This window comes from Ovis canadensis, chromosome 25, assembly GCF_042477335.2.
Source record: "Ovis canadensis isolate MfBH-ARS-UI-01 breed Bighorn chromosome 25, ARS-UI_OviCan_v2, whole genome shotgun sequence".
NCBI lineage: Eukaryota > Metazoa > Chordata > Mammalia > Artiodactyla > Bovidae > Ovis > Ovis canadensis.
In genome coordinates, this window is record NC_091269.1 from 51304913 (window position 1) to 51881628 (window position 576716).

Below are 576716 nucleotides of genomic sequence, written 5' to 3' on the forward strand. Positions count from 1 at the left end.
TGGTCCAGTGGTTAGAACTCTGAGTTTCCACTGCAGGAAGCACGGGTTCAATCCCTCATCAGGAAATTAAGATCCCACATGCCACAGCTCAGCCAAAGAAAGAAAGAAAAGCAGCTCCATGTCTTTGTGGACATCCCTATAGTCCTGAATCTGGAAAAGACAGTGCTCAAGACAGGGACAAATGGTCTACCTAAGCTTATTCCGGTTTCTTCTGGGCATGAAGAAGAACTGGCTCACCCTGGCGAGGGATGGGGAAGATAGTGGGGGAGTCAGATGCTTTGTCTGTGAGTTGAGGATAGTAGTTCTGCTCTGTATCCCAGAGTGGTTGTGAGATGGTATTTTAGAAGATCACCTCCTACAAGAATGTAAAACATGACTCACACTGTTACCTGAAATTCTTCCATTTCAGTGGGTTTTTCTCTGTCATTAGTGGACTTCTAAAAACCAATCAACCAAGCAGCTGCCCCTGTCCATCACAATACATTTATTTCATACCTACTTGTTGCCAGTCACGTACAAAGAAAGGCAAGCAGTATTGTAGGCAACCTCCTAGAATATTTTTAATTAGATACCTTATTTTGCTGAATCTTCTCCATACCAGTCAGATGCTATCTCCATAGGAGATGACAAAGTTGAGCAACAGAGAGGCTAAGTTATCTGCTCCAAGTCACCGAGGTAGTAAGCAGTGCAGCCAGAATTTGAATCCAAGTTTTTTTACTTCAAGTGGTTTGCCATGCTATTGATGCAGTGGCCTTAAAGGGTCCTATTTTTATTTGGTGGAGGAGACCATCTTGGTTCCAGAAGACAAACAGTCCATCGTGTGGCTGCACTGCAGATTTCTCAGTGACGGGCAGTGACTCCAGGGTGGTTTTGTAGATCTGTCCCCTTATCTCTACAGACAGCTGAGCTGTGACACCCTGAATTCAGTATGCTGCCGGATCTGCACGCTGCCCAGGAACTTGGGGGTATCTTAACAGGCACATGGGACTTGGGCCCATGGAAAGGATGGAGAGAACATTCAGACGGGCATAGAGACCAATTTCTCACACCAGGACCAAGAAGCCCCTGAAAGATGCACCCTCGTCCCTTGGTGGATGCCCCTTGGCCTCATTATTAGGTGGGGATCACTGGGTTGCATGGAATGCCATCTGTGCGAGTCAGCTTATGCACTGGGGGTCGGGCAGACCACAGTTATTGGAGCAGTAGAGTCCTTAGGTGGGAAGTGAGGCCAGGCAGCTCATGGGGACCAGATCTGGTAGGCCATCAGCGAGTGAGGCAGCTTGCCTCTCTGTCTGGGGTCTCCCGTCTCTTGGGCTGTGTGGTCTTTACCCTTTGCCTCGCTCTGAGCCTCTGTGCTGTTTTGCTCTCTGCAGGCAGGATTCCTCTGCTTATTTATGGATCCTCTGCTCAGCACACCTTTCTTTTCCAGTCTTTTTGCTTGGTTTGCTGTAGGGTCAACATAACTCTACACAACCTCAAATGTCCATCACCGTCTAACTTGGTCTAAATTCGTGAGAGAAAAAAATCTGAGTGGTCACTGATGAGCAGTGAACTTGATATCCTTAGGTCAGGTATCTTATCTGTCTCCCGTCCATTCAGCAGAGAACAAGCGGTAGAGACACGGCCGCTTGGGGCTGCCCCTGCAGCCAGGGGTGTGGGCAGGGCAGGGACACCTGAGCACATCTGCTGTGGACCAGGCCAAGCTGGAGCCACTTGTCTCACTCAGACCTCGGGCAGAGGGCACAGCCGGGCTCAGTTTCCTGTGGTCTGCTTTTCTCCAAGTGGGCAGTTGCCTTCCAAAGGCTCTGAGCAGCGGAGGCCCCCAAGAGCGCAGTTCACTGGGTTTGTCTCGGTTCACATCGTGAGCCCTCCAGGTAGGGAGGACATGGTGAGAGACGTGTGTCCACGTGACTCAGGGCCCTTCCAGCATGTGAGGACAGAGGGAGAAGCCTGCAGTGGAAGAGGGCCTGCACTGAATACCGGTACCACAGTCTTGGGCTTCCAGCCTCCAGAGACGTGAGGGATGGATTTCTGGGCTTTATAAGCCACCCGGTTTGTGGTATGTTGTCACAGTAGCACGAATAGACTCGGACCCTGTTCATGTCTGGAAGCTCTGCTGGCCCAGCTGGCTGCGCAGAGCCATGTTTGTCCATGGCTGACTCTGCCAGCCTTTTCTTCCTTGCTCCTGTGGACCTCTCCATGTCAGGGTCATGTCTTCACAGGACAAACAAGCTGTGTGTGTGAGAGAAAGAGAGAGAGAGAGAGAAGGAGAGGGAGGGAAAGGGTTAGACATCCAGGAAGGCCTTAACATTAGGGCTGTTGATGAGCTAAGTGACCAGGTGACTTCCTAACTGGCTGTCACAACAGCCAGCCAGCTCCTGCCACATTTGTGCAGGACTCCTGCTTGCCTGAGGAGGTAAAGCACAATCAGGCAGGGCTGGAAACGGGGGACTGTCCCCACCCCACGCCACGACTGTAATCCAGGAGACTTGGCACCCAGCAAGGACTTAACGGCTTGGCCAGCTTTCTGAAAGGGGTGAAGGCCCTTCTCCCTCGGTCTGACTACCTCCATCAGTGCAGAGAGAAGGAGCTTCTGATTGGGAGTCTCTAACTCTGAAGCGACTATAACTGACTTCTTTATGTTGTAACGAGCCCAGAAGCCATCAGGGAGAGGACAGAGGACTGATGAAAGGATGGTCCTATTTTGGATGAGCTGGGAGAAGGAGAGCATACCTTGTGGTCTCTGCTGGCTGAGGAAATGAGATGTGGCTGTGTCAGAGTGCTGACCTGGCAGAAGGGTGTGCTCTGATGTCATGGAAGAGCATGGATATAAGAGTTGGAGGCTTGGCGCCAAGTGCTAAAAAGATAGTGACTGATAATATCATAGTGCTTATTGTGAACTGGGTACTTTTCTAAGCACTTTATGTGTTTTGAATTCATTCGAGGGTCACAACAACATAATGGAATAGGTACATCCTTGTCTGTTTTGTGGTTGATAAAACTGAGGCATGGAGAGGGTGAGTGACTTGCCCAAGGTCGCATCGCCTCTTAGTGGCTACTCAGACCGTCATGAGCTGTGCAAGCCTGCCGCTTGGCCGGGGGCAGGCCGCTGGCCTCTTCACGTGGAGTGGCTGGCGTGGCAGTGCCCTGCCTGTTGTCCTCTGCTGTATTTTGACCCTGAAGTCTGGCCTTGGGACTCTCTGCAGGGTTGAGAGATGGTGAGGGGTGGAGCTTTTCTTCCCAGGGACAAAGGAGCTGTCCAGATGATGTCATCACTGAGCTGTGCAAGCCAGCCTTCCCTGGTTGATCACACTAGTCATTAATCCCCATGTAAAGCGCAGCTCGGGACCAGGCTCCAGACTCCGTAGTCACATGCCTGATAAATGATTCTGTTGGAAGAGGTTTGAAGGGCATCTGTGGAGAGTGGTTCTCAGCAAGATTCTTTAAGACCTTTTTACACATTCCCATCCATTCTGAGGCGGCCCTGGGACTGAGCAATGAGACTGCTTGCAGCATTGGGAAGCCAGCTCTGAAGGCCTTTGGCCTGGAGTCAGAATGCTGTGCAGGCTTCTTCCAGGAAATAGGGAGGGAGAGCCTGGGAGGCACCTTAGGCTCTCTCTTCCACTGCACTTTGGGTCCAGGTGGGAGAAGGGAGTATTCCAGGTTGGCCAGTGTTAGTCCTTGTGCTGGGGCTCTTAGAACCATGCTTGGCCTTTCTCCTTGCCTCCTAATAATATCTGGAACACTAGCGCATTGCATGCGTTGTCTCTTATCTAATCACACCAACCCCAGGAGAGGAGTGCTATTAAGCCAATTTTACAGATGAGGAAATTGAGGTCAAACTAGCAGAAGCAGAATTTGGCCACAAATGCTTCCTTATTATTCCTTCTTGTAGTATTAAGATCCTTTATATTTTCCAGAGCACTTTCTCTTTCATGCACAGGCTGTCTGGTGGCCATAATTTCTGAACCAATAATCTGGATGGTCAATCCAGTATCAGATAGCCCAAGTTCAAATCCCAGCTCCACCATTTACTTTGGCCTTGAGTAAGGCAAACAGTTGTTGAAGCCTCAGTTTCTATTGTAAATTGAGGGTTCAGTTCAGTTCAGTTCAGTCACTCAGTCGTGTCTGACTCTCTGCAGCCCCACGAATCGCAGCACACCAGGCCTCCCTGTCCATCACCAACTCCCGGAGTCCACTCAGACTCACGTCCATCGAGTCCGTGATGCCATCCAGCCATCTCATCCTCGGTCGTCCCCTTCTCCTCCTGCCCCCAATCCCTCCCAGCATCAGAGTCTTTTCCAATGAGTCAACTCTTCGCATGAGGTGGCCAAAGTACTGGAGTTTCAGCTTTAGCATCATTCCTTCCAAAGAAATCCCGGAGCTGATCTCCTTCAGAATGGACTGGTTGGATCTCCTTGCAGTCCAAGGGACTCTCAAGAGTCTTCTCCAACACCATAGTTCAAAAGCATCAATTCTTCGGCGCTCAGCCTTCTTCACAGTCCAACTCTCACATCCATACATGACCACAGGAAAAACCATAGCCTTGACTAGATGGACCTTAGTTGACAAAGTAATGTCTCTGCTTTTGAATATGCTATCTATGTTGGTCATAACTTTTCTTCCAAGGAGTAAGTGTCTTTTAACTTTGTGGCTGCAGTCACCATCTGCAGTGATTTTGGAGCCCCCCAAAATAAAGTCTGACACTGTTTCCACTGTTTCCCCATCTATTTCCCATGAAGTGATGGGACCGGATGCCATGATCTTTGTTTTCTGAATGTTGAGCTTTAAGCCAACTTATTCACTCTCCTCTTTCAATCAAGAGGCTTTTTAGTTCCTCTTCACTTTCTGCCATAAGGGTGGTGTCATGTGCATATCTGAGGTTATTGATATTTCTCCCAGCAATCTTGATAATGTCTAAATCACAGAGCAATTTTTAGGATGAAATGAGATAGCCCTTGGGTGGCACTTATGATTCCAAATATGTAAGTGGTAGCCACATCATTATTATTGATTAGAAATGCCAATATTTGATATTGAGTCTTGTCCTGGAAATCTAGAATTAAGTTTGTTGTGACCACATGCTAAAGCTTTTGGCCAATTTCTAAAGAAGGAATGGCTATTATGATTTATTTTATTAAGTCTGTGATAGGCTGAATAAAGGGTCTCCCAAAATGTCTACATCCTAAATCTGGACTCTAGAAACTTCATGCTGCTGCTGCTAAGTCGCTCTAGTCCTGTCCGACTCTGTGCGACCCCATAGACGGCAGCCCACCAGGCTCCCCTGTCCCTGGGAGTCTCCAGGCAAGAACACTGGAGTGGGTTGCCATTTCCTTCTCCAGTGCATGAAAGTGAAAAGTGAAAATGAAGTCGCTCAGTCGTGCCCGACTCTTAACGAACCTGTGGACTGCAGCCTACCAGGCTCCTTCGTCCATGGGATTTTCCAGGCAAGAGTACTGGAGTGGGGTGCCATTGCCTTCTCCAAGAAACTTCATAGAAGTGATTAAATTAAGGATCTTGAGACGGGGTGATTATCTAGATTATCTGGGTGGGCCAAGGCCAGCAGAGGGTCCTTACAGGAAGGACAGAGTTAGAGAAGCAGATATGATAATGTAAGCAAAGTTCAGAGACAGAGAGAGAGATTTGAAGATGATTTGCTGCTAGCTCTGAAGATGAAGAACGGGACCATGAGATAAGGAATGTGGATGCCTCTAGAAGCCAGGGAATGGCCAGGAAACAGATTCTCCTCTGGGGCCTCCACAAGGAATGCAGCCCAGTCTGGACCTGTGACCTGTAGAACTGTAAGTTGATAAACTGGTATTGTTTTAAGCCACTAAATTTGTGGTAATTTGTTAGGCCACAGTAGGAAATCAATCTAAGATCCTTACCAAAAAGGCTGAATCCAGGTGATACCGCAGCAGAAAGATCATTTAGGAGACTTGGTTGGGTCTAGCTTATACTTTTGTCAAATCTTACTGTACCTTTGTTTGAAATAGACTATTTGACTTTCACTGGGATCCTGAGTGTCAATGAGTAAATGATATTCTAGTTTTTCTGAATAATGATAGTTCAGTTTTTCCACACACAAAAAATTACAGAATCCTTATTTAATGTCTTCCATTCAGATTTTACAGGTAATGATAAGCACCTCCTCCACAGACCAGGCTCTGTGCAAGGTACTTCCACTTCCTTGCATTTCTATAGGCAGGGTGATGAGTGCATTTGGAGAGTGTGGGCTTTGATGTAGAAGATGCGAGCAGGAATACCAGTCTTACTGCTCATGAGCAATGTGACCTTGGGCCAGTCTTCTGACCTCTCTGAGCCTTAGTTTACAAATCTGTTAAGGAGGGTTCAGCACATGAGAAATACTTGACATGGGCCCAGCACACAGTAGATCCTGACCCAGTTAATGTTGTTGCTTGCCTCTCTCAGCCGTGGGTGCTCTGTGTTGCTCCCCAGGAGAGCACTCTTGTCCGGTGAGTGCCGGCACTAGGCGTTGGGCGCGTGAGGTTCAGTGCCTTACGCTTTACGGCTCTCCTGAAGAGAGGTGGCCTGGCCCATGGACAGGGCCAGAGAACTCACCTGCAGCCAGAACTTCCCAGAGGTGGAACCAGCTCCTTGTTACCTTCCTTGTTTTCAGGGGGACCTGGGTGTTATGACTTTCTGTCCCACAGGGACCTGGGAAGGACATTGGCTCAGTCCAGAAGGTGAAGATGTGGACGTTGGGTGTCATCCCCTCCTGGGGTCACATATACGGTCACAGAGCCACAGAGCCCACTGTTGGGACCGAAGGAAACAAACAGATATGCACCATCTTGGAGTCTCGAACGCATGTTTCCTTTCTGGTCTTTGCTATCTCTAGCGCTCCATACTTCTCGAGATTATGGGCTTTATCGAGGTATTGGCACAAAGACATATATTGATCAATGGAACAAAATGGAAACCCCAGAAATAAACTCACACACCTGTGTTCAATTAATCTACAACAAAGAAGGCAAGAATATATAATGAAGAAAAGCACATGGTGTTGGGGAAGCTGGACATGTAAGTCAGTGAAAGGAGAACACTCCCTCACACCACATAGAGAAATATGGCTCAGAATGGCTGAAAGGCCTAAATATAAGACAGTACCATAAAACTCCTGGGCTTCCCTTGTAACTCAGTTGGTAAAGAATCTGACTGCAATGCAGGAGACCCGGGTTCCAGCCCTGGGTCGGGAAGATCCCCTGGAGAAGGAAATGGCAACCTACGCCAGTATTATTGCCTAGAGAATCTCATGGACAGAGGAGCCTGGCAGGCTACAGTCAGTGGGGTTGCAAGAGTCACCCGGGTTCCAGCCCTGGGTCAGGAAGATCCCCTGGAGAAGGAAATGGCAACCTACGCCAGTATTATTGCCTAGAGAATCTCATGGACAGAGGAGCCTGGCAGGCTACAGTCAGTGGGGTTGCAAGAGTCAGACACGACTTAGCAACTAAACCACCACCACCATACAACTCCTCAAAGAGAAAGTAAGCAAAACATTTTCAGACAGGAATTGTAGGAGTATTTTCTTTGGTCAATCTTCCAAGCAAAATAAATAAATAAAAGCAAAAATAAACAAATGGGACCTAATCAGACTTAAAAGCTTTTGCACAGCAAAGGAAACCATTAACAAAAAATGATGTAAATGACAAGGGGTTAATATCCAAGGTATACAAATAGCTCAGACAACTCAATATTTAAAAAACTGAACAACCCAATCAAAACAATGGGGAGAAGACCTAAATAGACATTTTAACAAAGAAGACATACAGATGGCCAAACAGGCACATGAAAAGATGCTCAACATCAGTAATGATTTGAGAAATGCAAACCCAGAACCAAGAGGCATCTACCTTATACTGATCAAAATAATCGTCAAAAAGCCTGTAGGCTTTTGTAAATAATAAATGTGGGAGGGACTTCCCTGGCAATCCAGTGGTTAAGACCCCATGGCTTCCATTGCATGGGGCATGGATCCCATCCTTGGTTGGAGAACCAAGATCCTAAATGCCAAATGGGGCACAACCAATCAAAAAAAGAAAAAGAAATGCTGGAGAGGGTATGGAGAAAACAACTCTCCTATTACTGTTGGTGGGAATATAAATTGGTGCAGACACTATGGAAAACAGTATGGAAGTTCTTTAAAAAACTAAAAATAGAGCTACATATGATCCAGCAATCTCACTGCTGAGTATATACCCAGAAAAGATGGAAACTTTAATTTGAAAAAAAAAATCCATGAATCCCAGCGCTCATCACACTACTTAAAATAGTCAAAACACGGAAGCAACCTAAGTGTCCATCAACAGATGAAGGGATAAAGAAGATGTATGTGAACACACGCACACACACAGAATGTGATATTACTCAGCTATAAAAAGGAATGAAATATTGCCCTTTACAGCAACCTGGATGGACCTAGAGAATATGCTACGTGAAGTAAGTCAGAGAAAGACAAATATACATCACTTAAATGTGGAATCTAAAAAATACAACAAATGAACCTATATACAAAACAGAAAGAGGCTCACAGACATAGAAAACAAGCTTATGGTTACCAAAGGTGGGGAGGGATCACTTAGGAGTATGGGATTAACAGATACAAATGCCTATAAATAAAATAGATAACCAATGAAGATTTACTATATAGCACAGGGAACTGTACGCAGTATCTTGTCGTAACCTACGATGGAAAATAATCTGAAAAATATGTAGCTGAATCACTTTGTTGTAAACCTGAAACTAACACAATATTGTAAATCGACCATACTTCAGTAAAAAGAATACAGGCTTCCTCTTTTGACTGGCAATCACACTGCATTGCATTTTGTTTGGATTGGTGGGTGAAAACAATATTTTGGTAAATGTACACATTAAAAATTCCTCTCCCCGCCTCGGCCCCCCGCTTTTAAAATTCTGGCCCTGGCAATTCTTTATTTTTCACTCAGAGCTTCAAGAAATGGAATTAGCCTAACTTGAACTTAACTTCATGAAGACTTTGCCTCCAGCCAGTATCTGCAAAAGAAGGAAAAAATACAAAAATTACCCACATCTGCAGTATTTGAATAGAGTCTTCCTCCTCTGAAGCCCTGTCCCATTCATTATCTCCTGTAATGCTTTCAACAACCCTCTGAGGAAGGTATTCTTATCCTGCTGATCCAGTGCTCAACCGGGGTTAACAGGTGAGGGCAGGGAGCCCGTAGACCATACCACCGTGCCCACAGCTCTGGTCCTTTCCTGCCAGCATCTGTTCTGATTGGTGATAGCCCGTGCTGCACTGATGTTTACTTGTTTGAACAGTACCCCTGATTTTCCCCACTTCACAGGTAAAAACTCAGATAGGTGAAGGACGTAAGCCAGGCCGCACAGCTGAACCTGGGGCCCCTGACTCGGAGAACCTGTGAGCTTTCCCTGCTTCAAGCTGCCCCTCTTTGTGGCAGGTTAGATCATACCAGCTTTAAAGACCCCATTACAATACCTTGGTTTCTTTCTTTTTACCACCTCGGAAGCAGCAGTAAAAATATTAAAACCAATTGCCGTCATCTTTCAGACCGCCGCGTTTAGGAGAGGTAGCCTTCAAATGAACGAAAATAACCGCAGACTCCCTCCCCGTTCCATTCTATGGGGACATTTCAGATTTATACAATATTTCTGAAAGCTGTTATAATAGAGCACATGCACTCAGGGCATTAATGAAGTCGGCTCAGTGCTGGCTGGTCTCATTCCACGGAGCTAATTGTTAAGTGTTTTGCATACTTACAATTGAACTAAATTATTCCAAGCTCGCTGGTTTCAGGAAGTGTTAATTATATTTCAGTAAAGGAAAATCAAGGCTGAAAAATCATCCACTTAGAGCTTATCTATTTATGAACATCTCATTCTGGAGATCTCAAACATATATTTTAACACCATGTGAATATTGAGATTAATATTTCTTCACCAAAGAGAGCTTTATTCCTCCTTTGAATAGGCCCCTTCTCCCCCCATTCCATCCTTCTAGCTTTATTCAGCAGTCTGGTCTGAAAGTTGAAAGAGGCCTTCTTGTGTATTTCTGGCGCCTTGAATCTTTAAGTTGGGTGCCAAGAGCAGCATTAGCTCCATTCATCTTGAGACCAACTGGCCTTCTATAAATGATATTAATTCATTTAGGGGTCCTGCACAGGCCGTTTCAGACCAAGTGCTCCCTTGCTCCTGGGGTTCTTTCTCGAGTAAGTCGTTTGGAAGGGAATTTTCTCCTGGGACATGGGTTGGAGAGGGTGAGTGGCCCAGCATTGTCACTCAGGTCTCAGTACAGCAGGGATGGTAGTGAACAGCTGGAGAGAAGGGCGCCTGAGGGGTCCACGGCGCCTGCATTGTCCTTTCACACTGCTCTTTCTGCCCACTGGGTCAGAAGAACTGAATGCATGCCTAACAGGAAGCTCTCTCAGCTTCTTTTCCACTTGTTCTTAACTTTTTGTTCATTCACTCCCGGCATGCATTCATTTATTTATTCAGTGCACACGTATAAAGCTGTGGAAGGCCCATCACTCAAGAGCAGTGGACCAGGGGCTGGGTGTGGAGAGCTGAGGATGGCAGAGCCCCTGCCTTCAGGAGTGCTCATAATAGGTAAATAGACCAGAGCCTCCTGGAGGGCTTGTTTAAAACACAGATGACTGGGCCCCACTGCAGAGCTTTTGATTGAGCAGGTCTAAGGGGAGCTGATAACTGGCGTATCTAACAGGTTCCCAGGTGATGCTGATGCTCTGGTCCAGGAATTACTCTCTGAGAACCACTGCAGGAGACTCATGGGATGCAGGAGACTCATGGGATGTAGGAGACTACATCCTGAGGCCATCTTAGTTTGTGTGTATAGAACTCTGGTATAAATTTTTTTGGCTGGTAGATGTGAGTGGCATTTTTTCATGAATAAAGACTTTTTCCTTTAAAAAATTACTTTATCTTATAAATGACAGAGAATAACCAATACGTGTTGAGAAATGAGCATCAAGTGTCTAAGTCGGGCTTCTGAAGCAGCTGCACAGCTCCTCCTGCCCACTAGCCTTCCAGAAGGAGATCCAAACACACGCTTGTGCAAAATGACAAACACTGCTTTGTAGAGGCCTCCAGGAATGCTTGCATGTGTGTGGGACCTTGAGAGGAATTAATAGTTAAATAGCAGTGGTATGGACAGCATCTCAGTGTTAAATCCCCACAGGTCCAGGTCTACCCAAAGCTTATGTAGGCCTGGGCTCGGGATCTGGGCACTGAAGAGGACATGGGTAAGCTGGAGAGGACATGGGTAAGCTGGACATGGGTAAGCAGGGTCATGGCAGCACAGGAAGCTGGTGAGGGGATGGTGCACTTGGGGCTTTGAGGGATGAATAGGAGTTTACTAGCACTGGAGTGAGCGCAGGGTAGAGAACCACTTTGGGCTGAGGGGACAGTCTTTGCAAGGCACAGAGGTGAGAAAGGCAAGGCTTAAAGAACACTGTGCAGGCACTGCTGTGTGGAAGCAAGAGGAAGAGTAGACAATGGAGCAGGGTGACAAAAACCGACTGTTAGGCTGAAAGCTAGGCTTTGTCCTGAAATGCAGATGAGAGAGGGCCACTTGGTGCTTTCCAGTCGGGAGAGTGACTCAAGACTGCTGTGGGGAGGGCTTAGGAAAGAAGTCTGGCAGGACTGAGAGACGAGCTGGGAGGCAGACTCCAGTCTCATAAAAGCTTCAGCCCCTCAGCTGTAGTAGCCATGTTTCCAGGACTTCGTGGCCGCATGAAGCTAGTGGCTGCCGTTGGCCAGTGCCTATAGGACAGCCCTGTGGACTGTTCTATTGGACAGTGCTAGTCTGGACGGGAAGCCTGAGGTCTAGGTAGTTACATCTCCTCGGGTCCGTGGACTCCTTACCGCAGGGAGAGAGGGGTGTGATGCAGGAGGGCCAGAGTGGAGCCCTCTCAAAGTGCCGGTTTCCAAGTTCAAGGGTAGCACTTGGGTGGAGTGGGAGCCATGCCCAGAGGTTGCTAGCAGAGTATAAGCAATGGGAGTGGCTGGAGAGGGATGGTCAAGGGTCAGAGGAAAGATGACTCAAGCTCAGTCCTAGAGGCCAAGAAGGACGGTTTCAAGGAGTGAAAGCCATTGGTGAGCCTAGGAAGAGCAGGGATGTTCAGGAGACTCCATCTCGGCCAGTCAGTCCTTTCTCCTGGAAGTCTGAGTTGAGACACAGCGACTAAGCCCATTAAATGCAGGAGCTGAGTTGGAGGGTCATTAGCTTGGGGGACAGAGCTGAGACTGCCATGTTTGGGAGGCTGCAAGGAAGATGGTGTGCCGGAAGAGGAGAAGCCAGTGTGTGGAGGGAGAGGAGAAGAGCAGGTGTGTAGAGAGAAAGGGAGCAGCCACTCCCTGGAAGGAATGGGCTGAGAGTCTGGCTCTGAGCCCCTGCCACTTCCCAGGAGACACTGTCCCCTCTCTGCGCCTTCACAGCAAGACTGCCTCCATTCCTAACCAACGGAGTTTCATTGGGTTTCTCTTTCTTACAACCCAGCCATCTCTAAGCGTGTCCTACCGCCTAGCCCAGGAAGTGACACACACCAGGTGCCCAATCAAAGCCTTTGCCTTTATTTACAAATTTATTTTTTAAATTGGAGTTTAATTGCTTTACAGTGTTTTGTTACAATTTCTGCTACACAATGACAGATGAATGATTAAAGATGCAGTACATATATACACAATGGAATATGATTCAGCCACGAAAAGGAATGAAATCAGGTCATTTGTATAGATGTGGATGGACCTAGAGTCTGTCATACAGAGCGAAGTGGGTCAGAAATAAGAAAACATATATTAATGCGCATATATGGACTCTTGAAAGATGGTACTGAGGAACTTATTTGCAAGGCAGGAATAGAGATGCAATCAAAGCTTTTAAGGTGTTGAATCAGTGTGAGATTTGAACCATGGACAACAGAGATTCAGAGGCAAAGAAGAGGCCGTGGATTGCCTGTTCATCCTTCCTCCCACCGCCTTGAATGCAGATGGAAATACTGTGGGCAACTGAAAGATGGCCCCTTCTTCCCCACCCCTTTGGCATGTGGGATGTGGTGCCCCGTCCTTCCTTCTTCCAGAAACTACTCCTATGGTTGGCGCTGCTTCTGATGTCTTTCCTTGCATCACCACACTCTTGCATCAATTTAGGTAGTGGTTTAGAGCCAATTAAAGTGTGTAAGCCACAGGTAGTGAGTGAAATCCCTAGGATTAATTTGCTCAGTGGAGTATTAATCTGTGTAATGTCACAGGTGCTCCTTCAGCAAACGCGGCAAGATGGAGATGGAGGTACATCCCCTCCCCGTGTTTTACCGTAAATGCTCTAATTGGCCCCGCTGGGCTGGGGCTGGGGCTGGGGTGTGGCTCCACCTCCTCTGAGCCCGTGAAAGGGCAGAGTCAGCTGTTTGGGCCCCCAGCCGAGCTGCCAAGCATCCAGGCCCCCTCCTCTGTGCCAGCTGGCCCCCACACCCTCGCCCTGTGCCACCTTTCCACACTGCCCCTGGGGCAAAGCAAGAGGAGCTTAGCGGGCTGATCCTACCAGCCCCCAGGACTCTCCACATTGCAAGCTTTGTAATTGGAATCCTTCTCAATTAGGAGGTGGAGTGAATCAGCATCCAAGTTAACAATATGACCACACCCATCTGCCTGACCAGCTACCTTGCCTTTAAGACAGCCCCAAGCGCAGGAGAGGATTTTTTTAGCTCTGAGGCTGCAGAATCAGGGCTGCACGGTTGAGGGGATGTGAACCTGTCTAGTAAGCTTGGGCGCCGCGGTTCAGGACATCTGGCTTCTAAGGAAATGTCTTCCCTCACCAGAGCTTGAGTCACGAGAACCTAGTCTTAAGGGCACTGGGTTTCCTCCTGGAGAGTCTAAACTTCACTGTTGCAGTGACCGTAGCTGGTGACCTTGGAGTCTGGAGGCGCTTAGGTGGCTTGTCCAGAGACAGTGGCAGGACAGTGGGAAGCCTTTCAACACAATGGCCAAGAGTTCTGGCTTTGGAGCCAGACAGATCTGGATTCAAGTCCAGCTTCTGTGCTTAGCAGTTGGAGGTCCTTAGGCAGATAACCTAACTTCGCTGGGCTTATTTTCTTAATACCAGAATGTGTATCACAGTATCTGCCTTACAGGGTCGCATGATGTGTAGGAAGTGTTTAGCACAGAGCTTGCTCAGTCAACGCTCTTAAAAGTGGCAGTTTTTATTTCGTTAATAGTAGTGATAATGGAATAAAATGCCCTCAGGTGCCCTGAGGTCGCTATGTTCTCCTATCCTTTGTCCTCCCTTCTGCCTCCCCTGTCAATAACAAAGACCTGCCATATCTGCCTCGACCTGTGCGTCGTGATAGTGAGGCAGGACAGTGGAGGCGACGGCTCTGAGGACATAATTGGTGCTTAAGCGTAGAGATGATTATGGCCAATAAGCTAAGCTGAAGCCCTAGAATCCTCCAGAGCTGGTCAGCTCGTCTGATGACAGGGGGACAGAAGTTCCTCTCAGCTTCAGAGGATTCTGATGTTGGGGTGAACATTGCCAAGTTCACTGCCGCCAGCAACGGACATGGACTCTGGCTGGTTTAAGTAGGAAAGGACTTTCTTGAAAGAGTATGGTGTCTCAGAGAAAGCTGGGAACCCAGTAAGGGAGGTGGGGTGTAGAGCTGTGCTGCCTCTGACCTCACTGTGCCTAGGGTCACACACGGACACCCTGGGGACACGGGAGCTGCCTCACCTCTGGAATCTGTTCTCTCCTGACCCTGCCTCTCTGTGCCTCTTGCACATCCTGAATATCTGATCCTTTCTTCCTGGGTGACATACTGGATTGCAGCTGCACAGACGAGTGGGGGAATACTAAATGCCTGTCAGGCCTGCCTTGTTTTCTGAATTGGGAGGAGGGCTGTGCCTCCCCAAGAGTCACACAGGTGTTTATTACATAGTAAGAACACTTGGTCATGGGGCAGCCACTGGTGTATGTCAATGGAAAATCCTAGAGGCCTTCAAAGTCCCCATCCCATGGACCGTGACGCTGCTGAAACCTTCCCTGGCACATTTCCAGCATATTTCTGCATTGATAGCTGCTTCTGTCCGCCTGTCCTGTAGGGAAAGGGGCTTAGCCTCCTGGAAGTCCAGGCCCAGATCTTCAGATGACAGGATGCTTGGGATCTCTGGGAGTAGGGGTGGGGGCAGCTGGTCCACAAGTTCAGGCCGCGAGCAGAGTCTCTCCGGAGCAGCAGTGAGTCAGAGCCCAGGTTGCAGGGTGGCAGGAGAACCGGAGGCACATGCTGCAGGGGGCTGCCATGCTGCCTTTCCGGGGACACACCAGATACGACACCCCTCCTCACCAGGCCCCACTCCACGTGATGTGCGTGGGGAGGAGACTGGCTGAAAAGGCCCTTGTCCTGCCTTGACAGCATCGTTCGTGTCCTGGGGCTTCACCCCCATCCCCTATCCCCATTCCCTGCAGTGGGTGACCACCATGCGCCAGGGAAATGGAAGGTAGCTTCCTGTCACCAAATGAGAAGGCATCTTCATGATATATTCCAGTTGTTCCCACAAAACAGTGTTTAAAAAGTCAAACACCAATTTTTTAAAAAGCCAATCTTATCCACAGCACAAAACATTACCGTTGCTCTGTTAAAACCCTGGGTGAGTGGAGGGCTGGGTGTGGGGTCAGAATTCACACAGCCTCCCCTGTGTCGCCTAAAACAACACCTGGCCTTAGGACAGTGGTTCTTACAGTGTGGTCAGCAGCTTCAACGGCGCCCGGAGATGTTAAAGACAGCTTCTCAGACCCCATGCCAACCTCGCAGAATCAGGAACTCTGGGAGTGGGGCCCAGCACTGCTCTGGCAAGCCCTTCAGGGAACGCTGATATTTGAGGACCACAGCCTTAGGTTTGAGGAGGTATATTCTCCTTCCATGGAGAAGGAAATGGCAATCCACTCCAGTATTCTTGCCTGGAGAATCCCATGGATGGAGGGGCTTGGGCTACAGTCCATGGGTTACAAAGAGTCGGACACGACTGAGTGACTTCATTTTCACTTTCATTCTCCTTCCTGAAGGCCCTCCATTTCCCTATCAGTAAGGTGAAGAATTTGGATGGGGACTTCCCTGTGGTCCTGTGGCTAAGACTTTGTGCTCCTAATGCAGGGCCCGGGTCTGACCCCAGTCAGGGAACTAGATTCCGCATGCCACAACTGAGAGATCTGGTGGGCCACAACGGGGACCCAGCACAGCCAAATAATTGCATAATTATTGTTTTTTAAATTATTTGGATGATTTTTTAAACTGCAAATTCAAATAATTCTTGGAGTGGACTTCTCACTCTGTTATCAGTCAGCTGAAGGTCACTGGGTGAGTCACAAAACCTGGGCATAGTTTCCTCATCCATCAAAGGAAAGATATTGGATGGCTTCATGGAGGAGGCAGGACCTGGGGAATGGACTGGATAGATGACTTCTGCAGGCCGACTGTGGACCTGGAGTGTGCCATGATGTGTTTGCAGTGGGGGTTTCCTGCAGCTCTGATTTTTTAAAAAAATTATTTATCTTTTATTGAAGGATAATTGCTTTACAGAATTTTGCTGTTTTCTGTCAAACCTCAACATGAATAAGCCATAGGTAGACATATATCCCCTTCCATCTCCCTCCCCATCCCACCCCTCTAGGTTGATACGGAGCCCCTGTTTGAGTTTCCTGAGCCACACAGGAAATTCCTTTGGCTATCTATTTTACATATAGTAATGTAAGTTTCCACGTTACTCTTTCCATACATCTCACCCTCTCCTCCCTGCTCCCCATGTCCATAAGTCTGTTCTCTATGTCTGTTTCTCCATTGCTCCCCTGTGAGTAAATTCTTCAGGACCATTTTTCTAGATTCCATATGTATGCATTAGAATACGGTATTTATCTTTCTCTTTCTGACACACTTCACTCTGTATAATAGGTTCTAGGTTCATCCACCTCCTCAGAACTGACTCAAATGCATTCCTTTCTCTGGCTGAGTAATATCCCATTGTGTGTATGCACCACAGCTTCTTTATCCATTCATCTGTCGATGGACAGCTGGGTTGCTTCCATGTTCCAGCTATTGTAAATACTGCTGCGATGAACAATGGGATACGTGTGTCTTTTTCAATTTTGGTTCCCTCAGGGAATATGCCTAGGAGTGGGATTGCTGGGTAATATGGTGGTTTTATTCCTAGTTTTTAAAGGAATCTCTGTACCATCCTCCATGGCGGCTGTATCAATTTACATTCCCACCAACAGTGCAAGAGCTTCCCTTTTCTCCACACCCTCTCCAGCATTTATTGTTTGTAGATTTTTTGATGAGGGCCATTCTGACCAGTGTGAGGTGATATCTTTTTGTAGTTTTGATTTGCATTTCTCTAACAATGAGAAATGTTGAGCATCTTTTCATGTGGTTGTTAGCCATCTGTATGTCTTCTTTGGAGAAATGTCTGTTTAAGTCTCTTTCCCACTTTTTGATCGGGTTGTTTGTTTTTCTGGTATTGAGTTGTATAAGCTGCTTGTATATTTTGGAAATTAATCCTTTGTCAGTTGTTTCATTTGCTATTATTTTCTCCCATTCTGAGGTGCAGCTCTGATTTTTTAAGTACCAGGCTGGCCAAAGTATCAGAGCTTCAACTTTAGCATTAGTGTTTCCAATGAATATTCAGGAGTGTAGAACTGCCTTAAACGTGTATTGGAACTAATAGGAAAACAGAGATCTTCTCTTTTTACTGGAATGGTGATATTCTGCAGTTGGAGCTATAGAGACAGAATAGGAAACATATAAAGATTGTGTGTTGGTGGATTCATGGACTAAAGCATCACTTCATGCCTTCATGAAAACCGAGACTAAGAAAAATAGGGAAGATTGAGGCCAGAGGAATGGATAGGGCTTAAGGAAAGGTTGAAGCTCAGCAAGAGATAAAGATTGAGGTAAAGTTCAAAATTAGTTAAGTGCTTAGAGATGTAGTGAACTATTGGAATAATAATCAGGGATGTGTGTCTACTATCTTGGTATTGATGTGCTATTGTGATGAGTTCATATCAAAACTGCTACCTCCAAACATGCATTGGGAAGTTCTTTTAGTCAAGAAATATCAGTGCTGAGGTACAGGACCGTGTTGGGACCAGAGAGGATTTTCTGCATAGAATCAAGATTCAATATGAATTTTCTGTGGGGAAAAGATACATCAGTTACCCAAGAAATCTGGCAAAAGAAACAATTTAGCATTTGTACTCAAGCCCAGGTGGTGCTAGTGATAAAGAGCCTGCCTACCAATGCAGGAGACGTAAGAGACACAGGTTCCATACTTGGGTCAGGAAGATCCCCTGGAGGAGGGCATGGCAATCCACTTCAGTATTCTTGCCTGGAGAATCCCATGGACAGAGGAGCCTGGCGTGTCCATAGGGTCACAAAGAGACACGACTGAAGTGACTTAGCACACAGACTGGAAGCAGCTATAGATCCACAAATAGATGCGTCCATGCAATCAAATATCCTGCATTGTCAAAAAGAATCCCTGGAGAAGGGAATGGCTACCCACTCCAGTATTCTTGCCTGGAGAATTCCATGGACAGAGGAGCCTGGCAGGCTACAGTCCATGGGGTTGCAAAGAGTCGGACACGACTGAGAAATGAGGAGAATGTGCATGTACTGATTTGGACTAATCTGTCAGATACGGTAAGTGAAACAAACAAGGTATAAAACTGTATATAATGTGTTAAAATTTGTATGAAGAAGATATCGACATGTTTGAATATATGTAAGATGTCTCTGGCTATAGGATGTGCCCCTGGACAGGGCATCTCAGGGACGGGTGTTGAAGGTGGGTGGGAGTGAGACTTACTGGTTACCATATCCCCTTTGGTACTATTTGAGTTTTTAAAGCATATACATGTACTACTCAGAAAATGAAAACATAACAGAAAGCAGCAAAAACAGAGGGCCACTGGCCGGCCTGGCCCTCTGGCGGTCTGGTCCTTGAGAACTGGCAAGTCAAGGCTGCACGCCAGAGATGAGCAAGGCTCCTGTGGTGGCCTGAAAGACAGGAGGCAGCAGGTGTGGGCCGAGTTCGCTGTTAACATGCTCACAGACAGCCAAGCTCTCCAGGCCTCTGTCTGCACCCTGCAAAGGAGGGGGAGGTGTGGAGGCCCAGAGGGCCCCCGCTTATAGGCTGCGCAGTGAGCTGAGCAGGGGAGCTCTGGAGGGCAGAGGTGTGCTTGCCAGGCAGTCAGGGCACTGGTCTCCCTGTGGACTCCAGCTGGGCACGTCCCTGCTGGCTCCCAGGACCACAGAGGTGCTGGGGGCGTGAGGCTGTGCTGGAGCCCAGGGCTTTGCATTTCTAGCGCCCTTCTCCATGTCATCTGCACGCCTGTGATGGGGGAGTGTTGCTAACCCCTTTCTGCACATGAAGAATCGGAGGCTTATTTGTTCCAAGGACCTGTCCAAGGTCACCTCACTGGTACATGGCTGAGCTGGGGTTGGAACTCAGTCCATGTCCCATGCAGTGAATGGTAGGAAGAGGTTGCTGATGACTTGGGCAGGAAATGGGCATCACCCTCTTCTGGCCTAGGCTGAGAGAGTTCAGGGTCCCAGGTTTGAGAAGCAGGTTTGGTAAAGCAGACAATTCAGCAGCAGCTGCTGACCTTGAGGAACTTCCTTGAACTAGAACCACCACTGCTTCCGCATAGGGAAGAGGAAGGTGACTCTGGGACCCTGTGAGAGGTTCTGCCATGGCCTAGTCCCGTTTCCCTCTTCTCGTTGGCAAGTGCCAATCAGGCTAGATAAGTGGATAAAATGAACATTCGCTGCCTGTTGGGAAATCCTATTATTTCTCCAAGGTCTGGCCCAAATGCTGATCCTCCACAGAGATTCTTGGATCACTCCCAGGGCACTGGATCTCTTTATTCTTGCAGAGCATGTTCACATGCAGTTCCCTGCTCAGGGCAGGGTCCTTGAGATTGCCCATGCTGTGGCCAACTTTGGGTTCACAGGAAGGTTTTGTGAAGGCTGAAAGGTGTCCTGGCCTCATCTCTCCTCTCCAAAGACAGAAGTCATTTACGATAATGACTCTCATATGGCTAGGACAGAGGGTGTTTAGCAGTGAGTGACTCAGAGTTGGGGCTGGCTGTGAAGGCTGCAGGGAGATTTTCTCCTGGAGGCCCGAGGACCTGCAGAGATGCTGAATTAACCTGTGTGGTCTCTGGCAGTGGTAAGGTGGGAAGCCTAGGGATATGGGGAGAGGCTGCATGTGGACGATCAGGCCACTCAGTGGGCCTGGGATGTGGGATAGGTCTGAACAAGGCAGCTGGGGAGGGGCAGCCAGAGGTGGAATCAGCAGTTAGTGTGAAAGAGAATGAGGAGGAGAAAGAGGAGGGGAAAGGAAGGGCAGGAGCGGACCTGTATTGTCTGGTGGCTTCTGATGGGCGAGGCAGTGGATAAGACATAATTTTAGTAAAAAGGAGGGGTCAAAGGAAGTCTCAAAAACCCAGGGAGCATCCTTTTAAAAAGAAGGCGTGATGCCAACTTCACAGCCTTCAGAGGAGGTCAGTCTGTGCAGGGCTCGGGGAGGTGGCTGGCAGGGGCTGTTAGGAGGTCACGCAGCCTGGACTGATGGCTCTCCGGGCATGATGGTGGAGACACTGGATGGCAGTGTGAGGTGAGCAGCGAGGCATCGCTTGTGGGTTGGGAATGGGCCCAGCACAGGCTCACTGCGTGATTGATTCTGCTGCTTGAACCAAATAGCTGGCAATGTAAACACTGCCCGATCCTGGCACAGCTCTTGGCATTGCTAATTAGCCCTGAGATTATTCCTTGCAAGGGAGCAACTACATCACACCTCAGTTACGGCTGAACTACCGGAGAGGGAGGCTGGTCTGCTCATTGGCTGCCTCTGCCCCAGTTCTCCCTAAGAAATGCTCCAGACAGTCATCTGGCCCCTGCCTCCTGGTTCTGCCTTCTTCCCAAGGTGCCACTGCTTAGGTGTTATTACTTAGGAGAGGGACAATTTGTGTAAGGGAAAAGTCACAGGGAGAGACTGTGGTGTAAATGTTAATCGTTTTTTTAACTCCGCATTATGTGATCCGTTAACATTAATATTTAATTTAATGCAGTCAAAAGATTAATGCTTGTGTTTATTTCTAAAAAAGGCAAGAATGCTTCAGGCTGCTTTTCAGCTTGGTTGAGCTTTGGGGGTAAAAAAAAAAAAAAACCCACCCAGAACAGAAGAAATGTATTCATGCTGTAATAACACAAATACCCTCTCTCCCTCCTGTTCTCCCTCCTCAATTCCTAAAAATAAGCCACGGGGTTCTAATGGGGACACTGATTAAATATTCGGCTCTGTAATTTATGCCCAAGTGAATCCCAACAGGAACCAGGGGCTCTGGAAATCTGTTGCGAAATAATTATCCTGAATGACATTGTCGAGATGGTCTGCAAGGGTGCTGTCAATAATGCATTAGCCCAAATCTGTTTGAAATACAGCAAGGAAATTACACGATATTCATGGGAACCTGAAAGAATTATCAGTAAACAAATTTAATCAACTTGATGTTATGCATACCACTCAACCTCTTATTATCTGATCATCTAGGTTTAGAACACGCAGGGGAATTGAATGACGTGGGATGCGAGGCTGTGTGTGCGTGTGCGTGTGTGCCTGCGTGTGTGTGTGTGTGTGTGTGTGTGTGTGTGTGTGTGTACTTGGTGGAAGCAGCCTCAGGTTTCTACGTTCCTCCTCCGTGGCTGCATTTCATTTGCATTTCTCTCTCGGGCTGATTGTTGGCTGTCAGCTCTCATATCAGCCTGCTCCTTGAACACTCACTTTCCACCCCCCACCGTGTCAGAGCCCTGCTTAGAAAATCAGCTTACTGTCCCCCTGTCCTTCAGATACCTCTTGCTCCCCTTCTACCTTCCAAAGGAGTGGTACTCGCCCCTGCTTTCAGCTCAGAAGTAAAGAGACAGTGAGTGCTGTTATCTGGGGGATACTTCCTGGCATAGGAGAAAAGAGTCCTGAGTGAGGGTCTGCCACTGATTTGCTGGGTGATCCTACCTCAGTCCCTTGCCATCTCGGGGCCTTACTTTTCCCATCTGAAAAGTGGGTCTTGGGCTGAGCTTCTTGGCAGCAGCTCAGCAGAGTCTCATTTGACAGGCTTCTTCTTCGTGTCCTCTTGAAGCTGATGGGGACCCCAGAAGGAAGGGGGCTTTCTCAAAATTACACGGGAAGTTGGAGGCAGAGTCAAGACGAGACCTTCCAGACCCACCTCTCATGACCCCTGTGTCTCCTAAGCCAGAATGTTTTGTCTTTGCCTGCACTACAATCCACGAGGAGCATTTCTGAGTCTTTAATTCCCATCCGAGCTCTCACTCCTGGGTCAGGGGACTTGGGTTTCCTCCTGGGATGTGTATTCCTTTCTATTTCCAAGTCTCAGCTTCCCTACCTACACAACAGAGCAGCTGGGTGAGGTGACATTCAGAAGCCACTTATTTTAATAAAAAAAAATGTATTTGGCTGTGTTGAGGCCTAGTTACAGTGCATGGGCTCTGTCTTTGTGGCACATGGGCGTCGTTTCTCCAAGACAAGTGGGATCTTAGTTCCCTGACCAGGGGTTGGACCCGAGTCCCCTGCATTGCAGGCTGGCTCTTAACCAGGGAGCCTCCAGCAAAGTCCCAGATGCCACTTATTTCAGCTTTGACATTCCTCATTGTCGTCTACTTTCTAAGTTCCTCAGTTGGCTGTGGCTTTGTGCTTTGAGGAAGAGGGTCTAACTTCCATATCCAGACTGTCACCGTCCTGTCTAACTTCTCTGTGAAATGAAAGTGCGCTCTTGGTGAGCCCCTGCTGTGGCCAGTACCCAGGCCCAGGCCCTGGGTGCACGTGAGGTGGGTGATGCTCACTGAGCCCTACTTTGTGATTGGCCCTGAGCCTCATATTGGTGTTACTTGATGGAAGTTGAGAAGTTCTACTTGGAGATTAAGTAAAAGCCAATTCATTCATCAACTGCTTTTTTGGGCACCTGCTGGGTGTCCATCCCTACGCTTGGCATTGTGTGGGATAATAGTAACATATGAATATAGACTATGTACTCAGTACTTTACATGTTTGAGGGCATGATGAATTGCCTGAGAATGGGCCATGATGAGGGCTTCCCTGGTGGCTCAGCAGTAAAGAATTGGCCTAGAATGCAGGAGAAGTGGGTTCGATCCCTGGGTGGGGAAAATCCCCTGGAGGAGGGCATGGGAACCCACTCCAGTATTCCTGCCAGGAATCTCCCATGGACAGAGGAGCCTGGTGGACTACAGTCCATGGGGTCGCAAAGAGTCAGACACGACTGAAGTGACTGAGCAAGCACGCATGGGCCATCACGAAATAAAGTTAGGGTAAGAGGCAGAAAACACCTGTATTATAAAGAACAGCCAAAGCAGAGAGGTCTAGACCCCACAGCACCCTCCACCCATTCAGAAGCTACTGAATGGGCCCTTCTCCCTCCGCCCATCACTGTAGCCTGGCCCCTGGGCCCCGCATTGTCCCAGCCTATACAAATGGAAGTCTAGATCTGGCGCTGCTCAATATGGTAGCCTCTCGCCCCAGGTGGCTATTCAGTCCAGACTGAGGAGGGCTGTAAGTGTATACAACACACTGGGCTGCAACAATAAGTACAATTAAAGGATGTCAAGTATTCCATTAATAATTTTTATATCACTAGATGTTGAAATGGGCTTCCCTGGCGGCTCAGACAGTAAACAGTCAGCCTGCAGTTTGGAAGACACAGGTTTGATCCCTGGGTTGGGAAGATCTTGACCTTTTGGAGGAAGGAAACCCACTCCAGTATTCTTGCCTGAAAAATATCATGGACAGAGAAGCTTGGCAGGCTACAATCCATGGGGTTGAAAACAGCTGGACATGACTGAGCGACTAACACTAATAGATGTTGAAATATTATTTTGGATAAATTGAGTGAAATGAAGGATTATATTAAAATTAAATTCACCTGTTTCTTTTCCCTTATTTTAATGTGCCTAGTAGGAAATCTAACATGATATATGTCTTATATTTTATTTCTATTGGAAATAGAAATATTTAAATATGGAAATAATTTATCTCATGGGAATGAGGAGTACCAGGATGGTGGTGCTGTGACTTTCCCCTCCCATCTCTCATGGGGGAGACTAGAGGGGAGTTTGTCCCTACCCATGTAAGGGGTTCTAAGAGAATCACTCATAGCAATGGAGGAGTGCTGGATGAAGGAAGACTGGCATCTTATCTATTGGCTTAATTTATCAGGAGAATTGTTGACCTGCTCCCTCTGCTGGTCTGAACAGGGGGAAAAGAAAATCAGGGAGTGTGGTAGATGGAAAAATCCACACCCCCCTCACCCCAAAGATGCCTATGTCTTCCTTCCAGCAACCTGTACAGATGTTACCTTACATGGCAAAAGGGACATTGCAGTTATGATTATCCTGGATTATCATCTGGGCCTAATCTAATCACAAGAGTCCTTGAAAGTGGAGAACGTTTCCTGGCTGCCCTCAGAGAGAGCTGGGATGACAGGGATGATGGAAGAAGAGGCAGGAGAAATCAGAGTATGAAAGGGATCTGACTTGCCATTGCTGGCTTTAAAGTTGGAGGAAGAATGTCTTGACCCAAGCAATGCAGATGGCCTCTAGAAGTTGGGTACACAGGGAAACATGCTCCCCTAGAGCCTCCAGAAATGACACAGCCCCGCTGACACCTGTGTTCTGGCCCAGTGAGATCTGGGTTGGACTTCTGACCTACAGAAATGGGAGGTCTTTGTGTTAAGTCACAGTTTGTAGTTATTTGTTATGACAGCAATAGGAAGTGAATATAGAGAAAGACATGAGGTTGGAGAGAGGGTACAGCGTTTGGTCCAGTAAAATTGCATGAGTTGCTCATGAGTTGAGTGGGCATCCTGGAATACAGCCAGGCTTGAACCATTCTGCCAAGACATATCCAAGAGCCTAGATGCAGGGGAAAGGAGCTTAGCAGTAAGAGGCTTTGGGGTGGACCACCAAGAATGACAGCTGAGAAAGATCAAATGAGATTAGGTTGGAGCGGATGTGGGGGCTGTGTAATGGAGAGTCCTCCTTCCTGTAGGGTCTCCTGAAGAGCTCATGCATGTGTTCCAGGATCAGTTGGGGACCTGTCACACAGAGATTATTACCAGAGACTGTGACGATTGGGCCACGGAAGAGCTATTTCTATCAGTTAGTTAGACTAGGCTGATGCTAAGTAACAAGTAGTCCACAAATATTGGCACTTTGTAACAATGGAGATAATCCCCGTGCATTCTCCATGTCCATCTCTACCCATCCTTCTGGGATCCATGCTAACATGTCATCTGCTAAAGCATGCCACATGGCTCTACCTAATTTCAAGGGGAAAGGAAAGTGTAATCTTACTATATGCCTGGGGCTATAATTGGGGATAGTTAACCTTTGGAAGAAAAGTTATGACCAACATAGATAGCATATTCAAAAGCAGAGACATTACTTTGCCGACTAAGGTCCGTCTAGTCAAGGCTATGGTTTTTCCTGTGGTCATGTATGGATGTGATTTGGACTGTGAAGAAGGCTGAGCGCCAAAGAATTGATGCTTTTGAACTGTAGTGTTGGAGAAGACTCTTGAGAGTCCCTTGGACTGCAAGGAGATCCAACCAGTCCATTCTGAAGGAGATCAGCCCTGGGATTTCTTTTGAAGAAATGATGCTAAAGCTGAAACTCCAGTACTTTGGCCACCTCATGCGAAGAGTTGACTCATTGGAAAAGACTCTGATGCTGGGAGGGATTGGGGGCAGGAGGAGAAGGGGACGACCGAGGATGAGATGGCTGGGTGGCATCACTGACTCGATGGACATGAGTCTGAGTGAACTCCGGGAGATGGTGATGGACAGGGAGGCCTGGCGTGCTGCGATTCATGGGGTCGCAAAGAGTCGGACACGACTGAGTGACTGAACTGAACTGAACTGAACCACCAGAATCAATGCCCACCAATCCTCTTTTCCTTTCTATTCTTTCCAGACCCAAAAGCTCCTGAGGAGAAAGGACCCCAGGAGAGGAAGGAGAGGAGGGAGAAAGAGCAGAGCATGTAGCCTCCCTCATAGCGTGACTCTCAGATTGATGCCTGACTAGTACGGGAGGAAGGGTAGCTTGTGACAACTGAATTAGGTATCCAACTGAGATTTTAAGCCAGACTGGGCTTTTCATTTAGATTTTGAAAGGATATGGGAGATTCTTCCTGTGATACCATTACAAAACAAGAAACTGAGATTCATCAGGGCATGGATGAAGGCAGTACTGGGCTTTTCATTTAGATTTTGAAAGGATATGGGAGGTTATTCCTGTGATATCATTACAAAACAAGAAACTGAGATTCATCAGGGCATGGATGAAGGCAGTACTTAGAAAATAAAGTTATTTCTTTAATTTGGCCCACTAATTTCAGACTCTGTAAACCAACTACCCATGCATTTAATCCTCAAAATGATCCTTTGAAGTAGTCACTATTATTACCTTTATTTTATATATTACCAAACTCAGGCTAAGAGAGGTAAAGTAACATGTCCAATGGTACACAGCTCTAGCAGTGAGCCAAAAGTCAAACTCAGATTTGTCTGCAAGTACACTTCTGGGCATCTCCAATGGCTCAGTGGTAAAGATTCCACCTGTGATGCAAGAGACATGGGTTTGATTCTTGGTTGGGAAAGATCCCCTGGAGGAGGGCATGGCAACCCACTCCAGTATTCTTGCCTGGAGAATCCCATGGATGGAGGAGCCTGGTGGGCTATAGTCCATAGGGTTGCAAAGAAGCAGCCACAACTGAAGTGACTGAGCTTGCACAGGCATGAAAGTATACTTTTAAAAGTCACACTTGCTTCCCTGTGCCATAGTACTCTGATATAAGTGACCCTTCTAAAGGAGACAAGAAGAGACTCACTTACACTGGGAGTTATCCCTTTGTGGGTAGGAGGGTAAATTTAGAAAGATCTTCAGGATGTAGCAAAAGGGAACTCACATTTCTGGGACACCTGCTATGTGCTCACCACATACTTGGCATGTATTATCTCATTTACCTTCTGGGCAACCCTATAAGATAAGGAATTCCATTCCAGTTTTGCAGGTGAGTCAAATGGAGGCATCAAGAGGTAATGTGACTTGCCCTAGGTCAAGTAACTAACAGGCAAGATTTAAATCCAGTTCTGTCTGTTTTGCAAAGCTCTCTCCACCCATCAGCAATTCCCAGTGAATGGATTTTGGAGGAGTTAGAGTTGAAGGGGGTGTTCTTGGTGGAACTGTTGAGAAGGGCTTCCAGATGAGAGGGTGTGATAAAACAAGAAAGGTTGCAAGTGAAGGTGCAGAGATGAGAGTTTGGGGACTCGGAGTAGACAGATCTGGTTGTCACCTGGAGTGTGTAAAAACAGTGGAGGTGAGAAAAAAGGCAATGTGGAGCCAGATGGGGTCTTCGTTGGGATGTTGGGATGAAGAGTTGGGCTTTGTTCCTGCAGGTCTTGGGAGACCATTTGCAGTGAAGTCTGGCATGCTGCTGGGGAGGACTAGGAAGCCCCAGGCCTTAGCACAGGGGCTTTCTGCACACAGAGGCATGGTCCTCTGGACGGGTGGAAAACAGGAAGGGATACTTTAGGCAGAAAGGACTGCTTCAGAACAAGGCATGGCCAGGGTTGGGAGAAGATGCCAGACACAGAAGGACAGACAATGGAAGGCCCCAAAGCAGGCAGGATGCCTAAGGCAGCAGAAAGAACATGTCTTTGGTGCATGACAGGCCTCTTTCTGGTCTCGGCTGTGTCTTTTAGTGTCTTTGCAACACTGGGCACATAATTCTGCTTTTATTACACTTAAATCCAGTGATATCTGTGTGGTAGAAGCTGTATTTTACTGTACTTGACTTGCTCAAAAAGGTAGCCTCTTTGATTTACCTGACCTTCTTGCTGAGCTCCTCTTCTGCAGGAGAATAGGAAACCCACCATGCCAGCGACAGCCTCTGCCAGTCTGTTCAGTCTCTCCTCAGTGCAGATGTCCCCATTCATCATTTTATTTTGTTCTCAGAGCTGATTTAATGGTCCCTCTTGGGACCTCCCTGGTGGTCCAGTGGTCAGGACTTCAGCTTCCACTGCAGAGGGCATGGGTTTGCTCCCTGGTTGGGGAACTAGGATCTCACATGTTGTGTGGTACAGCCAGAAAAGAAAAATGTTAAAAAAAAAAAGTCCCTCCTGAATAGCTCTTCAAGTCAACGCTCGGTCTTTCAGCTTCTTTCCTTCTCTTGCTTTTCTCTAGGATGGCACACAGGCATTTGAGGGTTTTACTGCACTCCCGGGGCAGTGAGGACAGTTGTCCTCCGTACCCAAGAGCTGGTCTGCTCTGCCCCTGGACTGCTGGCCACTAGGTGTGACTGATCTCTTCCAGACTTCTAGATGATGTTCTGGTGATGTCTCTGGTTTTGGCTGTTTGTCCTCGGGTCGCACAATTCCTGTGCACAGTGGCCTCTTTCTCTGGATCCTGGTGGGCCTCCTGGGGGCCTCTGCCCTTTCAGTACCTCTGCGTGCCCTCTTTGGATCCCCCTGTTGGTCAGGGGTGCTGCCTCAGGCTCAGTCCTCTGGCCATTTCCTGCAGACCCTGCTGAGCCATCACCCTTTGCTGTGCTGGAATTCTCTTATGAGGGGCTTTTCCTGGAGGCTTATGGACTCCTGCCAGTAGACGCAGGGAATGAGTCTTCAGTTCTTTGAATGGTCTTGACTTTCCTCTTGACCCATCTAATTTATCACTTCAAAGTGAGATTAAAGTTAGAGGGGAAAGGTAGAACATGATAGCCAGCTTCCTGCTAATTCCTCTCTCCCTTCCTCCATCCTTTTCTTTCCCATCACTTCTTGAATGTGAAGGGATGAACACCTTGGCTTTTACTCTGGGGAAATACAGCACCCTAGACCATGTGTTTTGGGGTGTGACTCCATGCCTAAACCCTAAGGATGGACAGATTTCTTAGGCCTGGACGACCAGGTTAGTCCCTTCCCCTGGCCAGGCACATGTTCAGGGATAAACATGTGACCACATTTGTGTAATGAGATACAGCTCTGGGAACTAATTAAAATAGAGAGGCTCTCTTTTAAATTTTGTAATTTTGAGATATAATTTATGTAGAGTGAAAGGTACAGATCTTCAGTATTTGGTTTGAAGAGTTTTGACAAATGTTCAGTTGACCCTGGAAAGACATGGGTTTGAACTGCACAGGTCTTCTTACTAATGGAATTTTTTCGATAAAAAATACATCCTGTAGTACTATAAGTTCCACAGTTGACTCTGTGGATGTGGCATTGTGAATACAGAGGGCTGACTGTAGGGTTATAGAGGATTTTTACTGTGTGGGTGACCCTAGCCCCCGGGGTTGTTTAAGGTTCAACTATATACACATTTATGTAACTAACACCCAAATCAAGGTACAGATCATTTCCATCACCTAAGAGGGTCCCTCTGGCTCTTTTCCAGTCAATCCCAGAAAGTGTCCACTTGCCCCTTCTCGGTCAGTGCCACTCTCTCCCCAGCGTACAAAGCAGAGGCAATCATGAGTCTGACTTTTTATCACCATAACTTACTTTTCCTGTTCTAGAACTTTACACTCTGTTCCACTCCTCTGTCTTTCCTTTATCCAATATCACACTGCCTTGATATACTGCCTTGAAGTTGCTGCTGCTGCTGCGGCTGCTAAGTCGCTTCAGTCGTGTCCGACTCTGTGCGACCCCATAGACGGCAGCCCACCAGGCTCCCCCATCCCTGGGATTCTCCAGGCAAGAACACTGGAGTGGGTTGCCATTTCCTTCTCCAATGCATGAAAGTGAAAAGTGAAAGTGAAGTCGCTCAGTCGTGTCCGACTCTTCGTGACCCCATGGACTGCAGCCCACCAGGCTCCTCCGCCCATGGGATTTTCCAGGCAAGAGTACTGGAGTGGGGTGCTATTGCCTTCTCTGGCCTTGAAGTTGGGCAGTATGAGTTTTCTAATTTTGTTCTTTTTCAAAGTTTTTTTTAATGTTTAGGTCCTTTGAATTTTCATATCAATTTTTATTTCTCTTATTATTTAAAAAATATTTATTTATTTATTTGGCTGCATAGGGTCTTAGTTGCAGCATGTGGCATCTCGTTTCCTAACCAGGAATCAAACCTGGGCCCCTGCACTGGGACCATGGAGTCATAGCTACTGAACCACCAGGGAATTCCCCTCATATCAATTTTAGAAACAACACTTTCAATTCTTCAAAAAACAACATGATGGGATTTTGATTGGGACCTCATTAAATGTACAGATCCATTTAGAAAAAGTTGACACCTTATCCGTATTGAATTCTGCCATCCATGAATGTATTTCTTTCCATTTTTAGAGTTCTTCTTTCATTTCTTTCAGCAATATTATGTCATTCTCAGTGTAGAGTCTTTCATTATGTTCATTCCCAAGTATTTTATATTGTGTTGCTATTGTAAACAGTTTTAAAAATTTCATTTCCAACTGTTTGTTGCTCCTGTAGAGATTCTCTTTTCAGTGTTTGCTAAGCTTGGCGGGAAGTAAGCCATGCAGAGGTTACCATGGGGAGATGGTCTCCCTGAGAGTAAATTCAAAAGAGGGGGAGCATGGGACTTCCCTTGTGGTCCAGTGGTTAAGACTGTGCGTCCACTACAGGGGACAGGGGTTCCATCCCTGGTTAGTGAGCAAAGGTCCCACGTGCCTCATGGTGTGGCCAAAAGATAATATAAATTGTGTATAAAAAGAGGGGAGCAGAGATGAAAACTGAAGAGAGATAAGGAAAGAGAGGAAGAGAGAAAGAGAAATAAAAAGAGAGAGAGATCCTGGACGTCACTGGAAACAATATGTATGTTTGTTTTTGGTTAAGCCATTTTGAGCTGGATCCCTCTAGTTTGCAGCTGAGTCTTGACTAATCCAGTGCAGACTCCTGTGTATGTGAGAGTATGAGTTCCATGCCTATGAAGAAAAGAAAAACAAAAAAAAGAGAAGAAACACATGGGCAACCAATTCTTACTCCATCTTCCTGCGAGTGAGCGCTGCAGGGGCGGTAGTTTCCTCACTAGGCGGCCTAATGTTGAGGAAGCCCATTGCTTAACTCTTCTCTCCCCTTCCTCCTCTTCTCTCCCCTCTGCTACTATTAAGCTTGTAGAATAGAACTATAGACTATCCTGGCTTCACAACACATGAAAATGCCAGTGAATATTACGGGGTGGTGTTTGAATAATGTAACATCGGGATGTCCTAATAAGGCTGATAGCACTAAGTTCTTATCTTTCAAAACTTGTTATTTCTTGGAACACCACTCACAGGATTTATGTAAAGTATACTATGCATATGGACTTATTAATATTTATTTTATTTGCAAGAACAACTCATCCTTATTAGCAAAAAGAGCCTCAAACACACAGAGACAACACGGCAACAGCTATGAGCAAGACTGACTCGTGTCAACTGTGACCTTCAACTCTACATGTCCGCGTTGTCTGTTCTTGGTTGTGACTTGAGATTGCTGTGTTCCTTCAATCCAGTAATGTCTCTATATTGATATGCTTTAATTTGCACAGGAGAATTATGTTATATTTTCTTGTTTCCTTGCATGATTTTTCTTGGGAGTTGGGATTGGTTAACACTGAAATCAGATTGATTATATTCTTTGCAGCTAAAGATGGAGAAGTTCTATACAGTCAGCAAAAACAAGAACAGGAGCTGACTGTGGCCTAGACCATGAGCTCCTTATTGCCAAATTCAGACTTAAATTGAAGAAAGTAGGGAAAACCACTGGATCATTCAGGTATGACCTAAATCAAATCCCTTATGATTATACAGTGAATGTGACAAATAGATTCAAGGGGTTAGATCTGATAGATAGAGTGCCTGAAGAACTATGGAATGAGGTTTGTGACATTGTACAGGAGGCAGGGATCAAGACCATCCCCAAGGAAAAGAAATGCAAAAAGGCATGGTTGTCTGAAGAAGCATTACAAATAGCTGTGAATAGAAGAGAAGCGAAAGGCAAGGAGAAAAGGAAAGGTATAACCATTTGAATGCAGAGTTCCAAAGAATAGCAAGGAGGGATAAGAAAGCCTTCCTCAGTGATCAGTGCAAAGAAATAGTGGAAAACAACAGAATGGGAAAGACTAGAGATCTCTTCAAGAAAATTAGAGTTACCAAGGGAACATTTAATACAAAGATGGGCACAATAAAGGACAGAAATGGTATGGACCTAACAGAAGCAGAAGATATTAAGAAGAGGTGGCAAGAATACACAGAAGAACTACACAAAAAAGTGACCCAGATAATTATGATGATGTGATCACTTGTCTAGAGCCAGACATCGTGGAATGCAAAGTTGAGTGGGCCTTAGGAAGCATCACTACGAACAAAGCTAGTGGAGGTGATGGAATTCCAGTTGAGCTATTTCAAATGCTAGAAGATGATGCTGTGAAAGCGCCACACTCAATATGCCAGCAAATTTGGAAAACTCAGCAGTGGCCGCATGACTGGAAAAGCTCAGTTTTCATTCCAATCCCAAAGAAAGGCAATGTCACAGAATGCTCAAATTACCACACAATTGTACTCATCTCACACACTAGCAAAGTAGTGCCTAAAATTCTCCAAGCCAGGCTTCTACAGTACTTGAACTATGAATTTCCACATGTTCAAGCTGGATTTAGGAAAGGCAGAGGAACCAGAGATCAAATTGCCAACATCTGCTGGATCATCGAAAAAGCAAGAGAGTTCCAGAAAAACATCTGCTTTATTGCCTATGCCAAAGCCTTTGACTGTGTGGTCCACAAGAGTGGTCCACAAGAGTGTGGTAAAGAGTTGGACACGACTGAGCGACTGAACTGAACTGAACTGAGTTTCAAAAAGAACATTTAAATTCCCTGAGAAGTAACAGATAGCCTAGTCTTGAGGGAAGGGCAGATGTAAGCTAGAGGATCTGGGTAAGGTAAATATGACGAGTAGCTGTTGAACTCCCACTGGGCTACCTATAGGAGCTACCGTGTGAGCTGGGCTGTGAATGGTACCCAGGATTTAGAGACAGGAGGTGGAGGTAAGAGTCAGCAGGAAGACATTCCAGGTAGGAGGCACAGCTTTTGCAAAGAGAGACTGAGAAGTTGAAATTTGGGGATACACCAGGAAGTTAGGTTCACCTTGAACAGAGTTTATGAAGGGGGTGATTGACAATATGATTGGCAGGGGCTAACTCCTTGTGGAACAAGGTGGGGTTCCTATACCATTTGCATCTCCCCACCCTCCCCACTCTAGCATTGTTTGTTTCCACGTTCTGATGAGGAACCTGAGGCATGTGAATTAAGGGATTTGCTTAAAGTCACACAGGTAATAAACGGCAGAAGTTGGGGAGCATGAGCCCCCAGAGCCTGAAGTCTAATGTGTTGCCCATCACAGGAGATGCTGGGAGTTTATGGAAGTGAAAGAGTGACTGGGGCTTTCTTTTTTTACAGAAAATCTTTATTTATTTGGCTGCGTTGGGTCTCAGTTGCAGTACGTGGGATCTTCGACCTTTGCTCCCCGCATTGGGAGTGTGGAGTCTTAGCCACTGGACCACCAGGGGTAGGCCCTACTGAGGCTTTCTTAAATGTCTGTTGAGTTGAATTGATATGCAGAAATTAGAGAGAAATCAGATTTTGGTTCAGTATGAACAAACGCTTTCAGGAAAAGTAGGCTTCTATAACAAATTGTTTTAGTAATCAATTTTGGGGATCTCTCTCTCTCTCTCACTGATGTTGTGAATTTGTAACTGATAATGGTTCCTTCTTCCTCTTAGCTATAAGGAAGCTTAATGTCAAATCTGTAGCTCTATAGAATGGCTGGTCTGCTTTTCTGCATGCTAATCTTACTCCTTGTTTTATTTTTTCCTGCCCTTTTGTCCCTTTGCTGTTAATTTTATCCCTTTGTGTTGGACATATCCATTCAAGCTGCCTCAAATTTGCATATAATTAACTAATTAATGGGGGCACAGATTGAGAAATTGTAACAAATATGCTGCCTTGTGAGGTCATGAGCTCACTGCCATCAGAGATATGTAAGAAGAGACTGGAGGACCTTTTGGCTCAAAGATCAGTTCCAAGAGTTTTTGATTATAAGAGTCAGAAATAGGTCATTCTTTGACTGCACCCACACCCATTCCCCTAACAAGCTGCACCCCAGTGCCCATAATAAAGTCTTCATCCTCTCTCAAGCCTGAAGTCCTCTGGCTTCACCGGCTAATGAGACTCTGGGGGCCGGGCACACAGGCTGCCTGGTACTGGGGCAGCAGGGCAGATGACATTAATGGCATGTGACTACATGGACTGATTGAGTAAGCAGATGTTAAGGTCTGGGCTGACAATGACTCATCACTATTTGGGAAAACCCTGATAGGGACGCTCTCACTCTAAGAATTAAGTAGTTTATGCTCCATCAGTTGTATTGAGCAGAGTGTAAATGGCCCTTCTGGGCACAGAACTCTCCAGTTAGGACAACTAGCATTCCTTCTCCCCAGCAAGACATGGAAACAGGAAGTTTCCTTCCACTGAAGAGCAGGCGAGAAGGGGAGGGGAAGAACCTGAAGACAGAGGTGTGCATAGTAATATTTGCATTACCAGCATCCACCACGCCCCCACCCCCCATCCTCCCCTGCTTTGTCATTTGGAGATGTGCCTCTTTGCTACTCTCAGTTCAGGCAAGGGTGGGGCTCCTCTCCCACTCAAGTTGGGAGGGAGAGCAGGTAGCCCAAGGCTGGGCCAATCAGTGCGTTGCATTACCTGGGCCACAGTGATTGGTACAGGGGGGTACACTTGTGACCCAATCAGACTCCCTGAGACTTGAGACATCTGCTGGGAATCTATGGAAAGCCCTTCTCTTACTCTTCCCAGAGGATGTGAAATAGGGGCTGCAGCAGCCATTTTGTGATTTGAACTCCCAGGCCTCTGAGTCACTTCAGCATATGAGTCTCCCCAGATGGTGCTATATGGAGCAGAGACTACTGCCCCCACTGAGACCTGTCAAATGACAGATTTGCCAGCAAATATGAGATTGCTATTGTTTTAAGCCACTGAGTTTGAGGCCATTTTGTTATACAGCAGTTGATATCGAGGACAGTTCATCTCTCATATCTTGCACTCTGGGCTAATCTTTTCTTATTTGCAAACCTGATCATCTTGCCTCTGTTTAAAAAGACCTCAAGAGCCTGCAGGTTAAAGACCAAACTTCTTCATGTGTTATTCAAGGACTTTCAGGCTCTACCTCTGAGATCTTATCCCCCTGTCTTTCCTCTTGGATATTCTGTCCTTCAGTCACACAGAGCTGCTCATAGCTCCATAAATAGCTCCTATTCCCAGCTCATACTCCGTGTCTTATATAGGCTGTTCCCTGTGCCTGGAATGCCTGTCAGGTCCCTAGCAGAAGACTCCTCTGTGCAGAGGTCTTTCTACTCTTTTCTCTTTCTCAAACTCCTGTTGGTCAAATTAATCTAAATTAATCCAACATTTGGATTAATTGATTAGATTAATCACTATATTCCCTCTATTTCTATACATATTCTCTGTTTTTCTATATGGAGACTGCCTTTATTTTATCTTTCAACCCTTCCTATGGAAAATTCCTATGGAGAGTAAAAAAGTTGGCTTAAAGCTCAACATTCAGAAAACTAAGATCATGGCATCTGGTCCCGTCACTTTATGGCAAATAGATGGGGAAACAGTGGAAACAGTGGCAGACTTACTTTTCTTGGGCCCCCAAAACACTGCAGATGGTGACTGCAGCCATGAAATTAAAAGATGTTTACTCCTTGGAAGAGAAGTTATGACAAAGCTAGACAGCATATTAAAAAGCAGAGATATTACTTTGCCAACAAAGGTCCATCTAGTCAAGGCCATGGTTTTTCCAGTAGTCATGTATGGATGTGAGGGTTGGACTATAAAGAAAGCTGAGCACTGAAGAATTGATGCCTTTGACCTGTGGTGTTGAAGAAGACTCTTGAGAGTCCCTTGGACTGGAAGGAGATCCAACCAGTCCATCCTAAAGGAGATCAGTCCTGAATAATCATTGGAAGGACTGATGCCGAAGTTGAAACTCCAATACTTTGGGCACCTGATGCGAACAGCTGACTCAGTTGAAAAGACCCTGATGCTGAGAAAGATTGAAGGTGGGAAGAGAAGGGGACGACAGAGGATGAGATAGTTGGATGTCATCACTGACTCAATGGACATGGGTTTGGGTAGACTCCGGGAGTTGGTGATGGACAGGGAGGCCTGGTGTGCTGCAGTCCATGGGGTCGCAAAGAGTTGGACATGACTGAGTGACTGAACTGACTGATGGAAAATTCTATTTTATCTCATTTTGAATTTCCAACAGCCCTTTTTAAAAATTCTGTTTTCACTGTATCTTGTATTGTTTCATGTTTTATGTTTCTTGCTTCATGAATGAAGTAGCTTCTTAAATCTTTCTGCTCTTCTTTACTCCGAATTATCATAGCTTCCTCGTAGGTCTGTTTTTTTAATATTTCTTGATTTCTTGCTTTCTTACTGGTGACCCCATGGACTGTAGCCCATCAGGCTCCTCTGTTCATGGGATTCTTCAGGCAAGAATACAGGAGTGGGTTGCCATTCCCTTCTCCAAAGGATCTTCCTGACCCAGGGATTGAACCCAGGTCTCTTGCATTCCAGGTAGATTCTTTACCACCTGAGCCTTCAGGGAAGCCCTCTTCTTGTTGGCAACTTGCCTCAAATGTTTGACAATTCTTGAGTTGTCCATTCATGTTTAAGAAAGAGCAGCTTGGGAACTCTGAGGACATAGGGCTTGAAGTGTTCTCCTGTGATGGGTGAATAGGAAGCTACTACCCTGGAAAAACTCAAGCGCCATAGATGTAGGCTGCGATACCCCACCCCCCTGAGCTATCTATGGTTGTCCCAGACAGTTCATTCTAACTCATGGGAGTATATTCTTCCTTGTCACTGAGGGATGCATACTTTGATATAGAGCCCACTGTACATGGGGTGGCGTAGGAGGAGTAATGAGCCTTGTAAAGACTAACCCTCTCTATTCATCCCCAGATCTACCTTCTGATCCTCATTCTTACTTGGTAACTTTGAATCACAAACCTCCCTGTACCTGGACATGGCAGGATAGCCTCCTCATCACCTATAACCTCATTCTCAGGTGTTTTAGACTGCCTCTTCTTCCATCCAACTGCATCAATATCTGGGCAGTTTCTATATTTTGCTGCTGCTGCTGCTGCTAAGTCACTTCAGTCATGTCTGACTCTGTGCGACCCCATAGACAGCAGCCCACCAGGCTCCCCCATCCCTGGGATTCTCCAGGCAAGAACACTGGAGTAGGTTGCCATTTCCTTCTCCAATGCATGAAAGTGAAAAGTGAAAGTGAAGTTGCTCAGTCATGTCCGACTCTTAGCGACCCTATGGGCTGCAGCCTACCAGGCTCCTCCATCCATGGGATTTTCTAGGCAAGAATACTGGAGTGGGGTGTCATCACCTTCTATATTCTAGAAATATATTAAAATTCCCTTTCCATTGATGTCTTACCCCTGTTCTCTTTGTCATATTGGGTTTATGCCTTTTAAATTCTCTCCCTGTCATCTTATAGGGATCTCATCAGGGTGAGAGAGAGAGATGCCCAGTCCACAGGCTGTGTGCTTCTGCCTTTCTGCCCTGGGAAGGACTTCAGAGACCACAGACTCAATTTGAAATGAAGAAACCAAATTTAGAATGGATATAGCAACTGGCTAAGGAAGAGTGGCCAAGTAGGGAAAGAATAGAGTATATTAGTTTAGAGCATGGACTCTGAGACCAGTTGAGTTTGAACCCTGGCTCCATCACTTAGTAGCCATGGGAACTTGAGAAAGAATTTTAACTTCAATGTGTCTGTTTTCTCATCTATAAAATGGGGATAAAAATACTGACCTTTTAGAGTTGTGAGATAAGTGAGTTACTATATATGAGGGGCTTAGAAAAGGGTCCATCATGAAGAGTTATGTAGTAGCGGAGAAACTTAGTAGGTTTCAGATCTTGGCCAAACTCAGGCCCTGCACCAGTATGTCTTATGAGCTTCTATCATATGAAGTTTCTAAATAAATAGAAGCACAGCCATTGCTAAATTAACTACAGAGTCATTCATCATCCTGGTAGCTCAGACCCTCTGCCTTGTAAAGACTTGAGCCTTGTAAAGACTAACCCTCTCTATTCATCCCCAGATCTATATCTCTGTCCCCAACTCCCACCTGGTTTGTCCACCTGTTGCCTCAGACCCCTTCCCCTCTTGCCCTATCCAAGCCATGCAGTCTACACCAGTCCCCCCTGGTCCTAATTCTTTATGGCTGATTGGAACAGCTTTTAAATGTAGTCCCTAGGGCCCACCACTGATAACTGTGTTAAGCAAATGGCACCCTCAAGCACCTGGAGAATCCCTCTCTTGTCTCTTTTGCTGCTGCCTTTGCTGAGTTTTAAGTCTGTTTAACAAAATAGACTTCTGTCCTATTTGTGTCTTGGCTCTCATCAGAATTTCCTTGAAGGTAAGGACTGTGGCTAAGTCATCTTAGTTTCCTCCAGAAGGTTGGCGGGTGTAGTACTTCACATCTGCTAATAAGCGTGATGGAACGACTAGGAGATGGGTAGACCTGACTGAGGTCTCAGCTGCGCCAGTCAATAGCTGTGCATCCTCAGAAAACTAAATTATCTTCTCTGGTCCACCACTACCTTATGTGCATTTTAAGACTCAAATAAGATGATAAACCTTTTACAAACCTAATAAACTGCGAGGGGAAGATTTCATTGTTGTTGTTAGTTGCTAAGTTGTGTCCGATTCTTTTGTGACCTCATGGACTGTAGCCTACCGGGCTCCTCTGTCCATGGGATTTCCCAGGCAAGAATATTGGAGTGGGTTGCCATTTCCTTCTCCAAGGGATCTTCCTGACCCAGGAATTGAACCACGTCTCCTGCACTGCAGGTGGATTCATTACCGCTGAGCCAAACCTAAGGAACTGTGAGAGGAAGTTTTCATCGAGGACATGCTTATGAAGAAAAGAGCTGAGCAGTGATGACAAGGACTCCCTGCAGGTAGGATGGGTTAAGGGAGATGAAACCCCAAGGATCTACCAGGGAAGACTTGGTAGAGGCATGTAGTGGTGGCCAGGGGCAACTGGCACCTGTGAAAAGTGGGAGGTAGGTGAAGGAGGACAGGGATGTTAAGTGTAGCCGATTGGAGGATGATGTGATGACCGGGATGGAGAATTTGGCAGGAGAGCAAGTTTGGTGCCCAGATGAGGTGTTAGGTTTGGGAAATGTAGGATTTGAGTGAGGATTCCATAGAGATGCTCGGTCAGGAAATTGAACACATGAAGTTCCTACCTGGGGGGAAATCTTGGATGTCTCTGTAACTGAGCTGATTGTTGGTACCATGGAGAGGACGAGTGCGTAAGGGAATGTGGAGATAGATCAGAGAGCTGAGGACAGGATTTTAGGGAAGAAAAGCATCTTTTGAAGTTTTAGGCTAGAATTGTAGTCCATGGAAAGAGGAAAGTGCTCTGTGACACAGTAGGGGAGCAGGAGAGCACTGGTCTCAAAGATGAGAGTTTAAAGAATGAATGCTGATTACTGATTGGCTGTTTGTTGATATTAAGAAACTATGTGATGTGTTTAGATATGGTAATGGTGTTGTGTTTATGTTTTTTTAAAAAGTCTTAATCTTTTAGGTATATCCATTCTTCATCTGAATGATTTACAGATAAAATGATATGGTGTTTGGTACCTGCTTTCAAATAAACTGGTGGGATATCTAAAAGGGACACACTTAGATTCAAGATTCAAATAGGATGAAAGTTAAGGATGGAAAAGATATACCACGCAAACAGTAACCAAAAAGAGAGCTGGGGTGGCTATAGTATCATCAGACAAAATGGACTCTAAGACTGAACTTATTATTAATGACTAAGGAGGATATTTCACAATGACAAAAGGGCAATCCATCAGGAAGACATAAAAATTATAAAAATATATGCACCTAAGAAGCCTGGCAGGATACAGTCCATGGGTTTGCAAAGAATCGGACACGACTGAGTGACTAAAGAGAGGAGGATGCGTCTAACAACAGGTCCTCGAAAACATGAAGAAAAAAAAAAGAACCCTGCTAGAAGTGGAATGAGAAATAGACAATTCAACAGTAACAGTTGGGGCCTTCAGTACTCCACTTTCAATAGTGGATAAAATAAAGAAGATCAACAAGAGAAGTAAACTTGAACAACACTCTAAAACAATAGACCAAACAGATACCTATAGAGCATTCTAGCCAACAAAAACGAAATACATGTTCTTTCCAAGTGCACACAGAACATCTGGAGAATTTGGTTGGGACTTGAAAGGGTTTCCTGAGCGTTGCATAATTTGAGGCCAATTTTCCTGAATGAATCAGCCACTGAAATCCCTCCTGATTATGGATAGGATAGGACAGAGTGTTTGGGCTCAGAGCCTGCTGCATTGGTTAGAGTTCTTAATTATACTTACAGAAGTGGGTAGCTTTGTGCTTAAGAAGATGGGATCAGGGCAGTGGTCTGGATCCAATTCCTGGGTCTGCCATTTACTGGGTCTCTGAACGTAAGCAAATTGCTTAACCTCTTTGTGCCTTGATTTTTTTCGCCTGTGGAATAAAAAATGATATTGATATCTTAATATTTGTTAATAGTTGTTAGGATTAAATTTAAAAATCTATGTCAAGCATATACAAACATGCATGGAACCTAGTAAACATTAAACAAGTGTTATTATTGTGTGTTAGTATTACTATGAATGACTGGGTTACAGGTAACAGAAATTCAACACAACTAGATTAGGGAAGAGGGAGGGATTTATTGACTCTTGTAACTGACAGTATAAGAAACCAAGCATTTATAAATCAGTTTATTATCAGGAATATCTCGAGGCTTCACCTTCTTCTGTGTTGGTTTACTTCTCAGGCAGGTTTTCCACAAGGTGGCCACCTGCTTCTCTGTGCTCACATGCTACTTTCTGAGCAATGCCAGCAGAAGGCAGAGCTCCTTTTATCTTGAAGCTCCAGCAAAGGCTTTGGAGTTGACTTTTACTGGCCTGGCTGGTGTTCCCAGCCCATCAGTGATCTGATTACTGTGGCCAGGGGAACTCAGTGCTGTCATTGGCCAGTCCCGAGTCACATGTAACCTTTACAGGTGAACCACATGATCTGAGGTTGGGTGGGGAGATAGTCCCAAAAAAGAATGAGGTATTTTTATCAGAAGAAGACTAAGGGTGCTGGGCAAGTAGAAAGTCATTTCTATGACACCCGCAGAAGGGGCAAAGTGGAGAAGGATGTGGAAGAAGAGAGGTGCCTGTGCCAGTTAGCAAGGCCACTAGGGTGTGTCACATAAGCTGGTAAGATAGTTCTCAAAGTGAGTTCCACTGAGTGCCAGTTCAAACTAGCCTTAATAGACATTCCTGTGAGACAGGTTCTGTGGAGGAGGAAGTTTGGGAAATGTCAGGTGTCTTTACTACAAAATGCTCCCTGCTTTTAACATACCTCTGTATTTGATGACTCTGCAGGATTGAGATACAGATCTGAGATTCCCAAACATATGGAACCACGGAACCCTTATTCATGAAGCATTTTGTAGGATCACAATCTGTGGAACGCGATTTGGGAAGCATGGTAGACTAGGATGCTGATGAGGTTGGGCAATGGCAGGAGCAAGAAACTCCCCTGAATGTTCGCAGGGGGACAACGGTCTGCGGGTGACTGTGGGTAGTGAGGGGTGAGCCTCTCCTCTTCAAGCCTGGAGTCAGAAACTTCTGTCTTAGTCCAAAGGGGAAACCAAGATCACATCGTTTTGCCTCTAACCAAGTTGGCCCTCACCCAGAGAACACACCCTCCCTACATGTCAGGAAACAAATGCAGAGGACTGATGCAGGTTCTCACCCCTTTAGATTCAGCTGAGAACAATGGGGAGGAGCCTCATCCCTGGGGAGAGCAGAGTTACCAGACCTACTCCTCCAGGCAGGGTGCGGTGCACAGGGATGATGGGGCCTGATCAGTACATCGTGAGAAACGCTGGGCTGGAAGAAACACAAGCTGGAATCAAGATTGCCAGGAGAAATATCAATAACCTCAGATATGCAGATGACACCACCCTGATGGCAGAAAGTGAAGAGGAACTCAAAAGCCTCTTGATGAAAGTGAAAGACGAGAGGGAAAAAGTTGGCCTAAAGCTCAACATTCAGAAAACCAAGATCATGGCAGCTGGTCCCATCATTTCATGGGAAATAGATGGGGAAACAGTGGAAACAGTGTCAGACTTTATTTTGGGGGGCTCCAGAATCACTGCAGATGGTGACTGCAGCCATGAAATTAAAAGACGCTTACTCCTTGGAAGACAAGTTATGACCAACCTAGATAGCATATTCAAAACCAGAGACATTACTTTGTCGACTAAGGTCCATCTAGTCAAGGCTATGGTTTTTCCAGTGGTCATGTATGGATGTGAGAGTTGGATGTGAAGAAGGCTGAGTGCCGAAGAATTGATGCTTTTGAACTGTGGTGTTGGAGAAGACTCTTGAGAGTCCCTTGGACTGCAAGGAGATCCAACCAGTCCATTCTGAAGGAAATCAGGCCTGGGATTTCTTTGGAAGGAATAATACTAAGGCTGAAACTGCAGTACTTTGGCCACCTCATGCGAAGAGTTGACTCATTGGAAAAGACTCTGATGCTGGGAGGGATTGGGGGCAGGAGGAGAAGGGGACGACCGAGGATGAGATGGCTGGATGGCATCACGGACTCGATGGACGTGAGTCTGAGTGAACTCCGGGAGATGGTGATGGACAGGGAGGCCTGGCGTGCTGCGATTCATGGGGTCGCAAAGAGTCGGACACGACTGAGCGACTGAACTAAACTGAACTGAACTGAACTGAACTGATCTTGGAAGGTCTCTGCAGGGGAAGTTCTGTGTCCTCCTCCATGTGTGCTCAGGGGCAGGAGAGAACTTCCATCAATGGGTGTAACAGCAGCATCTCAGCAGCTCTGCATGGCCTGGAGAAGACTCTCTTTTATGGGACTGCCTGGGAGTAACCATGTTCTCAGGGAGACAGCCAAGTCTTTGCAAGCTTGAGTACCAAGGAGTCAGCCCCTTAGAATCCTTTTGATCGATGTCACTGCAATCCTAATGCACTCTTACCATCCTATGGTAGCCTTTGCATGGGAATTAATCCCACTGTACTCTAACAGAGCTGTGTGTTCTTCTTTGTGACTTGAGGCTAGAGGTTTCAGCCTATACAGGGGCTAGACTGGTGATCTAAAGAGAGACATCTCTTGAAGGTGGCATTTGTCCAGAGGGCCATTCCCACGCAGAAAGGGACTCCTACCACCATATTACCCCTCAGTGCAGTCGTGAAAGTCAATAGCTGCTGTTAATCATTCAGTTTCAGGGACATTTCTGGACTAGACTTCCCTGGTGGCTCAGATGGTAAAGCGTCTGGCTACAATGCAGGAGACCTGGGTTTGATCCCTGGGTTGGGAAGATCCTCTGGAGAAGGAAATGGCGACCCACTCCAGTATTCTTGCCTGGAAAATCCCATGGATGGGGGAGTGTGGTAGGCTATAGTCCACGGTGTCCCAAACAGTCGGACACGACTGAGCGACTTCACTTTCACTTCACTTTTCATGGACTCGGCACCTAGTTTTCAGTGGGCTTTCATTGTTTCTGTTGGTTCACAAGAATTTATTTACAACTGAGGAAACGGAGATTTAGAGGTTAGAAAATTTTCCTGGAATCATACAGATGGCAAGTGGCAGAGGTAGGGCTCAAATGCAGGTCTGTCTGATGCCAGAGACTGTGCACTTTAGGGAGCTGGCAGGAATACTGGAGTGGGTTGCCATTTCCTTCTCCAGGGGATTTTCCTGACCCAGGGATCAAACCTAGGTCTCCTGCATTGCAGGTGGTTCTTTACCGTCTGAGCCACCAGGGAAGTCCACATAAGTGCTGAGAGAACATGAAATGGTGATGCTTTTATGATTTACACAACAGGGGGATTTGGGTTTGATGTTTATCTGGGGGAGGAGCATTCACTGCTGTTCTTCTTAAGAGGCAGGATATGTTATAGGACTTGGGTCCTGGGAGTCTCTTCATATTTTCTCTGTCAGTGTCCTCTGGGAGCCAGGAGCCATGGTTTTGAAGCTACTCCTGCCAGTTAGCTCTTGGTCACAAATGGGCATCAGCTATAAATCAGGAGAATGGTCTGTCATTGGCTCTAAGTGGCAAATGAGATAATTAGGTCTTGCAAAGCTGGTCACCTGTCATCTCATTTCCATGTTTGATGGGGTTCCTAAATATTGGTACCATTTGTCAAATACTCCCTTGTGCTCTTTTTGAAGGACTTTCGCTCTAAAAGGGAGGAAGAGAAGTGAGGTGGTACCTGAAGGGAAAATTGAGATTAGGAGAGGCTGGTTTTTTGTTTGTTTTTAAATCAATGAACGAATGACTGAATGGCTAAACACATAAATAATCAGAGCATGTTAGCACGTGGAAGGGAATGATCAGTAGCGAGGAGGCATGTGCTGAAATGAGAAGATGACTGAAGCTGTGTCCTCAAGTAGATGAGACGGGGATAGATTTACAACACAGATGGAAGGAATGGCTGTAATCAGACATTCGGCTGGAATCCAGATATCCCATGCTTACAGAATCCTCCAGGCCACAGAGGGGAGGCTGTGGGTCTTGGGGAAGAGACTCGGACATAGCGAGGAGGACTGATTTCCAATGGCCTTGTGCTTCCTCTAGAGGGTCCTGGAACAGGGTGGATAACTTCTATAAGCTTTGGTGTTGGTCTCCTTGTAAGATAAAGATGATTTTGCGTACTCTGCAGAGTTGCAGCAAGTATTAAACAAGATAATGTAAGCCGAACCCTTGGCATGGAAAATAAAAGTGATTTCAATTCTATCACTGAGAGATAACTGTATTTACCATTTTAATGTATTTTTGCACCTATCTGTTTCCCACTTAATATAAACACATACTTAAAAATACTATTGCTCTTTACATACTCTTCTATAACATGCTTTTAGCACTTAAATATACTGAGGACAGTTTTCCACCACAATTTTTCTATAACATGCTGTTTTAAATATATGCAGATCATTACAGTAGGCGGATGTACCATCCTGCATTTTAACCAGTTCCTGTTGTAGACATCATGGAAGTTGCTCCTCACTATTTTCTATTACAAATTACACTGTTAAAATTTCCTTTCAGCTGTAGTTTCACATACATCCATGGTTATTTCCCTATGGAAGTTTTCTGGCAGTGGAATTTCAGCTGACCTGTGGGCAAGCTCTTTCACACAGCTATCTAGAGAGAGGAAGAGGATTTTAGGGGACAGCACAGACAGGCAGAGTGAAGTATGATACCTGAAGGGTGCTGATGAATGGCTTGCTGTCATTCAGGAAGCAGGGCTCTGAGGGCCTGAGATTAATCTCAAGATGTGATCTGTCTCCTTTAACAATTTAATTGCTGCCCTGGTTGTAGGCATGAAGGCAAGCTTACCAAATATGAGGATGTTGTGAAGTTGGCAAGGATATGTTGAATGATGGAGTCAAGATGTAAGGGAAAACCTGAATGGCAGGAAGAATGGGCTGAAGCACACAGGAGAGACCGAACCAGGAAAACTGCAGTGTCTTAACAATGATAAGTCTGGACTATGCACATCAGAGCTAGGGTAGAGCTGGATGAACGCCAGGTCATGCCAAAAAGACATGGGAGCTGATGTCGTGTGGTTGACCCCCAAACTCATGCAAAACAATCCAATAAACATCAGGTGGTATTGGTATGAGTGCAGTGGCTAGACCCTGCGTCAGTGGAATGTTGATAAGCTGGAGCTCAGCAGGAAAAAAAAGGTGGTCAGGCTGGTGAATGATCTAAACCATAACTGTTCAATAGAAATATTGCTGTTGTTCCATGACTGAGTCATGTCCAACTCTTTGTGACCCCATGAAGTGCAGCACACCAGGCTTCCCAGTCCTTCCCTATCTCCCAGAGTTTGCTCAAATTCATGTCCATTGAGTCAGTGATGCCATCCAGCCATCTCATCCTCTGTCACCTCCTTCTCTTGCCCTCAATCCTTTCCAGCATCAGGGTCTTTTCCAACGAGACAGCTTTTCAATGCAGGCCACATCAATCTATCTATCTAAAATTGAAAAAATTTCTGGTAGCCAGTACAATATTTTAGATAACTCATTCTATCAAAAATATTATCATTTTGGCATGTAATTAATATAAACAAGTTATTGAGATATTACATTCTCTTCCCCCCCTCCCCTGCCCATGTGCTAAGTCTCTGAAATCCAGTGTATATCTTATACTTCCAGCACATCTCAGTTCAAGCTCTAAATTTTCAATGGTCAGAATGAAATATAGTTCACTGAAACAAAAAGTTGTATTTAGTGGAAAAATATTTTATACTGCTTTTGTTTCTTAATTTAAATTTAAATGATTAAAATTTAGCACAATAAGAATTGAGGTCCTCAGCTGCCCCAACAGCACTTCAAAATACTCAATAACCTTGTGTGGCCAGTGGCTATTGAAATTGGACAGGGAAGGTCTGTACCCTATGGGTGCTACTCAAAATGTGGTCCATGGACCAACAGGATTTGCGTCCTCTGGGAAGTGGTTCGAGATGCAGCTGCTCAGGCTCCCCCCAGAACTCCTGAGTCGAAATTTTCACTCCAGCAAATTTTCTGCATGATTCACGTGCTCACTTGAGAAGCAGTGATCTGGATGTCAGGTGATGGATGACTTGGGGAACGTATGAAGAAGCCAAGAAACCATGTTTTGCATGGGGAAAGGAAACCTCAGGAGACCATGATAATTTTCAAACATTTAAGGGCCTGTGTGTGGAAGGTGGGAAAGATCAGGCGGAAGGACTGAGGCCACAGGTGGAGGTGGGGCTGGGGTGAGAGAAAGGGGATCGAACTTTTTTAAGCTTCCATAGTTAATTTCACTTAATCCTCATAATGAAAGACCTGGACTTGGAGTTAACTCAGATAATCTGAGTTGAGATCTCATCATCACTAATCACTGTGCATCCTGAAGGAAAAATTACTTAGCCACTCTGAGCCTCAGTTTATCATCTCTAAAATGGGAAAAATAACAGCCCACATGCCAGGGCTAATGTGAAGACCGGGTAGGCAAGGACCATAATCACTGTATTTACCACACCTTCCCTGGGTTCAGACATGGCGTAGATTCCATCTGCAATGAGGGTTTCTTTGTAAACTAGGCAGAGCTCTGGCGCGTGAAGGATGGCTGGTACTACTATTAGCAGGCTTGTGGTTTGGGGTGACAGATTGCGTTTTCAGTAGACACAAATGAACCCTGCCCCTGCGTGTCTTCATCGCACCAAAAGCCCATTTTTTTGTTTACAGCCCTGATTGATCTGGGTTGATCTATCTGCAAACCGTTTCATCAGGAGGGTGAAAATGGAAAATTGGGGAGGGGAGGTCAGGGCTCCTCCTTCTTACCCTGCTCAATGGTTGGTGCTGGGTCTCTAGCCACACTACCTTAATGGGGGTAAAAGATCTCCAAAGAGTGGTACTGGGTCATTCTAAGATGGGGAGAAACTGGCCCATCAGATCGTTTCTCAGCAAAAGATCTCATTGCTGCTGCGCCAAACCACATCTGTGCTCTGTCAAGTAAACAAAGAATATCTACAGCTCTCAGGCAGGCACTAACATTAGCCGAGTGAGGGCTCTTTGGGGACCGGGGAGAGTAGGCCTCGCATTTGAAAATGAACCACTGTACGTGGATTTATAGCACTGCTTTTCTGATGAAGAGGGGGAAATATTTTTCTCTGGGAGATTAGAATTTACTAGTGGATTCAAGTGTAACTTTGGAGAGTGGCAGAGGTATTAGATGTGGCAGTATCACAGTATTGTTTTATTGGCAATTAGATTTCAAACTGGCATGAATGTATGAAAATAAGTCTCAATTATGGGCCTGCGAAGTTTCTCCACCATCTGTCAACAGTTTGCTCCTTATGCCACAACATGTGTACCTTTGGAGGGAAAATGATTTAATAGCCCAAGTCAAGAGGTACAGCTCACCAAATTATATTGGAGTTTATGGCCAAGGCCTGCATTTGTGGTTTCTGATGCAGAGAAAGGAAGCCTGAGCTCGTGTGCATACACACACACACTCTTCAGGGTCTCACAGCTGTCAGAGACGGAAGATGTCTTCAAAAGGAGCGAATTTAACTTCTGCATTTCATAACTGGGAAAAATCAAGTCCCAGAGAGGCCGGGGACTTGTGCAATTGGTGCTGAGAGACAGGGCAGAGCTGGAATGATAACAGGAAGCTTAGGCATGGGGCAGTGGGGGGTTAGTAAATGTGTAACAACCTCTGGGGAAGTGAAAGCCCTGATGTGTAGCACCTGCCTGTTCCCGTGACGTAAGCACTTTCATGACAGCGATTTCATACTAGCGTGATACCACTGAATGTGAAGTTTGGAAGGGGTGTACGATTGCCTCTCACAAGCCAATTTCTGTGGCTCCGGTGTACCACTGTGAAGGGGGATGGAGGTGGTTATAAATATTTGTGGTTTGCCTGCCCAGCATTGGTTTTCCTTTCCAGTAAGTGTACTTTAATTTTCCCTGAGGATGTCCACCGGTACCCTGTTTTGAGCCCATGGAGTTTGGTTAGGGTAACCCCATCACCAACTCCAGGAGTTGACCCAGGCCTGGGCCAATCAGTGTATTTCATCTCCCTGGACATTGATTGGTTCAGGGTTGGGCTTGTGGCCTAATCTGGCTCTGGGAGTCAGGCCCAGGACCTTTGTTTGAAGTGGTGGTCTTAGAGCTGCGAAGGAGCAGCTTGTATCGAGTGGTGGTCACTTTGCCGCCACGAGAGAATAGGCTGTCGAGAATGAAGACAGAGGAGAACAGAGCTGAGAGACGAGAAAGAACAGGCCCCGAGTCTGTTCTTCTAGAAAGAACAGGCCCCGAGTCTGTTCTTTGCTTCTGGATCTATCTGAGCTTCAAGTGTAGTTCCTGGACTTCCTGAGAATCAGTGAACATGTTTCATTTTTGTAAAAGTCTGTGCATGTATTATGTCAGTTATGCCTCAGTTTAAAAAATGTATCCAGACAGAACCAGTTGCGGAGCAGGGCTCCTTCAGGTCTACTCACTTCTGGAGCAGAAGCTCAGCTCTTAGCTGCCTTTCCCAACCATGCCCTTTCCCCCTCTGTCCAAACTTCAGCAAGCATCCTTATTCTGGCTAGGATTTGGGGAAACTGTGCATTTCTTTATCAGGTGTGTTGCCTCTGATGGTAAGAGTTCTAACCGACGAGTTTGTCCCTGAGAGCTATACTAGGGAATCTCTAGAGCCTTTTTGATGTGCTGCTTATCTAGAGTTTGATCCATGAAGCCACAAGCCTTGTCTGTCTTGGACATCATTGCTTTCATGGAGCCCAGCACATGCCTGTTGTGTGGGAAATGCTCAGTAAATATTAGTGGAATGTCTTGTCTCAGGCAGGCTTTGCTGTGTTATGATGCTGTAACAAACAACCTCTAAACTCAATGGCTTCTAACCACAAAGTTTCATCTTTCACTCAAAGTTTTTTTATCATTTATGTTGGCTGCAGCTCTTCTCCATGTCTTTTTGTTTTAGAGTCCAGGCTGATGGAACAGCTCCCACTGGGAACATGAAAATCTCATGGCAGAGGGAAAAAGAACAAAGGCGGAACACGTGATGATTCTTAAACTTTCTGCTTAGATAGGTTCTGCTTAGATACGTTCCATTGGTCAAAGCAAGTCACTTGGCAGGAAGATGCCCTCCAAAGCAAGACACTGCATACCACAGACATCAGTAGAGATGAATAATCGATCCTCTTATAGGTTGGGGAGTGAGTAATGGGGGATAATAATACAGGCAATCACACAGTTAAAGGGAGAATGTGGGAATGCGGTTAGAACTAATCTTGTGAAACTGAACATTTGAGTATAGACTGACCCAGCATTGGGCTTCCCTGGTAGCTCAGTTGCAATGCAGGAGACCCTGGTTTGATTCCTGGGCCGGGAAGATCCCCTGGAGAAGGGATAGGCTACCCACTCCAGTATTCTTGGGCTTCCCTTGTGGCTCAGCTGGTAAAGAGCCGCCTGCAACGCGGGAGACCTGGGTTCGATCCCTGGGTTGGGAAGATCCCCTGGAGAAGGGAAAGGGTACCCACTCCAGTATTCTGGCCTGGAGAATTCCATGGACTGTATAGACAATTGGGTTGCAAAGAGTCGGACATGACTGAGTGACTTTCACTTTCTTTCACTTTAACCCAGCAATACCCAGAGAGCTTCTTGCCTGTGGGTACCAGTGTTTTAGGAATGTTTCTAGGAGCATGTTTGGTATAGCAGAAAACTGCCAACTCAAACAACTTAAATATCTGTAGATAGATGAATGGATATATAAATTAGAATACATTTACACAAAGGAATGTAATGCAGCAATGAAAGTGAATGAACTTCAGCTATTCAGAACAACATGAATACATCTTAGAGGCATATTAAGCTAAGTGAAATAAGAAGATACAGAGAATTTGATTCCAATTTTATAAATCATTCATGTGAAAAAATTACACAAAAAGCAAATGAATGATAAACACAAAAATCAAGATTGGGCCGCTTTGAGTGGGGCAAAGTATGACAGTGGGATAGGCAGATACAACTTACTGGTGATGTTCTAGCTTGCAGCTGGGGTGGTAGATTGGGGAGGTCATTTTCATATTGTGCATTTTAACATATTTGTTACATTCTTTTGTGTCTATCAAATATTATGTTCAAAATGGAATTAGAAAAGAATGCAAAAATAACAGCTAAGAAAAGTAATAATTTTTTAAGAGAGTGGTTATGGAAAAGTGCTATCATAAAAAGTGGAATTCCTAGAATCAAATTTGGCAAATACACGTTGGGGCAGAATTCCGGGACGAGGATAGAAGATGGGTCCTCTCAGCACCGACCCTAGACTGTGGGCAGTTCGCACCATCAGCCCTCCCCACGCCTGGGGGATGACCTGTGTCCTCATTGGCCCCAATATCACGTTCCCTAGGCTGCTGCAGGGACTGAGATGCATACAGGGGCCCTGCCTACGGGCCCGGACATTCCAGGTCCACAGAGAAACGTTCATGGATGAACACAATTGACGACTGGGCTTGTCCAACAGGGGTCCTGATTTAACTGTCCCTGAGTTTGGTCCTCTGTGGTACATAGAGAAGGCTTCTTTTGGCCTTGTAAAGTTGAAGAGGCCACACCCAGATAGCTCTTGGTCACCCCCATGCCACCCTGACCACTTCAGTGAGGCGGCATTCTGCTGGAGGAGTCCCTAATCTGGTCTCCAAGCTCAGGGCAGGAGAAGGAAGCTTCAGACTGGATATTATGGATCTCTGACAAAATAACCCGAGAGCACCTGCCCCCAGATGCTTCAGCATCTTCCCAGTCCGAGCGACTTTCATTACTGAGGGGGACTGCCTGCTGTGGTGACTCCAGGGGTCCAAGTGGCATCTGAGTCTCTTCCATCAGAGAGAGAAGGAGAAGGGCGCTATGGGGCAGCTTGGAGATGAGCCAGAACCAAAACCAGAGCACGGGTGAGACCTACCCAGCCTCTGCATGAGGGGCAGCCTGCCCACATCAGCTCTGTTGAACTTCCTTGCCCACCTTTGGGGCACATGCAAAAAGCTACCAACTCTCCCTTTTGGGGGCGGAGCCTGCTTGCCAATCTGTACACTCTCAGGCTCATTTCACTCATTTCAGTTTGGTTGCTTCTGGTTGCAGGTAACAGAAATCAAAAAAAATGTAGTTTTTGTCTATTTGCATTTATATAGGAGTAGATATAACATTAGGTGAAACTTGGTCCAGGATTCAAAAAAATATCACTGAGCCCTCTTTCTCTTTCTCATCTCTTCTTGGCTCAGCTTTCCAGGGTGGGCTTTATTTCAGAGAGACTTCTCACTACTCCCAGCCCTAGGGATCTCCCAGAGCTTCTGGGACTCCACTAAAGTCCAGCAGGAAAGAAGTAACTTCTCAGCCCCCATGCCCATTAAAAGCCCTGAGATTCATCCTGTTAGGGTCACGTGCCCCTTCCAAGCCCATCACAGTGACTGGGAACTGGGAGGCATTGACTGGTGTAGTCAGGTCACACGATCTCCCCAGGGCTGGGGATGAAGTCAGCATCCCCAGAACTTGTGGGTTTCAATAGAAATCCAGGACTGCGAGGAAGAAGGAAGGGGGACTGGATGCTCAGAGAGTAATCCACAGCCACTTCCTGTCTGCTGATGCTTGTTGTTCAGCCACCAAGCCAGCGATGCCAGCCGCTCAGCCATCTCATCCTCTGTTGCCCTCTTCTCCTTCTGCCTTCATTCTTTTCTGGCATCAGGGCCTTTTCCAGTGAGTCAGCTGTTCGTGTTAGTGGCCAAAGAATTGCTGATGCTTGTTATTCGTTTGGAGGAGCCTTTGCACCTTAAAGATAACGGTGGTTTATAGGCTCCACGGATGTTAAAAAAGTATTTTTCTCTATGGTTGTTTGCCATTTAAATTTATGTTTTTTTAAAAACCTTTTATTTTTAACCATGGTCATTTTCAAAGACACACAAAAGCAGAGTGAATACAGTAATGAATGCATCTCTGTATCCATCAACCAGCTGCAGCCATTGTCTTATGCTGATTTTTGACTTGCAAAGTTTCAAATTTGTTCAGAGTCCAATCTTCATCTTTTCTATTGTGGCTCCTCCTAATAGATGTGATTGTGTTCAGAGGGAAACGAGATACACAGTCACCTACATTTTTTCTAGGTTTGTTTTATTTGGATATATGCTGTGGAGTGAGACGCTAACAGGATTTTCCCCCAGGTCTCCAGTTTCCCCAGGTCCGTTGATTGAATCACCCATCCTGTTCTCACTGGTTTGTGAGGCATCCTTGACTTGATATTAAGTTCTCGCATGTACCAATATCTGTTTCTGGCTACATATTCTTTTATTGACCTATGTGTTCTTGCACCAATGTCAATGTTTAAAATTTAATAGGTATATAAATAAGTTTTCATATCCAGTATACCAAGTTCCACACGAGGCTTCTTTTTTCAGTATTTTCTTGCCCAGCTTTATCTATTCATTCTTCCAGATGAAACGTAGAAAGATTTTTCTAAGTTCAAAACATAATGGCCTTAGGATTTTGATTAGAACTGGTTAAAGTTCTGCGTAAAGTTGGAAAAAAGAACATTTTCTTCATAGTCTTCAAATGTGTAAATATGGCGCATCTTCCCATTTATTCAGGCCTTGTAAATCCCTCTGTAAAAGTGCATGGTGTTATCTCCTATGAGGGCCATTCCTGGGTTGTTTATGTATTCTGCTTCGTTTATGGATGCGAGATTTAAAACTTCCCATTTTATTTTCTTTATTCATTCTCTCTGACTTTTTATTTCTATCAAGTCTGAGTCACTCTGAGAGGTTTAGGCCATGCTTGCTAGGAGCCCACCACCCAGTCGGCCAGAGATTCTATTTGCTCTAAAGGTGGAGTCCCCTGAGCTCCACGTTACAGTGGAAAGAGCATGAGATCTGGCCTCAAGGTAGGCCTGAGCTCAGGCCCCTGCCCTGCCCTTTATCAGCTGCGCATCCTTGGGCAAATTATCATTTTGCTTCTCCACATCTCATTTTCCTTACCGGCAAATGAACGTGGGTTGTTTTCTCCATTTTTAATCTATTTCCTTTTACTGTGTTTGTTTCCAAACTTCTCTTTCTTCTCCGGGGAGGCTAAGCTTTCTGGGAACAGAGGTTGTGCCTCCCCCGCGGCTGCAGGTGGAGATCGCAATCAGGAAACAGTAGGTGTTTGGTGCTGCCAGGCCGCACTGACTTCAGAGTCCAGCCCACCGACACCACTGTGGTTCATTTGAAATAGAGGATACTCCATTTATTTATTTTTATTTTTAGTAGGAGGATAATTGCTTTACAATGTTGTGTTGGTTTCTGCCGTACAACATGAGTCGGCCGTAAATATATATATGCATATAAATACGTACATACACCCCCTCTCTTGAGCCTCCTTCCCATCCGCATCCCCATCCCACCTCTCTAGGTCATCGCAGAGCCCCGAGATGAGCTCCTTATGTCCTATGGCAGCTCCCATTTGTGGTCTGTTTCACGCTCGGTAGTGTATATATTTCAAGGCTGCTCTTAAAGTTTGTCCTACCCTTTCCTTCTCCCACTATGTGCATAAGTCTCTACATCTGCATCTCCCTAATGAAAAGATACTTTGAAATAACCTGGAGCCCTCACCCGGATTACGGTTCTTTAATAAAACTTTGAAATATGGATAATAGTTTCCAAGAGTACAATAGTTGGGGTTTATTGAGTTCTTAGCATGTGCCAGGCACCAGGTGATCACGGTCCAGGTGTGATCTCATGAGACTACACAGAACTCTGGTGAGGAAGGTATAATCCCCATCTTAGTTCAGAGATGCTAGAAACAAAGGTCATGCAGCCCAAGGATGGTGCTACTGAGACCAGCTCAGTGCCCTGAACCTGCGTACCCTACCATCTTCCCAACCACAGTCAAGTGGTGTGTTAACAGTGCCTCAGGCCTTGAAGGTAGCCCTCTGGTGGTCTAGGTCTTGCTTTTAGCAAAGTAGTGAAGTCAGGGAGCCATTGATCGTGTTAGTTGCCTTCTCTTTCTCCTTACATTTTAAGCATCCTCAGAAGAAGACCGTGATCAATGCTTCTCACTGTGGTGTCGCACTCTTCCTCACCCAGTCTTTGCCACCCTTTGCTCTCCTGACTCATGAGTGGCAGGGCAGCAAGGCCTTGTAGGACTGCTGGGTGGAAGAGAGGGTATGGAGCATGAAAGGCACACAGAGCATGGAGGTGGAGGACCCACAGCCTGGCAGGACAGCAGTGGGGGAGAGCTCTGGGTGCATTTGTGCACAAGCGTGGAAATGGCAACCCATTCCAGTGTTCTTGCCTGGAGAACCCCAGGGACCGGGGAGCCTGGTGGGCTGCTGTCTATGGGGTCGCACAGAGTTAGACACGACTGAAGTGACTTAGGAGCAGCAGCAGCAGCAGTGGGGTTGCCTGGGAGAGAGAATGTAGCCATGTGGGAGTATGTGCTTATGTGTGAGTCTGTGCATGTATGTTTGACTACATATGGGTGTAGGTTTAAGCACATGTGTACATACAGTTATGTTTACCTTTGTGCATGGGTTACGCGTGAGTGTGTGACTACGTATCAGTGTGTAGGCATGTTTGTGCATGTGTGAGCAGCTGTCATTTGTGTACGTTTGTGTGTTCACATGTAGGGGAGAATGTGTATATCTTTGTGTAGGATTTTATGGGTATGTGTGCATGGGGGGATGTCAATATATGTGTGTGTATAATTGTGTGTGTGCTTGTACGTGTGTGAGAGTGTGTGAGTGTATGTACAGCAGGGCCCTGGACTGCGGAGCTGGGTGCCTTTCCTTCACTCTTGACAGATGGTCCAGCTAATGAGGGCCCCTCTGCCACCTGCCTGCGTGCCCCCCTCCCCAGGGCCTTGCTCCCTCCCTCGAGTCCTGCTGCCTCCCAGTGGCTGTTTCTGCTCTCCCCGCCTGTGAGTGCCTTTTTGGCTGCTGTGTGGGGTAGGTGGGATTAGGACAGAGCTGACAGTCAAGGCTGCCCTGGTTGAGCCTACGGTGACAGGTCCAGGAAGCAGACAGGGCTGAGAGTGTGTGTGCGTGTGTGCCTATGCCTGTGCATGCGTGTGTATGTGTGTGTGTGTGTGTGCGCGTGCATGTGGTGGTTACCATGGCAGGGAGGCAAAGCCCAGGCAGCCCTCACCAGTGCCTGGCCTCATCCGCAGGGTGGGCAGGCAGCCCAGGGTAGAAAGGCCTGTGCTTTGCAGACAAAAATGCCAGATGGTGGGGGATTTGGGGGGGCCTTCCATGGCCTGGCTGCCAAGGGCAAGGAGGTTTTCTGGAGCTCTGGAGAGTGAGCTGGGGGGTTGCTTATGTGCTGCTGTGAATTTTTTTTGGTGAATCTGTGTGTGTGTATGTGTGTGTGTGTGTGTGTGTGTGTGTAGCCTTGTTTTTGCATATTTTAGAATATATTTCCCATTTGGATTTCTATCAGTTTGCTAAAAAATTTGATCTTTAAGCTTCAGTTTTCATTTTTTTTGTATAAGAAGAGTACATGTTCCTGCGAGGAAGTCAAAACATCTTTTTTAAACAGAAAATATTTATTGATAGGCTATAAAAAGCAGCACCAAATAAGGCAGACATTTAGATTGGGTGTTTCAGTTGTGAGCGAGCCTTCGGGCTGTGGCGAGTGGCTGGGTTCTGTTCATGTTATGAATGGGTTTTGCCTCCTGCTGGCTAGTTTTCCAACTTGGTCTTTAGTGCAAGTTTTCCTGGGTGGACCCACCCATTCTCGACGATGTGTGCTACCTATTCCTATTGGAAAATGCAGAGCTTGCCCAGGTGCAGGCTCAGACAGGTGCGGGGATGGCTCTGCTCCTCCACCCTGAACCAACATGGCATCTCCATGGAGACCACCCCATGCACTGATCTCACTAGGATAACCACACCTGCGCACACAACCTTGGGTAGAGACCAGCTTTTCTTTTCTTTTTGGAAAAGAGAAACAGTGTGGGAGAAGGACGATCTCATGTGAGTGAAATATTCCCTGGCCCTCACACAGCCCAAGTACAAATGTCTGCACAGGAGGGCGGTGCTCACGGGAGCCTTGGGGATGACGCGTGGACCTTCCAGTGGAGTTTGCCTTGGAAACAGGTCTTCCCAGCCTCAAGGAAACAGCCAGCTGTCTGCCTCTGGCTCTCCTGTTGCCTCATCACCAGGCTTAGAAACCCTCCATGGTGTCATGCTGAACAAAGCCCAGATTCCTTAACAGGGCACTGCAGGTGGTAAGCATAGCCTCCTTCCCAGGGCACCTTCTTCTGGTAGCTCATCTGCTGCTACACCTTTGGTATCTTGCTGCAGGCTCTAAATGCCATTTTCTTTTAAAAAGTAATTGTCTTTCTTTCTTTCTTTTTGGCTGTGCGGGGTCTTCGTCGCCGTGTGGGCTTTTCTCTGGTGGTGGTGAGTGGGGGTTACTCTGCAGCTGTGGGGTGTGGCTTCTCAGTGGTGGCTGCTTTTGTTGTGCAGCACAGGCTCTAGAGCACGTGGGCTTCAGCAGTTGCATCTCGCAGGCTCTAGAGCACACGCTCAGTAGCTGTGGCTCACGGGCTGAACTGCCCCATGGCATGTGGGATCTTCCTGGATCAGGGACCGAACCCATATCTCCTGCATTGGCAGGTGGATTCTTTACCAATGAGCCATCAGGGAAGCCCTGCTTTTAATTTTTAAGCAGAAAAAAAATATGTATTAACATGCTATGAAAACAGTACCAAATACGAATGAAGACAATAAGACTTTCACTCACGCTGTGCCTCTCTCCCCAGGGATGCCCTTCCTGCTCCTTTTCCTGCCTGAATCCCATCTTTCTTTCCGGGCTCAGCTAGCTGCCACTTCCTCCTTCCTTTCCCTGTGCTCCTGTGACATATCATAAACTAAGAAAAATCTCATGTGATTCCTGTCTGAAGTGGCCGCTTTCTTTTCTTGAGGTTGAGGGACTGTATTTAATCCTGACTCCTAGTGAAGCTGCTGGCACGTAGGAGGTGCTTGGTTGGCTGAACGAATGAACAGAAATGCAAGCAAAACAAAAAAATTTTGAAATGTGTACCACTGAGAACACGCAGTATGATTCTGAACACCGATCTACTCATATCACCATCATCATCACTGTTATTGGTGTGTGTGTGTGTGTGTGTGTGTGTGTGTGTGTAACTGCATGTGTGGTGACACTGGCCCATTCAGTGGACACAGAAACAGTGCATTTACAAGTTCCACTCAGGAAATAAGAGATGATGAGACAGAAATTGTTACTCATCTGCCTAATAGCCACAGCTTCTTCTTCCAGCACTTTCTGCCTTGAGCATAGCCTTCATCAACGTCATCTTGCATATCACCTCTCCCTTGCCATGATTATCAGCCTCTCTTCCACCTTCGGACACGCTCCTGATTGAATACATTTATACCCTAGTGGGAAAGATGGGCCAGTGATTCTGGATCAGACATAGGCTGGGTGCTCAGGATGCAGAGATGAAGGAAGCAGGACCCCTCCAGTAAGGAACTCACATCTTAGGAAGAGTCCTATACAGATACGGACAAAGCTTAGCTAATTCTTTACTAGAAACAGGAACAGATTTGCTTCCGAAGCGTAGGGGAGAGAGAGATCTCCACACTGGAAAGCTCCTACTCATTCTGAAAGTTCCAGAGCATCTGCCCCCTACTCTAGAACACCTTTATGTCCAGAAATGTGGGGATTCAGATGTATAATTCAGCCCCTTCCCCCCACAACCCTCCCACCCCTGTGATATCACACACAGACATAGATAGACATTTGTGTGTAGAGTCCTTCACTAGTGGGGAACAATTTCTCTTACAAAAACACAAGCAACTTAAGGTTTAAGATTAGATGTTGCTTTTATATAATGTCCCTTGATTGTTTCCACGAATTTAGTTCAACTCTTCCATTGCGTTACTTGATCCTCTTCCCACTCTGCCTACTTTTTCTCTCTCTCTGGATCAACACCCCAACCTTTGTCATTTCTTGGGAGAGCAAATACTCTGTCCACAGCTGATAGCCCTTGGGATGTGCCTGGCTGGCCCTGTGCTGGTCCATGGCAGGCGTCTGCCCTGACTGGTCGGTGCTCATGCCTCACTTTGCTGTTAGCTGTTTTGAATGTTGCCCTGGCTTAGCTCCAGTCTGGGCTCCGGGACCCCCACTGCACATCAAGGACTTGGCTTGGCGACACTTTCCTGTTGGGTCCTCTTTCTGCTTTTGTGTTTTGTTAGGTGTGGGTGTATTGAGTAGGAGGAGCCTCTAGAAGCTACATCAGCCTACTTGCCGTCACCCAACTGCTCCTGGGAATGAGCTTCCTTCAGTGCTGTGAGGCGACACCCTCACTTTGGGCTCACACTCCTGGCTGCTGACCCAAGTGGCTGGGAGCAGGATTGCTCCTCAAACAGTGTAGGGGTAGGGGGAGCACCACCAATCCTCCAGTGGAAAATAAAAAGGTCAGGCAGTATTAATTCATCTGCACAACTCGCTGGGCTTAAAAAGCACAGCCTGAAATGGCTTCCTGATTGAGAGAAGATGCTTCATTAATCTTGGCCCTCTCACTTAAGAGTGTGAAGAATGGAGACTAATGGCTGGCATTTCAGTCTCATCGATGGGACACAGAAGCACAGACACTGGACTGTAATTGCAGAGAAATCACAAGAAGGAGAAGAGGCGTGACCAGGCCAGGGAGATGAACAGAGAACTCGGTGTCCTGAGGATGGTGGTGGTGGGGAAACGTGTATGTGTAAGTCCCTTCTTGTATATGTTGCCTGTTAATTCAATATCCTGAATTATCCTGGAGACAGTACTCCAGGTCCTCAGTGTGAGAGCTCTGGCCTGGAAGCCAGGAGTCCTGGGTTTGAGTCTGGTTCCTCCACTGCCTGACTGGGTGAGTGAAGCAGGGTGGTGCCCCTTGCTGTAAAATTCAGGGAGAGATGACTTCTCCGGTCCATCTCAGTGTTAGGCCGCTTGAAGCTGTGACAGACACCACTTGGGTTAGGCCTTGTAGCCTAGGGTTGAAGACAATGCCTCTGCCTTTGAGGGGTAGCCACACCTGCTCATGAGATCCAGTGTGCCAAGAGACCTACACAAGGAAGGTGTCAGGAAGTTAATATGCCAAAAGAGTGTAATTGAGGTAGAACTCTAATAGGGAAGGGAAGGAGGGAAACCTCTTTGCAGCTGGATGTGGGAAGCACCCTAAAAGGCTTCCTGCAAGAAGAGGGCCTTATGGCTCAGGACAAGCTCTGGCAGGCAGAGAAGACAGAGGTGGAAAGTTTCGACTTCCAAGTATCAGATGCGGGGCCCAAGGAGAACTATGAATTTTCTGTAGGTTTCTGGGATGAGGGAAGAGAAAGAATTAGCCATGGCCTGATCACCTAGAAGGCACCCTCAGTAGCCTTTGAGCTGCACCAAACCTTGTTTCACACGTCCCAGGTTTCCACCCTGGGGCAACCATTCCTGGAGACATAAAAGATTTTTCTGGGTTGCTTACCCATGTTGTGACTTTGGACCAGTGGCATAGCTACTCTGAGCCTTATTTCCACATCAGTAAAATGTGGGTAATAGCATAGCTTGATAGGTAGATAGCTGGGATAGTATGATTTAATATATATAAAGTGTTTACCATGGTGTCTGCCATGGGATAAGAGCTCAAAAACATTGTTGTTTAGTCACTAAGTCGTGTCTGATCCTTTTGCGACCCCATGGACTGTAGCGTGCCAGGCTCCTCTGTCCTCGGGATTTCCCGAGAATACTGGAGTGGGTTGCCATTTGAGCTGCTATCGTATGGCTGTCTTAATGATATCATTCCTGAGTACCTACTGTCCCCAGGCACTACATTCTAATAGTAACTAACACATTGTGATAACCATTCTACATGGGCAGCATTGTTATCATCCCTTTCAGAGAAACCGGAGGCACAGAGATGTTACGTAACTTGCTCAAGGTCACACAGGTAGTACGTAGTGGAGGTATAATTTGATTCCAGGCACCTATGCTCTGAACCACCCTGCTACCCCTGCTACTAATTCTCTTGGAATTAGTATTATTATTTGGCTTTCAAAAATCAGGCTGCAGATCCAGCCGACCAGTGAGGGGAGAGGGGTGAGCAGAGGAGGCAGTCTGAAATAGTTTCCTTGTTTCCAGCCAACCTACAGAACCGAGAAGGGGATGGTGACTCCTGGGGGTAGGGGATGATAATCCTGCATATACATAGTAGCAGAAGCATGCTGTATGGGTGTGTGGTCAGACTGGGATGGTCCAGACTAGAACCTAGGTCAGAAGGCAGCATCTTAGAAATGTGGTTGAATGTGCTGAAGGGTGAACTGGGGGCAGATCAGAGGCAAACTTATCTCATGTCTGTGAGGATTCATCTGTCCAGCTTTGGGGAGGTGGTGAGCAAATGTGATCAAATTGCCAACATCCATTGGATCATAGAAAAAGCAGGAGAATTCCAGAAAAACACCTTCTTCTGCTTCATTGACTATGCTAAAGCCTTTGACTTTATGGATCACAACAAACTGTGGAAAATTCTTCAAGAGATAGGAATACCAGACCACCTTATCCGCTTCCTGTGAAACCTGTATGCAGGTCAAGAAGCAACAGTTAGAACTGGACATGGAACAATGGAGCAGTTGAAATTGGGGAAGGAATACTTCAAAGCTGTATATTGTGACCCTGTTTATTTAACTTATATGTAGAGTACATCATGTGAAATGCAGGGCTGGATGAAGCACCAGCTGGAATCAAAATTGACAGGAGAAATATCAATAACCTCAGATATGCAGATGACACCACCCTTATGGCAGAAAGTGAAGAGGAACTAAAGAGCCTCTTGATGAAGGTGAAAGATGAGAGTGAAATAGCTGGCTTAAAACTCAACATTTAAAAAGCAAAGATCATGGCATCTGGTCCCATCACGTCATGGCAAATAGATGAGGAAACAATGGAAAGCTGCAGACTTTATTTTTTGGGGCTCTAAAACCACTGCAGATGGTGAGTGCAGCCATGAAATTAAGACGCTTACTCTTTGGAAGAAAAGTATGACAAACCTAGACAGCATGTTAAAAAGCAGAGGCATTACTTTGCCGAAAAAGGTCCATCTAGTCAAAGCTATGGTTTTTCTAGTAGTCATGTATGGATGTGAGAGTTGGACCGTAAAGAAAGCTGTCATTTAATTGCTAAGTCATGTCCAACTCTTGCGACCCTGTGGACTGCAGCCCACCAGGCTCCTCTGTCCATGGGGATTTTCCAAGCAAGAGTACTGGAGTGGGTTGCCATTTCCTTCTCCAAGGGATCTTTCCGACCCAGGGACTGAACATAGGTCTCCTGCACTGCAGGCAGATTCTTTACCAACTGAGCTATCAGGGAATTCTCTAGTAAGAAAGCTGATCACCAAAGGATTGATGCCTTTGAAATGTGGTGTTGGAGAAGACCCTTGAGAGTCCCTTGGACTGCAAGGAGATTAAACCCGTCAATCCTAAAGGAAATCAATCTTGAATATTCATTGGAAGGACTGATGCTAAAGCTGAAGCTCCAATACTTTGGCCACCTAATGAGAAGAATTGACTTGTTGGAAAAGACCCTGATCCTGGGGAAGATTGAAAACAGGAGGAGAAGGGGATGACAGAGGATGAAATGGTTTGATGCCATCACTGACTCAAAGGATATGAGTTTGAGCAAGCTCCGGGAGTTGGTGATGGACAGGGAGGCCTGGTGTGCTGCAGTCCACTCAGATATGACCGAGTGACTGAACTGATGATGGTTATTGCCCCAGACTTGTAGAGCTACCCATCATTCCTTGGAGAGGGCTTAGCTTGATATTTCCATGGACTCTTCCATGGAACATGAGGCCCTGGAGCTGTTTTCCTCAGGGTGTTTGAACCAGCCTTGAAAACTGCAGCTTTGTTCCATATAGTAGATATTATTGGGGTACCACCACCAGTCACTGCCACATTTGCCAAGCCAGTGCCCTGGGCTGGGCTTCCAGCTATCAGCATCTGGAAGAGCAGCCCCTCTGAAGTCTTTCTTCTTGTGCCTGGGAAACAAGAAATACTGGATCTTTAATGACAATTAATGACACCCCTCCCTAGCCCAGCTCAGTGACTGGCCACAGTTGGGGTATAAATACCCCAGCCCCCTCACTCCTAATGGGATAACTCTGAGGCACGTATGTCATTATGACAGTCTTATGATAGTGGAATTCCACTGTTTCCTTGCAGTCCTGGATTGGGCTTCTAGCCACTGTCGCCGAGAACCATGTAGCGACCATCCCGAGCACCCAATCTTATAGTGAGACCTAACTACCTTAACCACCTAACTAACTTAAAACTAACTTTCCCAGACTTGTTTGACCAGAGGATTCCTTTTTACCCTGGTACCCAGTAACCGCCCATGGAACGTTGTTTGGCAGCACACACTGTGGGAAACCACGATCTAACCCTTGCTCACAGCTTAAGGCTGCGTTATCTGAGGCCCAAAGAGGGGAGTGAGTAGCTGAGCCTGCTCTCGGCAGCGCTGGGGTTGGGGCTCGTGGCCCCTCCACTCCTGGCCCAGGTGCATTTTCTAACTGTCATAATTTCCTCCTCATCTGTGATACGCAGAGAATAATATTTCCTCCGTAAGAGCTAAGGTAACATGTGTGAAATCCAGAGTGAGCTGAAGAGGATTATATAAATATGTGGAATGATTATTCTGACAGTGGGAGAGGGGGTGGAGAGCCCTAGACCTAAGAACAAGGTTAGTTCAGTGGCTCGGGGGCATCTGAGTCATTCCTGGAGGAGACAAGGTGCCTGGAATTCTTAAACCCACCAGGCTTCCTGCAAGAGCACTCCCCCCACCCTTCTCCACAACCTGTCAAGCCCAAGGCTGACCAGAAATATCAGCTTAGAGGAAAGTCGGAAGATGGCTTAGAGAGGGCCGGCATCCATCTTGGAATGTACTTATCCCATTTTCGCAGTCACCGGAGACAGCCAGGGAGGAGAGCCAGATGTTCAAGCATCCCTTTCTTGCGCTCACTCACTTGCTCGCTCACTCTATCTTTTTTGTGAATTGAATTTAAAGGACCTGTTTCTTAGCAACAGCAGCAGCCCGTGATTACAGAGTCCTCCTTGGCCATTTCAATGCCCAAGGTTTCAGTAAGCAAACAAACCTCTCAGTACAGGCTGGGGATTGGGGACAGATAGCAGGGCCACAGTGGAAGCCAGTGCATCCAGTGGTGTGTTCAGAGGGGCTCCCAGAGGACCCCGGTGAGGGCAGGAGGGCCTGCAGAACCCTCTGTGGCTCCCAGGCACACATGGTATGGCTTTGTGAAGAGCAGTAGATGAAACCTCAGGAAACTCAAGTCTGGCGCAACATTGCAGGGTTACCTTGGGCAAGCCATGGAATTTTTCTAAGCCTTGGCTTCTGCACCTGGCAGACTGGTGGTAACACCTTTCCAAGCTGAGGTGTAAAAGTGATCAGAGCATGCAGACGTCTGAAATGCGTGAGGAATGATGATGGGTGTCAGGGGTTAGGAATGCTTCCTTCCTTGGCCTGTAATGCTCTGCCCCCTATCGCTGGAGAAAGCAAACCAGATCCTGAAAGCTGTGAGATAACCTTCCCTCCTCCCCCAGAACCTTAACGATGTCTTCAGGCTTGTGGACATAAAAATTGTGGGATAGGAGGAGGTCCTGCCTGGGAAAGGGGAGGAGAAGACCTCTCAGTGCAGTCCTGATGATTAGAGCGATGACAGGCCTTTGGGGCCCCTCTGCTTATTTCATACCTTTCTGGTCCTTGTAGGCACTTGAATTTGAGATCTCTGCTTTACTGGCAATCCCTTGAATGTTTATAAGATGGGGATGTTAATAAAATCTATCAAAAATAATGATTATTAGCTGCACTGCCTGGCTTGTGGGATCTTAGTTCCTTGACCAGAAATCCAACCTGCATCCCCTGCAGTGGAAGCATGGAGTTCTAACCACTGGACTGCCGGGGAAGTCCCTAAAATAGTTATTATTAAGGTGAAATGATGTAATGCATGTAAAGTGCCCGCACATGGCAGAAGTTGAAAGGTATTGGTTTTTGTCCCCCTAAAGCTTTCAAAACTTTGAGTCCTTTGTATTAGTGGGTCAGCCATAGGAACCTAGAACAGTTCTTTCTAGAGACGACCTTTCTTTAGGCATGCATTCCTTCTGCCATTCATTCATTCATTCTTTCAGGCACTGCTGTGTCAGAGTTTGGTCTCTAAAGATCAAGCTCAAGTTCAAATCAAGGTCAAGGCTTGGCTGCCTAAGACGTGGGTGATCTTGGCTGAGCACTTGACTTCTGAGCGGCCCCGTTCCATTCATTCACGCATGCATTTATTTTTTGCTAGGCATCATGGTACTTGGTGATGAGGCTTTAGTGATACATAAGACAGACCAAAGAAAGTCTTAGTCTTGTTTCCTAGAAGCAGAGCCTGAAGCAGGGGTTCCAGCGCACGTGGTTTATTAGGGAATGTTCTTAGGAAATGCCTTTAATGGAGGGAGTAAAGCAGAATAGAGAAAGAGAAAAGGCTGAGGTCAAATCTTGCCTTGATCTGATCCACAAGGAGGTGACTGGGTCCTGAATTGTAAACCACACTGTAAAATGTAGCCCCCTTCAGGCAAGAGGAGCAACATTTTATACTCCCAATTCAATCAGGCATTGGCTATGGACCAATGCTGGGGTTGTGTGATCTCTGGGCAAAGCAGCTCCTGCCAGCCAAGGACAGTTCTCTGGAGAAGGGAGGCAGCTGTGACTGTTAGCAGCCAGCATTCACAGCAGTTGGGAGATGGTATCCTGGCCAGGTAAGAGCATCTGTGCTGGGCACTGGCTTTGTCTACCACAGCCCACCACTTGCGCCACTGAGATCCTCTTGACTCTCACATTCAGTTCATTCCACCTGGTGCCAGCTTCTCGAGAAATCCGTGGTTGTAACTCCTGGGGAAACTTTAAAGAGGAGGATTAGTGGGACATGCTACAGTTCCTGTTGCCACAATCTCAAGACCACAGTTGGTCATCATTATCTTCCTCCCCTTCTATTTGCTTTTGATTCCTCTTATCCTTGGCTAGCACTTTTGCTGGTCTGGGTGGCTTGCCAGGTGGGGTGGCCCAGGCACTCATCTCTAAAGGAGTCTGAGCACCTGGTTACTATGCCATCCTCAGGCTGTGGTTGGGGCACCTGCTGCTGCTGCTAAGTTGCTTCAGTCATGTCTGACTCTGTGTGACCCCATAGACAGCAGCCCACTAGGCTCCGCTGTCCTGGGATTTTCTAGGCAAGAACACTGGAGTGGGTTGCTATTTCCTTCTCCAATGCATGAAAGTGAGAAGTGAAAGTGAAGTCGCTCAGTCGTGTCTGACTCTTAGCGACCCCATGGACTGCAGCCTTCCCGGCTCCTCTGTCCGTGGGATTTTCCAGGCAAGAGTACTGGAGTGGGGTGCCATTGCCTTCTCTGTGGGGCACCTGCTACTTATACACAATACTAGGTATGGGAGTACCAGACACACTCCAGAGAATCACACAAGTTCCAAACACATTCCTCTATGTTTCCATTATATGGACGCAAGCCACACTTTATGATGACCAGGGCCAGTGATCCCTGACAGTAAGAAACTCTTTCTGTGCCTGCTTCTCTAGTAACCCAGGAAGCGATGATAGAACATTGATCAACTTGGCTAACAAGAAGTCCCTGCTGTTGGGTTTGTACCTGACTCAGTCCCTGCCACTGTGGTTACTTTGTTTATGAGCTCATTGTACACACTCCTGGTGATCAAGAGCTGAGACTAGCTAACATTGTCTGGCTAAGTCATCCTGTTTAGTCTTTCACAGAAGGTGATCCCTGGTGTATGTTAACACATGATACAGGGATCTTCACACTTGTGTTCACTCCCATGAGCCCATTCCCATGCCTCTACACGAGACCTCCTCATCCCTGGACTTCAATCTTGTTCCTTCCAGACTTCTGTCTGACAAGCCCTGTTGTTCACTATTGCCCATCAGTCTACATATGTCCTAACTTTAGGCCACTTCTTTCTTCACACAAAGTGGATGATCAGTTGCCTTGCCTGACGCTTTTGCACTAGAAGGACCTCTTCTCACTATTGTCTGTTAGTGTCCCCTGAGTGGGGCTGTGGTTCAACAGTGTCCATTTTCTATGTGTACCAGCATCTGTGAACCAAACTTGGGCTCCTTCTTCCTCTGACATCTGGTCGTGGGGAACATCTCATAGGACTATAGATGTGAGTTGAGGGAGAGACACTGGTACAAACATGTTTGGTGACATGGAATATGGGACTCCTGTTTGTTCAGTTACTTCTATCCTTGGACCTGTTTGGCCATGATCCTGGATGTACCATGTCCAGTTTCTGATGGATTGCTGACATTCCCAGATCACAATGGGTTGTTTTGGTCTCATGGTTACCTGGTGTCCCATGACCAAATACTCTTGTTACTGCTGCTGCTGCTGCTGCTGCTAAGTCGCTTCAGTCGTGTCCGACTCTGGGCGACCCCATAGACGGCAGCCCACCAGGCTCCCCCATCCCTGGGATTCTCTAGGCAAGAATACTGGAGTGGGTTGCCGTTTCCTTCTCCAATGCATGAAAGTGAAAAGTCAAAGTGAAGCTGCTCAGTCGTGTCCGACTCTTTGCGACCCCATGGACTGCAGCCTACCAGGCTCCTCCGTCCATGGGATTTTCCAGGCAAGAGTACTGGAGTGGGGTACCATTGCCTTCTCCTGTTACTGCTTACTTACTCATAAAGGTTTGATGACATTGATGATATGATGTCATAAGTATAGTGAACCAGTGATGTTCTGTGGAATATCTAGATGTTTCAGGCCCCCTTGGATATATGATGACAGAATGAAGGAGAATGAACAGAGTCCTGTGAGAGTATGAAAAGAGAATTGTGGATGAATACTGCTGTTCATCCCTTGTGAACATGAACTGTTCTGGGTACTCCTTTCTGCTGGGTATGGGAAAGGAAGCATTTATCAGATCAAAAGCTACCTATCATTTATCTGCAACTATACTAATCCACTCTGGAGAAGGCAATGGCAACCCACTCCAGTATTCTTGCCTGGAAAATCCCATGGACGGAGGAGCCTGGAAGGCTGCAGTCCATGGGGTCACTAAGAGTTAGACACAACTGATCGACTTCACTTTCACTCTTCACTTTCATGCATTGGAGAAGGAAATGGCAACCCACTCCAGTGTTCTTGCCTAGAGAATCCCAGGGATGGGGAGCCTGGTAGGCTGCCGTCTATGGGGTCACACAGAGTCGGACACGACTGAAGTGACTTAGCAGCAGCAGCAGCAGCAGCATACTAATTCACTCTAGTTAAGATAACACATCAAGCTGAGAAGCTGCACATGGGACTACTATTTGGTTAAGTTTGGAGTAGTTCACTGTAATCTGCCACAGCAGAGGCCAGACTAGTGTGTTAAATGGGAAATATGATAGGGACCATCTCCTCTGAACTTTTAAAGTCTTTGTGGATGACGCTAATCTCTGCTGTTCCTGCGGGAAGTGGTAATGTTTCTGATTTACCACTTTGGTCCAGGAATGGGGACAGCTTTAGAAACTTCCACTTGGTCCTTTGTACTAAAAGAGATTTTACTCTACTTGTCAAGGAACCATTGCTGAGTAGATATATTCCAATTATGTACTTGGGAACTGAGAAAGGACTACCGATTCTGGGCCATGATTCAATATTTTATTTGACCGCCATATGCTTCTACTATAATGAAGGAATCATGGTACGTCTTTGGGTCTCAAGGTACCCATAGTAGCTTAGATCCTGCATCTAACATCCCTTAAAGAGTCTAGATATTTCATCTCCTCACTGTAATTTTCCTTTCCCTTGAATAAATGATAATAGTTCCAGTGGTGAATGACTTCCAAGTGTTATTTACTATAAAGTTGCAAGATCTGTCTTATGGGGGCTAGTTAATGGGTTCTGGGTCTAACAACTGGCTCAAGTCTAGAAACTGGGCAAAGAACTATAAACCTCCACTGGAGTATCTAATCTTGGCATTGGACTCATCCGTTCATCTCATTCATTTCTATATTAATCCCCTTAGCTATTGGGACCCTTATGTTATTATTAACCATCTCAATGCAACAGAAACCAGCACATTTTTTCTATAAAGGCCAGAGGGCACGTGGTTTACTCTTTAGGGGTCATAGGTCCTCCACTGCTGGTCTAATAGTAGTCTCACTTGAGCCTTTGGATCCCTTTCCCTGCAAGTCTGTGACAGCAGCTTCCGAGAGCCATGCCAGCAGCACGTCAGAACCACCCTCTAGGCTTCTTTGCCAGGGACTTAAATCCTGTGATCGAGGAGTGCCCCCATGTCAACAAACTTTAAAACCCAGCTCTATGTTCTGCTTTCCTCCTTCAGCATCCACTTGCAGGTATACTCTTCAGGTTTGTGCTGGCTCGCGCTAGCTGGGTCTTACAGCTGCCCTGGTGTTTAATCGCTCTGTTTCTCTGAGCAGGCTGAGCACTTGCCCAGGGAGCCCTCTGCAGGTTGGTTCTATCCGTGGCCCTGGTGGCCAGGAAAGGAGGTCAGGGTGCATCCTGAGGAGGTTTAGCCTGGTCCTCTAAGCCACCAACCTCATCTGAGTCGGTAAAGGATTAAAGTGGGGGACTGGGGCATGCACAATCAAAAAGTGGGGAGAAGACCCAAGAAGATGTTTCTCCAAAGAAGACATACAGATGGCTAACAAGCATGTGAAAAGGGGCTCAGCACCACTCATTATTAGAGAAATGCAAATCAAAACTAAGACGAGGTACCACCTCACACCAGTCAGAATAGCTCTCATCAAAAAGTCTACAAACAGTAAATGCTGGAGAGGGTGTGGAGAAAAGGGAATGCTCTTGCATTGTTGGTGGGAATGTAAACTGATACAGTCACTATGGAAGGTGGTATGGAGATTCCTTAAGAAGCTGGGAATAAAACCACCGTATGACCCAGCAATCCCACTCCTAGGCATATACCCTGAGGAAACCAAAATTGAAAAAGACACATGTTCCCCAGTGTTCACTGCAGTACTATTTGCAAAGCAATCTAGATGTCCATCGGCAGATGAATGGATAAAGAAGCTGTGGTACATATACATGTTGGGATACTACTCAGCCATAGAAAGGAACACATATGAGTCAGTTCTAATGAGGTGGACAAACCTAGAGCCTATTATACAAAGTGAAGTGAGTCAGAAAGAGAAATATAAATGTCATATACTGATGCATATAGAAGGAATCTAAAAAGATGGTACTGATGAATTTATTTGCAGGACAGCAATGGAGAAACAGACATAGAGAATAGACTTATGGACACGGGGGATGGGAGGAGGGAGAAGGGGAAATGTATGGAGAGAACATGGAAATTTACAATACCACACGTGAAACAGATAGCCAATGGGAATTTGCTGTGTGTCTCAGGGAGCTTAAACAGGGGCTCTGTGACAGGCTGAAGGGAGGATGGGGAGGGAGATACGAGGGAGATTCCGAAGGGAGGAGAAATGGGTGTACCTATGGCTGATTCTTGCTGATGTATGACAGAAAACCACGCAATTCTGTAGTGCAATTATCCTTCAGTTAAAAAAAAAAGCATGGAGTGTAGGCGTTTTCAGTACCCTCAATGTCTAGGGGAGATGGGGAGTCAAGGGATTCATGTGTATCCACTTACATGTCTTCACCCCCAATTTCAGGAGCCCATTTCTTCCTTTCAGGGCTCTGACTTGGTGTATGAGAACTGCTGGGCCTGAGAAGGCAACTTTCTCCAAGTTCTGCCACTCTTACAATCGTGTCCTGGATCTAGCCCCAGGTCTGTCATCTAACTGCGGGAGGTGGGTGTCTCTAACTCTGTAAACGCCATTGAAGAAGCTGTCTGCCTCTCATAATTGCTTTAAATTAATGCTTGATTGTCCCAAACTTGCTATTTTCTCTTCAAAGCGTTGAGTGTTCTGCAGCAGCTACCGATTTGATGGCCCTTATACTTACCTTTCAGAGAAGGCGGTGGCACCCCACTCCAGTACTCTTGCCTGGAAAATCCCATGGACGGAGGAGCCTGGTGGGCTGCAGTCCATGGAGTCACTGAGAGTCGGGCACGACTGAGCGACTTCACTTTTGCTTTTCACTTTCATGCACTGGAGAAGGAAATGGCAGCCCATTCCAGTGTTCTTGCCTGGAGAATCCCAGAGACAGTGGGTCCCCGTCTCTGGGGTCGCACAGAGTCGGACACGACTGAAGCGACTTAGCAGCAGCAGCAGCAGCATCCTTGCCCTTTCTCCTTTTTGTTGTTCAGTCATTAAAGTCATGTCTGACTCTTGCAGCCCCCCGGACTATAGCTCGCCAGGCTCCTCTGTCCATGGGATTTCCCAGGCAAGAAGACTGGGGTGGGTTGCCATTTCCCCCATCCTCTCTCCCACGTCACTCAGGCTCCAGAGGTGCTGCATGGGTCTGTGCTTCCTCCTCTACCCGTGTCCCATCCCAGGCGCCACAGGTGAAAAGCAGCATGTGCGCTGCCCCTCGTGCTCTGGACTCCCAGTTCTTACCTGCCTCCTGGCCGGAGGGATGTGCCCCAGAATCCCATCCTTGGATCTGCTTCCTAGGTCCACCCCTGATACCACCTATCTTTAGCTGATTTCCCAGAGCCTGAAAAGGGATGCAGGTTTCTGTGATTCATTCAGGGGGTGCTCTTCAGTACAGCCTGGGTGGGGTGGGGAGTAAGGCTAGGAAAGGAGAAGAAACTGATGTGCTTGTGAATAGTCTGCCTTCAGCCTGACCTATGGTGGTGGGGCTCTGCAGCAGGAATCATCTGTTCTTGGAGCAAGAGGGCTAGACTTTAGTATCCCTGTATCAGTCATTGGCTGTTGGTGTCCCTGGGATGGAGCTGTAACCTCCCTGGCAAGATGATGTGGCTCAGCTAAGTCTCCGGAAGAGTGGCAGCTGTGAATTGTCATCAGTCATTTAGCAGAGTGGCTGGGGGTGGGTGGGTGGACCTGCTGAGCAGGAACCTTGGCATCTTCCTGAGAGGATGGAATATTCTGGAAGAGGAGGAATTTCAGCTGGGCTGGGGCCTACAGAGCGAGGCATCCAGGTAGCTGGAGCCTTTGGATCAGAGTGGTTGGCAGTGGAGGTTGATACCCAAAATGGTTGAATTTTGGATATTAAAAAGAAAACCCCAACCCCCAATAAAACAGCTTTATTGAGATACAACTGACATACAATAAACCACATGTACAGAATATAATTTAACATGTCTTCAGTTCAGCCGCTCAGCCATCTCTGACTCTTTGTGACCCCGTGGACTGCAGCATGATGTAGGTAAATATTCATGAAATCATCACAGTAATCAAGATAATAGTCTGAAAAACTCTCATTTTGTCCTTTGTAATCTCTCCTTGCCCATTCTCATCATGCCTTGCCCACCACCCGTCAAATCCTAGTCAACTACAGAGCTTTCTGTCACTATAGGTTAGTTTGCATTTTCCAGAATTTTGCATAAATGAAATCATACAAAAAAAAGTATGTACTCATTTATTCTTGTTCTACTTCTTTCCCTGAGCATTGTTATCATTATTTTACTGAAGTATGGTTGATTTACAGCACTGTGTTGGTTTCAGGTGTACAGCCAAGTGATTCATATATATATAAATATATACAATTTTTCAGATTCTTTTCCATTGTAGGTTGTATGGGATATTGAATACAGTTCCCCGTGCTATGCAGTAGGACCCTGTTGTTCATCTGTGTTATATGTAGTAGTGGATACATGTCAATCTCGTGGGCTTCCCAGGCGACTCAGTGGCATGGTAAAGAATCCACTTGCAATGCAGGAGGCACAGGGTCAATGCCTGGGTTGGGAAGATCCCCCGGAAAAGGAAATAGCAGCTCACTGCAGTGTTCTTGCCGGGGAAATCCCATGGACAGAGGAGTCCTGTGGGCTACAGTCCATGAGGTCACAAAGAGTCAGACACAACTTAGTGGCTGAACAGCAATCTGTTAATGCCATGCTCCTAATTATTCCTCCCTCACTCTCCCTTGACAGCCACAAGTTTGTTTTCTATGTCTGTAAATCTGTGTCTGTTTTGGAAATAAATTCATTTGTATTAATTCTTTTAGATTCCACATATAAGTGATATCGTCTGATCTCTGCCTTTGTCTGAGTTACTTCACTTACTGTGATAATCTCTAGATCTATCCATGTTGCCGCAAATGGCGATATTTCGTTTGCTTTTATGGCTGAGTAACAGTCCATTGTATTTATGCAACCATGTCTTCTCTGTCCATCTGGTCTGTGTTTCTCTAATAACTGACGGTGCTCTTAGCTTTGTTGTGTTGCAGCCATGTTCTTGCGTGCATCATTCCTTTCGCTGTTGCATGCTCATCCTTTTCATTGCTGAGTGATATTACATTGCATGGATACACCACATTTTGTTTACCCATTCTCCTGCTGACAAACATTCGGGCGATTTTCAGTTTGTGGCTATCACAGATAAAGTTGCTGTGAACATTTGTGTGCAAGTCTTTGTGTGGACATATGCTTTCCTTTCGCTTGGTTAAATAGTTGTGAAATGATTGCATTATATGGTACGTATATGTTTAACTTTGTAAGAAGCTGCCAGACTGTTTTCCAAAGTGATCAAGCCATTTTACCTCCCCAGTAGTAGTGTATTCAACTCCCCCACATCCCTACCAATACTTGGTGTGGTCAGTCTTTTTAATTCAGCCTTTGTGATAAATGTTCTGAACATTTAAAAAGTGTTTCTTTAAAAAAAAACATTTAAAAATGTTTATATGTTTCTAAAAAACATTTAAAAAGATGTTTTCTCCTTTATTCTTTTTGACCACATCATGCAACATGCAGGATATTTGTTCCCTGACCAGGGATCGACCCCTTGCCGCCTGAAATGGAAGCCCAGAGTCCTGACCACCAGACTGTCAGGGAAGTCCCCTGGATGTGTTTTGGAGGCAGAGCCTATGGGGATTTTAATGGATTGGATCTGATATGAAAAGAGGAAACAGAGTTATTTATTCAACAAATATTGGGTGCCTTCTCTCTTCAGGCATTGCTCTAGAGGCTGAGGGCATAGTAAAGGATAAAATAGATGTGATCTCTTTCCTCATGGAACTTACAGTCTATATCTCTTCTATGCCCACTTGAGGAAGACTGGGGTGGTGTGGGGCTGTAGTGGGGATGAGATGAGAAAGTGAAGGCAGGGGCTGGTGCAGTTGATGAAGGAGCTGAAGAGAGAAGGGGCAGAGGGTGAAGACAGGCTGTGAGCTGCAAAAATCAGTGGATCTGGTTGAAGAAGATGCAGTGATGTCCTGACTCCTGTTTACTATTAGTGTGACCTTGGCCAAGTCATGTCTTCTCTATGAGAAGCCTCAGTTTCTTCATCTGTAAAGTGGGAATAAACCAAATGCTTAGTGAACTTCCTAAAGTCAGTGACATTGATTCATTCACTCATTGAGCTCTTTAGACAAGACCACAAGTGTTACAAGTATTCCTAGGAGGGTCCTAGGAACCTCAAAATCTGCCTACAGTCCACCACCTCCTCTCCACCCTCTCTGCCAACCCCTCAGAGGCAGGTGCCAACTCGTGGGCCCCGAGCAGCTGAGGGAAGTGTGAAGCTAGTTTGCAGCTTTATTTTTAGAGCCGCCCCTGGAAGATGGCTCTGGTTGCCTCTCCGTGGGGAGCTGGAGTCAGGCTATATTTAGGAGGCACAGCTGCGGTGCTCTATCCCTCCTGTGTCTCTGGGTTTTAGTCATCATGGTGTTCGAGGGCACATATCACTCTGCCTAAGCTGCCTTTGTTGTCTACAGGTCCCCGGGAGCTGCAGGCCCTCCTGATTCAACCTGTGTCTCCAGCTTCCCGAGGTGGTGGTAGCAGCAGGGGACAGTCTTCCTCCCCCTAAGTCCAGTGGTTTCTGCCTCATCACCACTCACAGATGGGATGTGGCTCCCCTCAGTGCCCTGTGTATAGTCATAGCAACTATGATGATCTCCTTTCGATTAGTATTTACATTTGCTAAGTGCTTCCACAGCCATCACCCAGGGTGTTCTCCAGGTGGGTGTGGGGTGTGGCATCATTGTCACCGTCCCTTCTGCTGAGTCACAAGCTCCCTTAGGGCAGGGCTCATGACTCATCCCTTCTATATTCCCCATGTGCATATTCTCCGAGTGTAGACTACATGAGCACACAGTAGGGGCCTAAGAGGTTCTGACTGAATTGAATTCCAATCAAATGCTGTAACTGGACATACTTCACAGATCAGTTAGATCCTTGACCTCATAGCTGGGCTCTGCCATTTGCTGGCTGGCTCATAACAAACATCAGGCCTCAGTTTGTTCAACTTGTAGTGTAGGAATAATCATAGGAATTATATCTCATGGGAGTTAAAAATCAGAATAATACTCATAATGTAGGTATTGTCTATCCCATGAGGTTGTTGTGAGGATCAAAAGCACTAATGCAAATAAAGACCATGTGTGTTACACAGCCTGGTGCATAATGAATGCTAAAAAGGATTTATCCACAGGAGATTCTTGTTCTTTTCTCGGCAATCTTGTCCAATTCTGCTGGCAGGACCAGGGATCTACTGACCTGTTACATCAGCCAACACTAGAAAGAATAAATGAATGGATATTCATTAAGCATCTGTCATGTGACATTCTTTCATTCATCCTCTCATTCTTTTATCCATTCAGAGTGGATATGACTCACTTGGGGGCATCAGAAAAAGGTGGAAGCTCTTCCCTGTCTCATGTCAACTCTGTTCTCTGACTGTAGAAAGGGGGACTTCTCTGCTTTACTAATAGAGAGGTCAGTCATTTCCCTTCAGCCTCTTTTTATTGTGAACTGGATGAATGTGACCTCCAGATGGACCAGGAAGTAAAAGGAATAGAAACATATGAAAAAGCCCGTCAAAAGGACTGATGGGCTGTGAAGATGCCCCTGTCTCCACCTGTCCCGTAGCCCACCAGGACTGGGCTGAGGACGGGGGACTAGACGAGGGGGAGGGCTTTGTAGCCTGGAGGGAGGATCTGCCTCGGATGGCTGCCAGCTGAGGCAGGGAGATGGCAGTGTGTGTTGGGAGCCTTAGGCTCTTCCGGTGGGCAGGCACCTGCAACTGTTGGGGGTAGGAGGCGCTGGAGGCAGGGGTCTGGCCGCAGCAGCCCATTTCAGTGGTGGGTCTAGTCACTAGGTGATTTGGTTGGGCTAGAAGTAGAGAATGCCCAGGTGGCATGCAGCTGGGGACCAGTCCTGTCAGCCCCACGGCAGTAGGGGTTGGGGTTGCTCTGAAGCTGGGAGTGGCTGGGTTGGCTTAGTTTGGAAGTGGCACCAACTAGACACTTTTTTTTGCCATAAACGAGGGCTTTGTTGACCTTTCATCAGAGGCTGATGACATTGGCCCCGTGACTGGGGACACTGATGCCCTGTCGGCCTTCTTACAGAGAATAATCGTATGGGGGACAGTCTGGCTTTACTCTAAGGAAATACGGGAATGACCTAGTTGACTCTGTAGATTGGAGAGCAGGAGTGGGGGGTGTCCTTGCATGTGGCAGAGACCACGGTGATCACATCACTGATGGACTATTTGCTTCTCCAGAGCCACGGGACTACTCTGGCCATGGGCTGTCAACTGGAGTTGGGGGAGTCCCTTCTGGAGTGAACATGGAAGATCTTACAGCTGTCCCTCCCTCTGCTGCAGTGAGGGAGGAGAGGCTAAGACATTTTAGGTGGTTCAACTCTAACCTGGAGGAGACTGTTGGCCTCGATTCCAGAGTCACTGTGTGGAGCAGAGTTCTCCTGAGACTTGAGTTCGTTCTTTGTTGTTGTTCAGTTGCAAAGTTGTGTCGGACTGTTTGCAGCCCCACTGTCTTCAGCATGCCAGGCTCCCCTGTCCTTTACTATCTCTCAGGTTTGCTCAGACTCATGTCCATAGAGTCAATGATGTGCTCTAACCGTTATATCTTTTGCCGCCCCCTTGTCCTTTTGCCTTCAGTCTTTCCCAGCATTAGGGTCTTTTCCAATGAATCTAGAAACAGCAGCAGCAAACCTTTGTTTTGTTGAGCCGTAGAGACTTTGGAGTTGTTTCCACAGCAAAGTGAACACTCAGGATGATAGAAGTTGGTGGCAATGATGTGGGAGGATACTGATGTTTCCTAGACTCAACCAAATATTTTTAGTCAAGTACCATTTATATTGTATTCTAGGGATAAACTCCTGCCCTCGAGCTCAGCTGCCTTACCAGTCCTCTTGACCTCACTCAACAGACAGGGAAATCGGGGCCCAGAGAGGTGACAAGCATGAGTCCACTTGACTGGTTTAGACGCAGAGTCATACGTTACAAGTTCTGCCTTGATGTGTTGTCTGTAAATGGATATATTTTTGCAAAGAGAACTTCATTTGCCCGCTAGCTTTATTCAGTCCTCTCAGAGGTGCTTCATCATCATTTTGATTAGGCTTAAGTGAAATTTACAGAACCACAGCCAATGGAAGCTTCCTTACCCTTGTATTCAAGCAGTTAACGTTAATGAACGAACCCTCAGGTATGGTGGGAGAACCCACTCTGAAGGGGACCCTGGGATGACTCCTTAAGTGAAATAAGAACTCTTTGAGAAAGTGAATAACTGCTTTCTTACTGATGTTTGCAAACAAGAATTTTTGTATATTGGAGATAAAAAAACCAGTGATGCCCCATCTACCTGTGTGTCCATATGTATGTTTGCAAGCTTGTGTGTGCTGACTCCAAGGGAAGAGAATGAACTTGCAGAGGATACATTCTTAACCAATACATACCCAATGAATTGGGCTTTTTAATTAGGGGTGGCTCAGTGATAAAGCAGAGAAGGCAATGGCAGCCCACTCCAGCACTCTTGCCTGGAAAATCCCATGGACAGAGGAGCCTGGTAGGCTGCAGTCCATGGGGTCGCTAAGAGTCAGACACGACTGAGCAACTTCACTTTCACTTTTCACTTTCATGCATTGGAGAAGGAAACGGCAACCCACTCCAATGTTCTTGCCTGGAGAATCCCAGGGACAGGGGAGCCTGGTGGGCTGCCGTCTATGGGGTCGCACAGAGTTGGACACAACTGAAGTGACTTAGCAGCAGCAGCAGCAGCAGTGATAAAGAATCTGCCTGCCAGTGTAGGAGATGCAGGAGACTCTGGTTTGATCCCTGGGTCAGCAAGATGCTTTGGAGGAGGAAATGGCAACCCACACCAGTATTTTTGCCTGGAGAATTTCATGGATAGAGGAGCCTGGCGGGCTATAGTCCATAAGGGTATAGGAGTCAGACATGGACTGAGTGGCTGAGCATAAACACACACACAATAATTTTGTAAGAGGGAAGAAAGTAGTGAAAAAAGCAGGAGTTTGTCTTTGAAAATGAAAAAATATTTAGTATTATGGAGGTCTTGAATTTTCCTCGATCCCAGGCCCCTAAACGTTCAGATTGTATCAAGAAAGGATGTTCAGTTTAAAAAAAATTGAAGTAGAGTTGATTTGCAATTATATTCGTTTTAGGTGTACAAAAAAAGAATGGATGCTCATTCATTTAAGGAACAGTTATTGCGCACCTACTGTATCCCAAAGATGGAGAGGCTCTATGCAGTCAGCAAAAACAAGACCGGGAGCTGACTGTGGCTCAGATCATGAACTCCTTATTGCCAAGTTCAGACTGAAATTGAAGAAAATGGAGAAAACCACTAGACCATTCAGGTATGACCTAAATCAAATCCCTTATGACTATACAGTGGAAGTGAGAAATAGATTTAAGGGACTAGATCTGATAGACAGAGGGCCTGATGAACTATGGATGGAGGTTCGTGACATTGTACAGGAGACAGGAACCAAGACCATCCCCAAGAAAAAGAAATGCAAAAAAGCAAAATGGCTGTCTGAGGAGGCCTTAAAAATAGCTGTGGAAAGAAGGGACATGAAAAGCGAAGAAGAAAAGGAAAGATACACCCATTTGAATGCAGAGTTCCAAAGAATAGCAAGGAGAGATAGAAAGCCTTCCTCAGCGATCAGTGCAAAGAAATAGAGGAAAACAATAGAATGGGAAAGACTAGAGATCTCTTTAAGGAAATTAGAGATACCAAGGGAACATTTCATGCAAAGATGGGCTCAATAAAGGACAGAAATGGTAGGGAGCTAACAGAAGCAGAAGATATTAAGAAGAGGTGGCAAGAATACACAGAAGAACTGTACAATAAAGATCTTCATGACCCAGATAAACACAATGGTGTGATCACTCACCTAGAGCCAGACATCCTGGAATGTGAAGTCAAGTGGGCCTTAGGAAGCATCACTACGAACAAAGCTAGTGGAGGTGATGGAATTCCTGTTGAGCTATTTCAAATCCTGAAAGATGATGCTGTGAAAGTGCTGCACTCAATATGCCAGCAAATTTGGAAAACTCAGTGGTGGCCACAGGACTGGAAAAGGTCAGTTTTCATTCCAATCCCAAACAAAGGCAATGCCAAAGAGTGCTCAAACTACCACACAATTGCACTCATCTCACACTCTAGTAAAAAAGTGATGCTTAAAATTCTCCAAGCCAGGCTTCAGCAATACATGAACCATGAACTTCCAGATGTTCAAGCTGGATTGAGAAAAGGCAGAGGAACCAGAGATCAAATTGCCAACATCTGCTGGATCATTGAAAAAGCAAGAGAGTTCCAGAAAAACATGTATTTCTGTTTTATTGACTATTCCAATGCCTTTGACTGTGTGGATCACAATAAACTGGAAAATTCTGAAAGAGATGGAAATACCAGACCACCTGATCTGCCTCTTGAGAAACTTGTATGCAGGTCAGGAAGCAACAGTTAGAACTGGACATGGAACAACAGACTTGTTCCAAATAGGAAAAGGAGTACGTCAAGGCTGTATATTGTCACCTTGCTTATTTAACTTATATGCAGAGTACATCATGAGAAATGCTGGGCTGGAAAAACACAAGCTGGAATCAAGATTACCAGGAGAAATATCAATAACCTCAGATATGCAGATGACACCACCCTTATGGCAGAAAGTGAAGAGGAACTAAAAAGCCTCTTGATGAAAGTGAAAGAGAATGAAAAAGTTGGCTTAAAGCTCAACATTCAGAAAACTAAGATCATGGTATCTGGTCCCATCACTTCATGGGAAATCGATGGGGAAACAGTGTAAACAGTGGCTGACTTTATTTTTCTGGGCTCCAAAATCACTGCAGATGGTGACTGCAGCCATGAAATTAAAAGACGTTTACTCCTTGGAAGGAAAGTTATGACCAATCTAGACAGCATAGCAAAAAGCAGAGACATTACTTTGTCAACAAAGGTCCATCTAGTCAAGGCTATGGTTTTTCCAGTGGTCATGTATGGATGTGAGAGTTGGACTGTGAAGAAAGCTGAGTGCCAAAGAATTGATGCTTTTGAACTGTGGTGTTGGAGAAGACTCTTGAGAGTCCCTTGGACTGCAAGGAGATCCAACCAGTCCATTCAAATGGAGATCAGTTCTGGGTGTTCAGTGGAAGGACTGATGTTGAAGCTGAAACTCCAATACTTTGGCCACCTGATTCAAAGAGCTGACTCGTTTGAAAAGACCCTGACACTGGGAAAGATTGAGGGCAGGCGGAGAAGGGGACGATAGAGGATAAGATGGTTGGATGGCATCACCGACTCGATGGACATGGGTTTGGGTGAACTCCGGGAGTTGGCGATGGACAGGGAGGCCTGGCGTGCTGCGGTTCATGGGGTCACAAAGAGTCAGACATGACTGAGTGACTGAACTGAATTGAACTGTATCCCAAGTCCTATGTTACTGGCAATGGGGCCTTTGAGGCAAGGCCCTGACAATGACCTACAGGAGCGTGGGGCTTCCAGGGGGAGAGAAGATCAGAATGTGTTAAGAACTTTATAAGAGTATTCTCCAAGGGTGGGAAGATTTCCCCACGGGAGGCTAGCAATCTGAGAGAGCCTCGTGCATGAGGAAGCATTCAAATTGACTCAGAGCAGAAAGAACAGGTAGAATTTTGCTAGAAAATGCAGGGTAAGGGAGGCCATTCTTAACAGAGACACTAGCTGGGGCTCTGGCATGAATGTAGGGGTGGAACTAGACTAATGGACTTCCACAAGGAGACTAAAAAAAAAAAAATCGCAGGTTATCCTCTAATTAACCGGAAACCACTAAGTGACCGGAACGACTTATGGGAGGTTGTTCCATTAATTAAGATTTTCCTGCGTGTGTGAGACCGCACAGTCACAGACACACACACACACACACACACACACACACACACGCACACACACATGCACACACCTGTTCAGTCCCAGACTCCCCTGAGCACCTTCCTTATGCAGTCAAAGGGTGCTAATCTTTGCACCCATTCAAGGCCAGGGCTGCCGGGGGTGGAGGTGCTGCCTATCAGCCAGGAAGACACATTCTCAGCACGCTGCGCTGTGGCTCCATGGAGGCCCCATTCCGAAAGGATTGGAAATGTAATCACAACAGTTTTTATTAGCAAAAGAACAGCAGGAGCCCTTCTGCTGTCCATATGGACAGATCCCGATGGGTATTCATGAAGCAGTTTGCTGCGGGAATAGCCGTGCTTAAAACTCCTCATCCAATTACCTTTGAACTTGCCTTTTTTGCTGCAGTGGCTGTTGCCGCTGCATGTGAAACATCTCACATGCTTGTCTCTCTCCAGGAGGGCTGGGTCTGTCTTACCCTGTTTGGTGTTCCTTTGCCCAGAGACTGGTGGGCTAGAGAAGACCCAGGAGTTTGGGACCTGGCCACCTCTCCTGGATGTCCTGGAGGTTTGTTTGGTCTCATCTGCCCTGTGTTATACTGTCCAGTTGACTGGAGCCAACAGTAGCTTTAGGAGAAGCCCCCTCAGGCCTGTTGGAACCTGGGACAAGGAGTGATTTTGCAGAGACACCTGGCGAGGGGTAAAGAGCTGCCAACCCAAGCATTGCATCCTGGCCTCCTCCACGTGCTCCTGGGTAGAGGACAGCAGATACAGTGACCATACAGCCTAGGTGCTGGGGATATTTCTAGTTCCAGATGCCCTTCTCATTGCCACTAGTCATGTGCATCACATTACAGGTCCAGATTCTGGGAGAAGACACACAATTTCTATGTATGGAGGACAGGCATGTATAAATCTGAAATGGGGTCATCATTACAGCAGAAAGAAGCCCATGCTTTCTGAAAGATGTAGGTGCCAGAGTTGGACTTCATTGTCTGGAAGAGGACAAGGAGGAGGATTCAGCAGCTGGAAATAGATACATGTTTCTGAGTTTGTGAAGATCCATAACAGAAGGGGAGCCTGGAAAGGCAAACACAGTGTTATGGGTTGATGCCTTGTGAGCTGGGTGGGGCTGCCCTGGACATTTGAGTCTGGGAGAAGTCGGAGCGCACATCTATCGTTCTGCCTGCTGCACCGACCATCTTCTGGCAATGGTCCCTCCACTTTCCTTCAGGGCTCTTTCACTCTTCTGTTCCCTGGCAAAGTGGCTTAACTGAGTTGGTTCTCATCCAGTGACTCAGGAGTGACCTGGAACTTCAGAACTGATCCAGTAGTGTGACAAAGATAGGTTCTAGAATGATCCTACTGTTTGTGACCCTATGAACTTTAGCCCACCAGGCTCCTCTGTCCATAGAATTCTCCAGGCAAGAATATTGGAGTGGGTAGCCATTTCTCTCTCCAGGAAATCTTCTTGACCCAGGGATCAAACCCAGATCTCCTGCATTGCAGGCAGATTCTTTACTGTCTAAGCCACAAGGGAAGCAGAAGGATCCTGCTTGAGTCACTAAGAGTCTCATTTGAAATTTTTGCTGGAACTCTTTAAGAGAGGCTTTTGAGCAGGGGAAATTAACCCTGGAGGTGTGGGTGGCCACACAGCTGCCATCTGGAAAGAGCCTGCTGCGAGTGACTCCCCCGGTGCATAAAGCCGCAGCATCTCTGCCCGCCCAATGCCATGACTCCTCTTTTGTGCTTAAGCCAGTTCAAGAAGCCTCTGCCAGGTTGAAGACTCTGGGGTGAAGACTCTGCCAGGTTACCCTCTTCCATAAGATACTGGCACCCCTAGGTCTTTCCTTTCTGTTTTCAAATCTGTCATGGAAGGCCTCCCCTCTCTGGTCAGGGTGTGGCTTTCCAAGTTGTTTAGAGGAGAGTTAGTCATCTTCCCTGCATGCATGTCACATATGGCTATATCAGATGGTCCTGAGTACAGTCCTGGCTCATAGTAGCAGCTTATTAAATCATGCTGATCTGACTGGACACATCTATGAGGCTTTTCCATCCCTCATCCCTAAAGGCAGAATCATCCTGGGGTTCAATCTAGAGTGTGGACCTTGGAATCGAACAGACCTGGTTTTCTGATTCTGCTACTTGCAAGCAATGACTGAGGCTAGTTGTTCAACCTCTCCAGGTCTCAATTCATTTGGAAAATGGGTGTAATTATACTCCTCGCTTACTGGATGCTTTAAGGACTGAATGAAAAGATTATGGAGAGCAAGGCTGAGCACAGAGCATAGCTTATCCTAGCTATTATTATTTCTAGAGAACTCCCCAAACTGCCTTTAAAGCTACTGAAGCAATGCCCAGCAATTGTTATTCCTTTGGATTTCCCAGTGTACACGCCCATTTACTTTTCTATCGTTTCCCCTTGGTGTCTACTGAGGGCTCATTTTTTTCTGTTCTGGACTCCATGGTTACCCAGATGTAGAAGCTGACAGCCTGGGAGCTCCTCGAGGCCAGAAACCACACCAAACAACCAGGAAAGACCAGAGCAGAAGAGAGAGTGTTTTAATGGAGGAACAAGAAGCAATGCCCTGAGCCCAGAGAGAGGGAACAGGCTATGGAGAGCTCTTGTGTCCATGACCTTTGACCCTGGGATGCTTTGTTTGAAGCACAAAACCACCCTTGTTCTGTCTTGGAGACTGGGAGAGCATTCCTTCAATGCAGTCAGTCTTCCTGAGTTCTTGCTTTGTTCGGAGCTGTGGCACCAACTCCACCTCAGTCTCTTTCCTATTTGTTTTCTTGTCAAATGGTTCAAGGACGAGGAGGAGGTGGGCAATAGCATAGAAATTGTAGAAACTGGCAAGCTGACTCTTCAATTCATATGGAAATGAAAAGGACTTAGAATAACCAAAACAATTTTGAAAATGAAGGAAGTTGGAGGACTAACACTGCCTGATTTTAAGGCGTATTATTAAGCTGTAGTAATCACGGCAGTGTGCTATTGGCATTGAGACTGACAAACAGATCAGTGGAATGGAATTGGAAGTGCATAAGTAGTCCTACATACATGCGGACAACTGATTTGAGACAAAAGTGCGAAGACAATTCACTCAGAGGAAGGATAGTCTTTTTCTTTTTTAAATAAGTGGTGCTGGTACAACTGGATGTGCTGTGCTTAGTCGCTGAGTCATATCCGACTCTCTGCGACCCTATGGACTGTAGCCCACCAGGCTGCTCTGTCCATGGGATTCTCCAGGCAAGAATACTGGAGTGGGTTGCCATGCCCTCCTCTAGGGGACTTCCCAACCCAGCGATTGAACCCAGGTCTGCCACATTGCAGGGCAAATTCTTTACTGTCTGAGCCACCAGGGAAGTCCAAGAATAATGGAGTGGGTAGCCTATCCCTTCTCCAGGGGATCTTCCCAACTCAGGAATCAAACCTGGGTCTCTTGCATCGCAGGTGGATTCTTTATCAGCTGAGCTACCAGGAAAGCCTGGTGCAATTGGATATCCATAAAAAAAATGAACTTTGACCCATAACTTGCACCATGTACAAAAATTAGCTCAAAATGGATGATAAATATAAAACCTAAAACTATAGGCTTTCTAGAAGAAAACAGAAGTCTTTGTAACCTTTGTTTAGGCAGAGTTCTTAAATATGACACTGAAAGCACGGTTCATGAAAGAAAAATAATAGTAAATTATACTCAAAATTAAAAACTTCTGCTCTTTGAGCGATACTGTAAAGAGAATTAAAAAAGCAAGTCACAGACAGAGAAAATAAGTGCAAATAATTTATCTTATGAAGGACTTGTATCTATAACATACAAAGAAATTTCAATAATAATAAGACAAGCCAATTAAAAAGAGACGAAAGATTTAAGTAGACATTTCACTGAATAAGATATGCAAATGAGTAGTAAGCACATGAAAAGACGCTCAACATCATTAGTCATTAGGAAATTCAAATTAAAACCACAATGAAGTATTATTACACACCTTTTAGAGTGGCTAAAATGAAAAAGACTGACCAGGCCAAGTGCTGGTGATATGAGGGACCTGAAACTCTCATAAGCTGCTGGTGGGAAGTAAAATGCTACAACATTTTGGAAAACAGCTTGATGGTTTCTTACAAAGTTAAATGGACACTTGCTATGTGGTCCAGTCAGCCCACAGCTAGCTATTCACGAAGAGAAAAGAAAGCATGTGTCCACACAAAGACTTGTACACAGTTGCTCATAGCAATTTTGTTCGTAATAGCCCCAGTCTGAAAACAACCCAATATCCTTCAGCAGATGAACAGGTGTATCATGAGGGGTGTATCCATACAACGGAATCCTACTCAGTAATAAAAGGGAGTGAACTATTTGAAAATATATCTTTATTAATTTGACTGCTCTAAGTCTTAGCTGTGGTATGTGGGATCTAGATCCCTGGCCAGAGATCAAGCTCAGGCCCCTTGCATTGGGAATACAGAGTCTTAGCCACTGGACTGCCAAGGAAGTCCCAGGAATAAAATATTGATACATGCTGTGACATGGATGAATTTCAAAATAGTCAGGCTGAGTGGAAGAAGTCAGGAAAAAAGTGTAATACTATATGATTTCATTTAAATAAAATTCTAAAAATGCAAACGAATTGATAGAGAAAGTAGATTGGTAGTGCATTTTTAGAATTTTATTTAAATGAAATCATATAGTATTACACTTTTTTCCTGACTTCTTCCACTCAGCCTGACTATTTTGAAATTCATCCATGTCACAGCATGTATCAATATTTTATTCCTGGGACTTCCTTGGCAGTTGAGGACAGGGGCCGGCAGAGAGAGGCAGAAGGAAATTTCTGGAGGGGATGGATATGTTCATGATCTGAATTTCAGTGATCATTTCCATGGTGTCTACACATGTCAAAACTGATTAGAATTTAATTATGTGCAGTTTATTGTATGTCAATATATGGTCCACAGTGTTGCAAAGAGTCCGATACGACTGAAGCAACTTAGTGCCTGCACGCACACATACATCTTAATAATGCTGTTTTAAAAGAAAGGGAAGACTTCCCTGATAGTGCATTGGTTAAGAATCCATCTGCCAGTGTAGGGGACACAGGTTCGATCTCTGGTATAGGAGGATTCCACAGGCATTGGAACAACAAAGCCTGTGGGCCACAGTAGTCCACGCACTGGAGCCAGCTAGGGTAGCTGCAGCTCCCAAGTGTACAGGCTGCTGCTACTGAGGCCCACACACCTAGAGCCTGGGCTCTGCAGCAAGAGATGTCACTGCAACGAGGAGCCCACCAATGGCAGAGCGCAGCCCCTGCTCGCCGCAACTGGAGAAAGTATGCATGCAGCAACAAAGACCCAGAGCAGTCAGAAAAGCAAGGGAGAATAGAACTCTGCCATCATTCCCTGGGCCAGGCAAGGCAGCCTGAGGAAGCTGCTGTCCTGTCCAGGCAACGGGGGCGAGATAGACAGGGATACTAGTTCCGATGTCTCCCTATTTTGCGTTTGCCTGCTTTTCCTTCACTGTCCCCTAGGTCGGGTCAGGCCTTTCCAATCCACTTCACCTGTTTAGAATCCTTCTACGTCTAGAGGAGAAATTGTCTCCTCCATGAAGCCTTCCAAGACCACAACAAACTTGGGTTTTTTTTTCATCTTGTATACTCATGCAGCATCTGTTTTATATGTTACCACTCAGAACATTGATTGTGTTTCTTGCAATGAGAAAACAAATAAGAAGGGTTCAGTCCAGCACCCCAGTACCTGCTCTCTCAGGCTCTGTTCATACTTCACAAGGCCTCTACCACTCTTGTCCTGGCGGTTTCTCCACCTCCCCTCGGATAAGAAGTGGCTGCGTGCATACTAGTATCTCTTTGTGCTGTGCTGTGCTTAGTTGCTTAGCTGCATCTGACGCTTTGTGACCTCATGGACTGTAGCCCGCCAGGCTCCTCTGTCCATGGGGATTCTCCAGGCAAGAATACTGGAGTGGGTTGCCATGCCCTCCTTTAGGGGATCTTCCCAACCCAGGGATTGAACCCAGGTGTCCCGTATTGCATGTGGATTCTTTACCATCTGAGTCACCAGGGATGCCGCCCTACCCCACCTCTTTAGTCAACAGCAACTCCGCTCGAAGGCAACGCCCATGAAAGCCTCCTCCTCTCCCCCATGCACAGTCAGTCACAACATACTCTTGGCTCTCTCCAAATCTTGAATCAAGCTTCTCCTCAGTAGCCAGGACCCTAGTCCTAGGCATACCATTGCTTGCCTGGATCCCTGGAACAGCCTTGTCCCTGGGTTTCCCATTGTCAACCCTTCCCACCATCCCAAACAGGTCTATTTTTTAATTAAAAATTTCTTCTTTGGCTGCGCAGCATGTTCCCTGACCAGGGATAGAACCCTCGCCCCTTACATTGAAATCATGGAGTCTTAACTGCTGGATTATGAGGGAAGTCCTCCCCAATGGTTCTATTCTCAATCCAGTGCCCAGTCAGTCCGTCTGAAACCTACATCAGCATGTGTCACTTTTTTGCATAAAACTTTAATCTCAGTTCTAGTTGTGCTCGGATTAAAATCAAACCCCTCGCATGGCTGATACAGCTGTAGCTAGTCTGGCCTTGCTCTGTGCCGTGCACTGGCTCCCTTCCCGCACTCTGCTCCCTGGACTTTCTTTCCATAACACGTGCACACCAGACTCTCTCCATCAGAGGGCACCCCTCTCCCTGGACCACCCTCCCTACTCCATCCTCCCCAACTACCTGTTGCAGGGAGTCCTTGCTTTTTAACTTCTCTCACAGAAGCCAGTACTTTCTGAGAGGGTATTTCTATCCATCAGTGCATTTTTATTTGTTTGCTTTACTAATGTGATGACTGTCCACCACTTGGCTGGAGGTCTTACAGGGAGCAAGCCTGCATTGTCTGCTCTATGTGGTGTCCCCAGTACTGGGCTCTCAAAAAATATTTGTCAAATGACTGAATGACTGAACCTCAAGGGGAACTTTGGCTAGACTGGCTCTTTGCTGTATCCTTTGTCTGAGTGACCTTGGAGCGTGAGGATATAATTTTCTATGTTACAATGTGCATTTCTGAAATCAGGGTGGCTCTTGTAGCTGTCACATAAAGTAGATGTTTTTCCTTCAGAAAACTGCTAATTTGGTGATTCAGTCTTACAATTGTTGCTCAGTTACTAAGTCATGTCTGATTCTTTGCGATCCCATGGACTGTAGCATGCCTGGCTTCCCTGTCCCTCACTGTCTCCTGGAATTTGCTCAAATTCATGCCCATTGAGTTGTTCATGCTATACGTTATGTCTGAGAAGTGAAGTAATAGAAAACCTTTGTGTTGTCCAATCGATGACATGTGTAACAACAGAGGAGGGCGTCTGGAAGCTTTCCTGTTGTCTCTCAGCTGTGACATGGACTTTGTGACTTCAACTGTGCTGTGTTCATCAAATATTTAGTGTTTGTAGTTTTCATATAGATGTGCAGCTTCTCCTCGGTCCAGAATGTTAGCTTCCCGAGGGCAGTCATGGTGTTTCGTATTCACTGTTCAAGGACTCGGATTGGGCACAGAAGGGAAGGGTAGGGGAGGAGAGAAAGGGGAGGGGCTGGGAGGGGAGAAAAGGGAGGGGAGGCCGCTAGAAAGAGTCTAGCGGCTCAGCTGTGAGGCTGAGACCTCAGTTCTAGGCTGGATCTCTGAGCTGTCACCTCAAGAATCTCCTTGCTAGCAGGGCCCTCTCTGGCATGCCGTGCAATTCTAATAACAAGGGTTTACCTCGTCTATTAGACAAACGCTCTGTTTTGTGACTGGGTCTCTCCCTTGCCCTCTGAATCCAGGGCCCTACACAGCTAACCTGAGCTGAGGCTTCAGCTCACTCTATGTGTCTCCTAGGATTTGGAGCTCAGCCTGGGCCACCAGCCTTCAGACTTCCACGCTGATGAGGAATGGTCCTGTCTTGTGGTTGGGAACTCTGGCTGGGCTCAGGCCAACTTAAGCTTCATCTCGGCTCTGCTTTGATGTGACTCTGAGTAAGGTGGTTTTTTTTTCTCAGAGCTTCAATTTCCTCATCTATAGAACAGGGGTGATAATAATACCCGACTTACAGGATAGTTACAAACACAGAGTATAGTAAAAATACTACCAACTTGTGGTGCATGAATGGCTATCAGCTAGTGCTAGAAAAAGCTCAGGCCTCGGGAGAGGGGCTGGTGGCGAGGATGGAAGGAACACACCAGGGGCCCTGGGACAGAAGTTATTATTATTATTATGTTTTTAGTTTGTTTGCTTTTAACTGAAGGATAATTGCTTTACAATGTTGTGTTGGTTTCTGCCACGCATCAGCATGAGTCAGCCACAGGGATGCATATGTCCCCTCCCTCTTGAACCTCCTTCCCACCCTCCACCCTCATCCCACCCCTCTAGGTTGTCACAGAGCGCTGGTTTGAGCTCCCGGAGTCACACAGCAAATTCCCACTGGCGGTCTCTGGGACAGCAGTTGCTTCCCAACCCAAATGAACGTGGCCTGATACTGTGACAGCCCACATGCCATACAGGTGTGTGCTGCCCAAGCTGTCACTTGACAAGTGGGAGATGTCCAGCATGATGCCAGGTAGAGAGGAACTGCCTGGTTTACGGCAGCAAATACCAGCAGTGTGCTGATAATTGCTAGTGCACACAGGCTTTTCAGGGGGAAGAAAAAAGGAGACCCAATTTTTATTAATACTATTTGCCAAATTCCATGGTGTGAAGACTACCAACATGGTTCATTTCAAGAGAAGCACAGTAGCCACTATGATATAGAATTTCCTCCATACAGATATAATCAATATAAATAAACTCAACAATATAGAGGATAGTAAGATGTACTAAAATAAGTAGGATGGAATACGTTTTGAGTACCTTTTATCTTTGTTCTTAATATAATTTAATTATAGTGTATATAATTTGATTTTTACTCATGGCAGAGTTTAACAACTTCTGGTAGACGCCCTGAAAATTTAACAATTGCCTTTTGACAACATTATAAACCATGCTGGCATCTCTTTGAAAGAGGGTGGCTCCTGTGCCTACCTGCCTGTCTGCCACATCTCTGCCTATTCCCCTGTCTGAGACTTCTGGTCACCCTCTTGCCCATTACCTGTAGCTGGCCCCACCTGATGCTCATTGTTGGCCATCCTTACCTACTGCCAATGATGGTAGCAAGGCTAAGTATGTGCCCTGCCCTATGGGGCATCCCTGGTCCCTTCTTTCTCTCTGGCCACCCACCACTTTCTTGACCCCTAGCTTTCCTCCTGGGCTGGACCCTGATGGGACATTGCTAATTGGTGAATGAGAAGACAGTGTGTTCTAGGGTGTGAAAGCAGAGAAATGCTGCTTTTCTTCTCAGGGTGAGAGAGAACCACCTGCCAAAGAGGGTTTAGCTCACGATCGCCCGGTTGTCTGCTCCCTTCAACACTTGACTGCAGTCCTTGGTGCTTGGCAAATGAATCTCCCAAATGCATAGAAACCTTTCCTGCCAAATGCAACCCTCCAACTGGTGATAGACACTCACCACTGGTCTGCACAGGGACAAACAAAGCACAAACCAGGAGCACGAGCTGCGGCATCAGCATGGGGAATTTACAGCGCTTTGAAACCCTGCAGGTCTGCACTGCACAATGTTATCAAACGAGTTAAAGGAGGAATAGATGCTGCTAAGAAAAGATGCCCTGCTTTGTTCCAGATTTTGTCAACAGGCAGATCTGTCATCAAGCCTTTATCTCGGGGAGAGCTGCTGGGAAGAGTTGTTTGAGAGGCTAGTTCAGAGAGAGGGAACATTGCCAGCAGACAAGCCTGTCTCTTGTTTTCTGTCTCTGGGATGAAGAGGAAGAGAGGAGAAGAGGAAAGCTAGACCTGGAAGACGGTGGGAAAGACCAAGACTTCGGAGGCAAGCTGTTCATGTTTGGGCTCCATCAGTGTCTCATTGTGTGACCTTGGTCAAGTAGGTCCATTTCTGAGCCTTGAATTCTTCATCTACAAAAATAGATGGAATAGTGGTATTGTAACAGGTGCTGCTGAAACTTGGTTCATGTCTCTGGGCACTACCATCCCTGTGCACTCTGGCCTGGCTGCATCTGAGCCAAGCACTCAGGGGCATCTGGCGAAGGGGCTGATCTGAGCACACACCTGGCATGGGCTGGATGCAGTGGGGAGTTAATGTACCCGTGATTGCTGGGAGCTGAGGATCAATGCCCTGGCTCCCTGGCCCCTCCGTGGGATGACTGTGGTGTTCTCCATAGAATGGAGCCTCCCTTGCCTGCAGGAATGGTGTGCTCTATGACACGCCCTCTGTTGGCTTCAGTCCCTTGTTTCTCTTCCCCTCTCTCACACGGGTGGGTCCTGGAATCGCATCCCAAATAAACTACTTGCACTTAAATGCTTGTCTCAGGGACTCCTGAAGGGAATCCAGCCTAAGGCAGATGTCTCTGTCACAGGGTCATTTTGAGGACTGACTGGGCAGTCACTAAATATGCTGGGTTAAGTGCACAGGGAGGGTACCTGGCAGGGGCTGAGCTGGGTCAACGCTGGTCTCCTATGTCTCTCTTCATCTTCCTGTCTCTCTCCCGGGAAGCATCTGCCTCAGTGAGGACCTCTTCTCTCAGGGCCTCTTGCTGTGTGCCTGGCAGCTGTTTGAGTCACCAGCAGGCAAGGGAGTGGGCGAGTGGCTGTCTGCAAGGCTGTCTTCTCAATGCTGGGGATCCCGAGCTTCAGAGAGTGTGAAACTCCCCTCCCGTGGGGTACAAGTGGAGCCTCTGGGAGTTCTTTTGGGGGCTAAACAGACTCGAGGATTAATTAGCTAATGCCTGTGGAGTGTCTTGGAAATGTCAAGTGCTGAGTGTGAAGTGGTATCAATTGAGACGGTTTCCCCTAGGCCCCCATGGAAGATGCCGATTACTGTGTGTGGAGGAGTTGTTGCTGAGTCTCTAGGTGGGGCTCTTAACCAGGCAAATATTGACAGTTCCCATAGGCGCTCAAGGTTTGGTTTTGCAGGCCCCCAGAAACTGGAGCTCACATGGGGAGTGTTGGTGGGATGATGGCCCCTCCATGGCACCCCCTTGGGGGTTCCTCTGCCCAGTACCCTCCAGTTCCATACCACTCTAGGACCCTCTAACCGATGTAGCCAAGCCCTGAGGCTGCTCACTGGTCTTTGACTAATCATCCATCCAGAGCATGGGTCTGCAACTGTCGTCTTCTCCCTCCAAGCTGTCCCTCCTCCTTCTGAGGGTGCCACCATCATCCTCCCCAGCCTTGCAGGCATCTTTGTGATCACCAGTGTCCAACCTCTACCAAGACGCTTGGATTGTTCCTCTGCGTCATTATGACATCTGTCTCCTCTTCTCCATCCCATCTTCACCGCCCTGGCTCAGGCTGTCATCCTGTTCCCTGAGCCTGTTGTTTCCATCTCCTGGCTGTGCTCCTGGCTGCCAGTCATATATCATGTGGAGACTCACTCCGGAACTCAATGCTGATGGAATCTCTCCTCCAACGAACATTCACTGGCTCCCTATTGCTTACAGAATAAAATGCAAACCCTTCTGTTGGCTTACAGTCCATTGTGATTGGGCTCTAACTGATCTCTCTCTCTCTCTCTCTTTTTTTTTTTTTTTTGTTTGAACTCACTCCTTCCATGTTCCCACCACTCCAGTCAGCATGAACGACCCTGGAGTTGGAGACTGCTCACCTAATGGGCCGTCCAAACCCTTCCGCTTTCTACATACACCCCCATCTTTGTTCCCACTGGTGCCTTTTTTTGTGGGGAGGGGCACCCTTCTTGTACCTCCACGTGTCTATTTGTGCTAAGTCACTTCAGTCGTGTCCGACTCTTTGTGACCCCATGGACTGTAGCCCACCAGGCTCCTCTGTCCATGGGATTCTCCAGGCAAGGATACTGGAGTGGGGTGCCATATCATTCTCCAACATGTCTATTTAGAGAACACCAATATCACCCCCTTCTCCTCTCACCTTCTTTTGCTACAGAGGCTTTTTGATTTCATGTTTGAGTGGTGAGTAAGGAGTCAGCCTTGTGCCTCATATTAATGCTGTGTCTGGTAAAGGTGTTTTTGACAGCAAGTCTGGTGCTGTAATATAATGATCCCTCCATCAACAGAGAAGATGGCTGCATTTAGCCTCAGATCGCCTGCTCCCTGGATGTTTTCTAACTGAACGTGTGTATGCGTCTGTCTTTTCTCCTAGCCCTCAAGGAACTCCTTGTACCTAATATTTTTCCTCACTGCCAGCAAGTATTAGTTGTTCAATACTTGTTGAAATCATATGAACTTGTGGCTTCAGAGACCACCAGGTATGTTATTAAGATGTGGCGTCTCTTCCTCAGGATGTATTTTTACACGCTGAGTTGATGGCACATCACAGCCAGTTTGGGATTCCCTGGGCAGAGGCCTGCTTGAAACTCTTCTGTAGTCCCTTCCAGGTCCTGAGGTCCTCATGTAACTTTGCTTGGAGGTGTCCCCTGCTGGGCAGCGGCGCTCGTATGAGGAAGGCAGGATTCAGAGACTAAGGAGTGTAGGAAGCCAGTGTCTGGATGAGCAGGTAGGAACTCAGGTGGTGGAATCACTTCCTTGGCCACACAGAGGTGTGGGTGCCAGGAATCTAGGGGCATCGTCTGGTCCTGCTGGGCTGAGTGGCAGGGGCAGTGATGTGGTGAAATTTAGCAGGCTCCATAGGAAGGAGCTGGGCTGGGGTCAGCCTGGGTGTTAGATGGCAGGAGAGCTGAAGGGACCGGGTTCAGTTTGATTTCTCTTCTCCACCGGTCTCTTTTTTCTTAAAACCTGAAGGGTATCTTTGCCCAGTTGATTCGTCCAGTCCCAGGAATGGCACTTTCCACAACTCCAGGGCTCTGATGCCGCCCTGCCACCCAGTCGCCAGGCCAGGCCCTGACTTTACAATCTGAAAGCCTATGGAGCAGATAAGTCCCTAATAGGGTCTTTGACCTGCCAGGGTAAGCAAGAAACTGAGCTAACATTTCAAAATTATGACATTTTGCTGAAAATGTCTATGTTTCTGGTTTCTTTTTTAAAAAATTGGAAGACCTCATAAGACTGGGCTTTTTTTCCCTCTAGCTCCAAGCTGGAGTCAAGCAGTGGCTGCTTCTCCGGACAGGGCAGGTGGGCACCTGTGTGCCATGGGGGTCACCTGGCTTACTTCATTCATTGACTATCCTGACTGGTGGCCTGGCCTTAAGGTCACAATCCGGGAGAATATCATTGATACAGCAGAGAATCCTTTGTTATCAATAACTGATGCCAGAACAAAGCCATTGAGATACGTGAATCTGAATCATAGTCAGAGTTGGAAAAGCTGTCCTGAAACTCTGTTCCCATTTCTTTTATTTGCAGACACAGACTTGAAACTCAGAGCTCGGAAGGGACTTGCCAAGGCCACTTGATGAGTTGATGGCAGAACTGAGACCAAATCCCAGGTCTCCGTACCCATCTCTAGGAGTCTTTCCCAGTCAGAGAGCACACTTGGCTCCTGTTCCTTTGTGCCCCTCATTTCATGACCGTCAGCTCCATCGCAGACCTGTGCAGACACTGAGGGAAGCTCGTGATGGGGAGGGCTGGGGAATAAAGGGTAGGGAGGCCCCAGGCTGCTGGGGATAAAGGCTGAATGCAGGGGCGTTCAAAAGCTACTGGGTACTGAGTGAGTTAAGCTGTGCCTGTCTCCGTTGCCCGGGTACTCTTTATGCATCGCATAATGCCATTGTTCAGCCAGAGCCAAGGGCCAGAGTGAGCACTGTCTTTGCAGGTAGTCATCTAGCGCCGGCTCAGCAGAAAGAGAGGGAACAGGAGAGGCTGGGATATTCCAGCTTGAAAACATAATAAAGCCAGGCTGGTTCGTCTCTGGGCCCCGCTGTCCCTTCTCCCCACCTCAAAGTAGCAGCATGAATCAGTTCACTGCGGCAATGGTCCAGGCGATGTGACTTGCATCCCCATAAGCTACCTGATTGCAGTCCCTGGATGCACGAGACACCGGATGTGCCTGGAATACCAAACTGCCTGCCTCAGCACCGCAGCTGCCAGAAGATCTCTGGCCCCGCCTGGCCTCATGGACAGAGCCGGGCATCCTTCAAGGCCACCACTGGCCTTTTATCTTGCCTGGGGCTCTGGGACAGTCACTGCGATTCTGGGGCTGCTTTTGATGGGGGGGGGGTGCCACCAGCCTGTCTCAAAGATGCTCTGACAAGCCCCTCCAGCCCTGGGCAGACAAAGGCTTGAAAGGAGAGGAATTGCACACGGTCCAGACGCTGCTGTTTCTAATACGTTATTCTGACACACAATTAACTGCAAATTTGCTCTAAGCAAAGAGCTCGAGCCCTCGTGGGGTCTGCACGGCACAGTTCAGGCGGAATTCGATCTGGTGCAATCCTCACCCTTCCCTATGGTTCAGGGGTTGCCTGGTACCCACGATGATGCCACCCGTCTCAGGACTGGTGAGTGTAGGCACTCAATCAGAAAGCAGGTACCAGCTTTCCTGGGCCCCCACTCTGGGCAGAGAAACCACAGCCCAGGGGAGGTGGGGGAGAGCCTGCATGAACCCTTCTAGCAGAGCAGCTGAACAACAACCCTTCCTAAAATGGTGGCGCTTATCCTCCACTGACAAAAGGCTGATTTGAGTTCTCCCCGGAGGTGGGATGAAGCCAGCGCGTTGCCTTTTATCTCCCCGTCGCTTTGAGGGGGGAGACAACTGGTACCCAGCGTGGTGGGGAGCCCTGGAGAAGGCGCTCTCAAATGAAAGGCATAATCTCTAGCTCCCCAAACCAGGAGGCTTTTATCCCCCACCCCCCAGCTCCCCCCCCCCCATCCTGGAGGCATCTGAATGGGAGCAGGAGCTCGAAGGAGAGGCTCCCGCCGCTGCACAATGCCACACAATATTGCTTCTCCCCGGGAGCCCGGAGAAGGCCACGGGCAGACGGCGTCTTACTTTGAAACCAATCCTCCAATCAGCTATTTAAATAAGAAATATAATCTCATTGAACACCGAGAGCTGTCGGCCTGAGACGCTTCCATTTACAAGGCACTTGAAGAAAGTCCCCAAGCCCCTAGTTTATCAGGACAGCCAGCTTAGGGCTATTTACTGGGGGAAAGAGAGGTGCCAGAGGAGGAAAAAAGAGAATTGAAGTTGGCTATTAGAAATCAGCTACTCAAGGGGTGAACACACACCCCCAGCACTGGGGGCCTCCATGGAGCAGGCGGGAGAGTCTGTGGCTCTCAGAAAATCACCTTAGGGCCAGGGTGGTGCTCGGTTGGTTGTCGCAGGTGGGGGAGAAGTGGGCTGTGGTGGTGACCGCTGTGTCCCAGGGGTCTTCCTGGCATCCAGAAGCCTTGCCTGTCACTCTTTTGGAAACATCTCTGAGCGCCTGCTACGTTCATCGCTCCAGCAATACATTGCTCCAGTCAGAGGTGGCGTGGTCGTTAAGACCCAGTGAAACAAACTTCCCTCATAAAAACAGGCCCAGCAAGGAGGGTGGGCATGGTCTGACCGAGTCCTGCGCTTGAGCTCACACATCTGCCTCCTGGACCAGCTGTGTTTCTAAGCTTCCCACTGTGGTTCCCTGTGGGTCCTGAGGAGAGGCCGGGGAGCCTGGTACTGTGTTTATCAGGGTGGGCCTGGACCTGACGGCTTTGGTGAGAATCCTGGTTCCGCCACTTAATAACTTTCTGATCCACATGCGACTTACTCCCTCAGAGCCTCAGTTTTCCTCCTCTGCCCATCAACTCACCCGAGTGGGTTGTTAGGGCCTGGCAGGAAGTCTGTGCCCTACACAGGACAGCTATTACTATATGGCAATGGAGTGCCCCGTCTCGACGCACGGCTTGTCAGACATGACCCCCTGCTCTGGTTCTGGTGTGCCACTTCTGGTCAATAGCTCTGGCCCACCTTGCCTCACTGTCTTCTGCCCAATCCTTCCCTACTTGACCTGTCCTGGGAGCGGCCAGGGAGAGAAGCGTCAGCTTGAGCTAGAAGGCTGCCTGGAGGAGGTGTGGACTGAAGGGTGGGAGGGACTTGGGGATCAGAGGAACAAGGGTTTTAGAGAAAAGGTTTGAGGGTAAGAATGAGCAAGAGGGAGGGTCAGGCAGCCGGTGAGTAGGGAGGGGAAGGGAGAGGAGGGTAGGAGATGATGGAAGTCAGTGCTTCCTTTCTTGATTTCTTTTCACCATCTGGGCACCACTGCTCATCAGAGGCTGAATTCGCCTTAGAGGGAACCAGAATTGAGAAGGCCCTCTGGGTGAGTCACTCTGAGCCCCAGTGCATGAGTTCCTGTCGGTCATAGGCAAGTGTGGCCCTGATTGTGTGCAAAGAGAGGAGCCTTAAAGCCCTGGAGGGGCCCTGGTGGACCAACACCCCAGTTTAGAGTGAAGAAACCAAGGCCCAGAGAGGGCAGGGAACTTACTCAGGGTCGCGCAGGAAGTCAGCTGTAGGGCAGGACATGGCCTGGAGCACCTCACACCTGTTTCTTTCCTTTGTTATTAAACCTAGCTCTGATTGAGCGCCTACTGTGTGCCAGGTGCTGTTCTAGTTCTTTGTATATATTTCCCCATTTAACCCTACTGTAGCCCTGCAAAGTTGGGGTTATTATTATTATTATCATCTTTATTTTAGAGATGAAGAAGCCAAGGAAGAGGGGATCCAAACGTCTGGCGTCGGAGCTCCTTTCTTGCCTTTGAGGGCGCCTCGCCCAGCTCCCCTCTCCTTTCCTGAAGGAACGTGTCCTTGTCGAGGTCTCAGCTTCATTTGGTATTCCCTTCCTCCTCAGCAAAGCACCTAAGTGCCTTCCGCGCTCCCAGAACGTCAGGGAACATCAGCAAGGCAGACGAGGAGACCCCCAGACCCGCGCCCCGCGCTGCGGGAAGGGCTGGCTCACTCCGCTGACTTCCATTAAACATTTGACGCATCGCAGAGCTGCCGAAAGCCATCCATCAGGGCTGCCTGCCTCCGTCTGCCTTTGTGACCTGCTCCCAAAGTGGGGCCTCTGCCTTCACGGCCAACGTATGAGAAGCGGAGTGGGAGAGAGGGGACGTGGCCATATGGCCAGGTGCCTGTGACCACCTCTTCCCCTGTACAGGGGCCCGAGGAGGAGCTTCAGGGTTGCCTGAGCCCTTATATTCACAAGAATACTGTCTACTGAATGCTCAGCGCGCCGAGCAGACCGGAGCGCCTTCTGAAATTCATCTCCCTGAAACCCCGCCCCTCCCACCACCGAAAGGCACACTTATCCTTGCCCTTCCTGAGACGCGGAGCCTGACACTGGAAGGTTTGGTTACCGTGGAGGTGCTGGAGCCACACTGGGCCCCGGCATGCGAATCCAGTCCCTCCCCTCACCCCTTCTCTACTTGGGGATGGCTGGGAGGACAGGCCCTCAGCAGGGAGGTAGGGGATGAGCCTGAAGGTCAGAGCGTGCTGGGTGGGCGTTCCACTGGGTGGGCACTCCACTGGGTGGGCACTCCACTGGGTGGGCACTCCACTCAGTGCCCAGTGGAGGATCCCAGCACTGGATGAGCCACAGGACAGCCTCTGTGGGTGGTGGGGTCCTGTCCCTCCCTCCACCCAGTTACTCCAGCCAGAACTGGGCTCCTCCTGGCATCTCGCTCACCCCTGGTCCCGTTCAGCCAGTCGGCAGTCTCTCAGCTCCTCTTCCTAAATGTTCTTCAGTCCTTAAGCCAGACCCCTTTCACATATCACGGCTGCTCATGGGGACTGCTCAAGCCCCTGCTGGACCCTGGCTTCATCTTCAGGTTCTGTTTCTTCTCCCCACTGGAGCCAGACAGGTCCAGATGTGTTCTGGACCGCACATCTGCTCCTCACCCCTCTGCTTAAAAACCTGAACCCACCTTGGGGTAGAGCCCACACGTCTTACTTGGCTAGCCTTGCAGGGCCGCTCAGTTCTCCAGGCCCCTCTTCCCGTTGCCTCTGCCTACACCCCAGGCTCATGCTGAGGTCTCTGCTCCTGCTTTGCTCTCAGCGGGTGCACCATCTCACGCCTCACTGCCTGGCTGATTCCTGCCTATTACTCGAATCTCAGCTTAGATGGTATTTCTTCCAGGGAGCCTTCCCTGATTCGCCAGCCTGGGCTCAAGGGGCCCTTTCATGTTCTTCCCTCCATTGTGGCACAGTCCACACTATGGAGGCTTCCCTGCTTGGCTGCCACCCTCTATTGACTGTCAGGTGTGGGGAGGTGGTGAGTGCCCCCCTACCAGTGTCCCCGTGGGGTTTAGCACAGGGCCTGCTCTGTAGTAGGCACTACGTGAATGAATGACTCATGTGATGAATGAATGAATGATGACTGATCAGGCCACGGTGGGGCCCTGACGGTGTGGCACAGGTCAGGGGCTCAGACCCAGGGGCAATCCCTGCAGCAGGAGGCAATGTGGAGTTTTGGAGTTTAAACCAGACCCCAAGGGGGGCAGGGGGTTGAGAGACTGGGATTGACATGTATACACTACTATGCATGCAATAGATCACTAATGAGGGCCTGCTGTATAGCTCAGGGAGCTCTACTCTGTGCTGTGTGGCGGCCTAAAGGGGAAGGAAATCCAGAAAAGAGGGGATATATGTATACATGCGGCTGACTCACTTTGCTGTACAGTAGTAACTAACACAACATTGTAAAGCAACTATGCTTCAATGAAAGTTAATAGAACAAAATGAAAAATCACCGGACCCCCCTGTTTACAAGCTGTGTGTTATGGGTTTAGCCTCTCCCAGCTGCAGTTTGTTCACATGCAACACAGAAATAATAATAACTCCTTTGCTGGGACCTGGTGGAGGGAGGCCCTGGACACAATGGTTTTACAGTGCCCAGCCCTGTGCTGGGCTTGGCAGAGGATGAAACGGGGCTCTTTCTGGGATGGAGCAGGGAACCCAGGCCTCCCCCTTGGGCATGAGACCAGGGCCAGGCTGGAGACTTCTCTGAGACCTGAAGGTGGGACTGACAGGCTCTGGGCTCTGCAATCAGGCAGGCACTGAGGCCTGGACTGACCAGGAGCATAAAGGAGAGGGCAGCGCTAGGTCTGGCAGTTTCTCCACACCGCCCGCAGGCTGCCTCCCATCCTTAGCTCATCCCTCCTTCAGATCTAGCCAGAGTCAGATCTGGCAGACTGAGGTTTTACGAGCGGGTGGTCTCACCCAGAGAGAGTTTGGAATGTTGGGGTGTGGAGGTGAGGGAGGTGGGACGTAGAGAGGGGAGCAGATCACCACTTACTAATTAGTAGTTGTCACTATTGCATGCAGACACTTTTAATTCTATTTCACATGATGATTAAGAGCACTGGCTTTAAGGTAAATGTATTTGCTTATTCATTGGCTGCATCATTGGGTCTTAGAGCACGTGGGCTTCTCTCTAATCATGGTGCAGACACTCTCTGTAGCTGCCACACGCAGGCTTAGTTGCCCTGCAGTATGTGGGATCCTGGAGCAGGAGATGGCACCCACTCCGGTGCTCTTGCCTGGAAAGTCCCATGGGCGGAGGAGCCTGGTAGGCTGCAGTCCATGGGGTCGCAAAGAGTCGGACACGACTGAGCGACTTCACTTTCACTTTTCACTTTCACGCATTGGAGAAGGAAATGGCAACCCACTCCAGTGTTCTTGCCTGGAGAATCCCAGGGACGGGGGAGCCTGGTAGGCTGCCGTCTATGGGGTCACACACAGTTGGACATGACTGAAGCGACTTAGCAACAGCAGCGTGTGGGATACTAGCCACTCAACCAGGGATCAAACCCATGTACCGCACACTGGAAGGCAGACTCTTAACCGCTGGACCACCAAGGAAGTCGCAGGAGCACTGGCTTTAATGTCAGGAAGGCACCTCCAATTCTGGGTCTGTGGCTGTGCACACACTATGAAGACTGGGGATAAGACAGTTCCGCCCTGGCCATGTGGTGAGCTCTGGTGACAGTGTGAGAGAAACACCCAACACTGCTGTGTGTGATCCCACGGTGGGATCTTTGGAACGGCATGCTGGTAGACATAATCCTCATTTCCAGACGGGGACATCAGGCCCAGGTGATGGAGTGAGGAGCCCACTGTGACCAAAGGAACGAGTGACCTGGCCTGGGCCCCATGTTAAGGAGTTTGGCCTCTGGAGCCACGAGGGGCTGCATATGGCGGGTAGTATTTTTCTCATGGCCCTCACGTTGCATTTCTTAATTTTAAGTGGGAAATTCCATATTCGGTGCCTCATCAATCATTTTTGTGAGCTCAGCTCCGTGGAAAGCACAGAAAACATTTATATTTGCAGCTCAAACTGTCGAAAATGTAAAACAATTTAAATAATATTAACATTTTAACAGCCTCCACTCACGGTTCTGTGAAATTAACCATTATCTCTTGGAGTGTCTGTTAAAATTCAGCAGTGGCTAAGTAGTGAGGTTCCGGGTGTTGCCTGGGTTTGGCAGGCTGGATGGGAAGGCAGCCCATGTGACTTCTCCAGGGGCCATTCCTGCCCACGCCCTTGCCAAGGGGGCAGCCTCCTCCAGCAGAAAGTGTGGTTCCATGAAGACCTCCCAAGTGGGCTAGGTGTTGGAGGTGGAGATGAATGTGACACAGACTTGCCCTCATGGGACTTCAGTGTGGGGCAGGTGACTGGAACAGTATATGCTCGGGTAGAATATGCACTGCCTATGAGAATGGGGTACTGCTGTCCTGGGAGCACTGCAGAGGCAATCAGGAGCACTTCCTGGAGGAGGAGGCATCTGTGCTGATCTTTGTACCAGTTTGTCACTAAATAGGGGAATAGAAGGATCATCTCTGAGGCCTGACCCTGCAGTCAGGGTCTGCAGTTTATCCTTGGCAGTGAGGAAGAAGGGCCTCCAGAGGCAGTGTTTCTTTTTGGTCCTGTGCAGGCCCCATACACCTACCTGGGAAGGGGGTCAGAGGATGATTGGGGTAGACACTTGCTACGCAGTTGGGTGGCTTAGAGGTGATAAGCCCAGAACAACAAAGACTCAGGGGTAGAATGATGTTATTTTCAAATAATGGGAATGAGGGATGGACTTTTTTGATGACTTCAAGAGGAATAAGTGGGCTTTGTAGGTACATGTTACCATTTTTAACCTCTTATCTCCCTATCTATTCTTGCTTTACCACAGAGTCATGGTAAAGTTGACAAGGATGAGACGGTGAGTTTCCCATCTTGGGGGGAGGGTCCAGCAGATGGGTGATGTGTCAGGCACTTGTAAACAGGGACTCCTGCAGGGGACGTATGTCCAGCCCTCACGTTGGCCTTCCCCACATGGGGCTTCCCGGGTGGCACTAGTGGTAAAAAGCCCAGATGCCAAGATGCAGGAGACACAAGAGATGTGGGTTCGATCCCTGGGTCAGGAAGATCCCCTGGAGTAGGAAATGGCAACCACTCCAGTATTCTTGCCTGGGGTATTCCATGGACAGAGAAGCCTGGTGGGCTATAGTCCATGGGATCGCAAAAGAGTTGGACACGACCGGACAGATGTGCACACACACATGTTGGCCAGGCCCTGGCTAGATGCTATCTCCTTGAAAGAAGAGGCAGACCTGGTTGTTACAGACGGAACTAAGCATCCTATCCCCCATCCCTGCCCACCCCCCCGCCAGCCATGTGACTATATCTGGAGATGGGACCTTTAACATGGTAATTAAAGTTAAATGAGGTTATAAGGGTGGGACCCTAATCGGATAGGTCTGATGACCTTATAAGAAAAGGAGGACAAACCCGAGATCTCTCTTCCCAAGAGCACACAGAGAAGAGGCCCCATGAGAAGGGAGGAGATGTCGGCTATAAGCTGTAAGAGAGCTCTCATCAGAAACCAACTCCAGCGGCACCTTGGACTTCCAGCCTCCAGAATGATGAGAAGATAAGTTTCTGCTCTTTAAGCCACCCAGTCTGTGGCACTTTGTAATGCCAGCCTGAGTAAACTGATGAAGGGGGTTCACGGTTTGGTGAGAGAGATACTGAGGTTGCTGGTGATGACACAGCACGATACAGATATGCCCAGGGAGGGTGGCACCTGGCTCAGCCAGGTGGACATCAGGGCAGGCTCCCTGGAGGAGGCAGTAGTGCTGGAGCTAAGTGCAGAAAGAAAAGGAGAAGCTGGTCATAGGGAAGGGGGAGAGGAAGCAGGGAGGTTGTGTCCAGTGGAGAGAACAAAATGTGCAAAGACCCAGAAGTGTTGAAAGGATGGCAGGTTTGGAAGCACTGAGAGGAATCCTGTGTAACTTGAGTGCAGGGTAGGGAGGGAATATGAGGGAGAGAGGAGATGGGGGGACAGGCAGGGCCCACCAACCAGTGGAGGCCCTCTTGCATCTTCCAGGGACGGCCACGCCCCTGTGCCTTCCAGAGTCCCTGGCTACGAGGATTAGCATCTCACTCGCTGTGTGACCTTAGGCAAGTCACTTAACTTCTCTGCACAGCAATGTTCTCATTTGTAAACCGGGGAGAAGGATCCCTGCCCTGCCCGCCTCCCGCCTGCTTTGCAGGCTCAATAAGGTAATGCCTGTGAGAGCACTCTGGCGAAAACCCCACAGTAGCACCACAGACATGGAAGGTGTTATTATTATGTACCCACGCTGACTCCCATCAGAGGAGCACAGAGTCAATGGGAGTCTTGAGGGCTGTCAGGGAACTGGCTGCTCTCTGAAGCTTGTCACAGAGACCTGTCTTTTCATTGTACTCCTTTCATATCACTGTTGGCTCGATGAAAGAAGGGGAAAGAATCTTTGATATGTCTAAATATTCCGTTCCCACCAAGACGGGAGGAATTCCGAGGAAGAGCTATTATTAGAGGCTGAGCTGGAAGCAGGCAGCCTTCGGCGGATTGGAGCTGTCAGTTTGCGTCAACAGCCTCCGGTGCTGCAGAGCAAGCCAGGCGGCTGGGGCCCATGCACAGGGCAGGAGCGCCAGCCTGGCTGGTTGAATTCTGATGGCACTTACCTGGGAGGCAGGAGGACCTGCTTCTGGTCCTGATTCTGCATCCACTTTGCTGGGCCACCCAGGGCCAGTTGCTCACCCTCTCTGAGCCAAATAATAACAGTGTATAGAATTCTTACTAAGGGAGAGGGCTTTTACATGCAGGGAAAATAAGATGCTGTAAGTACAGAGGTGTGGGCAGGCTGAGAGGTGTCCAAGCACAGGCTGCCAACACCCTCATGTGTGGAAGACAGAAAATTTCCTCTCTGGGAAGGATACATCAGGATCTTGCATCAGAGCCCCCAGAGGGTTTGAAAAATCAGATTCCCAGGCACCACTCCGGGCCCACAGAGTCAGAATCCCTCTGTAAGCTCCCAGGCAGTGTGAATGCAAGAAGCCTGACCCAGCATTCTGTGCTCCATACTCCTGCCAACCCTCAGACTGGGTCAGTGGTTGGGCTCTGGGATGCTGCGATTCCCTGAGAACAGTGGCACGTCCTGATCCAGTGAATCCATCCTTTTCTCTGTTGGCCTCTAGCCCACACTTAGCCCTCCAGGAGCCTGTGGGTCCCAAGAACTGGACGGATGGTGGCCTAATGCTGGTTCCTGGCTACGGACATTGCCTTCCATACTGGTCTCACTGAGGTTGTTATGTGCTGACAAGCTGTGGAGAGGCCAAATGGGGAGGACTTCTGGCAACTGAAAAGAATGAACTCGATTTTAGTGACTGCTGCTGCTGGTGCTAAGTCACTCAGTTGTGTCCGACTCTTAGCGACCCCATGGACTGCAGCCTACCAGGCTTCTCCGTCCATGGGATTTGCCAGGCAAGAGTACTGGAGTGGGGTGCCATTACTAGTCACTTACAGAAAACCTCAGAGGGTCAGGCCCAGACAGGGCTGAGATGTCACCTAAATCTAGTTCCTGTTTAAAGGTAAAGACATGGACTCAGCAGGCCAAGCCAGTTACTTTATCTAGGAACCCTGATCTATTAGGTCTGGTTCATCTAGGACCAGGTTTAAGTGAGAGAAGGCAGAGGGAGCCTCATGGCTGTCCACAGCCTGAGAACATTCAGTGTTCTGATGTAGGCTGACATCCTGGGGGCGTTTTAGAGCCTGTGCCTGTCCTGGCTCTAAGGGGTTCATTTGAGCAGCCAGTTGTGGAGACACTTGACTTGGAGACCACCTGGGTCCCTGTCGGTGGGTCCTCTGGAATTTCCTGGGAGTGGCTGCAAAATGCCAGGAGCCTCTCTACTTCCTCTTGAGAGAACACAGCGGAACAGGGGCGAGGGTAACATTTATAAAAGAGGTGAATCATTACAGAGGTCGCATTTATTATGACACGCGACGCACCTCCCACCTGAGTGGGACACCCTGAGTGACGCGTCGTCAGGCCTGGTAGCACTAGACGCCGCCATGCATCATGTCTGGGTCAGCCTCTCACTGGCATTCTGGGGGAAGCTGAATGAAGCTCAGTGTGGACTCCAGTCCAACCCCCTTAGCGAAGGTAGACCCAGCCTGTGAGGCGAAGCTTCCACTTAGGAGGCTTCACTGCCTTTGCTTTTACAGCACCTTCATGTCCTGAAAACACCCGATGCCTTTACTGGAAGGAGATTTCTCAGGTTGGAGCTGTGTATGTGTTTTAGCCCCAGATATATATTTTTTTATTCTCCCCAAATTAGGCAGTAGTGCTGGGCTTTCTGCCCTCAGGGGCAGCAGTGGCCAGGAGGAAAGAGTTGTCTGAAAGATAATTCTGTCCCTGGCTTTTCTTTCTAAAGCTACCCTGAGGCAGTGACGGGCGTCCCTGGTGGTTCAGACAGTAAAGAATCTGGCTGCCATGTGGGAGACCTGGATTAGATCCCTGGGTCGGGAAGATTCCCTAGAGAAGAGCATGGCTACCCACTCCAGTATTCTTGCCTGGAGAATTCTATGGACAGAGGAGCCTGGCGGGCTACAGTCCATGTGGGCGCAAAGAGTCAGACTCGACTGAGCAACTAACACTGAGGCAGAGATACTGGGAGGTGGAGGATGGGAGAGCCTTGAGGGAAACAGGAAAAGAGAGAAAAGAAGCTGTCCCTCAACCACCCCTTTAATCCCAGCGTCTCCAGACCAGAGCAAAGAGTGGCTTCCAGCTGTGCAAGCAGTAGGGCCCTGCATCTCTCTGCAGGGACCCCAGGAGGAATGGCTGGCTCTGTGGTTTTCAGCATCCCTGCAGAGTTGCAACCCCAGTATGGGACAGAGGCAGACGGTAGGACTGAGGCTGGGGACAGTGATGTGTTTGCAGAACTGCTCAAGCCCGGAGGTGTTCCCCAAGCCTACACCTGGTATAAGACCCAGGGACCTTTGCATCATTTTTGCCTAGGAGGAAGGGCTCCTGGTCATGAGTGACTGGGGTTACATCTCTAGCCAACAGGATCAGGCCTCCAGAATTCAAAATGAAAATGATGTGTAGGAAAGGCTAAATGTGATTCTTCCTCCAGCTTAAATTTGAGAACTGAGATTCTGGTCCTCAGAATAGATAGTAAAGCCTGTCAGTGCCAGAATCACATCACAGGTGGTCAAGAGATGGCTAACGTGTATCATCTAGAGAACAACTAAGATTAACTGGGAGAAGCTATCTAGGGCTCTGTGTTGAGAGGATTCCAAAGAGGAGTCTTTGATTCTGCTATTTAGTTGCTAAGTCATATCTGACTCTTTGCGACTCCATAGACTGCAGCACGCCAGGCTTCCCTGTCCTTCATTAGCTCCCAGAGTTTGCTCAGATTCATGTCCATTGTGTCAGTGATGCTATCTAACCATCTCATCCTCTGCTGCCCTCTTCTCTTTTTGCCTTCAATCCTTCCCAGCATTAGGGTCTTTTCCAATGAGTTGGTTCTTTGCATCAGGTGGCCAAAGTAGTGGAGCTTCAGTTTCAGCATCAATCCTTCCAATGAATATTCAGGGTTGTTTTCCCTTAGGATTGATTGATTTGATCTCCTTGCAGTCCAAAGGACTCTCAAGAGTCTTCTCCAGCACCACAATTCGAAAGCAACAATTCTTAAGTTGTCAACCTTCTTTGTGGTCCAACTCTCATATCCATACATGACTATTGGAAAAACCATAGTTTTGATGATACAGACCTTTGTCAGCAAAGTGATGTATGTCTCTGCTTTTTAATACGCTGTCTAGGTTTGTCATAGCTTTCCTTCCAAGGAGCAAGCATCTTTTAACTTCATGCTGCAGTCACCATCCACAGTGATTTTGGAGCCCAAGAAAATAAAATCTGTCCCTCCTTCTACTTTCTCCCCTTCTCTTTGCCACGAGGAGTCTTCAATTAAGGAGAAATTAAGCTTTCATTTTGGGCTTACCAGGTGGGCTTCCCTGGGGTAGGAAATGGCAGCCTACTCCAGTATTCCTGCTTGGAGAATCTCATGGACAGAGGAGCCTGGCAGGCTATAGTCCATGGGGTCACAACGATGACTGAGCGACTAACAGTTACCAGGTGGCTCAGTGGTGAAGAATCCGCCTGCCAATACAGGAGATGCAAGAGATGCGGTTTTGATCCCTGGATCAGGAAGATCCACTGGAGGAAGAAATGGAAACCTACTCTAGTGTTCTTGCCTGGAGAACTGCATGGACAGAGGAGCCCGGTGGGCTACAGTCCAGGGGATTCGCAGAGTTGGACATGACTTAGCAAGTACTGAGCACAGCACAGATGTTCATTGACTAGCGAGCTATAGCATACAGGCAATTTCATTTTATTATTTATTTATTTAATATCTTAATTTTTTTGGTTGTACTGCTTGTGGGATCTCAGTTCCCCAGAGAGGGATTGAACTTGAGGCCCTGGCAGTGAAAACTCGGAGTCCTAACCCCTGGACCATCAGGGAATTCTTATATATAGGCAGTTTTGAATATTACTTGACCCTTTCATTTTATAAGCAAGGACACTGAGGCCCAGAGGGTTAAGCCTTTGCCAAAGTTTGGGACAAAGCTAAAGGTGAGAACTTGTGATGCCAGCACTTTTTCCCCTTAACCACAGATCAAAAATTATTTATGAATTAAAAACAAGTAAGCTTACAAAGGGCTTCCTTGGTGGCTCAGTGGTAAAGAATCTGCCTGCAGTTCATGAGCCACAGGTGACATGGGTTCAATCCCTGTGTGGGCAATCCACATGCCCCTTGGAGGAGGGCATGGCAACCCACTCTAGTATTGGTGTCTGGAGAATCCCCATGGACAGAAGAGCATGGTGAGCTACAGTCCAGAGGGTCGCAGAGAGTCAGACATGACTGAAGTGACTTAGCATGCATGTACAAGCTTAGAAAAACAACAAAATCCAAATAACATCAATTTGTAATGTCAGTGCTCTTAATTGACAGTAGTTCACTGGGAATTTTTTGTTCCCTTACTTATTCCAGGCTCCGTGTTACAGCAGGTAGAAAAAGTAGTAATGATATAAAACACTGACTATTAACTGCTTGCCTGCCATAGCAGTTCTAATCCTCGTGAGCATGCTCTGTGACTGGTATTTCTCTTCGTGAGGATGTGGGAACTGCATTTGTGAGCACCCTCAGCCTTTCCTGTAATAGTAAAGATAATGCAGTGTTCTGCAGGTGGTGCCTCTTGGCAGTCACTCCTGGGTTCTCATAGCTCTGCCACCTCCCAGGGTCTCACCATTCTCTGCTGGCAGATGGGGACATGAGAGCAAGTGCAGAGGACTCGCAGGTCAGCTGTGGCATTATCACTCCCACCCACCATCCACTGGCCAGGACTCAGCCACCTGACCACAGCTACCTGCAAAGGATGCTGGGAATGCAGGTTGGATATATGAAGATGGGGAAAGAGAAAGGGGTTTGCGTTAAATTTGCTGTTTCCATTTTAAAGAGAAAGAGGCTGACACTTAGAGACCTACATAGATCGCCTTAAGGTCAACCAGCCAGTAAGAGGCAGAGTCAGAGTCAGAAATTTGTACTGGTTTGCTAGGGCTTGCCGAGGCCAAGTACCACAAACTGGCGGCTTAAACCACAGAAATTTATTGTCTCACTGTATGGAGGCTGGATGTCCGAAATCAAGGCCAGACTCTGAATGCTGGGACATACGTTTTCATTGTCAGCAGGACTGGCTGCTTCTGAGGGCCGTGAGAGAGGGTCCGATCCCTGTCTCCCCCTAGGCTCCTGATAGCCTTGGGTACTTCTTGGGTCCTCACACTGTCTTCCCGCTGCAGGCCTTTCTCTTATCCACATTTCCTCTTTTTATGGGGACACCAGTCATACAGGATTAGCACCTGCCCCAGTGACCTCATCTTTGATTACGTATATATTTTTTGGCATGATATATATATATATATATATGTATATTAAATTTTTATTGAAATATAGTTGTCTCACAATGTTGTGGTAGTTTCAGGCGTATGGCACAGTGATTCAGTTACATGAATGTATAAGTATATGTTCTTTTATAGATTCTTTTCCATTATAGGTTATTACACAATTTTGAGTAGTTTCCTCTGCTGTACAGTAGGCCCTTGTTGCTTATCTATTTTATACATAGTCTAAAATACATGTGTGTATTTTACCATGACCTCATCTTCTCTTGATCACCTGCAAAGACCCTGCTTCTAAATAAGGTCACATTCACAGGTACTGGGGGCTCAGACTCCAGCATGTTTTGAGGGAATGCAATTCAACCCATGTTGTTGTTCGATCACTAAGTCGTGTCCGACTCTTTGCAACCCCGTGGACTGCAGCAGGCCAGGGCTCACTGTCCCTCACTATCTCCCAGAGGTTGCCCAAGTTCATGTTCATTGAGTCGGTGATGCCATCCAATCATCTCATGCTTTGTCGCCCCCTTCTCCTCTTGCCCTCAGACTTTCCCAGCATCAGGGTCTTTTCAAATGAATTGACTCTTCGCATCAGGTGGCCAAGGTATTGGAGTCTCAGCTTCAGCATTAGTCCTTCCAATGAGTATTCAGAGTTGATTTCCTTTAGGACTGACTGGTTTGATCTCCTTGCTTCAACTTCTAACAGAATTCAAACCCAGGTGTGTCTGGAAGCCATGAGAAGGGCATGTTGAGTCTGCCCAGAGGACTGAGGGAGGGCTCCTGGAGACAGCAATGTTCACACCAGGCATTGAGGACAGATCAGGTTTCTCCAGGTAGACGAGGGGGAAGGGAATTCTAGACAGATTCCTGATGTACAGCCGCATTCATGAGCTACAACATGTCCTGAACTGAAGGAATAGCCTACATTTCTTTTTAGACATCCTAGAACTCAGCTGTGGCATTCAGATGGCCTTCCTCCCTTGAATCTAAATTACCAAGGCCCAGTTAGAGGGAAACAACAAATATGTATTGGGAATTGCTTTGTGATAAGCAATCTGCTATCCCCTGGGGACTCAGCAACAAGTAAAATAGAACTCCAGTTCCCCAGAAGCTTATAGCTCAGGTAAGCACACCATGAGCCCTCATGGAAAGGTAACTAATGAAAACAGAATAAGAAACTTAGAAATGTGAAGTGAGTGGGACAGATAGGAACCCGAGATAGTTTGGGTTGTGGAGGGAAGGGTTGTAGCAATCATGGAAAGTTTCCTGGTGGAGGAAGACTATGGGTTGGGACTTGACAGAGGGCTTGGATATATATAGAGAGAAGGGAAGGAAATGGGATTTTATATAATGGGAACAGAGTAGCCAGGATTGGTGGAAGCCAACCTGGGGTTGGAGAATAATAGAGCCTTGAGCGCCAGCCTGCAGGTTGGAGTTTGAGCTGTCTTAGACCCTGGCTGCTGACGTTCTCCTGCCAGTGGGCAGATTGCGTGTGAGGCCCTACAGCTGGAGGTGCACGGCGTCTGACCACTACAGCGACATGTCCTAATGACGCACACCCCGGGGCCTGCGGGGACCAGCAGGGGTTGGTGCAAATGCTCCTCCACCCTCTGAACGCTGAGACAGATGCGGCGAGATGACTGTTAGGACCTTGGCTTGATGACTAGATAAGAGCAGACAGCACAAGCAGGCAATTGTTGTTCCTGCCACAAAGGGCATTCTGGGGGGGCGGCCCTGCTAAGATCTCAGCCCAGCGGTCTCCCTGCAGGGGCCCAGGCACAGTGGCAGCGCCACTGCAGTCCCAAATTCACAGTTATTAACTTAAATGACTGCCTTTACAGAGCACAGCGTGGCACCGACCCTCCGTCAATCCTCAGACCGCGCTGGGAGGCTTTTGTCTCTTGGCGCCACCTCGCCCCCCTCCCTGGCCTTCGGAAGGTGGGAAGGTGGAAGGGACATCCTCCCCCATCTGCTGGGGCTGGAGAAAACACACCTGTCAGGGAGAGAGGAGAGAGGTTGTTTAAGGGGCATGCTCAGCAAGAGGAACCCTTCCTGGGGCCTAGGAGCGAGACCCAGAGGTGGTGGGTAGAGTTCTGGCCTGGGCTGTGGGAGCCCTGGTTCTGGTCCGGGCTCAACCCCAAATCACAGAGGGACCTTGGGCCCAACAGGTCTCTCTGGGCCTCAGTTTCCCTTGTAACAAATAAGAAAATAGAGTTTATTGGGGAGGCCAAATGTTTTGGTTTTGATATTGAAAAAGAAAGAGCTTTTTAAGACATATGTTCTATCTGAATATTTTGGAAAATTTAGAAGCAATGCAGTTCCAGTCTGTCATAATAAACTTGGTAAGGAGGGAGTGATTGAGGCCAGCAGCTCTCCTTCCCACATCCGGGTGTCCCTGAAATGGACCTCTGACCCCACCCCATTTGTGTACTGGTTCTAAGGTCTTTAATCACATGGTGAAGAACTGGGAACAGACTGATCAAAAGTCAGCCTTTGCTAATGAAAGAAGTCGTCATAAATCAGGATTCAGGACCCATAGACTGACGTAGATGCCAGCGGGAATGCTAACCCCCTATCACTGCCCTAAACCTGTGCCCAGGAGGAAAGCTGATTGGCTGACAGGGTTGAGCAGTGTAGACAGTGGGTGAAGGGCAGGAGAGGGTTCTTGGGGAGGGTCACCTACCTGTGTCTCGGGGATGGACAGGAGTTAGGCAGGCAGCAGGGAAGAGTGGGGGACATCCCAGGGGAGTGACCGACGTTCCCCATCCCAGGGAGTGCAGGATCTCTAGGAAGCATGTCCCATTCTATCCTCCCAACAGAGTTTACGGATGTTATGATCTGCATTTTACAGATGAGGAAACTTGGGCTGTGCCAGGTTAGGTGATTTTCCAAGCTCATTCACAGAGCTGCATTTGAGCTCAGGTGTGTCTAATGCCTAAGGTTGTGCTCCTGTGCAGGTCAGAAGGACCGCAGGGCCTGGGTAGAGTAGGGAGTGGGCATGGTTGGCAAGCAGTAGGGAGGGGATAGGCCAGGAACATTCTGGGGCCTCACACGTTCAGAGATCGGTCTCCAGTCCTCATCAGTCCTGGAACTTTCTGGCCACTGGACCAGATTTTGTTTCCCCTTGGGCGGATGAGAAAATTGAGACTCAGAAAAAGAGAGTGCTTTGCTGCTCTGCTAGAAATCTCTTAGGATAGGCACTGATGAAATAGGGGTATCAGCTCAGAGAGGGCAGAGATGGGTCAGCTTGCTCTCCACTTTACTGCTGGGGCCAGAACAGTGCCTGGCTCATGGCAAACGCTAAGTAAACTTTCACTGAATGAATGACTGAGCAAATGAATGAATGTGGGAGCTGTCCAGGCATATGTGTGTATGTGTGTGTGTGTGTGTGTGTGTGCGGTTGGTGGTGTTGCCTTTAGAATAAGATCTAGATGGTCTTAGGAATTCTAGGAAGGGTATTCCTTCACCCACAACAAAGACAGCTACACAGAGGGAATTTGTAAGTCCTTGCTCTGTCTTTGGACCTGTGCTGGATAGACTCTGAGCAAGCATTCACTTATCCAACAACATGTTGGTGGGAAAGGGAGCAGCAGCATCCTAAGTCTTTGGGGATAGAGCAGTGACTGAAACAGTCAGGGTCCCTGTGTTCAGCAGCTCACTTCCTAGTTGGGTGGCACAGAGAATAAACCAGAAAGCAAAAGAAGTTCCCTGAAACCATTACTGCGAGGTGATTTTTAGTGATAATTGCTATGCAGATGATAAAAGAGGGTAAGAATACTGGGTCTGGAGGATGTACTGGAAAGGGGAGGATTAAGGGAAGGTCTCGCCTGCTTGGGGCAAATCAGCTAAATCTAGAGAAAGAGCATTTCAGGCAGAGCAAACTGCATGTGCAGAGCCCTGAGGCAGGCAGGGCTTACTTTCCGGAGGAACAGGAGGAGGCTGCTATGGCTGGACAGTGAGTGGACAGGGAGGAAGTGGGAGGAGAGGATGCAGGCAGGAGGGTGGAGCCCACCGTTCAGGGCTGTGTGAGGGCAAGGTGGTGTGAGTTCTTGTAAATGCTGCTGGAGGATTTTGGGGCAGGCCAGTTAGCATTCTCATATTTGGGTGTTGAAAAGATAAGCAAATCCACTCAAGAATGCTGTGTGATGAATATACTGAAGAAGAAATAAAGGATGTCTGGTGGCGATGGTGGGGGACTTGGCTGTGTCAGAGGAGGTGGCATTGAGATGAGATCTTGAGGCACCCAGGCAGGGACACTGGTGTACAGGGCTCTTGCTGGGTGGTGGGATGATGCGGCCCAAACTGACGCCGTAGGGGATGTGCCCTGTGAGTGAGGGTGGCAGGATGGTCAGAGGGCAGACCTGGCAGGCCCTCTTGGCTGTGATGAGGAGACTTACTGGCCCTTGGGAGCCACTGAGGGCCAGGAGGAGGAGTGACAGGGTCAGGTGGGCTCTTTGGAGGGACTGCTCAGCTGCTGGTAGGGACTGGAGGGGTAGGCATGACAGCAGGGAACCGGTGACGAGGCTGGCTGGGGTCCCGAGCCAGGAGGTGGCAGCAAGAGGGCACATCAGAGAGCTTCCTGGGATCTGGCAGGATCTGCAGGTCTGGTTGGTCCCATGACCTTCCTAAGAACAGAGGAAGCTCTCTGGGAGACGGAAGGAGAAGTGCAGTGGGTTGAATGGTGTCCCTACCACAAGAGATGTGTCTACCTAGAACCACAGGGTGTGATCTTATTGGGAACAAGGGTCTTTGCAGATGTAGTTAAGGTCAGACTCTCAAAGTGAGATCATTCGGAACTGGTGCTTCTTATTGTTTAGTCCTGAAGTTGTGTTCAGCTCTTTTGTGTCCCCATGGACTATAGCCCGCCAGGCTCCTCTGTCCATGGGATTTCCCAAGCAAGAACGCTGGAATGGGTTGCCATTTCCTTCTCCGTTCTGAATTGGACTGGGCCTTAAATCCAATGACAAGCGTCCTCATAAAAGAGTAAGAAGATCTAGAAACCAAGGAGGAAGGGGATGTGAAGGCAGAGGCAGAGATGGGGGCGATGCGGCCACAAGTCAAGGAACACCAGAAGCCATCAAAAGCTGCAAGAGGCAAGGGCGCAGTCAGAGCAAGCGTGGCCCTCCTGACACTCTGGCTCCAGACTTGCGGCCTCCAGAGCTATGGGATGAGGCCTTTCTGTTGTTTTAAGCCGTCGAGTTTGTGGCCGTTTGCTATAGCCACCCTAGGAAACACCGCGGTGCCCAAAGAGAGACCTGACTGACGCTGCTCCAACGCTTACAACCCCCAGCTTGGGTTCCTTTGAAGAGCTCTGCTCTGTTTGTGCTTTGCTGCCCTCCCCGTTGCTCACCCCCTCGCCTATATTAAAATAAGATTGAATTTTCTAGCTTGGGTTACTAAGCTTTCAGATCTGGAAACTGTAGCCATTAATCAGCTGTCACGGGATGTCGTAAACAAGGGGCTTTAAAAACCATGTTTGCTTTTTAGGCTGATAATACTTGGAGGTGAAGCCAGAGAGTTATACATAATGCATGCATTTTAATGGGCCGCGCACTACAGCCCTCTTTAGTCGGAATGATTCGTTTTAATGTTCAAAATAAATATCAGAGACAATTTGCCAACAAAGCTGATTTTCTCCGCCCGCCATTAACTTAATCTTTATACCTCAGCCTAATGACAGAGGGGCTGGGGGTGGGGGGTGGTGCTTTGTATTTCAAATAATGGAGAGACGCAGTCAGTACAGGCATGAGCCATAGGTGACAGCTTGTCCCAGTTTGCTCAGGACAGCCCTGCTTTATGCTCAGTGTCCTGGAGTAATTATTCTGAGATTGGATCAAGTGGGATTGCCGATGTCCAGCTATTTTTGACCTACAAGATAGCAATTCCATATGGTTTACTCAAAACATAGAAAAGTTATAAATTAGTTTGGGATTAACATACATACCCTAATATATAATAGATCATCAATAGGGACCTACTGGATAGCACAGGGAACTCTACTCAATAATCTTTAATAGCCTATATGAGAAAAGAATTTGAAAATGAATGGATATATGTGTGTGTATGAATGAGCCACTTCGCTGTACACCTGAAACTAATAATAGAACATTGCAAATCAACGATACTCCAGTATAAGACAATTAAATTAAAAAAGGAAGCAAAATAAAAAACCATAAAGTACTGTTTGGAACCTTGAATAAAAAAACAGAGAAGTTCCCAGATTTATGTGATAAATGATTTGTGGCACTACAAACGCCCTTTAGTCTATTGATGGGAAAAATGAGGCCCAGAGAGCTGAGAGATGTTCCCTGGGGCTGCTGAGCTTCACAGAGGCTGAGCTGTAGGCTCCCTGCTCCTGTTCCCAAGTCAAGTGTTTTTCTCTTGTTGAGTCAGTAAGTCATGTCCGACTCTTTGTGACCCCATGGACTGTAGCCCGCTAGGCTCCTCTGTCCATGGGATTTCCCAGGCAAGTATATTGGAGTGGGTAGCCAGTTCCTTCTCCAGGGGATCTTCCCAACCCGGGTACTGAACCCACCTCTCCTGCATCGCCAGGCCCAGTCTTCACTGCTGAGCCACCAGGGAAGCCCGTCTGTCCCTGCCTCCTCTCGAGCCTTCTGCCCTGGAGGCTTCTTTCTGTCCTTCAGGCAAACTTTGGAGTCACAAACCCATTTCACAGCCTGGCTTCCTGGGGTGATGGTTTCTAGGGGATACGCTGGCTGTGGCACCAAAGTCTACTCCCTATGAGTCCTAAAAACCCAAACCACATAACCATGGGAGTGAGGACCACATACTGACCTTTCATTAGTTTTGGAAACTGATACCTAGTTGCGTAAGATAGAATCCCTCCTTCTTGACAGGAGAGACAGGATGACTGTCTCTCAAGGTGTAGAGGACATTAACTCACTTAACATCCTCGTGCAATTCTGGTGAGTGCGGGAGGAATTCAGAAGGGGAGGAGATCCAAGTGTGGGATTTGCTGAACAAGGCTGACTTTAAACCCGCAGTGACCTTGCAAAAAGGGGAGTGTCTTCTCCCACTGCAGCCCCCGGAAAACTCATATATCTACTTGATGGTGGGTCTGTGTGTGTTGGGGTGGGTGGTTTCTGGAGACCCCTGTTCTGGGAGACCACTGCTGGGGACACAGAGAGAGCATGAAGCATAGTAGGCCTTGCCTTGCCCACTAGTCCAGGTGAGTACAGGGCTTTGCATCTCTCACTGCAGAGGTGGATCCCTCTGCCAAACTGAGCTGCTGAGGGAAGAACATGCGCTTCAGAGTTGTTCATTTTTTTCTTTATTCATCCAGTACATAAGGAGTCCTCAAGTGCCAGCTGTTCTGCTAAGTATCAGGATAAATTCCCCTAAAAATCCAGGTTTCTGTCTTTCTGTAAAAATTGTAAGATCTGGCTCATGACCTGGTGGGCATTCCTGCCTGGGATCGCTGGAGCTGAGCTGCGGCTGCTCTCCTTAGCATCACCTTCGACCAGCCCATGTCACCCTTCTAGGCAGCCTGCCTGGCCCCTGCAAGTGTTTGATTTTGGGAAGTGTTTGATTTTGGTATAGGAAGTCTATGCTTCCTATACCAAAGGAAGGTGCCCAAGAAATTCTCGCTGTTTGTTACATGAAACTGACTCAAGATGGTTCTCCAAAGAGGTCCTGGACTTCTTTCAAACCTTTTCACAGCTTAGTCTAAGTGCCCTGGGATTCTGGAGGACAGCAAGTCCCACCCCCGACCCCGGCCCCAGCCCCCAGGAAGCTCAGATCTGGAAGGGACCCTGATGGACCAGCAACCTGCTCGGTATTCTAGGAGAAGCGGGTTCACAGAACGATGGGTACAGAAGCCTTGGTGAGAACCCAGAATTGCCCAAGCACTTGGAGGACAATTTGGCCACATCTCTCAAAGTCTGAAAAGCCCATGCCCTTTGGCACAGTGTGGCCACAGACCACAGATGTGTTTGCAAAAGTGCATCAAGATATAGACGTAAGCCTAAGTATTAACGAATGTTAGTAATAGCAACTAGAAGCCGCCAAAATGTCCATCCGGTGGCTGAGTATATAAGATATGATGCTTCCATGCCAAGTGGCTGCAGGAGAGAATATAGCTGTTTTTGTGCTTATATGGAGAGATTCAGAGTTGCATTTTCAGCAAAATAAAGCCAGGAGCAGAAGCGGGTATATAGGAACACATTTGTATTATCAAAAAAGGACTGTTGAAAGTGTGGCCTTTGGCACAGCCTACTGGGGTGTAAGTTTCTGCTTTCCCGCTTACCAGCTGTGTGACTTGGAAAAGTCACTTGACCTCTCTAGACCTTGCCAGGCCTAGAGTAAGTCCTCGTTAGCTAGTCTTGTTACTATATATACTTCTATATATATTTTTTTTTCCCCTGAAAGAAACACAAAATGTTAGTAAGGGCTAACAATGCAAGTTGCTTAGAGCAGCGTGTGGCACATCAAAAGGGCTTATTGAGTATGTGCTGTGTGTATGAGCTAAGTCGCTTCAGTTGCGTCCAACTCTTTGCAACCCCATGTGCTACAGCCCGCCAGGCTCCTCTGTCCATGGGAGTTTCCAGGCGAGAATACTGGAGCGGGTTGCCATTTCTTTCTCTAGGGGATCTTCCTGACCCAGGGATCGAACCTGCATCTCTTCGGTCTCCTCCTTTGGCCAGCGGGTTCTTTACCACTAGTGCCACCCGGGAAGCCACTATATAGACTTATATAATTTACTTTCCCCTTAAAGAAGCACAAAATGTTAGCAGGGGGCTAGTTTGGGTATTGAGGGCAGGGAGTCCATGTGGAAGGTGAGACTTCCTTTTTATCCTATACATCTTTAGGAAAAAAGTTCAACATTTTTATCAAAGGCATTTTATGCTTTTATTTCTAAATCAGTTAAATACACGCATCCACATATCCACATATCCCAGAGGAGGATGCTCTTTCTGTCTGGAGTGAAGTGGGAGCTGGCAAGGTTAATTGAAGGGGTTATAGTGAAGCTGGACCTTAAGGGATCATCCAGGCAAAGAAATGGTAGGGGATGGTTTACTGGGTGGAAAAACTGGCAGGTGCAAATGTCCTGAGGCCTGAAAGATCACAGTGCAAGGTCAGGGTTCAGAGTCACAGAGGAGCTGGAGGGGTAAGTGTTCTCAGAAGTGCTTGTGGACAGGGCCCAGGCCTCATGTCCTCAAATTCACGCATGTTCTCAGATGAGGGAGAACAGATGATATGTTTTTGAGTAGATGTCAATACACAATATCCCCATTTCCCAGATTTAAAAACTGAGGCACAGAGACGTGAAGTGATTTTCCCAAGATCACCCATCAAATCAGAGGTACAGAGTTCTTCTTGACTTCTGGTGTCATCTTGTTCTACTATGTAGTGCATACTTGATCAGTCCCACCAGATAGCATCTCAGTGTAAGGTTTGGGAAAGGAAGGTTTGGAGGGCAGATTACTTGTTAATTTCTTGTAGTCTGTCTCCTCACTCAGCCATTAGCTCTAGTAAGGCAGGAACTGTGACTGTTTTGTGGGCTAATGCATGCCCCAGGGCTCAAGACAATGTCAAGTGCATGGTAGGCACACAGTAAATGTTTGTTGAATGCATGAATAAATAAGGTCACCTAGAAAGTCGGGGACAACCGCAGCAGGAATCCAGGGCTCTCACTCTCAGGCTGGGCTCTGTCCATTGCACAAGGAAACCCAGATTCCAGAGCAAGTCTGCTGTTGTTGCTGTTGTTCAGTCACCCAGTGGTGTCCCACTCTTTGCGACCCCATGGACTGCAAGCACATCAGGCTCCCCTGTCCTTCACCATCTCCCGGAACTTGTTCAAACTCATGTCCATTGAGTCAGTGATGCCATCCAACCATCTCATCCTCTGTTGTTCCCTTCTCCTCCTGCCTTCAATCTTTCCCAGCATCAGGGTCTTTTCCAATGAGTCAGTTCTTTGCTCCAGGTGGCCAGAGTATTGGAGCTTCAACTTCAGCATTAGTCCTTCTAATGAATATTCAGGACTGATTTTTCTTTAGGATGGACTGGTTTGATTTCCTTGCAGTCCAAGGGACTCTCAAGAGTTTTCTCTGGTACCACTGTTTGAATGCATCAGTTCTTCTTTATGGTCCAACTCTCACATCCATACACGACTACTGGAAAAACCATGGCTTGGACTATATGTACAAAGTAATGTCTCTGCTTTTTAATATGCTATCTAGGTTTGTCATAGTTTTTCTTCCAAAGAGCAAGGGTCTTTTAATTTCATGACTACAGTCACCGTCTGCAGTGATTCTGGAGACGACCAAGAAAATAAAATCTGTCACGGTTTCCATTGTTTCTCCCTCTATTTGCTATGAAGCGATGGAACCGGATGCCATGATCTTCATTTAGCGTTGCTGTTTGTTTGGTTGTTCATAGTATCATTGCTCCCATCCTGGCAGCAGGTGCTCCAAAGATGAAAGCATTTAGCGCTGCTGGAACACTCCGTCTCCAAGTCTTTGCATGCACTGTTCCTTTTGCCTGAATGTCCTTCAGCCCCTGGGCATTGAGTCCCACCTGCTCACGCTTCACGGCTCAGCTTTCCTGGCCTGCCTTGCTTCTCAGAATCTCTCTGGACTGGAGGCTTTTCCCTCTGCGTGCCCCCCGAGGGCCCCTCCTTCTGCTGGCTCCTATCTGCTATCTCCCACCACTGCAGGGGACTTGCCTTTGCTCTCTGTGGCCCTTGCGTGTCTCTCTCCCACTTCAATTCCCCTTAGACCAGTGGTCTAGGCCCCTTGCTCCCCCCGGAGGTGATTAGCCCCAATCTTCAGGAAAAGAGAACTGAGCCTCAAAGAAGGTTCAGTTCCCAGCTCTGCCACCCCCAACCTCTGTGGCCTGGGGCAAGTGACCTTGTGTCTCTGAGCCTCAGTGCCCTCATCTGTGCAATGGGGATGCTAATGACACCTGCCTGTTATGGTGGTCATGTTAGCTGAAGCTGTCTGAAGGCGGCTTCTCCTATGGGCTGAGCGTGAGCTGTTACTATGGTTGTTATGTTTGTTGCTGCGGTTATCAATTCTCCCAAGTGGGGTTTCCTGGTTGGACGGGTCACCTGGCGCTGAAATCCCGCCTGTTTGGCCTCGCCAATCTCCCTCCCACCTTGGAGGCTGGCTCAGCAGCCCGATTTTAAGAATGGAGGTGTGCTAGGCTTTCTCCAGGGGAGTTGGCGATGCCCTTCTCTCCTCCGGGGGTGGCTCTGAAGGCGGGGCCGGCGAGTGGCCAGTGATGTTGAAACGAGTCTCCTATTTGCTGTGAGGGCCCTTGATGCTGTGATTTGCTTCTGTGCTGCCTCTGTGTGTCTCACTCGTCAGATATGGTTCCTGGGACCCAGCAGGGCTACCTGGCTCCCTTGAGTCCCTATGCTCAAGGCACTTCTGCTCCCTCCGGAAGTTTTCTCTCTACTTTCTAGGTGGTATCCCTGTCTGGGGAAGGCACAGCTCAAGTCACAACAAGAGACGGCAGAGAGGACCCAGCCTGGGACCCTGGGGAGCCTCTGAACCTCCATCCCACCCCAGCTTGCTGTGTGACCTTGAGTGCAATGCCCTCCTTCTCTGAGCTTCAATTTCCTTACCTAGGGAATAAAGAGTTTGGACTCTCACTGTAAGAAACTCTGAAAACTCTCTTTCTCTTAACCAGGAAAAGAAAACTAGGTCTTTTATTCAGAGTTGTTGCTGCTGTTATTGTGTGGGTGTTTTTGCTTGGAATGCCACTCTCCCTCCTTTGCTTAGGAAGGGCTCACGTCATGTATGCCTTCTTCCTCTAGGAAGCCTTCCCTGACTACTCTCCCTGGATAGGTCAGGGCCCCTCCTCTGGGCACTCAGAACCTTAGACATCCTTCTATCAAGGTACCATCTCTTTGTGGTACAACAGTTTCTGTGCCTCCCCCATCCCTCCCCTCGACCCCCTACACTGTTTGGGAACATCCAGAGGGCAGGTGTGGTGTGTCCTGCATCTTGGAACTTCCATCCTTAATAGAGAGCCTGGTCCGAGAGGGTCTCACTCAGTATTAGCTGAAGTTTCCTAACATTAGCCAAGGGGAGCAGATTTCTGGACTTTCTGATTAGGGCAGTTTCCTGGGGGCAAGGGGAGGGGCAGTGCATGGAAGTCCTGCTTTCAGGGTCTGTGAGTGAGGCCCCTCCTGAAGCATCTTTGAATGACAGAGCTGGGCAGGTGTCCAGGAGAAGAGAGGTGAGACCCTCCCTCTCTGAGGGTAGTGAGATTTTAACTTGCTTTTCCAGGTCTGACTTTGTTCATGGGCCTTGCCAGAGCCCTTGGTTTCCCCGAACGAAGCCCGCTCTGTCCCTCGGGCCCCACGAAGTGCGGCCCGGCCAGCCTGGGGCAGCTGGCACGTCCTCTCTGATCCTCCCTTTCATTTCGGGCCTCTCTGAACATCCGGCCCTGTGCCCTTGGTCCTCTGCGCTCAAAGCTTCACAGACGCAGCTCAGCGGGAAGCGAGAGTCGCTCTGACCCCTCTAGTCTCTTAAACTCTTATAAAGGAGAAATACCCTGACGAGAGAGTCTTCTGTCAGATTTACATTTTTTTTTAATGCCAACTACCGCTCCACGGGTTTCAAAATGGGAACGCTGGGCTCCACGGTGAGGATCAAGGCACAGGCAGAGAGCCAGTGGCTGACTTCCTTCCTCACTCCCTGCTCTGGGCTCAGGGCCAGTGCCTTCCCCAGCTGCCCAGGAAGAGCAGCCACCAGGCCACCTCCGGCCAGGCTCCCTGGCCCCGTCCCCACCCTCTCTGGCTCCTCTGTGGGCCTCCTCACCTCACACCAAGCACATTCCTGCCTCTGGATTGCGGGGTGCCCTGCCTCCCACTGAACATCTTCCTTCTCTCCCAGCTCCTAACCTGAGTCTCTGTCCTTGGAGGAGCCCCCCTGGACCAGGAGGGAGGTTATCCTTCTGCTCCACCCGTTAAGGCCACCTCTGGAACCTGGTGTCAGGAAATACAGAGGTTTGGAGCCTGAGTGTACGTTTGTGGCCTCAGTCATTCAACTGTGTCTGACTCTGTGCGACTGCATGGACTGCAGCCGGCCAGACTTCTCTGGCCAAGGGATGGTCCCAGCAAGAATACTGGAGTGGGTTGCTATTTCCTCCTCCAGGAGATGTTCCAACCCGGGGACTGAACTCATGTCTCCTGCATTGGCAGGCGGATTCTTTACCACTGAGCCACCTGGGAAGCCCCAGAGCATGAGATCTGGGTGTAAAGCTTAACTATCTAGCCACTGGCTTTTGCAAACTGGCAACTCACTAACCATCCCCAGGCCTCAGGTTCCCCATCTGAAAAGTGCGTATGAGAGCACCCATCTCTGGCCTGGAGGACAGAGCGGTTAATGTGTGTGACTTGCCCAGTATTGAGCCCCAGTGTAGCTCTGCTCCAAGCCTGGCCCAAGGACGAGCACCATCTCCACACTGTTTATGACAGTGGAATTTTGACGAAAACGTGAGCTGCACTAATTTGTGTTGCAGGATGGGGGAATCGAGGGGTACTGGGGAAATGAGAAATGAACACGTGTTCAATAGGTTTCCCGTATTTTTCTACATTTGCTTCTTACTGCCCCCCTTCTCTACAAGGATGGTGTTTAAAAAGTTAATGCACATTTAAGTGCATTACAGAAACTAAGACGAAGAGTTAGACACTGGTTCAGCAACTTGGCGTTACCATGACATCTTAACTTTTTTCACAAAAGTATCTTTAACAGATTAGAGGATGAATTGATTGCAAATGAAAAGTGGTCCTTTCACACTGAGAATTTGAGAAGCCTTGTCTTGGCGTGGAAGTCTCAAGAGACAGTGGCTATTTCCATCCTTCCATCCATCCATCCATTATGAGTTAGGCTCTCATCATGATGCTCCAAGGAGGTAAATTGACTCCTGGCTACAACTCCTCATTCATTGAGTCTCCTGGGGCAGAGGAGGAAGGTGGGCTCGTCCCTCCATTTCCTCCAGGGGATGGGCAGAAGTAAGTTTGCTTAACAAGGCTCAGGTAATTAGACCCACTTTACATTATCTTTAGGGTGGGTAGGGTAGACCAGGAGAGGCTCTGCCCCCAATTCCCACCACTTGCCCTCACTTGGCCCTGCCTTCTTTTTTGATGGAATAAATGCTGGGCAGAATTTACTTTGTCCTTCATCTTTCCCAAAGTCAGAGTCAGAGTTTGCCCCCCCCACCCCGCCTCCCATTTTCTTTTATTATGGAAACTGGGAAAATGACAAGTAATTGTTTGAAGATGTTAGAAAGATTGCATTTTGTTTTGCAACAATCAGCTTAAAAATAATGTTTAAGAGATTATGGATGGGTGATTATTTTTTCCATTACTTCCCTCTCAAAATAAAAACGGTAACGGTTGTGATATGCACAGTAAAATGGAGGCCTCGCTATCTAACACCGGGGGAGAAAACAAGTAGCCAGTGTCCCTTTTGGGGTCACACCTTGGAGAAGGCTGGGGCAGGCAAGGTGGTGAGCAAATATGAAACAAATATGGTCTCCATGTACTAATTTCTCTCCGTCGCCCCATCCCCCCACTCCTTATATCAACAGCAGTTATGGGGACTGTAGTCAAATTCACTATTTACTGCCTTTCCTGAGTCAGTTAGTTTTGGGTGAAAATAGTTTTTGATGCGGCTCTATTGCGCCATTTCAGCGGGTGTTTATCATTTAAAAGGAACAATTTTAATACCTACATTTGCCTTACAGTATGAGCCATAAATGTGATTTAGGCTTCCCTTTATAATAGACTCTTACAAGCGATTGCCCAGGCTCCAGAAGAACCATTCCTCCAAGTGGTGGCCATGAAAATGAACAGGCTTTTGCTTCTTTTACAGAAGTTTCCCTTTTTAAATACCTTTTGAAATTATGGAACAAGAGCTGGATAAATGAGCTGATTTGTGTGCCTTCCTCTCAGGGAATCTGGAGTGCCTGGCGATGTCTTGGGGAGGGATGGTGCTCCCACTGTAGGCGGTAAGGCCCAGGAGGGGTGGGGATGAGGCTGTATTGATGTCCAGGGGCTGCTCGTCCTCCTCTGCATCCTGCTTCTCTGGCCTCCAGCTTCCTCATCTGTAAGAGTGAAGGCAGTGACAATAATATGGATCCCTCTATCAGTGCTGCTCAGAGTGAGCTTTGCAGGCAGGCAGCCTCAGTATCACCGAGGAACTTACTACCAAGGCAGTGTCCCTGGCTCTGCCCAGACCGGCTGTTATCAGAATCTGAAGGTGGGGTCCAGCAACCAATTTTATCAGCCCTCCAGGTGGTTCCAGTGTATGCTAAAATTTGAGACCAGAGCCTGAAGCCTGTGAAACATCAGGGCAAGCCATTGAAAGAGTTCAGGAGTTCCTTTAGCCGAAAGGTTTCCTTACCCTGGGAAGTTGTAGGCCCAAGGCATACTTAGGACCCAAGTTGGCTTATGACAAAAATTGGCCAGTGTGGGACACCACAAAGAAAGCTTGGATATTGATAAACTGGTGTGTGTGTCCTGAAATGACAAGGATGATGGTGAAAAATCTGGAAGATGAGACTTTGTCCTGTTTGTTCAGAATTACCCAATAAATACCACGGTCCCCAAGGCCCTCTCCCACACTACCCTGCTGTGCACTTGGGCATCAACATGTTTTACTCAGAGAATGAAAGAAGCCATGCAGGAGAGGCAGAGACGAGGGGACTGTCTTCCAGTTACTGGAGGTCTGGACCATTGATAAAAAAGTTGATGTCTATGCAGCTTCAGAGATGCTCCTGGAGAAAAGAGGTGAGAAGAAGGCGTGTTCTACATCCCTGGAGACACGTAGACAGAAGCGGCTGACCGTGGTCCTGCTTACCATCAAGCGTGCTTGTACTTTTCGTTCCATCCACAGCTGACCTTCTTGTGGCCGCTTTTCCTCAGGGTGGGAAGGCCATAACCTCATGAATGAGGAAAGCCCTCCTGCATGGATATGCCACTTCCTGCTGAGAAATGCCTCCATTCGGGGGAAAAATGGGATTAATTTTTAGCGGAAGCAGCAGTGGCTGAACGTGCAGTTTTCAAATTGTTGACTACAATATTAAGTAACAAGCAGACTCCTGTCCAATGGATGTTATTAAAATTAACTGTTTTAGCACTACATTTAGAATCAAAACCAATCTGTCACTCCTAAATTGGTTTCTTTCAGCTGCTATTTGCGGTTAAAATGAACAGTTTTAACAATTGCATCTCCAGTGCAAATCATAAACTTGATTTACAGGAAAACACTTAATTTACTGCATTTGACTGTGCACCAGAGCTGCCAATTATCTGACTGTAAATTTCCCCGCTTGGTTATTTGCTTCTTAAGCAGCAGGCTTGGTCTCGTTGCCTAACTTGCAGTTGGGCCCAAGGCCTTACCTGGGCTTTTAGCCTCCAATTTAGGGTTTTGTCTGTGAAGAGTTGGGCGCTCAGAAGTAGATGGGGATCTATATGGAGCTGGAACCCTGAGGGCCCTCTGTTCTATGCTGATTCATGTTGTAAAATATTGAGTGGAATAGCAGTGCTATTTAACCCAATCTGGGTGAGCCATGATGGAGGGAAAAATCAGCGTGTTTGAGCAGGAAGACCCTTGGAGAAAACAATAAATGGTTCATTCATTCACTTGCTCATCAAACAGTTGATTAAACAGCCATTTTCCATTGCAAGGAGCTATAGGCTATGCTGTGATGGATGCATACTCCGTGGTCCCTGCCCTCAATGAGTTCACAGTCTACTAGGAAAGACACATGCTGGACATCATCACTTTGTGATACAGTAATGGATGGCATCACTGACTCGATGAACGTGAATCTGAGTGAACTCCGGGAGTTGGTGATAGACAGGGAGGCCTGGCGTGCTGGATTCATGGGGTTGCAAAGAGTCGGACATGACTGAGTGACTGAACTGAACTGAACTGAAATCATCTCTTTAATGGTTGGCTGTTAAGGAGCTGAAGCACTGGGCCCACTGAGAGGCAATAGCTCTGCTCACTGGTACCAGTGCCAGGGCGGGGAAGATGAGATGCTGAAGCTTTGTACAAGTTCTGTTTGAACTGGGTCTTGATGGGTCGGTAGGAATTTTTCAGGTAGAGAAGGAGAGCAAAGAACATTCCAGGCAGAGGGAGCAGCAGTTAGCCAGGGAGGAGCAGGGTGTTTTTTTTCAGTGAGGGGTGCATTGTCCGGTCTGGTAGGAGGGGAGAGACCGCAGAAGTGGGTGGGAGACGAGACTGCTTGGAGGTCTCGCCTCCAAGGAGGAGGAGGAGGAGGAGGAGGAGGAGGAGGAGGATTGTCCGTTTAAAGGAGTTTAGATTCTGTCCGGTTTGCTGTTGAACTCCTCTTCTAGCTAAGCAAATGCAAGTCCACCGTTCTGAAATGGCCCTTGTCAGTCAGGAGGGACTGTGAATGCCAAGAAGTTACAGTATGGAGGAGGGTTTCCTGGTATTTTGAGAAGTCAGGAAGCATATGCAAACCACATGCAAATGAGATGCAAGCCAGCACCTGCTCTGCATTGTGCTGTCAGCCGGCTCTGCAGCAGGAGGGTCCTGTGCATTTCAACCAAGGTGAACAAAAGTAGCCGAGCTATAGGACGCAGCCTGAGGCTCCATAAAAAAATAGAATTGCTCCAAGACTTTCCCTCCAGGAGCCCTTCTGTAGAAGGCTGTGTCTCACAGGGAAAGCGAAGGCCCAGAGTTTAGGCCCTAAGAGTGCAGGATGAAGGCCCCACGATTGCCACCCAGAGGGAGCACAGGACTCAGGATTTCCCGGATGTGGTTTCCACTGGGGCCAGGAGATGGGCTGGGAGGCTGGCTTGGGAGGCCGGGTTCTCATCCCCTCTGCACACCCTGCTCCTTTGCACTCTGTGTCCCCCTCAGGAAGGGATCACTGAGATCTACCGTGAGTGAGTCGGGGGTCTGTGCTTTTCTGCTGATTGTCCAGCTCTGAGGCCCCCCCGAGCCCCACGGGGTGGGGGTGATCACTGAGACGGTGATGGCATTTCAGGCTGTTTCTCCTCACAAGGGACTTGGGGAGGGGGTAGCCTCCTCCACAGGGCCCTCCTATGCCCCTGAGCTGTCCTGGAGGGCTGCTGTGGGCTTGGGTGCCCAGGACCACTGAGGAAACCTGAGAAGAGTTTTCGATCTCCGACTCTCTCTTTCCTCAGGGATTCTATCAAGAAATAAGATGACAAGGACCCTTTGCCCACGCCACCCGCTCCCCCCCTGCCCCACACGACAGAGGATAGCACCTGGACCCTGGAAGCTTCCAGGACTGACTCTTCCTAATCTGCCGTGTTGTTGTTAAGTCACTCAGTCACGTCCGACTCTGTGGATGTGCAGCACGTCAGGCCTCCCTGTCCGTCACCATCTTCCGGAGCTTGCTCAAACTCATGTCCATTGAGTCGGTGATGCCATCCAACCATCTCGTCCTCTGTCGCCCCCTTCTCCTTCTGCCTTCAATCTTTCCCAGCATCAGGGTCTTTTCTGATGGGTTTCTGTGCACCTCGGAACCAAACTAGATATTTCACGTAAGGAATTTCCCTGTTGAGAGTCAGCCCGTCTTGACCTGAGCCCCTTTGGGGCAGGGGCTACTGGACAAACATTTTGGAGAGCCAGGGGTGGCATGGATGCCCAGGTCTTCAGAAGAAACTGCCCCCTCAGGTCCTGGCACCCCATGGAGGGAGGTTCACTGCATCTGTGGGTCCTGGGGCGGGGTGTGGGGGCCCTCAGCGGGCTCGGGCATGTCGGGACATCCTGCCTCGTCTTCCCCTGTCTCCTTTTCTCTCTCCTTGTCTGTTCCTCCTCCTCTCTGTTTACCTCCCTTGCATGCCTGACTTGTCTTCCGGTCTGGTTCTTTCTGTGCGCTTTCTCACAGTCTCTTGGTCCAAATTCCTCCTACCTGCTCTCCCTGCCTCTGTCTCCCTGGGGACCCCTGCCTCCACCTCCCTCTCCTTGCCTGGCTCCTGGAAGCCAGCTCCCTCTCCCCTTCTCCATGGTCTTCCGCCTCTACACCTCCTCTCTTCTCCCATCTAATCCACCCCCACCTCCCCTCATTCAGCTCCCAGGTCCTGGGCGCTTTAGGGCAAACTAAGGGAAGGTCTCTGATGAGGGTGGGAGGGGCAAGAAAGGAGAAGACAGAGAACCACCGGCCTTCAGCAGGTGGCACTGTTGGGTGACTTTTGCTTGTGAAACCTTTCAGGACGGAAAAAAACGCACTGGAATCTATTGGCATTTGAGAGTCCTTCTCTCCCTTTCTTTTTTTGTAAAAATAAAAATAATGACTCTCATTTCCCGGGCATCATTAAACAAGGTGCAGTGTTTGTGTGTGTGCGTGTGTGTGTATGAATGCAGATGTCTGCACATGAGCCTGTAGGGCTGGAGTGTAAGGGGTGTGTGAGCACATGGCCAGCGTGTCCCTGTCCGTGTGTGCGTGTGTGGTAAAGGTGTGCATGTGGGCGTGCTTGTGTGCAGCTATGTGAGCGTGGTTCTCAGCGGCTCAGTCTCTGCCGGTGTTAGTGGTGTGTATACATGTGTGGCTGGCAGTGTTGGGCCCATGGATCTGTGCCTGCGTGTGTATGCGTGTAGCTGCGAGTGTGTGAGTGTGTAGGTGCATGGGTGGGATTGTGTGGGGATCACAGGTGATGTATTTGTGTTCTTACACATGCCCTCTGGTGGCAGTTTAGCATAGTGGATAAGAGGGAGCTATGGACTCAGGCCTCCGGGTTTAAATTCTGGCTTCACATTTGTAGCTGTGTGATTTTGACTTAGTCATTTAACATCTCTGAGCCTCAGATTCTTCATCTGAAAAATGAGCTAATAATAATACGCCTCTCTCTGGATGACTGTGAAGATGACGTAGGATCATCCCGTCAAGGGCCTGGCGGGGCGCCGTCACAGGCTCAGAGCCACGATGTGACAGTGTGAGGGTCAGCAGGCCGTGGCCTCCTGCTCTGGCTCCACTGGTTGGCCAGGCTGGACTTGCGGGACCAGAGGCTTGAAATGCTGCTCTCTCCAGCGGCTTAGAGGCCCAGGGTGGGGCAGGGGCCTCCCACAGTTCCCTGAGTCTGTAGGATGGAACCAGAGCTGGAAGGACCCCCATGGTGGAGACCCAAGAACTGGAGGGCACTTCGGGGGCCATGACTTCAGCTCCTCATGTGAGGAGGGGAGAGAGCAGCCCATGAGCCAGGGCCTAGTCAGGGCCAGGCCAGGGTCGGAGGACACTAAGTCAGGCGGATTCCCAGCCTGGGGCCTGAGGCGGAGCGGCTCCGCTCCTTGAAACCTTAGCTCCTTCCTCTTGCTCTTTCCCTCTTCTTCCTCATCTCTTGTAGGACTTTCTTATAGCTGGACGTGACGAGGGGGAGACATCTGTTCTGGGCATCTACCGAGGAGTAACAGTCATCCTCAAACTTAGTGTCTGGGAAAAATTTGTTATCATTGTGCCCAATTCCGTGGGTTGATGGGGCTCAGCTGGGATTTCCTGACGTGGCTTGGCTGGAGCGTGCCTGAGAAATGTCCACGTGCCTCCCTCCCATGCTCAGCTCCTCAGCGTCCCTGGCTTCACTCTGGGCAGCTTTCCCTCCTCCTGACCCCTCCGCACGACTTGGGCCTCTCCCAGCAGGGTGGACTCAGGGTAGTTGCACTTTTTACCCGGAGGCTGGCTCCAGGGTATAGAAAACAGAGGTAACTGGGCTAGTTAAGGGCTGTGCCTTGTACCAGCCATGCCATTTTCTGTATTCTTCTGGACAAAGCGGGCTTTCTTGGTGGCTCAGTGGTAAAGAATCCCCGTGCCAATGCAGGAGACACAGGTGTGGTCCCTCGGCCAGAAAGATCCCCTGGAGAAGGCAGTGGCAACCCACTCCAATATTCTTGCCTGGGAAATCCCATGGACAGAGGAGCCTGGTGGCCTGCAATAGATGGGCTCACAAAAGAAGTCGGATACAACTTAGCAACTAAACGACAGCAATTGAATAAAGCAGTTGTGGGCCCACCCAAATTCAAGAGGGCAGAGAAACAGAAGCCACTTCTTTACGGAAGAGAGCAAAGTGGTATTGCCAGGGAGCCAGGGGCAGGTGATGGTGGCGTGGGCATCTTTGCAAATGCAACCGCCTGCAGCATCCTTGTGATGCTGCAAGAGGACGACCTCCAGAGCATTCCCCTGTCGCTGCACCAGCCCTCTGAGCGGCAGGGCTCTCCTAGCCTCCTTTCTCCCTGTGTGATGTTGGGCAGCTCGCTTCACTCCCCAGCATCTCACTCTGCACATTTGTAAAGTAGGAGGGTGGTACTAGAGCTCACCCCAGCCAGCTTGCAGCACACCGCCTGGCACACAGCAAGGCCTCAGAGGTATCCCTGTTACTGTCTTCATCCTTGCCTGCCCTTCAGCTGAGGCAATGGAGGCTCAGGGAAGTTAAGGGGTTGCCCAGAGCTGCACAGCTTGGAAATGCCCGCGCCGGGCCTGGAACGCCAGCGTTCTCCCTCTAAACCCCATGCTGTTCTCTGGAGGCTTTGTGCTGCTGAAAGAGAGCTCAGAGGGGCTGGGGAGCAGGAGAAAAATGGAAGACTAGGAGCTGAGGAAGTCATTGTCCTGTCTCAAGTTCTAGGTCATGTCAATGTCCAGACTCATAGGCTGTCTCCTGATTCATCGCTGACTCTTCTGTCCCAAGGCCCCCATTTTGATTCTGGCCCCTTCTCCTGGGAGCAGTGGTGAGACCAGCTCCTGACTCCTCCTGATGGGGAGTCATTTCACAGCTTCCCCAACTCCCTCCCACCCAGGCCCCCAGGTCCTCCCAGCTGCCCAGGGGGAAACTGAGGCCCGGAGAGGTCACACGGCTCCCCCAAGTGCCCCAGGGCTGGCCGTGCTGCAGCTCTGATTCCCCTGGGCATTTGCCCGCTGCCCCTTCTCTCTCACCTCCCTCCAGAAGGCCTGAACGAGCCTCCTGACCTGCATCCCAAGATGACGGTCCCCTTACGTTCCCAGCTCTCCAAGCCCTGCCGTGTTTCCCGACTGTGCTTGCTGGAGCTCTATTCCCACGAGAAGCTCCCTGACGAAGTGTCTGTGGTCAGATGATCTGGGAGACATGGCTCCCCTCATCCCTGCCTTCTCAGGGACCCACCCTGTGTGTCGCAGTGAAAGGGCCCCCGAGGAGCCTCAGAAAAGAAACGGGTTCACTTAGTCTTAAGCCAAGGTTTTGCCATATTTGATCAGCGCGCCGCCCCTCCTGCCTCTACACACACGCCTTCTTTTGTTTCACAAAGTCACTTTTTAACACCTGTTTTCAGAATACTTTTTAAGGAAAGTGGCCTAAGCAATAAAGCCCAAATGTCTTGCTTTGGTGTTCAAAGGAAGAGTGGCATAGCAGTCTTCAATCCCATTTTCAGTTTTCAGCCTCTCTGATTCCAAGGAATCCTTCTCCCTGGCATCCCCTGGTCCACACCGGACTGGTGGCCTCTCCTCTCCCTGTTTGCACTCAGACCGCTCCCTTCATTCCTTCAGGGACACCCCCAGCCAGGGGTCACCTTCCTGGGTGGCCTGTGATGGCCGTGTCTCCCTCTGCGGTGGGTTGCATATTACATGAGCTGCCTTGTCATGAACCGGTCTTGAGCCCTGAACTAAACACAAGCTCTTTGCAGACACAGGCCTGCGTCTCAGGCCTCCGTGTCTGCTGACACCCTCCCTGGCCCAGTGCAGTTCGGTCTTATGGTTGGGTTGGTGGGCAGTGGGCCCTGGGAAAGTTCGGGAGGAAAAGGGATTTTGATATCTTACAACCGGCTGACATGCTGGAGTTTCACCCTGAGGAGACGAGGGACCTGTGACCTACTCTTGGCCTTGGTGTCAGAGTCTCCCAGGGACCTGTGACTCACTCTTGGCCTTGGCGTTACAGTCCCAGGCACTCAGGACAGTAGACGTCCCCAGGCTGTACATCTGCCCCATAGTCAACTTGGGTTGAACTTGGAAGCAGCAGCCCCTGCTTACTTCTTCCAGGGAGAGAGGAGCAATGGCATGGCTTCAGCTGGAGCAGCAGGGACCTCACTAGGCTTGGAATGGCTTTCCACCTCGTGAGGATTAGAGTTTGGGCACAGGTCTTAGGCTTGGGGGGGTCCTCTCTGTCATCCTTTAGAACTGCACCCCTTCTGGTGGAGAAACAGATGACCTCTTCGGGGGTTTTCATCCCTGGGGTTTCCAGGTTGCCAGCTCCCAGGCTCCTTGGAGCCCTAGGGGAGGAAGGAGTTATGTGCCCCGGGGAATGAGGGTGGGAGAGGAGAGCATCGTGAGGAGGGGTCTGTGCAGCAGGGCCCCGTCCTGACCAGATGATGGGAGGCTGTCGTGCCAGGCCAGTCCCCAGCGGCTCTCAGGGCCACTCTGGGGCCGCCCCCCACTCACGTGCTGCAGTTATTTTTAGTGCTGGGATGTGCAGAACATGCTGCAGAGAAATAGAGTGGAAAATCTGACACTCAGAGCCCTGCTTTGAGGGAGGCACTGCTCCTCCAGCCAGGCATCGCTCACAGGTCTGGTTTGCACCCATCACGTTTCTCCATGCTGGAGAAGGCGATGGCACCCCATCGCCTGGAAAATCCCATGGACGGAGGAGCCTGGTAGGCTGCAGTCCATGGGGTTGCGAGGAGTCGGACACGACTGAGCGACTTCACTTTCACTTTTCACTTTCACGCATTGAAGGAAATAGCAACCCACTCCAGTGTTCTTGCCTGGAGAATCCCAGGGACAGGGGAGCCTGGTGGGCTGCCGTCTATGGGGTCGCACGGAGTCAGACACGACTGAAGCAACTTAGCAGCAGCAACAGCAGCGTATCTCCAGGCAGTCTGACTTCGAATTCTGTGGACTCTCCGGAATTGGCCCACAGCCTTGTGGGCGGGGTCCGGGGTCCTGGGATTTGTGGGTCCTGGGATTCGGGTCAGGCTCTTCTTCCCTCTGCCTATGGCTGGAATGGTGACCTGCATAGAAGTACGGGTCCTACACCAGAAGAGTCCAGCTGTCCTCTCCTGGGCCCTCCAAGCTGCAATGTGGAGAAGGCAGGGTGGGTCTTAGGACTCCCGTTAGGTAGGGGATGAAACCGAGGCTCAGAGAGGATGTTATGGGGCCCAAGGTTGCACAGAGAGGGAAGAACAGCGGTAGGGGAGCCTGCACCTCGCTCCTTGGAGAGTCCATTGCAGCATGTGATATCTAGGACGCCTGGAATCGAAGTTCAAAACGGTGTGGGAGAGGCGCGAGCAAAGAAAAAGCAGACAAACGTTGTTCAGGGGCGGGGACAGCATTCCCTGCTGGGGGCTTGTGTGGTATGTAGATATTTAATTAAACATTACTTCAGGTTTTTTTTTTTCCTCTTATTACAAAAACATGCATGCTCTTTGTAGAAAATTTAAAAATACAGATAAGCAAACAGAAGGAAATTAAAAACACCCCTAATCCCAACACAAAGATAAACCCTGTAAATATTTTGGTATTTTGGTGGATAGACAGCCAGGCTTTCCTTTTTTTCTTCTTTAAAACGATTTCATTTATTTTTAATTACACACAAAATATAGGAATGCATTCTTGTTGGAAACATTCACAAAATACAGACCAAACTAACCCCCTCCCCTCCCTCCCTCTTCCGTTGCAGCAGAGGTAACCGCAGTTACAATGTTGATGTGTATCGCTCCTGATCTTTCCCTAAGTGTACACACACATTTATATCTGTACATAGAGAGATACATGGTTTTATTTTTAGTGTGTTCAGATTTTTTTTTTCTTCAACAAAAATGGTATCATACTGTATATATTGTTCTGTACTTTTATTTTGTCGCCTAACTATTAGTCTTGGAGTTTTCTCCATGTCAGTGCTTATAGCTTCAACTCGTTCATTCTAACTGCTCTGTAAAAAATCCTTGGCACAGATACATCAGAGTTTATTTAGCCATCCCCCTGGTGATGCGCTTTTAGATTGCTTCCACGTTTCTTTCTTTCTTTCTTTTTTTTTTTTTTTCTGCTATTGCAGGGCTGTTTTCCATGCTCCTGAACATGCCTCCTTGGGTGAGAATGTCTTTCTAAGATCAAAGCTGAGAAGACAAATTGCTGGTCATTCTCTTTTCACACATATTAAGAAAATGGGAGCATCTTGGAGCAACTGCCATTAGAACTTGCCTTCTTTGCTTCTCTATGTTAATAAAAAGGCAGCTGTGATAGCATTTCCCAAAGTCTGCTCTGGATGACCCTGACGTCGAGTGAGACACAATAGGGGTGCCTGGGGAGCGAAAACCATGCAGGTGTGTACAGCCGAGCTCTTCACTCAGGCACATTAGCATGTCAGGAGGCATCCTGAAGTCAGGAAACGAGTTTGTCTTCATCTAACCTGGCTTCTCCCATTTGAGGGCCATGGCGTAGGAAATATAGACTGTAGCAGACAGTGGCCAGGCTCTGCCCACATCCCCATGGCCCTGCCACTTCAGCGCACGGCTGGTCATCCTTCTACCTGCTGGCACTTGAACTTTGTGGCCTGAGGACTTTCTCTTGCTGTAGGAGCCTGCTCAGCTGCCCTGTGGCAGTAGGAAGTGCTGAAGAATCAGCGCTCTTGCCTCCTGCCTTTGACAGCTCTCAGTCAATGACTGAAGGGAGTCAGTTTATAAATGCCCCAGCTCTCTCACCCTCTGGGTAGGACAACTCTGAGGCAACTGTTTTAAGTTGGTCCCAGAGTTTACCTAGAGGAATTAGGCTGCAACTGTTCACTGTGGTGGCTGGTTTGAAAACACCCCTGTCATTACTGCCTTCCTTCGTGTCTCACCTCCTCATTGCCTTACCTTCACCTCCCACACATTTACATGTACCTGCATTCGAGTCCTGGATCTGCTCCAGGGAGACCCCTACCTAAGATTCTGATCAGTTGATTACTTCTTAATGGCATCATGTGAATGTCCCATGTATTTCTTCAACCCACCCTGCATTGTTGGGCATTAAAGGTTATTTCTAAAATTTTTTTTTTTTTGCTATTATAAACAGTCGCATGATCGTCATCCTTGATGCTCACTAGCTGTGCACATTCTTTTTTAAAACAGACTATTCATTTATTTTTGGCTGTGCTGGGTCTTTGTTGCTGTGCAGGCTCCTCTAGTCGCTTTGAGCGGGGGCTACTCTAGCTGCAGTGTGCAGGCCTCTGTTGTGGAGCGTGGGCTCCAGGGTGTGCAGGCCTCAGTAGTTTCCACGTATGGGCTCAGTAGTTGAGGTTTCCAGGCTCTAAAGCTCAATAGTTGTGTCCCACAGGCTTAGTTGCTCTGTGGAGTGTGGGATCCTCCCTGAGCAGGAATTTAACCCGTGTCTCCTGAATAGGCAGGCAGATTCTTTACCACTGAGCCACCAGGAAAGCCCTTGTCTTTCTTAATTATTTTTTAGGGATTGTTCCTGGACATAAAGACATTGGTTCAAAGCTGTGCGTTTTTCTAAGGCTTTGGGAGGTAACGGCATTTGCATCCTCCCCTTCTTATCTTGCTCAAATACCATGTAGCACCCCACAGAGGGCCCACTGGGGCCAGTGCGGGTGTGCTCAGGGGCTCTGGAGGTCAGTGAAGGTCTCCCGTCAGGACTGGAAAGGCTGGCTAGAGGAGGAGCCTGGCAGGATCCAGGGAGACAACCACATATTCACCTGGGAGTTCACGGTAAGGGGTCTGGAGCTTGGAGATTAAGGTGCCTCTTCCCAAGTTCTTGTTCGAAACCTTTCTTATCCTGTAAGGCCTAGCTGAATCTCCATATCCTCCAGGAAGCCTTCCTTGGCTTCTCCAGCTCTTTGAACCTCTCCCGGAGGCTGCGCACAATTCAATACTAATCTTATAAGATCCAGGCCTCATCCTGTGGGTAGAGGATCTGTCTGAGAGTCAGTGTCAGGCACAGGACAGAGTTGCATGCTCGGGGTTTAGTAAATGCTGTGGTAAGAGCCCTGGCTTGGGAACCAGGGAGCCGGGATGTGAATCCCACCTTTGCTGTTGACCCATGTGGCCTCAGGGCAGAGGCCCTCAGCTGGGCTTGAGTGGGAATGAGGACAACATGGAGCCACTATCTTCTTTCCCAGCCTGTGGTTTTGCCCCCTTTCTAGGGAGTCCCTATGCCAGGAGCCCCAGGGACTGGGCTGTCTGCATTCTGCATGGGCTGCGAATATCTGGGCGCCTTTCTTTTTATCCTTCCAGGTGCACGTTTCCGGAGACAAATATACCCTCCATTCCCAGCCCCTCGATCTGTCTAAACACAATTTGACATGCGTTGCTATTAGCTTAGCACCTTATCAAATAATGCGGCCTGATAGAGATAAAAGGTTTTACAACCCTTGCTGCCTTTGTTTCTGCCTGCATTCACCCACCGAGACAGCTAATAATTACCACCAAAGACAAAGAGAAATCTATACGCTCAGCGTCGAGGTTCCTGTGTGCATGTTAAGCAGCAGCTTGAGGGAAAAGAGCAAGGAGGAGATGGCCCGAGAGCAGACTGTGCAGCCCAGACAGGGCCTGGCTCCCTGCTGGGCACCAGTGCTGCAGGTGGAGAGAGGTGGGCGTGGGGGCCACGGCCCCACTGTGGACAAGTTAAGTCCTGGTTAGGTGGGATGGAGGTGGAGCGAAGAGTGAGGAAGGGGGCACAGACGTAGAGGACACGGCCCCACCCACGGATGCTGGGGATCTGGGACCCGGCCTCTGCTACTGGATTACGCTGTGACCTTGGGTAAATCTCTTGCCCTGTGTGGGCCTCAGCCTCTGTTTCTGTAAATGGGACTCTTTAGGCAGTCTCGTGGGGAGCCTGGAGACCTTGGTTCTCAGATCAGCTTGACGACAGGCAGTGGATCTTATTCTGGGCCTCTGTTTCTCCACCTGGAAAATGAGAGTCTGACTGGGATGATGGCTATGGGCATTTCAGGACTTGGTCCCAGGCAGGGGATGACACAGCTGGCATCTCGCTGGGCATCTGTTTCATGGCCAGGCCAAAGTGGCACATTGACTGTGGGGGCTGGAGAAGGAGAGGACATAGGCTTTGAACCCAGAAGCTTTTCCAGGGGGGTAGTCTTCATCCCAGAAGCAACAAACACAGAAAGGGAAATGAGAGCTTGGAGTTGGGGGGCTCACCTCAAATTAAAGTAGTCTGAGGTAACTTCCTGGAAGAGGAGAGCATGGGTGTTCTCAAGGGTGATGGCGTGGACCACTGAACGGGGGCGCCTGCTGCAGGAGTAGCGGTATAGGCTGAATGTTTATCTGGCCTTTGGGAGTGAACTAGGTTATGGAGCCATAGCCCTATGAATGGGATTAATATCTTAAAAAAAGAGACCCCAGAGAGCTCCATTACCACTTCCACCCTGCAAAGATTTAGGGAGAAGACGGCTGTCTGTGAACCAGGAAGCAGGCTCTCACTAGACCCTGAATGTGCTGTGTCTTGATCTTGGACTTCCCGAGTCTCCCAGAGCTGTGAGAAATGAAAGTCATTTACAAAGCACAAAGCCCGTGGTATTTCATCATAGCAGCTCCAATGGACTGAGATAAGCAGCAACAGGATCATGAATAAGGTGGGATGCAGGGATTGCCAGTCTCGGATGGAATGGTCTGGAATTCAGCACCTGTAGGCACCAGTCGCTTGCAGTGAACAAGGGTTTTCCATGGAGCTCAGGACTGAAGAGGTACCTTGATTCTCTTTTCCCCATAGCTGGCCAGGGCTGTGAAGATGAATAGAGCCAGGGCTGTGCTAGTAAATGTTTAGCAACAGATCTCTGGGGGTAAAAATACCTTGATTTGTATAATTTTCCAGTTTCCGTGGTGTAACTACTCCCATCATGGCTGATTTCAAGCTAGCAGTGTTTTATCACTGATCGTGGAGTTGGGAAGAGCTACACACAGTCTCTTATGATTGGGTATGAGCTTGGTCTTGCACATTACTGATCAGAGCCCCGTTTCAGCCCAGATAAAGTCAGATCAGAGATTCATGGTATGTCAAGGTTCAAGTGGCAAGGGATGGTAAGTAGCACACATGCCGCCTCTGCTCCCGCATTTGCCTACAGCAGGCATCACTAATCAATCATGTCTCTGCACAAACCCCAGGTTCTTGTCATCAGAATGCTCCAGGCAGCCACTACCAATTGATTAGGATTGGTTGTAAAATAACAGCTCCTTGCTATTAATGATCTAGACTGACCGCCTCAATGTACAGATGGGGAAACAGAGGCCCAGATAGGGGAGGTCACCTAAAAAGTTTCGATAAGCTGAAGCTGGAAGCCCAGCGATCCATCTCCCAAGCCTGCACCCTCCTGCTCTCCCACACTCTCGTCTCTTCCTGTAAGAGCAGCAACAAGGGCCAAAGGAACCTTTTTGCTGAAAGAGGTGGCTTTGGGCCTGAACTGTGCCGGTCTCTTCCCTGAAGCTCCTGTCTTGAACGCAGGGATGGATCATGATGTCTCATTACGAAAACCCCTTGGCAGCCCATTGCCCTTTTGCTCGGTGCGTGCCTTGGGGTATGTGTGTAAAAGCGGATGAGCGTGAGTGAGCATGCAGACTTACATAACTCTGCACACACAAATGGACATGTTTGCATCTCCTATCACTGGTGACAAACTTGGGGCCCTCCCCGGAGAGTGGCAGGCCCTCCAGAGTGCGCTTGTCTGTCTCCCAGATTTACAGGAGGAGCCAGGCACTGAGTCATGGTTTATCCCAAGATTGGCTCGGGGCCAGCCCGCTCACGGCTGTGGAGCGTCTGGCTGGCTCTCTCTCTTTTCTTCCCCTTTCTTCTTGGCATCTTTACATAGGTAGCTACTCTCAGACATCATTCCTCTGTGAAGCCCTTCCTGGTCCCAGATGCCGGCTGTCTCCCTGCCTCCTGCTCACCTCCGGCTTCCCACCCATCACCCTGAGCCTGGGACTCTCTGCTTTTGTGCCTGTCTCCCTCCTGGACTGGGAGCTCCTAGGAGGCAGGGCCGTCCGCCGCTGTTGAGCGAACCCCAGTGCCCTGTGTCTCTCTCTTCCCCGTGCCTCTTCCCATAGCTGTCCTCGCCTTCCCACAATTTTGTATCCAAGACTGTCAGGGCTGGGAAGAAGCCTGGGGGCCTTGCAGTCACTCTTGCTCATTGTTAGGCAGTGCACGCTCTTGTGGCCGAGTGTGCTTTTTTGGGCCTTGCTCAGAAGAGTGGGCTGTGCTCAGTGTCCCTGGCACAGCACTGCCCTTCCTAACTGCTGACGCAGCTCTGCCCTGGACACTTCTTTGTCCTCTATCTGCCCTGAGAACATGCCGCCTCTCAGTCGGCTCCCCCTCTGTGTGAGTCCTGCCTCTAGGGGTGGGGACATCACCTCCATCCTGGCCAGCATCAAAGCAGGCCCTGAGCTGCCCAAAGGCCAGCTGCCCTTCTCCACGGGAGAAGGGGGAGGAGCTGTGCCCTTGCCCATGGGCAGAAAATGGGCATTTACTGAGTACCAGCTGTGTACTTTGTTATTACTATGCCAGATACTTTAATGCCTTATTTCATCTTCCCAACAGTGGGGTGATGTGATATTATATTCCCATCTCAAAGATGAGAAACCAAAGTTACCTTTGTGTTACACAGACTTACCCAAGATTATAAGTAGGAAGGGGCGGGGCTGGGGAACCTCACTCTGGGTCCTTCTGTGTCTGTGATGCCTTCATAGAGAGAGAGTGGGACTTACCCTGGTGGTCCAGTGGTTAAGACTTAGCCTTCCAATGTAGGGGGTGAAGATTCAATCCTTGGCTAGGGAGCTAAGCTCCCACATCCCTTGTGGCCAAAACAAAGCAAAAGCAATATGTAAGACTTAACATTAAAAAAAGAAAGAGAGAGTGATGAAGCTGAAGAGAACCTGACCACCTTAGAACTCATTTTCTTGAGTGAGTCTGGGAGCCCATTTGTGAGTACAAAGGATTGACAAGGCCCAGGGGAACTCCACGATTTTCTGTTCCCCAGACTGAGCACTTAGAAGCCAGGGAATTTCTCACCCTCTTCTAAGACCTGGGACCCATGTGGCAACCTTGTATAGACATCCGGCACCTCCGCTCCAGAACCAGATGTGACCTTGGGAACTTCTTGTTTACACCCCCATTTTGCAGAGGAGAAGACTGAGGCTGAGATAGAGAATTGCCTCAGATTCCTCCTGAGGAGTAGCCAGGGTGATGATGGCTGCTCTCTACCCCTGCACAGCCCTCACTGGCCTGAAGACCTGTCTAGGACATGTCACAGGCCCTCAGACCTAGATAGGACTGAGGGAGGTGTCCATTAGTCCGTGGATGAATTTCTCTGGAAATACTACAGGCTGGTGTTTAAACGGTAAGCCCCTTGAGATCTGAGCTCATCCTTGCACCCTGTTGCACCTGCAGAAAGCCACACCTGGCACTGTGCCTAGCTGGGCACTCAGCAAGGCAATAAGAAGGGGACTGGAACCCCTGGGCCAGGGAGTGTCAGACTGCTGACTCCTGACCCAGCGCCACCTCTGCGGCCTGCCTCTAGAATAAGCAGGAAACACACAGGCTATGAGGCCTCCGTGACTCTGGAGAGAGTTTGGATGTGGGGCTACAGAACTCTAGAATTCTAAAGTCCCTGTCTCTCGGAGACCCTCCTGCTCCTGGCACAACTTCTTACCCAGCCTTAATTTGAATACTTCCAGTAACGGGGAGCTCACTCCTCCCTGCTGCTGGCCATACCAGTCAATGCCAAGTTCTCTTTCCTTCCTCTGATAACCATCACTCTGGACTCAGGGCCACTTGGGTTCCTGCTGACTGAGCTCCGAGACCATTTCTTGGCTGGTGGTGGCTGGTTCTCTGGCTGTGACTTTCCTCCCTGTTGCAGATCCTGTTGCCTAGCTTGAGGGTCAGGGAGATCATGTCTGACTTGTTGCTTTTCCTCTCATCTTGTGACCTTGGACATGATACTCAGTTTCTCTGAGCCTTTGATTTCCTCCTTTGTAAAATGATGATAGCTTTATTGGATTGTTGAGAAGATTAAGTGAGAAAAGTCCTGAAAAGTGCTTAGCCTGATAGTTGGCAATGAGTAAGAACTCAATACATGCTGGGTAGTATTATTATGACCTCCTAATTTGTGAGCCAGGAGTGGTAACACCTGCCTTGTGGAGTCATCTTGAGGATCACCACAAAAGTGCTGAGCACAGATTTTGACTCATAGTGAAGCTGGCCTCATGGTGACAGCTGTAGTTCGTCACGCATGTTACCGTCACAAAGAGAGGGTCCTGCCAAAGACAAGTGTGAGAAACAAGCACCCAGGTACCACTTTCTTGAGGCACATATCAGAGATTGACCCAAGCCCCTTTAATTAAAAATTCTGGGTTTCTTTCCTTTTCTTTTTCATCCTCATCCCAGTTGGGATGCTTTCAGCTGCATCTAACAGAAGAACCAAGTAAGATGGCTTGAAGGATAGATTTATTTTTGCACATTACAAAAATAGTGGAGCGGCGGCAGACTCTACTATAATCAGAACGAGTTTGGAGCCCAAAGCTAGGCTGCGTAAGGAAGAAGAATTGCTAGATTTATGACCTTGAGGCAGTTACTTAACCTTTCTGCGCCTCGGGTTTCATATCTGCAAATGGCACTACCAATAGCTCCTTCCTTCCTGGGCTTTTGTGAGGATTAAATGGGTTAACAAATGCAAAGTGATTAGAACAGCGCCTGGCACCACGGAAGTGGCACGTTAGCGTTGGCCATTATTTACGGCAGAGCAGGGACGGTTCTGAGGCTCCTCAGTGCGGGGACTCAGTGCTAAGAGCAGGCACTGGAGTTTCCGTGATCTGCCCTGCGGTTGTCGCTCTCTTTTTTCCCACTGTCACGCTGCCTCTGAGTGTCCTCAGGCCTGTGCCCTCGTGGTGCAAGGTGGCTGCAGTAGCATCAAACATTACCCCTCATACCACGCTGTCCAAAGCTACCAGAAGAGAGAATATCTTTTTTGCTTTTTTTTTTTTTTAAAGAGAGAAGAAAGTTTTCCCAAATGACATCTTTCTTGACATTTCTTCGGCTGGAAATGGATCAAATGTGTAAATGTACCACTTCAGGAAGAGGAGAATGGAGTTATTATGATTGGCTTGGCCTAACCCAGATTCTGCTTTCTAAGCCACTCATTCTTGGACCAGCTGGGGATCTATAGGGGTAAAGGAGGGGATGGAACGACGAACCAGCCAACAGTGTCTGACTCAGGGTAACAGATATGGGGACAGGGCAGTGTGGCAAAGGCCCTGCCATCATGCTGGGGTCAGCTTTGCAGGCCCTGAGATAATTTTTTGGCTAGTCCTGTAAGCCTGTCTGAGTTGGTGTCGGCTGCCACTGGGGCTGCCAAGGGCAGTAGTGGAGAAAGAGCAGACTCAGGGCCAAGCAAAGGCCTTGTCTGCAATCGCTCACAATAATAGCAACCTCCGTTCATTCAATAGTAAGTTTCATTTATCCAGTCTTACCTTCTCTCCCCCATAACCTAAGTAGCAAGTACTATTTTGATTTTCACTGGCAGATGAGAAAACTGAGGCAGAGAGGAGAAGTGACGTGTTTCTCCCAAGATACCCCGGAGGCCCACCCATAACCCTCTGGTCCTTCCTGGAGGTCCCCTGCAGCCTTGGTGGACAGTGGCTATTATGTGTTAAGTTGCTTCCTGCATCAAGCTACCTACATCCTGGGCAAGCCAGGAAGTTGATGTGCCCGGTGACAATGCTCAAAAGTTGGTGGGTAAAAACCCTAGCTTCCTTGGCCCTCAGGGGGCAATTCTGAGCTGTCTTCTATAGTCTCTTGAGGTGTGTATGACAGTAGTTATCTTGCCTCCAAAGGCACATGTATATGCCTTTTGTCTCTTCGTCACGTTTTCCCACTCCGTCACCTGGACTTCTCAGGATCACCTCTCACAAAACTTGAGCTCAGGGACTGCTTTATATACGTAACCTGAACAAAGCGCCTTGTCTCAGGTTGCAGAGGGAGTCATTGATGAGCTGGGAGACATACCGGGCCAGCCCTAAGTCTGAGGGCTGATGACCACTGGCCATCTTCCTGTCAGCAGAAGGATCAAGAGAGAAACAGGAGACCTCAGCCTCAAACCCCAAACCTCAGCTGTCTTCAACTAGGCCCACGCCAACAGTGGAGCGATTGCCTGGCACAGTAGCCGAAACTGGCGCTTCCTGCAGGCCTGCTGGGCTCTGATAGTCGACCTCAGGGGCTCATAAATCGCCTGATGGGATGGGACCAGTGACCTGTGAACCGGATTCGAGGAACAATTTGGCCTTCCCCAGCCGGCTTCAAAGGAGCGATTACGGACCATCCAGGAAATAATACATTTCATGGAAAAGACCGTAATTATGGAGCATTGAGTAAATAATACATGCTTTTAAAAAGTCTGCAATTATGTCTTTATCCTATCTGTAATTAGGAAATTTTTAAAGGGTACATTATAGGTAATTTAAAAATAAAATAATGACACCACTCAAAACAAACAGCCCCAAACAAAGACAGTTCAGGCCACCCCAAACTCAGCTGACTGATGATTTCGGGGAGAGTCACTGTCCTCAGCTTCATGGAAACCAGATGGCCCATGTTTGGCTTGGGTGTGTGAGGTGAGCTTGACCCCAACATTGTCCAGAAGTTCACTCATGCTCAAATTCTCTCCTTGACTAGCCTCTCCTTCACAGCCTCAATCCTCAGAGATTTCTTCTTCTTGTGACACAGCTGACAAGTGACTGGTGAGCACTAGCAGCTTTTCTTGCCTTGATTCTTCCAGAAACTTCAAAACCTGGCTGTCCAATATGGTAGCCACTAGCCTCTAAGTGAAAGTGAAAGTGTTCGTCACTCAGTTGTGTCCAACTCTTTGTGACCCCATGGACTGTAGCCCACCAGGCCCCTCTGTCCATGGCATTCTCCAGGCAAGAATATTGGAGTGAGTTGCCCTTTCCTTCTCTAGGGGATCTTCCCAAGCCAGGGATCGAACCTGAGTCTCCTGCATTGCAGGCAGACTCTTTACTGTCTGAGCCACCAGGGAATACACTAGGTAGTGTGGCTATTTAAATTTGAATGGATGAAAACTTAGGGATTTTCCTGGCAATCTAGTGGCTTAGACTCCATGCTCCCACCGCAGGGGGCATGGCTTCGATTCCTGGTTGGGGAACTGAGATCGTCCATGCTGCACGGCATGGCACCCCCTGAAAACAAATAAATAGATAAAGAAATAAATCAAAACAAAATTTTAAACAGTCAGTTCCTCAGGATACTAGGCACATTTCAAGTGCTCTAGAACCACACATACAGCTGGTGGTTACCATGCTGGGCTGTACAGATACAGGACGTCTTTACTGCAGAAACAGTGGAAAGCATTGCTTCTCTGGCGCAGACCTGGTCATGACCATCACAGCAAAGGGAAATGGGTTTCCTTTGTTTGGAAGTTTTCTCCCCACTGGTCTGCCTGGTTAACACAAAGCTATTTGTCCTTGGGCCACTCGGATGTCCCCAGTGGTCATCATTCGCTTGCTCTTCTCCTGTGTTTCTGACACTCTTTAGCCTGGGTTGTTTTCACTCCAGTCTCCCGTAGCCCTGGCGAGCCCTGTTTCATTCATTTCATGACCCCCAGTAGCAGGCCATGATCTAGAGTGTTGGTGGAGAAGTTCTAGCTCAAAACTGCTGTGAAAGCCTTTCCCCTTCCTCATCTGCCTTGTTCCCCAGCTCAGTGTCTGTCTTATCACTCTTGGTCACATCAAAGACAAGCTCAAGGGAGTTACCTGGTAGTCCAGTGGGTAAGAATTGGTGCTTTCACGACTGTGGGCCCAGGTTCAATCCCTGGTTGAGGAGCTAAGATCCCGAAAGCTGTGTGATGCAACCAAAACACGACGAAAGCAAACTCACAGGCAGTGTGTCCCGAGAGCGAATGATGCCCACCTGCCCATGCGTAACTCTTGTTATTTAGCACTTGTCACTGCCTGGCTATAGTCAGTGGGTAAGCATAGGCCTGTAAGGGGTAGGCATATCCAGGCAGGGCCCCAGCGTGCCAGGGCCCTGACTGGTGCCTTTTTCCTGTGGAGATGAGGCTCAGAAGCCTGATCTGGGAGCAGGGAGTTGGGCAGCTCCTGGCAGATGGGATGGGGTGGCAAGGACACCAGGTGGGCAGTCAGGACATGGCCAAGGTGGACAGATCAGCAGGTGTATGGATGGGACGCCTGGCAACAAGTTCCCAGCAGCAGGACCTCCCTCTCCTGGTCTTGAAAGTGAAGTCACTCAGTCGTGTCTGACTCTTTGCGACCCCATGGACTGTAGCCCACCAGGCTCCTCCCTCCATGGGATTCTCCAGGCAAGAGTACTGGAGTGGATTGCCATTGCCTTCTCCAGGGTATCTTCCCAACCCAGGGATCGAACCGTGGTCTCCCACATTCCAGGCAGACGCTTTAACCTCTGAGCCACCAGGGAAGCCCTTGATTTTCTCAGTGGTTTTTTGAGAGTTATGTTGATGTTGGTGGTGGTAAGGAAGGCCAAGGTCTTTGTGGTGGTGGCAGTGGGAACTGTGGTCAGACCTCACCCCCAGGAAGTTAGGGCTCAAGGTGACTGTGTCTGTGTGCCCTGGCCCAGCCTCCCTTCCTACCGAGGGGCTCTTCTGTCCCAACTTGGCAGGCTCTGGGGTTTAGCTGGTTTTCCTTTTTTAGGGGAGCAAGATTATTTTACCATGGCCCTCTTATCTGATGTCCTGGTGGGAGGGATGACATCTTATTTACTGAGAGCTACTCTGTGTCTGGACTCACTGGGTGCTGAACTAAGACCAAATGTTGGTAGAGTGAAAGGCTGGGTGGGCTGGCCCTGCTCTGGCTCCCCCACGCCTGAACCACAAACCAGCCTTTCTAAGCTTCAGGTCCTTTGCTGTGAACACCTCCGCCGTCACCCTATTGTGGGCATTATGTGAAAGGATGCTTAACTTTTTAAGTTAAAGACTCTATTTAATAAAGTTTGAATGGCTGGTATATTTGTGTATTCAAAAATAAAAATAAAGTGAAAAGATGGTAGAGGAAAAATCTCCAGCTCCCCTGCCCCCATCTGTCCATTCCTACCCTCCAGCTGGACACCATTACCCATTTCTCAGGTCCCAGAGGGTTTCTTTTTAAAGTGCTTACATTAAAGCAAGCACAAACATACCTTCATTCCTCTGTGTGTTTCAGCCACAGTAGCACAGTGAGCACACGGCTCCGAGCTTTGGTTTTTAAGTTGTTTTAAGCTACAGGATGCTGTGTGCTTGTGTGAGCTGTTCACTCTTTTGGAAGAGTGTCACCCTGGATGAACCCACAAGGTCTTCGAGCGCAGGGACTGTGCACTCTCCTTCTGCGGCCGCCCTCAGGGCCTGACCTGGAGCTGAGCACAGCGTGGCGCAGCATGACCTAGGTTATCAGTGGAACCGCGTTCTTAGTGAATTGTGTGACCTCTGTTTCTATATCGCAAAATGGGGACGATAAGAATCTCTTGCTGGAAGGGTTGCTGTTGCCATGATTCACTAGAGTGCCGAATGGACAGTGCCTGGCACGCAGTAGGTGGTCACTGAGTGGTGGAAATGAAAGCAGTGCGGGGCATCAGGGTGGCTGGGACAGAGGTGGGCTGTGAGGTCGTCCCTCCTTTAGCTGGTGGGGTAGGGAGTGTTGGGCATGACCTTACTGTCTGTCCTTGTTTACAACAGAGCTCGGAGCTTGCACCTCTTCATCTGTGTCCCGTCAGAGGCCAGGCAACAGGGAAATCTTGCCAGAGTGGTGGTGGGATGGTTGGAAGGAGCCTGTCAGGTCCCATCAGCGTCCGGAGACAGGTTGTCACAGCAGAGGCTCGTGAAGGCAGCGTGTGCTGTTCAAGCACGCCCTCCCCACCCCTACCTCCAGTGCTTCCAGGAGGGTTAAGGATCCCCGTGTCACAGTGTTCTTACACGTGTCCGCCGGAGCCCCTTGGAGCCCACTGGAGCTGTTCTCAGTGCTGGTGGAGAGGCGGGGGGAAGACCCCAGGCCCAAGCATCCTCTTGCCACTCTGGCAGGACAGAGTGGAGGCCCAGAAAGATGCGCCCGGATAGAGCTGATCCCCAGCCCACCACCTCTGGCCTCCACCACTCTATCAGGCCTCACTGCCCCTTCTGCCCCTGTGACCTGTCTTCCTCGCTGTCCCTGGAATTAGTGACTCACAGGTCAGCGCTGACTGCCTTTCTCCTGGGCTTACTTGAGTGCATGTCTGGTCCAATTCCTCTCTGTTTGCTCCAGACAGGCTGCCTCGCTTCATCTGCCCCAAAGTAGCTGGTCGGGCAGCGTTTGGAGCCAGGCAGGAATGACTGCCAGCCCCTCTGCTCTTTAGGCAGATGCTTCATGCCCTTAACTCCCCAGCACTAGTCTCACATCCTTCAGTTCCGCTCCTGACCACTCTTCCTCTCTGAGCCCTTCTCTGCTACTGGACACCAAGTACCGGGTGGTCTGCCCTGGACTATTGCCTCAGTGTCACTTTCTGCAAAGAAAATAGGATACTATAGTAAAGAATATGGACTTCAGAGTCATACTGTCTGGGTTTAAATCACGTACTAGCTGTGTCCTTTGGCAAGGCTCCCCACCCCTCTGAGCCTCAGTGTCCTTGTCTGTAAATAGGAGTAATGTGCCCACCTTTCGGGTGCTGAGTGATTGAGCAGATGCAGGTAAATTACATGCGGTCCCTGGCAGAGTGAACAGTTGACACGTTAGCTATTAGTATGATACTGTGCATGTCTGATTTCTATGATTTCTATCACAGGAAGAAATACTCTGACCATAATCCTACCCAGCAAGAAATACTCTGTCCATAATCTTACTCACCCTCATACGAGAGAGGCTGACCTGGTGGGGGACAGAGGAGAGGACAGTGGCCATTTATTTTGGGAATACAGGAGAAATCTGATCTATTTCATTGTACTCCCGCCTCAGGCCTCCCTACTCCCCATGCAGACCCAATCACCTAATCCTCCCCACAGAGGGATTCCCAGGCTCCCAGAACCCTGATGTATAAACCTGGGGCCCTGCAGGCAGGTGTCGGCCACAGGAATAGCGGGTTTACAAGGTAAGGACGTATAAGATGTGACAGGCCCAGAATTAGCAATGCAATTCCTCTGTCATTTTTATCATTGGCCCCTGCAGGGAGGAGCTGATTAAATGGATATTCAACTCTTTGCATTAATGTGCATCCAGCTTCAATTTGCATTTCATTAGCTGCACAAAAAGCATAATTTTATTATTTGCCGTTGGAAAGCAGATCTCTGCTAACAAGCAGCTACACGCTGTTACTGAAATATGATGTGACTGACTTGCTCTGCTGTCTTGCTGGCTCTGCCATCCTCTGTCCCTCAGCAGACTTCTGGCTCTATTGAGGGGGACGATTTCAGCTGCGTCACAGCAGCCTCTGTTCTCCTTGTAGCCCTGATCCGTCAGAGGGCTTCTTGGCCTTCCCGTGGCCACAAGGTGCGGACCCATTGGATCCATGTTCCAGTGCAGCCAGGAAGGCAAGGGTTGACTGCTATCTTTTTGGACAGCTGTGTCATCAGTAATCACTACCCATCGTCTGAACAGTATGTCCACCATTATAACATCATCACCCACTGCCTCCACCATCACCACCCTCATCACCTCTAGCATCGTCACCTCTGCTACCTCTACCATGCTGATGCGTCTGTGGCCACAACCACGATTGTCATCATCACCAGCATCAGCTCCACCACTGTGCTGCCGCTACTAACACTGCACCCGTCCCAACACCGTCTCCATCATATCACCACCGCCACCACCATCACCACCACCACCACCCTGGCACTGCTATTCCCACGACCAGGGTTGTCACCATCAGAATCATCACTCTTTTCATCATTACCACTGCTATCATTTCCGCTGTCAACACTATGCTCTCCATAACTTCTGCTTCTGTGACAGCCTTGACCCTTGGTGATACTGATGGACTGAACGCAACCTTAGAGGAGAGCAGGGCCCAGGTGACCAGTGACGTTGTAACTAAAAGTGGGGTCTGGCTTCTTGCTGCTCGAAGAGCTGATAAAGAGGCTAAGTTGGTGGAAAAGAAAGTTGGCTTTATTTTGGATGCCAGCAACCTGGGGGGAAGGGGGCACTGTCCAAAGACCACCTCCTCCCTAGTGACAATCAGTGAGTTAGAGCTTTTATAGGCTGAGGGAGTGGGCTACATGCAGAAAACCAGTACAGTCAGTTCTGACAGTCATCTTGAAATCGGTCATTGGTGGTCTGAGCAGCATCATCTTGATTGTTTTAGGTACAGTTAATCTTCGGTTCCAAGGTCGGTTTGTTTCCATTTCTTGAGGCCAGTTCTCAGAACTGCGGCAGGTTATGTCATGGTTACAGTCTAGTCATCATGGAGGTGACTTCTCCACCTGGTAGCGGTTTCAGTAACTCACAGCATATGGTTCAGAGTATCACCTATAGCCCTCGAGAAGGAGCCGAATGTCCTTGACTGTGCTTACCGACTGAACTTATTTGGGCTCCTTTGACGGTTTCCCTTTGTTTCTGCATGTTTTCACTTCTCTGATTAAATTTATTCTTTGGCTAAATGTTTCCCCTGACAAAAGGCAGGCTGAGAATATGAGGGGGCAAGGACCCTAGGGTCCCACTCCATTTCACTGTGAGGGGGTCTGGAGATTGGAAACACAGGGAAAGGAGCAATAAAGTCATTACAGTGAGACCCTGACTTTGGAGGTAGGTAGAACTGACCTCATGAGTGAGCCACTTACCTGAGTCTTGTTTCTTATCTGTATAGTGGGGCAAATGACAGCCTCTTAGTTGAGTTGAGTGTTAATTAAATGAGACCATGTATATTGAGGATCTGTATAGTGGACACTATCGGTTTTCTGCCTTGAATCCCCCTGGATCTCCTTCATGAGTTCTGTGTGTCCAGCCTGGCTTCTAAAGGCTTCCCTCCTAAGATGTCAACGTTGTAAGCTTCTGCAGAGGCCCGCCTTTGGGTTACTGCAGTAACTTCACTCAAGAGTTATTCTCAGAGTGGCCTGTAAGCAATGGTCAATGAGGCAGGAGTATGGACGCTTTGATTCAAGGTTGAGCAAGTTTGGTGTTGTAACTTGCCGTCTAGAGCTCCCTGTGGGATCAGGCCACGCTGGGACTTTATCTGTGATTGTATCAGGGCATGGCCTCTTGCCCTTCTCTGTCTGCCTTTCCGCACTTCCTCAGTGGCTTCGCCCAGGATAAATTTGGTGATACATCACTTGCACAGGAGTCATCATCTCAGGGTCTGCTTGTGACCTTCACGGCACATAGCGGGATTTCAATATGCACCGGCCCCCTTCCCTCCCCTCTGCATCTGTCAGACTTATTAGTTAATAGAGGGCTTTCCCATATGTTGTTCACTGGAGATGTATGCTAACCCTGACAGTTTTTCTAGAGTGGGAACTATTATCCCCATTTTACAGACAGAAACAGAGGCTAAAGTCGTCGAAATTAAGTGGAAAATGTGGGACATGAACCATATTTTCTGCGAGTCAATTCTTCCTGCTGTACCAGCCTGCAGAATTTCTGAGCTCAGTGTGGGCGCAAGCCTGGGCCAACATCTATGAATGGGATTGTAGGTCAGTGACCAGGTGGAGAGATCTAACTCCCATCTTTTTCACTCCCTCACCTTAAACACCAATAGCATCACCAACACAATGGGACCACCATGGAAAAAGGGATGGCCTGCTGGTTTAAAAGAAAAACTATGCAGGAAAAAGGTTTCCCAGGTGGCTCAATGGTAAAGAACCTGCCTGCCGATGCAGGAAGACGTAGGAGACATGGTTTAATCTCTGGGTTGGGAAGATTCCCTGGAGAAGGAAATGGCAACCCACTCATGTTCTTGCCTGGATAGTCCCACGGACAGAGGAGGCTGGTGGACTACAGAGTCAGGTATGACTTAGTGACTCAAAAAAACATGTAGTGACTGTCAATGTAGGGCAAAACCCACAATATTGTAAAGTAATTAGCCTCCAATTAAAATAAATAAATTAATTAAAAACATGCAGTAAAAGGGACCCTGTGCCCCTGCTCACATGCATTGTAACCTTGGGCAAATTACTTCACCGCTCTGAGCCCTCGTTTCCCATTTAGTCCTCCCAACCCCTCGGTGGGGTTTCCCTGATAGCTCAGTTGGTAAAGAATCCACCTGCAATGCGGGAGGCCTGGGTTTGATCCCTGGGTTGGGAAGATCCCCTGGAGAGGGGAAAGGCTACCCACTCCAGTATTCTGGCCTGGAGAATTCCGTGGACTGTATAGTCCATGGGGGTCACAAAGAGTCAGACAGGACTGAATAACTTTCACTTTCACTTCACTTTCACTTTCAACCACTTGGTGAGGCAGGGGCTATTATCATCCCAGTTTTTCAGATGACTAAAAGTGGTAACAGATGTTCTGAGAACAGGATGATAGATCAGAACAGAGAATCAGTTCCTTTGTCCCCTTCTCCCCGCTTGAGAATCTTCTGAGCTATGTTCCTGACAAACTAGGCCTGGCTTCAGCTCAAAGACTTCTCTAAACCAGGGACCTTGCTCTCTTGCAAAGTGGCCCCTCCCAACTCGGCTCCTTCCCCACACAGCCAGCTGACTTTTCCATGGTCTCTGCACACTGGGTCAGGTTGAATTTTGGGGGTTGTTTAGAATGACCATGCCTAACAGGGATTTGAAGACAACTTCCTACTTCCTCAAATCTACCCTTTCTCAGGTTTGTCCCAGCAAGGAGGGAGTAGGACAGCCCCTTACACTTCGCTGTCACCCCAGGTCATTCTCCTTTGGACCTGCGCTCACCAGCCCTCTAACAAGTTCACTGTAGTGTGTTGAAACTGTTTATGTGCCTGACTCCTCTATGAGATGTGTTCTTTAATGGTAGGGACCTCGTCTTCAGTTCAGTTCAGTCACTCAGTCGTGTCCGACTCTTTGCGACCCCATGGTCTGCAGCACAGCAGGCTTCCCTGTCCATTACCAACTCCTGGAGCTTGCTCAAACTCATGTCCATTGAATCAATAATGCCATCCAACCATCTCATCCTCTGTTGTCCCCTTCTGCTCCTGCCTTCAATCTTTCCCAGCATCAGAGTCTTTTCCAATGAGTCAGTTCTTCACATCAGGTGGCCAAAGTACTGGAGCTTCAGTTTCAGCATCCAGTGAATATTCAGGACTGATTTCCTTTAGAATTGACTGGTTGGATCTCCTTGCAGTCCAAGGGACTCTCAAGAGTCTTCTCCAACACCACAGTTCAAAAGCATCAATTCTTCAGCACTCAACATTTTTTATAGTCCAACTCTCACATCCATACATGACTACTGGAAAAACCATAGCTTTGACTAGATGGACATTTCTTGGCAAAGTAATGTCTCTGCTTTTTAATATGCTGTCTAGGTTGGTCATAGCTTTTCTTCCAAGGAGCAAGTGTCTTTTAATTTCATGGCTGCAGTCACCATCTGCAGTGATTTTGGAGCTCCCCCCAAATAACGTTTCTCAATGTTTCCATTGTTTCCCATCTATTTACCATGAAGTGATGGGACCAGATGCCATGATCTTAGTTTTCTGAATGTTGAATTTTAAGCCAACTTTTTCACTCTACTCTTTCACTTTCATCAAGAGGCTCTTTAGTTCTTCATTTTCTGCCATAAGGGTGGTGTCATCTCATATCTGAGGTTATTGATATTTCTCCTGGCAATCTTGATTCCAGCTCTGATTCATCCAGCCTGGCATTTTGCATGATATACTCTGCATATAGTTAAATAAGCAGGGGGACAATATACAACCTTGACCTACTTCTTTCCTGATCTGGAACCAATCTGTTATTCCAAGTCAAGTTCTAACTTGCTTCTTGACCTGCATACAGATTTCTCAGGAGGCATGTAAGGTTGTCTGGAATAGCCATCTCTTGATGAATTTTCCACAGTTTGTTTTGATCCACACAGTCAAAGGTTTTGGCATAGTCAATAAAGCAGAAGTAGATGTTTTTTTGGAACTCTCTTGCTTTTTTGATGATCCAGAGGATGTTGGCAATTTGATCTCTGGTTCCTCTGCCTTTTCTAAAACCAGCTTGAACATCTGGAAGTTCACAGTTCATGTACTATTGAAGCCTGGCTTGGAGAATTTTGAGTATTACTTTGCTAGCATGTGAGATGAGCACAATTGTATAGTAGTTTGAATATTCTCCAGCACTGCCCTTCTTTGGAATTGGAATAAAAACTGACGTTTTTCAGTCCCATGGCCACTGCTGAGTTTTCCAAATTTGCTAACATATTGAGTGCAGCACTTTCACCGTATCATCTTTTCAGGATTTGAAATAGTTCAACTGGAATTCCATCACCTCCACTAGCTTTGGTCATAGTAATGAACAGTATGAGAAGGCAAAAAAGATATGACATCATCTTAATTCTCTTTAAATCTCCAAGGCCCAGCCCTGGGTCTGGCCCAGAGCAAGTCCTCAAGAGTAGCATACTACAGTGGCTCTTGGAGTCAGGTGGACTTGCATTCCAATCCCAGTTCTACTGTCTCTTAGCTGTATAGTCTTAGGCAAAGCACAGTGCTTCTTTGAACCTCAGTTTCTTCATCTGTGAAATGGGTCTAATAGTATCACCTACTACACAGGGCTCTAATGAGGATCAAATGGGATTACGAATGGAGAATGCCAAGTCCTGTACCCATTCTTCAGTGAGAAACATCTGGACCTGAGAAGTGTCCAGCACCTGCTCCCTGCTCCACAAGGGTAGTTGGAGCTGGACATGCTTCTAGTGGGGTAGCCAAATAGCTTGAGAATTCTGAGCCTTTCACCTGCCTAGTGCTGGCGCTGTTCTCATTCTGCCTGCTGACCCGCAGATGGCTGTCTCCCTGCAGAGTTGCCGGGTTGGAGAGGTCTGTAGGCAGCAGATGCAGACAGAATGAAGCAGGCTTGAACCCCGACACTGATTGCCGTGGTCTGACTGGATACACATCTCCAGACTTCAAGGCAAGCATCTCTGGCCAAACCCGCTGTGGAGATCCTAAATTGGCACCCTGTGGAGTGAGCTGTCTGATTGTACAAAGGCAGTATTTCTGGTTTTCAAAAGAGCTGCGTAATTTAAAATGCATAAGACAAAAAGTGGGATTAAGGCAATCTGATAGTCTCTCCAGACTGGGGTATCAATTATACACACTCAACTCGTAAAGCTTTATTTGTGAGATTCGGAATTTATTATCTGTCTGAAGCACTAATTACCAGGTTTCTCTCTTTCAGTCTTACAGGTCTCTTTTCAAATTTATCTTCTTGTTTTCTGTTTCCCCCAACTGGGGCCAAATAACTCCTATTCCTGGAATGAAAACTGCCTACTTGGAAAGGAGCAGAGGGTGATATCTGAGTTTAGCTTGGTCCGTTTCACAGAGGGTGATATCTGAGTTTAGCTTGGTCCGTTCCGGGCACTTCGGGGAAGCTGGACAGAGGGGAGGAGGACTCAGATGGATACATGTGAACAAGTGAACTGTTGCCATTTTTACCTTCTCTCAGGGGCATGTATGTTTCTCGTTTAAGAAGACAGTTACCTCCATGCAGCGTACTTTACTTTCCCCTCCACGCACAGCTTTTCACCCAGAGCCGTCTTGTTCTTTCGCCTGCTTGCCTATCTATCTGAGGATCACTAATCCCACTCTGGAGTCTTTGCTCCCCACGCTTTCTCCGAGGCTTCACATGCATCACACACGCTATCGATGTCATTGTCGTGAAATAGTGTCACCCAGACTCTCTGACTGGTGCCTTCGGAGCGGGGAGCGGGCAGTGCCCTGTGTCTGGCTGCCTCCTCCTCCTGGGGCCTCCTGGAGATGCACTTCCTGTTTCTCCTGTGTCCGTTTCCTGTATTTTCAGTATCCCTCTATTTTAGTTTACAACTTTGTTTTGTCAGAGCACATCCTTCAGTAGCTTTTAAGAAAAAAATCCAGAAGAGGCAAAAATTTTGCCTTTCTGAAAATCGCACTTGTTGGATATTCAGAGTTGGTTCATTGTTTTCTTTTTTTAAAATTTTATTCATTTATTTTTGGCTGCGCTGGCTGAGTCTCTGTCGCTGTGCTGGTCTTTCTCTAATTGCGATGAGCAAGAGCTAGTCTCTAGTTGTGGTGTGCCAGCTTCTCATGGGGGAGAAGGCGATGGCACTCAACTCCAGTGCTCTTGCCTGGGAAATCCCATGGATGGAGGAAACTGGTGGGCTGCAGTCCATGGGGTCGCTAAGAGTCGGACACGACTGAGCGACTTCACTTTCACTATTCACTTTCATGCATTGGAGAAGGAAATGGCAACCCACTCCAGTGTTCTTGCCTGGAGAGTCCCAGGGACGGGGGAGCCTGGTGGGCTGCCGTCTATGGGGTCGCACAGAGTTGGACACGACTGAAGTGACTTAGCAGCAGCAGCTTCTCGCGGCGGTGGCTTCTTCCGTTGCAGAGCATGGGTTCTGGGGCATGCAGGCTTAGGTAGTTGCTGCACATGGGTCAGTAGTTATGGTTTCTGGGCTGTAGAGCACACACTCGATCGTTGCGGCTCATGGGCTTGCTTGCTCTGCGGCACCTGGGATCTTCCCAGACCAGGGACCAAACACGCGTCTCCTACACTGACAGACGGATTCTTTACCACTGAGCCACCAGCGAAGCCTGAAGCTCCTTTTCTTCTTAAATGTGAACATTTCACCATTATGTTTTGGTTTCCAGTGATGCAAAGAAGTCAATGTCATTCTGCTCCTCAATTCTGAGTATGTTACCTTCTTCTTCTTCTTTTTTTTTTTCTCTCTTGTAAAACCTTGAGAAAGCTTGTGGACTCTTCTTGTTGCCAGAAGTCTAAAAGTTGACCTTCGGACTGTGCTGAAGGTCTATTTTTATCCATCGTGTTGAGCAGTTAATGGAACGTTTAGTTTACAAACTCATGCCCTCTATTTCTGGGAAATTTTCCCAAATTATTTCTTGGATGACTTCCTTCCCTCTGTTTCTTAGGTTCTGTCTTTCTGGGAACTCTTATAATTATATATATTCGACTTCCTGGGTTGGTCCTCTAGCTTTGTCTTTTTTTCCTTCTTTTCCCTTTGTATTTTTGATCTCCTTTTGGAAATTTTCCTTCAGCTTTAACTTCTAATCATTGTATTGAGCTTTATCGCTTTCTTATCTTATGCATTTAATTTACAAATTTATTGAAGCATAATTGATTTACAATGTTGTGTTAATTTCTGCAAAGTGATTCAGTTACACACATATATATTTTTGTTTATATTATTTTCCATTATAGTTTATCATAGGGTATTACATAAAGTTCCCTGTGCTATACAGTAGGATCTTGTTTATTCATACATTTAACTTTCAAGTTATTCTCCATGCTGCCCCTTAGTGATTGTGTCATAGACTCATTGTAGTGAAGATTTCCATGGCTTTCTATTGCCTCAAAAAGTCCCTTTTTTTTGGTGATCTGCAAGCCCAGAAAATCCCATGGATGGAGGAGCCTGGTAGGCTGCAGTCCATGGGATCTCAAAGAGTCGGACACAACTGAGTGACTTCACTTTCACTATTCACTTTCATGCATTGGAGAAGGAAATGGCAACCCAGTCCAGTGTTCTTGCTTGGAGAATCCCAGGGATGGGGGAGTCTGGTGGGCTGCCGTCTATGGAGTCTCATAGAGTCGGACACGACTGAAGCGGCTTAGCAGCAGCAGCAGCAGGCCCAGCCTGTTTCTCCAGCCTTATCACATTAAGCCCCTCCCTGTCGCCCCAGCTGCAGCTGCTCCAGCCACCTCATCACACTGCTCACATGAAGTGCCCTCTTGCCTCTGGGCCTTTGCTCTGTTTCTGCCTAGGATCCTCTTGCTTCGGCTGCTTTCGCAGTTGACTATGTCCTATCCTCCCTACTGGATTATGAGGTCCCTGGGGTCAGAGTCAAAGCATGGTCCCATCTATTTGCCCAGTACCTACCAAGCCGCTGGACCATGGTAAGTAGGTGTTCAATCAATACTTGAAGATTCTTTTTTTTTTTTTTAAAGATATTTATTTTGGGGTCTTTTGTTCTGGTGCACAGACTCTCTAGTTGTGGTGTGCAGGCTTTGGAGTGTGCAGACTCAGTAGTTTTGGCATGAGGGGCGAGTTGCTCCTCCACACGTGGGCTCTAAGTTCCCCAATCAGGGATTGAACTTGCTTCCCTGTGTTGCAAGGTGGATTCTTAACACTTGGACCACCAGGGAAGTCCCGATACTTGACGATTTTTGATAAACACACGTGTTTGTTGAGTGTGCTTGTGTATGAGCTCAGTCATGTCTGACTCTTTGTGACCCCATGGACTGTAGCCCGCCAGGTTCCTCTGTCTATGGGATTTCCCAGGCAAGAGTACTGGAGGGGGTTGCCATTTCCTCCTCCAGGGTATCTTCCTGACCCAAGGGTCAAATCTGTCTCCCGAGGCTCCTGTAGTCACAGATGGCTTCTTTAGCCCTTGGGCCACCTGGAAAGCCTGCTTGTTTAGTGTGCTCACGTGTAAGCCTCTGGACTAGTCTCATGGAAATCCAGGGATGATTTCAGTTCAGTCCCTGCACTAGGGTGATTACATTAGTGGGGTGAGGGCCCGCCAGGGGTGCTCATATCTGTGCATGCAGACTGTGGTCAGTGTACAAGGAAAGGGACATACAGTGTACAAGGAGGATTTCTGAGGGAAAAACCCTTCCATCAAATCTAGTTAAATAAAACACCAAAGCCTTCGTGAGAGGTGCCAGACTGTAGCCTCTTTGGACATGCACCTGGGCGTGGATGCTTCTGCCTGAGCCTCTGCCCCCCTAGGCGGGCCTCGCCCCTTGGCCCTTGCTGCTGCCTCTCCAGGCCAATGTGTCCTCCTCTCAAGGACAGGCTGAGATCATTTTCCATTTGCTTCAGTGCTGAGCAGCAGGCTGGGTTTTCCCAAAAGCCCTTCTCTGTAAACAGGAACAAATTGGGAGGAGCTAAATTCTCCCAGCTCAGGCTGACCTTGCCGTGGTGGGGTCCACACTGTCCGCAGGGAGCCCTGGTTTAATAGTATTTATCTTTATTTACTGGGCATGTCCTGTAAGCCAGGAACTCTGCTAAGTGCTACAGGTATGTGATCCCATCTGTGAGATCATGACCTCACGGTAGATCTGTGGGCTAGGTGTTGTTGCCATCATTTTATGCATGAGGAAACTGAAGCTCAGAGAGTTTAAGTGGCCAGGTCAAGGTCACACAGGCCCCAAAATCAGCCGGGACTCAGGTCTGATGACTCTGTTCATTAACACAGTAAGGAAGAAAATTAAGAGAGAAAGAGGGCACAAAGATTCTCATTTGGAACTCCTATGGAAGGGCTCCTGGCAGGAGGCACCTCAGAGAACCAGGGTAGAGAGATGAGGCTGTGGGGGTCCCATGCGTCTTTCATCCCTGGGCCAAGGCAGGACACAGATGTGACCTTGGGAAATCACCGTCTCTTCCTACTGCACAACCTGTATGATGTACTTGGGTGAGGGCTTTGGTCAGGAGCCAGGATGTGGCCCCCAAAAGTTGTCTCATTTGTGGCTGATGTTGTCAGCCAAATGCAAAGGCAGAAGAAAGATTTAGTTATGCAGCGTGAAAATGGAAGGAGCCTCAGAGACTGTCCAGCCGGACCCCCTTGCCTCACTCCCCAGGGGGAAGTGACCTGCCCAGGGCCACCTGGTGAGAGGGGCAGGGACTGGCTCACCCCAGGGATCCTGCCAGGGCACTTCAGAGATGCTTCTCTGATCCAGAGCCACCAAGAACACAGCTCAGATTGCCCAGAGAGGACCAAGAACAACCGAAGACAAGATGGGGGTGATTGCCACTTGTGTTTTTAAGTAAAGGGCGCCATTTGATCACTTTTTGTTCCTAAGAACAACTCTAGCAGCCAAGAAGATGTGCCCAAGGAGGCCACTGAGGCAGAGACAGTCCTCATTTTGAACCTTCTAAACAGATCCCGGTCTTGTTACTTACACACTGCTGGGGGCGGAAGGCGGTGGGAGAGCAAATTGGCCCATGGTTACAGAAGGCAATTATATGGAGAAGTCAAGAGATGCTTACACCCTGTGACTCAAAAGTCTGTTCCTCAGAGTAGAAGGTGGGAAATCTCATAGCCTCTCTCACCCCCAGAAGTTATCTGCGCAGAAGGAGATTTACTTTTCTGCAGTTGTGTGGAGGAGATTTTTTTGGAGATTTTTTTTTTTTGGTGGGGGGAAGGGTGGCACATGGGTGGAACAAGAAGGGAGACCCCTGTCTGGCCTGAAGAATTGGATTTTGGCCCTGATGGGAGAAGGGATGGGGCAGAAGCTGAATTGAGAAGCATTAATAAAAGTTGTGGTGAGACTCAGAGCTCAGGGAGGCTGGCTTTGGGGTCACGTCCAGCATAGTGTCATTGTGGCATTGGGGCTGAATGGCAGAGTGGCATGGGGTCAGGGAGCAGTTCCCGAAGCAGGCAGTTCCCATCAAGCCAGGTAGAGGCTCCTGGGTGCACGAAGCCTCTTTGATTTGCCCACGGTCCTCCCAGGCGAGTGGGTCAGGCTTGCTTTCGAGGGCACGTGAGGCACCTGCCGCATCTCCCAACAACAACTGGGGGAGGTTTGTGGAGGGAGGTGATAACACTGAAGTTACGCAGGTGGGAGCTCAGAGCCACCAGAATTTAAATATTAATGCTAATACAGCTACATTTATATGCACAGCTGTCATGAATAATATTTGATTGAATAATTTTTAATGGTTGTCATAGTATTCTATTGTTTGGATATATTGTGGTAAATCTATCTGATCCTTTAATTAAGTTGTTTCTCTTTACAAGCAACTATGTAATAAATATTTGTGAACGTCTGTGACTATCTCCTAAGGAGACTTTACTAGAAATAGATTTACTGGGGCAATGGCTTTGCAAAATTTTAAGGCGTTTGATACAAATCGCTAAACTGTCCTCTGCAATTGTGTGAATTTATACTCCCACCAGCTGTAAATCAAAGTACCTGTTTTCTCACACTCTTGCCAAGATGAAATATTATTATTTTAAAATATATTTTGCAAATTGAAGGGCCCAAAATTATAGCGTCTCATTTTCATTTCTTTTCCAGAGAAGGTAAACTTTTTCACGTTTACTGAACATTTATTTCTTGGCATTATTTGTTCATTAAAAAAATTTTTTTTTCCATCTGGGCATTCATGTTTTTTTCTAATACAACTTGAAGCATTGTTTATATGTTGAGGATGTAACTATTTTTCTATCATGTGAGTTGCATTTTTCCAGTTTGTCTCTTACATTTTTATGTGGTTGTTTGCTTTTTACTTTTATTTTGAAATAATCTCAAGCTTATAAAAAAAATGTGAGTACAGTACAAAGACTTTTTAATCCAGACTCATTTGAGGGTAAGTTGTTGACCTGGTGCCCATCATCCTTGGGGACTTTAGTGTGTATTTCTTACCAACAAGGACCTTCTCGTACATGACTACAATACAACCATCAAAATCAGGAAGCTGACCTGTACTGAAAGATGGGTACCAGCTATTCTTCAGACATCATTCAACTTTTGCTGATTGTTCCAGTAACGTCATTTGCAGCAGAAGGCTCTGGTTCAGAATCATGCGCGGCAATTGGCTGTGTTTCTTTACTGTCCCCAGTCTGAAATGGGTCCTCAGGCTTTCATGACCTTGACACTGTCGAAGAAAGCGCATAGACCAGTTGTTTTGCTGAATGCCCATCACAGTGTGTTTTCCTGTTTCCTCTTGTTTGCTTCATCTTATCCATATTGGGTGGCCTACCCTGGTGGCTCAGCATTAAGGAATTTGCCTGCAGCGCAGGAGACGCAGTAGATTGGGGTTCCATCCCTGAATCAGAAGGGTCCCCGGAGGAGAAAATGGCAACCCACTCCAGTATTCTTGCCAGGAAAATCCTGAGCATCCCATCAGCTCACACATGACCTGGATTGGTCTCATTACAGAGTGAAGCTTTGATCACTTGATTAAGGTGGTGTCTGCCAGCTCTCTCCACTGGAAAATTACCTTTCCCCTTGGAAATTAATACATATTTTACAGCGAGATACTTTGAGAGTATGTAAATATCTTATTCCTCTTCAAACTTTCAATTTATTCATTTGTATATGTTTATCATATAAACTCACAGATTTATATTATGCAATGAACTATAATCCGTTAATGTGTTTATTTATTCTGGTACTTCAGTTGTCCTCAGTTTCGCCAGTAGGTGCCCCTTCAAGTGAGCTTCCATGTCTTTTTAATTTTGTCCCCATCATTCTTTGAGCGCTTCCTTATGTTTTGGTGAACTAAGATGTCCCTCTTCGGCCCTGGAATCAGCCAGTTCTCTAAGGAACTGTGACACCTTTTAGTATAGTATTTAGAAGTTAAAATCTGGATCCTAGGTGTGCTCATTAGCATTGCTGGGTCACTTCTCCCAGTTTTCCTTCATGGACATGCAAATATAAGCATGCATTCACACATTTATACCTGCATTTATTATTTTTGTATGTTAAAAACATATATGTTCATAAAACCATGACTTTAATGTCTCCAATTCCAACCGTGCTCCATGGGTGCATTCTAACTTTCTCTCTTCCCATTGTTGTAACTGTCTTCTATGCCGTGAGAAAATTGGTTCCCATCCCATCGTCTATAATGTATTTCACTGTGTGATCAATGCTCTGTATGTAATTAATTTCCCATAGCGGCCACTGCCTAGCATACCCTTCCCCCTGCCTCTCAGTGCAGATTCCTTCCTTATCTTGTTGAAGCTCCAATGCTATGTGCTGGCCCACCTCTATGCATGGCTGTTTCCTTACTCTACTCAGGCTGTGATATCCCCTTCTGGGCTGTCCCCGACTCCTCAGATGCCCTCCTCACCCCTTTTGGGCTCCAACACCCCCGCTGGGGTACATTCCATTCTCATGTATGTCCCTTTTGCCCTGTTCAGACTTTGAGACCCCTTATTGCCCCCTGACACCCTATCCTTGCCCATCTATGGAATTCTGTCTTAAAAGCATATTAAAATTTCAAATCTATTGAGTCGATTTCATTGCTCTGTCTGCCAGTTTCTTTGCTGAAATGACACTGTTTTAATTATTGTAGCTTTAGAACTTAATTTAATATCTGCAGTGCAAATATCTCTTTACTGACGTTCTTTTTCAGAAATTTATAAATGACTTGTAGTAGTTAATTTTTCTTAGAGGAACTTCTAAATTATTGCATTTTCAATTCCCTTTCACCTTTCCCTGGGGGTGGGGAGAGGGGAGGAAATCCCCCACTTGTACATTCTTCAGCCAAGAAAGAAACCCTTGTTTCACAGATGGCCAGAAGACATACAAGCAGGAGGTGTAAAGACACAAATGGTATATTTGCACTCACAACACTGCCTACTTGGTAACTGTAACTTCACAGCAGTCCTGTGACTTTAGGAAGAGGTGGTCATTCCATCCACTTCAAATACGCTTATAAAGGTTTTGCCCAAGGTCACACCATAAGTATCAGAATGCAGTTTTTTATTCAGAGAGGTCTCTAGAAAGAGCATCAATCTAGGAATCAGGACTGAACTCTGTGCTTCTAATGGGGAATCTTTGGTTCTGATGTGTATGTTTAAATGGAAGCACGATTTTAACTGAGGCTCCAGAAAGACCTTCCTAGCAGTAAGGGGTGTGAGATATTAGAGCAGAAAATAGTCTTCTGTGAGGGTCTTGAAATAGAGAGTCTTGTTCCAAGGATTGTGTCCCTGACACACAGAGCCAGTCCTCCTTTGTTCTTTTAGCCCCTCTTCCCCACCCCCCCGACCTTGGGCCCTGCTGTTGGCGGATGCTTTGGTTGGCAGCCACCAATGGCCTCTGCGGTGTTCCCCACCACTGGCCTGCCTGGACCTCAGCATCTTGTAGTGTCTTTGGCCCATCCTCTTCTTCTCAGGCTTGCAGCTTTTTCTCCAGTTAGGCTCAAATTGGTCCTTCTGTCCTGCTTATCCAGATCTTTCCAAGCTTGGGCCATCTCAGCTCTGCAAAAGCACCCTAGGAACAAAGATACACAAATAGAAAAGAAGCCGTTTCCTTTGGTGCAGTTATTCCTAGCCTCTAAGACACTGTTCTCTCTCTCTCTGGTTTAGTAAATTTCTCTATCCTAAAGAAGCAAGAGGCTGCTTGTTTCTTGGTGATGAGAAGAAACATGACTGAATGCCCCTTCTGTGCCAGGCATTTGATGGGTCACCACATATAATTTTCCCAGAAATTCTGTCCCCACTTTACAGATGAGGAGCCTGAGGCCACAGGGCTTATGGAATTTGTACTAAGTCATGTGGAATATTAATGGTGAAACCAGGAGAAAAAACCAGCTCTAGCTGACCCCATGTCCACAAATGTGCATGTTGGCATGCTACTGTGTGCCAGGCACCATGCTTTTGATCCAAAGTTGACTCTCTATCGCCAAAGATTGGAGCAGATCAGTTGAGGACATTTTGGGGTAGGTCTCTATTTTTCTTAGACCCACTCTCATTTTAAGCACATTGTGTGCAGACTTTCAGAGCCTGATCTCTTGAGCTGGGCATGTTCAGAAAGCAGTAAAATAGCGGAAGCACAAAGACTATGCATGATGGAGTCCTGTGTGTTGGGCCAGTTGAGCCTCATGTGTTTGCTGCTTTCATTTTCCTTTGGCTCTGGAAAGGATGGTTTGGTTTTACACACGAAGGCTGAGGACATTTGCCAGCTTGCTAACTGCCTTGCCCCCATCAAATGTGTCAGACTCACAGAACATGGCTCCCCAGCTGCAGGCCCATGGCTTTGAGATTGCCTAAATAGAAAACCACTCATTTCCCTTCGCAGGAGAGGCGCCCAAAGCAGATATTTCAATATATTCCAATTTAGCCAAGGGAAGCCAGAACATGGATGCTGTTGCCAAGGAAACCACCTCCTTCCTCCCCGTGTGCTGTGCATACGTGTATCACTTCATCTCTCCACTCTCCAAGGTAATATCATAGCCCTGTGCTTGGGGAAGGATTTTTAAAAAGGCATATAAAACCTCTTAGCATCGAGAAGATTCATTAAATGATCTCACTCCAGAGGAGCTTAAATTATTCTTTTTAGACCCTTTTATGCTGAGGATGGGGAAAATGGCTGAGTCAGTGCTATCTCTCATAGCCCAGCTTGGTGTCTTGCTGGAAACAGTTTTCAGAAATAAACAAATCAGGGTGCAGAAGCTTAGAGAGGGAGAGTGTGTGTGTAATAATAACGAGGCCATCATGTAGCTGTAATGTCACTGGCTAATCCCTCCGAGGAGGTCTGCTGAGACCAGCTCGATCCACAGGCCTCCTGGGCATGAGGCCATGTCTCATAGGGCAAGCGTCAAAGTGCAGACAAGAGAGGGTCTCTCTAGCAAGGCCACCTGTCAAAAGTCCCCATGTCAGGACCCACACAGGGCCTTCTTGTGTCTGATCTGTGCTCAGGCCCAAGCCAGGGACTGTTTCTGTCTTCACTCCAGTGTCTGGTCTCAGTCCACCTCTCTCTTCCTGATCACCCTTCTTATCCCCACCTGCCCCAATTCTGTGTTCAAATAGGTGCAACTCATCCCCGCGTCTCACAACTGAACAGGCAAACTCTACTCCAGCCTTGGTATTCTTCTGGGTGTTCTGTGTGTGGCCCTGATTTCATGCCTTCTTTTCTCAGCCCCTTTCTGGCTCCTGGTACTCAGCTCCCCTCCTGCCCATTGAATGAGTAGATTCAATTTGACTTCCTTTGTTCAATTAATGGCACTCGCCAAAGGTATTGGCTTATACTAGTGGTTCTCAACTGGGGGCAATCTGTTCCCTCAGGAGACATTGGCAGTGTCTGCAGGCAATTTTAGTTGTTATGTCTGGGAGCAGGTACTGCTGGCATGCAGTGGTTTGAGGCCATGGGTGTTGCTAAACATTCTGAAATGCACAGGACAGCCCCCTAGTGTGTTAGCCGCTCAGTCATGTCTGACTCTTTTCGATCCCTGGGCACTGCAGCCTGCCAGGCTCCTCTGTCTAAGGAATTCTCCAGGCAAGAATACTGGAGTGGGTAACCAGTCCCCTCTCCGGAGGTTCTTGACCCAGGGATCAAAGCCCATCTCTTGCATTGCAGGTGGAGTTTTTGCTGTCTGAGCCACCAGGGAAGTCCAGACAGCTACCATATCCAGCCCCAAATGTCAGTACTGTTGAGGCTGAGAAACAGTGGCTTATACTTATTCTCTTTGCTCATTCATTTAATAAATATTTATTGAGGACCTACTATGTACCAGACTCTGAACCAAGCACCTTGGGACATGAGTTTAACAAGATGGACATCCATTTGCCCACTTTCTCACTTAGAGCCAACTGGATGACATTAAACCAGTAATTATACAAAAAACATTATTTAAGTACAGTTGGGATCATGATACGAGAACAGGCTTGGTTCTCCTGCCCCTTTCCTGAGGCCTGCCTGGTGCCCCAGCCCATCCTGCCCTGGCTCCCGTGGGGTATGGACGTCCATTTCACCCCCCACAGTTGCTCCACCATGCCTGGCCACACAGCTTCCTCCCTTGACAAGACCTTGGCTTTTGTAGTTTAACTGCTTGGTCGCTGATCACTACAGGCAAACAGTTAGCAGACCATGAAAAGAACAACCCTGAGATGTCACAGGAGGTCCAGGACGCTGCCCTCGTCTGAAGCCCCAGTCCCTGACCTGCCTCTTCTGAGTGACATCTAGGACAGCAAACAGAATAATCCTCCAGCTCCACCCTCTGCTTCCTTTCAGGTGGGACTTACTGATCCCTACCTCCCAGCCTTCCTCTCACCAGCCCCCTTCTCTGATGGGCTTACTTAATACCATTAAGTCCTCTGGTGTTAGGAGCATGGAATTCAGAACAAGACGACCTGGGTTTGAGTCCCCCCTTTACCACTTACTAGCTGTGTGACCCCGGACAAGTTGCTTAACCTCCCTGTTGCTCAGTTTGTTTTTTGTTTGGTTGCTTATTTGTGTCCCATTCTTTGTGACCCCATGGACTGTAGCCCACCAGGCTCTTCTGTCTATGGGATTTCCCAGGCAAGAATACTGGAGTGGGTTGCCATTTCCTTCTCCTGGGGATCTTCCCAAGCCAGGGATCAAACCTGAGTCTCCTGCATTGGCAGGCAGATTCTTTACTTCTTTGTGGTTAGCAGCATGGACTTTAGAACTAGGTGACCTGGGTTTGAATCCTACCTTCACCACTTACTACTATGCGACCACAGGTAAGTTGCTTAGCCTCTCTGTGCCTCCGATTATTTTTATGTAAAGTGAAGGTAATAGTAACATCTATCTTATAAAATCTTCCGGCAGTTAAATGAGTTAGTGTAGTGGAATTCCTGCCATTTATGCTTTGCTATTTCCCCAGCATGTTGGCCTGATGATGCAAACACAGCAGAAGTTTCTGGCTCTGCCTCTTGGGGCCATTTGCTTGTCCCCATGGAGCTCAGCCATGCCTGAAGAGCCACAGGTCTTCCTTTTGCCTCACCTGGGAGAGCTGGCTGCTGGAGGGCAATGAATGCTTGGCCTGGGCATTTTGAGAGTTTCCACAACTGGGAGGAGGGTAACAATGACTGTGGAAGGAGAGGGTTGTCATGGAAACGTACCTTGTCCAGGTTGTTGCAACCTGACCTCTGGGCTGGCTCCACCTAGATGCGCCTTACACTGGGTCTTGCCTTACCGTTTGCTTAGGGAGGTGATGGACAGAGATAGATGCCCTTCTTCCCCACCAGTCTGCTGCTGCTGCACCTTTTTCTGTCCGATGTGATGAGCAGCTCAGGCTTCTCCTTTCTGCCAGCTTCTGTGAACGTCACATGAGATGATGGGCGCCAAATGACAGTGGTGGCAGCTGTTGACTGGGTGGCTCCCGGTCTGACAGCAGAGTGGGTGGGGGAAGGGGACGGATGGTTGGTGGACATCTTCTTTGTGGCTGGACTGAGAGGCTTAAATGTGCTGTCTTGTTGAAGCTCCCAGTAATGCTGAAGAAGTTGGAGCATATCGTCACCTGCTCAGAGTCCCACACCAGGGGATGACAGTGCCTGAGCTGGTAGCCATGCTCCGTCGCCTTTAAGCAGCCATGTCTCCCCATGCATAATTGCTCCTGGCCAGTTGGGGAACCTCAGCAACGGCCAAGAAATGCCAACACGAGCTCCGACTTAGGGGGCCACAGTCGGCAGAGGGACTTGGCCATCTGGAAGGCATCTGCATTGACTCTGTCCAAGTGGGCTGGGCTGGGCCCGGGTCATCAACTACAGGGTGGTGGGACTCCAGTGCTCTGGGGTCTGCTGGCTGCCTCCATGACTACCAGGCACCTCCTGGGAGGCCAGTGATGGGTATGGGGGCCACAGCCCTGCATGGGCAGTTCTTTCTGCTCTCATCTTTTCCTCCCCCACCTATCTGCTAATCTCGCTTGCACATGAAAGCCTCCCCCCCTCCCCACAATCTCCACTCCCCTCCCCGATCCCTTCCCTGCATTTGTATTTTATGATGCGGGACTTTGGAGAGGAGACTCATTAGAGTCATTATTACATGTGCAGAAATATGTCTTTCATCTCATTCACATTTCATGTTCCTCCCACTTGATCTCTTGATGCTTTTTAATTCCTGATATTACATGACACACACACACACACACACACACACACACACACGGTTCTTGTTGGGGTTCATTCTTTCTACAGAGTTGTCATCATTCCTTGCTGTCTCAGGAGTGCTCCTTATTGTATATTTATTCATTTCTCAAAAAGATTTTGGGATTGACATTGTCTGATGCTCCTGACTTTGATTGTAGGGGTAGGTAGCATTGTGATGAGAGGAGATGTGAGGACAGAGGACCAAAGTCCAGAGCCTTGTCCCCTGTCCCCTTCCCCCCTAGAGGCCAGGTGTCCATCTGTGAAACAGGCAGATCCCATCGCCTAGTCCAGCCTCCACAGCTGGCATCAAATGGGCTTTTTGGGGTGTAAGCACTGTTTAACTTATGGTAAAAGGGATATTGGGAGGAATCAGGGCTATCCAAAGAGCCACAGAAAAGGCAGAAAAATCAACTCTGATGGGCGGAGCAGGGTAGCCCTGGGGACCTGGGAACCAGGTCCCCTGCTGCCTCTTTAGGCTCCATGATGAGGATGAAAGGCGATCTAAAGGCCTCCCTTCTCAGCTCAAGGTCCCAACTGCGGGGAGAGAGTATGGGATCAGCTCAGCTACCAAGATGAGAAGGAAGTGTGTTCTGACTGACAGGTGCATTAAGATTCCGTCTAATCAGGGCAAGGGGTTCCCCAAAGTAAGAGGCTGTTTCCAGAAGGAGGCAGTGGATTCTGAGTATGCAGAAGAACAGACACCCATGTCACAGTCCCAACAGTGGAGGAGGTATGACCGCTGTGCGAAGAGAGGAAGAAGCAGGTCTTTCTGGCTCTAAATCTATGACCAAGAGATATATTTTTGTAACTCAGAGATTGCCTTCTAAATCAGAATTCAGGGGCTGGCAAACTTTCCCCGGAAAGGGCTAGATAGTAACTATTTTTGGCTTTCTGGGCCATATGGTTTCTGCCACAAGGACTCAACTCTGCCAAGACCTGAAAGCAGCCGTCGGCAATATGTAAATGAGGTGGTTTGGGCAATGTTTCAATAAAGTTTTATTGAGAAAAAAAACCCCAAGTAGCATGTCCTGGACATTCAGGTCAAAGTTGTTCTAGTAGGTCACTTCCATGTCATGGAGAAGCTCCCTCTCTGCTTTAGTAACCCTTGTGTTTCTGACTGTGGTTCTCCAACTTGGCTCTGCTTTAGGACACTCCAGGGAGCCTGTCGTGAGCCCGTGAGCACAGATGCCCAGGACCTGTTCAGATTTCCAGGTCAGAATCTTCAAGGATGGGCCCAGGGCCTTCATGTTTTAACCCATGCCTGAGGTGATTCTGACCTATGTATGCATTGTCATGAACTGGTCTAAGATGTAGTCAGGGAGACAAGATCATCCTTCATGAACCACAGGAGTGACAGATGGGACAGGGCGGGCTTAGGAGCTGAGAGGAGGGAGGGTCCTGAGGGCTGGGGGAGAGCACGTGTGTGCAGGGCGGGCTCAAACTGGCCCTGAAGGACGTCTGAACTGTCAGAGCACTAACCTGGCTTTTTCTAGCTGGCGGCCTCTTTCCCCATCCTGTCCTCTGCTATTAATTAGGAAGGAAGTTTATTAAAAGCCAGTGCTAGACTTGAGACATGTGGTGCTCTGCTCTGCAGCAGTGAGGTCTCTGAACAGCTTTGCGTCCTCATCCTTCTGAAGGGGCCACACCTGTAGCCCGGCCTCACTGCTCTGCCTTCTTCCAAATCTTCTCTTCCCCTTTCATTTGTGCTCTGCTCCCTAAAGACCCGGTTTCTCACAACACCATGTCTCCTTTGCCCCAGAAAACAGCCATGGCTCTTTCTGATCGTGACCACGTTCTGTCAAATTCAGCTCCTTCTTGCCATAATCGTTAATAGGATTAGGAGCCTGGCGAGTTGTTCTCTCCCATCTTGCTCCTCTTTCCATGTTTTCTTCCCCACCAAATACCATCCCCTAAAACCTTTGGGGTCTCTTCTGTTGAGGGGGAGAGTGCCCTCTGTAGGTGCTAGCAAAGCTGCTTCAGTCATAAGGAGGAGAATGGGTTATTGCTCCTTGGGTATGGCCTGGACCTAGATGGCCTCTGATCCTCACCTCCTCCCTCCTTGGATCCAGACAGGGAGCTCTGCTCATTCCAGTAGAAAATATTGATTGCTGGCTTAATAATCATCTCCTTCTTCTGGCAATAGAGCACGCTTCTCCTTGGGAATCCACTCCATCTTCACTCTGAGTCCATGTGGATGGGGTGTGATAATTCCAGACTGTGCACGTGACTAGGGGCCTGGCACATCAGTGCTTCGGACTCCCCCAGGTACTCTCAGCATCCAGGGCAAAGTCAGTGCAATGCTGGTACTCCTGAGGGGTTTTGGAGAGGAGCGCTCTCTCCTTCAGGATTTGGGATTGTGATACTGTCAACCCAGGGCTTTTGGACTCCCACCTGTGGAGGGAGTGTGCCTGAGAGTGAAATAGCACAGAGGAAAACAAAGCCCTGAGACAGACCAGAAAGAGAACCAAGGAGTAAGAGCGCAAGCACAGGTCCAGGGGGTGTGGGTCAAGTGTCTGGATCCCGCTAGACCTGAAGCCGGAACACTGCTTGTAAACTCTCCTGCTATCTGAGCCTCACATTCGCCTTTTGGATTTAGCTGATTTATGTTGAAACTCAGGGTCTTGACTGATAGTTTACTTGATGGTGGCAGGGTGGGTCACTCAACCGGGATGTCTGAGCTGCAGGCTGACTATCTAATCAGCTGTGAGGCCACCCAGGGTAGGTGTCAGATCCAAGGCCGCATGGCTTCCTCCTGGGAAAGGCCGAGTTTAGTGGGAGTGGAGATGGCCAGTGGGGAGAGGCTGCAGCCGTACTGAGGAGAGCGAGGAGGCCAGGCTTCTGGCTTGGAGACCTGGTGGATGGAGAGATACTAAGGAGATGGAGAGTGGGACGGTGTTCAGGTTACTGGGTGGTGGTGGAGGAGGGCCTTGCTGCCCCCAAGCCAGCCTCTCCCCACTTGACCGTCTCTGCTATCACTGACCTCAACCTTTCCCAGGAAGAAGCCAGGTGGCCTTGGGTCTGACACTTACCCTGGGTGGCCTCGGTTCCCTTATCTGTGAATGGGGATGAAGCAATGCCCTAAAAGTGTGAAGTGTACCCAAGAATCTGAATGTGAGGGGGATGCAGTGGCCCTCCGACCACTCAACCCAGACATTAAGCCATAAAATGGAGCAAAGCAAGGACACAAAGTCCCTTCAAGAGGGAGTGGGTCAGGACAGCTCGGAAATCACTGACCCACTGACTGATGCATGTGAAGGTGGTGCTCACCATGGAGTCTCACCGGCCCACTGGAGCAGAGGAATTAGGGTGGCCCAGGGGCACATGCGGGAGGGCCCTGGATGGCTGCACCTGGCCTCTGTCGTGAAGAAGGAGCGTCACAGCCTGGTGCCCCGGGCTCCGCTGGCGACACTCTAGTGCCCTGGATTCCTGTATCGCTGGTCCTTGGGGAGAGGACGTGCTCGTCAAACAGCAGACCAGCTGCAAATGGAGATACTGGCACTTGAGCTCTGGTCTTTGTCTGTGAGAGCTGTGAGTCAGCATCCCAGAGCCTGTCAAGCCTGGACACTGATGACTCTGCGTTTCTGGTTTGCATGGCTGTGTCAGGCCCTGGCCCAGGGCTCCTAAGGTTAGGAGGTTATCGGTGTAACCAGTGGGTTGTACCCCAGAGATTCTGATGAATGGGGTTGGAGAGGAGCCAGACCTTTCCATTAAACAGCCCCTCAGGACACTCTGAGCACAAGCTTGGAGAGGACAACGGCTACACAGAGTGAAGGCCACATGGAGCCCACTGGAACCTCTGACCTTCATGGAACCCCTACATGGATACTGCTGATTGCCTTCTATGTTCCCTTGAGTGATTTTAACCCCCTCAAGATCCCCTGTGGGCTTCCCAGGTGGCACAGTGGTAAAGAACCAGCCTGCAAGTGCAGGAGACATTAGAGGCACGGGTTCACCCCTGCGTCAGGAAGATCCCCTGGACGCAGGCAAGGCAGCCCACTCCAGTATTCTTTCCTGGAGAAACACGTGGACAGAAGAGCCTGGCGGGCTACAGTCCATGGGGTCACAAAGAGCTGCACACGACTGAAGTGACTTAGCACACACACAAGATCCCTTGTAGGCTTTGCTGAAATTAACCATGCAGTACTAGAAACTCGAGAAGGAAGAATGGGCTCTCTATCTGGAAGCTGTGAACAGAGAGGGAAAGGACGTGCCAGCAGTTGCCCCTCCTCTGAATTGTCTACCTCTGGACCCACAGCTGGGTGTTGTATCGTCTGAGTTTTTCAGCCCACAAAGGCATGACTTAGGGTAGAGGTGATTTCCGTGATCCTCTGTGCATCAGGATTTGGCTGGGATGACTCTCGTTTGCAGTGATGTGGTTTTCTGGAACTGCAGAGGTTGTGAGTTGCCTCTCAGAAGCATTTCTGAGTGACAGGGGCTGGGCACAGAAGCAGAGCCCCTCCTCCTGTGCTCCAGAGCAGCAAGTCCTCTGCAGGCCTGAGACTGGGGGGTCGGGTGGTGTCGCTCATCCTGTCCCTCCTAGAAGCTAAGTGGAGGGGCAAAGGTCTGTTCAGTATGGGCTCTGATTCTTTACGTGACTTAGAAGCTCACAAGTATGGAGACTGTAGAAAGAACTTTCTCGGGCTAGGCTCTGTTGACCTGGACAAAATCATCTCAACTGGCTCACATTTTGAGCTAACATATACTCACTATAGAACCATGGACATCGTTAGTATTGCTTCACTTCTATCTCTTGTTTCCCTCCACAAACCTCTGCTATCACCTCCACCTCGCTCTCTCTTTGCAGTTAACCCCAGGTCTTGCTCTGCCGAGAAAATAGAAGATGTCAAGTGGCAATGCCAATTAAATTTTAAGACATTGTCCACCATCCTGTCTTTATTCTCCAAACGTCTTTTTAACCAAGGCTACTGCCACCACTTGCTGCTGTCTTAAGGGCCGCTTGTTGCTCTGTCTTCGTGCTCTGCCTTTACTGAACTATTCTATCAGCATTTAGGCATGTTTGTGCCTCATCCCTATACACAATGGAGTTCTTTCCTCTCTCCTCTCCTTTCAGCTCTTCTTCTCCTGGTCTTCATTCACAGACACATTTATTGAGAGAATAGTCTACCCCCCATACATACAGGCTCAGGAATCTGCATTTTATACACCCTCCTGGTCATCTGATGTGTGAGGTCTTTGGACTCCATTTTGCAAATTCTTGCTTTAATCGTTGGTGTTCCTTGGCTTGAGCCTTTTCATTCTTCACCATCCGCATGTCTTTTGAAATCTCATCTGGCTCAAGGCATCATCCACCACCTGGAATCCACTTTCTATCTCCAGCCCAGTCATGGCTCTTGAGTTTCAGCACTGTATTATCCAACTAACTCTGTGAGGATTTTCCAAAGACACTGAAATATTCAGAGCAGGACCTCTCATCTTCTCCAAGTCTCCTTGTCCGCGTGCTCCCCAACCCCATCTCTAGCACTACTAACCATCTATTTTTCAAGTGAGAAACCTCAGCTCCCTCTTTCTCACTGCCCCTTGCCAGATTTTCAGTTCCATGTCCCATCCACGCTAACTCTTAAACAAGTGTTAAATCCACCAGTTGCTCTTCATTCCCACTCCCAGGACTGATCCAGGGCCCAGTGCTTTTTCTCCTGGATGAGCCCCCGCCTGGGTCTCTGCTCTCAAGCTTACCTTCTCCCAGGCGGGTTCTACACTGACCTAGGGGCCTCTCCAGAGTCTGAGACTGACCTTGTCACTTTCCTACATTCAGGCCTTCAGTAGCATCTTGCTGCCTCTGTTTGGACAAAATATCACCTTAACCTGGCGTAGAAAGCCTTTCATGGCTCCTCTCCGGTCCCAAGATGCTCATTCATCAGCAAGATCAAGGAGTCACTTCTCAAGTCTGGCACAGTCCTGGGGCTGGGCAGAAAGTTCAAAAGATTATGGCCGAGTTTGGAAAGTTTCTGTCCTTGAGACAAAAATACAGTGGCTCAGACTGAAAAGTCAGCTTCCTAAGAATCAGAGCCCTTATCCAGATTAGTGATAGATAGTGAAGTCACTCAGTCGTGCCCGACTCTTTGCGACCCCATGGACAGTAGCCAACCAAGCTCCTCTGTCCATGGGATTTTCTAGGCAAGAATACTGGAGTGGGTTGCCATTTCCTTCTCCAGGGGAACTTCCCAACCCAGGGATGAACCCAGGTCTCCCGCATTGTAGGCAGACACTTTACCATCTGAGCCACCATCCAGTATTAAGCTTTACTAATAATTAAAAGGGCTTCCCAGGCTGTGCTAGCGGTAAAGACAGCCTGCCAAATCAGGAGATGTAAGAGACACAGGTTCAGTCCCTGGGTTGGGAAGGTGCCCTGGCGGAGGGCATGGCAACCCTCTCCAGTATTCTTGCCTGGAGAATACCGTGCATAGAGAAGCTTGCTGGGCTATAGTCTATAGGGTCGCAAAGAGTCTGACATGACTGAAGGGACTTAACATGCACACCAATAATTGCAAGGATCAAAATAATTGTGAGGCACAGGTAAAGCATGAGGTCTAAGACCACCAGTACTGCTCCGTAAGACCATTTTTTTCTTTTTTCTTTTTGCCTCATTCAGGTTATCAGAAGAGGTCTCTATGTGATGCATGCGAGCCATCCCTTACTATAAAGGGAGCTATCTTGGTCATGCAATATCTCCATTTTATTCTCTGATAGTTACGCAGTTTGCACATTTCCCAGGGAGCCTTACCCCATAAATCCATAGGGTCCAGGTTTGTTTACCATAAGCAGTGCTGGACAGATATGGTACTTCTTGCTAAAAGCATTCCATAGATAAGAACACTTCTGCTAGCCAATATCATTAGTGCGTTTGCCAGGGGCTCTGACATTAGTGATTATGAGGCGACTTGACCGGGTCATCTTTCTTTCTTCCCCAGTCAAGGTAGAGAGTGGTCTGCAGCTAACCCTTTCCTCCCCAGACCTGCTCTGCCTACCGCCTCCATGTCTGTGTTACCAGAGCTCTGTCCTTGACCTCCTTCTGTGACCACTGGCCACGGACAGCCTCCTCCATGCCTGTGGCTTCCTTTCTCTAAACATAGGCCCCCCCAGTCCATACATACCTTGCACCCTTGACCCTCAGACCCACACATTCCACTGCCCACCAGACCCCAACACCTTGGTGTCCTCCAGGCTTTCAAACTACATGCCCCTTGCTGACTCCTCACTGCCTCTCCAAACCCACTCCTCTCCCACTAGCCCCTCTCAGGGCAATAGCACCCACTTCACCTGGTTACCCCCCAAACTGTGAGTCATCCTGGGCCTCCTACTTTCTGGCCCTTTGACTTAAGTCAGAGAGGATAACCTCACCGAGCCTCAGTTTCCACAGATGTAAAATGGGCATAATAGCAATATCTGCTTCACAGAGCTGTTGCAGGATTCAATGAGATGGTGATGATTAGATGGCATGGGCTTATCACAGCGGCTGGCATGTGCTCCGAGACTGGCAGCAAGCGCCTCTGACTGCTCTTCTCCGCCATTCCCCAAGGCTGCTCAAGACCGCACTTTCCAGGTGCTGCCTTCTCAGGGTCTCTCCTCTGTTCACTGTCCTCTCCTCTGTGCTCCCATCTCTGCCTCCGCCTATGGTATTAGTCTTGGGCCTGATCTGGCCTCCTCTGTGTGGCCCCGCTAATATCCCCTCCACTCCACCTCCAGAAGAACTCTCCTCAGTTACACACCTGACCTGCCACTGCCTTGGAAGGCTCTCTGCTGCCCCTTGGGATAAATTCTAGTCTCCTTGGAGTGGCTTAGGAGGCTGGATCAGACGTGGCTGCCACCCTGCGGCTCCCCTCCTCCAGTGCTAACCACTGGACACACCAAATTTTCAATTTCAGGATTTGGCCAGTGCCTCCCCCTGCCTGGAAGACGTCTCCCTTCTCCATCTCTGCCTGAGGACCCTCTGACCGTCTCCTGCACACAGACAGTACTCTGTCTTCCCCCATCATGGCACTTTCCAGCCGCACAGTCACTGCCGGGTTCCATATTGGGACCTCTTGTAGGCCGGTGAGCATCAGGAGGGCAGGGAGCATGGCTGGTTCGCGTAATATCTCCGGCACTGAGAACATCACTCAGCAGGATAGGTTTCTGATACTAAATGAAAGCAGTTGTTAAATGGGAGGGTGGGTGAGGGGTGAGAAGGAGGGAGGAGCCCCTGAGTCAAGGGTTTCTGGTTTGCATGGAGTTGAGATAAGATCATGGCATCTGGTCCCATCACTTCATGGGAAATAGATGGGGAAACAGTGGAAACAGTGTCAGACTTTATTTCAGGGGGCTCCAAAATCACTGCAGATGGTGACTGCAGCCATGAAATTAAAAGATGCTTACTCCTTGGAAGAAAAGTTATGACCAACCTAGATAGCATATTAAAGATATTACTTTGCCAACAAAGGTCCATCTAGTCAAGGGTATGGTTTTTCCAGTGGTCATGTATGAATGTGAGAGTTGGACTGGGAAGAAAGCTGAGCGCTGAAGAATTGATGCTTTTGAACTGTGGTGTTGGAGAAGACTCTTGAGAGTCCCTTGGACTGCAAGGAGATCCAACCAGTCCATCCTAAAGGAGAGCAGTCCTGGGTGTTCATTGGAAGGACTGATGCTGAGGCTGAAACTCCAATACCTTGGCCACCTCATGTGAAGAGTTGACTCATTGGAAAAGACCCTGATGCTGGGAGACATTGGGGGCAGGAGGAGAAGGGGACGGCAGAGGATGAGATGGCTGGATGGTATCACTGACTCAGTGCACATGTTTGGGTTGAACTCCGGGAGTTGGTGATGGACACGGAGGCCTGGTGTGCTGCGATTCATGGGGTCACAAAGGGTTGGACACGACTGAGCAACGGAACTGAACTGAACTGAGATGAATGATATTAAGGGAGGTCGAATTGTGTTGGAGTTTTTGTATTTGTATTAATGGACCAGGAAGGCCCAGGTGAGTTTGGCAGTTTGTTCCTGGAGACCTGGCTGCTGGAGGTCAGGCCTTGGAAACAGACCTAGCCTACCTGCCCCTTCCTCCGCAGGGTTGTGGCACAGCATGGGCTCTCCCTCTGCGGGGCCGAAGAGTAGGTACATTTTCCTAAGGTTTCTTCCCTCCAACATTGCTTTGCCATTGATCTGCTAACCCTGCAGAAGACTAGAGCTGGAACCCACGAGGCCAGTCCATTTTCCTCCTGTTTCATGTGGCTCGCCTCTAAGGGCCTCTGGGGAGGGATAGTTTGGTCTGGGAGTGGGGACGTCATTCCCAACGGTCTGCAGGAAGCACTCAGCCACACCCGGGAACTCCCTCTGGGTGGCTTCAGGGGGAGGAGGGACAGCAAAATGTCACCCCTGTGTGCATGTGTGTGTGCTAAGTCGCTTCAGTTGTGTCCAGCTCTTTGCGATGCTAATGGACTGTAGCCCACCAGGCCCCTTGATCCGCTCTGGACTAAAGGGTGTGGGCAATGAGGGTGCGGGATATTCCCTTGACCTGACCTGGACATGCGGATTCTCCCACGTCTTTGTAGGAGTGTTCCCGTCATGCCTCCCTCCTCTGCTTCTGCTCCTGTATTTCGCAGATTCTGCTGTCTCTTCTGCTCCCAACTGTAGTGGCTTCCTCCCTGCCCGCTTTCTGCTTTCCTCCGTGGAGGGAGGGCTGAGCCCTGCTCTGAGGAGCGGTGAGGGGGAGAGGAGCAGGGAGAGAAGGGTGTGGAGGAACGGAGGCTCTCACCCCAGGCTGGGACTGGTTTCCTCTAAACCAATAGCAATCAAACATGCCTCACCACTGTGAGAATTAATTCCCTTCTCAAGCTCCCCTTCAGATAGGTGAGAAATGTGTGTGCCTCCTATTAACATGAGCGTGACCCCATTTCTTGTGAAATGACAACCCTGGTCTGATTATGCTCAGGAAGCATCCCCACCTGCCTGCCCCAGGCTGCGTGACAAAAGCTCCCTCGTCCTAACTGACAAATGAACGTCGCGCATCCAAACCTGTGTGATCTGCAGACAATGCCCGCTTCATCTCAGGCACAGGATGGGATCAGGAAGACGGTCTGGTTTCCCTCTCCGTGTGCCCAGCAATACTGGAAGTGAGTGAGGGAGCTGCTCACAGGCTTGGCTGGAGGAGCGTGAGGCTGGGAGCAGTGTGGCCTGGTCTAGTCTGTTTGCTGGCTGTGTTTGGGATTGCGTCCCTGGCGGCTCAGACAGTAAAGAATCCACCTGCAATGCAGGAGGCCCGGGTTTGATCCCTGGGTTGGGAAGATTCTCTGGAGAAGGAAATGGCAACCCACCCCAATATTCTTGCCTGGAGAATCCCACAGACAGAGGAGCCTGGCAGGCTACAGTCCATGGGGTTGCAATGAGTTGGAGATGACTGAGCAACTAGCCCCTCTCTTCCCTGAGAGCAGAAGGCTGGCCCATTAGACCTGGAAGGGCTTTTGAATCTGACACTTGCTGATTCCAGGCTATCACTGAGTACAGCTTTAGAACCTCGTAAAAACTGGGCTCCCATATGCAGTGTCGGAGGAAGGGTCTAGAAAGTTCTCTAGGAGACCGAGTTAAGAAACCAGCTCAGTGTTTGGATAAAAGCCCTCCCTCGGGATACGACACTGCTCAAGGCACCAGAAGAGCCTCTCTCCCTGGCGACTCAAAGCCCAGCAAGGCCTGTGTGTCTCGCGGGAGGCAGCACACCTGTGAGGGGACAGGCCCTCATTCCTTTGTTCAGACACTCGCTCATCCATCAGATATTTGTTGAGCGTCACCTGAGATCCGGCAGCGTGGGAGAGTGGAAGGAGCTCTGCCGTCAGTCAGAGCTCTGTTGCCCTCAGCTCATCCTCTTTCTTGAGCGTCCCACGGACACCCGGCTGCTGGCCGCTGGGCTGTAGCTGTGCACCTGCTTGTCCTGGGCTGCCCACGCGAGGATGAGTGGAGATGATGCTCCTGGCAGGGAGTGGGCCTCCCACACACTATCCCCTTCTGGGTCCCCTGTATGCCTTGTCCTAGGTGCCCTTGCCCCCTGGGCGGGGCAGCCAGGCATGTGTCCACAAATAGCTTTGCTACAGGTATCAGGGCACTGCCATCAGAGGGGTGAGAGGCCTGGCCAGAAGCTGTTTTATGGGATGGGTGCTGAGTTGAGCCTGGAGTGAGCCGGCATTTGGAAGAGAAGGGATGAAGGTCATTGCAGGGGCAGGGAACAGCTTGAGTGAATGCACCGATGCACGCAGAGCTTGGGAGGAACGAGGAGGAGAAGGAAGCCTGTGGGGGGCGTGTGAGGATGAGCACGCTGGGCAGGATGGTGCTTCTGTGCAGGCTCTGGGGGAGGGCTGTTTGGACCACTCTCTTGCAAGAGCTGGGGGTGCCCTATTCTAGGGTCTCCAGGTACGGAACAGCAGTCTGGGGGTGATATTTCCTTCTCCTTTACTCTCCAGGACTGGCTACTGTTAACACAGTTTTCAGTTTAAAATAATAACTTTCCTTTTTCTAAACTCTTCAGTAGGGGGAAAGCTGCCATTTGCTTGGTCTTGGAATAATTTGCCCTATCTTTCTTCTTGCAAAAGAAGAAGAGATTCTTCCATTTGGCTTTTCTGCGCTCTTGTTCTCCGGAGCAAACCCTCTGCCTTGCCCACACTGATGAGCACGTTGTGTTTGGCTCCCTGCACTAGACTCCTAGCTCTATGAGGGCAAGGACCCGCTATTTGGTTTGCTCCTGTAACCCCAGCCTTGTGAGAACTGTTGTAACCATTAGGCTTTCAGTACATATTGGAAGAATCAGTAAATGAATGGCAGTTGGGTTGATGATTCTTGGATCCCTTGACATGGGGCAGGTTGATGTGGTAAGATGCTGATTGAATCAGCCAAGCCCAAATTCATTTGAGACCTTGTGGTGCTCTTGGGTGAGTGGTGAATATTATAGGATGCTTACAACTTCCGGGAAGGTGAAAGAACGATCCTGAAGGTATGCTGAGGGCTGCCCTGGCAGGCTGGCTTCGCTCATCTCTCCCAGTGGCCCTGGCTTGTTGTGGGGTGCCGACTGCTACAGTGATGGCACGGCTGAAGTGAATGGCAGCGATAAAATGCCACCAAGGGAGAAGGGGTTTTTGACTAATCCATAGCCTTAGTTCAAATGAAGTCCTTTGAAATAGCACTGACAAGGGGTTATATCCTTTCCCCAAGGTGCTGGCAGATGTCATGATGTCAATAGCATTTCCTGATCTTCAGTGAGCAGCCAGCCTGGTTTCTGTCTTCTCTCTGTTACTCAGCTCCCTGTGGGCCCAGGGATAGTGAAGGAAGGAGGGTGCTGATCGAGCATGTAGCAGAACATCAGTGGTTGTGAAAGGACAGCCACTATTTGAGTCCAGTTCCTGCCCCGCCATGCCTGCGGGCACTCTCAGGGGACTGCCCTGCCCACCTTCCCCCAAACGCCAGGCCTGGAGAGGGTGCTAGTTAGGAGGCACCCATGGTGATGCAGCTGATACGGACAGGACCAGGTAGAGGCCACACGGGGGAACAGGAAGGGGGCAGCAGGAGGGGCTGGGGTCGGGGTGGGGACAGTCTTCAGGTGTGAGCTCGCTCCCAAATGGGATTCCAAAGACTCAATGTAGAACAGGATTGAAAAGGTCCCTAAGTTGTGAGATTATCCCCAGAGTGGGGGAGGGAGAGAATTTTAGGCACAGAGAGAGCAAGTGTAAGGACGTGTGCGTGTGCGTGTGTGTGTGTGTGTGTGTGTGTGTGACAGAGAGAGATATATCCTACAGCTAGTTTCCTGGAGGGTGATCTGAGACAGAAGGGAAGCGGTGGCAGTGGGGAGGGGGCTGGGGAGGAAGGTGAGGACCAGACTGTGAAGTCCTTGAATCCCCTGGACATGGCGGGAAAGGTAAGGGAGTGACATGACCGACTCTATTCCAGAAAAACCAGTCTGGGTGGCACATGAAGACTAGATTAGGGGGTGAGGTGGGCGGCAGGAACACTGTTAGGAGGCTGTTGGAGGAACCCAGGAGAGGGAATGGCCGGAGCCTGATCACGGCTGTGGCGCTGGAGACAGGACAGGGGACAGGTGGGCTGGCTGGAGCCTGGATACTGACTAGTGTGCCAGGAGGAGCCCCAGGGAGAGCAGTGGGTCTCAGAGCCCTTGCCACCTCCCCTACCAGCGGTGTGGTCTGCTAGATGGCGGTGGTGCTGCTAAGTGCTGTTACTCACCAGGACAGGGGACCCTGGAGTAAACCATCATCCTCTGGCCAGGGAGTGGGATGCTCGTGCCCCTGGATAGATCTGAGGTGAATTTATGCATTGTAGAGTATATGTCCCCCTCTGACCCTGACCCAGGCTCACCTGGGAAATGCTGGTTCCTGACTCCTCTTCTTTCCTTCCTCCCTGGTATATTCTTTTAATCTCCTCCCTTCTCTTATCTCAGACATCGTAGGTTAGCATGGGGAAGAGGAGCCATGGAATAACATCCAGTGAGGGAAAGGTTATTCGCCCAGGATTATAATCATGGTGCCTCCTTGTGTCTCTTACAGAGGAAGACAGCAGACTCGATGGCTTAGCTAAAGCAAGCCTGGTACTTCCCTCAAGCAGCTTGTGGATTGTAGATTCCTGCTAGGCCCTCCAGAACCAGCCCAAGGTCTCTTCCCCCAGGTCTGTCTGCTCTCAGCATTTTCTCCAGAAAGGTAAGACCCTTGTTGGCTGAGCCTGTGATTGAAAGTAAAGTGCACTCAACACTGAGTCCCTGGTTTCAGCGGCTGACAGTCGGCTGTTGAGTCTCTGCATTCTATCTGCCAGCCTCACCTACACCATGACCTCTTCTGGCGGTCCGGGGCTGTGGCTGTGCCTTCACCGATGTTATGGAAGGAGGAGGCTCTGGTTTAAGCGACCTTTCTCTGGGTGCCTCTTCTGTGCAAGCCTCCGGACTCAGTACATGCGACGCGCCACAGACCACCCAGAGGCTTAGGGCCCTCAGCCCTTTCTTTGGCGCTTTGGTCACTGGAGTTTGGAGGAGGGGACCACTGATCTTAACTGTGTGTGTCTGTATCAGTGGAGTGGGAAAGGTCACAAAAAGCTTCTTGCTAAGTTCTTGGTTGCTTCAACAGCCCCTGTTTGGCTTCACAGCTCTTCCATCACATGTGGAACTAAGTATGTTAAATTCCTTCTGTTTGAAATACCAAGAATCCTCTGGTCTTTCCAACTGGATGCTGACTGATACAGGTGTTTGAGGAGGGTGAAGAGGTAGACAGTGAGATAGTATGTTATAGAGATTGGGGGTGGTGGTTTAGTTGCTAAGTTGTGTCCGACTGTTACAACTTCATGGACTGTAACCTGACAGGCTCCTCTGTCCATGGGATTTCCCAGGCCAGAATACCGGACTGGGTTGCTATTTCCTTCTCCAGGGGATCTTCCCAACCCTGGGATTGAACCCATGTCTCCTGCATTGCAGGTGGATTCTTTACCACTAAGCTACCAGGGAAGCCCATATTATACAGACTAAATATCCCCCAAAGATGTCTTATGTCATACAGAGTAAATATCCCCCAAAGAGCCATCAGGCTTCACTGACAGCTCAGCTGGTAAAGAATCTGCCTGCAATGTGGGAGACCTGGGTTCGATCCCTGGGTTGGGAAGATCCCCTGGAGAAGGGAACGGCTACCCACTCCAGTATTCTGGCCAGGATAATTCCATGGACTGTATAGCCCATGGGATTGCAAAGAGTCGGACATGACTGAACGACTTTCACTTTCAAAGGTGTCCACATCCTAATCTCTGGAACCTATGACTATGTTACTTCACATGGCAAAAGTGAGTCTATTATCCAGGATTATTCAGGAAATTATCTTGGTTTATATGAGTGGGTCCCATGTAAACACAAAGGTCTTTATAAGAGAGGGCCAGAAGAAGAGAGTCAGACAGGGAGATGTGGGGATGGAAGCAGAGGTCGTAGTAATTGGATTGCTGGCTTCAACAGGAAGGAAAAGCTGTGAACCGAGGAATGCAGGCGCCTCTAGACGCTGAGCAAGGCAAGAGGACAGAGTCTCCCCTAGAGCCTCCAGAAAGAATGTAGCCCTATCAACACCTTGTCTTTAACCCAGTGAAAATCATTTTAGACTTTTGACCTCTAGAACTGCCGGATAGTAGATTTATGTTACGTTAAGCCAGTAAGTATGTGATACTTTGTTATAGCGGCAATAGGAAACGAGAGTAGAGGGCCAGAGTTCAAGATGCTGTGAATTATGCAAGGGAGTTGGATCTTGTTCTACAGGGCTGAAGGCTTATTGCTGCTCAGGAGCCCACATGTGCTAAGTGTATGAGCTCTGAAGTCAGATTGCCTGGGTTTGAACACCCTCCTTGCCAAAGACCAGCTTTGTTAGGCAGGTGTTTTAAATTCTCAGACCTTTAGTACTTCTATCTCCAAAGTGGTGCACTGGCATTTCTTGTCTCATAGACACATAAGGCTTAAATGAAAAGATGTGTGTAGGGTGTTTGTTGCTCAGAAAAGTGATTGTTACTCTCGCTTGCTTTGCAACTTTGGACAAGATCATGTTTCATTTGGAGCCTTGATCCCTACATCTGCCAAGAGGAGGTGATAGTGGGACTCCTAGTCTCCCAGCCTCCCCAGCCTGCAGAAATAAGGGAGATAACAGTTTGTGAGGTAACAGTTTGGAGAGGGATGTTACCGCTATGCGCCCCTGTGGGCCTGGCTGGAGCTCTCCACCTGTGGGGCAGGTGCCAGCTGGCCTGCCTACTCAGTCCCCTCTGTCCCCATTCTACGGGCATGCCTGGATTCCTGTGCCCCTTATAGCTGTCCTGGTTTCTGCTCCACTGCACTGCGCTCCAGGCATAAGCTATTTTCGTTGCAAGTTCCTTACAATGCTACACCTTCCCTGCCCATGCGACCGACCTCCCCAGGCCCAGCTGCCAAGTATTGATTTCCCCTTTAAATATTACAGCAGCCCAGGAGCATGTATGGATTAATTGATGAGGCTAGGCTTGTACCTGCACACTTCATTAACAGCTGCTACTAATTAGTGGAGTAGTCATTAAGAGACCTGCTGGGGTTTTGAGGATAATAGTTTTCCTTTTTTTCCATGATTCCTAAGCACACAATAAATTGGGGAGTGAAAGTCCATAGTGCCACGTTGGGATGGAAGTCATGGCGTGGCCTGTGCTCTGGGCTTGCCTCTAAGAACACAACAGAAACTAGAGAACCAGTATAGTGAGACCAGAGTCAGGAGGGCCTCAGAGTCATCTGGTCACATATATGACTGCCGCGGCTGGGAGAGGGGTGTCACCATCAAGGACACACAGAGACAGGGAGGCAGAGCTGGGGCGGGCAACCGGGGCTGCCGGCTTTGCTCCAGGCCAGTTCTCTGTTTCCTAGATGGGGACTCTGCTGCCTGCATTTGAATGGCTTTATGGGGGAGGTTGGACCATGCACATAGCCATGTCCCCTGTTGACCCCTACCCCCAAACCTGATGCACTCTCCCCAAGCTCGTGCTGCTTTTCCTTTCCCAATTCTGGGCCTCCTCATATTTTGTCCGCCTCATTCCTCCTTCTGTCTCCTTGCTCCTGGAACCCCTCCCTGTCTCTGCCTTTGGTAGGGTTATCTCCAAACGGGCACGATTCAGCAGTTGGTCTGCAGTGGCCCTTTTCGGTTATCCATGCTGGTGGAAATACACACGGAGGGGAATTAAGCCGGAAGTACGTGCATTTGGACAACTTCTCGAGCTGCTTGGAATGTCCTCCTCACTGGATGAAGTGGGCTAATGTGTGTACAGGGCCCAGCACGGGCTGGGCATAGAGTGAGTGAGTCCTTGGTAGATGGTGGCCACGTACTCTGGGCTCCTTAGGAAAGTGCCCCTGTGGCCCAGTTGGGCTTTCCTCAAGCTGACTTGAATCACTCACTGAGAACACACTGAGAAGTTTTACAGCAAGGAGTAGAGTTTTGACCTACTATTTTCTTCTTGTTTAAGAGATAATGATAATCCCAATCACTCACCTTCCCTCTAAGCTTGCTACGTGTCAGGGGTACTGTTCTAAGTGCTTTACATGGATTAATTTATTTTTTATCATCTTGAAAGCCCTATGAGGCAGGTGATTTAATTATGGTTCCTATTTCATAGGGGTGAAAATGAATGTACGAAACTTGCCTCCACAAGAAGGAGTTGGGGCTGAACCCAGCGCTCTAGCCCTGAGCCCAGGTTCTTAGTTGTGGGCCTTCTCAGCTCCTTCAAGGGCTTGATTTCCTGGCTAAGAGAAAGCTCTGCCTCCCAGTGCGTGCTGCATGGGTGGCAGCTGTGTCTATGTCATGTCCGCATCCTCTAGACTTCAGCTGATTGATCCAAGGTGGGCCTTTGAAGCAGAGGCTTCTCCACACTGTATGCTTTGGGTATTCTGACTCAAAAGCCTAAGATGGGCCAATCTGACTCCTAACTGGAGAAGGCATTGGGAAGAGGCTGAGCCTGGGAGGAGGAAGAGCTGATGAGCTAGACTTAGGACTGGGTACCAATCGTGGTCACCAGCTGTGAGTGGCTGGAGGGAGCTGGCCAACCAAGAAGGAGAGCAGAGAGGTGCATGGATACCCCTGGTCTTGGAGGCATGCATCACAATCGCTGGTTCCCATGGGGCCTAGCTGCTCTTGGCCTTCTGTTTGGGGATCCTGGTGAGAATCTGCTTTATATTGAACTATATATCGAACTAGTTTCTCTCCCTGAGTTGCTCTCATTTAGCTAGTGGCCCTCTTTCCCTTGTAAACAAGAGAACTCTAATAGGAACAATACTCTTATCAGGTTTAAAGGGCTCTGCTGATTCAGGGAGGGACACAACCCCATCTGTGGTTTGCATCTTCTCCTGTACAAGAACAATAGCCTAAGATGACATGACTGGGACTTGTAAGTGAAGGCCTCTGGAGACAGTGCCCAGCTGCAGATAAACATCCACGCTAGTCAGGGGGAGGATGAGCTGCTCTGTCGTAATAATGCATAGAGAGGTTTGAGGTTCCTGTCTTTCTCACCTTGTGATTTAAGGTAGATAGCCAGGTTGGCAGGGCAGTTCTGACTTTCAGTCATTCAGGGACTGGAGTCCTCTGAGCCATTAGTCCCTCCATCCTTGTGAGCCTGCTGGTGGTCTCCGAGATGGGGGCTGCCTTGCCTGGCTCCAGCCAGAGGTGGAAGTGAGCATGGAGGGGGACCCCTGATATCTTCCAGTACTTTCAGTCCACTTCTACCGATGAGAACTTAGCCTGTGTCTCCTCTACCTGCAAGGGAGGCTGGGAAAGGAAATCTTGATCTGGAGTCATCAAACGTTTTCTGTAAGGGCCAGACAGGAAATATTTTCAGCTTTGTGGGCTGTTTGCTCTGCACTGCAGGTATCTGACTCTGCCCTTGTATCTTGAAAACAGCCATAGGCAATATGTAAATGATGGGCGTGGCTATATCCCAATAAAACTTTATTCATGGATACTGAAATTCAAATTTCATATAAATTGCATGGTATGAATTTTTTTTCCCAATCATTTAGAAATGTAAAAACCATTCTTAGTCCACGGGTCATTCACAAACAGGCAGTGGTCTGATCTGGCCAGGTGGAGTAGTGTGCAGACTCCTGGTCTGGATGGTGACCTTGGCCTGACCATGTTTTTTTGTCAAGGGAGATTGAATTTTGGTGGAAACTGAGCAGTCCCCACCACAATATCCACTCCAGGCTTTGCTAAGAGAAGGGCATTTTAGCAGAAGCAAGGTGTCCTCTGCCCGCTTCTCTGCATAAAGAGTAGAATTTGCTGGGTGGAAACAGCCACGCTCCTCTCCCCAGACTTGCCAGGAGCAAGGAGCAGGGGCAGCCATGCCCTGGGAGGTCCCTGATGTCAGAGGCTGCGGATAGGGCTCCAGTGTCATTGTAACGGTAAGGACCTGGCAGCTGGCCTCCCCTCGCGCTAGAGGCCAGCTGGAGTGAGGACACCAATGGCCAGAGTTGGACAGGATGGTGCAGGGCAGGATGCAGTCCCCTACCAAGGGGCAGCTGGTCACTCACAACCAGGGCAGTCCCACCCTCGCTGGTGGGGCTGATGGGAGCTACACAGGAGGCAGCTTTGAATCGGATGACGCTCCTTAATCATTAGAAAGTGACTGCTGCAAATATTAAATGGGACCAGGAAAATCATCAGAAGGATAAATATACTATTATTTGGCAAGTTTGTTTTCTTCCATCCCTCCCTTGCCTCCCTCAACCACCAGCTTGTGGGGTTGGGGCTTGCAGGGCAAAGCTGACAGCAGTAACTGAGAAAAAGAGAGTCATTCTGTGTTTGTCCATCACGAGCTTATATTGTCAAGCAAAATAGCTACATATATTTTTGATATCAACTGCCAATTATCCTTTCTGGGCCTTGGAAAAATTAGAATGTTTCTGTTACATTCACCCAAGGGTGTTAGGTGTGGACTCAGAGCAGCCTGGGTTTGAGTCCTGGTTCTATCAGATCCCATGTGACATCTGCTCGCCTTGTGACCCCCAGGGCCTCAGCCCCCTCATCTGTTAAATGAAGAGAATAATGCCCGTTGTGCAGGTGTGTTGCAAGAAGCCCGTCTCCACCACAAAGGATGCATTTATTCAAATGCAAAGGATGATTTTTGCTTTTCTCTCTGGGCCTCAGGTTCCCTGTTTATAAATGGATGGATTGGACTGTGGTCCATTCCCATCCTGACAATCAGTAACTATGTTGCCAGTGGACTTATGAGGAGGAGAAATCTAGCTTTCAGAGGTGCTTCCTCCTGGTGAAAGGTTTTGAAGATGAAGGAAGCAGCAACCTGATTAGGAACCTCCTGATCTCAGACCTTCCCTGTCCTTCCTGGTGCAGCTCAAGCCTACCTCCTCCAAGAAGCCCTCCTGGATTCCTCCAGGCACAGACCATCTCACCCTTTCTGAAGGACCCAAGTGTTTGACCTTGACCTCCACCCCAGTCTTTCCCCCTACTTGCTGGTTTGATGGTGGCAGACTCCCTATAACCACTTCTGTAACCCTGACCCTAACCCTGAACTCTGTAAATGGGTCCAGCATGGAACTGTGAGCTGGAGGTGCTCAATTATGGGGCCAGTCTGGAAGAACTCTATTCCTACCAGGCAGAGGGGAGCTAAACACCCAAATCCTTCAGCCAGGAGCCCGTGTTGATAGCCATGTCCTCTTAGGGCCTGGGACAACATGGAGATGGCAGAAACCAGGTGGTTTATACACTATGTGGACGTACTGTTGGCTTCATGACTCCCACTGGCTTCACAGAAGCAGGCGCTGCAACCTCTCAAGTGGAGGCCCACCCTCTCTTCTCCTCACACTCCCAATGCCTCTCCTGGGCGTATGTGAGGATGCAAACTGGCCAATGAGAGGTATGCCGATAAGCTGAAGATACTGGTTCTTGTTGGTCTAAATGTACATCTAAACTTCCAGTATGGATAAGGCACACTGTATTTTGTGACATCTTTTGGTTCATTTGTTAATTCTTTTGGCAATGTAGTCTGTCTACCGGGTGCTGGGGAAATGGGCCAACAAGGCAGAGATAGTTCTTGGTCTTGTGGAGTTTACAAATTGGGGGGAATCTACTCAATTCAGCAAACAATTTGCAAAAGCTTTTGATTAGCTTGCAGCCTGGGATATGGAGCTGAAGGTGGCCAGACCATGGAAAAGTGAGGTGATGCAAGACAGAACACCTGGAATGTTCCATGCGGAGGAACCATGGGTATGAAAGAACACAGATGAGAGGAGCAACATTAGTCTAGAGCCTGAAGGGAGACCTCTGTGTTTGGACCAAAAAACAAGGAGGGAGAGGGGGTTAGCGTGGTGCTACAGTGGGTAGGCAGGGGCCAGATCCCGAAAGTCCTTGATGAGCATCATAACAGTGTTTGGACTTTGGTCTGAGGGCATGGGAAGACCTGGGAACTTTTGGACAGTGGTATATGTGATGGGCTTTCATTTTAGTAGGATTCCTCTGGCTTTTGGGTACAGGATCTTCTGTCCTCAATCTTTCCCGGTATCAGGGTCTTTTCCAATGAGTTGGCTCTTTGCATCAGGTAGCCAAGTATTGGAGCTTCAGCTTCAGCATCAGTCCTTCCAGTGAATATTCAGGACTGATTTCCTTTAGGATTAACTGGTTTAATCTCCTTGCAGTCCAAGGAACTCTCAAGAGTTAGGTGTACAATATAGTGATTCATAGTTTTTAAAGGTTATACTCCATCTACAGTTCTTATAAAATATTGACTATATTCCTTGTGGTGTACAATAGGTTGTTGTTGTTGTTCCGTTGGTCAGTTATGTCTGACTCTTTGTGATCCTGTGGACTGCAGCACGCCAGACTTCTCTGTGCTTTACCATCTCTCAGAGCTTACTTAAACGCATGTCCACTGAGTCGGTGATGCCATCCAACCATCTCGTCCTCTGTCATCCCCTTCTCCTCCTGCCCTCAATCTTGCCCAGCATCAGGGTCTTTTCTAATGAGCTGGCTCTTAGCATCAGGTGGCCAAAGTACAAAAGATCCTTGTAGCTTATTTTATACCTAACAGTGTGTACTCCTCATTCTCCTAGGCTTCCCTCTCCCCACTGATAACTACTCATTTTCCCCTCTATCTGTGAGGCTGCTGCTTTTTTGTTATGTTCACTGGTTTGCTGTTTGTTGTAGATTCCACATGTAAGTGATATCACACGGTGCTTGTCTTTTTCTGTGTGACTTATTTTGGGTGACTTGGTTTTCCTCCCTCCACCCTTCTAGTATAGTATTCACTGGCATCTACCTAAGATGGAAATCTTAGCCTGTGTCTCTTATACCTGAGACTCTTCAAAGGGCATCTGAAAACAAATCCAAATGTAATTGATATTTTCCAGAGGCCTCTATAGTCTTGCCTTTGCCTACCTTTCCACTTTGCTCAACTGCTGTGCTCTGGACTCTGGATCAGACCCATGGGCTCTGAGCATCTCCAAGGAGACACTAGCATTCTCTCACCTTGGTGTCTTTGCCTGGGCTCATCCCTCAGCCTGGAACAGGTAATAGGGGCTCTATAAATACTTACTGAAGGAATAGATGATAAATCCAGGAGAACAAAGGGAGAAAGAATGCTCAGGAGGAGCATTTCTCTCCCCTTAAGGGGAGACCTGGCAGCATCTTTCATTCTCTGTGTGTCTCTCTCTCAAGCCTCAAACCTTTCCCCTCTTCCTAGCATTTGATGCCTGCACCTCAACCCAGTCCCTCCAAGTTCCTCCTGGGCTCCAGCTACCCCAGGCAGCCTTAATTAATTGTAAAACTGATTAAGCAGCCCTCTTTGTTAGGCTGGGCTGGTGTTTATTTGTATTTTCATATTATTATCCTTTTATACTTCTCTGGGCGCCCTCAGCTCTCTACTGACACCTTTTATTGGGGAAATGTTAATTTAAAAATCATCTATAATGCAGGTGTCACAAATCAAAGCTGTTCGGTAATGAGTTGCTCTTATGTCGTATAAAAACAATTAATTAAAGCCCTTTCTGAGAGAGCTGTGCCGGCAGATTTATGCTTCCCAGTGTCTCCCTCGACCTTCCTTTTTAAGGACCCTCCTGCACTCTGCTGGCTCCGCTAGCAGGATGCTTTCCTCCCACCGGTGCCCAGGAAACCGCGTCCCAGCCTGATGGAGTGGGGAAGGCTCCAGGAGGGCGTGTGGTCCTTCCTCCTCATGGTTAGTGCTCCAAGAACGCCTTCACTGTGGTCACGTAACAGTTGGGTGGCAGAGCCGGGTTCAGAGCAGCCTTGGCCGCCCCGATCCTGTCTTGGTCATCCTCACTGGCATCTCTCCTGCTGTCCTCCTGACGAAGTTCACTGGCCAGGGGACCATAAGCAGCTGAGCCACTGTTTCACTGGTCCAGTAAAGGACCACTTGTTGCCCCAGTGACATACACGGTCACTTCACAAATGCTTTCTGCTCCTTGCTCATCAATCCAGCGCTCAGGAAATGTTATCCAGGGCATCTAAGTTCTGGTTTTGCCTCTGCTCTGGAGCTGCTATGTAACCTTGGGTAAGTCACTTCCCTTTGGTTGGGCCTCAGTTTCTCTCTGAGAAATGGGAACACTGATTTAGTATGGGAGTTGAGAAGGGAAGAACCTCCAGGTACCATGAACAAATAAGGCAGGCCTGGTGACAATGGTGAAAAACTGGAGAAGAGGATGCTTCTTCTGAAGGGGACAGCCTCTAATGCCCCTGGATGTTTGCTGCATCTGGGAGTACAGACCCAAAATTGTTCTTTTTCATGAAAAGCTGGAAATCCAGCTCAAGATTTAAAAATGCTGGCCAGGGTACTGGCCCTTGGTTCATTTGCCCACAGATCCCCTCCTTACCTTTCTTCTGTTTTGCTCTGTATCCTGGGGGTCTGGCCCCTCCAGGCTCCTGGGTGGGTTGTGTTGAGTCAACAAGAGGCTCCGGTTGGTGATGGGAAGGGGAGAGGGCAGGAGGTAGGGAGCAGCCAGGGTGTCTCCCTCCCCATCTCTGCCTTGGGCATCATCTCTGGCAGTGCTCCTGTCTCTGACCCATCAGGGTTCCAAGTTGGCTAGGTCATTGCAGCCCCTGGGCTCTGGTTACCCAACTCCCGCCTTCTTTCCTCCAGACCTGCTGTCCTGTTGATTCTTCATCTCCTGTGTAACCAGGCTTGAGTTAAATTCCCTCTGCTTTAAATACCTAGAGTGGTTGAAATGTTCTTGGCTGGATCCTGACTGATACATTTAACACTTATTATTTGTTGTTGTGGTTGCTCAGTCGCTCAATCATGTCCGACTCTTTGCAACCCCATGGACTACAGCACGTGAGGCTTCCTTGTCCTTCACTATCTCCTGGAGCTTGCTCAAACTCATATCCGTTGAGAAGGTGATGCCATCCACCCATCTCGTCCTCTGTTGTCCCCTTCTCCTCCTGCCTCCTATCTTTCCCAGCATCAGGGTCTTTTCCTATCATTACCATTACTTAACACAGTGATGACTTGTCTGTGGACTGGACAAAGTATGGAGAACCCCAGTTTGGAGAAGCTGAATTCCAAGGTCGTGACTTGGTTTAGGATTGATGGAGAAAATCACGAAACATTGGTCCCTGTACTTTAGAGGCATCCAGTCTTAAGGGTTGACATCTGGATACCGGCCCTTGTGCCGGCACTGAAGAGCCTCCCTCTCCATTCTGGGGCCTCTGGGCTCTGCCCCGCCCAGCCTTTCTCCCTAGCTGGCGCCCCCTCCTGGCAATGAGGTGGCACTGCTCTTGGTGACCTGTGAGGGCCTCCGATAGGCTCTCAGCAGGCAGATGACTTTCCCACACCCTTGCTTCTCCTACCTTCTCCAGAGCCACGGGGAGGCTATGCAAGTCAGGACTAGAACCCGGGAGCCCTTCCATCAGGAGGCGCATGTCCCGTGCCTGCCATGTTCCACACTCAGTGCCAGGGCTGGAGACACCCTCTCTGAGATGACCCCAGCCCTGCCTTCCAGGAGCTGGGCGTCCAGGCTGGCAGGCAAGGGGCATCCTGCCAGGCAAGGCTACCCCAGGCTTTGCCCCTGACTTCTGGATTGTTGCACCTCCGTGTTGAAGATGCTCCCTTCCCACCTGACATAGTGTGATTTGGGTACCGTCCAACTTAAAATGAAAAGAAGCCAGCCACGTGGCAAGCCGCCCCGCCTCCTCTGCTGGGGCGCCCCTCCTGCAGGTCCTCCCACCACCCGTGATCTCACTCTCCCTTCTGAGTGGGGCTGTGAAGTGTCTAATCCAGGCTTTTATCTGGCATCCACAATTATAATGTCAAGATTGAATAATCTGCCTTTATCTTCTGGGTGACAGCCATGTAGAAACTTCAAAAGAAACAGTTATGCTGGCATCTAACAGCTTTTGTTAATTACTATATCCCAAAGAAAATGAAATAAAGGAGGAAGAAAAATGATATTTCTCTGTGACAACTTTGTAAAAATATCAGTGATGAAGCGGCACAGTTTAAGGGCTTTAACTATTCATGCAGGCGTGACGGGCCTCCTCCCACCCGTGCGGGGTCTGGAGGTTGTCTGAGGATGGCTAGGGCCCAGGCTTCCTCACAGGCCGCCCGCACTATCCATGCAGCTCTCATTGCCCCTCACACAGCCTCTTTCACATACACACACAAACACCCCATCCCCTCCACCCTCATATGCACTAACACACAGCTCACACTCCACACATCCCCCCATAGCACCGTCACAAATATTCATACTCAATCCCCATGACACAGCCCTCAAACTCACCCCCACTCATAGCTGCACAGCCACACTCTTTCCCAGCCTCCTGTCCACGCACACCCTCCTGTCCACATGTCATGCACACACACACAGGCAAGCGTTCCTTCCCTCATCTGATTGTTCAGGGCCCTCCCACACCCCGCACTGTGCCAGGCGGGCTCTGCACCAGGTCCTGGGAAGCAGGTGTCCAAGAGCTCTGCTCTGGGCAGCAGGGAAGACAGGCCGGCGGGGCACAGTCCATCCTCTCTTTGTGCTCACGCCACGCTGCTGACGTCCCGAGTGAGGTGGGTGTGTGGGGACAGCGTGGTGGAGGGTGTAAGGGCTCAGGCTCTGGGGCTGGACCAGCTGGTTAGAATCCTGGTACTCTCGTGTTAGAGCTGGGTGTCCCCAGGCAAGTCGTTCAACCTCTCTGTGCTGCAGTGTCCTCGCCTGTAAGCTGGGGAGTAGAATGGGACATCCTGTTCAGGGCCCGGTGAGAACTCTGCAGTAACACAGGTAAAGTGTCCCCCAAGTGCTGCTAAAGGTCATTTAGGGTCATGCAGAGCGGCTGACTCCGCCTGTGGGGGAGTGCCCTGGCATTCAGGGGAGGCTTCCTGGAGGAGGTGATATTTGAGTGTGGGGCCTCGCAGCTTGGAAGAAAAGAGGGCGAACACAGCCCGGGCACAGAAGACAACACGGGAAGAGGTTTGGAGGCATGGTGGCGCATGCATGTCCCTTGAATGCTGCACGTTTGGTGTGACCGGAGGGTAGTGTGAGGCTTGGGTGGGAGAATATTCTGGAAAGGTAGACAGGTGCTGATGGTGACAGATTCTGTGTTTCATTCTCAAGGGGTGGGTTTCCCTGTAGAAGCTGAGGCCGCAGCTGAGTCATGTCATCAGAACAGGTGAAGGCCGGGGGCAAGCAGGAGGCAGGTGGGCCTGCCAGGGTGGGCTTGAGGGTAGGGGTCCCGAGAGGAGGCTGTGACAGAGCTAACGATTCAACCTCCCACCACACACATGCACTTCCACACGCTCACATGCAAACCCTCACTCATATAGTCACGCGTGAACACACCTGCTCACATGCTTAGTCACACACACACACACACATACACACAGTCTTTTACTCTTGTCTCTCAAATCAGATATGTAAATAGACATGTCAGGTCCAATTCCAAATCTCTGCAGTGGCTCTTGACTCCTTAATTACCTGGCAGTGGGTCGGCAGAGATGTGACTACAGCAGAAACTGCCAAAATAGACCTCCAAGGGTCTATGAGCAAGACCTCCCTGCTCGGTGATGTGCGCTCCTGTGTGGTCTGGAGGGGGACCTTGGGGGCAGAGGGATGGGCTGGTCATGGCCCCGGGGGTGGGGTCGGGTGACTTGGCATCTGGTTTGGCCTTAGTCTCTGCGGCTATAGAATGGGAGAGTTGAGCATGTTCTCCAAGGACCCATCTGGTGACACTCTCCTAGCATCTTCTGGAGGCTGAACCAGCACTTTGGTGCACCGGAGAGGTGTGCACTAGGAGAAGCAGACTCATTTCAAGGCAAAAAGAGGAAACGTATTTGAAGGAAAGCCTAGTGAGTGTTAAGCCCAGTGTTAAGCCCAGTGTTAAGCAGGAGCCTCAGGGGATTTAAACCTGAGTCAGAGAGACAAGGGCTTCCCAGGTGGCCCTAGTGGTAAAGAACCTGCCGCCAATGCTGGAGACGTAATAGACATGGGTTTGATTCCTGGGTTGGGAAGACCCTCTGGAGAAGGTACTGGTAACCCACTCTGGTATTCTTGCCTGGAGAATCCCATGGCAGAGGAGCCCGGCAGGCTACAGTCCATAGGGTCACACAGAATCAGACATGGCTGAAGCCACTTGGCATGCACACACAGACAGACCAGGAAGCTGGCATCCTGCTTGCTCCTGACCCTGGCTCTCTTGGGAGTAGAGGGGGCCCTGGAGGACAGACATTGTCTCAGAAGAGATGCTGGCATCTCTAGGCACTGGGCAGGGAGGAGGCAGCCTTCTGTTTGGGGAGGTGGCAGTGAGGACTGGCTAGTCTTTGGGTGGGGAGGGGGCATAGCCCGAGCCCAAAGGGAGGCTTAGGCTGGGCAGAGGGTGGGTCTCACAGTCACAGAGAAACAAGGGCCTAGGGGTGGATATTTGGAAGCTTCTATCCTGGTTTTCTTGAGCTTCTAGAAACAGAGACCCATCCCAAGTGGGCTCAGTGGAAGTAGGGAGGTCCAGGAAGTCTCCATGGTTGTCTCCAGGGCCCAGGGAGGTACAGGCAGTGGGCCATCAGGAGCAGCTAGACCAGCACTGGCTGCTCTCAAGCCAAGGCTCACCTCTGGATGGTTCTAGAGGAGTCCCATCTGTCACCTCTGGTTTTCTCTTCACAACTCTTTGCTCTCTTTCCTTCCCAATGCTGGATGTGGTGCCCACCTCAGCTTGCTACCACCTCGACTGAGTGGGGCTCAGAGGAGGGGTACCCTTGTTTCTCTCCAGCAGCCACCTCTCCCTCGCTCTGGCCTTGAGGGCTGGCAGAAGGCAGCACTCCCGTCGGGAGGCCATGGGGGCCAGGGCAGGTGGAATCCGTGGTGTTTTAGGAAGGCTGGTCTGCTCTGGAACCATAAGCAGGCTGGCCAGGAGTGGGAATGCGAGGAGGATTTCCCAGACCTGTGAGATGGAGAACAGACCCTGTTCCCTGGGGCCTGATGCCATCCCTGGGGAAGTCCTGTTGTGAAGAGCTCCTCACCTCTGAGGAGCAGCAGGGGTGCTTCCTGGCAACTGTGGGACAGGTCTTGGCTCACAGAGACAGGTGGTGGCCAAAGATGGTGACTTTCCACGCCCGGAGGGTGGGAGCCTGGGACTGGAAGGCTGGGGATTAGATTAGGAGGTGACCCCGTTGGCATGGGGAGGGCGCTGAACAGGCATGTGGAAACCCACCATCTCTGTCTTCCTGTGTGCCCAGGAACCAGGACTTGGTCTCACTAGGGGTGTTTTGGAAGCATGGAGCCCAGAACTGTAGGAGCCAGAGGGGAGAAGTGCCTGTCTAAAGACAGAGGTGACTTGAATTCTGCTGGCTCTCAAACATCCCTAAGCAGCAGGTGCCTTCAGTCCAGTGAGCTGTGAGTGGAGCTTTGACACACAGAGCAGAAAGCCCTAGGGCTGCGCAGGATGGGGTCCTGGAGGCCTGCTCAGGACCACTGCAGAGGCTGGGAAAGGCGCCCCCAGGAGTTGTGCAGGGCACAATTTTCACTGCCACACATTCTGGCCCGGGTCCCACCGCTGGTCCCCCACCTTGTCACCAGGCCACCTCCTGGCAGTCACCTCACGGAGACTCCTCTCCAGGAGGGAGCCAAGAGAAGGACACCAGCTTGGCCATGGGCACCCCATATTAGGAGGCAAATAGAGGCTCCACACAAGCCTGAGTTAGACTGAAGTGACTGTGAAGTCCAGACAGAGACATGGGCTTTGCTTGTGTTGCACTGGCGTATAGAGGAGCTGCAGTGTGACTCCGTGGGTCTGGGACAAAGCATCACAGTGAGGGGCTCCCCCAGCCCTCTCTGGACCCCTGGACATTCCCAGTGTGGACAGCGCGCCCCCCCCCCCCCGGCCCCGCCCCGGCACAGGGTGCTGATCCTAGGGTTTAAGGGTCCTCAAAGCCCCGAGTCTCCTGGATGCTCTAGCCATCATCTTTCTCCTGCCCTAGCTAAGTCCCCTCCTTCTCAGGGCCCTGTGCAGGAGGGAGATGGGGCTCTTCATCCCTCACCCCCCGCCCCACCGCGTAGTGAACCCTGCCTGGTCCTGAGGGGGAGCACCGGCCCTGGATCCAATCTCAGCCAGGTCTGAGCGCCCGTCGGCCGCCCCTCCAGCCCTCTAGTCATTAGTCTCCCCCGCTGCAGGTAGAGTGACAGGCCAGCTTGGAGCTCCTGAAAAGGCCTTTGTTTTATCGCCTTCAGTTCAGATGCTTCAGAGCACTAGCAGGCCATATTTTAATCTCAGGTCTTTGCAAACAAAATCGTTAAAAGCAGATGGCTGTGAAGACTGCCATGAATATTAATAGATATTGAAAAAAAAAGGCCCCTTAATCTTTCCATAAATCTTCTCGGAGGAGGTGGGGGAAGACACGGAAAAGATGAGGGCTGCAGCGTAGCTGTAGGTACCCTGGCCCTTCCTATAAAGCAGAAAGCCCCAGCTTGATCCTAATGGCTGAGCAATTAGCATGGGGGCTGGTGAGCCCAGCCCAGCACTAGGCACCGAGATGGGCCTGGAGCAGCAGCTCTGGGCTCCCCATCTCCTATCTTCCCCATCCCTTCCCTGTGGAGCTGTGGGGTGAGGGCCAGCTCCACCCAGCACCCTGATTTCTGTGGAGGCCAACTGTGTTGGGCCCCACTCCTCGGATCCTGCCTGTAAGGCTGCTAATCGTTGCAGATCTCCCACTAGGTGCCAACCTCTCTGCATGCCAATCTCGTGTCGCCCGTTTGGGGTGGATTATCATCCCCACGTCACAGATTAGGAAAGAGACTCTGAAAATGGAAACCACTGGCACCAGACCACTGGGTTAGTGGATGGAATGGAAGAGATTTGAACCCGGATCTGTCCGATCCTGATAGCTGGTGTGTCAAGAATCTTCTAGGACCACCTCTTCCCTTTGGCCCCAGTGCCAGTCTTTCCTGTACACACGCTTTTGTATGGGATATTTTGCTATTTACAATTCATTCATTTGGATTATACATTTTCCTCTCTTTTTAATTCCCTTTTAAAATACAAACACCCTTGGGAAAGGTAACCTATTAAGCTTCTGAGAAACATTAAAAGCTGCTCAACCACATAACCCAGGACCTGAGTTGAAGTCTTCTTAGCTCAGCCATTTCCTGGCTCTGTGACCTTGAGCCAGCATTGAATTCCACGGAGACCATTCTCTCTGGAAAAAAAAAGGAGGGGGGGTGGTAATAACGAAACAGTCTTGTGAGATAGACTGGACTGGCAAGAATTTGAGATCAAAGATAGGAAGACACTTTGAAAACCACATACCATGGTACACCTGCAGAAGAGTATTGTTTTCATTGCTGTCCAAACACCTTATTCATTTCCGGGACCACTTTCATGAGAGGAGGGAATAAATAATCGTGGGGAGCAAGGCTGATGAGACCTGGAGCAAGGTGCCTGAGCCCTGCCAGGGAGGGGTGGTGGGTGGTAGGAAGAGAATCAGCGGCTCACACAGCCCATGGCATTGATCTCAACATGTCTTTGTTTTGGCCAGTGGCTTACTTTGCTTTATGCTTCTAATCTAACCCAGTTAGTCTTTCTCTCTCTCTCCCTCCCTCCCTCCTTCCTTCCTCTTCTACTCTGTTCTTCTCTGCCCCGCCCCGGCTCCCCGCCCCACACCAAGAAATATTTTCTGATAAATTGTTAACGTTCTAGGGGTGGGGAGTCAATAGTGAACTCAGCGGCATGGTCCCCGTCCTAAACAAATAAACAGATAAATAATATACTTACAAATTGGATCAGCACTCTATGGAAACAGACATGAGACTAAGCTAAGGAATTATCAAGGGTACCCATTTAAAATAGGACGGGGCCTCTCTGTTCTCCTAAACTGGCTTCAACAAAGCTTAAGGAGGTATGCAGGCATACCCTTATGGCAGCCCTTCTGACCAACGCTGCAAAGTTCTAGAGGAAGTATGTGAGTGCCAGTCAGCTCTGACCTGCGGTCTTTGCCGCACCAGGCAATAGCCCAGACTCCATTCCACCAGACCACGCCCCTCCCCTGACCACGCCCCCTCATTGCCCCGCCCCTGGCCTGGTACTGCCCCTAGCTGGGTTCTGCCCACAGATGCTCTGTATTTATGGGATAATCTGGCTGGATATCTGTTCGAAGAGGCGGGGGGTTGGGGGGCGGGTATTAAGCAAATTCTACAGGCTGAGGTGAGGACAGTGGGATTGTGGGGACTCTGAAGGACTCACTGCCTTCTCTGGCTCCAGCTTTTCATGTACAGGGTTTTTTTTTTTTTTTTAGGGCGGAAGCCCAGCTTCTAGTATTGAGAAAAACCTCAGATATGGAAGAAGAGACCCATCACTCCAGTTCTGTTAAACTGTTGCTATTTCAAATGCAACGGATTCTTGGAGCCTGAGTACAAAGAGGCAGAAGCTTGTCATGTTTCAACAAACATACTTTATTATACTGTATAATTTAAGGTATCATTTTATTCAAGTGACATTCAAACGTGTGAAAAAACGGTTGCATATGCCATAGCCGTTAATGAAATCATTACGTACAAATAGTTACGCTTTACCAAGTCATTCATTAAAAGTAAATTAATGAGGGGGACAGCATTAAAAATTTTTGCAATCATTACCAGGTCCAGCCTAACCCACTTTTATAAATATTCATCAACAAAAACGTGCCTCAAGAACTTACCCAGTAAATTAAATTCTCGGTCTTGAAGTGTTTTGCTTCTATTAATGGCATCGGCCGTGGTACTTTCTTTGATTTGTTTTCTGGAACTTTGAGATATATTGTAGGGAAATAATGACAAATTCTGAGTAATCGCTGATAATTAGGCCAAATCTATTATTCCCATGGTATTTACATTTTGATTACTATTTTCCCCCCAAAGGCAACATCTTGAATCTATTCTAATGCAAGACAAAATAGTATCTGAGATTGTCAGGAAGAAAATTCAGAAATTAAATAGTCCGGCTCTTACCTGATTTTGAATCTCCAGTCAATATTTCTGCCCGATGGCCCTTTGGCTTCTGCTTAAATGCCTCCAGTGCTGGGGAACCCAATACCATTTAAGTGTCCCATTTCATTCTTGGACATCTTTGCTTGTCATCTTTATTTCTAAACTGTATTGGTCACCTTCTAATTTCTATATGTGTCCTAAGTCCTGCACACTGGGGTGGAAATTAAAGACTCCACAAACATGGGAAGATTGTCTAGCAGATGTTATTACATTCTTGCCTACCCCCAAGTCTTTCCTCTTTAGGCTAAACATCTTCAGGTTACTTGAACCTTCTTCCAAGGAAGTGAACTCCGGACTCTTCACTTTCTTTCCATTTCCTGCAGAGAAGGCCTTTTTTTCTCAGGTCCTGCTCAATCTTCCCCACCACCCACAATTTTCTCTGTACTTTAATACAGGTAACCTTGAATCATGTGTGGTGTCCGTGTACAGACTGTTCACTAATTCTGAGCCTTTTCAGAGTCATTTCCTCTGTCTGAAATGCTCTTTGCCCCTTTAGCTGATTGACAAACTCCTATTCACCCTACAGAACCCCTGCTCAGTGGTCATCTCCTCTGAGAAGCCATCCTTGATTGGTTCCCAATCCCTCTCCTTGAGAGAATTGATTACACCTTTTCCCTACATGGCTTCTATTCCTTGTAGTTATTTCATCATACCTTCCAAGGGAGTGGGAGAGAAGGGGCAGGAGGATCTCAGGTTCATGAAGTGTCTACTGATTAGCCTCTTCCCCCTACCTTTTAAAATAACACATTCATTGTCTGACAGTTCTGTAGAGCAGAAATCCATTCCTTCACTCATGGCCTCTTTCCTCGATCTTCAAAGCTAGCAAAATTGGGCTGATTTTTCCCAGATTAGACTTATAGTGTTTTTCCTTAAAGTCATCAGACTAGTAGCCTCAAAGCAACACTCAAGGGAAAGTGATCATTCAAAACTGTCATCTTCTGCCCCATGACCAGCCCACATTGCTTGTACTGCACTATAAAATCACATTATTTTGTAAATAATGTGACTATTTTGAAAAGAGTCTAATTTTTTTCACATTGTACTTTGCGGGCTAAAAGTGTTAATTTGTGAAAGGTAAATGTTTAAAACTATCCACAGTTTTGGTCACCCTGCTTTGACATTTTAAGAAATTGTATTCAGTTCAGTTCAGTCGTTCGGTTGTGTCCAACTCTTTGTGACCCCGTGAATCGCAGCACGCCAGGCCTCCCTGTCCATCATCAACTCCCGGAGTTTACCCAAACTCATGTCCGTCAGTTGGTGATGCCATCCAGCCATCTCATCCTCTGTCATCCCCTTCTCCTCCTGCCCCCAATCCCTCCCAGCATCAGGGTCTTTTCCAATATGTCAATTCTTTGCATGAGGTGGCCAAAGTATTGGAGTTTCAGCTTTAGCATCAGTCCTTCCAGTGAACATCCAGGACCAATCTCCTTTAGAATGGACTGGTTGGATCTCCTTGCAGTCCAAGGGACTCTCAAGAGTCTTCTCCAACACCACAGTTCAAAAGCATCAGTTCTTCGGCGCTCAGCTTTCTTCACAGTCTAACTCTCACATCCATACATGACCACAGGAAAAACCATAGCCTCGACTAGATGGACTTTTGTTGGCAAAACAATGTCTCTGCTTTTGAATATGCTATCTAGGTTGATCATAACTTTCCTTCCAAGGAGTAAACGTCTTTTAATTTCATGGCTGCAGCCATCTGCAGTGATTTTGGAGCCCCCCAAAATAAAGTCTGACACTGTTTCCACTGTTTCCTCATCTATTTCCCATGAAGTGATGGGACCAGATGCTATGATCTTCGTTTTCTGAATGTTGAGCTTTAAGCCAACTTTTTCACTCTCCTCTTTCACTTTCATCAAGAGGCTTTTTAGTTCCTCTTCACTTTCTGCCATAAGGGTGGTGTCATCTGCATATCTGAGGTGATTGATATTTCTCCCGGCAATCTTGATTCCAGCTTGTGCTTCTTCCAGCCCAGCGTTTCTCATGATGTACTCTGCATAGAAGTTAAATAAGCAGGGTGACAATATACAGCCTTGACGTACTCCTTTTCCTATTTGGAACCAGTCTGTTGTTCCATGTCCAGTTCTAACTGTTGCTTCCTGACCTGCATACAAGTTTCTCAAGAGGGAGGTCAGGTGGTCTGGTATTCCCATCTCTTTCAGAATTTCCCACAGTTTATTGTGATCCACACAGTCTAAGGTTTTGGCATAGTCAAGAAAGCAGAAATAGATGTTTTTCTGGAACTCTCTTGCTTTTTCCATGATCCAGCAGATGTTGGCAATTTGATCTCTGGTTCCTTTGCCATTTCCAAAACCAGCTTGAACATCCGGGAGTTCATGGTTCATGTATTGCTGAAGCCTGGCCTGGAGAATTTTGAGCATTACTTTACTAGCATGTGAGATGAGTGCAATTGTGCGGTAGTTTGAGCATTCTTTGGCATTGCCTTTCTTTGGAATTGGAATGAAAACACCTTTTCCAGTCGTGTGGCCACTGCTGAGTTTTCCAGATTTGCTGGCGTATTGATTGCAGCACTTTCACAGCATCATCTTTGAGAATTTGAAATAGCTCCACTGGAATTCCATCACCTCCACTAGCTTTGTTCGTAGTGATGCTTTCTAAGGCTCACTTGACTTCACATTCCAGGATGTCTGGCTCTAGGTGAGTGATCACAACACTGTGATTATCTGGGTTGTGAAGATCTTTTTTGTACAGTTCTTCTGTGTATTGCCACCTCTTCTTAATATCTTCTGCTTCCCCTACCATTTCTGTCCTTTATTGAGCCCATTTTTGCATGAAATATTCCCTTGGTATCTCTAATTTTCTTGAAGAGATCGCTAGTCTTTCCCATTCTGTTGTTTTCCTCTATTTCTTTGCATTGATAGCTGAGGAAGGCTTTCTTATCTTTCTTTGGTATTCTTGGAACTCTGCATTCAGATTCTTATATCTTTCCTTTTCTCCTTTGCTTTTCACTTCTCTTCTTTTCACAACCATTTGTAAGGCCTGCCCAGACAGCCATTTTGCTTTTTTGCATTTCTTTTCCGTGGGGATGGTCTTGATCCCTGTCTCCTGTACAATGTCACGAACTCTGTCCATAGTTCATCAGGCCCTCTGTCTATCAGATCTAGTCCCTTAAATCTATTAATTGTAGATTAATAATCAAGAAATTGTATCAGTGGAACCACAATGTGATGGTAGCCGGGTCCTTCCTTTATCCCCTGATAGGCGCATGCACCCCATACAGTGAATTTGTTGGCTCACTTTCCTGTCGTACCTTCCAGTCTAAATACACTGTGCAGTAGGTGAGGGCACAGACTTGGAACTAGGCTGCCTGGGTTCAAGTCCAGCTGCTTGACTGGGTGGCTCTGGGCCAGTTTCTTACCTTTGCTGTTTCTCTTTCCCCATCTGTAAAATAGGGGCTAATACAAGCACTCACTCATCAGAGGTGTGAGCACCAATTAAGCATCATGTCAAATGTCTGGTATTAGGCTGTGCCCTAAAGTAGGGGTACCCAGCCTCCAGAATCTAATGCCTGATAATCTGAGGTGGAGCTGATGTAATCATAGTAGAAATAAAGTGCACAATAAATGTAACATGCTTGAATTATCCCCAAACCATCCCTCCCTTCCCAGTTCATGGAAAAATTGTCTTTCACAAAACTTGTCCCTCCCTGGTACCAAAATGATTGGGTGTTCTGAAGCTTTCCCTGTCATAGGTGGGGGCAGGGTGTCTGTCTATGGCTTTGGTGCAGCCCCCGGTCCAGAGCATGGAGTCTGCAAAGCCTCCCTGCATGTCTGCTGTCTGAGTAGCCCAGGCTCCCTTGTGCAGAAAGCCTGCCCACGCAGACCACGTGCATCACCGCCCACAGCCTCTTCTGTGGGGATGCCTGTAAACAAGCAGAGGTCTATTACCAACCGGCTTGTTCCTCCTTCTGCAGACGCAAACCATCAGATAAGGCTGCTCCCATTTTGCTCCTGCCCTCGGAAAGGCATGGCATCGGGGTGATCAAATAAGATTTCCCCACTGTCAGTGTGCTATCTGTGGCTGCATTTAGTCTTATTTTTCATGGAGCAGCAGCCTCTTAAAGAACAAGGCTCTTTCTCTCTTGTTTAGCAAAGAGCTAAAAGACAGCCTGGCTCTTCTCCAGGTAAAGTGGTTGATCCCACTCCTGATACAGAGGGCGCTGGCTACTGCCCCAGTGCAGAGATTCCTCTTGGAGGCGGGGAGGAGGCCGCACACTGGCAAATTTAGGTTTTCTTCCTTTCATGAGGAAGGCTTCCAAGGGTAATTCGTCTTAATTATCCTCTACAGGAGAGGTCAGTTGGGAGGGCAGCATGATGCTGTGTAGGGAACCTCTGGGCGGTATGACCCAGAGAGGTTAAGTAACTCACCTGAGGTCACGCAGCTGAGTTGTATGGGAGTAGCATCTGAGGGCTGCTTGAGGGCAGTAGAATTAGCATGTTGGCTATGAGAAGCGTGGAGTGGGGAGACTTGCCTAGCAGAGTCAGGGTCTCCCAGGCATTTTGCTGGTACAAACCTTAGGGAAACAAGTCTGTCTAGGTGGGTGTCAGTAGGGGTTGGAGGGCCAGGTGGGCAGGTAAGGAAGTGGCTTTTACAGTCTGATTGGCTCATTCCAAAGACAGCCCTTGACTTCAAGGCAGGTGCTTTGAGGCCTGGAGAGAGGCACCTCCCACTCCTCTGCCCCAGGTGGGTGACAGAGAGACTCACTCAGCCACATAAAGAGAGATAAACATAGAGACAAGAAGGCATGAAAAAGAAAGCTGGTGTCAATCCAAGGTGCAGTGAGAGCCAGTAGGGACAGCCGAGAGCAATGTTCTGCAACATTCACAGAGACGCAAGCCAGAGAGAGAGACAAACACCCAGAGACAGCCAGAGTCTCAGAGATCTGCCCAGTCTTAGAGAGACAGGCCAGAGACCAAGGAAGCACAGACCAGAAGGGACAGTAATTCATGGATATGGACGAGTGAAGACAGTGGTATTGGGAAAGAGAACCAGCTACACACACTTGAAAGTCTTTCCCCTGGTCCCAGGCAGTGGGCCAAAGAGTGGAGGAAGTTGGATGCAGACCTGGCAGGCTCTCAGACAGAGACCCCTGATGGGCAGCGGCCACATGGCTCAGAAATCAGGGCCAGTGAGTCTTGGCTACAGAGAGGGTGCTGTGGTGAAGGCGTTCCTTCTCTCTGCATGCCTGGCAGGTGCTCGGAGCCCAGCCCAAGGTGGGAAGTACAGACCTGTACTCACCTGTCCAGACCTATTTAGTGGAGGTATAAGGGGAGATGGTGATGCTCATGAGCAAGGAGTTCCCGGCCACCTCCCCATCTGCTTGCTTGAGTTTGGCTTGCAGGGAACAGACAGCCTAGCTGGTTGTACGAGCTCCTGGCTGTGTAGCCTGCTGTTGCTCTGGTCTGTCCATAAATCTGCCCCTCTGAGGGAGAGGGGATGAGTGGGGAACGGTGTATTTAAGAGATGCCACCATAGGTGTACCAGATAGACCAGGATGGGAAAAAGTCCTGCAGAGTGAACTGGGCTCAGCTAATAGGTGCCAGATAAATGTTTGTTTGAAGGTATAACCTGTTTATAAATGAACCTTCACAGACCTGGGCCTTAGTTTGCTCACTTGTAAGTGAGAGAGCTTGACCAGGTAAACTTGGCCATTCAGTCACAGGTTCAAAATCAGTTTCAACTCTGATAAATCTTATGGTTCTAGAAATTCCTCTCGGACCAGGAGTTCCCACAGGGCACAGGCTGTATGATTTTGTTCCCTACCATGTCCCCTCTGCCTGACAGTGAGTGGGGACTGAATACATACTGATGAATAAGTTCAAGCTTTTCTTTTCATATTTATAACTGACTTAGCTCTTGTTACAGGTCAGGCATTTGACTGAGGATATACAGCACTATGGAGAAGGCAATGGCAACCCACTCCAGTATTCTTGCCTGGAAAATCTCAAGGACAGAGGAGCCTGGCGGGCTATAGTCTATGGGGTCACACAGACACAACTGAAGTGACTGACATTCACACACGTTCACCGTTATATCCAAACTTGGCAATGGCTCTAGTTGGCAGGGACTCTTAAGACCCATTTTACAGTTAGTAAACTGAGACCAGTAGGAAAAGGAGTGTGCCAAGGCTGTATATTGTCACCCTGCTTATTTAACTTCTATGCAGAGTACATCATGAGAAATGCTGGGCTGGAAGAAGCACAAGCTGGAATCAAGAGTCCCGGGAGAAATATCAATAACCTCAGATATGCGGATGACACCACCCTTATGGCAGAAAGTGAAGAGGAGCTAAAAAGCCTCTTGATGAAAGTGAAAGAGGAGAGTGAAAAAGTTGGCTTAAAGCTCAGCATTCAGAAAATGAAGATCATGGCATCTGGTCCCATCACTTCATGGGAAATAGATGGGGAAACAGTGGAAACAGTGTCAGGCTTTATTTCTTCGGGCTCCCAAATCACTGCAGATGGTGACTGCAGCCATGAAATTAAAAGACGCTTACTCCTTGGAAGAAAAGTTATGACCAACCTAGATAGTATATTCAAAAGCAGAAACATTACTTTGCCAACTAAGGTCTGTCTAGTCAAGGCTATGGTTTTTCCTGTGGTCATGTATGGATGTGAGAGTTGGACTGTAAAGAAGGCTGAGCGCCGAAGAATTGATGCTTTTGAACTGTGGTGTTTGAGAAGACTCTTGAGAGTCCCTTGGACTGCAAGGAGATCCAACCAGTCCATTCTGAAGGAGATCAACCCTGGGATTTCTTTGGAAGGAATGATGCTAAAGCTGAAACTCCAGTACTCTGGCCACCTCATGCGAAAGTTGACTCATTGGAAAAGACTCTGATGCTGGGAGGGATTGGGGGCAGGAGGAGAAGGGGACGACGGAGGATGAGATGGCTGGATGGCATCACTGACTCGATGGACGTGAGTCTGAGTGAACTCCAGGAGATGGTGATGGACAGGGAGGCCTGGCGTGCTGCGATTCATGGGGTCACAAAGAGTCAGACACGACTGAGCGACTGAACTGAACTGAACTGAAACGAAACTGAGACCTACTGGGCAAAGTATTCCCCCAAGATGGTATAACTAGAAAGTGATGCAACTGGCATTTGTGCCCAGGTTGCCTGGATCTAGATTTGAAGGTCTTGCTGCTTCACTGTGCAAATTTTCATAAAACATTGAACACATGTTTGTTTTTGGCTGTGCTGGGTCTTCATCACTGTGTGGGCTTTTCCTTAGCTGCAGCAAGCAGGGGCTCTTCTCCAGTTGTGGTGGAGGGATTTCTCCCTGTGGCGGCTTCTCTTACCCTGGAGCATGGGCTTCAGGGCGCAGGCTCAGTAGTTGTGCATGGGCTTAGTTGCCCTGAGGCAGGTGGAATCTTCCCAGAACAGGGGTTGAACCAGTGTTCCCTGCATTGCAAGGTGGATTCTTAACCACTACACCACCAGGGAAGCCCCATAGAACATGTCTTTAAATGGCTCAAAATTTTTCATACTTAACCTATCTGCTTTGGAAAACTGTCAAATGCAAGCCACACCATCTCTCACTTGGCTATTAGCAGCCTCCTCTCTGGTTCCCCTACCTCCACTCCTGCGCCTTCCAATTGACTCCCACGAAGCACCCAGGGAGAACTTTCCAAAATGCAAGTCTCATTAGATTGCCCTGGAGAAAGAGAACTGGGGCTTCCCATTGTTTGTAGGGTAAAGATAACAGCCCCCGAACACAGCCCCTAAGGCCCTCTGCAAAGCAGTGTCTCTTAACCTGTAGCCGTGGCCCATTAGGGAGCTGAGAAATCCACGCAGTGGTTGGTGACCTGCGTTTTCTTAAGTCAAAGAAGTAGAATAGGATAATAGAAATAGAACAGAAACTCTCAGAGTGGATCACATTTATTGTGGTAAAAGCAACTTTGTTTCACCAATTAAAAAAAATTGATGTTTGCAGGTAACATACATATGTGCACATGTGTGTGCTCTGGGGTCCCCTCACAACGCAAAATGTTTTCCTAACGGCATTGTCAACCTCTAGGGAAGCCCCTGGTTAGGAGCCCCTGGTCTACCCTCATCTTGCCCACAACACTAGCTCTCTTCCTCTAGCCACAGCGGTCAGCTGTAAGTGCGTTCAGCTTTCAGTCAAAGACACAGGGCTTTTCCCTGGAATGTTCCTCCTACCTCTCCATTGAGATCACCCTACTTCATCCTTCAAATCTCAAGTGCTGCTTCCTCAGAGAGCGCCCCCTGCGCCCCCCTCCTCCGCACCCCCCTCCCCACGCTTATCTGCCTCCAAGGCTCCACAGACTTCCTCTTCCAGCATTTATCCTACTGTTGCAAGTTGACATTGGTTCACGTGATATTTGATTACATCAGTTGCCCCCCACTAGTCTATGTGCTCCACAGGGGGAGTCACCCAGAGGAAGTCTGCCTGCCTGGAGCACCCCAAAAGGGCCGGAACAGGTTCACTTTGGCTTGTCCTCCTTCCTTACGCCCAGCACGTGCCTGGGATATGGAGGATTCCACAGGAACCTACCGAATGAATAAATTGTGAAGGGCAGAGCCTTGCTGTGATCTGTACAGATGAGGAAACTGAGGTTCAGAGTGGCTTTCCTGAGGCTTTGGGTGATGACTCACTAGGAGCCCTTCCACTCTGCGCTCCCACCGTGCCCACTGTGGGTGCTGTGCAGTCCATGAGGTCTGGCTCGGGGTGTCAGTCCTGACCCTCCCCACTCCCCCAACCTTCTCACCTTCCCATGCACCAGCTCCCTTCCATGGACCTCCTGGCTGTTTCCTCCGTGTTTCCTCTGCCTCTCCAGCTGGCTGAGCACGATGCATGGGGTGGCTGGAGGAGGCACAGCTCAGAAAGTGACAGCGACAATATTAGGAGTGAAAAAGATCAATTAAGCCCATCGAGCTGATTTGTGAAGCTGATTAAATTAGGAGCCTCCCCAGGGGCAGATTCTCTCTCAGGTTGACAGGCCAGCTGCCAGCAGTGCTGTGGGGGTACTTGCTAGCCCCCAGGGTGGAGTGGGGCCGCTTTGAAGGGCTCTGTGCATGGAGAGGGGGACAGGAAACTTAGGAAGCACAGCCCCTGGTGTCTTTTCTCTATGGTTTCTCCAGGAATCACCCTAGCAAACCTGAGTCACCAAACAGGTTGGCCTGACTTTAGAATAAGACACTAGGCCTTAGTGAGGTTAGGAGAACTGGATGCAGTCACCCAGTTGACAGGTGGAGGTCAGCGGTGGAGCTGGGGCTGGAACCTGGGACTTTTATTCCCTCTGCGTTTTGTTCTATCCTCTTGTTTATCTGCCCCTACTTCTAATTCAGCATCCTGGTTGTCTCTTTCTCCACTTTTCTAGGCTCAAGGCTCTCCCTCCACCCCCATCCCCCTCCTCCCTTGACTAGATATAATCAGATTATCTCTCCAGTAACCTGACCCCTCTGCCTTGGCCTCAGGACTCTCTTTCATGGCCTGTCCCCAGGGCAGCTCTGGCCAGAATATCCTGTATTTCAGAATCCACCCCATTCTCCTGGTCCCTGGGTGGGGGCCGGGGGGAGCACAGTTTGGACAAAGGCTCTTGTGTGTGCAGGGAAAATGGAGCCTGGGGAAGTTACCAAAATGAGGTCAGCATTTGCAGAGTGCAGGAGTAGAGAGGGCCTTGAATGCCAGCCTGAAGAATTTGGTCTTCCTCAAACACCACTTTTAATGGCAGCAGCACAGCGGGAACCCCCAAGGACCAGGTAACCATGGTCCGTGTTTCTGGGTGGAAAGGAGGGCCATGCAGGTGGCATCTCTTGGAGCCACAGAGGCCCAGGATGGAGCACCGATACATAGGTGAAAGGGATGGGAATAGGAGGGCTTCTTCGCAGATGGGGCCCTGGTGCTGGGTCAGGAAAGGGTCAGAGAAGCCTGGAGGGAGAGAGTATTTCCCTTAGCCCCCGGCCAGAGATGGGGTGCAGAGTTGGGGAGAGGAACTGACCCTCAGAAAGTGCCTGGATCTTATACTCAGGCCCGCTTCTTCCGTAGAGCAAATCTGTGCCAAATCTATAATCAATTTAAAAGCACACACAAGCAAAACAAGCTCAGAGTCATGCAACCACCAGTGGTATTTAGGATTCACACCTCAAATCTGTGGGACTTCAGGGTCTGGGATCCTTTTATGGGCTAATTGCAAAAGTGCCTTCAGTTTTGGAAGTCTGGGGCAGAGTCAAAGAGACTTGCAAGCTTTGAAAGACAGAATGCCATGGTGATTAGGGGCCTAGTGTCAACTTAAAAAAAAACAGTCAAAACGTAAAAGTTGAGAGTTATGTTTTATTTGGTGGAAATGTTTAGGACTTAAGCCTGGGAGACAGCATCTCAACTAACCCTGACAGAAATGCTCTAAGGAGATGGAGAGGGGAGGAGCCAGGTTATACAGAAGTTTTGCAACAAAGGGCAGGTAATCTGAACATCAAAAGATTATAGAAAACCAGATGTCTCAAGTTAAAGAATTTAGCGCTTGTCTATGTATGGGAAGATGCAAGTGTCTGGGCCCACAAATCAGTACTTTCATATGTATCTCAGCTATCTGGGGACAGGATCCTGCATTTTTCACAAGCTGGGTTCCTCAGTACTCACAGTGGGGAGTGGCTGCAGTCCTGATGGCTGCCAGGTCTCCTTCCTGTGTGCCCTTAGGGCTCAGGAGTTCACTTTTGAAGGGCCAGAATTGCTGATGACTGTGAAACCCTTGTTTACTGATACAGCAGAGAATAAATACCTCATTTCTCACTTGGTTTGAAATCAGACTGGGTCCACTGTCTTGACTCTGCAGCATGCTTGCCCTTTGGCTTTGGCCAAAGTTGGTCTTGCAATCAGTGCCTTGCAATCAGTTGGTCTCTTCGTGCCTTACCTCTGTAAAATGGGGATAATGCTAGTACCTGCCTCTCAGGGTTGTTATGGGATTAAATGAATGGACACAGATAGAAAATTCAGAACAGTGCCCATCACTCAATAAGAGTTACTCTGTTACTTGGGATGGAGGCAGGATGCAGGAGTCAGGCCAGGCTGGGGAAGGCCCAGTGATGTGTAGATCTCTAAGCTGGTGCTCTGAGCTCTCTCTGCATCTCTTTACCATCCATCCAGCTCTGTGAGACTGAACTGGTGGGTCCAGCATCTCACAGGGAGGAGAAACGACTCATCCAGCTCGAGTTGAGTTCTACAGCTTCTTCCGTTTAGTAGACTGAGAAACCGAGGCTCAGACATATTGTGGCAAATCTGCCCTGTGACATGGGGCAAGTTGACCCTGGAGCCTTATCTAGGCCCAGATTCCTGAATTCTGGTCTAGGGTCTCCACTTGGCCCCGATAGCGAGTTTAATTTTTTCCAGGCAAACACCACCCTCATGACAGAAACACTTTCCCTGTAATCTTATTTGTAACTGCTAATGAGAAGCTGGGCTGTTCTCCATTGCTGAACCTCGTGCTCATCTCTAATTTGTTTCACCAGAGGCTGGGACTGAGGCTTCTGCCATCTCTGTGAAATATTAGCAATTATTTCTCAATTACTTCCTAACTGGAAAACAGCTCTTGGAGATGGGGCTCTGGAAGCTGGAAGAAGCCATAAGGATGATTTTTTTTTTTTTTTTGGATCTGACATGAACCTTGAAAGGCACACATGCCCTGTCATCCCCACTCCAACCTGAGGGTTACAGTGGATGGCATATGACTCTCTTCTCTTCTCCTTTTACACATGGCCTCCAGCCCAGCTCGGCTTCAGAGAACATTCTGAGCTCTCAGATACTGCAGAGGAGTGGAGAAGGCGGGCAGAAGACGCTTTGTTATAACTGCAGCAAATGGCAACTCCATCCCTATAGCTTTGGATGGCAGGCCTTAGGATCACCCTTGGCTTTTTCTCCCACACTACAAAACCAATCCATTAACAAATCCCTTTGGCTCTGCCTTCAGAACACATTCAGAATCTTGACATTTCCCACCATCTCCAGTGCATCCATCCTAGTCCAAGTCAACATTAGCTCTCTCTTGGATTATATCAATCACATCCTAACTAGTCTTCCTGACCTCACCCTTCTCCCCTGCAGTCCACCCAGGAGGCTGAGTGACTGTTTGAAAATTCCATTTTAATATGATCATTTGACCCTCTAGCTATGGTGCTTTGCATTTTTATTTTTAGTTATTAAAACATTTGATGGAATATCATTTAACTATTGCCATTTTTTTTAACTGAAGTATAGTTGATTTACATGTTATGTAGTTTCTGATGCACAGAAAAGTGATTCAAATACACACACACACACACACACACATTCAGTCACTAAGTTGTGTCTGACTCCTTGTGATCCCATGGATTGTAGCCCATTAGGCTCCTCAGCTCATGGAATTTTCCAGGTAAGAATACTGGAGTGGGTTACCATTTCCTTCTCCAGGGTATCTTCCCAGCTCAGGGATAGAACTTATGTCTCTTGTGTCTCCTGTGTTGGCAGGCAGGTTCTTTACCACTAGCTATTTTTTTTCAGACTCATTTCCATTATAGGTTATCACAAGGCATTGAATATAGTTCCCTGTGCTATACAATGGAGAAGGCAATGGCACCCTACTCCAGTACTCTTGCCTGGAAAATCCTATGGATGGAGGAGCCTGGTAGGCTGCAGTCCATGGGGTTGCTAAGAGTTAGGCATGACTGAGCGACTTCAATTTTACTTTTCACTTTCACTTTTCACTTTCATGCATTGGAGTAGGAAATGGCAACCCACTCCAGTATTCTTGCCTGGAGAATCCCAGGGACAGAGGAGCCTGGTGAGCTGCTGTCTATGGGGTCGTCTATGGACACGACTGAAGCGACTTAGCAGCAGCAGCAGTGCTATACAATAGAACCTCGTTGGTTATCTGTCTTATGTATAGCAGTGTGTATCTGTTAATCCCAAACTCCTAATTTATCCCTCCCCTCTTTCCTATTTGGTAACCATGAGTTTGTTTTATATGTTTGTGAGTTTGTTTCTGTTTTGTAAATAAGCTTATTGGTATCATTTTTTTCAATCCACATATGTGATATCATGTAATATTTGTCTTTCTCTGAGTTACCTCATTTCGTATGATTATCTCTAGATCCATCCATGTTGTTGCAAATGGCATTATTTCATTCTTTGTATGGCTGAGAACTTTCCCATTATCTATATCAATATACACCTCACATATTCTTTATCTGTTCATCTGCTGATGGGCTTAGGTGACTTCCGTGTCCTGGCTATTGTAAATACTGCTGCTATAAACACTGGGGTATGTGTATCTTTTCAAATTACAGTTTTCATCTTTTCTGGATATATGCACAGGGGTGGGACTGCTGGATCATATGGTACTTCTATTTTCAGTTTTATAAGGAGCCTCCGTACTGTTCTCTATAGTGGTTTCGTCAATTTACATCCCTTCCAACAGTGTAGGAGGGTTTCCTTTTCTTCACACCCTGTCCAGTGTTTAGTATTTGTAGACTCTTTGATGATGGTCATTCTGACCAATGCGAGGTAGGACCTCATTAGTTTTTCTTTGCATTTCTCTAATAATTATTGACATTGAGCATCTTTTTATGTGTCTGTTGGCCATCTGAATGTTTTTTTTAGAAAAATGTGTATTTAGATCTTTCCATTTCTTGCTTGAACTGTTTGTTTTGATATTGAGCTATATAAGCTGCCTATATATTTGGAAAATCAAGCCATTGTCAGTCACATCATTTGCAAATATTTTCTCCCATTCCATAGGTTGTCTTTTCATTTTGTTTATGGTTTCCTTTGCTGTGCAAAAGCTTTTAAGTTTAATTAGGTCACAGTGGTTTATTTTTCCTTTTGTTTTCATTACTCTAAGAGATGCATCCAGAATGATCTTGCTGTGATTTATTTCAAAGACTGTTCTGCCTATGTTTTCCTCTAGGGATTTTATAGAATCTGGTCTTATATTTTAGGGTTTTAATCCATTCTGGGTTTATTTTTGTATATGGTGTTAGAGAGTATTCTAGTTTCATTCATTTATATATAGCTGTTCAGTTTTCCCAAAACCACTTACTGAAGAGATTGTCTTTCCTCCATTGTATATTCTTGCCTCCTTTGTTATAGATTAATTGACCATAAGCATGTGAATTTACCTCTGGACTACCTGTCTGGTTCCATTGATTTAATGTCTGTTTCTGTGCCAGTATCATACTATTTTGATTCTTGTGGCTTTCTAGTATAGTCTGAATTCAGAGACTGATTCCTCCAGCTCTGTCCTTCTTTCTTAGGATTGTTTTGGCTATTTGGGGTCTTTTGTGTTTCCATATAGATTTTAATTTTTTTTGTTTCAGTTCTGAAATGAAAAATGCTATTGGTAATTTGATAGGGATTGCATTGAATTTGTAGATTGCCTTGGGTGGTATGATCATTTTAACAATACTGATTCTTCCAATCCAAGAACATAGTATATCTTTCCATCTATTTGTGTGGTCTTCAATTTCTTTTACCAGCATCTTATAGTTTTCAGAGTACATGCCCTTTGCCTCCTAGGTTTATTCCTAGGTATTTTATTCTTTCTAACGAGATGATAAATGAGATTGCTTCCTTAACTTCTCTTTTTGATATTTCATTGTTAGTGTATCTCCACAGATCATGGGTTGGCTTCTTCTTGCTAGCGGGCTGTGTATGTACGCACATGCTTGTACACCAATGCACACTAGGCGAGTGCAGTAAGGGAGGGGAAGGGCAGCGGTTAGCAGGTGCCCATGTGCCAGATAGCATGCTAGAACCCATGCTGTCCTCTAGTGTACCTGCCTGGTTGGTTCTAATGATATCCTCATTTAACCCTAAGGCTTGGCCAGTCTAGGATTCACCCAAGGAGCAAAAACTGGGATTCTAGTGTGCATTGCTCTGGCCCTGACCCTGACCATGTTCTGCCATGCCACTCCACTTCCAAGGCTGCTGCAGGACAGCTGTGGTAAACTATTGCGAACCAGGGCCAACTCCAGCCTGCGGCCTGTTTTGGTAGGGCCTTGGAACGCAAAATGATTTCTACGTTTCCAACATGTAAAAATGAGCATTAAGTGACTGAGAAAGAATGACTGGCAAAGTCTACCATTCTTACCTTCTGGCCTTTCACAGAAGAAGTTTGAGGATCCCTGGCTTAGGATCCTGAGGACCAAGGAGGATTCTTTGGGCCCGCATCCTCATCCTCCCCGCTTGGCTCCCAGTGTCTCCTGTGAGCAGGAGCTGTATACCAAAATCCCTGGCCCTGGCAGTGACAGACACTTAAAAATGATCCTCCCAAAGCTGCCACTACTTAGGACCACTGCTGCGAAGGAGGTAGCCAAAATTAACACCACCACTTTAATTTTGGGGATATCTGTGCCCAAGGAAAAGCCCAGTGGTTGGTTTTCTAGGGCGAAGGGCTTTTTCTTCTAGGTAGGGTCTAGTGCACCATTGTGCAGAAGGCAACGATCTTAAACATCTTGCATTTCCCCGCAAACTAGAGGCCACCAAATGTCACTCCAGCCACTCAGCCCCGTGTGCCAGGCGTTGTGCCAGGCACGGTGGAAGAAAGGGTGCTGACCTACAGAGTTGGTCTGGGAGGACAGGGCTGGCCGCAAGACAGGTATCCACGTTGGGGCTGGGGGAGACAGTGCTGTGAGAACTAGAGAGGGGCAGGCCAGGAAATGCTTCCCGGAGGAGGTGACACCTGTCCCGCCATCGTGAAAAATGAGGCGTAAAGCCGACAACGGGAGGGGAATGGAGAAGGTGATGGCGGTAAGGCAAAGTGCCAAGGAGATCGCAGCGGCAGCCTGGCGTCGCGGAGCGCAGAGGGGCCGGCCGAGGGCGGGCTCGAGACTGTAGGTGTCAGCAGAGGCGCGGCTTTGGGGTCGGGGGCCGGCCCGGCCCGCCCCGCGGTCTGCGAGGCCATTGTCTGCGCCCGGCGCCGCCTTGGCAGCAGAACGTGACATCTGGTGACTAATGGTCGCGGCCGCGCGCCGCGCTCCTCCCTCCTGCAGCGCCCCGGGCGCAGCTGCGGTGCTGCCCCTCCCTTCCGTTCGGCGGGCGGCGGACCTAGGCCGCCCAGGACTCGGGCCGGCTCTCCACCGGCCAAGGCCGCCGCCTCGCCGCGAGAGCGCGCACGCGCGTCCCCGAGCGCGCGCCCGCGGCTGCCGGTGTGCACGCAGCTCCCCTCTGGGAAAGTGGGCCATTTCTGCGTGCAAACACGGGCCGCCCTGGAGCGCACGTGCACATGCGTTAACACAGATGTGCGCACTCACACACACACGGGCTCACGGTCACACACGTGCTGTCACACATTTTAAGCCTGTCGCTCATTCATGCGATTCACAAATGAGCACGTCAGAACTGAGCACACGGGTGCTCACTCCCAGGCTGACCTACAGCACATCACTGCTTGGGCTCACAGAGGGACAGGCATCCCTGTGGACTCTGCGGCCGTGCCCTGCTCACACGCTCATATGTGGGAACACATATGAACACACACATGGTCGTGTCCGTGCACACTCAGAGGCAGGGCCAGGTGCCATCCTTGTCCTTGCCAAAGGCTGAGGGGACATGAGACCTAATTCAATTCCTAGACAAGATCTAAACTAGACTAGCCACCCCAATGCTTACACTATTTATAAATTAGCTGTCTATGTTTAAAAACCTAGGGGTTTCACATAAAGATTTGAATTTCTGTATTTCCTTGCAAATCCAGAAGATCTGGCAATTTGAAGTCTGTGGCCTGTTTCAGGTGACCCTGGGGCTTTCCTGGTGGCTCAGTTGGTAAAGAATCCGCCTGCAATGCAGGAGACCCAGGTTCAATCCCTGGGTCAGGAAGATCCCCTGGAGAAGGGAATGGCAGCCCACCCCAGTATTGTTTCCTGGAGAATTCCATGGACAGAGGAGCCTGGCGGGCTGAGGTTCATAGATAGGGGCACAAAGAGTTCAGACACGACTGAGCGACTAACACATCTGGGGACCATAATGGTTTGCGGCTGAACCAGAGGGGTCCTCTCAAGCTGTACTTTCCCCCCTCAACTTTCCCTCCACCCCCAGTGGGTATTTAAGGTTGCCATGCATTGGAGAAGGAAATGGCAACCCACTCCAGTGTTCTTGCCTGGAGAATCCCAGGGATGGGGGAGCCTGGTGGGCTGCTATCTATGGGGTCACACAGAGTTGGACACGACTGAAGTGACTTAAGAGCAGCAGCAGCAGCAGCAGCCCAGGTGAGAGTCTGGGGAGCCCTCGTCAGCTAATCAGCAATTCCAACCTGGACACCCAGCCCTGCCTTGGGGGCCTGAGCTAGGAGCAGGAGGTCCTTGGTTCTCCTGAGCTGCTTTGACCCTGATATCCGCAATGAAGAGACCCTCCCCACTGCTAGTGATATGGAAAGTCCCTGCAGTATGTGTAGTAGCGTCTTTGTGGAAGGACTATTTGGTCCTACTGCGAGGAGGGGCTCGATGCCTTGGTCTTATAGCCAAAAATGGTGACCTGAAGGTGGTACTACTACCTGGTCAGAAAGGACAGAAAGGGTGTGCTGTCCACGAAGCTCGAGTGGGGTGGGTGGGGGTGCCACTGTTGAGGAATCCCTGGGGTTGGAGGGGGAGGGCCTGCGAAGTAGGATGTCTGCTTTCTGAACCCTGAAGCCCATCTCCTGCCTGGGTCTGGCTTGTCTGTCTCCCTCCTTCAATAAGGATCTCCCCTTTTCTCTAGCCTCTGCCCTGGGTCCCGGAAGGAGAGGCCAGTTCCTGTTTCATGGCTTATCTGCCTAATATTGAGCTCTGGTTAAAACAGCAAATGCAGCCCAAGGGGGCACTGGGAAGCCATGTGATTGTGGAGCCTCATGCACTGCCACCAACCCTAGCAAATGCCATCCACCTCTTGCAACATCTCATCCATCCGCCCAAGGGTGCTTGCAACCTCTGTGGGTTAATACCCCACCTGATGGCTCACGTGAGCCCCATTTCCTCTTATCCTTCTCCCACTGGAAGTCTGCAGGCCCTTAACTCCCAGCATGTCAGCACCCAGTCCATCAAGTAGGGTGACAAAGTGGTCATGGACCGAGCTCGGACCCCAGTTCATCTGCTTCTTGCTGTGTGGTTCTGGATGAGTAATTTAACTTCTCTGTGCCGGTTTCCTCCTTAGTAAACTGAAGACCATAATAGTTTCTTCTGAGAAGATTGCCAGATGTGGATTAATGGAGGAAATCGATTTTGGTGCCCAACACAGAATGAGTAAACACAGCACTTATGAACTCTGCTCCTATGCTGGCTCTTTCTCTTATCGCCCCTGCCTGGGTAGGTTTTTACTTTCACGGACACAAACCTGGTCTTCCCAGGTGGCTCAGTGGCAAAGAATCTGCCTGCCAATGCAGGAAACGGAGGAGACTCAGGAGAGGTGGCTTCAATCCCTGGGTCAGGAAGATCCCCTGGAATAGGAAATGGCAACCTGCTCCAGTATTCTTGCCTGGAAAGTTCCATAGACAGAGGAGCCTGGTGGGCTACAGCCCATGGGGTCACGAAGAGTCAGACACAGCTGAGCACACACGCAGAACAAACCTGAGGCACACAAACCTGCCTCCTGAGGACTATACCTGCTCCTTTCCTGGCATCGTTCCCACATCCATCCCTACCGCTCGACCTCCAAACTTTTCTGGAATCTGCTCTCCTCTCCACCCAAGTTGCCTCTGCACTAGTTTGGTTTAATGTTACCCCTGGCCTGCACAACTGTGATCCCTAATCAGGTTCTGCTGCTGAAGGCACCTCACATGTGATTCCAGCAAATTGTGCCTTTGAAATGCAAACTGCATTACTCGGAAGGGACCTATCAGCCCCTTGACTTAGCCTGGCAGTTGAGTAAGTGGTTACCCATGCCCCTGCAACCCCCTCCACCTCGCCCCTGGCCCCACCATGGGTGATTGGAGGCATGAGATATGGGTCTAGGGTGGAGTCTTAGGAATTGAAGCTAGAATGTGCTTTTTCGCTCAGGAGTCTGTGTTAGGACCTTGCCCTCAGCAGCCAGTGGTTCCCGCATCCCCAGTCCAGCAGACACACTTTCCCCACTCCATGCTTTTGCTCAAGCTATGACTTCTGCCTGGAAGACCCCTCTCCTCAACTCCAACTTGCTTTTCCATCCTGAGCCCACCTCACAGCCCCTCCCTTGGTCCCTCCCTCCCTCCCTGTTTAGTTAGCATTTCTCCCCATGTTCTCAGAACACTCTCTGCATTGCTCTAAGGTTACACTTACCTCATTTATTGTGTTTATTATATTTCTCTGTTTACATGTCACCTGGCTCAGTGCTTCTCAACTTTTTGTGCACAAGAATCACTCGGGATCTTGTCCAAATGCAGATTGCATTCAGTAGATCCAGGAAGGAGTCCGAGTCTCTGTGTTTCTAACAAGCTCCCTGGTACGCTGATGTTGCTGGTTCCAGACCATATTTGGAATGACAATAACTGAGAGGGTGAGTCCTGAGAGGGCAGTGACTTGCTCTCAGTTCATCTTGTTATCTGCGGTATGAAGCTGGCAAGTGCAGAAACAAATAAATGCTTGAGGAAATGAGGAAATGAGTGAGTGAATGAATGAAAGCATCTCACACAGTCGTGAGTGTCAGGAAGTTTTCAGGAGGAGCTGATGTCTGAATTGGATCCTTAGGGAGGGGTAGGAGGTATCCAGGTAAAGAGGGCCATGGTGGGTTGAGATCTTCCAGGATAGGGGCGCAGAGATGTGAAAGGCATGAGTGCAGGATAACGTGGGAATGGAAGACTTGAAGTTCAAGAAGTTGGGAGGGGCCAGGTCACTAATGGCCAGGGGATACCAAGCTGGCAGGGAGGGATGGTGGTCTTTATATTATCCTGGAACCTCTGGGAGATGGTGTGGTTGAAACTGTGGGCCACTCCTGCAGCAGGATAGGAATTGATAACAGAGAGGAGCCCAGGTGGCTCAGTGGTAAAGAATCCCCCTGCCAGTGTAGGAGATGCAGGAGACTCCGGTCTGATCCCTGGGTCAAGAAGATCCTCTGGAGAAGGGAATGGCAACTCACTCCAGTATTCTTGCCTGGGGAATCCCATGGACGGAGGAGCCTGGTGGGCTACTGTCTAGGGAGTCGTAAAAGAGTCAGACATGACTGAGCACAAGCACACAGAAGGAGATGCAAGACCAACAGTCACTTAGAGGGCTCTCCATTCATTGGCCAAGAGCTCAGGTCGTGGCAGTGAGGGTGAAGATAGGGGCACAGATTCAAGTGGAATTGAAGAGGAAGAAGAGAAAAGACTGGGCAACTGATTGGAAAAGAGGGTGCAGGAAAGCCTCCCCCCTTTGCTGGGAGGAACCTGGGTGAACGCTGGTGCCATTGACTGAGGCTGGAGTAAAGGAGGAGGAGGTGGTTTGGGGAGAAGGATGAGGAGTTTAATTTCACTGTTGGCTGGGTGTGAAGTACCCAGGGGCGTCCACAGCATATGTGTCAGGAACTCCTGAGAGCGACCAGGGCTGGAGATGACACAACGGGAGGCATCGGCTGACAGATGCTCATTGAAGTTTTGGGAGAGAATGAGATATCGGGGGAAATCTTCTAGTAAGAAGAGAAGAAGTTCGAGAGGGACCCTGGAGGAAAACCATTCATTTAAAGAGCAGGAATTAATGACAACCTGTTAGAGATAAAATGAGAATTGAAAACATTTACAATAGCAACAAAAAAAGGTTTAGAAGTCTTAGGAATAAATGTAACAAGAAATGTGCAAAATCTAAGTGGAGAAAGCATTAAAATGCTTCCAAGGGACAGAAAAGCATTTGAATAAAAGTTTTGGATAGGAAAATTCACATCATAAAATTGTCCATTCTCCCTGAGATAATTTAGAATTTAATAGGACTCTCCGTAAAAACAAAGACTTTGTTGTTTTTTAGACTGATTCTCAAGTTCATATGGAAGAATAAACAAATATTGAAAAGACAGTTCTCCATGGGCTTCTCATGTTTTGGGTGAGCAGAAGCAGTAACTACCTTTTCCCCAGACTGTCTCTTTAGGGATGTTCGTGTAGTAAACTCTGTTCGAGAATAGAGGTAATGGCTCCCTCTGGAGAACTTTGTTTATTGGTCAGTATAATAAATATGAAGTCTTCTTCTGGAGCAAAACCCAGGCAGGCTTACTGTCCATTATAAAAGATTTAGGTTCCCTAAACTCAAGACGTAATTCCAGCTGAGTTATTTAAAATCCCCAAATATGATGCTGTTAAAGTGCTGCACTCAATATGTCAGCAAATTTGGAAAACTCAGCAATGGCCTCAGGACTGGAAAAAGTCAATTTGCATCCCAATCCCAAAGAAGGGCAATGCTGGAGAATGTTCAAATTACTATACAATTGTGCTCATCTCAAATGCTAGCAAAGTAATGCTCAAAATCCTTCAAGCTAGGCTTCAGCAATACACAAACTGAGACCTTCCAGGTGTACAAGCTGGATTTCAAAAAGGCAGAGGAACCAGAGATCAAATTGTCAACATGTGTTGTATCATGGAGAAAAAGTACATTGCAGAAAAATATCTACTTCTGCTTCCTTGACTGTCCTAAAACCTTTGACTGTGTGGATCACAACAAACTGGAAAATTCTTAAAGAGATGGGAATACCAGACCACCTTGCCTGTCTCCTGAGAGATCTGGATGTGGGTCAAGAAGCAATAGTTAGAACCAGATATGGAACAAAAGATTGGTTCAAAATTGGGGAAGAAGTACACCAAGGCTGTATATTGTCACCCTGCTTATTTAACTTATATGCAGAGTACATCATGCAAAATGCCAGTCTGGATGAATCACAAGGTGGAATCAAGATTGTTGGGCAAAATATCAATAACCTCAGATATGCACATGATACCATTCTAATGGCAGAAAGTGAAGAGGAACTAAAGAGCCTCTTGATGAAAGTGAAAGAGGAAAGTGAAAAAGCTGGCTTAAAACTCAATATTCAAAAAAACTAGAATCTTGGCATTCACTCCCATTCAGTTCAGTTGCTCAGTCGTGTCTGACTCTTTGCGACCCCATGAATCACAGCACATCAGGCCTCCCTGTCCATCACCAACTCCCAGAGTTCATTCAGACTTCTGTCCATTGAGTCGGTGATGCCATCCAGCCATCTCACTCTCTGTCGTCCCCTTCTCCTTCTGCCCCCAATCCCTCCCAGCATCATAGTCTTTTCCAATGAGTCAACTCTTCGCATGAGGTGGCCAAAGTATTGGAGTTTCAGCTTTAGCATCAGTATTTCCAATGAACACCAGGACTGATCTCCTTCAGAATGGACTGGTTGGATCTCCTTGCAGTCCAAGAGACTCTCAAGAGTCTTCTCCAACACCACAGTTCAAAAGCATCAATTCTTTGGTGCTCAGCTTTCTTCACAGTCCAAATCTCACATCCATACATGACCACTGGAAAAACCATAGCCTTGGCTAGACGGACCTTAGTTGGCAAAACAATGTCTCTGCTTTTGAATATGCTATCTAGGTTGGTTATAACTTTTCTTCCAAGGAGTAAGCGTCTTTTAATTTCATGGCTGCAGTCACCATCTGCAGTGATTTTGGAGCCCCCCAAAATAAAATCTGACACTGTTCCACTGTTTCCCCATCTATTCCCATGAAGTGATGGGACCAGATGCCATGATCTTCATTTTCTGAATGTTGAGCTTTAAGCCAACTTTTTCAATCTCCTTTTTCACTTTCATCAAGAGGCTCTTTAGTTCCTCTTCACTTTCTGCCATAAGGGTGGTGTCATCTGCATATCTGAGGCTATTGATATTTCTCCCGGGACTCTTGATTCCAGCTTGTGCTTCTCCCGGCCCAGTGTTTCTCTGATGTACTCTGCATATAAGTTAAATAAGCAGGGTGACAATATACAGCCTTGATGTACTTCATTTCCTATTTGGAACCAGTCTGTTGTTTCATGTCCAGCTTCCTGACCTGCATATTCAAGAGGCAGGTCAGGTGGTCTGGTATTCCCATGTCTTGAAGAATTTTCCACAGTTTATTGTGATCCACACAGTCAAAGGCTTTGGCATAGTCAATAAAGCAGAAATAGATGTTTTTCTGGAACTCTTGCTTTTTCCATGATCCAGCGGATGTTGGCAATTTGATCTCTGGTTCCTCTGCCTTTTCTAAAACCAGCTTGAACATCCGGGAGGTCATGATTCATGTATTGCTGAAGCCTGGCCTGGAGAATTTTGAGCATTACTTTACTAGTGTGTGAGATGAGTGCAATTGTACGGTAGTTTGAGCACTCTTTGGCATTGCCTTTCTTTGGAATTGGAATGAAAACACCTTTTCCAGTCGTGTGGCCACTGCTGAGTTTTCCAGATTTGCTGGCGTATTGATTGCAGCACTTTCACAGCATCATCTTTGAGAATTTGAAATAGCTCAACTGGAATTCCATCACCTCCACTAGCTCTGTTCGTAGTGATTCTTTCTAAGGCCCACTTGACTTCACATTCCAGGATGTCTGGCTCTAGATGAGTGATCACACCATCGTGATTGTCTGAGTCGTGAAGATCTTTTTTGTACAGTTCTGTATATTCTTGCCACCTCTTCTTAATATCTTCTGCTTCTGTGAGGTCCAGACCATTTCTGTCCTTTATAAAGCCCATTTACATGAAATGTTCCCTTGGTATCTCCAATTTTCTTGAAGAAATCTCTAGTCTTTCCCATTCTGTTGTTTTCCTCTATTTCTTTACATTGATTGCTGAGGAAGGCTTTCTTATCTCTCCTTGCTATTCTTTGGAACTCTGCATTCAGATGCTTATATCTTTCCTTTTCTCCTTTGCTTTTTGCCTCTCTTCACAGCTATTTGTAAGGCCTCCTCAGACAGCCATTTTGCTTTTTTGTATTTCTTTCCAATGAGGATGGTCTTGATCCCTGTCTCCTGTACAATATCACTAACCTCCGTCCATAGTTCATCAGGCACTCTGTCTATCAGATCTAGTCCCTTAAATCTATTTCTCACTTCTACTGTATAATCATAAGGGATTTGATTTAGATCATACCTGAATGGCCTAGTGGCTTTCCCCACTTACTTCAATTTAAGTCTGAATTTGGCAATAAGGAGTTCATGATCTGAGCCACAGTCAACTCCCGGTCTTGTTTTTGCTGACTGTATAGAGCTTCTCCATCTTTGGCTGCAAAGAATATAATCAATCTGATTTCGGTGTTGACCATCTGGTGGTGTCCATGTGTAGAGTCTTCTCTTGTGTTGTTGAAAGAGAGTGTTTGCTATGACCAGTGCGTTCTCTTGGCAAAACTCTATTAGCCTTTGCCCTGCTTCATTCCGTACTCCAAGGCCAAATTTGCCTGTTACCCCAGGTGTTTATTGACTTCCTACTTTCACTCCCATTACTTCATGGCAAATAAAAGGGGAAAAAGTGGAAGCAGAGACAGATTTTCTTTTCTTAAGCTCCAAAATCATTGTGGACAGTGACTGCAGCCATAAATTAAAGATGCTTGCTCCTTTGAAGGAAAGCTATGACAAACCTAGACAGTGTATTAAAAAACAAAGGCATCACTTTGCTGACAAAGGTCCATATAGTCAAAGCTATGGTTTTTTCCAGTAGTCATGTACAGATGTGAGAGTTGGACCATAAAGAAAGCTGAGTGCTTTTGAATTGTGGTGCTGAAGAAGATTCTTGAGAGTCCCTTGGACAGAAAAGAGATCAAAGCAGTCAATCCTAAAGGAAATCAACCCTGAATATTCATTGGAAGAACTGATGCTGACCCTTCAATACTTTGCCCACATGATGTAAAGAGCCAACTCACTGGAAAAGACCCTGATGCTGGGAAGGACTGAGGGCAGGAGGAGAAGGGGGTGACAGAGGATGAGATGGTTGGATGGCATCACCAACTCAAAGGACATGAATTTGGGCAAGATCTGGGAACAGTTGAGGACAGGGAAGTCTGGTGTGCTACAGTCCAAGGGACCACAAAGAGTTGGACATGACTGAGCAACTTTGCCCACAATGAGTTGACTCACTGGAAAAGTCTCTGATGCTGGAAGGGATTGGGAGCAGGAGAAGAAGAGGACGGCAGAGGATGAGATGGCTGGATGGTATCACCGACTCAATGGACATGAGTCTGAGTGAACTCCGGGAGTTGGTGATGGACAGGGAGGCCTGGTGTGCTGCGATTCATGGGGTCGCAAAAAGTCGGACACGACTGAGCAACTGAACTGAACTGAACTGACCTGAACTGAGTAACTGAAAATCTACAAGGAAACTCAAGATTCTTCTCCTAAAACACAACCCAGTGCATGTGCAGGCATCACCTAGACTTTGTCTTGTCACCCTGTGAGAACTGGGGCTCATGGGACTGTCACAGGTGCTGGTATTCTGGCCATTGCTATTGTTGCGAGTAGTAAAGTCCTTTGTCTTTAACCCAGAAGTCTCGTGCCTTCTGCCAGCATCCAGGAAACAGGGCAGGCTAACTGATTGGCTTGCAAGCAGAGTAAAAGCTCTCTTAGACTGTTCATATTTCTTGATGGCATTAATACTCACAAAATATCTGGGGGAAAAAATGGATATCTAGCCCCATCAGAAATTAAATCATATTATAAAGCTATATTGCATAAACCATAGTACTAGACAACTCAGTGGAACAAAATATAGTTCCAGAAATTATACATGAGAATATTGTCTAAGGTAAATATGGCATTCCAAATTGAGTGGGAAAATGCATTATTTAATAAATGAAGTTGAGGCAACTGGAGGACCATCTGGAAAAAAAAGTTGGATCCATACCTCATACTTTATAGTAGAATCAATTCCATATAAGACAAAGATGTAAATGTAACAAAATGGAACCTTAAATGTACCAGAAACATGAGAGCATTTTAAAACTTTCTAAGGGCAACACAACTCAGAAGCCATAGAAGAAAAGACCGGCAATTTTAACTATTAACGCAAAGCTTCTGTACAGCAAAACCCAACATACATAAAGTCAAAAGAAAAACTTGGGAAAGTATTTGTAGCTCCACTTCCAGAGTTTACTTCCCTATTATATAAAGAATTTCCACACATCAATATAAAGCAGATCAACAACACAGAAGAAAGATGGACAAGGTGTACAGTTACCAACACCTAAGAAAAGATGCCCCATTATTCATAATAGGAGAAATATAATTAAAGTTTCACAATTTCATCTCTCAGTTTGGCCAAGATCAAAACGTTTGATAACACACTGTATGGGGAAACAGACGCTCATGCATTGCTGATGGAAGTTGAAATGGTACAACTCAAAGGAGGGAAATTTGGCAATATCTTCTGACATTAAAAATGCTTTTGACCTAACTACTTCTAAGAATTTAAACGATGGAAAGATTCCCACATCTGAAAAATGATGCATTGATGCATATGAGATTAGTTATTACGACATTGTTTGCCATAGCAAAAGATGGAAAGCAACCCAAACAGACACAAGAGAGAGATGCTTAGATAAATCAGGTACACGCATACAGGAGTATACTATGTAGGTATAACGGACAGGAGGAAGGCGTTTGTGATGTTCTGATTTGGAAAGACCTCTTAGATACACTGTTGTGAAGACAGTAAGGTACATCTTATTGATATAGAATGCCAATCTTGTGGGAAAAAATGTATATGTGTGTGGAGAGGCAGAATCTATAGATATATGCCTGTTTATACCTATTATGTCTGTGGAGAAATACATGAATACATGAGTGGTAACATTGATTGCCTCTCGGGAAAAGAATCTTGTGGTTAAGAGAGAACAGTGAGAAATAAAAATTTCACTGTACACATTTTTACATCTTTTGAATGTTCAAAACATATTACATTTATATACTCCCCCACAAAAATAACAAAGAGAGTGGCAGAAAATAAGGAGATCATGGTGGAGACAAGAACAAGCAGCCAGATTCTTAGAAAGCTAGAAGGAAATGGCACTGGAGGAGCCAAGCGAGGAGAGCATTTCAAGAAAGAAAGAGTGCCTCACAGCATGGAAATGCTACAGATAGATGAAGGGCTTAGATGAAGGCTTGGAGGTGTACAGTTGGAGATGGGTGGGACTGTGTGGGACCTCAGTCCTCTATGTGTGAGATATCACCTTCACTCACATGCTGGCATATCGGCAAGGGTGGCTGGAATAGCTGGGAATCTGGCCAGCATCATTCATTGTCCGTGTGGCCTCTTCAAGTAGCTAATTTGGGCTGCCTAACAGCATGGTGGTCTCAGTGTAATAGAATTCTTATAAAGTAGCTCAGGGTTCCCAAGATCAAGTGTTCCAAGAGCTCAGGGCTGAGGTCACAAGGTTCTTATGACGCAGCCTTGGAAGTCATTTAGAGTTACTTTCTTTGCATTCTCCTAGTTCTATGCGGACAGGACAGATTTAGTGTGATAGTGCATAGGGGTCTGAATACCAACAGGAATAGTTCACTGAGAATGGGAGACATCCTTGAAGTCTAGCTCCTACAGGGATTATCAAGAAAGTGGGATTTTTTTGGTGAAGGCCAACTAGGTTGGAATCCAGGGAGTTCATGGGAGTGGGAATAGTTTTGGGTAAGAAGGGACACTCTCATATTGGAAGAAGAAAGAAAGCAAGGGTGGGTTTAGGTGAGGATGAAGAGGGCCTGAAAGGGAATGTCTGATGGTTCTGGTTTATAGAGTAAAAAGGCAACACACAGAATGGGAGAACATATTTGCAAATCATGTATCTGGTAAGGGATTAATATCCAGAATATACAGAGAACTCCTAAAACCCAATAGCAACCCAAAGCCAAGCAAGCTTATTCACAAATGGGCAAAGGACTTGAAGAGACATTTCTTCAGAGGAGATCTGCAAATGCATAATAAAGAAATGAAATCATATGCAATATTATTAATCATTAGGGAACGGCAAATCAAAACCACAATAAGATACCACCCATACCCATATGATGACTATTATCTTAGAAAAAGAACCCAAAAAACCCCCCCGAAAATAGCAAGTGTTACTGATAATATATTCACCATAAGAATATACATATAATACTGCTGAGCTGTATATTTAAGAATCATTAAGGTGGTATATTTTACATTATGTGTATTTTAGGACAAAAAAAGTTGCAAAACAGAAAGAATGATCTGGGCTGAATTTATGATTTCAGAGGAGTAGATATAGGCCAGTTCGAGGTGATGACAAAGCCTAGAGCATGGCCAAATCCGTGGGTGACTGGCTGGAGTGGAGAGAGGGAGAATGTCTTCATGCAGGAGATTAAGGAACTGAGCACCCAGGGTATTGGATGGGGCATTCATGTGGAAACTGAAGTCACCAGGGAAAGGTCTGAGTGGAGATGAGGGCTGCCTCTTAATGCCAAAGTCGTCAATGATATTGCGACAGGACTGGAAGAATGGTGGATGACTCAGGATGTGTGGGGGGTGGTACTGTAACCAGGTGGCATGAGCCTCAAGGAGCAGGGGTCTTTCACATGTGATGGTGAGTCATGGCATGGAGTAAGAGGCAAGATGGACCCAATTCCAGCCTGCAATTTGGAGAGCATGAGAATGAGTGGTCTTTGCTGCCCACGGCTCTGGGGAACAGCATCCTTCTCCATGGAGTGACCAGGTCTGGTTCTATCTCCAAGCCACTCTCTTGTCCCTTAGCATGGCTAAGCAGTATGGCTCAGGCAGTGTGGATGGATTGCAGGAGAAACCTACTTCAATTCTGTCTACCCTTGCTGCCATTTCGGTGGCAACCAACCGACCTCCACTCTCATTGTAAACGGGCTCTGTCAGTTAAGAGAACAGAACTTCAGCTCGCCCAGGGTGTGGCCATGATGAGAAAGGGGATATTCTGCAAGTCAAGGCTTCTGTCTCTCCTAGAAACCAATATGGAGCGTGTGCTTGTCAGGGATGGGCATTACATCTCCCTGTAAACCCTTCCTCAACCCAGAGAGTAGACTTGGGAGAAATTGAGCAGAAATAGGGTGTTTGTGTGTCTATGTGTCAGAGTTGAGATGAATGGAGATGGGAAGAGACTTGTGACCCCCTCCTTCAACATCCTGGAGGAAGGGAAACTTCTGTAATGGCCAGAAACATGATAGAAATATCAAAAGGACATAAACTCAGCCACAGGAATCCAAAAGCATAAGTCACAGTCCTCTTTATCTAAAAATGGTACATTTCTCATCAGGAAGGGAAACTGAAAAAAAAGATCCAGGAGTCCTTTAGCATGCATTTCTGAGCGTGACCCCTCAGTGGTGGGTATCAGTTGCAGCCCACCATGACCACATCTGACTGCTTGGGTCTCCCCAGATCCTTCTCTCATGTTCCACCTCTGAGTGTAAATAGCAGAAGTTGCCAAAGATATGGCCTTTCTGAGGGCAAGTGAGGGTGTGTCTCAGTCAAGATCTGTTGTTGCGACTAACGGAAACTGACCTGAGTTACCTTCAGCAGGGAAGAAAATTTATTGGAAAGAATCTGGTGTATCTCATGAAGACCAAGTGCAGCCAGGCCTCTGGAGGGATGTGCCCCAGGAATTAATGTTTGCCAAACTGTGTTCCGTGGGTCCCTAGTCCTGGCAGATGTCTGAGGAAATGAAGCTCATTGTGGTCCAACGAGTGCGGGGAATGTTACATATCTTTTGTTCAAAACAACACTGGCATATTAAAGGCTCTGATAATTGCTGCAGCAAGAAAGCTTATTTAATTATCTAAGCACTTTCGGATATTTGTGGAGTAAGGTATAAGATTGACCCTCCATATCCACATATTCCTCAGACTGTTATTTGGCCTGCCATTGGTTGAATTGGTAGATGTGAAACCCATGGATATGGAGGCTGACTGTACTTGTTAGCAGTCTGACCAAGGAAGATGGGACTCCATGTTGCCCCATCCCTTACCATACCACCCCATCCCTCACCATACCACCCCATCCCTCACCATGCAGTGATGGAGTTGACTGTACTCTGAAGGGGGAACACTAGAGAGGCCGTATGTCTAGTGGTCATGAGTGTGGACCACCTGACTTCCAATCCTTTCAGCCATTCCATCTTTCACTGCTGTGAGCAGACTAGCCTGGAATGAGCAGGTGTTGCCTAGCATCAAGATAACACATCTAGGTCCTCTGTCCCTTCATTTTTATTCTTAAGCCTGAAGTGCAGGCACATAGGTGAAATCTTCTTATCTCTATAGGGATCACCCAGGGTTGGAGCCCACAGACGGGTGTAAATGAGGATTAAATAAGTTAGTAATGCCTGTGTGATCTCAAAGGGAGGACGAGTGTCTGATTTCACTGCACTCTAGCTGAATGACTTGGGCAAGTTATTTAACCTCTTTAAATCTCAGTTTTTTATCTACAAATCAGGATAATAACAGTAATATCTCTTGAGGTTGCAAGGAGGATTAAATGAGCTAATAATGCCTGTAAACCTTCTGGTCCAAAGTTAGCACTAAAAGTATTTAGCTATTACTGTTATTATATTATGATGGATTGAACACACTCTCTACCATGAACTTCAGAGTGTCTGGGGAAGCTCATGATTTGGTTTAACAATCATTTACTGCTTTCCACTCCCAATGGGCACTGAGATATAAAGAGGAACCTGCGGGCATGGCCTCAGCTTTCATGGAGCTTCCAAACTTGTGGGGTAGATAGAGTTTAAAGGTAATTACAATGGTGCTGTGACAGTCCACAGGAAGAGCACTGAGCTGGACGAGAGGGGCTAATGTGTGTGCTAAGTGAATTCAGTGGTGTCTGACTGTTTGCAACCATATGCACTGTAGCCCATCAGGCTCCTCTGTCCATGGGATTCTCCAGGCAAGAATACTGGAGTGCATTGCCACTTCCTTCTCCAGGGGATCTTCTCAACCCAGGGATCAAACCTGTGTCTCTTACGTCTCCTGCATTGGCAGGCAGGTTATTTACCACTAGTGTCACCTGGGAAGCCCCCAGATGTAGGTAGAGTGATGCTGACTAAAGGCATAAAAGTTTCGACAGCCTTGGGCATCCCAGGCAGTTCAGTGTGGCTGAGGGACAATGTGAAATTGGATAGTGTTGAAGATGTTGGCAGGAACCAGCACAGAGAAGGCCTTGAATGCCAGACCAAGGAGTTGAGATGTTATCCTATAGGTCACAGATTGATGATAAAGTGCTTCAATCTAGAAAGTGTCATGGCAGGCGTGATTGGGTAGCTTCCTTTGGCAGCTGTGGGACTCATTGATTGGAGGCATAAGACTGGAGGCCAAGAAACCAGACAGGGAGCTGGTTATGGAAATAAACCTGGGAGATGGGGAAATTCTTGGCTTGGATGACTTGGTGATGCCGCCAGGTGAACTGGTGGTGGTTGGTGCTGGTTTAGAGGGAAGGACCTCCACGGGGTGGAAGACCCTGTGGGCAATCCCAGTAGCAATATTAAACAGTTAGTTGGATGTACAGGCTTGGATATCTGGGAGCCATCAGTATTTTGATGGAAATTGAAACCATTAGGAGTGAATGAGCTTGTTCAAAGAGGGTCAAGACCAAGGCAGCTTGGGGAGCTTGACCCGAGGGGAGACATGGAAGAGAATCCTTCTGCTGGAGCAGAGATTCTGCAGGCACTTAGAATTTCAAATTGTCATGAATTCAGATTCTCAGAGGAACTGGTTTCTGTGGAGAAAACCCTCAAATCTCTCTCTTTCTGTCTCAAACATGGGCTATTATAATTAGATCCCAGCAGAACTTGACGATTTAGTGGTAGAGAGAGAAGACTCAGGGTCCCAAGCTCCTTGCTCTTAGCTCATCATCTCTACGCTTTGTCAGTGCTCCCAGACCAGTGTTCCCATCTCGACAATGCAGAGAACTGGATTTTGCTCCCTCCTTCCTTCCCAAACTTGATGTAGACGCTAGAAGAATGGAGTCATCAGAGTGGTAGTTGGGGAAGTTGTGTAGATCATCCTTATTTCTGGGGACTTCTCCCTATGGCATTTCAGGTACCTGAACATTCAGCCATTGCTTTATTGCAGATCTTAAATGAGAATGAAATACGCTAATAAGGCCCATGTGAATCCAAAAGGAGAGCTAGTGCTAGTGGGGAGCAGTGGAAACTAAAGTCCTTTCTGATATTTGAAGTATCTTCAGAAGGTATGTGTGAGGCAGAGTAGACCCCAGTGCCTTTGGCAGCCCAGCCTCACTTTTCTGCTTCTGTACCAGGGGATGGAAGCCTGATAACTACTTTTCTGAGAACACTTGCCATCCAGGTTCCAGGTTAGATTCTTTCCCAGAGTGGTAATTACACGAGATTTAGAAGGAAAGTAGCCAAAGCCATCTCACTGTCCTCTAACTGTGGTGGGTAGACTGGTAGGCAATGGCAGATGTGAGGTTTTAAAACAACGTCAAATTTTCCTGTTTGAGTCAATGATGTTGGGAGCATCTGTGAGCCCTGTAGTACTTCCTGCAGACCCTGCAATTTCTTTATTTCTGAAAGTTTGCAGAGAAACTTCACTCTTTTTTTTTTTTTTTGGTTTGCTTTTAATATTTCATTTAAAAAATTTTTATTTTACATTGGAGCATAGTCAATTCCAGTGGTCATGTATGGATGTGAGAGCGGGACTGTGAAGAAGGCTGAGCACCGAAGAATTGATGCTTTTGAACTGTGGTGTTGGAGAAGACTCTTGAGAGTCCCTTGGACTGCAAGGAGATCCAACCAGTCCATTCTGAAGGAGATCAGCCCTGGGTGTTCTTTGGAAGGAATGATGCTAAAGCTGAAACTCCAATACTTTGGCCACCTCATGCAAAGAGTTGACTCATTGGAAAAGACTCTGATGCTGGGAGGGATTGGGGGCAGGAGGAGAAGGGGACGACAGAGGATGAGATGGCTGGATGGCATCACTGACTCGATGGACGTGCGTTAGAGTGAACTCCGGGAATTGGTGATGGACAGGGAGGCCTGGCGTGCTGCGATTCATGGGGTTGCAAACAGTCGGACACGACTGAGTGGCTGAACTGACTGATTGACTGATAGACAACATTATTGTGATAGTTTCAAGTGGACAGCAAAGGGACTCAGCTATACACATACATGTATCCATTTTCCCTCAAACTCCCTCCCATCCAGGCTGCCCTATAACACTGAGCAGAGTTCCCTGTGCTTTACACAGTAGGACCTTGTTGGTTATCCATTTTAAATATAGCAGTATGTAAATATCGATCCCAAACTCCCTAACTATCCCTCCCCTCTTTTTAACAAATGAATTTCTTTTTTAAAAAATTACCTCTTGATTGGCTGATTGATTTGGCTGTGCTGGGTCTTAGTTTTGGCATGCGGGATCTAGTTCCCTGACCAGGGATTGAACCTGGGGCCCCTACATTGCGAGCAGAGTCTTAGCCACTGGGCCACCAGGGAAGTCCCGAAACTTCCTTGAATTTATACAGTGACCTTCAGTTCTTAGTTGTTCTAAAAGTTTTGTAGGTACTGTGCCAGTTTGCTTTTGCTGAATAATAAGTAGCTCACAGTTATTCATTTAAAGCAAAAATGATATATTTAGCTCACAACATTGTGGATCAGGGTTTAGGCTGGGCTCAGCTGGGCCATCCTTCTGTTCTTAGTTGGGATCACTCATGCATCTGAACTCAGGTGCAAGGTGGTCTACAGGCTGATTGGTCCAGAGTGGCCTTAACTGGGGTGAGTAGCCTGTACTCCACATAGTCTCATTCTTGTATGGATGTTGACTGTGCAGGGTTCTAAGAAGGCACATAGAACAATGCAAGGTGTCTTGAGGGTTAGGCTTGAAAGTGGAGTAGCATCACTTTGGTCAGATTCTATTGACCAAACTAAGCTACAAGACCAGCCCAAATTCAAAGTCACATCACTTGGATGTAGGGAGGAGAATAATCATGGCCAATTTTGCAAATAATCTATATCTACCATGACATCTATTTCTTGTATTAAATCTCCTTCTGTTTGAAAGATCTGGAGAGTTTCTATTTCCCCAAGTAAACCCTGACAGTTGTACCATCATTCTGCATTTCAGAAGGCAGTCAGAATGAAGAGGCAGGTATTGAGATTTGGGTTAGTGTGGATGTGGAGTTAAGGATTTGACTTTAAGTCCTGGGCTAAACCATTTATTACAGTCGGTCTTGGGCCAGATTCTCTGCCCTTCAGAGCTTTGAACTCCTTTCTTTCAAATGGAGATGGATAAATTTATGTGCAGCGATGAAATAAAATACTGGTTCTAAGAGAAGTTTGAACAAGTTAATGGTCATCGCTTGCATTTGAGTAACACTAGCGTATTGATATAAAATCTTCCACTCTTGTGGCTGGTGGAGCAGAGGCGTTCCTGCTGGGACAGAAGTCAGAAATACGTTGGTTACTGCTTCTCTGCTCTCTCAAGCGCCCTGGTACCTTTGGGGACTTAGAAGTTAAGGATGACTGCAAGCCAGATCTTCCATCTGGGGCCCCTGTGTTGGAATTAAGCCAGAGTTTGGAAAAGCTCTACAATTGCTAGAGCCAGACCAAACCCCAGGGCTGGCACGAGCCATCTCCCATGCCCTGCTCCCATCTGCCCTCTTGGCTCTTGGCGCAGTGAGGCCCTACTTGTCCTGGCCCATCCCCTCCCCAAGCTTCATGGGCACAGCTGTTTGAAGGACCTCCCCTCAGCTCTGTGTTAAGCCCCAACTCAAGCTGGACATGATTCACAGGGATAATGAATTTGTAAATAAATTCCTGCTGCATCAGCTCATGGAGCTGAAGGTTGGGCTGGGGATGTGGACAAGGGCAGGCAGAGGGAGCCTGGCCCAGAGACTCAGATGTCCCCTCTGCTCTCTCTAAGGGATGTGGGAGGAGTGCAATGAGAATACAACAGATTGTGTGAGCCCCTTCTGGCATATTCTTCTCTCCTGCTGGGCTGCTCATACTCTCAGGGCAGAGATCCTGGATCCCTAAGCCTATACCCTAACTCTGCTTTCAGCATCCAGCTCTGCTGGAGACAGATTTTGGGAGGCCATTGTTCAGAGGATGTGTGTTCAGTAGAGCATGAACATGGCAGAAAGTTCTGTGCAGGGCCTCTGAGGAACAGCAAGTGTGTTCAGAATTGCCGGAGTTTACCAGTAGAGAGAGGCTATAGGAAAATGAAAAAGCTCAGAGAAATCCCTCAGTAAAATGAGGAGTACTAAAAAGAAGTGCGTTTCCTGTCAATGAAAACATACAAGAAGAGGCCAGGTAACTCCTTAAGAGCTTCCAAGTGGGAAGCATGTGTTAGTCGCGGAGTGTTGGCTAGAGGTCTTTTGAGACTCCACCCCCACCACGCACACCCCTACACCAACACACACGTGTGTCAAGCTCCTCCTTCCTATAAGCTGTGGGAAAGGCATTCTGCTTCAGGGTTTGGCTATATCTGTTTCTGTCTAAAACCTTCTGGGGCCTTTTAATCACAGAGTGAAAAAATACAAACCATGTTATTAATAACTTCAGTGTTATTTCAGACCATTCTCCCCGTCTTTTCTCCTCTTTTCAGGTATTCATCATGCTTCATGCCACCTGCCTAAAAAATCTGATCCTGAAACTTTCTGTAATAGTTAGGACGGACCAGGCAGTGCTGCAGTGACAGATGAACCCGCAGCCTCAGTGGGCATACTATGTGCTGGTCTCTTCCTTATGCAATAACAGAAAACTAAGATCATGGCATCCACCCCCATCACTTCATGCCAAATAAATGGGAAACAGTGGAAACAGTGGCTGACTTTATTTTTGGGGGCTCCAGAATCACTGCAGATGGTGATTGCAGCTATGAAATTAAAAGACACTTGCTCCTTGGAAGGAAAGTTATGACCAACCTAGATAGCATATTCAAAAGCAGAGACATTGCTTTGCCAACAAAAGTCCATCTAGTCAAAGCTATGGTTTTTCCAGTGGTCATGTATGGATGTGAGAGTTGGACTGTGAAGAAAGCTGAGTGCCGAAGAATTGATGCTTTTGAACTGTGGTGTTGGAGAAGACTCTTGAGGGTCCCTCGGACTATAAGCAGATCCAGCCAGTCCATCCTAAAGGAGATCAGTCCTGGGTGTTCATTGGAAGGACTGATGCTGAAGCTGAAACTCCAATACTTTGGCCACCTGATGTGAAGAGCTGACTCATTTGAAAAGCCCCTGATGTTGGGAAAGATTGAAGGCAGGAGGAGAAGGGGATGACAGAGGATGAGATGGCTGGATGGCACCGACCCAGTGGACATGAGTCTGGGTAAACTCTGGGAGTTGGTGATGGACAGGGAGGCTTGGTGTGCTGCGGTTCATCGGATCGCAAGGAGTCAGGCACGACTGAGAGACTGAACTGAATTGATGTGGGCTGGCAGGGCTGTTTTCCATCTGGTGACCCAGGATCCCAGGCTTCCTTCATTTCATGATACCACTGTCTCAGTGGTTAGCTTCCAAACCATGGCGGTAACTATCAGTTCATTAGACTCCAAAATGACACCTGTCATTGTGCTCAGTCTCAGCTAGAACGAGTCACATGGTCCCAGCATAAGCAAAAGGGAGGCTGGGCGAGGGAAGGAGCTGATGGTTATTTGGTGGGTGCTGCTGTCTTCTGCCATACTTGCCTGTATTGGTCAGCATTCTGGGTAGCAAGCACCAGAAAGTGACTTTCAGTGTTGTAAGCAGAAAAGAAATTTAATAAAACAATATTTTGGAGCTCAGTGAATTTCCTGGAGGGCAAGAAAACTAAAATCAGAGGTTTTATGCAACTAGAAATCACACCCCAAATCATGCTTCAGAACACCTCTTAGATGCACTCCTGGGTGCGGACACCGTGGCCATCCAACCAAGGGCACTAGATACGTACTCTGCTGCTAGAACCACGGCCACAGCCACCTCCCTAGAGACAGTATGGCTATTGCACGGAGACACCCTTGCCTGCCTGCGGTCTTCCCAGCCGTCACTTCTTTGTTTCTTTTTAAAAAATATTTATTTATTTGGCTGTGCTGGGTCTTAGTTGCAGCATGCAGGATATTTAGTTGCAGCATATGAACTCTTAGCTGCCTCATGTGGGATCTAGTTCTCTGACCAGGGATCGAACCCATGTCCCCTGCGCTGGGAGCAGGGAGTCTTAGCCACTGGATCACCAGGGAAGTTTCCAGCCTCCATTTCTTTGTGTCAGTCACGTCTGACTCAAAATTCTGGGGTCAGTACCTCTGACTGAGAAGCCTATATGAGCCATGTGGTGGCTACAAGGGAGGCTGATGAGCACACTTCTGATACTTTGTGTCCTGCGGAAAGAAGTGGGCCCTGGCTTGCAAGGGGAGTCCCAGATAGAGTGAAGAGTATTCATCACATCGTCTCAGGGCCTTTGCACCCTCTGTCTGCAGGAGTTTCTCCAGATAGGCTGAAAGCTGGCTCCTTCCCTGCTCAAAGGCCGTCTCTGATGATCAAATAGAATGTTGTCTCTGCCGCACAAGCACACCCACCTGTCTCGATTCCTTCACAGAATTCATCCCTCCCTGGGTACTGCCTTGCCCATTCATGAGTCTGTTTCTTTGATTTCTGTCTACTCTAAAGCACAAGACTTTGTCCGGCGGGTGCTGCCAGTGCTTTTCATGGTTTCATGCACCAGCTCCCTTCCTGCTCTGGGCTGATGCGTTTTGGGGTGTAGGGATCTGTTTCTTTACTGAATGAGGTTATAAAGTAACCCCACTCTGGGGTATTCCTGATATAATGGGCTGGGAAGCCCTTGCTAACCTCTTTGTCTCTCCGGCTGCAGCTTTATCCCTGAGAGAACACGTGTGACCCATGGGACTGAGGCTGAGTGTGCTTTTGGGTGACGGGAGACAGAGTTATCCGGTACGGGCGGACCTTATGATTTAAGGCACGAAGGAAGGGCAAAGGACTTGCAGCGGGAGGGCAGGCGTCTGGGCTCCAGGGGCACATTTTGGAGTAAGACGGTGCCCCCCGCTGCCTCCTTGTCCCCTGGCTATGGTGCCACCGGGTCCCCACATCCACAGAGGAAGCCTGAAGACCATGTGGAGGCGGCCATCGAGGACTTAGAAGGAGCTGTGTTTCCTCTGAAGATGTAGATCTTATTAACATTTCTCGATGCCATAATGCTTCAATGTGGAAGCTTTAATGGGGGTTAAAAACGGGAGAGCAGGAGATTGGCACGTGGGAGTGGAGGTTGTGGTGGGCCAAACTGGCCGATGCTCAGCATAACCCGGGGCTCGGCTTTAGGGCTGGACTTTGTCTCCAGGGGCCCCGGGAATGCAGCACATGGGCAGCTAGGTCTCTCCAAGGAGGAGCATTGAGACCTGAGAGTTTCTAGGGAGGAGGAGTCACTAAGCCAACTTGGCTCGTTGGGAGAGGACCGTGGCCCCCATGTTCCAGGGCCTGTCTGTGCATGTGAACCCCTCCCCCAGGCTTGCACCTTTGGTCCTCCGGGATGAGCTGGTGCTCTGGGAGGAGGCAGAGTTGGATGAATCATACAACACCAGACCAGAGGGTCAGCAGACTTTTTCTATAAAGGAAATGATTTTGGCTTTGTGGGCCATACTGTTTCTTCTGCAAGTGCTCGGTTCTGCTGTGGCAGCGAGGCAGGCGGCCACAGACGATAGGTACATGAATGAGCGTGGCTGTGGGCCAATAAAGCTTTATTTATGGGCACCGGAATTTGAATTTCATAGAATTTTCATGTGTCATGAAACATTCCTCTTTTCCCTCAACCATTTAAAAATGTGAAAACCATACTTAGCTCCCAGTCTGTACGAAAACAGATGGAGGGCTAGATTTAGCTAGAGGACTATATTTTGCTGACCCTCGAATTAGATCATCTCTAAAGACTGTTCCAGCCCTAATTCTTCACCTTGATGGAAGAAAAGACCAGAGGTCTGAGAGGTTAGGTGGGATTCAGGTCAGCAAATATGCCTGGAAGGGAGTAGGGATAGACTTAACTCATTTCTTTTTTTAAAAAAAGTTTGTTTTTTTTTTAATTAAAAAGATTTTATTATTGGAATATAATTGCTTTACAATGTTGTGTTAGTTTCTGCTGTACAACAAAGTGAATCAGCTATACATATACATAAATCTCCTCCCTCTTGAGCCTCCCTCCCCACCTCCCGTCCCGTCCCCCTAGGTCACCACAGAGCACCGAGCAGAGCTCTCTGTGCTACACAGCAGCTTCCCACCAGTTATCTGTTTTACATATGGTAGAGTATATCTGAGCTCTTAGGTAGAGGCCCTAGGGCCTGGCACAGAGCAGGTGCTCACAGAGCCTTTGTTGAATGAGCAAATGCGTGCGTGCATGCATAAGTGAATGGCTGAATGATGTCTCTAGGACTCAAATGACCCAAAGATGGCCGAGATTATGTACTTTGGTTCCTTGATGAGGTGTCAGAAAAGCTGTCAGAACAGCAGAGTTTGACTGTGAGGGGCGACAGGAAACTCAGCACCCTGGGGTTGTTCAGTGTAGGGTGAACAGCAATTACCTGCCTCAAAGGACATTCCTGTCTTCATGAGAGAAATAGAAAAGGATGATAACATGGGAGCTCAGAAAGAGATGCAAGGATGTGGAGTATATCAGATTGTAAGATGAATTACCTATGTCCTGCATGCTGAAGCTTACTTCTCAAAGCACACTTTTTATTTTAAAACGTGGGTATCATTACTGTTGTGGGGCAATTCACACCCCTTCGGGCATTGTTCTCATAACTGAGGCTAGCTCCAAGAAGTATCAGATCTGATGGAGGGGGTGTGTGGCGTCCTCCTAGTGCTGTTTCCAGACAGGACAAGAATGGCTGCTCCCAGTGTCTTGCACCCATCAGGTACTCAGTCAAAGTCTGACAAATGAATGGTTTCCTCCCTCCACCTAGTATCATCCTGAATGACAGTAGGGTATTCCAGGAACACATGACTCCCATTTGCCTCCTGGTTGCTGTGAAACTTTTTTTGAGCATAACATTAAATGGTGAGAAATGAAGCTTCAAGAGTGGGTCTAGGTGGTGGACATGGACTCCCTGTGGCTGGGTACACAGTGTGTGTGTGTGTGTGTGTGTGTGTGTGTGTGTGTGTGTGTGAGTATTATGCTGTGGTTTTCAGAGATGAGCCAGGAAGGCAGAGCAGGGCTGTGGGCCGGAGGGGAGCAGTGTTATGTCCCAAGAAGTGACTGGAGAGTGGAAAGCAAATTACTTTATAGTTTCTCACAAAGAACATCTCAAGGGTTCTTGATTTGCTCCTCTAGCCCCGAAAGGGCCAGTGGCAGAATCAACCTGATGTTCTAACAAACCTGGACTGGCCATGACTAATGCAGCCAGAAACCAAGGGCAGAGGTAGGTCATTGCAATGGACCAAGACTATACTCTCATGATGGTCATTGGTGGACTCTTGAGTGAAGACGTAACCCGTCCTCCAGCCTGATGGTGCAGAAGGCGGCCCACATGCACGCTCCATTGACTTGGTGGGCTCCTTACTTGCTGCCGCTTCTGCCTGGACCCTGAAACGTGAGCCTCGTTGTGACCTGAGTAGGTCTGCTTTTAGAGAGCCACCCTGCAACCAGCTGGTGGTGGGGGGAACCAGACCTGCAGGAGATGGTCTCAGAGGTGGGGGCACCTGTCAGAAGGTGGGAGCGAGTCAAGAGAAGTGATGAAGCCTGAATCTGGGCAGTGGTGGGAGGTAGTGGGGGCGGGATGGGGTGGATGTGTGTGGCTGCAGGGGGAGGAGTCTCTGTACCAGGCTCACATGGAGAGGTGCCTGCTGCCTGATACCTGGGGTCCAGGGGAGAGTTAATGGGTGCATGTGGGCGAGCTAATTGGGCCTCTAGCTAGGCTGACTCATGCAGGCATCTGATCCAGTTATTACTAATGCTGGAGAGAGAGAAAGAAAAAAATTAAGCAACACTGAAGCAGTGGGAATTCTCTCTGATTGAGAAGTTCCAGGGCTGGTCTCCTGTTGCAGACAGGCGGCACTGGGAAGAAGGAAACTGCCATGCGGGGGTGAGCGGGAGGGGCACAGCTGGTGGGAGGGGTGTTTCCATGACGCCTGCTATGACTGGCTCACATTTGCCCTGCAGGGTGCAGCTGGGGAGGGCTGGGTCTTTTCCAAAACAGCCTGGGTTTTCCAGTGCCACCCATGGCACACTCAGGGCGAGTGAGCTGGGCTGGAGAGGCCGCCACCATGGAGGAGGGAAGCTAGTGCAGGCCAGGATGCAAGGTCTGGTTCTGTTTCTTTACACACTGGCCAAAGTTTGGATCTCTTTGTTGTTTCCTTGGATCTCTTTGTTGTTTCCTTGGATCTTTAGAGTCTTAACATGCAGAGGTCACCTTTGTTGGCTAGGAGAGAGACGCACCTGGCCCAGCCTTCAGAGCCTGGGAAAGTGGGGCTGTTGGGTTAGAGGAGGTGGGGACACTTCCCAGAGCGGGCAGCATGGATGTGACCTAGGTCTTACCCACTGCTCCACCTCCTCGGTGCTCTGGGATCACTGTGCCTTTTCCTGCAGGAGGGGTGGAATCCAGCAGTCCAGGGCTTCCGAGACCTGGTTCTCAGCCTGACTTGCTGGGAAACCTGGCCAAGAAGATTCTCCAGTTGGGGTGTCAAGAGTCTCAGGAGGGCCCCTCACTTACCTGCAGGGAGGTGGCTCCATCTGATGTTGCTGTCACTGTTTTCCAGCTCATAGTTCCTAGCCGGCATTTTCCTTTCATGTCTTGAGTCTGGGCGATCACGCCCCTAGGTTCTTCCTGGTCACCAGAGTGCAGGCCTTACCCCCAGGAATGTAGATCTCAGCCCAGGCCAGGCCCTGCTGGTCTAATCTGGATCATAAAGGACAGAGTCTGTTCTCAGGGATAGGTGCTTCCTTGCCCTCTGTCTTTCTCTTTGGGGTTCTAGCTGGCAGTTCCCATGAGCCCTTATGTTGTATGGTGGCCAAATCAGCTGCATCAATAAGGTGTGACACTGGGTGTGGGGGAGGTGAGGCTGTCTGATGCTGGGTGCAGGCATCATGGGTCCCATCGTGACGCAGCCCCCACAACTTGGCTGCATGGGCCAAGGGGACCTCTCACTCATCCTTATGCTGAGGGCCAACCCTGTGGCTAACTTCACGTTTTGGATCCAGGGCTTTTAGTCATGAATCTAATCTGTCAGCAGTGGGAGGCCAACTTCAGATAAGGGCTGGGACAGCCAGGAGTGATGGCTCAGGTTGAGGCGCCCCCTCATCCTTGATGGGCTGGAATGCTTCCCCTTGAGGTCTTGGACCTGGAGGTAGAATCTGAGAAGGGGCTTGGATGGGATGAAGCAGAGGAGAGAGTGCGGAGGCCTGAACCCTGATGCATGGGGCCATCCTGCTGTGGAAAGGAGACCCACGTGGAAGATGATGAGAACCAGCATGGGAAGGAAAGGAGGAGATGGGCAGGCTTCACGTGATGCAGAGTGGTGTGGAGGCCACAGGGAGGTGGAGCTTTCTTACAAGGGAGTATCAGTGTTCTTCGGATGGAGGATTTATCTTGTTGAGAAGAGAAGAAGCCCTGCTCTTTTTTCTTTTTTTAAAGTTTCTTCTTATTTAATTATTGGCTGCGCTGGGTCTTCTTTGCCGCTTTCAGGCTTTCTCTGCGGCAGACAGGCTGCTCTTCACTGCGGTGCACAGGCTTCTCATTGCAGTGGTTTCTCCTGTTGCAGGCCATAGACTCTAGGTGCATGGCCTTCAGCAGTTGTGGCTCGCAGGCCTAGATGTCTGGTGGCATATGGAATCTTCTTGGACCGGGGATTGAACCCATGCCCCCTGCATTGGCAGGCAGACTCTTAGCCAATGGACCATCAGGAAAGTCTGTCTCTCTGTGTTTGATGTGAACTCTGTCCTTGCACAACTGGTGCAAGGGTGGTTCTGAAGAGGTAAACTCATCACTGATTGTCAACACGTGTTTATCGAGTGCCTGCTATTTGTAACCATTGTGCCGAGTTCTGGGGATGCAGAGGCAGGTTAAACACATGTGCTCAGTGTCCGAGTGGGTCTTGCAGTGGGGAGCAAGTCAGCACACAGTAACCAAACAATGACATGAGTATCTATCGCTCTCAGTACTTTGGAGGGAAAGAGCAAGGTGCTGCAAGAGAAAACTAGCACAGGGGGTCAGGAAGGCTTCAGGATGGGGGCTGACGGTGAAACTGAGACCAAAGGGTGATTGATATTACGCAGGCAAGGGGTCGCAGAGACAGAGAGCATGAGTGAGGCTGCAGAGGCAGACAGCCTTGGTACATTCAGGTATTGGTCACTGACTGAGGCAGGTTGCAGGTGGCAGGGAGCAAAAGGGCAGGTTAGGGAGCGGGCTGGCAGGGCCAAGAAACAGCATTTTGTTCTGGGTGTAGCAGGAAGCAGGCGGAAGGTGGACATACTTCGGGATGGGTTTCCTTCTTCAAAGTGCCAGGGCTCAGTGCTTGCTCTCTGAGTGACTAGGAAGGATGGTAGGTGTCGGGCAAATGGTATCAGGAAGAATCTTCTTTCCTTCCCCAGAAGTGGGCTTCTTCAGCCTCAGATGAGCAGCGGGGGAAGTGCTCGGACCTGCCCTGGGCAGCCTTACCCAGCCCTGAGCAGCGGGCAGCAGCGCCATGGTCTCAAGCTGAATTTTTTCCTGCCAGCCTCTCTTAGGGCCACCCAGAAACTGTGGATGTGACCGTATTTGCACATGCAGTCTTCGCTGATGTGCTCAAGTTAAGATGAGTTCACACCGGAGTAGGGTGGATCCTAATGCAATAACCAGTATCCTTGCCAAAAAAAAGAGATATCTGAATACAGGCACGCAAGTGCGCGCGCGCGCGCGCGCGCACACACACACACACACACACACACACACACACACACAGGGGAGGGCCATGTGAAGAGGGACACAGAGACTAAGATGTTGCTGCTACAAGTCAAGGAATGCCAAGAGCTGCCAGCAACCACCAGAGGATAAGGGAGAGGCTTGTAATAAATTTTTCTCTATAGCCGTCAGTGAGAGAATGATCCTGACAATATCTCAGTTTTGGACTTCTAGCCTCTAAATCGCAACAGAATTAATTTCCCTCGTTTAAAGGCATCCAGCTTGTGGTACTTTGTTATGGCACTCTTAGGAAACCAATACATTGGGCCAAGGAAGGGGAACCCAGTGTATTGAACCCATCCCCTGTACTGGGCCATCAGCAGTCATTATATCACTTAGCAAGTTAGTGAGGTTCCAATTGCAATCTCCTTTTTACAGAAGGAGAGTTGGATGGTCAGAGAGTCCACAGAGACACAGTGACAAGGCTTGGGGTTCAAACCCAGGTCAGATTTGCCCCTGCCTGTCCACTCTGCCTTTTAACAAAGAGCCCAGCCTTTTGGATTGTTCATGGGCCTTGATGAAGTGTCATTAAACTGGTCAAGTATGATGAGGAATGAGGGCTCTACAGATGTTCATTCAACAATTTATTGATGAAATCCCACGCCTGGTATTTGTTTTAAAATTCTCCAAAGGAAAAAAATGTTGTAGAGGTAGGGATAGACAAAACAAAAATAGCAGGATGTTGGTAATTGTTGAAACTGTATCATGGGTGATGGGTCTTCATTGTATTACTTTCTTCACTTTTGTGTGTCTTTGACCATTTCCATAGTTAAAAATTAAAAAGTAAAGCCATGGAGATCCAAAATTTAAAAAAAAATAAATAAAAAAATAAATCATGAGAGTTCTAGGACCAGAGAGTCCAGGGTTTGAATCTCAACTTTATTTTTTTTAGCTGTGTGACTTTGGAGAAGTTACTTAATCACACTGAGCCTTGGTTTCCTCTGCCCAATGGAGGTATCACTGTGTCAAATCTCATAGGATAGCAGAAGGTTTACATGGGAGAAGCAGAGTGCTCAGTCTGGGGCTGGGCACATGGGAGGTGCCCTGGAAACGTCTGCATTGTTATGTTTATACACCAGCGTCAGAGTCAAGAATTCCTTCCTTATCATTGATACAGACGAGGACAAGGCTTGGAAGTGGAGGACTTTGCTCTGGGCCCCATAACTGACGGTGACAGAGACCTGCCTGATCCAGAAATCTCTTCCCAAAGTAACTGTTTCTTCCACTCTCAGAGTTGCTCAGAGACCTGCTCTCCTGGCAGTGTTTCTTGGCCTTTCTCACAAGGAGGCCTTGGTTTAGGGATCAGTCGTGGAGGCGGAGGAAGATGAAGCCACCCCTGGCTGACCCTGGCCAGTTCTGGTCACTCTATGTTTGCTCAGCTGCAGGGTGCAGGTGGAAGGGGCTCATTCTGCTGGCCTGGTGGTTTTCAAAGGTGACAGGCCTGTGGTAATTGATGGTCACTGGGGGCCACTGCTCCATGAAGATTGTTGGTTTAAGAATGACAAAGACCTAACACACTCGCCACAGCAGAAACCGGAGTGAAACAAAGGAAGCCTAAGCTGGAGAAGGGCTGGGCCCCGGGCTGAGGGCTCTCTTGTCTCTGAGGGTTCCCAAAAAACTGCCATGGGTCCTATTCAGCCTGCTACCACTGGACAGGGATCCTAGCACCCTGGAGGAGCACCCAGGTCAGCCCGGGTGGAGGGAGCACTCCGCAGCCCCTCACCAGAGCAGGTGTGGGCCAGGGAAGGAGCCAGAAGGAACAGTGTGCAGGGGTTCATGGAGCTGAGGCTGCTGCGGGGCCTCCCCCTTCCCCAGCTGACATGCCTGGGCTGCAGGGTGGAGCTGGGGGGCCTCCAGGCTGTCACATGCAGAAGGGGGGTGCAGAGAGGTGTCAGTGAGAAGCGGAGGCACAGGGGCTCTAAGAGGTGAGATAGGGTCAGAGGAGAGTCAGGGCCTGCCGTAAGAGGCCTTGGTGTGAATTCAGGACTCTGGGAAGAAGCAGAATTCACCCCAGATAGTTCCAGGGATGAGACAACTGCCCTGGGGCAGTGTTAGGGGAACCCAGTAGAGACGATAGTCTCAGAGATAGTGACAGCGGGTGTCCTGACTGTTCCCAAGGCTGAAGGGACCAGGGGCTGGGGGACAGTGCCCCCAGAGCCTCTGTGAGGGCTGGGATCCCAGAGGAGGGGGCCTTGGAGTCCCTGCCAGGAGGCGACCTGAACAAGAGGAAGTGCCCTAACCCTCCAGACTCCTGCCAGTGGGCAAGGGACGGTGGTGCAGTCAGCAGGGGCTACCTCTCAAGCCAGAGCAGGGCAGCGGGGATGGAGAGTGGATGGGGCAGGCGGTGCAGACCTTTGCGAGTGCACGTCTCTGCTTGTCCTGCAGTAGGACAAGCACGTGCTCGGAAGGAGGGTCATTGACGAGGAGCGTGAGAGTCCCAGCACAGGCCTTGGCATGCGATAGGCTGACAGACGGTAGTGTCAACTCTGAGTCACTCTCTCTATCTGTGTCTCGGTCTGTCTCTCTCTCTCACACAAATACACCCCGCATTTCTCAGTTCACTGAATGGCTGTCATAAGGAGACAGCCAGCAGGTTTTGAGAGGGCCGAGGGGAAGCCTGAGGACAAATTGTGTAGCTGTCAGAGTTCCGCAGATCCTGGAGTCGGCATGCTTCAGAGGCACTGAGTCCTGTCATGGGAGACGATGGGCTCCTTTAACGCACACCCATCGTGCGTGTGGGCCTGCTACCTGCCTCTCCGTGCTCCCGCTCCTCTAATCCTCCCCAGTGGCCCAGGGCGATTGGTGGTTACTCCCCACTTTTGCAGGTGAGGATGCTGGCCTCAGAGCCGAGAGGCCACTTGTCCAGGGTTGCCTGGAGCCAAAATCTAGCCAGGATAGGCTAGGTTTCGCTGCTGTAACACCCCCAGTGGCTCCAGTTCATGCTCATGTTACAAAGCCGTCAGGGCTGACTGGGGCTCTGCTTCTCATCATCCTCGCTCTGGGACCCAGACTGTCAAAGCAGCCACCATTTGACACATCACTGGTTCCCACGGCAGAAGGGAGGGAGACCTTCCAAGGGGGCTCATATCGGAGAAGAAGTGCTTGGTCTGGAAATTGCACATCTCATTTCTGCTCACAACTCATCGGCTTGATTGGTCTCATGACCCCAGCCAAGCACAGGGTGTGTCCGGAAGGTGGAGAGCTGGAAGTGTTTGATGAATAGCATCTGGCTACTACATGAACTATGGGTTTATTTCAGGTCTAGGAAACTCCAGGTGTAGAGTTTTTCCCGCTGTTCCCAGGCACTCTGTTCCTGCGGAGGCCAGAGGAGCACCATGGCAGAGTGGGAGGAGCCTGGAGCAGCAGCTGTCTCCGATTTCCTGAAGGTCTTCAGAGACCACCTAAGCAGGATGCCAGGAAAGCCAGTGGTTCTCTAGAAATGCCCCTGGGTGGTGGGAGCCAGTTTAGAAAGTTGAGGCAGAGAGTGCTGAGGGCAGGAAAGAGGGGTTTGTGCCCCACTGGCCTTTGGAACCCTGGGTTTCTGTCCTTTACGTTCCCCTGCCCGCTTCCCACGCGTGGAAAACCCTCCACTGTTTTGAAGGAGGGATCTTTCCGAGGCTGTCTTCCCAGCTGTGAGGGCTCCTGGACAGACCGGGCAGCATGTGCTGAGGGCCAGATGAGTCACTCAGATTGCTGGAAACTGGCAACGTGGCCCCTTTTCCTTCCATGACCCCTGATTGCATCCCAGTGGAGTTGCGGCCCCATCATCCTGACTCATTGGCACAATTTCAGGAAACAGCAGAGTGCGTTCTTGGGTGGGAACTCAGCCGAGGGAGAAAGCTGGTCCCTTTTCGTGGAGCTCAGTTCTGTGCCTGGCCCAGGAGGTGCACAGCCCTTGCTGGTTGCTTCCACTTGCATGATCTCCTGTTACCCACACCTGCCTGAGCTCCCCTCCTCACACAGTTAGCGTTTTCTTCAGAGCTGTCTGAAGTTAGCTCCCATGGGCTCCACTTCCTCCCCCAAGCCACCAGTGGTTCCTCTTATGCGACCTTGCAGAAGCATCGACCCTGTGCCCTGTTTCTAGAATGATCTTTCCCTGGGGCCTCCATGCTGTCACCTTCTCTGCTGGCCTCTCTGAATCCTCCTTCTTGGAATCTCCCTCTTTATCTAGCTAGCCCTTCTGTGCCTGTGATTTCCAGGGCTCTGAACACAGCTCACTTGTCTCTCTTCTTGGGCCGTATCATCCCTCACATTTACAGCAACCAATCTTTGGATGAATCCCAAAGCTAGACTTTTCTTGAATTTCAGATACTTTCATCCATTAGGCTAGCTGGCGCATCCACTTGTGTGTTTCATGAATTCCTACAACTGAACACGGGGCCTTTCCCCAAATTTGCATTTTCTCCAGGAAGTCCTGTGTTGGGGTGAATGGCCTATCCACTAGCCTTCGAGGCCAGAAGCCTGGCAGTCATCTTAGCATCATCCCTTCTCTGCCTCCCCAACACAGTGGGTCCTGAAGTCCGACCTCTCTATCGCCACTGCTACTGTTTCCAACCTGGATTATTATACCAGGCTCTTTGGTGCCTGTTTCCTCCAACCCATCTTCCCGCTGTCATGGGGATTTCTGAAAACCTGGCTATATGAATCCCTTCATTCTTAAAACCTTTAGGGCTCCCTTCACCCAAGTTTAAAATCTAAGCTCCTAAGCGCAGTACCTTTATGATCAGCCCCTATCTCTTCTTCCCTATCTCAGCGCCCCATGCTCATCTCTAATTTTGTACACGCTTTTTCTTTGAGTCGGAAGGGCTGTTGCTGTTTCCTTATCTGAATGTTTAATTCCTACTCATTTTTTGTGACTCAGCTCAAGTATCATTTCTTTGGGGAAATCTTCTGTCTAGGCTTTAAAGTAGGTGTCCCTCCTTTGTTGTTGTATAGTACCCTGTGAATAAAGCCAGTGTAGTAAGGTACAGGTGAGTGATACTTACCTAGACTTGTTTGCCTCTCATCTGGATGTTCACAGAGAACAGTGGCAGGACCACAGCCCCCTACAAGGCTTGGGATCCATCTCGCAGGCATCAATTCTTGTGAAGAAATAGGAGAATTGCCATGTCACTAAAGTCCCTTGACTGTGGCCTCAAATTGTAGAGGGACCTTAGAAAATGTAGTTCGAACATTCATTACATAGATAAGGACTGTAAGGTTCAGGGAGTGGAAGCCCTCACTGGTCCACACAGAGTCATCAAAAGAGTGAAGATGGGGATATAAATGGGTGAACTTCCAAAGGTCAGTGTTTTTTACGTCATACCATGTCATATGGAGTTTATTGCTTTTATTGATTTTGTAGAGAAGCACGGAATGTCCATTTAAAATAGTTTTCAAGCTATAGAAAAGCAAATAGAAAAAGATGGAATTCACTAGCAATTATATCACCCACCCAGAGATAACCATTGCTGATGATATGGTCTATCACCTTCCCACCTTTACCCTGAGCAGATATGTCCTTTTTAACAAACAACATTATGATTATATTATAAATATATTTCATCCATGCTTGTTAAAGTTTGTTTTTAATGCCTATTCATATTTGTCAAAGACTGTATTTTTGGGATGTTCTTAGGTACACCATAATGTAATTTAATAATCATATATAAGTGTTGGACCTTAAGTTTGGTTCCTTTTGTTTTTTTTTTAGCAACAACATTGCCATTATAAAAAGTATTATGAAGAACATGAGTATAGTTGAATTTCTGGCCAATTCTTTTTTCTTAAACTGATGTATAGTTGATTTATAATGTGTTAGTTTCTGGTGTACAGGAAAGTGGTTCAGTTATACATATATATATTATTTTTCATATTTTTTCTATTATAGTTTATTATAAGATATTGAATAGAATTCCCTGTGCTATTTAGTAGGATCTTGTTGTTTGACCAACTCTCTTTTCTTGGAGCTGGTGCATGGGGATGATCCAGAGAGATGATACGGGGTGGGAGATGGGAGGGGGATTCAGGATTGGGAGCTTGTATACACCCGTGGTGGATTCACGTCAATGTATGGCAAAACGAATACAGTATTGTAAAGTAAAATAAAGTAAAAATAAAATAAAAAAATAAATATTATTGATTTATTTACCTCTGGTTGCGCTGAGGCTTTGTTGCTGTGTGTGGGGTTTCTCTAGTTCCGGTGAGCAGGGACTACTCCTTACTACAGGTACACAGCTTCTTGTTGTGGTGGCTTCTCTTGTTGCAGAGCCCAGGCTTGAGTAGTTGCAGCACACAGACTCGTTAGCTGTGTTTCGAGGGCCCTAGAATGTGCAGGCTTCAGTGGTTGTTACTGAAGGCTCTAGAGCACCGACTCCGTAGTTGTGGCCCAGGGCATGTGGGATCTTCCCGGACCAGGGATAGAACCCCCGTCCCCTGCACTGGCAGTCGGATTCCTATCAGCTGTACCTCCAGAGAAGTCCTGACTAGTTCTTAATTATTTCTTTAGGATGAATTCTTAGAAGTCGAACTGGTAGGTTGAAGGATTTAGTCTTTTTCACATCTTGCCAAATTGCCCTCCCCAAAGTCTAATATTCTCTATTCACAGTTCACCATCTGGGAATCCCTGGTGATTCAGCAGTAAAGAATCGGCCTGCAATGCAGGAGATGCAGGAGACCGAGGTGTGATCCTTGGGTTGGGAAGATCTGTTGGAGGAGGAAATGGCAACCCACTCCAGTCTTCTTGCCTGGGAAATCCCATGGACAGGGGAGCCTGGTGGGCTATACACACAGCAGAGCTCCTCATCATCTAGACAGGGGGAGAGCCGACTGTTCCCACCGCAATCGAAGGAGTTGGGTCTGGTGGCAACTTTCCCTCAAGCCACCTGTCTCAGTCTGGAGGTGGCAATCTGGCAGCCCTTAGGTCATCTTCTTTTGAATCTGTGATGTTTAAAAATATTTGAATTGGGAACCAACTGTATAAAGCAGAATGTTTCACATAAAAATCTGAACTTGCAGCTTCTGATTCTGGAGGGCAATTGTGGCTCTTCCCTGGGGTCTGGGCTCTCACAGTCTGCTGCAATCCCCACCTCTCCCTACTGCCGCCTAGCCGGCCTCATTCACCTACCTGCCAGGCCCCCGTAGGCACCAGGATTTGCAACCTTTATCTCAGTCCCTTTTCCCCATTAAAACAGGCCCACCCGCAAAGAACTCCATGCTTTTCATCCTGATTAACTACAGAATTAATTTTTTAAAAAACAAATCCTATTTGTAATAATAATATTCAGGTTAATCATTTAGGAAGCTGCTTTAGAGAAACCTTGAACGTCTTTAACCAATATAAAATACCATGAATCACTTTGGACTCCGCAGTGCATTATGTATTTAAAAACAGAAAATTAGACACAGGAGAATTCATCTTAACTTCATTATATATAAAATATTAATTCTCTTCTGGCTTTCATATTATTTACATATTTAATAACATGTTAGCTACAGTCTTTGACTGAGAGCAATTAGAGGCCAGGGGCTGTCTCCTGCCTTAATCTTAAATATGCCAAAATGTTTTGATGTTGTGGGGAGAAGGGATTGCTAAGGAGAGTTGGATGCTGTTGTTTCCATTCCCTTTCTCACATGTCATAATTTGTTAACTGTGTTTCCCTCTTAAACAGGATATTGATGACTTTGGCTGCCCCAGTGAGAATTCCATTCTTCCATTTCCACCCCTTTCCCCACACAAGTGGAGAAGAGGAGATTCTGACCACTTTGTTTTTCCAAAAAAAAAAAAAAAAAATAGAGGCAGATTTTGATCCAAACCACAATCCCCTTTGCTTTTCTTTAGGTCTTCTTAGGATCTCAGTCTTCTCATGAGTAAAATGTGAGTCATGGGACAGATGTTGTTGGATTGTGGTGAACGAAAAGGGGGCTCATGTTGATGATCACACAGACCTGAGTCTCCCTTGGAGAAGCTGCCTGATGGCAGCCTGGTGCCCCTTTGCTTTCCAGTGATGGGCAACAATGCCGTCTTGGTGCATGCCCCAGCATATAGTCCCTGCTGGCGTGTCTCTGGAAGTTCACACAAGTGCCTCAGAAGGCTTCAGTGATGCACTTGCTCCTGGAGGGCATACCTGCAAGGGCACAGCTATGCAGAACAGATGAAGGGAAGGACAGTGTGGCCTTGGGAGGTCAGTGGGACGAGGTCTGCCTTGACCAGGAACTGGAGGGATGGGAGGATTTGAAGCGAGATACTAGAGAGAAGGGGTGTGGACAATGTGCGCAAAGCACAAAGTTGGCAGCATGCATGGCACCGAGGGGTACTGTGAACAACTCAGCCTGTGGCAAGGGAGTGAGGGAGGGGTGTGGCAGCATCAGAGTTCTCAGGGACTTTGGGAAAAGTCTAGAGTATGGGGTCAGCAACTAGCTGGTGGTCCCAGGCCAGGTAATGTACACTGCAGATATCTTGTTTGATCCATTGAGTGTTAATCATTATTATTATTATTTTTTTATAGTAACACTTTTATTTTTTTATTTTTATTTTTTTTACTTTATTTTACTTTACAATACTGTATTGGTTTTGCCATACATTGACATGAATCCACCACGGGTGTACATGTGTTCCCAAACATGAACCCCCCTCCCACCTCCCTCCCCATAACATCTCTCTGGGTCATCACCGTGCACCAGCCCCAAGCATGCTGTAGATGTCCATCAGCAGATGAATGGATAAGAAAGCTGTAGTACATATACACAATGGAGTATTACTCAGCCGTTAAAAAGAATTCATTTGAATCAGTTCTGATGAAATGGATCAAACTGGAGCCGATTATACAGAGTGAAGTAAGCCAGAAAGAAAAACACCAATACAGTATACTAACACATATATATGGAATTTAGAAAGATGGCAATGACGACCCTGTATGCAAGACAGCAAAAAAGACACAGATGTGTATAACGGACTTTTGGACTCAGAGGGAGAGGGAGAGGGTGGGATGATTTGGGAGAATGGCATTGTAACATGTATACTATCATGTGAGAATCGAATCGCCAGTCTATGTACAAATCATTATTATTTTGTTAATTGGCCACCTGATAAGAAGAACTGACTCATTTGAAAAGACCCCAACGCTGGGAAAGATTGAAGGCAGGAGGAGAAGGGGACGACAGAGGATGAGATGGATGGACGACATCACCGACTCAATGGACATGAGTTTGAGTAAACTCCAGCAGTTGGTAATGGACAGGGAGGCCTGGCATGCTGCAGTCCATGGGGTTACAAAGAGTCGGATACAACTGAGTGACTGAACTGAACTGAATTTTCAAAATCTTGGATACAGCCTGCATTTTCCCAGTTTTCCCAGTCCTTTCTACTTCACTCATTAACATTGCTTATCTGGTCCTTGCTCTTAATCAAACCTCTATTTCAATTTTAAGAATAAGGGAACTGAGGTCCCGAGAGTGGAAATCATTTGCTCCAACCGCACACAAGGTTAGAGAAGCAGCATGATTCTATCCTGGGGCTCTTGGAGCAGCTTGGACAGGGCTGTGTGGATCATGGGGAGCCCCTGCAAACCTCAAAGCAAGGCAAGGAGGTCTTGGGGGCCTAGGCATCATACAGCAGGAAGTTGTGGGCCATGCAGCTGGCACTGTGGCTAAACTGCTGGCTGGTGTCAGGTCACCAGAGCCCCGCAGCACCATAGGCACAGGCTTCCCAGGCTGTGACGGGCTCACTGTGGCCAACATTGGCCCCCTACCTGCATCTAGGGCTCCTAAGCCTCTCTCCTGCCCTCTGTCGCTAGTGGAACATTGAGTCACTAGCATCTTTGCACTCACGCCCCCACCCCCTGACGAAGGGTTCTGGGAGACTTTTAGAACAGGGTATCTCAGGTAGTCCGGAAAGAAACTGAACAGCCTGAGGTGTTCAGGGGAGCTGGGCATGCATGGTGCTGTCACCTCATATCCCAAACAAGTCCATCAGGATTAATGTCACGCTAATGAATGCTAGAGGAATTAAGCGGGATTTGTCGCTGGTTGTAAAATGCTTCCGGTCATCATCAATTCATCACAGCCATTCACCAGAGGCAGCAACGTAGAGAGCCTGTGAGATGCTGATGAGAAGAGCCAGGCTCCCTACTAGCTAGATCTAGGCTTTCATCCCAGGGGGCAGCAGAGCTGGGACAGAGGCCCGGGCTGATGGGGGCCATCAGACTCATCAGAGAAAAGAATGACATCCCAAAGCATGCTACAGAGAACAATGTTCCTCATCCCCTGGAACTCCTGAATCTTTATACACATCCTCTCTGCTTTATGGAGAAGGAAATGGCAACCCACTCCAGTATTCTCACCTAGAGAATCCTATGAACAGAGGAGCCTGGCGGGCAATAGCCCATAGGGTCGCAGAGAGTCAGACACAACAAAGCAACTTAACATTGCATCTCTCCCCTTTAAGCAGTAGGGCTGGGGTTTGGGGAATAAGGGCTGAAGAGGAGCCATCAGGTTGAGAATGGGAAAACTGAGTCAGAGGCTCAATGCAGCCTCAACTCTGTGGCAGCTGGAATATTGTTCTAGTTCTGGCTCTCTTGCTTATGTGCTGTGTGACCTGGGTACGGTTAACACCCCTTTCTGGGCCAGAGTGTCTGCATTTGTAAAATGAGGGAGTTAGGATAGATAATGTTTTTTCTTTCTTTTTTTGTTTTACTTTGTTTAAAACAAAGTGTTTGCACTGTAGTTGATTTACACTGCTGTGTTAGTTTCAGGTGTATGGCAGAGTGATTCATTACACACATACATACATGTATACTTTTTCAAATTCTTTTCCTGTTTAGGTTATTACAGGTTATTGAGCAGAATTCCCTGTGGCATACAGTAGGTCCTTGTTGGTTATCTATTTTAAATACAGCAGTGTGTACACGTCAATCCCAAACTCCCAGTTTATTTCTCCCCGCTTTCCCCTTTGGTAACCATAAGCTTGTTTTCTATGTGAGTCCGTTTCTGTTTTGTGAATAAGTTCATTTGCATCATTTTTTTTTTTTTAGACTCCACATATAAGCACTATCATATGATATTTGTCTTTCTCTGTCTGGCTTATTTCACTTATCCTCCAGGTCCGAGAGGATATTCTTTCTAAAATTCTAACCAATCCAATGTTTAAGAGGATGTACAGGGCTGTTTTTAAGATTTTTTTTTTTAAAGATTTGCTTTTATTTTTTAGTGCTTGTTTTTGGCTGTGCTGGTCTTCGTTGCTGGGCAGCCCTTTCTCTAGCTGTGGTGGGCAGGGGTTGCTCTCTGGGTGCAGAGCAGAGGCTTCTCTTTGCAGTGGCTTTTCTCATAGCAGGGTACAGGCTCTAGGGTGCGCAGGCTTCCGTAATCGCAGCTGCGTTGTGGTGCTCTGGTTTAGTTGCTCCACAGCATGCGGCATCTTCCTGGATCAGGGATGGAACCCGTATCTCCTGAACTGGCAGACAGATTCTTTACCACTGACGTCCTTGGTAAGATTTCCTAAGAACCTGCTTTGGGATATAATTCACATACGAAACAGTTTATCCACTTAGAGAGCAGACTTCAATGGGTTTGGTGTATTCAACCATGTACGCCTGTGCTTGTGCTTAGCTGCTCAGATGTGTCCGACTCTTTGCGACCCCATGGACTGCATCCTCCCAGGCTTGTTGGTGCATGGGGATTCTCCAGGCAAGAATACCGTAATGGATTGCTATGCCTTCCTCCAGGGAATCTTCCCAACCCAGGGATTGAACCCGGGTCTCTTGCATTGCAGGCGGATTCTTTAGCAGCTGAACTACCAGGGAAGGCCCATATACAATCATCATGGTCAATTTTAGAAAATCTTCATCACATCAAAAAGAAACCCCCTACTCTTTAGCCATCATCCCGCTAGCCACCCATCCTTCGCCTCCAGCCCTAAGAAACCACGCATCTACTTCCTCGCTCTATAGACTTGCCTATTCTGGACTGGCGTATGAATGAAGTCACACAGGATGTGGTCTTCTGTGACCATCTTCTTCCACTTAGTATAATGATTCCAAGGTTCAACCATGCTATAGCTCGTGTCAGTAATCTTCATTCCATTTTACGGCTCAACAGCATTCCACTGTGTATCTATACCACATTTTGTTCAGTTATTTGGCTGTTGATGGACATTTGAATTGTTTCCACCTTTTGGCTGTTATGAATAATACTGTTCTATACATATCTCTTCAGGTTCTGTGTGGATGTGTGTTTTCATTTCTTTTGCATATATACCTAGAAGTGGAACTTCTGGGTCATATAATAACTCTATGTTTAAGCTTTTGAGGAAGGGCCAGTCTGTTTCCGAAAGTGGCTGTACCATTTTTTACTCCTACGAGCAGAGTACAAAGCCTTCTATTATGCTACATCCTTGTCAAATTTGTTATCTGACTTTGATTTCAGCCCTCCTAGTGGGTATGAGGAGCCTGGTAGGCTGCAGTCCATGGGGTCATAAGAGTCGGACACGACTGAGTGACTTCACTTTCACTTTTCACTTTCAGGCACTGGAGAAGGAAATGGCAACCCACTCAAGTATTCTTGCTTGGAGAATCCCAGGGACGGCGGAGCCTGGTGGGCTGCTGTCTATGGGGTCGCACAGAGTCGGACACAACTAAAGCGACTTAGCAGCAGCAGCAGCAGCAGCAGTGCGTATGAAGTTGTATCTCATTGTGGTTTTGGTTTTCATTTCCCTGATAGCTAATAGTACAGTGCATCTTTTCATGTGCCAGTAGGCCAATAGGCCATTTGTATATCTCTTTGGAGATATGTCTATTCAGATCCTTCACCCATTTTTCAGCTGAGCTATTTGGTTTTTTAAAATTATTATTTATTGTTGAGTTGCAAGACTTCTTTGAATGCTCCAGATAAAAACCATTGTCATATGTATGATTTGCAAATATTCCCTCCCATTGTGTGTATTGCGCTTTCACTTTCTTAATGGTGCCCTTTGAAGCAAAAGTTTTTAATTTTGGTAAAGTCTAATTTTTCTATATTTCTTTTGTTGCTGTGCTTTTGATGTCATATCTAAGAATTCTTTGCAAAATCCAATGTTATGAAGATTTACCCTGAAGTTTTCTTCTAAGAGTTTTCCAGTTTTTGCTCTTACATTTAGGTATTTGGTTAATTTTGAGTTAGTTTTTGTATATTATTTGCATTCTTTTGCATATAGTTAACCATTTGTCTGCACACAATTTCTGAAAAAGACTATTCTTTTCCCCATTGGATGGTTTTGGCATCTTTGTTTAAAATCAGTGACCATAGACATACGAGTTTCTTTCTGGATTCTCCATTTCATTGATCTATCAGTTCAGTTCAGTCACTCAGTCATGTCCGACTCTTTGCGATGCCATGGACCGCAGCACGCCAGGCCTCCCTGTCCGTCACCAACTCCTGGAATCTACCCAAACCCACGTCCATTGAGTTGGTGATGCCATCCAACCATCTCATCCTCTGTTGTCCCCTTCTCCTCCTGCCCTCAGTCTTTCCCAGCATCAGGGTCTTTTCAAATGAGTCAGCTCTCCGCATCAGGTGGCCAAAGTATTGGAGCTTCAGCTTCAACATCAGTCCTTCCAATGAACACCCAGGACTGATCTCCTTTAGGATGGACTGGTTGGATCTCCTTGTAGTCCAAGGGACTCTCAAGAGTCTTCTCTAACACCATAGTTCAAAAGCATCAATTCTTCGGCACTCAGCTTTCTTTATAGTCCGACTCTCACATCCATACATGACCACTGGAAAAACCATAGCTTTGACTAGATGGACCTTTGTTGGCAAAGTAATGTCTTTAATATGCTGTCTAGGTTGGTCATAACTTTCCTTCCAAGGAGTAAGCATCTTTTAATTTCATGGCTACAATCACTATCTGTAGTGATTTTGGAGCCCCCCAAAATAAAGTAAGCTACTGTTTCCACTGTTTCCTCATCTATTTCCCATGAAGTGATGGGACCAGATCTTAGTTTTCTGAATGTTGACCTTTAAGCCAACTTTTTCACTCTCCTCTTCACTTTCATCGAGAGGCTCTTTAGTTCTTCTTCACTTTTTGCCATAAGGGTGGTGTCATCTGAATATCTGAGGTTATTGATATTTCTCCCAGCAATCTTGATTCCAGCTTGTGCTTCTTCCAGCCCAGCGTTTCTCATAATGTACTCTGCATATAAGTTAAATAAGCAGGGTGACAGTATATAACCTTGACGTACTCCTTTTCCTATTTTATCTCTGTCCTTGCGTCAATACCACAATACCTTGATTACTTTCATTTTGTAGTAAGCTTTGAAATTGAGAAATATGAGTCCTCCAACTTCGTTTTTCTTTTTCAAGATTATTCTAACTGTTCTCTGTGTGTGTGCGCTCACTTGCATCCAACTCTTTGGACTTTATGGACTGTAGCCCACCAGGCTCTCCTGTCCATAGGATTTCCTCAGGCAAGAATACTGGTGTGGGTTGCCATTTCCTACTCTACGGGATCTTCCCTGCTGAGACTGCACCTACATCTCCTGCATTGCAGGTGAATTCTTTACCACTGCACAATGTGGGAAGCTGAAAAATCTCCTGCAATTCTACTACATGAATTTTAGAATCAACTTGTCAACCTCTACAAAGAAGTCAGCTGCAACTCTGCTTGGGATTACACAGTATCTGTAGACCAGTTTGAAGGAAATTGCCATCTTAACAAAATTAAGAAAGTAGAATTTTCCCACCATTTATCTTAACTTCTTTCAACAATATTTTATAGCTTTTACAGTGTAAGTTTTGTACTTCTGTTAAATATTTCAAAGTATTTTATGCTTTTTGATATACTGCAAGTGGAATTATTTTCTTAATTTCATTTTTGGATTGTTCATTGTGAGGATAGGCAGAATTGATTTTTGTGTATTGATCGGGTATCCTGCAACCTTGCAGAACTTGTTTATTAGTTTTAATAGCTTTTTAGTAGATTCATTAGGATTTTTTAAGATACAAGACTATTTCATCTGCAAATATAAATAGTTTTACTCTTTTCTTTCCAATCCAGATGGTGAGAATGGAAATCTTTGTCGTATTCCTGATATTATGCAGAAGGCATCCAGTCTTTCACTATTAAGTATGATGTTAGCTGTAGGTTTTTCATGGGTTGAGCCTTTTATCAGGTTGAGGAAGTTTCCTTTTATTCCTGGTTTGTTGACTGTTTTAATCATGAAAAGCTGCTGGATTTTATCAAATGCTTTCTCTGTATCTACTGAGATAATCACGTGATTTTCATTTTTATTTTATTGATATGATGATTGATTGATTTTGAATGTTAAGCCAACCTTGCCTCTCTGGGATAAAACTTACTTGGTCAAAACTTACTTTTTATATGTTTCAGGATGTATGTTTTTATACGCTTCTGGATTCAGTTTGCTAGTATTTGGTTGAGGATTATTGTGTCTATATTCATAAGAGATGTTAACCTGTAATTTTCTTTTCTTGTAATATGTTTGTCTGGTATCAGGGTAATACCACCTTTAAAAAATGAGTTGTGAAGTAGTCTCTTCTCTTTTATATTTTGGGAAGAATTTATGAAGAGTTGGTATTAATTATTTGAATGTTTGATAGAATACAGCAGTGAAAGTATCAGAGCCTGAGGTTTTCTTTGTAAAATAGTCTCAGATTACTGATTCAAACTCTTCATGTGTTATAGATCTATTCAGATTGTCCACAGAGGGAATATAGCTTGGGTGTGGGCCCTTCCGCAGCTAAAGGCATCTCAGGGACCCACTTCTCCATGGGTCATTGTAGTAACTGATGAGTCCCTGGTGCCATGGCAGGGGACTTCTGGCTGGGTATATACATGGTTAGGCTAAGGGCAGCCTGTGATGGGAGCAGGTCAGTCCACCAAAGGCTGGAGAAGACAGCAGGTGGGTCTCCATGGTGAGCATAACTGGCAGGGTTAGAATAAGTTTGGGGCTTTTAGGGAACCTAAGTGAGAGTGATGAGCATATATAACAATTCTGTGCATAAGGATTGTTACTAAATAGCCAGGTTGATACCTTTCTGGCCCTCCTTCTATCCATCCTCTCTCCCAAATAGTGCCTGTATCCCAAGGGCTCTGGGTTTTCCATAAGAGAAAGAAATCCCTCTGTCTTATTATCATTGATCCTCAGTGCTCTGTAGAGCATGGATATTTATGGCCAGGTTTGAGGTGGCCTGGAAGTTCTCAGGATTCTTTGTTGAATGGATGAATGGTCAGAGCTGCCTCTTGGTTCTTATCTCTCAGCAACCCATATGTAGACCTGGTCTGAAGCCAGAGAACTTAATGGCCAAACTGTTTTATTTGAAAGCCCACTTTTCTAAGTCAATGTACATCAGGTATCTTAACCAATTTCTATTGCACTCTGCACCATATGCAAGGCATTGTGGAGGATAATGGAACCGAAGGCACTTGTTCCTGCCCTTGAAACCCTAACAATGTAGTCAGTGGAAAAAACCCAGCAGATTCAGTTGAATGAGTCCTCACCTGTCCTTTCTGCCTCAGCCCCATGATGACCATTGTTGTGCTTATATTCTTGGTCCAGTAAAATTGCCCAACATGTTGATGCCAGTTGGTACAGGGACTGTGTATGAAAGCCCTTAGCCTTCTAGACTTCTCTCATTTTCCACTTTTCTCGGTGGGTGGTCCCATATCCAAAATGTGCCCACTTCATTCTACCTGTATAGCTGCAGATGTCTGTCTTAGCCAAGTCATAATAGTTTCCCTGCACCCACCTCCTGCTAAGACTCGAGGGCCATTGTCCTGGCTGTCTCACCAGCCACTGGTCTCAATCCTGTAAGGTAGGTGGGACACACACACACAGTCACAATTCTCCCACTAGACAGATCTCCAGGTCATGTCCTTACCGCCCACTGTGGCATAGGGATTGGAGAAACCAATACGGGAGGTTTTACCTTTTTTTTTTTTTTTTTTTTTTGGTCTCAGAAGGATGCCATTGTGGAAAAAGGCCAAGAAATTCGGCCTGGTTTAACTGAGCTCATCCAAGAACTGGGATTTATCTCCAGCACTGTTGAGTAAACAGGCTCCATGGAGAGGTCACAAGGGATAGTTCATTCTTTATTTAGGAGCTGGAACCCTGTTAGGCCCATTGGTGCTGAGAAGTTGGGTCAGGAAGCAACATCTGTAACATCCCAGGCCCGGGATGCTGCTGCTGCTGCTGCTGCTGCTGCTGCTGCTGCTGTTGATGCTGCTAAGTCGCTACAGTTGTGTCCGACTCTGTATGACCCCATAGATGGCAGCCCACCAGGCTTCCCTGTTCCTGGGATTCTCCAGGCAAGAACACTGGAGTGGGTTGCCATTTCCTTCTCCAATGCATGAAAGTGGAAAGTGAAAGTGAAGTCGCTCAGCCACGTCCGACTCCAGCGACCCCATGGACTGCAGCCTACCAGGCTCCTCCATCCATGGGATTCTCCAGGCAAAAGAACTGGAGTTGGGTGTCATTGCCCGGGATGGGAGGATGTCAAAGACGGCTCCTCCCTGCAGGGAGAAAGCAGCAAGCCCGGAGTGCACAGCCTATCCTGCGGCAGTGCTGCGCGCTGATCCTGCAGGTCGGAGACTGGAGTCCTGTCCTCACACTCTTCACGCATTCCAGCCCTGACCCTGGAGCCAGTGTCCCAGGGATGGCAGTCACCTGGGCAAGCCAGAGGTAGCTGTAAGGCTGAGAAAGGCCAGCGAGCCAGTCAACAATACTAGTTAGTGCTGACTCTGTGCTGAGCATCCTTCTAGGCCCATGGTTCTCAACTGGGGGCTCCTTTGCCATCCAGGGGGCATTTTGATTGTCACAACTGGGAGGTAAGGCCTGCTATTGGCATCTAGTGTGTAGAGGCCAGAAATGCTGCTACCTATTCTACAGGGCATAGGATGGCCCCTGCAGCAAAGAACTGTCTGCCCCCAGCGGCAGTAGTGCTGAGGTCGAGAAACCTCGCTCTGGACTCTGGGCTCCCAGTGGTGCACAAACCAGACCAAGTCCCGACCCTCCAGGAGGCTGGATCCCAGTGGGGTAGACAGTCAGTGAGGCAGGTCCCATCCTCCAAGTTGTGTCTGAAAGACTGCTCATTTGTTAGCTGATTTATTCAGTTAATTCATTCACTCATTCAGCATTCATGTGTTGAGATTTTACGGTATACATATGCACATACACGGGCTTCCCCTGTGGCTCAGCTGGTAAAGAATCTGCCTGCAATGTGGGAGACCCAGGTTTGATCCCTGGGTTGGGAAGATTTCCTGGAGAAGGGAACGGCTACCCACTCCAGTATTCTGGCCTGGAGAATTCCATGGACTGTGTAGTCCATGGGGTCAAAAAGACTCAGACACGACTGAGTGACTTTAACTTTCACTGTACACATGCACACAAACATATACACGATAACACGGACACACAACATATACACACATGCAAACACATGCAGATATTGACACACACACACACACACATAGAAACATACCACACACACACATACACACAGAGCACAATCCTGGTGCCAAACTGTAAGTGCTGAGAGAGAGCGATTATATGGGATGATAGATAGAAGTGGTTTATAGCTTAGTCACAAGGGAGGTCAGGGTTTTCCTGGTAGCTCAGACAGTAAGAAGATCTCCTGGAGAAGGAAGTGGCAACACGCTCCAGTATGCTTGCCTGGAGAATCCCATGGACAGAGGAGCCAGGCCGGCTATAGTCCATGGGGTTTCAGAGTTGGACATGGCTGAGGGACTAACACACGTAAGGGAGGTCAAGGAGGCTTCCTGGGGGAGGTGGAGTGGGTCTTAAAGGGCAAGGAAACTTGGAGGGGGAAATGCTGCTCTTCTAAGAAGGAACTCTGTCTAGAAACCAATAGAGAGTGCTCACATCCCCTCCGGCCCCTGGGTCCCCATGCTTGGCTGCGGAAGCCTGCCAGCAGCCCTCAACAGCTCTCCACACAAACCCCTCCCTCCTGCTGCAGCCACGAAGTGTCCTCTTCTATCTTCCCCTTGTCCCCTCCCCCATCGCATCTTCAACTCCTCTGTGAAACTGCATTTCTAACCTCAGCTGCCTCCAGCCCTTCCATAACTGCCAGGAGAGGCCATCGATTCCCTGACCCAGCCTCAGCCCCTCAGCTGGGAGTCAGATGGTGGCCTCAATTATTTCCCTAACAATCAGAGGAGTTTGGTGGAGAGGTAGAGAGGGGAGAGAAGGGCACTGTGGCCCCCAGGGCTTTCAGTTTGACCGGGTGCCCTTTCCTACCTTCTGACCGCCTGTGTATCTGTCTCTCTCTCATATGCAAACAGCATTAAAAATAATGAAAGGCCAGGTCCTGGAAGGCCTTGCCATAGAGTCCACTGGGGAGAGAATCAAAAGATGTTCACAGCTGGTTGCCTTGAGAAGGGTCTAGTGGAAGATGCCAGGGGTCTGGGGTCAGCAAAAAATGGATCCTTCTTATGGCTATTTCATTATCTTGCTGGGTGACCTCAGGTAAATTGCTTCACCTTTCTGGGCCATGTGAGCCTCATCTGTGAAATTCAGAGAAAGCCCCATCCTTAGGAAAACTCATCATGTAGTAATAACATCTGGTGACATCATTGGCCTTTAACTGATAGGAACAAAGCAGGAAATTTGAAAGGAAATGTCTGTGTTTCCTCCCTCTCCCCTACCACCCAATTCCCCCAGAGGTATTAGTGGCCACGCTGATAGTTGATGAGACCAGCTAAGGTCAATAAGAAATATGAGCATCCTGCAAATGAGTGAGGTACATTCATGGTCCTGTGCCCTTACCTTCTGCCATTTCTGTCACCTGGATTGACCTTCCCATCTTCTCCTTACCCTTCCTTCAAGTGGAAGTGAAGTGAAGTCACTCAGTCGTGTCTGACTCTTTGCGACCCCATGGACTGTAGCCTACCAGGCTCCTCTGTCCATGGGATTTTCCAGGCAAGAGTACTGGAGTGGATTGCCATTTCCTTCTCCAGGGGATCTTCCCAACCCACGGATTGAACCCGGGTCTCCCACATTGTAGACAGATGCTTTACCGTCTGAACCACCAGGGAAGAGGACGTCCCATCAAATTCCAGCTCTGCGGCATCCCCTCTGGGAAGCCACCTTGACTCCCCTACCTGGGCACCTCTTCTGGTCCCCAGTGAACTCTGCTTGCCCCTCTGTTCCACCGTCAACATTGTTTGCCTTCACATCCCTGGCCTGTGACAAAAATTCAATAGCACACAGTATGTCCACCATCACGCAACAGGTAGCATCTCACCGTCAGGGGAATTTTTTGTTTTCTTTTTTTAGGTAGGAGTTCCTTTTTTTTTTTCCTCTCTCTCTCTTTTCTAGAAATGTGGTCCATTCTTAAAGTCTTTATTGAATTTACTACAATATTGCTTCTGTTTTATGGGTTTTTTGGCCCTGAGACATGTGCGATCTTAGGTCCCCAACCAGGATTGAACCCACACTCCTTGCATTGGAGGGAAGGTCCACTGGGGAAGTTTGACGAGTTAATTGTTACTGTCAAAACAGCCTTGCAGCAAAGGACTTTCGGACTGGGTCTGGACATAGGCCTGGAGGAGAGGGCTGTCCACTGGAGGGCTGATGCTCCTGTGCATCTGGGCAGAAGGCAGGATGGAAGCTGTGCCTTGACCGGGGCTGGCTGGGGAGATGGTCATTGATCGATGCTATCAGATGGGTCCACTGAATTGCCAAGAAGAGAGGGCTCCTTGAGCAACTCTTGAAAAGGGTGTATTGAAGGATACAAGCTTTCATGGGGCTCCAGAAGCAGGATGTGTGCCCCAGTGGAGCCTCATGGGAACTGAGCCCAGAGGGTAATTGTATCTAATATGGTGCCACAGAGAGCAGCGTCTTACTGTGAAGATGTTTCCGTTGCTCCCCAGATGATGGCTCTGCCCTTCTTTCTTTCTTTCCTGATACTCTCTTTCATCCATATCCTCACCTCTTCCTTTTACTAAATCTTAGGTACTAAAATGATGTAATCAAACCATATGTTTCCCCTTGAATGTTTACTTATGGTCATGAAATCTCTAAGACACGACTTCCAGATGTGGCCGTGTGACTTCTCTCCTTCGGAGCTGGGTGCACATTCCAGTTCAGTGGAGCCTGGTGGAGGACGAGGCTGCTCCTGGGATGTGTGCACGAGCGATGGACTGGAGTCTGAATATCTGGTTCTACATTGACTGATCAGGACCCAGAGTCCAGGGCTTCACCTCTGCTGGCTTCTATTTGCTCTCACATAAGATGGTGCTTGTGTCCTGCTGACTCCACTGGGCAGGCGCTGTGCTTGAATCATTCCATTTAGCCTCAAAAATCATCTAATCCCAAATCGGCTAATTCTAAGCTCTTTCCTTCTTCAGCCTCTGGGGCCCCCAGTTCCCTCCTCTGAAAGAGAGGTTTCTTTCTGCTCACCGGGTCTGTGGGCTCTGGGAACTGGGGATGGGTGTGGATTACCTGGGCTCTTCTTCCAATAAGTGCCTTTACAAAGTTATCTCGGTCCCTCAGTGGCACCATCTTGGCCATGACCTCTGGATATGAAACATTTAACTTTTCCAGACATGCTGTTCTGGTGCCAAACACCTGGAGGTTTGGGAACATCTTTGTGAGAGCTTGCCCAAACTTGCAGTCACCATCACCCCACCCTCAAACCAGAGATTTCTGCTCATCTACCAAGATCTAATGAAATCGTCACCCAATGACCAGGTCACTATCAGCCAGGGTCAGCCTAAGGTTTTCAGAGGAACATTTGGCAGTAATTTTGGAAATATCCGCTCCTTTCTCTTTGCTTTGCAAGTGGTAAAACCAAAGGGGAGAAGCCTGAGAACCGTCCTTCCCACATGGCTATGAGGATAAACCAGAACCCCATTGACCCCAGCCTACTCCTGGGAGAATTTACAGTCTGCCGCTTGCAAATGACTGGAGGGAATATAGAAATGTGGGTAATAATGGGGAAGAACATTTCCTGCACTGACTTGGGTTTCCCTGCTTCAGAAAACCAGAGATTGGGTAATTGAAGCTCATACTCTGAACAGCTATAGCAGAAGTAATCTCCATGATGGTGTTTGAAATGTCCCCATTGTGATGTTACACTGCAGGGACCCCTTGACTTGAACTTATACAAGGCCTTTTGGTCTCAAGGAACTCAGAACTAAGTCAGGGCTTTTCCCCAGGGGGTCCTTTCCCACACAGCGGAGTACTGGCTGGGTGGGTAGGTGTTGGGGGCAAGCAAGTCTGAAAACGCCTTGAGAGTATGGCTCTGTCTTTTCACCACCATATCCTTAGCTCCAAGTATGGGCCCTCATGCTTAGGAGATCCTTAAAATTTTGGGGTCTATGACTGCACGTACACATGCATGAATGAATGGGAGTGAATACATGAATGGTTCTGGAATAAGTGTCGTGAGAGCTCCACTCTCGTACACTCCTGTTCATCTAATGGCTTGTGCCTTGGTTTGCCCAAAAGACAGCTACCAGAACAGCGAGGTCATGTACAGTTCTGTTACATAAGAAAGAAAAGAAGGAACGCATGGTCTCTAGCTGTGGGTGTAAAATACCGTTTCAGGTTTCCGAAAGTAGGAAGGGGAAAAGGCTGTTCTCCCTGGATCTGGAGGGTTAGAATGAGAGTGATATCTTAAGATTCTTAATTTAATTATAGCCAGGAAGACTTTTAGTCCAAATAAGGTTACATTCACATTTTCCAGGTGGACATACCTTTTGATGGGTGTTATGGACCAAATGGCACTAGTTGCCAGTGTAGGAGACATAAGAGGCTCGGGTTCATTCCCTGGGTGGGGAAGATCCCGTGGATGAGGGCATGGCAACCCACTCCAGTATTCTTGCCTGGAGAATCCCATGGACAGAGGAGCCTGGTGGGCTACAGTCCCTGGGGTTGTAAAGAGTCGGACGTGACCTTATCGACTTAGCATGCACAGACTTGTGGACCAGATATTTGTGTCTCCCGCAAATCCCGATGTTAAAGTCTTAACCCCTAAAGTGATGATATTTGGAGATGGAGCCTTTGGAGGGGAATTAGGGCCAAATGAGGTCTGAGAGTGGGGTCCTTATAAGGGAATTCGTGCCCTTATAAGAAGACACACCAGCATTCCCTCCCTCTCTTACCTAAACAAAGAAGAGGTCATGTGCACAGACAGTGAGACAGTTGATATCTACAGGTCATAGGATGAAACCTATCAGAATGAAACCTATCTTCTTGGCACCTTGATCCTGGACTTCCCAGCCTCCTATCTATGAGGGATCAACTTCTGTTGTTTAAGTCACCTAGTCTGTGTTATTTTGTGACTGCAGCCTGAGCTGATTAATACAGGAGCCACCATTCAACCCATTACTAGGAGGATTTGCAATTGTAGAGGTCACTGGAAGCCTCTGCTTTTGCCATTTCCCTAGGAGAGCCTTTGAAAGGCTTTGTCACTATTATCATGGAAGATACTTCCCTATGAGGTAGTGAGTTCGTAGTGCAAAGATTGAACTGGCTCTGTTGATCTCAGGTACCATACTTTGAGTCCTGAGGTTTCCCTGATGGTGCCTGCACTGTGCTCCTTGCCATCTGTCTACTGGCAGTGATCTCAGGAGTATCAGGCAAAGTCACCACTGTGATTGGAACTTAAAATGTTTGTCCAATATTTACAGAGGACAGTACCAGCCTGTCTCATGACCTTCGGGGATGGGCAGATGTTTCCACCTGTAGTAAGGGCTGGTCTGCCATGCACTCAGATTATATCTTTCCAGAATTAGAGGGTCAAGACAGAGGTGGTTATAATCACCCAGTGGCTAACTCACACCTAGGATGGGCTGCTGAAGAGTCACAGGGCCTTCCAGATAGATCTCTCTAGATCTTTTGCAAGGCTGAGCCCTGGGGAAGGTCTGTTTCATGCTGGGAGTGGTTGGTGAGGTTTCATAGAGCCTCAGGCCTGGACAAAAGTGAAATCAGCAGCCCCCTTCCACCTTCCCTGCATGTGGTCTCCCCACCACCCTGCCCCGCCTCCCCCAACATCTGTAATTCCGTTTGTTGTGCTCGCAAACACCGTGTTGGAAGATTTCATGCTAATGAAAGGGTTTCTTGATTAGGTTACGCTGTTACTGTAAATGTTCCCTCATTATCTATGTTATGGTAGGAATTTGAAAAAGTATAAATTGAGCGTCTTGCATAATTTATAAAACCTGAATGTTTCCTAATTAGTTCGGTTAGGTTAATGATGGTGCTGCGTCCCTTCTTCCTGGTCCCTGCTAATGACCTTTCCCCTCTTGATTTTGAGCACTTTCTGTTATTTACAAAAAAATCTCCACCAAATCCAACTACCAGCTTCCAGAGGGGCCCCCTGTAGCCCCAGATAGGAGGATGAAGGGCTTCTTGCAAAATGTGAATAGCTCCTTTTTCCTAAACATGTCCCTCACCCTCCTTGGAGGCCAGGAAGCAGTCTGCTTCAGGTTGGCCAGCGCCAAATTTGGCTCTGACGGATCCCCTGAAGAATGCCAGTGAAGTGCATTCCTCCAGCGTTTGCACAGGGACTGGTCCTGACCTCCATTAGCAGCCAGAGACGTGAAAATTCTGGAGGAGGTGGGGGAGGGAAAAAAGCCCTTTCAAAAGGATTCTAAAATAACATTTTGCATCCTCAAGTAATTCCCAGTTCTCCCTGGCAACCATTCATTTCTTCCGAACAGCAGAAATTTGCAATATGAAAGTCGATTGGCTTCTCCCTCCCTCGGGGCCCCTGTATCTCTTCATCCAGCGCCTTGGGTAAAAAGCAATGCATACGTTTACAATATAAATGTGATTTAATCGACCTCCCTGTCAGGGAGAAATGGCAAGCATATCAAACAAGACCAAGATGTTAGAAAGAAAAATCATAAATTATTCCAGTGACGAGTTTCCGAGCCGCCTCCTGGACTACTAGATGATGCTATATAAGGCTGTTCCTTGAAACAATAATTAAGATAATTCTGTATGACAAGGAGAAAAATGTCCAGCTTTGTATGAAATGTGCTTCATGTTAGCAAGCTGAATGCTTGGTATTGATTACACTCCCCTTCGACCCCCCTCCCATCCCCACCCAGCCACTGCAATTCAAGGCTGAAATTAATTGAATGATGCAACATTTCTTTTCTTGAATCCTTATTTACTGTACATGCCTCCTAGAAGCCATGCAAAATGAGCTGGCCTCTAATTCTCTAAATTGATCTCTTCCTTTGACAGTGTCTGGGAGAATGCTCACATACACACACACACACACCCCCGCAGCTGGGTGTCCATTGTTCTCTGCTCTGGAAGGCATGATGTCTCCCCCAGGGGCAGACTTGATGGACATATCAGCACAGCAGAGCCCTAACTTTTCCATTACGAGGCCACCATGGGGCTCTCCTACAGAAATACGGCCAATGTCATGGGGAAAATACAATCCCCATGCCGGCGGGACTGCGCCCCACCCCCCGCCCCCAATAGAACAGCACCTGGCCTCTGTCTAGCAGAACGTCCTTTTTCCCCTTCGGGCTAGGCCTCCAACCTCCCAGGGTGCCTGCTGTGTGGACCTAGAAATGACCCCTCACCCTCTCCTCTTACATTCTAGCTGCCATATCCAGAGACCATTGTCCCCCCTCCTTTGAGAGGCACCGGGCCGTTCCTGGCAGAGAGACATGGTTTACGGCTGCAGCTCTGCTGGCTTTTCTGTGGCTCTATTTCATCCTGACTGCAGCTGCCGCAGTGGCGGCTGGTAGAGAGCGAGGCACAGCCTCAGGTAGTTAATCCACCTAGAGGTCCCCGGGGGGGGAAGCCTTCAGGGCTGATGCCTTTCCCTGCCTGAAGGAGCTGGGACCAGCAGCAGAGGCAGCTTGTGGCAGGCAGGGTGCCCAGGACCCTGGACCTGGAGCAAGGAGGCTGGATTCCAGCATGTCCCAACTTGCTGGGTGCCCTGAACAAGTCCCTTCCCCGGTTTCCTTCCTGTAGAGGGTAGTAGCAGTGGGAGATCTGAAGCAGAAGTGAGAGGTTGGCATGTTGCTCACAACTGATGATGAAAAAAAACAACAACAGAGGCACTTAGGAGATTGTGGGGTGAATAAATGGCTCTCGGTTTGACAATCCTGTTTCTGACAACCCAGATCCTTGCCCCCAGGGGGCCATTCTTTCCGGAAAGATGACAAAGAAGGGCTCTTCTCTTCTGTGCTGAATGCCAGAGAGACGTTGTGATGCCACTGAGCCCCTCAGAACTGTCCTTTGGGGACTAGCATCACAGGTGCCTACGGGCCCCCAGCTTTAGTTGTTCCCAGGAGATGTGGGAACATCACTCAGCCGTAGCTATAGCTCATGAAGCCAGAAGGTGACAACCAAATGTGGTGGGAGAAAAGGCATCTCTGGCACCCAGAGCAGAGAACTGTGGGCAGAGGGCCCGTGGGTAGGCTCACAGGGAGGATAGGTCAGAAGCCTACACAGGGAGGTGTCAGAGAGACCCTGTCACTGGGGCGGGGCAGGAATGAGAGTCAGGATGGGTTCTCTGGCCACCACTAGAGGATAAAGTCTACCTGGCCAAGGACCATGTGTATCATGCCCACTCTTCCCATGCAGAGCATGCACCTAGCACACAATAAATTCTCAGAATCCTTGCCTACGGGAGCGGTGCCCAGGCTTCAGTCTGGAGCACTCCCAGGCCTTGCTGTCCTGAGATCAGGCAGTGGAAAAGCAGCGAGGGGAGGCTGTTTGCAGCTGAGTGTCTCCCCCTGCCCTTCCTCTCCAGGGAGCTGGTGGAGCTCACGGATGACTCGCCTCTCCCTTTTGTTGGAGCCTGAACATCTGGCCTGAGGCCCAGCCCAGGCAGCTGTCCTCCTCTGACCCCGGATGATCCATCAAATCCTCAGCCGTCTCTGGTCTCTGAATCCCCTGCACGGCCTGGTACCCCGCAGGAGCTCGACAAGGACTCGCTGAGTGGTTGGCTGCTTGACGAAGAAGCAGTCCTTCTCCGTTGATGAAAGAGCAATTAAGACTTCTGGAGTCTGCCGTCTAGACAGGGAGCTGTCAAGTCTCACATAAGTGGGTCTGGGAGCTGGTAATAGGAGATTAGGGGGCTCCTAGAGAGGAGAAGGGCTTGAGACAGGGCAGGAGGGAGCTGGGGGCAGCCCAGATGGGGAGGGCCGGGCCTGTTTACTGCTGGCGGGAGAGAGCCTGTGGAAAGAGCCAGCCCCTCAGTCTGCCTGTTCTCTATGACTTACAGGCCTGTTTTTACACTGTTTTCTTTAATGACTTTTCACCACAGTCAAAACAGCTCTCCTGTCAACTTATTACCTTAAAAATAGTTGGAAAGATGACATTTGGGAAGAAAGTGCTTGCTTCTCTGGCTCTGCTGTTGGAGAAGATGGCAACCCACTCTGGTACTCTTCCCTAGAGAATTCCATGCGCAGAAGAGCCTGGCAGCTACAGTCCATAGGGTCGCAAAGAGTCGGACACAACTGAATGACCGTCACTTTCTCTGCATCTGGGAAGAGCCTTGTGTTTGCAAACCCGGCTTTAATAGGTTTACTGTGCGACCTTGACCGAGTCACTGCACCTCTCTGAGCCCTAGATTCCTCATTTGTAAAACAGAGTTGAGGCTCACTGGCTGTGGGATGTGTAGCTCCACACCTGCGTGCTCAACCCGTCTCCTCACACAGAAACCTGGAAGGCTTCTTGGAGGGGGTGGTACAGAAGGGGGTTGCTTGATAAAAGATGAAGCTGGGACTTCAACCGCTACAGCCAGAGCTTCTGTGTGACTCCCAGCAGCAGCAGCAAGGCGGGGTGAAGCTGGGTGACGTAGGGGAAGGTGTGGGGAGTGTGGGTGAGTCCATTCCCAGCCTGGATTCCCTGGGTTCTCTTGTCACTGCCCCTCTCACCTCCCAGGGTGCACCCTTCCCTGTACACTTGCCTCTGCTCTGCGTCCTGGGTCCTTTGCCCAAAGCCTCTGCCACCTGCACCTTCCTCCTGCAGCCCGTCTAGCTGGGGAGGGGCACAGCCTCAGTTCCTGGAGCTGGGGAGACTTTTAACCACTCTCTTTTGTCCATGGGTGATTAGAGTGACTCCAGCTTGGAGACAATTAGTAAATTATGATTATTAGTTTCCATTTGCGTGCCACTGCCCTTTGAGGAGCCCAGCTGATTTAACCAGGGCTGGTTAATGGGAGCACAAGCAGCTCCCCTCACTCCCCACACGCCTGAGGAACCAAGAGTGAGTGAATAGATTGCGCTCTGGGGAGCGCAGCATTTTGTGCTACAGTGAGTCCCTCGGGGATGCACAGCGCCTCGTGGGAGCTGAAGGCCTGGGAGGAGGGCCATGGCCTAGAGGGGATGTCAGGGTCCTGGGTGCTGGCTGGAGAGGGTCTTACTGCTCCGTCCCCATGTTCTCCTTGCCCCTTAGCCCCTCCACCGCCTCCTCCTCCCTCCCTGCCTCTCTCTCCACATATTTTCTATTACAGTGGGTCTCAAGATCGACTTGCTCAGAATCACTTGGAGCGCTCGTCAGCACATCACTGGGTCCCCTTTCTGGGGTGTCTGATTCCATGGGAAAGGGGTAGGGCCTGAAAATCTGCATTCCTATCAATTCCCAGGTGATGTTACTAAAGGTCCAAAGATCACTTTTTACTGCCTTGATCACTGGTTCGCATTCCTGGCTGCACATGAAAATCACCTGGGGAGCTTTAAAAACCATCAGTTTTCAGTCCACTCCCCAAGCCAGGGGTGGCTGGTCTGGAGAGGGTTTCAGGGGTAGGTATTTTAAAAAGACTCTCCTGATGATTCTCATGTGGAGCTAGGGGGTGAGGACACCAGCCTGGCCCTTTCCTGGCACATAAGGACCTACTTTCTAGGGATCAGAGGAGCCCTTGTCCAGGCTCCGAGAAGTTTAGCTTCAGCAGTGGCAAGAAGGCTGGCAGGATGGCGATGCCCAGGTACCAGCTTCCTGGTCTTGGCTTCCGACGTCAAGTCCGCCTTTCCTTCTTCCTTTCCTTTGCTGTGACTCCCCTCACCCCTCCTCCCTTTCTGCCTCCTACCACCAGTTCAGTGAAGGACCCCGGCTCCGTGGAGTGGAGTCATTCCATGGCTTTCTTTTGCTCCCACCCCCTCCTTTGCTGTATCTCTTTCTGTGCCTTATGGTGTCATGGGGAGTAACACGACCTCTGGCCACTTCCAGTTGTTAGAACCTCCTCTGGCCTGGTCTGAAACATCAGTCTCAGAGCTGTGTCAAAGCTCTCTCCTTGAGTGGAAGGGAGGAACCATCTTTTCATCTGCAACCCTTCCTGCTCCCATGTCTCGCATCTCTCGGAGGGGAGGTATGAGACCTCCCTGCTTCGTTCATCTCCTATCAGTGAGATGGACAGGTTTGCTTCAGATCCATAAACTCCGCCTCCTTGCTGTATGTCAGCATCTCCCGTGGTGGTCTCCTGTTCCAGAGGTGGTCTCAGGGTAGGTGGTCTGAATTCCTCAGGGGCCGTCCAGATTACCCTAGCCCCCTCCATCCCTGATATGCTTCCAGGAAGGGCCAGTGGAGCCTCCCTCTCCAGCCACAAGAGGTCCACTCTTCTATCTCCTTGCCTGGGCAGGAGGGGCCTCATCTGGGTGGCAGCCATCCAGGCAGCCCATGACCCTGTCTTTGAACCTCTGTGCTCATGTGTGTGGTCCCCTGAGGCCCTCTTCTGTGTTCTTCGGTATTTGGGAAACCCAGGATGAGGTCAGCGATCCCCCATCTTCCTAGCCCTCTAAGCCCTGGTCCCTTGGCAAGCACAGGCCTCTGCCGCCAATGCTGGACAAATGTCATCACTTTCCATGTTCACGCTGGCCTTGGATTCCACAGGGCATATTTGAAGCCCTTCAAGGACTGCCCCCAATCCCATGATTCAGATTTCTGCATTCCGCCAGCATCTGGCAGAGGGCAGGATGGCAGTCTCCTTTTCTGGCAGGCATTCCTGTCCCCAAGAATGAAATCCTGGAGGTCTTTCTCCCCCTGGGCTGGGAGGAGAAGATTCTGTTTCTTCACACACCAAGGGCCTCAGCAGTTCCCATCCCCCTCTCTGAGGCTCCTGGATGTCGGGCAGAGTGGGAAGAAGGGGAGGGTGACTGGTGGTGGTCCTGTGGGGAGCTGGCTAGCTCTGCTTGTCAATAAGCTTTCTCTGTATGGTGTTATTGGTCCTCCTTTATTCCCTTCATGGGCCCAAGCAGTCAACCCCAGACCCATGGGCAAGTCCCGGTCAGCATCCTATTATTAACTCACCCATTATCCTCTCTACTTAATGTCCTCTCTCCCTTCCTGCCCTGCACATTCAGGGAACCTGACTCTCCCAGTCTCAGTCCTGGATACTGGGAGCTATAGAGCTGTCTTTAAGGAACTGGGGCTGGAGAGCTTCCTGTGCCCACTGAGAGGTGGCAGAACCGTCCAAGCGTCACCAACACCATTCCATGCCCTCCAGGTGCTCCTGCTCTGACAAGTGACCAGGCTGTGACCGTGAGATGCAGGCAAGCGGGAGAGTGAGGGGACCCAGGACAGGGCCACCTCTCCAACTTTGAGGCTTATGGGAAGCTTCCTGGCTTGGAAGAGATGATGCCTGAATGGGATCTTAGAAGATGAACAGGAGAAGAACCGTTTATGTTGAGGGAATAAACATGAAAAGGAGGCTGACTGTCTGGGACCTTGTTCAGATGTCTGGTGTGACTGGAGCACCAAGGAGATGACAGGAAGCAGTGAGGGACAGGCAGGGACCAGGTCACGAAGGGCCGTGTATGTTGACCACGCTGGGCACCAGGACCACTTCTAAGAAGCATCTTCAGGGGAGCTGGTTAAGCAACCCCTCCCTCTACCCCAGCACTTCTGTTTTGAAGGATCTGATTGGCCACTTTCTTCACACAGTGGCAGCTCTAAAGCCCCAATCCTGAAAGTTTGGGCCACCTTGAATGGCCACCATTCCTGAGGGGAGGAGCCTTTTGTCTTGACTGCAGCAGGGCTGAGGGATGGTCGTCAGTGGAGACCAGGCAGGGCTGAGGAAGAAGCAGCCTTCTTTCCGTCCTAATTCACACGGGCTCACGTGGGACTGCACCTGAGCATCAGGATGGCCCCTGGCTCAGTTTGGGGAGTCTTTGGCTGAAATCTGAGGGGCAGAAAACTTGACTGGGAGGTGAGGAATTCATAAGACTCAAACGATTTACCTAAAAGGAGAAGCAGAACAGCAATTATTTTGTTCGGAGGTGGGACTTAGGCATGACATTTTAAAAACGCGTTTCCACTTCTCACGTGTTCTATGAGCGTATGCTGCTTTTCAGGGCAGGGGGAGAAAGCCCACATTCATTCCACAGCTACTTATTCAGAGCCAGGTCTTTCCAGATGCAGTGGATCCAGAGGTACATGTGACAAATTGGCCTTTACCCCCTGGAGGGTGATACTGTCTCCCTGTTACTGGGCACGTTTGCTGTCTGGCTGCACTTTGTACACAGTCTCATTAGTCTTGATAATGACTCTTGGAGACGGGCACAATGAACACCAATTTATGGATGAAGAATTGGAGGCTCAGAGCAGTTAAGTCACTCCGCTAAGGTCACACAGTTAAGAAAGCAGTCATACTGGATTCGAACCCACATGTGTTTGGCTCCAAAGACTGGGCCATCCAATGCTGATTCTTTGGGTCTATTGAGCAGCTCTGCTAATGATGTGCCAGGCCTGAACCCTTCCTCCTTGGGTGACCCTGGAAAAGTCACACTGGTTGTCCGAGCCTCAGTATCTCTGTCTGTAAAACGTGGGTAATTACATATCCCTTGCGGGCTTATAGTGAGGAGTGGAGAGGATGAAGGTAGATTTCTCAGGCCTGGCACTAGTGGGCACTTGATCGGTAAGAGCTTCTGATCGTAGTAGGTGGTGATGTGAGTTGGTGCTAGGTTTCTGCTTCCTGTACATACAAACAATCCATCTCTTTTACCTGCTTCTAGTGACTAGCTTTAGAAGGCACAGGTTGTGGCTTATGCTTTGGTACTCAGACCCAGGGATGGAATCCACATGGGAAACACAGCACCAGCCTGGTCCTCGTTTCCCTGCCTTGTCCCCCAGCTTCCCATGGCCTTTCCTCCTGGGGTTCAGCTCAGCTCAATCCTGGGCTGGCCCAAACGCGGGCTCACAGCAGAGCAGAGCCTCCGTCCCACGGTGGTCTTAGTTCCGGGTGAGCCGTGGGCAGCCAGGCTTGTGGATGCCTCTGCTGTTAATGAGGATCACTGTTCTGCCCCTCTCTCATGAGGCAGGTGCTTTGCACGGGTGATTCACACTCTCTGCTTGGAGATGTCAGAGGGTCTGGCTCCATCCTTCACTGGCGCATAGGGTATTCGCATATTGTCTCCTCTCAGAGATGACAGTTATCAACCATCTGCAGTCTGGAGAAGATGCTGTTTCTGAAGGGTTGTGGAGGGTTGTGCTGAGTGTTCTGCCTGAGTTGCAGCCTGTTCCCTACCCTGCTGCCCATTTCATCCCCAGTAGAATGGCCTGGTTGAGTTCCACCTTGGTGTTCAGCCATTGGCTTATGCTGAAGGCAAGGTGTTAGGAGAATCATCCCTAAGAAGCTAGTTATTGTGCTTCATTGGGAGGCATTTCTCTCACTCTTAGAGCCTGGAAAAGGAGTTTCTTTTCATCTAGTGGAATTAAGCCTGGACTTCAGTGTTTCTTCCTCCTTCCTTTGTCTGCAGGGAAGCAGAGCCTTGCAGCTGTCTCTAGGAGGTGACCAGGTCTACAGCATCAACCCTCGTGTGTGTCGACCTCACCCTTACCCAGGGCTTGACTTAAGCGTGCTGGTTCCTTCAGGTGACTCTTTGGGGACCTGCTGCTGCATCTGGCTTCATTCTCCCCATCCCTGCCAAGCAAGCTTGTGAATAGGTCTTCCTTGGGCCCCGGCTGCCTCTCCTCCCTGCAGACCTGTGCCTTCCTGGTGTCCCAACAGACGTTGCTGACATTTCATGTATCCATGGGAACAGAGTCTGACTGTAGCCAGACTAACTAGAGAGGTTGGAGTGAAAGTGAGTGTGTGTAAGTGTGAGTGTGTGATGCTCAAGAGCCCAAGGTCCCCACGCAGGTTCCTGCTGTCTCACACCAGTGGTGGCAGCCTCCTCTCAGTGGTAATTGCGCCCCATTTGCAGCGCCTACATCTCCACCGCTGGCGTAATATTGCAGCAGGGTCCATCTATCTGCATAATCATCTTAACCTGCTCCCACAAGAGAGTTTAAAAGGGCTGGGCTGTTGGAAAATGACCATAAAGCCTGCATGCAGATACCTTTAGCAGCAACACCGACATCTATCACAGGGTAATTACAAGCAAGGGGTGAGGGCACCCGCCCGCGTCTGGGAACTGTTTAGGGCTGCTCCTGGGGTCTCTCAACTGCCTGGACAGACAGGGGAGCCTGGCTGCAGCCTCTCCACTGCTGACCTCTTGCTCTTGGCACTTGAACACTCTTGGCCGTTTGTCTTTCTCTGATACTGCTGCTGTCTCCTTGCCTTCCTCTGGAGTGGAGTTGGGACTCAGGCGCTCATGATAAGACTCACCATCTCTTCCACCTAAACTGCTGGCAAGGGAGCCAGCTCTGAGGATGAGGCAGAGTCGCACCTATTCTTGTTGGCCACCTGGCTGCCACAGGTATGAAGTGACAGAGAAGGAGGAGCTCAGCTCCTGTTCTCAGAGAGTGCCCAGAAACTTCCATGAGCCAGATACTACTGCACAATGATGAACGAAATCAACAAAGTGTCTTCACAGGTAGTTGGGGGAGAAGATAAAAATTAACCAACATATAAATATATTTACCAGGTAGTGAAACAGGCTCAGAAGAAAAATTCAGCAGAGTAAGGAGACTGAGAGAGAGCTGGCACTCTCACCAAATTAGGCACTCTCTGAGGACACCTTGGTTTAGATCTTTGTCCACCACCTGGCTGGCTTAGCAGATAGTCTGTCCCTGTTCCCTACAGCTCACAGCTGCCTCCATGGCTCATCCTGTGGGCCTGGCAGAAATGCTTCACCTTGGCTCTTCCTGATTTCCTTCTGCCTCCCACGTGGGGGCACAGTCCAGTGTGCCCAGACATCAGGGGGAAGACCCTCTGGTGATCACCCCCCAGCCCTCCAGGAACTTCCCTGTTTACATGGTCCCTTCAAACTGCTTTCTGCCACCTTCCAGCAGAAGTCGTGTCAAGGCCTTTTTTCTGGGGCTGCCAGCGGTCCTGAGCCCCATGGAGCCAGTGCTCTGGGCTCTTTCTGGTTCCCTGGGGGCAGTGCCAGGAAGCAACAGACAGGGCCCCTCTGCTGGAGCAGCAATTCTCATTGCCCTCCTCCCTCCAAGAGATTGGGAAAATCCTTGGGTTTGGGAAGAAATCCTTCCCCAGTCATGAATCTTCTGAGATCTCTTGCTTCTTGCTGAGAATGTGGTTCTTCCTCTTTCTCTGCAAACTCCCCACATTGTTCTCATGGATTTATGCTTTAGGAAGCAAAGGCCTGGGTGTCCTGGAGGCAGCTTCTGCTTTCTGCTGTGCAGCAACCCTCTTGTGAAGCAAGGATGTACAGAGACAAGGGGCAGGGCAGGGAAGGCAGAAAATTCAGGAAGGAAAGGACTCCATGAGCTGGTGTTTCAAAATAGCAGCCAGGCACACCATTTGGTGGAAACATATGTGAACATGAGAGCCTGTGACTGGTCTCGTGACTAAGGTCCCCGTGAAACAAGAGGCGCTCAGACATGGGCTGGATTCTGCTGCACTGGCCCAGACCCTGGAGTGGGGACAGGACAGCATGAGTCCTTGCTTGCATAACTGGGAGCCGTCTATGACCGCAAAGCAACATGAAGCCACCACAAGCCTCAGTCTCAAGGTGCCCTGCAGAGAGGGAGCAGCAAAGTCCTGGGCAGTAGTCTGAGATTCAGAAAAGAAGGGAGGAGGTGGGGCTCGGGAAGTTGTCCCATGGTAGGACATGGCTTTGCAGTACAGATGGAGGAGTTCACACCTGGTCTGAGGCCATAAGGAACCATGAAAGGTTTCTGAGCAGGGAGTGGGTGCTGAGAGAACTGGAAAGATCCTGAGTCCTCTTGAAGAATAGAGAGGAATAGATAATCACTGAGCTGGAAGGTTATCTGGAAGGCTTCTTAAAGGACTCATTCATTCATTCATTCATTCACTCAATAAATACTTATCTCAAACCTTTCATGAGCCAGACACTACTGCACAGTGATGAAGAAAGTGTCTTCACAGGTGCTGGGGGAGAGCATAAAAATTAACCAACATATAAGCATATCTACCAGGCTCACCAAGAGGCTCAGAAGAAAAATTCAGCAGAGTAAGGAGACTGAGAGGGAGAGATGCTCTTTCTGTTTGGGGGTCTAGCGTTAAAGAAACATTTATTCATGATACCAGTTAAAGAAGGTGACTTTATTCAGAGATGTGGCGGCTACAAAGAGGTTTTGTAGTAGAGGAGAGAGATCGGGCTCAATGCCAAATGCAACAAGGAAAAGTGGGGATTTATGAGGAGGGTGAGGGTCAGTGGATGGAAAATTGCTGAGAGGAAATGTCAGGGGTGAGAGGGATCTGGCTAAACTAATCTATTGGGGGATTCTTGTTGCAGGCAGGCCAGGGTGGTCAGACATCACTGTGGGTGGGGGGGGGGATGATGGAAGATGAGGAATCTGATCAGAAATGAAGGGTGATCAGATATCGAGCATGGGGGTTTCTGGTTAAACTGACTTGGCAAGATTCTTGCTAAAACTGGATAATGCAGAGATGAACACAGAAATCCAGCAGTTGAGGTCTAATGGGGAGGATAATTCAGAAAAGCCTGAGTAGAATCTGGTTAAACAGAGAATCTTGGTCTGTTGCCCCTCTTGCTCAAGTATGGTGGTCCTGGAATAAAGAACGAAGAGAATGTGGGGTTGTGTTATGCGGAAGAAAGCATGGGCTTCAGACAGCTAAAATGGATAAGAGGCTCATTCCAGGTTGGAGAAATGGTTTGATCCAAGCTTCTGGGGCAGGGGTGGGGGTGGTTCACAAGAGCTGCAATCTGCCAGTCTGGCTGCCACTGTGGGTCTGTGGGGTGAGTTTTGAGTACTGAGGCTGGGAGGGAGGTGGCGTCATTTGGGACAAAATAGTTAGAGGCCAGGCTGGGGACTTCAGTTTTGCATTCTGAGCCACAGAGGTTGCTGAGCAGGAGGAAAGCGATGGAATGAAAGGTCCTTGGGTCCCTGCAGAATGCTACCTTTCAAAACCATGGTGGGGGTGGTCAGGGTGGGAGCCTGGAGCCGACTGAATACACTCAGAGGCCCCCCCCCTGTGCAATGACAAGCCCAGTCTCAGGGCAGGGCCAGATCAGAAGAGGATCTTCTCCATATCAAAGGGGAGATTAGCTTAGAGCCCTGACAATGTTACACGTGCTGCCCTTGCTCAGTGGTGACGCCTCTGAGACTGTCAGCTTTATATCTGCTTCTTTTTATCAATACAGGCAAATAATTCTCTAGACATTTATCATTTTAAACTGTCACAGTCCAGTGCCTTTCCCGAGGACCAAAATCAATACTGATCTTGGTTTGAATACTTTTCTGACAAGGTTCCTATTTGTAGATTCACAAGTAGAACTAATGTGTGTTAAAGCTATTCAGTTTGGCATTTTGCAGCTCCATTGACACATTAAATATAGGCGTTCACCACGACGATTAACCTTACAACTATTAAGTAATAAAAATCCTGCATACATATTTATTAGCTGAACATCCTACTCCCTGGGTGATGCCTTCCCCAGCAAGAAGGAGACCAGAAGAGGTGGAGGCAGTTGCCAAGAGGTGAGATTCTGCTTTGGGAAGGCTGTCAGGAGGGACTCAGGGATCTCCAGGCTTTGGTGAAAGAAGAGGAGCTGCTTTGCCAATGAAGGCTGGATGGATCCGGATCAGACAAGGAGCTGGGATTGGCAGGAGTGGAGTTGAGGTGCTCTGGGAGAGTGGCTCCTGTGGTGGCCCTGGGATAAGAACTCAAGACTTCCTAACTTTTGATGCCTCTGAGGAAATGCCATTTCTCTTCTTGGGCCTTAGTTTTCTCATCTGTATATTGGGGTTCGACTAGAATTGATGCCTCCTGACCTTCTGGTAATTAATGTCATTGTGCACATAGAGAAGAACAAACCTTGGACAGCACACCAGGGTAAATAGGCAAGGCTGTTTACAGCTGGGAAAGGTCAGTGTGGGGGCTGAGGATGCCCCAGGGAGGCTCTGGCCATCAAGAGGGTAAGGAGATAGGCGTTCTTAGCCAGCTGGTAACCTGCTCACCCTTGGCACCAGCAGGGACTGTCAAGCAGATAAGCCAGGTGTTCCTGTTAGTGTGATGCCTGGCTTCTCTGCCTCCCAGCTCATGGACGGGCATGCCAACTCCCTGGATGCTGTCTCCTGAGCCGGCATTAAGAAAGGTCCTCAGTACCTACCTATGACCTGGCACATTAGTGCACGGACCCCAGCATCCTGGATCTGGGTTCAGGCACAGGGAGGGTGGGTGTCTACGATGTCTATTGCCATGCTGGCTGTTGGCACTTTCATTCTTGCTGGTACTAGGAATTTGCTTATCCCCCTGAGCAAGGGGCTTCACACTGGGACAAGTAGGAGTTCCAGAATCGGCACTTACAAATTCAAATACCCTTGCCAGCTCCTGAGTCACTTATGTGTCCTCACCATTCAGCAATATTCACAAGTTTTGGCCCAGGGGGAAGGGGCAGAGATCCAAGGAGGCTGCCTGGAAGAAGGGACCTCTGCTGTGAGACTCACTTGGCAAGCTGAGATTGGTCAGCCCATGAGGAAAGGACAGCAGAAAATGCATCCCTTTCTGACCTCCACAGCTGTGTCTGTGGCTGAGTAGAGCAGGGACGCCCCAGGAGGCAACCTTCTCCGCCAGCGTGGTGCCCTCCTTCTAGTCTTGGCTCACAGTCAGACCTGCTCTGTGGTCTGAGGTCTGGCTCAGCTTTCCTGGCTCCTTCTGCGTTTTTCTCTCACGAGGAGGGGGGTCTCCCTAATAAATCCCCAGCATGTTGAACCCCACAGCCCACTGCCATTCGCGTTCCATTCCGCAAAGTCCGGGTGAATACAAGCAGGAAGTAAGCCGGAAATGGTTCAAAATGGAGGTTTCTTTTCAGTTCCAGGGGAAAGTGTGAGCGTGGAGCTGTCATCTCCATTTCACAGAAGAGGGACAAGTGCTCAGAGAAGTTCTAGATGTACAACGCTTTCCCAACTGCAAGTTGGCCTGCGGACACGGAGCGCGTCGACTGCTGTTGAAGGGGTCAGGTGGGGAGCAAGCCCTGGCTGGGAATCCGAGAGCGCATTGGTTTCCTCGAAACGCTCTGCGTGGATCAAACGGTAAGTGCTCTCCTCTCCGTGAACGTTCCAGGAGATCCGGCTAGGAGACATTAAGCGTTTTGGCCGAGGGCACTTGGGCTCAGGGCCCGAGATTCGAACCCTGGTGTCTCTGACCACAAAGGGTATCTCAGAGTGTCCTCTGAGCTATGTCTACCGAGTCCACGCGCTGATGGGCCGCCAACCTCTCTCGCCTCCTGCGGTCTCTGGGGAGGATGCTTCCACCCAGACTCTGGTTGCAACCCCAGTAGACACCGGCCTGGGATGTGAAGGTATCTAGAGAAAAGAGGATCCCAAAGACTCCGCATGAGGACACAGCTAGGAGGCTGAGGGACCTGAGGGCGTTTCATAGCACCATGGTTTCCCTCTAGACCCTGCCTCACTGTCCTCCCCGCTCTCAGGGATCCACCGGCTTTCTCTGGACCCCCAAAGGGAAAAGTAAGGAGGCCCGAGTTCATGGTGTGCTTTACCACTGCCGGCAGCCAGGCTGACGTGTGAGCCGGACACTGGTATTCTCCGAATCTGAGAGATCTGTCATTGGAGGAAGGCCCCTAGCTGGAGGTGGGGCCGCGGAGAAGGGCTGTCGGGATCGCAGGAGGAACCGGTTCTACTTTCTCAGAAGGAGGGAACGGGGAACAGAAAGAAGGCTGAGTGGCTTTTTCCAGGGTGGGGGCGGGGGTGGGGGAGCTGGGGTTACTCCTTTCTGCTCCTGGGGGTCTCTGCCCACGAAGGATGGGTCGTACTTGCTGCTGTCAGTTGGTGTATGCTAAAGTGTTCTTGGTTTTTCTCTGTTTCTATTTTCTATCTTGACAGAAAAATTGTGATTTTCACACTGTCATGAAACCAATAGGTCCCTGACATATGTTTTTGTAATCTGTGTAGCTGATTTCACCGTGCTTCTGACAGTTCTATTACATCTCTGACAGTTTTATAAAATTTTTCCTCTGGGAAGTTGAGGGGGGTTTGTGCCTCCCCCCACCTTCAACTCCCCGATCCCCCATGCTAACTTGTATTTGGAGATGAAAGAACAGGAAGGAAGCTTTTCTTGTTCCTGCCCCACGATGTGAGCTGCCAGCTGGGCAGGGAGGAGGGTGGTGTACACAGTCTACAGACAGTGAGGAAGCCCGGAATGCTGGAGAGTGGAGAGAGCCACGGGGTCAGACCCTGGACGCTCAGGAATCTGCAGGGGTCCAGGTGCTTCATCCATGGGTTCCAGATTGGGCTGCTTCCCTCTGCGCATCCCTCTTCACCCTCTGTGAGCCTCAGAGAAGCATACACAGGGAGGGACAAGGGCTACACTGCTTTATGCTGATACCTGTTGCAGAATAGGCATGACAGTGGTGGGCATGGGCAGCCGCAAGTGTGTGTGTGTGTGTAAGTTCAAGGTTTCACACCCATGCACATCCACCCCTTCTAAGATACTGCACCAGCCCCAGGGTGATGGAGCCATGGCCTCAGAGCTTAAGATCTCCCCAGGGTGTATTTGGGCATATATGACCTGCACTGTGGCTCCACCCCTGCGTTGGGTGAGCTCCCACTGGGAACACGTGTCCTGGGGCATGCAGGAGTGAAATGCTAGGGGAATGTTTTCACTGAACTCAGCTGGTACCCGGGGGCACCGACTGTCTTCAGGACAATAGAGGAGAGTTTTGCCGAGCCGTGGAATAAGGGGACGCTGGTGGGAAGGAGGATGGGGACCAGTGTCACCTTGCTGTGAGCATTGCTTGCCCAAGGAGGTTGGGGCCTGGTCATTCTGGCCCTGTCATCGTCTTGCCTGGTGGCCTTAGGCAAATCGTCTATAATCTCAAGACCCTGACAAAAGAGGCAGCACTCAACATTGTCCTGGGGATTCTCCATGAAGCATATAGAAGGTGGCCCTGAGACCTCCAAATAGCACCCCATGTGCTGTGAAAGCCTTCACTACATCTCAGCCTGTTCTCAAGGCATTATCTGTGGCCTCTCAATCGACTTAGCCACTCTGATTTTCCTGTCTATGGGAAACGAGGTGTTGCCATGGCAACTGCCACATTACACTGTTCTGTACTGGCGATGCCTCTGAGATACAGAGCAGCTTCTCAAAGAGATACACTTTTCAACATGTCATGTAGAATTCTGTACTTGTTAGGGAAAATCGCATTTCCAGCAAAATGACATGCTTCTCCTGGGCTTGCAGACGTGCAGCTCACGCCTTTCTTAAACAAAGACTTTCATTCATTGCCTCTCTCCTGCCTCTCTAGTCTGCCACTGGCTACCCACCCCTCCCAAGTCCCAATCTCCTTTACATAAAATGTGAAGCTGGAGACCAGGAGCTGTGTGGAGAGGAGGGCTCAGCTGGCCAGGGTGGAAGTGCACAGAACTGGCTTTTCTCTATAGCAGAGGGGCTGGGAGGGAGGTCAGGGGTGGGTACCTTGGCCTCTGACTGAGGAGTCAGCCAGCTGGGAGGGTGGCTGGTCTGTCCTCTGATGTCCCTTGGCTTGTTGCCCAGTCACTGACCTGATTTCTCAGGGTGGAGTTAGAAGTAAGGCTCATGGATGTTCCAGCCCTCCTCCTTGGTTAGTGCTACCAAAGGGCCTCAGTGAGGGGTTGGTGTCCCCTTTGGGTCTGACACGCATCCCGTGTGTTCAGCAGAGCTGTGCCTGCTTCTTCCTGGGTAGCACTGCTCTGGGTATTGCGGGGGAGCCGGTGCATGAAGATGGGCAGTTCGTTGGAGACCATACCTGGCCTCAGCCCTGGCATCCTTGGAGTCACCTTGGGTCCTACTTGTCACCGTGGGCTACTTGCCTCTCTTTGGGTCAGATTTGCCATCTGTCCCACTGAGCAGGTCAGGCTGGGTTGTCTTGGAAGATCCTGCTCTGAGAGTCTGTCCCTTACACCCTGGTGGGGGTTTCCAGACACCACATCTCCTTGGAGTCACTCTTAGAGGTTCCGGAGCCCCTCTCCCAGATACCTTGACTGATACAGTGGTGGCCTGGATATTGCTGGTAAGTCTGTGCTGACATGAGGATGAACCTCTACACAAGGACCTGCTGTGGGTTGGCACTGGACACCAGAGCAATTAAGAATTAGTAGGGTTTGCATCCGGAGAAGGCAATGGCACCCCACTCCAGTACTCTTGCCTGGAAAATCCCATGGGCGGAGGAGCCTGGTAGGTTGCAGTCCATGGGGTCACTAAGAGTCAGACACGACTGAGCGACTTCACTTTCAATTTTCACTTTCATGCTTTGGAGAAGGAAATGGCAACCCACTCCAGTGTTCTTGCCTGGAGAATCCCAGGGACGGGGGAGCCTGGTGGGCTGCCGTCTATGGGGTCGCACAGAGTCGGACATGACTGAAATAGCTTAGCAGCAGCAGCAGGGTTTGCGTCTGACACAGAGAAACCAGTCTTTTCCCTGGTCGAGGAGAGCAACCTTACATGAGGCATTTAGGGTCCTCTTGCCTTTAAACCAGCGATGTTTGAAGTATGGTCCGGTTACAGAGATCTGTGCTGCTCTGCACAGTGTTGATGGTTCACAGAGGAAGGAGCTTGCGCCAGTATGTAAAACAAATACAACAGAAAGCGCATGTGTGTAAAATACTTGTGGTAAGACTTTCTCAATGAGGGAAGCAGTGCATTGACTTAGGGTCTAGTACAAGGTGGGAATCTTGCTGCAGACAAGCCCTCTGAGTAGCACTGCTGACAGCATCCCTCAGCTGCCTCCCAGCCTGAGATGGGACCTGCCCCTGGGCTGCTTCAAGCCAATATCACCTGATTCTTGGCCTCCAGGAGCCTCCCAGTGGGTCTCCTGCCTCCAGATTTACCCTCCTCCAACCCAGTGTATTCTCCACCCTGGAACTAGAAAGAGTTTTCCAAAATGCAATCTTGGTCATGTCACTTTCCTGCCAAATACTTCCCAGTGGGTCTCTGTTATCCTTAGAGTCAAGCCCAAGTTCCTCCACATAGGAAAGTTTGGCCTATGGCAGCCTCTCCACCTTGCTTTTATCATCGAGTGATGGGATTGCAAAGCTCTCCAAATGTACCAAGTTTCTCTTGCTTCTTGGCCCTTGTCCCAGCTGTTGCTCCTGTCTGGAACCTTCTTCTCCCTTACTTTGGCCAAGTCCTCTTCCTTCATCAGAGAAGGATCTCTGAGTTCCTTCTCATCCGTGTCAGCCAATCACCTGGATTAATTAGTTGGCATCAGATGGATGGAAGGGACTGCTTATTGTTCTCAGCTATCCTTCTTTTCTTCTTCATCAGTGGAATCTCTCATTTAGGTTAAGCTGATAATAAGCAGAATAAACATGGTCCTCAACCTCAGATGCAAGCATGTTGCTAAATTCCAGCTCACGGGATATAAACAGCAGCTTCTGGAAGGTGTTTTTAAAGGATAGGTGCATCCTCCTTCCACCTCTCCTCTATTTTACTGCTAGCTGGAATGCAAATGTGATGCCCAGAGCTCGGGCAGTTATCTTTGATCCACATGAGTGGTAGTCACAAGCTAAGAATGTCAGGGGGAACAAGAGAAAAGATGCTAGGCTCTTTAATGACTTACATGCTTCCCTGTCACTCTGGACTGCTTACCTTCAGATTTCTTTTATATGAAAGAGAAGTAAGCTTCTGTCTTGCATAAGTCACTGTTATTGTGGGGCTTTCTGTTACTCACAGTCAGAGCTCATTCTAAGTGATGCAGGTGCAAGTAACTGAATATCTGAAAGCAAGAAAGATGTTTTAATTATCTCCTTTAGCCAATCTGAAAAGAGAACGTTCCACAGCTTCCTCCATGGTTGATGGTTGCTTCTGCAGCCTGGATCACTGTCTCTGGGATTCTCCTGATCACAGGGCGGGCTCAGCAGCTCCAAACATGTCCTCACACAGCAGCAATATTCCAGGCAGAAGGATGAAGATGGGTTTATAGGCGATAGGAATGCTCCTCACACAGCTGTCCTGATACCTTGGAAAAAACCCTTCCCAGAAGCAGCCAGACTGATTTCCCTTGGTGTCTCATTGGCTAGACCCTAGCTGTAAGGGATGCTGGGATGAGGAGCCTGGATTTTCCGCCTCTGTAGTGAGAGGCAGGTGAAGGTGAGTTGGAAATGGCTGGTGGCTGGACAAGCCACAGTGTCTTCCGCATTGCCCCTCTAGGTACTGCTCTTCCAATACTGGGCTCCATTATCTGTTGGCTTCTCTCTGAAGCAGGAGCTTTGTGAAGACAGTGAATGGTTCCGGGAGACAGTGCAGCAAGAGCTGTTAGGATGGCAGTGCCTGGAACCCAACCCCTGGGTTCAAGTTTTGTCTCTTCGCTTCTGCTGTGGCTTAATTAGCATCTCTGTGCTCCATTGTTAGAAAGGGGATAAGAATTCTTACCTGCCTCCGAAGGTTGTTTGTGGATTGAATGAGTTCCTGTGTGTGGAATGCTTAGAATGCTAGTTCTCAAACGCGGCTGTGCACGGGAATCATGCCTTCAGTTTGAAAAAGTTAATGATTGCTGGGCACCTGCAGACACTCAGCTCTAACTGGTCTGGAGTGTGGCTTGGGCACTGGGATTTTTAAAAGCCCTCTAGTTGATTTGTACAAATTATTTATTTATTTAATATCTGGCTGTGCTGGGTCTTTGTCGCTGCTTGCGCTTTTCTCTAGTTGCGACAAGCAGGGGTTACTCTCTAGTCGCCACGCATGGCTTCTCATTGCAGTGGCTTGTCCTGTTTCAGAGCATGAGCTGCAGGGTGCCGGAGCTTCAGTAGTTTCGGCCCCCCGGGTTCAAGAGCACAGGCTCTGTAGTTGCGACACACGGCTTAGCTGCTCTGAGGCATGTGGAATCTTCCCAAACTCTTCTGCGCAGGGACTGAACCGTGCTTTGGCAGGTGGATTCTTTACCTCTGAGCCACCAGAGAAGCCCCCTCTAGTTGATTTTAATGTACAGCCAAGAGCAGTGCCTGACACAGGCTGTCAAGTCGCTTCAGTGCTAAGTCGCTTCAGTGGTGTCTGACTCTTTGCAACCCCATGGACTGTAGCCCGCCAGGCTCCTCTGTCCATGGGGATTCTCCAGGCAAGAATACTGAAGTGGGTTGCCATGCCCTTCTCCAGGGGGATCTTCCTGACCCAGGGACTGAACCTGCATCTTATGTCTCCTGCATTGGCAGGCAGTTTCTTTACCACTAGCGCCACCTGGGAAGCCACTGACACAGGGTAACTTCTAATAGATGTTACCTCTGATTGCTTTGTTTATCATTGTGACCCTAGTCCCTAGTCTGAGGCCCAGAACAGAGCGGGCCCTCACTAATTGTCTGTTAAGTGAATGAATGAAAGTTTGGGGGCAAGAGGTGGTTTAGGTTGTTCGGTCCAGCCCTCTGGCACTGTGATGTTTAGTCTGTTCATGTGGTCCGGCCTCACTTGTAACATCTCCTGAGGGTCCAGGGCATCCCCTTTCCTCCTTCTCTTACTTAGGCCCCTAAGGCTCCTCTCTCCCCACAGCCCATAATGGAAGTTGCGGAGCCCATACAGTAGCTTTGTGCCAGGGATGCCTGGTCCTCCCACCCCTCATCTGACCACCACCTTTGGTCACAGCTGCGGTGCCCCTGGGGCAGTGCCATGGGCCTTAACGGGGGAGCTGCCCTTTTCTGGGGTGCCATTCTGGCTGGGTGGGATGGATTTCTGCTGTAAACATGGCCCATCTGGGAGAAGCCCAGGTGCCATGTTTTGAACAGCTCTGAAACTTAAAGCTCAGAAGGCTTTGAAATGCAAATATTTTGAAGGAAGCATAAGGTAAACATGAGTGCTTATTTCCCCCTGATGAAAACAATATGCTGTTTGCTCTGAAATGTAAATAGGGCCTCATCACTTTTAAAGAAAGCCATGTCTCCTATTTTTAGGTCGAAGGTAGTATCATTCCTAAAAATACATGTGTCCAGCAGCCTTCCCAGCCCACCTGAATCCACACTTCCTTTTGGTCATGGATGCCCTTCATTCCAGGCATCGCTATCTTTTCCCATAACTCTTCTAAATCACCTCCCCTCCCCCCCATCTGGAATGCCACACTCCCCCTCCTCAACCCTCATCTAATTTTTCCAGTACTCTCTGAGTGCTTGGGAGTTCCTTTTGGATAGAATTCGGGGCTGGGGCAGGGGAGGAGGAGAGGGGAAATCTGTAGCCAAAGGCATTTTACTGACTTGAAAGAGATTTTATGGTGCATTGAGTTCTAATCAACTTTAATAAGTATTTAATGCAGGAAGAAGACTTTGCCCCCAGCCCCGAGGCTGCTGTGTGTGCTCACAGCCCCCTGTCGGCCATGAAAGAAAGGACCTTCACTGGGGCACCATGGTTTGGGTGGGCGCGGCCAGTGACAGCTGCGGAGAAACGAATAATTAGCGATTTCAAGCCCTGATAATGAGTAGCTCCATGATCCTTCTTGGAGCCATTAGGAACATCTATCTTATTAATGATCCCTCCAGACAGCCGCAGGCCCAGGCACCCGGCTCCTCTCCAGTGGGGCTCTTGCATCTCATCTGTCTACTGAAGAGCTGAGATGGGACGTGGCCGTTTTTCTTCCCTCTTACTAGGGGGATGGGGGCTTCCTGGGCTGGCAGCACCCCAGGGGCTGATCTGGAGAACCCCCACCCATGCTCTTGATCCATTCGTACCAAGCACTCCTGCTCCGCCCAGCAGAGGGAAACAGTGAGCACACCCTTTGCTGGGCGCCCTCCCCGTGCCATGTGTGCCAGGAGCTGCCTTTACCTGTGGGGTTCTCTGTTCTTCCCTCCCTCCCACTTGCCTGGGAAGTGCTATCATCATCACATTTGTGCAGACACCTGCTAAAGTTCCAGGACCTTATCCAAATTCATACAGCCAGTAAGGGCCAGTGCCAGGACTGGAATTTCTGTCTTTTTGATGGGTCTTCCTGCTGCCCCATACTGCCCTGTGAATGAATTCAAGGAAATAGCAACTCTTCCTGGGTGGCTTTTTTCAAAGACAATGCCCAAGCCAAGAGTTGCAGTCTTACTGTCCATTGGCCTCATGTGGTTCACAGCTAGAAATCTGGTTTGACCCTTAATAATTATGAAATACCCATATACAGTTTCAGATTTACTGATAAATTGAAGAACCTGTACACAGCAAATTTGTCATCCTGGCTAGTTCTCAGGGACACCTGCTTTTCTCAGACAATTTGCCACAGGCCTTACCCCTCTGTATTGCCCCAGGATTTGCCTAATATGCTAACTTACATTATCTGTCTGTCACCATAAATGTTCGAGTTTGAGTGAGTCACTTAGATTTGTGGTTTTCAAACTTTATTTTATCAGCAGATCCTCTCTTTCCAACTATAAAGCAGGAAATAGGAAATCTCAGAGTTAAGGTTGGTGTGGACCTCAAATTCCACTCTCTTGGGCTCTACCTCCCATCCCAGTTGTCCCTTAGGATTTGTGGAGACCCCGTAAATGGGTGTTTCCATGGAGAAATGGTTTGCAAATGGTTTTCGTAAAGAACAAATTAGTGGCAACATCCTATGGATCCAAGAAATTCAACAGAAGATGCCCTGCCTGGAACCCACACCTTGAAGGTCAAAACCAGCAGAGTTTAAGAAGGCTTTAGAGGCTACAGAGTAAGCCTAGAGGGGCCAGCTGACTTTGAGCATGTGCACATGGAAAGTCAGTATCTGAGGCAGTGCTTAAGCCTGCGGTTTGCATCTTCTCATCACGCCTACATTTTTCTTTTTCCTAGAAGAACCCAAAACGTGAAGCTTCAGATGTGTGTCCACATCTCTAGCACCCTGAGCCCAGCCTTACTCCAACCTTCTAGCTCCCATCCCGAAATCACACACTTTTTGGAAGTTGGAGACGGACTGACCAACCAAACTGAGCTTGTTGCTGTGGGCGGTGCCTCCTAAGCTGTGGTTTGGCCCATGTTTGGAGCATCTTTAAAATGTGGAGCATCTTCTTGGCATGTTTATATGCCTGGGGGTAACTGGAAAATTACTTTCATGTGAAATGTGTACACATAGGCATATAAAACAGAAAATGTAGCATTAACCAGAGTCTTCACAATAAAAGATGAGACCTGAACCCTTTTAATTTGGGGGTTATAATGTTGACTTGGATAACATCCCCTGGTGTTCTAGGTCAGGGGTCATCAAAATTTTTCTCTAAAGGAAGAGGTAACTATTTTAGGCTCAGAAGACTGTGTAGTCTTTGTTGTAACTGCTCAGCTCTGCTATTGTAACTCAAAAGCAGCTATAGACAACAGGGGAGGGAATGGGCTTGGCTGTATTCCAATAAAACTTATAATTTCAGCTTGTACTAATTGCTGGAGGAGAAGGTAGGAGAGAAGGATCCAGTAGAAATTTGTTTATTTTCCTGGCCAGATTTTAAGTTTCAGGAGAGCAGGTATTCTGGTCACCATATTTCAGGAACTCAAAGTCAAGGCCTGTCAAGAGCATGGCCCAGTTTAGCCTTTCCTTATGTACAGGGTCCAGGAAGAAAGAAGGTGAGGAATCAGAGGTCAGGGTGGACATGTGGTGAGCAGCTTCCTCAGGTGGGGAGGACCCATCAGGTGCCCGAGGGCTAGGCAGGACCGGCCAGGTGACGGCAGAGAGGGGAAGCAGTGTCGAGTGGAGTGTCAGGAGGTGGGGCTGAGTGCTGAGTCTGGTACCTGACCCTGGAGCGCCTGGGGATCTGGGTAGAGCTGGGGGCAGTGGGAGCCATGGTTATCCCTGAGCAGGAGAGTGACGGGACATGGGGAAATTTAGGCAGCCAAGTTGAGCAGGACAAAAAGGCAGTGTTGCTGTTTGTGGCAGCTGTTTACTGCAGGAAAGGGGACTCTCTCCAAGGGCACACCCTGGCCGCAGGGAGTAGAGAAGCCGATCACTTAATTTCCCACTGCCACTTACCAAGTAGTCATTCAAGGCCAGAGAAATGGCCTACTTGAAAAAGCCTGTAGCATCTGCAGGAGTCTAGTGGTGGGAGCAAGGAGAACAGAGACTTCTAGAAGCTGGAGGATGCTTGGGAGAAGGGGAATAGATGTCCCAGAGGCGGTGAGAAGAGGCTTTCTGGATTTCCTTGTTGGGGCTCCCACATGTGACTCCATGGATCTAAACTGCACTAGGAGCTTTGCAGTCCATGCGGCTGACCCAGGATTTATGTTCCACTTCGGGCCTTCTGTTGCAGTTAATGAGGGAGGCAGCTGCTGGTAACATTCTTGCATGTGACCCATGAGAACCTGTTCTTGTCTAACAGATGAGGACATCAGGGTGGAGAGAAGTGACCTGCCCTAGCTAGTAAGTGGCAGAGTTCTGTTTGAAACTTAGTTCTTTGACTCTAGGTTCCACATACTTTTTTTCCCCTGTAATCAGCTAATTCTGTTATCAGATACTGGGAGACTGGGAGACGGCAAGGGAAGGAAATGGCTTTTGCAAGTGACTGCCTAGAAATCTTTCCTCTGATTCAGCTTCTGGACTACAGTGGGCTGAGTTATCCATCAGCATCTGCTCCCTTTATTTAGGGACCCTTCTCTTCTTGTGAACATTCTCCATCTTCTGGAAGTTTCTATTCTCTTTGCTCCCACCGCTAGGCTCCTGTAGATGCTGCTGTGTTTTTAGGGGACTCAATTTCTCTGGTGTTGGCATTGCACCCTCGCTGGGCCTGTCAGAGTCCCTGCATGAAATTTTTTAGGATGGAACTGGAAAGAAGTATCCAGTGCAGGCACTTGGATGGTAACAGCCAGAAACACTCAGCCTTGTGGTTTCGAGTCATGTTTAGGAGAGAGAATGAAGCCTTGTGCAGAGAGAGGTCGAGGTGAGAGATGGAGAGAGAAGGTTCTGGTCCAGCTTGGGTTCCTGTTGTTCTGAGGTCCAGCTGGGTCCTGCCTGGCCTCAATTGAGTCATCTGGTCTTCTTCTGAATTCTATGAGAGTCAGTTCCAGTTCTGGCCTCAGCTGTCAGGTTGGTCTCTGTCACTTGCAGCATGAATCTTGAGTGACAGACAGCTTATGAGTGAGTATTTGCCATCACAGAGGCATGAAATATTTACAGGGCTCACCCTGCATGCCTGGCATTCCTCACAGCTGAAAGGGCATGGGGCCGGGGGCAGTGAGGCTCTGTTCAGAGGTTTGGGGTTCAGGCATGAGCCCTCTACAGAGGATCAGTTAGCATGAACTTATCATAGACTCTCAGAGGTGTAACGGGACCCCAGATGTCACCTAGCTCTATGTCTGGGGTTAGGCCCATGACCCTAAAAGCTGATTCTGATCCTAACATCTCTGTCTTTACCTTGGAGGGAGAAGATGAATATCTCCAGATCTCAGGGAAGGGACTTCCTCACCCCCTGAGCCAGAGCAGGGTCAACTGACTCTGTGTTCATGGATAATCCCAAGTGCCAAGTACAGTGCCTGGCACACAGGAGACACTGTGACGTGCGCTGGATGCATGAACACTCGAGTCCTCCAAGCTTGCCCTTGGCTCAGAGCGTGGGGAAGGACGCCGCTTCTCACAGGGTCCTAGCACTCTTGGCTTCAGCACTTTGTTTCTTCCCAAAGCTTTCTCAGTTCCCTTTTCCCAAACCCCTCCTCTGCACATGCGCACACACACACAGACACATAGGAGGAGGCACATAGGAGGAAGAGCAAGACCCCAGGTTCCAAGGGCAACTTCTCCCCGCTACTGAGCAAGTTCATGGTTCAAGTGAAGTCTCTGTTGGTATCTTAATTCTGTCCTTTAGTTTGTCTGTCTCTTTCTCTCCCCAGTAGTGAATGTACTCCATCCACCTCCGAACCCTGCACATATATACAAAACCGATAGTGTCTTCCAGGCTCTCGGCAAATGTTTGCTGAGTGAATGTGGAGTGAATGAGATTAAACGGATGCACTTATCTTGCTCTAGTCTCAGCGAGATGATTCGCTTTTAAAGAGCTCAGCAGCTCATAGGGGAGCCGGTAGCTCAGGAACTGGAATGAAAGATGGATCAAAGTGCTGAAATAGACGGAGAATCAGGGCGCTGTGGGCACTCCAGGGAGGGATTCTACTCAGAGGTGGGGAGAGATTTCCCAGAAGGAAAAGTATGTTTGTCCTGGGCTTGCAGGGGAGAATAGGAGTGCTTCTGGTCCAGAACTGGGTGTCTCTGTCATAATGGTTTTAGAATTACAAGTGACAGAAAAAGATTTATTATGCGAAACAGAGGCAGTTCAGGCTTCAGGGCTGGCTGTTTCAGCATCTCCGCGGTGTCACCGGGGACTCAGGTTATTTCTCTCTCCACTTGGTCGTCCGCTGCCTTGGTTTCAGTTCATAGTCCAGAGATGGTTGTGAGCAACATTGGAGGCTGTGTGTGTTCTTGTTCTGGTCTAGTGGGAGAGGGTGAAATCACTCTCCCAGGCATGGATTATAATTTAATTGGGGGTAGCTTCTGAGGTGACACTGCCCTGGACCAGTGAGGCACCATGGCAATCCCCTGTGCTGATTGGCTTAGATTACTAGGACCCACGCCTGGGGAGAATGAGCTCTACCTCCCTTGAGCCATTGTGCTTTGTAAAAAGGACAGCATACCAGGACGGAATTGAGGCTAGGAGGAATGGGGGATGGGTAGGCAAAGAAGGAAGCCCAGAAGCGAGGTGGGGGAGGGGTGCCAGGAGCCGGATGGGCAGGGGCAGCTGGAGAGGGCGCTGAGGGGTGGCTGCTCGAGGATGGCAGAGTCTGACCTCCCTGGCCCCAGGAACAGTGGGCTCTCTCCAGGAGAGTGGGCTCCTGTTAGCAGGAGAAGGAGAAATGGGAAGCGTGCGGGGCAAGCCCACACCATCCCCGCCCCCATTCACTCCACGATGCTATTCCTGGAACCACCATCTGTGCGGGGTTGGGTTCTGCCAGCTTGGCCAGGAAGGGGACCTGCATTTCCCAGAATCCCCTTGTCTGTGGGGTTCTGAGTTAGGGTTGGCCAAAAGTAGAATCATGTGAGATGTGAAGATGGAAGCGAAGAAGAATTCATCCTCAGCAGGTTGTGGTGATCAGACACAATGACAGACAGACCCAGGTGTGGCTAATAGGTGCCAGCGTTCAGTTCATTTGTCTGACTCCCAGCCTCACCAGTGGGACTAGGTGGCCCCAAGTCCCTACCAAGTGCTGGACAGAAGATCTCCCAGAGGGGGCAGCCTCTCTGTGAACTCCGCAATCGGTGGTGAGATGCGCTGGGCTTTCTCCTTGGTACCCACCTGTGCCAGTGCTTTGGGCTACAGGAGCCTCCCTCAGTTCTTCTCCTGAATTTCTAGCTGTCCAGTCCCATCCATGACTGGGTAAGCTCCTCTGTGAATGGGGCTAAAAATAGGACTTGTGGCTGAGTGTTAGAGGAGCAGGTGTGTTAACGAGGCAGTGCTCTGAGGACCCTGCCCGGCACAGAGCAAGAGCCACAAAGTGTGGGCGGTTGCTGGGAGCACCTACTTGCCCTGGTCCAGGCACCAGCCAGGTGTCTGCACAGGTGTTAATTCATTCCATCCCTCCATCAATCCTGTGAGAGTGGTATTGCAATTAACCCCACTTACAGAGTCACAAAGAGGCTATTAGGTTGGAACACATGAAATTGCTGCTTTTGTAGGTCAAACATTGTTCTGTGTCAGCAAATGCATGTGGCTCCCAGCTAGTACAACTGCGGGCCTCACAGCTGGGCAACTGCCTGAGCTGTGTGGCCTGCACACTTACTGAGTGCCTACTGTGTTCCAGAGAGACTGAACCTCTGTCACAGCATTTTACAGCATCACGGTGGGGCTGTTCGTGTTATACATGCTGTGTGCCATGGAAGAGGGAGCCATGGGCTATTTTTAACCTTTCCCCCCAAACCTTAGTTCACTCCTTTAGTGTCCAGCTCAGATACCTGCCTCCTCCATGAAGCCCTCCCTGACTTCCCCACCAGAGGAATTCATCTGTGTAAGGGTGCAGAGGCAGGAAAGGGCCCTGCTTATCCAGAGACAGTGGGAGTTTTGCGTGGCTGGAGTATAGACTGCACTATGGGACAGGCTGGAGAAGGAGCTGAGCGGTGGGAGATGGGCCTCAGAGGTGAGGCCGAGTGGTGAGGATGAGGTGCCAGGGCCAGCTCAGCTTACCCCTGAAATGGCCCTGAATCTGCTCTCTTTATCCTCATCTCCTCATGGGCTTGAGGGTAGCCTGCTGCTTGCAGAGGGCACATCACAGGAGCCTGAAATGGCCCAGGAGATGGGAGAGTTTCTGAGCCTGGTTGGCATCATGGCAGGTACTTCCTGCCCATGTCCACAGGTCCTGGAAGAGTTACTGAGGCCCTAGGCCTCTGCTGTGGGAGTCTCAGGCAGCCCAGACTCACTCTGCTTTCCTGACCCTGCACCCACAGTTTTGTCCCATCAGGTGCTATCTCAGCCCTGACCTGATTCAGCTGCCCTTTTCCCTGTGGCCCTTTCAGGACACCCTTGCTGCCCTTGGCATGTCCTGCTCAGTCCTGTGTCTATCCTGTGCTCCTTGTCTGCGGTGGGAGAATCAGACAGCATGGATCAGAAGTGGGTTCTCCCTGGGGACTTGCCTACCACTGTCTGGGATTCCCCTTCCTCCCCTGTGTGTTTGAGAGCTCAGCCTCCAAGAGTAGGGTGCCTGGTAGGAATCCTGCTCTGCACCCCACCCTGACCACTTTCCCTTCCGTAAGGTGGGCTTACAGAGAGCACCTGCGTTAGAGGCAGTGTGTGTTTGTAAGCATTTAACAGCTGGCTCCCCAAACATAGTTCCAGTCAAACTTGGTTGGCGCTTTTGTCTACAGTGATGAATAAGGTGAAAGTGAAACAGTGAAGTTCAGTCGCTCAGTCGTGTCTGACTCTTTGTGACCCCATGGACTGTAGCATGCCAGGCCTCTCTGTCCATCACCAACTCCTGGAGTTTACCCAAACTCATGCCATTGAGTCGGTGATGCCATCCAACCATCTCATCCTCTGTGGTCCCCTTCTCCTCCCGCCTTCGATTTTTCCCAGCATCAGGGTCTTTTCAAATGAGTCAGTTCTTCGCATCAGGTGACCAAAGTATTGGAGTTTCAGCTTTAGCATCAGTCCTTCCATTGAATATTCAGGACTAATTTCCTTTAGGATGGACTGGTTGGATCTCCTTGCAGTCCAAAGGACTCTCAAGAGTCTTCTCCAACACCACAATTCAAAAGCATCAATTCTTCGGCACTCAGCCTTCTTTATAGTCCAACTCTCACATCCATACATGACTACTGGGAAAACCATAGCTTTGATTAGATGGACCTTTGTTGGCCAAGTAATGTCTCTGCTTTAGAATATGCTGTCTAGGTTTGTCATACCTTTTCTTCCAAGGAGCAACAAGTGTCTTTTAATTTCATGGCTGCAGTCAGCATCCACAGTGATTTTGGAGCCCCTCAAAATAAAGTCTCTCACTGTTTCCATTCTTTCCCCATCTATTTGCCATGAAGTGATGGGACCAGATGCCATGGTCTTAGTTTTCTGAATGTTGAGTTTTAAGCCAACTTTTTCACTCTCCTCTTTCACTTTCATCAAGAGGCTCTTTAGTTCTTCTTTCCTTTCTGCCATAATTATGGTATCATATGCATATCTGAGGTTATTGATATTTCTCCCGGCAATCTTGATTCCAGCTTGTGCTTCTTCCAGCCCAGCATTTCTCATGATGTACTCTGCATAGAAGTTAAATAAGCAGGGTGACAATATACAGCCTTGCTGTACTCCTTTCCTGATTTGGAACCAGTTCTAACTGTTGCTTCCTGACCTGCATACAGATTTCTCAGGAGGCAGGTCAGGTGGTCTAGTATTCCCATCTCTTTCAGAATTTTCCACAGTTTGTTGTGATCCACTCAGTCAAGGCTTTAGAGTAGTCAATAGAGCAGAAATAGATGTTTTTCTGGAACTCTCTTGCTTTATTGATGATCCAGCGGATGTTGGCAATTTGATCTCTGGTTCCTCTGCCTTTTCTAAATCCAGCTTGAACATCTGGAAGTTCTCAGTTCATGTACTGTTGGAAGCCTGGCTTGGAGAATTTTGAGCATTACTTTATTAGCATGTGAGGTGAGTGCAATTGTGCAGTTGTGCAGTGGTTTGAGCATTCTTTGGCATTGCCTTTCTTTGGGATTGGAATGAAAACTGACGTTTTCCAGGCTGTGGCCACTGCTGGGTTTTCTGAATTTGCTGGCATATTAAGTACGGCACGTTCACAGCATCATCTTTGAGGATTTGAAATAGCTCAACTGGAATTCCATCACCTCCACTAGCTTTGTTCGTAGTGATGCTTCCTAAGGCCCACTTGACTTCACAATCCAGGATGTCTGGCTCTAGGTGAGTGATCACGCCATCGTGATTATCTACAGTTCTTCTGTGTATTCTTGCCACCTCTTAATATCTTCTGCTTCTCTTTAGGTCCATACCATTTCTGTCCTTTATTGTGCCCATCTTTGCATGAAATGTTCCCTTGGTATCTCTGATTTTCCTGAAGTGATCTAAGGGCAAAGAAGAAGCCTCAGCAAGACAGTAGGAGGGGTGAAATCACATTTAGAATCAAACCCCATACCCTCCAGAGATGCTCAGAGGGCTCAAACAAACCTTCTGCACACCAGGACCCAGAGATCCCACAGAGACTGGGAGAGAACTGCGTTTGAGTGTCTCCTGTGGAGGTACGGGTCAGCAGTGGACTGCTGCAGGGGTAGGGGCTTTGGGTACAGCATACCTGGGTATAGCATAAGCCCTCTTGGAGTAGGTTGCCATTAACCCCACCATAGAGCTTCCAGAACTTACAGGACTGGGGAAGCAGACTCTCGGAGGGCGCAAACAGAACCTTGTGTGTACCAGGACCCAGGAGAAAGGAGCAGTGACCCCACAAGAGACTGACCCAGACTTGCCCAGGAGTGCCCAGGAGTCTCTGGCAGATTTGTGGGTTGGTGGTGGCCTGCTGCAGGATTGGGGCCACTGAGTGTAGCAGCGCACACATGGGACCTTTTAAAGGAGGTCACCATTATCTTCATTACCTCCACCATAGTTTGGTCCCAGGTAAATAACAGGGAGGGAACACAGCTCCACCCATCAACAGAAAATTGGATTAAAGATTTACTGAGCATGCCCTCCGCCCCCACCCCATCAGAAGAAGACCTAGTTTCCCCCTCAATCAGTCTCTCCCATCAGGAAGCTTCCATAAGCCTCTTATCCTTCTCTATAAAAAGGCAGACAGACTGAAAACCACAGTCACAGAAAACTAACCAACTGATCACATGGTCTTCAGCCTTGTCTAACTCAGTGAAACCATGAGCCATGCTGTGTAGGGCCACCCAAGACGGACGGGTCATGGTAGAGATTTCTGATAAAATGTGGTCCACTGAGAGAAGGGAATGGCAAACCACGTCAGTATTCTTGCCTTGAGAACCCCATGAACAGTATGAAAAGGCAAAAAGATAGGACACTGAAAGATGAACTCCCCAGGTTGGTAGGTATCCAATATGCTACTGGAGATCAGTGGAGAAATAACGCCAGAAAGAATGAAGAGATGGAGCCAAAGCAAAAACAACACCCAGTTGTGGATGTGACTGGTGATGGAAGTAAAGTCAAATCTGTAAAGAGCAATATTGCATAGGAACCTGGCATGTTAGGTCCATGCTGCTGCTGCTACTGCTGCTAAGTCACTTCAGTCGTGTCTGAGTCTGTGTGACCCTATAGACGGCAGCCCACCAGGCTCCACAGTCCCTGGGATTCTCCAGGCAAGAACACTGGAGTGGGTTGCCATTTCCTTCTCCAACGCATGAAACTGAAAAGTGAAAGTGAAGTCGCTCAGTCATGTCCGACTCTTCGCGACCCCATGGACTGCAGCCTACCAGGCTCCTCTGTCCATGAGATTTTCCAGGCAAGAGTACTGGAGTGGGGTGCCATTGCCTTCTCCATTAGGTCCATGAATCAAGGCAAATTGGAAGTGGTCGCACAGGAGATGGCAAGAGTGAACGTCGACATTTTAGGAATCAGCAAACTAAAATGGACTGGAATGGGTGAATTTAACTCAGATGACCATTATGTCTACTACTGTGAGCAAGAATCCCTTAGAAGAAATGGAGTAGCCATTATAGTCAACAAAAGAGTCTGAAATGCAGTACTTGGGTGCAATCTCAAAAATGACAGAATGATGTCTATTTGTTTCCAAGGCAAACCATTCAATATCACAGTAATCTAAGTCTATGCCCCAACCAGTAATGCTGAAGAAGCTGAAGTTGAACAATCCTACAAGACCTTCAAGAACTAACACCCCCCAGAAGATGTCCTTTTCGTTATAGGGTACTGGAATGCAAAATTAGGAAGTCAAGAAATACCTGGAGTAACAGGCAAATTTGGCCTTGGAGTACAGAATGAAGCAGGGCAAAGACTAATAGAGTTTTGCCAAGAGAACACATTGGTCATGGCAAACCCTTTTCCAACAACACAAGAGAAGACTCTACACATGGACATCGGCAGATGGTTGACACCGAAATCAGATTGATTATATTCTTTGCAGCCAAAGATGGAGAAGCTCTATACAGTCAACAAAAACAAGACCAGGAGCTGACTGTGGCTCAGATCATGAACTCCTTATTGCCAAATTCAGACTAAAATTGAAGAAAGTAGGGAAAACCACTAGACCATTCAGGTGTGGCCTAAATCAAATCCCTTATGATTATACAGTGGAAGTGAGAAATAGATTCAAGGGATTGATAGACAGTGGCAGACCTGACTGATAGATCTGATAGCCTGAAGAACTATGGACAGAGGTTCGTGACATTCTACAGGAGGCAGGGATCACGACCATCCCCAAGAAAAAGAAATGCAAAAAGGCAAAATGGTTGTCTGAGGTGGCCTTACAAATATCTGTGAAACAGTGAAAGGTATATACAAGCTTCACTCATTCCTCAGAGACCCTGAGGGACCTCTTTGCTGAATCAGATGACCCTTTTCGAATATACAAAAGTATTTTCTCTTTTTGCTGGGTGCTGCAACAGCTGCAAATTCAGGCACACCTCTAAGTTTCATTTGCACAATTAATATTTTCTCTATCACTTTCTTAAGTCTAGGAAAGCAACAAGAACAAAAAAAATAATCAAGTCCTGATTTGCAGCCTTCGATGAGATTTCTGTGTGACATCACTAAAAGCAGAATTAGGAAGATAGACCTGATAGCTACCATCATATACTATCTCCAACCCACAGATGTAATAGATGTGAATAATCTCAAAGAGCATAGATAACAATAAAATTTAGTAAGATAATTGGGAAGTGATGGGTTTTGAATTTATGTAACTTACTTTTAAAGTAATAGCTATACTTAATATTCTTCCTGTAGAATCCCTGGACATGTAACAGTTGGCTGTTAGGTTGAGTTAGCCCTGGTATGCCATCCTGGGGTTATTGTAGGAAATAAATAATAACATATTGAAAATGCTCAGAATACCCTGCAACACTCCTGTCCTTAGACCTGGACAGGCCTGGCTGCTGCCCAGGCCCCCTGCTCTACAGGGCCTTCCTTACAGTTTTCAGAAAATGTACAGTGACCCTGGTTCCAAGTGCTCTGCTCGGGACTCTCCGCATATATCAGGTAGGTCAGGTCAGCTGCAGGACTCAGGCCTCTGAGGCTGACCAGGGCCCAGTTCAGGGAGGGCCATCTGTCAAGTGCATTTATTTTCATTGACCAGCATGGTAATTCTTTTCTATTTTAATTTTTAATAGTAATGTTATTAAAATATAGTTCATATACCATACAGTCACCCATTTAAAATATTTAATTCAGTGGTTTTCAGTATGAGTTTCAGAGTTGTCCAGCCATCACTAGAATAAATTTTGGGACACATTCATCATCCCAAATGAACTCCTGTACCCTCCAGCTATCACTCTTCAATCTCCTCTACCTCCCCCAGCCCTAAGCAACCACTAACCTACATTCCGTGTCTGTATGTTCCCTGTTCTGGACATTTCATATGAATGAATCATGTAACACGGGGTTTTTTGTAACTGACTTATCACTTAGCTTAGTGTTTTCAAGGTTCATCCATGTGACAGCATATATCAGTACTTTATTTTTTTGATGACTAAATAATATTCCATTGGGGGTAAGCGTCACAGTTTTTGTTTATCCATTCTTCCATAGATGGCCCTTTGGATTGTTTTCACCTTTCTGTGAACATTGGTGTACACGTTTTTGTACATATATTTTTATTTCTCTTCTGTACATACCTAGGAGTGGAATTGTTGGGTCATATGATAACTCTGTTTAATTGTTTGAGAAACTGTCAGACTCTTTTCTTAAGTGACTATTTGGAAATTGTCGCATTTTTCTTTCCTGCCTGTAGTGTATTAGGGTTCTAATTTTCTTTTTTTTTTAAATTTTTTTTTTATTGAAGGATAATTGCTTTACAGAATTTTGTTGTTTTCTGTCAAACCTCAACATGAATCAGCCATAGGTATACATATATCCCCTCCCTGAAGAACCTCCCTTCCATCTCCCACCTCATCCCACCCCTCAAGATTGAAGCAGAGCCCCTGTTTGAGTTTCCTGAGCCGAACAGCAAATTCCCGTTGGCTATCTATTTTACATATGGTAATGTAATGTGATTTTCTGCATACTCACCAAGAAGAGTGTGAAGATCTGTCTCATTGTGGTTCTGATCTGCATGTCTCTAATGGCTAATGTTACTGACTATCTCTTCATATGTTTGTTGGCCAGTTTATGTTGTCTTTGGAGGAATGTCTTTTCAGATCCTTTGCCCATTTTTAATTATTTTTCATTTATTATTGGCTTCCCTGGTGGCTTGGAGGTTAAAGCGTCTATCTGCAATGCAGGAGACATGGGTTTGATCCCTAGGTTGGGAAGATCCCCTGGAGAAGGAAAAGGCAACCCACTCCAGTATTCTTGCCTGGAGAATCCCATGGACAGAGAAGCATGGCGGGCTACAGTCCACGGGGTCGCAAAGAGTCAGACACGACTGAGCGACTTCACTTCACCTCACTTATTATTGAGTTATACGAGTTCTTATGTTTTCCACATACAGGTCAGACATTATCAGATATGTGATTTGCAAATATTTTCTCCTATTGCATGGGTTGTCATTTTCTTTTCTTAATGGTGTCGTTTAAAGCAGAAAAGTTTTCTATTTTGTTGAAGTCTGATTTTTATTTTTCTCTGTTGTTGCTTGTGCTTTTGGGGTCACGTTGAAGAAACCATTGTCCAATCCAAGATCACAAAAATTTATCCCTATGTTTTCTTCTAAGAGTTTTATAGTATTAGCTCTTTCATGTGGGTTTTTGGTTCACTTTAGTTAATTTTTGTTTATGGTGTGAGGTGGGGATCTAGTTTTATTCTTCTGTACGTTGTCCTATCACCATATGGTTGAAAAGACTGTTCTTTTGCCTGTGAGTTATTTTGGCATGCTTGTTAGAAAAAGTTAACTATAAATGTGAGACTTTATTTCTGGATTCTCAATTCTAATAAATTAATTTATGTAATTATCTGATACCAGTGCCACACTGTCTTGGTTGTTGTAATTTTGAAGTAAGTTTTTAAATTGGGAAGAATGATTCCTTCAACTTTCTTCTTCTTTTTCAAGAATGTTTTGGCTATGCTGGGTCCCTTGAATTTCCATATGAATTTGAGGATTAGCTAACCCTCATCCCTGAGTTGGAAGATCCCCTGGAGAAGGGAAAGGCTACCCACTCCAGTACTCTCTTGCCTGAAAATTGCCACAGATGGAGGAGACTGCTAGGCTACAGTCTATGGGATCACAAAAAGTTGCACACGACTGACCAACTTCACTTCTTACCATCATAGCTCAGTTGGTAAAGAATCTGCCTGCAATACAGGAGACCCTGGTTTGATTCCTGGGTCGGGAAGATCCTCTGGAGAAGGGCTAGGCTACCCACTCCAGTATTCTTGGTCTTCCCTTGTGGCTCAGCGGGTAAAGAATCCACCTGCAATGCGGGAGACCTGGATTCGATCCTGGATTGGGAAGATCCCCTGGAGAAGGGAATGGCTACCCACCCCAGTATTCTGGCTTGGAGAATTCCATGGACTGTATAGTTCATGCAGTTGCAAAGAGTTGGTCACAACTGAGTGACTTTCACTTATCCATTTCTGCAAGGAAACCAGTTTGGATTTTGATAGGTAGCTCATTGAATCTATAGATCAATTTGAGGAGTGTTTCCATGTTACCAGGATTAAGTGTTCTGATCTTTGAACATGGGATGCCTTTCCTTTTTTTTTAGAGCTTTAACTTCCTCCAACAATGTTGTGTAGTTTTGAGAGTGTAAGTTTTGTAGTTCTTTTGTTAAATGTATTCCTAAGTACTCATTTTGACACTATTGTAAAATGGAATTGTTTTCTTTTAAAGATTGTTCATTATATGCTATTTCTTTTGTGGGGTTACATGTGATTGGGTCATTGGCATGGTGCTGACACACTGGTTTTGAATGATTCCACTTATTTATGTGGACAAGGAACAAGATTTACCTTGGGCACACCAGGGGCATCCTAGCTCATTCTAATTCTGAATTGTAATTTTATTTCAACAGTTCATTTATTTGTTCATTGATTTATTAGTTGAGAGCCCCATGGGCCAGACATTGTGCTAGGAGTATGAGGTAAAGCAGTGGATAAGTGTCTGCCCTTAAGGAGCTTGCAATCTAATGGAGAAGACAGATAATAAGCAACTAGCTAACTAAATACTTAGTATAATCTCAGGCAATCATAAGTGCTTTGAAAGAAAATGAATGAGCCTTAGGATAGAGAGTTGAGGGGCACAAAAGCAAAGTAAATGGGTGGTGGAGAAGGCCTCTCTAAGGAGGCGGCTTGGGGACAGAATGACGTGTGCATCAGCTGAGTACCTTGGCCAGAGGAGGAGGACCACAGGTGTAAGGCCCTGGGTGGGAAGTGGCACCACGGTTTGGGGAACTGCAGGGAGCCCAGTGTGTCTGGAGCAGGAGAAGGATGCGGAGAGGGTTGGGGAAGCTGCAGAGCTGGGAAGAGGATAACCATGGGGTTCAGTGGCCATGGACTTTTATTCTGAGCATGATGCAAGTCAATAAAATGGTTATTGAGAGCTGGGAGAGTCAAAGGAAGATGTCTTGAAAGTCCAGGAGTAGAATCCTGCAGGGAGAATCTGCATAAACAGAGGCTTCAGAGGAAAGCAAGCCAGGTGGGAGAAGCAGCAAGAAAAAAGGCATCAGTGTCTGGGGTGGCTCTCCGGAGCAAGTGGGCGTGTTGTGGAGCAAGACAGAGAGGAGAGGGAGATGACTCCAGGGATGGCTGGCTTCAGTTCAGTTCAGTCGCTCAGTCATGTCTGACTCTTTGTGACTCCATGGACTGCAGCATGCAAGGCCTCCCTGTCCATCACCAACTCCTGGAGTTTGCCCAAACTCATGTCCATTGAGTCGGTGATGCCATCCAACCATCTCATCTTCTGTCATCTCCTTCTCCTCCTGCCTTCAATCTTTCCCAGCATCAGGGTCTTTTCAAATGAGTCAGTTCTTCGCATCAGGTTGCCAAAAGGTATTGGAGTTTCAGCTTTAACATCAGTCCTTCCAATGAACACTCAGGACTGATCTCCTTTAGGATGGACTGGTTGGATCTCCTTGCAGTCCAAGGGACTCTCAAAAGTCTTCTCCAACATCACAGTTCAAAAGCATCAATTCTTCGGCACTCAGCTTTCTTTATAGTCCAACTCTCACATCCATACATGACCACTGGAAAAACCATAACCTTGACTAGATGGACCTTTGTTGGCAAAGTAATGTCTCTGCTTTTTAATATGCTATCTAGGTTGGTCATAACTTTCCTTCTGGTTGTATCACAGTCCATCTAAAAGGCAGCCTTGGTTTTAACCTAGAATGGAAATCAAGGCTTGAAACCCTGGATTGAGCATTGATGTGCTGTGTGATTTTGGGCATGTCACTTTCCTTGAGGCTCAATGTTGTCCTTGTTCAATGGATATCTTAGAGTAAAAATAGCTCCAAGTGTGTACACATTGTGATGCGAATTGAAGTACCAAACCCTAAGAGAGGACCCCTGATGGATGAGAGGTACCCCTTTCTGGTAGCCAGCCTGGTGTACAGCTACCCTGAACTGAGATGCTTCCTGTCCAGAAGTTTGGTATGGATGAACTAGAATGTTGCTATATCTTTCCCTTTCCACCAGCCTTGCTTATTTCATTGCCCGTTGCTGTCCTATCAGTGGCCCAGCTTGTAAGGGGTTAATTGGCTGGCAATGGCAACCCACTCCAGTACTCTTTCCTGGAAAATCCCAAGGACAGAGGAACCTGGTGAGCTGCAGTCCATGGGGTCGCCAAGAGTCGGCTGAGCGACTTCACTCTCACTTTTCACTTTCATGCATTGGAGAAGGAAATGGCAACCCACTCCAGTATTCCTGCCTGGAGAATCCCAGGGATGGCGGAGCCTGGTGGGCTGCCGTCTATGGGGTCGCACAGAGTCGGACATGACTGAAGTGACTTAGCAGCAGTAGCAGCAGCAGCAAGTGTGGCTGAGTTGACATGTAGGGATGAAGTGAGATGCAGAGGGGTTAAAAATGGCAGTGCCACACCCAGTTTGCCACGTTCTTCCAAAAAGAGCTAGAAGGGCCTCTGACCCTGAGTGGTTGACCTCCATTGGTTTGCAGAAGAGGTAGGCAGGGCCCAGAAGGGTGTGACTCCTGCCTTAGGTTACACAGTAAATGGGAGGCAGAATGGAAACAAGGCTCCTGGCTCCTATACCCATAGTCTTCCCACCATACCCTGCTGCCTCTGATGAGTTGGGACCAGTGGGGACCAGGAGAAAGAATGTGAAGCGGAGAGGAGTTTGTCTGAATGTCGAATGGGTGGCAGGAGAAACAAGATTTGAGAATACTAGTGGCATCACATGTCTACCTGATGAGGACCATCAGCACAGAGGTGCAGACCCGTGGCGGGGCTGGGACCCAGCTCTGCCTGCCGGGGTCCGGCAACAGAGGATGCTGAAGAGTCCTGGGAGCCTCCTGAGCGTGCTTGCCGTGTCCTGCCTCTGCACCTGCCTTCCCACTGCCTGTGCGATCCTCACTGTGTCCTTGTCTGCCAGAAACCTTTCTTCTGCTCCTTTGCAGGGCTGAAGACAGCCTCTCTCCTGGGTGGCTCTATTCAGAACCTGGGCAACCCAGTGGATGCTGAAATTGGGAAAATAAGTTACTTTCAGCTTGGTCACCTCTTTGGGAATAGGATATTGAGGGCATTTGAGTGAGGAGGCAGATTGCACCCTATAATGGACTGGCCTAGCACCCAAAAGACAGTGGCTTCCTCCAGGCCAATTATGGCATCTGAACAGCACTTCCCAATTTTCAGAGTATTTCCTCCTTCCTTACCCTGTTTAGCCTCCTTTGCCGAGTGGGGTATGATGGCTACTGCCTTTACTCTTACCCATAAACCTGCCTTCTCCTGGCCACTGCCTGTCTACCCCTCCTAGGCTCTGTGGTGGCTGCATGCTCCAAGCTGGACCAGTCAGAGCCCTTCCCCAGGGTTTCTGCTTTTTGAGATGGCCCAGAAAAGTGTTTGATCATCATTTGGTACCAGTTTGCTTAGATATAAGCCAGAGATCCCTGTGACCAGTATTTCATCCTCCTGAAAACCTGAAAATGGGAGAATAAAGTGGATGCTCAGAGGAGCACAGATGGAGGATGGGGAGAGAGAGTGTCCTGGGGCTTTGAATGCCTGGATCCCACTGTTCCTGAGGCCAGACCTCTCCTCTTTCTGAGAAGGTTGGTTCGCTTGAGTTTTTGGAGCAGTTGTAGGGGTTCTGACTAAGCAATGGGGCTGATCATCCTTGCTTGGCCTCCTCCTGAGTTGGGAGAATCCAGTGACCTGCTGTGGTCCACAGTCTGCCAGGGCAAACCTTTGAGAAGGCTCCCCCCAACTCTAACTCCTGTCTGGTAGCTTTTATACCCATCTTGTGGGAAAGTAACATAGAAAGGACAGGAAGGATAGGAATATGTAGCCGGTAGGGCTTGATATACACAGTGACTCTGTTTTATGATAAAACAAAGAAATAAAACTCTGTTTTACAGATTAGAAAACCAAGGCCATACTCACTTGGTTCCTTCAGGTTTTTGTGAGGTGGGGGGATGGGTGGTGGTCAGGCAACATCTAAGCCTGAATGGCCAGCTGGATGAGATGGGTCTCATCTGTGGCTGACTCCTGGACCAGCCTCCAGCACTTGAACCCCTTTCTTGGTCAGGGTCAAAATACCCCATCTTGTTCTCTGGGTTGAACTGATGCCCTGAGGTCCAGCCAGTGGATTCTGTTTTTGGACATCTCTCAGGGGATTTAGGGTTGACCAGGGCTGAAAGATAAGAATCATTGAATGTTAGTGTCTCGAGGAATCTCTGAGACCCAGAGGAGTGTGTGAGATGAAGACACTTGGCCGTGCTCTCACAGCCGCAGGTGCTGTGTCCTGGCCACAGCAAAACTCAAGAAATTCATGCTCAGGAGCTTCTGCTGCTGCTCTTAGTGACCACACTGCTTCTTGCTGGTCCATCAGTGTCCCAGGAGCCAAATGGCATCCCAGAGTGAGACCTATATGATGGAGGCATCCATAGGTCTGATGGATATGCTCCGTGGCATCTTATCCAATTAAAAAGAAAAAGGGTTGTATTTGGTGACATGCATCTTTTCAGGAGATTCTGGAACTTGTTTCTTCCATTTTTGAACATTTACACTCCGCATCATGAGCTCAGCTATAAAAACTGAGATCTGTCTTCTCTCCTAGACCTCCTTTGTTGTAGATACAGAGCTTGCTTCAAGGAAAAATATATGAATGGTCCATGCAGTAAATTTCCCCCAGGGCTGATGGAATAAACCACTGGCTTCTTAATAGACCCTCTGCCGGGCTGTGCTTTGTGGGGTTCTGATCCCTGGTTCAGGTAACTGGTCAAGAATGAAAAAGTCCTCCCTCTCCCTCCTTCCATCACTCCTCCATTCTGTTGACCTCAGAATGAAAGGATGCTCTGACCTGCCCAGCCATTCACTGCTCACCAAGCCCCGTGTCTCTGCCCCCTTCCCCTTTTGGGTCTTTCCCCACTGGCATGTCTTCCAAGAAGGAAGACAGGAGAGCTGGGCTCTTGCTGGAGCTGTGATGTTCGGCATGGTTACTGAGGATTTCATGAGACAAGTCAGGTGCCTCTAATTCCTGGCTCCAGGGAGAGCCTGTCTCTATACCTGGATGGCACTAACTATTTATGAAGTGCATCTTGTCCCTCCTGAGCATCCGTTTTGCTTCTCTCAGCACCAGCCCCTCAGGAAATTCCCAGCAGACCCTCAGCGTGTGCTGCAGAGTGATGCCTGCTCAGCTCGACTGCAGACAGCCTTCCAGCAGGGGACTCTTTCTAAGCCCTAAAACGGGCTTCATTTCAATGCTTTTGTTAGCACTCTCTGCAGGGCATGGGAGGGGACAGAGGTGGATGCAGCGATGGAGGAGGGGGCTGGGGCTCCCTGTGGAGGAGGTGCCACTTGGTTCTGGGGTCCCTGGAGTCCCTGGACACTGCGGCAGACAGTGCAAAATGAGTCTGCATCTGTCTGCCCAGGTCTCTGAGGGGTCTTGCCTGTCAGTCTGCGGGCCAGCTCAGCACCTTATTTCTCGATTAGCATCTCCGGTGCCTGGTGGGCTGGGCTGGTGGGGGATATGATCGTCATGATGCCTTGTGAAAGGAGATTGCCCTTGCGATGTGGAGATTCAGCATGGGCTCTGGGGCTCCTTCCTTTCGCTCGTGCTCTGCCTGCATGTGGCCGCTGAGCACCTGTTTCCTGCCAGGCTCTGGGTCAGCCCTTGGGGACTGAGTGGTGGACAGGAAACACCTGCCCTGCCCTCCTGTTCCCTTTGCTGAGGCACTGGCACATCTCTCCGCTGGATTATGGCAAAGCAGAGCAAGTCCGTGGCGAAACAGGCAGACTACGGAGCCAGATACCTGGGTTGGCTCTCAGCTCTGCCTCATCTCTGCCTGGTAACTTTGGACAAATAACTTTCCCTCTCTGTGCCTCAGTGTTCTCATCTGTAAGATGGGGATAACCATGTTACCTAGATTAGACAATTGTCATAAAGTTTATTAGATCAGTGATTGTAAAAGAGCTTGGAGCAGGGCCTGGAACCTGGTAATTAAATACAGTGATTGAATAATAAATAACATTGTCCTGCCACTTTTTGTGTCGCTCCCTTCTAAGCCATTCTATGCAACAGACCCTTTTGAACCATCTAGAGGATCAGTTTGATCATGATAAAATCGTTCAAGGACTTCTCCTTTGTTTGAAGTCCAGACTTTTGCATGACCTTCAGATCCCTCCTTTTCTATCCCCCTCCCCGTTACATTTCCTCACTGTATCCCCATGCCCACTCTTCATCTCTCTCTGCCTTACAGCCATCCAGGTGGTCTCAGTTCGGTTCAGTTTAGTCGCTCAGTCGTGTCTGACTCTTTGCGACCCCGTGAATCGCAGCACGCCAGGCCTCCCTGTCCATCACCAACTCCCGGAGTTCACTCAGACTCACACCATTTGCTAAGCCTGCCGTACTTTCTCATACCCTGCTTCACCTGGGGACCTTTCCTCTTCCCTCTTTACCTCCCGGGAGACCTGCGTGGGTCCTTCAAGAAGAGATTCAAGTAAAGGTTTGTGTTTGAAGGTAGAAGCCTTCCATCATTTCCCCCATGTGTTTGTTGGTGGAAGCCTTCCCCCATTTTTCCTTCCCTAACCGAAGCCAACCTCCCTCTTGCCTGCGCCCCATCGACTGCCTGCCTGGGTGTGCCGCGTTGGGCAGTGTTTAACCGAAGCCAACCTCCCTCTTGCCTGCGCCCCATCGACTGCCTACCTGGGTCTGCCACGTTGGGCAGTGTTTTGTAGTCATCTGAGCAAGCACATGTCTTCCATCAAACCCTGGCCATACTGACTTCCTCTCTGGGTGGTCTTAGCAAATAGTTGTTGAGTGAATAAATAAACCAGGTGCTTGATGAACAGCTGTTAGACTAGAATGAAGAATCAGGTGACCTCATTTCATCTTTACAGTTACCCCTGATGCGAGTGGGGAAACACTCAGAGCTAGTTGGGAGAGACCTGCTGCCTTGGCACTCTCGGTGACTACTGGCTGGCCCCTGGATGGGCTGCCAGTAAGGCCCAGATCTGTCTGACCCCTGGGACAGGGCTCATTCCCCCTACCCCTTTAGCACAAGTTCCTTTGCCTGGGAAGAATAGATTGATGGGCACAAAATGCTGTCTTTTCCAAAGATGCCTGCCATAGTATCTCCATGTGGCCTGCTCTTCTGCTACTTTGCCCACTTCCCATCTGGAGGTGGACTCCTATCCTGCTTGCTTCAGATCTGGGCTGAGCTTGGGCCTGCTTGACCAACAGAATGCAATGAAAGTGATGTACCTAGACTTCCAAGAGGAGGCTGGAAGAAACCTTGTAGCTTCTGCCTGGCTTCCTCGGATGTGGTGTGCCCTCTGGGAAGCCAGTGGCCAGGCTATGAGATGGCCAGACCATGTGGAGAGGCCCTGTGTGGGTGCTCTCATGGATGACAGCCCAGCCACGTGAGGGAGCCATCTGGGCTGTCCAAGCAGTCAGACCTTCAGATGACTTCAGCCCCGGAGGACATCTGACTGAAGTCCCATCTGGGACCAGAGTGGGTACTGCCCAGCTGAGCCCAGTGCATCCACAGGAACATGAGACGTGATGATATACACAGGCTTGTTTTCGGTCACCAAGCTTTGGGGTGGCAGTTAGATGAACAGAACACTGGACTCAGTGCCAGCTGGAGGAGGGCGAAGACATGATGCTGAGGCCTGCCTCCGGGGACAACTCTGGGGGCCTCTGGCCTAGAGTCCTCAGGATGTGAAGGGACTAGGGGTGGGACCCATTTGATCCTCAGAGCCCCCTTAGCCTCTGCAGACTGCCCTGAGGCAAAAGTACAGGGAGGGTTGGGATGACCTTAGGCTGTAAGAAATAACCAGAGCATAATGCATTCTGCTCCAGCCCTTTCTCTGTCCACTCCTCCAGGAAAATGGCCTAGGTGCTTGGGATGTGGCAGGGGGAAGGACAATGGTGACAGAGCACCCACTCTGAGCTAGGCAGTTGACCTCATGATGTCCTTGCCCTTCATCCATTTGGTAAAAGTGGCAGCATTACTCCTAGTGTACAGATGAGGAAACCAGGCCAGAAATGTTCAGCAGTGGGTCCATCCACACAGCCAGCGAACGGTGAACCTGACCAAGCCCGGGCCTGCGTCTGTCATGTTGACGGTGCTGGAATGGTCTCGACCTTCCTGGGAGGGTTCCCGGGTCCTCTCTTCAGCCCTGATCTGCTGGCCAGCGCCGGAAATCCCCTCACCATAGCTTTGCTGCTTTGGCTTAAATCCTGGATCCTGCTGATGGTAATTCGTCTGGGAGGATGATGCATTAAGATGTTATTAAGCTCACCCTGGTTGCAGTGAGGTCCCGTAGCTCCCCTAGGAGACTGTTTCAGAGGCAGTGTGGGGTGATGGGGCTGTCTGCAGTTGGGGAAGAGACGAGGTGGTGCCGGAGGAGGATTGCAACTTGGCTCCCTCTCCATTCTTTTCAGATGGAGCCAGTGGTGAATTTGGAAACAGACAAAATACGTCCTTAGCACTAGCATAAGACCAGCCCCATCCCCTGCCTGAGGTCAAGCTTCCCCTCACCCAGTGGCAGCTCTTGAGAATGTCTAAACCACCAGGTGATGGCGTCCACCGCTGGCACAAATGTGAGGTGTTCATTCTTCTCATCAGCTTCCCCACATTTGGCCAGCTTCCCTCCAGGGCCCCTAGGAAAGCTATGTTTAGTTCTGGGCTCCAAACTCAAGGAGTGGCATTAACCAACTGGCATGAGGCTAGAGCAGGCAGCCAGGGTGGGTGGGGAGGGGCGCTGATTTGGCAGAGCAGTGGCCGAGGTCTGTGGAGCAAGGAAACCTGGGGACCTGGACAGCGGACTTCTACCGTGAGGGTGCTGGTCAGCTTGAGCGTGTCACTGAATAGCCCTCTTTGGGATTGTCCAAGTCCTGGGAGGCAGAGGATACTCAACATGGGTGGTGCTGATGGGTTGTGAGCTGTCCCTGGAGGTGTCTGAGTGAAGACTTGACTCCCTGTGCGGGCTCTGTAGAGTGGCTTGTCACAGAAGGAGAAGGGACCAGGAAGCCGCAGGGGCCCCTTATAAAGCTCGTTCACAGACTCTAGGAAAGAACAAGCCCAGCTTGGTGCCCAGCAGGCTTGCCACCTGGGTTAAAGTGAGGGGAGTGAAATGTTCTGGCTGACCTGGCATTTAAGCCAACCTCCCGGATTCCCTCTTTGGTGTCTGACTTCTTTTGGGCTAGAGGCCTTGCTGCTCTTCCCTCCCTCCCGTCCCTCCTTCCTTTCATTCAGTTAACAAATGTTTATTGAGCGCCTACCGTGCTGGGCAATGTGCTAAGTCTTGGAGGACCCAGAAGTCAGCAGAAGAGATGCAGTGGGGAGGCCCTGTCACGTGGAAAAGGGGAGGGATGGATGGATTGCAGTAGGTGGAGAGGAAATGCGGGGAGACCAGTAGGGAAGCTGGGGCAGCGTCCAGGTAGGAGACGATGTGAGGTAAGCAGGGGAGATGAAAGTGGGGTCAAGAGAAGTGGGCAGATCCAGAGCACAGGGAGTAGGCAAGCCTAGCGGGGTTTGATAGAGGGTTGACTATGGCAAGTAAGTGAGAAAGAGGACTCCCTCTCCCACAAAGGTGGACTCCAGGTGACTGATTCTAGCACTAGGCAAGGGTGCCAGTCACAGGGCGCCTCACAGCAGGGCTGGCTCTGGGGGTCCCCGGCTGGCACACCTGCCCCCATACTTGAGCGAAGACTTCTGCACCCATGTTTCATTCCTTGCAGACCTTTGGAACTGGTCTTCTGCTCCTCCTGACAGCTCCCTTTTTCCTGCAAAGCCCCCCAGGTGTTGGCCCTCCTTCCTGTGGCTCCTCTCACCTCCTAGCAGAGCAGTGGTGACTGGCATACCCACAGGCCATTGCACAGCCTAGCTCTATCTCCGGGCTTCCCAGGTGGCCCTAAGGGTAGAGAACCCTCCTGCCAATGCAGGAAACACAGGAGATGAGGGTTCGATCCCTGGGTAGGGAGAATCCCCTGGAAGAGGGTATGGCAATACACTCTAGTATTCTTACCTGGAGGATCCCATGGACAGAAGAGCCTGGCAGGCTATAGTCCATGGGGCCGCCAAGAGTCAGACATGGGTAAAGCGATTGAGCACACACGCACAGCTCCACCTGCACCCTGGGGTCTCCACATTCCTACTCAGTTCTCGGCGGCTACCCTCCCCCTAAGATCTCTCCTAGGATCAAAATACCAGAGCCGACCCGGGGCAATAGCAGGCCTGATCTCCACCTCGGGAGAAGAGGGAAGTCTCGGGCCCAGCTGGGTCTTCTCACTGCGTTCTGCAGCCTTGGATCCACCCCACCTGGCCACCGGATGCCTTGAGGAAGCAGGGGAGTTTCAGGCTTCCGGGCCAAGGCCTGCAGCCTGTAAACACTCCTGCCCTATTTAAAGGGTTGCCAGATGGGCCTGAGCCACAGGCGGTGGGGGGAGGGGGCTTCAGTTGGGCCTGCCTGTGCCACGTGGGGGATTTGGTGGTTCTTGGTCTCCAACTTAGCTCTTTGTGAAGCTGCTCTGAAAAGCTCCTCTGCTCTGTAACCAGTCTGTGTGAAGCCAGTGTGCCCCGGGGTCCCCTTTCTTGTGTGCATGGGGCCAGGGCACCCCATGTCTCCCTCCCTGTCTGTCTGAAGTCGGTGCATCCCCGGGTTTATCCTCTCAGCTTAGACATGGGAATCCTAGTCCCTCAAAGTTTGGGCCTCAATCTTCAGTTTTGCAAACAGAGAAAACTGAAGGTGGTTGAGTTCATCTCCCTGACTCAAGGGGTGGGAATGGGGTGGCCTTGGCCTAAGACAACCTTTTATATATTAAACTCAGTGTCAAAAGATGTTTGTTATTTTCACAGCCTGAAGAAGTCAAGTGAGGCTACGTGGCTATCTCCAATAGGGTAATATTTATGCTAATAGTTACCCTTCTTGAGGGTGTTTTATACTTGCGCTTTAATCATAACAGCAACCTTCTGAGTGTTATTGTATCCGTTTACAAAACTGATGCCCAGAAAGGTGAGTGGCTGGGCTCATGATCTCCTGCTGAGAAAATGGAGAGCTTGTCTTTGTTCTCATGGCTTCGGCCCCAGCCGGCCTAGGCTGGACCCAGGTCCTGCCTCTGTTTAGCCTCACAAAGCATGAAAGAGTGACTGCAGCCAGGACTGTTCTATGCCTGAGCTCCTTCACTGTCCACCACGGCCTCATCTGTGTGACTGATCCCAGGTATCGATCTCCTATATTGGATGAGGAGGCAGATCAGAGAGGGAAATAAACTTGCCCGGGGCCATGCAGCAGCTGGGCGGTAGGACCTGGATCGAAAGCCAGGTTGTCTGTCCCTTTCAGGCTCCCATTCCGCCCTGTGCCACTTAGAGCTAATTGCATGAAGCTCTCAGTGTGACTTACCGCCTGGCCTGGAGAACTAGTGTGGACAGACTGAGAGAGAAGGAAGAGAGGCAGGAGGGCGGGCTGCGAGTCCTGGCCTGTTGCTGTGATCTTGGACAGTTCACCTCCACCCTTTGAGCCTCCACTTGCTTGAGGTCAGCTGGGGACAGGGGTCTGTGACCAGCTCTCCTTGAGGACAAAGGCATGGTGTGGGACCAGCTCTGCAAGTGGACAGGGGCAGCTTTTCTTTCCTGCTGTGAAATCCCTGTGCCTGGGTCAGCCTTGGCTGGCGCCCCAGGGCCAGAGCTCTGCGTGGCTGCCAGCTCCTGAGACTTGGGGGTTGGACAGGGAGCCAGGAAGCAGAAGTGCTTAGCTCTTGGGGACTTCGGGATGGCCTTTCTCAGACCTGGATGTGCCACTCACAGCGCCCCATCTCTCTGCCCACGCGCTCCTCCCAGGCCTGCAGCTCGGGGGAGAGCAGTCTGGTCCCTGCTGCCGAAGACCCCGGGCTCCAGTTTCTGGGAATTGGCTGCTCTCTGCAGCTTTTTTTCCCAGGAGCTGGTGCCAAGCAGGCTCCGCCTCCGCCTCTGGCGGGTCTCCAGGAGTTCTGTGTAGGGCCCTTCTCAGCAGCAGCAGGAAGGCGGACTTCATGGGGGCTGGAAGACAACTGGCCTATGTCTCCTTCACTCCCGCTGTAAAGAAAGGCATGCTGGTTGCTTCCAGACCCACACATAGGACTAGCTGCTCCAGGTCCTGTGGGAGGGCTGGAACTCCTCTCCACCAATGCCCAGCTAGCTGCCCCATGGACCCTTTAACTTTCTCTCTGTTCATGCTATGCAGAGATGGGAGGGAACACCCAGGAGCCTACAAGCCTTGAGGAGGAACCCTCAAATGACTGGGGATTCCTGGTGGTGCGGCAGACCCGAGGCTGGAGCGCTGTCTAAACTGCCTCCCTCCCATCCTATCGTAGAGGCTGGGACGAGCCCTGGGCAGCTCCCAGGCGGGTGGAAGCATCTGCTGTCTGGTGGCTGGTTCCAATGAATTCCTCCCTAGGTCACTGCTCAACTGGGCCCATTTAGGAAAGCATGCCCTTCTCCTTTGCCCTGTATCATGGGGTGGTGACATTTTAAAATCCTGTTGATAGGTGATATTTACCCAGCGGCATATGCAGGCAGTGTGTTGCACACTTAGGCGAATTATCTAATCTTGTCTGCACAGTAGCTCTGTGAGAGAGGCATGGTGGTCACCCTCCCTGTCTCACCAGGGGAAATCTCATTTGTCTTCCTCCCCAGGGGCTGGATTTGCCTGGGAAGGCAGACCATGCCTGGTTCTGCTCTGTACTGTGGCGCCTGGCATGCCCCTGGTGGATGCTCCATGCTGGCCAGCCAAACAAGGGAGGATGAAGGCATCTCTGGGACTCTGACCCTTCCCAATGGCCTAATTTGAGGACAGTTGTTCCAGTGCTATAATCTCAAAGTGGAAAAAGTAGGACCTAACATGTCTCTGTGCGTCTGTGCTTATGCAGGGGAGTCATGGACACATGGCATGTTGGTCATGAGTGTGAGCTCAGGGTCCTGCTATTTTAGCGGGGAATCTCAGTTCTGCATTTTTCCTGCCGTGTGGTTTGGGATGAGATGCCTAAATTCCTGAGGGCTCAGTTTCCTTTACTATAAAAGCAGGGATGATAACAATAATCTGTCTGACAGGGTGGTTGTGGGGATGCAGTGAGTTATTATGCATAGAGTTACTTAGTACAGTGCCTGCCCTAGTGAGCACTGGGTTGGTATTGTTGTAATTAGTAGACAGGGACAGGGTGAGCTGGGTACGTGGACAGGCATGATGTTAATGGCACATGGCAAACTGGCCTTGTAAAGCAGGAAGCAGTTCACTTCCTTCTTTCTGGGCGCCTTGGCTCCTTGGCCTCTCCCACAGGCTGCTGTGACCTGTGGGAGCTGCCCTTCAGCCCACGGGCAGCTGCATTTCCCTGCTCCTTTGAGCAAGGTGTGTATTTGTTGAGAGGTAACACAAGGAGGCGGCAGCACCATGAAGGGCCTCATGAATGAGCTGAGGGACCAAGTGGCCCGGCTCAGCGGGGACACGTGGATGATATCGTGGGTGTCCACGGCCGAGCGCCAGTGCAGGACAGCTGACCAGGTGCCTTCTCTGGACCCCTATTCATAGCTCCTGTCCCAGCCTCATGGGCATCTTAGACCAGCCTTTCAGGAACAGTGAGGTAGAGAGAGAAAAGTTCTCAGCAGACTGCACTGAAATCTCCATCTACTGAGGAGAAAGCTTGAAGTGACTGAGTTTGCTTGGGACTTCTGCCATCAGGGAGAATGGCACTCAGGAAAGAAACTAACTTCACATATAGAAAAATAATGAAAGTGATAATTTTTGCAAAGATACCAATGTGACTTATGAAATTCTTACCACAGCATGCATCTATGTGTTTTCCTTCCTGTCTAAAATATCAAAATATGTGTACTTGTGTTTATATATATATGATAAAAATGCATATAAGACAACACTTTATATATATATATATATATATATAAAGAAAAATCAGGTTGTTGGTTATCTTTGAGTGAAGGGAGTATAAGTTGTTTTAAAAATTTTCCTTAATTTTTGTTAATACACTCTACTATATCTTTCTAATTTTCTCAAGATGACCCAAAAGATAAAATAATTTTTATATATGTATTCTTAGCTATGAGCATTGTTCTTTGTATCAGGCAAATTGGGCTAAGTAGGGGAATGGCAACCCACTCCAGTACTCTTGCCTGGAAAATCCCATGGACAGAGGAGCCTGGTGGGCTGCAGTCCATGGGGTCGCTAGGAGTTGGACACGACTGAGCGACTTCACTTTCACTTTTCACTTTCATGCACTGGAGAAAGAAATGGCAACCCACTCCAGTGTTCTTGCCTGGAGAATCCCAGGGACGGGGGAACCTGGTGGACTGCCTTCTCTGGGGTCGCACAGAGTCGGACACGACTGAAGCAACTTAGCAGCAGCAGCAGCAGGGGGATGTGTGAAGTGATAGCAAGGCTTTAGGCCAGGGTCTCTGTCCCCAGAGCACATCCCCTTTCCCTGAGCATGCTTGATTGGGGTCGTCTCATTGCCACATGTGTCCCCGTGCCACCAGAACCCCATGAAGCATTTGTGTCAAATGTGAAAGTCACCCCAGGGGAGCAGTGAGTCCTAACACCTGGCCCACAATGTCGGTCATGCAGGATCCTTCCATCCACTTTGCAGGTTAGAAACCAGACCCTTGGGGAGCCTGGACACTTGTGCAGGGCCACACAGTCAGGAGCAGCAGAACCTGGGCTCCTGCCCAGGTCCTTGCACCTTCACCTTGGGTGTGCCTCATGCAACACAGTGGCTGGTGGTCAGCAGAAGGGGCTCTGGTCCCACTCTCTCAGTACCTGGTGGGGATTTATGGCTCAGAGAAAATAAAAGCTTAGAGGCTTTTGTGATTTGCTCAAGGTCACCCAGCAAGAGGCAGGGTTGGAAGGAGAATTCTGGTGCTTCATGCCAAAGTATAGAAAGATGCTCAGAAAAGAGCTGCAATGAGGGAGAAAGGGCGAAAGAAAGCAAAGCAATCAGAAGAAAAGAAAGAGACTACAAGTGATTCCCGGAACAAAGAACACAGCCTGTGTGTGTGTGTGTGTGTGTGTGTGTGTATGTGTGTGTGTGCGCGCGTGTGCCTGCGTGCACTAGGGGTGAATGGCAGTGGAACTGTCGAGCCTGGGGAGGCAGGAGGTGAGAATGAGAGGTAGGGAGTGGGGCAGAGGGAAGGAAAGAAAGAGACAGATGGGAAACAGTCCATGAAAGCCAAAAACCTCCAGTCTGACAAATGTTTATTTTATTTCGTGTTGATAACGGGGGAAAAAAATTGCTGACGGAAACTCAACAACTAGCGAAGGCTAGCGCCAGCTCTCCAGACCCCAGTGAAGAGTGCCTTTCCCCAGAAGGCCAGGCCCCATCTTGGGTGCAGACCCCAGCTGAGCATAAGGCTTACCAGGAGAGCCTACCTGAGGAGCCTATTGCAGCAGAAAGTGCCCTGAAATACAGCCCAGGGCTAAAGTCCATAGTAAGTCAGGGCTGGCAGGCTGATCTGCTTCTCAGAGCCCTGGAGTCCTGGACTGTGAAATGTACCTGGTCCTTCTTGTTCTGTCCACTTGTGGAAGCTGTTGGGGGGACTTCGCTTCTGGCCCACTTGGAATAACAGGCACTGGATCTAGCCTCCTGTCTGAACAAAAAATAGAACACACGAAACCACAATTTTCAAGACATTGGGCATCAGTAAGTGAAGTGCTGTAATCCCTGAGGGAAGGGAAACAAGTAAGGTGAGCTCTATGGCGGCCCCTGGTTACCTGCCTGGAGCAGTCCCTGGCTGCTGCTGCACAGGGAGGGGAGGCCTAAGGAGCTGGTGGACTCCCTGATTGGAGGGGATGGAGCCGAGGGTGCAGGGAAACTGCAGCTGATGGAGTGCTGGATGGGGAGGGACAGAGAGGACCCCAGGAAGCTGCACAGAGTTCCCCTCCAGTACTGGTGGGGTTTTCATCAGCGTATGCATGTGAGGAGGCTGCCTGAGGCCCGGGAAAAACCACTGAAAGGATTTTCAGAAATAGAGCATGGAGCTTACATGGGAATGACTATAGTTTCTGTTCCCACCAGCCAGCCTGGAAAACTCACAACTCAGAGGGCACTGTGTTTACTACTCTAATGCCCCCAACCTGTATTCAAATATTTCTGCTAGTTCAGAAGAACGTCCTTGTTTTCAGGCACTTTGTTTGACTTTGGTCCAAACGCGATCCTCTCCGTGTATTTGGTTTTCATGGCTCTAGACAGAACAGCTTCTCTGCCCTCTTCTCCCCTTCCCTTATTTTGCCTGCTTTTGGCTCAATGAAGACTCGAATGTCCCACATTCAGGACTTGCTTGCTTTCTTTCTGGTGGTGGTGTTGAAGTAGTTCATCTCTCCTTGATGTATCTCTTACACTGAAGGATTGATCTAAAGGCTTCTCCAAATTCAGGTTCATTTCTTTTGCTGAGAACACAGGTGGTGCTTGCCTTCTTATTTTCAAGGCCGTAAAGCTCTGTGTTGATTCCCAGTCAGCTCATATCAGGAATGGGTTGTTCACTTGAGCTGCTGATAAAGCAGTGCTCTGGTGTGCTAACTATCCACAGCTTTGTTTCTTTTCATCCCACGTGAGAAAGCACGTTAAGATAACATGTAGTTTAGAACGGTGCTGTAACCCTGAATCCACTCACTGAAAAAAATCCTTCCAAACTTTGATCCTTTTTTCAGCCTTAGCAATCATAGCAGATGTGGTGATACATGGCATGCCACAACCTACGGCAATGAGCAGACTTGTCAGGCAACTGGGATTGTGAATAAGCCCCTAAGTACTTCAGAATAGCCAGGGCATTAGCCTCACTCCTGTTTGACCCCTTTTTATAACAGCTGAGAAGTTGGCGTTTGGGCTTCCCAGCGTTGGAGACTGCAGTCTTTTCCTTGAGGTGGCCCATTTCATTGGTCAGTTTGTTAGAAAGTTGAGCCTCCTTGTAAATCCGATGAGTCCACTTGTCTGTTGGAATTTTACCCTCAGGAGCCAAGCAGATGATATTGATCACTAAAACCTGACCACCCACCCTCCAAGCAACCCCCACCCCCCAGGTCTTTGCTGCTCATGACTTCACGCCTTCTCACCCTTCTTTCCCACCTGTGACCTCGGGACACAGTCCAGGTGCTAGACTGTGTCAGTGGCTCTTGAACAGAAGATGGGCTTGAGGTGTGAGAGATTCCTCTGTAGAGGGGCTGGGCCTGCTCCCTCTTGCCTTCTAGAATCCAGGTTCTCAGGCATGTCCCTTCCCTGACTCCGAGCCCCAGTGCAATCTGACCCCCATGCAGGGGAGAAATGTACCATCCAAAGGGAGACCTCGTGTGTCCTCACATCCTTTCAAGTGGCTGGTAGGGGAAGGGAGTGCCCAGCTCCATCCATTAAGGATGAGCCAGCTATTCTAACCCAGTTGAGAGGTTTTAAAAGTAGAGCCAAGAATTTATCTTCAAGATGTACTTTACCTCCCCAAATCAAATCATCTCATTTTCAGCACAGTTGTTGAACAGACAGTCTTGTGGAGTTAATGCTGCAGTTTTTCTGGAAGCTCTTGCGTGGGATGGAGGTCAGGATTTTGCAGGCTCAGAGGTATTTCCGTCACCAGCTGGTTGATTGGCCTGGGGACTCGCCGGCTCCATTTAAGATGTCTCTCCTGTCTGGTCCCTGCCCAGTGCCATCTTCTCTGTCTTCATCTCCTCTCTCCAGGATTCCCAGAAGAGCCTTTTAAATGTCCTTTGCTTCTAATCTTCCCTAGGGAGCCTCTGCTTCCCCTAAATGTCAATTTTATACTAATTGCCCACCCCTTCCCAACCTAGTTCCCTAGACTGTCTTTCAAGGGCTTCATTCTTTAACCCCATAGACCTGACCAAACTCCCTTCTTCCATAGCGTCTACCCTTCTTCTGAGACTTGTCCAGCAGATCTTAGCTGTTCCTACCTTGCTGTTGAATGAGTACCTCTTTCTAGGTCAACTTCTTACAGGAAGCCTTCCCTAATTATCTTTATCCTCTTCATGGACTTCTCCCTTCTCTGGCCTCCAGTGTCACGCAAAGCCATGGACCAGTTTCTTCTCTCCCTGGCCAATTTGTAAGTCCCTGGAGGAGTGGGGCCAAAATGTCTGTGTCAGAGACAGTGAATCTGTGAGGGTCCAGAGTCACATCCGTGCGTCCAGAGTCCATGTCGAGACGTCTCATCAAAGATGCCATGCTCATCCCTCACATTTCCAGCCCTCCTGGCTGGAAGGTGGGGCTAGGTGACTAGTTCTAGACTGAGTAGAAGTGACATGTGTCACTGCTTGGCTGAGGCGATTAAGAGCTGGCAGGAGTCCTCCATCCCTTTCTGTCCCCTCTGCAGCAACCACAGATGCTGTGTGACCCAGGTGGCAGAGTTCCATGATGCCAGATCCTCTGTCAGCCTCGTTCCCTGCATCACTGTGTGGATCAGAGCTTCCTACTGCCCTGCATTAGACATGTAATATGATCAAGAGACAGAACTTTGTCCTATTAAGTCTCTGAGATTTTTTTTTTTCCTAATGCAGCAGCTAGCATTGTTTAACATAAATACTACATTTTCTTTGTTGTCCCCCCACCCCCACAACCATCTTCACTTCACTCTTCCTGGAAGCCCTGAGCACAGATGTCACTTAGTGTAAATAGATTCAGTCAATGGGGCTTTTTAGTCTGAATGACGGATATCATGGGATGGTAACTGAGACGTGGAACTCATAAGTAGAACAACTTAAGAGGACATTCTCGGCAGCATCGTGGCCAGTAGAAACCACCCATGAACTTAGCCTCCTGCATAGGCCACTGTCCACTGGCCTCACTGACCAAACCCTGGCACCCTGTAGCATGCTGACCTAGTGTACAACCAGAGCTGGGGTTCCTCAGCTGTGTGACTCTGGAGTAATCACATGTCCTTTCAGAGCCTCGAGTTCGTCATCCACAAGTTGGCCAAATGATGTCTGTTCTCAGAACCTGGAATACTCCAACTCTGCCCTTCTAGGAAGACCAGTGTGCTTCCCAGAAGATGGGGGCCTCTGGGGCCAAACACTACTGTGGCTGTGTGGGGGTGACTCTCGGCTTCCCCTAGGCCCTGGATATTTGATGTAAAGAAGGTAAAATTGTGATGTGGCAGGGAGAGGACCTTAATGGGGTCACAAAGCTTTAGACTGTGGTCTGCCATATATCTGGTCATTGCCATTTCTGAGAGAAGAACATGCTGGGGAACATGGTAGAGAACATGCTGGAAAGGTGGGGCAGGACTCCTGAAGGGAGAGTGTACAGGCAGTCCCTGCCCTCAGCACGATGTTAGTTAGAAATTCACCTATTGAATGCAAGCCCTTTGAAGGCGTGGCTGTGACTTTCTCTCAACCTCATCCTAGTATCCTGTTTGGAGCCTGGCCCAGAGAAAGTGCTAGAAGGGTATTTGGCTTCCCCTTGGGGTGGTGAGTGTCCTGTGGGTGGTTGTATATATAAGCTGAGGCTGGATGGTAACTGGGCAGAGATGCAGCGGAGGATGTCCTGAACTCTGGGAAAGACAGACGAGATGACTGGGTAGATTCATCCCAGGCTGAGATTCGCCGGGCTGAGGCTGCGTGAGACACTGGGGCAACCAGGTTTCCGGGCTGCGGGCTCAGGGGGAGGCCCTGAGGAGGTGCGGTTCCCTCTTGCTTCCACCTTGAGGTGGAATGCCTGCAGCACGTATTCCTAACATATGTTAACCTTGGTGCTCTGCTCCTGCCAAGAAGCTGTCACAGAGGTACTTAGCAGAGGAAGCAGTGTAGGAAGCATTCCCGTTGTACTTTGGGGCACTGTGCAGCTAATGGGGCATGTACAATGAGGGGCTGCTGGGTCGGGGTGACCCTGCCAAAGCCTGTTTGGGCCAGCACCAAAGAAGTGGGCGTTCATGATGCCTGGCAGCCAAAGCCCAGGTCCCTCAGTGGTCAGAGTGAAGCCCAGGTGACGTGGCTGAGCACCTACTGTGTGCCAGGTGCTGGCCTTGGGCCTCACATGCCTGCTGCCCCACTTCACCCTCACAGCAACCCCACCAGGTGGACACCATCCATGCAGTTTGCAGGTGAGGAAGCTGCCTCTGGATCAGCCTGACTCTAAGGAAATCTACCTTTTGTGGAACTCTAAGGAGACTGCATCATGCTTTCCTCGGTACCTGGGATCCAGTGAACGCATCCAGGAAGGGGGAGCCTGCGTGTGACATTAGCTGATGCTCCTTGTCTGATCTGTGAGGTCATGTGGGAAGTGTGAGTCAGCCAATGAGGATGATTTTATTTGACAGAGGTCTTGGGAAAAGCCATCGACATTTGTCATTGGAATCAGGCTATGTGGTTTTCACCTTAAGAAGGATGTGCCTCTTATGGCCTTTTATTTTCCTCAATCCCAAACACAGCGTACAAAAATACCTACATGGGTATACATATCCCTACTTGCACATCTGGATACACAGTCATGATGCTGCTCACACAGTGACACGCCCACAGACACCTGCTGGTGTACTCACATGCACACACATGTCCCCATATACTTTCATTTGATTTCACTCACACAGTTCACATCTAATTGCCTTCATACACACACGTTCCCCCTCGTGTGAACCTGCTCACCCACATACACACCAAGCAGAGACAGAAAACTCACATTTGCACATGCTTTTTCTCTGAGCGGAGGAATCCTATCTTTTAAAGGAGGGGATGAGGAAAGTGACAGGGGTTCTCAGCTGCTTTCTGCCCTCCCCACAACTCTCAGAGACAATGAGTAGTTTTATGTAGGAAAACAAAAGAAAGAGGGCAGGTGGGAGGATCCTGGGGTCCTGGTGGGACCTCTCCAGGGACGAGCTGGTCCTCCCTTGACCTCCCTGGATTTCAGTTTCCATGTCACTCGAGCGGGAATGAAGCGCTTCCATTCCCCATCTCTCCGCCCCTCTAAGTGCAGGCGTGTGGAGGCCATTCAGAAAGGCTGAGTTCTCCCTGATGGACCACAAAGCTTGTCCCCTGCCGGCCCAGGTGAAGGAATGAAGCAGCCACACCCTGAATGGGCAGTAACTAAAGGTCAGAGTGTCAGCGCTGCATGGGCCCTTAGCCATTTGGATTCCCCTTTATTTCACAGGTGGGGAACCTGAGACCAGGAAGGGCCCAGCCCTTAGCACCATTGCTGGCATTTCCTGGTTGCTCAGTGGACACTTGATGAAGGACTGTCAGATGCTGCTCTTTTGCTGCTTCCAGATCAGCTCTTGAGGCATCTGAGAACTTGGAACCTGGAGGCCTGGAAGAGGCAACATTACATTTCGTGCACATGGTTGTTGAAACTTGGATGCTGACTGCCCCTCTGACCCCAGGTGATGACAATCCTCTTCCTCCCTTGTATAGATGCCTCACCCAGGAAGCGAGAGTTCCTTTTGGCCCGGCTGGTCTGGATTCTCCTTGTGCGTGTGTGTGCCCCCACCCCAGGCACACATTCCCACATACTCTCTCTCACACCCCCATTCACACTCACACAGGGAACCCTCTCAGGTGGATGAGACCTGCAGGGAAAAGCAGAAACAGGGAGGGACAAGTTCTCCAGGCTGAGTGCCTCTGCGGTCCCGACCAACATGTCCAGGCTGACCAGTATAAACTGAACTTTGATTTCATGATTCTGGCCAAGCACTGGATTCCACCAACATGAGCCTGAGCACAGTCTGGTCCTTCCCCTTGCAGAACTAAATTCTGCTGGGGGCTTACCATGTGGTTCCCAACACTGAGGGCACAGCTTGAGGAGGATTAGGACAGCCCTATGGGTGCTCCGAGGACGGAACGATGGACTCCCTCGGGGCTCTGTGAAGAGGAGGGAACAGCAAAGGACATCTAGAATTTTGCCAGATAAAGGAGCAGTGAGCTGGAGCCTTGTGCGCCAGACTGAGTTTCAAAATATGCAGCCTATTCAGGTGGGCAAGTGGTCCCGTGCCATCAGAGGGGGACAGGAGGGGCCAGAGAGGCAGCGTGGGGACTGATGGGAAAGAGATTCAGTGTTTGCTGGGGTTAGTGCTATTCTATGGGTGGGGGAGTGGGTCCCATATTGGGTTTCTAGATGGGATGAGAAGGGTCACCTTGGTGGCCACGAGGAGCCCGACTAAGGCGGGAAAGTAGCATCTAACTAAAGGCACCAGAGTCTCAAGTGAGAGATGGTGGGGAGGGTGGGGAGTGGTCCCTGCCTTCTGGACCTTCCAGGCCAGACAGGAGGTTAGGCAATAGGTGGGGCAGGTATGTTGGGAAGAGGCCGTGCCAGCAGAGCCTATGGGAAATGAGAGGCTTGGCAAAGGGTTTCTAAGTCAGACCTCAGAAGGGGTCATGGAGCGCAAGGTATCAAGAACAAAGGCGCGGGTTTGGCTGGGGAGGGAGGTGGCCCTGCCATCCCAGAGGTGGGGCAGACAGCGATGTAACATCGCTGCCTCCCCAGGCTGCCTCGGGCAGGAACCAGCCATTGTTTGTCAGCCTGTGCTGTCCTGGGAGCTGCAGCCCAGAATATTAAAATCTCTCTCAGGTTTATCTCCTCACCATCTCGCTCGTTTGAAATCCTGGCAATTCGGGGGAGAAAGTTACTTTAATCCTCTGGTTCCTATCATCCTAATTATAGTTTCAATAGACAACGGGCAGGGCTCTAAATGAGATCGGAGGACACGGGAGCACATTATGTTGGCGCTAATAATGATCTGTCTTTGTTTTATCATTTCATGTTGTTGCTTCTCATTTTGGCTGCCTGAATTCTTAATGCCTTCGAGTGTCTCCCGGAGATTGCTTCCTCTTGCTGCCAGGCCGGGACACAGTTGCAGACTTGCATATGAAAATACCCAGCCTGGTGCCTGCAGCTAACAAGCCAGCCGCCATTTAAATTTCAATCAGCCCTTCTGTTTGTGTGTGAGTTCCTTGGATGGATGAAATTAGCAATTTTGAAAAATTGATTAAAATTGCTGGTTTCACGAAGCCTCAAAACATCAAAATCAATCTTTTTTTTTTTTTAAATACATCAAAATTTTTGTTAGACTCACCATGTCTGCAGTATGAGAAATTGTCAAGCCTGCTGGTGGGGTAGTGGGGAACGGGGAGCTGGGTGGGCTGGGGCTTGTCTTGGCTCTAGACCAACTTCTGTGTGACTTTCTTAAGTGTTTGAACCTCTCTGTTTCTTTCTTTTTTTTTTTTTCCCATCTCTGGAATCAAAAGGTTTGACTAGATGAGGGATCTCTAGAAGGTACTTCCACCCCTGACACTATATAATTCTGTGTTCAGAGTCAGGTGAGAAAGCAAATGGATCTTTGCAGGTAGAATCTGCATTTAGATGAAGTGAGAATACTAACGACAGGTAGCATAATAGCCAAAATTTTTAGCTAAATCTAGGCACTTTATATGCATTACTTACATCTTGTGATGAATCATCACAAGAAGACTGAAAAAACACAACTGTCATCCCCATTTTCAGATGTAGAAATGGAAGCTTACACCCTTCCATGATTCCCAGTCCAAGACCTCCTCCCATGTCCAGGTGCATAGCTCCAGATAAAGGCTGTCCTGATCTGCGCAGACCTGGGCTCTCCCGGAGAGTCGCACGCATGCGCATGGCTCCCTGGACCGACAGGGGGACCTGGACACTGGGGATTGGCAGCAGACATTTGAGGCATTCCTGGGCTCTCTCTTCTCCGAGTTTTGAGCTGAAGGCTCTGTCCATCAACTTTGCAGCAGAAATGATGCCGAGAGAAGTGGGATAGAAGATGCAAATAAATATCTTATTGTCCCAAATAGTGAGAGCTGCTCAACAGCCCCATACCCACAGTCTTGGTAGAGATGAAAACTCTCTAAAGTCATCATTTGGTTCAAGGGGAAAAAGAAAAACCCACCTCTGTTTGCTGACATGGGCAGAGTACACGTCTTTCATTTTTTGTCTCTCCCTCCCTCGCTCCCACTCGCCCCCACCATGTCCAGTAACTAGGCGTTGCTCTTCCCTCCACTTCAGTCTGAGTAAGGGCAGTGTTGCAGGCGCTTCCTTCCACAGCTCCCCATGGCACAGCGGTCAACGGTGCTTAATCACAAGAATCGCCTAGGACCCTTGTTAAAAAAAAATCAGGGGTGCTCAGTACCTGCTCCAGACTTCCTGAAAAGAAGCTCAGCCAGTTCAGGAAGCCCTTTTTCTCTGAACATGTTCTCTGTATGTGGACAACATCTGTGTGGTCCCATCGCCCAGTTCACTGTCTAGAGGGCCAGTGTGCAGACAACTGGATTTCTGTTCACAGCCATATTGCGTACTTACTGAACCTCTACTAAAGTTAGTGGGAAAAGATAAAGGCATTGCGGGAAAAGCATGTTTTCTAGATCTAGAATTGACTCCCGTACCAGCTCCATCACAAATGTTCTGTGCCCTTGGGGGGTCACTCACCTCTCTGGCCTGGTGTTTTCCTAGTTGTCCCATAAGGACAGTGGTCCTTCTGTCCAGATGGTTTTCAGGAGACACACACGGTGTGTGTGGAACACTCGGTGCAATGTCTGGCACAGAAGGAGGTGCTTGACCAGCAGGAGCCTATTCCTGCCAGAGGACACCCACGGCGGCCCTAAGGGGACTGTTCCTAGGCTTCTGTGAGTCCCCAAGTGGCCGGCCATTCCCAGAGCGTGTAATTTCCCTTTCAAGGGAGGTGGCTGGTAGGCGGTAGGCTAGGCTCACTCCCGAGGGAAGTGACTTGCTCCTTTTGCCAGCTATTATTGTATTTAAAATAAATTTGGGACGCAGCCTGGTATAAACTACTATGTATTATGGGTCTTCGGGGAATTCTCGTAAAGCAGTGATGGGCACACACAGGGTATTTTTATAGGCAGTGCAGACAACAGGCTGGAAGGAGGCAAGGGATGATGATGGAGGGAACTTGACCTGGTTTGCTGGTGAGTTCTGGTCCATTCAAGACACTTTTCTTGACCGCCTTGGTGAACATCTGTGTACGACCCAGGTGCCGCCACTGAGGTGGGAAATCAGGGGTTCCCTGAGAACAAAGAACTCTGACTCTGTAGCAGTCAGCTCTCACTTTTTTGTCGGGAGGGAGAAAAATTCAGCTCTGCCGGGCTCAAGTGGAAAGGCAGGTGACTGACTCAGCTGCCAGGAGTCAGGCACGTCTGGACCCAGGTTCTGTGCGGACTTGTCAACTCCGTCTCTCAGTCTGTTTCTTGGTGTTGACTTCGGCCTCAGGCTGGCTGTCCCCACAGGTAGCAGAAACCCCCCCAGCAGCTCCAGGCTCACATCCTGGCTGCTGCTGCTGCTGCTGCTAAGTCGCTTCAGTCGTGTCCGACTCTGTGCGACCCCATAGACTGCAGCCCACCCAGCTCCCCCATCCCTGGGATTCTCCAGGCAAGAGTACTGGAGTGGGGTGCCATTGTCTTCTCCAATGCATGAAAGGGAAAAGGGAAAGTGAAGTCGCTCAGTCATGTCCAACCCTCAGCGACCCCATGGACTGCAGCCTTCCAGGCTCCCCTGTCCCTGGGATTCTCCAGGCAAGAACGCTGGAGTGGGGTGCCATTGCCTTCTCCAATGCATGAAATGGAAAAGGGAAAGTGAAGTCACTCAGTCGTGTCCAACCCTCAGCGACCCCATGGACTGCAGCCTTCCAGGCTCCCCCGTCCCTGGGGTAGACAGTAAACCTCTCTCCCCAGTGGCTTCAGCCCGATCCTGGCACCCGCTCTCCTTGGCTCACCAGGGCCATTGCCCCTCCCTGAACCAGTGCCTGTGGCCGGAGGAGTGGGGGACCCTGGCTCACCTGCCCACCTCAGGGCCAGCAGCGGAGAGTCAGGAAGGAGCAGTTTCTGTCGGACGGGAGCTCAGAAGCTGAGTGGGCAAAGCCAAGAGCTGTCCAGTCCCTCTGGTCAAGCAGCCCAGGCCCAGTGACAGAACTGAGGATGTCTTCTTACTGTTCCCAACTGCCTACCTCTTCCACAACCCCCACCCCCTCACGTTGTTTAGGCTCTTGGTTTTGACCTATTGAAAACGCATATAATAGCCAGGACATGGAAGCAACCTAGATGTCCATCAGCAGACGAATGGACAAGAAAGCTGTGGTACATTTACACGATGGAGCATTACTCAGCCGTTAAAAGGAATACATTTGAATCAGTTCTAATGAAGTGGATGAAACTGGAGCCTATTATACAGAGTGAAGTAAGCCAGAAAGAAAAACACCAATACAGTATACTAACGCATATATATGGAATTTAGAAAGATGGTAACGATAACCCTGTATGTGAGACAGCAAAAGAGACACAGATGTATAGAACAGTCTTTTGGACTCTGTGGGAGAGGGTGGGATGATTTGGGAGAATGGCATTGAAACATGTATAATATCAGATAAGAAATGATTTGCCATTCTAGGTTCGATGCAGGGTGCAGGATGCTTGGGGCTGGTGCACTGGGATGACCCAGAGGGATGGTATGGGGAGGGAGGTGGGAGGGGGGTTCAGGATTGGGAACACGTGTACACCCGTGGTGGATTCATGTTGATGTGTGGCAAAACCAATGCAATATTGTAAAGTAAAATAAATAAATAAAAAGGAAAAAAAAAAACACATGATGATTAAGACAGTTGGAAAAATTTGAACATTGTCTTAGTTTGGAGTCCCCCCCAAGTGGATGCTGAGACTGGAATCAGGGTGTGAGATGTTTACCAGGAAACACAGTGAGGGCTGCAAGGTGACACAGCCGGGGAGGAATGTCAGTGCAGGCTGAGTTAGGAAGCAGGCTCCTGCTATGGGCCGTGAGGGCTCAGCTGCACTGGGCCCCCCTTAGTGACTGCACACAGCACACTCAGCAGGGTCCCTTTAAAGGGCAAGGAGGCTTGGGCGCCTAGTGACTGAGTCCCGTCCCTCAGTGGTTGAGGGTTGCTCCTGGGGCTTAGCTGCCTGGCACTTGAGCTTGCCGCCTTATGGGAAAAACAGTTGTGCAGCACTAGCCTGCCCTCAGATGGACATGCAGGTGCTGGAGCTGGAGTGTGGGTGTGTAACTAAGGGTGTGCCCCGCTGTAGCTGCAACTGACTTCCAGGGAGGAGGGCCAGGAGAGATGGGACGGATGCCGGCAGCATCTGCTACAAAGCGAGACTGGGCATTATGAAGAAATTTTTAAAAATTTTGCTAGGCATCTTAATGACATTGTAATGAACATAGGAATATGCTCTTATTTTTGAAAGAAATGTGAAGAATTTAAGTGTGAAAGATAGTGATATTTGTAATTTAAAATATTTTAGCAAAAAAAAATAAGCAAATAGTACAAGATGTTAGCAGTTGTTCAGTCTAGATGACAGTTATATATCTGCGGGTATTAATGATACCATCTCTACCTTTTGATAAGTTTATAAATGTTCATAATCGAATATAAGACCCAGGGTGACATTAGGAAGTCTGTGTTTGGTGGTTGGGTGGTGGCTGCTTCTCCCTGTCCCTGGCTAGAGTTCTTGCCTTTCCTCTAACCCGTGTGCAATGGCTCAGATGGTAAAGACTCTGCCTGCAATGCGGGAGACCTGGGTTCAGTCCCTAGGTTGGGAAGATCCCCTGGAGAAGGGAATGGCTATCCACTCCAGTATTCTTGCCTGGAGAATTCCATGGACAGAGGAGCCTGGCGGGCTAGAGTCCATTGGGTTGCAAAGAGTCGGACACGACTAAGTGACTAACACTTCCACTTTTTCACTTGCGGAACTGTCAGGGCCTCAGTTTCTCTGCATGTAAGGGAAGGACAGGTTTGTTCCAGATTTCTGCCATGCTCAGAGGATCTATGGGTCAGTGAACAGTTTCTGAAGTGCAGTGAAAATTCTAGCGTATCAATAGAAAGAGCTTTAGAACTCCTAGCCTTCTCACCCCTACCACCCTCCCCACTGAACCTTGGGTTGGGGGATGTTGGGCCACTTCTGAGCTACTCAAAGACTCAGCCTTTGACTTGGGAAATGAATCCACTAAGTGTTCAGCTACCGCCTCTTTTTTTTTCCAGGCCTGACACTGGACTTCTGGGCCTCAGCATGATTGAAACCTGGGGAGAAGGGCCAGTACAGGGAGGAAAGCAAGGTCCTGGACCTCATGCAAAGAAAAGTGTCCCAGAAGCACATGCACATATATATTCTTGCTAGATGGTTAAGTTTTTACCATAAATGATATTGAATTGTGTCAAATGAGTTAATGTATTTTTTGAGATAATCATATGATTTCACAGATGTTGGGATATCAAACTAACTTTTTTCCGTGTTCTGCTTTGTAGTCAGTGCTATACTTTTTAGAATTCCATTCTACCTTCTCTGTAAGCTTATTTGCTATAGCTCTGTTTTACGTTTTTAGTGATTGCTTTAGAATTCATAATATACATGTTTAACTTATCAAAGTCTGTTGCTGCTGCTGCTAAGTCGCTTCAGTCATGTGTGACTCTGTGCGACCCCATAGATGGCAGCCCACCAAGCTCCCCCGTCCCTGGGATTCTCCAGGCAAGAACCCTGGAGTGGGTTGCCATTTCCTTCTCCAATGCATGAAAGTGAAAAGTGAAAGTGAAGTCGCTCAGTTGTATCAAAGTCTCCTTTCTATTAATATAATACCACTTTATGTATGATGTAAAAACCTTCCAACAATGCAATTCCTTTTCCCTTCCTGTCCTTTGTGCTAGTGTTGTTATATATTCTATTTACACATACATCAAACTCCATAGTATACTGCTATTTTTATATTAGGTAGTCAGCTACATTTAAAAATAGTGAATGAAAAACTGTACATTTTAATCTACCCACATATTTAGCATTGCCAATACACTTCATTTGCTTGTGTAGACCTGATTTCTGTCTGATATTTATGTGGAAGAATTTTAGTTAATAATTCTTAAAATTCATGTCTGCTAGTGATAATCATTTCTCTAAGTTTTTATTTATCTGAAAGTTCTCTATTTTGTCCTTACTTTTGAAGGATATTATCACTTGATATAGAATTCTAGGTTGATAGTCATTTCCCCTTCCTCTTTATCCATCAGATATTGTTCCATTGTCTTCTGGCTAGCATAGTTTCTCTTGAGTAGTCTTTGTAATTTTTAGTTAAGGTTCTCTATAAGCAATATAGGGAAACTTTTTTCTCTGACTAAAGATTTTCTCTTTAACACTGGTTTTCATTAACTTGATTGTGATGTGCCTTGATGTGATTTTCTTTGCATTTATCCTACCTTGGGGTTTGTTGAATTTTTTGGATATGTCAACTTATATTTTTAATAAAACTATAAAAACCTTTCAGCTGTTACTCCTTCAAATAAGTTTTGTGTTCTTTTTCTTTGGGGCCTCTAAATTATACATTCAGCAGACCACTTAATACTAGAGTGATACCCACTCCAAATATTCTGACTTAAATGGTCAGAGTAGAGGCATTAGTATTTAAAAACACTTTCCTAGTTAGTGCTAATGTGCACCCACGGTTGAAAGCCATGGACCTCGTCCAACCTTCCCAAGTCAGAGCAGAGGCCACTGAAGCAAAGGACGGTTAGAATAAATGTAGGGGAGGCCTTCCCTGGTGGCTCAGTGTATAGAATCCATCAGCCAGTGCAGGAGACGCGGGTTCAACCCCTGGTCTGGGAATATCCCACATGCTGAGGGGCAGCTAAGCTCATGCGCCACAGCTACGGAGCCTATGCTCTAGAGACTTTGAACCACAACTATTAAGCCCGTGTGCAGCAGCTACTGAAACCCATGCCCTAGAGCCCGTGCCCCACAACAGGAAAAGCCACTGCAATGAGAGGCCCACACACTGCAACCACAGTGTAGCCCTTGCTCTCTGCAACTAGGGAAAGCTTGTGCAGCAACAAAGACCCAGCATAGCCATAAATAAATCAATAGATAAAATGTAAAAAAATGTTAACATTTATTAAGGAAAAAAAAAAGTCAGTGTAGGTGGGATCACAGTTTGTTGCAAAGTGAAATAAATCAATAGATAAAATGTAAAAAAATGTTAACATTTATTAAGGAAAAAGAAAAGTCAGTGTAGGTGGGATCACAGTTTGTTGCAAAGTGAAAGTGAAGTCGCTCAGTCATGTCCGACTCTTTGCGACCTGTGGACTGTAGCCCACCAAGCTCCTCCGTCCATGGGATTCTCCAGGCAAGAATATTGGAGTGGGTTGCCATTTCCTCCTACCTAAAACAAAATATAGGATATGTACCTTATATTCTCTCAGAGACTGTCTCTTGGCATCGACGTATTTGCAGCTGTGGCTAGAGGTCTGCAGTGCATTTGAATGCAAGATATACATCCTCAAAATGTAGTATCTAAGGCCAACCTATTAGCTATACAAAACTATGGATTTCTGCAGTCCTAAAATCATTTAAATCAGCCTATTACTACAATAGTGCCAACATATAGACATGATGTGAGTCTTTGATGGGTTTGATCAAGTTGATGAGAATTCAGCTGTTTAACAGACTTCAACACTCTGGAGAACCCCAGGGCTTATTCTGTCGATGCTCCTATAAATTCCATCTCCAGGTTTATGTCAGCAAGGGTGTTTTCAGCTTGGTTTCAGTCATTCTACGCATTAAAAAAATAGTACTTTTACTGAACCAGCAGGAGGCAAATGTTACCTAGATTTTGGTATTGAGTAGCATTCTTAGATTTATTGATTCGTATTCCAAATTTCAGAGATTCTAGGATTCCTTGGTGAGATCCTTAGGTGAGAACTTTTTCCCCTTCTTCTATATCCTTTCTCTCCCTTCCCCTCGCCCTCCTCTTTTTGTCTCTCTCTCTCCCTCTCCTTCCCTCTTTTTATTCTCTCTCTTTTAAAAATTAACGCCAGGTTGATCACACCTGCAGAGGTAGGACCCTCTGCCTGGGGACTACATTGCAAGATAACAGGGAATTGGATTACCCCGGGGATCTTTTCCTGCTTTGACATTTTTCTAATTCCATAACACCCCTAGATGACTCTCGGCCATTACCCAGGTTCGGATTCTAGGCTGATAATGACAGAGCCAGATGATTCCCTTCTCTGCTCCACTCTCCATAGCGCCCCGTTAGCTTTTGCTTGGGCCTTGACCTGCTGTTTAGCTTAGACGAACCCACTCATCAAGCTGGCACTTTGCAGGTGGTTGAAGACAGATGCAGAAAGTGAAAATAAAAAGTGATGGTTAGCACTTATGAAGTGTGTAGAACTGTTTTAAGTGCTTGATGCTCACAGCCAGACTACAGACAGGCGCTAAACACTACCCTCATTTTATATAGGAGGAGACTTCATCTCAGAGGGACTAAGTAACTTTGGAAAGAATACAATAGATAAGTAACAGACCTGGAGTTTGTACGGATATAGTTCTTAAACTTACATGCTTGTTCTTAACCACTATCTGGCTGTCACAGGACAGCCCTGTGTTTGGATTAGGTAGGTGGCATCTAAATGCCATGCTTTGAAGGACCACATGGCATTGCCCTTGGTGCTCGCTCATATGCCCATAACCTCCTCTGTGAGCTCCTGCATTGGGGTAAAGGCATCACTTACAGTTTCTGCATTCAGATGGACTCAGAATGAATGCATTCAGGTTGAGTCTCGGTGCCTGTACTTTCCAGTTTGTGGCCTTGGACCTCAGCTTTGTTATCTGTAAAATGGGGCTACTAATACCTTCTTCAGAGAGTCATTATGCAGATTCAGTGAAATTTTACTTGTGAAACACCTGGCACAGAGAACCCACCACTTTTTAAGGGATGGATTCATAGGAGGAAACACTGTGATCTGCTGGTTGGCATCAGTGAAAAGCTTCAGAGAATGGAATATAGGCAGTATTTTAAGTTTTTACTTGAAATACAAATTTTTACATATGGTACAGAGAGTTTCTGTGTACCCTTCTAGCTTTTCCTAATGCTAGCATCAGAGAAGGCAATGGCACCCCACTCCAGTACTCTTGCCTGGAAAATCCCATGGATGGAGGAGCCTGGTGGGCTGCAGTCAGTGGGGTCGCTAAGAGTCGGACACGACTGAGCGGCTTCCCTTCCAGTTTTCACTTTCATGCATTGGAGAAGGAAATGGCAACCCACTCCGGTGTTCTTGCCTGGAGAATCCCAGGGACAGAGGAGCCTGGTAGGAGGCCGTCTATGGGGTCGCACAGAGTCGGACACGACTGACGCGACTCAGCAGCAGCAGCAGCAGCAGTACTGGACCGTAGACTTCCCTCGGATGTCACTGTTCCTTCGTTCGTGTGCTTCCTCTGTTCCAGGATCCCATCCAGGATCTCGTGTCGTGTTAGTTGTCACATCTCCTTAGTCCCTTCCAATCTGTGGCTGTGCTTTAGTTTGCCTTGCTGTTCATGATCTTGACCTTCCAGAAGGGTACTGAGCAGTTATTTTGTAGGATGGGCCTCAATTTGTATTTGTCTGATTTTCCCCCTCAAGATTAGGTTGAGGTTATACATTTTCTGGGCAAGAATACCGCATATGTGATGCACCTTTCTTAATGCATCATATCAGGGACCACACGGTGTCAATATGTCCCTTTACTATCACACGGTGATGGTGGGATTGGCTGGGTTTCCCCACTGCAGATTAGTGCGTGTGTTTTGCCCTTTGTATTGATAAACATCTTGGAAGGGGGTACTTTGAGGCAATTCAAACATTCTATTTCTCCTCAAATTTTTATCTGTGAATTTTAGCATCTTATCTATAATAATTACTACTGTGGTGTTGTAAAGGTGAAAATGTAAATTTCCCTCATCCAGTCTACATTTATTAATTGAAATTCTTCCATCAGAAACAGCTGCCTCCATTTCCTTATTTATTTAGTAATTTATTTATAACCTTGTGGATATTTACTTGATAAGTGAGTTTTAATTTGATATTCTCATTTTTTACTTTGATTGCTCACAGTGTCCCCGCCTTGGCCCTTGCAAGTCGTTTCCTCTGTCCTTTGGATCTGTGGGCAGGGTTTATGAAAGCCCAGAGTTCCCCTTGAGGCAGCGAAAGCCGGGCTCTGGGAAGGAGCACCTTGAAGGGGAGTAGAAGTGAAGGGGGAGATGGTGGTGCTTGACACCCCTTCCCCACACAGAATCTGCTTTCCTAAGACCCATTCGATTCTGGAAATTCAGTGGGCAGCGCTATATCCCTGCTTCATTCTAGAGCTGAGCAAATGAAGGCTTCGGGAAGGGAAGGGGCTGCTGAGTGGCGTGCAAGCCGGGTGGGTGGGGTGGGAGGGGTGGCCTGAGCCCCATGTCCCTGGCATCCCAGCCTGGCCCTCAGGCCCGCATGCAGTGCCAGGTGCAGGGCAGCCTGTTTCAGGAACTGGGCAACCATGGGCTGGCGGGGGGTGGGGGGGGTGGGGGGGGAGTGGGCTTCATCAGCAGAAGCTCAGGAAACAGGAGGCTTCTGGTGCACAGTCTCTCCAGGAAGCCCTGGGGCTGTTGGCTCTGCTCCCTCTTCTTTCTGCCCAGCTGAAAGGGAGGAGTTTTGGTGCCAAATCCCCAGCTCCGGGCTCAGTGGGGGCCTCTAATCCCCTCCTGGCTCAGGAACATGGTTCAGCCAGGCCTGCTCACTCGCTGGAGGTGCCCTCAGAGAGGATTTGTGCAGGCTTGGGAACAGGGCAACTTGCAGCCCCAGGCCCAGCCAGGGCAGGGCTGGAGGGCTGGCCGCAGAGCGTGGGAAACAGGCATAGGCCTGGGGCTGACAGTACATTCTGTGAGTCAAGGGCTGCATTAACAGAGGTCCAGTGGGCAGAAGGAGGGAGGTGACAGGCCCGTGTGCCGCACGAGACCAGCCTCTAGCAACTTCGCTATCTGAGCTCTTCTGGCCCTTAGTATCTGCACAAGCGCCAGACCCTGGGCTGTATGGAGACAAAGCACATCCAGCGAAAACAGATGAGCCTCCTTTCAGTCCTGGAAGCACATGCAGAAAGCAGAGGTTGTGGGCTCTGCTGGTCCTTTCTCATCTACGAGGAGTTTCTTTTTTAACGAGGTGAACAGCACAGGGGGTGGGGGATCTCCATTATACAGATGCTGCAACTGAGGCCTCAGAAGAGGGTTGCGGTTTATCTGGGGAGCTCAGATGATTCCAGGAGGAATCAGGCTTTCCCATTCTCAGCCTATCTCATGGTACCATCCTGTCTTTGAGGCCTGTTCTCCCACATCTGACTGCATCCGTGGTGAGCAGTGCCTAAGGCTCAGGAGATGCTTAGGAAAGTCCTCTGAGCATCCCCTGTGCTTCTGCAGGTGGACTGTGGTCTCAGGTGGGTTGGAAAGAGCAGCCGCCCTTCCCCCTCGAGACCCGTCAGGATCAACCGGGTAGATGACTAGGTGGAGTGTGCGCAAGCGTGCATCCGCGTGTCTGCTGGGCGAGGAAGTGGCATGTGCTTGGAGGAGCCTGCGGAGCAGCGCTTGGCTGGATCCCCACCCTTGCCTGGCTCTGCTTTCATACTTCCTTCCCCTGCAGGCCTAGGGAGGCCACGCTGCACAGATGGCCATCTGGCTGGCACTTTAGGACACGGCCCAGTGCTCACTCCCAACCGTCTCCTCCCTTCCTTCTCTGCTTCACTGGCTCCATGGACTCTGAAAGGAGTGCTGGACAAGGATGGAGAGGCAGTGGGGGTGACGAGCAGAGGGCTTACGTACAGGATTGACCCATAGCGGAGCTCTCCACCCTCACCATGATTAGACTCTCTTTGAAGAGAACCCGTGTCTGTGCTGCCCCAGTCCTGAGGCCTGGGAGGCAGCAGGGTCACAGGATGGGGGTATGCTGTGATGCTGTTCCTAGTGGGAAAACTTACTCCTGTGAGCATCCGGCATGGTTCCATAAATACCACTGCCAAGAGCCAGTCAGGGGGACTGCAATTCAGCTCATCCATCCATCCATTACCTCATTTATTCCATAAGCCTTTTCTGATGTTTACAGCATGCTAGAACCTGTTCTAGGCCCTGGCAGGACCCCTATCACTAATTCAAGATGGATAAAAAGCCGTTGGATTTGTTTAGAACCAACGTATGGTTCCAGAGTTTTAAGAACTGACTACTGGGGAGGATGGGGATGCTTACTCTCAGGCATCATTATAGAGACCTGCAGAGGTTTGAGGTCAGAGGATACAGGAAGGGAGGCAGGTAAGAAGTGCTAGGAAGGAGGTAAGAGCTTGGGGTGGGGCCAGAGTTCTGGGCTTGGATCCGGTGCCTTATACACTGTGTCCTGGCATGGTTGTCAGATTTAACATAAAGAAAAATGGAAAACAAAAATGGGACTGCCAAGTAAATGTATCTGTCAGACAAGCAGCAAAAATTATTTAGGATGAGTTTGTTCCTTGCAATATTTGGGGCAGACATGTACTGAATTATTACTTGTTCCTTGTCTGAAATTAAGACTTAACTGGGCACCCTGTGTTTCGTCTGGCAATCCTGTGGTCTGGGCAAGGGAGTGGTAGATCCTCTCCAGGCATATGTTGCTTCTTCAGCACCATGAAGGTAAAGGGGGTGGAGCAGTGAGAGCCGAGGACGCCCCACCTCCAAGGAGGGCAGGCTCTGCCCTTGGTCCAATGCTGCCTAATAGGCAGGATGGATGCCTTCAGAGTCTATGGACAAAAGTCTAGATGTTTGATGAGTCAGACCTGCTCTAGCGGAACCCCCGTTTTCATCTCACCCTGATGCACTAGGCGAGCTGAGCAAACCATGTGCTGTCATTACATGAGACAGCCCACATAGGGAGAGTCCCCGATCCTCAGAGGTTCTGCTACAGAGAGGTCCTGGACTGTGTGCCTCGCTCAGTGTTTTTCCTGATTCTAGTCCAACTCTGCACTTAACTGCTGCAGAAGGAGGCCAGAGAGGGAAAGAGGACCGCCGTGGCCACACAGCATGCATTGGAGAGCCAGAGGAAGCCCTCCCGCCGCCTGACACACTGCCCTAAGCAGCCTGGGAAAACACGCTCCTGGCCTGGCACAGCCTGAGCATGTTATCTTTGTGGCTGCAGGGCTTCTGCCCAAGAAGGCCTAACAGGGTCTGGGGGGCTCTGCCCAAAAGGTGAGTGACACATTTGTCTGAAGCCCATCTGACCTGGAGCGTTGCTAACCGCTTTGAGCATGAACAATTCCATATGTCCAACGGCTGATTAGCTGCACAGAGATGAGGAGGCGGAAAGATCATGAATAAAGAGTCCACATTAACCAAAGATCCAGCGATAGAGGCCCAGCTGAAAGAAATTAAAAAGACTATTTTCAAACACTGCCCTCCGATTGGGGAATTTTTCTAGCTGCTAGTGCGTGTGTTACAAATTTCAGACACTCACATATTGACAAAAACAAACAAATAAACAAAAGTTGAAATGCAGGAAGCCTCCTGGGTCTGACGGAAAGCTCAGCGATGTCTGCCCCACCCCAGGCTCCTGCTTTGGCTTTATTTATTTATTTTTTAATGCAACCAACAATAATATCTGACAGCAAATTCTTCCCCAGTCTGGATGGTTTTCACCCATTGTTCCCTTGGAAAAATGTCTCTTTAAGCGTCTGCCTGTTGGTGATCGTTAGGCGGAAGGAGCCTAGCAGAGCTTCCTTTATTTATTTATGTCCCTTTTGATGAATTCTGATGAAGCGCAGGAAGGCAGGCAGCAGATATCTGACTTCTCAGGAAGATGGGGGGCCCTGGCTCCAGATTGGGGAGCGTGTGCAGGTTGTCAGGACAGACGCAGAGTCCCTCTTTACGGCAAGCTAGGGCTGCAGCGGGGTCCTCCAGCTCCCCCGGGATGGTCTCCCTAGTCTTGCTTGGGGTAACCCTGCCCTGTGAGTAGAATGGGGTGGGAGGGGATTAAGGATGAGAGCCTCACTGACATGGGGGTGCAAGGTGGAGCAGGGAGCGTGTGATAGTAAGTCCAAAAGAAGGTGTTCAGGCTGGTGTGGGTCCTAGAACCACATGCTCTGAAGGCGGATGGTGGGATCCAGAGGCATTTAGCCTAAGGCAATGGTGGGGGAGTGGCTACAGGGGGAGCCAAGCCCCGTTTCATCTTGGCACCTTTGCAGGCCCATCTTGGGGCAAAGGGGAAAGACTGTCCTTAAGGAGTGTATGCCGTGCCAAAGATGGTAAAGAGGGGCCTCTTTCTACGCTCAGATGATGTCACTATCTTCAGAATCAGGTGAAAAGTTGGAAGGGCAGCCCTGTAAATGGGGTGAGATCCCTGTCACTGGACAGGTGACTGGGAGCATGTGAGTGTGTGTTTGTTGTGCATGTAACGTGTGCTGGGTTCTGGGAGGATCCTTGGTATGGCTGGACCCTCCTGAAGGCCTTTAGTTGTCCATGTGGGTTTTTGCGCTTTTGTATCTTGAATGGGAGGCCGAGGTGGAGGTCAGGCTGGGTAAGCCTTGAATGACCGGCAGAGCCAGGAGGCAAATCCTTGCTTCCTGTGGGACAAGCTGCTGCCCAGGAAAAGCCTGCTCCATGGAGACGGTATGTGTGTGTATGTTTGGGGGGAGGGTGTTGAACATGTAGGAGATGGGGCAAGGAATCCCTTTCCAGCCCCAGAGGGGAGACTCAGAGGTCCCCTGTAGAGAAAGTCTGGGAGTTACCTGTCCCCAGGTGATGGGTGAAACGTATGTCCATCTACCCCCTCTCCTCTCCTTGTTCAGCCCACAGTCAGTGGGGCTTTGTCCCTGACACGAGGTGGCCTGGCCAGTGGAAGGCTTTGGAATCTGACAGCCTGGGGCTTGGGGGTGGTTTCTGTATGTATCAGCTGGGGACATGGAGTGAGGAGCCCACTAGCCTCAGTGCCCACCCTCGCCACACAGCATCAAAGGGTTCACTAGGCTGGGTGTAGGCACTGCTGACTCTGACCTCACCTACTTTGCTTCTTTGCCCCTGTGGGATGGAGTCCCCACCCCACCTGTGACTGTCCATGCCCCCAAGCCAGGGAAGCTTCTCCGGACAGGCATAGGGTCCCTCTCACTCCTGACAAAGCCGGGAATCTAGAACCCAAGCGGCAGCACAGGCTGGTGTTGCTGAATGTCTTCTGAGGCTCTGGGTGGGGCCTGTGGCCCGGCAAGGGCTCCTGAGCCGTGGGGGTGGGGGTATTTAGTTCCGAGCATCTGTGGCTCGCTTGCCTGGGCCTCAGTGCTCGCTTAGCAGCTGGGGCAGGAGGTGCAGCCCTGTCAACCCGGACCAGGCACACATGAAGCCTCTGGTCTCAGGGAGAAACTTCAGCGTGACTTGTTCTGCTCTGCAGTGTCCTGCGGTGACGTCAGCCTCAGCCACAGCCTCTGCCACGGCAGCTGCCACGTGTTGGACGATTTGCTGTAGATCTCGTATGTGCTAGCACGTCCAGCTGCTGCCTGCACACACGAGGGATGGGGTGGTGCGGGGGCACAAACCCCGAGTTCACTCCCCCAGCTCCTCACTGTGCAGGCGGAGAAGGTCTGCCTTCCGTCGAGCAGAGCATCTGTCTCCTTTTAGCTTCGGCACTTTTATCTTGCCTTTGGCTCATGGGCCCCTCTGCTTGCGGAAGGGCCACTAGGGGTTTGAAATCAGGCCCAGCATTCTTCCTGCCCCAGTCCTGCTGCCCTGCTCCCTGATGGCCCTTTTAAAGGGTCGTACATGCCTCTCCCCATCTCCTTACCTGTCTCTAGCTTCTCTTCCAGGACTTGGTACATGACAAAGGGCCCCATTCCTTGGTGGCAGACCTGTGCTGAAGTCCAGCCATGCCCCAGGATTGCCCAGCCCAGGAGGAAACCCACAGTCAGTGTCATTTCCCTGGCCCCACTTCCCCATCCCCAGACTACGGGAGTGACTCTATTTTTTAGAGTAGGAAGACACATTTATTTCCTTTCCAGGAAAACCAGGAAGTGATCTTGGAGACACAGAGTGTTCAAGTAACTTGTCGCACAGCACTTGGTAATCAAGCCAGCCTTAGAAACCCAGACTCTGACCTCTGACCCTGGATTTCCTTCCCCAAGAACCTCAGTGGTGACCAGCTGGCTCATCAGGCCGGGAAAGGGCCCATGGCGGACGTGATTGATGACTTAGCGCTGTGTCCATTGTGGGCTGTCCTGGTTGAAAACACAGAAGTCGCCCCTTGACCGCTGGGCCTTCTCTGGGCCTTTGTCCACCTGGCAGGGGCCTAAAGTGAATATGGAAATCAGCTTACGGCAGCCCCTGAAGGCCCCGCAGCCAAACAGAGCTTGTCTGAGAAGGAGAGAAAAAGCAGATACAGCTCCGCAATCCCCCCACCCAGAGGAAGCCTGGATCACTCAGTGCAGCAGATGTGGAAACCGTCTGAATTGTCAGAAGTGTTTCCAAAGTTGTATCAATCTGGCCTGGTGGCCTGGGGACTGGCAGAGGCACCTGCGGGAGGGGCCGGCTGTCTCCCCTGGGTTCAAGTGAGGCATGTGGTCCTGTGAGCTCCACGTCCTCTTTCATCATCGCAGCCCCTCGTGGAAGTACTATTTCTTTCTTTCTTTCTTTTTTTTTTTTTTAAGGAAACCCTTCAGAGCTCTGCCTTTGCGAGAAGCTCTAGAAATAACTTGCTGGGAAACATTTCCGTCTGATACTTACCACCTACAGAGAAAATGGTCCATACGTCAAGCAGTTTGGCATCCGGAGCAGCTCAGAGGGCAGTGTGGCGTGTAGGATGCAGGGTACCTAGGGCTTGGTAGCTCCTGGGTGCTGACCACCTACTGCCGAGTGACCTTAGGAGAGCTTGGCCCCCCCCACCCTGGACCTTGAGGGCCTTGCTGGTAAATGAGGCTGGTCACGTGTGAATTTGTCCTCAAGGAGGTCTAGTAGGGACATAGCATAGCTGGTTCTTGGATCCCAGGCAGAGTGAAGGATCAGTCCTGGGGGGCTTCTGGGAGCAGATTCCTCTTATTTCCTCCTGTTGCCAATCCATGTGTTCTCTTGAACTTGGGGGTCTTGTATTAGGAGGGAAAGCCAGTATGTGCTAAGTCACCTAAGCTGGGAAAACCGAGGCCCTCAGTGTTGGGGAGGGGTGATATATGTCTACGCCCAAGGCTACAGAAAGGGAAGTGGCTGAGTCGGGCCTGACCAGTGCATTTCCTGGACTCTGCCTGTGAGAGTGCTAGGCCTGGGGATGGCCATAGGGGTCCAGAATGCTTTGCCTCCTTGGTCTGCCCTCTGCATTTCCCTATAATACTGACCAGAGCGCTGGGGTCAGCCGGACCTCAGAGAGGGGGCTCCCAGGGGTCTCCTGGACACCTGGGAGAGGAGGCAGAAACCCAGCTCTGTCTATCTAGTTTGTGGCATGGCTCAGGTGTCATTACTTCCTGGACTTTACCTGCCTCATCTGTGAAATGGGGGCATGGCTTCGACCTCCTAGGTCTGTTGTGTGAATCGATCATTCATTGAATAGGTTGGAGAGGTGTCGTCTAGTGCCAAATGCTGCTCCAGAAAGGGAAGCGGGTGTGATCGGCTGAGGATCTGCTTCCTCTGTCCTCAGGAAGCCCCCTCTCTCGTGGAGTAGGCAGCCAAAATACAAGCAAAAGAGGAATAAACAGGACCTGCTCGCGTTGAGAGCATGGTACAACAGAGCAGTGTCAGCACCGGTGGATTGCATGGGGTGGGGTAGGAGCCCTTTGGGGATGTGGGAAGCAGGGGTATACAGTGCATCCTTGGAATCTGCAGGCACCAAGGTCCTGAGGCAGGAGTGAGGCCAGCAGCTGGTGTCCTGTGGGAGGAGAGAGGGATGGGGTGGAGAAGTAGTGGGGTGTGAGGGCTGAGCTGGCCCGGCCAGCAGTGTGTGCTCAAAGGTGCTCAGGCCGGATCTGACACCAAGGACACTAAGGGGGGGCCTTCACGTGTGACCCACACCTGGCAAGCCCAGGTAGGAGTCTGACAGCACAGGCTGGCATGTGGCCTCTCTCAGAGCACAGAGGTCCAGTCTAGGCCTGGAGGGAAGATGGGAGCTGCTGGTTGAGCGTTTCTGGGGGCCTGAAAGGTCTCAGTCTGCTTCTGGTGGATGGAGGGAGGGATTAGGGAGGATAGAGCAGAGCTGGTGGGGCTCAACTATAGGGGAGGAGAATTGTTGCAGTCAGCTTTTCTTGGAGCTCCTTGGACACAACAGGCGTTCTGGGGGTAGGGGGACCACCATGTCCCAGGAGGTGACATTGCAAAGGGAAGAGAGAAACCTACAGAACAGAGCTGCTTGTTTGAATCAGCAGTTCTGAAAGTCTGCTCCGCTGAGCACCCATTGCCTACATGGGGCAACAGCCATGACCTAGCTGAGCAACCACTGAGATTGCCTTCCTAACACATCCCCCCCCCCCTTTCTTTATCAGGGTTTGCTGCTGCTGCTGGGTAGTCCCTAAGTTGTGCCCAACTCTTTGTAACCCTGTGGATTGTAGTCTGCCAGGTTCCTCTGTGGGATTTCCCAGGCAAGAATACAGGAGCAGGTTGCCATTTTCTTCCCTAGGGGATCTTCCCGACACAGGGATTGAACCTGTATCTCCTGCTTGGCAGGTGGATTCTTTACCACTGACCCACTTGGGAGGGCCTTATCAGGGTTTGCACAAATATAAACCTTTCATGGGATTCGGATGGGGCAGGTTCAAGCCTCAGCCTCTGTCACAAGGAGTAAGCCATAATAAGTCTAAGCTGCTGCTGCTAAGTCATTTCAGTCATGTCCAACTCTGTGCGACCCCATACATGGCAGCCCACCAGGCTCCCCCGTCCCTGGGATTCTCCAGGCAAGAGAACTGGAGTGGGTTGCCATTTCCTTCTCCAATGCATGAAAGTGAAAACTGAAAGGGAAGTCGCTCAGTCGTATCCGACTCTTAGTGACCCCATGGACTGCAGCCTACCGGGCTCCTCCATCCATAGGATTTTCCAGGCAAGAGTACTGGAGTGGGGTGCCATTGCCTTCTCCGAAGTCTAAGCTACAAGTTGGCAAACTTTGTTCACATGCCCTTTGTCTCGGTGATTTTCTTTTTCACAGTGTCCCTGCTTAGCTTGGCTCAAACAACTCAATATTATATTTATGCTGGAACAGATTAGCCAAACGCACAAACAGTCTGTGTGTGCTTAGTCGCTCAGTTGTATCCGACTCTTTGTGACCCCCATGGACTATAGCCCACCAGGCTCCTCTGTCCATGGGATTTTCCAGGCAAGAATATTGCAGTGGGTTGCCATTTCCTTCTCCAGGAGATCTTCCTGATCCAGAGAGCAAACCCGCGTCTCCTCCATTGGCAGGTGGAATTTTTTTTTTAAACCAATACACCATCTGGGAGGCACCAAAACCAATATACATGCAAGAAAAGAAAAATTAATCACGTAAATTTAATTTTAAATGACCAAAGTTAGGTGCTGGGGGGATAGGTGCACCTGTTGGGCACTGTACAACGTCTCTAACTTTGAATCTGGCTTGGATATCACCATCCTCCTTTTCCATGCCACGTTGTTTTCATTCAGGGCTTGAATGTTATCATAGCAACCACCAAAAACTACTTCTCAAGGCTGTACCTTCACCAGTGGAATGCAGTGTGTGTTCATGTGGAAACTATGAAGTATTTGAACTGGTGGCTCATGTGGTGGCCAGTATCACTGTGTTTCCCTTAAAAATTTAAAATATCCTGCAGCACCCCTGAATTTTTTTTTAAAGTGTTCTGCGGTGCCGCAGCCCGCAGTTTGGGAACAGTGGCTCTAAAGCAACCAGCCATTGGTTTGGGCAGAAGCACGTGTCACGACTCTGGCCAACGAAAGGAGAAGGAAGGTCTTGGCAGGTTTGTGGGAAAGGTTTGCTGCTGCTGCTGCTGCTGCTACTAAGTTGCTTCAGTCGTGTCCAAGTCTGTCCGACCCCATAGACGGCAGCCCACCAGGCTCCCCCATCCCTGGGATTCTCCAGGCAAGAGTACTGGAGTGGGGTGCCATTGCCTTCTCCAATGCATGAAAGTAAAAAGTGAAAGTGAAAACACTCAGTCATGTCTGACTCTTTGCGACCCCATGGACTGTAGCCTACCAGGCTCCTCTGTCTATGGGATTTTCCAGGCAAGAGTACTGGAGTGGGGTGCCATTGCCTTCTCCAGGGAAAAGCTTACCTTTCTCATAAACACACTTGGAAGGAAACATCTCCCTCCGCTGCTGGCGGCTGTAGTGTCTGCCGCCTGGGAGTTCTGGACTTGCACCTGTCCTCTTGGTCCTGTGAGGGGAGCTACCCCAAAGAGAACACTCTGAGGGTGGTGGAGGGGGAAGATGGAGGGGCTCTGGCTTTGGGACATTGCTTGGCGCCCACTTCTGGGTAGCCTAGTGCATGAGCGATTACCTTCCCAGAGAGTTTAACCTGTTTACAATTGGATATCCTATCACCTGCAGCCAGAAAGCTTCCTTCCTGATACCCAGTGGAAGATGCTTGGAAAACACTGTCCTTTCTCCCCTCTGCTTGGGGTCACTTATCAAAGTGTCTGATAAATCCCATGATTCTCTGCTTACTTTTGTTCAGCATAGAGTTTGCCAGCTTTACTTGACCGAGGACACTTCCCCCCCATATACCTAATTTCCGTTTGTAGGACACTTGTGTGCCAAGAAACACACTTTTCAAAGGAATGCCTCAGACCCCTCCTTATAGCCTCACAGCCCCGCCCATCCCAGAAGCCGTTACACACAGACTCCCACCTGAGAGGCAGCCAGGACCCACATGTGTTTTCTGTTCAATGAGGGAGGCTAAATGAAGCCAGATGTACCTGGGCAGCCCACAGGCCGAAGCAGCAGTGACTTCACGTCCTAGCTATGCGGGGATTAGTTTGCCAGGAAGCTCCCAAGGAGGGGTGGGGACTCGCCGCCAGTCTAATGTATTCAGCAGAAATGCCCCCGTGGACTGTGCATGACTGCTGGTGTATGAGTGCCGTGTCCGTGACTGCCGTTCGCCGGACCGCTGTGCCCCCGACCTCTGTAGGCGTGCCGTCTGTGTCTGTGACTGCTGTGTGCATGAGAACGGTGTCTGTGACCACGGTGTCTGTTGGCACTGTGTGCGTGACCACTGGAGCCGTGACTGCTGTCCCATGACCCCTGTACCCTTGCCCATAATCACAGGGGCTGTGACTGCTCTATGTCTTCTGTGCCCATGATTGCTGTGTACACAGTCAGATCCTCTGGCCCTCCCCCCAACAACAAGGTCCCACTCTTGCTCTCATTCCCCCTGCTCAGCCCTCTGGGGCCCCTGGCCCAGCAGTAGGAGGACTCTGCTGACCACTAGGTGTGGGGCTCAGGCCATTCCCTCCCCACTCTGGGGCCCAGAGATGATCCAGTGCAGTGGTTTTTAAAAAGCATCCCCTGGGACCTTTGGGGTTCAGAGGGAACCCCCTAGGGAGTGTGCCCCTGATTCAAGCAGAACAGCTCTCTATTTAGCTTTTTGGTCCGCTGGGTTCCCATGTAGGAGTTCATTGGGAGAAAGGCTTTGTGGCAGGAAAAAAAAAGTCTGAAAGTGCTGATGTTTTCCAGCCCTACATTCTGCAGAGGAGGGGACTGGGGCCTCTCCTCCCAGCACTGCTCTGGGATCCCTGGAGAGAGAACCAGACCAGAGTGGAAGGGGCTGAGTCACGGCGGGGGAGTGCGGAACAGCCTGCCCAGGGGCTGTGGTTCATTCTCCCTGTTGGCTTTGCCTGCTGTGACCCAGGAGAAAACGTCCTCGAAATAGTCAGCGATGCGGCCAGGAGCCATACAAAGCGTGCTTCTCCAACTCTGGGTTGGGTCGTTGTTGAGGAACCAGGAGGCAGGCAGCCTGCCTGGCACGGGCAGTGTGCTCTGTCTGCTCTGCCAAGTGCAGAGCCGCTTCAGCCACCCACCCTGGGCAAGGCACCTTTGCACAAGAGCTCGGCTCTCGCTCCTCCTAGCTGCCCAAGCTGGGTCTCTGCCTGGCCGTTGGTATGAGTTTAGCACTGGGCACTTCAGAGAGGGCTGTGCAGGACCACTGCTCCAACAGGTGTGGTGGGCACAGTGCTCGGGACCCTTGGTACTCTCATGCACTCATAAAAATGCTCAAATTTCTTTTAAAATCAGAAGAAAAGAAAACCTTTAAGGTTGAAGAAAATCTTTTAGTATATCATATTGATATATGATATATTTGTATCAATGCATTGTAAAATAGTATAATATCAACATCTATTATTAATATATTAATACTAATTACATACAAGCATATGTAATTAATGAGCTTCCCTTGTGGCTCAGTGGTAAAGAATCTGCCTGCCATTGCAGGCAACACAGTTCCAATCCCTGGGTTGGTAAGATCCCCTGGAGAAGGGAATGGCTCCATGGGGTTGCAAAAGAGTCAGACATGACTTAGCAACTAAGCAACAATAACAAATATAATTAAGATTAATACATTTATTGTATATATAAATATAGAGATATATATTTCCATAGGAAGGGGCCTACAAAGAGAAATAAGTTATCATGAAATCACGGTATGTCCCTGGGTGAGTGAGAGTGGCCTTCAGATCCTGCACTAGTTGCTAAAGTGGCCAAAACACGCAGTGCAGATACCGTGGACTGGGTGGCTTAAGTGACAGGAATCTCTTTCCTCCCACGTTGGGAGGCTGGGAGTCTGAGCTCAAGGTGTCGGCACAGTGGGTTCCTTACAAAGCCTCTCTCCCTGGCCTGCAGATGGCCACCTTCTCCTCCCTGCGTCCTCACGTGGCCTTCCCTGTGGCCTCTCTGTCCTTGTCATCTCTTCTTATGAGGACAGTTATTCTGGTTAGGACTGGGACCCACTCTGATGACCACATTTCAGCTAATTTACTGCAAATATGGTCCCTTATGAAGTACTGGGGATTAGGACTTCAACTCTAAATGTGCTCAGCTGTGCCCGACTCTTTGTGACCCCAAGGACTGTGGCCCTCCAGGCTCCTCTGTGGGAGGATTCCATAGAGGAGGAATCTCCTCTATGGGGATTCTCCAGGCAAGAAAACTAAATGTAAGGGGGAACCCAGTCAGTCCTCAACAGTCTTCTCACTTGCGCTCATGCTCTCTTCCTTGCTACGGCCTGCCTTCCTTCCTTCCCTGCCACCTCTCTCCCTCTGTCCCTCCTTTCCTTGCTCTTACTCTCTTTCATAAACAGAAGGGTTCTCAGAATTTAGAGGGAGAGATGCAAACCACCCACAAGTGACCAACGGGGTGGTTTCCTTTGATGTGAGTGTGGCGTTGGCTTTTGTACTGTTTTTTCCCTACATGTTGGATCACCTTTAACATTTTCGTTATATTTTATTTTTATACATTTGATCTATGTGATATTATAATTTAAAATAAATATATATTTGGTCTTTGCCAAAAAAGAGAAGGGCTCTCGGTAAAACACGCCCTGCTTAAGAGACATCTGCTGTCACGTGGAGCCCTTCCTTGTCGCCGGGTCTCTCTGTAGGCTGTGGGTCCCGGGGCTCTCCAGCGCTGGACTCTGGGTGGGTTGAAGCTACTTGAAGGGGTACAGAGGGCACATAGGTGCCATAGGGTGGACTCTGGTTCTTCCTCTACCATTGGATGCCAGGATTTGGTCCAACTCCACTCATGGTGTGCAGTGTTAGAATGCTGGATTACTGGGAGATGGTCATGAATGCTTGGTGTCCACTTACATGGGCTTTCTCTCCCTCAACAAGACCCTAATATTAGAGAAGCCCTCCTCAGCCACTCCAGTGTCCACCCCATCCTAGCCATTGGGGTAGATGGTTGGAGGGGTCTTGATATTAAAATGGCTCTGTTTCCTTAGGGTTGAAAAGAAGAGGATCCAAACAAGTCTTAGTCCCCTGAATGCTGGGAATCCTTGATGTTTTAACTAGGATTTTATCATGAAAGGGGAAATGGAAACACAGGGGGGGCACCCCTAGCCACGCCTGTTTCAGGGTCAGGGGAGAGAGCTGCTCTGCTGCCCTTGAAAAGTTGGTGTTACTTTCAAGGGCTTCCCTGGTGGCTCAGATGGTAAAGAATCCGCCTATAATGCAGGAGACCTGGGTTCTGTTCCTAGGTTGGAAAGATCCCCTAGAAGGGAGTAGCAACTCATTGCAGTGTTCTTGCCTGGAGAATTCCATGGACAGTGGAGCCTGGTGGGCTACAGTCCAGGGAATCACAAAGAATAGGACATGGCTGAGCAACTAACACTTTCAAGTATGGGTGTTTATGTGAACTTTGTGAAACTGGCCTTTATTTTTAAATGGGTCTTCCTGATGTTAATCTAACAATGAGGAAGAAGAGAAAGAGAAGGACGAGGAGGAGGAGGGGAAGGGGAGGGAGCCATGGAGGCAGGACCAGGCCGTGCTGGGTCTCTGGGCTGGATTCCCTTTTGTTCTGCCCTGCGATGTGGTGGCTTTGTCTCCTCTGGGATCTTCAGTCCTGACAGGAGCCCCAGTGTGTCTCAGTGGTTTTGCCCCCCTGGATGTGCTCCGACACGCTGGTAGGTCTTATGATCTAATGTCAGATTCAGGACATGGGCTGCAGTCATTCTAGAACCAGTACCAATCTGGGCCAGGACCCAGCTGGAGAGCAGGTGGCATAGGAGGAGAGGAGCTGGTGCCTTCTATCGGGCACCCCACTCTGCCTGGTCTCTGTCATTGGGCGAAGAGCCTGGCTGGGGGACTTAAGGTCTAAGGTTCAGCTCCTCCACTGAGAATCACTTCATATGGGGCTTGGGGAGATCTCTTCCCTCAATGGATCTCAGACTCCCCATCTTCTAAATGAGGGAGCCAGGTCTGATGTGTCCATTGGTGCCCTCTAGGTACCAGCCACGGGGGGAGGAGCTGAGGATGCACAGACAGGAAGATGAGCCCACAGCCTTCCTGCAGGCAGGTAACCTGCTGCAAACCAGGCACGTTCACTTACTCATTTTCCCTCCTGAAATATATTTCTTTTATATTTTTCTCATTATGAAAGCAGTTCATGCTTATTATTTAAAAGATATATACCGAAACCTCAGCTAAGGAAAACAAAGGCAGAAATGATCCCCATAAATCTCACCTGCCCAGAGACAGCCAATGTTCGTGCTGTGGTATATATTCTTCCAGACCATTTCCTGTGACTATGGACATGCATACTTAAATGCAGACCAACACAGGATCCTATATACTGTTTATCTTGCTCACAACCACTCTGTGAGTTGGTTAGTGTCTTTATTTTCACCTTAGAGATGGAGAAATAGAGATTCAAAGAAGTGGGGTCACTTCCTCAAGGTCATAGAACTGTGATGCACCAGCTGGCCAGGTTGATAGCGAGTCCACAGCTCTTTCTCAAACATCAATGTCTAGGAGGGAGCCAGGCAGGGAACTACACTCTGGAAAGGGGAGAGCTGGGTGTATCTGAACGTGGCAATGCCCGTCATAGGATGTGAAGAAGAGGGATGGAAAGAAGAGATGGGTCAGTGGAGTGACTGAAGGGAGGGACGGGAGAATGAGGAGAGAGGCAATCGAGTGAAAGGAGAAATGAAGGAGTGCGTGAGCCAGTGACTGACTGAATGAATGAATATGGATGTGTGGCCTGAAGGATGGAGCCCAGAGTGGGTGAGAGGTGAGTGGATGGGCAGAAGTGAGAATGGAGAAGCAGAGGAGGGAGGGCATTGGGTCTCATTTGCTTTGGAAGGGCAGCAAGCAAAGTTTCTCCCCTTTTCTTCCCCTTAACCACTTCCAGTCCGGCTGCATTTATCCTGAAAATCTCACTGACTGGCCCCTTGGGTGGCTGTTGCAAAAGCATCCTTTCCAGGGCTGGAGCACAGGGCAGAGAGGGATTGCCCTTCCTTCTCTCTGATGCCAGCACACAGCGTTGAACAACCTTGCAAATCGTAGTCTGAGGCTGATGACGTCTGTGCCTGCACCCTGCAGAGAGGGATGAAGGCTGCTTCCTTGCAGTGGGCCCCCTTGTGTGCCCCAGAAATACCCTTTCCCCACCACTATCTCTGGGATGCTCAGAATCCACTGGGGAGGATTGCTATGTGGCTTAAGCCTTGTCCTCTAAGAAGTCTTCTTTTAAAAGAAGGAAGCCTGTAAATTATCCTGCTCCCAGCCACTGAAGGGCAATCATGTGTGGGGCATGTGTGGGCCGCTGGGGAAAGACCCAGTCTGAGCCCTTGAGGAGGAACCTGGGCATGGCTGCATGGGAGTTACAGGATGACCTTGGGCAAGCTCCTTCCTCCTTCTTTGGACCTCCGTTTCGCCACCAGTAAAAGGGAAGGAATTTGGACAAATCGTATTTTATTCAAGAGTGGACAAGAGTTGTTGGTGGCAGCGGTGGTGTTTAGTCATTCAGTTACGACCAACTGTTTGTGACCCCATGGACTGTAGCGCAACAGTCTCTCTGTCCATGGGATTTCCCAGGCAGGAATACTGGAGTGGGTTACCATGTCCTTCTCCAGGGCATCTTCCCAACCCAGGGATTGAACCTGCATCTCCTGCATTGGCAGGCGGGTTCTTTACCTCTGAGCCACCTGGGCACGAGATGCTGGGAGATTAATATGGTTAATTGGTTTGATGGCTACAGGGGAGCTATGTGGCATGACTTTTGTCCTCCTGTGCAGGAAGTGGCCCTACCTCGGAGATTTTGAGGTTGGTCTCTTGGTGGATTAAGCCCAACTGCTGGCTCTAGTCGAAAGGATTGGTGAGAATCACTTGGATCCTGTCTGTGGATGCTCTCACCTGGGTTTGCTGCTGGACAGGAAGTGAGCAGTGCCGAGGCTGGACCCAGAGCAGGAAGCAGGGGTGAGCATGGGTCCCTGTGCGTCCTCACTTTGGAAGTGTGCCTGAAACACACAACTCAGCACGTCCTGGGGGAATCTGCCAGGCCTGAGGAGCCCAGAGCTGCAGGCTCACTGCCTTTTCTACAGACTCACTACTCAAGTACAAAATACTTCCAGAAAAGGTCATGAATAGCCAGTGTCCCCCTCGATGGGATCTCGGAGTGAATGCATCCATGTAGCCAGTTCTGGGATCCAGAAACAGAGTGCGCCCAGCCTCCCAGGACCTCGGTGCTCCTTCATTTCTGGCTTCTGTCTCAGTGTGAAACTGGGGGCTGTAACTCAGTTGTTGGGTCTGGTTGTACTCAGCTCCTTCCCAGTGTTGTTGGTGCCCCCTTGTATGTCACTGTCATTTAGGGCTTAGGCTGATGTCAGTGGCCCACGGTCTACCTGTCACCTGTACGGCAATGCCTTGCTGGTCTGTAGATGTTTCCTTCTGCCTCCTACCTCTGACTACATCCTCAGGCTTACAGGAGGCCTGAGCATGATCTATCACGGGCAGAGAAACTGTTAGAGGGAGGAGACAAAGGCCAGAACCATGAGCCTGATACACTAAAACCAGATTAGCAACACCCATGGGGGGTGGAGAGTGGAGCAGAGGGTTGGAGAAGAACATGGCTGCCCTTAGGTCTGGAATAAGCTGGTCTGGGCTCCAGCACCGCCATAGAGGTGGGTGGCTAGGGCTCCGCGATCGTGCAGGGGAAGACATCACTTGGATGTCAGACTTCCGGCCACCTAGTAAAGACAGGTGTGTGCAGGACAGGATGAGTAGGGTGGAGGACGAGGTGGGCTCTCGCCCACAGGCACAAGGTACTGTGGCCCGGAGTGTAGATGGCTGCAGGACACTGAGGAAGTCAGATGGTTAGAACCTGTGCCTGGACAGATGATGGGAAAGCAAAGAGAAGAACTGGAAACGGGGTGGCCGAGGTGCATCAGCTCCAGAAACGGGGGCTCCTGGTGGGGGTCACGCAAGCAGGCCCCCCTCTCCTTCCCTTTTAGCCCTTCCATGCCTGGCAGGCTGGTGGGCGGTGTCCATGAAAACAGGTGACATCCCTCCCAGGGCGACTTTCATGACCTGCAGACCAGGAAGGGACCGTGTCCCTCCCACTTGCCCACCTGGTGGGGCCTCCTGGGACCGCCAGGTCCTACTGGCTGCCAGGCTGCTACAGGGTCTGGGCTGTAGCTCTGCAGGGTGTGCAGAAGGAGGCAGCATTGAGCCCATTAGTTCTGTGCTGATCTCTGGAGAGCAGGCAGGGGGATTATCTGGCTGCTTTGCAGCCTCCTGACTTCCCAAGACCACCCCTTTGGGACTGGATCCAAGGAAGTGAGCGATACCGTCATTAGACGTGAGGTGTCGGCAGTCTTTCCCTCCCCCTCCTCCGTGAGCCTGGGTGAGAGGCGGGGGACTGGGCTGGCAGCTCTAGCTTCTAGCCTGGCCTCTGCTTTTGCTCCCAGTGTGGCCAGGGGCATGCCCTGCCTCCTTCCACAGCCTTCATATCAGTAGAACCAGTGTGAGTCCCATCCCTCCAGCGTCCTTCTAGGTCCTGCCCTCCAACAGGTGACACTGGGACCAGAGACAGCTGGTTCTGCCCCAAAATGGGCCAACTGGGGCTCACTTCCACATCCACTCGGGTCCCCTCTCCCTCCTTGCTGTGGATGGGGGCTGCGGTGGCCATGACTTGTCCTCAGTAGAAAATGTCACCAGGAGAGAAGTGTTAGCAATCGCCTGCCAAGCACAAGTTGAACTGACTAGTGGTGGCCCATTCTGGGACAATGGGGTGAGGTGGGGAGGGGGGCAAAATGCCCAGGAGAGGGAGAGGCACAGGGGTGCTTTCTGTGGCCGTAAGGACAGTAGGCACCACTCGCCAAGGGTCGCTTCACCTGCACCAGGCACGGCACTAAGGACTTGGCATCACACTGCATCTCGCTTCATCCACAGCACGTGGGACCCAATGGGGACAAAGTCCCAGGCTCAGGGAGTTGGGAGGTGGAGTGAGATTGCAGTGCCCTGAAGACACTGGGTGCTGCTCTCCTCTAGGTCCCCAGGAGGGAGACGGTGATGGAGGGAGTGCTCCGGGTTCCCATCTTATCCCCAGCATGTGCCCTTCTGGATCTGCGTGTCTCTGACAGTTGTGGGGGATGGTTCTGAAACTGGAGTGAGGTTCAGTGGGCTGGGAACCTCAGTCAGATGCTCAGGTGTGCCAGAGATGGAATTTCCTGTAACAAGTGAGTTTCTATTTTCTGATTCTCATTCCATTGAGGGGATACACATAGGGCCCTGTGCATTTGTGGTCCTTCCCTTCCTCGGATATTTGAGTTGTTACACAGGTGACGGGCTGGGTGGGACATCTGGCTTCCTGGATATGTCCTTCAGGCCACAGGGCCTCAGGTGTGTTCCCCATGGGTGGCACTGAGATGTGGCGGGACGACCTGTAAGCTGCCTGCAGCCTGGCAGTGTCCTCAGCCACTTCCCCACTAAGCTCGGGCACTCACACTACCAGTGTGCTGCTTCTGATATCCACTGGGGCGTGAAAACCTGTGAAGCTGCTTGAGGCCCCATCTGCCTATTCATGCCCTACAGCCACATTTTCCAGACCTTTCCTCCTCCCCAGTTCTTCCTGGGCCCTGGAGCCCAGGCTTTCGTCTTCTGGATCCCATGAATCTCTGTGGGAATTTTGCGGCCTTCCTGGTGGGGGATGGGAGTGTGCCGGGCTCATCTGTCTGGGACCCAGTGACGATGTCATTCTTCAGTCCCCCTTCCCCTCTGTGTCCAGGGAGACCCAGGCAGAGGAGCTGGAAACTCACTGTGTATCCTTCCCCAAAGCCTTTATCAGAGACCATCAGCCCTTCTGGCTTCCCAGCGGGATGGCTCTCTGGGTTCCGCACTAGAAAGAGCTGTCCAGTCTCTCTGTTTCCTCCAGCTCCCTCCTCTCCCAGAGGCAGTTAGACAGACCTCCAGGACTTAGGCAAAAAACTTCTAGCTGGAGACCACTGCGTATATAGACAGAGGCAGAGGTCTGAGGAAGGAACCATGCCAGGCCCATGGAGACGGAGCTGCAGAACCAGAATCTCCAGATCTCCATCCTGGGCCGCGTCCTGCTCAGCCAGTGCGCCAACGTGCTCCCATGGCAACGCTGATCCGTTCCTTTCTAGCAGGCCTGGCAAATGGAAGGAGTGCCACAGAAAGTCACCAGGCCCTGCTACAGGGCCCCAAGTCACCAAATCTGTTACTGATTTAAGTGAGACTCTAAGGGGAGCATTGAAGCCCCACGTGTACCCCCTGGGTGTCAGCACATGGAAACCTGGCCCAGACAGGATCCAGACTCACAGCATGTTGTGGGCCCCACCCCCAGCCTGTGTCAGAGCTGGGGCGTGTGCCCGCCTCAGAGCATCTTAGTAGACCTCACGCCGACCTTGTGCGGCTGGTGTCACACGGTTCTTTCACAGATCAGGAAACTGCGGCCCAGAGGGGGGAAGTAATCTGCCCAGGTACAAAGAGCAGGACCTGGTCTGTTTGGCCCCAGTGCCCACGGTTTCCCCACTATTGTTGTTCAGTTGCTAAGTCATGTCTGACTCTGCGACCCCATGGGCTACAGCACTCCAGGCTCCTCTGTCCTTCACCATCTCCCAGACTTTGTTCAAACTCATGTCCATTGGTCAGTGATGCCATCCAAGCATCTCATCCTCTGTCACCCCCTTCTCCTCCTGCTTTCAACCCAGCATCAGGGTCTTTTCCAGTGAGATGGTGGCCAAAGTATTGGTGCTTCAGCTCCACCATCAGTCCTTCCAGTGAATATTCAGGGTTGATTTCGTTTAGGACTGACTGGTTTGATCTCCTTGCTGTCCAAGGGACTCTCAAGAGTCTTATCCAGCACTATAGTTCGAAGGCATCAATTCTTCGGTGCTCAGCCTTTTTTATTGTCCAGTTCTCACAGCCATACATGACTAATGGAAAAACCATAGCTTTGACTGTACTACTGGATCTTTGTTGGCAAAGTGATGTCTCTACTTTTTAATACACTGTCTAGGTTTGTCAGCTGTCAGCTTTTCTTCCAAGGACCAAGCATCTTTTAATTTCAAGGCTGCGGTCACCATCTGCAGCCTCATTATCCGGGAAGTTTTGTGTGGTTACTAAAACTGACTACCTTCTGGTGAAGTTCAGTGTCCTTTTGATTGTGGAGATGGGATGGGGACCCGTGGCGAGGTACTGGGGAGTGGGCTTAGAAGGCCGGGGAGCCCAGGCCTGCTTTGCACCTTGCCCCCAAGCTAACATCTCCCTGCATCTGCCTGCCTCATGGGTGCAGGGCACAGTGTCAGGGGAGAGGCCAGTCAAACACAGGTGTGATTCACCCTTGTCCCCTCCTCACAGTCCCGCTAAGGAAGGGTGGGCTATGCTGCCCCACAGACCCTCATGGGGCTGTTCCAAAAGTTGAGTCTCTGACGTACTACATGCCATGCCTGGGGGCTGTTAGTAGATGTTATGGAAACAGAGGTTTCTATGGTCGAAGAGCCTGGGAAATACTGACTCAAATGAGGTTCAGTGTGTTTCTTATGCAAGGACCTTCAGAGTCTTCAATATGCTTTGTGTTTGGTTACTATCCCCAGGGGGCTGTAGAATCTGGGTTCTCCATATAATTTCCTCCTGACCTCCTCCCCTCTGCAGTGCAAAGGGCATTTCGGGTCTGCAGCAGTACCCCTTTAGAGAAACAAGGCTCTGATGGCTGATAGAAAAGAACCCCTCCAAAGGACAACAGATAAAGATGCTGGGTTTGCATGGGAGATGGGGTCTTGGATCCAGGGAGGCAGCTCCTTGGCTGTGTGAATCCTGGGCTTGAGGGAGGCTTATTCTTGGAAGTGGGGACCTGAGTGGGAGAAGGTCTTGCAAAAAGCCTGTACCAACTGGGGAGAGCGGGGCCTTCGGGGGCAGTGGGTGTGAAAAAGACACAGCCCATCTGGCTGAAGCTGCCTAGCAGGCCTAAAATGGAGACAGATGCATTGGGTTGGAAAAGGGGCTAGATCAGTTCTTCCAGCTTGGGTCTGATCACAACAGAATTTGGGGACTTAAGTGTGGGGCATCCATTTAGAGGCACCTTGCTACTGATTTCCTTTGACTCACTGGGTTCAGATATGAAGGTGAGCGCCTGACCAAGAACCTCTCTGCAAAACCTCAGGCTCTGGACCTCCGCTTTGTAGGGCAGCTGCCTCTAAATACTCCTTCTATTCTCTCTGACATCCTCAGACTCCAAAGAGCCTCTGCTTTTGCTCGAAAGCCAGGAGACAAGAGGAAGCAGAAGCACATCTTTTCGATCCGAAAAAACCTGGATGCAGCTGAGAAAGCAAAACTGTTAATTAAAACCAATCTGGGCTCTCGCCAAGTGGGAGAATGGGACTCAGGGCCGGGAGCCTCGGCAATAGGAAGGAACGGGGTGGTAGCGGGTTATTTATAATCTGCTTCTGGCAGTGTCTGCGCCCTCTTTCAGCTCAAGGAAATGCTCCCATCCTCGAGACAGACATCTGATCATTATAATTTTGTGTTTGAAGACAGTTTTAGCCTCCTGCAGACACATAAAATCTGCATCCGCCACCCAGGATGGGGGACATAAAAGTTCTTTAAGAGGGCCGTGGACCTCCTGGGATGGCCAGACCATCTCCACCTCTGGCACAGGGGCTGGCTCCTGGGCTTCTGCTCATGCAGGTCCTGCCCTCACCTGTCTCTCTGTCCCATCATTGAAGGACCATCCAGACTCGTCTCTTGCAGAGACCCACGCTGAGTCTCTCCTCCATATCTTAGTACTTTCTGTGCATTTTTTTAAAAATCCACACTTGATTTAATTCACTTGATGCGATATTGTGCTGCCTTGGTCCCTAGTTGCCTCTTGTATATATAACCATATATTGAATGGGCTGAACTCGATGGGGTGCGAACAGGAAATGGCGTTATTTTTCCCCCTTCAGCGCTTTCCAGCATGCCAGGCTGGATCTCTTTTCCATCCCCTTGACAATATGGCAGGCATATGCGAGAGAATCCCAATCATTTTCAGGCACAGAACACATTTTACTCTCACATATTTAAAAAGGTCTAGCCCAGCCCGTGCACAGCCTCCCTCTCCACCCAGCTCTTAGTTTCTCCCTCCTGCAGCTCAGGCGTGACCACGTGGACAGACAGAGCCCTGCGGTGGCCCGGGGATGGGTTTTGGGTTCTTTCTCTCCTCTTCCTCATTTGCTGTGGCCTCCTCCCCAGCCCCCCGACCCGCCACCGAAGAATAAGTTGAAGCCCTAACACCCACTTCCTCAGAGTGTGACCTTATATGAAGATGGAGTCTTTACAGAGATAACCAAGTTAAAATGAGGTCATTAGGATGGGCCTTAATCCAGTGTGACTGGTTTCCTTATAAAACAGGACAATTTGGACACAGACGCATATACAAAGAGGGATGAGGACCTGAGGGTACACAGGGAGGCTATGACTCTGTGACTGGAGTGATGTATTTGCAAGACAAGAAACGCCAAGGACTGCCAGTCACCACCAGAAGCTGGAAGAGGGAAGGAAGGAGCCCCCCGTCCCCGCCCCAATACCCTGAGCCATCAGAGGGAGCATAGCCTTGCCTTGATTTTGGCCTTCTAGCCTCCAGAGCTGTGAGACAATAGATTTCTGGCTTTTTGAGCCACCTAGTTTGTGGTATTTTGTCATAGCAGCTCTGAGAAATGAATACTCCTATCTCTCTGCTTCTGGTGTCTCCAGGGCCCAGGGAAAATGAACAGAGAATGGAGAAGAGGGGGTTCTAGCTTTTCACATGACCTGGGCAGCCTGGTTTCTCTCTTAGCTTTCAAGGTGTCTATCTAGGCAGGCACCCCAGTGCTGGGTATTTTGCGGGGTGCAGGTGGTCCTCTGCTGTATCCAGGGTGGCCCCTCACAGTGCTAGAGCCTGATTACCTTGTGGCTTCCTCTTGGCTCTAGAAAAACTCACATTTTCTTTCCATAAACCAAAGGGGCCTGCAGGCTGTAGAGTTGCCGTTGACCTTATCCTCCTCCAGACAAGCACTTGTCCTGAGCACTCTCTGCAAGAGAGGTTCAGTCGCTACTCAGAGGGCTGCCCTCTATCTCCACTTGGGGGGCTGTGTGATAAATTCTCCTGGAAGTATCTGTGCCTGGGGGTGGGCTCAAGGTATCCTCAAAGTGATGGGCCTCCAAACTGGGGAATTCACTCATGTCTCCTCATCTCTACAAGAGGTGCTCCGAAGCCCCTGCTAAAAGCTATAGAGGTGCAGGGAGCAGTCATGTCATGGTGCCGCACTTGACACAGAATCAGACTCACATATGCTCCCTTTCTTTGCTTAGACAGGCCATATCTGGGTTGAGGATTTTTGTTGTTGCTCAATTGTGCATGACTTTTGTGACCCCAGGGACTATGGCCCGCCAGGCTCCTCTGTCCATGACATTTTCCAGTCAAGAATACTGGAGTGGGTTGCCATTTCCTTCTCCAGGGTATCTTCCTGACCCAGGGATTGAATTCAGGTCTCCTGCATGGGCAGGCAGATTCTTTACTACTGAGCCACCAGGCAAGCAGTGGGGAGTAGGCACTTGTCAGCAAACCTGGAGGAGGGATAATGTAATTTGGGGGTATTTGCCACCCCCTGTCCTGCCCCTGGCTTTGAGGTTTCAGTTGAAGCACTGCTATTTCCACCCTTTACATAGATGAGCAAGTCCTGTATGCGTGTGACATTAGCTCCTTCCTGAGCACAGGGGCCCCACTCTCTGCTTTCTTCTACTACAACCTACTTTCACCTACAGCCCCTGGGGGAGAGGGAGGTAGGAGAGCCAAGGGGCCAAGGGGCCAGGCTCTGGAGTCACCGAGACATGAGTTCAAGTTCCCATTCACACTTCCTCAGCTGTTGTTCAGTAGCTAAGTCATGTCTGACTCTTTGTGAGCCCATGAGCTGCAGCATGTCAGGCTTCCCTGCCCTTCAATATCTCCTAGAGTTTGCTCAGATTCATTTCCGTTGAGTCGATGCCATCCCACCATCTCATCCTCTGTCACTCCCTTCTCCTCCTGCACTCAACCTTTTCCAGCACCAGGGTCTTTTCCAATGAGTCAGCATCAGGTGGCCAAAGTATTGGAGTTTCAGCATCAGTTCTTCCAGTAAACATTCAGGGTTGATTTTCTTTAGAATTGACTGAGTTGATCTCCTTGCAGTCCAAGGGACTCTCAAGCATCTTCTCTAGCACCACAGTTCAAAAGTATCAGTTCTTTGGCATTCAGTCTTCTTTATAGCCCAACTCTCACATCTGTCCTGGAAAAACCATAGCTTTGACTGTACTCAGTTGTGCTAAACTCAACCGGCCAGGTTTCTGGTCAGTGACCCAGCATTTGCAAACCTCTGTTTCTTCAGCTTTCATGGGGGAATGGAGGATAATGAAGAAAGCCAGCTATGGGGGCAGCCAGCTCCTGCCCTCTGTGTTTGGGCTTGGTCACCATCCTCCAAGGAGGCTGAAGGTGTGGGCCCGACACTGGTGAGTGCTGTGGACCTTCTCCTCCAGCAAAGGGCATGAATGCAAAGTTTGTCATATATGATTCAGGTCATGAATTTCTGGACACTTTACAGCCAGTCACCACATTGCATGGACTTGATCCAAACTGCTTAAGAAAGGAACGGCAATAAAAGACCAAAAAGATTTCAGTAGTCTATTATGATCCTTGAGCCATCTGAGATGAGGACTAACTGCCTAGCACTTTGAAAAACTCAAGTCTAAATTCCAGAGGAATTTTTGCCTCACACCCCTGTCCCACAATGCATTGGGCCGTATCCAACCTCACTCAGGACTTTTTAAATAAAAGCACTCTAGTGCAGGGCTTCCCTGGGGGCTCAGATGGTAAAGAATCTAACTGCAATGCAATGCAGGAGACCCAGGTTCAATTTCTGGGTTGGCAAGATCCCCTGAAGAAGGGAATGGCAACCCACTACAATATTCTTGCCTGGAGAATTCCATGGACAGAGGAGCCTGGCTGGCTACAGTCCATGGGGTCACAAAGAGTTGGACAGGACCGAGTGATTCACACACACACACACACACACACACACACAGTGCATTTAGTAGTGTGTGATGGTGCAGGCTCAGTGATTCTTAAAAAAGACTAGTAGATGCATTTTAAAGGGGAAAAAAATGATCACAGACCCTCAGTGTTGACTAAAATTATTTTGATCATATTGTTACTTAAATATATACAAACGTAAAAGTAAGTATAAATTCCTTATGCTTTTAGCTCTTACCCAGCTATAAAACTAAAACACAATCACAAATTTAATGCAAACAGAACCACAAAACTATTAAAATTCAAATTAATGGCATTAATTTAATGTGACAGATGATGTTTTGCTGAAAGTAAAATAACCAATGTTGGGTTTAATAATAGAAGGATGTGTTCTCATTTTAAGTTCTGCTTGTTATCAACCAGATTGTTTTGATATTTGAACATGCTGGGCCATCATTAGAGTGGTTGTCAATATTATTAGTATTTTAATATAGAAATTTTATCAGTCTTATTATTTCTCATACATTACAAAGCACAGAATTTAATCGCAGACCTATGATTTTTTGTGGGTCCATTAATGTAATAGAGCACCTAAAAATATAACCACTTAAAAATGTACACTATATCCCATTTAGCAAGACAGTTCCAGTTGTGTACCCTTACTGCTAGGGCTGTCTTGCTAGTTGTTAGAAAGCAAGGTAGCATTCGCTCCAGCACCTGCTTGCAAAGCGGTGCCTGCGATTCTGCCCCTTCTGCACGGAGCTGACTGCTCGTGGCCTGCCGGTGTCCCCTCTACTGTTTGCTCACTCAATCTTCCCTCCACTTGTCTCTATTTGAACAATCGCTAAACCTTTGTTTGCATAGTGGCCCATGAAGTTATTTGGCCTTCATTTTATAAAAACGTGATCATAAACCCAAATGTAAACTCGAGCTCTGAATTCCTGAGGCTTTATTTGGTTACATGATTATCCACAGCAACCCCGGTAGGATCTTACTAATATGGTTCCATTTTCAAAATGAAAATACCAAATTAACAAGAAAAATTCTCATACCACTGAGGAACCTCTGATGATATATTTGTTCCACTTGGACATCCCTGGTACCTTAAAATCCCTGGTCGGAGAATCCAAGGGTAGATTACAGTTGTAGGTCCTGCGTTAACCAACTAATGACAGCGTCTTTCTCTAGCCTTCACCTGGTCATTGCCACTAATTGTCTTGCACTTCGGTCATTGACACACTAATTTCACCTGATCTTACCCCAAGAGGTCAGTATGACTGTTTTCAGTGGACAGGTGGGGAAGCTGAGACCCAGGTACACAGCTAGTGAGTGAGGAGATGGGGTTAGAAGGCAGGTGCCACATGGCAGTGATTCTCAGGACTCAGACTCTTCCTAGAGCTCTTCAGTTCCCTGAGGGACCCAGGTCTTGGGATCCACCCTTTCTCTCCCCACCCTCTCCCACAGTACATACCTGGCAACAGAGTACAGTCCTGGGGCAAGTAGAGCAGCCTTGATTAATCCCCGCCATGCCCCTTTGACCCACATCAGCCCTCTGCTCAGCTCTGGACAACACCTCCCCCCAAAATGACAAGCAGTATTTTCCCAAGTAAAAATTGAACAAGGATCCTGACTACTGAAGTTCCCCAATGGGTTAATTCATGTTTACTTATTTGGTGAAAAGATAGATGTGAATCTATAACTTGAATAATATTTAATACACACACATGCATATATGGGCTGCCCTGGTGGCTCAGATGGTTAAGAATCCGCCTCCAATGAGGGAGATCTGGGTTCGATCCCTGGGTTGGGAAGATCCCCTGGAGGAGGGCATGGCATACCCAGTTTCCCCATCTGTAAGATACCCACTCCAGTATCCTTGCCTGGAGAATCCCCATGGACAGAGGAGCCTGGCGGGTTACAGTCCATGGGGTCGTAAAGGGTCGGACACGACTGAGTGACTAAGCACAGCATGTGATTATATGTCTATATATACAAGTATATGTATCTGTGTGTATGTATATATGCATATTGTATGTATATAGACTTCCCTTGGGGAAAGCAGATGATACATGTATATATATGCAAGTATATACACAGATATATATACACATGTGTACATATATGTGTACTATATGTATACATGCATGTATGTGCATCACATATACTCTCATTGAGGAAAGATAATGAAATTTCCTAGAATTGGAGCTGTGTTAATGACACAGGATTTGTGGTTGTATTTTTTGTAACTGAGGCACAGATCGTTAGGGAAGGGTCTTCAGAGAGCAGCTGTCTCCCTGGGCCCTTGACTGCTGACCTCTCCAGTTCTTGGTGCCAGGGAGACTGGAGCTGGGCTTCCTCCCTTTAGAAGCCTCCTCATCTTATCTCAGAAGCCCCTGCAGACACCATCACTCTTGAGATCCTTCCTCCCTCTTCCAGGCTTGATATGTGTCTGTATCTGCAGCCTGAGTAAATAGACTGATGTCCAGGGCTCTCTGGGGTTTGGGCTTCAGTTCAGACGTAGGGAACTCTGCCCTTAGATTTGTTCTATTCAAGGGCAAGGAAGCAATCTTTAGGGAGGGCCCCCTTTAATGACCCTCCCTCCTACTCATGGATCTTTTTTTGAAAGATTATTTCTTCCAGAGAGACTTTAAGTAATAATGAACTCATTCTTTCACTTTTATGAAACAAAGACATTTATACTTGACCATCAGTGATTCTAATTGGCATGTGGCTCATGCTTATGAGACCCACAGAGTTAATAGAGTAGCAGCTAAAACAAAGATATGTGACATTTTAGTTATTCACGCAGCCTTGCTCAGGGCACATGTACGATCATCATTAAGCTGTTTGAAATAGCGATATTTCAGCATTTGCACATAGAATATATGAGTACCCACCAGTTCAACATTGTGTCCCAGGAGAACGTGGGGACCAGCAAGTGCATGCAAGTTCAGCTATGCTTGTTCGACTGCAAGAAAACCCTGCTAGTTGCTGCTCCTTCAAAGGAGGAGACACTTCTTTGCTCTTGAGGGCTTCCTGGCCCATGAATCAAGTCAATTATTGGATCCTGAAGTCCACTAGATGCTTTCATTTTTAAATGAGTTACTGTGTGTAGAGGGTGGATGAGAGGAAAAGGCTGAATGGAGGTCCCTAAGGAGGCCGCTGTGCTTCTGGGGACTCTGTGTCACTCCTCATTTGATTTCCAGAGCCCAGAGGATTTGGCCTGTTTGGGGATATCCAGGGCTTGAGTTCAGTTATTCCTGGTCCTGAGTGACAGGGACCTCATATCCCTGGGCACAGGGTCCCAGCCTTGTGACCTGCCTGCCTCCCAGCATTGTGACCTTGCCCCAGCTCTCTTGCTCTTTGTGTTTTCTAGATTGTGCTCTGGGAACCGGCCTTGGTTTCTGGAACCCCAGCCTCCTGCTTGCTTTTGGCCAAGCTCCCTTGATCTTTGCTGCTTCTAGCAGCTTCCCCATGAGTAGCTGCTGGCCTGGGGTAGATGACCAGTGAATAGTTGTGAGTTGACTCACCGCGGCCTCCCTGGCCAGCTACCCGTTGCCCCCAGGCTGTGGCCCTTCGGTCTTGGCGGAAGTCTTTTCTGCGGACTGCTGGTCTGCTGAAAGTTGCCCTTTGTCCTGTCCAGAAAGAGCCCTAGCTTCTGTCGTTAGTTCTTTCTTCAGCACAGATTTGTGCTGTCTCCTGGGGAAATCTAGAAGACTGGACAGACTCCCAGACGCAATTACTCACTCAGATTGGTCTTAGCAGACCCTTTTACTGGCAATCCCAGGGTAAGCCTCTCCTCCAGCAGGAGGGGAGCACTTATTAGAAATGTAAATTCATCACAGACTCCAGGTCCTGTTTGGCCATGAGGCAGTCTGGCCTCCTGCAGTTCTGTGGGTTAGGTGATACCCTTTGTCAAGGCAGATGGCAGCTAGAGCAGTCTTTGTTGGGGAAGGGGGGATCTGCCCCGGGCTTGGGCCAGTTGTTCTTGGGGCAGAGTGACAGGGGAGCTCTCATCTCTGGGCCCTCCGTATCCTTGGCCTTGGGCAGCATGGTCCCTGAATTTTAGATGATATGACAAAGCCAAGGCGGTAGGTGTTGAGAGTCATTACTGGTAATTGATTCCGACCTTCAGCCTGTGTGGGCCTTTGGTAAGAGGAAGGGGTCAGAGCTGGGGGTCAGCTGTGTGGGGGGCAGGGCCTGGCTGGCCTTTGTGCTAGGGCCAGGAAGAAAGGCCCGATGCCCCTTAGCTTTGTTCAGAATTGCGTCAGATCAGGTGGAGTTGGAGGTGGGAAATGTAGGCTGAGCTCCCCAGGAAGCCGTCTCTGAGAAGGGGTGTTTACTGTGCAGAATGCATTTCAGAAGGCGCTTGTGAGCAGCATCCATGGGAGAGAGCGAGGGAGGGGGTCCAGGGTAGGGAGAGGTCGAGCTGTGAGGCAGGCTTGGTGACAGTCCTGACTACGCCATGGAGCATGAACCTCAGGTGCCCACCAGAGTCATCTGCAATGCCTCAGCCAGCCAGCCCCGTACCTCTTATCGGTCACTGCCACAAGGCAGCCAGGGAAAGTTGTGACCCTGGGCGGGGCAGCTCTCTGAAGCTCAGGCAGCCCCTGAGGAGGCTGACAACTGAGGTCTGCACCCCCAGCAGCTGGGACAGAGTCGTTCCTTGCAGGGAGACGTAGGTGGCTCACGTCTTTGTGTGACGCATGACATCATGAGACTGAAAACTAAGTCCCAATTCTGAAATAAAACTGAGAGGGGTGGGACTTGCCTTAAGTTCAAGCAAGATTCCAAACAGCAACTAGAGGGCGGAGGAGGACGTCCGCTCCCCAGGGAAGGGCTAGGAGTAGCGAGGACTAAGTGGGGTTTCGGGCGAGCCAGGTGGGATTGTGGGGAGAGCTAGGGAAGAGCAGGAGAGCTAACGAATATTGTTCCCTCTGTGTGGCTGGTCCAAGGGCTGCAAACCAGGAGCAGGACAAAGACTGGGCAGAAGGCTGAGTGTTCAGGGGCCCACGATGACTCCAGACCCCTCTCTCTGGGGGAGGATGGGACTGGGGAATGGTTCGGATTCTCGTGGCTACTGGCCTAGGTCATGATAGAGATTTGTTGTAAGGACTCAGTTGAGTTCAAGCATGGAAAGTACTTAGCCCTCAGTTAGCATGTCAGTGCTGGCAATTACAGTTATCACCATTACACCATGTGGTGGCGTGGACTGGGCAGGGCAAGGATTGACACATCAAGGGAGTGGTCATCAGTTATCTTTCTGAAGATGTTGATTGAACTTTCGAGACCTTTGAGGGGAGGGTGCATCCTATAGGTAGAGCAGAGGTAACTGTGATCTTATTTCTAGTGGTAGAAAGGCCTCTGAATCATTCTTTCCTCTTCCCTTGCTAGTCCAAGCATTCACGTCTTTATTTATTCAACAAACTTTATCCAGCACATTGTATCCAGCACATTGTATGTGCTAATGACTCTTCTGGTGTGAGAGAAAATACCAGTGACAAATCAGACTTGTCTCCACTGGGCTCATGTTTCATTTACTTATTTATTATTATTATTATTTTGGCAATCACGTTTAATCGGTTGATTATGGGGCCTGCGTCCCAGAAGTTTGAGGAAATCATTCAGCTGGAAGTTGGCTAACATTTGGGGAAGGGTGAGGCTTAGCAAAGGTAAACCAATATCCTCTGATTTTTATTTTCATATGACCCATGCATCAGTCTCTTTTTTAATGGTTAGATTTTTTAAAAGAATTGTATCATTGGTATATAATTGCTTTACAGTGTTGATTTCTGCTGTACAGCTACATGAATCAGCCGTATGTATATGCGTGTCCCCTTCCCCCTGAGCCTCCCTCTCGCCACCTCCCCCAGTCCCACCCCTCTCGGTCATCACAGAACCCTGAGCTTGGCTTGCTGTGTGATACAGCAGCTTCCTACCAGCTGTCTATTTTGCACACGGTATGGTATATGTGTCAATTCGACTCTCCCAGTTCACCCCACCCTCCCCTTTCTCCACTGTGTCCACACGTCCACATCTGTGTCTCTATTCCTGCATTGGGCCTGTGTTTTTAATAGGGGGTGCGACAACCAACCAGCCTCCAGTATATAAGCTTGTGCTAAATGGCATGAAGGAAAAGAAAGCAGAGAAGGGGAGTAGGGAGTACTGTGTGGGGCTGGGTTTTCAATTTTCTATAGTGTTGACAGGGAAGGACACTGGGAGAAAATGGTATTTGAGCAATGACCTGACGGCGGGGAAGGGAGGAAGCCCTGTGGATGTCTGGGAGGAAAGCATTACAGGCAGATAAAAGGACAGGTGCAATGACCTTGGGTTGGGAGTGAGTCTGGCTCATCCAGGTCCAGAGAATGGGGAGGGGCAACGAAGGGAGTCAGGCGAGGCTTTGGTTCTTGGTCTGAGAAGGCTACGGAGTCACTGGGGGTCTGGGAGGAAGAAGCACAGCATCTGACTTCTGTTTTCAAATGATTCTCTGGCTCAGGGTGGAGGATGGACCACAGGCGGAGAGAGAAGCTGGCCGCGAGGCTGGAGGCTGTTGCAGTAACCCTGAGGATAATGGCGGTAGTGAGGACAAAGGAGAGAAGACATCACAGCTCAGAGTCTGGGGCTGTTTTTAAGGGGGAACCCACAGGATTTGGGTGGAATGTGGGCTTTGAGAGAACAAGAAGAGTTGGGGCAGTTCTGAAGTCTTTTGAAGTGTTCTTTGGGGATCCTTTGTGTTTGAAATGTCATTGAGGCACCCAAGTGGATCCAAGAATTTGGAGTTTGAGGGAGAGGACCAGACTGGTGAAAAGAGTCCCTGAGTCCTGGTGGTACTGATGCTGTTTATGCTACGAGGATGGAGCAGACCCCCTAAGGCTGCACTGTCCAGTGTGGTGGCTACGAGCCACATATGGCTGTTGAGCCCATGAAACGTAGCTGCTCCTAACAGAGATGTGCTGAAAATGTGAAATATCCCACTGATAGTTTTTAGCTGCTTACATGTTGAACTGACAGTTTGGCTGTATCAGATTAGATGAAATCTGCTATTGCGCTTAATCTCACCTGTTCCTTGTTACTCCTTTAGGGTAGCTACTGGGCAACTTAAAATCGCATCTGTGTCTTACACTGTATGTCCATGGGACACTGACCCAGTGAAGTCACAGAACCGAGCCCTCGTGGCTTCTGACATTTAGATGTTTAAGGAGGAGAGTGACTCCCTCTGTCAGGTAACTGCTGCAGGTCTGAATGGAGGGGACTCGGATGTGAGCCTGGGCTGGGCAAAGGTAAAGACTGATGGAATGTGAGAGCTGCTCTTGAGTGGGGTGGGGATGGGAGGCCTGATCCCAGTGGTTTCAGGAGAGAAGGCAGCAGCAGCAGTGTATGCCAGTGCCTCTTTTTGCTTCAGAATGGATGGCAGGAAAGTTGGGGTGACAGCCTGTGGGGGAGGTAGGATAAAGAAAGAGCGGTTTTATTTTTGGCATGACATGGGCGGTAAGCATTTATGGAGCACTTTCTATGGATGAGCATTGCTCTAAGAACCTTGTACATATTAACTCACTGAAGCCAGCGCCAATACTGCAGTAGTTACTATTATTATTTTTTTTTTTCCTCTCATCAGTTTGGCTGATGAGGAAGCCAAGATACAGAGAGGTTAAATAACTCGTCTAAGGTCACACGACAGTTTAGTGGCACCGCCAGGATTTGAACCTCGGCGATATGGCTCCAAGGCTGTGCTTTAACCACCTTGCTATCTTCATCTTTCCACCTGAGAGGAGTTCAAGGAGAGAGAGGAAAATTGATGACACGGGCTAACGAGGGGAGACTCGGCGGCGTGCCGTCCTTGAGAAACGCAAGATGGATGGGGCCGGGTGGGCAAGTGGAAGAGCTGTGCTAGCCGGGAGCACCAGCCAGCAGTCACAGCGCAGCTGCTGTAGGCTGGTGCGCAAGCTCCCCGCCATCAGCAGGGCCCTCCCCTGAGTGAGGAGGGGCAGGGAGAGCTGGCGGTTTGCAGGGGAGATGCTCTGTGAGCCAGGAGGGAAACACTGGGTCACCGCCAGGCAGCGCAGGGCCTTCTTAAGACTTGAGGCCGTGACTTCAAAGCCTAGGTTGGTTTTCTCTTGCTTCTGTCTAGTGTCTCCAGGTCTATCCACTGCCCCAGGGCTCACTCAGGGTACATGCTGGCCACCGAGGGCGCCCAGCCGGCTGGATGCTGCCGAGGCAGGGGTGCCTCATAGACCATGGGAGTCCACGACGCAGGATGGTCTGCGGTCAGCTGAGGATGCTTGGCTGGGCAAGAGCCTGGGGCCTGGCCTCTTGACAGATTGAGGGCTGCTGGGGCTGGGCAGTCCACAGAGGGAGGTGGGGCGGGAGCCAACATCAATGAGGGGGCCTCCCTGGGCTTCGAAGGGGTCCACGGTGGGCCTTTGAATCGCTCCATCTGGGGTCGGGTCTCTGAGTGGCTGGGCCCAGTGCTCACCAATAAACTGTGGGGGACGGCCTACAATTATAGAAGCGTAGCCAACCAAATCAGCTTTCAGATAAATTATTTATGCCAGGCCTGCGAGGGAGGGAGCTGGGCTGCAGGAACACCGTGTTCATTTTAATAAAATGCCTGCAAAGTTGCATCGTGCTGGGAGAGGGGAGTATTGGGTGGGAAGCGGGGAGAGGAGAAAGATGATTAGATTAGAGGAGGCCTGCTGTAAACAACACACAGGAAAGGCATTTTGCTTCTTTTCAGACTGTCTTTTGTATCATGTTTTATACAAGGGAAGAAAGCACAATACAACATCTGTGAAATGTTAATGAGGGTTATTCGCTGTTTACCTAGGTTGGGGGTTTGCAGAAAGGGAGGGTCTGGGAAGGAGGCGGGTGTGGAAGATTGGATTCCATATGCAAATACAGGTATCAGGGAGTCTGGAAGGCTCTGGAACAAGAGCTGGGCTGGAGGCCTGTCCTGTTGTTAAGGAGGGGAAAGGAGAGCAGCAGATGTAAGGAGCTGGGATGGGTGTTCTCTGTCTTGCCCTGAAACAATCTGGTAAGCCTGGATGGGAGGGAAGGGCCACGGGGGAATGCAGGTTGGGTGACTGGGGGCGTCCCTGCACCCTGAATCATGAGGGAGAATGACAAGCCAGAGGCGACATCTCTGTCTCCCTGCCGCCCCCCCAAACAGGCCACCCTGCTTCCCCCAACCATGTGAAAAACAGGCAGAGATGAGAAGAATGCAGCCTGGTACCCCGGGGAACTTTCATTTCTTATATTTCCTCTCTGGGTGGTGAGTTACCAGCCCTGTAGCCTGAATCCATGAGTGTCGGGGTTCTAGTGGTACAGCAAACAGGCCTTCACTGCCACTCCAGAGACGTAGATGAGAGCACAGCTGTCCTTCCCTAGCTCAGGCAGCACTCGGGGCTATCAGGAGGCACGCTGCCTATCACCCCATGAGGGCTCTCAGAACTTGGTCCTCCTAACTCCTCTCCCCTGTGAGAAAGTACTGAGAAAAATGGGCTGCAGTAGCTAGGCTCAGATCTCAGGTTCCCAGGCCCTTTCTTCCGCTTTGATGTACCTTTCCTCCCCTCCATTTACCTCAGTAGCTACCACTTTGTGATCAGCGAGGCAATCAGGCAAGGCTTCTTTGAGAAGCTGGTGGTTATGTTGGGGTTTGAAGGGTGGGAAGGATTTCCATAGGTAGTCATTGTTCAGTTGCCAAGTTGTGTTCCGACTCTTCATGACCCCGTGGACTGCAGCACACCAGGTCTCCCCGTTCCTCACCATCTCCTGGAATTTGCCCAAGTTCATATCCATTGAATCGGTGATGCCATCCAACCATCTCATCCTCTGTCGTCCTCTTCTCCTTCTGCCTTCAATCTTTCCCAGCGTCAGGGTCTTTTTCAATGAGTCAGCTGTTCACATCAGGTGGCCAAAATATTGGAGCTTCAGCTTCAGCATCAGTCCTTCCAAACAGTATTCAGGGTTGATTTCCTTTAAGATTGACTGGTTTGATCTCCTTGCTTTCCAGGGAACTCTCAAGAGTCTTCTCCAGCACCACAGTTCGAAAGCATGATTTCTTCAGCACTCTGCCTTCTTTATCGTCCAACTCTCACATCAGTACATGACTACTGGAAAGACCATAGCCTCAACTATATGGACCTTTGTGGGCAAAGTGATACCTTTGCTTCTTAACACACCATCTAGGTTTATCATAGGAGAGTAGGATGACTATTGTCATTCAGAGAGTGGCAAGGACCACGCGTGTGAGTGAGACATGGACCCTTTGGGCTGTGGGCCGATTTTTATTTCCTATATTCGCAAGACCCCAGGTTGCTGCACTGTGTCACCCGAGGGTGCTGTCATGTAAGGGAGAGTTGCTCCAGGAAGTGTGTATTGCACAACCGGAAGGGCTGGACAGGCAGCCGTACCTGTAGAGGTCACTGTGTGGGATCTGTGCCTGAATGACTAAATGAACAATGCTTGTGAAAAATAATTTGTTCAAGAGCAAAAGGATCTGTACAGGTTTAATTCCATGAATAGCAAGTGACAGAAAGTGAAAATGTTAGTTGCTCAGCTGTGTCCAACTCTTTGTGACCCTATGGACTGTGGTCCACCAGGTGGGGGCCCACCAGGCTTTTCTGTCCGTGGGATTTCCCAGGCAAGAATACTGGTGAATGTAGACATTTCCTGCTCAGGGACTGAACCCAGATCTCCTGCATTGGCAGGCAGGTTCTTTACCATCTGAGCCACTAGGGGATTGGCTTCAGAAATAAGATAAATTTTTGTATTGCTAGTAACTAAAAAGTCTATCCCCAGAGCTATAGGCACCTTCAGGTGTGACTGGGAGCAGGGATTCATAGGATGCTGATTGAAAGCTGTCTTACTCCATCTTTAGGCTCTTTTTGCCATTTTCAGACAAGCTCTTCCTATGAGGTGGCAGAGACAGCCTCCAGCAGCTCCCGCTTCAGGAACCAGGGCATTAAGTGAATCTCTTTCCGAATAATCCTAGCAGAAGTCCTGGCTTGAGTCTCATTGGACCACTGAGTCATCTGCCTACCTGTAAGCCAATCACAGAGGTGAGTGTCGGATGGTGTTAGAGATGTAATCCGTTGACTGGCAGGGCCAGAAGCTTAGGGCTTGGAATGCCCCTGAACCACATGGACTGGGAGCAGAAGGGGATGTGTTCCCCAAAGAAAATGGAAGTTCTGTTACCAGAAGCAGGGAGAATGGATGTTGGGCAGGAAAAACAACAGATGTCCCCTTTTGCTGCAAAACCCTTTGGTCAAATAAAATCTTACTGGGAAGCCAGACATGCAAACCAAATAAAAAATGGGGCTGCTCTGGGAATGCCAGCTTGTAGGAGGATATGTTCGGGGGAATCCTTACTCCCAGAACACAGCCTGTGCATTTTTAATGCCATGTTTTTGCAAACACCGAACCCTTATCTGGTAATATATGACCTCCTCTTAGTCACCTGTCCCAGCATCATCAATTAAGCACAGATTTAAAGGCCACCTTCCCACCTAACTAGTCCTGCTTGCTACCTCCTCAGAGGACCACCAACAGCATGGTGTTTTCTAAAGGGAATTCCACATTGTTATTTCGAAATCTTCTGAAAAACTACACATTGAGCAAACATTGCACATTATCCTTATCTGGGAGAAATGTGAGGCATGTTAGTATTTTAAAGGCTCTGAAAAGTCCTGCAATCACCTGCTTAGCTTTATTTATCTCAAAGTGAAAGTGAAGTCGCTCAGTCATGTCTGACTCTTTGCGACCCAGTGGACTGTAGCCTACCAGGCTCCTTCATCCATGAGATTCTCTAGGCAAGAATATTTGAGTGGGTTGCCCTTTCCTTCTCCAGGGGATCTTCCCTATCCAGGGATCGAACCCTGGACTCCCGCACTGCAGGCAGACACTTGAACCTCTCAGCCACCAGGGTTTCCCTAAATCAATTGTCTACTGAATCTGTTATTTCTCTTTATCTAATGCTGAAGGACTGGATATTTCCACGGCACACATTCTTGGTGGGGGACGTCACACCTGATTTGCTGTTCCATGCTCACTGGTTCAGTGGCTTTTTGACATGCAGACAAGGCTCTCCTCTGGGCATCCAGATCCTTACTGGGCCCTGGTGAACAGGCTTTCATTTGGACATATGATCTCCAAGCATGGTAGCTGACACTGTGCCCCTCAGAGATGAAGGGAGGGCTTCTGATGGGGGTTCACGCCTCTTCAACCCCCACTGGTGTCTTTCCCTGCCTGGCCAGGAGTATTTTCCCGGTTGATAGAAGAGTCAGTTCATAGGTGACTCAGGTCAGGCTCTTTTCCAGACGGAAGCAGGTTGTTGTGAAAAGCCTGTGACATTCTCACCAGAGTAAGGCATAGCAGTTCTGGCGCAGTACCCGACGTCTGGCCCGTAGGTGGCCGTCTGTTCCTCCAGTGGGCTGCGGGGCTGACCCCCGGGCTTGTGGTGGGAACACCCGTCTCTCTTTGGGAAGTCCTACTTGGAAAGGGCAACTCGTATTCCACAGGCTCCTGGGTGGTGGCTGCTGTCAAGGGTAACTGTAGGGTGGGGCAGAAGAAATGAGTCGGCACTGTTCTTCCTGAGAGGGAAGTTGAGAGGGGGCTGTATGATCCCGGGGGACCCCTAAAGAGGCGGGCAGGGCAACGAATTGAAAGGGGAGGAAGATGTGAATGGGTCTGGAGAAGCCTGGCTTCACTTGTCACTTCCCAGCTGTGCACGTGACTTAATCTCGCTGATCACAGCAGCCTCGTCTGTGCAATGGGGTTATTGCCCTCCTGTCACCTGTTTTTTGAGCATTAAATGAGAGTGTGTGTGCAAGGGGTTTGGATGTGGGAAAAGTTACCCAGACAAGAGCTACTTACAGAATTCTGAGCTCTGTTTTTTGAGAGGCGAGGGTGAGGGAGTGGACAGAGGTAGGGACCCATTTAGAGATTGTCTGCCCCTCGGAAACTGTCTGCCTCTGGGAAGAGGAAGCCTTGGCAAACAGTGCCTGTGGGAGAAGATTCCCCAGGAATGGGCTTGACTGGTCGCCATCTTGGTTCTGCATGGACTGGAGGTACGTTTACTGATGCTGCTGTGGGCAGGAGAGGTTGGTGGTGGATTGGGGCACACAGTTCAGCCTGTCAGGGCCTCAGCTTTGACTGCTGGCTGCAAAAGTTGTTGTCGCCCACTGGACTTCCCTGGTGGCTCAGATGCTAAAGAATCTGTTGGCAATGCAGGAGACCCGGCTTCGGTCCCTGGGTTGGGAAGATCCCCTGGAGAAGGAAAAGGCAATCCACTCCAGTATTCTTGCCTGGAGGATTCTGTGGACAGAGGAGCCTGGTGAGCTACAGTCCATGGGGTCACAAAGAGTCAGACACGATTGAGCGACTGACACTTTCACTTTCACTCCTCATCTGTGCGATGGTTGGAGACCCTTATCAGAGTAAGGAAAGCTCATGGGAGTCTTCATGGCAGTATGACCTGTGATGCTCAGATAAAGGAGGCCAATGTCTCCGTTACAGAATATGGGGATTTCTGTCCAGTGGGCAGAGTGTGGGTTTGCAGTCAGGAGGCCTGGGTTTATATCCCTCCTTATCCAGTAACCAGCTGTGAAGCTGCAGGCAGCTTACTGACCCACTCTGAATTGTATTGGTTCTCATCTTTAAAACTAGGATAATAATGTGTCCCTCCCAGAGTTGTTGTCAGAGTTGAAGGAGAGCCAGTGAGTAACACATCTAATGGGTCCCTGGTCGCATGCCAGGCACGGATGGGTATAATCATTGGATTGCATGCCCCTGTACTGCTGTTTTCCCACCAGCCTGTCTGCCTTGAGTAAGCCCAGCCCACCATGGGAACCTGTAATTGGCCACAGGTTCAGTCCAGGTCAAATGCTTTGATAACACACTCAGATACGAAGCCACCCATGGGCAAAGAGCCTTCTGAGCGAGGACCACGGCAGCCAGCTTCTAGCCACATCCTCGGTAAAACAGCTGCAGCCAAACATGGGCACTTCCTTAGTCCCCTGCAGGAAGCCTTGAGATCCCCCTCTACAGGACTGCAGCAGGGTGCGCAGGCCATCATGAGGGCCTGGACATGGCTCTCTCCCTGTCTGCAAACCAAGGCACTGGACATGATGACCTACTGCTTCCCTTTCTCTTCTAGAGTCTGACACTGCTTCTGTGGTTCTAGAAGAGGTTGGGGAAGAGCAGCCTGATGGACACTGGCCATCTGGAGGCCTGAGGCTCTGGCCTTAGCTCTGTGACCTTGGGCACATAGTCATTAATTCACTGCTCTGCTAGTTAGTACTGGGGATATGAAGGAGGACAAGGCAGGATCCATAGCTCTGGCATCTCCTAATCCAGTAAGGGGACCAGATGTGCAGATGCCCATTCTGCGGTGTGAAGGCAACGTCAGAAGGCATGGAAGGGCCACAGAGGCACCCGGGACTGAGCCTGGGAGTCAGGGAAGACTTTGTAGAGGGAACCTCAGGTGAGCTGAGTCCTGGAGGAAGAGAGAGGGAACCTCAGGTGAGCTGAGTCCTGGAGGAAGAGACAGAGGGGTGGGTGCCAGAGGAGGGCGCTCCAGGCAGAGGGCACAGCGCTGTGGAGTCCCATTGGTATGAAAGAGCCCAGTGTGTGTGGCTGCCCTTTCTCAGAGGACCCTGGGAGCCCCTTCGTGGTCTTACGTCCTGTGGCTGAGACACCAGGGATGAGAGCTGGGCAGAGGCAAGAAGCTGCTCCCCAGCCCTGGGCTGACAGTGGGTGTGGTGCCATGGTGCAGATGCGGATTCTGGGACTGGGGTGCCTGGGCACAGGCTGGATCCCAGCCCTGTAAGCTAGCAGCTGCCAGACCCTGAGCACAGCACTTCACCTTGCTGTGCCTTCGTTTCCTCCCCTGTCTGATAGGGATGACCGGTATCCAGTTTATGAATTTAAATGAGCTGGTACATACAGAGCGTATAGGGCAGCTCTAACTCAGTAAAAACCAGTTCCCATTTTAAAGATGAAAAAAAACCTCAGAGGGAGTAGGTGAGCTGTCGCAAGTCATATATATAGTCCATAAAACTGAAAATTCAGCCTGTTCCTCCCTTTTCCCCCCTCTTTACTCTTTTTCTCCTCCTTCTTTCCCTCCCCTCTGTCTCCCTTTCCTCCTCCTTTCTTCACGCCCTCCTTTTTTCCCTGTCTCCCAGGGAAGAACTGACTCTGAGATACCCTCCCTGTTCTGGGCCTGAGTGTGATACTTGTTGCTCTGATCAGACCCAGGGCATCGCTGGGGGCCTGGCACCTTGAATAAACTGGACTCCAAGGCTCTGGGCCTCTGCTGAGGTCTGCGGCTGAGCCTGCATCTCCCATTTGTCCCTCTCTCCTTCCATCCCCTCCTCCCTTCCCTCCACACTCAGAGCCACCTCTGGCTCATTCAGGAGGGAAAGCAGAGTCTGGAATCTGTCTTCTCAGACAAGCAACTTCCAGGCCGGCATACAGGGCAGACTGAGGGCTGTCCCCTCCCACTGATGTCCATCACCAAAACAAATGGCTCTTGAACAGCCAAGACTCACCCTAGGACCCTCGGACCATGAGCACCCCATTTGCCCAACCATCGGAGGCAACTCAAGGCCAGTTTCTGGGCTTGGTAATGACCAGCCTCCTCTCCCTCCTGCACAGAGAGCAGAGAACAATAGTTTACTCTGAACCTTGGAGCCAGACTCAGAGGCCTGCGCTAATGAGTGAGCAGGTTTCGAAGCCCTTGGAAACCAGGTGCTGGCTTCTGGGCTCACAGCGACAGTGAGATGATTGAAAACCAAGCAGGGCTCCCAGCCCTTCCCCCAGTCCTCATTCCTGGTTTTTTTGGGGCGATGTCTGCATCACTGCCCAGACCAATCTATCTCTTCACGCTGCCATTTTTCTAAAGCCAAACTGGGAAAAATTGAAAGTCACCTGCATGCTATTCCCCCTGGGCTCCAAGTCAGCCTCACAATTAGGGGAACAAAATATGCTATTTTAATTTTTAATAATAATGATAATTTTTATTAGTCACAACAATACCAATACCAATAATCTTGCACACGGGAGGCTGTTTTCACTTTGTGGGTGCACAAAGTGTTTTTCCAGCTGTGATTTCATTTGAGCCCTTGTCTGTAATCTGAGGAGGGCAAAGGCCTGGTGACTCGCAGCGGGGGTTAGGGGGCCAGCCCAGGACTCCCAGGTTCTACTTTTCCCATGTCCCCAAGAAGGGATCACATTAGCAACACATTTTTTCAGCAGATGTGTGGCCAGACACCTGCTGGGGGAAGGCTCTGGGCATGTCAGAGGAAGAAGAGGGGCTCTTTGCCTTCACCCAACTCCCGAGTCAGATGGTGGAGACAGACCCTGAGCCAGGTCATCTCAATCCCAGGTAGTGAGGGCTGGTCACAGCCTCTGGGAGGCCCTCAGCTGGAAGGTCCAGGTCAGTTTGGGGAAGGTCTCTACTGCCATTTTGATGCATTTGGATTTCATTGCAAATACCACAGTCCCTTTCAACTGCATGTTGAAGTGTGTTGCATATAGCATAAGAATACAGCTCGATGAATTCAGCTCAAACTGAACACAGCCACGGAACCAGCCCGCAGATTAAGAAATGAAAGCTACCCTGTACCCACTTCCAGTTACTCCGCCTCTTTAGGGTGACTCCTACCTTGACCTCTAAGGCTTAGTGCTGTCTCTTTTTGTGGTTTTTGGAAATGGAATCCTACACACTTGCGTTTGGCTCCTTTCGCTCAGTATTATGCATGATATTTGTTATATCGTGCCTGCAATTGCTGTTCGTTTTCACCAGCGCATGATATTTCATTGCACGGAGATACTGCAGTGTATGCATCATCATAGAGGAGCATTTGGGCAGTTTCCAGGTGTGGGGTATCATGAATAAAGCTGCTGTGGGTATTCTTGTACATGTTTTTTGTGCCCGTGTAGATCAGCCCTGGGATTTCTTTGGAAGGAATGATGCTAAAGCTGAAACTCCAATACTTTGGCTACCTCATGCGAAGAGTTGACTCATTGGAAAAGACTTTGATGCTGGGAGGGATTGGGGGCAGGAGGAGAAGGGGACGACAGAGGATGAGATGGCTGGATGGCATCACGGACTCGATGAACGTGAATCTGAGTGAACTCCGGGAGTTGGTGATGGTCAGGGAGGCCTGGCATGCTGCGATTCATGGGGTCGCAAAGAGTCAGATACGACTGAGTGACTGAAGTGAACTGAACACATTTCTGATGGCTAGAAACCTCAGAGTGGAAACATCACATCTGTGTATGCCCTGCTTTAGGAGACAGTTTTCTGAAGTGGTTGCACTGATTTGTATCACTCATTTGGGGGAGACTCTGATCTCTGTAGGAGTGCCTTCAAGTCCATGAATCTACATGAATCTAAAGTGGCTCTGGGCTTTTTGATATTATTGATCCTTGATAATCTGATAATCTGGAATCTGAAGAATTGTCCCCCAGAAATAAACTCACAATTTTGCATCCGATTTTTATAACTTCATTTATGTGTGTGTGCACACACTCATGTCCAACTCTTTGCGGCCCCATGGACTGCAGCCCACCAGGCTCCTCTGTCCATGGTATTCTCCAGGCGAGAATACTAGAGTGGGTTGCCATTTCTTCCTTCAGGGGATCTTCCCAACCCAGGGATCAAACCCACATCTCTTGAGTCGCCTGCACTGGTAAGTAAGTTCTTTACTACTGAGCCACCTGACAATCCCTCAGTAACTTCAAGACCCTGTGAACCTCACCCAGGCCCAAGAATCCTGACAAGTACTCCTCTTCTGAGTTCTAAATTCTAAGGTATATTGTACATATTTTGCTTCTATGTTTTAAACTCTTTGACTGAATAGAAGACTAAGAACTTAACAGGGCCGCCACAAAGCAGGGGCACCCAAACTCAAACAAACAAATTTAGAAAAGTATAAAGCTATTTGGAGAAGAATTTGGTGTTTGTTAATTTCAGAAAAAGCATTGAAGTCATCTTTAAACAAAAAATCATGGCACTGTTGGGCATCCTTGCATGTACTTCACAGACTAGAATTAACTTCATGTTACATTATGTATGGAAGAAACATAATCTTTTCAGGGCATGAAAGAAAAAGTGAAAGTGTTACTTGCTCAGTTGGGTCTGACTCTTTATGACCCTATGGACTGTAGCCTACCAGGCTCCTCTGTCCATGGGATTCCAGACAAGAATACTGGAGTCGTTTGGCATTCCCTCCTCTAGGCAATCTTCCTGACCCAGGGATAGAAACCAGGTCTCCTGCATTGCAGGCGGATTCTTTAGCATCTGAGCCACCAGGGAAGTTCAGGGTATAGGGCTTTTAAATGCCTTCAACCTGCCCTAGTGGGATCAGTGATACAGCTGTGACTACTCATTCCTCCCTCTAAGTGAGTTGAGCAGTCCTACACCGCACAGGGGCATGCATTTGATCAGGGTTCCCTGGCTATGAAGATCTTGTGGACTCGTTGCCTGTTGGATCCTCACAGACCCCTTGCTAGCTGTCCTAGCTGCGTACCATCACAGTCCGTTGTGGATAGACCTCACAGTCTATTGTGGAACAGTCTACTGGTCAAGGAAAGTGGCAGATGAGTATGTGAGTCACCCTGCAAGTGAGGAGTCAGCTCCACCTGTCCTGGAATGGTGACCGCAGGAACTGGGCTCTGGTCTGTGAGCAGATGTATGGTGTGTGTGGAAGCAGGGAGCTGCCTCCATGGAGCTGCAGTGTCACTCTGGTGTAGAAGTAGTGCTGAGATGGATAAAGATGGGTCTCTGACATAAGAAAGAATGTCCAAGTTACAGCCTTGTCATGAAGGAAGCCAGGTGCTTGAGAGGTAGCGAGCTCCTTGTCTCTGGAGGCATGTAAACTGATGCTGGATGACAGCTTGACAATGTCAGTGGACTAAATGATCTAGGTTTCTTCCAACCCTGAGGTTGCTGGCCTCTGAGTCTTGGTCCCCTGACCCCTCCTGAGTGCTCTTGCATCTCACTGGTGACCTGGTACTCCTCGGTGCTCACACTGCACTGACCCGGCTTGTCCAATGGGCCAGATCCTGCATAAAAGGACCTGAGTTGTAGTAGGACTGTCAGAGAGTCAGAGCAGCAAGTGTCCAAAGTCTCCCGGCAGCTGTGATTCATATGAGCAGCTCTCAGTGAAGTCAGGCAAACATTTTCCATTGCATAATATGGTTTTTCCAGTAGTCATGTATGGATGTGAGAGTTGGACCGTAAAGAAGGATCAATGCTTCCAAGCTGTGGTGCTGGAGAAGACTCTTGAGAGTCCCTTGGGCAGCAAGGAGATTGAACCAGTCAATCCTAAAGGGAATCAACCCTGAATATCCATTGGAAGGACTGATGCTGAAGCTGAAGCTCCAATATGAGGAGCTGGCTCACTGGAAAAGACCCTGGTGCTGGGAAAGATTGAAGACAGGAGAAGAAGGGGATGACAGAGGATGAGATGGTTGAATGGTATGACTGACTCAATGCATATGAGTTTGAGCAAACTCCTGGAGATAGTGAAGGACAGGGAAGCGTGATGTGCTGCAGTCCACGGAGTCTCAAAGAGTCAGGCCTGATTGGGTGACTGAACAACAATAACCACGTGTGGCATGGTATCACCCGTTTTCCTTGAAAAGCCAACCTCGGGGAGAAGTGTTACCTAGAGTCTCAATCTTTGAGCACTGGCAGTTGTAAACATTGACAATTTCCGAGCACGTGCTTAGGCCTCCCGCCCTGCTAGACCCCACTCTTGGAGAGAGCTGGGAAAGCCTTGGTGGCTGGGTGAGGAGTGCAGGAGGCCCCAGGACACCCGAAGAGGAAGCGTCTCAGTGCAGTGTAGGACCTCGCCTGGGGTCCCTGGGGCTGAAGAAGTACCCTGACCAGCTCCTCGGGGCAGTCCTTCCCTTACATTCCCATCTTAGTTTGTGTCTTACTGCATCGCCTCCGTGGCCGCCTCCCCCCATCCCCTCCCTCTCCCCTTGTCCTTAGCAAAGGCACTCAGCCTTGCTCACCTGGCCTAGTGCAGCAGGTACCCTCCCAGCTCATCTCCTCCAGTCTTTTGTCACTCTGAACCTAGACTGCTCCACGTCAGGCATGGGTCCCACTGTCCCCCCTTCTAGCCACAGCAGCCCTCACCCTCCAGTTGGTTCAGTTCATCTCAGGATTCCTCTCAGACAGCCTCTTGTAAATGGAAAGTCCACCCGAGTGGGCAATGACAGGGAAACGGATTTGCCAGTGCAGCCCTGTGCTTCCCACGTGGCCCCCTCGCAAAGGTTAGAACACAGCTCACCTCCCCACTGCCACACACACACACACACACACACACACACACACACACACACACACCTTTGCATGTTTCTCCCAGTGCTTCACAGTGAAGGCCAAACTGGACTGCATGATGCTCGAAACCTGCCTGAATTTGACATGTCCTCTTCCACACAGCCTCACGTGCTTACTCCATTTTCATCTGGGAAGCATGAAGAAAAGTAACATCTGTATCACCTGACCCTGTCCCGCTGGTCTACCCCTCAGGTCCCAGGGCAGTCTGTGTGTCCCGTCTCTCAGTGACTGCCCAGGGTGTCCCCATGGTCTGAAGTATCCCTCCCACATGTTTCAGGGTCCAGGGATGTCTGGGGTTAGCATAGTGGTAGGCAGATACACAGAACCACGGGGCTTGGAAGGGTCTTAGTGGACCCTGAACGGAGCCTCTTGGCGGCCCCTCAGACCCATCACTCATGGCCTGGGATGGCCTCTCCACTCAGTGAAACTTTGTTTCCCTTGGGCTCCTCACACTATCTTAGTGGCAACTGGTCACCAGGGGGAAGAAATACTGGGCTTGGCATCAGAGGGATCCTGGTTCAAATTGTATATGTACATGGACACTCACTGGTTGTAAGACCTTGAAGAAAGTGCCAAGCTTTGAGTTCTGTCCTCGGTACAGTGGGGCTGACACAAGAGGCTCAGCGTGACAATGGACAGCGTCAGGCATGTCCCAGAGATCTGACCCAGGCTAGAATCGGGATCTGGACATTTGCATGACACCTTCCCTGCCGCTGGACTGTGACCCCCAAAGGGGAGTGGTGGGCTCCCATGAACCCTCATCCAGCTCCTCTCCAGTTCTTGGCTTTTGAGTTTATCTAGCAGGTATTCAATAAATGATTCTTGAGGAAATCAACAGGAATGGATGGAGTGTCTCCTCTCTGGGGGATGGGGCTTTTTGGAGTTTCAGGTATCTGATGATGACACGGGGCTCACACGTTACTGGGGGCAGGCAGCCCACCACCAAGGAGAGAACTAGATATCCACAGTGATTGGGTTTTATACAGACAGCAAAACAGATAGAGTGGGAGCCACTTTCACTTGAGGAGCCAAAGAAGGTCACTGAGCATGTGGCAGTTGACCTTAGAATTAAATGACTTCTGGGGTCGGACGTTCAAGCCTCCCCAGGGGAGAGGGTTCCCAGGGAGAGGGCAGCCAGCGTGCAGCGCATGCGCGGCTCTCTGCACGCACGCCCACTGCACCCAGGCCCCCTCCCCCGGGTGAGCCTTTGGGTGGAGGTGATGGGCTCCCTGTACCCTTTCCAGCTTTCCACCTTGTTTGCTGCATGAGCCTTGCTGGTCTTGAAGTAGACATATGAGCTTCAGGGTTCACAAGGAGCATCCAGTTCCTGGGCTCTGAAGTCCAGGAGCCCAGGCAGCCGCTTAGAGCACACCCCCTCTCTGCCAGTCAAAGCTCAGTAGCCAAGCCCTGATACCACTAAGCCCTTACCTGGGATGCCCAGATGATCTGTGTGCACATCGCATTGAGAAACACCAGGCTGAACCGCGCTTTGCAGCATGCACGATTGCATCCAGTGCCAGCTCTTCCAGAAGTCTTCTAAGCCCTACAAAACCCCTGTGTTGCAGTTATCCAGTTAGCCATGAAGCTCTGGACAGGGGTGTCTTCTGCAGAGACAGTGCACAGACCAGTTTTTATTTCTTCCAGGCTGTACATATCTAAGGTCAAAGCTCACAGGATCCTTAGAGCTAATCTGGTCCTATCTGCTCATCTTGTAGATGGAGGACCTGAAGCCCAGAGGAGGAAAGCAGATTATCGAGGATCATAGAGAGGAGTCAGAGATGAACCAACATGACATGGCGGGGTGTTTCAGCCTGTACATCTGCTACTTGGCATTGAGAAAAACACAGAGCTAGTGTGGGCAGACCTGGGACTGATGTCCCACCTTTGCCAAGCATGATGAGTCTCTGTGATTATCCCAACCCTGTCTGAGGAACTGATACAGGTCACCATGGTTACCGTTTATTTGGTACTCACTGTGTACCAGGCACTTTTCTAAGTGTTCGATGTGTTATTTCATTGGGTCTTTACAGCAATTCTATGATGTAGGCACTGTTGCTACGTCCTCTTAAAAATGACACACTGTGTCCAGTGATGCTAAGGAGCTTGCCCAACAGTTGACACAGATGGTAGGTGATGGAGCCAGGACTCAAGCATGGCTCTCTGGCTCCATGCCCTTCCCTTCTCCTGCACACTCTCTATGTAGAGAAGCCGCACATAAAGGGATTCTCTGGACATTTGAGGCTGTGCAGGCAAGAGGAAAGTGATTGTGGACACTCAGTTACTTGTAAATCAGTGCATATGATGGTTACCTGTGTGTATCGCCTCCCCAAACATCTCACCTGGAAGGGAAGACAGAACTGCAGAGTTACTCATTTTAGAACATACAGGATGGTAGTTAATAATGCTGTATCACATGTTTAAAAGCTTCTAGGAGAGTAGATCTTAAAAGTCTGCATCGCAAGAGAAAAAACTTTGTAACTATGTCTGGTGTCAGATGTTAACTGGACTTCTTGTGTTGATCATTTGTACCATATGTAAATATCAGATAATTATGTTATAGACCTGAGACTAATATAATGTTGTATGTTAATTATATTTCAATTTAAAAATTAGTGGAGAGAAAGAACACACAATACCTAAAGTAGCATGTAGACTCATTGACTTTAGAACTGAAGAGGAAGTATGATAGGGTGAGAATGGCTATCATTTTAACACCTCATACAGGAATTCTTCTCATGGAGACAGCTCTCTTGGTTTAATAAAAAGTAGTAACTTGCTTATAGAGAAGGTAAAGCTCTGAGAGTATGAGTTGGAAAGAGAGGAAGAAACAAAGAGAAGCTAAACCACTGCAGGGTGAAAGAGATTGTTAGGAGTTCTGGTTGAGGGGAGAAAGGAAAAGTGAGAGAAAATGAAGTGGAGAGGAGGCCAGCTGACCGATCAGTTCAGTTCAGTTGCTCAGTCATGTACGACTCTGCGCCCCCATGAACCGCAGCACGCCAGGCCTCCCTGTCTATCACCAACTCCTGGAGTTTACCCAAACTCATGTCCATCGAGTTGGTGATGCCATCTAGCCATCTCATCCTCTGTCGTCCCCTTCTCCTCCTGCCCTCAATCTTTCCCAGCATCAGGGTCTTTTCAAATGAGTCAGCTCTCCACATCAGGTGGAGTTTCAGCTTCAACATCAGTCCCTTCAGTGAACACCCAGGACTGATCTCCTTTAGGATGGACTGGTTGGATCTCCTTGCAGTCCAAGGGACTCTCAAGAATCTTCTCCAACACCACAGTTCAAAAGCATCAATTCTTCGGCACTCAGCTTGCTTTATAGTCCAACTCTCACATCCATACATGACCACTGGAAAAACCATAGCCTTGACTAGACGGACCTTTGTTGACAAAGTTATGTCTCTGCTTTTGAATATGCTGTCTAGGTTGCTCATAACTTTCCTTCCAAGGAGCAAGTGTCTTTTAATTTCATGGCTGCAATCACCATCCACAGTGATTTTGGAGCCCAGAAAAATAAAGTCAGCCAATGTTTCCACTGTTTTCCCATCTATTTGTCATGAAGTGATGGAACCAGATGCCATGATCTCAGTTTTCTGAATGTTGAGCTTTAAGCTAACTTTTTCACTCTCTTCTTTCACTTTCATCAAGAGGCTCTTTAGTTCTTCTTCACTTTCTGCCATAAGGGTGGTGTCATCTCCATATTTGAGGTTATTGATATTTCTCCTGGCAATCTTGATTCCAGCTTGTGCTTCCTCCAGCCCAGCGTTTCTCATGATGTGCTCTGCATAGAAGTTAAATAAGCAGGGTGACAATACATAGCTGACCAATACATTGCCAGAAATGCCCACAAACTCCTTTAAAAGAGAAATCTAATATTAACTTTATTTTTTTTCCTGTAGTACTGTGATATGTTGTCATCCCAAACCTTTCTTTCTTAATTTCAGGCTTGTTTGCCTTGTGAGTGTGTGTGTGTGTGTGTGTGTTTGTGTGTGTGTGTGTGTGTACATGTATGTGTACCAAGGGGAGGAGATGACTTTCTCTCTAGGTGAAGTTGTAAGCATATCCATACATGCAACCTAATTCAAGGAAAGCAAAATCTTCCAGACAGATATGACTAGCAAAATTTTCAGCCACTCATGGAAGGCATTGATTGTTTTTCCTGCCTCTTCATTGAATTGTTCTTCTAAGAAATAGTGAGCAACTGCTATGTAGAAGGTAATAGACGAGGCCAGGGCAGCAACAGAGGTGAGTGTCCCTCCACCATTTATTGTGCCTTTTATTAAGTTTTTGTTCTGAGTGAATGAAACAAGGAGCCGCTGCAGGGCTTTGAACAGAGGAGGAAGCTGCAGTTCTGGATCCATCTGGACACTAGCCTGATGATAGATTTGAGGGATATAAGGGTGGAAGCCGACAGATCATTTAGGAAGCTGTTGCTTCCTACAACCTGGCTAGGCTACTTGGTAGATGGGTAACATGACACCGGATTATAGATTATTATTATGGAACATCAAGGAGGTAGTGGATATGCAAGTCTGGAATTCAGGAGAAGATTCCAGGCTATAGATATAAATTGGGGAATCATCGGCTTATAAACGGAATTTAAAACCCTAAGATGGGGTTTCCTCAACCCCATCTCTGAGATTTCCGAAGTAGTGAGAATAGACTGAAAACATAAGAGAACCAGAGACAGAACCCGGGGGATTTCATTTAGCCTTTTGAACCACTTTGTCAAGGTCATCAATGCCCTTGCTATATCCAAAAGTCTTTTCCTAAGCCTCATAGTGTTTGACCTTTGTTTGAGTTATGTTTCTTTCACATGCAATCCAAAGAGTCATGATTAATACACCCTTTCTCTGGAATTCTTAGAGATATCAAGAAGAATGTAGGAGACTGTATATGTGAAAAGGAGTTTCAGTCAAATTCGTTTGGATCTCAAAGGATGTAAGACAACCTTATCTGATTGCTGGGATACCTGCCCACCCCCCCCACCCCCCAAGAAAAAAAATCAAAGATGTAAAATATACAGTGATGGGATATTTAGATTATAGCATTATGGAGTATTAAAACTAAAAGATGAGATTTTTGAGCACTTTGTGTTTTCAAAATTTTAAATTCCAGTCACTCCATACTGTGGTTTACTTTGTTCACTGACCTCGAGTCCTGTGACTTTGCTTTGTCATTTATTTTTTTTCCCAGAAGTTTTTGGTATATTTGTTGGGGTTTAGACAATCATGTCATCTGTGAATAAAGATAACTTAATTTCTTTCTTTTCATTACACACACTTTCTTTTTTCTTGTCTTATTGAACCAGCAAGAACTCCCAGTATAGTGTTGAAAAGAAGTGCTGAGAAAGGACATTCTCTCCTTTTTCCAAATTTAAGGGAGAAAATATCATACCATAAAGTGTGATGTTTGTTATAGGTTTTTTGGTAGATGCTCTTTTTCATGTTGGGAAATTTTGCCAATGTTGCTAAGTTTTCTGAGTGTTTTTTTTTTTTTTAATCATGAATGGGTATTGAATTTTTCAAAATGTTTTGGCACCAATTGATATGATATGAATCTTTTTCTTTCTTGATGTATGGATCCATGATTGATTTTGCAAATGTTGAATCAGCCTTGCACATCTTGAATAAGTCCCACTTGGTAGTGGTGTATACTTCTTTTATTAAAATTTTTTTAAATTTATTTATTTTGATTGGAGGTTAATTACTTTACAATATTGTATTGGTTTTGCCATACATCAACATGAATCCGCCACAGGTATACACGTGTTCCCCATCCTGAAGCCCCCTCCCTCCTCCCTCCCCGTACCATCTCTCTGGGTCATCTCAGTGCACCAGCCCCAAGCATTCAGTATCATATTGTTGGAATCAGTTTGTTAATATTTTGTTGAGGATTTTCCCTCTATGTTCATCCAGTATATTGTAGCTTTCTTGTAATGTTTTTATCTGGCTTTGATATTAAGGTAATGCTGGTCTATGTAATGAATTAGGAAGTGTTCAATTGCTTTTACTTTTGGAAAATGTTGTGGAGAATTAATATTATATTGTCTTTAGTGGTTTGGAATTATGCATCAGTGAAACCCTTTGGAGCTGTAGTTTTTAGAAGTACTGAATTTTTAAAATAGATACAGGACTATTCAGGTAATGTTTCTCTTTGTGTGAGTTTTGGTAATTTATGTCTTTCAAGGAATTGGCTCATTTTATTTGAGTTATCAAATGTTATCAATATCTGAGTTATCGTCAGTAGCATCATTTGCAAATATTTTCCCCTATTGTGTGGGTTGTTTTTTCATTTCATTGATAATTTCCTTTGCTGTGCAAAAGGAAAGTTTGATTAGGTTTTGTAAGTTTGATTAGGTCCCATTTGTTTATTTTCGCTTTTATATCTTTTGCTTTGGGAGACTGATCCATGAAAATATTTCTACGATTTATGTTTGAAAATGTTTTGCTATGTTCTCCTTTAGAAGTTTTATGGTGTCATGTATGTCCAGTCCTTTTAAAAAATCATCAAGAGCACTGTATTCCATTGCTCATTTCCAAAAGAATCAATGACCCATCAGCACTGTATAATCTCATCTCAATTCATGCTCTCATCCCTCATACCATATACATCACTCAGCACATATGAACTGGAATTCTAGACTCCCCAGTGTGAAACTCTAACAGGTGAGATGGATCAGCAATTCTTAAGTGTGTGTATGGTATAAATTTTATTTAAAAAACTTTATCTCCAACGTGGAGACAATCAGAGAAGGAAAATATGCAAGTAACTCTTTGGTGGCTGTAAAGATGCAAAAGGTTTGAGAATAATTCCTGTTTCCATACATTTGCTCAGTTGGTTTACCAGATGCAGAAATAGTTGGGAAAAAATGAACTAGGTAGCAGAAGGGGTCACTCAAATTAGAATAAAATGCAGGCTTTTTGAATTCAAGCAAAGGACAGGCAGTAGACAGTGCTGTATCTTCATGTGGCGGGTGATGCATTTTGCACTAAGGGGGGAAACTTACAGGGTGTGCAGACTTTTACTCATTCAGGATCTTTTCTCCCTTTCCCTCTCAGTATAGATATAGATATATCACATATATAGAGAGAAAGAGATAGATACAGTACACATACATTAATTATACTTACATTTATACACTAACTTATAGTCTGACATATATTCTAAATCTCTCATTGAAAAAGTAATTCAAATTGTCCCAAAGTATATACAGTTAAAAGTAGGTCTCCTGATTCTCAAATCCTCTTCCCCACAGGCAACAATCCTAATACACTTCTTGGATATACTTTCAGGCATAGTCTATACATGTGCTTATGAAAATAAATAGGACAGCTAACTCTAATAAATAACATTCTCGTATAGTCACCAGGGGCTTCCCAGATGGAGCAGTGCTAAAAAGTCTACTTGCCTGTGCAGCAGACATGGGTTCCAGCCTTGTGTCAGGAAGATCTCCTGGAGAAGGAAATGACAACCTACTCCAGTATTCTTGCCTAGAAAATGTCATGGATAAAGGAGCCTGGCAGGCTACAGTCCACGGGGTGGCAAAGAGTCCGATGTGACTGAACATACACACACACAGACAATCACCAGATATATTTTAATTTTCACAATAGCGATAAAAACTATAAAATATTTAGAATTTGGCCTAAAAATATTTTACAAAGGCTTCATGGGGAAAAATATAAATTCTACTTGAGGGTGTAAATGGAAGCATGCACAGTTATGCATGTGAGCCCCATTTATACAGCTTTATAACTATGTCAGTGTTCTTCAGGTAAGTCTGCACATTCACTGCAATTCCACATAAAAAGTACTCATCACGAATTTTGAGGAATTGATAACGTTCTTAAAAAATTTATATGTAAGAGTATAGGTATACAGTGCACAGGTATCAAAGAGGAGGGATTTACCCTACCATGGATTAGGCATTTCACAAGCCTCTAGAAACAAGTGGGGAGAAGGCATATTCGTGACAGTAATAACAAAGCCGTGGAAGTGAACCCAGAGCTGAGAAACAAGACTCATGGATATGGAAATGATATATGATACAGGTGTCTACAAATTAGGGGAAGCTTTCTGTTTATTAGGTGATTGTGGGAAAAATTAGTTATTATGTGGCAAAAAATAAAATTGAATTTCTATCTCACAACATATAAGTGAATTCACAATGAAGACCTTAATGTGAGAGATAAAATATGAATAAACATATAGGCAAATATCTTTGTTTACTTAGAGATGGGGAAGGATGTCTTCAACAAGACCAGAAATTTACAACCACAAGGGAGAAAAATACATAGGTATGACAGGATCAAAATTAAGGATTTCTTTTCAATAAAGGTCACCATAGACAAAATTAACAACACCTGACAAGTAATCAATATCAAAGCTATACAAGGAAATACTTGTATATCATGAAGAAAAAGAGGAAATCGAATAGGAAAATAATGGGCACAGACTGTGAGAAGGCAAGTCACAGAAGGAGAAATCTAAGAGAGAAAGAAGGATGCATCACTCCTAACGCACATTTGAACGTGGTGTGACTTGATCCACATGAGCTCGCCAGGAAGTCAGAAGTTGACCATTAGTGAGTTTGACGGAAGACTCAGGAGCCTGGGACCACTAATCCACTGTTCTGGGAAATGTGACTGGAGAGAGCAGTCTGGGAATAGGGAATTACCTTACTTTACAGTCTAGAATTCTCTGCAGTGCTCCCACTGGTCCTGGACATTGCTCGTTGCTTCATGTTTGTGGGAGTGGGGCAGTGAAGGCTGTTTAAGAATCCATCACCAGGGAAAGGAACAGATCTCATGGGAAAGGCTGTGCAGTTATTAGAAACAATGAGCTAAATGTACATATTTACTAAAAATGAAAGAGGAATGAGGTATCTAGCATGTGAACTTCTATGTGCAATTAAAACACATACAGTCACAAAATTCACTACCAGAGAGTGATACATCAAACATGTTAGAAACACTTTTAAAGAGGAAAAGATAATTGGAAAGAAACCATAGATAGAAAACAAAACAAGAGAAGCTCAGCAGTCAGGCAGACAGGGAAGAGTCTGCCCTGAGCCAAAGAGTGTGATAAATTCAAACCTCTGCCCCTGAGGAGCAAGGAATCAATCCATAGATAAATAATTCAGTTTATTCTTTGATTTAAACGTCATTGCATTTATATACAAGCCAAGTTACCCTTGATTTGTTTATTGCCATGTTTCATAAGCAACTGAACCTTTAATTTTGAGTTTTCTTTTCACATTTAAAAACCTCCCCCGCCCCCTGCCCAAGATCTCAGACCTTTTCTTAATGCCTTTGGAAGACGTCCATCATTGGATAGCATCACCATGTGTATCACAATATATATAGTAGTCAGATTTTGGTGTGTGTATGGATTGTTCACCGTGTTCTTTTTGCTTATAGACAGCAGTGCCATGGATACTCTTGTATGCACTCTTTATACGACATCTATCAGTAGGTTCTTGTCTGGAGAATCCCAGGGACGGGGGAGCCTGGTGGGCTGCCGTCTATGGGGTTGCACAGAGTCGGACACGACTGAAGCGACTTAGCAGCAGCAGCAGCAGCATGGCTGAAGTGATATGTATTTGTTTAAACAGAAGTTGTCAAATTACTCTTGCATCAATATATGCTCTCATTCTTGCCAGCATTGTGTATTATTAAAATTATTTTCTATGCTAGCAAATGAAAAATCTTATTCCTGATTTAAATTTTTATTGATTTAATTATGAGTGGTTTAGCCTATTTTTTTCTGTGTGATTTTAAACCATTCATAATATGCTCTGTGGTTGGCCTTTTTCTTATTAATTTACAAATGCACTTTATTTATTAAGAATGTTAGTTCTTTCTCCTGTGTTCTATAAGTCTACAGCTAGCCAGATATATCTGTATCTCTATCTATAAAAAGGCTAAACTTTAAGCTTCTTCTTTCTGATTTTTACATCTCATTTTTCTCTAATAAAATTTTCATGCATAGTTACTTCTGGAAGAATCGTAGATAATATCATGATCCTGGGGATATTTACATTTTTCACAACTTTATACATTTAGTGCTGTGTTGACTTTTGGCTTATTATATAAAGGAAGTGTTAAGTTATTCCTATTTTTGTGAGTTGTTTTCATGCTTGGATGCTGCCTTTGTAATAATCACTATTATTTCACCTGTAATGGATAAATATGTTTTTTTTTCCTCTCTCTTAACTTATTATTATGATAAATTTGAACCGTCTTTGCCTTTCTGCCATGATTCTTGTTTCACCATGTTGTATTATTCTTTTAATGTGGTGCTAGATTTTATTTGAAAATATTGCTATTAGTTTCACATCAAAATTCAAAAATAAGTTTGATCTGGTATTTGTTTTCTGTGACTTTAATTATGTATTATTCTAATGGGTGAAGAGGGCTTCCCTGATAGCTCAGCGGTAAAGAATCAAGCCAGGGGCTCAGTGGTAAAGAATCCACCTGCAATGCAGGAGCCGCAAGAGATGTGGGTTTGCTCCCTGGGCCAAAGAGATCCCCTGGCAAAGGACATGGCAACCCACTCCAGCATTCTTGCCTAGAGAACCCATAGACAGAGTACCCTGGTGGACTACAGTTCAGAGGGTCACAAAGAGTCAGAAATAACTGAATAGGCTGGGCACAATGGGTGAAGAATTTTGGAGCAGTTGAAATAGCAATGGGATTATCTTCTAGGAAGGATGAAATAATTTGTGGCAAACCACAGTCTCACCAAGAACATCAATCATGGCTGAAAAATACAGACATAATTTCTTTGAAGGTGTAAGAGAACACTGAGGCAACAAAAACAGAGAAGCTGAAGCTCTGGAAAGGGATGATTTTGGAAAAGTGAGCTAACTCTTTTCATCCTTTTTATAGCAGGACATTTGCTAATTCTGGGTATGGACAGGAGGGTGGTAATCTAGGTACAGGGAAGCTGCTGAAAGCAAGGACTTTTTGGCAGATTTTTGAGGAGGTTCAGGCTAGTAAACACTAGATTTAGAACCTAGGTCGAAAGTCCGTACAAAGCAACAGAGCTTTGTCAGTCTGGCAGCACAAAGATGAGAGCCTGAGATTCATCAGGCATCTCTTAGTTGGGAACCATGGTATGATGTGATTAAAAAAATACACACACACACACACACACACATATATTTGTTTTTTGTCCCCAGTTCCTGGTGCAGAACTACTTATACCCTTAGAACTTCCTGAATGATAATAGTGTCTTTTATATCATAAAGTGATAGCTGGTGGCTGGGAACACCTAAAAAGCTTCAGAATGGGGACTGGTCCAAAAAGATCAGCAATGGCCACAGGACTGGAAAAGGTCAGTTTTCATTCCAATCCCAAAGAAGAATAATGCCAAGGAATGTTCAAACTACTGCACAATTGGACTCATTTCACATGCTAGCAAAGTAATGCTTAAAATTCTCCAAGTCAGACTTCAATAGTATGTGAACCAAAAACTTCCATATGTTCAAGGTGGATTTAGAAAAGGCAGAGGAACCAGAGATCAAATTGCCAACATCTGATGGATCCTATACAGTGGAAGTGACAAATAGATTCAGGGGATTAGATCTGATAGACAGACTGCCTGAAGAACTATGGATGGAGGCTCGCGACATTGTACAGGAGACAGGGATCAAGACCATCCCCAAGACAAAGAAATGCAAAAAGGCTATTTCTATTCACAAATAGCTGTGAATAGAAGAGAAGCGAAAGGCAAAGCAGAAAAGGAAAGATAGACCCATTTGAATGGAGAATTCCAAAGAATAGCATAGAGAGATAAGAATGCCTTCCTCAGTGATCAATGCAAAGAAATAGAGGAAAACAATAGAATGAGAAAGTCTAGAGATCTCTTCAAGAAAATCAGAGATACCAAGGGAACATTTCATGCAAAGATGGGCACTATAAAGGACAGAAATGGTATGGACCTAACAGAAGCAGAAGATATTAAGAAGAGGTGGCAAGAATACACAGAAGAACTATACAAAAAATATCTTCATGACCCAGATGACCACAATGGTGTATCACCAACCTAGAGCCAGACGTTCTGAAATGTGAAGTCAAGTGGGCCTTAGGAAGCATCACTATGAACAAAGCTAGTGGAGGTGATCGAATTCCAGTGGAGCTATTTCAAATCCTAAAAGATGATGCTGTGGAAGTGTTGCATTTAATATGCCAGCAAATTTGGAAAACTCAGCAGTGGCCACAGGACTGGAAAAGGTCAGTTTTTATTCCAATCCCAAAGAAGGCAATGCCAAAGAATGCTCAAACTAACGCACAATTGCACTCATCTCACACGCTAATAAAGCAATGCTCAAAATTGTCCAAGCCAGGCTTCAACAGTATATGAACTGTGAACATCCAGATGTTCAAGCTTGATTTAGAAAAGACAGAGGAACCAGAGATCAAATTGCCAACATCTGTTGGATCATCGACCCACTCCAGTGCTCTTGCCTGGAGAATCCCAGGGATGGTGGAGTCTGGTGGGCTGCTGTCTATGGGGTCGCACAGAGTCAGACACAACTGAAGCTACTTAGCAGCAGCAGCAGCAGTTGGATCATCAAAAAAGCAAGAGAGTTCCAGAAAAATATCTACTTCTGCTTTATTGACTATGCCAAAGCCTTTGACTGTGTGGACCACAACAAACTGTGGAAATTTCTTAAAGGGATGGGAATACCAGACCACCTGACCTTCCTCCTGAGAAATCTCAATGCAGATCAAAAAGCAACAGTCAGAACTGAACATGGAACAACAGACTGGTTCCAAATCGGAAAAGGAGTATGTCAAGGCTGTATATTGTCACCCTGCTTATTTAACTTCTACGCAGAGCACATCATGAGAAGGAGGAAGGACAAGCTGAAATCGACATTGCGGGGAGAAATACCAATAACCTCAGATACGCAGATGACACCACCCTTATGGCAGAAAATGAAGAAGAACTAAAGAGCCTCTTGATGAAAGTGAAAGAGGAGAGTGAAAAAGTTGGCTTAAAGCTCAACATTCAGAAAACGAAGATCATGGCATCTGGTCCCATCACTTCATGGCAAATAGATGGGGAAACAGTGGAAACAGTGGCTGACTTTATTTTTCTGGGCTCCAAAATCACTGCAGATGGTGACTACAGCCATGAAGTTAAAGATGCTTACTCCTTGGAAGAAAAGTTATGACCAACCTAGATAGCATATTAAAAAGCAGAGACGTTACTTTGTCAACAAAGGTCTGTCTAGTCAAGGCTATGGTTTTTCCAGTGGTCACGTATGGATGTGAGAGCTGGACTGTGAAGAAGGCTGAGCACCGAAGAATTGATGCTTTTGAACTGTGGTGTTGAAGAAGACTCTTGAGAGTCCCCTGTACAGCAAGGAGATCCAACCAATCCATCTTAAAGGAAATCAGTCCTGAATATTCATTGGAAGGACTGATGCTAAAGCTGAAACTCCAATACTTTGGCCACCTGATGTGAAGAGTTGACTCACTGGAAAAGACTCTGATGCTAGGAGGGATTGAAAGCAGGAGGAGAAGGGGATGACAGAGGATGAAATGGCTGGATGGCATCACCAACTGATGGACATGAGTTTGGGTGGACTCTGGGAGTTGGTAATGGACAGGGAGGCCTGGCGTGCTGCCATCCATGGGGTTGCAAAGAGTCGGACACAACTGAGTGACTGAACTGAACTAATGGATCCTAGAAAAAGCAAGAAAATTCCATTAAAACACCTAGTACTGCTTCATTAACTACCATATAGCCTTTGACTGTGTGGATCACAACAAACTGTGGAACATTCTTAAAGAGATGGGAATACCAGACCACCTTACCTGCCTCTGAGAAATCTGAATACAGGTCAAGAAGCAACAGTTAGAAATGGACATGGAACAATGAACCGGTTCCAAATTGGGAAAGGAGTACCTCAAGGCTGTATATTGTCACCCTGCTTATTGAGCTTATATGCAGAGTACACCATGTAAAATGCTGGTCTGGATGAAGTACAAGTTGGAATCAAGATTTCCAGGAGAAATATCAATAACCTCAGGTATGCAGATGACACCACCCTTATGGCAGAAAGTGAAGAAGAACTAAAGAGTCTCTTGATGAAGGTGAAAGAGGAGGGTGAAAAAGCTGGCTTAAAGCTCAGCATTCATAAAACAAAGATCATGGCATCCAATCCCATAACTTCATGGCAAATAGATGGGGAAACAATGAACTTTATTTTCTTGGGCTCCAAAGTCACTGCAGATGGTGACTGCAGCTACAAAATTAAAAGACACTTGCTCTTTGGAAGAAAAGCTATGGCAGACCTAGACAACATATTAAAAAACAGAGACATTACTTTGCCAATAAAGGTCTGTATAGTCAAATCTGTGGCTTTTCCACTAGTCATGTATGAATGTGTGAGTTGGACTGTAAAGAAGGCTGAATGCTAAAGAATTGATGCTTTTGAGCTGTGGTGTTGGAGAAGACTGCTGAGATTCCCTTCGACTGCAAGGAGATCCAACCAGTCAATCCTAAAGGAAATCAATCCTGAATATTCATTAGAAGGAGTGATGTTGAAGCTGAAGCTCCAATGCTTTGGTTACCTGATACAAAGAGCTGATTCATTGGAAAAGACTCTGATGCTGGGAAAGATTGAAGGCAGGAGGAGAAGGGGATGACAGAGGATGAGATGGTTGAAGCAATGGATGTGAGTTTGAGCAAGCTCCGGGAGATGGTGGAGGACAGGTAGCCGGGCATGCTGCAGTCCATGGGGTCGCAAGGAGTCAGACATGACTGAGCGACTGAACAACATCAACAAAAAGGATCAAGGCATGATCAGAAGGCTGAAACTTTCAGCTCCACCAACACCCAGACCTCTCTCTGGGCAGTGGCAGCCACTGAAGAGCTGAGAGGGTGGCAAGCCAGGGAGGGCATGGAAGGTCCACAGCAGTGCCATCACCCCCAGCCTGTGCCCTAGATATCACTTTCATGAGCCTGTTCCTGAGACATATCTTTTATAATAAGCAGCAAAACGTAAGTAAAGCCTTTTCATGAATTCAGGGAATCATTCAAGTGAATACTGCAACCTGAGGAGTAGGTTGTGGGATTCCCCAGGTTTATAGGCATTTGGTCAGAATTCCTTGCTACTGATGTCTGATGTGAAGGCAGTTTGTGCAAATGAGTCCTTGACCTGGGGTCTGCGCTGACTCCAGATAGCGTCAGAATTGAGTTGATTCACTGGATACCCAGCTGGTGTTGGAGAATCAGAGAATTGATGTTGGAAAAGACAGCGTATCTTTGATGTCAGGGAGAAAAGCCTCTTGCACAGACAGCTAACTATTCCCAAGGAGCAAGGGCAGCCTAGAGACGGACTGAGCCACACCAGAACTGAAATCCAGCCTTCATGCTGGACTAAAATAATTAACTAGTCACTACACTTTTGCTCATTAGAAGAAAGGGAAAAACTAATCTGTTGCATGAGAAGTTAGTTTTGGGAACAGTTGTGATGAATAGGGGCAGAAAATGAACTCCCGAGGGTACAGTCATGCTCTGTTTTTTGAACTGGATGCTAGCTACACAGATGTGTTCAGTGGGTGAGATACCATTACGCTGGACAGTTACGATTTGTGCTTTCTTTCCAGAAGTAGATTATTATTTAAAACAAAGTCCACGTTTCAAAAAAATTCCTGAGTTCCAGTTCTGCCAAAGTAGAGTAGTTCCATTCCTTCCAGATCCTCCCTCTAAAATACTGTTGTCCAATGTAGCCAAGAAGCATAGAAAACATCTGGGAGGTGAAAGGAAGATGGGTCCTTGGGATTTGAGGAACAACATGGCAAGGGTTCCTTGGGTTTCCTTGTTACCTTCCATGTTTCGCTATTAGTGGGTCACAGAAACCTCCATCCCTGAACCACCAACAGGCAGACCAAAAAAAAAAAAAAAAAAGAAAAAGATTCAAGACAAACTGTTACCCCTCGTCAAAGGACTAGGAAAGGGATGACCTAACAACAGAAAACCGTTTTGGCAATACTTGTCTTTTTCCAGCTAAATGCCAATGAAAAAAACCTTATCTACCCACAAGTGTGGTTTTTGCAGGGCCGAGCCAGGAATTGACCTTCCGCACATCCGTATGCACCTCCTCCACTGCACTGGAGCAGACAGCACTCTGATCCCTCCCCCAAGTAGACAGATAATCTTTCATTTCTCCCCAGTAGAACCAGGCGGGGCTCCAACACTCCTGCTGGGATAGTTGGCCCAGAGGATCATGGGACTGGTCTTCCATTCCCTGCCTGGTGGAAGCAGGGATCCCCCACCAGGGAGTGTCAGTGGGGTGCAGTGAGGAGCTGAGCCTCCACCACCAGCATCATTAGGGAGACTGAGATAGTGGTAGGCGGGACTGCCTGGCACTTCCATTCTCTCCCTGCCCCATGGCTCCATGTCATGATATCAGCAGGGCCGAGTGGGTGGCGATAACTAAGCCTCCTCCCCCACCTGCAGCAACAACACAGTATGAGTCAGTCCTCTGCTTTCCCACTCCTGGGTGACTTTGGGACCCAGAAAGAAGCTGAACTGGACACCCACCCATCCCCCTCTGCTATACCTTAACAGAGGGATTGCCTGCTCAACAATGAAGATTAATAAGATAAAGAGACATATAACACAATGTCGAAAATATTCAGGGTACAATAAACGATCATTCATATTCCAAGAAATGGAAAAACCACACTCTGAATGAGAATAGACAATCAACACTGAGATGATCAGGTGCTGGAGTTACCTAATGAGGGTTTTGAGGCAGCTGTCCTAAAAATGCTTCAACAAGCAATCAAGAATTAAAGGAAATGAAAAAATAGACAACTGCAGCAAAGAAATAGACTGTATAAGAATGAATCAAATGGAAAATACAGAAGTGAAAAATACAATAGCAAGTAAAAACTCAGTGGATGGGCTCAGTAGTAAAGCAGAGATGATACGGAATACAACCAGAGTACTTGAGGACAGATCGATCGAGTTGAGCCAGTCTGATCAACGGAGAGAAAATAGACTGGAGAAAAAAGAGTAGCAGTCTCAGGGACTTGGATGACAGTAACAGAGGAACTAATATTTGTTTCATTGGCATTCCAGAAAAGAGAGACATAAGACCTAAAATAAAAAAATAAAGAAGTAAAGGGCAAAAACTTCCTAAATTTGGTGAAAAACATAAATGTTTAGCTTCAAGAAGCCAGGGGGATTCCAAATAGCAGTTGAAAGAAATCTGTAATAAGATATATGATAATTAAGACTTCTGAAAACAAAAGACAACAAAGAAAAAAAAAACAACTCAAAAATATCCAGAAAGAAACGATGTAAGAAAATGCCAATTTGACCAACAGAGTTTCTCATCGAATTATGGAGTCTGGAAGAGCACAGCATTTTTCAAGTACTGAAAGAAAAGAATTGTCATCAATAACTTATATCTACAGAAAGTCTCCCTTAGGAACGAAGGCAAATGAAGAGTCTCAGGTGGGAGAAAACTAAGAGAAGTTTTGCTAGTACGCCTACCCATAAAGAATGACTAGAGGAATTTTTCTAAACTGAGCAGAAGTAAAAACAGAAATGTTGAAACTTCAGAAGAGAAGCAAGAACATCAGACAGGTGAAAATAGGCTATCCTACTTTTCATGAGTTTCTTAAGTCATATTTGATATTTGAAGCAAAACTTCTGATACCATCTGATGTGGTGATCAATGTCTGAAGAAATAAAAAAATATATTTAAAAGTGAGAGGGGTGAATAGACCTAATTGTAAGTAAGTTATCTAAGCTTCATTCCAAGTAGTATGTGATAAGCTATGTGTGTCTATTGTAACACTTAGAGAAACTACTAAAGCAAATACACAAAGTGATACTAAAACACTTATAAATAAATCAAGACGAATTTTAAAAATGTTTAAATAATTGATAAGAAGGTGATGAATGTAAAGCAGAGACATAAGAAATAGGGAACAAACAGAAAACAAATTAATAAAATAGTAGACTTGGAATCTATATTTAAGGTATTAAGTATATTTATATTTAATACTCAAATATTAAATATATTAATAACTACCTTAAATGTAAATGGTCTACATATACCAATTAAAGACAGATACTGGCAAGTGGATTAAAATACATGACCTAAAAGAAACTGACAGCACATACAAAAACATTGATTGGATGAAAATAAAGAACTGAAAAGTTATGCCATACAAACATTAATTTTTAAAAAAGCAGGACAAGCTATATTAGTATCAGATAAAGGAGACTCTAGAGCATTGGAAATTATTATCGACAAAGAGGGACCAGCATCGACTTGTGAATCTCTATGGTTAGTTTACTTTTCTTTGTACCTATGATTATGTCTCCATTTTTATTTCTAATTTTGTGTTTTTTGTGATTTCACTCCTTTTCACTCTTTATTAGTCTGGTTAGCTTTTCTTTTTTAAAAACCTAGATTTTGCTGTTTTTTTAAGGGCCTGCTTTTGTACTATTTACTCTGTCTCTTATTTTATAATTGATTAATTTGTGCTTTTTTCCTTACTAGTTCCTCCCTTCAGCTTTCCTAATGCCCAATATTTTGTTCTTTGTGTAACTTCTACACTGGTTTATCTTCATTTGCTCTTATTTCATAAAATAATTAAGGCTCTAAGTTTCTTGTGGGTACAGTTTGAGCTGTCCCCATGGGTAATCGTTGGCCATTCATTTGTTATTGCTATTTCCTAGATATTCATTTTAAATTTTGCTTGGACCACAAGTGTTCAGAAGTGGATCAATCACATCCTTGGTTTATGATGCACTTCATTATTGGTCCATGCATAGCTCTCTTCTGTTCTGTATTTATTTGTTGGATATTTGCTTGTGTTCTTTTAGTAATAAAGATCTGTGAATCTACTACAAAATAAAAACTAGAACTTTTATAACTTGCATCCACTTGTGTGGTCCTGTTCATAGACATCCTCCTGCTTCTTTTCACCTCAGTTATGCATCCTTATGAATGTTTATGCATCACTATGAATCCTTTGGACTGCAAGGATATCAAACCAGTCAATCTTAAAGAAAATCAACCCTGAATATTCATTAGAAGGAATGATGCTGAAGCTGAAGCTCCAATATTTTGGCCATTTGATGCGAAGAGCCAACTCATTGGAAAAGACCCTGATGTTGGGAAAGATTGAGGACAAGAGGAAAAGGGAGCGACAGGTGATGAGATGGTTGGATGGCATCACTGACTCAATGGACATGAATCTGAGCAAACTCTGGGAGATAGTGAAGGACAGTGAAGCCTGGCGTGCTGCAGTTCAAGGGGTCACAAAGAGTCAGACACAACATAGTGACCGAACAACAACCACCACAAATGAATCTTGTGCTGATGTTTTCTTGCTTCTTCACCTGTTTTTGTTTGTTTGTTTATTTTAACTTCAGGTATAACTCACATACCATCAGTCAGTTAGTTCAATTGCTCAGTCATGTCCAACTCTTTTCGACCCCAGGAATTGCAGCACGCCAGGGCTCCCTGTCCATCACCAACTCCCGGAGTTCACCCAAACCCATGTCCATCGAGTCTGTGATGCCATCCAAACATCTCATCCTCTGTCGTCCCCTTCTTCTCCTGCCTTCAACCTTTCCCAGCATCAGGGTCTTTTCCAATGAGTCAGCTCTTCGCATGAGGTGGCCAAAATATTGGAGTTTCAGCTTCAGCATCAGTCCTTCCAATGAACACCCAGGACTGGTTTCCTTTAGGATGGACTGGTCGGATCTCCTTGCAGTCCAAGGGACTCTCTAGAGTCTTCTCCAACACCACAGTTCAAAAGCATTAATTCTTCGGCTCTCAGCCTTCTTCACAGTCCAACTCTCACATCCATACATGACCACTGGAAAAACCATAGCCTTGACTAGACGGACTTTTGTTGGCAAAGTAATGTCTCTGCTTTTTAAAATGCTGTCTAGGTTGGTCATAACTTTCCTTCCAAGGGGTAAGCGTCTTTTAATTTATTTACCAATTTAAAATGTACAGACCGATACATTTATATATTCAGAATTGTGGGACCATCAGTTCAGTTCAGTCACCAGTCGTGTCCGACTCTTTTCGACCCCATGAATCACAGCATGCCAGGCCTCCTTGTCCATCACCAACTCCCAGAGTCCACTCAGACTCACGTCCATCAAGTCAGTGGGACCATACTCAAATCTAAATTTAAATGTTTTTGTCAGCCCAGAAAGGGCACCGGTGCCCATCACCAGTCACTCCCAGCTTGCTCCTCCTCTCACTAGTTGGCAGCAACTAGTCCACTTTCTGTCTCTCAGGATTTGCCTGTTTTGAACATTTCATGTAAATGGAATCACACATAAAATGCCCTTTTATAACTGTCTCCTTTCACTTAGCATAATGTCTTGAAGGTTCAGCCATGTTGTAGCATGTATCAGAACTTCATTTCTTCTTCAGCTCAGTTCAGTTCAGTCGCTCCGTCGTGTCCGACGCTTTGCAACCCCATGAATTGCAGCATGCCAGACCTCCCTGTCCGTCACCAACTCCCAGAGCTCACTCAGACTCACGTCCATCGAGTCAGTGATGTCTTAGGGATGGATAATTCTCCACTGTGAGGATATATAGGGATGGATAATTCTCCACTATGTGGATATATAATATTTTATTCACTCATGAGTTGATGGACCCTTGAGTGGCTTTCATTTTTTGCTTCTTTGAATAATGCTGTCATGGACATTCATATATAAATTTTTGTGGAGAAATGCATTTTCATTTTGCTTCAGTATACATCTAAGAGTGGAATTCCTGGGTCATGTAGTAACCCGATGTTTAACATTTCGAGGAACCACCAGACTGTCCTCAAGCGGCAGCACTGGTCCACATTTTCTCTAGCAATGCATAAGGTTTCCGTTTGTCCTTGACAACACTTACCATTTTCCAGCTTTTATATTTTAGCTGACTTAGTGGTTACATTTTATTGTCCTTTGATTTGCATTTCCCTAATGACTAATGATATTGACTGTCTTTTGATGTGCCTATTTCCTGTGCTTTTCATGTGCTTATTTATGTCTTTTTAGAGAAATGTCTATTAAAACCCTTTGCCCAATTTTAGCTGTGTTCTTCTTCTTATTTTTATTGTTAAGTTGTAAGAATTCTTTGTTTTCTGGATACAAATTGTTTATCAAGTATATGATTTGAAAATATTTTTTCCTAGTCCATGGGTTGTCCTTTTATAATACTTTTTGATGTTACCAGTGGCATCACAAAAGCTTTCAATTTTCATGACATTCTGTTCATCTATATTTTATTTGTTGCTTGTACTTTTAGTATCATATCTAAGAAACCATCACCTAACCCAACAATATAAAGGTTTACTCCTATGTTTTATTCTAAGATTTTAATAGTTTTAGCTCTTATGTTTAGGTCTGTGGTCCATTTTGAGTTACTGTTTGTGTATGATGCAAACAAGGGGCTTAATTTTATTCTTCTGTATATGTGTATCCATTTGTCCCAGTGCCATTTGTTGAAAAGACAATTTTTCCCACTTCATTGTCTTGGTAAGCTTAATGAGAATTAATTGAAAAGTTGAACCTAAAATTCATATGCAAACCCAAGAGACTGAGGATATTCAAAGCAGTCTTGATCAATGGAGTAGAATTGAGAGTCCAGAAATAAATGGTTGATCAAGGTTGCTTAGACTATTCTTAGTCCCTTACCAAAGAAAATAAATAAAGCTAAGATTTTTTTTTAAAGCTAAGATTTTTATAAGGAGTGTAATAATTCTGTAAATCAATTTGAAGAATATTGCCATCTTATTTATATTAAATCATACAATCCATTAACATAAAATGCTTCTCCATTTATTTAGATCTTTTTGGATTTGAAGTGTGTCTTAGAATCTTCTGTTTAATTTATTCTTAAGTATTTTGTTCTTTTTGATGGTCTTGCAGATGGAATTATTTTCCTAATTTCATTTTTGTGTTTTTGTTGCTAGTTTATAGAAATGTAATAGGTTTTCATATTGATCATATGTCCTGCAACATTTCTGAACTCATTTATTAATTCTAATAGGGTTTAAGTGAATTCCTTAAGACTTTCTAAATGCAAGATCTTGTCATAGGCAAATAGAAATTATTTTAATTTTCTCCTTTCGAATGTGGTATCATTTATTTCTTTTTCTTGTTTGATTTCTCTGGCTAGAACCTCCAGTACAATGTTGAAATGTTATAAGGCAAATCCTTGTCATGTTCCCAATCTTAAGGAAAAGCATACATGTGGTCTTTCACTATTACGTGTAATGTTAGCTGCCTAGATCAATTTCAGTGTAGTTCTCTTGCATCCATAGTCTTCTAAAACTTATATTAGTTAGTAGTATTTGCTTTTAATGTCTTTGTTAAAAGGATCTCAGGCAGTGTATCACCTGTGATACCTACATTTCTTAATATGATATTTTGTAAGTATGGCTGTATTGTTGCATGTGACTGTGGCTTATTCACGTTGGCTTCTATATAATATTTCATTGTGTAAATATGACGCAGTTTAGCCATTATCCCATCTTTGGATAATTTGATTATTTCCATGGTTTTGCTGTTATGAAGAGTGTTGCCATGATTATACTTATCAATATCTCTCAGGGTAAATTTGCCAGAATTTCTCTTGGGAACATACCTCGGCATGGACTTGCTGTGGGAATATTCAATTTTATAAGATAATGCCAGTTGTTTTCTACTGTGATTCTACATATTTACATATCCATTAGTAACATATAAAAGGCTTTGTTCCTCTGTATTCTCTCCATCCCTTTGCACTGATGAACTGTGAGTTTGGCCCTAAAATGAGTATAAAATGATACCACATCTTGGGGCCTAATTTTCATTTTCCTCATAGCTTGATGGGGCTGAACACCTTTTCACAGACGGGCTTCATTTAACATTGGGTGGGTGTTTCCCTGAAGGTGTTGATTTTCCTGCACTTTCAAGCTTCACTTACGCATGAACCCAGAGAGCTCCCACTTACACTGGAGCACCTAGGGACAGAGGGACGACAGGCACAGGTCTGCTGCTTCCAGATTCTGCCAGCTTGAAGTCAGCCCAAGCCCCATGGGATTGTCTACCCTGACATGGCTAAAATCAGGGGAGAGGCTGAGAACATTTGAGTTGGAGAATCAGAGGAGTCTTCAACAAGCTTATATTTGTCATTTCCATCTTTGATTCAAAAATTAGAGTTTTAAAAATAAATGATAGGTGAGTTTGTCCCGTTATATTTAATGATATTATAAGGTACATTTGGTCTCGGTTCTGTCATATTATTTTATATTATGCTTTCTGATTTTAATGCATCCTTTAAAAGTCTTTTCCTTCATGGTCTGTATTTCCATGGTTTGCTTTGTGTATTACTTTTTCCTCTAATAATTTGGAAGGTTTATGGATAATTTTTATTTCCTTCAGTGGTTGCTTTGTAGCTCTGCACAATATTCTTTTATGTCTTATTTCTTGAATTATAACTTAAGAGGTTTTCCCACCATAAAAAAAAACAGATAGCTTCGTTTCTTTCCTCTACTTCACTTTCTCCCATGTCATCTTTCAGTATATATTATTATTATTAGCTCTTTTATACTTTACATAATATCCTTCTACATCAATTGCTTGATTTATCAGCTTCAGATGCATTGATCCTCTTCTTCAAATGTGAGTATGTGTTTCGATATATCCTGCTTCGATCTTACTCTGTATTTTTGATGTAAGAACCTTTATCTTCAATTCTGGAAGGCCATCAGCTGATACCTCTTCAAATGTTGTCTCTCTTCATCCTCTTTGGGCTTCCCTGGTGCCTCAGATGGTAAAGAATCTGCCTGCAATGCCGGAGACATGGGCTTGATCCCTAGGTCAGAAGATCCCCTGGAGAAGGGAATAGCAACCCACTCCAGCATTCTTGCCTGGAGAATTCCATGAGCAGAGGAGCCTGGCGGGCTACGGTCTACGAGTTCACAAAGAGTCGGACATGACTGAGCGGCTTTTACTTCCTTCATCCTCTTTACTTCTCGTCCTGTTACTCCTGTTAGACAGCGGGGAGACACTGGGCTCGGGCTCCACTTGCCTCACCTGCTTTCTTGTGTTTTACTCAAAGCTTATCTCCAGAAAGTGCTGCTTCCTATCTGGGAGGTTTTGGTTTCATGATCACCTCCACCCCAGCCCGAGGGATTTCCCTCGACTCGGGGAGGCTCTGTTGTAAATGTTTTCCTTGGGGTCTCATACCTGGTGAGTGGTGCAGCTTTGGGGCCCGACACTGCAATTGGAGCAGCTTAGAGTTCTGACTTGCCCCTGGTGTTTCCCTTCTCACCGATGGCCCCGGGGAGGAGCACCCGCTTTTGGAAAGGTGTAGGAGGTGGTTTTCTTTTTTCATTTTACTGAAGGGACAGCTCTCCTAAGCTCCTTGGCTCTAAGCAGAAAGATCATTCCTCAGCTCTTTTGTGCACAGGGCCTTGTGCCTCAGCCCTTCATCCCTCATGGGTATTGAAACACGAGCAATTTCATCCAGTTCTTATACCCCTGTGGGCCATTTCCTGTTAACTCCTGCTCACTGTTCTGGCTTTGAATTTTGTTATATTTCTGGCATGAGAGGATTTACCCGTCTTGCTTTGAGTTCATGGAAGTGGTTGTAAATTGACTTGTATTCTCCTGTAGCCAGCATCTCTTCATGTGTGTAGTGGGTGTGACACTTTTGTGGAAGGTGGGGAGAATGCTTTCCCCACCAGCTTGGTCCTCTGTAGAGAGCAGGAAGTGACGGTGATTTGGGCTGTAGAGGCTGGTCCTTCTGCCTGGTAGTTAGGAAGAGTGCTAAAAGCAGAAGTTCTGGAGGAGCCTGAGAAGGGAAACCTGGGAGGAGACTCCGAGGGACAGAGGATAGTGGCACAGTGGACGTGAGAACTTCTGCACAGTGGGTCGATTTGTGAGTGGCAAACTGTGGAAAATTCTGAAAGAGATGGGAATACCAGACCACCTGATCTGCCTCTTGAGAAATCTGTATGCAGGTCAGGAAGCAACAGTTGGAACTGGACATGGAACAACAGACTGGTTCCAAATAAGAAAAGGAGTATGTCAAGGCTGTATATTGTCACCCTGCTTATTTAACTTCTATGCAGAGTACATCATGAGAAACGCTGGGCTGGGAGAAACGCTCAGCTGGAATAAACACAAGCTGGAATCAAGATTGCCGGGAGAAATATCAATAACTCAGATACGCAGATGACACCACCCTTATGGCAGAAAGTGAAGAGGAACCAAAAAGCCTCTTGATGGAAGTGAAAGAGGAGAGTGAAAAAGTTGGCTTAAAGCTCAACATTCAGAAAACCAAGATCATAGGATCCGGTCCCATCACTTCATGGAAAATAGATGGGGAGACAGTGGAAACTGGCTGACTTTATTTTTCTGGGCTCCAAAATCACTGCAGATGGTGATTGCAGCCATGAAATTAAAAGACGCTTACTCCTTGGAAGGATAGTTATGACCAACGTAGACAGCGTATTAAAAAGCAGAGGCATTACTTTGTCAATAAAAGTCTGTCTAGTCAAGGCTATGGTTTTTCTAGTGGTCATGTATGGATGTGAGAGTTGGACTGTGAAGAAGGCTGAGCACCGAAGAATTAATGCTTTTGACCTGTGGTGTTGGAGAAGACTCTTGAGAGTCCCTTGGACTACAAGAAGATCCAACCATTCCATTCTGAAGGAGATCAACCCTAGGTGTTCTTTGGAAGGAATGATGCTAAAGCTGAAACTCTAGTACTTTGGTCACCTCATGTGAAGAATTGATTCACTGGAAAAGACTCTGATGCTGGGAGGGATTGGGGGCAGGAGGAGCAGGGGATGACCGAGGATGAGATGGCTGGATGGCATCACTGACTCGATGGATGTGAGTCTGAGTGAACTCCGGGAGTTGGTGATGGACAGGGAGGCCTGGCATGCTGTGATTCATGGGGTCGCAAAGAGTCGGATATGACTGAGTGACTGAACTGAACTGAACACACAAATATCCCCTGAAGGAGGGTATAGCAATGCACTCCAGTATTATTGCCTGGAGAATCCCCATGGACTCCCCTTGTCAGAGAAGCCTGGCAGGCTACAATCCGTGGGGTTGCAGAGACTCAGACACGACTGAGCGACTAAACACAGCACACAACACACAAGTCATCTGTGAAACTGGCCTGTGGTTACCGTGAACCTCTAGGAACAGTGCTGGTGGGCTTGACTGCCTCTTTGAGTGGTATTTTGAGGAAATTAAGGAAAAGGGTCCATCTTTCACATTAGGGACCACTTGAAGTGCAAAGACAAAAGTAGCAACCTCAGTATTTTTAAAGAAAACTGGAGGAGGGAACTGAATGTCTTCTCCCAAGAATCTTCTGGAATCTGGGGGAGGACATTGAACCTCCCGCAGGATGAGGTCAGGTTCAAGTTAACTGTATTCACTACTGCAGGGGTGAGGCATCTTCTAGTTCACATATAGCTAGTAACGTTTCTTGCCTTGTTTAGTCTACGTAACAGAGCTCTGAACAAAAAAAACTAGCCTCATTTTCTGTGCGTGAACATGCTCAGTTGCTCAGTCGTGTCCGATTCTCGGCAACTCCATAGACTATAGTCCTCTAGGCTCCTCTGTTCATGGGGTTTTCCAGGCAAGAACATTGGAGTAGATTCTCTTTTCCTCTTCCAGGGGACCTTCCTGACCCAAGGATTGAACCTGAGTCTCTGGCATCTCGTGTACTGCAGATAGATTCTTTACTGCTGAGTCACTGGGGAGTCCCTGAAGCAATGGTTTTCAGCCAGGGGTGATTTTGACCTCCAGGGGTGTTATCTAATGTATGGAGGCATTTGTGATTGTCACCACGTGGGTGGAGGAAGATGTTACTGGTGCCTCATGTGTAGAGGCCGAGGATGCTGCTAAACGTGCTATGATGCTCAGAACAGACCCCACAACAAAGGATTTTTCAGCCACAAATGTTAATAGTGCCAAGATTGAGGAACCCTGATATAGAGTAGGTAGCTGAGGCTTAGAGACTTCAAATCATCTATGTTACATCGCAGAGTTGGACAGTTAGGAATGACAATGATAATTCATATTGATTAATAGCTGTATTAGACTCTGCTTGAGCTGCCATAACAAAATACCACAGGCTGGGTGGTTTAAACAATGAAAAATTATTTTCTCATCATCTGCAGGCTAGAAGTCCAAGATCAAGTCCAGCATGGTCTGTTTCTGGTGAGGACTCTTCGTGGCTTGCACAGCTGCCTTGCTGTGGCTTTTGTCTGTGTGTGCTTGTTGCAGGGAGGAGGGAGAGCTGGTGAGCATGAGCATGAATGTGAGAGCTCTGACATCTACTCCTATAAGGACACTCATCCTGTTGGATCAGGGCCCCACCCTTATGACTTTATTTTACCTTAATTACCTCCTCAAGGCTCCATCTCCAAATACAGTCATACTTGGGGTTAAGGCTTCAAGATGTGAATTTTGGGGGGACAAAATCCATGCCTATCAATTGCTCTCTCAGTGCCTGGCTTTGCTCTTAGGACTCTCTGGGTATTTTTATTATCACCCTATGACGGACATGGAAATTGAGATGCAAGGAAAAGCCAGTAACTTACCTGGGGTGACAGGGGTGTGGGGGCACTGCCAGGATGTACAGCAGGCAAAAGTCTCCAGAGCCTGTGCTCTCTACCCCTGGGCTGCACTTCTCTGAGGGACTCTGGCATGAATCTAGGTTTCCAGCTGTGTCATAAGTTCTGTCCTAAGCTCTGCCCTGCACCTCATCTCCTTTTACAAGTTTATGGCCCAAGATACAGCCTGAGAATAAATAAGAGCTCAACACCATAGCTTGAACATGCATAGATCAAAGAAATTTGTTGAATGTAGCAAATGGGATGAGCCTCTAGAGGAAGCTACCATGAGCTCCTGGGAGAGACGCCACAGATGGGCTCATGTATTATCCTCTATCCCAGGCCCCCCGGGCTTGGGCTCTAAGGCAGTGCAGCTGTGGAGCTGGCATCTGGGCTGGTGGCCTGTGGTGATCACCAGCTCATAGTAGAGATAGTGCGGCTGATTGAGACAGAAGTTGTGGCCTCCAGCTTTCTGATTATGGAGTAAGGAGAAGCTCCGCTGTCACGCTGCTTCAGCAGTGGCATCCTGGGACTCACTCCTGGGAGCTGAGCCTGCAGCTACTCCTCTGGGCCTTCCAGGATGTTGTAAGCACCAATTCCCTGTATTAAATCCCTCTCTGCTTAATCCAGTCAGAGTAGTGTCTGATCTACTGCTGCACGCTGACTGATACTGCCTGGCAAGGAAAGGGAAGGAGGGGGTGCTGGGGGAAGAATCTGGGGGAGGCTCCTTCCCAGGCCATAGGCACCTTGTGGTCAGGGATCTGGGGTCCTGAGTGGGTAGAGAGAGAGCTGCTAGTATTTCTCTTAAGAGTCACTGCTGCTGCTGGTGCTGCTGCTAAGTCACTTCAGTCATGTCTGACTCTGTGCGACCCCATAGACGGCAGCCCACCAGGCTCCGCCGTCCCTGGGATTCTCCAGGCAAGAACACTGGAGTGGGTTGCCATTTCCTTCTCCAATGCATGAAAGTGAAAAGTGAAAGTGAAGCCGCTCAGTCATGTCGGACTCTTCGCGACCCCATGGACTGCATGCAGCCTACCTACCAGGCTCCTCCGTCCATGGGATTTTCCAGGCAAGAGCACTGGAGTGGGTTGCTAGTGCCTTCTCCTTGAGAGTCACAATAGGATACATAAAAGATACCGAGCTGGGAGGTGTTAGAGCTGAGTCCCTAGTCTCCCCTCTCCTCCTTGCTCTATGTGTGACCTTTGGTGAGTCTGTTGCTCTTTCCTGGACTCAGGTGTTTCCATCAGTCCAGTCTCAGCCTGACATTCTGTGGCATGGGGTCTGAAATAACCAAGGGAGCTTGTAGGGGGTGGGACGCAGGCTGGAATTTTCAGCAGAGCCCTCTTTAAATGTCACGGTGCGAGGCTTTTCCATTTAAAAAGAGATTGACAGCCACAAGCAACCTAACAAGATTGCTGCTCTGCTCCTTCTCTCAGTAGACAGAGCATCTCACAAGCTGGAAATCAAGAGGGGCCTCGGGGAAGGGAGCGGGGAGCAAACGGCACCATTTACCAACTAGTCACAGGTCTGGGCTCTGACAAGAAGCAATTATTCAAGACAAGGCACCTGAAGAAAGGGGCAACTGGGCTCAGGTCCCCAGCGGAACTTTCTTCTGGGCTCCCCACAAGAAGAGGGGAGGATGTGTATGGTGTCCCTTGCAGGCTGCCTCCGCTTAGCTCTGGACAATGAGGCTCCGAGAAAACAACCTGAGGAGAAGGTGGCTGCTGGAAGTGGTGGAAAGACCTCTGCTCTGTTGCTAGCTTGCTGTGTGACTCTGGATAGTCTATTCATCTCTCTGGGCCTCTGCTGCCCTTATAAAATAAGAAAATGGGTTTCATTCTAAGGGCAGAGACTGCCTGCTCTGTTTAGCCCTTAATCCCAGCACTGGAACAGTGCCGGCATGTAGCAGGTTTTGATCAACATTATTAGTTGAAAGAATGAAATGGATCCTATGGCAAGACCTGGAATGGTTTTAAGCACAAAAGGTAAGGTTTTAGTCATGCTTTAGAAGAAACACCTGGCTGCCCCGTGGAGGATGAGAAAGAGGGCACAGAAGGCTGCTGCAATAAAATGGATATGAAATGAAAGACCAGTGAGCTGAAGGCTGTGGCAAGTGGCAGCCTAGAACTTCACATCTGGTAAATATTTTAGTGTTCAGGTACATTATCTGATGTCATCTCTACAAAGGCCGGGGGATGGGACAGAGCTAGGATTGGTACTTGCTCTTCCAGACTCAGAAATATGATTTAGAGAGAGGAAGGAAGTGCCTTATGCAAGAGTGGAGCTGGTAAATGGCAGATTCAGAACTCAAGTGAGGATGTGAGAAGACACTTAACATCACGGGTTATCAGGGAAATACAAATTAAATCTGCTATAAAATACACCCAATAGAATGGCTAGAACTAAAAAGACTGCTCATAACAAGTGTTGGCAAGAATGGGGAGGAATGGGAACTCCCCTACCCTGCTGGTGGAGGTATAATATGGCACAGTCTCTTGGAAAACAGCATGGCATTTACCAAACCCACTCCTAAGTATTTACTTGAGAGGAATAAATATGTGGCTGCACAGCATTTTGTTCTTGAGTTTTCATAGCCACTTGATTCAAAAACAAAAGCCAAATAAGCAACCCAAGTGTTCCTCAACATGGGAATATACGCAAATTGTGGTTTGACCACACAATGGAATACTACTTAGCAATGAAAAGGAGTGAGTGACTGATACAGGCATAAGGGTGGATATCAAAAGCAGAATCCTGAGCATAAGAAACCAGACATGAAATGATAGAAACTATAGTATATGATTCCATTTATATGACACTCTAGAAAATGCTAATCTGTATTGATGGAAAGTGGAGTGTGGTTGCCTGGAGCTGGAGCTAGAGAGAGAGATTGAATGTGGAGGAGGAGGAGGAAGCTTTAGGGGTGATGGAAATGTTCTGAATCCTGATTGTGGTATTGGTTGCGTTTATCCAAGCTCGTCACAGGATACTTTTGAGTGCATGGGATTTATTATACTAAACTTATATCTCCATCAGATTGGTGTAAGAGATCAATTGATGCCTTTTCCAGGGCTCCTGTAGCTCATTCTGGTTCCCTGTGGCTCGCCAGACCAGGTAGATGATTGAGGTGCATGGCCATCCACCTGAGGAAGCCCTGACCCATCCCTGACCCTGCTCCTGGCCTCTAGGACTTTACTTGTATGTGAGGTTCAGTGAGCTAGGGAGGCACCAAAGCCATCTGTGGCTGCCTTCCCAGCCTTGTTCCCATTTGTATTTCCATGTCTGTGTATCCACCTGGTGAGGAGACCTTGCAGAAAGGAACAGCTTTTACTGTCACTTGCTTTGAGACAACACTCTGGCTCTAGCTTCAGAGGTGGCTGGCTATCCCCTGAATAATTTGGGGGTCTTAAATGTGGCTGGTCTTTGTTCCAAAAGGCCTTGCTAAAACATAGGCAGGCACAACCTTCCATCAACCTTAGAGTCTGTTCCCCTGCAGGGCTGACTTTGATCCCCTGGGGGCAGCAGCCTGTGTGGAATCTGAGTATCCTTCTCTCTCTCCTGCAGCCAGCAACTGGCTCTGCAAGGAAGGTTGCAGTGACCAGCATTCACACTGAGTGACGTTTGCTGTCTGGAGAAAATGTTCCAGACTCAATGGGAAGGAAAACCCCAGAAAGAGAGAGGAGGGGGCAGGGCACCCATCAGTCGGGGGTGAGATCACTGAGGGGTGGAGACGTCTCAGGTAGGGGCTGGCAGGATGGTCTAAAGGGAGGACAGGGTCTCTTGCTTGTTAGGCTGTCTGGATCCTGCACTGCCTCCTCTTACAACCCTGCTTTGCCTCATCTAGCTTGGCCTGAAGGACAAAGATGTCCGCTGATCTAGGATCCAAGGTCAGTTAGGGTCTGGCCCCAGCTGCCCTTCCAGCCACTCTTGCTTGCATTGCCTACGCTCATGCTGTCCCCCCCTCCTAGAGGGCTCTCCCTCACTTTTCCGTGTGGTATGTTCTCATTTGCATTCTAGTCTCAACTTAGAGTCTTCTCGAAAGCCTTCCTTGACCCTCCCAGCAGAAGTAATTGTTCCCTTTTCTGAGCTCAGAGAAAACTTGGCTTGCTCTGCTGTTTATTTCTGAGTTTGTTTTCATGACCAGCTCCCTTCCAAGTCGGGATGTTCACAAGGGCAGAGCTCGCATCTTTCTAAGCTCCCAGCCTGGGCTTGTGTGCCTGCTGCAGATCGGGCACCCAGGAAATGCTGGTTGAAGGAGTGAGTGCCCTTGGTCTGCACTTGGGTACAGCAGCTCTGTGGATGCTGGCATGCTGCGCAGGCGGGTCCTATCTGTGTATGGGCAGCTGAACCCTGGCATCTGGAGTCGGACCCCGGGGCTCGGTCCTGTAAGCCAGGCTGGGCAGCCAAAAAGAGGACAGACTTGGAAGCCGGAACCAGCCTGCTAAGCCCGTGATATTTACCAGGCTGACAGTTTCCCAGCCAAAGCAGCCCGGAGACAGGGGATGGCTGGAGAAAGTGGGTCATCTTGACTCTTATTCAAGACACCAGGGAGGGCCCTGGGGTTTAGCCGTGGCAGTGATGGAGACTGATCCTGTCATTTGCTTGGATCCAAATGAAAGGGATTAGTGACTGCAGAAATATATTAATTTTCCATGCAGCACAGGGCAAGGAGAGGCAGTGGAGGATTTAAAAAAAACCAAACCTGTGCATGCGCTTGTGTGCATGTGCCTGTGTGTGCATGTACATGTGTGTGTATACTGCACATACATACCCATCATCCACACCCACGGCATGTGTCAGCATTCAATTGCAAGTATCTTCATAGGTCTGACAGGCTGGAGAAGAGGCCTCTGCTTTAGAGCTCGAAGACTCTGGTTTGGGCCTCAGCATTCAATCAGGATGCTGCCCTCTGTGAACTTAGGTTTCTCCTTGGGGATGCAGACATGGTGACTGTCCCCACAGACCAAAGAGGCAGTCAGAGTGACCGCAGCGGCGGTCTGCTGTGGACATGAGAGATGTCCTTCAGAAGCTACTCGGCTCCTGCGGTTGGATTTCCCAGCTCCTCCTGAGTATAGATGGCGTTCAGGTCACCAGGTCACACTCAGGATCCGCCTGCAGGCCACACACCTCCAACCTTCAGGGAAGCTAGGGATGGTGCCCCCTCTGGAGTGGACAGGTGTCCACGGACATGGCTGAGCTGGGAGCAGATGCTGTGACCTGTGGCAAGCTCCATCCCCTTCCTACTTTGTTGTCCCCACTTGCACAATGACAGCCTCAGTTATCCTCTGTTTCAGAACACTTTGGGAGCAGGGAGGGCATATGACTGGGCCAGGAAATGCATGGTGGAGTGACCTAACGACCCCAAAGTGAGAGTCAAGGCTGGCTGTTAAAGGCATCTCTTTATTTCATCCTTCACTAGTCCTCTGTCCCCTGGCCTCACAGCTGCCACCGCCTCTGCTCTTTTACATAAGAAATCACATTCTATTAGGTTCTGCTCTTCCCTGAGAAGCCCAGCCCCTGTGTGTGGCCCACCATGGCCTCCCTTAGGGGAGCAACTGGCTCATCACGACGCCCTTTCCCAGTAGTGAGGGCCAGACAGACGCCTTCCCCCTTCTGCTCGCCAAACAGACAGCACTGTCCACACAGCCTCTTCCTCCAGTCCCCCTTCTCCACAGAAGGCAGGGGAAAGGGAGGGGTCATTTTCCTAGTTTCATGGAAAGTAAGGGCTTCCAGCATCGGAAGGGCCGCCCCTGCCTCCTGTTCAGGAAACTCTTCATGCAGGACAGACTTTAAGACCCTTCCCCTCTTGCCCCCTCCCCCCTCCTGTGCTTAGGCTGGCTCAGGCCCTTGGCTCCCAGACACTCTCTGGGATATCCTCCCTTCCTCCTGAGCCCAGGAAACTCTTAAGTTGTTCCAGACTCAGCTCCGGCTTTGCCTCTCCAGTGAGCAGACTTGCTGGACCCATGGTCCTGGCCCTCCCCTCCAGGTGCCCCTTGACTTCAGGGTACATAGATTCTGTAGTAGCTTATGCACCTCTTTACCTCCATGCATGGAGCTCCATCAGTGTCTCTTTGCCTCAGTTGTCCTTGTTCTCAATCCCAACCCAGAGTCTGGGTCTAAGGAAAGGCCCCCAAAACATTTGAGATGTGAGTGTTGGACTTCCCCGGGAGATGGTACAGGGCCCTGGCCTTATTCTGTGAACATGGCTAAAAGACTCATACCTCATATGCCTCCCAATTCAAATTCAGCCTGCTCCCAGGACCCCAACCCCAGCCTCCTGCCTGAGTCTTGAATGAGTGGGAATGAGATCCCCAGTTTTGTCTGGGGTTCCTCCCAAGCCCCGCCTATCTCCTCTCCCCAGTCCTGATCCTTTATTCCAGAGACAGAGAGATACAGAGACAGAGAGAGGCCAGAAGACAAGAGAAAACTGCAAAAAAGAGATTTAAGTTGAAACAGAGACAAGTACACATGGAGAGACAAAGAAAGAGAAAAGGAACAGAATGAAAGAGAGTGAGAAGACACAGGCAGAGAGGCAAAGCAGGAGACGATCAGAGGAGGGGAGGGAAAGCAAGCTGGAGATGGCAGGCGGGGTCCAGGCAGCCTCGCAGCTGCGGAAGGGAGCCTGCCAGCCTGGCAGCGAGGGGCTGGCCCGGCATAGGGTCCCAGCACGGGGCGGTGGCAGCTGGGCTGGGCATTTGGCTGCCTCTGCTGAGCCCAGGCCCCTGTGCCTGACTCAAGCCCAGCTGCTCCAGCCCTCTTGTTTTGCTGTCTGCAGCCTCCAGGCAACCTTCATGCTCTGGGACCAGGAGCCAGGGGAGCAAGTGGCAAAGCCGGGCCTCTAAGGTCACCTCTGCCAGACAGGGAGGCAGCACCGCATATTCCACCAGCGGGACCCAGGCAGAAGCCCATTCCATTTGGCTTGGGGAGGAGACATGTGGTTTTCGTGACAGTGGATCTCCTTTCTAATTAGAGACTCACTGAGGCGTGTGTCAAAATCAGCAGCGTTTTTTGAGCTCCACAAATAAGAACAGCACCTCACTCCAGGGCAGTGTTTCCTGGGCTTGAGGCACCTCCCTGAAGATGCTGTTTCTTTGATGCACTTTCCATAGCATCCCCGCTCACCGGGTGTCAACCCATCAGGAAGCCAGGGCCTGGAAGGTAGGAGGGGGTCCAGGCAGTGTCAGCCGCTAAGTGTCAGCGCCAGGACCTGAATCCCATTAGCAGGTGCCACCGAACTCCCAGCTGGCCCCCGGAACCCTGGGGTCCCATCATGGCTGACCTGCGTGGGGGACAAACTGTGGCTGGGCTACAGAGTGAGGCTGGGCACCAGGTCAAGAGTCCTTTTTCTCCCATTTTGTGGCAACATGTGGTCATACATTTAGGGATGCAGGGTGAGTAAGCCAACATAATTTTTCAAGCAATGAAGGTGTTTAAATTATTTTCCCTTGGAACCCTACTCATTTTTTGTACTCTGCTGCAATTCCCTGGGATCAGAGCCCAGCTGGTTGCTGGGCAGCTGGGGAAAGAGATCTGGGACCTAAAATTGAGTCAGAAGTGATTGACATGCAACGAGATGGGGGCATATTCTCCTATATTCCTCTTGAGGCAAAAGCTTAGATCCCTTTGTGTCCCCTGGATGTAGAAGGACCCAACACAAGGTACAGGGCAGGGCTGTGTGGAAGGGGACAGGGAACAGGGAAGAAAGAAGGGAGCAGGTGGGAGGGTCAGTCATTGGGGTGTTGTGTGGACTGTGAGGTTTGTGATGTGAGCTACTCACCCCCGTCCTCTCCCCGATGGCTTCATCAAAGTCAGTAACTTATTACTTGTTAGTTGCCTGTATGTGGGCACCAGGTTGGTTCACAGATGTCTGCATGGAGTTGTTGAGAGAGAGAAAAAGCCAAGGGCAAGGATTTGTGTGCTCAAAGACCTTAGAGTTGGGGTTTCCAGCCAAGCGTGCCTCAGTATCCAAGGCTCAGAGGCCCTAGCTGACATCTGGGTTATGGATATACATAAAATAGGGCCCAGGATGCCGAGTTGGAGGTGGTGGGGAAGGTATTGGCTATCGAATCAGGATCCAAGGGATCCTGCCAGGCTGAAGTGAGACTGAGTCTGGGGGGCTGAAGTTTATTCACACAGGAGGTTTCTAGTCAAGATGGCTGATTAGGCTGATGCGAGATCATCTTCCTTTTCCGGATGCTTGATGGAGTAGGAGGAAGAGCAGAAGGAGGGCAAGGAGGAGACACAGTGGAAGCCGCGGAGCATGGGGTACCAGGACAGATCTGTGCTTTAGGAGCCGGATGCAAACTGGGGCTGAGAAGGTCTCGGGCCCTGGATCTGGGCTCTCTGGGGAGAGTCAGTAGCCAGGAAGGAATTAGGTCATCTGCATTTGGAAGCCAGAATCCTGTGGGAGGTGGTATGATTGGCCCCAATTATGCACCCCTGTCTGCAGCCAGACTCTTGCCATCGCCTCATCCTGGGAAGAGTATTTGTTCATGCCTCTTAACTTTGGGCTCAGCTGTGAAACTTGTTTTGGCCAGTGTACCAGATGCCTGAATAAAGATTCAGAAAGATGGTGACAGCCTGGAGTAAGGCTAAATCGAATAGGAGGGAGTTTAATTGGGACTGGAGACTTCCGTCCAACATGGCGGACAAAGCTGACATGCGATGGAAAGTGCCAGCGTGCCAGCCTGGGCCTGAGTCTCCCTTGTTTCTGCTGGCTGGGTTGGGTCTCTGCCAGAGCCTTGAGAGGTACATGCCCCGGTTATTCCGTTCGTCTAAGGAAGATAAGAGAATGGAGAGCAGGGCTACCCAAGTTGACCTCAGATAAGGTGTCCAACCATGCCAGTTTTCCCAGGACTGTGAGGTGTACTGGGATGTGGGACCTGCAACACCCAAATTGAGAAAGCCCTGGGAAAACCTGAAAGAGCCAGTCATCCTGTCCACACACTTGGCGAGAGAAGCATGTCCAACCCAGCTGCAGTCTGAAGAGGGCCACCTTGCCACTACAGCCTTGGTCAGGCAATGCAGAGATAGGCAGCACACTCTCTCAGCTGGTCCACAGACACATCATCTGCACCAGTCATTCTTATTGCACCCTCTCGGACTTTGTGATTATCTGTTCCACAGCAATATTGTGGCAGTAGCTAACAGAGATATTGCCATGAACTCAGACATTGTCACCGTGAGGAGTGAACTGCCTGCACCAATGGACCCTAGAGCCTCAAGTTGACTAAAAAAACCCACTTCTTAGTCAGTGTGTTAAACCGGTAGCTCTCTATCCTGACGGCATGTTAGAATTTCCTAGGGAGCATAACAAAGCCGAATATCCAGAACACTTTCCAGAGAGTCTGTTCAATTCTTCTGCCACGCGGTCCTGGCTTCATCATTTTTTAAAAAGCCCACCTGATGTGAAGGCAGGTTTGGGAATTGGTGGATTAAGTAGTAGACCAGACACAGCTGAAAAAACAATGCTTACATTGGCTCAGTGGAAGTTGCTGTACCTGAATTGGCACACACCAGCTCCTTCTCACCCTGGAAGGGGAGAGGCAGCTTGGAAGAAGTTTCTGTGATGCAGACTCAGGGGTCTGAGTGGACCCAGGATCCTTTGTGTTATCAGGGTCCTGGAGATGTAAAGAAGGCTGGGGAGGAGCGAGGCGGGAGTCCTGTCCTACATCCCCGAGTTCTGTCCTCTCCTCTAAGAGGCAGGAGCACAGTGTGAGCTATGTCTAGGCCTGAGCTTCCCAAACTTCCCAGGAAGCGGCTGTGGGTCTTATTAAAAACATGTAGGTTCTAACTCACGTAGAACTCATAGGTCTGGGGTGGAACTGATTCTCTGCATTTCCCAGGTGATGCCCATGGGCTGGAACACATATCGAGTAGGAAGGGGGTGGGAAAAGAGGGGAGAGGACGCCAGGTTCCATGATCCCCTTGGACAGTTCGTACCAGAGAGAAGAGGGTTCATGAAGGTGGCGGGTGCTCCCATTCTAGAAGGGCTGCCATGGGATCTGGAGGTTCAGCATGGCCCCATAGGTCAGATCTGGGGCAGAGGGAGGCGTCTCACTGAGTACGGAGACAAAGTTCAGGATGAAATGACTGCCGTGGGAGGTGGGTTGCAGCAGGTTCCAGCAACGCAGTGGGGCTGTCACTGGGAGCAGGACGACCCCTCAGGGAGAGGGCCTGGGTGTGGTCATCCACGCAGAGCCTTCAGGGCCTCTTCTTGCCCCAGACTCTTGGATCCTTGAGGTCTTTCATTTCTGTATTTGGGTCAAGAACAGAGCCTGGGTGGAGGCTGATGAGAGGCTGTGTGTAGCTGCAGGGAGGCCTCCCGTCTGTGCGCACATGGAAATCTCACCACCTGCTGGTTACCCAGCCAGGTCTGGACACGCGGGCAGCCTCTCTGGGTCCTCTCTCTGTCTAAGAGGAGACTTTGGTCTCTGGGAAATGGACACCCCTGATTGGTGGAGGCTGCCTCCTTGGCCAGACTGCTTAGCTGGGGCCAGGGGACATCAGATTCCAGAGAAATCAAATCTGATGGCATTTGTGCTCAGCGTCTAAGCTGAGAGCAGGACTCTGTCTCCCAGCTATCATGGCCCGCTGTACTGCTGGGCAAGGCCAGCCCGCGTTTCCTGCTCTGTACAGTGAAGCTGGTGTGAATGGCCCTTCCACCTCTGACTTTTGACAACTGTATGGAAATTTTGGCCTGTTTGGCTTCCAGATTCCAGAAGAGTGAGAATCTGGCCAATTCAGAGGAAGCATGATGTTAGGGTAACCATTCTCTGCGTCTCCTTAGAAAAGAGTTTAGGACCATGGAGCTAGAGGAGAGAGCAGGGGGACTGAAGCTGCAACCAGCCTGTGTGGGGGACCTCTGCCACCCTGGGCTTTGAGTCAAAGCAGATGTCTTGGCCCCCAAGACATTTAGAGCTCCAGAGAGCTCTCTCCGTCCCTGGCTTCTCCTACTACCGCCACCCTGATCTGGGCCATAGCCCTCAGCACTGTGAGCCAGAGGGATGGGTAGCAGTGGAGATGGGGGGCATTATCATTATTATACCCATTTTCCAGATAGGCAAACCAAGGCACATAGAGGTAAATTGATTTTCTGATGTCACATGGCCAGGATGTGCCAGAGATGAATTTGAACACCTTTCTACCTTGCTCTACTCTGTTTAAGCCTGTGTTCTTGAACACTAGATTCCCAGGCAGACGAGAGACATCGGTTTCCTGACCATTTGGGACAGTCCCTGAGCCTACAAGAGTGAATGCCACTCCTTCAGGTTGGGTTCAAGGTGAGACCTCACTCCCCAGCCCAGAGATGGAGAATTCAGGGTGGGCTAAATGTGGGAGAAACCCCACTGCTCCAGGGCAGGGCTAACCCAGCATAGAAAGTCAGACTGTAAAGTTCCAGCTTATTGCTTCCAGGCTCTCAGGTTGGAGGCCAAGGCCCCCTGGAGCAGAGCCAGGATACCTTTCCTGCCCTGGTCATGGCTGGTCCAGGGAAGGGGGCCTGGTGGGAATTCTGGCTGAGAGGGGCTGGCAACAAGCAGGAAGCTGGCAGTTCGGTATGGCAGGAAAGCATCAGACAGAGGGGGAAGGACCCTGCATCCCATGGGAGAGGTTTCCATGAATCCCCTCTTGGCACATTACAGTCTGAGCACCACAGCCACTCCAGAGGCCTCCTGGGCTCTGCTCCCAGCCTCTTCTGGAGTTTCTTTTGGAGTTCCACAGCTGAGCCTGATGGAGAAGCAAGGGAAGGCCAGTGTCTGTGTTTTGGAACTTTCCTATCAAAATAAAAGGAGCTGGGGAAAAGCGAATACTGTTGAAGGCCAGGCAAAGATGGAGAAAACTGCCTTTTATGGCCGAAGCTATTAAAAGTCTACTTAGGAACACGGTGGCTGGCTGAGGCTTGCCTTCCTGCCAGGATTCCTCCCGGCCTTCCCTCGGCTGTTGGCCCTTCCTGACTTCACCTCAGCGCTTGTGAAGGGTTTTGAGGGGCTCCTGACAACTTTATGCTCGCAGCTTGGCGAACACCCATCTGCGTGGATCTCGGAGCACATCAGGGTTCGTTTCCAAGGACCAGTCGTATTTCACGGTCTGTGTGGACTTTGCCATATTGGAAACTGCTGGCTGTGGAGGGACCGTTAAAAACAAATGTTCTGTGTTTTCAGCCTCTCTCACCTGCCAAGAGGTTTCCTTGATGGCACTGGCCCAGAAAACTATGGCAGATGAAGATTAGATTAGAATAAATTGATTTAGAAGTGACACGAGGCTCCTCGGGAGAGGCTTAAATATTTTATACTTGAGTATGACATAGATCTCAGCTGGGCCCTGCAGGAAGGGGGAGGGGAATGGGACTCCTATACCCAGATTCAGCGCAGCCTTGGAATGTGACGGACGGAGGCAGGATGGGCTGATCTTACGTGCTGCTCTCTGCCTCAGCTTCCTGATCTGTGGTTGTTGCTGTGCTCAATTGTGTCCAATTCTGCCACCCCATGGACTGCAGGACACCAGGCTTCCCTGCCCTCCATTATCCCTGGAGCTTGTTCAAACTCATGTTCATTGAGTCAGTGATGCCATCCAACCATCTCATCCTCTGTCGTCCCCTTCTCCTCCTGCCCTCAATCTTTCCCAGCATCAGGGTCTTTTCCAATGAGCCAGTTCTTCACTTCAGGCGGCCCAAGTATTGGAGCTTCAGCTTCAGCATCAGTCCTTCCAATGAATATTAGTTGTAAAATGTGATAAAAGGGTGTTTATGACTAGTCTCTTAGAAGTTTTTGGAAGTCTCCCCAAATCAGCCTGGATTGGGGCCCTCTTCCCAGAGTCCCAGGAACTCTGGGCAATGTCTGGAGGTTGAAGACAGGGTTGGGGATTTCCCTGTGAGACTGGGATTCATAAACTAACGCCTCTGAGGCTCACACTCATCAAGTCATAATCCCACCTGGGTGAGGAGGTGCCCTTTCCCACCCCACCACCTTTACCCCCTCACTGGAGTTCCATCTGGCACTTTCTCCACCTCCAGTTGCTCTGGCTTTTCTCTGAGTGATAGGATTCCTGGAGCACAGACGGAGGGGTATTTTTCCAGGGCCTGCACACCCCCAACCCTATCCCTACCCCAGCAACCTTCCGTTGAAGTTACCCATCTGGAGCAAGCAGAGTGATTTGCATATTGAGCTTGGAAACCATAAGGCTCCCCTGGGGCTCTTCCTTGACCTTTATTTACCTTGTGAAGTGAAGTCGCTCAGTCGTGTCCGACTCTTTGCGACACCATGGACTGTAACCTATCAGGCTCCTCTGTCCATGGGATTTTCTAGGCAATAGCACTAGAGTGGATTGCCATTTCCTTCTCCAATATTTACCTTGGTGACCCAAATAGAGGGGAATTAGGGATCGTTGCCAGTGCCTGGCATGCTATAGTTCATCGGGTCGCAAAGAGTTGGACATGACTTAGTGACTGAACAATAACAACCCCAATGTCTAGAGTAACTGGGTAGAGGCTCTTCTGAAAGGGGTGGGGGCTTCTACCCTGCATGCCAATAAGTGTCTTTCTGGCGCCAGTGAGACCTTCCTGGGGCCGCGGCAGTGAAGAGTAGAGAGGAGTTCCTGCGGGCTGGGGAGACAGCAAGCCTTCTTGAAAGAAAGTGAATGTGAAGGCACGAACTCTGACCTCGGTTGAATCCGTGGGTCCAGTTCACAGGGAGGACACAACCAGAGAAAAGAAAAGCCTGGTTTCTTATTGCCTAGGAGAAAATTCATCTCCAGGAACACTTCTCTTAGAGTGTGTGAGGTCTTCTGGGGAAGTTTTGCTTCTCCAGGGCAAAGAATTTTAATGTGGTATTTGAATGTCTGGCCAATGAAGTAATCTGAAGGGATGGAGAATAACTCTCGGGAGACAATTTGTGGGGCCGCAGGGCTCTCTAGACCTTTCAGCAATGACCCTGATCTTGCGACCATTGTCTTGGGCAGGTTCTCATCACCCCTACAGTCTTTTTCCCTCCCAGCCCTTCCTTCTCACCTCCCAGGGGGTAGATGGGATCTTGGCAGCTGTCTACCCCCTTGCCACCATGCACACAGGGTAGGAGAGCCCCATGCTAAGAGCCACAAGGGGCTAGTTGGGTGGCATTTGTTCACTGTTTGCAAATGCAATATGGGTGTGGGGAGTTAGGACCCTGGCGAAAGTACCAATGGCTAAAAGGACGTTGGAGGTCAGCCAGGCTTTCATTTTTCCAATACATTTTGAGGGTTTGCAATGTGCCAGGCAGTCCTGGGCACTGAAGATACAGCAGGGAACAAGGTTGGACTTTTACTTTAGGGATGGAGAAGGGGAGAGATAAGAACAAGCAAGTAAACACGTGAAGGTTATTTCCGGCAGCCTAAGTGCTGTAACGGAAGTGACGTAGGATGGCAAGATGGTTTAATCAGTGGCCAAAGGCACACTTTGAGGGAGTCAGTGGAACAGAGGAGGGATGAGAGAAGATGTAGGAAGATGTAGACAACATCATCTTCCTGACGACAGCCAGGAAGGTGTTGTCACTCTCCAGTGTCTTGGGCAGGAAGGTGACAGTGGAGGTGGGGGGAGCACACCGATATGGGACATATTTTAGAGGCATCACTGAGGAGGTTTGTGGACGGATGGATGCTGTGGGTAGAGGGGAGAGAGAAGTCAGAGGTGAACTCAGAAAAAGTTTGCTGAGTATATGTGTTTACTCTGTGCCGTTGCAGGCAGTGATTTGTGACCTCTGATGGAAGAACACAAAGAGTACAATCAACTAGTTTACTTCAAGAATAGAAACCAAAGGGGCGGGGGTAGGCGGGGAAAGACATGCAAAATAGCCCCAGCCTAGAGAGTCGGACACGGCTGAGCGACTGAACTGAACTGAACTGAACTGAGGGGCCAACAGAGTTATCACAGTTGAGTTTCATATTGGACTTGGAGTTTCTTAGCAGGAAGGGAAAAAGAGAAATAATATACAGCTAAGATAATATTCATGATTTTTAGAGTACAAAAAAAAAAAGTACCATTTTCTCAAAGGAAAGCCGAGATTCTCTTAGCACTAGAGTCTAAACCAATTTTTTTCACAGGACGCTTTTTTTTTTTTTAAACAAAGATCTCTGCTTGCAGTGCCGAGTGGGATCTTAGACATGTCTGTGGCACCTGCACCAAGAAATTGTACCTGACTTTCCTAAGAGTTGTTGCCCAAAGACCCAGGGCGTCCCATTAAAATGCAGCTGAGTTGGGGAAAGCATGACTGTAGCCTTCTAATGGTTCATGGAAGATGGAATGTTAAACTGTCCTTAGAAACCAGAGTGGAGAATCATAACAAAATAAAGAAGGGCTAAAAAGTGTCGAGACTCGGGAAAGAAAATTGCCATCCTTGTGTGAGTCAAAAAGTCATGTGCATTTTTCTTACATTTGCTTTTAATGTTCTACATGCAGAGTTCATTTTTTCGGATTAAAAAATTGGTATCGCCACATCAGAGACAAACTTGAAAAATACTAAAAAAAATATATAAAATAAAAATTAAAAGCTGCCCTCTGGGATCAGTTCAGCTCAGTTCAGTCACTCAGTCGTGTCCGACTCTTTGCGACCCCATGAATCACAGCACGCCAGGCCTCCCTGTCCATCACCAACTCCCGGAGTTCACTCAGATTCACGTCCATCAGTACACTGCAGAAAATTCTGAAAGTGATGGGAATACCAGACCACCTGACCTGCCTCTTGAGAAACCTATATGCAGGTCAGGAAGCAACAGTTAGAACTGGACATGGAACAACAGACTGGTTCCAAGTAGGAAAAGGAGTCCATCAAGGCTGCATATTGTCACCCTGCTTATTTAACTTCTATGCAGAGTACATCATGAGAAATGCTGGACTGGAAGAAGCACAAGCTGGAATCAAGATTGCCGGGAGAAATATCAATAACCTCAGATATGCAGATGACACCACCCTTATGGCAGAAAGTGAAGAGGAACTAAAAAGCCTCTTGATGAAAGTGAAAGAGGAGAGTGAAAAAGTTGGCTTAAAGCTCAACATTTAGCTCAATCTTCAGAAAAAGATCATGGCATCCGGTCCCATCACTTCATGGGGAATAGATGGGGATACAGTGGAAATAGTGTCAGACTTTATTTTTTGAGGCTCCAAAATCACTGTTGATGGTGACTGCAGCCATGAAATTAAAAGACGCTTACTCCTTGGAAAAAAAGCTATGACCAACCTAGATAGCATATTGAAAAGCAGAGACATTACTTTGTCAACAAAATCTGTCTAGTCAAGGCTATGGTTTTTCCTGTGGTCATGTATGGATGTGAGAGTTGGACTGTGAAGAAAGCTGAGTGCTGAAGAATTGATGCTTTTGAACTGTGGTGTTGGAGAAGACTCTTGAGAGTCCCTTGGACTGCAAGGAGATCCAACTAGTCCATTCTGAAGATCAGCCCTGGGATTTCTTTGGAAGGAATGATGCTAAAGCTGAAACTCCAGTACTTTGGCCACCTCATGCGAAGAGCTGACTCATTGGAAAGGACTCTGATGCTGGGAGGGATTGGGGGCAGGAGAAGGGGACGACAGAGGATAAGATGGCTGGATGGCACCACTGACTTGATGGACGTGAGTCTGAGTGAACTCCGGGAGTTGGTGATGGACAGGGAGGCCCGGCGTGCTAACCAGTAGTAATGTTTAATGCGCTTCTTGGTCTCATACAAATGTGCACATGCACACACACATACACAAACCAGATATTTGTGTGATAAATTTACGTCACATTCCCTTTCTTCTTAGATGCACATTTTTCACCTTTAATATTTCCAAGCGTGCTTCTTTAATGTTTCCTTATATTGAAATATTTTTTAAGTCTGTGGTGCATCTTAAAATCACTGCTTTTATGCAGGAAATACTGTATAAAGCTAGAATATTAGGGTTTTTTTGTGCATATATAAATTGATCTCCTACAACTTTCACTTAACATTACATTATGAATATTGCCACATGCCTTGAAATATGCTCTGAGGATAAGAGTTCTCCTGGCTACATAATATTCTATCCTAGGAATGTCCCCTTATGGACTCTTTTTCTTCTCTTACTGAAGAACACAGTTTTTCAAGCACACACAAGTAAGAGAAGTGACTCCCATAACTTGAGGTGAAACCACACAGCAGATCAACTCTGAAACAGAATTTCTGTCTGTCCTGGTGGCATTTGATATACCAGTGGTCCCAGTGCCGCAGAGGCCCAAGTCCTCTCACTGCCATTGCTCCAGCTGTGACCCAAGTGTGCTGTTTACTGTCACTGGATGCCAGGTTCCCCCTCTTTAAGACAAGAAAGCTTGCTGAAGTTCTTTCCCTTGGAAGGATGCTAATAACTAAACCTGGCCTGGGGATCTTCCCAACCCAGGTTTCCAATCCATGTCTCCTGCATTAGCAGGCAGATTCTTTACCACTGAGCCACCTGGAAAGCCCTGCTTATATGCATATGTATGTGTATATATGGAGAAGGCGATGGCAGCCCACTCCAGTACTCTTGCCTGGGAAATCCCATGGACGGAGGAGCCTGGTAGGCTGCAGTCCATGGGGTCGCTGAGGGTTGGACACGACTGAGCAACTTCACTTTCACTTTTCACTTTGATGCATTGGAGAAGGAAATGGCAACCCACTCCAGTGTCCTTGCCTTGAGAATCCCAGGGATGGGGGAGCCTGGTGGGCTGCCATCTATGGGGTCACACAGAGTCAGACATGACTGAAGCGACTTAGCAGCAGCAGCAGCATGTGTATATATATGTATATATATATATATTTATATGTGTGTACATAAATATATTTATGTGTACATGCATGTGTGTGTATGTCTATATGTGTGTGTGTGTGTGTGTGTGTGTGTGTGTGTGTGTGTGTGTATACATTTAGCATTTTAGTGGCTTCTAATTTCAAATCCCAGAACCTCCTTCTGGCTACTTCAAATGAGTGCTGTTGGAGGAGGTGACAGGGAGGGAAGTTTGAAGCACTGTCAGAGGACCCAGTCTCACTGTCCTCTTACTGGAGGTGTGACCTCTGCCATGACGCCTTCCTTCTTAGGGCTCAGGTTTCTCATCTATAGGGGCTGGAGGCTAGGCTGGTTTTTCAAGGGTCCACATTTGAGAATTCCAGACTGGGGCCTCGTCATTTCCTGGGTATCTGGCCACTTTAGATTAGAAAAATCCCTAGCAAACCTCAGGCCGCTGCACCAGGATTGGATCCCATTGCCCATCACATGTCCTAGAACATTCTAGAGAAGCTTTGCCCTTTCCCTGCAGCAAATCGGACGAATACAATTTATTAGTTGTGTTAGTGGTACACTGACACATTAGCATCTTCAGTTCACAAGGCAAGTTGCCGTCCGCCCTCTCGCTGAGCTTTACAAACACCGTAGGGGATGGGGGGCACTGAGCACATTGTGTCGATTTTACAGGTGAGGGGTCTCAGGATAAAAGGTGAAGTGACATGTCCAAGGTTGCACAGGTAGGGTAGTAACCCGTGAAATGACTAAGGGCTTCCCTGGTGGCTCAGGTGGTAAAGAATCAGCCTGCAGTGTGGGAGACCCAGGTTCGATCTCTGTGTTGGGAAGATCCCCTGGAGAAACAAATGGCAACCCACTTCAGTATTGTTGCCTGGAGAATCCCATGGACAGAGGGGCCTCGTCCATGGGGTCACAAATAGTTGGGCCCATCTGAACGACTAACACTTTCACTTCAAGTTGTGAAACGAGGTCTCTCATCCCTGAGTTTGAACAACCATTCCAGACACACGTCTGCTCACCTAGCCAGGATAAGCTATTACAGTGAAGCCAAAGGGAGCTGGGAGTGAGGCTGGAGGGGAGGCCAGGAGGTGCTGGCTGGAGAGAAAGGAAGTGGAGCTTCTGGACAGGTGGGGCCCCAGACAAAACAATGCTGCAGAGCCAGGCAGAGCTGAGGGTTTTCTCTCAAGGAAGTACTGTCCCCTCCTGCCCTTTGCCGTTGTCCTTTTGCAAGACACGTGACATGATGTTTCACGATTACACATGTGGAATGTGTCCACATCCCGGTTGAACAACGTAGATTTGTAACAGGTTGAACAACTCCAGCTACTGGTAATGGATCAGAGATGACGTGGAAGGAGGTATGTTGTGGACTGCCACTGGGCTCCATCCTCAGCCATGTCCTTCCCCTCCACCTCCTGGGAATGTGGACACTGGGCAGGAGGCAGGCTGCCACTGGGCAGGAGGCAGGCTGGCTGTCATTTGCCGATGACATTCAGCTGGGAAAAGCTGAGGCTGTTTCAAATGATGGGCATGGATCCAAATGATTTGAGTGATGGGCTGACTCAACCAAGAATAATTGGCGAGTTCTATTCAGGGATCTCGTAAACATATACCTGTATAGAAAGGTGGCTGTGACTTTGTAGCATCAGTTTTAGAGGGAAAAAAGGAGGCATTCAAGTTTTAATTCATAGGTCAGAATGAATGACATGTGAAACTGTCAGGAAACATCATTAGCAGTGTGGATTCTGCTAATAGAGGTGGATGTTCCATCAGAGGGAAGCAATGATGTTAGTTTATTCCGCATGTTCACAGAAGTGGGATTGCTGAGTTAAAGATTATGAATGTGTTTATAATTCTCCGTATGTATTACCAGATTGACTTCCAGCTGGTGTGTCCCCGACCCGGTTACATGCCCACCAGCAATATGCAAAGAGTGTTCCTTTCACTGCACTCACACCAGCATTAAGTATTATCCTTTTAAAGGATAAAGTAAAAACATGTCATATTGCAATCTGCATTTGTTTATTACCAGTAAAGGTAAATTTCATTTTTACTTTAGTGGCCATTGGTGGTTCTTTTATGAACTATGGGTTCGTGTCATTTTCCAATTTCTCTTGGGGTTTTCACCTTCTTCTTAAATGATTCGCCTGAGTTTTATACCTTACAGAAACTAGCTCTTCTCTCTCACATTTGTTGTAAATGTTTCAGAGGAAAATATTTTCTGCAGTTTCTCTTTTCCTCTCTCTGGATCCAGGTTCCTGAATGCCTCAGTCTCAACTTGCATGAAATGTCCCGTGAAATTCCTGGAGAGCCTTCCAGGCCATATGCTCGCAGCTCTGGTGCTCACATGTCAGAAACGATGGAGCTCATTCTTCCTGCTTTTGCCACCATATGCGCGCACCCCTAATCTGATGGGCAGATCGGCAGCTGCGGGGGGGAGGATGTGCCCGTGGCTGGCAGAGGGCTGCCTGGCAAATCTTGACGTCCCGGAAGGGAGGAGATGGGCAACGGAGATTCCCTTTCTAAAAATGAATCCCTTTGTTCAGAAAGAAAGTCATAGAGTTTTTTTTTTTTTTTTTTTTGAGATTGGGGAATTTAAATGCACCTCTCAATTAAGCTAAGATTCTGTCTCTTTCCCACGTGGGAGTGAGGAGCAAGATGAAAGTGTCCCTGTGCTAAAGCTTTGGTGACACGCAGTAGAGGCCTCTGATTCAAGTGCTAGAGTTCTGGTTCAAGCGTCACTGATGCCCCCCACCTCCCACCCGTCATGTCACTGTGGATAGGCCATCTCACCTGCCTTTCTTGCATTTCTTTATTTGGTGGCTTTCCCTGGATGCCAGTGTGGTGGGTTGTGTCACTGTGCTCAATCCTGCTTTCCCAGGGGAGGTGTAATGGCGTTATCAACCCCCCCCTACTACCCCCCTGCCTACTGCTGAGATGCCCAGAAGGACAGGCTCGGTGGATCACTGCAGGACAGCCAGCTTTTTGAGCAGATTTGCCTGGTCTACTTGTCAGGAAAATGGTCATTCTGGTCATCTTGACAATTCTGAAGTCCATGGTGACCAGGCAGAAATGGCCTAGCCCCAGCTTCCCACACACCTCTACCCAGCTCTCTAGATCAGGGTCAGCAAACAATGGCCAGGGAGCCAAATCTGGCCACCATGGGTTTTGTAAATAAAATTGCGTTGGCACACAGCCATGCTTATTCACTGATGTGCTGTCTGTGGCGGCTTTCATGCTCTGACAGTATAGTTGAGTAGCTGTAACAGAGAATATAATGGCCCTCAAACCCCAAAATCTTTCCTGTCTGTCCTTTATCAAAAATGGTTCTGACTCCTTCTCTAGGATGATGCCTATAAAATCTGGTACCGGGAAAAGTGTACACAGGTCCAGGGCAAAGCAAGAAAATCAAGGGCCAGAAGGTGAGCTTCCAAAATAGCTCAATTTATTCAATATAGAGACTGCCCTTTATACCCAAGATTCTATCTGTCCTTTTTTTTCTGTTAAAATGTCTTGACTTTTACAAAATAATGATGATGGTAGACTGTACTTATTTTTTCAAATGTCCTTACTTGACCAAACAAAAAGTTGGCCATTCTGTGCAGATTCCCAAAATACTTTGAAAATTTTATCCACCTGTGAAATACTCAGATCAAGAACCCCTAGCTCTCCTACCCCAGTTGACCCTTCCACATCAACCCAACCCTTTCCTTTACACTACGATAGCCATATATATTTTTTTGCCAGCAGTATTCTCATTCATTCATTCAGTTGGTACACTCATTCATTTATTTACTTATTAAGACATGTGTTAGACTTCAGGATCTCAAACTTTTGGATCATCCATTTTCATTCCTAAAAATTACAGAGAAACCCAAAGAGCTTTTGCTTTTGTAGGTTATAGCTATTGACATGGAAAATGAGTTCTGAGAAATGTTAGTAATACTTACCTAAGAATGCGTTTAACAATAGCAACAACAACAACAAAAAAAGATTGCATGTTAACATAAATATTTTTTATTAGAAACAATCATTTTCCAAAATAGAAAAAAATATAATGAGAAGAATGGTATTGATGCCTTTGCAAATCTCTTTGTTAGTTGTCTTAGTAGAAGACGGCTAGATTCCTGTATCAGCTTATCTTGGAGATACTGTGGAGTTGGTTCCAGACCACTGCAATAAAGCAAATTTTGTGATATAGCAAGTCATACATATTTTTTGGTTTCCTAGAGCATATAAAAGTTGTGTTATATTCTATTAAGTATGGAATAGCACTATGTCTGAAAAACCAATTTATATACCTTAGTTAAAAATATAATTGCTGAAAATTGCTACCCATTATCTGACAACAAAAGGTTGCCACAGACTTTCAGTTTATAAAAAGCACAGTATCTACGTTTGCATTCAGTCTGTTGCAATATGTTGTTTGGGTTGAAGTATGTAGAGAAAATTGTGCTTCACTCAGATTTCTAATTGAGAAAGAGACGAGCCTTTTCAGAAAATTGTGGATAGTCTTCTTTGATACTACACCGAAACTCAACAAGTGCAAGTTTCTTAAAGTTCAGTTGTAATGTGGAATCTGAAACCATATTAGAATTTTTGGTACCTGGTTACATTAAAATTCATTCATCTATCTTAAACTTTAAATGGATCTTTTACTTACATGTGATTTTCGAGTATGATGTATTAGTAATCCATTAAGTATTCAGAAACACTCAAGCTCACAATGGTGGAGAAGCATTGTCCAAAATCCTACGTTTCATTCAACAGGTTGGAATTTAGCTTTGCCAACCACATGGTCAGTTGTTGAGCCTGTCCTTAAAGTGACAGGCTTGCTTCACTCATTTTTGAAGAGCTGTCTACCAGATACCCTTATCTGAATAACTTTTGTTTGTCTGTCAGTTGTGCTTTCAAATAAAAATGATGTTCCATGAAAAATAAGGCAGCTATTTTTGGTTGACACTCACACCATCACACAAGTGATCCTTGAGGTGGCCATAATACGTCAGTACTTAGCAGACATGGTTTTAAAGACTTCTGTCACACACAGTGTTAAAAAGATGTGCTGTCAAGGACTGAGCTTTAGTTGAATTAATAATTTGTGCTGCTTCATTAAGGACATTCTTAAGCACAATTTCTTTTTCACTTGTGAGTCCATCAGAATAGCATGACTGCTGGTCCAGTTCGGTGCCATAGCTTTGGTGTGTGAAAACACCAGAAGTTTTACCCACCATTACTTTTGTAGCATCAGTGCAGGCTGTAATACCATCATAAGAAACGGTAACTCTGGCTTAGTAACATTATGAAAAGAGTTTGAATTGTGGATATCCTGAAAGGGTCTTGGAGATCCCCAGTGGTCCACAGATTGCATTTTGAGAACCACTGTATTAAGTGCAGTGAGGGATTTATAGCTAAGTCAAATCTAATTCTTGACATCAAAATGCATGCATGTTTGTGTGCGTGCTCAGTTGCTCAGTCATGTCTGACTCTTTGCCACCCCATGGATGGTAGACCACCAGGCTCCTCTGTCCACAGAATTTCTAAGGCAAGAAAATTGGAGTGGGTTGCCATTTCCTCCTGCAGGGGATCTTCCCAACCCAGGGACTGAACCCGTGACTCCTGCATTGGCAAGCAGATTCTTTTACCACTGAGCCACCTGGGAAGCCCTAACATCAAATTACTTGTCATCTAATGGTGGAGCTTGGCATCCTAGCAACTGAAATCCAAGCCTGCATGGGACATATATTAAAAGATGTTAATTTATTTTATTGTGGGAGAATATGCATAACATAAAATTTAGTTTTAACCATTTTAATTGTACAGTTTAGTGGGCTATGTATGTTCCCAATGTTGTGCAACCATCACCACCATTTAGCCACAGAAAACTTTCATTTTCCCAAACTGAAGCTCTGTCCCCACTAAACAATGACTCATTCCTCCCACTCCCAGCCTCTGGTAGCCACCATCCTACTTTCTGTCTCTCTGAATTTGATGATTCTAAGAACTGCAAGGAGATCAAACCAGTCAGTCCTAAAGAAAATCAACCCTGAATATGCATGGAAGGACTGATGCTGAAGCTGAAGCTTCAGTACTTTGGCTACCTGATGGGAAGAGCTGACTCATTGGAAAAGACCCTAATGCTGGGAAAGACTGAAGACAAAAGGAGAAGGGAGCGGCAGAGGATGAGATGGTTAGATAACATCAGTGACTCAGTGGAAATGAATTTGAGCAAACTCTGGGAGATAATGGAAGAGGAGCCTGGCATGCTGTAGTCCATGGGGTTGCAAAGTATCAGACTTGACTTAGAGACTGAACAGCAACAAAAACAGCAACAGCAAATACCTCATATAAGTAGAATAATGCAATAAACGGCCTTTTGTGACTGGCTTATTTCATTTAGCACTGTGTCTAAGGGTCATCCGTGTTATAGCATGAGTCAGAATTTCCTTCCTTTTTAGGGCTGAATAATATTCCTCGATGGCTATACAACCTCTTCTTTGTTACTGTTTATCCATCTACGGACACCTTGCTTGCATCCACCTTTCAGCTGTTGTGAATTAAGATTTTTTCATTTCTAATCTTTGTTTAAAAAAATTGTTTTAATTGAAGTATAGTTGATTTACAATGTTGTGTTATAGCAAAGTGATTCAGTTATCTCTCTCTCTATATATATATATAGAGAGATATTCTTTTTTAGACTCTTTTCCATTTTAGGTTATTACAAGATATTGAATATAGTTCCCTGCGATATACAGTAGGTCCTTATTGTTTATCTGCTTTATATGTAGTAGTGTGTATCTGTTAATCCCACGCTCCTAATTTATCCCTCCCCTCCCCTTTCCACTTTGGCAACCATAAATTTGCTTTCTATGTCTATGAGTCTATTTCTGTTTTGTGAACAAGCTCAGCTATATCATTTTTTTTAAGATTCCGTATATGAGATATCATATGATGTAAATTAAGACGTTAATTTCTGCACAGCCTGGTCTTGCTCTGTTGGCAGCTCCTGATCATTTTCCTTTCCTTGTTAATAAGACACCAGGTGCCTCCAAGTATTGCCCCACTCAGTCGAGGTGGCCCACACATCTTGACCAGGTGGTCAAGGACACCAGCGTTATCCTTCTAAAACATGCTGCTCAGGCCTCTCCATCCCCATCCCCATCCCCACCCCCACCCTCACCATCTCTTCCTCCATCGGTTTGCATCTTCTCTCTACCCTGGACTAGATGTTCAGCAACAGCTGGTCTCCTTCATTTCATCTCCACAAGTCTTTATTGATGACACATTATTTACTCATCAAACAGATCTGCTTTTTCAAACACTTACAGTCCTGGGCTTGGCTGCACGTTTGCCTGGTAAATCTGTATTTGCACACGTTGGAGTTGTCAGCTCGGCTCAATAGAGACAAAAAGCTCTGTGCGTTGGATGTAGGCGTCTGGGGGAGAGTTTCTGAAGCACAGGGATTTTGTTTGACTAGCCGTGTGCCGCCTTACCTACCCAAGCCTCCCTAAACCGTATTTATAAATCATTTAGAAATTTTATTACTAGATTTACCATCTCGCCCTGCATTTTGGCTGTCGTGCTGCAGTATCCAATAAATCAAGCGCTAAATGAGAAATGGGTAAATTGGAGCTTCACTGAGGAGAGACTCATGTTATGTGAAACACAGGAAAAGAAATCACATTGCCTTCTGTCCTTGTATTTCTCACCAAAGCACCAGGAAAGACGCTTACAAGGGGCACTCACCTTTTATCTTTGAGATGACCCTAACGCCATGTCACTTGTCATTTTTTGCTCTATGTGCTTGAACTTCTGGTTGGAAAAGCCACTCCTATTTTCACAATAGAAAACAAGCTCTTGAGACCCCCTGATCATGGTGAAAATGAAGTGTCTGGCTCATGTTTCATTGTATATAAAGCCTTTCTATGTACATTATTTCTCTCTGTCTTCACAATACACCTGGTGTTCATGATGAACTCTGTGTGAAGTGCTCGTGTGGTGCCTGGCATCCAGGAGGGACTCTCTGAGTGGATGGTGGTCAGGGAGGTGTTATCCTTATCCTTGTTTACAGATGGGAGCTCAGAGAGGTAAAGCTAATTGACTAAAGCCACACAGTCTATAAAGAGTAGCTGCCTGCAATGTAAAGTCATCTTTGGCCAGGGGGCAGGGCCGCTCTGGGGTTCTTTTCTCTATAAACAACTGTTACAGAGTCATACCTTCCTCTTGACCTGCCCAGATGCCAAAATAATCTGATGAAATACTTTTCTGCTCCTGTTTTAAGAGGAACTTAAGACCAATAAGGGGTCAGGGGAGGAAGAAGGAGAGGATTGGAAAGTAGATGTGAGTCAAACATTTTCTAGGTGTCATGTAATATGTAGTTTAATGCTTCAAACAAACTACTGGGGAATATTATCTCACTGTTTCATAAATAAAGAAAATAGGTGCAGACAGTTTAGAAAACTTGCTTAGTATTACAGGGCTGATGAAAGAAGAATCTGGGATTTCAAAACAGATGTGTTAAGAATTCACATCTGTCTTAGCATGAAACTAACCATGGGCTTGGGCTACTGCAAAGGAGGGTCAAGAAAGGGCTGGCTTCTTAAAGACCATCTGGTCAGTGGCACCCCATTCCAGTACTCTTGCCTGGAAAATCCCATGGACAGAGGAGCCTAGTAGGCTGCAGTCCATGGGGTTGCTAAGAGTCAGACCTGACTGAGCAACTTCACTTTCACTTTTCACTTTCACGCATTGGAGAAGGAAATGGCAACCCACTCCAGTGTTCTTGCCTGGAGAATCCCAGGGATGGGGGAGCCTGTTGGGCTGCCGTCTCTGGGGTCGCACAGAGTCGGACACGACTGAAGTGACTTAGCAGCAGCAGCAACCATGGGCTTGGGCTACTGCAAAGGAGGGTCAAGAAAGGGCTGGCTTCTTAAAGACCATCTGGTCTGGTGGCCTCACCCTGGACTTAATGGCTGTGGAAAAGACTTCAGGATCCTTCATAGTAAGTGGCTTAGTTGTGTCTGACTCTTTACAACCCCATGGACTATAGCCCACCAGGCTCCTCTGTCCATGGGATTTCCCAGGCAAGAATACTAGACTGGGTTGCCATTCCCTTCTTTAGGGGATCTTCCGGACCCCGGAACTGAACACAGGTCTCCTGCATTGCATGCAGATTCTTTACTGTCTGAGCCACCAGGGAAGCCTCCGTGCATTTTATGAATGACATTGTCTATGGAGGTGTGGCTAAGGGTATATCCTTGGGGGGTGGTTTCAATAACCTCAGATATGCAAATGACACCACCGTTAGGGCAGAAAGTGAAGAAGAACTAAAGAGCCTCTTGATGGAAGTGAAAGAGGAGAGTGAAAAAGTTGGCTTAAAGCTCAACATTCAGAAAACGAAGATCATGGCATCTGGTCCCATCACTTCATGGGAAATAGATGGGGAAACAGTGGAAACAGTGTCAGACTTTATTTTTTTTGGCTCCAAAATCACTGCAGATGGTGACTGCAGCCATGAAATTAAAAGATGCTTACTCCTTGGAAGGATAGTTATGACCAACGTAGACAGCGTATTAAAAAGCAGAGACATTACTTTGTCAACAAAAGTCTGTCTAGTCAAGGCTATGCTTTTTCCAGTGGTCATGTATGGATGTGAGAGTTGGACTGTGAAGAAAGCTGAGCACTGAAGAATTGATGCTTTTGACCTGTGGTGTTGGAGAAGACTCTTGAGAGTCCCTTGGACTGCAAGGAGATCCAACCAGTCCATCCTAAAGGAGATCAGTCCTGGGTGTTCACTGGAGGGACTGATGTTGAAGCTGAAACTCCAATACTTTGGCCACCTGATGCGAAGAGCTGACTCATTTGAAAAGACCCTGAGGCTGGGAAAGATTGAAGGCAGGAGGAGAAGGGGATGACAGAGGATGAGATGGTTGGATAGCATCACTGACTCAGTGAACATGGGTTTGGGTGAACTCCGGGAGTTGGTGATGGACAGGGAGGCCTGGCGTGCTGTGGTTCATGGGGTCGCAAAGAGTGAGACACGACTGAGCAAATGAATGGAACTGAACTGAACTGGGTTCATATTAACCAAGAGAAACTGAAATAAGTTTATGACTGACTGATCTATTTCAACACCCATTTGTAAATGGGGAAACTGATAGCAAGGAAGGAAAGATGTGTTCCCAAGCTTTGTGATTGGTGGAGTCGGAACCTGTCCCTGGTTTCCAGACTTCTGGTTCATGCTGAGTCCTCTCCCCCGACTGTAGCCTGAGCTGTTTCTCCAGGGTTGGTAAAGCACTGAGCTCAGAGATCGGCACATGCCATGCCATCTGCTTGAATCTGGACCAGCCAGGTTGTCCTGGGCAGACCTGTGCCCAGGTGGTCTCAGAAAGCACAGGGGTGAGTCGACCTTGCCTGAGAACAGAAGGACGAAATGGCAGTTGATGTTCTATCGAAGCTCAAAGAGGTTTCAGTGTGAGGTGTGAGAAAGGGTCGGAGCTTGGTTTTGTCTGAAAGGGCAGCTTCTGAGCCTTCATATCTCTCAGGTTTATAATTTCACCTTGTTTCGCCTCCCATCCTGGCCATGCTAGTCATTTTGGCAAAAAGAGCACTGGATGGAAGAAAGACAGGTCTGTCCCTGCAAGAACAATTTCTCTGTTGTCTCTGCAATGCCACCCAATATGATAAGTGAAATGTCGATACTTCAGATTCCACGGGTCAGGATATTTATTCACTTTCTTTAGTTATCGCCAAGTTCAGCCAGCTGGCCAAGGAGCAGGTTTTAACTTCTTTGACAAGTGAAGACCCGCTGTGAGGTGGTAACGTGTCTTCCAGCATCATCTTTTTGCAGCTCTTTGGATTTCTCCGAGTCTTTGCTCACTGGTGCTGGGCCATGGACCTGGGACGACAGGGCAAGGCACTGTGAGCACAGAGAGCTCGGGTCCAAGTGAATTTCGCTGGTCAGGGCCAGAGAAATCCCAGACCCCCTGACTTCTGACTCAGTGCTTCATTGGACTGGTTCTCAACCACTGAATCAGTTTACAGCAGTGGTTCTTGCTGTATTTGGAGACATTTGTCACAACCGGGGAGCTACAGTTGGCATCTGGTGGGTAGAGGCCAGAGGTGCTGATCAACATCCTACAGTGCCCAGGGCAGCGCCCACAACAAGGAGCTCTCCAGTCTGGAATATCAGCAGTGCTGAGGTGGAAAGATCCAGGGTAGAGGCTCAGGCTGCGTCAGATTACCAGCGTGACCATCACGCGCTGGATATCCACCACACTGGCTCCTAACGAGATGCTTACGGCAAAGAACTATCCAGCCCCAAGTATTCTTTGTGTTGAGGCTGAGAAAGCCTGATTCAGGGTCCTGGGGTTCTAAGCAACAGAAACCAGCCCAGCCAACCTAAATCTAGAAGGGAACTTATTGGAAGGGGCTTCTCAGGTGGCTCCGTGGTAAAAGAATCTACCTGCCAATGCAGGAGACCTGGGTTCAATCTCTGGGTTGAGAAGATCCACTGGAGAAGGAAATACCCACTCTAGTATTCATGCCTGGGAAACCCCAGGGACAGAGGGGCCTGGTGCCCTACTGTCCATAGGATCACAGAGTTGGACATGACTAAGTGACTGGGCAAGCATGCATGCAAATATCGTAAGGGGAGGGGTTAGCAGACAGACAGAGAGGAACAACGATGTACCAGGCCCTGCAGAAATCGGGGATGAGGCCGCTCCAGCGTGGTGCAGGGACTTTAGCCAAGTCTCCTTCAAGTGCTCTGCAGGCTCAGCAGGTCCTGCCCTTTCATCACCCACAAGGGGGTGTAAATACCTGGAGAGAGAGTCTGATTGGCTGCTCTGGGGCTGGGCCCACACCGGCCAGAGGTCAAGTGCCTCCAGAACTGCATGTGAAGGGCAAGGAGCCAGCCTCAGAGAGAGGATAACTGAGGTGCTCTGAGCAGAAGAGGGCTATGCACTGATGGGGCAGAGCAACAGGTGTTACTCTAGAACCATCATGTGCTGTTAACAGAAATGCCTTGTGCTCTCTTTTACAGGACTCCTCTCCAAAGACCCAGGCTGGCAGACATTGTCACCAACCACTTGGGGAATTGAAGCAAAGGCCTCTGAAACTGCAAAACCCACCGAAATGGATTTTGAGAAGAATACCCAGGTGTCTGGTAAGGTGACCTTTCATTTCCTATTTTTCAATGACACTGTGTTTTTCATTTCATGTACTGATCTGACCAAATGTACTGGGTTGCTACTGTGTCTAGGCGCTATGCCAGGGTTCCACACATAAACAGGTATGGACCTCAGCTAGGAAGAGCTTGCAGTCTAATGGGGGTGAGAGAGAGATAGGATCAGGGAGAAAGAAGGGGATGGGGAAGAAATGGGACAAAGATAAAAAGATATCAAAAGTTGGGACTTATGGTGCACGGTGATGACCCAGAGAGATGTTATGGGGAGGGAGGTGGGAGGGGGGTTCATGTCTGGGAACGCATGTACACCTGTGGTGGATTCATGTCAATGTATGGCAAAACCAATACACTATTGTAAAATAAAATAAAGTAAAAAAAAAAAAAAAGCAACGGGGAGTAGAGAAATTGTAAAATATCTGTGTACGTTTATATTATTTCTGGCTTTTATATTTAAATAAACAAATCAACAATACGAATGACTAAAAAAAAAAAAAAAAAGTTGGGACTTAACTGGCAGTCCAGTGGTTAAGACTCTGCTCTTCCAGTGCAGGGGACCCGTGTTGGATCCCTGGTCAAGGAACTAGATCCTACATGCCGCACTGTGAAGCAAAAAAAAAAAAAAAAAAGATTATCAAAGAAAGGTGGTTTGAAGGGAAAGAAGAATTAGCCATGGAATATCAGAATCCCACTTGGGCCATCGTGATCCTTCTGTGAACCTGCTCCCTCATCAGCAAAGGAAGAGGACAGGCCAGGAAGGAAGTGTTGCCACTGGACAAAGGCGCACTGGTGCCCCCAGAGCAGCGTTCAGTGAGCGGGGAGAGCCCCCCTGCGGTTCCCCACGTGTGCTCATTTCTGTGGGAACGATGCTCTCCCCGGGACCTTCCCCTGGCCTGCACAAGGCTACTGCAGCGTTGGCACGGGAGACCCTGCATCTGTTCCTTTTATTTGTTCTGTTAAAGAAAAAGGCCCATTGAGGGGGCACTGGGGGATCCAAACCACTGGTCACAGGGCAATTATTTATTACGAGCCTTGAATACCTTCCTGATTATATAAGGTTTTATTGTGTTTTCACATGGAGGGCAGACTTGCGGAGTCAATTTGGCAGCCGAGACAGGGAGGAAAAAAGAGCTTTCAGGGATCATTCTGGGAGTTAAAAGTTCACCTCGAGGCAGAAGTTCAGAGATTTGGTGTGATCCTGGGGACTCCACCAGGAACCTCTTGAATCCCCATTAGCGCTTAACCCTCCATGGGAAGTCATAAAGAAAGATATTTCCCCTTTTCTTATAACGATAATGGGACTTCCCCTCTAAATAGCGCAACTGTTGGACTCTAGGACACCTGAGGAAATCAGTTTCCAAAATGCCGAGCTGTTTCTTCAGCTTTGAGACTGCCTGCAGCCCCACCGCGGCTTGTGAGCCCTGCGGTGATCTGAGGAAGGGGACCTCGGGCTGGCTGGGGGTGACGGTGCCGCTTGGAGCGAAGTCTCACATCCTGTGAAACGCAGGGGTCTGACGAGACTGGCACTGAGAGCTCGGTCCTCCAAGCCTGGAAACACTGTGATTCCTTGGTCTCATGGACCAACTGCCATGACCTTTCCGGAAACTTTGCTGAAAGTGACAGAATGGTTCGATTTGGGGTTGTGCTTCAGCAACCTCAGGGACTCAGCTCTGAGAAGAGCCTCTCTTTCCTGATGCACAGGCTTAACGTGTATGCAACCAACTGGCACTCTATCCAGGTCTGCCCCTGCTCGCAAAGCCTCTAATCACCACCACTAGCTCCTCCTCCTTGGGTACCACTGTTTATTGAGTGCACACGGTATGGCAGGCAGTAGCCAAAGTACCTTAAGGACATTATTTCAATGAATCCCCACAAAAAATATTATTATCACCTGTACTTTATGGAGATAAGTCCTAGGGCTCAGAGAGGTTTTGTAACTCATCTAGGGTCTTATCCTTAGCAGGTAATAGAGGGAAGCCTCAAACTCAGGTTCGTGTGATGCAAATAGCTTCTTGTAACTTCCAGCTGCCTGCCCTGTGCTGGCTCACCTTCCCTACCATTTCTTAGGACGCACCTCACACTGGGTGCTGCTGGTGGCCATGTTGTTTGGGCCAACTCCTTGGCCTGGTGGGAAGAGCATGAAACTCCCTGCATTTTCCTCTAGCTCTGGGGTTACTCTGCTGCTGCTTAGTTGCTCAGTCGTGTCCGACTCTTTGCGACCCCAGGGACTGTAGCCCACCAGGCATACTAATAATTTGCAAAACTTTTCCCTCTGGTGTGTCATTTGTTTTTAACGTTTTTTACGGTGCACCTCATTTTAAAGACAAAAGCAAAGAGGAGCCAGGTCATAAGACATAGAAATTTACAGGAGTCCATGTGAACTGGAAAGGGCTTCCCAGATAGCTCAGATGGTAAAGCCTCTGCCTGCAGTGCAGGATACTGGGTTTGATCCCTGGCTTGAGAAGATCCCCTGAAGAAGGAAATGGCATTCCACTCCAGTATTCTTGCCAGGAGAGTTCCATGGACAGAGGAGCCTGGTGGGCTACAGTCCATGGGATGCAAAGAGTTGGACACAACTGAGTGACTGCGCATACACACACATACGAGCTGGAAAGATGCTTCCCTCCTTGTGGATCCCCGAGAGTGTATGTTTGTGTGCCACAGGAAATATAGATGCAGGATCAACAAGGTGGAAACTTAAAAATATATGTACACACACACACATATATATATATACTAGGTAACCTACACCATTACTTTATAGTAAAACATAGATGTGAAATGGCACAGACTTCAATATCTGTATAAATTTTTAAAGTAAAGCATTGGAAAGTCAAAGAAATGTCACATCCATATATGGCTGTTTTGGGCTCTGCCTCCATGGGGAGCTCTTCAGTGGGAAGGCTCGAGAAGCCCTGCTCCCACGGGAGCTGGCAAACCCCAGTTTTTGTGTGAGGTCTGCCCCTGGTTCACCGTGTGATCCAGCTACATCCCAGTGCTTGTCATAAACTTCAGATTCTCAGAGCAGGAGATCTAACTGGGCAGGGTTACTGTTTGCTGATGAATTGTCGGTGCCTAGAACAAATGTCTAGTACATAGTAGAGGCTCCTGAAGGGGTGTTGCCCATAATAGAACAGCATGCTCAAAATACACTCTGTCCATCACTCTCCCAAAGTTACAGTTGTCAGCTGTGTTCATCAGCCTACTGTGTGTGGGACTCTGGGATACAAAGATGCCTGAAGGAGTCCCCTTCCCTCCCCCATTCATCAGGACCAGAAACATGTGCTCTGACGAGGTGATGCTGAGGATAGTTCTGGCTCTCACTTGGTTCTTGTCTGGGTATTGTAGAACATCAAGGTCAAGAATAAACATTTTGTCACGTGTCTCTAGAGGTCACCTTATCCACTCCTCTGCCACCTCAAGGCACTACCCCCACTTTGAGGGTGGGGACCCTCGAGTGGTCCAGGTCCCATAAGACTATCAGCAAAGGTGGTCCTTCCGCATCCTGGTGGTCCCAGACCCCTCTCACACAGCTTGCTCTAAAGAAACATGATCCGGACTCTTTATGGGGTGTAGACTCTGATATGTGGGTGGCAGCCTGCTGAGCCATCGGCAGGCAGTAAAGTCTTAAATGTAGGCCTGTTTTCCAGCTACAGCTGCCACATCAAAAGAGCACACTCCCTACAAACTTCGCCTTAATTAAAAAGTTACAGTAATCCTCAGGACGGAGGCAGGTCAGACACCCCTGGAGACAAAAGTTCTCTCTGTGGCCGCAGACCAGGCCTTTCCTCCCACCCCAGGCACTATTAAAAGTGGGGCGATTCTGTCAGCATCCCAGACTGGGGTGAAATAGGAACGGAAATGTGGCCTCCTTTCGTACTCGTAATTTGCTTCAGAGGGATCTAGGGCCAAACATTGGAAAAGGGGCCCTGGCTTCCTGGACAGATCTGTCTTTTTCACATGTTTCCATATTCTTTGAGATCTTTCCCAGCTGTGGTTGCAAACGCCTCAGACCCCTGGGGGCGCATGTTAGGGAACCATGGAGGGTGGTTCTCTCCTCCACCTCTAGCCAGGGTGGTTAATTAATAACTTTGATTGCTGATTGGAAACCTGAGTTCTGGCAACAGGAAGAGGGGTTGCCTGCAGGACCCAGGCCAGCACCAGGGCCTGAGGACAGTACCCCAAGATCCTGGCTAGATCAGCCCATAGTTATGAAAGCCAGAGAGGTAGCGATGCTCCCCAGATGGGCCATCTGCTCCCCTACATTTCCTGGCCTCCTTATAAGTGGGCAGAGTCATGTGACTGACCTAGGAAAAGCCCACTGGAGGGAAAGGTGCCTCTTGCTGGCCGCAGCAGGGAAAGGCCCATACAGGATTCCCCAGGCTTCCCCCCATGGCCATGACTGGGAACAGTTGCCCACAGAGTGAAGACTCCCTACGTGAGGATCTTGCATAGGTACCCCCCTTCCCACCACACACACATACATCACAGACTCACCCTGTGGGAGAGAAATATTTATTATTTTTTATTGGAATATAATTGCTTTACAATGTTGTGTTAGTTTCTGCTAATCCCCTCCCTCTTGATCCTCCCTTCCACCCCCCACCCCCATCCCACCCCTCTAGGTCATCACAGGGCACCAAGCTGAGCTCCCTCTGCTCTGCAGCAGCTTCCCACTAGCTATCTATTTTACACGTGGTAGCGAAAAATATATTTTTGCTGTGCTAAGCCCCAAAGGCTTCTTTCTGCAGCGTAATACACCCTAACTTTTAACCTAACCAATACACTAAATTAGCCCAATGAGCCCACAATATTTACTGATACGTTTATCCTTTAGTGCTCCAAAGACCACCATGGAGAAAAGTTACATGGAAAAGATTTCAGCTCAAACATAAGAAAATACTTTTTACCCTCCATGGGTACTCCATTCTGACCCTCAGAGAGCAAGTCCCCGCTCCCTGGCTATGCCAAGCATCAGTTTATTGCCTCTCAGCAGCAAATGGAGCTAGCCCTGGTGTTTTTTTGTTTTTTGGTTTTTTTTTTGGTAGTAGAATATTTTTGAGATGAAAAAATATTAAGTTGTGGTAAAATACACATAATTTAAAATTTACCAACGTAACTATTTCTAAATGTGTAGCTATTACCACCATCCATCTTCAGAGCCCTTTTTATCTTACAAAATTGGAACTCTAATACTTTTGAACAGAGACATCTAAAGATGAGCTGGGCTGCCTAAGGGCATGATGCAAAGTCTGCCTTTGCACAGATCTGTAGCCGAGGTTGGACAGGTTTTGGCAGGAGAGTGGTGGAGCAGGAACCAATGGAGAGGGGTGGTGGGGAGTCACCTCCTGCACTCAGGGACCCCTCTCCGTGCATTACACTTTTGTGTAAATTACAAAGAGGCTTTCTCTTTCCCTCTGAGGGTGAACCATCCACAATTCTCTGGGTGGATAATTTTTTTTTTTAAGAACCCAGTGTGAATGACCAGCAAGTTTAAATTGAAGGTAAGGCAGGATATCAGTCTCACATGCCCCTTGGCTGGGCATCTTTGGGCAAGGCGGAAGCTAAGCACCTGTATGTAGCAGCCCCAAGTACTGAGCCCTGTCTCAGACCTTTCCCTGTGCCCCACCTCTCTCTTTTACTCACTGCAATAATCCAGTGGGCTGGATGTTATTATCCTGACTTGAAAAAATGAGAAGACTAAGGCTCAGAAAATTTCAGTCAACTGCTTAAAATCATAGTTAGGAAACAGCAGAGTTGGGGTTCAAATCCAGTCTGTCCACTTCCAAGTCCAGTGTGTTTACTTCTGCCTGCAGCTGTCCGCACTTGACCTAGGAGTCTGTGCTTGAGGTCATACCATGTATGGAGCCGGGGCTCAGACCAAGGGTACTAGACCAGTGGTGTTGAGGCGTCTTGCTTTCACAGGCCCACAAGAAAAGTGGAATTTCCACACGCGTGATAAAAACAGACTATTGATAATGCTCTAAATCTTACTTGAATGGAAGTATTTAGAGTCACAACAAAACATATTGTTTCATCTACAAAGACATAGGGGCTGAAGGATGCCATGAAATACCTGCCTCTGTAGCCAACCAACATTGTCCCATTTCAGTCCCCAGCTCTGTCTGAGGACCTGGGCCCTGGATATCAAGTACAGCATAATTGATTTTCTAAAATACTACTAGTTAGGAAAAAAAAAAAAAGGCAAAAGAAAACAGAATGATTTCCTTTCTCATCTCCTATGCAGGTGATTGGATTGCAGGATTGGGTGGAGGCTGAGTGATTTTGTTTCTTGGATAATGGGATTAAGTGAGTGCCTCTCGATTTATTCCTAAAAACACAGAGTTGGCATTTATGTTCCCGAAACATGAAATCAGTAGAAACACAACTGGGCAAAGAAAGGGAAATTAGAGAGAAAATCACCAATCATTTGATTAGACGACGGCTTGCGAACATTCACGTACTTGATTGTCCTTTGCGAATCTGTAGGAAGGATGATTTAAAAAAAAAAAAAAATTTGCTGGCTTCAGCTTGTTTTTGTGAGAATGGGCAGCTGGAAAGGATAGCGTTCTGAAACAAACGCTGGCCTGCATGTCAGAGTTCACAAAGCACTTTCATCTGTGTTATTTTTTGTCCTGTGTTCTGGCTGGTCCAGGGTCTCAGGCTCCCTGTCACCCTCCCGCTCCTGCTTCATGTGTGTGGGACACAGCCCTGAGGTTAGCTGTCCGCCGGCTCTGCCCACGTGCTTGCAGACAGATGCTTCCTTGCAAATCCACCTTCCTGTTCTTCTGCCTTGTGCCCGTTCCACCTCCGGAGGCTGCCTCCTCATCCTCTTAGACTGCCCTCGGCCCTGCTGCCACCGCTCCCTGACACCTTCCCCGAGTGCTCCTTCCATACTGGCTGTCCGTTTTCCCTGTTCTGTGGTGTCCTCTGTACCTCTAGTCAATGCCACGGCTGCCGTTTCCTTGTAGAGAGTCTGATTACAGACCTTCTCCTCTCTAGGCTGAGAGGCCCTTTCCCAGAGCTCAGGGAAGTGTACCCCAACCCCAGGCACAGACTTCATGCAGAGCGGGGCTCAGAATCTGCACCCAAGAAATCCTGGGTGAACAAGTTCCAAGAGGATGGAGTCATTGTCCCTAGCACACAGACAAAGAAATGGAGGCTGATGGAGCCTGGCAATGTGTCCTGTGAGTTAGAGATGATGCCTGGGCCAAAGGCCAGGGTGGGCGACTCCTGGTATTCTGCTTGCTGTGGAGCCTGGGGTGTGCTTGAGGCTACGCTGTTTGGAGCTCTGGCTTCCTCGCCGAGAAGCAGAGTTGTCTTGGGGTGAAGAAGCTGCGTGTCCTGGTGCCATCACTGGGCGGGGTTCTCTGCATCCAGGCAAGTGTGGGGGAGGTGGCACAGCAATTTGGAAGGAAAAGTCTCCACCTCGGATTGACTTCAGATGAGGGGGTTAACCCGGGCCAGGTTGGGACCCCAAGTTGAAGGAGTGAAGCTGTGTCAGCTGCTTTAATGAATGAGTGCCTTTGCGATCTCAATTATATGGGCACTCGCCGTTTCCGTTTAAAAGATAAGGTTGAAAGGGGAGCTGAAATCATGAAAAGAGATAAAATAAAAGCAAGTAGGAGATATTATCCAAAAAGGAGCTGGATGAAATAGCAAGAGCTGTCTGTGGTGGTGAAAGGAGCACATGAGAGTGAAAAACATCCCCTAATTATAGCTGCCAGAGGCTGCAAGTGAGTATTTGCGTCAGCAGCCAAGTCACCCTCCTTCCCTCCTGGGCGTCCTTACCTAAGGCCAAGAGAGTCATTCATTTAATGCGTTTCTCCCGAATGCCTACTATGTGCGAGTCCCTGCGAATATAAATGCTCTTGCAGCTCCAGAAAAATGACAATAAAATATTATTTTAAAAAAGCAACACCAGGACAATCTTCAGTGCATGGTAGGAGTCCAGGAAAGGGAGTGATCATCTACCTAAAGGAACTGGGAATGAAGCAAAGGAGACACCTGAGTCAGCTTGGATGGATGAAGGCGGCAGGTAGAGGGATGGAGGAACAGGGTCTCCAGCAGAAGCAGCTGCACAGAGAGTCTGGAAGGAGTGGCTGAAAAAGTAGTGGGAATGTTTAGTCTTGGTTATTCTGTGCTTCATTTGTACCACTGGGGGCGTGTACGCTGAGTCCCTTCAGTCGCGTCCAGCTCTTTTCGACCCTAAGGACTGTAGCCTGCTAGGCTCCTCTGCCCATGGGGATTCTCCAGGTAAGAATACTGGAGTGGGTTGCCATGCCCTCCTCCGGGGAATCTTCCTGACCCAGGGATTGAACCCTCATCCCTTATGTCTCCTGCATTGGCAGGCGGGTACTTTACCAGTAGCGACACATGGGAGGCCCAGTATGTGCAAAACTCTGCCCTAATTGCACTATTTCTGTTAAATGATCTGTTCATCACAGCATTTTGAGATAGGCACTGTTATTACTTACATTTTAGAGATAGAAATACTGAGTCACTGAGCTGAGTAAGTTGACCAAGATCACAAGGTTGGTGTGGACTGAGACCCAGGTCTCTCTCTCGCCAAGCCCATGTTCTAGAGATTAAAGTGTCTTCTGAGGGGTATTAGTTGCCTGTTGCTGGGTAACAAGTTACACCCCCCGCCAACTTTTTCAGGGTCAGGCCCCAGGGGAGCAGTGTGGCAGGGAGGCTCTAGGCTAGGCTCTCTCATGAAATCACGGTCACAGTGTCAGCCGAGGCTGCAGTCCTTTAAAGACTGGATTGGGCTCCCTCAGGGGGCTCTTGGCAGCAGGCTTGTGTTCCTCCTGTTTTGGGCTCTCCATAGGACTGCTTGTCATGTGGCAGCTTGCTTCCCTCAGGACAGGTGATCCGATACAGAGAGAGGATGGTGAGACGCCAAGTGTTTTTTATAACCTCCCTTGGAAGTGACATGCCTTCACTTCCATTGGATGCAATTGGTCATGTAGACCAAGCCTGGTACAATGTGGGGGGACCACACATAGGTGTGAACACACGAAACAGGGATCTGAGAGACCGTCTCAGAGGCTGACTACTCTGCATGGCATCCTACATTATTGGGAAGTTTTGTTCCAGCAAGAAATGAGTAAGGGGGTTAGGGACCTGATGGGTGGGTTCTTCTAGTGGGAACTCCAGGGCAGAATTTATTACAAATGCATATAAAGAAGCCCAATCTGACCCCCACTAAGAGGCTGAGCTGGTCATCCCTGCAGGCAGGCACCGCAGAATGGTCCTTCCCCTCCTCCAGTGCTCCCCCGTTCCACAGCCATATGTCCAAAGGTCTCTGCACACAGTAGGCCTCTCTGCTGTCCTGGCAGAGTTGAATTGGCTGCAGCTGCAGCTTGGGGCACCTTGAGCTGTGCAATTGAGTTCAGAGCTCCTTCAACCCCGTGTGCTCACTTCCTTAGGCCGGCTCATATTTCATCCCCTCTGAAGTTGTCACCCACACTTTCCAATCAGGGATTTCCTGCAGACCTGCAGCAATCCAGGCAGGCATGAGGAGGGGCTCTAAAAGTCTTGGCTTCTCTTTCCGAGGATTTTATCTGCACATGAAAATAAACAGAGCCCGAGGGGTCCTTGATGTTTTAGGATGCATTTTGATTACTGCTTCTTTCTGAGAAGACCGGCTAGCCCCACTTCCTGGTTGACATCCACACCCGTACCAGCATAGCTGGACCTGGGATCTTGGGGGCCTCGAGCATCTCAAAGTGTGACTAGACCACTTTACAATTAGCACTTCATAAGAGAGAGACCCTTTGTCCACAGAATCAAGATTGACTCCCAGGGACCAACATCTGCCACCAGCTCCCAGAGTGATCTTTCTAGAACCTGCTTTTGAGCACACCACTCTTTGTTCAAAACTCTCCTTCTATCTCTCTGCCTTGGGGATCCAGATCCTCAGCATGGCTCATAAGGACTATCGCAATCAGCCTCTGCCTGCTCCCTGGCCTCACCCACCCGCTGCCCCTCCCCTCTCCTCCAGCTCTGCTTCCTTCAATTTCTCCTGCAGTCAGATCCAACTGTTTGTCGTCGGTGAATGATCGATGCTGTCTTTCACCTCATCTCTATCTCGGATGCCCTTCCCGTCCTGAATAACATCCATGCCTGCTTCAGAATTAATCTCCATCCTCCCATCATCTGGGAAGCCTTCCATTAACTATCCTCAAGTTGAATTACATTCTCCTTCCCTTCCTCCCGCAGCAGCGAGATAGCAGTGTTGCTTCTTCACTCCTGGCGGCTTCCTGGGTAACCTCGGCAGTGTCCCCACCTTGGATGACACCCCCTCGCCCATATTTAGGAGAGCTGGCTTGTGAAACTAGTCATGTGGAATGTCGTGCGTGGGGGGCCCAGCATGGCTCTCAGTGGCTCAGACGAATGCATTGTGCCATTCATGGCCTGCATCCCCACGGTCCCTAGGGTTCTGGGAGCATGTGGCAATAGCTCCCGAAATCCTTGCTAAAAAGCAGAGATGGTCTGGCCAGGACACCCACGATCCCTTGATATCCGGGATGTCCTGATGTCCTATGCCCTTGTGTCAGCACGGGACTCCTGTGTTTAGTTGGTGCCTGGTTTCATTGGTTAAGGCTCTTTGCTGCCCACACTTCACAGTCTATATTCCTGCCTTTGAAAGGCTTGATGAGAATGTTGCAAGGAATAACAGGGACTTTGAAGACATGTGGTACCATCTTCCAATGTCATGGCAAGCACTGTGGTCTTGAGCCAGTGACAAACTCAAGGGGCATCCATGTCCTAATTGGCTAAAAGCAGAGGCAACATCCCTCATGGGCTGGCATGAGAGTCACATGAGATAACATAAATGAAAGACATAGCGCAGCCTTAATTCTGCTCAGTCTCCCTCTCTTCCTGTTTGCAAAATGTACCAAATGCTGGCTGTATGTTGGGCTCTGTGAAGGAGTAACAGGAAGACACAGCCTGCCCTCAAGACCTCCCAGTCTAGTATAAGAAGTGACACGTGGACGCGCAAACTGATGACCCAAAGCGGCAAATGACGAGCCCTGCAGAGAGGCACCACAAGGGCTTTAGGAGAGTTTTCTGGGGGCGGGCCGCTGGAAGGCTTCTCATCCGGGGGTTGTGAATCTGGAAGGCATGGTGTGGGCTTGGAGCAGCATGAATCCGGCAGAGTATCAGGATCCCACCCCCTTGCCATGAACCAGAACCCTGCTCATGGGAGATAAAATTTTCGGCTGCCAGGACTGCAAGGTGGGGCCGGGACTGCAGGAACAGCCAGCCGCTCCTGGGGACCTGTGCATTCTCCGAGCCCTTTCTGCCAGGATCTGAGGAGGCCTGTTTACATGGGTCCCCCCTGCGGTCTTTGCTGCTTAATATGCCTTTTGAAAATGATGCTCAGTGGGACGTGTGCACATTTGTAATTACAAAGACCGGGCTGGTTTTTCACAATCTGTGCCTGCTAATTTCTCAGGCGCAGAAAGGGAAATAGCAGAAAGTCCAAAATGTTCCTTGTTGAGTGGGTTCCCTGATAGCACTCTGTAGTGCTTCCTGTTTACAAAGCACTTTTATTCCTCCCCACGAGGAAAGGCGACCTGATACTCTTAGCCCAGAGGCAGGACCGAGACTCACAGAGGAGAAGTGACTTGTCCAGGGTTGCAGGGCGAGTAGGAAGGGCAGGCAGGATTGCTCTGCAGTCCCTCTGATGGCACATCTGGTGCCCTTTCCTATTGATCTCTGGCACAGAAAGAAGGAGGGATGAGGCAAGAAATTCCCAGAACTGAGTCTGCTTCCCCTGCAAGGTGGGCATCTTGCCATGAGAAATGGCTCATCAGGAGCCGCTGGGTGGAAACCTACATTCAGGGAAAGTCTTCCCAGTAACTGAGATCCAGCTCGAGGCTTCCAGGAGCAAGCCTCACACGGAATGAGGGCGGGCTAAAATTTCAGCCAACGCTTTGAAACCGAGCCTGCGGTTGAAGTCAGGTCAACACATTCACAGGCGTTTTGGGCCCTATCGACGTCTGGGGTGGGAAACCCACCCGAAAGTTGTTGAAATGCAGGGGCCAGGACTGGTTTTGCAGAACAGTGGCTCTTTGAGTGGAAGGTGTTCGAGAATTAAGTTTCCGCAGTGTTCCCAGGGCTCAGACTTAAAGCCAAGGCTGGGGCCGGGGCCTCCCGTGCCTGATGGAGCCACTGATAGGTCCCTGCTGGCTAAAGTGATGACATTGGCAAGAAACTGATCTTTCTGGGGAGCAGAAACTCAAGAGCACTCAAGTGCAGAACACAAGGCAAGTGTGTTACCCGCCACAAAGCGTCAGCTATCATGCCTGAGGGCAGAGGCAAGACGGACCACTGGTATTGGATATCAGGGGTCCCAGACCTGACTCCGAACCAAGAAACTATGGGAGTCGGACATCTTATCTTGTCTTGTACATCCTTCTCCACATAGAATTAGGACATGCTCTGGCCAGGGTAACCCTCTGGGTAATACGCTTGCTCCCTCTTTCATAGATAGGAAAATTAAGACCTGTAGTGTTAGGAGACTAGCCTCTGGGCATCAGAGTGTCAGATGTGAGGCTTGGAACCAGGTACCCAGATTCTCAATTCACTGCTCATGGGGACTGAGAAAAGAGACAAAAGTCAACACCCCAGCTCTTTGTTATCAGGTCACAGGCCACAACCACAGCCCACCTGCCTCTGGCTTCCTTCACAGTCCTTGTGAGCCTGCTGAGTGCCGTTTCTTGCTGTAAGCTGATGCTCGCACACATGTCTGGCCGAAGCAGTTTTCAATTGCTGGGTGACAGTTGTTAAAAAGCAAAGTCAGTTTGTGTGAAGCAACCCTTCCATGGCCTGACTGTCTTAGCTGTAGTCATCCACATGTTCCCCTGCTAGTCAATGCTTGGTTGAGTGGTGAAGACCAAGGCTATCCAATGTGAGTGTCACGTGTACACAGCCTCAGTTAATCCTGGGGAGACAGGTGTGGACTGGGCTCTAGCCTCTGCATCTAAAGGTCAAGTCCAACATGGCTGGCTACAGATACAAAAAGTGGCCCTCCTGAAGGCCGGTGGTCCATGGGTAGCTTCTTGAGTTGGCTTAGGGTGGGGATAGAGCTGCTGCAATTGCAGGGAACACCTTGCTCATATCTATGCATGGGCATTATCTGCTGGGGCTTCCCAGGTGGCGCTAGTGGTAAAGAACTCTCCCCAATGCAGGAGACTTAAGAGATGGGGGTCTGATCCCTGGGTTGGGAAGATCCCATGGAGGAGGAAATGGCAGCCCTCTCCAGTATTCTCGCCTGGAGAATCCCATGGACAGAGGAACCTGGCGGGCTACAGTCCATAGGGTCGCAAAGAGTTGGACATGACTGAAGCAACTTAACATTTATCTGTTAATAAGAAGGAAGTCCTCAGTTTTCTTTAGATTTTCAACTCTGAATAGTTGGAAGTTTAAGAAGCCTTAAGGTAGCTTTCTGAAGGCATCATCTTGGCCCTATCTGCATCCTCCTCGGGTATCTTACAGTATCTTGGTTCCATACAGCCCAGTCTGAGCTGGAACATCTCTCTGACTTCAAAAACTGGAGTGTTGAAAGCCCTTGTTATGGCTGAGTGATCTTGGCTGCTGAAAATTCTGTGTCTTTCTCTTTTTTTTCTCTATTAACTGTGTTCTTTCTGTAGGACAGTCACTCTCCTTTGTGCTGGGGATGAGGGTCTGCACTGGAAATATGAAGGCAGAGAGCTGCAGAAAGGAGGTTTAAACCCTCTGTGGTACAAAGAAGCCTTTCTTCTTAAGTGTAATCCGTAAAACAATCCGCCAGTGGGGAGTGCCATGATGCTTCCTGTGTAACCTGTACAGACATCCCCCTGTTACCATGGTCTGCAGGAACCCAGCAGGGCATGAGGCGTGGATGTGCATAAAGGTGGTGGAAGTAGCAATATGTGTCTTCTCTTCAAGGTTTCTTTCAATTAATTAAGGACTTACAATTTTAAAATAAAGTAGTAATTACGGTGGAATCATCAAAGACCAAATCTAAGAAGAACTTTAATTTTCTCAGCTGTGAAATGAGACTTGGGTGAGAATGGCCTCAGTGGCCTAGAAAGGGGACAGAACTTACCCACAGAGGTAATGCCCAAGGCCTTGACCCATATAACCTGAGAGTTGAGCCTTGAGTACTATATCTCACCATATTCTTGATGGGGCAGTCACCATTTGGGAATGGTGTCCTGGCAGCAGTCACATAAATGAAATATGAAAACATCCCACTGTCTTCAGTACGTGTCGTCATGACTTCACCAACTGGAGAGAACAGTATCCAGTGCAGTTCCTTTGAGTGAATGTCCTCCCCAGCAACCAGGATTAAGGTGTTTCTTTAAAGCATTTGGTTGCAAAGAACCTGTGCGTGCATGCTCAGTCACTTCAGTCGTGCCCTGCTCTTTGTGACCCTACGGACTATAGCCCGCCAGGCTCCTCTGTCCATGGAATTCTCCAGTCAAGAACTGCTATTCCCTCCTCCAGGGATTCTCCTGACTGGGGATTGAAGCCACGTCTCCTGCAGGCAGAGTCATTTAACACCGTGCCACCTGGGAACCTTAAAGTCACAGAGAATGAATATTTGGCAGTACCCTGAAGACCACCTAGTCATGTCTCACCACTTTGTTGCAGGCATTTCCCAGAGAAGAAAAGAGACTCAAACAGATGAAGAGTGCCCATCAGATTCTGCCTTTCAGAAAGGAAAGGAGTCGAGAGGACAGTTTCCAACTATGATGGGCACTGGGGTTTGAAGGTCACACCGCTTTGAGAGTGTTATTTGTTGGTTTTTGCTGGGATGAATAAGCTGAGGAGTACGTAAATCTTTAGAGAGCTGAGTTTGGGGCAGGTGAGCAAGAGATACATTTTTCCTGCCCCAGCTTCCCTTAAACTCTGCTTTAGTGAAATGAACTGCTTGGTTTGTTGACAGATAGAAGAGCCCTGACCAGAACAAGGGGACTCAGGTGTACATGGGAGCTGGACTGTAGACTTCTGAGAATCCTTTAACCAGAGGTATTCTGATTTCAGGAGTTTCCTGTTTCAGGACCTATTGGAGTGAGTGAATGAGTAACTCATGCTGGTTTCACTGAAAATGCAGCTGGTCTCTGGGAAAGGGTCTTTGGGCAGTTTGATGCTCATAATACTGCCCATCAGCCAGCAACATCAGCATCTAGGGGCTTGTTGGAGGTCTAGAACCTCGGCCACACCCAGACCTTCTGAATCAGAATCTGCATTTTCACAAGTTACCCAGCAGTTCCTATATGTGTTAGGTTCGAGAAGCAGTGATTTAGGAAATAACCTTTAAAAAGCAATAGAGCAAGGACATAATGGAGAAAAGACTGTGAGCAGAAACATGAGGATCTGGTGGTAATCCTATCTTCAGAACAAACTCGCAGTGCGGCCTTGGGAAAACCACAGCCATGCTCAGAATGGCTGTTCTCTCATCTGAAAATGAGGGGGTTGGACTGGGTGATCTTTATTCTCTGGGCTCGCAGGCATCTCTGATATGAGATGGGAGGAGGGAGCCCCACTCAGCTGAAGATCAGAGAGCTTCTTGCTGTGTAAAACACTCCCTAATCAGCCTTATGTCAAGTCCCCCGCCCCCTGACTAACCGCAGTGACAAGTCCCAGGAGTGCACCTTGTCAGGCTGTGAATAAAGTTCAGGCAGCTTGGTTAATTACCCTGACACCAACTAGACTTAGCTACCCAGCAGCTCAGAAACTCATCTTAGTGATTAGATGAATGCACACACCACAGCTTCAGTCACCACCACCACCTTTGGAGCCTGCAGCTTCATCTCAGGGCCTCCGATTCAGGCAGAGGATCCCCAAGGGCATCTGGGGTCCAGGTACATGTCAGGAGGATCCCCCTTGCCCGTTTCACATGGGCATGAGGCCTTTCTCCAAATGCATGTGAAGCCTTGTAACCATCATAACAAAGAACTCATTTCTTCTTCTTGTCCTTCTGTGTGAAACCTGCTCTGGGCTCTCCACTGCTGTCAATAAAAAGCTGTGTGGGATGCACACCTCCTCATTTTGCAGCCACAGATCCATTAATTTCTGCCTCAAACCCTCGGCCCTGACCTCAGAGGGCTACACTCTCTTCCCTGTGTGAACTGTGCTGTTTCTTCTATTTGCTCACATTTCTTCTGCCCCAGACACTTTTCTCTGCTCTTGACCATAGTCCTTACTCAGTCTTCAGATTTAGTGTCTCTGCCATTACTCCTAGAAAGACATTATGTCTATATCACATCCGCTTTGTCTAGGTTGGATGCCTACATTTCTATAGAGTCCTGTGCTACATCAATTATAGCAGACATCAGTGTATTTTAAGAGTTTCTCTAGAAAAGAGTGAGCTCTGGGTTGTCAGAGACCATGCCTGACTTACTTAAGCTCTGTGAGGATAGGAAATGTTTTCCATGTCCTTGACAGCTGTATTCAGAGTGCCTTGTACAGTGCCTACCCCATAGAAGATGCTCAGTAAATATCTTTTGAGTGAATGAATGAATGAAGTAATGAAATCTGCATGCTAAGCACAGAGTTGGGTGTGTGATAAACAGTTAATGTTGTTTCAAGTGGATGAGAGGACGAAGGGAGATTTTTCTATTTTGGCAGCAAGTCTGGACAGGAAAAGCTCATTAGGGTGGATTGCTTGACAGACTGAAGCACAAAGGTGTCCACAACCCGGCTGGCTCTCAAGAGGTCTGTCCTGATACCGGACAGGCAGGTAAGACTTGTTTCCTGACGGTGGGACCTAGGGTGAGAGATTCAGGGAAGGTATTTCTGTTACAGGATTACTTTGAATGAATGACCATAGGAAAGTGTGAGGTTCCAGTCCTTCAGCCCAGAGCACACGTCCCCTCTCTCCCGCAGGCTCTTGAGGGCCTGGAGGGCTTGTCTCAACCTTTCATGTGGACCAAGAGGCAGAGGCAAAGAAGGGATTTCTCCAGGCAAGCCCTTTAAAGAGGAGAAAACATTCCTAGAGCCGACATTGCAGATATGGGAAGCCACATCTTTAGGTGGGGGCTTTAAGCCCAGGGCTTTCCTAACCATTGTGTTTTGATAAAGGCTTGGGGCTTTTATTTTTCTATAAAGCAAAGCTTATTTTTAAATATCTATTTCTTTACATGTGATGGCAGCAGTAGAAGAAAAGTCCAATGTCCACAAGAATTTGGGGAAAAGAATTGGAGCCTTTCTGGAAGACTCTCCTCTTTTCTATGTTGGTTCAGGTTGCTCAGATTTTCCCTTGAGGAATGGAGCTGGAGAGGAAAGAGTGTATTTTATTTACTTTGTAAAAGGAAATTTCTCTCTCCCTCTTCCCTTCTTTTTCCCCAGCAATCCCTCAGCCTAACAGAGTAGCTTCCCAGGGACCTATGTCAGCAGATTTCTTCTGCCGTGACCAGAGGCGCAGAGTGCAGGAGGCAGGATACGATAATGCTTAAGAACCCAGGTTTGAAAGTCAAATGCATCTGGGCTTAACCCCGGTCTTGCCATTATGAGCTGTTTGACCTCCTTTCAAATGGCTTAGTATCTCTGAGGCTCCATTTTCTCATCTGTACAATGGAGATAATACTAGTGTTAATCATTTGGCAGTTTTATGAAATAGTGAGATCAGTACAAGCAAGTATATAATATGAAAGCACAAACTCCGTCCACAATGCCAAAATTAGGAAGTTCTGAGAACTAAGAATATTTTTCATAACTCATTTGGCAGTAAAATTTGATCTCACTTGAACTCACTTGGCAATAGAAATCTAACTTGAACTTATGTAAAACTATTTAGAGTTGTTACTGTGAGACTATTTGTGTGTTTTGCTGCAGAAATATTGATGGGTTTGATCACAGGGTAATACCTCGGTATCCACTGGGTATGTTAGGTAAAATAAGCTATATGCTATATGTACCCTATTACCTTTCTAAAATCTATAATGATTTGATTTCCAAAATGCATATGGCTCTAAAGATTTCACTCAAAGGATTGTGGACTTGTAGAGGACCTGGCTGTGTTGACTGCTCAGTACTTGAGAGCCATCATCAGTTCTGCTTCAAGGGTTTGCCCAAGGACATACAGAGACTTGTTTGCATGTGACACTGTCCTTAGGTATTATTTATTCCATAACTATAACCTTGACCAAAAAAAAAATCTCTTTGACTATTCAACTTGAACTTCCTCAAAAGAAATCTGTTTCTTTAGATATTTCAAGCTCTTTGGTCCTTGAGAGACCACTTGTAAAGATGAAAATTGAAAATGGGTTGATTGAATATTGAGAGTGAGAGGCACTCATAAACCAGAACCAGAGAAGGAAAGGGCAAGACAGGGACTCGTGGAGATGAAGATGTGACCCACTGAACAACAGTACTGGTCTGTGCTCAGGGCCAGCCCAGGAAATTAAATATTAATGGAACTTTGACACATGGGAGGTTTGAAATATATAGAAAAGGACGAGGAAGCAGCAAAATTCCCAACATCTTCCTATTTCTTTATGAAAAGATGGTGGGAGAGGTTTATAATAAAAGACACAAATCTAATCTAATTAACATAAGGTTAAAATATCAAATGTTATATACATGAAGCAAGAGGTAGGGATAAGTTATGGGCGATTGCTACAGGGAAGTCAGAAATCTAGCTCTGAATTTCCTGGCAGCCAAGGGAAAAAGGAAAACATGATGGTTACTTATTCTCATAAGCATGTGTTTTGGGTATCCATTGTTGCATAACAAGCTGCCTCAAAGCTTAGTGGCCTAAAACCATCCTTTTACTTTGCTTAAGATTTCAGGGATTAGAAGTTTGGGGAGAGTCTAGCTGGACAGTTTATCTCTGAGACACACAGCATCAGGTGGGGGTGGCTGGAACTGTAGGACTGACTTCTAAGAATGACTTCTTTAGTCCTGTGCTGGTGTGTCATTGCTCCTTGGCCTTCCTCTCCATGCATGTCATCCTCCAGGGCCTCTCTGGAGTTTGGGCTTCTCATTGCATGATGGTCTGAGAGTAGTTACACTTTTAACATGGGAACTGGTTTCTCGAAGATAGGAAAAGGAAGCTGCAAGACCAGTTAAGGGCTATGCCCAGAGCTGGTTACAGCATCACTTTCTCCAGATTCTCTTTACTAGAGCAGTCAGAGGACCTGCCCAGATCCAAGAAGTAGCCTCTACTTCCTGACTGAGTTGGAGGACCAGGACGTGTTGCCGAAGAGCACATGGCGTAGGAGATATTTTTGTGAGCATCTTTGGAAAAATAATCTGCCACAGCAGGATCAAAGAAAGCATATACATTTGTCAGGAGGAATGACATTTTTCTAGCACTGAACTTGCAAGATGATTTATGTGGCATCTCTTCTAAGAGAACAGTCATTGCACACTGACTGAAACAGACAATGTCATCAAGAGCCAGTTTGAAGAAGACGCACAAACAGCTCAGGATTTTATATACTTAGAAAGCTGAAAACCTGGTTTCTAGGGGCTCTGATCCCTGTAATTAGTGACAGTCCTTGGGACAAAATGTTACCTTTCAACTGACTGAAGACCATATAAAGCATGTGCTGTGAGAACCACGTGGCCACATGCCTGGTCCTTGTCTTCCTGGCATCCATCTCTCAGGAAAGGCAGCATGTATTACAAAGTGTAGGTGTGGACCTGATCTTTTCAGATGTGGGCACAGAGAGCTGCCTACATCAGACTTGTGTGAAACATGAGGTGTCTAGACAACTAGACACAGGTGTTTTTTAAAAATCCAGATGCTTGGCGCTGTTGTTCCCTGCAGAGACCCAAGGAGCTCCGCTTTGAAATACTCTCCAGGTGATTCTGAGCATACTGATGTTCAGAGCTCCAAGTGGGGCCAGAGCAACGCCACTCAACGCTAACAGCAACACCAACAGTCACCACTAATTGAGGACTTCCTCTCACTCAGGGACTATTCTGGGTGTTTTACACATTACATTAGTAAGTCTTCACAACAGCAATTTTCTTCCATTTTTCAGATAAGGAAACTGGAGACTTAGGTTCCAGAATCTGTCCAGGGTCACACAGTTTCTAAGTGTCTGATGCCAGGACTCACCCCAAGGGTCTGGTCCAAAGCCCTTGTTGATGTGAGTCCAGGTGACCAGAGAGGACTTCAAAGACCCTCTGTCCAGTGCCAGGATGCTACCAACCCCCTGGGGCATAAGAAGATCACCTTCTCCTAGCTGCATGTCCCAGTAAGTCTAAGGCAAATTCAGAAAAACAAAACAAAACAAAACAAAAACGCAACACAGTGAGTTTTGTTAACGTGCTGTCTTTGGAATATAGCAGGTAAGAGAAAAGACACTGGCCTCATTTCGGTGCTGATACCTGCTAGGCACATGACCCACCAGGCCAGAGCTTCCACTTCACATAGCCACAGTTGCCTGGTCTATGAAAGGGAAACTGCCTAGGGCCAACTCTAGATCTTCTTCCAGCTCAAAATTTGTCCCTAGTCCAGGATAATGAGATATGACAGCACTGTGCCTCACGTATTGCTTGTGGCTTCACTGATTCAATGATTGTTTCATTCATTCAGTTCATCCAGCAAATAGCTTCTCTGTGTCAGCTATTGCGCTCCATTCTGAGAAGTAAATGTTTAAAGTACCTACTTAATAACTTGAAAGCTGATTTGACCAATTTCATTTCACTGCACAGCCTCCCCAAAGATTCCTGAGTTAGCACACACCCCCACTGGCACCAAAGCATATGCCCACAGAACCACCTCATTGTTTGAAAGGAAACCCAGAAGTCAATCACCCCAGCACTTTCTAATTCAAATCGGCTGACAGTCAAAGGCTTTCTGCCCTGGGGCAAACCCTCCACCTTCAGACCTGCTTTGATCCTTTAGCCCAGGCTGCTTTCATTTCACAGTTGGACTAACAGAGGTTAAAACAGATGACAACTCTTTCTAGAGAGTGGGGTCCTTTGCCCCCAAGATGCACTGTGGTGAGACACAGAGGAGGCTTGTCAGAGAAGGGCAAGGTGAAGCTTTGGAGACTGAGGATCCGTGTGGTCTAACAGTAGTGGCAGATTTTCTCCAACAAAGTGCAGGAGCCCAGTATTTACAGTGCCTGGCAGGGCCATGCCTTCACTGTGGGACTGGGACCCATGAAGCTCCAGTCCCATCATCCTACAGGTGAGGACCTGCTAGAGAAGGAAATTGCACCCCATTCCAGTATTCTTACCTAGAGAATCCCATGGACAGAGGAGCTTGGCAGACTACAGTCTATGTGGTCACAAAGAGTCAGACATGACTGAGCGACAGGGCACACATGCACACAGGTGGGGACACTACAGGACCAAGAAAGGGGAGCTGGTTTCCACTGCAAGCTCATGGGCTGGAGGGAACATGAGTGATGGAGGCACAGCAAAGGCAAAGCAAAATAAAATTCAGTAAAAGAACCGTAGTGCTGTATTCCCAGAGCAGCAGTTCTCTGAAGGACACCTGGGGCCTAAGAAGCCTGCTCCACCTGGCCTGTTCATTGCCCCTGAGGTCATTCCTCCAGACAAGGCTCTGCCCCCTGGACCACCCTCCCTCGACCACCCAACCCTCCCACTTCCGCAGCAACTTCCCTCTTTCCCCAAATTGCCAAATAGAGAAGCCCCACCTTCATCCAGCCCTCTGGCAGTGGACTGTCCAGTAGCTGCAGATATGCTCCTGGGGGTCCCTAGGTGGATAGCTTTGAGTTTTTACCAGCAGAAGAGAAGGCAGCCGAGCCCAGATGGGAGATCACTCGCCCTTCTGCAAGCCCTGTGCCCTGCCCTGTGCCCTGGCAGCTTCCTCCCCAGAATCAGGTCTTCTGGGGAGTGCTTAGCAAATGACTCAGCTTCCGGTCCAAAGCCTACAGCGCTTGGCCCGGGGAGATGTTTTCAGCATAGAATGCTCAAGGCAGACATCTCTGTAAGTGTGGGTGAGAGTGGGTGAGGGCAGACCTCTCTACTCATCAGAATTCAGATGTGGCCCCCTCCTCTGTCCCCTGAGTGACTTCACTTGTTCTCAGACAGCTTTCCAAATGCCTCCTTCCTTGCACTTGGGGGTAGGAGGGAGCTATGTGGAGACTCTATGTAGAATTTGTTGGGATCAGGCAGAACGAGGCAAGACACCCTCTTCTGATTCAAGACATGTGAGAATGTTCTTTTGACAGGAGCAGCTCCCAGTAATAGTAACAGCTCCGGGGCCTTCAACAGGTCCCAGCTCAGAACCTTCAGCACCCTGCCAAGCTCAGCAGCATCCCTAGGCAGGAGGGGTCAGAGAGTGGGGAGGCAGAGGGGATGGGGGCTAAAGACAGACATGGAGAGGGGGAAGCCAGAAGGTGCAGAGAGCAGACACAGGGGCATGAGACAGACATGGATAGTGAGACGGAGGGAACACAGGAAGTCAGGTGGTGTGGTGGACGGAGAGAGATGGAGATGGATATGCCAAACGATTTGTCCCCTGTTTCGCTCTCATCCTCTCTTAGGCCCTTCCCATGTCCTGCATACAGCTCTCCTGCTTGGAAGCCTAGCCACTGGCCTAGCTGGGGTGAAGAGAGGGAGGTGCCTTATGGCAGGCCACCAGCCACAATAAATTCCTGTACCTCTGGAACCTACAGAGGTTTTGGGCCCAGGATCCCTCGGTATGTTGCTCTGGGAAGTTGCCTCCTTCCTGATGTCAAGATTTGGGGGCTCTGGGTGGTGCTATTTATATCAAAAATAATATCTCTTTAAAAATAAGATATTGCTTTCCTCTTTTAAAAATAATCTTTTCCCACCCTCATTGCTTCATTACAAAAGAAAACAATGCAAGCTTATCATATATTGCTGGGAAACTATGAAAAGATACAAGAAAATATAAAAGATGCATTGTAATCCCATCACCTAATGATAATCACCACTAGTGGCTGAATGGCTTTCCCCTGAGTCTTTTGTCAATATATAGATGTATATAATTGACAACAATATTCCACAATATTTAATTCCTTATTAAATATTATTTGACATCACCATTTTGTTAGGGTATGTATTCTAATATATGAATAAACTTATGCTTCTTGAGATAATCTATAGGTGAAGATTTAGGTTCCGTCTAACTACTACTATATATAACACTTTAAGAAACATCTTTCCACCTACATATTTGCCTGAGTTTCTGATTATTTTCTTTCAGTTCAGTTCAGTTCAGTCACTCAGTCGTGTCTGACTCTTTGTGACCCCATGGACTGCAGCACGCCAGGCCTCCCTGTTCATCACCAACTCCTGGAGTTCACCCAAACTCATGTCCATTGAGTCAGTGATGCCATCCAACCATCTCATCCTCTATCATCCCCTTCTTCTCCTCCCTTCAATCTTTCCCAGCACCAGGGCCTTTTCAAATGAGTCAGTTCTTCGCATCAGGTGGCCAAAGTATTGGAGTTTCAGCTTCAACATCAGTCCTTCCAATGAATACTCAGGATTGATATATTTTAGGATGGACTGGTTGGATCTCCTTGCAGTCCAAGAGACTCTCAAGAGTCTTCTCCAACACCACAGTTCAAAACCATTAATTCTTCAGCGCTCAGCTTTCTTTATAGTCCAACTCTCACATCCATATGTGACTACTGGAAAAACCATAGCCTTGACTAATCGGACCCTTGTTGGCAAAGTAATGTCTCTGCTTTTTAACATGCTATCTAGGTTGATCATACCTTTCCTTCCAAGGAGTAAGCGTCTTTTAATTTCATGGCTGGAGTCACCATTTGCAGTGATTTTGGAGCCCCCAAAATTAAAGTCTGACACTGTTTCCAGTTTCCCCATCTATTTCCCATGAAGTGATGGGACCAGATGCCATGATCTTCGTTTTCTGAATGTTGAGCTTTAAGCCAACTTTTCCACTCTCCCTCTTTCACTTTCATCAAGAGGCTTTTGAGTTCCTCTTCACTTTCTGCCATAAGGGTAGTGTCATCTGCATATCTGAGTTTATTGATATTTCTCCCGGCAATCTTGATTCCAGCTTGTGTTTCTTCCAGCCCAGCATTTCTCATGATGTACTCTGCATATAAGTTAAATAAGCAGGGTGACAATATATAGCCTTGACATACTCCTTTTCCTACTTGGAACCAGTCTGTTGTTCCGTGTCCAGTTCTAACTGTTGCTTCCTGACCTGCATACAGATTTCTCAAGAGGCAGGTTAGGTGGTCTGGTATTCCCATCTCTCTCAGAATTTTCCACAGTTTATTGTGATCCACACAGTCAAAGGCTATGGCATAGTCAATAAAGCAGAAATAGATGTTTTTCTGGAACTCTCTTGCTTTTTCCATGATCCAGAGGATGTTGGCAATTTGATCTCTGCCTTTTCTAAAACCAGCTTGAACATTTGGAAGTTCATGGTTCACATATTGCAGAAGCCTTGCTTGGAGAATTTTGAGCATTACTTTACTAGCATGTGAGATGAATACAATTGTGCGGTAGTCTGAGCATTCTTTGACATTGCCTTTATTTGGGATTGGAATGAAAACTGACCTTTTCCAGTCCTGTGACCACTGCTGAGTTTTCCAAATTTGCTGGCATATTGAGTGTAGCACTTTCACAACACCATCTTTTAGGATACGAAGTAGCTCAACTGGAATTCCATCACTCCATTAGCTTTATTCATAGTGATGCTTCCTAAGGCCCACTCGACTTTGCATTCCAGGATGTCTGGCTCTAGGTGAGTGATCACACTATTGTGATCATGTGGGTCATGAAGATCTTTTTTGTACAGTTCTTCTGCGTATTCTTGCTGCCTCTTCTTAATATATTCTGCTTCTGTTAGGTCCATACCATTTCTGTCCTTTATTGAGCCTATCTTTGCATGAAATATTCCCTTGGTATCTCTGATTGTCTTGAAGAGATCTCTAGTCTTTCCCATTCTATTGTTTTCCTCTATTTATCTGCATTGATCCCTGAGGAAGGCTTTCTTATCTCTCCTTGCTATGCTTTGGAACTCTACATTCAAATGGGTATATCTTTCCTTTTCTCCTTTGCTTTTTGCTTCTCTTCTTTTCACAGCTATTTGTAAGGCCTCCTCAGACAGCCATTTTGCTTTTTTGCATTTCTTTTTTCTTGGGGATGGTCTTGATCCCTGTCTCCTTTACAATGTCACGAACCTCCATCCATAGTTCATCAGGCACTCCATCAGATCTAGACCCTTAAATCTATTTCTCACTTCCACTGTATAATTGTAAGGGATTTGATTTAGGTCATATGTGAATGGTCTAGTGGTTTCCCCTACTTTCTTCAATTCATATCTGAATTTGGCAATCTTTAGGAGACTAACTGAGTCAAAGGCTTTGAATGCATATGTCGGAGACAATATAAAGTAAATAAGTAAATAGATAGATGAATAATATATTTGTCTATCTACCTCCAAATTGGCCCCCAAGAGGACTGTACAATTGCACTTCCAGCGCAGTGTAGACTCAGATGCTGATCACAAGACATCCTTTGATAGTTGCTAGTCTTTGTGGTTTGTAAGTTCCCATAGGTGGAAGACAAGTCTAATTATCTCCTTTTTCTCAGGAAGAAAAGGCTCAAAGAGGTTGAGTGACTTGCCCAAGACCTTAAACTTAATCTAATCCTCTGGCTCCCCATACTAATCACAGCATCAGCACCCAGGATCTAGCTTGGATCTCCCTAGAACCACCTGTCCAGTGTGGCAGCCACTAGCTATATATATGGATATTTACATTTTCTAAAATAAAACAATCAGCACCTCAGCCACTTTATTTCAAGTGCTTCAGATCTGTGGGTATTTATCATATTGGATATCAGGGCATAGAGCATTTCTATCACTACAGAAAGTTCTACTGGACAATGTTGCTCAAGAGTGCCAGTGTCCCCACCTTTGGTGTGGACCTCCCCACTCCCCATTCCTTCAGCTCTTGCTCATCCTGTCCACAGAGGTTGAATCAAATCTCCTGGAGACTCAAATTTATCACCTTAGTCTAAAACCTTTCCTGATTCTCTCTTACCTATTATCTGCCACATAAAGAATAAGCAGAAATCTAAAACCGTGGTTTCTCTTTATCTGTATCTAATTTCTCTTCAATTATTACACGACATCTCTGTCTGGATTGAGGCCCTATAGATTTGGAGGTAAGCAAACTTTACCCTCAATGAGTCTATGGTTTGATGGGTTAAATAATATACAGTCCCTGCCCACCTGTCCTGCTTTTATTCTCTTCATGGTGCTGACCACTACCAGTATTTCATTGTTATAAACAGTTACCTTTACTAGAATGTAAGCCTCATAAGAGCAGTGTCTTTCTTTGTTTTGTTGACTTCTGTATCCACAAAAGACTGCTAGCACTTAGCTGTTGAATAACAAATATTTATGGTTGAATGTAGTTATTTAACTATAGTCTGTGATATTGTACTTCCAGTTCTTTCTGATGAGCTAGAAAAATTAAAAATGAAGCAATCCTTAGCCACAGCCAGGGTTGAAAGAAATGACATGAGCAATTTTCTGCAAGTCTTCTGTGGTGTTGATTTTTGGAAAGTTTTTAATAACCGCGAGCTTTTGGTTTACGTTGTCAGAGTTCTTTCCTGGTTACTTGCTCACTTTTGACACTAGTAGCAGCAGTAAGGCACGGAACTAGTGACGAAACGGTACTGGCAAAATTAGTGATGGGTTTTTAGGTCCCCAAATGTGCCATAGAAAGTTCCCTCGCCTTTGTCCTGTTTTCTTCGTGTTTACCTTGATTCAAAGTCTTCCCTGCATATAGAAAGCTTTTTCATTTCCTTTTTGAAACAACAACTGGAGGTCCCTATCTTTTAATAGAAAGATGTTGTCCATTCATGTTTAGCATAGCAACACTCTTACATAGTTTTATTCCTACAGTTGGCTTTTATATTTACTACTTATTCTGTTTCTTTTCTTAAGTTTTTTTTTTTTAGTTTTCATTATTCTTCATTCTTATCCCTTTGTAATTTTGACTCAATTTTTCTGTCCTACTAATGCTCCCCTTTTGTTTCCTCATACTCATAATTAAATACTCACTTCTCTCTTCTGTGGAAACAAAAGGACAACTATTTCCCCTGCTGCTTTTCTCTTCACTCTGATATTTTACCACCTTTAAAACTCTTTTAATTCCCTACTCTTCCGATAGATGAGAGCTTCGGAACCCTTTTCCTTGTACCTTCTTTTCCTTTGCCTGCTTCAAGTCCTAGTTTCTCCCAAGACGGTTTTATTATAATTAGTTCCAGATCATTATTAGGTTTTCCTCTAATATTGTGTCATTTATGTTTCAAGGTCTTTATTTAGCACTTTCATTACACATTCCACAAAACTCTATAATTATCCATTTAAATTTAACTGTGTATAGGTTAATTACTCACTGCTGTTTCTCTTTCTCTCTCTCTTTTGCAGTCTTCCACAATCTCTGTTTTGATTAATTTTCATGGTTTGAATCTTCCCCTAATTGTTGTCCTTAGATGATGCGGTAGTTTTAAAATAAGTCCATGGGGTGGAGCTTCATTCCCTCCCTTTGTGTAGGGCTGGACTTTCTTCTAATGAGTAGAATGTAAAAAGGGACACTGTGTGGCTTCTGAGACTAGGCCATGAAAAGCACTGTGGCTTCCTTCTTGCTGTCTCTTTTGGATTACTAGCTTGGAAGAAACCAGATGCCATATTTTGAGGACTCTCAAGCAGTCCTATGGAGACATGGTGAGAGGTGACAGCATGGTGAGAAATGGAGTTTTCTTGCCATAAGTCACACTGGAAGCATGCCCCCCGTCAGCCCAGTAAAGTCTTCAGATGACTGCAGCTGCCAGATTGCAGACTGCATGTAGAGGCACCCAGGGGAATTGTCTTTATATTCCCATTATCTCCTTAGCCACAGAAATGGTGAGGTCCCAGTCCACCTGTTCAGCCCACCTATTCAGGTGGCCAGGAAGACCAGCATATAGTCTCAGAAACACTAGAGCTGGCTTAAGACGTTCTGACATCTCCAAAGTTTGGGGTTTCCCCAGGACCTGCTATTACTCTGATCTCCTCCTCAGTGCTCTTAGCTGCTGAGACCCAAACTCTTGCCTGGACCAGAGAGGAAATGAAATTCTATGCTCATTGTCAGACCTTGGGAATGTGCTCCCAGTGTGCATGCAGATCCTGCTGCTTCCTGACCCCAGCACTCACTACCTCTGGAGAAGGGGTTGTGGTTGGATTAGGTGGGAAGGGAAGCCGCTTCCTTCTCAGAATACCCTCTGCCTCTTGACTTAGCTCCCTGATCCCTGGTGAGAGATGACTCCCCACCCTCCAAATGCTCCTCGTCCCTGGCTGCAGCCCACCTTGACATGGATTACCTGGGCCTTGGGCAGCCTCCTCCTCCACACTGTCTTCTCCCCAGCGCCCGGAATAGCATAAATCTTCCTTAGAGACTTGGGAAACAGAGCTCATCCTGTCTCACTGGTGTTTTGAGTGAAACAGGCCTTCCTCTTCCATAGAGAATGTATTTGTGTGCTAAGCTTGGATCCTGAAGGATCCTTTGCACTTGGGGTAAATGGAAGCTGAGATGGAGTTGCACCTAAACGTCTCTGCTCTCTCGCCTGGATTCCCCTCAAGTTAGAGTATTTGCTTCAGAGATTTGCAGAAAGTATAAGTGTGCCCCGCTGGGCTGGAGAAGAGGGGCAGAGTCTTTTCCTTGTGTAATCCATGTTGATTCTGATCCACTTCTAGGAGTCTGGAAGACCATCTTAGTAGGCCCCAAACAGTCTGCTTGGACTCTAGGCCTCCCACAGAAGGCTTCCAAGGCCTCCCCTCTTGGGGCTGGTGAGCAACAGTCTGGGTCAGTGTTTTTCCAAGGGTGTTCTGGTGAGCACTGGTACCATGAACTACGTGGTGCAAAGAAAACACCAAGGTCAAATATGTTTAGACAACTCGCCCAACTCTATCAGTGTACATTCAGAGGCTACACAAACAAACAAAGCAGAAAGCCAGCAAAGAAACCTTTTAAAATCTATTGAAACTCTATTTCTCAGACATACTTGACCATGGGTCTCATGCCCCCTTTTACCATATAATACTGATCAGCAACCTATGGGAGGATTTCCTGTGAATAACACTTCAGAAAGGACTAGGATCCGGGAGCTGCCAGTGACCTTGGGGCTCTCAAAGAGTTCAGTTTCCCTTTGATTCTAAAGCAGCATAGCCTAAAGCAACAGCTCTCGGAGTGTGCCCCCCCAGACCACCATCATCCGGGAATTTTTTGGAATTACAAGTTCTCAGTTCCTACATGGCCCTGTGAGTTAGAAACCTGGGGTTGGCATTCGACACTGTATTTTAACAACCCCCCTTCCCCAGGTGATTCTAATGCACAAGTGTGTTTGAGAACCACTGACCTACTGGGTAAGAAACAAACTCAAGCCATATTCCCTGGATTTAAATTCCACCTCTGCTACGGCACCTTGGCGGCCTTGATACATTTCATATTCTCTCTCTGTGTGAAATAGAACCTATCTCACAAGGCTGTCATAAGCGTTAAGTGAATTTTTTAAAATTTATTTTTTAATTGGAGGAAAATCGCTTTACAGTGTTGTGTTGGTTTCTGCCATACAACTGTGTGAATCACTCATGATTATATACACATATTCCCTTCATCTTGAGCCTCCCTCCCTTCCCCCAATCCCATCTCTCTAGATCATCACAGAGTGCCATGCTGGGCTCTCTGTGTTATGTAATGACTTCCCACTGTCTGTCTTACACATGAAAGTGTATATATGTTAATGCTACTTTCTCAATTCATCCCACCCTCTCCTTCCCCCCACATTAAGTGAATTTAAATATATAAAGCTCTTGGAACAGTAGCACAATGTGTTAGTTGTCAGTGAGTGTTTGCTATTATTACCATTACTGAGTAATATCTCTGAATTTCCACTGAAAGGGCAAAGTAGGCTCACACAGTTGGCAGGGGTGGGTGTGAGTTGGTGTCACAAAATTTTGCCATCATGACCTTATAGAACACAAGAGGTTCCCGTGGGAGGAGATGTCTTGCACTGTGTCATTCCCGGAAACATCATTTCATTACTGTTCCTAGTGATTAATTAAGAACCACCAGTCTTGGGAAGTGAGGAGCTCAGAGGAGGTAGAATCGTTCCAGCTGGATTTTCTGCCTTGACTTTAGGTGGTGAATGAAACCTCAGCTTCATCTTCAGCAAATGCCCTCTGATTCTGCAGACCGGGCCTCCTCTCACCCTTGCAGCAGTAACTTCTCGTTCTGTTTCTGTCACAACAATGACTCAGGAGCTTCAGCAACATTGCCGAGTCGCCCTGTGGCAGAGTTGGGATTCGAACCCAAAGGCTAGTGCTCCTAGCACATGGTCAGCATGTGTTGCATTTGGAGGGCCCTTAGAGAGCATCAAGTCCAACCCCCTTAATTTACAGAAAGGGAGACTGCCGGCCTGGGGCCCTGTGGCTGACTTAAGATTGTCCAGCATTGGCGTGACTGAGCTATAGCTGGAAGCTGGGTCTCCTCTAAATTCAGTGCCCCTCACTGATGAGGCTGGCCTCCAGCCTGTCTCTCTCTGGGGCTAGATGCAGCACTGGGGTCAGAACTCAAGGGTCTTTCTCTGTTCTTTTCTGAGCATAACGCCGCCATGAGCCAGGCAGACACATCGTCCGTGGTGTGGGTGGGGTGGTTGTGCTGCCAGACATGCCCCGTCCTACCCAGAGGTCCCATCTGAGGCTCTGGGAAAGCCAAACAAAGGTAACTAGAATGTGTCGCAGGGGGCCCATTAGCTTCCTGGAGCCTCCCGGAGCATTCCCAGGAGGAATCTTTGCTGGGAGTGTGTGATCAGCGGCAGACACCATCACAGGCAGCTGCTGGCATATTAATATTCCAGACAAATGGCTTTTGGCTCAGGCGAAAGATCCTGCTTGGGAGCAGATTTCTCTTTGAAGCTCCTGAGAGGGGCAGCTTGCAGAAAAAGACAGTTTTGCAACATGATTCCATTGGAAACCCTCCGTTCCAATCCGTCTTGGTTTATTTTGTTGCCTCTCTCTCCCACTTCATAGTAGGCTCGGCTGTTCTTGCCCTCAGGGAGAAACTATCCATGCTTAGCTGGGACACCAAAGCAGCCATGCTGGCTCAAGGCAGAAGAAGCAGCCCATCGCTGCTCTGGGTGCGAATCTTAGCTCTACCTCTTCGCAGCTGTGTGACCTTGGACAGATCACTTCACCTTGCTGAGCCTCAGTTTTCTGGGCTGTGAAATGGGAGTACACTACCTTTCCCACATGGTGGTTGAGGATTAAATACAACCACATGTATAAGTGCTTAACACAGTGCCTGAGGACAGTTGAAGACAGATGCCTTTAATACTGAGTGGGAGGCTCAGAACAAGCAGAGACGCTGAAGAGTTCTGAGCAGCGCTGGCAACATTAATTTCTCCCAGCAACCCCTCCTTTTCAGGCTAGGGGAATGGGGAATATGTCCAGATATTTTCACATTAAAGAAACTCTAGCCTATGGCCCTTCAAACCCAAATTTTATAGGTGGGAAAACTGAGGCTCAGAGAGGGGAAGGAACTTGCTGAACTTTACACAGCAGATTAGATGCTGGAGTGGAGCAAAGCCTTGTTTTCTCCCCCATCTTCCTGAGTACCTAAGATGCATTCCCATGAGCCATACCACTCAGGGCCTTGCTATCTTTGCCTCAAATCCTTTGTCTCAGAAGGGGCATGTTTGGCATTGCATGTCCACCCCCAGTGGACCAAGCCAGGTTCGACTGGCAGAGGGGCTGTGTGGTGTTACCTGGTGGGTAGGTCTATGCGGAGGTCTAGGCATCTGAGTGGCTCCCAGGCTCCCCTGTATGTTCTGTAAGTGAACAGGCTGGAGGCCTCCTGACCTGGGGGAATGCACCTCTGGGAGGGGCATTGGTTGTTGACTCCTAGGTGACCTTGTCTGAGTCTCAGTTTCCTCATCTGTGTAATGGAGAACAACTCTCCTCTTTTCAGGGATTAGGGTTAGGATACCAGGGGCCACGCTGAGAATACAGCAGTATGCCTACCCCATCCCTGACTGTAGGGACTGCTCAGGAAGTCTCAGTGCAACCCCCAGACCAGTGTGGCTGGGCACAGGCTCATCCAGGGAAGGACACCACCGCATCCTCCGTGGAGCGCAGAGACCAGCCTGAAGTGCACATCCAGGCTGTGGTTGGGAGCCCCGTGGCAGGCAGTGGCCTGACAGCCACATCCACCTCCATGCTGCGGTGCGACAACCAGTCCCAGTCACTCTGCTGGCTCCCACCTGCAGTGGAGGTGGGACAGGCTGCCTGGATGCTTGAGAGGATGCTTCCCAATGCGGTGGCTGGCTTCTGGGCTACGGGCTCACTCAAGGCTTGGTGCCAGTCCAGGGTTTGAGTCAGGAAGTCCCACAGCCTCCCAGCCATAACTGTCTTCTTGACCAAGAGAGGATTACATTCACAAGTCCCTCAGGAGGATGTGAACTTGTCAGGCCTTGGGAAGTGCCAAAGCCATTTTCAGTGGTACGAAAGAAGATGATGGTGATACAGGAAGAGAGGAGGAGAGAGGCACATTGCCCCAAGTTCAAGAAAATGAGCATTGTAAAACCCCAGCCCTGAACTCCTCTACAAGCGCGACCAGTCCATTCCCTAACAATACCTCTCCTCCCCTCACTTCCCCCCCTTCCCCTCAAACACATTCACGGTTCAGCCACTGTCCTTCAGTCCAGGGCCAGCCCAGTGCATCATGCACTGTGGCATCACCGCTCCCTGGCCATCAGGGGCCGCGATGTAGCCAAAGGACCTCTCACTGTTTGCTGGGTGCAGCTCAAATGGCATGTCCTGGTTCCTGGGTGCAGAAGGTTGATGCCTTGTTTCTGTGAGACCTGCAGGAAATACTAAGGGGCTGGAGTATTAACCATAGTCTAAGCCTCCTGGAATTGTCAGGGAGGATGGAGCCTCCAAAGGACCAAAGTGAAGTCAGCCGAGAGCCTGTGCTACGCCATCTTTCGTGGTTTCATTCATGAGGTCATATTCCTCTGCTCCTGAGTTTGCTAAACCTCCTTTAATTCTGAGAGTGTGTGACCCTCAGCCATTCTGTCTCCACATCTATCCCATGCTCACCACCACTGGGAGCATCCTTGGGAAGCAGACATGAGCCCTCTCTGCACACATTTTATGATGGAAGACCACTATCTCTCATGTCCGCTGTCCCCTCTCCCCACAGCTCTGACCTTGTTAGAAAGTGTTCCTCATGTGAACTACAAACTCTGCCTCCCTGGGGTTGCACCCACTCTCCTCGCCTCGTAGACCACCCCTTAGAGGGCACCTTGGAGGTGGAGGGTTTCCTGCCATCCGAGTCCTCGTGAGAAACTGACGACAGTGGATGTGAGATTCGCCACCTTCCTCACACATCCCTGGGGTGCACAGAGCAAACTGCTGTTCACTCTTCTCCATGGGCATTTCCCCTCTCTTGGGGAAGGAAGGAAGGTCTGGTGCTATTGATTAAAAGTACAGAGTGGAGAACTGACTATCAAAAACCCACATGAGTGACTAGTTGAGGAAGCCGAGCTGAGATGGGAGTGATCACCCTCTGGTCCAAGGCTCTCTGATGCTATGTAGGGCCCAGGGGTCAGATGTAGGGGGTTCTGGGATGATCCACGTCCCCACATGGAACTTGGCCCCATCCCACCTTTTCCAAACAGCACTCAGCCTCCGCCCTGTGTGACCTCTGGATGAGGGGACATTTTATTTCTCAGAATAGGGCCAGACAGGCTGTTGGCTTTCCTCCAGCAAGTCTTGGGGCTGCTTCAAGAAGAAATGTCTGGAAATGTGTGGAGTTCATGAGCAAATGGCTTCATGGAAGCGCCTATTAAAATTTCCTCTGCTGAGACTGAAGTAGACAGCATGAAAACCAGCGGGCCTCCCCCCCCAGCCGCCACCACACACACCTCTCCTGGGTCTCATTTTCCCTCCACTCCCACCCAGCCCTGGAAAACACATACCCTTGTCTAAACACCAGCACCAAGTAGACCCATGCCGAGGCCATATGTGTTAGATTATATTATTGTTTAAAATATTCGCTGGTCTTTTCCATGGAAGATTATTCCTCCTTACCCCATTAGGCTTGGCCATTTGATTTGATTTAGCTGATGGAATGTGAACAGAAGTGGATTGTGCCACTTCTGAATAGAAATGTATTGAGTTCTACTCTGTACTCCTCTAGACCTGAGGTTAACAATGCCCTGGGCACAGGCTGCTCCCTTAGCCTGGTACTAGAAGGAAAATGGCATAGAACTTAGCCGCAACTGATCTTAAAGGACATATAATGTGAGTGAGAAGCAAACCTTTGTTGCTGTAGGCCACTGAGAGTTGGGGGATATTTGTTCTTGCAGCATAACTTAGACTATGCTGACTAATACACCAGACAAGGCAGGAGATGGCATGTTGCTTTGAGATCAAATATCCCAGGATATACGGGAAAAGAGAGAAAGCACCTGCAGGTAAATCCAGAGATAGGGGCACTTTATCCCCCTATCTTCCGTCTGCAGCCTTAACTGACTTAAAGAGGGAAGGTAAAGTAAGCATTTGCCTCAAATTCTCCATATCTCCCCATCCGTAAACTTAGAGTCTCTTATAGGGACGGTATAAGGCCCAATTTTTACTCAAATGTGGATTTTCAGCCTCAGGGAGAAAATAATTTGTGCTGTTTAAATAGGAAAGGGAAACAGCTTTGGAAATGATTCCTTTGTGATTTAATCACCTTTTGTTCAGACTCTTCAAAGCTAGCTCAAGGAGGATCTATGTATTGGCTCATGTACTAAATTTCCAGCAATATCTGAAGACAGAAGAGACATAGCTTTATCGCCAATCTCCCGTCCCCTCTTTGGAGAAGCATGAGACAGAGAGCTGCTTCTGGACCACAGCACCTTCCATATCACCCCAGACAACAGAGTGGGAAGGTCACTGATACCAACCCATGCCTGTGAATATATGAGGAAAACTGATGCTCAGGAAAAGCACATACCAAAAATATCTTGACGTGCTGGAGCACTTTATGTTTTATAAAGCATGCTCATATTTTTTTATTTTAATGGATTTCCTCACCCACGTAAAGAAAGCAGTCGTCATCCGGTTGGAGGTCAGGAGAGTGGGGTCTGAGTACTGCTGCCACCGTCAAATTGTAGAGATGTCCTGTACAAGCCATGTCGTGTCTTGGAGTCTCAGCTTTGCTGTCAGAAGGCCGGTTTCAACTACTCATTCTTTCATTCATTCAGAAACCGCTGATTAAACACCTACCACATAATAGCCACAGTATGTAGATGAACAATACTAATGAAAGGAAAATAACATATAGGAGACTGGAAAAATAACCATAGATTCTGTCCGTCTCTGAGTAGATTTCCTTTACATAAAGAGGTACAGTGTGTCTATGTTTGGTCACATGACTTTGGCCAATGGGATAGTAATCCCTATGACGTAAGCATTGACCTGTAAAGCACTTGCACATTGGGACTTTTACTGCCTTCCTATGATTGGATCCTTGACACCACATGTGTATGAGCTCATCATATCATGCTGGAGGGCGAGATTCATGTGGCTCAGTTACCCCTCCAATCCACACTGACAGCCTGTCAATCACCGATATGTGTGGACCATCCGGCCATCAGCCAACGCATCAACTGACCAGAGTCACATGATAAAGCCCAGAGGAGATGAGCTGTGTTAAACCAGAAAAAGTACCCAGTGGACCCATCTAATCACGAGCTACATAAAATAATTGTTACAGTAAGCCATTAATTTGGGGGATGATTTGTTACACAGCTAAAGCTAACCAATGCAGAAAAGAAGACATTCATTGAGCCTCTATGAAAGTCAGGGCACAAGACCTTCTGTATAGATTTCCTTATTACATTATTACTATGACTCCATGAGGTCGATAATGTGCCTCCCCACTTTACTGTGGAGTAAACTGAGGCTCAGAGAAGTTCATCTACTGGCCAGTTCAGAGAAGTAGTGGAGTCAGGAGTAGAATCTGAAGATAAGATGGATTTAAGCTGCTAAGAGGGTGTGAAAATCGCTCAGTCATGTCCGACTCTTTGCAACCCCATGGACTATACAGGCCATGGAATTCTCCAGGCCAGAATACTGGAGTGGGTAGCCTTTCCCTTCTCTAGGGGGGTCTTCCCAACCCAGGGATCAAACCCAGGTCTCCTGCATTGTAGGCAGATTCTTTACCAGCTGAGCCACTAGGAAAACCAAGAATTCTGGAGTGGGTAGCCTATCCTTTCTCCAGTGGATTTTCCTGACCCAGGAATTTAACCAGGGTCTCCTGCATTGCAGACAGATTCTTTACCAGCTGAGCTACCAGGGAAGCCCAAAGCTAAGAGGGTACCTGCCAAGAAAAGTGTCTGTATAGCAGGAGTGAATTCTGTCCTTTGAAGGCTCAATATTTTTGGTCTGCAGGCTGCACAACCCACCTTGATGCTTCACTTCTGGGAGCCTTAGTGAACTGTGTACCACATGGGGAAAGGAGTGTGCTGAGTCCAGAAAGCCTTAAAGAAGATGGGGTCATGTTGAAAGATATGAGAAGAAGGGGTCAAGGCAGTGCTTTCCAACTGAAATGCCTCAGAAGACCAGCTTCTGGGAGCCCGCTTCTAAATGATCAATTCCAATCTCATTATGACCGCAGCTGCCATTAACTCAGGAGCTAATTGCTATTAGCTTATAGAAACTCAAGAGGGTTTAGCTTCAAAAATTCCACGACACGGGGCCATCTCACTGCTTAAATGGCCACATTGCTGTTATTAATTCCTTTTGACTATTAGCTTATTACTGTTAAGTTATTATAACTTTGTATGAAGTCCTTGAACCAGATGCATGTCCTCCACACACATTTCATTAGAGGGAGCAGAGTGCACCCAGAGGTTCAATATTTTAATTTCCATTTTTCTTTAAGGTATAGGCTTATTAAGAGGCATCAGGAAGGTCCTCAATTTTGAAGACGGGTTCTGTAAGCAAAGGCTGTAAAAAAAAACCAGACTGTTCCACATTTTTATGCAGTTAAGGTCTTGGCAAGTGTAGAGCGAATCTGGGTAACAACAAAGCTTCACACTGGAAGGGCCCTTGGAGACTCTAGCTCATTCTCATGTTACGCTGGGGGAAACTGAGGATAGGAGATGGGCTCAGGACTCAGGTAAGGTAAACTGCCTGGTCTGCACTGGCCAGAAGACAGCATCTGAAATAGCCAGGTCTTTGTTCCAGAGAAGTTAAAAGTCTGCCGAGAATGCCAAATATGCAAGATTACCAATGCTAGACAATTACAGCAGGGTCCTCATATTCCCTGGAAAGATACCTACGTGCTAAGAAATGGGCCAAGACACAATCCTTTACTCCTTTTTAGCAGAGAGCCAGCTGGCTGGAGAGCTACATGACAGTGTGTGAAATTAGACATATTTAACGGGTGACGACAAGGTTCTTTCTGTCTATGTTCAGAAGCCTCCCTTTAACAAGATCCAGTCGGTCTGTTAAGAAAATAAGAGTGTGTGCAATTACCAAGTTCACCGTTTGTTTTTGTTTAACTTTGTAGCTTCTTCCCAGGATGCCTTGGGGCATGTCTGGAAAAATGTCAGCACTTGTTGCTGAGCAGATTCTGGTCCTGGGAAATGTTCTCTTTAGTGCTCTCTGGAGTCCCTCTGCGGCCAGGTCCAGGGGGGAAGTTGATGGGCGTGGTGCTTGGGGAGCCGGGGTTCGGACGTTAGCTCTGTCTCTAACTGCCTACGTGACTTGGAGTGTCGTGGTCTCTCTCGAAGCCTCAGCTTTCTCCTCAGTACAGCTGAGGAAGAGAAGGTGGGATGTCTTTGCTCCCCCAGATGTCAATTCTAAATCTCTTTTATTGGATTTTTTTGCTCTTAAAGGCGTGGAAGAGGGAGGTGATAAGATGGAGCACTCTGCAGCTTGAGTGCAGGGTTTTCTCCGAGGTCAGGGTTTCTGAAAGGATCCTAATTAAAGCCAAGTGAGCTCTTTTGAGTGAGAATCTCCAGAGTTGCTTGTTGACCTTGGGAGGACTGTTGAATGAGAGAGAAGTGAAAAAAAAAAGAGAAAAGAGGAGAAAGAAGAGTCAGAAAAGGGTGCAAAAGCTACAAAGAAACAGTGAGAGGAAGGAAAGGAGACGGAGTCGGGGCAGGGAGGAGGAGGAGACAGGCAGACCCAGGACAAGAAGAGAGATTTCAAGCAAAGAAGACAAATTGGTAAAAATTAGGAGGGAGGAAAGGTGAGCCAAAGAGAATAAAAAGTAAGGAGGGACATCAAGGAAGATGGGATAATGGATGTGCATGCCTCTATTTGTTAATTTCTAGAACATGCAAGGTAGGAATTAGCTTCCCTTGCAGCATGGATGGGAGAGTGAAATATGTAAAAGCAGAGAAAATACGTAAAAGCAGGAAGCGCTTTATTTTTTTGATGTCGACACCTGGACGAGGTTCTGACACACCGCACATGCAGTAACAGGCCATTTTTGTCCGGGCATTGTGAACCCTGGCGTGGGATCTCCCGCTCACAATGGTCGGTGGTCAGCACTTCCTCAAACTTGTGATCATTCAACCGTTGTGCCTGTTTCCACCTTCAGATTGTAACTGACATCGTAAGTCACTAGCTTTATGGAATCCCTGTAAATCCCTTCCCTCTTCCTGCCACCCTGAAGAGACACAGTCGTGTTTTACCTAGAAACAAAGCAGCCGCGCCCCCAGGGTAGGCTTGTGAGGAGAGAGCTGGGAGATAATCTCTCTCTGAGCCCTTGTGCTGGTGACCCACCTCCCAGCTGGAGCACAGCCTGCAGCCCTCAGTGGCTTAGCTGGCGCGGGGTTCCCCTCCGTCTCGGATGCAGGAGGACCCGAGCTCTGGGAGGCTGGGGGAGGCAATTTGACGCGGCAGCTTTATCCCTTCCAGTTCTCTTGCTTCTGGGTCAGGTAATTTGGCCACAAACACCACACAAAGATGAAACATGTTCTCTCACTTCTCAGTGGCTCATCCCTCAGGCTCCAGAGGTCTCTAAGCTATGAAAACAAAGCAAAACACAGCCCATCTCCAGGCTTTCAACCTCTTAGTTTGCCTTGATTTTGTCAGTTCCACCTAGAGGACAGCAACCGGAGGTGATGGTCCAAGTTGGAAAGGCTCGACATAGTCTGTTTCTGAAGAAAAAGGATGGGAGCTGAGATGAAAGCCAGAGGTGGTGAAGTTCTGGAGGGATTTGCACGGAGAACCCCAGCTTGTCAGTAAGCCCTGTGTGCTCTGTAGTGCATCCATCTTTCATCCCCAGCACCTGGGAGGTATGGATAAATGGGGACTCCAAGGAAGAAAGCTCTGCATGTATTGTTCACCAGTTTCCATGGTGTAAATCCTCCCACTGTGGCCATTTCAGGGTGTCAATGGTAATGTCCTCGAAGGAGGAGTTGGTGAGAGATGCTCAGCTCTGTCAGTCCTGATAGAAAGGGGCTGCAGCACGCCACTGAGGAACGTTTCCTTGGACTGCTCTTCCCCTATTCTTAACCCTTTTCTGTTCCTGAGAGTTCTTCTGAAAGACAGGAATGACTGTAGTGCTTTCCTCGTTATAAGCCATCAGCGGCTCCCCATTGTTTATAAACTTCAAAGTCTGTGGGGCAGCATTCAAGCCTTTTAAATTTGGCCTCACTCTATTTGTTTCAATCAGATGCATGACCCATAGAATATAATTTATACCTCCACCTGACCGTCCCTCTCTGTTGATCTCCCCTCACCGGACTGCAAGTTCCTTATAGAGGGGGAGTCTGTGCCCCTTGTCTTTGCACCTGCAGTTCTTGGTCCATCGTACATGCTATTCAAATATGGCAGGAAGAAGGAATGGACTGATACTGGACCTTCTGCCTTTCCCAGCAGGTCATGCTCACCACTTCCTCTGTGCTTTCTTGCTCTTGCCCTCCTAACACTTTCTCCACCTGTCAAACTTTAGACCCATTTCCCCTTGATCCAGAGTCGGCTGTGTGTGGAAATCTCTTCACATTTCCACCCAACAGCAGACCTTAGCTGAGCTCCTACGATGTCCATATACTGTTCCGTGTGCTGAGGATACAGCTTTGGAAAAGACAGGCAGCATCCCATTCCTCCCGCATCTGATGTCTGGTGGAAAGCAATCATCAAATGAATATAAGTGCTAATGCTATAGAGCAAAAGTGATTGGGAAAAACTAAAGCCCAGAGGTGGTGATAGGGGTTAAGTGTTAGTCACTCAGTCATGTCTGACTCCTTGAGACCTCATGAGCTATATAGCCTGTTAAGCTCCTCTGTCCACGGGATTCTCCAGGCCAGAATACGACTAGCGTGAGTTGCCGTTTCTTACTCCAGGGGATCTTCCCTACCCTACACTAGGGGATCTTCCCTACGCCAGAGGATCTTCCCTACCCAGGGATCAAGTCTCTTATGTCTTCTGCATGGGCAGGCGGGGTTCTTTACCACTCATGCCCCCTGGGAAGCCTTGGTGATAGGCATTCCAGCTTGGTAAGTATGGCCAGGCAGGCATCTCCAGGGAGGTGCTCTGAGAGGGGGAGGTACCAATTTTTTATTTACCTTGGAGTCTGGCCTCTCCTGTCTCCTCCAAACTTTGTCTTGTTGATTATCTGTCTGTCCTACATATAATCAACCTGTCTCTTATGTGGGCTTCTTCCTGTTAACCCAATGCGCATGCTGATCAACAATCCTGTTCTGAGAAAAACAGCCCCGCCTTGACCTCATGCCCTTCTTCAGGTACTCTCTTTTCAGCCTCCCCACAATGGTGAGAAAGTACTTGCAACGTGGCTCTCTACTTACCTGCCTTCTGTGTCTGCTGTCTTCCCTGCTCTGACACCTGCTCCCAACCTCCAGTAAATCCATTTTTGGCCTCAATCCGGGGACTCTGGTGCCGAGTCCAGTGGACATGTCCTGGTCCTTACCTTGCAGGATCTCTGCAGAATCAGCCTGCTGCCATCCTCTCCTCATCTCTCTCCTCCAGTCTAGCCCTCTTCCTGGGTTCTTTTTTTTACATACTTCCTCTCAAAACCTTGCCTTCCTCAGGGTCTTCCCTTTCCTTTGGCTCCTCTTGTTCAGCAACACACCCAAGACCACAGCCTCTGTCTACAAGCTAGTGAACCCACAGTCCACACCTACAACCAACTCCTGTCCCCAGAACCAGTGCCCCCAGACATCTCCAACCTCGGCCGGCTCCAGACCTCCAGGGTCAGTGCATCTGAAACTCACCACCTTATTGTCCAGATCAGCAGCTCTCCTTGGGTCCCAGCTCACAAATGTTCTACCAGGATCCCCAGCAAGGAAGCTGGACACCATCCTAGAGTCGTCTCCCTCCCTGGCTTCCCTTCCTTAATCCGGCAGTTCCTGCTCACTTTCACCTCCTTGCTAGCTTCCAAGCTCACTCCTCCATTTCCATCACTGCACCCAGATTACCCTCCTCTACCAGGTCTCCCAGATCCAGGATGGTCTCTGATCCACACAGAACTGCCAGAATAATCCCTTAGAGATGCAACTTGGACCACATCCTTCTCTACTTTAACCCTTTCTTTCATCCCTTTTTGCCTGCAGCACGTGGTTGACACCCTTAGACCTGTGCTACAGCCCCTGCGTCACCAGCGCCCGCCTGCATCTCCATCCACCCCATCCTCAGTCTCTGTCTGGCACTCAGTATTCAGGGCATACCTAGCTCCTTGTCATTCTGTGCACTCAGCAGGCTGTTAATGGCTCAGTTCCTTTGCTTACTCAGGGCCCTCTGCCTGGAATATCCTAACTTTGTCTGCCAAGCCTATCACTCAGCTCATCTCTCCTGGTTCTTTTTCTCTCAAATCAGGATTAGCAGCTTCAGGCACCTCCTCCCACCGCTGCATGCAACCCACTGATGTGGAGACAGTGCTCCCCGTCCTGTGCTCACCCCCTCACGCCTGCCCTTCCCCCCACATATCCTACACAGGATTGTAATTACCCATTCGTGCGTCTCCCCTCCTCTGTCAGGGGCATATGCAGCCATGTCATGGTCATTTTCGCATCCTCTGTACTTGGCCCAGACTGTGAACTTGAAAAATGGTTTATGCTCAAAAGGACAGTGCTAGGCACCTGGTTAAGAGGAAAGCAAGAAATGTGTATATTGAGAAGGGAGGCAAGATAGCATTATGGTTCCTGCCTTGCTACTTAAGGGCTGCACACGCTCGGACAAGTCCCAGACCTTTTGTGCCTCTGTTTCATCACCTGTAAAATGGGTGTTAGCAAAGCACCTTGTCAGAGGGTCGCTGGAGGATTAACTGGGATAGTGTGTGCAGAGTGCTTCCAGGGTCCGCTGGCTTGTAACTCGGGCACACAGTAGGACCTGTCCATTTACATACATCATTCCATTTACTTGTCATAACACTCTTGAGAAGTAGGTGTTATTTTCCTGTTGGTCCCTGTTAAGGACACTGTTGAAAGAAGTGGAGTGGTCTCCCCAGGGGCACCCAGACAGTCAGAGATGGAGCCACACTGCTCCCGGTGCGTCTCTCCTGCTCCTCGGCTGACCTGACGCCAGAGAGCTCACTCGCTTCCTAGAGAGCAAAAGAGGACCGTCATGGAGTCTGAAAGAGACAGCTTCCAGCAAACCAGAGAAAACCCTGTGGAGGGAGTGGGCTGGGGAGGGACCGGCACTCACTGTCCCACGGGCAAATTTTCTTGTGTTTGCAGGGCAGGTGGGGGACTTTGCTGGGTCATAATGGTCAAAAAGGAAAGCCGTAGTGGGTGTATTTGGGAATCTTTTCTCCCTGTGGGGGTGATGTCTGAGCTGGTGGCCTAGCCAGTGCCTCTGGAACAGACCTGCTTCTTCCCATCAGAAGGGCTCCTGGGTGGGCATGGGGTGGGAAGAAGGTGGGGTTGTCTGAGTGGGCCCACCTAAGGTGCTAACCTGCTTCTGTCTTGTCCTTGCCTGCATTTCTGCTCCTTACGCTTCTCCTCTGGGAAATGCAGTCATCCTAGCTATTTGCAGAGCTCGTGTGCAGTGAAGAAAGCCCCTCTCTTTGGGATTTAGAGGCACATAGTGGAGATTCAGCTCTGTGAGGGTCTCCTATCCTTCCAGGAGCTTTTTCCATTGGAGACTCTGGCCTCCACAATTCTGGCCTCCCAGCTTGCTAGTCTAGGCACAGCCTGAACCATAGAATCTATTCCCACTGGACTCTGGATCTGGGGGCTCGAAGACCTTCAGGAAACCCACCAACTGGGGAAACACTTTCCTTCACAAACAGTCAAGGTCCAATGAGCATGTGTTTCTGATTTGGGAGGAATGGGCACATGAAGTGGGGGAGGGGGGAGATCAAAGGGGCAGAGACATGGGAGGAAGCCTTTGGACAGGAGGCGGAGATGGAGATCTTTTTCATTCCCTAAGCAATGGGGACAAGATATTCTCTAAGGGTGGCTCTGCTCCCAGCTGGGGCAGAGTAGTTGGTGCCAAGGAAAGAGTTCCGGACCAAGGTCCTGGTAACATATTTCCAGCTCCGCCGTCATTCATTCCATGGCCTTAGGCCCACACTATTCCTTTCCATGAGGCTCTGTGCCTCTCATCAGTGCAATGGGGAGACAATACCCAATTCATCCATTCGTTGTTTATGTGTGTCCTTGGGTCAAGCCAGGAGCCAGGTGCTGGAGATGCAGAAAGGAAAGTCTCTGCCCACAGGACAGCTCACAGCTGCCTGGGAACTAAGCCACAAACACATACCCAAGTGGGGTGAAAGCCTGGTAGGAGTCTTGCTCAGGTATGAGGGGAATGCAGAGGAAGGGACCTACAATGGTTTGAACGTGCCCTTGCTCAGCTGCTGAGTCATGTCTGACTCTTTGAGACCCTGTGGACTGTAGTCCGCCAGGCTCCTCTGTCCATGGGATTTCCCAGGCAAGATTACTGGAGTTGGTAGCCGTTTCCTTCTCCAGGGGATCTTCCTGACCCAGGGGATGAACCTGTGTTTTCTGCATTGGCAAGCAGATTCTTTACCACTGAACCACCAGGGAAGCCCAGGGGGTTGAATAGTGGCCCCCAAAGACATGACCAGATCCTAACCCCTGTACTATGAATGTGATCTTATTTGGAAAGAGGGTGTTCGCAACTGTAATTAACTTAGAAGCCTTGAGATTGGAGCACCCTGGATTACCTGGGTACGCCCTAAATCTCATGACACATGTCATGATGAAAAGACACGGGCACAGAGAAGGAGGCCATGTGACTACAGAGGCAGAGACTGGAGAGGTGAGCCTACAGGTCGAGGAATGCCATGGATTGCTGGCAGCCGCTAGAAGAGACTAGCAGGGAGGCAAGGGACAGAGGCTTCTTCACAGCCTCCAGCGGGATCCAGTCCTGTCCATACTTTGATACTGAGCTTCTGGCCTCCTGGAGTGTGAAACAGGACATTTCTGTTGTGCTAAGCCACCTGGCAATTGTTATGGCAGCCCCAAGAAACTAACACAGGCACGTGACCACCTGCAGGAAGGTGATCTGAGAAGGCTTCCAAAGGAGGTGGCTTGGAAATGAGTCCTGAAGTCTGAGTAGAAGGTGGCTAGCTGGGGAGGAGGAGGGAAGAGAGGCATTCAGGATGAAGGCCTAACACAGCACAGGCACAGAGGTGAGAAGAGGTGAGGCAGGGTCAGAGAACCCAAATGATCCAGAAGGGCCGGAGCTGAAGAACCAGTAAGAGCCTTTGCCAGAGGTGGGTCTGCTCGTCGAAAGTTTGCTTGGATTCACCTCAAGAGCTTGGACATTGTCCTGTGGGTTACAAGGGTTCATCTAAGGATTTTAGCAGGGGAGTGACCTGGTCTGTGCTTTGAAAAGACCAGCTAGGGACCCAAAAGGAAGGGCTAACCAGGAGCTGAGCATCCAAGCCAGGGGGCCTGTGTGGCAGCAATGCCAACCTGGCGTGGTGGGAGCTGGACCAGGGCAGAGGCAGGGCACGTGCGGAGCCCAGAAATGGGAAGACCCGTTAGGAGGAGGCACCATCTCCAAAGCCTGGGCTGCCTAGGTGGGAGGACACCCTGTTAGGGGTCTTGGTGATGTTGTCATTCTGAGAGATGGAGTAAGACTGGCCTCCGGAGGCTGTGATGTTTGGGTTGGAGACCCGTTGCTTCCCTGCAGGGTTGCTCAGAGGATCGATTGAGTGTAACTCATGTAGAGCAGCCAGTGCAGTGCCTGGCTGGGAGAAGACTGGAGACAGGGCCCCAGGGGAAGGAAACCGAGGCCATTTTCCTTCCCATCCCTGGCATCATGCGCTGAGCTGGGTACAGTTGGTGTTCAGTGAGTGCTCGTCGAGAAGAACTGTGGCCTGGACCCCAGTCCCCGGGTTCATGGCCATCACAAACGCAACACGCTTCATAGCACAGGGTCCATTCTGCAGACCGCATCAACCATGCAGGCATGGGGAGATCAATTGGTCCGGCTCCAGCTGTTGAAACTAGAAGCAGAGAGGAACCGCGGACAAATAGTCCTCAGCTCAGCACTTTCTCCATCTGGGAAGAAAACCAGGTGTGGGGGGAGAGAACCAGGCCATCAGGAGGTTATGAGGCCATAAATAAGAGATTTGTGGTAAATAAGCTGGCGAACATATCCGCTCGCTGCTCTTTTTTATCACTCACCTAGAGAGCAAAATTCCCCCGCATCTTTTCTGCAGGCCAATAAATATCTTTCAAGGAGCCGGTATTTACATAGAGAATAAGGGGGGCTCCACGGCTCCCCAGGCCCCGTGTCAAGAAGGAACAATGTATGGCCCTAAAGAGAATGGCTGTGCAGAGAATCGATGCAAATGCAGTTTCTTTTCCCAGGATGATGCTCCCGAGCAGGGTTCAGCCCGAGTTCAAGGATTGTGCTTGGGCGGTGGTGTGGGCCCTTCTCTAAGCCACGGGGGATGACTCTCTCCCCTAGGCTGGGGGTCACATGGCCCTTCCTGCTCTAGGGCCCTGTGCTTGAAACTCTCTCCCCCAAATGAAGCAGGCTCAAAGGAGAAAATAAGGGACCTCTAGATCAACCACCTTCCCTGGTGGCTCAGTGGTAAAGAATTTCTACCTGCAATGCAGATGACACGGCCTCGATCATCTGTGGTATAGGGAAGATCCCCTGGAGGAGAAAATGGCATCCCACTCCAGTATTCTTGCCTGGAGAATCCCCTAGACAGAGGAGCTTGGCAGCTGCAGTCCATGGGGTTGCAAAGAGTTGGGCATGACTTACCAACTAAACAGCAATAACAGATCAACCACCAGGTGTCATTCCATGAAAGGCTGCATGAGGACCAGCAGGTATGTGCCAGGCGTGATGGGGCCGTGGAGGCAGGCAGGACAGACGCGGCTCCTCTCCCACTGGTGTGTAAACTCTGGAGTCAGCTGCTCTCCGAGTAAAGGAGAAGTCCTGATATATAGGCTGACAGCAGGGGAGTGGCCAGCATGAACAGCCCAAAGTGCAGGCACAGAGAAGCGTGGCACCCGGAAGAGGTCCTCATGGGACACCTGGTGAGCAAACACCTGGCTCAAGGCAGAAGTGAAGGAGGAAGCAGATGGCTTCTGGAACTGGGTCCTGTCTCCATCTCTAGTCCTTGGGCAGTGGGAAGCCGCTTCAGGATCTTAGGCAGAAGAATGACATCCCCAGAGAGACTATTTCTGGAAAAGGAAACAAGTAACTTTTCTCATGACCATGATTCTTGGATGATGTCCCCTTCATCTTAGAATAATGCCCACTGCAAATTAGTGCTTGATGAATGCTTGTTGAACCACTGAAGCAATGTATGGAATCTCCCACGGATGAGGAGACCTTTGGAATATGATGTCCTTGGAATGACCTGGAAAGCCAGTGCTATGGACAGACAGCGTTTTGCTATTTACTTTGGAAATGAAGGAGAATCTGATGGTGGCCTGTACTTGTCCAGGGTCACCCAGCTGCTTGATGGCTGAGCTGAGACTGGAACTCAACTAATCTTTGTTGAAAGATTTCATGTAATGCAGCTTGGGAAGATAGGCAGAGACAATACGGGTACCAAGATGGGAAAGGTGGGGGGGTGGGGGGCGGGCGGGGGGAGAAGAAAAGAGAAAGGAGGAAAAGCAAAGTGCTGGGTGGGGAGTGCAAGTCCTCTTCCACCCTTTACTGCTTTGGATTTTGTTAATGGCCCTGAGTGTAATCATATAGGACATAACATCTTTTCCACATTTATGGAACCAACAGTGCAAGCTTTTAAACACACACAAATTCACCTCTGACCGCAGTATATAGTTTTACTTTATAAAGAACGAGGAAAACTTCTTTCTGAACATCTGGCTGTTATTTCTCCAAACCCAGATGTGATAAACAAGAAGGACAAGTCAATAGGCGTACCCGCCAGGAACAATTGACCAGAACTTTCTAACCTTCGTGCTCCATATTCCTTTGGACTCGGCTAATGATACTGGTTCCTGCCCCAGGGGGCCTTAGGTTCTCTAGATGACGGGTGGGTTCCGTCCGTGTTTAATTGTATGGGCTCTGGTGTCTCAGCTGTTGGAGAGGGGAACTTCTGCATTCACTTTCTGCTTCAAGAGACTCACGGGTGGTGAGGGAGGCGGAACGATGATGGATAGGAGGGTTGCTCTGGCCATTGGCTACAGTCCGCAACTGTCGCTGGGCTGTGTTTCCTAAGGGGCAGGGTCATGTGTATTCACAGTTTGCGCCTTGTGGGGAATGCCATCTTTTCCTCTCTTGCCCCACAGAGTAGCTACTTTGCTCACCGACACAGTGTCAGCCCAGAGCAGTCCCAGTACCTGGCCTTGTTCTCTGTTCTTGCTTTCCAGCCCGTGGCTGGATGCCAGGAGGTCAGATGGGATGACGAGCTGCAGATGTGTCCATCTTTGGTTGTGGGGAAGGAGGCAGGATGCCTCGTGCTGACCCTCTGGTCCAAGCAGCATAGTCCAGCCAAGTTGTTAAAGAGGAGCATGGGAGGTGTCTAGTGGAGTGGGGAAGGCTTGCCGCATAAAGGAGACCTCCCCCCAGGCCTGCTGTTGGCCCTCCTGTATCCTACATATGTAGCTTGCCAGAGCCCCTAGGAAGGGGAGTGGGAGGAAGGACAAGGCACATATCATATCAGAAAGCAGAAAGCCTCATTACCAGCTTCTGTCTTCTCTCCTGGTGATCACAGGTAGTTAGTTACATTTGAAAGTAAATGCTTGCTGGATAAAGGGGCGGGCAGGAAGGCAACCGGCCAAATCCAAGTGTGACCAGCAGGGGATTCCAGGGAAGATCTGGCTACTTGGCTATTTATACCCTGACTATTTGCGACTTGCCCCAGTGGGAATTAGAATCCCTACACTGCTGCCTTCCCAAGGTAATTGTGCAGCTCCATAAAGAATACACAGGTAATATTTGAAACACTAGGAAGCATACTGTACTTGTGTGTGAAAGATAACTGGGGTGATATTAGACAGTTGGCACACTCTGACTTGTGCAAGAGGTCTGCAAACCTTTTCTGTCAGAGATAGACCTCCCAAGGGGGCAGCACCGGTCAGCGCCTGCCCCGCTCCCCACCAAGCCGAACCTAGGCTCTAGGCGGGGCAGAGAGTCTGAGCGAGGCAAGACGGCGCTGGACCACTGGCTGGCACTAGGAGATGTGAGGGGTGCTCATCTCCCGTGGTCCTCAGCACTTCCAGGACCTGGAAGGCAGGGCCAGGCTGGACACGATCACCCTCATCCCTCCACACATCCTCTGGAACTGCCCTGTTGCAGCTTGACTCTCAACGTCATTTATCACTAGATAGACTTCCAGTAGAGAGACAATTTGCAAAAGAAGTCCTGGATGTGCAATTTCCGTTATTCTTCCAGTTACTATGTGACTTTCAACACGTCACTTCTTTTTCTGCACCACACTTTTCTCATCCTGTTGGTATTAAAACCCATGCTCTGATTAACACACAGGGTTGCCTTCAGAATCAAAAGAGAGCACGGATAGGAAAATGGCTTGTAGGCTTGAAATCTCCTAACACATATAAGGAATTGTAATGTAATGTTTACCCCTAGCCCATCAGAGTTCTTTAAGTACGGGCCTGGGCCAAAACATTAGATGTGGTTTAACTTGGTTCCCAGATCCAACACATGCCTTGTTAAATATCAGCCAAGGTGGTACGTAATAAAAAATTTCACACTGAACCCAATATAGGCTGATAGATAAACATTGACCCTCCAACCCAAAGCTGAGTTCCCGTTCCTCCAGACGCTGATGCCAAAATCAATCTGCTCAGGTTTGTAAAGAAACCAACAGCCTCTCGGCAGAGCAGAGATCTCTGTAGGTGGCCATACACGTTTGTTTTGGCTTTTCCAAATTGAGGTTGGGATTTTTTAATAGGCACAGAGGTCTGAGTAGTCCTCCATCCGCTGACCCATTCATTCTGTGAGACAAGTGCGTCCCAGCCTGCTCCATGGTTTCTCTTCTCTGGAAGATATTCCCAGGTTCCTTCAGTGGGCTCCACTGTCTTCAGCCACTCATGGTAAAAGGGGATGTCTCCTGCGAGAGGAGTCGTGTCATAAAACTGTCACTGGGTGCTTGGCCCAATCACATTTCCCTGGTAGGGCTGATCATTGTATATGCATTTGAGATTTGCTGCAGCAATGCTGTTTGTGAGGAGGAAGGGTGTTAATGAGGCTGTCACAAAATCTCCCTCTGGTAACATGCAGGCAGTTGGAAAACGCAAACTATCCCCCTTGGGAACCTGCGTCTCCTTGTGCGGTCCTTCTTCAGGGTCCCGGGTTCAGGGTCCAGGATTTGGTGCTCTAGGGTAACAGAGCGCATGGGGGGCCGTGTGAGCAGCGGGCTGAGGGCTTTGGTCCTACTGCTGCTTCTCCCTGCGGCCTTGGGCCAGTTGCTCCCTTTAGAAGAGTCGGCTTCAGTATCACACGAACGTCACTCTCACAAACTGAGATGCTGATGAACAAAGGTAAAGGATGGGAAAGCGCTGCGAGACTCTGCATCAGCGGGGGTCGTAACGAAGCTGCTGCTGGAGTCTGTGCAGGACATGGCGCTGAGCACTGGCCTGTGCTGATGAGCACCATCCTTAGGAGACCTCCTCACGGGGGCCGTCCTGTGTCCCTGTGTCCCAGGTGAAGAACCGGCTCTAACAGAACAGTATGGTCCTGCTTGGTCAGCAGTGCAGGATGTGCCATGGGACTGTGTGCCGTGGTCTAAGGGATGCCCCCTTAGATCAAGGGTGAGGGGGTTGCAAAGAGTGAGAACGACGCCATCTGTCCGAGAAAGGGGAGGGCGCATCACATTCAAAGCACAGAGTGGCGGGGTGGGTGAGTGCAAAGTTGGAGCCCAGGAGGGGTGGGTGTGTGTCCATGTAGGGGAGGAGGGCAGTAGGGAGGCCAGAAGGGCAATCTGCACCTGCATGTGGGCACTTTGTTTCGGGAGCCAATGTTCTACAAAGGATCCAAAGCAGTTTCCTTGTACTGTCTCATGTTGGTCGGAAAGAATGGCAGCAAATGTACAGCACATCCAGGCTGCTCTTCACTTTTGGTTGCTCGAAACCCTACATCCACACGAGAGGTAGCAGTTTTCTCATCAGGAAAATCCACCCAGGGACCTGGAGGCAGCTTCATCCCTTTCTCTGGTGAGGATATCAGGAGTCACTGCTGAGTAATATTCCATGGTGTAAGTATATATACATACACACCCACACTGTATATGAATATACACGCATATACAGTGTGTACGTGTGTGTGTGTGTGTACATATACATATATATGGCTTCCCTGGAGGCTCAGACAGTAAAGAATCCACCTGCAATGCAGGAGACTTGGATTCCATCGCTGGGTTGGGAAGATTCCCTGGAGAAAGGAATGGAAACCCGCTCCAGTATTCTTGCCTGAAGAATTCCATGGACAGAGAAGCCTGATGGACTACAGTCCATGGAGTTGAAAGAGTTGGACATGACTTAGCAACTGAACAACAACAACAACAATATGTGTACCCCATACAGTGGAATATAACTCAGCGATATAAAAGGACAGAAGAATGCCATTTGCAGCACCATGGATGGCCATAGAGACTGTCATACTGCTTGAAGTAAGTCAGACAGAGAAGGACACATATTATATGGTGTCACTTATATGAAGAAAGCAAAAAGATGGTACAAATGAACTTATTTACAAAACAGAAACAGAGTCACAGATTTATAAAACAATTTTATGGTTACCAGTGGGGGAAAGGGGGCGAGGAAAAACTGGAAGATTGGGAATTACATATACACACTACTATTTATAAAATGGATAACTAATAAGGACCTACTGTATCACACAGGGGACTCTGCTCAACAATGTCATGACTGTATGGGAAAAGAATCTAAAAAAGAGTGGATATATGTATAACTGATTCATTTTGCTGCACAGCAGAAAGTAACATAACATTATAAATCAACTATAATCCAAACAAATTTTAAAAAAGAAAAAAGAAGTCACGGGAGTGATCCTAGGTGACTCTAGGCACGGCTCTTGGGGCCGAGGCCCATGACCATGAGGTGTAGTCTTGCTCCGAAAGAGGCTTTGCCTTGCATCACGTGCCTGACCTGACTCCCTGAGAAGTGGTAGAAAGAAGGCGTCTAAACTACTTCCCTATTTAGACCTAAACTATTTGGATTGTCCTTCAATCAACAATAGAAGCTGTCCACACTCTAGCCTCTTGCCAAGGAGATCAGCCAGGAGCCAACTCCTGGCTCTGAGCCCAACTGAAACAATGGATAACAATAGCCTGCACTTCTAATTGCTGTGCGGCTGAAAGGCCGTTTTCACACATGGTATCTGCAGGGCAGACTCGCCACCCACTCTTCTAAGTGATTCTTGTCTAGACTTCATAGATGCCTAGAAGGTTAATAGAGAGATCTAAGATATCTGTGAACCAGCCGACAGCTGGGTACAGGTACTTTTTGCTAGGGAGAGAGCCTTAGTTGTTGTTTTTTAAATCCTATTCTTTAAGAGGCATAAGACTCTAAGAATGTTTAATTTTGATTCTTGTGTTAAGAAGATGGCCAAAGAAGCTGCCTCTCCTAATCTTACTTATTTAGATCATGCTCCACTTTAATATTGTGGTTCAGCTGTCAGCCAAGGTCAGATAAAGGACATTTCTGTATCTTTTGGCTAACGGTGATGGAAGTCTTGATCTATTAGAGTGCTTGGCAGTCCTTAACCCAAGACCTATTCAATACATCCTCTTTAAAAATCTGTACTAGGAAAGAGTTAATATTCACTGAAGCTGAGATGTGGGTCTTTCCTCTTCTCAGTAAGTGGGAATTATGTGACTCAGGATGTTTCCCTCCTTGCCCTGGCTGCCAGGAAGGTCTGAGTCACATGTGATGTTCATGTATTCCTTGGTTTTTATTCAGCACCTGTATTCTGCTGCTGCTGCTGCTGCTGCTGCTGCTGCTGCTGCTGCTGCTGCTGCTAATAAGTTGCTTCAGTCATGTCCAACTCTGTGCGACCCCATAGACGGCAGCCCACCAGGCTCCCCTGTCCCTGGGATTCTCCAAGCAATAACACTGGAGTGGGTTGCCATTTCCTTCTCCAATGCATGAAAGTGAAAAGTGAAAGTGAAGTTGCTCAGTCGTGTCCGACTCTTAGCGGCCCCATGGACTGCAGCCTACCAGGCTCCTCCGTCCATGGGATTTTGCAGACAAGAGCACTGGAGTGGGGTGCCATCGCCTTCTCCAGCACCTGTATTCTAACATCATGCAGAGCACTGGGGATAGAGACTGAGCCAGGCAGATGTGTTTCCTGCGGTAACAAAATGGCTTTATGACCCCCAGGTGTGAGTGTATGTTAAATTTTTTTCTTTTTTATTCTACTGCGGATTTTAAGCAGTGATGATAGCAAACACATATACATGGGTGATAAGTCACTTCAATCATGTCTGACTATTTGCAACCCTGTGAACCGTAGCCTGCCAGGCTCCTCTGTCCATGGGCTTCTCCAGGCAAGAATACTGGAGTGGGTTGCCATGCCCCCTCCAGGGGATCTTCCCAACCCAAGGACTGAACCAACATCTCGTACATCTCCTGCATCAGCAGGCGGATTCTTTACCACTAGTGCCACCTAGGAAGCCCCAAACATATAGAGCTTGCTATGTCTAGGCATCATCTAACTGGCTTGGATATTTCACTGATTTAATGGCCCTCATAAACTTAAGAGGTAGGTACTATTATTATCTCAGTCTAAATATGAAAAAAATGAGTGAAATAACTGGCTCGAGGTCAAAGTGCCAACAAGGGACAGAGTTAACATCAAAGCTCAGCCCTCTGACTCCAGGCGCCGTGCTGAAACCTGGTACCCACACCGCTCGCCTCCGGGTGGAACATCACCTTATGTTTATATAGCATGTTCTCCTCTGTGGGGTACTTAACACCCATTGCTGCCATCACCTTGGTTAGTAAACACTCTTATTCCCATTACTGGGATGACAACAGTGATCCTCAGAAAGGTGATGGGGTTCTGTGCATCAGCAGCCAAGCTGGTACCCAACTCAAGTCCTCTGAGCCCAAACCTTAAAGGGCATCTTCCCTATGACCTGACTCCTTCCTTCCCTCTTAGCACATGTTTGCCTGTCATTGTGAATGGCTCCAGGCCTGAGGGGGGAGTGGACAGAATCAGTGCTTGGCATCTTTCATTTGATGACTAACTGGCCAAATGTCCAGTTGACCTTTTTTGGATACGTGAGAGGAGATCCTCTAGGGCTGGTTAAACGTAAGATCAGACCTTGTTAATGCTGGGAAGAACCTTGAAGATTGTGGATCCAGGAATTTCTGACAGCTTGAGGGGAGACATCAGAATCTCTTCCGAGAATCTGATGTGTGTTATGGACACTGTCTTCCAAACCCAGGTCACCCTGATCCCCAGCCTTGTTCTTATCTGACCACCAAGGCATTTTTATGATAATTTCTCATTGTGTCCAGAAGGGGCTCTCAAAAAGAGGCTCATTGCTTGCTTTCTGCAGATCTAAATACCTTTCTTTTAGTTGTTGAATCACAGGACATTTTTTATTTTATTATTTTCATATATTTTTTTTCTGCAACGGAGAAGAAAGGGAAGTGTTATTTTCAACTCTGAGCATAACGTGCCTTTGATTAATGTATATTGTAGTCATCACAGAATCCACGGCTGACTATTAGCGATGGAACCAAATGAGTTGAATAGATTATCAAAGACCAGCAGCCCCAGTCCCACTCTGAGATACACGCTTGTCTTTAGAACATTAATCTCGTTACAGGTTAGAGTATGATTCCAATTTCCCTGATGGTAGGCGGGAGGGGAGGAAGACTCATCAAATCCGCTAGGGGCGAGGAGCGCTCAGATCTCAACGGGACTAAAAGAAAGCAGTGTGGTTTTCTTAAAATGATTATTCCAAAGGGATGGGGAAAAGGCGTGCGAGGTGTTTTGAGAGGGAGAAGCAGGTTCCCAGGGTGAGCAGGCAGGGGAACTGGAAAGCAGTTTCCAGCCTAAGCAGAAGGGCTGTCTGCAGGGGTGAGGTTCTCTGTGGGCGCTGCTGACGAGGAGATGTCAGGCTGATAGGAAGTGGGTGAAGGATGTCGGGGAATGTAGCAAAGTAACCAGAGCCTGACCTTCGAGGCTCATTGAGCCCCCAAAGGCGCTGACCCGCAGTGGGGAGTAGAGCTCTGAACTTGAATTAGTGGTGACTCAATCCCACCCCAAGAGAACCCTCAGGCCCTGCCTTGCAGCTGGCCCAGGCCTCTGGGGACCTCAGGCCTGGGGAAATTCTTACCCTAATCCCCTTGAGGGTGAGCCTGAGGACTTTGGACTCTCGGTCCCATTGAGCAAGTTTTCACCCAAGCCACGCCAGCAGAAGAACCCCCAGGACTCCCCTGAGCAGCCCACTGCTGCCTTTCCACATGGCACCCCACCCAGTTCTTCACACAGTCAGACTCTCTTTACTGCCCCAAGCAACCTCCCCACTGTGTGCTCAGATACCCACATGTATACACAGCCACCGCGACTATAAACTTTAAAGGAGGAAGTCACCCAGTCCTTTATCTAAGTCATCAGCTCCTCCTTCATCTATCTTCACCTCCTCCCCTAAACAGCCCACCTTTCAGTGAAGCCTGCCTCCTCACCGTTCCTCCTGGTCGACACAAAACTTTCATGTCCACACCCTTCTGCCTGTGTTGGTCCCTACCTGCGACTCTGTTTCTCCTGTCCATCTGAAAACCTCCTCCTTAAAGTTCAACCTCCAGCTCAGCAGTCATTCCGGCAGGGGAATGGCCTTAATCAAGCCTTCTTATGACATTCATTCCCTTTTCCGGCAGGACCCCACCCTCTCGCTCTCTGCCGGCTACGTACACATCTTGAAGCCCCCATTACGTAGGGTGAGAATGATAGTTCTGCTCACCTGTCTGCCCTTCTTGTGGACACCTTGGAAGATGAAGACTCTGGCTTCCTAATATTTGGCCCACCAAGGCCGGTCACAGCTCCTGGCTCCTGTCAAAGGTCATATAAGGTCACAGCTCCTGGCTCCTGTCAAAGGTCATATCCCACAGTAAAACCTTTCCAAGTCCCCCTCTCACACAGGGTGTGTTCACTCACTTGCCCTCCCTGGGAAGGGAAGATAGGTTTATATGCCATTGAACAGAGAGACAGCCAAGCTCAGAAGGATTATCATTCTGTCCAAACCCCAGAGTTCCAGCAGAGTTTTGAGCTTGGTCTTCCTGAGCCCAGACTCGCCCACTGTCCTGCAGCTCTTCGGGGTGAGTCCAAGTTCATGGACTAGAGGGTAGAAATTTCAAGCTTTGTCTTAGACAACAGGCCCAGGTCTAGGGGGAGGTGGTAGAGGCTCAAAATTTAATCAGGCAGTTATTCTCAGATACTGCACTCATCCCCAAAGATGAGAGACTCCCTAAATTTTGTGCCCTCGGCAGGCAACTTGCTCACCTCCCCCTGCTCTCAGCTCTGCCTAGCACTCCCGTCAGCTGTGCCAGATTTTAGGATTGGCTGTGCATTTGCTGATTCGTGTGATGAGGCTCTCTGAGCGCCAGCTCTGTGCCAGGCACTGGAGGCAGAGGGGAGGAGGGAGCTGTGGAGAAATGGACGTGAAGCCTGCTCCAGACCAGAAGGTCGGGAGGAGGGAGGGAGCTCCTGACACAGGAACTAGCTTCCTAGATGGGAAGGCACAAAAGCCAGGGGCTGTTCTGGGAGCCCGGTTCTAGTGAGATGGCTGGAAACAGATCAGAAAGTAGCCTAGCACCTGCAGTGTGGCCAGGCCCACGCATTGGTGTTGTATCCAAAGGACACAGTTGGTACCTCTGAAGCCACGAGGCTGGATGTCCCGGATGGAGGGCTCTGGCTAAGGGCAGACGGTGCCGGCAAGTCTCAAGCACCATCCATTTTCAAAACCATCACCCTCACCTCAGTCGGGCTCCGTCCTTCAGAGTAAAAAGCGGTCTTGGAGGTGCTTATCCCCTCTAGTTCTTTAGACAAGTTCAGTCAGCCCTGCACCTTGCTCTCCTGCTGAGATTCCGTGGAACATGCCAGGAGGTGGCAGAGGCTCCTGCCCAGCGCTACTGCTTTTACTGGAACAGGGAACGGTCGGGCTTTGTAAGGCCACGGCTGGAAAAGCCATCACGATGGGGTCGGGGGGACAGGTTTCGCTGCGATTTCCCCCTTCACATACTTCTGCTCCATCCTCTGCTGTGACCCATAAATTCATCGAGATGAAGTCATTCCCCAGTCACGGCTGTAAAAAGTCAGCCTCATAGCTAGAGAGTTTGCAGCCGAGTTAGATTATAAAATAAAACCAGGGGTTCTGGAGGAGGAGGGTCAAACCCACAGGGCCTTGGGGGAAGGGAGAATGCTGTTCTGTTCTTTTTAACAAGGACCAGCATGTTTTCAACTTTGAAAGATTCCTCACCCCGCTGCCCCGTGTGCCCCCAACTCCGTTTTGTATGGGGTCATTCCTGCAACTGTCACGGTGCTTCCTCGGTGTTAAAAAATGAAACCAAAATAAAAAATTTAAAAACCAGCCTGAAAGTTCTCTCTGGCCTGCTGCATTTGAAACATGCCTCATTGTTCTCAAGTCATCTGAAATGTGACCAGAATCTGAGGTCTAAGAGATGCCCCAGACCCAGCCATCAGCTAGGGAGAGTCAGAGCAGAATTTGAACCCAGATCTAAGTTACTCCGAAAACAGGGCTCTCAGTTGCATCCAAGTTCTGAAATTGCTATAGCACTGTGGAATATAGAGGTAGAAGGAACTTAGAGAGACCTCATTGCCTGTAGCCCATGTCCCAAGCTTCCTATCTTCATCAAGTTGGAAAGATTATTTTGAGTTCCCTTGGAATTCTTAGAATGATAACCTCAAAGGGTCGACTTCAGTGGTGTGCTGGTAAATGTTTGACATTGCTTTCAAAAGAAAAAAAAAAAAAAACACAGCAGTCAAACAAACAATACCTCCCGCCCCACCAGCAACATCTTGATTTATAGCATTTGCTGATTTCTGTCGGAGAAGGCAATGGTGTCATCCTCTACCCATAGCTGATTTCAGGTTACAAATGTGAAAGCAGAGTTGGTCTTTCTACTGTACAGAATCAACAAATGTTGTAGCGTTATATAGCATTTCTGCCACATAGATAAAATAGGTACAATCATGTAGTTTTTCCACCATATAGACACAGTAAACGCTGTAGAGTTACACAGTATTTCTGCCTTGCAGGCGTAAGGGTGAAGACATGTCCTTGCCTTTCAGGCGCCTTGCCTTGGCATGTAGTAGGAGCTCTGTGGGGGCTTCCTTACTGATAGGCCACAGTTCTCACTGGGTGTCTGCAGATGTCTTAGAAATAACCTCAGTTCTGGACTTGCTTCAGAGAGCCTTTGTGTCAGAGCTGTAAGGAGCTTGCATTTAGGTACCCACTGCTGTGTCATAAATTATCCCAAACTGAGTGGCTTAAAACAATTAACTAGGCTGTCCCACAGCTTCTGTGGATCTGGAATCTGGACATGGCTTCACCGTGTCCTCTACTCAGGGCTCCTCACAGAGGCTAGGGTCTCCATCATCTCAAGGCTTGGTTGAGGAGGCCCCTCTTGTGGAAACACTCCAGTGGTTGTTGGGAAGGTCCATTTCCTTGGGGGTTGTTGGATGGGAGGGCTCAGTCTATTCACTGGCCCTGGGCTCAAGGCTGGCCTCAATGTCTTGCCGCACTGGCTTTGCCACAGAGAGGCCCTTCAGAGGGAGTGAGTGAGAGAGCAAGAAAAGAGGTGCCAGATGAAACATGCAGTCTTTTTATAACCTTGTCTTGGGTGTGACATCCCTCTGCTTCTGCTGTCTTTTCTCCATTAAGAAAAATTTGTGAAATCCAGCCTATACTCAAGGGGCTAGCATTACATAAGGGTGTGAACGCCAGGAGGTGAGGATCACTGGGGTCCGTTTTAGAGGCTCCCTACCACAGAAGCTAAGTGAGAATAACAATAACTACTATGGGATTTCCCTGGTGGTCCAGTGGTTAGGACTCTGTGTAGGGGCACTGGTTTAATCCCTGGTTGGGGAACTAAGATCCCTGCAAGCCACTTGGCATGGCCAACAAAGTAAATGCTAAAAATAATAATAATAACTACTAATATTTTTTGAGCTTTTATTGTGCTCTGGGGACTGTTTTGCATCCTTTCCATAAAAGTCTTATTTGATCTACAGACAACTCAGGAGGTTTGTTCTATGAACCCCATCTTACAGATGAAAAAACTGAGCCCTAATTCCCCCAAACCACCCAGCTAGGAGCCAAGAGAGCTATGGACCTTGCAGTCTGCCTCCCTGAAGCCCACACTTGGTGATCTGGACCATCTTGCCTGAAAGACTTTTCAGGGATCCAGGCACACTTCCCTTTTTGTAGATGAAAAGCCTGAGATCCCAAGAGTTTCAGTGGCCAGGTAAGGTCACTCAGCAAATTAGGAGCGGGGTTAGAATTCAAGTCTTACTATCTCTTGAGAGTCCTGGCTGCTGAAGAAAGACAAGATGTGAGCAAAGGTAATGTTAAACAGTCTCCTCTCCCTCCTGGATCCCTAGAAGATGCCTGACACAAGGCTCGACTGAGTATCAGCTGGCAGTCAAGCTCCCCTGCACCCCAGATTCTGACATGAAGGTGATGGCCCTCACTTGTAGCTATGTTTAATCGGTGTCCCTTTTGTTGCTTTGGCTGGGGAAAAATACCAGCTAGACCAGTCCCAGACGTCAGAGTAATGGACTAGTTTTAAGTTCTCCTGGAGGCTTAATAAAAGGTAGTGGTTTGGGTAACGTTTCTGTGATTGGCCCTTCTGTTAATACTTATCTAGCTAATGTATCTTCCAAATGGCCACAGCACAGCGTTCAGGGCATTACAGAGCTTTCGTGATGTTGTTCTACATGTGGTATTTCTGCACCAGATTTTTTTCCCCTTTCTACTTGCATAAATTATTTTACGATGAAGGTGGTGATGCCGAGGGAATAGAGGTGGGAGGAAAGGTTAAGATTTCACAGGACCCAGCCTGAGGCATTTTTGGAGCCCAGAGGGAGCCAGGCCTCACATTCTTGAGCACGGAGTGGGGAGGAGGGGAGAGGGGAGGGTTGAAGTTGAGTGAGACCAAGAGGCCTGTGGCTGACAAACACCAGCTGTGCTGAGTACATATCACATCCTGGCATGGCAGACGTCTTCTCCTTCAAAATGACACAGGCCATTAGCAGACTTGCCCCGAGAAGGATACACCCGGAGTGGCACATGAAGCTCCTGCCGATATCCAGGAATCCCCGGATTGAAGCAGTCCTCCCCGCCCTTATCAGAAGAGCCGAGATAACTGTACTCAGGGTGAAATCTGAACACCAGGATGGAGTTCTGCCTTACAAATACCGGGAACCAGATCCAGGCCCTGTGTTTTATGAATTTCCTCATTCCGCCCAGCTGAATGCTTACTCTGTGCCAGGAATAGTGCTAGGTGCTGTAGACACAGGGTGAATAAAATACAGCCGGTACTGTTGAGGGAACTCCCAGCCTAATGGAAGATGCAGATGGCACCTGTGTCTGACTCTTTGCGACCCCGTGGACTATAGCTTGCCAGGCTCCTCTGTCTGTGGAGTTCTCCAGGCAAGAATACTGGAGTGGATTGCCATTCTCTTTTCCAGGGGATCTTCCCAACCCCGGGATTGAACCCAGGTCTCCCTGTGGGAGGTTCTTTGCCCTCTGAGCCACCAGGGAAGCCCAGACGGCACCGAGTGCCATCTGCAAATACGCAACGTGGTGAGCCTGCAGACAGAATGCGGCCGAGAGTGGGCTGGCATCGCGGGGGAAGGGTGCAGGGCCCATCGTGGTAATGGAGAAAGCTTTGAGGGCATCAGGCTTGAGCTGCATCTTACAGTCAGTGAGAGGAAGGCAAGCAGAGAGGGGTGACATGTGAAGTTGCAGGACATGCTTCTTTGTGGACATGTATGTGGCTTTCTCCAAGATCTATACCCAGGAGCAGGATTGCAGGATCACAGGGTGTAAATACCTGAATTTCGCTCAGAATATCTACATTACTCTCCAAACAGCAAAATCCCTACAGCTGTGCGCAAGGATATCCGTTCCTCTACATGTGAACAGGACTTTCTCATGTTTTCCAGCTTCCTCGTGCTTGCCAGGTGTAAAGTGGTGCCTCACTCCAGTGGGCATTTCCATGCTTCCTTGGCATTTTGAGCATCTCTTCAGAAATTCATTAGCCTTTTGGGTTTCTCTGGTGAATCCCCTATTCATAGCCTTTGCTCATTTTCTAGTTTGTTTTCCTTTCTTTCTCTGGGTAATTTACAGGCATTACTTGAACAATCTACTTATTAATCATTTGCTGGTTTTAGATTTTGCCAGAGTCTTTCCCCCCAAATTGTTATGCATCTGCTAAGGATCTTAATGGTACACTTTGATGAACACAATCCTGATATAAAGCCGTTTGTTTCTCTCCTTATGGTTTGGGCTTCTGGGGTCTTAAGAAATAATTTATGATGCCAAAGTAAAACAAAAACGAAAACAAAAACCTACCTTTCTTTCTATTAATTAGTTTTTAGCCTGAATTTTTACACCTAGGTCTTTAAACCACTGGAACTTATTTTTACAGAAAGGTGAGGTAAAAACTCTATTTCTTTCTTTTTTTTTTTTTTTCGGCACGGGAAGTTACTATTCCTAACATAATTTGCTAAATAATTTGTCCTGTTCTCCAATAATTTGTGATCTTGACTACCATAAACCATTGGTAGACAATTCTTCATGTGGCTGTTGCATTTCTTCACATCTTGTGATCAGAGGCTATGATAGATTTTGTTTGCAGTTATCTTTTTGAAGATATTTGGATAGCAGTCATCAGAAAGCAAGATGGTAACTCAGTGCAGAGCAAAGAATAGATTTGTTTTACACACACACACACACACACACGTGTGTGTGTGTGCACTTAGTCACTCAGTCGTGTCAGACTCTTTTCTACCCCATGGACTGCAGCCCGCCAGGCTCCTCTCTCCATGGGGATTCTCCAGGCAGGAATACTAGAGTGGGTTGCCATGCCTTCCTCGAGGGGATCTTCCCAACCCAGGGATTGAACCCAGGTCTCCCACACTGCAGGTAGATTCTTTACCATCTGAGCCACCAGGGAAGCCCATATGTATATATACACTACCCAGTATAATAAAGATATCTCCCACTGGGGCAAAGGACAGTAGCCTTATTGACCATTATGAAGATCTGCGTTTCTTAAGCTAGGAGCTCCTCTCTTGTCACTTAACCCACTGTGTGTGCAGGCATCACCCTATAGGAATTGGAACCCAGAAAACCAGCACAAATGCAGATTAGCTGGCCATTGCTATCAGTATGAGCAGTAAGGTGTCCTTTAGCTTTGAACTAGGGATCTCAAGTTCTGCCAGCAACACTGCAGTTGTGGCAGGCTAACTTGTGAACTTGCAGGTAGCCTAAAACCTCAGACTTTTTTTAACAGTTCTCAACAACACCAGATTCTCATGCATTTGGAACTCTGAGTACTTTTTAAATTAGTGTATTTGCCTTTTTTTTTTCTTTTTATATCAGTAGCAACTATTTTAACTACCGTGACTTTGTAATGAGTCTTGATGTCTGGTAAGCCTCGCCGCTTACTTAATCATAATGTATTTTTTAATCCGTATACCATTAAATTCAGTTTTCTAAAAATATATTTAGGAGTTTTGCATCCATTTGGACCACCGTGCAGGTTTTGGTGTTTACTCTGAGTGAGATGAAGAATCACCATAGGCTTTTCAGCGGAGGAATGACAAGATCTGATTAATGTTTTTAGAAGGGTCATTCTCTCTGCCGTTTTGAAACTTAAGGATAGCGCACAAGGACGGAAGCAGGGAGATAGTTAATTCGCCTGTTGTTTTTTCAAGTCTGAATACGAAATGATGGTTTGGAGAAGGGTGGCAACACCTCAGGAGTTGAGGAGGTTGGGTGCTGGGTCTGTTTTAGAGGTCAGACCTTTACACAGGATGTTCTGCTAGACGGAGCATTACATCTGAGAGGGGTAAAAGGAGTCAGGCTGTTGACCTGAACAACTCAAAGCACAGAGTCGCCATTAAATGCGGTGGAGAACGAGGCAAGAATAGCAGCAGGCGGGGTGAAGAGGAGCGGGGGTGGCAAGGGTTTACCCAGCCTGTGTGCTGTGAGCTTGGTGGCTCAGTGATGTCTGACCTTTTGTAGCCCTCCAGGCTCCTCTGTCCAAGGGGATTCTCCAGGCAAGAATACTATAGTACGTTGCCATTCTCTTTTCCAGGGGATCTTCCCAACCCAGGGATAGAACTCAGGTCTCCCGCATTGCAGGCGGATTCCTTACCATCTGAGCCACCAGGGAAGCCCAAGAATACTGGAGTGGGGGAGCTTCTCCCTTCTCCAGGTAGCCTATCTCTCAGCATTCTGGGGGGGCTAATGAACTTATTGTAAGGACTTGAGGACCTGTCTCGAGAGGTTAAGCTTCTATAAACACTGCCAGAAACCTGACTCCAACAATGGTCTGATGAGGGAGGGACCTGCCATGCCACTGCCGCCGCATCATCACTATATCCCAGCTATGACAGGATTTCCTATTTGCTACTTGCTGTTTCCTATCAGTTGCTATCAGCTCCATGCCACTTCCTTACCCAAATGCAACTGTGTAGTCACTGCTGCTGAGATCTCTTAGCCTCCACCCTCACCAGCAAACACAGATTCTGTGCTGAGTTCCTTTCCTCCAGTTGCTCACCTCTAAATCCAACTCTCCGGCAGCTGTCTGTGATTGGAGGGGTCAGACACTTGTGCTAGCTGCTAAAGAGGCTGGGTAAGCAAGTATTCAGGGGTTTCCCCTGTGGCTCAGTGGTAAAGAATCCGCCTACAATGCAGGAGCTGCAGGGGACGCAGGTTCAATCCCTGGGTTGGGAAGATGCCCTAGAGGAGGGCATGGCCACCCACTCCAATATTCTTGCCTGGAGAATCCCATGGACAGAGGAGCCTGGCGGGCTACAGTCCCGAGGGTCGCAAAGAATAGGACATGACTAAAGCAACTGAAGAATTGATGCTTTTGAACTGTGGTGTTGGAGAAGACTCTTGACAGTCCCTTGGACTGCAAGGAGATCCAACCAGTCCGTTCTGAAGGAGATCAGCCCTGGGATTTCTTTGGAGGGAATGATGCTAAAGCTGAAACTCCAGTACTTTGGCCACCTCATGCAAAGAGTTGACTCATTGGAAAAGACTTTGATGCTGGGAGGGATTGGGGGCAGGAGAAGAAGGGGACGACTGAGGATGAGATGGCTGGATGGCATCACTGACTCGATGGATGCGAGTCTGAGTGAACTGAGTTGGTGATGGGCAGGGAGGTCTGGCGTGCTGCGATTCATGGGGTCGCAGAGTCGGACATGACTGAGCGACTGAACTGAACTGAGCTGAAAGCACCCTAGCACACACACACACAAGCAAGTATTCTGACTTCTCCCTTGAGAAGACAGAACTCATAATGCAGTATGCTTATGAAACAAAGCAAGGGTATTCAGAAATTTCTAAGCAGCTAGAAAACATAACAAGCAGCTGTTAGAATTTTTGGATCACCTTTATTTCTTCGGTTCTGCTGCTTTCATCTCTTCCTTTTGGTTTCATTTACCCAAATGATGGGTTTCTTAAATTCATCCATGTTTTGTATGTATCTGTGGGTTAATTTTTACTGGTGAGTATAATTTCATTATATGAATATACCATAATTGTTTTGGGGTTTGTTTGGTTTTTTTTTTTTTTTTAGGTTGACGGGCCCTGGGTTTTTCCAGTTTGAGGACAATTATGAATAAAACTTCTTTGAACATCCTTGTACAAAGATTTGTACAAACATGTTTTTATTTCCCTTAGGTAAACGTCTAAGAGTGGAAATATTGGGTTATGGGACAGGGGTGTGTTTAGTTTTATAAGAAACTGCCAGATCTTTTTTCCAAGCTGGCTGGACCGTTTTATATGAGAGTCCCAGTTGTACTGCCTCTCACAAACACTTGATATTCCCAGGATTCAAACCCGAGTCTGTATCATTCCAGAACACATCTGCCCGGAGCTCCTCCCTGCCCTTTGGCAGCAAGTCTGTGTGCCTTTTACCATCAGAACACCTGTTTATTTCCAAATGAGAGGAAGTTTACCGTAATACTTATTCTTGGACTGACCTCGGTCAAGTCCCTTCCCTTCCCTGGACTTCAGTTTCCTTTGAATGACTAGAAGCTTTGGAGAAGGTGATTGTTTACCTTCCTTCCAGTGGTGACATTTTCCTGTGAACGTTTCCAGCGTCTGTTCTTTCTTGGTTTCCGTTTCCATCTGTCACTTGACACTGTACGATTGATTACGTTTCTTTAACTGCCTTTGAAAACAGCTTGTTTTTTTTTTTAATAGGCTTTAAATAAAATAAAGCTTCATTTTGCTAACAAATTTGAGAAGAAAAGTGGACAGAAGTGTGACAGTTTGTGAACACCTACCCTGAATCACACGCTTACGGAGCCAGTCGCTCGTGTAGTTGTCGAGAACCTCCTGCCGTGCAGCTCTTCTGAAAGATGTTCTGACCTGAGCTCTGTGTTCCCATCCGCCTGGACCATTCTTCGCTCAGCCAGCCCTGTGGCTTGCTCCCTTGCCTCAGTCCTGTCTTACTTTGTCACTACCTTCCCAGGGACGCCCAGCCCAGCCTATTTAAAATAGAAACTCCTCCTCCTCCCACTCATGGTTCTCTTCGGCATCCTCTCCTGCCTCGCTTTTTTCCCATATGATCACCACCTAAAAGCCATCAATGTTTCTAATATGCTTTTCCATCCCTTCCCCACTCCCAACTGGAGTTTAAGCTCCATGTGATCAGGAATTTGTGTCCCTTTTGGTCACTGCTGTAGCTCCTCGCTTAGACACATAGTAAGTAATCAATCCATACCGAGTGCATGCGTGAATGAATGAGAAGAAGAAAACAGAAATTCTGAGAGGGATTATCTTGTCCAAGGTGACCTTGGTAGTTAAGCCACAGGCCTGGGGACACAAAAGTGAATAAGGCCTGATCACTGCCCGTCTAAGCTGACAGACAGGCTAGCGGGCAAGGCGATGACCAGCTGTGATGACATCCGAAGGTTTCTGGTCTCTCTGTCTGACTCAAGCCATGCCAGCGCCTGGATTACTTCAGTATCCAAGGGAATTCACATGCACACAATTTCTGTTGAAAGTACGACTCACAGCGTGCTACCCTTGCTGAAGATGTTTCGAGGGGTGCAGTGTAGTGAGGTGCCGTTGCTGGACTCAGAGACCCCAATGACCAGCCCTTCCCCTGATGACCAGCTTGACCTCACTCTCCCAGGCACTCTCAGTGCGGCCCCAGGGGAGAGGATGAGCCTGAACACTACGTTGGAGACTCAACTAAAGGGCTCAGAAAGGGCCACCTGACCCAGCCACTAAGCCTACAGCCCCATTCACTGCTCCACCACCTCCCCTTCAGTCCCAGCTATGTGACGAGGAAGAAGATGCTTTTTGGGCCTGGAAAAGCCTTTTCTCTGACCTCCTCCTGCCCCTAGCAGCTTCTTCCCATCTCTGGACCTCAGTTTTCCCATCTGTAGAATTAAGGACTGCGCTGTTTCTTTGATTCCCTAAAGGATTTGTGCTTTAGTAGAGAGACCCCTGATTTCCGAGTCCTATACAGTTGTTCTTGAGTTTTCTCTCTTTCTCTCTGGCTATACCATCACGGGTAAGTTATTTTCATTTTCTCTCGGTCTCACGTTGCCCATTCATAAAATCAGAGGTGAATGCCAAGTAATCCTACCTCAGCACCCAGGTGGGCTGCCCTGGGAACACAGGGTGATGTCCGCGAAGGACACAGAGGTGAGCGCAGCCTGCAGACCTGAGGTGTTTGTTGCGGGCAAGGCTCAGTCCACAGGAACTCCATCTGCTGGGCAGCTGCACATCTGCCTGGGCTGTGTACTGGCCCTGTGATTCGAGAAGCAGAGCTGCTTGTGCGGGTCTGGGGTCTGCGGCAGGGTCCCCACGGCTGGCCTCCCTAAACCTGAAGAGTGCACTCCACTGCTTCATCAAGCCTTTATCTAGCTGCCAGGGTCCATCACGGGCGCTGCAGGACCTGAGGCTGACGGCATGGCCAAGACGGCTGAGAGGAGGGGGAGAAGATCCCAGAGACGCGAGCTTACTGTCAATTAAGGCATGTTCCTGCCACAGGGACCCGCCCACCCAAGAGGGACGTGTGTTTTGTTCCTGGTACAGGAAGTGAGCCGCCCGGGGCCATCTGGGATGTGTTTTCAAGGAAATCTTGAAAACGGCAGCTCCAGCCAGAGGTAAACAGGATTTCATTAAATCATGCCTGGCCCGAGGGACAGGGAGCGGGTGTCTGATTTCGCAGAAGCAGCCGTGTCTCTGTGCGATGCTCCTGGCAGCCATTTTGGTCGAAGACGCGCCTCCGCGGAGAAAATAAACAGACACAGTCCGTGGGCCTCCCACCTCCCGACGCCCACCATTTGTCCAGGTGACATTTTCCAAAGCCTTCTGACCAGTTGCACTTTCACCAGCTGGTTGGGAGTTAATCTCAGGATGTCTCTTGGGTGGATATTAACATCCCCTTGTTTGTTCTTTTGAAAATCAGGAAACCCAAACCGTGGGCGATTCCGCATGTTGCCTAGTGTGGTGCAGCTGGGAGGGGGCCAGGCTGAGATGCACAGCCAGGTCTTATCACCTGCTGTCTAGTCCCTGAGTCAGCCCCTTAGGACATGAATCTTCTGGTTGTTCCCCGGATTCTCCCATTCTGCCCGTGTGAAATGAAGGTTCATGACCCGACAGCTTGGCCCTCATGATGGCCCTGGGAGATCCCCAGAACCGAATGGTACCCATTCTCAGATGGAGGAACAGGGGTCAGCAAAGCTGGTTACTAGCCTGTGTCACTTTGCCAGTTTGGGACCAATCTGGTTGCTGATCTGAGAACTCTTTCTTCTCCTGGGCAGTGTCAGGCAAAGAGAACCACACATTCACCAGGGAAAAGCTCCAACTAATTTTCTAGACACTGGTTCCTGGGTAAGGCTTTCATGAACAGATTTGTTGGCAAACCCTTGGAACGAGTTTTCTCTTTCAGCCCTTCCTTTTGTAGCTGGGCCTGTGTGCCCTCTAGGTGGGGTTCAGATAAGGTTCCTGTGGCTCCTCTGGTCCATGGAGCTATGAACTTGGATCAGAGCACCTGAACTGTGAGTAGTGTTATTCCCCACTAGCCACCCGATAGTAAGTGATTCTCTGTACTGCCTGAGGGCAGCGCCCGCACCAGGCATGTCTGTAGCGTTCTGCCTGCTTGCAGCGTTGCTACCTGGGTGAAGCACGCCCAGGCTAGCCACAAAGCCCACAGAAACCCAAAGCCTGCAGAATGGGCTACACGTCTCATCCAGAAAGGGAAGCACCCTCTGTGTGGTCCTTTGGGCTTGGCACATTATGTGACATGCACTGCCTTGCTCACCCTCAAATAACCGCAGGACAAAGATGCTAGTTTCGCTATTTCAGAGACAGAAGCTGTAGTTAAGTGACCTGGTCGGGGCAGGTGACTTGGTGGGTGCTGAACTCAGGGCATAGTATCAGTATCCACCACTGCTCCCCTGCTCCGGTGGCCATTGGAGAGAAGTGATCCGGCTCTCCATTCCCTAAACACAGAGCCGGGGAAGGGCCCAGGAGCCCTGTCTTCAGCCCTAGGAACTCAGTGCAGGGAGGCTTGGGTGTGGTTGTTGAGTTCCAAGTCTTCTCTTGGGGATGGGAGAACTGAAGCCAAGTACTGGGGAAGGATTGTTCGCTATCACAGCCAAGTTGGCTCTCTAAGGGCCCACACACCCTCTATAAGCACATTGGAAGTTGAGTCCTCTCCAAGGCACAGCTGGGGCAGTCTGCGGACAGCAGGAAGCCTGCGCCCTGCCCTCCAGGGCCCCAGAGAAGCTGATCCACAGGAGAGCAGGGGCGGGTCTGTGCCCGGGGCCATTCGCTCCCACGCCTGCGCAGTGCCCCCACCTGGCCTTGCCTGTGGATCCTCATCTTGCAGCTGTGTGTCAAAGCTCCCTGAACCATTCCTCCCTGTCTTTCCAGTGATATACGGTCGAGTCCTCGCTCTCTCTTCTTTTTATGCCATAAAGAGAGAAGTGTTTTAAGAAGTCCCAGGGGAGACAAGTTAGCTGATGATTGAAAGAGGCATCTCACTAAAAAGCTAAGAGCTTGGCCTTTAGCTCTGCCACTTAAGTGCTGGTGGGTCTTTCCCAGCCAACCCATCCCCACTCCAGGCCCCTTCCTTGTCCACCCCAGTCCTTATTCAGGGACGTAGTTCAAATAGGAACTTTGAGCTCCAGAAAGAGCTTCATGTGCATGCATGTCTGAGCATTTTGGGAGTCCTCAAAGCATAGAATTCTCCTGCTAAATACCAGCAAGGCTCCTCTAGCACCAGAATAAAGCACTGAGAGCCCCAAGCACATTTGCAGTCTCTTTCTCCACTGATTCCTTCCCACCACCCTGGGCAGCTCCGGGACTCACCCTGGGCATCGTGTGAGTCTCTGATGAAAAGGTCAATCAAAAGCACTGTGAGCAATGGCTGCTTCTAAGGGATGTGTGTGTGTACGAGCCTGAGTCCATATGTGATATCTTGAAAACAGTTAGGGATAATAACCAAAGGTATGCGGGTAGTTACACAGGAGCACTGGTAGCACACAGGGAAAGCCGTCTTCTCCGCAGGGAGTGCAGAAGGGAGTCATTCATTCATTCAGCAACATCTTCACTGAATTCCTGCCATGTTCCAGTCTGTGCTAGGGGCTGGAATGAATGATGAGCAAAGGAGAAACATCCTTGCTCTCTCAACTCTTAAAGCCTGATTAGTAGGCAGACAACTACATACATGACTATATAAGAACAAGATGAGACAATACTAGAAAGGACAATACAGGCTGATGCAAGGCAAATGTGAAGAGACGAAACTGAGCTAAACTGGAGAAGGGGACTCCGTGAGAACGTGAACCCTGAACCAAACCCTAGAGGATGAGGAGGTAAATAGGAGAAGAGGAGACAGAGGAAGAGATGCCTTGGGCAGAGGACATGGCTTGTACAAAGGCCCTGTGGCAGGGAGAAGCATAGCACAGTGGATTGGCCAGAAGAAGACCCAGGTCACTGAAGCTCAGAGTGGCGGGATGAGTGGGGGGTGAGCGTGGAGAGGGTGGAGGACACTGTAGAACAGGCTGGGGCTGGTTCTTCCTCATAAAAGTAATGCAAAGCCATCAGATAGTGTGAAGCTGAGAGCGCTCCTCAGACCTGTATTTAGGAAGGCCCTTCTGACAGCTTTGGTGGATGAGGGGTAGGGAACAGGACAGGCGGATAAGAAAAGACAACTGTTTAGGAGGAGTTCCGGTTATCCATACAGAAGGGAGATGTTAGTCACTTTGTTAAGAGTGATGATGAGAGAGCTGGAGAGAGACAGACAAATTCAAGAGATGCTTAAGGGGTCAAGTCAGCATGACCTGGTGAAGGATTTTTTTCATTTTTCAAAATTGAAGTGTGGTTGATTTACAGTGTTGTGTTAATTACTGCTAAAGAGCAAAGTGACTCAGTTATATACATACATTCTTTTTTCGTATCCTTTTCCATGGTGGTTTATCACAGCATACTCCCTGTGTTATACACGGGTTCAACCCCTGGGTCGGGAAGATCCGCTGGAGGAAGGCATGACAACCCACTTCAGTATTCCTGCCTGGAGAATGCCATGGACAGAGGAGCCTGGCAGGACTCCCAGAGGAGTCCGTAGTGTCACAAAGAGTCGGACACGGCTGAAGTGACTTAGCACGCACGTACGCACATGCTATACAGCCGGACCTTGTTGTTTTTCCTTTCCCTATATGCCAGTTTGCGTCTGCTAATCCCAGGCTCCCAATCCACCCCTCTCCTGCCCAGCCGTCCCCCTTGACAGCCACCAGTCTATCCTCTATATCTGTGATTCTGTCTCTGTTTTATAGTCGCGTTCGTTTGTGACATGTTTTGGATTCTACATATGAGTGATATTATACGACACTCGGTTTTCTCTCTCTGACTTACTTCTCTTAACAGGATAATCTCTAGTTGCATTGACCTGGTGAAGGATTCTGTTGGGAGGGAGGAGGGAATAGGAAATATCCAGGCTGAAATGACCCCAGGACTATTAATGGGAATAAGAAACAGTGGTTGTGGTCACCCTTCTTCTGTGCTTTTTATTGTGGATGCTACTTCCCAGGAAATTATGGGAGGACAAAAGATCACAGCGGGTTCAGAAAGAGATGGGACCAGAATAGTACACAGAGTATAGGCCAGGATTGAAGCCAGGGCGCAATGGCACCGGAAGACAAGCAAAGCTTTAGCCATCCTGCTCCACGCTCCTTCTGTCTTCTTGGTCTGGCCCAGGCCCTGCATGGTGATGCCCGTTGGGAGGGGAGCGGGCTGACTGCACACTCTTTGGCCTCAGTTTGGACAGCGCCCCTTTTCCCTCCCTCCCTCCCTCCTCGGTCTCTTCCTGCTTCTTGCGCTGCACTGTGGGCGATTCCTTTGGCGGTGCCCCCCAGCTCCACACTGTGGCAGACTAGTTATATTGACCGTCCCTCTTAATCCTCCCAGCAGCTCCTGGAGGAAGGTACTAGTCATCTGCATATCCATTTTGCAAATGAAGAAGGTGGAAGCCCAGAGAGATGACTTGATTTGCCCAAAGTCACGCCACTGGCAGTGGACCTCTGGTTTGTCTGAGTCCAAAGGCCAGGCTTCACCACTAATCCCTACCTGCTTGTTCCTGCTGGGTCCTCAGCCCGACGGCCAGGCTGGACCTCAGCTGGGGAGTGAGACTATGCCCCATGTCTCCACCTTCCAGAGATTCCTTCCCCCTGGTGCCTTTCGCCTCCCATAGTGTAGGGCAGAGCTGTCTGGCACAACTCTGGCAGGCAGCAGGCTCTCAGTTCAACTCCTTCACTCTCAGCCACCCTTAGGACTCAGACCAATGTAACCCTAACTCATTGTCTTCCTGCCCCGCGGCCCTTTAGCAGTCCTAAACAGTGAGATGCCTGGGATGGAGTGGTGGGTGTCCTCTCACCACTGAAGAGCCTCCTGGTTGTCTCAGCAAGCCCCGAACTCAGAGCACCCTGTGAGTCCCCAACATTGGGTCCCAGAAAACCCCATTCCCTGAGCCCCACCAATCCATGGTCCATGTGGACCTCATTCCCGGCCCGAGGTCCACACAAACTGGAGCCCTGGGCATGCACCACAGCAGCTTGAAGCGTCAGTTTGGTCCCAGCACCTCCTCTCTAAACTTAAGTCCCCAGACTGGAGAAATCCTGACTTTTGCCTAGAGAAATAGCAAAGGTCCTTTCCAGCTCTAAAATTCTGTGATTCTCTTTGGAAAATGACCAGAAAATAGCAGAGCACATCTCATTCCGAATAAATCAAGGAGTCTATGGACACTCTCTAATTCCTAACCATACCTTTTCAACAAATTCCTCATTCCCTCGGAACAATAGTTCAATTGAAAATGTCCCGGGGATGGAAACTTTCATCTGTTTGGGTCCCTCCTCTATCTGCAGTGCCCAGGCCACTGCCTGACACGTGGTTCGATAAATATTTACTGGCCAACTGGATTCATTAGTTTATTAAGGACGCTGCAACAAAGGACAACAAACTAGCTGGCTTTAAAACCATAGGAAGTCACTCTGACAATTCTGGAGGGGAGACATCCAAAGTCCAGATGCCGACAGAACCATGCTCCTTCTGACACGTGTAGGGGAGAACCCTTCCTCGCTTCTTGCTAACTTCCAGGGGCGGTGGCCGTCAATCCTTGGGGTTCCTTGGATCGTAGACGCATCAGTTTCCACCTCTGCCCTCACGTGGTCATCTCCCTCCTGTGTCTCTGTCCTTTCCTTTCTTATAAGGACACCAACCGCACTGGACTTGGGCCCACCCCAATAACCTTACCTTAACTTAATTCCCTCTACAAAGACCCTTTTTCCAAATAAGATCACATTGGCAGATAAAGGAGTTGGTACTCCATTACATCTTTTGGGGGACGGGATTCTGCTGTAACACTGAATAGATACTCAAACACGTCCTGGGATGTTCCATTCCTGACTTCTGTTTCGGAAGGGCTCCTGCTGGAGTGGGCTCCTTGCCACTTCCCGGCTGAGCCAGTGTTTCCTTTTCAGGAGCCAACACAGCCTGGTGGTGGCGATGGTGGGGGTTGGGGCGTCTTCTATTTCTAGATCCCTAAGGCTGGAAGGAATCTGGGGCCCATCTGGGCCTCCCCTTCATGTTCCAGCAGAGCAAAACTGAACCGAGGAAGGGACACAGGGCTGGCTCTGGGTCCCAGAGGAGGTAGGTTAAGCCTGCCCCATTTCTCCTTGGTCACTGTTTACAATCTGCCTGCATTCTAGAAGGGACTTACAGGAGGCTGATAGGGAGCTTATATGGTTGCCTCAATTTGAAGCCATGAACCATCTGGGCTGGGCTTGTGAAGGAGGAGTTAGAATGCGTTTGCTCAAATTAAATAATTCTCGGGCTCTGTGAGGGTCCCTTTGTGGCTGATTATGGGAGGCATCTGCCAGCTCCTGCTGCCCCCGCCCCTGTGCTGGGGACAAGGCTGTTGGACCAGGAGATGAAGCATACGGAAGAGACAACAGACATTCCAGAGGGGCCCCAGGTTGACTCCAGAGTGGGGGTTCAGTCATGTCTGGGTGTGTTAGAAGGGCCCGCTGGGAGTTTATTTGCATGATGACTGCAGCCGTTTTCTATCACTGTCATGAAAACAATTGCAAGTTTAGGAGCTCAAAAACAACTTGAGTTTATCAGTTCATAGTTCTGTGTGTCAGAAGTCTGGGTGAGCTGGGCAGGTTTCTCCAATCCAGGTCTCACAAAGCCAAGGTCCGTGTGTTGACTGGCCAGGACTCTTCTCTGGAGGTGCTGGGGGAGACTCTGCTCCCAGCCTCACCCAGTTCTGTCCTTTGTGGCTGCCCCACTGAGCTCCTATTCCCTCCTGGGTGTTGTGGGAGATCTCCGTCAGCCTGGTAAGACCCCCTACTGTCCTCATCCCATTGCCTCCTCTGTCTTCAAAGCCAGCAATGACACAGCAAATCCTTCTCATGATCCGATCTCTTCGGCTTCTTCTGCCTCAGTTCTTCTGTCTCCACTTGAGAAAGTTCTCTGCTTTTTAAGGCTCACATGATTAGAGCAGGCCCACCCAACTAATTCAGATACTCTCCATGTTTTAAGCCCATAACCTTAATTATGCCTGCTAAGTCACAAAGAGTCAGACACGACTGAGCGACTGAACTGAACTGAACTGAACTGAAGTCATTTTTGTCATGTAACATAACCCATTCTAAGGTTCCAGTGATTAGGGTATGTGTGCCTTTGGGAGATCCTCTGTTTCCTGGGATCCCAGTGATCCTAAAGGAAGAGGAAGCCTCAGGGGTTAGAGGGAGATCTGAGTCTGAGTTACAATTTGGCATCTTCCACTCATCTCAGCCCAGCGTCTTGGGGCAGAAGATGAAAAAAATGGGGGTAAGGACTCAGCTGTTCCTGGAAGCAAAAAGGAATGAGCTGTTTCTACAAATATGTTCATAAGTTGGAGCACTTTGCGACATCTTTGTGAAGCTGTGACGCAGAAAATGGGACAGATCTCTTTTTCCCTTTAGTGCAAAATATAGTTTCTCCTGCTGCCCAGGAGCTTAGAAGGGGCATCTCCCAGTGCAGCACCTCAGCACTGGCAGACTTGCCTGATGGCTGGGTGCTTGGCGGTGCTGGTGGCAGGGCCGAGGGCCGGAGGTAGTACCAGATTCTGGGCCAGCCTAGGAAGACCACCTCCTGGAAAGCTTTGCTAGGTGGGCCTTGGGAGCAGTGGCTGTGCTGAGAGGTCTTCATGGGACCTTTGGACCAAGGAGCCCACTGGAAGCAGGCCTTCTTGGGAGGGCCGAGTAACAATGGAGCTAACGTGACCATCACAGGCTGGTGGGGAATACTGCCGGGATCCTATGTGCGTGTGTGAATATAGTTATATGAGTATAGATTTGTGTAATCACCATCACAATTAAGACAGAGAACAGTTCCATCACTCAGTCCCCCCCCCACAGAATTCCTGGTGCTGCTGCTTTTTGTCAACCCCCCTACCTGTATCCCATGCAAGCACTGATCTATTCTCCATCTCCACACTTTGCCTTTTCCAGAATGTCACAGAGGTGGAATCAGACAATATGTAATCTTACGAGGTAGCCTTTTGCTCGGCCTAATGCCTTTGAGATGCGCTCATGTTGTGACATGCATTAAAACCCCCTTCTTTTTTATTGCTGAGTACTTAGTATTCCAGTGTTTAAATGGACCACAGTGTGTTTATCCACTCACCCACTGAAGGACATTTAGGCTGTTTCCATTTTGGGCAATTATAAATGGAGTGCTGTTTGCATGAACATGTTTTTATTTCTCTTGAGTAAATGCCCAGTAATGGATCATTAGGTCATGCAGTATCTGTGTGTTTACCTTTAAAAGAAACTCCTGAACTGTTTTCCAGAATGGCTGTTCATTTTTGCATTCTCTCCAGCAATGTATAGCGTTCCAGTTGCTCCATATACTCACCAGCATTTGCGGGATTTTGTTTGTGTTTTATTGTTGCCATTCTGATAGATTCTGATGGTATCTTGGATGTTTATTTCATTTTGAATTTCATGAACTTATTTGCCATCTGTGTGTCTCCTTTGGGGAAATGTCTCAATTGCTTGCCCAATTTTTTTATTGGGTCATTTATGTTCCTTCTGTTGAGCTTTGAAAGTTATTTGTGTATTCTGGATACAAGTCCTTTGTCGGGTATGTGGTTTACAAATATTGTCTCTCAGTCTGTAGTTCATCTTTTCATTTTCTTAGCAGTGTCTTTCATAGGCAAAAAAGTTTTAACGAAGGCCCATTCATCCATTTGTTTCTTTAATGAATGATGCTTTTAATGTCACTTCTAAGAACTCTGCCTGACTCGAGGTCATGAAGATGTTCCCTGATGTTTTCTTCTAAAAGTTTAACCATTCTAATTTAGATCCATATCCATTCTGTGTAAAGAATGTGTGAGCTTGGTTTTTTGGCTTCATTTTGTATTTTGCGGTGGATATTCAATTGTTCCATTGCTGCTTCTTACAAAGATCATCTCATCTCTATTGAATTTGTCAAAAATCAGTTGGTCATATTTGTGTCTATTTCTGGGTTATTTATTATGTTTTATCAATTTACTTGTTTACCAAGGCCCTGCAGTCTTGATTTTGTTGCTGTTCAGCCTCTAAGTCGTGTTCAACTCTTTGCGACCCCTTGGACTACAGCACGCCAGACTCCCCTGTGCTTCACTATCTCCCAGAGTTTGCTCAAACTCATGTCCACTGAGTCAGTAATGCTATCTAACCATCTCATCTGTCACCCCCTTCTCCTCCTGCCCTCAATCTTTCCCAGCATTAGGGTCTTTTCCAATGAGTCAGGGCTTTGCATCCGGTGGCCATAGTATTGGAGCTTCATCTTTGGCATCAGTCCTTCCAATGAATACTCAAGGTTGATTTCCTTTAGGATTAACTGGTTTAATCTTCTTGAAGTCCAAGGGACTTTAAAGAGTCTTCACTTGATTACTGGGTGTCACTTCTCTAAATCTTTTTTTTTTTTTTTTCAAATTTGTTATGGCTATTCTAGTTCCTTTTTCTATAAATTTTAGAATCAGCTTGTCCATATCTACAAAACATGCTGCTGGGATTTTGATTGGGAGTGCCTTAAATCTATAGAACAATTTGAGGGAAAACGGACTCCTTAACTATATTGAGTCTTTCAATCCAGAAACACAGTATGTCTCTCCACTTATTTAGATGTTATTCCTTTAACAAGCATTTTGTAGTGTTTATCACGGGGAAGACAATGGCACCCCACTCCAGTACCCCTTGCCTGGGAAATCCCATGGACGGAGGAGCCTGGTAGGCTATAGTCCATGGGGTCGCTAAGAGAAGGACACGACTGAGCGACTTAACTTTTGCTTTTGACTTGCATGCATTGGAGAAGGAAATGGCAACCCACTCCAGTGTTCTTGCCTGGAGAATCCCAGGGAGAGAGGAGCCTGGTGGGCTGCCGTCTATGGGGTCGCACAGAGTCGGACACGACTGAAGCGACTTAGCAGCAGCAGCAGCATCAGTGTTTATCATGCAAGTCCTGAAGATGTTTTCTTAGATTTATTTAATTTGGGGGGATTTTGTACATAAGTAATTTAATGATGTACATGGTATCAATTTTTAAAATTCTGGCTTCCAATTGTTTATTACCAGCATATAAAAATATGATAGATTTTTTCTCATGTTGACCTTATATTGTGCAACCTTGCTAAACTCAATAATAAGTATTTTTTTTTTGTTTTTTATAGATTCTTTGTGGTTTTTTTTTTTTTTGGTCATGTTGCCTGTGAATAGGGATAGTTTTAGTTCTTCCTTTAAAATCTGTGTGCCCTTTATCTGTTTTTCTTCCCTTATTGTGCTAGGGCTTCTGGTATGAGAGTGCATAGCAGCTGTGAGAGTGAACAGCTTTGCCTTGTGGTCTGTTTTGGGAAGGCAAGCATTCAATCCTTCATTACTGAATTTGATGTTAGCCATGAAATTTTTGTAGATACTCTAAATCAAGTTAAGGAAGTTCTCCTCTAATCACTGTTTGCTGAAACTTTTGTCACAAATGTATGTTGAATTTTGTTAAATTTTTTCTGCACCGATTGATATGATTGTGTGGCTTTTATTGTTTAGCCTATTAATATTATAGCTTGTGTTCATTAGTTTTAAAACATTTAGCTAATCTCCATTCCTGAAATAAATCTAATTCTGTTGTCATGTATTATTTTTTAATATATTTTGCTAATATTTTCTTGAATATATTTGCATGTTCATGTGGGGTATTAGTGTATAGCTTTTTCTTCTAGTGCTGTTTTTTTTTTATGATTTTGACTTCAGAGTAGTGACAGCCTTATAAAATGAGTCAAGAGGTTATTCCTTCTATTTTTTGGATATTATTATGTACAGTCAGTATAATTTTTCTTTAAATATCTGGCAGAATATGGCAATAAAACTATCTTGGCCTAGAGTTTTAATGACAAACTCTTTGTCTTTAATAAATATAGGACTATTCACATTATCTATTTCTTCCTAGGTGACTTTTAGTCATTTATTGCTTTCAAGTAAAAAGTCCATTTCATTTAAGTTATTAAATTTATGTGCATAAAATCATTTATAGTGTTCTCTTTTTATCCTTTCAGTATCTATGGGATCTATGATTTTAGAGGTTTGAGGGGACTTAAAAATAACACCCCCTGTCTTCCCCCATTGCTCAGGAAGGGATCAGGCAGTATCCTTTAATCCTGATAAAGCCAACTTGGTGAACATTAATTTGCTTTAGATGGGAGGCTCACTAACACACCTGGGATGATACTCAGCCATCTAATCATAGTAGTTTTGAAAAACACAGGCTCTGTTACACTAGCCAGCCTCTGCAAAACCTGTGGCTTATAGAGATGTGCTCTCTGCAGGTGATAGATTTCAAAGTAGCAAGAAGGAAAGAAGTCCCGGTCCTAGAGATGGAATGTTTGCGTCTCCTAGAAATGCATTTGTTGAAACCTAATTCCCAACGTGATGCTGTTCAGAAGTGGGGCCTTTGAGAGGTGATTGGGTCATGAGGATGGGGTCATTGTGAATGGGGATTAGTGTGCTTGTAAAGGAGACCCCTTTCTACTGTGTGAGGACACAGTAAGAAGATGGCCTTCTATGAACTGGGAAGGAGGTTCTCATCAGGCTCTGAATCTGCCAGTAGCTTGATCTTGGACTTCCCAGGCTTCAGAACTGGGATAAATAATGTTTGATGTTAAGCCAGCCAGTTTCAGGTATCTTTGTTATAGCAGCCTGAACGGACTAAGATGCCCTGCACGTCCGTTTCCTTCTCACACACTCGCCAGACAAGGTGGGTAGAGAGTGTTAGGCCAGCAGAGGTTCCTCAGCACTGAAGCAGGAGCCAGGGAGAAGGAGATTCCCCTTCGATAACTCACAAGAACTGTACTCTAATCATGGCGGAAATAAATGGAGAAGTTGGGGAGGGGAGGTGACTTCACGTCCCACAATAACTGGTGGGAACAAGAGCTAAATAAATCTCCCTGGTTAGACTGATGTCATATGCAGGTTCATGTCTAACACAGGTTACAAAAATCACAATGGGATACATTAAATTTTAGATCAGACCTTTGTGACAGTGTTGTGACAATACGGAGGAAGTGATGACCAAGTGCAGAGTCCAGAATGAGAGTACAGTCAGGCCAGACTTCACGGAAGGAGTGTAACTTACATAAGTAGTGGATGGGAAGGGGCTAGAACTCAGGGGGATGGTGAATGGGGAGGAATGGGGGGATAAGGTGGGAGAAGTGGGTCGGAATGGGATGGAAAAGGGTTTGAAATACCATGCTAAGAGTCAGGGGTACTCTTTTAGGGGGAGGAGCTAGGGAGGAGTTCATTAAGAACAGTGCTTGGAGAGACATGTCTTGGAAAGTAGTGAAATATCCATAGCATTAGCAGAAGTCATTGCTCAAGGCCTCAAGTTAGTGCCTATCTTCCCTCACTCTTCCCCCAACTCCACCTCTCTGATGCCCTCCCCTGAGGCCCTTGGACCCCATCACAAGCCAGCAAGCAGAAATTAATGCCTGGCTCTGCTTTGGTCCATGGCTGAGGTCCATCCCAATGTTCTGGTGGGTTGGTGCCCACGTATCCTGGCTCTTGGGTGAGTTTTTTCAAAAAAAACTATTTGCCATCAACCCATTTCCATTTTGAGAGTTTGAGGAACAACAGCTTAAGACCACTCAGTGGTTGAGCCGTGGGAGCTGCAGAGCAGTCTTCAGCGGCAGGCTGAGCACTCCAGTCTTCACAGGGGAGTCGAATAGTCTCAGAGGGCACCCCCTGCCTTCAGACCCCTAACTCTGGTTGAGTAGACGTGAACTGCAGAGCTGGAGTGGTCCATCCACCCTGAAATTCCTCCTTGGTCACAGTCTTGTCAACTGCTGCCTGCTCTTCCTTTTCAGTCTTTTCAGAATCTCTGTAGAAGCAGAGATGAGGCATGATCTTCCATGGGGGTTCACTGGAGATGCCATGCATGGGCAGAACTTCCTGGGCAAACGGCCACCACATCAGATCCACTGAGTGAACTCTGTCTGCGTTGCATGGGATGGCGGTAGCCACAGAGCACAGAGTGTCTGTGTTATGCAGAGCAGTGGATAGCAGGTTAGTGTAAGGGGCTTCTGTGAGACGTGGTGGTCAGCCCTGGGATCAGTAACCACCAGAAGTCTTGGCTACCAGAAGGCTGCCTGGATCAGCTTAGTGAAAGTTCCAGGAGTGGAGCAGCCAGCAGTAGGAGGGGCCCGAGGGGCAGCAGCAAATTTGTTGGCCAGTATTCCCAGAGGATAGGACACTGGTTCGTCAGTTGGGTTTTCAGTGGCAACCACGGCATAAGCCGTCTGCAGAAGCTTCGGCCAGGTCTCCTTCAGATTCACGATGGAGACACCATCCCTCTTCCTTTTGTAGATGTACTACCACTTGGAAGCCAAGGTTGGTGCTACCTCACTGGTTTCCTGGGAGTTTGAGGACATCCTCCTCCTTCATTAGCAGGACATTGAGGGCTCCGGACATTGTGAAAGTTTCCTTTTAAGTTCCAGTGGGAATCCAGAACAATGTCACATGGACCATTTTCTGGGTAGTGCAGAAAGGTGATTCTTAGGTATTTTGTCTCTCCACCTTCAGCAGCCATGAGGACATGATGAGGAAGGAAGAATTCATGCTGCCCAGGGATCTTGCCCTTCCACTCTGAGCTCTCAAGTCCATCTGAATGTGGCAGGCACAAGACCGCAGAGCTTGGAGAACTCCTCATGTTTGGATTTAAAAACAAAACCATAGCATTTCATAGAATTATTTTCCCTCAATAGAATAAAAGTTCCAGGAGAGAAAAGTAGTTCCTTTGGACCCTGCTCTCCCTTTAAGTCAAATAAACATCTGTCAAGGAGGAACAAGACAGAATTCCTTGTGATCAGATGCTCCTGGTTCTACAGCAATTTATCAAAGCCCTTCTCATCAATTAGAGAAATATTTGAAATATCATCACAGCTCCTGCAAGCGCCTCATGTATAATTCAAAGCGGTGGCTCCGGATGGAGTGAGGAAGCTACAGAAGCCAGCCCTGCCTTTTGAAGGTAAACCTGCCTATTGTCCCTTTCATCCCAAACCCAGGAACAAACTCCGGGGCCCTTGAAAATTGTATTTCTACTGAAGTGTAGACATCTTAAGCCTGATGTGTAGACACTTTACCTCCCAGGGAGCCTCCTATAGGGACACCACTTCTCAGTTCTTGGAAACTAGGTGTCCCTATGAGATTAAGACAGTGAGAAGGGACCCCTCTCACGTGTGCAGTATTCTGCTTTTTAATCCCAGCCTCCAATACTGAGGGTTTCAAAGAAGGCAACCAATAAAGAAAAAAACAAACAAGTGATCAAATCATAACCATGTAAAAGCACCCTCACTTTTCCTTTTTCACTTGCTATTCCCACAAGTCAGATATTATCTTGATTTTATAAATGAGGAGACTAGAACAGAGAGGTGAAATGACTTGCTCAGGGTCGCACAGCAGATTTACAGTGAATAGTGTTTGTACTTCGGCCACCAGACATTTTCTCTGTGGGTACAAACCCAAATTTTAATTTTGATTCTGTTGCTCGACTTGAATAGTATGAAGACCCACAAGTGAGACATTGATTTTTTTTTCATAGAATAAAAAGGCTTATATAAAAATGTCAAATACCTTTTGCTAAGTACAGTGGCTATATTGCTTATGTTATTTAAACTTCTGCATACCTGAATTACATTTAACAGTTTCAATTAATTTTACTTTTGAATTGCACTAAGGGGCAACTCAGTGGTAAAGAATCTGCCAGCTAAGGCAGGAGACACAGGAGACTCGGGTTTGATCCCTGGATGGAGATCTCCTGGGGGAGGAAATGGCAACCCACTCCATTATCGTTGCCTGGAAAATCCCATGGACAGAGGAGCCTGGTGGGCTACAGTCCATAGGGTCCCAGAGAGCTGGATAAGACTGAGCGATTGAACACATATGCCACGCAATAGCATGAAGAGCCCACAAGATTTAAGACCCCAGCACCACCAGCTCAGGGCGCAGAGCTGACACAGGGAGGCATGGGAAACATGTGTCTGTACAGTGGAGGAACTGCTTCCTTCAGATTCGATCTAGAAGTTCCTCTTGTGTTCACACGTGGTCTCCACCTGCCCTTGCAATATGAGCAACAGAGGTGGCTCTGAGTGGGACAGGGTGGGCTCTGTAGGATTCCTTGTGCAGTGGGTGAGTGGGCCAGACCCTCTGCAGGGCATGTGCAGTGCAGGCAGACAGTCGTCAGCTCTGTGCTCGAGGAGGTAGGGGAACACTGGTAACGTGGTAGGTGAAGACCAGAATTCTAAGTAGTTCTGAGGGCAGAAAACGAGCATCCTCTTCCATGAGTGAGAAGGCCTTTTGAAGGTAAACGAGACAGTCCATTGCAGATCAAATAGGCCAGACATACAAACCGTAGGTGTAGAGAAGAGGGACCCGGAACAGCACAAGCAGAAATAGCCACTGGGACTGGGCGATGAAGGCTGGCCCCCTAGGAGGAGAGGTGCATATGGGAAGGGTCTGGCCTGGCCTCACTACTCTGGGCCCAGCCCCCAGCACAGTGTCTAGAACTCAGCAGATGCTTAGCAAAGTGAAAGAAGGTGTTCTGGCTTCACTTCCTGCAGAAGCTGACTAAGATGCTCCAGAATGCCAACAAGGACCTACTGTGGAGCACATTTAACTCTGCTCAATCTGATGTGCCAGCCTGGAGGGGATGGGTGCTTGGCGGGGAGAACGGATACATGTGTATGTATGGCCAAGTCCCTTCACTGTTCACTTGAAACTACAACATTGTTGATTGGCTGTAACCCAGTACAAAATTAAAAATTTGAAGTTTTGGGGGAAAAATACTAAAGATGCCCCAGTGTGAGCTCAGGCCCCCTCTTCTGAGCTCCCATGATACCCCAGGCTTGCAGATCACCAAAATACAGCCACATTGCCTTATAAGGATCTGATTTCCAGTCTGCTTCCTTCCTAGAACCCCTTTTGCATTCCCAGCATCTCCTCTAGCATATGGTACATATTAAGCCCTAAAGGAAGGAGGGACAGACGGGAGGGAAGAAGGGTTTCATCAGCTACTTGGGGCTAAGGGTTTCACCAATAACTGAAAGAGGAGAGGAAATTGGGAGTTAATAGGAGGCCTCACTGTACATCATCCCAAGGATGCTGGATGTAATTATGCCGCTGTAAACGCCATAAGGAGTCACACATAGTTCTCCTATAGGGGAAGCTTGGCCATGCTGTTATTCTGCCAGAGTGTGAGTCTCAAGATATCACAGTCTTTCTTGGTCATCATTGTTTCACTCAGTTCAGATCAGTCACTTAGTTGTGTCTGACTCTGTGACCCCATGGACTGCAGCATGCCAGGCTTCCCTGTCCATCACCAACTCCTGGAGCTTGCTCAAGCTCATCTTCATTGAATTGGTGATGCCATGCAACCATCTCATCCTCTGTCATGCCCTTCTCCTCCTGCCTTCAATCTTTCCCAGAATCAGGGTCTTTTCTAATGAGTCAGCTCTTCGCATCAGGTGGCCAAAGTATTGGAGCTTCAGCTTTAGCATCAGTCCTTCCAGTGAACACTCAGGACTGATATCCTTTCAGATCGACTGGTTGGATCTCCTTGCAGTCCAAGGGACTCTCAGGAGTCTTCTCCAACACCACAGTTCAAAAGCATAAACTCTTCAGTATTCAGCTTTCTTATGGTCCAACTCTCACATTCATACATGACCACTGGAAAAACCATAGCCTTGAGTAGACGGACCTTTGTTGGTAAAGTAATGTCTCTGCTTTTTAATATGCTGTCTAGGTTGGGCATAGCTATTCTTCCAAGGAGTAAGCGTCTTTTAATTTCATGGCTGGAGTCACCATCTGCAGTGATTTTGGAGCCCCCCAAAATAAAATCTGTCACTGTTTCCATTGTTTCCCCATTATTTGCTATGAAGTGATGAGACTGGATGCCATGATCTTAGTTTTCTGAATGTTGAGTTTTAAGTCAACCTTTTCACTCTCCTCTTTCACTTTCATCAAGAGAAGAAGCTCTGTAGTTCTTCTTCACTTTCTGCCATAAGGGTGGTGTCATCTGCATATCTGAGGTTATTGATATTTCTCCCGGCAATCTTGATTCCAGCTTGTGCTTCATCCATTCTGGCATTTCACATGATGTACTCTGCGTATAAGTTAAATAAGCAGGGTTTTAATATACAGCTTTGACGAACTCCTTTCCCAATTTGGAACCAGTCTGTTGTTCCCTGTCTGGTTCTAACTGTTGCTTCTTGACCTGCATACAGATTTCTCAGGAGGCAGGTAAGGTGATCTGGTGTTCCCATCTCTTTCAGAATTTTCCACAGTTTGTTGTGATCCACACAGCCAAAGGCTTTGGCGTAGTCAATAAAGCAGAAGTAGATGTTTTTCTGGAACTCTCTTGCTTTTTTGATAATCCAGTGGATGTTGGTAGTTTGACCTCTGGTTCCTCTGCCTTTTCTAAATCCAGCTTGAACATCTGGAAGTTCTCAGTTCATGTACTGTTGAAGCCTGGTTTGGAGAATTTTGAGCATTACTTTGCTAGCATGTGAGGTGAGTTTAATTGTGTGGCAATTTGAGCATTATTTGACATCACCTCTCTTTGGGATTGGAATGAAAACTGACCATTTCTATTCCTGTGGCCACTGCCGAGTTTTCCAAATTTGCTGGCATATGAGTGCAGCACTTTCACACCACCATCTTTTAGGATTTGAAACAGCTCAACTGGAATGCCATCACCTCCACTAGCTTTGTTCATAGTGATGCTTCCTAAGGCCCACTTGACTTCACACTCCAGGATGTCTGGTTTTAGGTGAGTGATCACAGCATCGTGGTTATCTGGTTCATGAAGATCTTTTTTGCACAGTTCTTCTGTGTAGTCTTGCCACTTCTTAGTATCTTCTGCTTCTGTTAGGTCCATACCATTTGTGTCCTTTATTGAGCTCATCTTTGCATGAAATGTTCCTTTGGTATCTCTAATTTTCTTGAAGAGATCTCTAGTCTTTCCCATTCTATTGTTTTCCTCTATTTCTTTGCATTGATCACTGAGGAAGGCTTTCTTATCTCCCCTTGGAACTCTGCATTCAGATGCTTATATCTTTCTTTTTCTCCTTTACCTTTCACTTCTCTTCTTTTCTCAGACAGCCATTTTGCCTTTTTGCATTTCTTTTTCTCGGGGATAGTCTTAATCACTGCCTGCTTTACTATGTCATGAACCTCTGTCCATAGTTCTTCAGGCACTCTGTCTATCAGATCTAATCCCTTGAATCTATTTGTCACTTCCACTGTATAATCGTAAGGGATTTGATTTGGGTCATACCTGAATGGTCTAGTGGTTTTCCCTACTTTCTTCATTAGCACCTGGTATATAACAACTTCATACACATTGGTTGAATGCATGAATGAACAGTGAATGAACTGGGCCTTTTATGTTCTTTATAAAGTCCTGGTTTACTGAGTTTGTCTCTGTGTGGTTCTCATGGTTCTCAGCTATATCCATGACGATGAGAGTTCATAGCCTGAGGCCCACAGGAGATGCTCAAGCCAGCGGCTCACTGCTGCACACAGGCTCCACCCTCAAAATGTTCAACCTCACAGTTAAACCATGTGGGGCCTCCCAGTGGAGGAGGGACCTGTTCTGAATCCCATGGCCCTACCTTTAGAGCAGGTGTGGATGTGAGAATGGTCCTTCCCTTTACTGGGCTCATCTTCCCCTCTATGAAATGAGATGGCTCCCCAAGATGATCCCAAAGCTTTCCCAGCATTTCAGGAAAGATGAGGAGGGAGGCTGAAGTGGCAATGGCATCCTAGCATTTTCACTCGGCAGTTCCACCCCAAGTTTCCAGGATTCTTGGGATCAGGGTGGTTGTGTGGGATGAGCTTCGAGGAGATGTGAGTAACCATGAGTCAGCACCCCTGCTCGGGGCATAGGAAAACGTGTCAGAGGCATGGAGGGGGACCTGCCTTCTCTATGGACACAGCAGACTTCCAGACTAAAGATAGGACCTGCCTCCCAGTGGGAAGGGGGCTTCAGGGGCTCCCTGCCTCCAGGTGGAGGGATGGAGACAAGCTGAACACAGCAATGAGTGCCTGATGTTAGTCTGTTTCTCTTAAAACATTTTGGGGCAAGAAGATACAAACTATCTAGAAATCCAACAAATGCTATGGATATCCTCTCTTCAGAAAAATGCACAGACATCTGACATTCTGCATCTGATGCGAGAAAGGGGGATGGGCTTAAAGTACATGTCTGATCTCTGGGACCCCAGTAACAAACCCATCCATGGCAGAGAGAAAGGGCAGGCAGGAGTCCTGGGTCCTACCTTTCATCTGGGCTCTGCTCCATCTGCCTTGGATAGCCTCAGTCTTGCCATCTGTAAAATGGATGACCTGGAAGAGGAATCCTTCGTGGATTCTATCCTCAGTTCAGTTCAGTCACTCAGTTGTGTCTGACTCTTTGCGACCCCATGAATAGCAGCACGCCAGGCCTCCCTGTCCATCACCAACTCCCAGAGTTCACTCAGACTTGCGTCAATCGAGTCAGTGATGCCATCCAGCCATCTCATCCTCGGTCATCCCCTGCTCCTCCTGCCCCCAATCCCTCCCAGCATCAGAGTCTTTTCCAATGAGTCAACTCTTCGCATGAGGTGGCCAAAGTACTGGAGTTTCAGTTTTAGCATCATTCCTTCCAAAGAAATCCCAGGGCTGATCTCCTTCAGAATGGACTGGTTGGATCTCCTTGCAGTCCAAGGGACTCTCAAGAGTCTTCTTCAACACCACATTTCAAATGCATCAATTCTTCGGCGCTCAGCCTTCTTCACAGTCCTATCCTAGGTTTTGGTTATCACAAGCACACTCTCTGAGAGCAGCTGTGGGGTGTTGAGGCTGCTCTCCTAATGGCTGAACTGAGAAGCAAGTAGTGTGGAATCTGGGGTGGGGTAGGGGCAACTCATAGGCCTTCAGAACCACTTTTTCTCTAGCATTAAATCCAGCTTCTTTCTGACAGAAGACCCACTTTTGGGTGGAGACTGAAATGGCTCCTACCTGGGGACAAGAAGTATGCAGACCCCCTCTGTCTCTTCCCCCAGCTCTGTCTAAACCGGCTGGATAATGAGAGTTGGGGTTTCCCTTGGCCATTGAGGCCCTGCTACTGGCTTCCTTTCCGGCCTTTTTTTTAAGTTGGGCTTAACAGAAAGCTGGGAGAGGGTTACAACCAAATTTTCAAGAGGAGGAACTGAGGCCTAGACAAGCTCTGACCTGGCTCAGTCCCACTTGGACGGGCCTGGGGCAGATACCCTGTACCTGGTCTGGAGAGCTTGGGGCACCCACTGATGCATCTGAGCAAGAACAAGGAGGTTTCACCCCCAAGTCTGGGCTTTCTTCCCTCTCTACCCCACCCTCTGCCCCCGTCTTCTTCTCCTAGTAACTTCTAGGCTAAGGGAAAGGGGCCTTTGCCCAGGGGGCTGGCCTGCCTGAATGGCCTGCCCAAGACAGGATGGCCGTCTAGTCCTTGTACCACCCTGTGGTCAGCCCACCCGGGGCCTCGCCTTTTCCCCCCCCTCTCAGCTCCACTCAGAGCTCCCAACCTTGGTGTTTCATGGCTAGAAACCTTCTGGTAGCTTCCATTGGGGTTTGCCTCTTGAGTCAGATGATGTGAATCTGGCCTCTTTAGATGGAAGCTGTTACTCCCGCTCCAGATTGCGATGACTCCAGAGGGTGATCAGCAAAACCCTGGAGCAACTGGCTGTCGCATCGCCCATCCCTGCTGACTGGGGTTTCTTTCTGGGGCCCCATTCGCCCTCCCTTCCTCCTGCCTCTGTTCCCTCGGCCTTCTCCACCTCTCAAAGCCCCTGTCACCCATCAGGACAGCTCCCCACTGCCTCCTCTATGAAGCTTTTCCAGACCACTCTGGCCAGAGTGAGGGTTCCCTCCCTCCATAAGCCCAGCTGTGTGTTGGGAAGGGGGAGACCACAATGCTGAGACCTGTGTTAACTGCTTCAACAGGGCAGGACCTCAGTCAGTCCCCACAGCAAAGCTTTGGGATAAATATTAGCACCCCCACACAACAGATCAGGAACTGTGCGGATATGGGCAGGGTGGGTGGGTTCACTGACTTGCCCAAGATCTCAGCTGGGAAATTAAAGGGTCTGCACTCAGAGCATGTGTTCCGTCTCCCTGTCTTCGTCAGCCTCCTGCCTTGCACTCAGCCTTTCTTTCTTCCTGACTTTCTGTCCCAGCTTGTTTCTGTGCCTCTCCCCCTGCTCTGAGTCCCCCTGCGAACAGAGGCTGCTGTGTTCTTCCCTGCTCTCACCCAGCGCCGTTCAGAGGGCCTGCTCCATCAATATGTGAAGGATTGGATGAAATCTCTCTGCTAGTGCTCGGCATTCTCCCTGCACCTGGAGTTGCGGTCATGAAATTTCCGTCATGTGCTGGAAAGGATTGGAGTGTCAAAAATGTCACAACCTGGAGGAGACCAGAGTACTTGAAATTTACAAATAAAACAATGGCTTCTGTTTATGGAGCATCTGCTGTGGGACCCCTTGCGAGCATTTCTCTCTGATTGTTGATAATCAGTTCAGGCGACTCCAGGGTAACAGTGTTGGTGTTTGCAACTGGCCCCAGGTCTGATTGATTAGTGCCCCTGTGTGCCCCTTGTTAGATGTTGTAATACAACTCCGGCCATAAGTCTCGTGCTGTTACAGATGCCCATTTTACAGATGAGGAAACCGAGGCTCAGAGGGGAGAAATAAATTACCCAAAGCCACAGAACTAGGCCTTGGCAGGGCTGGGCATTGAAGCCTGGAGTGTTTGTGGAACAGATAGCTTAAGCAGTACCCTGTTCAGCTTCACAGCCCAGCTCCCTCCCTTTCCTAGATCAGGGCATCTCCACTCTCAACAGGCCTGGGGTCTGTGTCTGCAGGGGGTGGGGGTGAGGCCAGTTCACCTGCATGACCTCCAGGCAGCTCAGCCCATCTACTCAAGAGAAAAACGCTCCTGCTGAACCCTGGCACTCGAGGACCGATACCCACATCAGTGCCGGTGGGCAGGAGGGCGCAGGGCCTCCCCGAATGCCACATCAGTGGTCCCTCCTTTCACACAGGAGAGGAGTGAAGGAGAGACCAACCACTTGTTTGCAAATGCTAATCTTTAGTCAGTGGTATTTTGTTAAATCCACAGGGACAAACCATGGATTTGGGGCCAAGAGGCCCTGCTCCCCATCACTGCGTGATACTGGCCAGGGTGCTTGCTCTGCCCAACCTGACCTCCCCAGCTGTCAGGTCACCTGGGCTGGGTGCAGCCTAAGGCCCCTCCAGCTCCTCTTTGGCAAGGATTGGAAGTGGGCCCTGGGGGCCTGATTGCCTGTGTTCAGATGGCAGCTATGGGATGGGGGTAGGGGGTAGAAATGGTCCACCTAACTTTTCTGTGCCTTGGTATCCACATCTGTCAAATGGGGATATAATAGCAGTAGCTGCCTCAATTGGACATTACCCATAAAGTGCTTAGAACATTCCAAATCACACAGTGCTTGCTCAGTAACCCTTCATTATTAGAGTGCTTTACCGACTCGATGGACGTGAGTTTGAGTGAACTCTGGGAGATGGTGATGGACAGGGAGGCCTGGCGTGCTGCGATTCATGGGGTCGCAAAGAGTCGGACACGACTGAGCGCCTGAAGTGAACTGAACTGAAGGCTAAAGAGGTCCTTTTGGCTCTGCGCCTTACTTACCCAGTATTATCTCTCTGATGCAAATGAGAAATGGAAGCTCAGAGATATTAAGTAACTTGCTGAAGGTCACACAGCTAAAAGAGACTGGGGCAGTTCTCAGTCTCCCCCTTGTTGCTGAGCTGCACTTCCCTCCTCCTGTACCCCAGCCTGTCCTAGAAAGGGGACTGCAGGCAGTTCAGATAGCAGGTGAGGGCAGTGTCTTGTCTGAAGTGGAAGAAGGATCAGCCTCTGTCTTTTTCCATCACTCCATCTCACCATCCAGCACCGGCAGCTGTGAAGGAGTGGGAAGAATCTGGAGCTTGTGGTCAGTGGGCTTGGCCATTGGCCCTGCTTCCTTTGCTTGCAAGCTGGGTGACTGTGGGAAGGGTGGGCAACCTCTCTGGGCCTTGATATCTTCAGCAGAAAACTGTGGGGGGAGCAGCTCTGCCCTCTCTATTTACAGGATCGCTTGGAGCATTAACCAAATGTCGGATGGAAAGCGCTCCCTCAGTGGCAAAGGCCTACCTAGGGCTTGGTGTCCACCAGGGTCCCTGTAGGAGACAGCTGGCTCACTCTGATGGGCGACTGAGAAGGAGTTGATAAGGGGCTGTTGACAAGAGCGGAGCCAGAATGGAGGAGAGGCATGGACACAGCTCAGCACACGGCACAGCGCGCCGCAGCTAGCAGGTCCAGGAGTGCTCTAAGCACGCCAGCTCTGCACACCAGGATGGGGGGGAGCAGTTACGATGATGATTGGGAGGCTGCGAGAGCCCGGACAGGAGCTCCTCAGGCCCCAAAGGGAGGAAACCAGATGTCTGGCACTCCAGCTTGTCTTTTTTCCCTCCCTGGGGTCTCCTGCTGGATGCAGCTGCCCACTGGCTGAACTCAGTGGGGAGCCAGAGAACATGTGGTCCCCCCAGGCAGCCTGAGTGCAGAGGGGAGGGCCAAACGGGAGATGTCTGGGGCCTCTCTGAGGTTGGTCTGCTCCTCCCCGACTCTGCCTCCATGTCCTGAGAGCTGACTAGACTATAATGGGACCCACACTGGAGACAGCGCCATATCCACCTGCCGGGGGTTTATTGTCAAAGGAGATTTAGTCTCTCTCTCTCTCTTTTTTTCTTTTTTTGCGAGTAAAACAATGAAACCTCCATAATTGTTCCAGGAGAAATAAACATGCCAAAATATTTAAGTACTAATAAAACTTAAGAATTATCCCAGCATATTTAAATAGAGATGTATTTTTACGGCAGGCAGTGAAGGCAATTGCCAGCAGAACGCATTTCATCCGGGCCATTTAATACTAAACTGCCCGCCCCTCCTTTGAGGCTTGGTTGGGGAGGGGGCACCGAGGAAGGGGGCGATGGAGCCTTCCCAGTGATGGGGAGAGGGTCTCCTCTCCCATGGGCAAGCCTCACCAGGCTCTGCGCTCCACCGTTTCCATTGCTCACTGCTCCCTGGTCCTCATTGCAATCCCAGACGATGCTCATGTTATCTGTTAGCCAGCAGAAGAATCCAAGGCTCAGAAAGGTGAAATAAGTGCCCCAGGCTACACAGTTCAGTTCAGTTCAGTCGCTCAGTCGTGTCCGACTCTTTGCGACCCCATGAATCGCAGCACGCCAGGCCTCCCTGTCCATCACCAACTCCCGGAGTTCACTCAGAGTCTTTTCCAATGAGTCAGCTCTTCACATGAGGTGGCCAAAGTACTGGAGTTTCAGCTTTAGCATCATTCCTTCCAAAGAAATCCCAGGGCTGATCTCCTTCAGAATGGACTGGTTGGATCTCCTTGCAGTCCAAGGGACTCTCAAGAGTCTTCTCCAACACCACAGCTCAAAAGCATCAATTCTTCGGCACTCAGCCTTCTTCAGAGTCCAACTCTCACATCCATACATGACCACAGGAAAAGCCATAGCCTTGACTAGACGGACCTTAGTCGGCAAAGTAATGTCTCTGCTTTTGAATATGCTATCTAGGTTGGTCATAACTTTTCTTCCAAGGAGTAAGCGTCTTTTAATTTCATGGCTGCAGTCACCATCTGCAGTGATTTTGGAGCCCCCCAAAATAAAGTCTGACACTGTTTCCACTGTTTCCCCATCTATTTCCCATGAAGTGATGGGACCGTTTTCTGAATGTTGAGCTTTAAGCCAACTTTTTCACTCTCCACTTTCACTTTCATCAAGAGGCTTTTTAGTTCCTCTTCACTTTCTGCCATAGCTGGTGGTTATTGGGGCCAGGATAAGGCAGCCTGACTCAGGAACCCACTCTCCGGTCTGGACCATCTCTCATGCTGCCTGGTCCTGTGCTGGGAACCTGGGACACAGGCTCACAGCAGACTGAGTCCTCAACCAGCTGAGCTCTTGCCAAGACTATTCCACAAGGGTTCCAGACTCTATTCCCGTGTGGCTGCCCACCACTACCCCATCCTCAGTGCTGGAGCTGGCGTCTTCTCCCAGTCTGAGCACGTGCAAGAGTCTGGGTGCAAACCTGACTCCGGATCGCCTGGCTTTTTTTAGCCTTTCCATGGCTCCCTAACACCCACAGGATACAGCCCAAGCCCTTGGGCCATACCCAAGGCTCTGCCTGTTTCTTCAACTCTATCTTCTGTCTCTCTTTGAGCTCCAAGCTTTAGATGGACCAGTCACTTTCTGTTTATCTAAACATGGCATGCTGTTCCACGCTTCCATGTGGTCGCTCATGCATGGACCTCTGTCTGGAATGCCATTCTACCCTTCCTCCCCTGGCCAACTCTCAGGCACACTTCACAGCCCAGCTCGTATACAAGTCTTCCAGAAATCCCTCCTCTAACCTCTAAATCCAGGTACACACCCCTTGCTCTGGGCACCCGAATGCTCAGCACTCACCGAAGTATGTTGGCATTATTTACTGATCAGACTCACTCCCCCAAATGCAGGACCATATCTTCTTCATCTGTGCACGCAGCACCCAGCATCCATTACTGGCCTGAAGCCATCTCGAGGCAGGACATTTGACTCAGTGACTCTGAAGGAGGCCAACCCGCCTTAGCATCTTGGTCCCATGGTTCCGTACCTCTGTGACCCTGAACACATTTCTTAACCCCTCCAAGGTTTACCTGGATAACAGGGCTAGCTATGTGCCCTCTTACCACACTGTGGGAGGAGTAAGAAGAATATCCCTTGTAAACACATTCACCAGGTAGCCAGGCACGTGTTCCATAAATGCTAGTTGGATGTGAATTTTTAACTGTGCTTGCGACACTGCCCAACCTCGGACCCTTCCTTCCTTCGGTGAGTGGGGTGGTGCCCCTCACATTCACAGGCTTAGTCGCTCACACAGCCCTTTTCATCCACTCCCAGTCTGCGAGAACGACCTCCTGAGAGATGCAAGTGCAGAGAGAAGCTGGTGGCCCAGAGAAGCTAACACTCTATCCCAGGTCACACAGAAAGATATAGATGGAGATAAGACTGGTACCCGGGAGAAGGGAATGGCACCCCACTCCAGTGCTCTTGCCTGGAAAATCCCATGGATGGAGGAGCCTGGTGGGCTGCAGTCCATGGGGTCGCTAAGAGTCGGACACAACTGAACAACTTCACTCTCAGTTTTCACTTTTCACTTTCATGCATTGGAGAAGGAAATGGCAACCCACTCCAGTGTTCTTGCCTGGAGAATCCCAGGGACGGCGGAGCCTGGTGGGCTGCCATCTATGGGGTGGCACAGAGTTGGACACGACGGAAGCAGCAGCGGCAGCAAGACTGGTACCCAGGTCTGGGGCGCCCAGGCCACTGCTATTTTCCAGATTCCCCAATTCACTTAGGAACAGTCTTCTGTAAAGAACTGATGACTCCCTTGAGGGAAACTGCACCCCCTCCAGACCCCTCCAGACCCCTCCAGACCCCTCCTTGGCTCAAGTCTGGTAGAGGACTGGGCTGGCAGAGGCCAAGTGTTTCTGGTTGGAGCTCCTGCAGCCTACCAGAAGCCGCCTGACTTCAGGCCTCACGCAGAGCCTGCATAATCCCTCCATAAAGGAGATTGCCTTGAGTGGACAAGATTCTCCCTGCTCCCCTGCTCTGCCCATGTACATGGCCATTAGCCTGCATCCCTCCAGCTGGGCTCGTGGTTCTGGCTCTGCCAAGTGACCAGCTGGGTGACCCTGAGGTCCTAACTCTGGAGTGAGCCTTTTCCAAGGCTCGAGTTCCTGATCCATTAAAAATAAGGGTGTTTCCGTTGTGAGCAAGAAATGAGATGGGATCTAACGGTTCAAAAAAAATTGTAAAAATTGTTATGGTTAAGATCATCACTATTCATCATAGATAGTGAAGATAATTCAGAGAATGTTGAAGTCTCATTGGAAATTAAACGCCCCCGAGGAAGTTAACTTCTGTGCTAGAAATAACATCATAATCCATGTCCTATTTGTTTTAGAATTTTTCTATCGTGGTAGAATATTTCTAATCTAAAACTTGGCCTTTCTGATTATTTTTAAGAGTGCAGTTCAGTTCCAGCATTAAGTGCATTCACACTGTTTTGCACTCACCACTACCATCCACTTTCCAAACATTTTCATCTTCCCAAACTGAAGCTGTCCCCATTAAACACTAATTCTATATTTCTCCCTTCCCCCAACCTCTGACAATCACGACTCTACTTTCTATCTTATGAAGTTGATCTCTCTAAACACTTCATGTAAGTGGAATCATGCAGCAGCATTTTCTTACTGGTTTGTTTCACTGAACATAATGTCTTTAAGTTTTATCCCTGTTCTAGCATGTGTCAGGATTTTCTTTTTTATAAAACCTGAATAATACACCAGTATATGTGTGTACTGATTTTTTTTTATCCATTTATTTGTCAATGAACACGTTTATTACTTCTACCTTTTAGCTATTTTTCATAATGCTGCTTTGAACATAGGTGTATGAATAGCAATTAGAATCTCTGCTTTTACTTATTTTGGCTGTATAGGTCTGTATAGTCAAAGCTATGGTTTTTCCAGTGATCATGTATGGATTTGAGAGTTGGACCGTAAAGAAGGCTGAGTGTCAAAGAATTAGTGCTTTTGACCTGTGGTCCTGGAGAAGATTATTGAGAGGCCCGTGGACAGCAAGGAGATCAAACCAGTCAATCCTAAAGGAAATCAACCCTGAATATTCATTAGAAGGACTAGTTCTGAAACTGTAGCTCTAATACTTTGGCTACCCGATGTGAAGAACCAGCTCATTGGAAAAGACCCTGATCCTGAGAAAGATTGAAGGCAAAAGGAGAAGGGGGTGGCAGAGGATGAGATGGCTATATAGTATCACTGATTCAATGGACATGAATCTGAGCAAACTCCCAGAGATAGTGAAGGACAGGGGAGACTGTTCATGGGGTTGCAAATAGTTGGACATGACTTGGCGATGGAGCAACAACAATATCCATAAATGGACTTGCTGGATCATATGGTAATTCTGTTAATTTTTTGGTTTTTGAGGAACCAACATATTCAAAGCAGCTGCACCACATTACATTCCCATAAGCAGTCCATTAGGGTCCCCGTCTCTTCACATCCTCACCCACACTGATTATTTCTGTTCTGTTTGGTTTTTCATTATCACCATCCTAATGGGTATGAAGTGGTATCTCACTGTGCTTTTGATTTGCATTTCCCTAAAGAATAGTGACGGCAAGTGTTTGGTTTTTTAATATACTTATTGTCCATTTGTATGTATATCTTCTTTGGAGGAATGTCTATTCAATTCCTTTGCCTATTCTGTAATGGGTTTGTTTTACTTGTTGTTGAGTTCTAATTTATATTCTATTTCAACATCAAATGAACTGCTGAACTGTCTTTCCACTGGTAGCAGAAATTTGTGTGAGTGAATGTGAGTATCAGTGGACAGAACACTAACATTTATGAAAACACTTCTTTTGTTTAATCCTCGCCGTAAGAGTGTGAAGTAGACAATATGGCCTTTAGGTATGAGGAAACTAAGGTTTCAGAGAGGTTAGGTGATGTAGCTGGTACATGATAGATAGATAGGGATTGAGGATTTGGAGCTCATCTTGGCGCTCATGCCAGTCTATCTCCAAAGTGATGCCCAAACTGCCTCCCAGCAAGGCTGAGACTCCTAAAACAGCAAGAGGATGGCCACAGTGAAGACCAAGCCATTACTGTTATCTTCTCCGAAGAGACAGCCCCAGGTGAATGATGTAACCAGAAGGTTCAGAGCAAGGCCCGCCATTAATCTCGTGGTTACAACAATATACGCAGATTACACTGGCCTCCAGCCCAGTTAAGTGGACATTTGGATATTTTCCAAAACAAACACGAATACTGCAAATACAGGTCAGCTGGTTTGCAGGAAATCAACATCCAGATAAAGCCGCATCTAGAGAGATTTTTCCAAAAGTCCTACTGCAGAGAACCTGGGGGTGGCCCATTTAGAGCACTTCTCCCACGTGTAAAATGTTTTTCATTCATTCAAGACCACCTTGCTGAGGGACTCTGGGTGCCCAGCTGTCTAGTGGGCTTGGCCTTGTGTGTGAGATGTTGCAGGCGGAAAGGGTCAGTGAATTATGACTCTGGCAACCATCTGCCTTCTAGTCTCCATAACAGACTGGGTTTGATGACCAGAGATGGGTGGAGACTTGCCCATGGTTACACAGTAGGCTCTTAAGTAGTAAAACTGGGCAAACATGTCCTCAGTCACCATTAAGTCACGCAACTTTCCTAAATACCCCGAATTTTGGCGTTTGGACTACTGAATTTTTCAGATTGCTTCCCAGCAAGGAAATTCCCAGAAGGGGTGCGATAATCGTTTGCCAGAACTTGTGCCCTAATTTTGGTTTCAAAACAAAGTGAATGTAGATAAGTGTCTATATCTTTGCCCTGGCAGCAGGTATGTAAAGGCTAAGACTTCTTCCTAAGAAAAATTTGAGAACGACATGAGAAGGAAAGGCAAGTGAGTGCTCAAGGCCCTGGGTGATTACGTGCCACAGGAATGGAACAGACAGTGAGTCCTTTTAATCTACTGCTTCTCCAGGGTGTGTGTGAGCACAGATGGTTTTCCTTTGTTAACCGAACATCCTGATGGACGGAGACTTCACACCAGGCACTTTCCAGGAGATGGATCCAATGGCCACGTGTGATTTCCCAAGTTTTCTCTTCTGTTTGGGGTGGGATGTGTTGCTACACTAGGCTGGCCCGAAGGATACGTGCATGCTAAGTTGCTTCAGTCGTGTCCAACTCTATGGATTGTAACCCTCCAGGCTCCTGTGTCCATGGAATTCTCCAGGCAAGAATACTGGATTGGGATGCTTCTCTCCAAACGAAGCTCTGTCTGGTGATGGATTCCATGCCTACGTGCTGCTTCCCCTTAGCAGAGTTGGGACAGGATCCATCTGTTTGAACATCAAGGGAAGACAAATGCAGGAGCAAGCACAAACTGAATGGGATGTGTGAACTCAGCCTGAGGCTCTGACCCGCCACTGTTGGATCACCCCCAAGGCTCTGTCCGAATCTCATGCTGGAGTAGCCAGCTGCTGGCAGGACCAAGGACTCCTTGACTGGGCTTTGGGTCATCTCTTGGTAGGTGTCCCATGTTGTCAATATGAGCATATAAGTTCCTTGGTCCTTCAGCATAGAAACTGAATCTTAAGTATGTGTGGAGTATAACTGGGAAATTTTTTTGTGGAAGGAAGGAAGGAGTGAAGGATAAATAAAAATTGTTCCTTTTAACAAAAATCCATGAGATGCATCTGGTCAAACTACATTTGTTGGGAGAGGCAAATGTTTTTGTCAGCACAGTCTGGAAAATCAATAGACAAAATAAATGGTCACTTAATATTTGTCGAGTAAATGAATGATTGAATAAATGAATATTGTGGAGATCTGTGATTTGCTTACTGAGAGGGAGATTTCCTTGTGAAACCGTGTTGGTCACTATTAGTAAGATTGAGGGGGATATGTAGACCAAGGCTTTGGTTTTAAGTCACAGGAAATATACAAGCCCATGATGACATTTCCACAATAGGAGGCTGGTTTGAATTACATGTAGTGAAGTTATTCATGATGAGTGATTTCTAAGTCCCAGCCTGCCCAACATCATCTCTCCCAGTAAAGCCTTTAAATTACCAGTGAAAGGGCTCTTGTCTGAACACAGTCCGTGATTCCCCTCGATTCTCAAGCCAGGAGCACTGAGGGTTTCTTTCCTGTAAGTGGCAGACCCACCACCTCTTGCAAAGCGCCCCTTCCAGAAAATACAGACCCTCCACCTGCCCTTCACCTCCCAGTTCCTGATTCTGAAAAGGAAGCTTGAACAAGATGCCTACAAACTGGAGTGTGTAGCTCTGCCGGGTGAGTCCCAACATCTCGCCACATTAACCCTGTGAACTTGGGCCAGGAAACGAGGCTGGGGCCATTAAAGCCTAATGATGTTGCATTGTCTTCCAATAACAAACCACCTCACCAGTTGGTTTTATAGGGGACCAGCTGTTGTTAATTGGGCAAGATGAGCATGAAATGGCAGCTTTCACACCTGACCGAGAAAGAGCTGCCATGTCCTAGGGCACAATGGGAGCCACCTGCTACAAGCAGGAGGGCCCCTGAGCTCTGCCTGGTGAAGGAGAGGCCCTGGGACGGCCCCGGGCACCCACTCCTCCCATATCCTTAGCAAACAAAAACAGAAAAGAGCATTGGGTTCATTGAACATCCCACGCTCCCTCCTGCAGCCTGACAGCATCACCCTGCAGGGCTCTGTCACCTGCATTTGCCCATGCCTGTGTCTCTAAAGCAAGGTGGGCAGGCCCAGGGCTGCACAGTCAAGCATCTGGCATATTTCAGGCTCTGCAGAGGAGGCATGGCTGGGTCCTCTGCCACCGATCCTAGCTGTTGCTCTCCGGCCACAGGACCAGGGATCAGGCTGCCAGCAGCTAGTGACACAAGGGCTCAATCGCACTTTCTCCCTTGGCATTCCATCAGAGAGACCCAGAAAGTGCTTGTCATCCAGCAGTGGGTACAAAGCAAAGGGGAAGGGAGAAGGGCTGCGACATACAGACTTGAGGCAACTGTTTGGTCCAGGAGCAAAGCAACACAGGCAGGGAGCTGATGCACGGGTATGGGAGACTGGTGCTGGAATGCACAGGGAAATCTGTATGTAATACCTCCCATGTGAATTTTAATTTAACCGTTAAAAACTTCTGATGGTTCTTCCAGGGCGCCTGGAGACATGTTGCATTATCCCCACTTCAGAGATGAGAAACTGATGCTTCCTGATGTCAGGCAACCTGCTGATCTTTAGTGATCAAGAGCAGAGGCTTGAATCCAGTCCAGGTTGAGAGCCTTGCAGTGCACAGCCGCTGTCGGCACTTGAGGACCACTGCAGGCTCTCCACGGGCCAGCAGACAGAGAGCTCCGTTTCAGGCTGCTCAGTCTGGCTGCCTCGACTCCCGCAGACTGAGAAAAGCACAGACCTCTCTCTCTGCCTATATTTGCCTTTATTTGCAGTGTCGCTGCAAAAGACGGGAATGCGGAGCATTAAAACGTGTACTGTAAATAAACCAAATTAAAGTAAAATTGACTCATTTAGCAACCAGCCTCCGATCTTGCATTAGAGGCAATTGAAGAGATTTCACAGATTTTAGTAACCAGATAAGATTATTATATAAACAGACTTCTACATTGAATGATGAGCCATATCTTGAGGAGAATATTTGAAATCAATAGCAATACGGGCTGAGAATTAAGTAATGTGGTTAAGCACCTTTGAATGATGCCATTTTTAAGAACTGATTAGGAATAAATATGCCAATTGCCGCAGAGCTGATAGCTGAAATAAAGTGATGATTAATCAATTTGGGCCTGAGAGCCACGGAGGCCATCTTGGTGTTGAGAAAGCGCGGGAGCCTGATGGTGGCCCTGAAAAGAGACAAGAGAGGACGCAGGAGAGTCCTCGCGCAGAAGCACAGCTCTGCCCACCCAGGGGCTGACCACGGCGGTGCGGCGAGGAGGGGCCGCGGCCAACAGAGGATTAGCTGTAAGCTGCTTAAGCTGCTCACGCAGGGCAAGCCGGCATCGCAGGGCGGAAATTATGGTGGGGGACACTGACACCCCTGGGATTGTGTTTGGAATGCCCAATTACCATCCAGCTGGGAACTGATGGGTCTTTTGGCTGCTCTGAAATCGCCTCTCACCTGGACAATCGCACTGGCTTCCCGACGGGTCCTCATGTGAGCCAGGGGATGTATCCCCTGCAGTGCCGGTCACTGGAGTGGTCTTTCCAAAGCACTGGTTCCATGCTGGCCCTCGCCTCGGAGAAACCACTGCTGCCTCCCTTTCACCTCAGGGCCAAGTCCAGGTCCCTTTGCTTAGGGTTCAAGGCCCTCCGAGGTCCAGCTGTCCGTATTTGCCCCAGTTCTTCCTACTCCCCATCCGTGCCCTATGATGGCTCCACGAGAAGGTTTAGCGGGACCAGGTGTAGCCTGTTCTTTGCAGTACTGTACAGAGACGTTCCCGCTGGCCTCTCCCTGCCTCCCCTGTCTGCTGAAGCGCCGTCCTTTCTCTGGCCTCACGCCAAGTCCACCTAGACGGTTCCTTCCCCCACAAGCAGAACTGGATTCTCTCCGTTACCATCACACCCTGAACAGACCTTTTCCCGTTTCATATCAGTGTCATCCGCCCTTTTTTTTCTATTCTGTGAATGCTTATTGACCCCTTGCAGTGCTTCTCACTGTGATTGGCCCTAGAGATCCAGGGAGAGAACACATAGTTGTCCCGCCCTCCTGGAACTCAGCGTTTTGTACCAAGCATTTAACGCTCTCTGCAGCTGTCCCCTGTTCTGGGGGGCAAGTCATACTTGTTTAATCCACCTGGCATAAGACAAGTGATCAAGAAGTGTTTGAAAGAATGGATGAGAGATCAAACGAGTGAATGAGCAGCAAAGGTGGATCAATGGGAGGAGGCTACAGTGAAACAGATTTTTTTCTGGGTAGAAGAAATGCAGGGCTGAGCTCCCAGGAACTAGAGGCATCCATGCAGAGGAAGGCCATCTGTCAAGGAGGTTCCAGAAAAGACTCAGAAATGGCTGTGAGATTGAACTTGCAGGGATAGGATTCCAAGGCCAGCCCCAGCACTGACTCACTACGCGACCTCAGGTAGAGCATGATCTCTCTTTGAGCCTCAGTGTCTCCAACTATAAAATGAAGATGTTGGACAACTGTGAGCCTTTGCTAACATGGGGAAAACAGGATTCTTCTTCTTAAATGTTGGTGGCTTTCAACCAACCCCATTGATAGTGGACTATAATTAGTGTTGGGTTATATCCCATGTGAGGTGCAGAGAAAAATAGAACAAGCATAAGATGATGGGAGAAAAATTGAGTGCAAGATTTGGTAACAGGAGTATGATGAGTGTCAGAGACACTCCTGTGAGTTAGTGTAGACAAAGAAGGCTTCCTGGAGGAGGTGCAACATTGACCTAAAGGATGACTAGGACTTAAATATTGAGGAAAGGAGTGGTAAATTCAGGCTGATATAAGAGTAGCTCCAAGTCAGCAAGGCAGCATCCCAAAGGCCCCCCTGTGGGTGCATTCCCATATCACACCCTCCTCCCTAACTAGAAGGAGGCTGGGAAGGAGACCCTATTTGGAAAGCTGAGCTTCTTGGTCAAAGGGGGCAGATGTGAATGATTCTTTTTGTGTTTTAATACTGTTGTCTGCCTTCAGCAGGCCTTCATCCTCCAAACTCTTGAGGTACTGGGCAGCGACCCTGCCACAGGCAGGCTGGATGAGGAGCTGAAGCTGGGCTCTCCAGGAAGGCCCCTGACTCTGGCTCTCATAGCTCTGCAGGCCATGGGGTGCTGCTGCTCAGGAGAAAGGGGCTCTAAATCCTCTAGAAGAGGGGCTGCTACAACCAGGTTAGCCAGGAACAGGCTCAGAATCCCACTCCCCAGGTCATCAAGCAGGACCTGAGTTTCCCTGGGGGGAGCTGGGGGCTGGGGGCTGACAGCCATCAACTTGAGCTGCTAGTCTCTGGAGGTCATCTGTTTGCCAGCCTTCTCCTCACCCTTCTGCCTGACCGTTCATCCCCAGTGTCCACAGCTCTGCAAGCCCAGGGCTCTGTGGTGGCTCTGGAGATGGGACCCCTGCAGGGGCCTTCCAGTCATCTACCAGCCTGGATCAAAGGTTAGAGAAGGAGGCAAGGTGTGCTGGTGTGGGGCTCTCAGCTTCTCACAACTCGCTCCCCTGCTCTGCTTCCTTCCTTCCTCCAGAAGGCCTCCTAAAGATTCCTAAGAGTAAATCATAGATGGGGAAACTCAGGCTCAGAGAAGACAGGAGACTTACCAAAGATCCCAGGGCAAAGAGCAGAAACCAGAGTCCCCTGACAGCCCATCCTGTTTGCTGTCAGCATGGATGGCATGGTGCCCTGGCCTTTCTCCCCGGGGCATGGTGAAGTCTCAGGGCAGGCTCTGCATGCCCTATGATGTCACATCTTTCTCTTCCTGACCATTCCTCCTCCACCTTCCATGTGCCACGTGTCCTGGGTACTCTGAAGTACACCTGTCCAGTCTGGCCCAGCTTTCCCTGTCCATCTCATTCAGCATCTGCAGTCCTGAAGCTCTGGACTCTTGGCCAAGGGTTGTGTTGCCACCAAGTCATAAGCTTGGATACGAACTTCTCTCTGGTTCTCTTCTGGTGGAGCCAAAACACAACCCACGCCCAAGTGTCCGAGGGAAACACCCGTGCTTCCCTGTTCCCTCCCACCACCCCTTGGCACAGAGGGTGCGAGGAGGAGGCCAGGGCACGCCCGATCACACCCATCCTGCCAGGCCTGCAGAGGCAGCAGGGGGCAGGCCCGCCCTTGGCTGGAATTACCCGGCAGCTGCTTATGGTCCATGGAGAGCACAGTCTCTACCAGGGGCCTAGCAGAAGCAGCAGCAGCAGAGCCAGCAGGCTTCCTACATGCCCGAGAGAGGAAATAGGAGGGTCTTCTTTTTCTGAGCTAACCAGACTGAATGTAGCTGCAGAGTCTATCAGCCACAGTCAAATATACCCGGTGGCTTCTCTCTCACTTCTTCCCAAAGAATCATCTTTAATCAAGTTCAAGCCAAGAAGGCTGTTACCGTAACACAAAGCTATTCGAGTAATAGACCTAGAAAGTTCTACAAATAATCCTGATAGTAAGTGGGCATCAGAAGGGATTCCTGATTCCCTGGTTTGCAATCTCTGACCAGATCAGGTGAGCCCCAGGCACTTCCCCCACTGACCACCATCTGAAGGTCAACTCCTGCACTGGGGCTTGGCTCTGATGTACTATTAAAAACGGTGTTTGAACATTCCTTGCAGAGCAATGTACTAGGAAGGTGTAACACTCGGTGTCTCCTTTTTGTTAGTGGTGATTACAGACTTGCTAGGGAGAGTCTTTTCTCTGTTCTCACATAGGAGAAAACAGCAGGGTGTTTCTCGAAGTTTGGCATCCTTTGTCCTTAGGGGATTCTTTTTCTTCTTCTTCTTTTTTTGATGTTTTAGAGCATGATGGTGGAATTTTCCAGTCCCTGGAGGAGGCTTTTTTTGAGTTTGAAGAGGGAGGGCTATAAGAATACGTAGTCTGGTGATCTGAGAGGGGATGAAATGCAGAGCCTTTGAAGTTGAAGAGAGGGGAGCATGGCCCTAGGGCTGGGAGGAGCCTCCGATAGGGCAACTGGAGGGGCATTGCCCTAGTAGTACCATCGTCTGAGGTTGACACACCCCATGCTCCACAGACACTCTGCTACACACACACACACACATGTGCGTGCATGGGCACGCGGCTTGTGAGAGAGCATGTTTACTTAGAGGTCAAAGGAATGTCAGTGTTTCTGATCTGGATTGACACTGATGGCACAGGAATGGTAACCATGGGATGGGGTGGACAGTGGGGGACTGAACTGCCTCCGCAGAAGCAGGGACCAAGCTGCAGATCCCTGGGCACCATGGCTCTGGCCCCTGGTTGCCCTGCTGATGTCCACACAAAGCTGGGTGAGCTGCCCTGCGGGCTGAACATTCCATTCAGGGCTCTCTGGCTCTTCAATTTTTTCTTTTAAATTCAACAAACTGTTACTGACAGTAGACTCTATTTCAGGCCCTGTCTTTGGCTCCCGAGGTAAAGATATGAATCAGATGTGGACGTAATTACAGGCCCGAAACGCTGGTGTCCTAGGAGAAGTATTCCAAAAACGAAAGTAAGATACAAGGATGATAGAGCAAGATAAAGCCCACCAAGTGAGCCCAGGACCTTGTGGGAACGCACACAGGCCCCTCTGAGGTGCTGGAAAGGGTTTCAGCAAAGGCGTCCCACCAAATAATGGGGGTCTCTCACCAGCCCAGCGACGTAGGTAATAGACACACCCCACATTCCCCGTACTTGGTTTAATGGAGTTTCCCATCTACTTCCCCAAATGAGTCTCTCAACAATTGTGGTTTCCGATCTTCCTTTCTGACGCTCTCATCTTCCCCAGCTGTATAAACACAGAGGTGGAATGACTGCATATGAGTAGTTATTCTGGGAACCTAGCAGGCCCGCAGAGGGGCATGTGTCCCTTCGAGCGACGTCTCCCACCTCCAGGGAGGATGTCCCCAACCAGTAGCTCGGGAAAGTGCTGCACTCCTCTGGGTGTGTGGCTCAGTAACAGCATCCACCAAGCAAGTAAACAGAAGCCCCCTACTGATTCCTTCAGACCCTCCCATCTCAATGCAGTTGCACCATAGATAACCATGCCCAGGCTGGGAGGGACATGGTAGGGACGGATTAGCAGGAAAGAAGGCTGTTCAGAAGAGAGAGGGCAGGAGGAGAAGGAGATGATAGAGGATGAGACGATGCTTGGATTCCTTCCTTCCTTCCTTTGGGAAGCAGCTTTCACCTCCTGTTGGTCCCTCTGAGGTCTCTGGTCCAGGACTTCAGGGAGTGGGCTCGGGATGGGGGGGCGGCAGCCAGGACTGAGACAGCAGACTGAGAGCTCCTGGGGGCTGGTTCAAACCCCCTAGACCCCGTGCCTCCTTTTGGGACCTCAGGCATGGGCTGTTGATGGTCTCTTGTTACTGGAAAGTGGGAATGGGGCCCCTAGTGAAGGGAAACCAGTGTTCCTGGAGCGTGTGTTAGGCCTGTTTATCAATGCTCTTGAGCTGGATTTATTACTGTCCACCTGTAGAAGAGGAAACCGAACCTCAGGGAGGAGAGGCCCCTGATGCCACCAGCTGGGCGGAACCAGAGTTGGAAATTGAGCCTGGGTGTGTTTGAACCCTCAGCTAGGCTTCCCTCCATGGATGCACATGTCCTGATGTCACTCATGAGTTTGGCCAGAGGTGAGGCAGGGGTGGTGGTCTGAGGGTGCAGACCTGAAGGAGACCCTCCCCCAAGGGGTCATGCAAGCATGGGTTGTTGTTCAGTTGCTCAATCATGTCCCCCACAGACTGTAGCAATCCAGGCCTCCCTGTCCTTCACCATCTCTTTGCTCAAACTCATGTCCATTGAGACGGTGGTGCCATCCAAGCATCGTCTCATCCTCTGTCATCTCCTTCTCCTCCTGCCATCTCTCCCAGCATCAGGGTCTTTTCCAGTGAGTCAGCTCTTTGCTTCAGGTGGCCAAAATATGGGAGCTTCAGCTTTAGCATCAGTCCTTCCAATGAATATTCAGGATCAGTTTCCTCTAGGATTGACTGGTTTGATCTCCTTGTAGTCCAAGGGATTCTCGAGTCTTCTCCAGCAGGGGCATCCCTGGGAGTGGGGGTTGTGTCATGGGGTGCCCTCTGGCTCCACTACCTCAGCCTGGGGATCAGCTCCAGGCCTCCCTCTGCTCATGCTTTACCTTTTCTGGACCCTTTCCCTGTGATGTGAAAAGGGATTATGGACGTGGCCATGACACTGAGGACACAGGACAGTGCGTCCATATTTTTTTCTCCATCACATGAGTCCAGGTGGAGTCTGCACCCACTCACACGGCCCTTAAGAAGTCTGATGTCTTGTATTCGGCAGAAGCCTTTCCCCAGTCTGCTGATTCCTGTTAGATCCTCACACCCCTGCAAATAAAAACAGACGGGCATAGTTCCAGCTCCTGGTCCATGCGAGTTTATTGTTATCTCAGTGATGGATGCTACCACACCCACACAGTCCTCTCAGAAAGGCTAGACCTGCTGGAAGCTCCCTCCCTCCATTTCCTGACGTCCTAGGTGAAACAGATATGCAAGAGCCTTCCCTTCCATCTCTAGTTCTGTATTCCTAGACCAGGTCCCTGAAACTGGGCCCCTGGTTAGCAAGGAAGAATAACAGCCTGTGGTTTTCATGAAGGTGACACGATTCCCTCCTTGGTCACTGAAGACATCACATCACTGATGATGGCCCAGGATAATGACTTCCCACTACTCAGCGCACACTGTCTGCTGACCCCGTGCAGAGACTATTCCTCCTACAGAGGCAGTGCCAGAGCTCTGGACTGGCAAGAGAGTCCACAGAAAACAGCCTCCTCTCTCTAAGCACCCACTCACCTGCATTGCTTGAATGATGTTCTTTGGTTCTTCACAATTCCAGAAGACAGCTGTGGCTGACTCCTACCAAGTTCCCTATTCCACCAGTGAGTGAGAAAAGCAAGTCGCAAGGAGTACACAAAATAGAATGTGATATTAAATACACATGCAATCACACTACGTTTTTTCTGGTTCCATATGGAAAGACATAAGGAAAAGCCTAGAAGGACACACCCCACCACCAACAACTTTCCTGGTAGTCCAGGGGTTAAGAATCTGCCTTCCAATGCAGGGGATGTGGGCTAGATCCCAGGTCAGGGAATAAGATCTCACATGAGGGGGTGGGGATGGGGGTGCTAATAAGCTTGCACAACACAACAAAAGATCCCACAGCTAAGACCTGATGCAGCCAGAAAGCAAGGAAGGAAAAAAGGAAGACACTCAGTGACCTTTCATTGCATAAGATATTTCAATCTTCTCTATAATATTTTTAATTTCCTACAAAGAACAGGGAGTCTAATATCATTTGCATAATGAAAATTAATTTTAAAATGAAGGAACTACAAAAAATAAAATGGGTTCTGTGGCGATATGAGGAACGGCAAGTCTGCAAGGAAAACCTCTCCCTGCTGGCTTGTGAGCAGCCTTTCTTACCACTGAGGCACCGGGAAATTAAGTGGTCGTTTTGGTAGTAATTTCTCTGGAGGGCGGAGGTTCCCTGGCATGAGAACTAGACAACTTTTTGAAAGTATGTGTTTGTTTTCTACTGACAAAAGGAACATCTATTCACCATGGACAATTTGCAAACTGTAGAAAAGTATAAAAAGAAAAATGGAAATCCCTCGTAATCAGCCCACAGTGCCATAATCATGGTTAACATTTCAACACTGGAGCTGGTGTGGATTTAGACACGCCTGGCGTCACACCCCGACTCTGCCACCCACTTCCTTAGTCTGTGTGGAACTTACTTCTCGAGCTGTGGAAAGGGGAAGATAATACCTACATCACAGGATGAGGCCCAATGGACCGAGAGGGCTCTGTTGCCCAAGCCAGGGAGTGCTCAGTAAGTACAGATACTCACTTCTTGGTGGTTGGCAGCATAATGCCTGTATATATATATATATATATATATATATATATATATATATATATATAGGTCCACCAAATTGGGATCATACAATATATACAGTATTATATTTTTTTTTCCTTTTTAATTGACACTTTAAGATTTACACTTTTCACACAAGCATTCTTGCTTCCCCGGCGACTTGCTACAGGAACTAATGCTATGCTAGGTGGATTTGCAGAGCTGGTGGTAAGAGCAAGCCCTGCCCCTTGCTCTAAAGCTGCCCATGGCTCCCTGCTGCCACCAGAGTAAATCTCATCCCCTATCTGATGTCTGGATCCTATCCTGCCTTTTCCTGTCAACTTTCTCCACTCTGCCTCTGTGGGGCTCCCAAGCCATCCTACCCAGAATACCCACCTTTCTCCTGCAGTCATCCATCTGCTCTGTCTCCACAGGGGCCCTTGTCCTCACTGACTGGTCACTGTGACTCGTTCCTCCCTCCCTCAGGCTCTCACTTCCCAGGGTACTATGTACATCAAATACCTGAGACCTTCATTTACTGTTCTGTGTTAAATTTTGTCTACATTGCATGTCTCTAATGACTGGATCAGGCACTCTATTCATCAGATCTGGTTCCAAATAGGAAAAGGAGTACATCAGGGCTGTATATTGTCACCCTGCTTATTTAACTTATATGCAGAGTACATCATGAGAAATGCTGGACTGGAAGCAACACAAGCTGGAATCAAGATTGCCGGGAGAAATATCAATAAACTCAGAAATGCAGATGACACTACCCTTATGGCAGAAATGAAGAGGAACTAAAGAGCCCCTTGATGACAGTGAAAGTGGAGAATGAAAAAGTTGGCCTAAAGCTCAACATTCAGAAATCGGTCCCATCACTTCATGGGAAATAGATGAGGAAACAGTGGAATCAGTGTCAGACTTTATTTTGGGGGGGCTCCAAAATCACTGTAGATGGTGACTGCAGCCATGAAATTAAAAGACTCTTACTCCTTGGAAGAAAAGTTATGACCAACCTAGATACCATATTGAAAAGCAGAGACATTACTTTGCCAACAAAGGTCCGTCTAGTCAAGGCTATGGTTTATCCTGTGGTCATGTATGAATGTGAGAGTTGGACTCTGAAGAAGGCTGAGTGCCGAAGAATTGATGCTTTTGAGCTGTGGTGTTGGAGAAGACTTTTGAGAGTCCGTTAGACTGCAAGGAGATCCAACCAGTCCATTCTGAAGGAGATCAGCCCTGGGATTTCTTTGGAAGGAATGATGCTAAAGCTGAAACTCCAGTACTTTGGCCACCTCATGCGAAGAGTTGACTCATTGGAAAAGACTCTGAGGCTGGGAGGGATTGGGGGCAGGAGGAGAAGAGGACGACAGAGGATGAGATGGCTGGATGGCATCACTGAATCGATGGACGTGAGTCTGAGTGAACTCTGGGAGTTGCTGATGGACAGGGAGGCCTGGCGTGCTGCGATTCACAGGGTCGCAAAGAGTCGGACACGACTGAGCGACTGAACTGACTGAATGACTGGATCACATAATCTACCTCTTTTTGCTGTAAAAGTTTCCTAGCATGGTGCTGAGCCCACAGTCACCCACATATACTCTGATGTTTTTCTACCAGCTAGTGAGTGATGGGATTGGTTTTTGTATTTTTTTTGTTTTTTTTTTGTGTTTTTTTTTTTTGTATTGTTTTGTTTTGCTGATTGGTTTTCCTAGCTTCAGGACTGTGTCCTGGCTGGGTCAGTTGTCAACTATAAACATGGAGACCTTGATCTATGGCGTGATGCATACCTATTGCTTTTGTCTTTCCAGCATCCCTTTCCCCTCTTTTCATAACCTTTCCCATTATCTTGCCATGTACTTAGAAGTGGGGTCAACCTGATTTGGGACTTGGGCCCCATCCCTGGTCACAGTGATTGAGTCAAGGATGGACCCAGGACCTGAGCCAGCTAATGAAACGCAATTCTAGAACTTCTGCTAGAAGGAAGAAAGGGGAAACAGCTGTGTTTCTCTGCTGATCTTTTGTTTTTAAGGGATGAGGGATTCTGAATGGACGACAGCTACCACGTGGAGGAATCCTGCCTGAAGAGGAGCCGTTATAGGAAGCAGTAGGCTTAAGACACTCAGGGAGTGTTGGATGTGTTAGTATTAGATGGCAGTGCAAGAACCTTGAACCCAACCAAGCCTACAATCAAATCCTACTCCTGTGCTTGCAGTTATTTGAGCAAGATGCTTTTTCCCCTGAAGCTAGCTTGGCTTAGGTTTTTTTGGTCACTTATTTTTCAAAGACTCTAGACTCAAACCTTCCAGTCTCCTAAAACTTCTCCCTTTTCTATGGCAACTGAGTATCTACCTACCTATCTATCTATAGAAGCTGTAGGGGGTCCTGGAGTCCAGGTCCAGCCTCCTGGCTCTTACCTCTGTTGCGCAATTGCAATCTAGAGATGAGCATCCTGAGACTTGGAGGCCTGACAGTTCTCATGAGACCACACAGGGAGCTGTGGATGGAGCTGGGCCTTGGTGTCTCCCGTGACAGGGCTGTGCATGGCTCCCATGCCCTTGTGTGTGTGTATGTGTGTGTGTGTGTGTGTGTGCGTGTGTGTATGTATACTAAGTCACTTCAGTCACTTTTGACTCTGCAATCCCACACCCTCCAGGTTCCTCTGTCTATGGTTTTCCAGGCAAGGATACTGGAGTGGGTTGCCATGCCCTCCTCCAGGGATCTTCCCAACCCATGGATCAAATCCACGTCTCTCACATCTCCTGCATTGGCAGGAGGGTTCTTTACCACTAGTGCCACCTGGGAAGCCCGTGCACCCACGTTACATCACAGTAACAGGGCTCAGGTAGGCACAGCAGTCAATGGTAGCATGGGGGCTCTGTGGGCAGCCACAGGAGACCAGATATGAGCCCTGTACACAGCCTGTTTCCTCCGTGTCTTCAAGAAGCCCACGGGAGCATGTTCTTTTTGCTTCAAAGTATCAGAGGATCTGCTCCTGGCCAGCAGGCACACTGGTGCAGCCTGACAGAAAGCTCTCAGTGCCAGGAACATCCAACAGCTTCTGCTCTCATTCCACAGGCCTACCTGTCGAACAGGTAGCCCATAAGCATCTCTGTTACATACCACTGTATACACCTCTCCTGGGTTGGAGCAGGTACCTCAGCAGTGGTAAATCATTAAGTCATCACTTCCTAACTTCCATGGGCGTCAACCATGGGACTCTTTCTTGCTAAACTTGGGTACAGCCTAAGTTTCTTTCTCAAAGAAGCTCTAGGCAGCCCCTACCAATGCCTTGAGCGTTTGAAGTGAGACCAAACTTTTTGACCTGCTGTTGGAAAGGAATTCTGATTAGGAATATAATACTACCTAGCACATATGCTCGACACACTATAGACTCTGATATTAGAACTGGACACAGAGTTAAACCAAGAGGTGTTTCTGTGACCACCACATTTTGTAGGTTTTGAAATGGAGAGAGGGGACATCATCAGTCAAAGGTCACTCAGAGAATTCGTGGCAGATGTGGGTCTACTCAGGGGTTCCCAGGTGGCTCTAGTGCTAAAGACTCCACCTCCAGTGGAGGAGACATAAGACAGGGGTTCTGTCCCTGGGTCGGGAAGATCCCCTGGAGGAGGGCACGGCAACCCACTCCAGTATTCTTGCCTGGAGAATCCCCATGAAAAGAGGAGCCTGGTGGGCTACAGTCCATAGGGTTGCAAAGAGTCGGACCCGACTGAAGCAACTTAGCATGCACGCATGGGTATGCACTCCTTCTTTGCCTGCTGATTCAGAGGCATGAGGAACCCAAAATGGCTGGGATCTCGCCATCTTCATTCCCAGTTCAATATAATCAGGGCTGTGTCTCTTTCTTTTATTTTTAAAGATGTACTATTATTTATTTGGGGCTGTGCTGAGTCTCTGTTGCTGCACGTGGGCGTCCTCTAGTGCGAGGAGAGGCTGCTCTTCATTGCAGTCTATGCGCTTCTCATTGCAGCGGCTCCCCTGGTTGCAAAGCGCAGGTTCCAGGGCGCTCAGGCTTCAGTAGTTGTGGCACTCAGGCTTAGTTTCTACAAGGCATGTGGGATCTTCCCAGACTAGGGATCGAACCCACGTCCCCTGCATTGACAGGCAGATTCTTATCCTCTGGACCACCAGGGAAGCGCTATTGTTTTGCCTTTTGATGGGAGTATTCTTCCTTTCGGAAATAAGACCTCTGAGTCAATGGAGATAATATCACGGCAGCAGGAAGCAAAATTTTTGCTAGAAAATCACTAGTTGTGATAGTGAGAGGCCCCCTTCCCATTCCTTGCCTTGACTGCTGGACTAGAATCCCAGCAGTGAGATAAACAGCACTGCCTATTGGATGCTGATTTGGAACAGAGACAGCATCCAGAGGGCACTGCCCCACCCTGCAAAGGATTGTTTCCAAACTATTCTGCAGCCCTATCAAGGCAGCTGCTTTCAGGTAGATGAAGAATACCACGAGGCCTGTGAATTCCAAGAGCACAGGCCCTCTGCTGCACTTCACTTGGCCTGGAGCTGAGTTTCTTGCTGGAAACAACTCTGTAGAATGCCATGATGGAGGACAAGGCCTTCTGTAAGTCGTTGAAGGGGAATTTTGGCAGAAGCAATGCAGGCAGGGGAGGCAAATCCTTATGCAGAGTAACTGACTATCATAGATTCTAATCCCATCCATCCTTCAGGGCCCAGTTCCCATTCATCTCCACCAATAAGACTTTAATAACCTCTCAGACTAATCTGACACTCATTCATTCCATCAGCACTTATTTAGCACCATCTGGATGCCAGACAGTCTTCTAGGTACTGGAGAAAGACAGGGTCCCTGCTAGGACAGAACTTAGGAAACGAGGAGATGGAATCAATGGGCCCGTTTTCCGTGTCTTCACAGCCCAGCGGGCATTGGTTTGACTTCATTGCTGGCAGTTTTCTCTCGGTCACACAGCATCTCTACCTCTCTATCCCCATGGCAGCTTGTGTAATTCTAAGGACATGAGATGTGCTGGGGAACCACTGGAAAAGTCTGGGAAACATGAAGTGAGCAAGCAAGTGGTTTTGCAGCAGCCACTTCTCCAGATGTGGCCCCGGGGGGTTAGCTTCTCTAGGGAGGGAGCAGCGGTGAGCAGGGCCATGGAGAGGGCCTTCCTTGCCAGCTGGTCTCTCTGTCAAGCAGCCTCGCAACACTCAGCTGGCAGTCCTTCCACTTGGTCAGAATCTGCCTCCTTTTCTCCAGCACCGTGTTGCTCCTGGCCAGTGCATCCAACTCGGGCAAGTCTGAAAGAGGTCAGAGGAAACCGCGCGTCCTCCTGGCTGCCACCAGCCCACGTCTCAGCTCCTGGAAAAAGCCTTTCTTACTTCAGTCTCCCTGGGAAGCCGCGCCTCCTGCCTCTGAATGCCCAGGGCACATTATTGATTAATATGGCCATCTGATTGAATTCTCTAAGCAGTTGTAGTGCTGGGTCCGCACTGGACTTGCACACATTTGCGCCCCTGCAGCTCCTCTTCAGAGTGCAGCAAGTTCACCTGAGCCTTGGCAATGCAGGGGAAGAGAAGAATGCTACGCTGAGAGCTGGCTCCAAGCGCGATGAGTTAGGCAACTCACTTCCCCTTTCTGGCTCTGGGATTTCTGGCCTGAGAAGTAAGATGTTTGGGCTGGATGGGTCTCCTTCCTGGATCTCCTTCCATCGCAGGCCATAGATTTTTAAGTGCAGCATCAAAGCTAAAGGCCTGACTCTCTGCCCACAAGGCTTCGCATGACCAAGAAGTTTTGCATTCTGCCTAGAACACCAATTTCCTTGTGAATCTGCTTTTGGAACAACTCTTCAAGCTAGGAAGCATCTCACTAATTTACTTAATGTCTGCACACCTACTTTGTCTCCACCCAAACCAACACAATGCCTGCTGCAGTAGGCTGCACTATTGGCCCCGATTCTTCTCTGCTCCCCATTTCCACAGACAGGATATACTCATACTCATCATCTTCATTGACTTGCTTTGGGCGGCAGAGTGATGGCACCTGGACCTGGGCCTCCAGAGGCCTTGCATTCTTCTGCTTGCATTTTGGCCCCTCTGCCATCTCAGTGAGACAAACAAGCCCAAGCGGCCCACTGGCCCCAGGAGATGATGAGGATCCAGGGACAATAAGCTCCTCCCAGCCAACCCCGCCTGGATCCTGCTTCCAGCTACTCTGCAGACACAGGAGCTAAATCAGAATTTTGTTATCAGCTGCTGAGACCCTCTGATTGTGTGTTACTCTGCATTTATTGTGGCCACAGTTAACTGAAGCAGACTCTCAGAAAGAAATAGACCTCATCTCTGGATGGGCTGCATGGTGATCTTGCCAATACTTCACCCACCATCCCCAACCCAACATGTGACCTCTCATCTCTTGCATTTTATACATGAGTGAGGATGGGGGACTCGGTCTAGCCTGTGGCAGCCCTTGTCACATTTAGAAATACGCAGTGGCTGAATGTCTCTATCATGAGTCAGAGCCCCTCTTTTAACTTCCACCTGTTGACGCTCAGGACCACACAGGATAGATCCACCTTCTTTCTTCCCAACAGCTGCTCAGAGGTGTGAACTGTACTCACGTCCTTCTCAGCCTTTGCTTCTTCTTGTTTAACATCCTAGGCTCACTGTCTTCTGCTGCCTCTTGCCCTCATTCAACATTCCAGCCAGCCTTCTGTCGTTCCTGCAGCTTCACTAACCTGGGGCAGCTCTGTCTTTCTCCCTTGCTCCATGTGCCCAGAGCCAGACACACTCTGGCAGCTCTGATCAAAGTAGAGAAGCCTGGGGCCATCACCGCCCTCCTCCTGACGTTGCTGATGCCCCTGAAGTGGGAGAAGTGGTAGCCGCAGACCACAGATGTGGCCCCAGCCCCACCCAGCCGTGGACAAGCGCAAGCCATTCTCACATGTACAAGGCCATGCCAGGCCCCTGCCCTCCTGAAACCGTGGATTTTCAAGTGTTTCAAGGCATTTGAAAGAAAGGTATCAATGCTCTTTTTACTGTGCTTACTGCCTGTGTTTCCAGAAGCAGGGAAGGCTTGCAAGCCAGCGCTGCAGCAAGCAGCAAAAACTGAGCCCCCCATTCTTAGAAGCCCCTCATTCCTGAGAAATGGGAGGCAGACCAGGCTCTTTCAGGTCAGTAACACCCAGTTCATCTCAGAGTCTCTCCACCCTTCGACTGGTGGATAAGCACCCTCTTAGGACCTGCTGGGGCCAGGGCGGTAGGCTCAGATGAGCTGGAACCAATTTCACAAAGATTTTTCGGCAATCTCTAACATCCACGACTTCATCATCAATTACTCAGGCACTTGGCTGGAGTCCGGCAGCACTGTGAGCACATGCAGACCCTGAGCACCTGGAGGTTGGTGTGTTGCAAAGCACAGACCATTTGGACCACAAGTGGACCACAGCCTTGTTTACAAAAAACGATTTTCAGTGTCCTGGGCGAGTCCGAGGCCCTGTTCCAGGGGTCTGGGAAAACAAGGAACCTGAGTGACTGCCCTGGCTGAAGCAGGCCTGCCTGCCCTAGAAACGCATCTTGACTTCATGCCTCTTTCGTGGTGGCTGTTTTGCTATCCACTCTCCAGCTTAGGGGATGATACTGGGGCGGTGGCCTCTTTTCATGCCTGGGCTGAGTCTTGTTATATGTCACAAAATTCAGGGCTGGAAAGGATGTGAAAGATCATTCCATGCAACATAGGCTGAATATTTTGTCTGCAGCCTGTCTCTCTTACATTCCTCCAATCAAAGGAAGTTCATCACTTGCACCAAACAGCTTACAACGATTCGACATTGCCTCCCTGCGGCCTCCACCCTCTGATCCCCGCTCTGGCTCCTACAATCACATAAATCAAGTCCTGCTTGCAAAACGAGCTCGTCGGTGAAGACACAAACCACAGCCCTCCTTGTACTGTCTTCTTCAAGGCAAATGGCCCCAGTTCCCTTCTGTACTGTCTGCAAGGTCCTGGTACAGCCAGCTTTCTGGCCCGTCACACCCTGGGCTCCCTTCTACAGACATTTCAAGAGGAAATAGCCTCTGGTGTCCAAGAGACTTGGTCCAATAACCAAGGATGGTATGGCAGCTAGAGCATTAGACAGGGAAGTGGGCCAGCTAGATTGATGCTTACACTCTCTCTTATAACATCTGTTCTCTTAGACCTGTCCACTCTTCTGGAACATGGGATGATCCGGGCTCTGTAAGAGGCATAAATGTGTAAATCCAGTGAGATTACTGACATGGGGGTGAGTGTAGACCCTCATTGTGACTATGTAAGTCACAGTGCATTGATACCAGCGTTCCATCACTGGTGTTGACAAAGAAGGGCCATCCTTGGGCTGGAGAAATCAGTTTTGATATCTGCTCCTTCTAGGAGTTAGCTGTGATTCATCCTGTAGGTACAATTGAGTGAGCCAAGATCCAGAGAAGGGGCCTTTGCCAAGTGTCATAGTCAGGGTTCTCCAGAGAAACAGAACCGATAGGAGACAGATGTATATAGAAACAGATATAGATAGATAGAAGATTAGATAGACAAGCAGATGGATAGATAGAAGATCGCTGTTTAGTTGCTAAGTTATGTCTGACTCTTTTGTGACTCCACGGACTGTAGCCCTCCAGCCCTCTCCATCCATGGGATTTTCTAGGCAAGAATGCTGGAGGGGTTACCATGTCCTCCTCCAGAGGATCTTCCCAACCCAGAGTTGAACCCTGGTCTCTTGTATTAGCAGGCAGAGTTGTTGTTGTTGTTTTTTTTTTTTAAATCACTGAGCCACCAGGGAAACCTAGATAGAAGATAAGTAGAGAGATAGATATGTAGATAGATGTTAATAAAGATTGATTTATTATAAGAAGTTGGCACATATGATTCTAGGGAATTGGCAAGTCCAAAATCTGATGGGGGAGGCCTGCCAACATAGGAGAGAGTTGTAGTTTGGATCTAAAGGCAGTCTTTTGAAGAACTAGGAAGAGCTAGTATTGCAGATGAAGTCCAAAGGCAGCCCGCTGGAGAATTCCTTCTCACATAGAGGAGACAGATTTTTAGTTCTACTGAGGCCTTCCCCTGATTGGACAAGGCCCGCCCACATGATGAGGGGAATCTACTGTACTCAATGTCTGCCTTTTTTCAATGTCCATCTCACCCAAAAACACCCTCCACAGAAATATCCAGAATAATGTTTGACCACCTAACTGGGTACCCTGGCCCAGCCAAGTTGACACATAAAACTAACCATCCCACCCAGCTAGCCCCCCATCCGAGGACACGGCACATAGAGTGCAACAGGGACTCGGGACGCAATCCTACTTGGCGGGGATTTTTTTTTTTTTAAGGAAAAAAGAAATTATTCCTCAAACCTCAGGGAGTTTCTCACACTTATATGAACTAAAAACAATGCCTGACTCACAGCAAGACTGAAAAATGAAAATGATTACAAAATGTAGCCCAGCCATCCAGCCATCAAAACTGATGTCCTGTATACGAACACTTCATTGGGAAGATGTTCATAATATACACATTTTTCAAAAATTATAATGTAGTTTGTATAATGTAATAATGATTTCTAGTAAAGATATAGGTTATATTCGGTAAGGTGCAGATATGCAAATGATACCACCCTTATGGTGAAACTGAACATGAACTAAAGGGCCTCTTGATTAAACTGAAAGACAAGAGTGAAAAAGCTGGCTTAAAACTCAACATTCAAAACACTAAGATCATGGCGTCTGGTCCCATCACTTCATGGCAAATAGATGGGGAAATGGAAAGAGTCAGAAACTTTATTTTCTTGGGCTCCAAAATCACTGCAGATGGTGACTGCAGCTGCGAACTTAAAAGATGCTTGCTCTTTGGAAGAAAAGCTATGACAACCCTAGACAGCATATTAAAAAGCAGAGACATTACTTTGCCAACAAAGGTCTGTATAGCCAAAGTTATAGTTTTTCCAGTAGTCCTGTATGGGTGTGAGAGTTGGACCAGAAAGAAAGCTGAACACAAGAACTGATGCTTTTGAACTGTGGTGTTGGAGAAAGCTCTTGAGAGTCCCTTGGACTGCAAGGAGATCCAACCATTCCCTCCTAAAGGAAATCAGTCCTGAATATTCATTGGAAGGACTGATCCTGAAGCTGAAGCTCCAATTACTGCGAAGAACTGATTCACTGGAAAAGACCCTGATGCTGGGAAAGATTGAAGGCAGGAGGAGAAGGGGATGACAGAGGATGAGATGGTTGGATGCCATCACCAACTCGATGGACATGAGTTTGAGCAAGCTCTGGGAGTTGGTGATGGACAGGGAAGCCTGGCGTGCTGCAGTTCATGGGGTCGCCAAGAGTTGGACATGAGTTAGTGACTGAAATGAACTGAACTAAAGGTGTTAACAGCATTCATCTCTAGATATTGGAATTACATGTTGTTTGCCTTCCTTTCACTGGCATGCACTATATAATATTGCCATTAAGATCTGCTACCAATGAAAATCTTGTGCCAAAGATTATACAAATAAAACATCTTCAGGTAAACAAATTTTTTATATAGTCATTTCTATCACCTAAAAATTCAGAAACCTCCAAAATATAGTTGGCAGCAACTCCTTTGTCTGAGTTATGTTCCAGCTAAATTTAACTAAACTTTTACCTGCAAGAGCCTGTGGGTCTTGTTAGTATTGCTATTTTGGTTTAAAGGTGTTTTTGATAAGATTTTAAGCACTTCATTAAAAACTAGTAAGTACTGTACACATATGAGTTATTTCTAGAAGATATTCTATTCTTAGACACTGGCCACAATTAATTCCTTCTCAATCTTGTTTACAAACAGCCTTTTTTTTTTTTTTTTCTCTCAGCTGTCACTTCAGCTAAATCCTCAGGGCTCTTATCTTTTGTTATTTCACAATAATTATGTGTCTGAGGCTCCCTGAAGGAAGAAGCATCTCTTCACTTCTCTGAGGTCACACGCATGGGCTTTACCACAGCTGTTTCTCACCTTCTGGTACATGGAGCCTCATTGTATGTCAGAGTTTCTCAGCCTCAGCACTGCTGCCATTCAGGGCTGGAGAGTTTCTTGTTGTGGGCACTGCTCTGTGCATGGTATGCTGTTTAGCATCATCTCTGGCCTCTATCCGCTAGATCCCCATAGTTAACTCCAAATCGTGACAGCCCAAAACATCTCCTGACATTTATCCCAAATATCCCTCCTGGTTGGAAACTACTGCCATACATCATTAACTTTCCACATACTCCAGAAAAATAGGGATGAGAAAGGATGATCAGATAAGCATCTGGAGGGACAGAAAAAGGCCTTGGCTCATGTGGTCCCTCCCATGCCTCCTTCCCATGCCAGTCTGATTGGCTCTGATTAACCATGTGTCTCTGGGACCCAGCTAAGTGCTTTCCTGCACAGATCCATACTGTCGTGGGCATGACACCTACCTCCTGGGAGCATCATTCTGAGACAGGCAGCATCAGCACAGAGGCCATGGAGAGAGTCTGCAGGAAAGAGAATGCTACAAGAGAGTGAGGAATATGTCTACACATTTGCAAGGCATTCAAAAAACCAGAGGAAAATAAAACCAAACAGGTGCTGGGGGAAGAGAGATGCCTCCTTTTGGGCTCAGGCCTTGGCTGGGCTGGGTCTGGCCCCCTCACAGTTTCCCCTTGGACACTCATTACCTTTTTTCACAACCATTCCCTGAGAGCTGAGCCTGCTGTCAGGGAGGTCATTTTAGCAACAGAAGGACTGGGGCAAAAGGGCAGGAAAATGTGCTTCCTGATGTCTTTTAAGTCTGCTTCTGTGACTTTGGGCTGCTTTTAGCCATAGCTCAGCTGGTAAAGAATCCACCTGCAATGCAGGAGACCCTGGTTTGATTCCTGGATCGGGAAGATTCCTTGGAGGAGGGCATGGCAGTATTCTTGCCATGTATATATATGTACTGGAGTATATACTCCAGTATTCTTGCCTGGAGAATCCCCATGGACAGAGGAGCCTGGTGGAGTACAGTCCATGGGGTCAAAAAGAGTCGGACACGACTGAGCAACTAAGCATAGCACATGAGAAGACTACAGCAGACCCTTGATCTGGGGCTGGGGAGATGTAGAAGGGGGTCATACTTGGAGCGTAAGCAATTAAGCTTTGTGGCTCTGAGACGGGACCCAGAGTCTGGCCTCCAGCTTTTCCTGGTTTGCTCAGGTCCTGAGAGTAGCCCAGGCTACATACTTGTTGTTGTTCAGTCACTAAGTTGTGTCTGACTCTTTGTGACCTCATGGACTGCAACTTGACAGGCTCCTCCATCCTCCACTATCTCCAGGAGTTTGCTCAAATTCATGACCATTGAGCCGGTGGTGCTATCTAACCGTGTCATCCTCTGCAGCCTCTTTATCCTTTTACCATCAATCTTTCCCAGCATCATGGAATATACATATACCTTCAGGATATTCTTCCACCATCTTGGAGCTCCAACACTTTCACTGGCTCCCTTCTTTCCAAACCAAAATCTCAGTGCTGCAGAAGGGTCTTTGCACTACTTTTCTAGGGCTGCCATAGCAAATCACCATAAACTTGGTGGCTTAAAACAACATATGTGTATTATCTCACAGTTCCAGGGGCTGGAAGTCTGAGGTCAAGGTGTCAACATGGCTGTCTCCTTCTGGAAGTTCTGAGGGAGAATGGTTCCATGCCTCTCGCCCAGATTCTGGTGGCTGCCAGCAGACCTTGGCAATCCTTGGATTATAGGTGCATCACCTCTGTCTTCACTTGGCCTACTGTCTGGATTCTTCCTGTTTCTTTTCTTACAAGAACACTTGTCATTGGACTTAGATTCATACCAGATAATCCTAGATGGTCTCGTCTCAAGATCGTTACTTAATTACGTCTGTTGAGATGCTTATTCCAAATCAGGTCACTTGCACAGGCTCTGGGTGGACATATCTTTGGGGAACCCAACATCCACGTCAGTAGTCTTCAAGGGCCTCCAGAGTTGGGTTTGCCAAGTTGCATTCATTTGCTCACTGACTGACTCATTCAGTTGTTCAGCTAGTTGATGAGCAAAAGTTGGATCTGCCGGGACAATCCTGCACATCCCCATCTGGGCCAGCCTCCTGCCTGTTTGCCCTGGTTCCTGTTCCTGACCCCCTTCCATCCGTTCAGTGCTCAGAGCACTGAATCCTTGCCATTCTAATGGAGAATGGTATCTTATTATGGCTTTATTTGCAGAAGTCAAGTGGGCCTTGGAAAGCATCGCTACGAAAAAAGCTAGTGGAGGTGATGGAATTCCAGTTGAGCTGTTTCAAATCCTGAAAGATGATGCTGTGAAAGTGCTGCACTTAATATGCCAGCAAATTTGGAAAACTCAGCAGTGGCCACAAGACTGGAAAAGGTCAGTTTTCATTCCAATTCCAAAGAAAGGCAATGCCAAAGAATGCTCAAACTACCACACAATTGCACTCATCTCACACGCTAGTAAAGTAATGCTCAAAAGTCTCCAAGCCAGGCTTCAGCAATACGTGAACCATGAACTCCCTGATGTTCAAGCTGGTTTTAGAAAAGGCAGAGGAACCAGAGATCAAACTGCCAACATCCTCTGGATCATGGAAAAAGCAAGAGAGTTCCAGAAAAACATCTATTTCTGCTTTATTGACTATACCAAAGCCTTTGACTGTGTGGATCACAATAAACTGTGGAAAATTTTGAAAGAGATGGGAATACCAGACCACCTGACATGCCTCTTGAGAAATCTGTATGCAGGTCAGGAAGCAGCAGTTAGAACTGGACATGGAACAAGAGACTGGTTCCAAATAGGAAAAGGAGTATGTCAAGGCTATATATTGTCACCTTGCTTATTTAACTTATATGCAAGTACATCATGAGAAACGCTGGACTGGAAGCAACACAAGCTAGAATCAAGATTGCCGGGAGAAATATCAATAACCTCAGATATGCAGATGACACCACCCTTATGGCAGAAAGTGAAGAGGAGCTAAAAAGCCTCTTGATGAAGTGAAAGTGGAGAGTGAAAAAGTTGGCCTAAAGCTCAACATTCAGAAAACGAATATCATGGCATCCGGTCCCATCACTTCATGGGAAATAGATGGGGAAACAGTGTAAACAGTGTCAGACTTTATTTTGCGGGGCTCCAAAATCACTGCAGATGGTGACTGCAGTCATGAAATTAAAAGACGCTTACTCCTTGGAAGAAAAGTTATGACCAACCTAGATAGTATATTCAAAAGTAGAGACATTACTTTGCCAACTAAGGTCCATCTAGTCAAGGCTATGGTTTTTCCTGTGGTCATGTATGGATGTGAGAATTGGACTCTGAAGAAGGCTGAGCACTGAAGAATTGATGCTTTTGAACTGTGGTGTTGGAGAAGACTCTTGAGAGTCCCTTGGACTGCAAGGAGATCCAACCAGTCCATTCTGAAGGAGATCAGCCCTGGGATTTCTTTGAAAGGTATGATGCTAAAGCTGAAACTCCAGTACTTTGGCCACCTCATGCGAAGAGTTGACTCATTGGAAAAGACTCTGAGGCTGGGAGGGATTAGGGGCAGGAGGAAAAGGGGAAGACAGAGGATGAGATGGCTGGATGGCATCACTGACTCTATGGATGTGAGTCTGAGTGAACTCTGGGAGATGGTGATGGACAGGGAGGCCTGGCGTGCTGCGATTCATGGGGTCGCAAAGAGTCGGACACGACTGAGCAACTGAACTGAACTGAAAGGCTTCCCAGGCAGCTCAGTGGTAAAGACTCAGCCTGCCAGGGTTCAATCCCTGAGTCAGGAAGATTCCCTGGAGACAGAAATGGCAACCCACTCCAGTCTTCTTTTCTGGTAAATCCCATGGACAGAGGAGACTGGCAGCCTACAGTCCATGGGGTCGCAAAGAGTCAGACACAACTTAGCGACCAAACAACAATAAGGCTTACAAAGATGAGCACCTTGCCATGTGCTTAGTTTCCATCCATATAGCTCCTTTCATTAGGCATCTATTCAGATATTTTGCCCACGTTTTATTGGGTTGTTTTCTTATTACTGATTTCTGAAATTCTTTAAATATCCAGCTACACGAGCTTTACATTCTCTCAGTCTGTGGCTTACTTTTCACTCTATTGACAGTGCTTTTCAAAAAGCAGACATTTTTAATGTTGATGAGATCTGGCTTATCAGCTTGTTATTTCATGATCATAAAATTCTTCATTTAAAACAAGGAAATTTGGGACTTTTCTGGCAGTCCAGTGGTCAAGAATCCATCCTTCCAATTCAGGAAGCAAGTGTTCAATCCCTGGTCAGGGAATTATGATCTCACATTCTGCATGGTGAGGCCAAAAATAAACAAACAAGGAAAGCTGAGTGGTTTACAAGATCCAGTCATTTATGCGGCGCCTACTATGTGCCAAGAAGTGGTTGGCCCCATGGGTAAGGGTAAAAAACATGATCCCTAGTTTCTGAGTGCTCAGAGCTTAGGAGGGGAGTGGAAATGAGTGCTTATAATATTAGGTAGGCATTATCAGTGCTGCAGAGAGGAACAAAGAAGATAATGGAATTCATAGGAAAAAAGATACAAGAGGGTGGAGTGGGCATTTTGAACTAGGTCATGCCCTGAACTATAATACACAGAGAAAACATTTCTTTTTTGTTTCTGAAAAGGCCATCTTGGCCATTCGTTTTTCTTCTGAGCAGAGGATGAAATATTGGGCAGCAGACAACTTAAAACAGAAAAGGTTTGTGTCAAATGTGGAGAAGAGCTTGACCAGAGAGGATATCAAGAGGAGGGAAACAAGACAGGAAAAAAAGAGGAGGAAAAAAAAAAAAAAAGGTTAGTAGCAAAGAAATATCAAGGGAAGTCTCTACTCATAAAATAGAAATTAATGGATTACAGAGCAAGGACATTAAGAAAGATCTTTAAGAGGTTACAGGAAATGGGAGAATTAGGGCAAAGCTGAGCTGTCATGTAGAACATTTTACATAACAAACTACTGGTTAAAGCTAATATAAGCTTTATATTATAAAGGGTAAGGGACAGCATGTGCTCAAGAGAGATGAAATGAGAGAAGATATAACACTTGGGATCCAAGCCATGACTCAGATCGGCTCACTTTGCTGAGTTCCCCGTGCTGCTCTAGGCCAGGCATCCTCTGGAGCTTACACATGAACTTGGCATGGAAGCTTCCAGTCCATCCTGATTTGGGTCATGGGGAATGTGCTTTCTTTCTTTCTTTCTTTTTTTTTATTGCAACACCTTCAGTTCAGTTCCGTCACTCAGTCGTGTCTGACTCTTTGCGACCCCATGAATCGCAGCACTCCAGGCCTCCCTGTCCATCACCAACTCCCAGAGTTCACTCAGACTCACGTCCATAGAGTCAGTGATGCCATCCAGCCATCTCATCCTCTGTCGTCCCCTTCTCCTCCTGCCCCCAATCCCTCCCAGCATCAGAGTCTTTTCCAATGAGTCAATTCTTCACATGAGGTGGCCAAAGTACTGGAGTTTCAGCTTTAGCATCATTCCTTCCAAAGAACACCCAGGGTTGATCTCCTTCAGAATGGACTGGATGGATCTCCTTGCAGTCCAAGGGACTCTCAAGAGTCTTCTCCAACACCACAGTTCAAAAGCATCAATTCTTTGGTGCTCAGCCTTCTTCACAGTCCAACTCTCACATCCATACATGACCACTGGAAAAATCATAGCCTTGACTAGACGGACCTTAGTTGGCAAAGTAATGTCTCTGCTTTTGAATATGCTATCTAGGTTGGTCATAACTTTTCTTCCAAGGAGTAAGCGTCTTTTAATTTCATGGCTGCAATCACCATCTGCAGTGATTTTTGGAGCCCCGCAAAATAAAGTCTGACACTGTTTCCCACTGTTTCCCCATCTATTTCCCATGAAGTGATGGGACTGGATGCCATAATCTTCATTTTCTGAACGTTGAGCTTTAAGCCAACTTTGCAGCACCTTAGGGGAGACCTTTTCATGTCGTTATTTACTCTGGAAGTTGCTTAGTTTAAAACATTAGAAATCAGGGGTTTCAAAAATCTTTTCTTCCACTGTGATGTAGCTCAGAGCCGTGATAGAGTGGGATGGTGAGAATGACGGAGCAGATTGGTGCTCAGAGAAAGAAGTCACTCCTTGGATGCTCAGTGGAATCTGCTCCAGCCTCTGATGGTCAGCATGCTGACGGGAGGGATGAGGACAGCCAGAGTGAGAGATGCTGAGTTGGTGGAGAATTTCCACCTCAAGTCTAAACTGGGTGTGATCACCAGTGAAGACATACTCTGCATTTGGAATCAAAGCCCAGCCACGACCACTCCAACATGGAGCAACAGGGACTCCAGCACAGCAAGGGGTAGAGAGTAGAGAAAATGATGTCAAAGCAAGATGAGAAGCATTCAGTATGGCTACATGCGGTCTTTTGTCTTCTGTCTCCATAGAGTGAGCACCAAAGCTGAGCCATGTCTCTGTGCTTCGTCTGTGTCATTGAGCATTAACATATACTTCATCTCAAGCAACAACCTCATTCATGGCAACTATCTTATTTAGGATTAAAACTGCAACTGAAAAAAGAAAAAGTAACGTGTAACAGTGACTTATACAAGATAGAAGCTTATTTATTTTTTTATATGAAAGTAGGGTAGGCCAATATAGCACCCCACTGTGTCAGAGACCCAAGAACCTTCTAGATCACCACCTTGCCATCCTTGCCAGGTGACCCTTGCCCTGATAGTCCAAGGTGGCATTTATGTTCCAGAAGAGAGAGAATGATGGAGAAGGGATGAAGTATGCACCCTGGCTCTCCTCCTTGGCAAAGATCCTGGAAGTTATCACACAACATTGCTGCTACTGTCCCATTGGCCAGGATTTGGTCGCATGACTGTGCAACGGAGGCTGGGAGGTGTCATCCTGGTTCAGGGCAGCCGTGCAAGGCACCCTCTTAAACACTCATTCATATGGGAGAAGGGGACACGGATATGGGGTGACAATATCTGCCACTTGGGGCTTCCCTGGTGGCTCAGATGGTAAAGAATCTGCCTGAAATGCAGGAGACCCAGGTTCAATCCCTGGTCCAGTAAATCTCCTGGAGAATGGAATGGCAACCCACTCCAGGATTCTTGCCTAGAGAATCCCATGGACAGAGGAGCCCAGTGGGCTACAGTCCATGGAGTTGAAAAGAGTCAGACATGACTGAGCGACTAACACTTTCACTTCATCTGCTGCACTGGGCAATCCTTTACAAAGCCATAAATTAGGGGGAAAGTAGAGACATTGCAATGGGTAGTTGTGGTTTCTGGTCTCCAGAGTGAGCACACTTTTGTAGGTGGACATAATTCTCCAGTAGAAACATTCCAGAAAAGCAAACGGGGAAGTTGTAGGACTGTGGAGAGAGTCACAGGATGATGTTAGAAAGGGGAAGCAAGTAAAAAATCATGTTCAGGGCACATGTCCTCTCCTGGAACTCAGGACCATGATGAGGAAACAAGCAGCCATTTGAGAGTCTGCACTGACAGAAAAAGGAAACAAGAGCAAGGGATGACCGGAGTTGCGGATGGCATTTGAGGAGCCAAGGATCAAATCAATGGTTGGGGTGCTTTGTCTTTCAGTGGTGGGAAAAGACCTGCACACAGAACAAGCTTTTCCTGAACACGTGCTGTGTGAGGGTCTCCTATTGGGACCTCGGGATGAAGGAAGAGAAATAAATAGAGCCCCTGCCTTCAGAGAGCTTCCAGTCTGGGAATATAAACTCACACATCCATGATGCCTGATGACTCTCTTGAACTTACTGCTGCAAAAATGGCATCTCAGCTTGTAAACAAGGTATCTGAACTCTTTCCCAAGCACATGTGGAATGTGTTTGATAGCTCAAGTTCTGGCATCAGACAGTGGCTTTCAACCCTACGTTTGTCACTTACAGGCTGATCCACTCATTCTAGTTTGCCTGGGACCTCCCCATTTTAGCACTGAAAGGCCTACATCCTGGGCACCCCAGCTACTTATAGATTCTGTGTCCTTGGGCAAATCATTTGATCTCTTTGAACCTCTGTTTCTTTAACTGTAAAATGCAAATAGTAATTCTGATCTATTATGGCTGTTGTGACAGTTAAATGGGGATGCGTTAAGAGAGCCTAGCAGAGCACTTGGTTCTGCAAGTGTTAATATTATCATTTATTATTACTGCTGTTATAACAGTCATGGATTTGAAGGATTCACATTCATTTTACCTGCCTTTTCCTAGACAGCAGCTGCATGCTGTCCTGGAAAATGTGAGACTGACTGAGCTGGTTCATAATATGTTTCTATGAATGGCAAAGAGCTACTGTTGTTGAGGAATTTTCTTTTCAAATTTAATATAGATCTCTAATTTCCCCTTTTTACTTTCTCTGTATACTAATCTTTTTTTTCCCTTTTCATTGTCATGGGATCTGAAATGACACTATCCTGTGAACAGTCATGTAAGACAATTGTCTGAAACATTATAATATATTTGTTTTTAAAAGGCAAATTCAGAAAGGAATGATAGGGAATTTTTTCTTAATGTTCCTGTTTTTATGCATTCCTTCTTCCAACAGATATTTAATTGTGCTATTATTGGTTGTCAAGCAACATGCTAGGTGCTGGATACACAGCCTGAAGAGCCCCAGTCCCAGCCCATGAGGACTTCACCCAGGGAGACGGTCATGTAAGAAATGTTCATGTGTGGGTGCTCAGTTGCTGTCAGACTCTCTGTGACCCCATGGGCTCTAGCCTGCCAGGTTCTTCTATCTCTGGAATTTTCCAGGCAAGAATACTGGAGTGGGTTGCCATTTCCTACTCCAGGGGATCTTCCCAACACAGGGATTGAACCTGTGTCTCCTGCACTGGTGGGGGGATTCTTTGCCACTGAACCACCTGGGAAGCCCCAAGAAATGTACATCACTGTGCAATAGAGACAGAGATGGAAGGACTCCCCTGGTCAATGAGAAACCTTCCCTGTACTTGGTGGAGTCAGGTAGGGTTTCTAAAATAAGTGATGGATGCGCTAACCGCTGCATCCCAGGTGGAAGGAGATGGGGGCAGATCTAGGTAGAGGGCGATGTGTGGACAAAGATACTGAAATAAAAAGCCCCCGAGTCACCCAGGTTCTGTTGGGTGCTTATGGCTTGAAAAGTGATGGAGACCTTATTTGCAAATCTATCCACCAAATATTTGCTAAGCGCCTAATACATGGGTGGCACCATTAAATACCATTTATACACAAGACACGGACTGTCCTTGGAAACTTAGAGTAGGGCTTAGGAAAGGAAATAAGATATGCACACAAATAACCAAGACAAGTTACCTCTTATGGACTGAAAGTTCATGTCCTCTCAAAATTCATATATTGCAGTGTTAACCCTGATGTGGCTGTATTTAGAGATGGGGCCTCTAACAAAGTCACTTAGAAGGAGATCATAACAGGGGCTTTGATCCTCCTGGACTCGTGTCCTTATAAGAAGGGAGGGCGCAGAGCTCTCGTCCTCACTCTCCGTCCCTCAATGTGTGCCGCAAGGAAAGGCCACATGAGGACAGATGAGGACGCAGCAGCTGTAAAGCAGAAGGCAGGCCCTCATGAGAAACCACACTGGCCAGAACCTTGATCTTGGGCTTCTAGACACTCAAACTGGGAGAAAATACGTTTCTGTTGTTTAAGTCACCGATGTCTGTGATGTGTTATTATGACAACCCAAACAGACTAAGAGCTGCGGTGTGCCATAAGGGGGAGGAAAAAGTGGCCCAGACTGGGGAGGAGAGAAGATAAGTACTAGCTGGGGGAGCAGGACTTGCTGGGGGAAGTGACCTTGAACTGAGCCTTAAACACTTGGAAGCACTTAGATTTAGGTGAAATTAATAGTGGAAGGACATTCCTGCTAAAGGAAATGTTACAGGCTAGGCGAGCCAGAGGAAAACACATTCCTTCCATTTACCTGGAGAGTCTATGAAGAGTGTGGGACATGCTGGGTCATGTTGTAAAGGGGCTCTGAAAGCCAGGTGAAGACCGTGGGCTTCCTTTAGGGAGCCCTGAGGATGCACTGCTGATTTAGACAAGTGGGGTTCCGTTTTGTACTGTGTCTTCAGGAGAGTAATTCTCGAGATCTCAGACCTAGTTAATGAGGGTTCAGCCCAGGGCAGCAGCCTTGGGAGGGAGAGCCAGGAGGTGGCAACAGCCACATCTTGCATCTGTTGGATGCGGACGAGAGGAGAGTGAGAAAGAAATAGTCATTATCACAGAGAGTCGAAAACATGCTCATAAAACCATCCTGCTGACTTGTCAGTTTCCAGATTGCTTGCTCCTAGAACATCTTGAGGATGAAAAGACTTAAATGGAATGGCTAACATCAGGGCTCAGGACACTGGCTCTTCCTGCCACCACCCAGTTTCAAGCAGGAGTGATGAGGCCACTAAAAGTGACTGCGTGACCAAGACTAGAATGAACTTTGGGGCAGTGTAATTCTTTCCTTCTAGCCACTGGGGCCTGCGGTGCACAAGCCACTGGGAAGGCACAACCACTACCTCTCTGAGAAGTGGAAGCTGAGAGAGTGGATTCAGAGGAACATCCTTGTAGGGAGGCGGCAAGACGTAGCCCTGGGGTCAGCCCACATTTAGAAGGTTAGGGAAGGAAGGAGAAACCCCAGCAAAGGCTTTAGGATAATCAGGAAGGAAGCAAAGCAGTATGATGTCAGGTCAGCAGCCATCTTTCATCATTTCATGAAAGAACTTGATCAATAGCTGTCAATTCTAGAAAACGTGGACTTTAAATGCACATTTATGGGACTTCCCTGGTGGTTCAGTGGTTAAGAATCCATCTTCCAATGCAGGAGATGCAGGTTTTATCCCTGGTTGGAGAACTAAGATCTCCTATGCTATGGACCAACTAAGCCACAACTACTGAGCCTGCAGGCCACAATGAAGATCTCATGTGCCACAATTCAGACCCAATCCAGCTGTGTGTGTGTGTGTGTGTGTGTGGTCACTTCAGTCTTGTCTGACTGTTTGCAGCTCTATGGACTGGACCCACCAGGCTCCTCCCTCCATGGGATTCTTCAGGCAAGAATACCGGAGCAGATTGTCATGCCCTCCTCCAGGGAATCTTCCTGACCCAAGGATCAAACCCATATCCCTTATGTCTCCTGTATTGGTGCTCCACCTGAGAAACCTATATATATTATATATATATATATATATATATATATATATATATATATAACCTATATATATGTGTATATATCCATATGTAACATATGTGTGTGTATATATATATATATAACCTATATAATATATACCTACATATAGGTATATGGAAAACTCAGCAGTGGCCACAGGACTGGAAAAGGTCAGTTTTCATTCCAATCCCAAAGAAAGGCAATGCCAAAGAATGCTCAAACTACCGCACAATTGCACTCATCTCACACGCTAGTAAAGTAATGCTCAAAATTCTCCAAGCCAGACTTCAGCAATACGTGAACCATGAACTCCCTGATGTTCAAGCTGGTTTTAGAAAAGGCAGAGGAACCAGAGATCAAATTGCCAACATCCGCTGGATCATGAAAAAAGCAAGAGAGTTCCAGAAAAACATCTATTTCTGCTTTATTGACTATGCCAAAGCCTTTGACTGTGTGGATCACAATAAACTGTGGAAAATTCTGAAAGAGATGGGAATACCAGACCACCTAAGCTGCCTCTTGAGAAATCTGTATGCAGGCCAGGAAGCAACAGTTAGAACTAGACATGGAACAACAGACTGGTTCCAAATAGGAAAAGGAGTACGTCAAGGCTGTATATTGTCACCCTGCTTATTTAACTTCTGTGCAGAGCACATCATGAGAAATGCTGGACTGGAAGAAACACAAGCTGGAATCAAGATTGCCGAGAGAAATATCAATAGCCTCAGATATGCAGATGACACCACCCTTATGGCAGAAAGTGAAGAGGAGCTAAAAAGCCTCTTGATGAAAGTGAAAGAGGGAGAGTGGAAAAGTTGGCTTAAAGCTCAACATTCAGAAAATGAAGATCATGGTATCCGGTCCCATCACTTCATGGGAAATAGATGGGGAAACAGTGGAAACAGTGTCAGACTTTATTTTTTTGGGCTCCCAAATCACTGCAGATGGTGATGGCAGCCATGAAATTAAAAGACGCTTACTCCTTGGAAGAAAAGTTATGACCAACCTAGATAGCATATTCAGAAGCAGAGACATTACTTTGCCGACTAAGGTCCGTCTAGTCAAGGCTATGGTTTTTCCAGTGGTCATGTATGGATGTGAGAGTTGGACTGTGAAGAAGGCTGAGCACCGAAGAATTGATGCTTTTGAACTGTGGTGTTGGAGAAGACTCTTGAGAGTCCCTTGGACTGCAAGGAGATCCAACCAGTCCATTCTGAAGGAGATCAACCCTGGGATTTGTTTGGAAGGAATGATGCTAAAGCTGAAACTCCAGTACTTTGGCCACCTCATGGGAAGAGTTGACCCATTAGAAAAGACTCTGATGCTGGGAGGGATTGGGGGCAGGAGGAGAAGGGGACGACCGAGGATGAGATGGCTGGATGGCATCACTGACTCTATGGACGTGAGTCTGAGTGAACTCCGGGAGTTGGTGATGGACAGGGAGGCCTGGCATTCTGTGATTCACAGGGTCGCAAAGAGTCGGACACGACTGAGCGACTGAACTGAACTGAACTGAATATATATACACAGCCTTGGGAGGGAGAGTATATATAGAGAGAGTATGTATATATAGAGTATATATATAGTATATATAGAGAGAGTATGTATATATAGAGTATATATATAGTATATATAGAGAGAGTATGTATATATAGAGTATATATATAGTATATATAGAGAGAGTATACAAGTATAGAGTATATATAGAGAGTATGTATGTATATATAATATATCTATATTATATGTGTATATATATGTATGTATATATACATATATATACTAGCTCCACCTGAGAAAAGTATGTATATAATATATATATAAACTATATACGTGTGTGTGTGTATATATATACATATATAACCTATATATATATATAACCTGTATAACATATACCTACATATAGGTATACAATGTGTATATATATATGTATGTATATCTATATATACCCATATGTAGATATATTATATAGGTTTATATATATACACACACACACACATACATACATACATACATACATACATACATACAGTGAGATCAAGCCACTCTGCCACTCATTCCCTTGGGAGGAGAATAGACAGCCAGCTCCCTGGATAGCTTAACTGTTCCCTGCCTGAGGACGGGCTTTGGACCAGATGCGCACAGAGCCCTGAGAATGGGCCCACACACCTTGGTCTCCTGTACTCCTCATAGGCCATTCCTCTACTGACCATCCTTCTGGGTGAGCAAGAGGTGAGCACAATTTGTGACTGGGGAAGGTGCTGGAGAATGTCCTGGTTACGGAAAGTCAGACAGCCAATTTCAGAGACGTCGAAGATCCTATACATTGGTTCCTAAACTTAATGTACTAACGGATCATGGGTTTATAATGCAGGAGATCTGGGGTGAGGCCTGAGACTGCTCATTTCCAAGAGCTTCCAAGTAATGCTGATGGGCCTGGTTTGTTGTTACTGTTATTCAACTGCTAAGCCGTATCCAACTCTTTGTGAGCCCCAACATTAATGTGCCTGGTTATCTGACAACATTTGTAGCTGCAGAGGTCTAGAGCAGAGGGTGGTGGCCTTGGGACCACACATTATATGCCCATGTGTCTTCCTTGATGAGCATAAAGTTCTAGAAAGTTAGAATTTACTGACAACAGTGAAAAATCTCAAGATTTCATTTTTTAAAAGCCAGATTCTGTCTTCTCATATAACCCTCAGGAACACTGGCAATACTGGGCCTGCGTTCCCACATGGCAGCTAATGTCTACATCCTCTAGTCTCCTGAGATCTCACCACCAGGCCTGTTTCACACCTTTGTGGCTTTCCATTCCTGATCCAGAGCAAGCCCCTCAAGTGACAGCAGGGAAACCCAGACCAGGGATGGGCAGGAGATGACCGGAGTCCTCCCAGGAGTCAGCAGCATCTCGTTTCTGCACCTTTGAAAATGTGAGCACTAAGAGGGACTTGGCTCCTGTTGTAGAATGACCAAACATACTTGCCCAGCATCATGCCAGGGTCTGAGAGCAGAGGCTGGAATCCCCCTGCCATGCTCCTTGCCCAGGATCTCCAATAACAGTGTGCTGCCCTTCATTAGTGAACAGTCCAGGAGAGAGAGCATGGGCAGAGACCACTCCTCTCTTTGTGCCCTTCTCCAGATCTGTCCTTTTTGTTTCTTGGGGAGAGGCTGGGACGAGTCAACTCACAAAAATGTGCTTCAACCAAACTGAGATCCTGGAGTTTATCTAATAAGCAGGTTGGGAAAAATGAAAACGCTAATTACTTGAGGGAAAGCTTGGAAAATGAGTCAGCTGATTGGGCCACCAGGCAGCCAGTAGGAGCTGAATTTTTTATATTTTTTTAGAGGATAATGACTTATTCTAGGGGATTTCAGCCACGCATACACACTGCACACACAACAAAAATAATCCCAAGCGTCTGCTAGCAAAATCCCACACTGCCGAAGAGCACAGACCACGTCTGAAACTTAATGTGACAAGCTGGAGGCCCATTTTGCCCCAAGATCAGGAGACAGTGAGAGCTTCCTCCCCAGGAAGTTTCTCAGGGTAGAACCAGAAAACCCCACTGGAGAGTCCAAAGGGATAGCCGCCCTACCCAGGGACAATGACCAGAAATCTCACCACCCTCCCTTTTCTGGGCAAAAGGGCCCAGCTTCTGAAGCTACTGTTGGAGGCTGGTGGGGCTGCACGTTAAGTGCCTTGTTCATCCCATCATTAAAATGATAGGTCTGGCTGCTGGGAGTGGTGCTGCCTGGCTGTGAATTGGGTGAACCTCCTGGATCGAGACTTCCCGACTGGGCCCCAAACATGGCTTTTTCTAAAGAGCCCAGCAGTGGTGTGGGGTTTACATGGGTATATTCGACTCCAGACTCCAAGAGCTGGGGACCCCAGGGCACTTGCTCCCACTCCCTGGCCAGCAATGGAATTAATGAAGCCGGACAGCCCTGTATGCACGGCACACTCTGGTCCTTTCCAGCTCTTTGTCTGCAGCCGGGCTCTTGTCTTTCATTGCCGGCTGCCGCCCTGTCTCTGGGGCTGATGCAGTGCCAGATAATGAACAGTATATCAGCGCTGGCGGAGTGGGGAGGGGGTGCGGGGGAGGGGTGAGCGCCCGAGCTGAGCGGCCTGACTTATTATTCCTTCACTCTCAAACAAAACAAAATCATTGGCCTGCCAGGGTCATTAAGGACCCCAGGGTTGTCATAGAAACGACCTTTGGGGCCCGGTGGTTGTTAATGCATGAGTGACTGCCTGCATTGTGTGCTCAGAGAGAGGTCAGAGTTTTGTTGGTGGCTTAAGAAAAGAAAGAAAGAGAGTAAAGAAGAAAGAGAGGCAGCGCAAATCCCAGGACTGGACGGCTGACGTTCAGAAGGAAGGGCGTACCCGCCCAGAGTGCTGATTAGACATCTGGGATCCGGAGCATTCTGTGCCTAGCACATAGTAGGCCCTCAATAAATGTCTGCAAAAGTAAAAGGATGTGTTTGTTGGGTTAAAAATCTCCTCCCACATCCTCTACCAGTTCCATATCCCTGCCCCCTAGGGGCCTCTTGGCCAGTACACTCTGAGAAATACTGAGACAAGTCATCGCTCCAGCCAGGATTAGCCAACTTGTGTACAAGTTTTAAGGGGAACTCACATGTCCTCATCTCGCATAGGGTTGTTTTCATGGCTACAAGGGAATCGGGAGTACCTGGTTGAGAGAGGGTGGGCAGGGGCTGTGGCAGAGCAGAAGCAGGAGGGCAGGGCCTACGCAGGAAGCCCTGGGCTTTACACACGAGCTTTCAATCCACTTCCTAACCAGGTGATGTGTACCTTCTACCAGGGCGTGTTCTCAGTACAACCCTCATGATGTAGCTCACCCTCCTGGCTGACAGAGCTCAGCCCCAGGGCCCACCCACACCTGCATGCCCAGTTTGCTCCCAGGGTCAAGAAGGAGGGTTTCAGAACCAGTCCTGCCCCAGCTCACTGGGTGTCCCCTGGCAGGTCCTCCCTGCTTCAGTTTCCGGATCTGTCACATTAGAGATGGGCCAGGTGGCGCCCATCGCCCACCCCAAGCGTGTCCTGTTGCCTTGGCAAGAGTCTCCCCCGGACTGAGGTTTCTATTTTCCAAGTGGGAAGAAAACTTTCTAAGAGTGTTCTTCCCGTGACTTTAGGATTATTTGATCTCTGAGAGGAAACTAAGCCTGGTTACCTTCTCTGGTCCCTTCTAGTTCTGTTTCCAGCAAGAACTAGGGCCTTTCCAAGATCCTCTAATCAGCTGGGGTCCATATAGAACAAACATGTTGGGATTAGTCTGATTTCCCACCTTCTGAGGGCTTGATCCCCCTCACTGGGCACCCTCCTGCCCTGTTCCAAGTTAACTAAAACACAGTGCCTGCTGCCTGGGCCCCATGTTGGACTTGGAGATTGGACCCACAACCTATGAACAGGGAGATACACCCACTGAGCATTAACGGCACAAGAGCCTCCTTTTTAAAATTAATTTCAAGGACCTGTCTGCTCTGCTTCCTATTAATATTTCCAAGGCTGATTCTCAGATTTTGCCCAGACAGACCAGACTGTCACTCACAGAATCCCTTCATCAGCTCATGGGTTCAAAAACACAATGGTTGCAAAAGCTAGGTCTCCAACATGTGCCAGGAATAAGCAAACACAGCCTCTTGGTGAATCATTAAGGTCTGCCCTACACTTCCTTGCTGTTTTGTGGGCATACCATGGGGATTCTTTATAAGAGTGTTTGTCACAAAATCTGGGGTGAAAGTGCCCCAGAAGAGGGGTACCCTGGAGGGCAAAAGACAATCTTCTTCCTTCTACAGCACCGAGTGTGATGCCTGCCCTGAAGTAGGCAGTAAGGCATGGGAGTACATGCTTGATTTCAGTCTTTCATCTCATTCTTATAAAAAGGCAAGCAGCTATCATCCCCAGAGGACAGATGAGGGATCAGAAAGGAAGGGGGCATGCTTTGTCCAAGGTCACCAGGCAGTGAGTGAAAGGAGCAGCATTAGAACCCAGACCCACAAGTTCCATGTTCGCATCACTGCCCAAGGCATCAGCTAGGTAAGGATGAGACAGCAGGAATCGACACTTTTGTTACTTACACTGGCATTGCATCGAAATTATGTTCTGGGATATTCAGTTTACCTTTGTTTTAGTTCTTAAAGTCTGCACAACTGATTTGCCTAACTGTTGGGGCTGCAGCCTGGCACCTGCTCCACTGCGTGTACATCTGAAAAGAGGCTTTCCCTTGAAACAGTTTTTTTCCAGTTAATTGAAGAAAGAATAGCTGAAACCCTGCTTAAACCTGCTGAATCCTCTGTTCAGCCCCAAACACTGAACTCTGATGGTGGAAGATTTTCTCTTTTCAAACTGCATCTTCCCACCTCAGTAAGGAAACAAAAATCCCTCAAAGTTTCCTGGGTTTATGGAGGTAAAGAGCAAATAGTTCACCTTAAACTCCGAGAAAATAAATGAGGAGTTGCTGGTTTGGAGTAAAGGCCCCAGGCTAGACAGTACTAGCTCACTGGAGCTAAGATTGCTTCGAAAGCATGCAGTGACCTTGGGCCAGTCACTTCCCTTTTTGGAGTCTATTTTCACTTTACTAAAATGTAAGAGAGTCCAGTTTTTGAAATGCTCTAATTCTGAAGCATAAATTCTGATAACAGTTGATAAACGCCAATATGTTTGTCTTAAATGATGTTTAGCAGCAGGTTATAAAGTAGAAACACTTTTGGGAAGAAAAAGGCAGTGTCTAAACCAACAGAACTGAACAGCATATTTTACTTTGTGTTAATGTGTTTCTACTTTGGGACGTGGATAAAACACATTTTTTTTAAGCCTTGAATATTTGCATATAGTGTTTCTGTGAAGCATGGTGCTTATTTCTCGGGGTGGGAAGTGGGGAGAGCTGATAACTTACTAAGTGCCTCCCTGTGCCAGGTACTCTACACACAACATTGCCTTTTCAACAACTCAAGGTTGCATCGCATTCATTGAACACTTACACAAACTGAGGTCCAGAGCAGTTGCTCAAAGTTCCAAGGTAACATGCAGA

At 48.1% G+C, this 576716-nt stretch overlaps 3 long non-coding RNA genes and 1 pseudogene across 3 annotated transcripts; 3 read left to right on the forward strand and 1 right to left on the reverse strand.

Annotated features, from left to right (window-relative positions):
• Positions 1 to 32466: 32466 nt before the first annotated feature.
• LOC138430374 (uncharacterized) lies at positions 32467 to 75412 on the forward strand. The gene is made up of 4 exons (XR_011253134.1): positions 32467 to 33654; positions 39046 to 39155; positions 70501 to 70617; positions 74600 to 75412. It is a non-coding gene; the product is annotated as an uncharacterized lncRNA (long non-coding RNA).
• An 18051-nt stretch (positions 75413 to 93463) lies between these two features.
• On the forward strand, positions 93464 to 94907 carry LOC138430375 (uncharacterized). The gene is made up of 2 exons (XR_011253135.1): positions 93464 to 93592; positions 94399 to 94907. It is a non-coding gene; the product is annotated as an uncharacterized lncRNA (long non-coding RNA).
• Positions 94908 to 181335: 86428 nt separating this feature from the next.
• Positions 181336 to 440925, forward strand: LOC138430373 (uncharacterized). Its single transcript, XR_011253133.1, has 3 exons — positions 181336 to 181485; positions 281618 to 281837; positions 440400 to 440925. It is a non-coding gene; the product is annotated as an uncharacterized lncRNA (long non-coding RNA).
• A 78900-nt stretch (positions 440926 to 519825) lies between these two features.
• On the reverse strand, positions 519826 to 520707 carry LOC138430456 (small ribosomal subunit protein uS2B-like; annotated as a pseudogene).
• Between the last annotated feature and the right edge of the window lie 56009 nt (positions 520708 to 576716).